Below are 576716 nucleotides of genomic sequence, written 5' to 3' on the forward strand. Positions count from 1 at the left end.
TAATCAGTGAGACTCCCACAGGGATCAGTGTTAATCAGTGAGACTCCCACAGGGCTCAGTGTTAATCAGTGAGACTCCCATAGGGTTCGGTGTTAATCAGTGAGACTCCCATAGGGTTCAGTGTTAATCAGTGAGACTCCCATAGGGTTCAGTGTTAATCAGTGAGACGCCCATCGGGTTCAGTGTTTATCAGTGAGACTCCCATAGGGTTCAGTGTTAATCAGTGAGACTCCCACAGGGTTCAGTGTTAATCAGTGGGGCTCCCACAGGGTTCGGTGTTAATCAGTGAGACTCCCACAGGGTTCAGTGTTAATCAGTGAGACTCCCATAGGGTTCATTGTTAATCAGTGAGACTCCCATAGGGTTCAGTGTTAATCAGTGAGACTCCCATAGGGTTCAGTGTTAATCAGTGAGACTCCCATAGGGTTCAGTGTTAATCAGTGAGACTCCCATAGGGTTCAGTGTTAATCAGTGAGACTCCCACAGGGTTCAGTGTTAATCAGTGAGACTCCCACAGAGTTCAGTGTTAATCAGCGAGATTCCCATAGGCTTCAGTGTTAATCAGTGAGACTCCCACAGGGTTCAGTGTTAATCGGTGAAACTCCCATAGGGTTCAGTGTTAATCAGTGATACTCCCACAGGGCTCAGTGTTAATCAGTGAGAGTCCCATAGGGTTCGGTGTTAATCAGTGAGACTCCCACAGGGTTCAGTGTTAATCAGTGAGACTCCCACAGTGTTCAGTGTTAATCAGTGAGACTCCCACAAGGCTCAGTGTTAATCAGTGAGACTCCCATAGGGTTCAGTGTTAATCAGTGAGACTCCCAAAGGGTTCAGTGTTAATCAGTGAGACTCCCATAGGGTTCAGTGTTAATCAGTGAGACTCCCATAGGGTTCAGTGTTAATCAATGAGACTCCCACAGGGCTCAGTGTTAATCAGTGAGACTCCCACAGGGTTCAGTGTTAATCAATGAGACTCCCACAGGGTTCAGTGTTAATCAGTGAGACTCCCATCGTGTTCAGTGTTAATCAGTGAGACTCCCATAGGGTTCAGTGTTAATCAGTGGGGCTCACACAGGGTTCGGTGTTAATCAGTGAGACTCCCACAGGGTTCAGTGTTAATCAGTGAGACTCCCATAGGGTTCATTGTTAATCAGTGAGACTCCCACAGGGTTCAGTGTTAATCAGCGAGAATCCCATAGGGTTCAGTGTTAATCAGTGAGACACCCACAGGGTTCAGTGTTAATCAGTGAGACTCCTATAGGGTTCAGTGTTAATCAGTGAGACTCCCACAGGGTTCAGTGTTAATCAGTGAGACTCCCACAGGGTTCAGTGTTAATCAGTGAGACTCCCACAGGGATCAGTGTTAATCAGTGAGACTCCCACAGGGCTCAGTGTTAATCAGTGAGACTCCCATAGGGTTCGGTGTTAATCAGTGAGACTCCCATAGGGTTCAGTGTTAATCAGTGAGACTCCCATAGGGTTCAGTGTTAATCAGTGAGACGCCCATAGGGTTCAGTGTTTATCAGTGAGACTCCCATACGGTTCAGTGTTAATCAGTGAGACTCCCACAGGGTTCAGTGTTAATCAGTGGGGCTCCCACAGGGTTCGGTGTTAATCAGTGAGACTCCCACAGGGTTCAGTGTTAATCAGTGAGACTCCCATAGTGTTCATTGTTAATCAGTGAGACTCCCATAGGGTTCAGTGTTAATCAGTGAGACTCCCATAGAGTTCAGTGTTAATCAGTGAGACTCCCATAGGGTTCAGTGTTAATCAGTGAGACTCCCACAGGGTTCAGTGTTAATCAGTGAGACTCCCACAGGGTTCAGTGTTAATCGGTGAAACTCCCATAGGGTTCAGTGTTAATCAGTGATACTCCCACAGGGCTCAGTGTTAATCAGTGAGACTCCCATAGGGTTCATTGTTAATCAGTGAGACTCCCACAGGGTTCAGTGTTAATCAGTGAGACTCCCACAGGGTTCAGTGTTAATCAGTGAGACTCCCACAGGGATCAGTGTTAATCAGTGAGACTCCCACAGGGCTCAGTGTTAATCAGTGAGACTCCCATAGGGTTCGGTGTTAATCAGTGAGACTCCCATAGGGTTCAGTGTTAATCAGTGAGACTCCCATAGGGTTCAGTGTTAATCAGTGAGACGCCCATCGGGTTCAGTGTTTATCAGTGAGACTCCCATAGGGTTCAGTGTTAATCAGTGAGACTCCCACAGGGTTCAGTGTTAATCAGTGGGGCTCCCACAGGGTTCGGTGTTAATCAGTGAGACTCCCACAGGGTTCAGTGTTAATCAGTGAGACTCCCATAGGGTTCATTGTTAATCAGTGAGACTCCCATAGGGTTCAGTGTTAATCAGTGAGACTCCCATAGGGTTCAGTGTTAATCAGTGAGACTCCCATAGGGTTCAGTGTTAATCAGTGAGACTCCCACAGGGTTCAGTGTTAATCAGTGAGACTCCCACAGAGTTCAGTGTTAATCAGCGAGATTCCCATAGGCTTCAGTGTTAATCAGTGAGACTCCCACAGGGTTCAGTGTTAATCGGTGAAACTCCCATAGGGTTCAGTGTTAATCAGTGATACTCCCACAGGGCTCAGTGTTAATCAGTGAGAGTCCCATAGGGTTCGGTGTTAATCAGTGAGACTCCCACAGGGTTCAGTGTTAATCAGTGAGACTCCCACAGTGTTCAGTGTTAATCAGTGAGACTCCCACAAGGCTCAGTGTTAATCAGTGAGACTCCCATAGGGTTCAGTGTTAATCAGTGAGACTCCCAAAGGGTTCAGTGTTAATCAGTGAGACTCCCATAGGGTTCAGTGTTAATCAGTGAGACTCCCATAGGGTTCAGTGTTAATCAATGAGACTCCCACAGGGCTCAGTGTTAATCAGTGAGACTCCCACAGGGTTCAGTGTTAATCAATGAGACTCCCACAGGGTTCAGTGTTAATCAGTGAGACTCCCATCGTGTTCAGTGTTAATCAGTGAGACTCCCATAGGGTTCAGTGTTAATCAGTGGGGCTCCCACAGGGTTCGGTGTTAATCAGTGAGACTCCCACAGGGTTCAGTGTTAATCAGTGAGACTCCCATAGGGTTCATTGTTAATCAGTGAGACTCCCACAGGGTTCAGTGTTAATCAGCGAGATTCCCATAGGGTTCAGTGTTAATCAGTGAGACTCCCACAGGGTTCAGTGTTAATCGGTGAGACTCCCATAGGGTTCAGTGTTAATCAGTGAGACTCCCACAGGGTTCAGTGTTAATCAGTGAGACTCCCACAGAGTTCAGTGTTAATCAGCGAGATTCCCATAGGCTTCAGTGTTAATCAGTGAGACTCCCACAGGGTTCAGTGTTAATCGGTGAAACTCCCATAGGGTTCAGTGTTAATCAGTGATACTCCCACAGGGCTCAGTGTTAATCAGTGAGACTCCCACAGTGTTCAGTGTTAATCAGTGAGACTCCCACAAGGCTCAGTGTTAATCAGTGAGACTCCCATAGGGTTCAGTGTTAATCAGTGAGACTCTCATAGGGTTCAGTGTTAATCAGTGAGACTCCCACAGGGTTCATTTGTTAATCAGTGAGACTCCCATAGGGTTCAGTGTTAATCAATGAGACTCTCATAGGGTTCAGTGTTAATCAGTGAGACTCCCACAGGGTTCAGTGCTAATCAGTGAGACTCCCACAGGGATCAGTGTTAATCAGTGAGACTCCCACAGGGCTCAGTGTTAATCAGTGAGACTCCCATAGGGTTCGGTGTTAATTAGTGAGACTCCCATAGGGTTCAGTGTTAATCAGTGAGTCTCCCATAGGGTTCAGTGTTAATCAGTGAGACGCCCATAGGGTTCAGTGTTTATCAGTGAGACTCCCATAGGGTTCAGTGTTAATCAGTGAGACTCCCACAGGGTTCAGTGTTAATCAGTGGGGCTCCCACAGGGTTCGGTGTTAATCAGTGAGACTCCCACAGGGTTCAGTGTTAATCAGTGAGACTCCCATAGGGTTCATTGTTAATCAGTGAGACTCCCATAGGGTTCAGTGTTAATCAGTGAGACTCCCATAGGGTTCAGTGTTAATCAGTGAGACTCCCATAGGGTTCAGTGTTAATCAGTGAGACTCCCACAGGGTTCAGTGTTAATCAGTGAGACTCCCACAGAGTTCAGTGTTAATCAGCGAGATTCCCATAGGCTTCAGTGTTAATCAGTGAGACTCCCACAGGGTTCAGTGTTAATCGGTGAAACTCCCATAGGGTTCAGTGTTAATCAGTGATACTCCCACAGGGCTCAGTGTTAATCAGTGAGAGTCCCATAGGGTTCGGTGTTAATCAGTGAGACTCCCACAGGGTTCAGTGTTAATCAGTGAGACTCCCACAGTGTTCAGTGTTAATCAGTGAGACTCCCACAAGGCTCAGTGTTAATCAGTGAGACTCCCATAGGGTTCAGTGTTAATCAGTGAGACTCCCAAAGGGTTCAGTGTTAATCAGTGAGACTCCCATAGGGTTCAGTGTTAATCAGTGAGACTCCCATAGGGTTCAGTGTTAATCAATGAGACTCCCACAGGGCTCAGTGTTAATCAGTGAGACTCCTACAGGGTTCAGTGTTAATCAATGAGACTCCCACAGGGTTCAGTGTTAATCAGTGAGACTCCCATCGTGTTCAGTGTTAATCAGTGAGACTCCCATAGGGTTCAGTGTTAATCAGTGGGGCTCCCACAGGGTTCGGTGTTAATCAGTGAGACTCCCACAGGGTTCAGTGTTAATCAGTGAGACTCCCATAGGGTTCATTGTTAATCAGTGAGACTCCCACAGGGTTCAGTGTTAATCAGCGAGAATCCCATATGGTTCAGTGTTAATCAGTGAGACACCCACAGGGTTCAGTGTTAATCGGTGAGACTCCCATAGGGTTCAGTGTTAATCAGTGAGACTCCCACAGGGTTCAGTGTTAATCAGTGAGACTCCCACAGAGTTCAGTGTTAATCAGCGAGATTCCCATAGGCTTCAGTGTTAATCAGTGAGACTCCCACAGGGTTCAGTGTTAATCGGTGAAACTCCCATAGGGTTCAGTGTTAATCAGTGATACTCCCACAGGGCTCAGTGTTAATCAGTGAGACTCCCACAGTGTTCAGTGTTAATCAGTGAGACTCCCACAAGGCTCAGTGTTAATCAGTGAGACTCCCATAGGGTTCAGTGTTAATCAGTGAGACTCTCATAGGGTTCAGTGTTAATCAGTGAGACTCCCACAGGGTTCATGTGTTAATCAGTGAGACTCCCATAGGGTTCAGTGTTAATCAATTAGACTCTCATAGGGTTCAGTGTTAATCAGTGAGACTCCCACAGGGTTCAGTGTTAATCAGCAAGATTCCCATAGGGTTCAGTGTTAATCAGTGAGACTCCCACAGGGTTCAGTGTTAATTGGTGAGACTCCCATAGGGATCAATGTTAAACAGTCAGACTCCCATAGGGTTCAGTGTTAATCAGTGAGACTCCCATAGGGTTCGGTGTTAATCAGTGAGACTCCCACAGGGTTCAGTGTTAATCAGTGAGACTCCCACAGGGTTCAGTGTTAATCAGCGAGATTCCCATAGGGTTCAGTGTTAATCAGTGAGACTCCCACAGGGTTCAGTGTTAATTGGTGAGACTCCCATAGGGTTCAGTGTTAATCAATGAGACTCCCACAGGGCTCAGTGTTAATCAGTGAGACTCCCACAGGGTTCAGTGTTAATCAATGAGACTCCCACAGGGTTCAGTGTTAATCAGTGAGACTCCCATCGTGTTCAGTGTTAATCAGTGAGACTCCCATAGGGTTCAGTGTTAATCAGTGGGGCTCCCACAGGGTTCGGTGTTAATCAGTGAGACTCCCACAGGGTTCAGTGTTAATCAGTGAGACTCCCATAGGGTTCATTGTTAATCAGTGAGACTCCCACAGGGTTCAGTGTTAATCAGCGAGAATCCCATAGGGTTCAGTGTTAATCAGTGAGACACCCACAGGGTTCAGTGTTAATCGGTGAGACTCCCATAGGGTTCAGTGTTAATCAGTGAGACTCCCACAGGGTTCAGTGTTAATCAGTGAGACTCCCACAGAGTTCAGTGTTAATCAGTGAGATTCCCATAGGCTTCAGTGTTAATCAGTGAGACTCCCACAGGGTTCAGTGTTAATCGGTGAAACTCCCATAGGGTTCAGTGTTAATCAGTGATACTCCCACAGGGCTCAGTGTTAATCAGTGAGACTCCCACAGTGTTCAGTGTTAATCAGTGAGACTCCCACAAGGCTCAGTGTTAATCAGTGAGACTCCCACAGGGTTCAGTGTTAATCAGTGAGACTCTCATAGGGTTCAGTGTTAATCAGTGAGACTCCCACAGGGTTCATGTGTTAATCAGTGAGACTCCCATAGGGTTCAGTGTTAATCAATTAGACTCTCATAGGGTTCAGTGTTAATCAGTGAGACTCCCACAGGGTTCAGTGTTAATCAGCAAGATTCCCATAGGGTTCAGTGTTAATCAGTGAGACTCCCACAGGGTTCAGTGTTAATTGGTGAGACTCCCATAGGGATCAATGTTAAACAGTCAGACTCCCATAGGGTTCAGTGTTAATCAGTGAGACTCCCATAGGGTTCGGTGTTAATCAGTGAGACTCCCACAGGGTTCAGTGTTAATCAGTGAGACTCCCACAGGGTTCAGTGTTAATCAGCGAGATTCCCATAGGGTTCAGTGTTAATCAGTGAGACTCCCACAGGGTTCAGTGTTAATTGGTGAGACTCCCATAGGGATCAGTGTTAATCACTGAGACTCCCATAGGGTTCAGTGTTAATCAGTGAGACTCCCATAGGGTTCAGTGTTAATCAGTGAGACTCCCACAGGGTTCAGTGTTAATCAGTGAGACTCCCACAGGGTTCAGTGTTAATCAGTGAGACTCCCACAGGGATCAGTGTTAATCAGTGAGACTCCCACAGGGCTCAGTGTTAATCAGTGAGACTCCCATAGGGTTCGGTGTTAATCAGTGAGACTCCCATAGGGTTCAGTGTTAATCAGTGAGACTCCCATAGGGTTCAGTGTTAATCAGTGAGACGCCCATAGGGTTCAGTGTTTATCAGTGAGACTCCCATAGGGTTCAGTGTTAATCAGTGAGACTCCCACAGGGTTCAGTGTTAATCAGTGGGGCTCCCACAGGGTTCGGTGTTAATCAGTGAGACTCCCATAGGGTTCGGTGTTAATCAGTGAGACTCCCACAGGGTTCAGTGTTAATCAGTGAGACTCCCACAGGGTTCAGTGTTAATCAGCGAGATTCCCATAGGGTTCAGTGTTAATCAGTGAGACTCCCACAGGGTTCAGTGTTAATTGGTGAGACTCCCATAGGGATCAGTGTTAATCACTGAGACTCCCATAGGGTTCAGTGTTAATCAGTGAGACTCCCATAGGGTTCAGTGTTAATCAGTGAGACTCCCACAGGGTTCAGTGTTAATCAGTGAGACTCCCACAGGGTTCAGTGTTAATCAGTGAGACTCCCACAGGGATCAGTGTTAATCAGTGAGACTCCCACAGGGCTCAGTGTTAATCAGTGAGACTCCCATAGGGTTCGGTGTTAATCAGTGAGACTCCCATAGGGTTCAGTGTTAATCAGTGAGACTCCCATAGGGTTCAGTGTTAATCAGTGAGACGCCCATAGGGTTCAGTGTTTATCAGTGGGGCTCCCACAGGGTTCGGTGTTAATCAGTGAGACTCCCACAGGGTTCAGTGTTAATCAGTGGGGCTCCCACAGGGTTCGGTGTTAATCAGTGAGACTCCCATAGGGTTCAGTGTTAATCAGTGAGACTCCCATAGGGTTCAGTGTTAATCAGTGAGACTCCCATAGGGTTCAGTGTTAATCAGTGAGACTCCCACAGGGTTCAGTGTTAATCAGTGAGACTCCCACAGAGTTCAGTGTTAATCAGCGAGATTCCCATAGGCTTCAGTGTTAATCAGTGAGACTCCCACAGGGTTCAGTGTTAATCGGTGAAACTCCCATAGGGTTCAGTGTTAATCAGTGATACTCCCACAGGGCTCAGTGTTAATCAGTGAGAGTCCCATAGGGTTCGGTGTTAATCAGTGAGACTCCCACAGGGTTCAGTGTTAATCAGTGAGACTCCCACAGTGTTCAGTGTTAATCAGTGAGACTCCCACAAGGCTCAGTGTTAATCAGTGAGACTCCCATAGGGTTCAGTGTTAATCAGTGAGACTCCCAAAGGGTTCAGTGTTAATCAGTGAGACTCCCATAGGGTTCAGTGTTAATCAGTGAGACTCTCATAGGGTTCAGTGTTAATCAGTGAGACTCCCACAGGGTTCATGTGTTAATCAGTGAGACTCCCATAGGGTTCAGTGTTAATCAATGATACTCTCATAGGGTTCAGTGTTAATCATTGAGACTCCCACAGCATTCTGTGTTAATCAGTGAGACTCCCATAGGGTTCAGTATTAATCAGTGAAACTCCCATAGGGTTCAATGTTAATCAGTGAGACTCCCATAGGGTTCAGTGTTAATCAGTGAGACTCCCACATGGTTCAGTGTTAAACAGTGAGACTCCCATAGGGTTCAGTGTTAATCAGTGAGACTCCCATAGGGTTCGGTGTTAATCAGTGAGACTCCCACAGGGTTCAGTGTTAATCAGTGAGACTCCCACAGGGTTCAGTGTTAATCAGCGAGATTCCCATAGGGTTCAGTGTTAATCAGTAAGACTCCCACAGGGTTCAGTGTTAATTGGTGAGACTCCCATAGGGTTCAGTGTTAATCAGTGAGACTCCCATAGGGTTCCGTGTTAATCAGTGAGACTCCCATAGTGTTCAGTGTAAATCACTGAGACTCCCATAGGGTTCAGTGTTAATCATTGAGACTCCCATAGGGTTCAGTGTTAATCAGTGAGACTACCACAGGGTTCAGTGTTAATCAGCGAGATTCCCATAGGGTTCAGTGTTAATCAGTGAGACTCCCACAGGGTTCAGTGTTAATCAGTGAGATTCCCATAGGGTTCAGTGTTAATCAGTGAGACTCCCACAGGGTGCAGTGTTAATCGGTGAGACTCCCATAGGGTTCAGTGTTAATCAGTGAGACTCCCATAGGGTTCAGTGTTAATCAGTGAGACTTACATAGGGTTCAGTGTTAATCAGTGAGACTCCCAAAGGGTTCTGTGTTAATCAGTGAGACTCCCACAGAGTTCAGTGTTAATCAGCGAGATTCCCATAGGCTTCAGTGTTAATCAGTGAGACTCCCACAGGGTTCAGTGTTAATCGGTGAAACTCCCATAGGGTTCAGTGTTAATCAGTGATACTCCCACAGGGCTCAGTGTTAATCAGTGAGACTCCCACAGTGTTCAGTGTTAATCAGTGAGACTCCCACAAGGCTCAGTGTTAATCAGTGAGACTCCCATAGGGTTCAGTGTTAATCAGTGAGACTCTCATAGGGTTCAGTGTTAATCAGTGAGACTCCCACAGGGTTCATGTGTTAATCAGTGAGACTCCCATAGGGTTCAGTGTTAATCAATGAGACTCTCATAGGGTTCAGTGTTAATCAGTGAGACTCCCATAGGGTTCGGTGTTAATCAGTGAGACTCCCATAGGGTTCAGTGTTAATCAGTGAGACTCCCATAGGGTGCAGTGTTAATCAGTGAGACGCCCATAGGGTTCATTGTTTATCAGTGAGACTCCCATAGGGTTCAGTGTTAATCAGTGAGACTCCCACAGGGTTCAGTGTTAATCAGTGGGGCTCCCACAGGGTTCGGTGTTAATCAGTGAGACTCCCACAGGGTTCAGTGTTAATCAGTGAGACTCCCATAGGGTTCATTGTTCATCAGTGAGACTCCCATAGGGTTCATTGTTAATCAGTGAGACTCCCATAGGGTTCAGTGTTAATCAGTGAGACTCCCATAGGGTTCAGTGTTAATCAGTGAGACTCCCACAGGGTTCAGTGTTAATCAGCGAGATTCCCATAGGGTTCAGTGTTAATCAGTGAGACTCCCACAGGGTGCAGTGTTAATCGGTGAGACTCCCATAGGGTTCAGTGTTAATCAGTGAGACTCCCACAGGGTGCAGTGTTAATCGGTGAGACTCCCATAGGGTTCAGTGTTAATCAGTGAGACTCCCATAGGGTTCAGTGTTAATCAGTGAGACTTCCATAGGGTTCAGTGTTAATCAGTGAGACTCCCAAAGGGTTCTGTGTTAATCAGTGAGACTCCCACAGAGTTCAGTGTTAATCAGCGAGATTCCCATAGGCTTCAGTGTTAATCAGTGAGACTCCCACAGGGTTCAGTGTTAATCGGTGAAACTCCCATAGGGTTCAGTGTTAATCAGTGATACTCCCACAGGGCTCAGTGTTAATCAGTGAGACTCCCACAGTGTTCAGTGTTAATCAGTGAGACTCCCACAAGGCTCAGTGTTAATCAGTGAGACTCCCATAGGGTTCAGTGTTAATCAGTGAGACTCTCATAGGGTTCAGTGTTAATCAGTGAGACTCCCACAGGGTTCATGTGTTAATCAGTGAGACTCCCATAGGGTTCAGTGTTAATCAATGAGACTCTCATAGGGTTCAGTGTTAATCAGTGAGACTCCCATAGGGTTCGGTGTTAATCAGTGAGACTCCCATAGGGTTCAGTGTTAATCAGTGAGACTCCCATAGGGTTCAGTGTTAATCAGTGAGACGCCCATAGGGTTCATTGTTTATCAGTGAGACTCCCATAGGGTTCAGTGTTAATCAGTGAGACTCCCACAGGGTTCAGTGTTAATCAGTGGGGCTCCCACAGGGTTTGGTGTTAATCAGTGAGACTCCCACAGGGTTCAGTGTTAATCAGTGAGACTCCCATAGGGTTCATTGTTAATCAGTGAGACTCCCATAGGGTTCAGTGTTAATCAGTGAGACTCCCATAGGGTTCAGTGTTAATCAGTGAGACTCCCATAGGGTTCAGTGTTAATCAGTGAGACTCCCACAGGGTTCAGTGTTAATCAGTGAGACTCCCACAGAGTTCAGTGTTAATCAGCGAGATTCCCATAGGCTTCAGTGTTAATCAGTGAGACTCCCACAGGGTTCAGTGTTAATTGGTGAAACTCCCATAGGGTTCAGTGTTAATCAGTGATACTCCCACAGGGCTCAGTGTTAATCAGTGAGAGTCCCATAGGGTTCGGTGTTAATCAGTGAGACTCCCACAGGGTTCAGTGTTAATCAGTGAGACTCCCACAGTGTTCAGTGTTAATCAGTGAGACTCCCACAAGGCTCAGTGTTAATCAGTGAGACTCCCATAGGGTTCAGTGTTAATCAGTGAGACTCCCAAAGGGTTCAGTGTTAATCAGTGAGACTCCCATAGGGTTCAGTGTTAATCAGTGAGACTCTCATAGGGTTCAGTGTTAATCAGTGAGACTCCCACAGGGTTCATGTGTTAATCAGTGAGACTCCCATAGGGTTCAGTGTTAATCAATGATACTCTCATAGGGTTCAGTGTTAATCATTGAGACTCCCACAGCATTCTGTGTTAATCAGTGAGACTCCCATAGGGTTCAGTATTAATCAGTGAAACTCCCATAGGGTTCAGTGTTAATCAGTGAGACTCCCATAGGGTTCAGTGTTAATCAGTGAGACTCCCAAATGGTTCAGTGTTAAACAGTGAGACTCCCATAGGGTTCAGTGTTAATCAGCGAGACTCCCATAGGGTTCGGTGTTAATCAGTGAGACTCCCACAGGGTTCAGTGTTAATCAGTGAGACTCCGACAGGGTTCAGTGTTAATCAGCGAGATTCCCATAGGGTTCAGTGTTAATCAGTAAGACTCCCACAGGGTTCAGTGTTAATTGGTGAGACTCCCATAGGGTTCAGTGTTAATCAGTGAGACTCCCATAGGGTTCAGTGTTAATCAGTGAGACTCCCATAGTGTTCAGTGTAAATCACTGAGACTCCCATAGGGTTCAGTGTTAATCATTGAGACTCCCATAGGGTTCAGTGTTAATCAGTGAGACTACCACAGGGTTCAGTGTTAATCAGCGAGATTCCCATAGGGTTCAGTGTTAATCAGTGAGACTCCCACAGGGTTCAGTGTTAATCAGCGAGATTCCCATAGGGTTCAGTGTTAATCAGTGAGACTCCCACAGGGTGCAGTGTTAATCGGTGAGACTCCCATAGGGTTCAGTGTTAATCAGTGAGACTCCCATAGGGTTCAGTGTTAATCAGTGAGACTTCCATAGGGTTCAGTGTTAATCAGTGAGACTCCCAAAGGGTTCTGTGTTAATCAGTGAGACTCCCACAGAGTTCAGTGTTAATCAGCGAGATTCCCATAGGCTTCAGTGTTAATCAGTGAGACTCCCACAGGGTTCAGTGTTAATCGGTGAAACTCCCATAGGGTTCAGTGTTAATCAGTGATACTCCCACAGGGCTCAGTGTTAATCAGTGAGACTCCCACAGTGTTCAGTGTTAATCGGTGAGACTCCCACAAGGCTCAGTGTTAATCAGTGAGACTCCCATAGGGTTCAGTGTTAATCAGTGAGACTCTCATAGGGTTCAGTGTTAATCAGTGAGACTCCCACAGGGTTCATGTGTTAATCAGTGAGACTCCCAAAGGGTTCAGTGTTAATCAATGAGACTCTCATAGGGTGCAGTGTTAATCAGTGAGACTCCCACAGGGTTCAGTGTTAATCAGCGAGATTCCCATAGTGTTCAGTGTTAATCAGTGAGACTCCCACAGGGTTCAGTGTTAATTGGTGAGACTCCCATAGGGATCAATGTTAAACAGTGAGACTCCCATAGGGTTCAGTGTTAATCAGCGAGATTCCCATAGGGTTCAGTGTTAATCAGTGAGACTCCCACAGGGTTCAGTGTTAATTGGTGAGACTCCCATAGGGATCAGTGTTAATCAGTGAGACTCCCATAGGGTTCAGTGTTAATCAGTGAGACTCCCACAGCATTCTGTGTTAATCAGTGAGACTCCCATAGGGTTCGGTGTTAATCAGTGAGACTCCCACAGGGTTCAGTGTTAATCAGTGAGACTCCCACAGGGTTCAGTGTTAATCAGCGAGATTCCCATAGGGTTCAGTGTTAATCAGTAAGACTCCCACAGGGTTCAGTGTTAATTGGTGAGACTCCCATAGGGTTCAGTGTTAATCAGTGAGACTCCCATAGGGTTCAGTGTTAATCAGTGAGACTCCCATAGTGTTCAGTGTAAATCACTGAGACTCCCATAGGGTTCAGTGTTAATCAGTGAGACTCCCATAGGGTTCAGTGTAAAATCAGTGAGACTACCACAGGGTTCAGTGTTAATCAGCGAGATTCCCATAGGGTTCAGTGTTAATCAGTGAGACTCCCACAGGGTGCAGTGTTAATCGGTGAGACTCCCATAGGGTTCAGTGTTAATCAGTGAGACTCCCATAGGGTTCTGTGTTAATCAGTGAGACTCCCACAGAGTTCAGTGTTAATCAGCGAGATTCCCATAGGCTTCAGTGTTAATCAGTGAGACTCCCGCAGGGTTCAGTGTTAATCGGTGAAACTCCCATAGGGTTCAGTGTTAATCAGTGATACTCCCACAGGGCTCAGTGTTAATCAGTGAGACTCCCACAGTGTTCAGTGTTAATCAGTGAGACTCCCACAAGGCTCAGTGTTAATCAGTGAGACTCCCATAGGGTTCAGTGTTAATCAGTGAGACTCTCATAGGGTTCAGTGTTAATCATTGAGACTCCCACAGGGTTCATGTGTTAATCAGTGAGACTCCCATAGGGTTCAGTGTTAATCAATGAGACTCTCATAGGGTTCAGTGTTAATCAGTGAGACTCCCACAGGGTTCAGTGTTAATCAGCGAGATTCCCATAGTGTTCAGTGTTAATCAGTGAGACTCCCACAGGGTTCAGTGTTAATTGGTGAGACTCCCATAGGGATCAATGTTAAACAGTGAGACTCCCATAGGGTTCAGTGTTAATCAGCGAGATCCCATAGGGTTCAGTGTTAATCAGTGAGACTCCCACAGGTTTCAGTGTTAATTGGTGAGACTCCCATAGGGATCAGTGTTAATCAGTGAGACTCCCATAGGGTTCAGTGTTAATCAGTGAGACTCCCATAGGGTTCAGTGTTAATCAGTGAGACTCCCACAGGGTTCAGTGTTAATCAGTGGGGCTCCCACAGGGTTCGGTGTTAATCAGTGAGACTCCCACAGGGTTCAGTGTTAATCAGTGAGACTCCCATAGGGTTCATTGTTAATCAGTGAGACTCCCATAGGGTTCAGTGTTAATCAGTGAGACTCCCATAGGGTTCAGTGTTAATCAGTGAGACTCCCATAGGGTTCAGTGTTAATCAGTGAGACTCCCACAGGGTTCAGTGTTAATCAGTGAGACTCCCACAGAGTTCAGTGTTAATCAGCGAGATTCCCATAGGCTTCAGTGTTAATCAGTGAGACTCCCACAGGGTTCAGTGTTAATCGGTGAAACTCCCATAGGGTTCAGTGTTAATCAGTGATACTCCCACAGGGCTCAGTGTTAATCAGTGAGAGTCCCATAGGGTTCGGTGTTAATCAGTGAGACTCCCACAGGGTTCAGTGTTAATCAGTGAGACTCCCACAGTGTTTAGTGTTAATCAGTGAGACTCCCACAAGGCTCAGTGTTAATCAGTGAGACTCCCATAGGGTTCAGTGTTAATCAGTGAGACTCCCACAGGGTTCAGTGTTAATCAGTGAGACTCCCATAGGGTTCAGTGTTAATCAGTGAGACTCTCATAGGGTTCAGTGTTAATCAGTGAGACTCCCACAGGGTTCATGTGTTAATCAGTGAGACTCCCATAGGGTTCAGTGTTAATCAATGAGCCTCTCATAGGGTTCAGTGTTAATCAGTGAGACTCCCACAGCATTCTGTGTTAATCAGTGAGACTCCCATAGGGTTCAGTATTAATCAGTGAAACTCCCATAGGGTTCAGTGTTAATCAGTGAGACTCCCATAGGGTTCAGTGTTAATCAGTGAGACTCCCACAGGGTTCAGTGTTAAACAGTGAGACTCCCATAGGGTTCAGTGTTAATCAGTGAGACTCCCATAGGGTTCGGTGTTAATCAGTGAGACTCCCACAGGGTTCAGTGTTAATCAGTGAGACTCCCACAGGGTTCAGTGTTAATCAGCGAGATTCCCATAGGGTTCAGTGTTAATCAGTAAGACTCCCACAGGGTTCAGTGTTAATTGGTGAGACTCCCATAGGGTTCAGTGTTAATCAGTGAGACTCTCATAGGGTTCAGTGTTAATCAGTGAGACTCCCACAGGGTTCATGTGTTAATCAGTGAGACTCCCATAGGGTTCAGTGTTAATCAATGAGACTCTCATAGGGTTCAGTGTTAATCAGTGAGACTCCCACAGGGTTCAGTGTTAATCAGCGAGATTCCCATAGTGTTCAGTGTTAATCAGTGAGACTCCCACAGGGTTCAGTGTTAATTGGTGAGACTCCCATAGGGTTCAGTGTTAATCAGTGAGACTTCCATAGGGTTCAGTGTTAATCAGTGAGACTCCCAAAGGGTTCTGTGTTAATCAGTGAGACTCCCACAGAGTTCAGTGTTAATCAGCGAGATTCCCATAGGCTTCAGTGTTAATCAGTGAGACTCCCACAGGGTTCAGTGTTAATCGGTGAAACTCCCATAGGGTTCAGTGTTAATCAGTGATACTCCCACAGGGCTCAGTGTTAATCAGTGAGACTCCCACAGTGTTCAGTGTTAATCGGTGAGACTCCCACAAGGCTCAGTGTTAATCAGTGAGACTCCCATAGGGTTCAGTGTTAATCAGTGAGACTCTCATAGGGTTCAGTGTTAATCAGTGAGACTCCCACAGGGTTCATGTGTTAATCAGTGAGACTCCCAAAGGGTTCAGTGTTAATCAATGAGACTCTCATAGGGTTCAGTGTTAATCAGTGAGACTCCCACAGGGTTCAGTGTTAATCAGCGAGATTCCCATAGTGTTCAGTGTTAATCAGTGAGACTCCCACAGGGTTCAGTGTTAATTGGTGAGACTCCCATAGGGATCAATGTTAAACAGTGAGACTCCCATAGGGTTCAGTGTTAATCAGCGAGATTCCCATAGGGTTCAGTGTTAATCAGTGAGACTCCCACAGGGTTCAGTGTTAATTGGTGAGACTCCCATAGGGATCAGTGTTAATCAGTGAGACTCCCATAGGGTTCAGTGTTAATCAGTGAGACTCCCACAGCATTCTGTGTTAATCAGTGAGACTCCCATAGGGTTCGGTGTTAATCAGTGAGACTCCCACAGGGTTCAGTGTTAATCAGTGAGACTCCCACAGGGTTCAGTGTTAATCAGCGAGATTCCCATAGGGTTCAGTGTTAATCAGTAAGACTCCCACAGGGTTCAGTGTTAATTGGTGAGACTCCCATAGGGTTCAGTGTTAATCAGTGAGACTCCCATAGGGTTCAGTGTTAATCAGTGAGACTCCCATAGTGTTCAGTGTAAATCACTGAGACTCCCATAGGGTTCAGTGTTAATCAGTGAGACTCCCATAGGGTTCAGTGTAAAATCAGTGAGACTACCACAGGGTTCAGTGTTAATCAGCGAGATTCCCATAGGGTTCAGTGTTAATCAGTGAGACTCCCACAGGGTGCAGTGTTAATCGGTGAGACTCCCATAGGGTTCAGTGTTAATCAGTGAGACTCCCATAGGGTTCTGTGTTAATCAGTGAGACTCCCACAGAGTTCAGTGTTAATCAGCGAGATTCCCATAGGCTTCAGTGTTAATCAGTGAGACTCCCGCAGGGTTCAGTGTTAATCGGTGAAACTCCCATAGGGTTCAGTGTTAATCAGTGATACTCCCACAGGGCTCAGTGTTAATCAGTGAGACTCCCACAGTGTTCAGTGTTAATCAGTGAGACTCCCACAAGGCTCAGTGTTAATCAGTGAGACTCCCATAGGGTTCAGTGTTAATCAGTGAGACTCTCATAGGGTTCAGTGTTAATCATTGAGACTCCCACAGGGTTCATGTGTTAATCAGTGAGACTCCCATAGGGTTCAGTGTTAATCAATGAGACTCTCATAGGGTTCAGTGTTAATCAGTGAGACTCCCACAGGGTTCAGTGTTAATCAGCGAGATTCCCATAGTGTTCAGTGTTAATCAGTGAGACTCCCACAGGGTTCAGTGTTAATTGGTGAGACTCCCATAGGGATCAATGTTAAACAGTGAGACTCCCATAGGGTTCAGTGTTAATCAGCGAGATCCCATAGGGTTCAGTGTTAATCAGTGAGACTCCCACAGGTTTCAGTGTTAATTGGTGAGACTCCCATAGGGATCAGTGTTAATCAGTGAGACTCCCATAGGGTTCAGTGTTAATCAGTGAGACTCCCATAGGGTTCAGTGTTAATCAGTGAGACTCCCACAGGGTTCAGTGTTAATCAGTGGGGCTCCCACAGGGTTCGGTGTTAATCAGTGAGACTCCCACAGGGTTCAGTGTTAATCAGTGAGACTCCCATAGGGTTCATTGTTAATCAGTGAGACTCCCATAGGGTTCAGTGTTAATCAGTGAGACTCCCATAGGGTTCAGTGTTAATCAGTGAGACTCCCATAGGGTTCAGTGTTAATCAGTGAGACTCCCACAGGGTTCAGTGTTAATCAGTGAGACTCCCACAGAGTTCAGTGTTAATCAGCGAGATTCCCATAGGCTTCAGTGTTAATCAGTGAGACTCCCACAGGGTTCAGTGTTAATCGGTGAAACTCCCATAGGGTTCAGTGTTAATCAGTGATACTCCCACAGGGCTCAGTGTTAATCAGTGAGAGTCCCATAGGGTTCGGTGTTAATCAGTGAGACTCCCACAGGGTTCAGTGTTAATCAGTGAGACTCCCACAGTGTTTAGTGTTAATCAGTGAGACTCCCACAAGGCTCAGTGTTAATCAGTGAGACTCCCATAGGGTTCAGTGTTAATCAGTGAGACTCCCACAGGGTTCAGTGTTAATCAGTGAGACTCCCATAGGGTTCAGTGTTAATCAGTGAGACTCTCATAGGGTTCAGTGTTAATCAGTGAGACTCCCACAGGGTTCATGTGTTAATCAGTGAGACTCCCATAGGGTTCAGTGTTAATCAATGAGACTCTCATAGGGTTCAGTGTTAATCAGTGAGACTCCCACAGCATTCTGTGTTAATCAGTGAGACTCCCATAGGGTTCAGTATTAATCAGTGAAACTCCCATAGGGTTCAGTGTTAATCAGTGAGACTCCCATAGGGTTCAGTGTTAATCAGTGAGACTCCCACAGGGTTCAGTGTTAAACAGTGAGACTCCCATAGGGTTCAGTGTTAATCAGTGAGACTCCCATAGGGTTCGGTGTTAATCAGTGAGACTCCCACAGGGTTCAGTGTTAATCAGTGAGACTCCCACAGGGTTCAGTGTTAATCAGCGAGATTCCCATAGGGTTCAGTGTTAATCAGTAAGACTCCCACAGGGTTCAGTGTTAATTGGTGAGACTCCCATAGGGTTCAGTGTTAATCAGTGAGACTCTCATAGGGTTCAGTGTTAATCAGTGAGACTCCCACAGGGTTCATGTGTTAATCAGTGAGACTCCCATAGGGTTCAGTGTTAATCAATGAGACTCTCATAGGGTTCAGTGTTAATCAGTGAGACTCCCACAGGGTTCAGTGTTAATCAGCGAGATTCCCATAGTGTTCAGTGTTAATCAGTGAGACTCCCACAGGGTTCAGTGTTAATTGGTGAGACTCCCATAGGGATCAATGTTAAACAGTGAGACTCCCATAGGGTTCAGTGTTAATCAGTGAGACTCCCACAGGGTTCAGTGTTAATTGGTGAGACTCCCATAGGGATCAGTGTTAATCAGTGAGACTCCCATAGGGTTCAGTGTTAATCAGTGAGACTCCCATAGGGTTCAGTGTTAATCAGTGAGACTCCCACAGGGTTCAGTGTTAATCAGTGGGGCTCCCACAGGGTTCGGTGTTAATCATGTGAGACTCCCACAGGGTTCAGTGTTAATCAGTGAGACTCCCATAGGGTTCATTGTTAATCAGTGAGACTCCCATAGGGTTCAGTGTTAATCAGTGAGACTCCCTTAGGGTTCAGTGTTAATCAGTGAGACTCCCATAGGGTTCAGTGTTAATCAGTGAGACTCCCACAGGGTTCAGTGTTAATCAGTGAGACTCCCACAGAGTTCAGTGTTAATCAGCGAGATTCCCATAGGCTTCAGTGTTAATCAGTGAGACTCCCACAGGGTTCAGTGTTAATCGGTGAAACTCCCTTAGGGTTCAGTGTTAATCAGTGATACTCCCACAGGGCTCAGTGTTAATCAGTGAGAGTCCCATAGGGTTCGGTGTTAATCAGTGAGACTCCCACAGGGTTCAGTGTTAATCAGTGAGACTCCCACAGTGTTTAGTGTTAATCAGTGAGACTCCCACAAGGCTCAGTGTTAATCAGTGAGACTCCCATAGGGTTCAGTGTTAATCAGTGAGACTCCCACAGGGTTCAGTGTTAATCAGTGAGACTCCCATAGGGTTCAGTGTTAATCAGTGAGACTCTCATAGGGTTCAGTGTTAATCAGTGAGACTCCCACAGGGTTCATGTGTTAATCAGTGAGACTCCCATAGGGTTCAGTATTAATCAGTGAAACTCCCATAGGGTTCAGTGTTAATCAGTGAGACTCCCATAGGGTTCAGTGTTAATCAGTGAGACTCCCACAGGGTTCAGTGTTAAACAGTGAGACTCCCATAGGGTTCAGTGTTAATCAGTGAGACTCCCATAGGGTTCGGTGTTAATCAGTGAGACTCCCACAGGGTTCAGTGTTAATCAGTGAGACTCCCACAGGGTTCAGTGTTAATCAGCGAGATTCCCATAGGGTTCAGTGTTAATCAGTAAGACTCCCACAGGGTTCAGTGTTAATTGGTGAGACTCCCATAGGGTTCAGTGTTAATCAGTGAGACTCCCATAGGGTTCAGTGTTAATCAGTGAGACTCCCATAGTGTTCAGTGTAAATCACTGAGACTCCCATAGGGTTCAGTGTTAATCATTGAGACTCCCATAGGGTTCAGTGTTAATCAGTGAGACTACCACTGGGTTCAGTGTTAATCAGCGGGATTCCCATAGGGTTCAGTGTTAATCAGTGAGACTCCCACAGGGTTCAGTGTTAATCAGCGAGATTCCCATAGGGTTCCGTGTTAATCAGTGAGACTCCCACAGGGTGCAGTGTTAATCGGTGAGACTCCCATAGGGTTCAGTGTTAATCAGTGAGACTCCCATAGGGTTCAGTGTTAATCAGTGAGACTTCCATAGGGTTCAGTGTTAATCAGTGAGACTCCCACAGGGTTCAGTGTTAATCAGTGAGACTCCCACAGAGTTCAGTGTTAATCAGCGAGATTCCCATAGGCTTCAGTGTTAATCAGTGAGACTCCCACAGGGTTCAGTGTTAATCGGTGAAACTCCCATAGGGTTCAGTGTTAATCAGTGATACTCCCACAGGGCTCAGTGTTAATCAGTGAGACTCCCACAGTGTTCAGTGTTAATCAGTGAGACTCCCACAAGGCTCAGTGTTAATCAGTGAGACTCACACAGGGTTCTGTGTTAATAAGTGAGACTCTCATAGGGTTCAGTGTTAATAAGTGAGACTCCCATAGGGTTCGGTGTTAATCAGTGAGACTCCCATATTGTTCGGTGTTAATCAATGAGACTCTCATAGGGTTCAGTGTTAATCAGTGAGACTCCCATAGGGTTCAGTGTTAATCAGTGAGACTCCCACAGGGTTCAGTGTTAATCAGTGAGACTCCCATAGGGTTCAGTGTTAATCAGTGAGACTCCCACAGGGTTCAGTGTTAATCAGTGAAACTCCCATAGGGTTCAGTGTTAATCAGTGAGACTCCCACAGAGTTCAGTGTTAATCAGCGAGATTCCCATAGGCTTCAGTGTTAATCAGTGAGACTCCCACAGGGTTCAGTGTTAATCGGTGAAACTCCCACAGGGCTCAGTGTTAATCAGTGAGAGTCCCATAGGGTTCGGTGTTAATCAGTGAGACTCCCACAGGGTTCAGTGTTAATCAGTGAGACTCCCACAGTGTTCAGTGTTAATCAGTGAGACTCCCACAAGGCTCAGTGTTAATCAGTGAGACGCCCATAGGGTTCAGTGTTAATCAGTGAGACTCCCACTGGGTTCAGTGTTAATCAGTGAGACTCCCATAGGGTTCAGTGTTAATCAGTGAGACTCTCATAGGGTTCAGTGTTAATCAGTGAGACTCCCACAGGGTTCATGTGTTAATGAGTGAGACTCCCATAGGGTTCTGTGTTAATCAGTGAGACTCTCATAGGGTTCAGTGTTAATCAGTGAGACTCCCACAGCATTCTGTGTTAATCAGTGAGACTCCCATAGGGTTCAGTATTAATCAGTGAAACTCCCATAGGGTTCAGTGTTAATCAGTGAGACTCCCATAGGGTTCAGTGTTAATCAGTGAGACTCCCGCAGGGTTCAGTGTTAAACAGTGAGACTCCCATAGGGTTCAGTGTTAATCAGTGAGACTCCCACAGGGTTCAGTGTTAATCAGTGAGACTCCCACAGGGTTCAGTGTTAATCAGTGAGACTCCCACAGGGTTCAGTGTTAATCAGCGAGACTCCCACAGGGTTCAGTGTTAATCAGTGAGACTCCCACAGGGATCAGTGTTAATCAGTGAGACTCCCACAGGGCTCAGTGTTAATCAGTGAGACTCCCATAGGGTTCGGTGTTAATCAGCGAGATTCCCATAGGGTTCAGTGTTAATCAGTGAGACTCCCACAGGGTTCAGTGTTAATTGGTGAGACTCCCATAGGGATCAGTGTTAATCAGTGAGACTCCCATAGGGTTCAGTGTTAATCAGTGAGACTCCCATAGGGTTCAGTGTTAATTAGTGAGACTCGCACAGGGTTCAGTGTTAATCAGTGAGACTCCCACAGGGTTCAGTGTTAATCAGTGAGACTCCCACAGGGATCAGTGTTAATCAGTGAGACTCCCACAGGGCTCAGTGTTAATCAGTGAGACTCCCATAGGGTTCGGTGTTAGTCAGTGAGACTCCCATAGGGTTCAGTGTTAATCAGTGAGACTCCCATAGGGTTCAGTGTTAATCAGTGAGACGCCCATAGGGTTCAGTGTTTATCAGTGAGACTCCCATAAGGTTCAGTGTTAATCAGTGAGACTCCCATAGGGTTCAGTGTTAATCAGTGAGACTCCCACAGGGTTCAGTGTTAATCAGTGAGACTCCCACAGGGTTCAGTGTTAATCAGTGGGGCTCCCACAGGGTTTGGTGTTAATCAGTGAGACTCCCACAGGGTTCAGTGTTAATCAGTGAGACGCCCATAGGGTTCAGTGTTAATCAGTGAGACTCCCATAGGGTTCAGTGTTAATCAGTGAGACTCCCATAGGGTTCAGTGTTAATCAATGAGACTCCCACAGGGTTCAGTGTTAATCAGTGAGACTCCCACAGAGTTCAGTGTTAATCAGCGAGATTCCCATAGGCTTCAGTGTTAATCAGTGAGACTCCCACAGGGTTCAGTGTTAATCGGTGAAACTCCCATAGGGTTCATTGTTAATAAGTGATACTCCCACAGGGCTCAGTGTTAATCAGTGAGAGTCCCATAGGGTTCGGTGTTAATCAGTGAGACTCCCACAGTGTTCAGTGTTAATCAGTGAGACTCCCACAAGGCTCAGTGTTAATCAGTGAGACTCCCATAGGGTTCAGTGTTAATCAGTGAGACTCCCACAGGGTTCAGTGTTAATCAGTGAGACTCCCATAGGGTTCAGTGTTAATCAGTGAGACTCTCATAGGGTTCAGTGTTAATCAGTGAGACTCCCACAGGGTTCATGTGTTAATCAGTGAGACTCCCATAGGGTTCAGTGTTAATCAATGAGACTCTCATAGGGTTCAGTGTTAATCAGTGAGACTCCCACAGCATTCTGTGTTAATCAGTGAGACTCCCATAGGGTTCAGTATTAATCAGTGAAACTCCCATAGGGTTCAGTGTTAATCAGTGAGACTCCCATAGGGTTCAGTGTTAATCAGTGAGACTCCCACAGGGTTCAGTGTTAAACAGTGAGACTCCCATAGGGTTCAGTGTTAATCAGTGAGACTCCCATAGGGTTCGGTGTTAATCAGTGAGACTCCCACAGGGTTCAGTGTTAATCAGTGAGACTCCCACAGGGTTCAGTGTTAATCAGCGAGATTCCCATAGGGTTCAGTGTTAATCAGTAAGACTCCCACAGGGTTCAGTGTTAATTGGTGAGACTCCCATAGGGTTCAGTGTTAATCAGTGAGACTCCCATAGGGTTCAGTGTTAATCAGTGAGACTCCCATAGGGTTCAGTGTTAATCAGTGAGACTCCCATAGGGTTCAGTGTTAATCATTGAGACTCCCATAGGGTTCAGTGTTAATCAGTGAGACTACCACAGGGTTCAGTGTTAATCAGCGAGATTCCCATAGGGTTCAGTGTTAATCAGTGAGACTCCCACAGGGTTCAGTGTTAATTGGTGAGACTCCCATAGGGATCAGTGTTAATCAGTGAGACTCCCATAGGGTTCAGTGATAATCAGTGAGACTCCCATAGGGTTCAGTGTTAATCAGTGAGACTCCCACAGGGTTCAGTGTTAATCAGTGAGACTCCCACAGGGTTCAGTGTTAATCAGTGAGACTCCCACAGGGATCAGAGTTAATCAGTGAGACTCCCACAGGGCTCCGTGTTAATCAGTGAGACTCCCATAGGGTTCGGTGTTAATCAGTGAGACTCCCATAGGGTTCAGTGTTAATCAGTGAGATTCCCATAGGGTTCAGTGTTAATCAGTGAGACGCCCATAGGGTTCAGTGTTAATCAGTGAGACTCCCACAGAGTTCAGTGTTAATCAGCGAGATTCCCATAGGCTTCAGTGTTAATCAGTGAGACTCCCACAGGGTTCAGTGTTAATCAGTGAGACTCCCACAGAGTTCAGTGTTAATCAGCGAGATTCCCATAGGCTTCAGTGTTAATCAGTGAGACTCCCACAGGGTTCAGTGTTAATCGGTGAAACTCCCATAGGGTTCAGTGTTAATAAGTGATACTCCCACAGGGCTCAGTGTTAATCAGTGAGAGTCCCATAGGGTTCGGTGTTAATCAGTGAGACTCCCACAGTGTTCAGTGTTAATCAGTGAGACTCCCACAAGGCTCAGTGTTAATCAGTGAGACTCCCATAGGGTTCAGTGTTAATCAGTGAGACTCCCACAGGGTTCAGTGTTAATCAGTGAGACTCCCATAGGGTTCAGTGTTAATCAGTGAGACTCTCATAGGGTTCAGTGTTAATCAGTGAGACTCCCACAGGGTTAAGTGTTAATCAGTGAGACTCCCACAGAGTTCAGTGTTAATCAGCGAGATTCCCATAGGCTTCAGTGTTAATCAGTGAGACTCCCACAGGGTTCAGTGTTAATCAGTGAGACTCCCACAGAGTTCAGTGTTAATCAGCGAGATTCCCATAGGCTTCAGTGTTAATCAGTGAGACTCCCACAGGGTTCAGTGTTAATCGGTGAAACTCCCATAGGGTTCAGTGTTAATAAGTGATACTCCCGCAGGGCTCAGTGTTAATCAGTGAGAGTCCCATAGGGTTCGGTGTTAATCAGTGAGACTCCCACAGTGTTCAGTGTTAATCAGTGAGACTCCCACAAGGCTCAGTGTTAATCAGTGAGACTCCCATAGGGTTCAGTGTTAATCAGTGAGACTCCCACAGGGTTCAGTGTTAATCAGTGAGACTCCCATAGGGTTCAGTGTTAATCAGTGAGACTCTCATAGGGTTCAGTGTTAATCAGTGAGACTCCCACAGGGTTCATGTGTTAATCAGTGAGACTCCCATAGGGTTCAGTGTTAATCAATGAGACTCTCATAGGGTTCAGTGTTAATCAGTGAGACTCCCACAGCATTCTGTGTTAATCAGTGAGACTCCCATAGGGTTCAGTATTAATCAGTGAAACTCCCATAGGGTTCAGTGTTAATCAGTGAGACTCCCATAGGGTTCAGTGTTAATCAGTGAGACTCCCACAGGGTTCAGTGTTAAACAGTGAGACTCCCATAGGGTTCAGTGTTAATCAGTGAGACTCCCATAGGGTTCGGTGTTAATCAGTGAGACTCCCACATGGTTCAGTGTTAATCAGCGAGATTCCCATAGGGTTCAGTGTTAATCAGTAAGACTCCCACAGGGTTCAGTGTTAATTGGTGAGACTCCCATAGGGTTCAGTGTTAATCAGTGAGACTCCCATAGGGTTCAGTGTTAATCAGTGAGACTCCCATAGGGTTCAGTGTTAATCAGTGAGACTCCCATAGGGTTCAGTGTTAATCATTGAGACTCCCATAGGGTTCAGTGTTAATCAGTGAGACTACCACAGGGTTCAGTGTTAATCAGCGAGATTCCCATAGGGTTCAGTGTTAATCAGTGAGACTCCCACAGGGTTCAGTGTTAATTGGTGAGACTCCCATAGGGATCAGTGTTAATCAGTGAGACTCCCATAGGGTTCAGTGTTAATCAGTGAAACTCCCATAGGGTTCAGTGTTAATCAGTGAGACTCCCACAGGGTTCAGTGTTAATCAGTGAGACTCCCACAGGGTTCAGTGTTAATCAGTGAGACTCCCACAGGGATCAGTGTTAATCAGTGAGACTCCCACAGGGCTCCGTGTTAATCAGTGAGACTCCCATAGGGTTCGGTGTTAATCATTGAGACTCCCATAGGGTTCAGTGTTAATCAGTGAGACTCCCATAGGGTTGAGTGTTAATGAGTGAGACGCCCATAGGGTTCAGTGTTAATCAGTGAGACTCCCACAGGGTTCAGTGTTAATCAGTGAGACTCCCATAGGGTTCAGTGTTAATCAGTGGGGCTCCCACAGGGTTCGGTGTTAATCAGTGAGACTCCCACAGGGTTCAGTGTTAATCAGTGAGACTCCCATAGGGTTCATTGTTAATCAGTGAGACTCCCACAGGGTTCAGTGTTAATCAGCGAGATCCCCATAGGGTTCAGTGTTAATCAGTGAAGCTCCCACAGGGTTCAGTGTTAATCGGTGAGACTCCCATAGGGTTCAGTGTTAATCAGTGAGACTCCCACAAGGCTCAGTGTTAATCAGTGAGACTCCCATAGGATTCAGTGTTAATCAGTGAGACTCCCACAGGGTTCAGTGTTAATCAGTGAGACTCCCATAGGGTTCAGTGTTAATCAGTGAGACTCTCATAGGGTTCAGTGTTAATCAGTGAGACTCCCACAGGGTTCATGTGTTAATCAGTGAGACTCCCATAGGGTTCAGTGTTAATCAATGAGACTCTCATAGGGTTCAGTGTTAATCAGTGAGACTCCCACAGCATTCTGTGTTAATCAGTTAGACTCCCATAGGGTTCAGTATTAATCAGTGAAACTCCCATAGGGTTCAGTGTTAATCAGTGAGACTCCCATAGGGTTCAGTGTTAATCAGTGAGACTCCCACAGGGTTCAGTGTTAAACAGTGAGACTCCCATAGGGTTCAGTGTTAATCAGTGAGACTCCCACAGGGTTCAGTGTTAAACAGTGAGACTCCCATAGGGTTCAGTGTTAATCAGCGAGATTCCCATAGGGTTCAGTGTTAATCAGTAAGACTCCCACAGGGTTCAGTGTTAATTGGTGAGACTCCCATAGGGTTCAGTATTAATCAGTGAGACTCCCATAGGGTTCAGTGTTAACAAGTGAGACTCCCATAGGGTTCAGTGTTAATCAGTGAGACTCCCATAGGGTTCAGTGTTAATCAGTGAGACTCCCATAGGGTTCAGTGTTAATCAGTGATACTCCCACAGGGTTCAGTGTTAATCAGTGAGACTCCCATAGGGTTCGGTGTTAATCAGTCAGACTCCCACAGGGTTCAGTGTTAATCAGTGAGACTCCCACAGGGTTCAGTGTTAATCAGTGAGACTCGCACAGGGTTCAGTGTTAATCAGTGAGACTCCCATAGGGTTCAGTGTTAATCAGTGAGACTCCCACAGGGTTCAGTGTTAATCAGTGAGACTCCCATAGGGTTCAGTGTTAATCAGTGAGACTCCCACAGGGTTCTGTGTTAATCAGTGAGACTCCGATAGGGTTCAGTGTTAATCAGTGAGACTCCCATCGGGTTCAGTGTTAATCAGTTAGACTCCCATAGGGTTCAGTGTTAATCAGTGAGACTCACACAGGGTTCAGTGTTAATCAGTTAGACTCCCACAGGGTTCAGTGTTAATCAGTGAGACTCCCATAGGGTTCAGTGTTAATCAGTGAGACTCCCATAGGGTTCAGTGTTAATCAGTGAGACTCCCATAGGGTTCAGTGTTAATCAGTGAGACTCTCATAGGGTTCAGTGTTAATCAGTGAGACTCCCACAGGGTTAAGTGTTAATCAGTGAGACTCCCACAGAGTTCAGTGTTAATCAGCGAGATTCCCATAGGCTTCAGTGTTAATCAGTGAGACTCCCACAGGGTTCAGTGTTAATCAGTGAGACTCCCACAGAGTTCAGTGTTAATCAGCGAGATTCCCATAGGCTTCAGTGTTAATCAGTGAGACTCCCACAGGGATCAGTGTTAATCGGTGAAACTCCCATAGGGTTCAGTGTTAATAAGTGATACTCCCACAGGGCTCAGTGTTAATCAGTGAGAGTCCCATAGGGTTCGGTGTTAATCAGTGAGACTCCCACAGTGTTCAGTGTTAATCAGTGAGACTCCCATAGGGTTCAGTGTTAATCAGTGAGACTCTCATAGGGTTCAGTGTTAATCAGTGAGACTCCCACAGGGTTCATGTGTTAATCAGTGAGACTCCCATAGGGTTCAGTGTTAATCAATGAGACTCTCATAGGGTTCAGTGTTAATCAGTGAGACTCCCACAGCATTCTGTGTTAATCAGTGAGACTCCCATAGGGTTCAGTATTAATCAGTGAAACTCCCATAGGGTTCAGTGTTAATCAGTGAGACTCCCATAGGGTTCAGTGTTAATCAGTGAGACTCCCACAGGGTTCAGTGTTAAACAGTGAGACTCCCATAGGGTTCAGTGTTAATCAGTGAGACTCCCATAGGGTTCGGTGTTAATCAGTGAGACTCCCACAGGGTTCAGTGTTAATCAGTGAGACTCCCACATGGTTCAGTGTTAATCAGCGAGATTCCCATAGGGTTCAGTGTTAATCAGTAAGACTCCCACAGGGTTCAGTGTTAATTGGTGAGACTCCCATAGGGTTCAGTGTTAATCAGTGAGACTCCCATAGGGTTCAGTGTTAATCAGTGAGACTCCCATAGGGTTCAGTGTTAATCAGTGAGACTCCCATAGGGTTCAGTGTTAATCATTGAGACTCCCATAGGGTTCAGTGTTAATCAGTGAGACTACCACAGGGTTCAGTGTTAATCAGCGAGATTCCCATAGGGTTCAGTGTTAATCAGTGAGACTCCCACAGGGTTCAGTGTTAATTGGTGAGACTCCCATAGGGATCAGTGTTAATCAGTGAGACTCCCATAGGGTTCAGTGTTAATCAGTGAAACTCCCATAGGGTTCAGTGTTAATCAGTGAGACTCCCACAGGGTTCAGTGTTAATCAGTGAGACTCCCACAGGGTTCAGTGTTAATCAGTGAGACTCCCACAGGGATCAGTGTTAATCAGTGAGACTCCCACAGGGCTCCGTGTTAATCAGTGAGACTCCCATAGGGTTCGGTGTTAATCATTGAGACTCCCATAGGGTTCAGTGTTAATCAGTGAGACTCCCATAGGGTTCAGTGTTAATGAGTGAGACGCCCATAGGGTTCAGTGTTAATCAGTGAGACTCCCACAGGGTTCAGTGTTAATCAGTGAGACTCCCATAGGGTTCAGTGTTAATCAGTGGGGCTCCCACAGGTTTCGGTGTTAATCAGTGAGACTCCCACAGGGTTCAGTGTTAATCAGTGAGACTCCCATAGGGTTCATTGTTAATCAGTGAGACTCCCACAGGGTTCAGTGTTCATCAGCGAGATCCTCATAGGGTTCAGTGTTAATCAGTGAGACTCCCACAGGGTTCAGTGTTAATCGGTGAGACTCCCATAGGGTTCAGTGTTAATCAGTGAGACTCCCACAAGGCTCAGTGTTAATCAGTGAGACTCCCATAGGATTCAGTGTTAATCAGTGAGACTCCCACAGGGTTCAGTGTTGATCAGTGAGACTCCCATAGGGTTCAGTGTTAATCAGTGAGACTCTCATAGGGTTCAGTGTTAATCAGTGAGACTCCCACAGGGTTCATGTGTTAATCAGTGAGACTCCCATAGGGTTCAGTGTTAATCAATGAGACTCTCATAGGGTTCAGTGTTAATCAGTGAGACTCCCACAGCATTCTGTGTTAATCAGTGAGACTCCCATAGGGTTCAGTATTAATCAGTGAAACTCCCATAGGGTTCAGTGTTAATCAGTGAGACTCCCATAGGGTTCAGTGTTAATCAGTGAGACTCCCACAGGGTTCAGTGTTAATCGGTGAGACTCCCATAGGGTTCAGTGTTAATCAGTGAGACTCCCACAAGGCTCAGTGTTAATCAGTGAGGCTCCCATAGGATTCAGTGTTAATCAGTGAGACTCCCACAGGGTTCAGTGTTGATCAGTGAGACTCCCATAGGGTTCAGTGTTAATCAGTGAGACTCTCATAGGGTTCAGTGTTAATCAGTGAGACTCCCACAGGGTTCATGTGTTAATCAGTGAGACTCCCATAGGGTTCAGTGTTAATCAATGAGACTCTCATAGGGTTCAGTGTTAATCAGTGAGACTCCCACAGCATTCTGTGTTAATCAGTGAGACTCCCATAGGGTTCGTATTAATCAGTGAAACTCCCATAGGGTTCAGTGTTAATCAGTGAGACTCCCATAGGGTTCAGTGTTAATCAGTGAGACTCCCACAGGGTTCAGTGTTAAACAGTGAGACTCCCATAGGGTTCAGTGTTAATCAGTGAGACTCCCATAGGGTTCGGTGTTAATCAGTGAGACTCCCACAGGGTTCAGTGTTAATCAGTGAGACTCCCACAGGGTTCAGTGTTAATCAGCGAGATTCCCATAGGGTTCAGTGTTAATCAGTAAGACTCCCACAGGGTTCAGTGTTAATTGGTGAGACTCCCATAGGGTTCAGTATTAATCAGTGAGACTCCCATAGGGTTCAGTGTTAATCAGTGAGACTCCCATAGGGTTCAGTGTTAATCAGTGAGACTCCCATAGGGTTCAGTGTTAATCAGTGAGACTCCCATAGGGTTCAGTGTTAATCAGTGAGACTCCCATAGGGTTCGGTGTTAATCAGTCAGACTCCCACAGGGTTCAGTGTTAATCAGTGAGACTCCCACAGGGTTCAGTGTTAATCAGTGAGACTCGCACAGGGTTCAGTGTTAATCAGTGAGACTCCCATAGGGTTCAGTGTTAATCAGTGAGACTCCCACAGGGTTCAGTGTTAATCAGTGAGACTCCCATAGGGTTCAGTGTTAATCAGTGAGACTCCCACAGGGTTCTGTGTTAATCAGTGAGACTCCGATAGGGTTCAGTGTTAATCAGTGAGACTCCCATCGGGTTCAGTGTTAATCAGTTAGACTCCCATAGGGTTCAGTGTTAATCAGTGAGACTCACACAGGGTTCAGTGTTAATCAGTTAGACTCCCACAGGGTTCAGTGTTAATCAGTGAGACTCCCATAGGGTTCAGTGTTAATCAGTGAGACTCCCATAGGGTTCAGTGTTAATCAGTTAGACTCCCATAGGGTTCAGTGTTAATCAGTGAGACTCACACAGGGTTCTGTGTTAATAAGTGAGACTCACACAGGGTTCTGTGTTAATAAGTGAGACTCCCATAGGGTTCGGTGTTAATCAGTGAGACTCCCATAGGGTTCGGTGTTAATCAGTCAGACTCCCACAGGGTTCAGTGTTAATCAGTGAGACTCCCACAGGGTTCAGTGTTAATCAGTGAGACTCGCACAGGGTTCAGTGTTAATCAGTGAGACTCCCATAGGGTTCAGTGTTAATCAGTGAGACTCCCACAGGGTTCAATGTTAATCAGTGAGACTCCCATAGGGTTCAGTGTTAATCAGTGAGACTCCCACAGGGTTCAGTGTTAATCAGTGAAACTCCCATAGGGTTCAGTGTTAATCAGTGAGACTCCCACAGAGTTCAGTGTTAATCAGCGAGATTCCCATAGGCTTCAGTGTTAATCAGTGAGACTCCCACAGGGTTCAGTTTTAATCGGTGAAACTCCCACAGGGCTCAGTGTTAATCAGTGAGAGTCCCATAGGGTTAGGTGTTAATCAGTGAGACTCCCACAGGGTTCAGTGTTAATCAGTGAGACTCCCACAGTGTTCAGTGTTAATCAGTGAGACTCCCACAAGGCTCAGTGTTAATCAGTGAGACTCCCATAGGGTTCAGTGTTAATCAGTGAGACTCCCACTGGGTTCAGTGTTAATCAGTGAGACTCCCATAGGGTTCAGTGTTAATCAGTGAGACTCTCATAGGGTTCAGTGTTAATCAGTGAGACTCCCACAGGGTTCAGTGTTAATCAGTGAGACTCCCACAGAGTTCAGTGTTAATCAGCGAGATTCCCATAGGCTTCAGTGTTAATCAGTGAGACTCCCACAGGGTTCAGTGTTAATCGGTGAAACTCCCATAGGGTTCAGTGTTAATAAGTGATACTCCCACAGGGCTCAGTGTTAATCAGTGAGAGTCCCATAGGGTTCGGTGTTAATCAGTGAGACTCCCACAGTGTTCAGTGTTAATCAGTGAGACTCCCACAGGGTTCAGTGTTAAACAGTGAGACTCCCATAGGGTTCAGTGTTAATCAGTGAGACTCCCATAGGGTTCGGTGTTAATCAGTGAGACTCCCACAGGGTTCAGTGTTAATCAGTGAGACTCCCACAGGGTTCAGTGTTAATCAGCGAGATTCCCATAGGGTTCAGTGTTAATCAGTAAGACTCCCACAGGGTTCAGTGTTAATTGGTGAGACTCCCATAGGGTTCAGTGTTAATCAGTGAGACTCCCATAGGGTTCAGTGTTAATCAGTGAGACTCCCATAGGGTTCAGTGTTAATCAGTGAGACTCCCATAGGGTTCAGTGTTAATCATTGAGACTCCCATAGGGTTCAGTGTTAATCAATGAGACTACCACAGGGTTCAGTGTTAATCAGCGAGATTCCCATAGGGTTCAGTGTTAATCAGTGAGACTCCCACAGGGTTCAGTGTTAATTGGTGAGACTCCCATAGGGATCAGTGTTAATCAGTGAGACTCCCATAGGGTTCAGTGTTAATCAGTGAAACTCCCATAGGGTTCAGTGTTAATCAGTGAGACTCCCACAGGGTTCAGTGTTAATCAGTGAGACTCCCACAGGGTTTAGTGTTAATCAGTGAGACTCCCACAGGGATCAGTGTTAATCAGTGAGACTCCCACAGGGCTCCGTGTTAATCAGTGAGACTCCCATAGGGTTCGGTGTTAATCATTGAAACTCCCATAGGGTTCAGTGTTAATCAGTGAGACTCCCATAGGGTTCAGTGTTAATCAGTGAGACGCCCATAGGGTTCAGTGTTAATCAGTGAGACTCCCACAGGGTTCAGTGTTAATCAGTGAGACTCCCATAGGGTTCAGTGTTAATCAGTGAGACTCCCACAGGGTTCAGTGTTAATCAGCGAGATCCCCATAGGGTTCAGTGTTAATCAGTGAGACTCCCACAGGGTTCAGTGTTAATCGGTGAGACTCCCATAGGGTTCAGTGTTAATCAGTGAGACTCCCACAAGGCTCAGTGTTAATCAGTGAGACTCCCATAGGATTCAGTGTTAATCAGTGAGACTCCCACAGGGTTCAGTGTTAATCAGTGAGACTCCCATAGGGTTCAGTGTTAATCAGTGAGACTCTCATAGGGTTCAGTGTTAATCAGTGAGACTCCCACAGGGTTCATGTGTTAATCAGTGAGACTCCCATAGGGTTCAGTGTTAATCAATGAGACTCTCATAGGGTTCAGTGTTAATCAGTGAGACTCCCACAGCATTCTGTGTTAATCAGTGAGACTCCCATAGGGTTCAGAATTAATCAGTGAAACTCCCATAGGGTTCGGTGTTAATCAGTGAGACTCCCACAGGGTTCAGTGTTAAACAGTGAGACTCCCATAGGGTTCAGTGTTAATCAGTGAGACTCCCATAGGGTTCGGTGTTAATCAGTGAGACTCCCACAGGGTTCAGTGTTAATCAGTGAGACTCCCACAGGGTTCAGTGTTAATCAGCGAGATTCCCATAGGGTTCAGTGTTAATCAGTAAGACTCCCACAGGGTTCAGTGTTAATTGGTGAGACTCCCATAGGGTTCAGTATTAATCAGTGAGACTCCCATAGGGTTCAGTGTTAATCAGTGAGACTCCCATAGGGTTCAGTGTTAATCAGTGAGACTCCCATAGGGTTCAGTGTTAATCAGTGAGACTCCCATAGGGTTCAGTGTTAATCAGTGATACTCCCACAGGGTTCAGTGTTAATCAGTGAGACTCGCACAGGGTTCAGTGTTAATCAGTGAGACTCCCATAGGGTTCAGTGTTAATCAGTGACACTCCCACAGGGTTCAGTGTTAATCAGTGAGACTCCCATAGGGTTCAGTGTTAATCAGTGAGACTCCCACAGGGTTCTGTGTTAATCAGTGAGACTCCGATAGGGTTCAGTGTTAATCAGTGAGACTCCCATCGGGTTCAGTGTTAATCAGTTAGACTCCCATAGGGTTCAGTGTTAATCAGTGAGACTCACACAGGGTTCAGTGTTAATCAGTTAGACTCCCACAGGGTTCAGTGTTAATCAGTGAGACTCCCATAGGGTTCAGTGTTAATCAGTGAGACTCCCATAGGGTTCAGTGTTAATCAGTTAGACTCCCATAGGGTTCAGTGTTAATCAGTGAGACTCACACAGGGTTCTGTGTTAATAAGTGAGACTCACACAGGGTTCTGTGTTAATAAGTGAGACTCCCATAGGGTTCGGTGTTAATCAGTGAGACTCCCATAGGGTTCGGTGTTAATCAGTCAGACTCCCACAGGGTTCAGTGTTAATCAGTGAGACTCCCACAGGGTTCAGTGTTAATCAGTGAGACTCGCACAGGGTTCAGTGTTAATCAGTGAGACTCCCATAGGGTTCAGTGTTAATCAGTGAGACTCCCACAGGGTTCAGTGTTAATCAGTGAGACTCCCATAGGGTTCAGTGTTAATCAGTGAGACTCCCACAGGGTTCAGTGTTAATCAGTGAAACTCCCATAGGGTTCAGTGTTAATCAGTGAGACTCCCACAGAGTTCAGTGTTAATCAGCGAGATTCCCATAGGCTTCAGTGTTAATCAGTGAGACTCCCACAGGGTTCAGTTTTAATCGGTGAAACTCCCACAGGGCTCAGTGTTAATCAGTGAGAGTCCCATAGGGTTAGGTGTTAATCAGTGAGACTCCCACAGGGTTCAGTGTTAATCAGTGAGACTCCCACAGTGTTCAGTGTTAATCAGTGAGACTCCCACAAGGCTCAGTGTTAATCAGTGAGACTCCCATAGGGTTCAGTGTTAATCAGTGAGACTCCCACTGGGTTCAGTGTTAATCAGTGAGACTCCCATAGGGTTCAGTGTTAATCAGTGAGACTCTCATAGGGTTCAGTGTTAATCATTGAGACTCCCACAGGGTTCATGTGTTAATCAGTGAGACTCCCATAGGGTTCAGTGTTAATCAGTGAGACTCTCATAGGGTTCAGTGTTAATCAGTGAGACTCCCACAGCATTCTGTGTTAATCAGTGAGACTCCCATAGGGTTCAGTATTAATCAGTGTAACTCCCATAGGGTTCAGTGTTAATCAGTGAGACTCCCATAGGGTTCAGTGTTAATCAGTGAGACTCCCACAGGGTTCAGTGTTAAACAGTGAGACTCCCATAGGGTTCAGTGTTAATCAGTGAGACTCCCATAGGGTTCGGTGTTAATCAGTGAGACTCCCACAGGGTTCAGTGTTAATCATTGAGACTCCCACAGGGTTCAGTGTTAATCAGCGAGATTCCCATAGGGTTCAGTGTTAATCAGTGAGACTCCCACAGGGTTCAGTGTTAATTGGTGAGACTCCCATAGGGTTCAGTGTTAATCAGTGAGACTCCCATAGGGTTCAGTGTTAATCAGTGAGACTCCCTTAGGGTTCAGTGTTAATCAGTGAGACTCCCACAGGGTTCAGTGTTAATCAGTGAGACTCCCACAGGGTTCAGTGTTAATCAGTGAGACTCCCACAGGGATCAGTGTTAATCAGTGAGACTCCCACAGGGCTCAGTGTTAATCAGTGAGACTCCCATAGGGTTCGGTGTTAATCAGTGAGACTCTCATAGGGTTCAGTGTTAATCAGTGAGACGCCCATAGGGTTCAGTGTTTATCAGTGAGACTCCCATAGGGTTCAGTGTTAATCAGTGAGACTCCCATGGGGTTCAGTGTTAATCAGTGAGACTCCCACAGGGTTCAGTGTTAATCAGTGGGGCTCCCACAGGGTTCGGTGTTAATCAGTGAGACTCCCACAGGGTTCAGTGTTAATCAGTGAAACTCCCATAGGGTTAATTGTTAATCAGTGAGACTCCCACAGGGTTCAGTGTTAATCAGCGAGATTCCCATAGGGTTCAGTGTTAATCAGTGAGACTCCCACCGGGTTCAGTGTTAATCGGTGAGACTCCCATAGGGTTCAGTGTTAATCAGTGAGACTCCCATAGGGTTCAGTGTTAATCAGTGAGACCCCCATAGGGTTCAGTGTTAATCAGTGAGACTCCCACAGGGTTCAGTGTTAATCAGTGAGACTCCCAAAGAATTCAGTGTTAATCAGCGAGATTCCCATAGGCTTCAGTGTTAATCAGTGAGACTACCACAGGGTTCAGTGTTAATCGGTGAAACTCCCATAGGGTTCAGTGTTAATCAGTGATACTCCCACAGGGCTCAGTGTTAATCAGTGAGAGTCCCATAGGGTTCGGTGTTAATCAGTGAGACTCCCACAGGGTTCAGTGTTAATCAGTGAGACTCCCACAGTGTTCAGTGTTAATCAGTGAGACTCCCACAAGGCTCAGTGTTAATCAGTGAGACTCCCATAGGGTTCAGTGTTAATCAGTGAGACTCCCACAGGGTTCAGTGTTAATCAGTGAGAGTCCCATAGGGTTCGGTGTTAATCAGTGAGACTCCCACAGGGTTCAGTGTTAATCAGTGAGACTCCCACAGGGATCAGTGTTAATCAGTGAGACTCCCACAGGGCTCAGTGTTAATCAGTGAGACTCCCATAGGGTTCGGTGTTAATCAGTGAGAATCCCATAAGGTTCAGTGTTAATCAGTGAGACTCCCATAGGGTTCAGTGTTAATCAGTGAGACGCCCATAGGGTTCAGTGTTTATCAGTTAGACTCCCACAGCATTGTGTTAATCATTGAGACTCCCATAGGGTTCAGTATTAATCAGTGAAACTCCCATAGGGTTCAGTGTTAATCAGTGAGACTCCCATAGGGTTCAGTGTTAATCAGTGACACTCCCACAGGGTTCAGTGTTAAACAGTGAGACTCCCATAAGGTTCAGTGTTAATCAGTGAGCCTCCCATAGGGTTCGGTGTTAATCAGTGAGACTCCCACAGGGTTCAGTGTTAATCAGTGAGACTCCCACAGGGTTTAGTGTTAATCAGCGAGATTCCCATAGGGTTAAGTGTTAATCAGTGAGACTCCCACAGGGTTCAGTGTTAATTGGTGGGACTCCCATATGGTTCAGTGTTAATCAGTGAGACTCCCATAGGGTTCAGTGTTAATCATTGAGACTCCCATAGGGTTCAGTGTTAATCAGCGAGATTCCCATAGGGTTCAGTGTTAATCAGTGAGACTCCCACAGGGTCCAGTGTTAATCAGTGAGACTCCCACAGGGTTCAGTGTTAATCAGTGAGACTCCCATAGGGTTCAGTGTTAATCAGTGAGACTCCCACAGGGTTCAGTGTTAAACAGTGAGACTCCCATAGGGTTCAGTGTTAATCAGTGAGACTCCCATAGGGTTCGGTGGCAATCAGTGAGACTCCCACAGGGTTCAGTGTTAATCAGTGAGACTACCACAGGGTTCAGTGTTAATCAGCGAGATTCCCATAGGGTTCAGTGTTAATCAGTGAGACTCCCACAGGGTTCAGTGTTAATTGGTGAGACTCCCATAGGGTTCAGTGTTAATCAGTGAGACTCCCATAGGGTTCAGTGTTAATCAGTGAGACTCCCATAGGGTTCAGTGTTAATCAGTGAGACTCCCACAGGGTTCAGTGTTAATCAGTGAGACTCCCACAGGGTTCAGTGTTAATCAGTGAGACTCCCACAGGGTTCAGTGTTAATCAGCGAGATTCCCATAGGGTTCAGTGTTAATCAGTGAGACTCCCACAGGGTTCAGTGTTAATTGGTGAGACTCCCATAGGGTTCAGTGTTAATCAGTGAGACTCCCATAGGGTTCAGTGTTAATCAGTGAGACTCCCATAGGGTTCGGTGTTAATCAGTGAGACTCCCACAGGGTTCAGTGTTAATCAGTGAGACTCCCACAGGGATCAGTGTTAATCAGTGAGACTCCCACAGGGCTCAGTGTTAATCAGTGAGACTCCCATAGGGTTCGGTGTTAATCAGTGAGAATCCCATAAGGTTCAGTGTTAATCAGTGAGACTCCCATAGGGTTCAGTGTTAATCAGTGAGACGCCCATAGGGTTCAGTGTTTATCAGTTAGACTCCCACAGCATTGTGTTAATCATTGAGACTCCCATAGGGTTCAGTATTAATCAGTGAAACTCCCATAGGGTTCAGTGTTAATCAGTGAGACTCCCATAGGGTTCAGTGTTAATCAGTGAGACTCCCACAGGGTTCAGTGTTAAACAGTGAGACTCCCATAAGGTTCAGTGTTAATCAGTGAGCCTCCCATAGGGTTCGGTGTTAATCAGTGAGACTCCCACAGGGTTCAGTGTTAATCAGTGAGACTCCCACAGGGTTTAGTGTTAATCAGCGAGATTCCCATAGGGTTAAGTGTTAATCAGTGAGACTCCCACAGGGTTCAGTGTTAATTGGTGGGACTCCCATATGGTTCAGTGTTAATCAGTGAGACTCCCATAGGGTTCAGTGTTAATCATTGAGACTCCCATAGGGTTCAGTGTTAATCAGCGAGATTCCCATAGGGTTCAGTGTTAATCAGTGAGACTCCCACAGGGTCCAGTGTTAATCAGTGAGACTCCCACAGGGTTCAGTGTTAATCAGTGAGACTCCCATAGGGTTCAGTGTTAATCAGTGAGACTCCCACAGGGTTCAGTGTTAAACAGTGAGACTCCCATAGGGTTCAGTGTTAATCAGTGAGACTCCCATAGGGTTCGGTGGCAATCAGTGAGACTCCCACAGGGTTCAGTGTTAATCAGTGAGACTACCACAGGGTTCAGTGTTAATCAGCGAGATTCCCATAGGGTTCAGTGTTAATCAGTGAGACTCCCACAGGGTTCAGTGTTAATTGGTGAGACTCCCATAGGGTTCAGTGTTAATCAGTGAGACTCCCATAGGGTTCAGTGTTAATCAGTGAGACTCCCATAGGGTTCAGTGTTAATCAGTGAGACTCCCACAGGGTTCAGTGTTAATCAGTGAGACTCCCACAGGGTTCAGTGTTAATCAGTGAGACTCCCACAGGGATCAGTGTTAATCAGTGAGACTCCCACAGGGCTCAGTGTTAATCAGTGAGACTCCCATAGGGTTCGGTGTTAATCAGTGAGACTCCCATAGGGTTCAGTGTTAATCAGTGAGACTCCCATAGGGTTCAGTGTTAATCAGTGAGACGCCCATAGGGTTCAGTGTTTATCAGTGAGACTCCCATAGGGTTCAGTGTTTATCAGTGAGACTCCCATAGTGTTCAGTGTAAATCACTGAGACTCCCATAGGGTTCAGTGTTAATCAGTCAGTCTCCCACAGGGTTCAGTGTTAATCAGTGAGGCTCCCTCAGGGTTCAGTATTAAACAGTGAGACTCCCACAGGGTTCAGTGTTAATCGGTGAGACTCCCACTGGGTTCAGTGTTAATCAGTGAGACTCCCACAGTGTTCAGGGTTAATCAGTGAGACTCCCACAAGGCTCAGTGTTAATCAGTGAGACTCCCATAGGGTTCAGTGTTAATCAGTGAGACTCCCACAGGGTTCAGTGTTAATCAGTGCGACACCCATAGGGTTCAGTGTTAATCAGTGAGACTCCAATAGGGTTCAGTGTTAATCAGTGAGACTCCCATAGGGTTCAGTGTTAATCAGTGAGACTCCCACAGGGTTCATGTGTTAATCAGTGGGGCTCCCATAGGGTTCAGTGTTAATCAATGAGACTCCCATAGGGTTCAGTGTTAATCAGTGAGACTCCCATAGGGTTCAGTGTTAATCAGTGGGGCTCCCACAGGGTTCGGTGTTAATCAGTGAGACTCCCACAGGGTTCAGTGTTAATCAGTGAGACTCCCATAGGGTTCATTGTTAATCAGTGAGACTCCCACAGGGTTCAGTGTTAATCAGCGAGATTCCCATAGGGTTCAGTGTTAATCAGTGAGACTCCCACAGGGTTCAGTGTTAATCGGTTAGACTCCCATAGGGTTCGGTGTTAATCAGTGAGACTCCCATAGGGTTCAGTGTTAATAAGTGAGACTCCCATAGGATTCAGTGTTAATCAGTGAGACTCCCACAGGGTTCAGTGTTAATCAGTGAGACTCCCACAGAGTTCAGTGTTAATCAGCGAGATTCCCATAGGCTTCAGTGTTAATCAGTGAGACTCCCACAGGGTTCAGTGTTAATCGGTGAAACTCCCATAGGGTTCAGTGTTAATCAGTGATACTCCCACAGGGCTCAGTGTTAATCAGTGAGACTCCCACAGTGTTCAGTGTTAATCAGTGAGACTCCCACAAGGCTCAGTGTTAATCAGTGTTAATCAGTGAGACTCCCACAAGGCTCAGTGTTAATCAGTGAGACTCCCATAGGGATCAGTGTTAATCAGTGAAACTCTCATAGGGTTCAGTGTTAATCAGTGAGCCTCCCACAGGGTTCATGTGTTAATCAGTGAGACTCCCATAGGGGTCAGTGTTAATCAATGAGACTCTCATAGGGTTCAGTGTTAATCAGTGAGACTCCCACAGGGTTCAGTGTTAATCAGCGAGATTCCCATAGGGTTCAGTGTTAATCAGTGAGACTCCCACAGGGTTCAGTGTTAATTGGAGAGACTCCCATAGGGATCAATGTTAAACAGTGAGACTCCCATAGGGTTCAGTGTTAATCAGTGAGACTCCCATAGGGTTCGGTGTTAATCAGTGAGACTCCCACAGAGTTCAGTGTTAATCAGCGAGATTCCCATAGGCTTCAGTGTTAATCAGTGAGACTCCCACAGGGTTCAGTGTTAATCGGTGAAACTCCCATAGGGTTCAGTGTTAATAAGTGATACTCCCACAGGGCTCAGTGTTAATCAGTGAGAGTCCCATAGGGTTCGGTGTTAATCAGTGAGACTCCCACAGTGTTCAGTGTTAATCAGTGAGACTCCCACAAGGCTCAGTGTTAATCAGTGAGACTCCCATAGGGTTCAGTGTTAATCAGTGAGACTCCCACAGGGTTCAGTGTTAATCAGTGAGACTCCTATAGGGTTCAGTGTTAATCAGTGAGACTCTCATAGGGTTCAGTGTTAATCAGTGAGACTCCCACAGGGTTCATGTGTTAATCAGTGAGACTCCCATAGGGTTCAGTGTTAATCAATGAGACTCTCATAGGGTTCAGTGTTAATCAGTGAGACTCCCACAGCATTCTGTGTTAATCAGTGAGACTCCCATAGGGTTCAGTATTAATCAGTGAAACTCCCATAGGGTTCAGTGTTAATCAGTGAGACTCCCATAGGGTTCAGTGTTAATCAGTGAGACTCCCACAGGGTTCAGTGTTAATCAGTGAGACTCCCACAGGGTTCAGTGTTAATCAGTGAGACTCCCACAGGGATCAGTGTTAATCAGTGAGACTCCCATAGGGTTCGGTGTTAATCAGTGAGACTCCCACAGGGTTCATGTGTTAATCAGTGGGGCTCCCATAGGGTTCAGTGTTAATCAATGAGACTCCCATAGGGTTCAGTGTTAATCAGTGAGACTCCCATAGGGTTCAGTGTTAATCAGTGGGGCTCCCACAGGGTTCGGTGTTAATCAGTGAGACTCCCACAGGGTTCAGTGTTAATCAGTGAGACTCCCATAGGGTTCATTGTTAATCAGTGAGACTCCCACAGGGTTCAGTGTTAATCAGCGAGATTCCCATAGGGTTCAGTGTTAATCAGTGAGACTCCCACAGGGTTCAGTGTTAATCGGTGAGACTCCCATAGGGTTCAGTGTTAATCAGTGAGACTCCCATAGGGTTCAGTGTTAATCAGTGAGACTCCCATAGGGTTCAGTGTTAATCAGTGAGACTCCCACAGGGTTCAGTGTTAATCAGTGAGACTCCCACAGAGTTCAGTGTTAATCAGCGAGATTCCCATAGGCTTCAGTGTTAATCAGTGAGACTCCCACAGGGTTCAGTGTTAATCGGTGAAACTCCCATAGGGTTCAGTGTTAATCAGTGATACTCCCACAGGGCTCAGTGTTAATCAGTGAGACTCCCACAGTGTTCAGTGTTAATCAGTGAGACTCCCACAAGGCTCAGTGTTAATCAGTGTTAATCAGTGAGACTCCCACAAGGCTCAGTGTTAATCAGTGAGACTCCCATAGGGTTCAGTGTTAATCAGTGAGACTCTCATAGGGTTCAGTGTTAATCAGTGAGACTCCCACAGGGTTCATGTGTTAATCAGTGAGACTCCCATAGGGGTCAGTGTTAATCAATGAGACTCTCATAGGGTTCAGTGTTAATCAGTGAGACTCCCACAGGGTTCAGTGTTAATCAGCGAGATTCCCATAGGGTTCAGTGTTAATCAGTGAGACTCCCACAGGGTTCAGTGTTAATTTGTGAGACTCCCATAGGGATCAATGTTAAACAGTGAGACTCCCATAGGGTTCAGTGTTAATCAGTGAGACTCCCATAGGGTTCGGTGTTAATCAGTGAGACTCCCACAGAGTTCAGTGTTAATCAGCGAGATTCCCATAGGCTTCAGTGTTAATCAGTGAGACTCCCACAGGGTTCAGTGTTAATCGGTGAAACTCCCATAGGGTTCAGTGTTAATAAGTGATACTCCCACAGGGCTCAGTGTTAATCAGTGAGAGTCCCATAGGGTTCGGTGTTAATCAGTGAGACTCCCACAGTGTTCAGTGTTAATCAGTGAGACTCCCACAAGGCTCAGTGTTAATCAGTGAGACTCCCATAGGGTTCAGTGTTAATCAGTGAGACTCCCACAGGGTTCAGTGTTAATCAGTGAGACTCCTATAGGGTTCAGTGTTAATCAGTGAGACTCTCATAGGGTTCAGTGTTAATCAGTGAGACTCCCACAGGGTTCATGTGTTAATCAGTGAGACTCCCATAGGGTTCAGTGTTAATCAATGAGACTCTCATAGGGTTCAGTGTTAATCAGTGAGACTCCCACAGCATTCTGTGTTAATCAGTGAGACTCCCATAGGGTTCAGTATTAATCAGTGAAACTCCCATAGGGTTCAGTGTTAATCAGTGAGACTCCCATAGGGTTCAGTGTTAATCAGTGAGACTCCCACAGGGTTCAGTGTTAAACAGTGAGACTCCCATAGGGTTCAGTGTTAATCAGTGAGACTCCCATAGGGTTCGGTGTTAATCAGTGAGACTCCCACAGGGTTCAGTGTTAATCAGTGAGACTCCCACAGGGTTCAGTGTTAATCAGCGAGATTCCCATAGGGTTCAGTGTTAATCAGTAAGACTCCCACAGGGTTCAGTGTTAATTGGTGAGACTCCCATAGGGTTCAGTGTTAATCAGTGAGACTCCCATAGGGTTCAGTGTTAATCAGTGAGACTCCCATAGGGTTCAGTGTTAATCAGTGAGACTCCCATAGGGTTCAGTGTTAATCATTGAGACTCCCATAGGGTTCAGTGTTAATCAGTGAGACTACCACAGGGTTCAGTGTTAATCAGCGAGATTCCCATAGGGTTCAGTGTTAATCAGTGAGACTCCCACAGGGTTCAGTGTTAATTGGTGAGACTCCCATAGGGATCAGTGTTAATCAGTGAGACTCCCATAGGGTTCAGTGTTAATCAGTGAGACTCCCATAGGGTTCAGTGTTAATCAGTGAGACTCCCACAGGGTTCAGTGTTAATCAGTGAGACTCCCACAGGGTTCAGTGTTAATCAGTGAGACTCCCACAGGGATCAGTGTTAATCAGTGAGACTCCCACAGGGCTCCGTGTTAATCAGTGAGACTCCCATAGGGTTCAGTGTTAATCAGTGAGACTCCCACAGGGTTCAGTGTTAATCAGTGAGACTCCCACAGGGATCAGTGTTAATCAGTGAGACTCCCACAGGGCTCAGTGTTAATCAGTGAGACTCCCATAGGGTTCGGTGTTAATCAGTGAGACTCCCACAGGGTTCATGTGTTAATCAGTGGGGCTCCCATAGGGTTCAGTGTTAATCAATGAGACTCCCATAGGGTTCAGTGTTAATCAGTGAGACTCCCATAGGGTTCAGTGTTAATCAGTGGGGCTCCCACAGGGTTCGGTGTTAATCAGTGAGACTCCCACAGGGTTCAGTGTTAATCAGTGAGACTCCCATAGGGTTCATTGTTAATCAGTGAGACTCCCACAGGGTTCAGTGTTAATCAGCGAGATTCCCATAGGGTTCAGTGTTAATCAGTGAGACTCCCACAGGGTTCAGTGTTAATCGGTGAGACTCCCATAGGGTTCAGTGTTAATCAGTGAGACTCCCATAGGGTTCAGTGTTAATCAGTGAGACTCCCATAGGGTTCAGTGTTAATCAGTGAGACTCCCACAGGGTTCAGTGTTAATCAGTGAGACTCCCACAGAGTTCAGTGTTAATCAGCGAGATTCCCATAGGCTTCAGTGTTAATCAGTGAGACTCCCACAGGGTTCAGTGTTAATCGGTGAAACTCCCATAGGGTTCAGTGTTAATCAGTGATACTCCCACAGGGCTCAGTGTTAATCAGTGAGACTCCCACAGTGTTCAGTGTTAATCAGTGAGACTCCCACAAGGCTCAGTGTTAATCAGTGTTAATCAGTGAGACTCCCACAAGGCTCAGTGTTAATCAGTGAGACTCCCATAGGGTTCAGTGTTAATCAGTGAGACTCTCATAGGGTTCAGTGTTAATCAGTGAGACTCCCACATGGTTCATGTGTTAATCAGTGAGACTCCCATAGGGGTCAGTGTTAATCAATGAGACTCTCATAGGGTTCAGTGTTAATCAGTGAGACTCCCACAGGGTTCAGTGTTAATCAGCGAGATTCCCATAGGGTTCAGTGTTAATCAGTGAGACTCCCACAGGGTTCAGTGTTAATTTGTGAGACTCCCATAGGGATCAATGTTAAACAGTGAGACTCCCACAGGGTTCAGTGTTAATCAGTGAGACTCCCACAGGGATCAGTGTTAATCAGTGAGACTCCCACAGGGCTCAGTGTTAATCAGTGAGACTCCCATAGGGTTCGGTGTTAATCAGTGAGACTCCCACAGGGTTCATGTGTTAATCAGTGGGGCTCCCATAGGGTTCAGTGTTAATCAATGAGACTCCCATAGGGTTCAGTGTTAATCAGTGAGACTCCCATAGGGTTCAGTGTTAATCAGTGGGGCTCCCACAGGGTTCGGTGTTAATCAGTGAGACTCCCACAGGGTTCAGTGTTAATCAGTGAGACTCCCATAGGGTTCATTGTTAATCAGTGAGACTCCCACAGGGTTCAGTGTTAATCAGCGAGATTCCCATAGGGTTCAGTGTTAATCAGTGAGACTCCCACAGGGTTCAGTGTTAATCGGTGAGACTCCCATAGGGTTCAGTGTTAATCAGTGAGACTCCCATAGGGTTCAGTGTTAATCAGTGAGACTCCCATAGGGTTCAGTGTTAATCAGTGAGACTCCCACAGGGTTCAGTGTTAATCAGTGAGACTCCCACAGAGTTCAGTGTTAATCAGCGAGATTCCCATAGGCTTCAGTGTTAATCAGTGAGACTCCCACAGGGTTCAGTGTTAATCGGTGAAACTCCCATAGGGTTCAGTGTTAATCAGTGATACTCCCACAGGGCTCAGTGTTAATCAGTGAGACTCCCACAGTGTTCAGTGTTAATCAGTGAGACTCCCACAAGGCTCAGTGTTAATCAGTGTTAATCAGTGAGACTCCCACAAGGCTCAGTGTTAATCAGTGAGACTCCCATAGGGTTCAGTGTTAATCAGTGAGACTCTCATAGGGTTCAGTGTTAATCAGTGAGACTCCCACATGGTTCATGTGTTAATCAGTGAGACTCCCATAGGGGTCAGTGTTAATCAATGAGACTCTCATAGGGTTCAGTGTTAATCAGTGAGACTCCCACAGGGTTCAGTGTTAATCAGCGAGATTCCCATAGGGTTCAGTGTTAATCAGTGAGACTCCCACAGGGTTCAGTGTTAATTTGTGAGACTCCCATAGGGATCAATGTTAAACAGTGAGACTCCCATAGGGTTCAGTGTTAATCAGTGAGACTCCCATAGGGTTCGGTGTTAATCAGTGAGACTCCCACAGAGTTCAGTGTTAATCAGCGAGATTCCCATAGGCTTCAGTGTTAATCAGTGAGACTCCCACAGGGTTCAGTGTTAATCGGTGAAACTCCCATAGGGTTCAGTGTTAATAAGTGATACTCCCACAGGGCTCAGTGTTAATCAGTGAGAGTCCCATAGGGTTCGGTGTTGATCAGTGAGACTCCCACAGTGTTCAGTGTTAATCAGTGAGACTCCCACAAGGCTCAGTGTTAATCAGTGAGACTCCCATAGGGTTCAGTGTTAATCAGTGAGACTCCCACAGGGTTCAGTGTTAATCAGTGAGACTCCTATAGGGTTCAGTGTTAATCAGTGAGACTCTCATAGGGTTCAGTGTTAATCAGTGAGACTCCCACAGGGTTCATGTGTTAATCAGTGAGACTCCCATAGGGTTCAGTGTTAATCAATGAGACTCTCATAGGGTTCAGTGTTAATCAGTGAGACTCCCACAGCATTCTGTGTTAATCAGTGAGACTCCCATAGGGTTCAGTATTAATCAGTGAAACTCCCATAGGGTTCAGTGTTAATCAGTGAGACTCCCATAGGGTTCAGTGTTAATCAGTGAGACTCCCACAGGGTTCAGTGTTAAACAGTGAAACTCCCATAGGGTTCAGTGTTAATCAGTGAGACTCCCATAGGGTTCGGTGTTAATCAGTGAGACTCCCACAGGGTTCAGTGTTAATCAGTGAGACTCCCACAGGGTTCAGTGTTAATCAGCGAGATTCCCATAGGGTTCAGTGTTAATCAGTAAGACTCCCACAGGGTTCAGTGTTAATTGGTGAGACTCCCATAGGGTTCAGTGTTAATCAGTGAGACTCCCATAGGGTTCAGTGTTAATCAGTGAGACGCCCATAGGGTTCAGTGTTTATCAGTGAGACTCCCATAGGGTTCAGTGTTTATCAGTGAGACTCCCATAGTGTTCAGTGTAAATCACTGAGACTCCCATAGGGTTCAGTGTTAATCAGTCAGTCTCCCACAGGGTTCAGTGTTAATCAGTGAGTCTCCCTCAGGGTTCAGTATTAAACAGTGAGACTCCCACAGGGTTCAGTGTTAATCGGTGAGACTCCCACTGGGTTCAGTGTTAATCAGTGAGACTCCCACAGTGTTCAGGGTTAATCAGTGAGACTCCCACAAGGCTCAGTGTTAATCAGTGAGACTCCCATAGGGTTCAGTGTTAATCAGTGAGACTCCCACAGGGTTCAGTGTTAATCAGTGCGACACCCATAGGGTTCAGTGTTAATCAGTGAGACTCCAATAGGGTTCAGTGTTAATCAGTGAGACTCCCATAGGGTTCAGTGTTAATCAGTGAGACTCCCACAGGGTTCATGTGTTAATCAGTGGGGCTCCCATAGGGTTCAGTGTTAATCAATGAGACTCCCATAGGGTTCAGTGTTAATCAGTGAGACTCCCATAGGGTTCAGTGTTAATCAGTGGGGCTCCCACAGGGTTCGGTGTTAATCAGTGAGACTCCCACAGGGTTCAGTGTTAATCAGTGAGACTCCCATAGGGTTCATTGTTAATCAGTGAGACTCCCACAGGGTTCAGTGTTAATCAGCGAGATTCCCATAGGGTTCAGTGTTAATCAGTGAGACTCCCACAGGGTTCAGTGTTAATCGGTGAGACTCCCATAGGGTTCAGTGTTAATCAGTGAGACTCCCATAGGGTTCAGTGTTAATAAGTGAGACTCCCATAGGGTTCAGTGTTAATCAGTGAGACTCCCACAGGGTTCAGTGTTAATCAGTGAGACTCCCACAGAGTTCAATGTTAATCAGCGAGATTCCCATAGGCTTCAGTGTTAATCAGTGAGACTCCCACAGGGTTCAGTGTTAATCGGTGAAACTCCCATAGGGTTCAGTGTTAATCAGTGATACTCCCACAGGGCTCAGTGTTAATCAGTGAGACTCCCACAGTGTTCAGTGTTAATCAGTGAGACTCCCACAAGGCTCAGTGTTAATCAGTGTTAATCAGTGAGACTCCCACAAGGCTCAGTGTTAATCAGTGAGACTCCCATAGGGTTCAGTGTTAATCAGTGAGACTCTCATAGGGTTCAGTGTTAATCAGTGAGACTCCCACAGGGTTCATGTGTTAATCAGTGAGACTCCCATAGGGTTCAGTGTTAATCAATGAGACTCTCATAGGGTTCAGTGTTAATCAGTGAGATTCCCATAGGGTTCAGTGTTAATCAGTGAGACTCCCACAGGGTTCAGTGTTAATCAGTGAAACTCCCATAGGGTTCAGTGTTAATCAGTGAGACTCCCATAGGGTTCAGTGTTAATCAGTGAGACTCCCATAGGGTTCAGTGTTAATCAGTGAGACTCCCACAGGGTTCAGTGTTAATCAGTGAGACTCCCATAGGGTTCGGTGTTAATCAGTGAGACTCCCACAGGGTTCAGTGTTAATCAGTGAGACTCCCACAGGGTTCAGTGTTAATCAGCGAGATTCCCATAGGGTTCAGTGTTAATCAGTAAGACTCCCACAGGGTTCAGTGTTAATTGGTGAGACTCCCATAGGGTTCAGTGTTAATCAGTGAGACTCCCATAGGGTTCAGTGTTAATCAGTGAGACGCCCATAGGGTTCAGTGTTTATCAGTGAGACTCCCATAGGGTTCAGTGTTTATCAGTGAGACTCCCATAGTGTTCAGTGTAAATCACTGAGACTCCCATAGGGTTCAGTGTTAATCAGTCAGTCTCCCACAGGGTTTAGTGTTAATCAGTGAGGCTCCCTCAGGGTTCAGTATTAAACAGTGAGACTCCCACAGGGTTCAGTGTTAATCGGTGAGACTCCCACTGGGTTCAGTGTTAATCAGTGAGACTCCCACAGTGTTCAGGGTTAATCAGTGAGACTCCCACAAGGCTCAGTGTTAATCAGTGAGACTCCCATAGGGTTCAGTGTTAATCAGTGAGACTCCCACAGGGTTCAGTGTTAATCAGTGCGACACCCATAGGGTTCAGTGTTAATCAGTGAGACTCCAATAGGGTTCAGTGTTAATCAGTGAGACTCCCATAGGGTTCAGTGTTAATCAGTGAGACTCCCACAGGGTTCATGTGTTAATCAGTGGGGCTCCCATAGGGTTCAGTGTTAATCAATGAGACTCCCATAGGGTTCAGTGTTAATCAGTGAGACTCCCATAGGGTTCAGTGTTAATCAGTGGGGCTCCCACAGGGTTCGGTGTTAATCAGTGAGACTCCCACAGGGTTCAGTGTTAATCAGTGAGACTCCCATAGGGTTCATTGTTAATCAGTGAGACTCCCACAGGGTTCAGTGTTAATCAGCGAGATTCCCATAGGGTTCAGTGTTAATCAGTGAGACTCCCACAGGGTTCAGTGTTAATCGGTGAGACTCCCATAGGGTTCAGTGTTAATCAGTGAGACTCCCATAGGGTCCAGTGTTAATAAGTGAGACTCCCATAGGGTTCAGTGTTAATCAGTGAGACTCCCACAGGGTTCAGTGTTAATCAGTGAGACTCCCACAGAGTTCAATGTTAATCAGCGAGATTCCCATAGGCTTCAGTGTTAATCAGTGAGACTCCCACAGGGTTCAGTGTTAATCGGTGAAACTCCCATAGGGTTCAGTGTTAATCAGTGATACTCCCACAGGGCTCAGTGTTAATCAGTGAGACTCCCACAGTGTTCAGTGTTAATCAGTGAGACTCCCACAAGGCTCAGTGTTAATCAGTGTTAATCAGCGAGACTCCCACAAGGCTCAGTGTTAATCAGTGAGACTCCCATAGGGTTCAGTGTTAATCAGTGAGACTCTCATAGGGTTCAGTGTTAATCAGTGAGACTCCCACAGGGTTCATGTGTTAATCAGTGAGACTCCCATAGGGTTCAGTGTTAATCAATGAGACTCTCATAGGGTTCAGTGTTAATCAGTGAGATTCCCATAGGGTTCAGTGTTAATCAGTGAGACTCCCACAGGGTTCAGTGTTAATCAGTGAAACTCCCATAGGGTTCAGTGTTAATCAGTGAGACTCCCATAGGGTTCAGTGTTAATCAGTGAGACTCCCATAGGGTTCAGTGTTAATCAGTGAGACTCCCACAGGGTTCAGTGTTAATCAGTGAGACTCCCACAGAGTTCAGTGTTAATCAGTGAGACTCCCACAGGGTTCAGTGTTAATCAGTGAGACTCCCACAGGGTTCAGTGTTAATCGGTGAAACTCCCATAGGGTTCAGTGTTAATCAGTGATACTCCCACAGGGCTCAGTGTTAATCAGTGAGACTCCCACAGTGTTCAGTGTTAATCAGTGAGACTCCCACAAGGCTCAGTGTTAATCAGTGTTAATCAGTGAGACTCCCACAATGCTCAGTGTTAATCAGTGAGACTCCCATAGGGTTCAGTGTTAATCAGTGAGACTCTCATAGGGTTCAGTGTTAATCAGTGAGACTCCCACAGGGTTCAGTGTTAATCAGCGAGATTCCCATAGGGTTCAGTGTTAATCAGTGAGACTCCCACAGGGTTCAGTGTTAATTTGTGAGACTCCCATAGGGATCAATGTTAAACAGTGAGACTCCCATAGGGTTCAGTGTTAATCAGTGAGACTCCCATAGGGTTCGGTGTTAATCAGTGAGACTCCCACAGAGTTCAGTGTTAATCAGCGAGATTCCCATAGGCTTCAGTGTTAATCAGTGAGACTCCCACAGGGTTCAGTGTTAATCGGTGAAACTCCCATAGGGTTCAGTGTTAATAAGTGATACTCCCACAGGGCTCAGTGTTAATCAGTGAGAGTCCCATAGGGTTCGGTGTTAATCAGTGAGACTCCCACAGTGTTCAGTGTTAATCAGTGAGACTCCCACAAGGCTCAGTCTTAATCAGTGAGACTCCCATAGGGTTCAGTGTTAATCAGTGAGACTCCCACAGGGTTCAGTTTTAATCAGTGAGACTCCTATAGGGTTCAGTGTTAATCAGTGAGACTCTCATAGGGTTCAGTGTTAATCAGTGAGACTCCCACAGGGTTCATGTGTTAATCAGTGAGACTCCCATAGGGTTCAGTGTTAATCAATGAGACTCTCATAGGGTTCAGTGTTAATCAGTGAGACTCCCACAGCATTCTGTGTTAATCAGTGAGACTCCCATAGGGTTCAGTATTAATCAGTGAAACTCCCATAGGGTTCAATGTTAATCAGTGAGACTCCCATAGGGTTCAGTGTTAATCAGTGAGACTCCCACAGGGTTCAGTGTTAAACAGTGAGACTCCCATAGGGTTCAGTGTTAATCAGTGAGACTCCCATAGGGTTCGGTGTTAATCAGTGAGACTCCCACAGGGTTCAGTGTTAATCAGTGAGACTCCCACAGGGTTCAGTGTTAATCAGCGAGATTCCCATAGGGTTCAGTGTTAATCAGTAAGACTCCCACAGGGTTCAGTGTTAATTGGTGAGACTCCCATAGGGTTCAGTGTTAATCAGTGAGACTCCCATAGGGTTCAGTGTTAATCAGTGAGACTCCCATAGGGTTCAGTGTTAATCAGTGAGACTCCCATAGGGTTCAGTGTTAATCATTGAGACTCCCATAGGGTTCAGTGTTAATCAGTGAGACTACCACAGGGTTCAGTGTTAATCAGCGAGATTCCCATAGGGTTCAGTGTTAATCAGTGAGACTCCCACAGGGTTCAGTGTTAATTGGTGAGACTCCCATAGGGATCAGTGTTAATCAGTGAGACTCCCATAGGGTTCAGTGTTAATCAGTGAGACTCCCATAGGGTTCAGTGTTAATCAGTGAGACTCCCACAGGGTTCAGTGTTAATCAGTGAGACTCCCACAGGGTTCAGTGTTAATCAGTGAGACTCCCACAGGGATCAGTGTTAATCAGTGAGACTCCCACAGGGCTCCGTGTTAATCAGTGAGACTCCCATAGGGTTCGGTGTTAATCAGTGAGACTCCCATAGGGTTCAGTGTTAATCAGTGAGACTCCCACAGGGTTCAGTGTTAATCAGTGAGACTCCCATAGGGTTCAGTGTTAATCAGTGGGGCTCCCACAGGGATCAGTGTTAATCAGTGAGACTCCCACAGGGTTCAGTGTTAATCAGTGAGACTCCCATAGGGTTCAGTGTTAATCAGTGAGACGCCCATAGGGTTCAGTGTTAATCAGTGAGACTCCCACAGGGTTCAGTGTTAATCAGTGAGACTCCCATAGGGTTCAGTGTTAATCAGTGGGGCTCCCACAGGGTTCGGTGTTAATCAGTGAGACTCCCACAGGGTTCAGTGTTAATCAGTGAGACTCCCATAGGGTTCATTGTTAATCAGTGAGACTCCCACAGGGTTCAGTGTTAATCAGCGAGATCCCCATAGGGTTCAGTGTTAATCAGTGAGACTCCCACAGGGTTCAGTGTTAATCGGTGAGACTCCCATAGGGTTCAGTGTTAATCAGTGAGACTCCCACAAGGCTCAGTGTTAATTAGTGAGACTCCCATAGGATTCAGTGTTAATCAGTGAGACTCCCACAGGGTTCAGTGTTAATCAGTGAGACTCCCATAGGGTTCAGTGTTAATCAGTGAGACTCTCATAGGGTTCAGTGTTAATCAGTGAGACTCCCACAGGGTTCATGTGTTAATCAGTGAGACTCCCATAGGGTTCAGTGTTAATCAATGAGACTCTCATAGGGTTCAGTGTTAATCAGTGAGACTCCCACAGCATTCTGTGTTAATCAGTGAGACTCCCATAGGGTTCAGTATTAATCAGTGAAACTCCCATAGGGTTCAGTGTTAATCAGTGAGACTCCCATAGGGTTCAGTGTTAATCAGTGAGACTCCCACAGGGTTCAGTGTTAAACAGTGAGACTCCCATAGGGTTCAGTGTTAATCAGTGAGACTCCCATAGGGTTCGGTGTTAATCAGTGAGACTCCCACAGGGTTCAGTGTTAATCAGTGAGACTCCCACAGGGTTCAGTGTTAATCAGCGAGATTCCCATAGGGTTCAGTGTTAATCAGTAAGACTCCCACAGGGTTCAGTGTTAATTGGTGAGACTCCCATAGGGTTCAGTATTAATCAGTGAGACTCCCATAGGGTTCAGTGTTAATCAGTGAGACTCCCATAGGGTTCATGTGTTAATCAGTGGGGCTCCCATAGGGTTCAGTGTTAATCAATGAGACTCCCATAGGGTTCAGTGTTAATCAGTGAGACTCCCATAGGGTTCAGTGTTAATCAGTGGGGCTCCCACAGGGTTCGGTGTTAATCAGTGAGACTCCCACAGGGTTCAGTGTTAATCAGTGAGACTCCCATAGGGTTCATTGTTAATCAGTGAGACTCCCACAGGGTTCAGTGTTAATCAGCGAGATTCCCATAGGGTTCAGTGTTAATCAGTGAGACTCCCACAGGGTTCAGTGTTAATCGGTGAGACTCCCATAGGGTTCAGTGTTAATCAGTGAGACTCCCATAGGGTTCAGTGTTAATCAGTGAGACTCCCATAGGGTTCAGTGTTAATCAGTGAGACTCCCACAGGGTTCAGTGTTAATCAGTGAGACTCCCACAGAGTTCAGTGTTAATCAGCGAGATTCCCATAGGCTTCAGTGTTAATCAGTGAGACTCCCACAGGGTTCAGTGTTAATCGGTGAAACTCCCATAGGGTTCAGTGTTAATCAGTGATACTCCCACAGGGCTCAGTGTTAATCAGTGAGACTCCCACAGTGTTCAGTGTTAATCAGTGAGACTCCCACAAGGCTCAGTGTTAATCAGTGTTAATCAGTGAGACTCCCACAAGGCTCAGTGTTAATCAGTGAGACTCCCATAGGGTTCAGTGTTAATCAGTGAGACTCTCATAGGGTTCAGTGTTAATCAGTGAGACTCCCACATGGTTCATGTGTTAATCAGTGAGACTCCCATAGGGGTCAGTGTTAATCAATGAGACTCTCATAGGGTTCAGTGTTAATCAGTGAGACTCCCACAGGGTTCAGTGTTAATCAGCGAGATTCCCATAGGGTTCAGTGTTAATCAGTGAGACTCCCACAGGGTTCAGTGTTAATTTGTGAGACTCCCATAGGGATCAATGTTAAACAGTGAGACTCCCATAGGGTTCAGTGTTAATCAGTGAGACTCCCATAGGGTTCGGTGTTAATCAGTGAGACTCCCACAGAGTTCAGTGTTAATCAGCGAGATTCCCATAGGCTTCAGTGTTAATCAGTGAGACTCCCACAGGGTTCAGTGTTAATCGGTGAAACTCCCATAGGGTTCAGTGTTAATAAGTGATACTCCCACAGGGCTCAGTGTTAATCAGTGAGAGTCCCATAGGGTTCGGTGTTAATCAGTGAGACTCCCACAGTGTTCAGTGTTAATCAGTGAGACTCCCACAAGGCTCAGTGTTAATCAGTGAGACTCCCATAGGGTTCAGTGTTAATCAGTGAGACTCCCACAGGGTTCAGTGTTAATCAGTGAGACTCCTATAGGGTTCAGTGTTAATCAGTGAGACTCTCATAGGGTTCAGTGTTAATCAGTGAGACTCCCACAGGGTTCATGTGTTAATCAGTGAGACTCCCATAGGGTTCAGTGTTAATCAATGAGACTCTCATAGGGTTCAGTGTTAATCAGTGAGACTCCCACAGCATTCTGTGTTAATCAGTGAGACTCCCATAGGGTTCAGTATTAATCAGTGAAACTCCCATAGGGTTCAGTGTTAATCAGTGAGACTCCCATAGGGTTCAGTGTTAATCAGTGAGACTCCCACAGGGTTCAGTGTTAAACAGTGAAACTCCCATAGGGTTCAGTGTTAATCAGTGAGACTCCCATAGGGTTCGGTGTTAATCAGTGAGACTCCCACAGGGTTCAGTGTTAATCAGTGAGACTCCCACAGGGTTCAGTGTTAATCAGCGAGATTCCCATAGGGTTCAGTGTTAATCAGTAAGACTCCCACAGGGTTCAGTGTTAATTGGTGAGACTCCCATAGGGTTCAGTGTTAATCAGTGAGACTCCCATAGGGTTCAGTGTTAATCAGTGAGACGCCCATAGGGTTCAGTGTTTATCAGTGAGACTCCCATAGGGTTCAGTGTTTATCAGTGAGACTCCCATAGTGTTCAGTGTAAATCACTGAGACTCCCATAGGGTTCAGTGTTAATCAGTCAGTCTCCCACAGGGTTCAGTGTTAATCAGTGAGTCTCCCTCAGGGTTCAGTATTAAACAGTGAGACTCCCACAGGGTTCAGTGTTAATCGGTGAGACTCCCACTGGGTTCAGTGTTAATCAGTGAGACTCCCACAGTGTTCAGGGTTAATCAGTGAGACTCCCACAAGGCTCAGTGTTAATCAGTGAGACTCCCATAGGGTTCAGTGTTAATCAGTGAGACTCCCACAGGGTTCAGTGTTAATCAGTGCGACACCCATAGGGTTCAGTGTTAATCAGTGAGACTCCAATAGGGTTCAGTGTTAATCAGTGAGACTCCCATAGGGTTCAGTGTTAATCAGTGAGACTCCCACAGGGTTCATGTGTTAATCAGTGGGGCTCCCATAGGGTTCAGTGTTAATCAATGAGACTCCCATAGGGTTCAGTGTTAATCAGTGAGACTCCCATAGGGTTCAGTGTTAATCAGTGGGGCTCCCACAGGGTTCGGTGTTAATCAGTGAGACTCCCACAGGGTTCAGTGTTAATCAGTGAGACTCCCATAGGGTTCATTGTTAATCAGTGAGACTCCCACAGGGTTCAGTGTTAATCAGCGAGATTCCCATAGGGTTCAGTGTTAATCAGTGAGACTCCCACAGGGTTCAGTGTTAATCGGTGAGACTCCCATAGGGTTCAGTGTTAATCAGTGAGACTCCCATAGGGTTCAGTGTTAATAAGTGAGACTCCCATAGGGTTCAGTGTTAATCAGTGAGACTCCCACAGGGTTCAGTGTTAATCAGTGAGACTCCCACAGAGTTCAATGTTAATCAGCGAGATTCCCATAGGCTTCAGTGTTAATCAGTGAGACTCCCACAGGGTTCAGTGTTAATCGGTGAAACTCCCATAGGGTTCAGTGTTAATCAGTGATACTCCCACAGGGCTCAGTGTTAATCAGTGAGACTCCCACAGTGTTCAGTGTTAATCAGTGAGACTCCCACAAGGCTCAGTGTTAATCAGTGTTAATCAGTGAGACTCCCACAAGGCTCAGTGTTAATCAGTGAGACTCCCATAGGGTTCAGTGTTAATCAGTGAGACTCCCACAGGGTTCAGTGTTAATCAGTGAGACTCCCACAGGGTTCAGTGTTAATCAGCGAGATTCCCATAGGGTTCAGTGTTAATCAGTAAGACTCCCACAGGGTTCAGTGTTAATTGGTGAGACTCCCATAGGGTTCAGTATTAATCAGTGAGACTCCCATAGGGTTCAGTGTTAATCAGTGAGACTCCCATAGGGTTCATGTGTTAATCAGTGGGGCTCCCATAGGGTTCAGTGTTAATCAATGAGACTCCCATAGGGTTCAGTGTTAATCAGTGAGACTCCCATAGGGTTCAGTGTTAATCAGTGGGGCTCCCACAGGGTTCGGTGTTAATCAGTGAGACTCCCACAGGGTTCAGTGTTAATCAGTGAGACTCCCATAGGGTTCATTGTTAATCAGTGAGACTCCCACAGGGTTCAGTGTTAATCAGCGAGATTCCCATAGGGTTCAGTGTTAATCAGTGAGACTCCCACAGGGTTCAGTGTTAATCGGTGAGACTCCCATAGGGTTCAGTGTTAATCAGTGAGACTCCCATAGGGTTCAGTGTTAATCAGTGAGACTCCCATAGGGTTCAGTGTTAATCAGTGAGACTCCCACAGGGTTCAGTGTTAATCAGTGAGACTCCCACAGAGTTCAGTGTTAATCAGCGAGATTCCCATAGGCTTCAGTGTTAATCAGTGAGACTCCCACAGGGTTCAGTGTTAATCGGTGAAACTCCCATAGGGTTCAGTGTTAATCAGTGATACTCCCACAGGGCTCAGTGTTAATCAGTGAGACTCCCACAGTGTTCAGTGTTAATCAGTGAGACTCCCACAAGGCTCAGTGTTAATCAGTGTTAATCAGTGAGACTCCCACAAGGCTCAGTGTTAATCAGTGAGACTCCCATAGGGTTCAGTGTTAATCAGTGAGACTCTCATAGGGTTCAGTGTTAATCAGTGAGACTCCCACATGGTTCATGTGTTAATCAGTGAGACTCCCATAGGGGTCAGTGTTAATCAATGAGACTCTCATAGGGTTCAGTGTTAATCAGTGAGACTCCCACAGGGTTCAGTGTTAATCAGCGAGATTCCCATAGGGTTCAGTGTTAATCAGTGAGACTCCCACAGGGTTCAGTGTTAATTTGTGAGACTCCCATAGGGATCAATGTTAAACAGTGAGACTCCCATAGGGTTCAGTGTTAATCAGTGAGACTCCCATAGGGTTCGGTGTTAATCAGTGAGACTCCCACAGAGTTCAGTGTTAATCAGCGAGATTCCCATAGGCTTCAGTGTTAATCAGTGAGACTCCCACAGGGTTCAGTGTTAATCGGTGAAACTCCCATAGGGTTCAGTGTTAATAAGTGATACTCCCACAGGGCTCAGTGTTAATCAGTGAGAGTCCCATAGGGTTCGGTGTTAATCAGTGAGACTCCCACAGTGTTCAGTGTTAATCAGTGAGACTCCCACAAGGCTCAGTGTTAATCAGTGAGACTCCCATAGGGTTCAGTGTTAATCAGTGAGACTCCCACAGGGTTCAGTGTTAATCAGTGAGACTCCTATAGGGTTCAGTGTTAATCAGTGAGACTCTCATAGGGTTCAGTGTTAATCAGTGAGACTCCCACAGGGTTCATGTGTTAATCAGTGAGACTCCCATAGGGTTCAGTGTTAATCAATGAGACTCTCATAGGGTTCAGTGTTAATCAGTGAGACTCCCACAGCATTCTGTGTTAATCAGTGAGACTCCCATAGGGTTCAGTATTAATCAGTGAAACTCCCATAGGGTTCAGTGTTAATCAGTGAGACTCCCATAGGGTTCAGTGTTAATCAGTGAGACTCCCACAGGGTTCAGTGTTAAACAGTGAAACTCCCATAGGGTTCAGTGTTAATCAGTGAGACTCCCATAGGGTTCGGTGTTAATCAGTGAGACTCCCACAGGGTTCAGTGTTAATCAGTGAGACTCCCACAGGGTTCAGTGTTAATCAGCGAGATTCCCATAGGGTTCAGTGTTAATCAGTAAGACTCCCACAGGGTTCAGTGTTAATTGGTGAGACTCCCATAGGGTTCAGTGTTAATCAGTGAGACTCCCATAGGGTTCAGTGTTAATCAGTGAGACGCCCATAGGGTTCAGTGTTTATCAGTGAGACTCCCATAGGGTTCAGTGTTTATCAGTGAGACTCCCATAGTGTTCAGTGTAAATCACTGAGACTCCCATAGGGTTCAGTGTTAATCAGTCAGTCTCCCACAGGGTTCAGTGTTAATCAGTGAGTCTCCCTCAGGGTTCAGTATTAAACAGTGAGACTCCCACAGGGTTCAGTGTTAATCGGTGAGACTCCCACTGGGTTCAGTGTTAATCAGTGAGACTCCCACAGTGTTCAGGGTTAATCAGTGAGACTCCCACAAGGCTCAGTGTTAATCAGTGAGACTCCCATAGGGTTCAGTGTTAATCAGTGAGACTCCCACAGGGTTCAGTGTTAATCAGTGCGACACCCATAGGGTTCAGTGTTAATCAGTGAGACTCCAATAGGGTTCAGTGTTAATCAGTGAGACTCCCATAGGGTTCAGTGTTAATCAGTGAGACTCCCACAGGGTTCATGTGTTAATCAGTGGGGCTCCCATAGGGTTCAGTGTTAATCAATGAGACTCCCATAGGGTTCAGTGTTAATCAGTGAGACTCCCATAGGGTTCAGTGTTAATCAGTGGGGCTCCCACAGGGTTCGGTGTTAATCAGTGAGACTCCCACAGGGTTCAGTGTTAATCAGTGAGACTCCCATAGGGTTCATTGTTAATCAGTGAGACTCCCACAGGGTTCAGTGTTAATCAGCGAGATTCCCATAGGGTTCAGTGTTAATCAGTGAGACTCCCACAGGGTTCAGTGTTAATCGGTGAGACTCCCATAGGGTTCAGTGTTAATCAGTGAGACTCCCATAGGGTTCAGTGTTAATAAGTGAGACTCCCATAGGGTTCAGTGTTAATCAGTGAGACTCCCACAGGGTTCAGTGTTAATCAGTGAGACTCCCACAGAGTTCAATGTTAATCAGCGAGATTCCCATAGGCTTCAGTGTTAATCAGTGAGACTCCCACAGGGTTCAGTGTTAATCGGTGAAACTCCCATAGGGTTCAGTGTTAATCAGTGATACTCCCACAGGGCTCAGTGTTAATCAGTGAGACTCCCACAGTGTTCAGTGTTAATCAGTGAGACTCCCACAAGGCTCAGTGTTAATCAGTGTTAATCAGTGAGACTCCCACAAGGCTCAGTGTTAATCAGTGAGACTCCCATAGGGTTCAGTGTTAATCAGTGAGACTCTCATAGGGTTCAGTGTTAATCAGTGAGACTCCCACAGGGTTCATGTGTTAATCAGTGAGACTCCCATAGGGTTCAGTGTTAATCAATGAGACTCTCATAGGGTTCAGTGTTAATCAGTGAGATTCCCATAGGGTTCAGTGTTAATCAGTGAGACTCCCACAGGGTTCAGTGTTAATCAGTGAAACTCCCATAGGGTTCAGTGTTAATCAGTGAGACTCCCATAGGGTTCAGTGTTAATCAGTGAGACTCCCATAGGGTTCAGTGTTAATCAGTGAGACTCCCACAGGGTTCAGTGTTAATCAGTGAGACTCCCATAGGGTTCGGTGTTAATCAGTGAGACTCCCACAGGGTTCAGTGTTAATCAGTGAGACTCCCACAGGGTTCAGTGTTAATCAGCGAGATTCCCATAGGGTTCAGTGTTAATCAGTAAGACTCCCACAGGGTTCAGTGTTAATTGGTGAGACTCCCATAGGGTTCAGTGTTAATCAGTGAGACTCCCATAGGGTTCAGTGTTAATCAGTGAGACGCCCATAGGGTTCAGTGTTTATCAGTGAGACTCCCATAGGGTTCAGTGTTTATCAGTGAGACTCCCATAGTGTTCAGTGTAAATCACTGAGACTCCCATAGGGTTCAGTGTTAATCAGTCAGTCTCCCACAGGGTTTAGTGTTAATCAGTGAGGCTCCCTCAGGGTTCAGTATTAAACAGTGAGACTCCCACAGGGTTCAGTGTTAATCGGTGAGACTCCCACTGGGTTCAGTGTTAATCAGTGAGACTCCCACAGTGTTCAGGGTTAATCAGTGAGACTCCCACAAGGCTCAGTGTTAATCAGTGAGACTCCCATAGGGTTCAGTGTTAATCAGTGAGACTCCCACAGGGTTCAGTGTTAATCAGTGCGACACCCATAGGGTTCAGTGTTAATCAGTGAGACTCCAATAGGGTTCAGTGTTAATCAGTGAGACTCCCATAGGGTTCAGTGTTAATCAGTGAGACTCCCACAGGGTTCATGTGTTAATCAGTGGGGCTCCCATAGGGTTCAGTGTTAATCAATGAGACTCCCATAGGGTTCAGTGTTAATCAGTGAGACTCCCATAGGGTTCAGTGTTAATCAGTGGGGCTCCCACAGGGTTCGGTGTTAATCAGTGAGACTCCCACAGGGTTCAGTGTTAATCAGTGAGACTCCCATAGGGTTCATTGTTAATCAGTGAGACTCCCACAGGGTTCAGTGTTAATCAGCGAGATTCCCATAGGGTTCAGTGTTAATCAGTGAGACTCCCACAGGGTTCAGTGTTAATCGGTGAGACTCCCATAGGGTTCAGTGTTAATCAGTGAGACTCCCATAGGGTCCAGTGTTAATAAGTGAGACTCCCATAGGGTTCAGTGTTAATCAGTGAGACTCCCACAGGGTTCAGTGTTAATCAGTGAGACTCCCACAGAGTTCAATGTTAATCAGCGAGATTCCCATAGGCTTCAGTGTTAATCAGTGAGACTCCCACAGGGTTCAGTGTTAATCGGTGAAACTCCCATAGGGTTCAGTGTTAATCAGTGATACTCCCACAGGGCTCAGTGTTAATCAGTGAGACTCCCACAGTGTTCAGTGTTAATCAGTGAGACTCCCACAAGGCTCAGTGTTAATCAGTGTTAATCAGTGAGACTCCCACAAGGCTCAGTGTTAATCAGTGAGACTCCCATAGGGTTCAGTGTTAATCAGTGAGACTCTCATAGGGTTCAGTGTTAATCAGTGAGACTCCCACAGGGTTCATGTGTTAATCAGTGAGACTCCCATAGGGTTCAGTGTTAATCAATGAGACTCTCATAGGGTTCAGTGTTAATCAGTGAGATTCCCATAGGGTTCAGTGTTAATCAGTGAGACTCCCACAGGGTTCAGTGTTAATCAGTGAAACTCCCATAGGGTTCAGTGTTAATCAGTGAGACTCCCATAGGGTTCAGTGTTAATCAGTGAGACTCCCATAGGGTTCAGTGTTAATCAGTGAGACTCCCACAGGGTTCAGTGTTAATCAGTGAGACTCCCATAGGGTTCGGTGTTAATCAGTGAGACTCCCACAGGGTTCAGTGTTAATCAGTGAGACTCCCACAGGGTTCAGTGTTAATCAGCGAGATTCCCATAGGGTTCAGTGTTAATCAGTAAGACTCCCACAGGGTTCAGTGTTAATTGGTGAGACTCCCATAGGGTTCAGTGTTAATCAGTGAGACTCCCATAGGGTTCAGTGTTAATCAGTGAGACGCCCATAGGGTTCAGTGTTTATCAGTGAGACTCCCATAGGGTTCAGTGTTTATCAGTGAGACTCCCATAGTGTTCAGTGTAAATCACTGAGACTCCCATAGGGTTCAGTGTTAATCAGTCAGTCTCCCACAGGGTTTAGTGTTAATCAGTGAGGCTCCCTCAGGGTTCAGTATTAAACAGTGAGACTCCCACAGGGTTCAGTGTTAATCGGTGAGACTCCCACTGGGTTCAGTGTTAATCAGTGAGACTCCCACAGTGTTCAGGGTTAATCAGTGAGACTCCCACAAGGCTCAGTGTTAATCAGTGAGACTCCCATAGGGTTCAGTGTTAATCAGTGAGACTCCCACAGGGTTCAGTGTTAATCAGTGCGACACCCATAGGGTTCAGTGTTAATCAGTGAGACTCCAATAGGGTTCAGTGTTAATCAGTGAGACTCCCATAGGGTTCAGTGTTAATCAGTGAGACTCCCACAGGGTTCATGTGTTAATCAGTGGGGCTCCCATAGGGTTCAGTGTTAATCAATGAGACTCCCATAGGGTTCAGTGTTAATCAGTGAGACTCCCATAGGGTTCAGTGTTAATCAGTGGGGCTCCCACAGGGTTCGGTGTTAATCAGTGAGACTCCCACAGGGTTCAGTGTTAATCAGTGAGACTCCCATAGGGTTCATTGTTAATCAGTGAGACTCCCACAGGGTTCAGTGTTAATCAGCGAGATTCCCATAGGGTTCAGTGTTAATCAGTGAGACTCCCACAGGGTTCAGTGTTAATCGGTGAGACTCCCATAGGGTTCAGTGTTAATCAGTGAGACTCCCATAGGGTCCAGTGTTAATAAGTGAGACTCCCACAGGGTTCAGTGTTAATCAGTGAGACTCCCACAGAGTTCAATGTTAATCAGCGAGATTCCCATAGGCTTCAGTGTTAATCAGTGAGACTCCCACAGGGTTCAGTGTTAATCGGTGAAACTCCCATAGGGTTCAGTGTTAATCAGTGATACTCCCACAGGGCTCAGTGTTAATCAGTGAGACTCCCACAGTGTTCAGTGTTAATCAGTGAGACTCCCACAAGGCTCAGTGTTAATCAGTGTTAATCAGTGAGACTCCCACAAGGCTCAGTGTTAATCAGTGAGACTCCCATAGGGTTCAGTGTTAATCAGTGAGACTCTCATAGGGTTCAGTGTTAATCAGTGAGACTCCCACAGGGTTCATGTGTTAATCAGTGAGACTCCCATAGGGTTCAGTGTTAATCAATGAGACTCTCATAGGGTTCAGTGTTAATCAGTGAGATTCCCATAGGGTTCAGTGTTAATCAGTGAGACTCCCACAGGGTTCAGTGTTAATCAGTGAAACTCCCATAGGGTTCAGTGTTAATCAGTGAGACTCCCATAGGGTTCAGTGTTAATCAGTGAGACTCCCATAGGGTTCAGTGTTAATCAGTGAGACTCCCACAGGGTTCAGTGTTAATCAGTGAGACTCCCACAGAGTTCAGTGTTAATCAGTGAGACTCCCACAGGGTTCAGTGTTAATCAGTGAGACTCCCACAGGGTTCAGTGTTAATCGGTGAAACTCCCATAGGGTTCAGTGTTAATCAGTGATACTCCCACAGGGCTCAGTGTTAATCAGTGAGACTCCCACAGTGTTCAGTGTTAATCAGTGAGACTCCCACAAGGCTCAGTGTTAATCAGTGTTAATCAGTGAGACTCCCACAATGCTCAGTGTTAATCAGTGAGACTCCCATAGGGTTCAGTGTTAATCAGTGAGACTCTCATAGGGTTCAGTGTTAATCAGTGAGACTCCCACAGGGTTCAGTGTTAATCAGCGAGATTCCCATAGGGTTCAGTGTTAATCAGTGAGACTCCCACAGGGTTCAGTGTTAATTTGTGAGACTCCCATAGGGATCAATGTTAAACAGTGAGACTCCCATAGGGTTCAGTGTTAATCAGTGAGACTCCCATAGGGTTCGGTGTTAATCAGTGAGACTCCCACAGAGTTCAGTGTTAATCAGCGAGATTCCCATAGGCTTCAGTGTTAATCAGTGAGACTCCCACAGGGTTCAGTGTTAATCGGTGAAACTCCCATAGGGTTCAGTGTTAATAAGTGATACTCCCACAGGGCTCAGTGTTAATCAGTGAGAGTCCCATAGGGTTCGGTGTTAATCAGTGAGACTCCCACAGTGTTCAGTGTTAATCAGTGAGACTCCCACAAGGCTCAGTCTTAATCAGTGAGACTCCCATAGGGTTCAGTGTTAATCAGTGAGACTCCCACAGGGTTCAGTTTTAATCAGTGAGACTCCTATAGGGTTCAGTGTTAATCAGTGAGACTCTCATAGGGTTCAGTGTTAATCAGTGAGACTCCCACAGGGTTCATGTGTTAATCAGTGAGACTCCCATAGGGTTCAGTGTTAATCAATGAGACTCTCATAGGGTTCAGTGTTAATCAGTGAGACTCCCACAGCATTCTGTGTTAATCAGTGAGACTCCCATAGGGTTCAGTATTAATCAGTGAAACTCCCATAGGGTTCAGTGTTAATCAGTGAGACTCCCATAGGGTTCAGTGTTAATCAGTGAGACTCCCACAGGGTTCAGTGTTAAACAGTGAGACTCCCATAGGGTTCAGTGTTAATCAGTGAGACTCCCATAGGGTTCGGTGTTAATCAGTGAGACTCCCACAGGGTTCAGTGTTAATCAGTGAGACTCCCACAGGGTTCAGTGTTAATCAGCGAGATTCCCATAGGGTTCAGTGTTAATCAGTAAGACTCCCACAGGGTTCAGTGTTAATTGGTGAGACTCCCATAGGGTTCAGTGTTAATCAGTGAGACTCCCATAGGGTTCAGTGTTAATCAGTGAGACTCCCATAGGGTTCAGTGTTAATCAGTGAGACTCCCATAGGGTTCAGTGTTAATCATTGAGACTCCCATAGGGTTCAGTGTTAATCAGTGAGACTACCACAGGGTTCAGTGTTAATCAGCGAGATTCCCATAGGGTTCAGTGTTAATCAGTGAGACTCCCACAGGGTTCAGTGTTAATTGGTGAGACTCCCATAGGGATCAGTGTTAATCAGTGAGACTCCCATAGGGTTCAGTGTTAATCAGTGAGACTCCCATAGGGTTCAGTGTTAATCAGTGAGACTCCCACAGGGTTCAGTGTTAATCAGTGAGACTCCCACAGGGTTCAGTGTTAATCAGTGAGACTCCCACAGGGATCAGTGTTAATCAGTGAGACTCCCACAGGGCTCCGTGTTAATCAGTGAGACTCCCATAGGGTTCGGTGTTAATCAGTGAGACTCCCATAGGGTTCAGTGTTAATCAGTGAGACTCCCACAGGGTTCAGTGTTAATCAGTGAGACTCCCATAGGGTTCAGTGTTAATCAGTGGGGCTCCCACAGGGATCAGTGTTAATCAGTGAGACTCCCACAGGGTTCAGTGTTAATCAGTGAGACTCCCATAGGGTTCAGTGTTAATCAGTGAGACGCCCATAGGGTTCAGTGTTAATCAGTGAGACTCCCACAGGGTTCAGTGTTAATCAGTGAGACTCCCATAGGGTTCAGTGTTAATCAGTGGGGCTCCCACAGGGTTCGGTGTTAATCAGTGAGACTCCCACAGGGTTCAGTGTTAATCAGTGAGACTCCCATAGGGTTCATTGTTAATCAGTGAGACTCCCACAGGGTTCAGTGTTAATCAGCGAGATCCCCATAGGGTTCAGTGTTAATCAGTGAGACTCCCACAGGGTTCAGTGTTAATCGGTGAGACTCCCATAGGGTTCAGTGTTAATCAGTGAGACTCCCACAAGGCTCAGTGTTAATTAGTGAGACTCCCATAGGATTCAGTGTTAATCAGTGAGACTCCCACAGGGTTCAGTGTTAATCAGTGAGACTCCCATAGGGTTCAGTGTTAATCAGTGAGACTCTCATAGGGTTCAGTGTTAATCAGTGAGACTCCCACAGGGTTCATGTGTTAATCAGTGAGACTCCCATAGGGTTCAGTGTTAATCAATGAGACTCTCATAGGGTTCAGTGTTAATCAGTGAGACTCCCACAGCATTCTGTGTTAATCAGTGAGACTCCCATAGGGTTCAGTATTAATCAGTGAAACTCCCATAGGGTTCAGTGTTAATCAGTGAGACTCCCATAGGGTTCAGTGTTAATCAGTGAGACTCCCACAGGGTTCAGTGTTAAACAGTGAGACTCCCATAGGGTTCAGTGTTAATCAGTGAGACTCCCATAGGGTTCGGTGTTAATCAGTGAGACTCCCACAGGGTTCAGTGTTAATCAGTGAGACTCCCACAGGGTTCAGTGTTAATCAGCGAGATTCCCATAGGGTTCAGTGTTAATCAGTAAGACTCCCACAGGGTTCAGTGTTAATTGGTGAGACTCCCATAGGGTTCAGTATTAATCAGTGAGACTCCCATAGGGTTCAGTGTTAATCAGTGAGACTCCCATAGGGTTCAGTGTTAATCAGTGAGACTCCCATAGGGTTCAGTGTTAATCAGTGAGACTCCCATAGGGTTCAGTGTTAATCAGTGAGACTCCCACAGGGTTCAGTGTTAATCAGTGAGACTCCCATAGGGTTCGGTGTTGATCAGTCAGACTCCCACAGGGTTCAGTGTTAATCAGTGAGACTCCCACAGGGTTCAGTGTTAATCAGTGAGACTCCCATAGGGTTCAGTGTTAATTTGTGAGACTCCCATAGGGATCAATGTTAAACAGTGAGACTCCCATAGGGTTCAGTGTTAATCAGTGAGACTCCCATAGGGTTCGGTGTTAATCAGTGAGACTCCCACAGAGTTCAGTGTTAATCAGCGAGATTCCCATAGGCTTCAGTGTTAATCAGTGAGACTCCCACAGGGTTCAGTGTTAATCGGTGAAACTCCCATAGGGTTCAGTGTTAATAAGTGATACTCCCACAGGGCTCAGTGTTAATCAGTGAGAGTCCCATAGGGTTCGGTGTTAATCAGTGAGACTCCCACAGTGTTCAGTGTTAATCAGTGAGACTCCCACAAGGCTCAGTCTTAATCAGTGAGACTCCCATAGGGTTCAGTGTTAATCAGTGAGACTCCCACAGGGTTCAGTTTTAATCAGTGAGACTCCTATAGGGTTCAGTGTTAATCAGTGAGACTCTCATAGGGTTCAGTGTTAATCAGTGAGACTCCCACAGGGTTCATGTGTTAATCAGTGAGACTCCCATAGGGTTCAGTGTTAATCAATGAGACTCTCATAGGGTTCAGTGTTAATCAGTGAGACTCCCACAGCATTCTGTGTTAATCAGTGAGACTCCCATAGGGTTCAGTATTAATCAGTGAAACTCCCATAGGGTTCAGTGTTAATCAGTGAGACTCCCATAGGGTTCAGTGTTAATCAGTGAGACTCCCACAGGGTTCAGTGTTAAACAGTGAGACTCCCATAGGGTTCAGTGTTAATCAGTGAGACTCCCATAGGGTTCGGTGTTAATCAGTGAGACTCCCACAGGGTTCAGTGTTAATCAGTGAGACTCCCACAGGGTTCAGTGTTAATCAGCGAGATTCCCATAGGGTTCAGTGTTAATCAGTAAGACTCCCACAGGGTTCAGTGTTAATTGGTGAGGCTCCCATAGGGTTCAGTGTTAATCAGTGAGACTCCCATAGGGTTCAGTGTTAATCAGTGAGACTCCCATAGGGTTCAGTGTTAATCAGTGAGACTCCCATAGGGTTCAGTGTTAATCATTGAGACTCCCATAGGGTTCAGTGTTAATCAGTGAGACTACCACAGGGTTCAGTGTTAATCAGCGAGATTCCCATAGGGTTCAGTGTTAATCAGTGAGACTCCCACAGGGTTCAGTGTTAATTGGTGAGACTCCCATAGGGATCAGTGTTAATCAGTGAGACTCCCATAGGGTTCAGTGTTAATCAGTGAGACTCCCATAGGGTTCAGTGTTAATCAGTGAGACTCCCACAGGGTTCAGTGTTAATCAGTGAGACTCCCACAGGGTTCAGTGTTAATCAGTGAGACTCCCACAGGGATCAGTGTTAATCAGTGAGACTCCCACAGGGCTCCGTGTTAATCAGTGAGACTCCCATAGGGTTCGGTGTTAATCAGTGAGACTCCCATAGGGTTCAGTGTTAATCAGTGAGACTCCCACAGGGTTCAGTGTTAATCAGTGAGACTCCCATAGGGTTCAGTGTTAATCAGTGGGGCTCCCACAGGGATCAGTGTTAATCAGTGAGACTCCCACAGGGTTCAGTGTTAATCAGTGAGACTCCCATAGGGTTCAGTGTTAATCAGTGAGACGCCCATAGGGTTCAGTGTTAATCAGTGAGACTCCCACAGGGTTCAGTGTTAATCAGTGAGACTCCCATAGGGTTCAGTGTTAATCAGTGGGGCTCCCACAGGGTTCGGTGTTAATCAGTGAGACTCCCACAGGGTTCAGTGTTAATCAGTGAGACTCCCATAGGGTTCATTGTTAATCAGTGAGACTCCCACAGGGTTCAGTGTTAATCAGCGAGATCCCCATAGGGTTCAGTGTTAATCAGTGAGACTCCCACAGGGTTCAGTGTTAATCGGTGAGACTCCCATAGGGTTCAGTGTTAATCAGTGAGACTCCCACAAGGCTCAGTGTTAATTAGTGAGACTCCCATAGGATTCAGTGTTAATCAGTGAGACTCCCACAGGGTTCAGTGTTAATCAGTGAGACTCCCATAGGGTTCAGTGTTAATCAGTGAGACTCTCATAGGGTTCAGTGTTAATCAGTGAGACTCCCACAGGGTTCATGTGTTAATCAGTGAGACTCCCATAGGGTTCAGTGTTAATCAATGAGACTCTCATAGGGTTCAGTGTTAATCAGTGAGACTCCCACAGCATTCTGTGTTAATCAGTGAGACTCCCATAGGGTTCAGTATTAATCAGTGAAACTCCCATAGGGTTCAGTGTTAATCAGTGAGACTCCCATAGGGTTCAGTGTTAATCAGTGAGACTCCCACAGGGTTCAGTGTTAAACAGTGAGACTCCCATAGGGTTCAGTGTTAATCAGTGAGACTCCCATAGGGTTCGGTGTTAATCAGTGAGACTCCCACAGGGTTCAGTGTTAATCAGTGAGACTCCCACAGGGTTCAGTGTTAATCAGCGAGATTCCCATAGGGTTCAGTGTTAATCAGTAAGACTCCCACAGGGTTCAGTGTTAATTGGTGAGACTCCCATAGGGTTCAGTATTAATCAGTGAGACTCCCATAGGGTTCAGTGTTAATCAGTGAGACTCCCATAGGGTTCAGTGTTAATCAGTGAGACTCCCATAGGGTTCAGTGTTAATCAGTGAGACTCCCATAGGGTTCAGTGTTAATCAGTGAGACTCCCACAGGGTTCAGTGTTAATCAGTGAGACTCCCATAGGGTTCGGTGTTGATCAGTCAGACTCCCACAGGGTTCAGTGTTAATCAGTGAGACTCCCACAGGGTTCAGTGTTAATCAGTGAGACTCGCACAGGGTTCAGTGTTAATCAGTGAGACTCCCATAGGGTTCAGTGTTAATCAGTGAGACTCCCACAGGGTTCAGTGTTAATCAGTGAGACTCCCATAGGGTTCAGTGTTAATCAGTGAGACTCCCACAGGGTTCTGTGTTAATCAGTGAGACTCCGATAGGGTTCAGTGTTAATCAGTGAGACTCCCATCGGGTTCAGTGTTAATCAGTTAGACTCCCATAGGGTTCAGTGTTAATCAGTGAGACTCACACAGGGTTCAGTGTTAATCAGTTAGACTCCCACAGGGTTCAGTGTTAATCAGTGAGACTCCCATAGGGTTCAGTGTTAATCAGTGAGACTCCCATAGGGTTCAGTGTTAATCAGTTAGACTCCCATAGGGTTCAGTGTTAATCAGTGAGACTCACACAGGGTTCAGTGTTAAACAGTGAGACTCCCATAGGGTTCAGTGTTAATCAGTGAGACTCCCATAGGGTTCGGTGTTAATCAGTGAGACTCCCACAGGGTTCAGTGTTAATCAGTGAGACTCCCACAGGGTTCAGTGTTAATCAGCGAGATTCCCATAGGGTTCAGTGTTAATCAGTAAGACTCCCACAGGGTTCAGTGTTAATTGGTGAGACTCCCATAGGGTTCAGTATTAATCAGTGAGACTCCCATAGGGTTCAGTGTTAATCAGTGAGACTCCCATAGGGTTCAGTGTTAATCAGTGAGACTCCCATAGGGTTCAGTGTTAATCAGTGAGACTCCCATAGGGTTCAGTGTTAATCAGTGAGACTCCCACAGGGTTCAGTGTTAATCAGTGAGACTCCCATAGGGTTCGGTGTTAATCAGTCAGACTCCCACAGGGTTCAGTGTTAATCAGTGAGACTCCCACAAGGCTCAGTGTTAATCAGTGAGACTCCCATAGGGTTCAGTGTTAATCAGTGAGACTCCCACAGGGTTCAGTGTTAATCAGTGAGACTCCTATAGGGTTCAGTGTTAATCAGTGAGACTCTCATAGGGTTCAGTGTTAATCAGTGAGACTCCCACAGGGTTCATGTGTTAATCAGTGAGACTCCCATAGGGTTCAGTGTTAATCAATGAGACTCTCATAGGGTTCAGTGTTAATCAGTGAGACTCCCACAGCATTCTGTGTTAATCAGTGAGACTCCCATAGGGTTCAGTATTAATCAGTGAAACTCCCATAGGGTTCAGTGTTAATCAGTGAGACTCCCATAGGGTTCAGTGTTAATCAGTGAGACTCCCACAGGGTTCAGTGTTAAACAGTGAGACTCCCATAGGGTTCAGTGTTAATCAGTGAGACTCCCATAGGGTTCGGTGTTAATCAGTGAGACTCCCACAGGGTTCAGCGTTAATCAGTGAGACTCCCACATGGTTCAGTGTTAATCAGCGAGATTCCCATAGGGTTCAGTGTTAATCAGTAAGACTCCCACAGGGTTCAGTGTTAATTGGTGAGACTCCCATAGGGTTCAGTGTTAATCAGTGAGACTCCCATAGGGTTCAGTGTTAATCAGTGAGACTCCCATAGGGTTCAGTGTTAATCAGTGAGACTCCCATAGGGTTCAGTGTTAATCATTGAGACTCCCATAGGGTTCAGTGTTAATCAGTGAGACTACCACAGGGTTCAGTGTTAATCAGCGAGATTCCCATAGGGTTCAGTGTTAATCAGTGAGACTCCCACAGGGTTCAGTGTTAATTGGTGAGACTCCCATAGGGATCAGTGTTAATCAGTGAGACTCCCATAGGGTTCAGTGTTAATCAGTGAGACTCCCATAGGGTTCAGTGTTAATCAGTGAGACTCCCACAGGGTTCAGTGTTAATCAGTGAGACTCCCACAGGGTTCAGTGTTAATCAGTGAGACTCCCACAGGGATCAGTGTTAATCAGTGAGACTCCCACAGGGCTCCGTGTTAATCAGTGAGACTCCCATAGGGTTCAGTGTTAATCAGTGAGACTCCCACAGGGTTCAGTGTTAATCAGTGAGACTCCCACAGGGATCAGTGTTAATCAGTGAGACTCCCACAGGGCTCAGTGTTAATCAGTGAGACTCCCATAGGGTTCGGTGTTAATCAGTGAGACTCCCACAGGGTTCATGTGTTAATCAGTGGGGCTCCCATAGGGTTCAGTGTTAATCAATGAGACTCCCATAGGGTTCAGTGTTAATCAGTGAGACTCCCATAGGGTTCAGTGTTAATCAGTGGGGCTCCCACAGGGTTCGGTGTTAATCAGTGAGACTCCCACAGGGTTCAGTGTTAATCAGTGAGACTCCCATAGGGTTCATTGTTAATCAGTGAGACTCCCACAGGGTTCAGTGTTAATCAGCGAGATTCCCATAGGGTTCAGTGTTAATCAGTGAGACTCCCACAGGGTTCAGTGTTAATCGGTGAGACTCCCATAGGGTTCAGTGTTAATCAGTGAGACTCCCATAGGGTTCAGTGTTAATCAGTGAGACTCCCATAGGGTTCAGTGTTAATCAGTGAGACTCCCACAGGGTTCAGTGTTAATCAGTGAGACTCCCACAGAGTTCAGTGTTAATCAGCGAGATTCCCATAGGCTTCAGTGTTAATCAGTGAGACTCCCACAGGGTTCAGTGTTAATCGGTGAAACTCCCATAGGGTTCAGTGTTAATCAGTGATACTCCCACAGGGCTCAGTGTTAATCAGTGAGACTCCCACAGTGTTCAGTGTTAATCAGTGAGACTCCCACAAGGCTCAGTGTTAATCAGTGTTAATCAGTGAGACTCCCACAAGGCTCAGTGTTAATCAGTGAGACTCCCATAGGGTTTTGTGTTAATCAGTGAGACTCTCATAGGGTTCAGTGTTAATCAGTGAGACTCCCACATGGTTCATGTGTTAATCAGTGAGACTCCCATAGGGGTCAGTGTTAATCAATGCGACTCTCATAGGGTTCAGTGTTAATCAGTGAGACTCCCACAGGGTTCAGTGTTAATCAGCGAGATTCCCATAGGGTTCAGTGTTAATCAGTGAGACTCCCACAGGGTTCAGTGTTAATTTGTGAGACTCCCATAGGGATCAATGTTAAACAGTGAGACTCCCATAGGGTTCAGTGTTAATCAGTGAGACTCCCATAGGGTTCGGTGTTAATCAGTGAGACTCCCACAGAGTTCAGTGTTAATCAGCGAGATTCCCATAGGCTTCAGTGTTAATCAGTGAGACTCCCACAGGGTTCAGTGTTAATCGGTGAAACTCCCATAGGGTTCAGTGTTAATAAGTGATACTCCCACAGGGCTCAGTGTTAATCAGTGAGAGTCCCATAGGGTTCGGTGTTAATCAGTGAGACTCCCACAGTGTTCAGTGTTAATCAGTGAGACTCCCACAAGGCTCAGTGTTAATCAGTGAGACTCCCATAGGGTTCAGTGTTAATCAGTGAGACTCCCACAGGGTTCAGTGTTAATCAGTGAGACTCCTATAGGGTTCAGTGTTAATCAGTGAGACTCTCATAGGGTTCAGTGTTAATCAGTGAGACTCCCACAGGGTTCATGTGTTAATCAGTGAGACTCCCATAGGGTTCAGTGTTAATCAATGAGACTCTCATAGGGTTCAGTGTTAATCAGTGAGACTCCCACAGCATTCTGTGTTAATCAGTGAGACTCCCATAGGGTTCAGTATTAATCAGTGAAACTCCCATAGGGTTCAGTGTTAATCAGTGAGACTCCCATAGGGTTCAGTGTTAATCAGTGAGACTCCCACAGGGTTCAGTGTTAAACAGTGAGACTCCCATAGGGTTCAGTGTTAATCAGTGAGACTCCCATAGGGTTCGGTGTTAATCAGTGAGACTCCCACAGGGTTCAGTGTTAATCAGTGAGACTCCCACAGGGTTCAGTGTTAATCAGCGAGATTCCCATAGGGTTCAGTGTTAATCAGTAAGACTCCCACAGGGTTCAGTGTTAATTGGTGAGACTCCCATAGGGTTCAGTGTTAATCAGTGAGACTCCCATAGGGTTCAGTGTTAATCAGTGAGACGCCCATAGGGTTCAGTGTTTATCAGTGAGACTCCCATAGGGTTCAGTGTTTATCAGTGAGACTCCCATAGTGTTCAGTGTAAATCACTGAGACTCCCATAGGGTTCAGTGTTAATCAGTCAGTCTCCCACAGGGTTCAGTGTTAATCAGTGAGGCTCCCTCAGGGTTCAGTATTAAACAGTGAGACTCCCACAGGGTTCAGTGTTAATCGGTGAGACTCCCACTGGGTTCAGTGTTAATCAGTGAGACTCCCACAGTGGTCAGGGTTAATCAGTGAGACTCCCACAAGGCTCAGTGTTAATCAGTGAGACTCCCATAGGGTTCAGTGTTAATCAGTGAGACTCCCACAGGGTTCAGTGTTAATCAGTGCGACACCCATAGGGTTCAGTGTTAATCAGTGAGACTCCAATAGGGTTCAGTGTTAATCAGTGAGACTCCCATAGGGTTCAGTGTTAATCAGTGAGACTCCCCAGGGTTCATGTGTTAATCAGTGGGGCTCCCATAGGGTTCAGTGTTAATCAATGAGACTCCCATAGGGTTCAGTGTTAATCAGTGAGACTCCCATAGGGTTCAGTGTTAATCAGTGGGGCTCCCACAGGGTTCGGTGTTAATCAGTGAGACTCCCACAGGGTTCAGTGTTAATCAGTGAGACTCCCATAGGGTTCATTGTTAATCAGTGAGACTCCCACAGGGTTCAGTGTTAATCAGCGAGATTCCCATAGGGTTCAGTGTTAATCAGTGAGACTCCCACAGGGTTCAGTGTTAATCGGTGAGACTCCCATAGGGTTCAGTGTTAATCAGTGAGACTCCCATAGGGTTCAGTGTTAATAAGTGAGACTCCCATAGGGTTCAGTGTTAATCAGTGAGACTCCCACAGGGTTCAGTGTTAATCAGTGAGACTCCCACAGAGTTCAGTGTTAATCAGCGAGATTCCCATAGGCTTCAGTGTTAATCAGTGAGACTCCCACAGGGTTCAGTGTTAATCGGTGAAACTCCCATAGGGTTCAGTGTTAATCAGTGATACTCCCACAGGGCTCAGTGTTAATCAGTGAGACTCCCACAGTGTTCATTGTTAATCAGTGAGACTCCCACAATGCTCAGTGTTAATCAGTGAGACTCCCATAGGGTTCAGTGTTAATCAGTGAGACTCTCATAGGGTTCAGTGTTAATCAGTGAGACTCCCACAGGGTTCATGTGTTAATCAGTGAGACTCCCATAGGGTTCAGTGTTAATCAATGAGACTCTCATAGGGTTCAGTGTTAATCAGTGAGATTCCCATAGGGTTCAGTGTTAATCAGTGAGACTCCCACAGGGTTCAGTGTTAATCAGTGAAACTCCCATAGGGTTCAGTGTTAATCAGTGAGACTCCCATAGGGTTCAGTGTTAATCAGTGAGACTCCCATAGGGTTCAGTGTTAATCAGTGAGACTCCCACAGGGTTCAGTGTTAATCAGTGAGACTCCCACAGAGTTCAGTGTTAATCAGTGAGACTCCCACAGGGTTCAGTGTTAATCAGTGAGACTCTCACAGGGTTCAGTGTTAATCGGTGAAACTCCCATAGGGTTCAGTGTTAATCAGTGATACTCCCACAGGGCTCAGTGTTAATCAGTGAGACTCCCACAGTGTTCAGTGTTAATCAGTGAGACTCCCACAAGGCTCAGTGTTAATCAGTGTTAATCAGTGAGACTCCCACAAGGCTCAGTGTTAATCAGTGAGACTCCCATAGGGTTCAGTGTTAATCAGTGAGACTCTCATAGGGTTCAGTGTTAATCAGTGAGACTCCCAAAGGGTTCATGTGTTAATCAGTGAGACTCCCATAGGGGTCAGTGTTAATCAATGAGACTCTCATAGGGTTCAGTGTTAATCAGTGAGACTCCCACAGGGTTCAGTGTTAATCAGCGAGATTCCCATAGGGTTCAGTGTTAATCAGTGAGACTCCCACAGGGTTCAGTGTTAATTTGTGAGACTCCCATAGGGATCAATGTTAAACAGTGAGACTCCCATAGGGTTCAGTGTTAATCAGTGAGACTCCCATAGGGTTCGGTGTTAATCAGTGAGACTCCCACAGAGTTCAGTGTTAATCAGCGAGATTCCCATAGGCTTCAGTGTTAATCAGTGAGACTCCCACAGGGTTCAGTGTTAATCGGTGAAACTCCCATAGGGTTCAGTGTTAATAAGTGATACTCCCACAGGGCTCATTGTTAATCAGTGAGAGTCCCATAGGGTTCGGTGTTAATCAGTGAGACTCCCACAGTGTTCAGTGTTAATCAGTGAGACTCCCACAAGGCTCAGTCTTAATCAGTGAGACTCCCATAGGGTTCAGTGTTAATCAGTGAGACTCCCACAGGGTTCAGTGTTAATCAGTGAGACTCCTATAGGGTTCAGTGTTAATCAGTGAGACTCTCATAGGGTTCAGTGTTAATCAGTGAGACTCCCACAGGGTTCATGTGTTAATCAGTGAGACTCCCATAGGGTTCAGTGTTAATCAATGAGACTCTCATAGGGTTCAGTGTTAATCAGTGAGACTCCCACAGCATTCTGTGTTAATCAGTGAGACTCCCATAGGGTTCAGTATTAATCAGTGAAACTCCCATAGGGTTCAGTGTTAATCAGTGAAACTCCCATAGGGTTCAGTGTTAATCAGTGAGACTCCCATAGGGTTCAGTGTTAATCAGTGAGACTCCCACAGGGTTCAGTGTTAATCAGTGAGACTCCCACAGGGTTCAGTGTTAATCAGCGAGATTCCCATAGGGTTCAGTGTTAATCAGTAAGACTCCCACAGGGTTCAGTGTTAATTGGTGAGACTCCCATAGGGTTCAGTGTTAATCAGTGAGACTCCCATAGGGTTCAGTGTTAATCAGTGAGACTCCCATAGGGTTCAGTGTTAATCAGTGAGACTCCCATAGGGTTCAGTGTTAATCATTGAGACTCCCATAGGGTTCAGTGTTAATCAGTGAGACTACCACAGGGTTCAGTGTTAATCAGCGAGATTCCCATAGGGTTCAGTGTTAATCAGTGAGACTCCCACAGGGTTCAGTGTTAATTGGTGAGACTCCCATAGGGATCAGTGTTAATCAGTGAGACTCCCATAGGGTTCAGTGTTAATCAGTGAGACTCCCATAGGGTTCAGTGTTAATCAGTGAAACTCCCATAGGGTTCAGTGTTAATCAGTGAGACTCCCATAGGGTTCAGTGTTAATCAGTGAGACTCCCACAGGGTTCAGTGTTAATCAGTGAGACTCCCACAGGGTTCAGTGTTAATCAGCGAGATTCCCATAGGGTTCAGTGTTAATCAGTAAGACTCCCACAGGGTTCAGTGTTAATTGGTGAGACTCCCATAGGGTTCAGTGTTAATCAGTGAGACTCCCATAGGGTTCAGTGTTAATCAGTGAGACTCCCATAGGGTTCAGTGTTAATCAGTGAGACTCCCATAGGGTTCAGTGTTAATCATTGAGACTCCCATAGGGTTCAGTGTTAATCAGTGAGACTACCACAGGGTTCAGTGTTAATCAGCGAGATTCCCATAGGGTTCAGTGTTAATCAGTGAGACTCCCACAGGGTTCAGTGTTAATTGGTGAGACTCCCATAGGGATCAGTGTTAATCAGTGAGACTCCCATAGGGTTCAGTGTTAATCAGTGAGACTCCCATAGGGTTCAGTGTTAATCAGTGAGACTCCCACAGGGTTCAGTGTTAATCAGTGAGACTCCCACAGGGTTCAGTGTTAATCAGTGAGACTCCCACAGGGATCAGTGTTAATCAGTGAGACTCCCACAGGGCTCCGTGTTAATCAGTGAGACTCCCATAGGGTTCGGTGTTAATCAGTGAGACTCCCATAGGGTTCAGTGTTAATCAGTGAGACTCCCATAGGGTTCAGTGTTAATTAGTGAGACGCCCATAGGGTTCAGTGTTAATCAGTGAGACTCCCACAGGGTTCAGTGTTAATCAGTGAGACTCCCATAGGGTTCAGTGTTAATCAGTGGGGCTCCCACAGGGTTCGGTGTTAATCAGTGAGACTCCCACAGGGTTCAGTGTTAATCAGTGAGACTCCCATAGGGTTCATTGTTAATCAGTGAGACTCCCACAGGGTTCAGTGTTAATCAGCGAGATCCCCATAGGGTTCAGTGTTAATCAGTGAGACTCCCACAGGGTTCAGTGTTAATCGGTGAGACTCCCATAGGGTTCAGTGTTAATCAGTGAGACTCCCACAAGGCTCAGTGTTAATCAGTGAGACTCCCATAGGATTCAGTGTTAATCAGTGAGACTCCCACAGGGTTCAGTGTTAATCAGTGAGACTCCCATAGGGTTCAGTGTTAATCAGTGAGACTCTCATAGGGTTCAGTGTTAATCAGTGAGACTCCCACAGGGTTCACGTGTTAATCAGTGAGACTCCCATAGGGTTCAGTGTTAATCAATGAGACTCTCATAGGGTTCAGTGTTAATCAGTGAGACTCCCACAGCATTCTGTGTTAATCAGTGAGACTCCCATAGGGTTCAGTATTAATCAGTGAAACTCCCATAGGGTTCAGTGTTATTCAGTGAGACTCCCATAGGGTTCAGTGTTAATCAGTGAGACTCCCACAGGGTTCAGTGTTAAACAGTGAGACTCCCATAGGGTTCAGTGTTAATCAGTGAGACTCCCATAGGGTTCGGTGTTAATCAGTGAGACTCCCACAGGGTTCAGTGTTAATCAGTGAGACTCCCACAGGGTTCAGTGTTAATCAGCGAGATTCCCATAGGGTTCAGTGTTAATCAGTAAGACTCCCACAGGGTTCAGTGTTAATTGGTGAGACTCCCATAGGGTTCAGTATTAATCAGTGAGACTCCCATAGGGTTCAGTGTTAATCAGTGAGACTCCCATAGGGTTCAGTGTTAATCAGTGAGACTCCCATAGGGTTCAGTGTTAATCAGTGAGACTCCCATAGGGTTCAGTGTTAATCAGTGAGACTCCCACAGGGTTCAGTGTTAATCAGTGAGACTCCCATAGGGTTCGGTGTTGATCAGTCAGACTCCCACAGGGTTCAGTGTTAATCAGTGAGACTCCCACAGGGTTCAGTGTTAATCAGTAAGACTCGCACAGGGTTCAGTGTTAATCAGTGAGACTCCCATAGGGTTCAGTGTTAATCAGTGAGACTCCCACAGGGTTCAGTGTTAATCAGTGAGACTCCCATAGGGTTCAGTGTTAATCAGTGAGACTCCCACAGGGTTCTGTGTTAATCAGTGAGACTCCGATAGGGTTCAGTGTTAATCAGTGAGACTCCCATCGGGTTCAGTGTTAATCAGTTAGACTCCCATAGGGTTCAGTGTTAATCAGTGAGACTCACACAGGGTTCAGTGTTAATCAGTTAGACTCCCACAGGGTTCAGTTTTAATCAGTGAGACTCCCATAGGGTTCAGTGTTAATCAGTGAGACTTCCATAGGGTTCAGTGTTAATCAGTTAGACTCCCATAGGGTTCAGTGTTAATCAGTGAGACTCACACAGGGTTCAGTGTTAAACAGTGAGACTCCCATAGGGTTCAGTGTTAATCAGTGAGACTCCCATAGGGTTCAGTGTTAATCAGTGAGACTCCCATAGGGTTCAGTGTTAATCAGTGAGACTCCCATAGGGTTCAGTATTAATCAGTGAGACTCCCATAGGGTTCAGTGTTAATCAGTGAGACTCCCATAGGGTTCGGTGTTAATCAGTGAGACTCCCACAGGGTTCAGTGTTAATCAGTGAGACTCCCACAGGGTTCAGTGTTAATCAGCGAGATTCCCATAGGGTTCAGTGTTAATCAGTAAGACTCCCACAGGGTTCAGTGTTAATTGGTGAGACTCCCATAGGGTTCAGTATTAATCAGTGAGACTCCCATAGGGTTCAGTGTTAATCAGTGAGACTCCCATAGGGTTCAGTGTTAATCAGTGAGACTCCCATAGGGTTCAGTATTAATCAGTGAGACTCCCATAGGGTTCAGTGTTAATCAGTGAGACTCCCACAGGGTTCAGTGTTAATCAGTGAGACTCCCATAGGGTTCGGTGTTAATCAGTCAGACTCCCACAGGGTTCAGTGTTAATCAGTGAGACTCCCACAGGGTTCAGTGTTAATCAGTGAGACTCGCACTTGGTTCAGTGTTAATCAGTGAGACTCCCATAGGGTTCAGTGTTAATCAGTGAGACTCCCACAGGGTTCTGTGTTAATCAGTGAGACTCCGATAGGGTTCAGTGTTAATCAGTTAGACTCCCATAGGGTTCAGTGTTAATCAGTGAGACTCACACAGGGTTCAGTGTTAATCAGTTAGACTCCCACAGGGTTCAGTGTTAATCAGTGAGACTCCCATAGGGTTCAGTGTTAATCAGTGAGACTCCCATAGGGTTCAGTGTTAATCAGTTAGACTCCCATAGGGTTCAGTGTTAATCAGTGAGACTCACACAGGGTTCTGTGTTAATAAGTGAGACTCACACAGGGTTCTGTGTTAATAAGTGAGACTCCCATAGGGTTCGGTGTTAATCAGTGAGACTCTCATAGGGTTCGGTGTTAATCAGTCAGACTCCCACAGGGTTCAGTGTTAATCAGTGAGACTCCCATAGGGTTCGGTGTTAATCAGTCAGACTCCCACAGGGTTCAGTGTTAATCAGTGAGACTCCCACAGGGTTCAGTGTTAATCAGTGAGACTCGCACAGGGTTCATGTGTTAATCAGTGAGACTCCCATAGGGTTCAGTGTTAATCAGTGAGACTCCCACAGGGTTCAGTGTTAATCAGTGAGACTCCCATAGGGTTCAGTGTTAATCAGTGAGACTCCCACAGGGTTCAGTGTTAATCAGTGAAACTCCCATAGGGTTCAGTGTTAATCAGTGAGACTCCCACAGAGTTCAGTGTTAATCAGCGAGATTCCCATAGGCTTCAGTGTTAATCAGTGAGACTCCCACAGGGTTCAGTGTTAATCGGTGAAACTCCCACAGGGCTCAGTGTTAATCAGTGAGAGTCCCATAGGGTTCGGTGTTAATCAGTGAGACTCCCACAGGGTTCAGTGTTAATCAGTGAGACTCCCACAGTGTTCAGTGTTAATCAGTGAGACTCCCACAAGGCTCAGTGTTAATCAGTGAGACTCCCATAGGGTTCAGTGTTAATCAGTGAGACTCCCACTGGGTTCAGTGTTAATCAGTGAGACTCCCATAGGGTTCAGTGTTAATCAGTGAGACTCTCATAGGGTTCAGTGTTGATCAGTGAGACTCCCACAGGGTTCATGTGTTAATCAGTGAGACTCCCATAGGGTTCAGTGTTAATCAGTGAGACTCTCATAGGGTTCAGTGTTAATCAGTGAGACTCCCACAGCATTCTGTGTTAATCAGTGAGACTCCCATAGGGTTCAGTATTAATCAGTGAAACTCCCATAGGGTTCAGTGTTAATCAGTGAGACTCCCATAGGGTTCAGTGTTAATCAGTGAGACTCCCATAGGGTTCAGTGTTAATCAGTGAGACTCCCACAGGGTTCAGTGTTAATCAGTGAGAGTCCCATAGGGTTCGGTGTTAATCAGTGAGACTCCCACAGGGTTCAGTGTTAATCAGTGAGACTCCCACAGGGATCAGTGTTAATCAGTGAGACTCCCACAGGGCTCAGTGTTAATCAGTGAGACTCCCATAGGGTTCGGTGTTAATCAGTGAGAATCCCATAGGGTTCAGTGTTAATCAGTGAGACTCCCATAGGGTTCAGTGTTAATCAGTGAGACGCCCATAGGGTTCAGTGTTTATCAGTTAGACTCCCACAGCATTGTGTTAATCATTGAGACTCCCATAGGGTTCAGTATTAATCAGTGAAACTCCCATAGGGTTCAGTGTTAATCAGTGAGACTCCCATAGGGTTCAGTGTTAATCAGTGAGACTCCCACAGGGTTCAGTGTTAAACAGTGAGACTCCCATAGGGTTCAGTGTTAATCAGTGAGACTCCCATAGGGTTCGGTGTTAATCAGTGAGACTCCCACAGGGTTCAGTGTTAATCAGTGAGACTCCCACAGGGTTTAGTGTTAATCAGCGAGATTCCCATAGGGTTCAGTGTTAATCAGTGAGACTCCCACAGGGTTCAGTGTTAATTGGTGAGACTCCCATATGGTTCAGTGTTAATCAGTGAGACTCCCATAGGGTTCAGTGTTAATCATTGAGACTCCCATAGGGTTCAGTGTTAATCAGCGAGATTCCCATAGGGTTCAGTGTTAATCAGTGAGACTCCCACAGGGTCCAGTGTTAATCAGTGAGACTCCCACAGGGTTCAGTGTTAATCAGTGAGACTCCCATAGGGTTCAGTGTTAATCAGTGAGACTCCCACAGGGTTCAGTGTTAAACAGTGAGACTCCCATAGGGTTCAGTGTTAATCAGTGAGAATCCCATAGGGTTCGGTGGCAATCAGTGAGACTCCCACAGGGTTCAGTGTTAATCAGTGAGACTACCACAGGGTTCAGTGTTAATCAGCGAGATTCCCATAGGGTTCAGTGTTAATCAGTGAGACTCCCACAGGGTTCAGTGTTAATTGGTGAGATTCCCATAGGGTTCAGTGTTAATCAGTGAGACTCCCATAGGGTTCAGTGTTAATCAGTGAGACTCCCATAGGGTTCAGTGTTAATCAGTGAGACTCCCACAGGGTTCAGTGTTAATCAGTGAGACTCCCACAGGGTTCAGTGTTAATCAGTGAGACTCCCATAGGGTTCAGTGTTAATCAGTGAGACTCCCACAGGGTTCAGTGTTAATCAGTGAGACTCCCATAGGGTTCAGTGTTAATCAGTGAGACTCCCACAGGGTTCTGTGTTAATCAGTGAGACTCCAATAGGGTTCAGTGTTAATCAGTGAGACTCCCATTGGGTTCAGTGTTAATCAGTTAGACTCCCATAGGGTTCAGTGTTAATCAGTGAGACTCACACAGGGTTCAGTGTTAATCAGTTAGACTCCCACAGGGTTCAGTGTTAATCAGTGAGACTCCCATAGGGTTCAGTGTTAATCAGTGAGACTCCCATAGGGTTCAGTGTTAATCAGTTAGACTCCCATAGGGTTCAGTGTTAATCAGTGAGACTCACACAGGGTTCAGTGTTAAACAGTGAGACTCCCATAGGGTTCAGTGTTAATCAGTGAGACTCCCATAGGGTTCGGTGTTAATCAGTGAGACTCCCACAGGGTTCAGTGTTAATCAGTGAGACTCCCACAGGGTTCAGTGTTAATCAGCGAGATTCCCATAGGGTTCAGTGTTAATCAGTAAGACTCCCACAGGGTTCAGTGTTAATTGGTGAGACTCCCATAGGGTTCAGTATTAATCAGTGAGACTCCCATAGGGTTCAGTGTTAATCAGTGAGACTCCCATAGGGTTCAGTGTTAATCAGTGAGACTCCCATAGGGTTCAGTGTTAATCAGTGAGACTCCCATAGGGTTCAGTGTTAATCAGTGAGACTCCCACAGGGTTCAGTGTTAATCAGTGAGACTCCCATAGGGTTCGGTGTTAATCAGTCAGACTCCCACAGGGTTCAGTGTTAATCAGTGAGACTCCCACAGGGTTCAGTGTTAATCAGTGAGACTCGCACAGGGTTCAGTGTTAATCAGTGAGACTCCCATAGGGTTCAGTGTTAATCAGTGAGACTCCCACAGGGTTCAGTGTTAATCAGTGAGTCTCCCATGGGTTCAGTGTTAATCAGTGAGACTCCCACAGGGTTCTGTGTTAATCAGTGAGACTCCGATAGGGTTCAGTGTTAATCAGTGAGACTCCCATCGGGTTCAGTGTTAATCAGTTAGACTCCCATAGGGTTCAGTGTTAATCAGTGAGACTCCCATAGGGTTCAGTGTTAATCAGTGAGACTCCCATAGGGTTCAGTGTTAATCAGTTAGACTCCCATAGGGTTCAGTGTTAATCAGTGAGACTCACACAGGGTTATGTGTTAATAAGTGAGACTCACACAGGGTTCTGTGTTAATAAGTGAGACTCCCATAGGGTTCGGTGTTAATCAGTGAGACTCCCATAGGGTTCGGTGTTAATCAGTCAGACTCCCACAGGGTTCAGTGTTAATCAGTGAGACTCCCACAGGGTTCAGTGTTAATCAGTGAGAATCGCACAGGGTTCAGTGTTAATCAGTGAGACTCCCATAGGGTTCAGTGTTAATCAGTGAGACTCCCACAGGGTTCAGTGTTAATCAGTGAGACTCCCATAGGGTTCAGTGTTAATCAGTGAGACTCCCACAGGGTTCAGTGTTAATCAGTGAAACTCCCATAGGGTTCAGTGTTAATCAGTGAGACTCCCACAGAGTTCAGTGTTAATCAGCGAGATTCCCATAGGCTTCAGTGTTAATCAGTGAGACTCCCACAGGGTTCAGTGTTAATCGGTGAAACTCCCACAGGGCTCAGTGTTAATCAGTGAGAGTCCCATAGGGTTCGGTGTTAATCAGTGAGACTCCCACAGGGTTCAGTGTTAATCAGTGAGACTCCCACAGGGTTCAGTGTTAATCAGTGAGACTCCCACAGGGTTCAGTGTTAATCAGTGAGACTCCCACATGGTTCAGTGTTAATCAGTGAGACTCCCAATGGGCTCAGTGTTAATCAGTGAGACTCCCATAGAGTTCGGTGTTAATCAGTGAGACTCCCATAGGGTTCAGTGTTAATCAGTGAGACTCCCATAGGGTTCAGTGTTAATCAGTGAGACTCACACAGGGTTCAGTGTTAATCAGTTAGACTCCCACAGGGTTCAGTGTTAATCAGTGAGACTCCCATAGGGTTCAGTGTTAATCAGTGAGACTCCCATAGGGTTCAGTGTTAATCAGTTAGACTCCCATAGGGTTCAGTGTTAATCAGTGAGACTCACACAGGGTTCAGTGTTAAACAGTGAGACTCCCATAGGGTTCAGTGTTAATCAGTGAGACTCCCATAGGGTTCGGTGTTAATCAGTGAGACTCCCACAGGGTTCAGTGTTAATCAGTGAGACTCCACAGGGTTCAGTGTTAATCAGCGAGATTCCCATAGGGTTCAGTGTAAATCAGTAAGACTCCCACAGGGTTCAGTGTTAATTGGTGAGACTCCCATAGGGTTCAGTATTAATCAGTGAGACTCCCATAGGGTTCAGTGTTAATCAGTGAGACTCCCATAGGGTTCAGTGTTAATCAGTGAGACTCCCATAGGGTTCAGTGTCAATCAGTGAGACTCCCATAGGGTTCAGTGTTAATCAGTGAGACTCCCACAGGGTTCAGTGTTAATCAGTGAGACTCCCATAGGGTTCGGTGTTAATCAGTCAGACTCCCACAGGGTTCAGTGTTAATCAGTGAGACTCCCACAGGGTTCAGTATTAATCAGTGAGACTCGCACAGGGTCCAGTGTTAATCAGTGAGACTCCCATAGGGTTCAGTGTTAATCAGTGAGACTCCCACAGGGTTCAGTGTTAATCAGTGAGTCTCCCATAGGGTTCAGTGTTAATCAGTGAGACTCCCACAGGGTTCTGTGTTAATCAGTGAGACTCCGATAGGGTTCAGTGTTAATCAGTGAGACTCCCATCGGGTTCAGTGTTAATCAGTTAGACTCCCATAGGGTTCAGTGTTAATCAGTGAGACTCACACAGGGTTCAGTGTTAATCAGTTAGACTCCCACAGGGTTCAGTGTTAATCAGTGAGACTCCCATAGGGTTCAGTGTTAATCAGTGAGACTCCCATAGGGTTCAGTGTTAATCAGTTAGACTCCCATAGGGTTCAGTGTTAATCAGTGAGACTCACACAGGGTTATGTGTTAATAAGTGAGACTCACACAGGGTTCTGTGTTAATAAGTGAGACTCCCATAGGGTTCGGTGTTAATCAGTGAGACTCCCATAGGGTTCGGTGTTAATCAGTCAGACTCCCACAGGGTTCAGTGTTAATCAGTGAGACTCCCACAGGGTTCAGTGTTAATCAGTGAGAATCGCACAGGGTTCAGTGTTAATCAGTGAGACTCCCATAGGGTTCAGTGTTAATCAGTGAGACTCCCACAGGGTTCAGTGTTAATCAGTGAGACTCCCATAGGGTTCAGTGTTAATCAGTGAGACTCCCACAGGGTTCAGTGTTAATCAGTGAAACTCCCATAGGGTTCAGTGTTAATCAGTGAGACTCCCACAGAGTTCAGTGTTAATCAGCGAGATTCCCATAGGCTTCAGTGTTAATCAGTGAGACTCCCACAGGGTTCAGTGTTAATCGGTGAAACTCCCACAGGGCTCAGTGTTAATCAGTGAGAGTCCCATAGGGTTCGGTGTTAATCAGTGAGACTCCCACAGGGTTCAGTGTTAATCAGTGAGACTCCCACAGTGTTCAGTGTTAATCAGTGAGACTCCTACAAGGCTCAGTGTTAATCAGTGAGACTCCCATAGGGTTCAGTGTTAATCAGTGAGACTCCCACTGGGTTCAGTGTTAATCAGTGAGACTCCCATAGGGTTCAGTGTTAATCAGTGAGACTCTCATAGGGTTCAGTGTTAATCAGTGAGACTCCCACAGGGTTCATGTGTTAATCAGTGAGACTCCCATAGGGTTCAGTGTTAATCAGTGAGACTCTGATAGGGTTCAGTGTTAATCAGTGAGACTCCCACAGCATTCTGTGTTAATCAGTGAGACTCCCATAGGGTTCAGTATTAATCAGTGAAACTCCCATAGGGTTCAGTGTTAATCAGTGAGACTCCCATAGGGTTCAGTGTTAATCAGTGAGACTCCCATAGGGTTCAGTGTTAATCAGTGAGACTCCCACAGGGTTCAGTGTTAATCAGTGAGAGTCCCATAGGGTTCGGTGTTAATCAGTGAGACTCCCACAGGGTTCAGTGTTAATCAGTGAGACTCCCACAGGGATCAGTGTTAATCAGTGAGACTCCCACAGGGCTCAGTGTTAATCAGTGAGACTCCCATAGGGTTCGGTGTTAATCAGTGAGAATCCCATAGGGTTCAGTGTTAATCAGTGAGACTCCCATAGGGTTCTGTGTTAATCAGTGAGACGCCCATAGGGTTCAATGTTTATCAGTTAGACTCCCACAGCATTGTGTTAATCATTGAGACTCCCATAGGGTTCAGTATTAATCAGTGAAACTCCCATAGGGTTCAGTGTTAATCAGTGAGACTCCCATAGGGTTCAGTGTTAATCAGTGAGACTCCCACAGGGTTCAGTGTTAAACAGTGAGACTCCCATAGGGTTCAGTGTTAATCAGTGAGACTCCCATAGGATTCGGTGTTAATCAGTGAGACTCCCACAGGGTTCAGTGTTAATCAGTGAGACTCCCACAGGGTTTAGTGTTAATCAGCGAGATTCCCATAGGGTTCAGTGTTAATCAGTGATACTCCCACAGGGTTCAGTGTTAATTGGTGAGACTCCCATATGGTTCAGTGTTAATCAGTGAGACTCCCATAGGGTTCAGTGTTAATCATTGAGACTCCCATAGGGTTCAGTGTTAATCAGCGAGATTCCCATAGGGTTCAGTGTTAATCAGTGAGACTCCCACAGGGTCCAGTGTTAATCAGTGAGACTCCCACAGGGTTCAGTGTTAATCAGTGAGACTCCCATAGAGTTCAGTGTTAATCAGTGAGACTCCCACAGGGTTCAGTGTTAAACAGTGAGACTCCCATAGGGTTCAGTGTTAATCAGTGAGACTCCCATAGGGTTCGGTGGCAATCAGTGAGACTCCCACAGGGTTCAGTGTTAATCAGTGAGACTACCACAGGGTTCAGTGTTAATCAGCGAGATTCCCATAGGGTTCAGTGTTAATCAGTGAGACTCCCACAGGGTTCAGTGTTAATTGGTGAGATTCCCATAGGGTTCAGTGTTAATCAGTGAGACTCCCATAGGGTTCAGTGTTAATCAGTGAGACTCCCATAGGGTTCAGTGTTAATCAGTGAGACTCCCACAGGGTTCAGTGTTAATCAGTGAGACTCCCACAGGGTTCAGTGTTAATCAGTGAGACTCCCACAGGGATCAGTGTTAATCAGTGAGACTCCCACAGGGCTCAGTGTTAATCAGTGAGACTCCCATAGGGTTCGGTGTTAATCAGTGAGACTCCCATAGGGTTCAGTGTTAATCAGTGAGACTCCCATAGGGTTCAGTGTTAATCAGTGAGACGCCCATAGGGTTCAGTGTTTATCAGTGAGACTCCCATAGGGTTCAGTGTTTATCAGTGAGACTCCCATAGTGTTCAGTGTAAATCACTGAGACTCCCATAGGGTTCAGTGTTAATCAGTCAGTCTCCCACAGGGTTCAGTGTTAATCAGTGAGGCTCCCTCAGGGTTCAGTATTAAACAGTGAGACTCCAACAGGGTTCAGTGTTAATCGGTGAGACTCCCACTGGGTTCAGTGTTAATCAGTGAGACTCCCACAGTGTTCAGGGTTAATCAGTGAGACTCCCACAAGGCTCAGTGTTAATCAGTGAGACTCCCATAGGGTTCAGTGTTAATCAGTGAGACTCCCACAGGGTTCAGTGTTAATCAGTGAGACTCCCACAGGGTTCAGTGTTAATCAGTGAGACTCCCATAGGGTTCAGTGTTAATCAGTGAGACTCCCACAGGGTTCAGTGTTAATCAGTGAGACTCCCATAGGGTTCAGTGTTAATCAGTGAGACTCCCACAGGGTTCTGTGTTAATCAGTGAGACTCCGATAGGGTTCAGTGTTAATCAGTGAGACTCCCATCGGGTTCAGTGTTAATCAGTTAGACTCCCATAGGGTTCAGTGTTAATCAGTGAGACTCACACAGGGTTCAGTGTTAATCAGTTAGACTCCCACAGGGTTCAGTGTTAATCAGTGAGACTCCCATAGGGTTCAGTGTTAATCAGTGAGACTCCCATAGGGTTCAGTGTTAATCAGTTAGACTCCCATAGGGTTCGGTGGCAATCAGTGAGACTCCCACAGGGTTCAGTGTTAATCAGTGAGACTACCACAGGGTTCAGTGTTAATCAGCGAGATTCCCATAGGGTTCAGTGTTAATCAGTGAGACTCCCACAGGGTTCAGTGTTAATTGGTGAGATTCCCATAGGGTTCAGTGTTAATCAGTGAGACTCCCATAGGGTTCAGTGTTAATCAGTGAGACTCCCATAGGGTTCAGTGTTAATCAGTGAGACTCCCACAGGGTTCAGTGTTAATCAGTGAGACTCCCCCAGGGTTCAGTGTTAATCAGTGAGACTCCCACAGGGATCAGTGTTAATCAGTGAGACTCCCACAGGGCTCAGTGTTAATCAGTGAGACTCCCATAGGGTTCGGTGTTAATCAGTGAGACTCCCATAGGGTTCAGTGTTAATCAGTGAGACTCCCATAGGGTTCAGTGTTAATCAGTGAGACGCCCATAGGGTTCAGTGTTTATCAGTGAGACTCCCATAGGGTTCAGTGTTTATCAGTGAGACTCCCATAGTGTTCAGTGTAAATCACTGAGACTCCCATAGGGTTCAGTGTTAATCAGTCAGTCTCCCACAGGGTTCAGTGTTAATCAGTGAGGCTCCCTCAATGTTCAGTATTAAACAGTGAGACTCCAACAGGGTTCAGTGTTAATCGGTGAGACTCCCACTGGGTTCAGTGTTAATCAGTGAGACTCCCACAGTGTTCAGGGTTAATCAGTGAGACTCCCACAAGGCTCAGTGTTAATCAGTGAGACTCCCATAGGGTTCAGTGTTAATCAGTGAGACTCCCACAGGGTTCAGTGTTAATCAGTGAGACTCCCACAGGGTTCAGTGTTAATCAGTGAGACTCCCATAGGGTTCAGTGTTAATCAGTGAGACTCCCACAGGGTTCAGTGTTAATCAGTGAGACTCCCATAGGGTTCAGTGTTAATCAGTGAGACTCCCACAGGGTTCTGTGTTAATCAGTGAGACTCCGATAGGGTTCAGTGTTAATCAGTGAGACTCCCATCGGGTTCAGTGTTAATCAGTTAGACTCCCATAGGGTTCAGTGTTAATCAGTGAGACTCACACAGGGTTCAGTGTTAATCAGTTAGACTCCCACAGGGTTCAGTGTTAATCAGTGAGACTCCCATAGGGTTCAGTGTTAATCAGTGAGACTCCCATAGGGTTCAGTGTTAATCAGTTAGACTCCCATAGGGTTCAGTGTTAATCAGTGAGACTCACACAGGGTTCAGTGTTAAACAGTGAGACTCCCATAGGGTTCAGTGTTAATCAGTGAGACTCCCATAGGGTTCGGTGTTAATCAGTGAGACTCCCACAGGGTTCAGTGTTAATCAGTGAGACTCCCACAGGGTTCAGTGTTAATCAGCGAGATTCCCATAGGGTTCAGTGTTAATCAGTAAGACTCCCACAGGGTTCAGTGTTAATTGGTGAGACTCCCATAGGGTTCAGTATTAATCAGTGAGACTCACATAGGGTTCAGTGTTAATCAGTGAGACTCCCATAGGGTTCAGTGTTAATCAGTGAGACTCCCATAGGGTTCAGTGTTAATCAGTGAGACTCCCATAGGGTTCAGTGTTAATCAGTGAGACTCCCACAGGGTTCAGTGTTAATCAGTGAGACTCCCATAGGGTTCGGTGTTAATCAGTCAGACTCCCACAGGGTTCAGTGTTAATCAGTGAGACTCCCACAGGGTTCAGTGTTAATCAGTGAGACTCGCACAGGGTTCAGTGTTAATCAGTGAGACTCCCATAGGGTTCAGTGTTAATCAGTGAGACTCCCACAGGGTTCAGTGTTAATCAGTGAGACTCCCATAGGGTTCAGTGTTAATCAGTGAGACTCCCACAGGGTTCTGTGTTAATCAGTGAGACTCCGATAGGGTTCAGTGTTAATCAGTGAGACTCCCATCGGGTTCAGTGTTAATCAGTTAGACTCCCATAGGGTTCAGTGTTAATCAGTGAGACTCACACAGGGTTCAGTGTTAATCAGTTAGACTCCCACAGGGTTCAGTGTTAATCAGTGAGACTCCCATAGGATTCAGTGTTAATCAGTGAGACTCCCATAGGGTTCAGTGTTAATCAGTTAGACTCCCATAGGGTTCAGTGTTAATCAGTGAGACTCACACAGGGTTCTGTGTTAATAAGTGAGACTCACACAGGGTTCTGTGTTAATAAGTGAGACTCCCATAGGGTTCGGTGTTAATCAGTGAGACTCCAATAGGGTTCGGTGTTAATCAGTCAGACTCCCACAGGGTTCAGTGTTAATCAGTGAGACTCCCACAGGGTTCAGTGTTAATCAGTGAGACTCGCACAGGGTTCAGTGTTAATCAGTGAGACTCCCATAGGGTTCAGTGTTAATCAGTGAGACTCCCACAGGGTTCAGTGTTAATCAGTGAGACTCCCATAGGGTTCAGTGTTAATCAGTGAGACTCCCACAGGGTTCAGTGTTAATCAGTGAAACTCCCATAGGGTTCAGTGTTAATCAGTGAGACTCCCACAGAGTTCAGTGTTAATCAGCGAGATTCCCATAGGCTTCAGTGTTAATCAATGAGACTCCCACAGGGTTCAGTGTTAATCGGTGAAACTCCCACAGGGCTCAGTGTTAATCAGTGAGAGTCCCATAGGGTTCGGTGTTAATCAGTGAGACTCCCACAGGGTTCAGTGTTAATCAGTGAGACTCCCACAGTGTTCAGTGTTAATCAGTGAGACTCCCACAAGGCTCAGTGTTAATCAGTGAGGCTCCCATAGGGTTCAGTGTTAATCAGTGAGACTCCCACTGGGTTCAGTGTTAATCAGTGAGACTCCCATAGGGTTCAGTGTTAATCAGTGAGACTCTCATAGGGTTCAGTGTTAATCAGTGAGACTCCCACAGGGTTCATGTGTTAATCAGTGAGACTCCCATAGGGTTCAGTGTTAATCAGTGAGACTCTCATAGGGTTCAGTGTTAATCAGTGAGACTCCCACAGCATTCTGTGTAAATCAGTGAGACTCCCATAGGGTTCAGTATTAATCAGTGAAACTCCCATAGGGTTCAGTGTTAATCAGTGAGACTCCCATAGGGTTCAGTGTTAATCAGTGAGACTCCCATAGGGTTCAGTGTTAATCAGTGAGACTCCCACAGGGTTCAGTGTTAATCAGTGAGAGTCCCATAGGGTTCGGTGTTAATCAGTGAGACTCCCACAGGGTTCAGTGTTAATCAGTGAGACTCCCACAGGGATCAGTGTTAATCAGTGAGACTCTCACAGGGCTCAGTGTTAATCAGTGAGACTCCCATAGGGTTCGGTGTTAATCAGTGAGAATCCCATAGGGTTCAGTGTTAATCAGTGAGACTCCCACAGGGTTCAGTGTTAAACAGTGAGACTCCCATAGGGTTCAGTGTTAATCAGTGAGACTCCCATAGGGTTCGGTGTTAATCAGTGAGACTCCCATAGGGTTCAGTGTTAATCAGTGAGACTCCCACAGGGTTCAGTGTTAAACAGTGAGACTCCCATAGGGTTCAGTGTTAATCAGTGAGACTCCCATAGGATTCGGTGTTAATCAGTGCGACTCCCACAGGGTTCAGTGTTAATCAGTGAGACTCCCACAGGGTTTAGTGTTAATCAGCGAGATTCCCATAGGGTTCAGTGTTAATCAGTGATACTCCCACAGGGTTCAGTGTTAATTGGTGAGACTCCCATATGGTTCAGTGTTAATCAGTGAGACTCCCATAGGGTTCAGTGTTAATCATTGAGACTCCCATAGGGTTCAGTGTTAATCAGCGAGATTCCCATAGGGTTCAGTGTTAATCAGTGAGACTCCCACAGGGTCCAGTGTTAATCAGTGAGACTCCCACAGGGTTCAGTGTTAATCAGTGAGACTCCCATAGAGTTCAGTGTTAATCAGTGAGACTCCCACAGGGTTCAGTGTTAAACAGTGAGACTCCCATAGGGTTCAGTGTTAATCAGTGAGACTCCCATAGGGTTCGGTGGCAATCAGTGAGACTCCCACAGGGTTCAGTGTTAATCAGTGAGACTACCACAGGGTTCAGTGTTAATCAGCGAGATTCCCATAGGGTTCAGTGTTAATCAGTGAGACTCCCACAGGGTTCAGTGTTAATTGGTGAGATTCCCATAGGGTTCAGTGTTAATCAGTGAGACTCCCATAGGGTTCAGTGTTAATCAGTGAGACTCCCATAGGGTTCAGTGTTAATCAGTGAGACTCCCACAGGGTTCAGTGTTAATCAGTGAGACTCCCACAGGGTTCAGTGTTAATCAGTGAGACTCCCACAGGGATCAGTGTTAATCAGTGAGACTCCCACAGGGCTCAGTGTTAATCAGTGAGACTCCCATAGGGTTCGGTGTTAATCAGTGAGACTCCCATAGGGTTCAGTGTTAATCAGTGAGACTCCCATAGGGTTCAGTGTTAATCAGTGAGACGCCCATAGGGTTCAGTGTTTATCAGTGAGACTCCCATAGGGTTCAGTGTTTATCAGTGAGACTCCCATAGTGTTCAGTGTAAATCACTGAGACTCCCATAGGGTTCAGTGTTAATCAGTCAGTCTCCCACAGGGTTCAGTGTTAATCAGTGAGGCTCCCTCAGGGTTCAGTATTAAACAGTGAGACTCCAACAGGGTTCAGTGTTAATCGGTGAGACTCCCACTGGGTTCAGTGTTAATCAGTGAGACTCCCACAGTGTTCAGGGTTAATCAGTGAGACTCCCACAAGGCTCAGTGTTAATCAGTGAGACTCCCATAGGGTTCAGTGTTAATCAGTGAGACTCCCACAGGGTTCAGTGTTAATCAGTGAGACTCCCACAGGGTTCAGTGTTAATCAGTGAGACTCCCATAGGGTTCAGTGTTAATCAGTGAGACTCCCACAGGGTTCAGTGTTAATCAGTGAGACTCCCATAGGGTTCAGTGTTAATCAGTGAGACTCCCACAGGGTTCTGTGTTAATCAGTGAGACTCCGATAGGGTTCAGTGTTAATCAGTGAGACTCCCATCGGGTTCAGTGTTAATCAGTTAGACTCCCATAGGGTTCAGTGTTAATCAGTGAGACTCACACAGGGTTCAGTGTTAATCAGTTAGACTCCCACAGGGTTCAGTGTTAATCAGTGAGACTCCCATAGGGTTCAGTGTTAATCAGTGAGACTCCCATAGGGTTCAGTGTTAATCAGTTAGACTCCCATAGGGTTCGGTGGCAATCAGTGAGACTCCCACAGGGTTCAGTGTTAATCAGTGAGACTACCACAGGGTTCAGTGTTAATCAGCGAGATTCCCATAGGGTTCAGTGTTAATCAGTGAGACTCCCACAGGGTTCAGTGTTAATTGGTGAGATTCCCATAGGGTTCAGTGTTAATCAGTGAGACTCCCATAGGGTTCAGTGTTAATCAGTGAGACTCCCATAGGGTTCAGTGTTAATCAGTGAGACTCCCACAGGGTTCAGTGTTAATCAGTGAGACTCCCACAGGGTTCAGTGTTAATCAGTGAGACTCCCACAGGGATCAGTGTTAATCAGTGAGACTCCCACAGGGCTCAGTGTTAATCAGTGAGACTCCCATAGGGTTCGGTGTTAATCAGTGAGACTCCCATAGGGTTCAGTGTTAATCAGTGAGACTCCCATAGGGTTCAGTGTTAATCAGTGAGACGCCCATAGGGTTCAGTGTTTATCAGTGAGACTCCCATAGGGTTCAGTGTTTATCAGTGAGACTCCCATAGTGTTCAGTGTAAATCACTGAGACTCCCATAGGGTTCAGTGTTAATCAGTCAGTCTCCCACAGGGTTCAGTGTTAATCAGTGAGGCTCCCTCAATGTTCAGTATTAAACAGTGAGACTCCAACAGGGTTCAGTGTTAATCGGTGAGACTCCCACTGGGTTCAGTGTTAATCAGTGAGACTCCCACAGTGTTCAGGGTTAATCAGTGAGACTCCCACAAGGCTCAGTGTTAATCAGTGAGACTCCCATAGGGTTCAGTGTTAATCAGTGAGACTCCCACAGGGTTCAGTGTTAATCAGTGAGACTCCCACAGGGTTCAGTGTTAATCAGTGAGACTCCCATAGGGTTCAGTGTTAATCAGTGAGACTCCCACAGGGTTCAGTGTTAATCAGTGAGACTCCCATAGGGTTCAGTGTTAATCAGTGAGACTCCCACAGGGTTCTGTGTTAATCAGTGAGACTCCGATAGGGTTCAGTGTTAATCAGTGAGACTCCCATCGGGTTCAGTGTTAATCAGTTAGACTCCCATAGGGTTCAGTGTTAATCAGTGAGACTCACACAGGGTTCAGTGTTAATCAGTTAGACTCCCACAGGGTTCAGTGTTAATCAGTGAGACTCCCATAGGGTTCAGTGTTAATCAGTGAGACTCCCATAGGGTTCAGTGTTAATCAGTTAGACTCCCATAGGGTTCAGTGTTAATCAGTGAGACTCCCATAGGGTTCGGTGTTAATCAGTGAGACTCCCACAGGGTTCAGTGTTAATCAGTGAGACTCCCACAGGGTTCAGTGTTAATCAGCGAGATTCCCATAGGGTTCAGTGTTAATCAGTAAGACTCCCACAGGGTTCAGTGTTAATTGGTGAGACTCCCATAGGGTTCAGTATTAATCAGTGAGACTCACATAGGGTTCAGTGTTAATCAGTGAGACTCCCATAGGGTTCAGTGTTAATCAGTGAGACTCCCATAGGGTTCAGTGTTAATCAGTGAGACTCCCATAGGGTTCAGTGTTAATCAGTGAGACTCCCACAGGGTTCAGTGTTAATCAGTGAGACTCCCATAGGGTTCGGTGTTAATCAGTCAGACTCCCACAGGGTTCAGTGTTAATCAGTGAGACTCCCACAGGGTTCAGTGTTAATCAGTGAGACTCGCACAGGGTTCAGTGTTAATCAGTGAGACTCCCATAGGGTTCAGTGTTAATCAGTGAGACTCCCACAGGGTTCAGTGTTAATCAGTGAGACTCCCATAGGGTTCGGTGTTAATCAGTGAGACTCCCACAGGGTTCTGTGTTAATCAGTGAGACTCCGATAGGGTTCAGTGTTAATCAGTGAGACTCCCATCGGGTTCAGTGTTAATCAGTTAGACTCCCATAGGGTTCAGTGTTAATCAGTGAGACTCACACAGGGTTCAGTGTTAATCAGTTAGACTCCCACAGGGTTCAGTGTTAATCAGTGAGACTCCCATAGGATTCAGTGTTAATCAGTGAGACTCCCATAGGGTTCAGTGTTAATCAGTTAGACTCCCATAGGGTTCAGTGTTAATCAGTGAGACTCACACAGGGTTCTGTGTTAATAAGTGAGACTCACACAGGGTTCTGTGTTAATAAGTGAGACTCCCATAGGGTTCGGTGTTAATCAGTGAGACTCCAATAGGGTTCGGTGTTAATCAGTCAGACTCCCACAGGGTTCAGTGTTAATCAGTGAGACTCCCACAGGGTTCAGTGTTAATCAGTGAGACTCGCACAGGGTTCAGTGTTAATCAGTGAGACTCCCATAGGGTTCAGTGTTAATCAGTGAGACTCCCACAGGGTTCAGTGTTAATCAGTGAGACTCCCATAGGGTTCAGTGTTAATCAGTGAGACTCCCACAGGGTTCAGTGTTAATCAGTGAAACTCCCATAGGGTTCAGTGTTAATCAGTGAGACTCCCACAGAGTTCAGTGTTAATCAGCGAGATTCCCATAGGCTTCAGTGTTAATCAATGAGACTCCCACAGGGTTCAGTGTTAATCGGTGAAACTCCCACAGGGCTCAGTGTTAATCAGTGAGAGTCCCATAGGGTTCGGTGTTAATCAGTGAGACTCCCACAGGGTTCAGTGTTAATCAGTGAGACTCCCACAGTGTTCAGTGTTAATCAGTGAGACTCCCACAAGGCTCAGTGTTAATCAGTGAGACTCCCATAGGGTTCAGTGTTAATCAGTGAGACTCCCACTGGGTTCAGTGTTAATCAGTGAGACTCCCATAGGGTTCAGTGTTAATCAGTGAGACTCTCATAGGGTTCAGTGTTAATCAGTGAGACTCCCACAGGGTTCATGTGTTAATCAGTGAGACTCCCATAGGGTTCAGTGTTAATCAGTGAGACTCTCATAGGGTTCAGTGTTAATCAGTGAGACTCCCACAGCATTCTGTGTAAATCAGTGAGACTCCCATAGGGTTCAGTATTAATCAGTGAAACTCCCATAGGGTTCAGTGTTAATCAGTGAGACTCCCATAGGGTTCAGTGTTAATCAGTGAGACTCCCATAGGGTTCAGTGTTAATCAGTGAGACTCCCACAGGGTTCAGTGTTAATCAGTGAGAGTCCCATAGGGTTCGGTGTTAATCAGTGAGACTCCCACAGGGTTCAGTGTTAATCAGTGAGACTCCCACAGGGATCAGTGTTAATCAGTGAGACTCCCACAGGGCTCAGTGTTAATCAGTGAGACTCCCATAGGGTTCGGTGTTAATCAGTGAGAATCCCATAGGGTTCAGTGTTAATCAGTGAGACTCCCATAGGGTTCAGTGTTAATCAGTGAGACGCCCATAGGGTTCAGTGTTTATCAGTTAGACTCCCACAGCATTGTGTTAATCATTGAGACTCCCATAGGGTTCAGTATTAATCAGTGAAACTCCCATAGGGTTCAGTGTTAATTAGTGAGACTCCCATAGGGTTCAGTGTTAATCAGTGAGACTCCCACAGGGTTCAGTGTTAAACAGTGAGACTCCCATAGGGTTCAGTGTTAATCAGTGAGACTCCCATAGGGTTCAGTGTTAATCAGTGAGACTCCCACAGGGTTCAGTGTTAATCAGTGAGACTCCCATCGGGTTCAGTGTTAATCAGTTAGACTCCCATAGGGTTCAGTGTTAATCAGTGAGACTCACACAGGGTTCAGTGTTAATCAGTTAGACTCCCACAGGGTTCAGTGTTAATCAGTGAGACTCCCATAGGATTCAGTGTTAATCAGTGAGACTCCCATAGGGTTCAGTGTTAATCAGTTAGACTCCCATAGGGTTCAGTGTTAATCAGTGAGACTCACACAGGGTTCTGTGTTAATAAGTGAGACTCACACAGGGTTCTGTGTTAATAAGTGAGACTCCCATAGGGTTCGGTGTTAATCAGTGAGACTCCCATAGGGTTCGGTGTTAATCAGTCAGACTCCCACAGGGTTCAGTGTTAATCAGTGAGACTCCCACAGGGTTCAGTGTTTATCAGTGAGACTCGCACAGGGTTCAGTGTTAATCAGTGAGACTCCCATAGGGTTCAGTGTTAATCAGTGAGACTCCCACAGGGTTCAGTGTTAATCAGTGAGACTCCCATAGGGTTCAGTGTTAATCAGTGAGACTCCCACAGGGTTCAGTGTTAATCAGTGAAACTCCCATAGGGTTCAGTGTTAATCAGTGAGACTCCCACAGAGTTCAGTGTTAATCAGCGAGATTCCCATAGGCTTCAGTGTTAATCAATGAGACTCCCACAGGGTTCAGTGTTAATCGGTGAAACTCCCACAGGGCTCAGTGTTAATCAGTGAGAGTCCCATAGGGTTCGGTGTTAATCAGTGAGACTCCCACAGGGTTCAGTGTTAATCAGTGAGACTCCCACAGTGTTCAGTGTTAATCAGTGAGACTCCCACAAGGCTCAGTGTTAATCAGTGAGACTCCCATAGGGTTCAGTGTTAATCAGTGAGACTCCCACTGGGTTCAGTGTTAATCAGTGAGACTCCCATAGGGTTCAGTGTTAATCAGTGAGACTCTCATAGGGTTCAGTGTTAATCAGTGAGACTCCCACAGGGTTCATGTGTTAATCAGTGAGACTCCCATAGGGTTCAGTGTTAATCAGTGAGACTCTCATAGGGTTCAGTGTTAATCAGTGAGACTCCCACAGCATTCTGTGTAAATCAGTGAGACTCCCATAGGGTTCAGTATTAATCAGTGAAACTCCCATAGGGTTCAGTGTTAATCAGTGAGACTCCCATAGGGTTCAGTGTTAATCAGTGAGACTCCCATAGGGTTCAGTGTTAATCAGTGAGACTCCCACAGGGTTCAGTGTTAATCAGTGAGAGTCCCATAGGGTTCGGTGTTAATCAGTGAGACTCCCACAGGGTTCAGTGTTAATCAGTGAGACTCCCACAGGGATCAGTGTTAATCAGTGAGACTCCCACAGGGCTCAGTGTTAATCAGTGAGACTCCCATAGGGTTCGGTGTTAATCAGTGAGACTCCCATAGGGTTCAGTGTTAATCAGTGAGTCTCCCATAGGGTTCGGTGTTAATCAGTGAGACTCCCTTAGGGTTCAGTGTTAATCAGTGAGACTCACACAGGGTTCTGTGTTAATAAGTGAGACTCACACAGGGTTCTGTGTTAATAAGTGAGACTCCCATAGGGTTCGGTGTTAATCAGTGAGACTCCCATAGGGTTCGGTGTTAATCAGTCAGACTCCCACAGGGTTCAGTGTTAATCAGTGAGACTCCCACAGGGTTCAGTGTTAATCAGTGAGACTCGCACAGGGTTCAGTGTTAATCAGTGAGACTCCCATAGGGTTCAGTGTTAATCAGTGAGACTCCCACAGGGTTCAGTGTTAATCAGTGAGACTCCCATAGGGTTCAGTGTTAATCAGTGAGACTCCCACAGGGTTCAGTGTTAATCAGTGAAACTCCCATAGGGTTCAGTGTTAATCAGTGAGACTCCCACAGAGTTCAGTGTTAATCAGCGAGATTCCCATAGGCTTCAGTGTTAATCAATGAGACTCCCACAGGGTTCAGTGTTAATCGGTGAAACTCCCACAGGGCTCAGTGTTAATCAGTGAGAGTCCCATAGGGTTCGGTGTTAATCAGTGAGACTCCCACAGGGTTCAGTGTTAATCAGTGAGACTCCCACAGTGTTCAGTGTTAATCAGTGAGACTCCCACAAGGCTCAGTGTTAATCAGTGAGACTCCCATAGGGTTCAGTGTTAATCAGTGAGACTCCCACTGGGTTCAGTGTTAATCAGTGAGACTCCCATAGGGTTCAGTGTTAATCAGTGAGACTCTCATAGGGTTCAGTGTTAATCAGTGAGACTCCCACAGGGTTCATGTGTTAATCAGTGAGACTCCCATAGGGTTCAGTGTTAATCAGTGAGACTCTCATAGGGTTCAGTGTTAATCAGTGAGACTCCCACAGCATTCTGTGTAAATCAGTGAGACTCCCATAGGGTTCAGTATTAATCAGTGAAACTCCCATAGGGTTCAGTGTTAATCAGTGAGACTCCCATAGGGTTCAGTGTTAATCAGTGAGACTCCCATAGGGTTCAGTGTTAATCAGTGAGACTCCCACAGGGTTCAGTGTTAATCAGTGAGAGTCCCATAGGGTTCGGTGTTAATCAGTGAGACTCCCACAGGGTTCAGTGTTAATCAGTGAGACTCCCACAGGGATCAGTGTTAATCAGTGAGACTCCCACAGGGCTCAGTGTTAATCAGTGAGACTCCCATAGGGTTCGGTGTTAATCAGTGAGAATCCCATAGGGTTCAGTGTTAATCAGTGAGACTCCCATAGGGTTCAGTGTTAATCAGTGAGACGCCCATAGGGTTCAGTGTTTATCAGTTAGACTCCCACAGCATTGTGTTAATCATTGAGACTCCCATAGGGTTCAGTATTAATCAGTGAAACTCCCATAGGGTTCAGTGTTAATTAGTGAGACTCCCATAGGGTTCAGTGTTAATCAGTGAGACTCCCACAGGGTTCAGTGTTAAACAGTGAGACTCCCATAGGGTTCAGTGTTAATCAGTGAGACTCCCATAGGGTTCAGTGTTAATCAGTGAGACTCCCACAGGGTTAAGTGTTAATCAGTGAGACTCCCACAGGGTTTAGTGTTAATCAGCGAGATTCCCATAGGGTTCAGTGTTAATCAGTGAGACTCCCACAGGGTTCAGTGTTAATTGGTGAGACTCCCATATGGTTCAGTGTTAATCAGTGAGACTCCCATAGGGTTCAGTGTTAATCATTGAGACTCCCATAGGGTTCAGTGTTAATCAGCGAGATTCCCATAGGGTTCAGTGTTAATCAGTGAGACTCCCACAGGGTCCAGTGTTAATCAGTGAGACTCCCACAGGGTTCAGTGTTAATCAGTGAGACTCCCATAGGGTTCAGTGTTAATCAGTGAGACTCCCACAGGGTTCAGTGTTAAACAGTGAGACTCCCATAGGGTTCAGTGTTAATCAGTGAGACTCCCATAGGGTTCGGTGGCAATCAGTGAGACTCCCACAGGGTTCAGTGTTAATCAGTGAGACTACCACAGGGTTCAGTGTTAATCAGCGAAATTCCCATAGGGTTCAGTGTTAATCAGTGAGACTCCCACAGGGTTCAGTGTTAATTGGTGAGATTCCCATAGGGTTCAGTGTTAATCAGTGAGACTCCCCTAGGGTTCAGTGTTAATCAGTGAGACTCCCATAGGGTTCAGTGTTAATCAGTGAGACTCCCACAGGGTTCAGTGTTAATCAGTGAGACTCCCACAGGGTTCAGTGTTAATCAGTGAGACTCCCACAGGGATCAGTGTTAATCAGTGAGACTCCCACAGGGCTCAGTGTTAATCAGTGAGACTCCCATAGGGTTCGGTGTTAATCAGTGAGACTCCCATAGGGTTCAGTGTTAATCAGTGAGACTCCCATAGGGTTCAGTGTTAATCAGTGAGACGCCCATAGGGTTCAGTGTTTATCAGTGAGACTCCCATAGGGTTCAGTGTTTATCAGTGAGACTCCCATAGTGTTCAGTGTAAATCACTGAGACTCCCATAGGGTTCAGTGTTAATCAGTCAGTCTCCCACAGGGTTCAGTGTTAATCAGTGAGGCTCCCTCAGGGTTCAGTATTAAACAGTGAGACTCCCACAGGGTTCAGTGTTAATCGGTGAGACTCCCACTGGGTTCAGTGTTAATCAGTGAGACTCCCACAGTGTTCAGGGTTAATCAGTGAGACTCCCACAAGGCTCAGTGTTAATCAGTGAGACTCCCATAGGGTTCAGTGTTAATCAATGAGAATCCCACAGGGTTCAGTGTTAATCAGTGCGACACCCATAGGGTTCAGTGTTAATCAGTGAGACTCCAATAGGGTTCAGTGTTAATCAGTGAGACTCCCATAGGGTTCAGTGTTAATCAGTGAGACTCCCACAGGGTTCATGTGTTAATCAGTGGGGCTCCCATAGGGTTCAGTGTTAATCAATGAGACTCCCATAGGGTTCAGTGTTAATCAGTGAGACTCCCATAGGGTTCAGTGTTAATCAGTGGGGCTCCCACAGGGTTCGGTGTTAATCAGTGAGACTCCCACAGGGTTCAGTGTTAATCAGTGAGACTCCCATAGGGTTCATTGTTAATCAGTGAGACTCCCACAGGCTTCAGTGTTAATCAGCGAGATTCCCATAGGGTTCAGTGTTAATCAGTGAGACTCCCACAGGGTTCAGTGTTAATCGGTGAGACTCCCATAGGGTTCAGTGTTAATCAGTGAGACTCCCATAGGGTTCAGTGTTAATCAGTGAGACTCCCATAGGGTTCAGTGTTAATCAGTGAGACTCCCACAGGGTTCAGTGTTAATCAGTGAGACTCCCACAGAGTTCAGTGTTAATCAGCGAGATTCCCATAGGCTTCAGTGTTAATCAGTGAGACTCCCACAGGGTTCAGTGTTAATCGGTGAAACTCCCATAGGGTTCAGTGTTAATCAGTGATACTCCCACAGGGCTCAGTGTTAATCAGTGAGACTCCCACAGTGTTCAGTGTTAATCAGTGAGACTCCCACAAGGCTCAGTGTTAATCAGTGTTAATCAGTGAGACTCCCACAAGGCTCAGTGTTAATCAGTGAGACTCCCTTAGGGTTCAGTGTTAATCAGTGAGACTCTCATAGGGTTCAGTGTTAATCAGTGAGACTCCCACAGGGTTCATGTGTTAATCAGTGAGACTCCCATAGGGGTCAGTGTTAATCAATGAGACTCTCATAGGGTTCAGTGTTAATCAGTGAGACTCCCACAGGGTTCAGTGTTAATCAGCGAGATTCCCATAGGGTTCAGTGTTAATCAGTGAGACTCCCACAGGGTTCAGTGTTAATTGGTGAGACTCCCATAGGGATCAATGTTAAACAGTGAGACTCCCATAGGGTTCGGTGTTAATCAGTGAGACTCCCACAGAGTTCAGTGTTAATCAGCGAGATTCCCATAGGCTTCAGTGTTAATCAGTGAGACTCCCACAGGGTTCAGTGTTAATCGGTGAAACTCCCATAGGGTTCAGTGTTAATAAGTGATACTCCCACAGGGCTCAGTGTTAATCAGTGAGAGTCCCATAGGGTTCGGTGTTAATCAGTGAGACTCCCACAGTGTTCAGTGTTAATCAGTGAGACTCCCACAAGGCTCAGTGTTAATCAGTGAGACTCCCATAGGGTTCAGTGTTAATCAGTGAGACTCCCACAGGGTTCAGTGTTAATCAGTGAGACTCCTATAGGGTTCAGTGTTAATCAGTGAGACTCTCATAGGGTTCAGTGTTAATCAGTGAGACTCCCACAGGGTTCATGTGTTAATCAGTGAGACTCCCATAGGGTTCAGTGTTAATCAATGAGACTCTCATAGGGTTCAGTGTTAATCAGTGAGACTCCCACAGCATTCTGTGTTAATCAGTGAGACTCCCATAGGGTTCAGTATTAATCAGTGAAACTCCCATAGGGTTCAGTGTTAATCAGTGAGACTCCCATAGGGTTCAGTGTTAATCAGTGAGACTCCCACAGGGTTCAGTGTTAATCAGTGAGACTCCCACAGGGTTCAGTGTTAATCAGTGAGACTCCCACAGGGATCAGTGTTAATCAGTGAGACTCCCACAGGGCTCAGTGTTAATCAGTGAGACTCCCATAAGGTTCGGTGTTAATCAGTGAGACTCCCACAGGGTTCATGTGTTAATCAGTGGGGCTCCCATAGGGTTCAGTGTTAATCAATGAGACTCCCATAGGGTTCAGTGTTAATCAGTGAGACTCCCATAGGGTTCAGTGTTAATCAGTGGGGCTCCCACAGGGTTCGGTGTTAATCAGTGAGACTCCCACAGGGTTCAGTGTTAATCAGTGAGACTCCCATAGGGTTCATTGTTAATCAGTGAGACTCCCACAGGGTTCAGTGTTAATCAGCGAGATTCCCATAGGGTTCAGTGTTAATCAGTGAGACTCCCACAGGGTTCAGTGTTAATCGGTGAGACTCCCATAGGGTTCAGTGTTAATCAGTGAGACTCCCATAGGGTTCAGTGTTAATCAGTGAGACTCCCATAGGGTTCAGTGTTAATCAGTGAGACTCCCACAGGGTTCAGTGTTAATCAGTTAGACTCCCATAGGGTTCAGTGTTAATCAGTGAGACTCACACAGGGTTCTGTGTTAATAAGTGAGACTCCCATAGGGTTCGGTGTTAATCAGTGAGACTCCCATAGGGTTCGGTGTTAATCAGTCAGACTCCCACAGGGTTCAGTGTTAATCAGTGAGACTCCCACAGGGTTCAGTGTTAATCAGTGAGACTCGCACAGGGTTCAGTGTTAATCAGTGAGACTCCCATAGGGTTCAGTGTTAATCAGTGAGACTCCCACAGGGTTCAGTGTTAATCAGTGAGACTCCCATAGGGTTCAGTGTTAATCAGTGAGACTCCCACAGGGTTCAGTGTTAATCAGTGAAACTCCCATAGGGTTCAGTGTTAATCAGTGAGACTCCCACAGAGTTCAGTGTTAATCAACGAGATTCCCATAGGCTTCAGTGTTAATCAGTGAGACTCCCACAGGGTTCAGTGTTAATCGGTGAAACTCCCACAGGGCTCAGTGTTAATCAGTGAGAGTCCCATAGGGTTCGGTGTTAATCAGTGAGACTCCCACAGGGTTCAGTGTTAATCAGTGAGACTCCCACAGTGTTCAGTGTTAATCAGTGAGACTCCCACAAGGCTCAGTGTTAATCAGTGAGACTCCCATAGGGTTCAGTGTTAATCAGTGAGACTCCCACTGGGTTCAGTGTTAATCAGTGAGACTCCCATAGGGTTCAGTGTTAATCAGTGAGACTCTCATAGGGTTCAGTGTTAATCAGTGAGACTCCCACAGGGTTCATGTGTTAATCAGTGAGACTCCCATAGGGTTCAGTGTTAATCAGTGAGACTCTCATAGGGTTCAGTGTTAATCAGTGAGACTCCCACAGCATTCTGTGTTAATCAGTGAGACTCCCATAGGGTTCAGTATTAATCAGTGAAACTCCCATAGGGTTCAGTGTTAATCAGTGAGACTCCCATAGGGTTCAGTGTTAATCAGTGAGACTCCCATAGGGTTCAGTGTTAATCAGTGAGACTCCCACTGGGTTCAGTGTTAATCAGTGAGAGTCCCATAGGGTTCGGTGTTAATCAGTGAGATTCCCACAGGGTTCAGTGTTAATCAGTGAGACTCCCACAGGGATCAGTGTTAATCAGTGAGACTCCCACAGGGCTCAGTGTTAATCAGTGAGACTCCCATAGGGTTCGGTGTTAATCAGTGAGAATCCCATAGGGTTCAGTGTTAATCAGTGAGACTCCCATAGGGTTCAGTGTTAATCAGTGAGACGCCCATAGGGTTCAGTGTTTATCAGTTAGACTCCCACAGCATTGTGTTAATCATTGAGACTCCCATAGGGTTCAGTATTAATCAGTGAAACTCCCATAGGGTTCAGTGTTAATCAGTGAGACTCCCATAGGGTTCAGTGTTAATCAGTGAGACTCCCACAGGGTTCAGTGTTAAACAGTGAGACTCCCATAGGGTTCAGTGTTAATCAGTGAGACTCCCATAGGGTTCGGTGTTAATCAGTGAGACTCCCACAGGGTTCAGTGTTAATCAGTGAGACTCCCACAGGGTTTAGTGTTAATCAGCGAGATTCCCATAGGGTTCAGTGTTAATCAGTGAGACTCCCACAGGGTTCAGTGTTAATTGGTGAGACTCCCATATGGTTCAGTGTTAATCAGCGAGATTCCCATAGGGTTCAGTGTTAATCAGTGAGACTCCCACAGGGTCCAGTGTTAATCAGTGAGACTCCCACAGGGTTCAGTGTTAATCAGTGAGACTCCCATAGGGTTCAGTGTTAATCAGTGAGACTCCCACAGGGTTCAGTGTTAAACAGTGAGACTCCCATAGGGTTCAGTGTTAATCAGTGAGACTCCCATAGGGTTCGGTGGCAATCAGTGAGACTCCCACAGGGTTCAGTGTTAATCAGTGAGACTACCACAGGGTTCAGTGTTAATCAGCGAGATTCCCATAGGGTTCAGTGTTAATCAGTGAGACTCCCACAGGGTTCAGTGTTAATTGGTGAGATTCCCATAGGGTTCAGTGTTAATCAGTGAGACTCCCATAGGGTTCAGTGTTAATCAGTGAGACTCCCATAGGGTTCAGTGTTAATCAGTGAGACTCCCACAGGGTTCAGTGTTAATCAGTGAGACTCCCACAGGGTTCAGTGTTAATCAGTGAGACTCCCACAGGGTTCAGTGTTAATCAGTGAGACTCCCACAGGGATCAGTGTTAATCAGTGAGACTCCCACAGGGCTCAGTGTTAATCAGTGAGACTCCCATAGGGTTCAGTGTTAATCAGTGAGACGCCCATAGGGTTCAGTGTTTATCAGTGAGACTCCCATAGGGTTCAGTGTTTATCAGTGAGACTCCCATAGTGTTCAGTGTAAATCACTGAGACTCCCATAGGGTTCAGTGTTAATCAGTCAGTCTCCCACAGGGTTCAGTGTTAATCAGTGAGGCTCCCTCAGGGTTCAGTATTAAACAGTGAGACTCCCACAGGGTTCAGTGTTAATCGGTGAGACTCCCACTGGGTTCAGTGTTAATCAGTGAGACTCCCACAGTGTTCAGGGTTAATCAGTGAGACTCCCACAAGGCTCAGTGTTAATCAGTGAGACTCCCATAGGGTTCAGTGTTAATCAGTGAGACTCCCACAGGGTTCAGTGTTAATCAGTGCGACACCCATAGGGTTCAGTGTTAATCAGTGAGACTCCAATACGGTTCAGTGTTAATCAGTGAGACTCCCATAGGGTTCAGTGTTAATCAGTGAGACTCCCACAGGGTTCATGTGTTAATCAGTGGGGCTCCCATAGGGTTCAGTGTTAATCAATGAGACTCCCATAGGGTTCAGTGTTAATCAGTGAGACTCCCATAGGGTTCAGTGTTAATCAGTGGGGCTCCCACACGGTTCGGTGTTAATCAGTGAGACTCCCACAGGGTTCAGTGTTAATCAGTGAGACTCCCATAGGGTCCATTGTTAATCAGTGAGACTCCCACAGGGTTCAGTGTTAATCAGTGAGATTCCCATAGGGTTCAGTGTTAATCAGTGAGACTCCCACAGGGTTCAGTGTTAATCGGTGAGACTCCCATAGGGTTCAGTGTTAATCAGTGAGACTCCCATAGGGTTCAGTGTTAATCAGTGAGACTCCCATAGGGTTCAGTGTTAATCAGTGAGACTCCCACAGGCTTCAGTGTTAATCAGTGAGACTCCCACAGAGTTCAGTGTTAATCAGCGAGATTCCCATAGGCTTCAGTGTTAATCAGTGAGACTCCCACAGGGTTCAGTGTTAATCAGTGAAACTCCCATAGGGTTCAGTGTTAATCAGTGATACTCCCACAGGGCTCAGTGTTAATCAGTGAGACTCCCACAGTGTTCAGTGTTAATCAGTGAGACTCCCACAAGGCTCAGTGTTAATCAGTGTTAATCAGTGAGACTCCCACAAGGCTCAGTGTTAATCAGTGAGACTCCCATAGGGTTCAGTGTTAATCAGTGAGACTCTCATAGGGTTCAGTGTTAATCAGTGAGACTCCCACAGGGTTCATGTGTTAATCAGTGAGACTCCCATAGGGGTCAGTGTTAATCAATGAGACTCTCATAGGGTTCAGTGTTAATCAGTGAGACTCCCACAGGGTTCAGTGTTAATCAGCGAGATTCCCATAGGGTTCAGTGTTAATCAGTGAGACTCCCACAGGGTTCAGTGTTAATTGGTGAGACTCCCATAGGGATCAATGTTAAACAGTGAGACTCCCATAGGGTTCAGTGTTAATCAGTGAGACTCCCATAGGGTTCGGTGTTAATCAGTGAGACTCCCACAGAGTTCAGTGTTAATCAGCGAGATTCCCATAGGCTTCAGTGTTAATCAGTGAGACTCCCACAGGGTTCAGTGTTAATCGGTGAAACTCCCATAGGGTTCAGTGTTAGTAAGTGATACTCCCACAGGGCTCAGTGTTAATCAGTGAGAGTCCCATAGGGTTCGGTGTTAATCAGTGAGACTCCCACAGTGTTCAGTGTTAATCAGTGAGACTCCCACAAGGCTCAGTGTTAATCAGTGAGACTCCCATAGGGTTCAGTGTTAATCAGTGAGACTCCCACAGGGTTCAGTGTTAATCAGTGAGACTCCTATAGGGTTCAGTGTTAATCAGTGAGACTCTCATAGGGTTCAGTGTTAATCAGTGAGACTCCCACAGGGTTCATGTGTTAATCAGTGAGACTCCCATAGGGTTCAGTGTTAATCAATGAGACTCTCATAGGGTTCAGTGTTAATCAGTGAGACTCCCACAGCATTCTGTGTTAATCAGTGAGACTCCCATAGGGTTCAGTATTAATCAGTGAAACTCCCATAGGGTTCAGTGTTAATCAGTGAGACTCCCATAGGGTTCAGTGTTAATCAGTGAGACTCCCACAGGGTTCATTGTTAATCAGCGAGACTCCCACAGGGTTCAGTGTTAATCAGTGAGACTCCCACAGGGATCAGTGTTAATCAGTGAGACTCCCACAGGGCTCAGTGTTAATCAGTGAGACTCCCATAGGGTTCGGTGATAATCAGTGAGACTCCCACAGGGTTCATGTGTTAATCAGTGGGGCTCCCATAGGGTTCAGTGTTAATCAATGAGACTCCCATAGGGTTCAGTGTTAATCAGTGAGACTCCCATAGGGTTCAGTGTTAATCAGTGGGGCTCCCACAGGGATCAGTGTTAATCAGTGAGACTCCCACAGGGTTCATTGTTAATCAGTGAGACTCCCACAGGGATCAGTGTTAATCAGTGAGACTCCCACAGGGCTCAGTGTTAATCAGTGAGACTCCCATAGGGTTCGGTGATAATCAGTGAGACTCCCACAGGGTTCATGTGTTAATCAGTGGGGCTCCCATAGGGTTCAGTGTTAATCAATGAGACTCCCATAGGGTTCAGTGTTAATCAGTGAGACTCCCATAGGGTTCAGTGTTAATCAGTGGGGCTCCCACAGGGTTCGGTGTTAATCAGTGAGACTCCCACAGGGTTCAGTGTTAATCAGTGAGACTCCCATAGGGTTCATTGTTAATCAGTGAGACTCCCACAGGGTTCAGTGTTAATCAGCGAGATTCCCATAGGGTTCAGTGTTAATCAGTGAGACTCCCACAGGGTTCAGTGTTAATCGGTGAGACTCCCATAGGGTTCAGTGTTAATCAGTGAGACTCCCATAGGGTTCAGTGTTAATCAGTGAGACTCCCATAGGGTTCAGTGTTAATCAGTGAGACTCCCACAGGGTTCAGTGTTAATCAGTGAGACTCCCACAGAGTTCAGTGTTAATCAGCGAGATTCCCATAGGCTTCAGTGTTAATCAGTGAGACTCCCACAGGGTTCAGTGTTAATCGGTGAAACTCCCATAGGGTTCAGTGTTAATCAGTGTTAATCAGTGAGACTCCCACAAGGCTCAGTGTTAATCAGTGAGACTCCCATAGGGTTCAGTGTTAATCAGTGAGCCTCTCATAGGGTTCAGTGTTAATCAGTGAGACTCCCACAGGGTTCATGTGTTAATCAGTGAGACTCCCATAGGGGTCAGTGTTAATCAATGAGACTCTCATAGGGTTCAGTGTTAATCAGTGAGACTCCCACAGGGTTCAGTGTTAATCAGCGAGATTCCCATAGGGTTCAATGTTAATCAGTGAGACTCCCACAGGGTTCAGTGTTAATTTGTGAGACTCCCATAGGGATCAATGTTAAACAGTGAGACTCCCATAGGGTTCAGTGTTAATCAGTGAGACTCCCATAGGGTTCGGTGTTAATCAGTGAGACTCCCACAGAGTTCAGTGTTAATCAGCGAGATTCCCATAGGCTTCAGTGTTAATCAGTGAGACTCCCACAGGGTTCAGTGTTAATCGGTGAAACTCCCATAGGGTTCAGTGTTAATAAGTGATACTCCCACAGGGCTCAGTGTTAATCAGTGAGACTCCCATAGGGTTCGGTGTTAATCAGTGAGACTCCCACAGTGTTCAGTGTTAATCAGTGAGACTCCCACAAGGCTCAGTGTTAATCAGTGAGACTCCCATAGGGTTCAGTGTTAATCAGTGAGACTCCCACAGGGTTCAGTGTTAATCAGTGAGACTCCTATAGGGTTCAGTGTTAATCAGTGAGACTATCATAGGGTTCAGTGTTAATCAGTGAGACTCCCACAGGGTTCATGTGTTAATCAGTGAGACTCCCATAGGGTTCAGTGTTAATCAATGAGACTCTCATAGGGTTCAGTGTTAATCAGTGAGACTCCCACAGCATTCTGTGTTAATCAGTGAGACTCCCATAGGGTTCAGTATTAATCAGTGAAACTCCCATAGGGTTCAGTGTTAATCAGTGAGACTCCCATAGGGTTCAGTGTTAATCAGTGAGACTCCCACAGGGTTCAGTGTTAAACAGTGAGACTCCCATAGGGTTCAGTGTTAATCAGTGAGACTCCCATAGGGTTCGGTGTTAATCAGTGAGACTCCCACAGGGTTCAGTGTTAATCAGTGAGACTCCCACAGGGTTCAGTGTTAATCAGCGAGATTCCCATAGGGTTCAGTGTTAATCAGTAAGACTCCCACAGGGTTCAGTGTTAATTGGTGAGACTCCCATAGGGTTCAGTGTTAATCAGTGAGACTCCCACAGGGTTCAGTGTTAATCGGTGAAACTCCCATAGGGTTCAGTGTTAATCAGTGATACTCCCACAGGGCTCAGTGTTAATCAGTGAGACTCCCACAGTGTTCAGTGTTAATCAGTGAGACTCCCACAAGGCTCAGTGTTAATCAGTGAGACTCCCACAGGGTTCATGTGTTAATCAGTGAGACTCCCATAGGGGTCAGTGTTAATCAATGAGACTCTCATAGGGTTCAGTGTTAATCAGTGAGACTCCCACAGGGTTCAGTGTTAATCAGCGAGATTCCCATAGGGTTCAGTGTTAATCAGTGAGACTCCCACAGGGTTCAGTGTTAATTGGTGAGACTCCCATAGGGATCAATGTTAAACAGTGAGACTCCCATAGGGTTCAGTGTTAATCAGTGAGACTCCCATAGGGTTCGGTGTTAATCAGTGAGACTCCCACAGAGTTCAGTGTTAATCAGCGAGATTCCCATAGGCTTCAGTGTTAATCAGTGAGACTCCCACAGGGTTCAGTGTTAATCGGTGAAACTCCCATAGGGTTCAGTGTTAATAAGTGATACTCCCACAGGGCTCAGTGTTAATCAGTGAGAGTCCCATAGGGTTCGGTGTTAATCAGTGAGACTCCCACAGTGTTCAGTGTTAATCAGTGAGACTCCCACAAGGCTCAGTGTTAATCAGTGAGACTCCCATAGGGTTCAGTGTTAATCAGTGAGACTCCCACAGGCTTCAGTGTTAATCAGTGAGACTCCTATAGGGTTCAGTGTTAATCAGTGAGACTCTCATAGGGTTCAGTGTTAATCAGTGAGACTCCCACAGGGTTCATGTGTTAATCAGTGAGACTCCCATAGGGTTCAGTGTTAATCAATGAGACTCTCATAGGGTTCAGTGTTAATCAGTGAGACTCCCACAGCATTCTGTGTTAATCAGTGAGACTCCCATAGGGTTCAGTATTAATCAGTGAAACTCCCATAGGGTTCAGTGTTAATCAGTGAGACTTCCATAGGGTTCAGTGTTAATCAGTGAGACTCCCACAGGGTTCATTGTTAATCAGTGAGACTCTCACAGGGTTCAGTGTTAATCATTGAGACTCCCACAGGGATCAGTGTTAATCAGTGAGACTCCCACAGGGCTCAGTGTTAATCAGTGAGACTCCCATACGGTTCGGTGTTAATCAGTGAGACTCCCACAGGGTTCATGTGTTAATCAGTGGGGCTCCCATAGGGTTCAGTGTTAATCAATGAGACTCCCATAGGGTTCAGTGTTAATCAGTGAGACTCCCATAGGGTTCAGTGTTAATCAGTGGGGCTTCCACAGGGTTCGGTGTTAATCAGTGAGACTCCCACAGGGTTCAGTGTTAATCAGTGAGACTCCCATAGGGTTCATTGTTAATCAGTGAGACTCCCACAGGGTTCAGTGTTAATCAGCGAGATTCCCATAGGGTTCAGTGTTAATCAGTGAGACTCCCACAGGGTTCAGTGTTAATCGGTGAGACTCCCATAGGGTTCAGTGTTAATCAGTGAGACTCCCATAGGGTTCAGTGTTAATCAGTGAGACTCCCATAGGGTTCAGTGTTAATCAGTGAGACTCCCACAGGGTTCAGTGTTAATCAGTGAGACTCCCACAGAGTTCAGTGTTAATCAGCGAGATTCCCATAGGCTTCAGTGTTAATCAGTGAGACTCCCACAGGGTTCAGTGTTAATCGGTGAAACTCCCATAGGGTTCAGTGTTAATCAGTGATACTCCCACAGGGCTCAGTGTTAATCAGTGAGACTCCCACAGTGTTCAGTGTTAATCAGTGAGACTCCCACAAGGCTCAGTGTTAATCAGTGTTAATCAGTGAGACTCCCACAAGGCTCAGTGTTAATCAGTGAGACTCCCATAGGGTTCAGTGTTAATCAGTGAGACTCTCATAGGGTTCAGTGTTAATCAGTGAGACTCCCACAGGGTTCATGTGTTAATCAGTGAGACTCCCATAGGGGTCAGTGTTAATCAATGAGACTCTCATAGGGTTCAGTGTTAATCAGTGAGACTCCCACAGGGTTCAGTGTTAATCAGCGAGATTCCCATAGGGTTCAATGTTAATCAGTGAGACTCCCACAGGGTTCAGTGTTAATTTGTGAGACTCCCATAGGGATCAATGTTAAACAGTGAGACTCCCATAGGGTTCAGTGTTAATCAGTGAGACTCCCCTAGGGTTCGGTGTTAATCAGTGAGACTCCCACAGAGTTCAGTGTTAATCAGCGAGATTCCCATAGGCTTCAGTGTTAATCAGTGAGACTCCCACAGGGTTCAGTGTTAATCGGTGAAACTCCCATAGGGTTCAGTGTTAATAAGTGATACTCCCACAGGGCTCAGTGTTAATCAGTGAGAGTCCCATAGGGTTCGGTGTTAATCAGTGAGACTCCCACAGTGTTCAGTGTTAATCAGTGAGACTCCCACAAGGCTCAGTGTTAATCAGTGAGACTCCCATAGGGTTCAGTGTTAATCAGTGAGACTCCCACAGGGTTCAGTGTTAATCAGTGAGACTCCTATAGGGTTCAGTGTTAATCAGTGAGACTATCATAGGGTTCAGTGTTAATCAGTGAGACTCCCACAGGGTTCATGTGTTAATCAGTGAGACTCCCATAGGGTTCAGTGTTAATCAATGAGACTCTCATAGGGTTCAGTGTTAATCAGTGAGACTCCCACAGCATTCTGTGTTAATCAGTGAGACTCCCATAGGGTTCAGTATTAATCAGTGAAACTCCCATAGGGTTCAGTGTTAATCAGTGAGACTCCCATAGGGTTCAGTGTTAATCAGTGAGACTCCCACAGGGTTCAGTGTTAAACAGTGAGACTCCCATAGAGTTCAGTGTTAATCAGTGAGACTCCCATAGGGTTCGGTGTTAATCAGTGAGACTCCCATAGGGTTCAGTGTTAATCAGTGAGACTCCCATAGGGTTCAGTGTTAATCAGTGAGACTCCCATAGGGTTCAGTGTTAATCATTGAGACTCCCATAGGGTTCAGTGTTAATCAGTGAGACTACCACAGGGTTCAGTGTTAATCAGCGAAATTCCCATAGGGTTCAGTGTTAATCAGTGAGACTCCCACAGGGTTCAGTGTTAATTGGTGAGACTCCCATAGGGATCAGTGTTAATCAGTGAGACTCCCATAGGGTTCAGTGTTAATCAGTGAGACTCCCATAGGGTTCAGTGTTAATCAGTGAGACTCCCACAGGGTTCAGTGTTAATCAGTGAGACTCCCACAGGGTTCAGTGTTAATCAGTGAGACAACCACAGGGATCAGTGTTAATCAGTGAGACTCCCACAGGGCTCCGTGTTAATCAGTGAGACTCCCATAGGGTTCGGTGTTAATCAGTGAGACTCCCATAGGGTTCAGTGTTAATCAGTGAGACTCCCATAGGGTTCAGTGTTAATCAGTGAGACGCCCATAGGGTTCAGTGTTAATCAGTGAGACTCCCAAAGGGTTCAGTGTTAATCAGTGAGACTCCCATAGGGTTCAGTGTTAATCAGTGGGGCTCCCACAGGGTTCGGTGTTAATCAGTGAGACTTCCACAGGGTTCAGTGTTAATCAGTGAGACTCCCATAGGGTTCATTGTTAATCAGTGAGATTCCCACAGGGTTCAGTGTTAATCAGCGAGATCCCCATAGGGTTCAGTGTTTATCAGTGAGACTCCCACAGGGTTCAGTGTTAATCGGTGAGACTCCCATAGGGTTCAGTGTTAATCAGTGAGACTCCCACAAGGCTCAGTGTTAATCAGTGAGACTCCCATAGGATTCAGTGTTAATCAGTGAGACTCCCACAGGGTTCAGTGTTAATCGGTGAAACTCCCATAGGGTTCAGTGTTAATAAGTGATACTCCCACAGGGCTCAGTGTTAATCAGTGAGACTCCCATAGGGTTCAGTGTTAATCAGTGAGACTCCCACAGGGTTCAGTGTTAATCAGTGAGACTCCTATAGGGTTCAGTGTTAATCAGTGAGACTCTCATAGGGTTCAGTGTTAATCAGTGAGACTCCCACAGGGTTCATGTGTTAATCAGTGAGACTCCCATAGGGTTCAGTGTTAATCAATGAGACTCTCATAGGGTTCAGTGTTAATCAGTGAGACTCCCACAGCATTCTGTGTTAATCAGTGAGACTCCCATAGGGTTCAGTATTAATCAGTGAAACTCCCATAGGGTTCAGTGTTAATCAGTGAGACTCCCATAGGGTTCAGTGTTAATCAGTGAGACTCCCACAGGGTTCAGTGTTAAACAGTGAGACTCCCATAGGGTTCAGTGTTAATCAGTGAGACTCCCATAGGGTTCGGTGTTAATCAGTGAGACTCCCACAGGGTTCAGTGTTAATCAGTGAGACTCCCACAGGGTTCAGTGTTAATCAGCGAGATTCCCATAGGGTTCAGTGTTAATCAGTAAGACTCCCACAGGGTTCAGTGTTAATTGGTGAGACTCCCATAGGGTTCAGTGTTAATCAGTGAGACTCCCATAGGGTTCAGTGTTAATCAGTGAGACTCCCATAGGGTTCAGTGTTAATCAGTGAGACTCCCATAGGGTTCAGTGTTAATCATTGAGACTCCCATAGGGTTCAGTGTTAATCAGTGAGACTACCACAGGGTTCAGTGTTAATCAGCGAGATTCCCATAGGGTTCAGTGTTAATCAGTGAGACTCCCACAGGGTTCAGTGTTAATTGGTGAGACTCCCATAGGGATCAGTGTTAATCAGTGAGACTCCCATAGGGTTCAGTGTTAATCAGTGAGACTCCCATAGGGTTCAGTGTTAATCAGTGAGACTCCCACAGGGTTCAGTGTTAATCAGTGAGACTCCCACAGGGTTCAGTGTTAATCAGTGAGACTCCCACAGGGATCAGTGTTAATCAGTGAGACTCCCACAGGGCTCCCTGTTAATCAGTGAGACTCCCATAGGGTTCAGTGTTAATCAGTGAGACTCCCATAGGGTTCAGTGTTAATCAGTGAGACGCCCATAGGGTTCAGTGTTAATCAGTGAGACTCCCACAGGGTTCAGTGTTAATCAGTGAGACTCCCATAGGGTTCAGTGATAATCAGTGGGGCTCCCACAGGGTTCGGTGTTAATCAGTGAGACTCCCACAGGGTTCAGTGTTAATCAGTGAGACTCCCATAGGGTTCAGTGTTAATCAGTAAGACTCCCACAGGGTTCAGTGTTAATTGGTGAGACTCCCATAGGGTTCAGTGTTAATCAGTGAGACTCCCATAGGGTTCAGTGTTAATCAGTGAGACTCCCATAGGGTTCAGTGTTAATCAGTGAGACTCCCATAGGGTTCAGTGTTAATCATTGAGACTCCCATAGGGTTCAGTGTTAATCAGTGAGACTACCACAGGGTTCAGTGTTAATCAGCGAGATTCCCATAGGGTTCAGTGTTAATCAGTGAGACTCCCACAGGGTTCAGTGTTAATTGGTGAGACTCCCATAGGGATCAGTGTTAATCAGTGAGACTCCCATAGGGTTCAGTGTTAATCAGTGAGACTCCCATAGGGTTCAGTGTTAATCAGTGAGACTCCCACAGGGTTCAGTGTTAATCAGTGAGACTCCCACAGGGTTCAGTGTTAATCAGTGAGACTCCCACAGGGATCAGTGTTAATCAGTGAGACTCCCACAGGGCTCCCTGTTAATCAGTGAGACTCCCATAGGGTTCAGTGTTAATCAGTGAGACTCCCATAGGGTTCAGTGTTAATCAGTGAGACGCCCATAGGGTTCAGTGTTAATCAGTGAGACTCCCACAGGGTTCAGTGTTAATCAGTGAGACTCCCATAGGGTTCAGTGATAATCAGTGGGGCTCCCACAGGGTTCGGTGTTAATCAGTGAGACTCCCACAGGGTTCAGTGTTAATCAGTGAGACTCCCATAGGGTTCATTGTTAATCAGTGAGACTCCCACAGGGTTCAGTGTTAATCAGCGAGATCCCCATAGGGTTCAGTGTTTATCAGTGAGACTCCCACAGGGTTCAGTGTTAATCGGTGAGACTCCCATAGGGTTCAGTGTTAATCAGTGAGACTCCCACAAGGCTCAGTGTTAATCAGTGAGACTCCCATAGGATTCAGTGTTAATCAGTGAGACTCCCACAGGGTTCAGTGTTAATCAGTGAGACTCCCATAGGGTTCAGTGTTAATCAGTGAGACTCTCATAGGGTTCAGTGTTAATCAGTGAGACTCCCACAGGGTTCATGTGTTAATCAGTGAGACTCCCATAGGGTTCAGTGTTAATCAATGAGACTCTCATAGGGTTCAGTGTTAATCAGTGAGACTCCCAAAGCATTCTGTGTTAATCAGTGAGACTCCCATAGGGTTCAGTATTAATCAGTGAAACTCCCATAGGGTTCAGTGTTAATCAGTGAGACTCCCATAGGGTTCAGTGTTAATCAGTGAGACTCCCACAGGGTTCAGTGTTAAACAGTGAGACTCCCATAGGGTTCAGTGTTAATCAGTGAGACTCCCATAGGGTTCGGTGTTAATCAGTGAGACTCCCACAGGGTTCAGTGTTAATCAGTGAGACTTCCACAGGGTTCAGTGTTAATCATCGAGATTCCCATAGGGTTCAGTGTTAATCAGTAAGACTCCCACAGGGTTCAGTGTTAATTGGTGAGACTCCCATAGGGTTCAGTATTAATCAGTGAGACTCCCATAGGGTTCAGTGTTAATCAGTGAGACTCCCATAGGGTTCAGTGTTAATCAGTGAGACTCCCATAGGGTTCAGTGTTAATCAGTGAGACTCCCATAGGGTTCAGTGTTAATCAGTGAGACTCCCACAGGGTTCAGTGTTAATCAGTGAGACTCCCATAGGGTTCGGTGTTAATCAGTGAGACTCCCATAGGGTTCGGTGTTAATCAGTCAGACTCCCACAGGGTTCAGTGTTAATCAGTGAGACTCCCACAGGGTTCAGTGTTAATCAGTGAGACTCGCACAGGGTTCAGTGTTAATCAGTGATACTCCCATAGGGTTCAGTGTTAATCAGTGAGACTCCCACAGGGTTCAGTGTTAATCAGTGAGACTCCCATAGGGTTCAGTGTTAATCAGTGAGACTCCCACAGGGTTCAGTGTTAATCAGTGAGACTCGCACAGGGTTCAGTGTTAATCAGTGAGACTCCCATAGGGTTCAGTGTTAATCAGTGAGACTCCCACAGGGTTCAGTGTTAATCAGTGAGACTCCCATAGGGTTCAGTGTTAATCAGTGAGACTCCCACAGGGTTCTGTGTTAATCAGTGAGACTCCGATAGGGTTCAGTGTTAATCAGTGAGACTCCCATCGGGTTTAGTGTTAATCAGTTAGACTCCCATAGGGTTCAGTGTTAATCAGTGAGACTCACACAGGGTTCAGTGTTAATCAGTTAGACTCCCACAGGGTTCAGTGTTAATCAGTGAGACTCCCATAGGGTTCAGTGTTAATCAGTGAGACTCCCATAGGGTTCAGTGTTAATCAGTTAGACTCCGATAGGGTTCAGTGTTAATCAGTGAGACTCACACAGGGTTCAGTGTTAAACAGTGAGACTCCCATAGGGTTCAGTGTTAATCAGTGAGACTCCCATAGGGTTCGGTGTTAATCAGTGAGTCTCCCACAGGGTTCAGTGTTAATCAGTGAGACTCCCACAGGGTTCAGTGTTAATCAGCGAGATTCCCATAGGGTTCAGTGTTAATCAGTAAGACTCCCACAGGGTTCAGTGTTAATTGGTGAGACTCCCATAGGGTTCAGTATTAATCAGTGAGACTCCCATAGGGTTCAGTGTTAATCAGTGAGACTCCCATAGGGTTCAGTGTTAATCAGTGAGACTCCCATAGGGTTCAGTGTTAATCAGTGAGACTCCCATAGGGTTCAGTGTTAATCAGTGAGACTCCCACAGGGTTCAGTGTTAATCAGTGAGACTCCCATAGGGTTCGGTGTTAATCAGTCAGACTCCCACAGGGTTCAGTGTTAATCAGTGAGACTCCCACAGGGTTCAGTGTTAATCAGTGAGACTCGCACAGGGTTCAGTGTTAATCAGTGAGACTCCCATAGGGTTCAGTGTTAATCAGTGAGACTCCCACAGGGTTCAGTGTTAATCAGTGAGACTCCCATAGGGTTCAGTGTTAATCAGTGAGACTCCCTCAGGGTTCTGTGTTAATCAGTGAGACTCCGATAGGGTTCAGTGTTAATCAGTGAGACTCCCATCGGGTTCAGTGTTAATCAGTTAGACTCCCATAGGGTTCAGTGTTAATCAGTGAGACTCACACAGGGTTCAGTGTTAATCAGTTATACTCCCACAGGGTTCAGTGTTAATCAGTGAGACTCCCATAGGGTTCAGTGTTAATCAGTGAGACTCCCATAGGGTTCAGTGTTAATCAGTTAGACTCCCATAGGGTTCAGTGTTAATCAGTGAGACTCACACAGGGTTCTGTGTTAATAAGTGAGACTCACACAGGGTTCTGTGTTAATAAGTGAGACTCCCATAGGGTTCGGTGTTAATCAGTGAGACTCCCATAGGGTTCGGTGTTAATCAGTCAGACTCCCACAGGGTTCAGTGTTAATCAGTGAGACTCCCACAGGGTTCAGTGTTAATCAGTGAGACTCGCACAGGGTTCAGTGTTAATCAGTGATACTCCCATAGGGTTCAGTGTTAATCAGTGAGACTCCCACAGGGTTCAGTGTTAATCAGTGAGACTCCCATAGGGTTCAGTGTTAATCAGTGAGACTCCCACAGGGTTCAGTGTTAATCAGTGAAACTCCCATAGGGTTCAGTGTTAATCAGTGAGACTCCCACAGAGTTCAGTGTTAATCAGCGAGATTCCCATAGGCTTCCGTGTTAATCAGTGAGACTCCCACAGGGTTCAGTGTTAATCGGTGAAACTCCCACAGGGCTCAGTGTTAATCAGTGAGAGTCCCATAGGGTTCGGTGTTAATCAGTGAGACTCCCACAGGGTTCAGTGTTAATCAGTGAGACTCCCACAGTGTTCAGTGTTAATCAGTGAGACTCCCACAAGGCTCAGTGTTAATCAGTGAGACTCCCATAGGGTTCAGTGTTAATCAGTGAGACTCCCACTGGGTTCAGTGTTAATCAGTGAGACTCCCATAGGGTTCAGTGTTAATCAGTGAGACTCTCATAGGGTTCAGTGTTAATCAGTGAGACTCCCACAGGGTTCATGTGTTAATCAGTGAGACTCCCATAGGGTTCAGTGTTAATCAATGAGACTCTCATAGGGTTCAGTGTTAATCAGTGAGACTCCCACAGCATTCTGTGTTAATCAGTGAGACTCCCATAGGGTTCAGTATTAATCAGTGAAACTCCCATAGGGTTCAGTGTTAATCAGTGAGACTCCCATAGGGTTCAGTGGTAATCAGTGAGACTCCCACAGGGTTCAGTGTTAAACAGTGAGACTCCCATAGGGTTCAGTGTTAATCAGTGAGACTCCCATAGGGTTCGGTGTTAATCAGTGAGACTCCCACAGGGTTCAGTGTTAATCAGTGAGACTCCCACAGGGTTCAGTGTTAATCAGCGAGATTCCCATAGGGTTCAGTGTTAATCAGTGAGACTCCCACAGGGTTCAGTGTTAATTGGTGAGACTCCCATAGGGTTCAGTGTTAATCAGTGAGGCTCCCATAGGGTTCAGTGTTAATCAGTGAGACTCCCTTAGGGTTCAGTGTTAATCAGTGAGACTCCCACAGGGTTCAGTGTTAATCAGTGAGACTCCCACAGGGTTCAGTGTTAATCAGTGAGACTCCCACAGGGATCAGTGTTAATCAGTGAGACTCCCACAGGGCTCAGTGTTAATCAGTGAGACTCCCATAGGGTTCGGTGTTAATCAGTGAGACTCTCATAGGGTTCAGTGTTAATCAGTGAGACGCCCATAGGGTTCAGTGTTTATCAGTGAGACTCCCATAGGGTTCAGTGTTAATCAGTGAGACTCCCATGGGGTTCAGTGTTAATCAGTGAGACTCCCACAGGGTTCAGTGTTAATCAGTGGGGCTCCCACAGGGTTCAGTGTTAATCAGCGAGATTCCCATAGGGTTCAGTGTTAATCAGTGAGACTCCCACCGGGTTCAGTGTTAATCGGTGAGACTCCGATAGGGTTCAGTGTTAATCAGTGAGACTCCCATAGGGTTCGGTGTTAATCAGTGAGACTCCCACAGGGTTCAGTGTTAATCAGTGAGACTCCCACAGGGTTCAGTGTTAATCAGCGAGATTCCCATAGGGTTCAGTGTTAATCAGTGAGACTCCCACAGGGTTCAGTGTTAATTGGTGAGACTCCCATAGGGTTCAGTGTTAATCAGTGAGACTCTCATAGGGTTCAGTGTTAATCAGTGAGACTCCCTTAGGGTTCAGTGTTAATCAGTGAGACTCCCACAGGGTTCAGTGTTAATCAGTGAGACTCCCACAGGGTTCAGTGTTAATCAGTGAGACTCCCACAGGGATCAGTGTTAATCAGTGAGACTCCCACAGGGCTCAGTGTTAATCAGTGAGACTCCCATAGGGTTCGGTGTTAATCAGTGAGACTCTCATAGGGTTCAGTGTTAATCAGTGAGATGCCCATAGGGTTCAGTGTTTATCAGTGAGACTCCCATAGGGTTCAGTGTTAATCAGTGAGACTCCCATGGGGTTCAGTGTTAATCAGTGAGACTCCCACAGGGTTCAGTGTTAATCAGTGGGGCTCCCACAGGGTTCAGTGTTAATCAGCGAGATTCCCATAGGGTTCAGTGTTAATCAGTGAGACTCCCACCGGGTTCAGTGTTAATCGGTGAGACTCCCATAGGGTTCAGTGTTAATCAGTGAGACTCCCATAGGGTTCAGTGTTAATCAGTGAGACCCCCATAGTGTTCAGTGTTAATCAGTGAGACTCCCACAGGGTTCAGTGTTAATCAGTGAGACTCCCACAGAATTCAGTGTTAATCAGCGAGATTCCCATAGGCTTCAGTGTTAATCAGTGAGACTACCACAGGGTTCAGTATTAATCGGTGAAACTCCCATAGGGTTCAGTGTTAATCAGTGATACTCCCACAGGGCTCAGTGTTAATCAGTGAGAGTCCCATAGGGTTCGGTGTTAATCAGTGACACTCCCACAGGGTTCAGTGTTAATCAGTGAGACTCCCACAGTGTGCAGTGTTAATCAGTGAGACTCCCACAAGGCTCAGTGTTAATCAGTGAGACTCCCATAGGGTTCAGTGTTAATCAGTGAGACTCCCACAGGGTTCAGTGTTAATCAGTGAGAGTCCCATAGGGTTCGGTGTTAATCAGTGAGACTCCCACAGGGTTCAGTGTTAATCAGTGAGACTCCCACAGGGATCAGTGTTAATCAGTGAGACTCCCACAGGGCTCAGTGTTAATCAGTGAGACTCCCATAGGGTTCGGTGTTAATCAGTGAGAATCCCATAGGGTTCAGTGTTAATCAGTGAGACTCTCATAGGGTTCAGTGTTAATCAGTGAGATGCCCATAGGGTTCAGTGTTTATCAGTGAGACTCCCATAGGGTTCAGTGTTAATCAGTGAGACTCCCATGGGGTTCAGTGTTAATCAGTGAGACTCCCACAGGGTTCAGTGTTAATCAGTGGGGCTCCCACAGGGTTCAGTGTTAATCAGCGAGATTCCCATAGGGTTCAGTGTTAATCAGTGAGACTCCCACCGGGTTCAGTGTTAATCGGTGAGACTCCCATAGGGTTCAGTGTTAATCAGTGAGACTCCCATAGGGTTCAGTGTTAATCAGTGAGACCCCCATAGTGTTCAGTGTTAATCAGTGAGACTCCCACAGGGTTCAGTGTTAATCAGTGAGACTCCCACAGAATTCAGTGTTAATCAGCGAGATTCCCATAGGCTTCAGTGTTAATCAGTGAGACTACCACAGGGTTCAGTATTAATCGGTGAAACTCCCATAGGGTTCAGTGTTAATCAGTGATACTCCCACAGGGCTCAGTGTTAATCAGTGAGAGTCCCATAGGGTTCGGTGTTAATCAGTGAGACTCCCACAGGGTTCAGTGTTAATCAGTGAGACTCCCACAGTGTGCAGTGTTAATCAGTGAGACTCCCACAAGGCTCAGTGTTAATCAGTGAGACTCCCATAGGGTTCAGTGTTAATCAGTGAGACTCCCACAGGGTTCAGTGTTAATCAGTGAGAGTCCCATAGGGTTCGGTGTTAATCAGTGAGACTCCCACAGGGTTCAGTGTTAATCAGTGAGACTCCCACAGGGATCAGTGTTAATCAGTGAGACTCCCACAGGGCTCAGTGTTAATCAGTGAGACTCCCATAGGGTTCGGTGTTAATCAGTGAGAATCCCATAGGGTTCAGTGTTAATCAGTGAGACTCCCATAGGGTTCAGTGTTAATCAGTGAGACGCCCATAGGGTTCAGTGTTTATCAGTTAGACTCCCACAGCATTGTGTTAATCATTGAGACTCCCATCGGGTTCAGTATTAATCAGTGAAACTCCCATAGGGTTCAGTGTTAATCAGTGAGACTCCCATAGGGTTCAGTGTTAATCAGTGAGACTCCCACAGGGTTCAGTGTTAAACAGTGAGACTCCCATAGGGTTCAGTGTTAATCAGTGAGACTCCCATAGGGTTCGGTGTTAATCAGTGAGACTCCCACAGGGTTCAGTGTTAATCAGTGAGACTCCCACAGGGTTTAGTGTTAATCAGCGAGATTCCCATAGGGTTCAGTGTTAATCAGTGAGACTCCCACAGGGTTCAGTGTTAATTGGTGAGACTCCCATATGGTTCAGTGTTAATCAGTGAGACTCCCATAGGGTTCAGTGTTAATCATTGAGACTCCCATAGGGTTCAGTGTTAATCAGCGAGATTCCCATAGGGTTCAGTGTTAATCAGTGAGACTCCCACAGGGTCCAGTGTTAATCAGTGAGACTCCCACAGGGTTCAGTGTTAATCAGTGAGACTCCCATAGGGTTCAGTGTTAATCAGTGAGACTCCCACAGGGTTCAGTGTTAAACAGTGAGACTCCCATAGGGTTCAGTGTTAATCAGTGAGACTCCCATAGGGTTCGGTCTTAATCAGTGAGACTCCCATAGGGTTCAGTGTTAATCAGTGAGACTCCCACAGGGTTCAGTGTTAAACAGTGAGACTCCCATAGTGTTCAGTGTTAATCAGTGAGACTCCCATAGGGTTCGGTGTTAATCAGTGAGACTCCCACAGGGTTCAGTGTTAATCAGTGAGACTCCCACAGGGTTTAGTGTTAATCAGCGAGATTCCCATAGGGTTCAGTGTTAATCAGTGAGACTCCCACAGGGTTCAGTGTTAATTGGTGAGACTCCCATATGGTTCAGTGTTAATCAGTGAGACTCCCATAGGGTTCAGTGTTAATCATTGAGACTCCCATAGGGTTCAGTGTTAATCAGCGAGATTCCCATAGGGTTCAGTGTTAATCAGTGAGACTCCCATAGGGTTCAGTGTTAATCAGCGAGATTCCCACAGGGTTCAGTGTTAATCAGTGAGACTCCCATAGGGTTCAGTGTTAATCAGTGAGACTCCCACAGGGTTCAGTGTTAAACAGTGAGACTCCCATAGGGTTCAGTGTTAATCAGTGAGACTCCCATAGGGTTCGTGTTAATCAGTGAGACTCCCACAGGGTTCAGTGTTAATCAGTGACACTACCACAGGGTTCAGTGTTAATCAGCGAGATTCCCATAGGGTTGAGTGTTAATCAGTGAGACTCCCACAGGGTTCAGTGTTAATTGGTGAGACTCCCATAGGGTTCAGTGTTAATCAGTGAGACTCCCATAGGGTTCAGTGTTAATCAGTGAGACTCCCATAGGGTTCAGTGTTAATCAGTGAGACTCCCATAGGGTTCAGTGTTAATCAGTGAGACTCCCATAGGGTTCAGTGTTAATCAGTGAGACTCCCACAGGGTTCAGTGTTAATCAGTGCGACACCCATAGGGTTCAGTGTTAATTAGTGAGACTCCCATAGGGTTCAGTGTTAATCAGTGAGACTCCCATAGGGTTCAGTGTTAATCAGTGAGACTCCCATAGGGTTCAGTGTTAATCAGTGGGGCTCCCACAGGGTTCGGTGTTAATCAGTGAGACTCCCACAGGGTTCAGTGTTAATCAGTGAGACTCCCATAGGGTTCAGTGTTAATCAGTGAGACTCCCTTAGGGTTCAGTGTTAATCAGTGAGACTCCCACAGGGTTCAGTGTTAATCAGTGAGACTCCCACAGGGTTCAGTGTTAATCAGTGAGACTCCCACAGGGATCAGTGTTAATCAGTGAGACTCCCACAGGGCTCGGTGTTAATCAGTGAGACTCCCATAGGGTTCGGTGTTAATCAGTGAGACTCTCATAGGGTTCAGTGTTAATCAGTGAGACGCCCATAGGGTTCAGTGTTTATCAGTGAGACTCCCATAGGGTTCAGTGTTAATCAGTGAGACTCCCATGGGGTTCAGTGTTAATCAGTGAGACTCCCACAGGGTTCAGTGTTAATCAGTGGGGCTCCCACAGGGTTCAGTGTTAATCAGCGAGATTCCCATAGGGTTCAGTGTTAATCAGTGAGACTCCCACCGGGTTCAGTGTTAATCGGTGAGACTCCCATAGGGTTCAGTGTTAATCAGTGAGACTCCCATAGGGTTCAGTGTTAATCAGTGAGACCCCCATAGTGTTCAGTGTTAATCAGTGAGACTCCCACAGGGTTCTGTGTTAATCAGTGAGACTCCCACAGAATTCAGTGTTAATCAGCGAGATTCCCATAGGCTTCAGTGTTAATCAGTGAGACTACCACAGGGTTCAGTATTAATCGGTGAAACTCCCATAGGGTTCAGTGTTAATCAGTGATACTCCCACAGGGCTCTGTGTTAATCAGTGAGAGTCCCATAGGGTTCGGTGTTAATCAGTGAGACTCCCACAGGGTTCAGTGTTAATCAGTGAGACTCCCACAGTGTTCAGTGTTAATCAGTGAGACTCCCACAAGGCTCAGTGTTAATCAGTGAGACTCCCATAGGGTTCAGTGTTAATCAGTGAGATTCCCACAGGGTTCAGTGTTAATCAGTGAGAGTCCCATAGGGTTCGGTGTTAATCAGTGAGACTCCCACAGGGTTCAGTGTTAATCAGTGAGACTCCCACAGGGATCAGTGTTAATCAGTGAGACTCCCACAGGGCTCAGTGTTAATCAGTGAGACTCCCATAGGGTTCGGTGTTAATCAGTGAGAATCCCATAGGGTTCAGTGTTAATCAGTGAGACTCCCATAGGGTTCAGTGTTAATCAGTGAGACGCCCATAGGGTTCAGTGTTTATCAGTTAGACTCCCACAGCATTGTGTTAATCATTGAGACTCCCATAGGGTTCAGTATTAATCAGTGAAACTCCCATAGGGTTCAGTGTTAATCAGTGAGACTCCCATAGGGTTCAGTGTTAATCAGTGAGACTCCCACAGGGTTCAGTGTTAAACAGTGAGACTCCCATAGGGTTCAGTGTTAATCAGTGAGACTCGTATAGGGTTCGGTGTTAATCAGTGAGTCTCCCACAGGGTTCAGTGTTAATCGGTGAGACTCCCACTGGGTTCAGTGTTAATCAGTGAGACTCCCACAGTGTTCAGGGTTAATCAGTGAGACTCCCACAAGGCTCAGTGTTAATCAGTGAGACTCCCATAGGGTTCAGTGTTAATCAGTGAGACTCCCACAGGGTTCAGTGTTAATCAGTGCGACACCCATAGGGTTCAGTGTTAATCAGTGAGACTCCCCTAGGGTTCAGTGTTAATCAGTGAGACTCCCATAGGGTTCAGTGTTAATCAGTGAGACTCCCATAGGGTTCAGTGTTAATCAGTGGGGCTCCCACAGGGTTCGGTGTTAATCAGTGAGACTCCCACAGGGTTCAGTGTTAATCAGTGAGACTCCCATAGGGTTCAGTGTTAATCAGTGAGACTCCCTTAGGGTTCAGTGTTAATCAGTGAGACTCCCACAGGGTTCAGTGTTAATCAGTGAGACTCCCACAGGGTTCAGTGTTAATCAGTGAGACTCCCACAGGGATCAGTGTTAATCAGTGAGACTCCCACAGGGCTCAGTGTTAATCAGTGAGACTCCCATAGGGTTCGGTGTTAATCAGTGAGACTCTCATAGGGTTCAGTGTTAATCAGTGAGACGCCCATAGGGTTCAGTGTTTATCAGTGAGACTCCCATAGGGTTCAGTGTTAATCAGTGAGACTCCCATGGGGTTCAGTGTTAATCAGTGAGACTCCCACAGGGTTCAGTGTTAATCAGTGGGGCTCCCACAGGGTTCAGTGTTAATCAGCGAGATTCCCATAGGGTTCAGTGTTAATCAGTGAGACTCCCACCGGGTTCAGTGTTAATCGGTGAGACTCCCATAGGGTTCAGTGTTAATCAGTGAGACTCCCATAGGGTTCAGTGTTAATCAGTGAGACCCCCATAGTGTTCAGTGTTAATCAGTGAGACTCCCACAGGGTTCAGTGTTAATCAGTGAGACTCCCACAGAATTCAGTGTTAATCAGCGAGATTCCCATAGGCTTCAGTGTTAATCAGTGAGACTACCACAGGGTTCAGTATTAATCGGTGAAACTCCCATAGGGTTCAGTGTTAATCAGTGATACTCCCACAGGGCTCAGTGTTAATCAGTGAGAGTCCCATAGGGTTCGGTGTTAATCAGTGAGACTCCCACAGGGTTCAGTGTTAATCAGTGAGACTCCCACAGTGTTCAGTGTTAATCAGTGAGACTCCCACAAGGCTCAGTGTTAATCAGTGAGACTCCCATAGGGTTCAGTGTTAATCAGTGAGACTCCCACAGGGTTCAGTGTTAATCAGTGAGAGTCCCATAGGGTTCGGTGTTAATCAGTGAGACTCCCACAGGGTTCAGTGTTAATCAGTGAGACTCCCACAGGGATCAGTGTTAATCAGTGAGACTCCCACAGGGCTCAGTGTTAATCAGTGAGACTCCCATAGGGTTCGGTGTTAATCAGTGAGAATCCCATAGGGTTCAGTGTTAATCAGTGAGACTCCCATAGGGTTCAGTGTTAATCAGTGAGACGCCCATAGGGTTCAGTGTTTATCAGTTAGACTCCCACAGCATTGTGTTAATCATTGAGACTCCCATAGGGTTCAGTGTTAATCAGTGAGGCTCCCTCAGGGTTCAGTATTAAACAGTGAGACTCCCACAGGGTTCAGTGTTAATCGGTGAGACTCCCACTGGGTTCAGTGTTAATCAGTGAGACTCCCACAGTGTTCAGGGTTAATCAGTGAGACTCCCACAAGGCTCAGTGTTAATCAGTGAGACTCCCATAGGGTTCAGTGTTAATCAGTGAGACTCCCACAGGGTTCAGTGTTAATCAGTGCGACACCCATAGGGTTCAGTGTTAATCAGTGAGACTCCCATAGGGTTCAGTGTTAATCAGTGAGACTCCCATAGGGTTCAGTGTTAATCAGTGAGACTCCCATAGGGTTCAGTGTTAATCAGTGGGGCTCCCACAGGGTTCGGTGTTAATCAGTGAGACTCCCACAGAGTTCAGTGTTAATCAGTGAGACTCCCATAGGGTTCATTGTTAATCAGTGAGACTCCCACAGGGTTCAGTGTTAATCAGCGAGATTCCCATAGGGTTCAGTGTTAATCAGTGAGAGTCCCATAGGGTTCGGTGTTAATCAGTGAGACTCCCACAGGGTTCAGTGTTAATCAGTGAGACTCCCACAGGGATCAGTGTTAATCAGTGAGACTCCCACAGGGCTCAGTGTTAATCAGTGAGACTCCCATAGGGTTCGGTGTTAATCAGTGAGAATCCCATAGGGTTCAGTGTTAATCAGTGAGACTCCCATAGGGTTCAGTGTTAATCAGTGAGACGCCCATAGGGTTCAGTGTTTATCAGTTAGACTCCCACAGCATTGTGTTAATCATTGAGACTCCCATAGGGTTCAGTGTTAATCAGTGAGACTCCCTCAGGGTTCAGTATTAAACAGTGAGACTCCCACAGGGTTCAGTGTTAATCGGTGAGACTCCCACTGGGTTCAGTGTTAATCAGTGAGACTCCCACAGTGTTCAGGGTTAATCAGTGAGACTCCCACAAGGCTCAGTGTTAATCAGTGAGACTCCCATAGGGTTCAGTGTTAATCAGTGAGACTCCCACAGGGTTCAGTGTTAATCAGTGCGACACCCATAGGGTTCAGTGTTAATCAGTGAGACTCCCATAGGGTTCAGTGTTAATCAGTGAGACTCCCATAGGGTTCAGTGTTAATCAGTGAGACTCCCATAGGGTTCAGTGTTAATCAGTGAGACTCCCACAGGGTTCAGTGTTAATCAGTGCGACACCCATAGGGTTCAGTGTTAATCAGTGAGACTCCCCTAGGGTTCAGTGTTAATCAGTGAGACTCCCATAGGGTTCAGTGTTAATCAGTGAGACTCCCATAGGGTTCAGTGTTAATCAGTGGGGCTCCCACAGGGTTCGGTGTTAATCAGTGAGACTCCCACAGGGTTCAGTGTTAATCAGTGAGACTCCCATAGGGTTCAGTGTTAATCAGTGAGACTCCCTTAGGGTTCAGTGTTAATCAGTGAGACTCCCACAGGGTTCAGTGTTAATCAGTGAGACTCCCACAGGGTTCAGTGTTAATCAGTGAGACTCCCACAGGGATCAGTGTTAATCAGTGAGACTCCCACAGGGCTCAGTGTTAATCAGTGAGACTCCCATAGGGTTCGGTGTTAATCAGTGAGACTCTCATAGGGTTCAGTGTTAATCAGTGAGACGCCCATAGGGTTCAGTGTTTATCAGTGAGACTCCCATAGGGTTCAGTGTTAATCAGTGAGACTCCCATGGGGTTCAGTGTTAATCAGTGAGACTCCCACAGGGTTCAGTGTTAATCAGTGGGGCTCCCACAGGGTTCAGTGTTAATCAGCGAGATTCCCATAGGGTTCAGTGTTAATCAGTGAGACTCCCACCGGGTTCAGTGTTAATCGGTGAGACTCCCATAGGGTTCAGTGTTAATCAGTGAGACTCCCATAGGGTTCAGTGTTAATCAGTGAGACCCCCATAGTGTTCAGTGTTAATCAGTGAGACTCCCACAGGGTTCAGTGTTAATCAGTGAGACTCCCACAGAATTCAGTGTTAATCAGCGAGATTCCCATAGGCTTCAGTGTTAATCAGTGAGACTACCACAGGGTTCAGTATTAATCGGTGAAACTCCCATAGGGTTCAGTGTTAATCAGTGATACTCCCACAGGGCTCAGTGTTAATCAGTGAGAGTCCCATAGGGTTCGGTGTTAATCAGTGAGACTCCCACAGGGTTCAGTGTTAATCAGTGAGACTCCCACAGTGTTCAGTGTTAATCAGTGAGACTCCCACAAGGCTCAGTGTTAATCAGTGAGACTCCCATAGGGTTCAGTGTTAATCAGTGAGACTCCCACAGGGTTCAGTGTTAATCAGTGAGAGTCCCATAGGGTTCGGTGTTAATCAGTGAGACTCCCACAGGGTTCAGTGTTAATCAGTGAGACTCCCACAGGGATCAGTGTTAATCAGTGAGACTCCCACAGGGCTCAGTGTTAATCAGTGAGACTCCCATAGGGTTCGGTGTTAATCAGTGAGAATCCCATAGGGTTCAGTGTTAATCAGTGAGACTCCCATAGGGTTCAGTGTTAATCAGTGAGACGCCCATAGGGTTCAGTGTTTATCAGTTAGACTCCCACAGCATTGTGTTAATCATTGAGACTCCCATAGGGTTCAGTGTTAATCAGTGAGGCTCCCTCAGGGTTCAGTATTAAACAGTGAGACTCCCACAGGGTTCAGTGTTAATCGGTGAGACTCCCACTGGGTTCAGTGTTAATCAGTGAGACTCCCACAGTGTTCAGGGTTAATCAGTGAGACTCCCACAAGGCTCAGTGTTAATCAGTGAGACTCCCATAGGGTTCAGTGTTAATCAGTGAGACTCCCACAGGGTTCAGTGTTAATCAGTGCGACACCCATAGGGTTCAGTGTTAATCAGTGAGACTCCCATAGGGTTCAGTGTTAATCAGTGAGACTCCCATAGGGTTCAGTGTTAATCAGTGAGACTCCCATAGGGTTCAGTGTTAATCAGTGGGGCTCCCACAGGGTTCGGTGTTAATCAGTGAGACTCCCACAGAGTTCAGTGTTAATCAGTGAGACTCCCATAGGGTTCATTGTTAATCAGTGAGACTCCCACAGGGTTCAGTGTTAATCAGCGAGATTCCCATAGGGTTCAGTGTTAATCAGTGAGAGTCCCATAGGGTTCGGTGTTAATCAGTGAGACTCCCACAGGGTTCAGTGTTAATCAGTGAGACTCCCACAGGGATCAGTGTTAATCAGTGAGACTCCCACAGGGCTCAGTGTTAATCAGTGAGACTCCCATAGGGTTCGGTGTTAATCAGTGAGAATCCCATAGGGTTCAGTGTTAATCAGTGAGACTCCCATAGGGTTCAGTGTTAATCAGTGAGACGCCCATAGGGTTCAGTGTTTATCAGTTAGACTCCCACAGCATTGTGTTAATCATTGAGACTCCCATAGGGTTCAGTGTTAATCAGTGAGACTCCCTCAGGGTTCAGTATTAAACAGTGAGACTCCCACAGGGTTCAGTGTTAATCGGTGAGACTCCCACTGGGTTCAGTGTTAATCAGTGAGACTCCCACAGTGTTCAGGGTTAATCAGTGAGACTCCCACAAGGCTCAGTGTTAATCAGTGAGACTCCCATAGGGTTCAGTGTTAATCAGTGAGACTCCCACAGGGTTCAGTGTTAATCAGTGCGACACCCATAGGGTTCAGTGTTAATCAGTGAGACTCCCATAGGGTTCAGTGTTAATCAGTGAGACTCCCATAGGGTTCAGTGTTAATCAGTGAGACTCCCATAGGGTTCAGTGTTAATCAGTGGGGCTCCCACAGGGTTCGGTGTTAATCAGTGAGACTCCCACAGAGTTCAGTGTTAATCAGTGAGACTCCCATAGGGTTCATTGTTAATCAGTGAGACTCCCACAGGGTTCAGTGTTAATCAGCGAGATTCCCATAGGGTTCAGTGTTAATCAGTGAGACTCCCGCAGGGTTCAGTGTTAATCGGTGAGACTCCCATAGGGTTCAGTGTTAATCAGTGAGACTCCCATAGGGTTCAGTGTTAATCAGTGAGACTCCCATAGGGTTCGGTGTTAATCAGTGAGACTCCCACAGGGTTCAGTGTTAATCAGTGAGGCTCCCTCAGGGTTCAGTGTTAATCAGCGAGATTCCCATAGGGTTCAGTGTTAATCGGTGAGACTCCCACTGGGTTCAGTGTTAATCAGTGAGACTCCCACAGTGTTCAGGGTTAATCAGTGAGACTCCCACAAGGCTCAGTGTTAATCAGTGAGACTCCCATAGGGTTCAGTGTTAATCAGTGAGACTCCCACAGGGTTCAGTGTTAATCAGTGCGACACCCATAGGGTTCAGTGTTAATCAGTGAGACTCCCATAGGGTTCAGTGTTAATCAGTGAGACTCCCATAGGGTTCAGTGTTAATCAGTGAGACTCCCATAGGGTTCAGTGTTAATCAGTGGGGCTCCCACAGGGTTCGGTGTTAATCAGTGAGACTCCCACAGAGTTCAGTGTTAATCAGTGAGACTCCCATAGGGTTCATTGTTAATCAGTGAGACTCCCACAGGGTTCAGTGTTAATCAGCGAGATTCCCATAGGGTTCAGTGTTAATCAGTGAGACTCCCGCAGGGTTCAGTGTTAATCGGTGAGACTCCCATAGGGTTCAGTGTTAATCAGTGAGACTCCCATAGGGTTCAGTGTTAATCAGTGAGACTCCCATAGGGTTCGGTGTTAATCAGTGAGACTCCCACAGGGTTCAGTGTTAATCAGTGAGGCTCCCTCAGGGTTCAGTGTTAATCAGCGAGATTCCCATAGGGTTCAGTGTTAATCGGTGAGACTCCCACTGGGTTCAGTGTTAATCAGTGAGACTCCCACAGTGTTCAGGGTTAATCAGTGAGACTCCCACAAGGCTCAGTGTTAATCAGTGAGACTCCCATAGGGTTCAGTGTTAATCAGTGAGACTCCCACAGGGTTCAGTGTTAATCAGTGCGACACCCATAGGGTTCAGTGTTAATCAGTGAGACTCCTATAGGGTTCAGTGTTAATCAGTGAGACTCCCATAGGGTTCAGTGTTAATCAGTGAGACTCCCATAGGGTTCAGTGTTAATCAGTGGGGCTCCCACAGGGTTCGGTGTTAATCAGTGAGACTCCCACAGAGTTCAGTGTTAATCAGTGAGACTCCTATAGGGTTCAGTGTTAATCAGTGAGACTCCCATAGGGTTCAGTGTTAATCAGTGAGACTCCCATAGGGTTCAGTGTTAATCAGTGAGACTCCCATAGGGTTCAGTGTTAATCAGTGGGGCTCCCACAGGGTTCGGTGTTAATCAGTGAGACTCCCACAGAGTTCAGTGTTAATCAGTGAGACTCCCATAGGGTTCATTGTTAATCAGTGAGACTCCCACAGGGTTCAGTGTTAATCAGCGAGATTCCCATAGGCTTCAATGTTAATCAGTGAGACTCCCACAGGGTTCAGTGTTAATCGGTGAAACTCCCATAGGGTTCAGTGTTAATCAGTGATACTCCCACAGGGCTCAGTGTTAATCAGTGAGAGTCCCATAGGGTTCAGTGTTAATCAGTGAGACTCCCACAGTGTTCAGTGTTAATCAGTGAGACTCCCACAAGGCTCAGTGTTAATCAGTGAGACTCCCATAGGGTTCAGTGTTAATCAGTGAGACTCCCACAGGGTCCATGTGTTAATCAGTGAGACTCCCATAGGGTTCAGTGTTTATCAGTGAGACTCCCATAGTGTTCAGTGTAAATCACTGAGACTCCCACAGGGTTCAGTGTTAATCAGTGAGGCTCCCTCAGGGTTCAGTATTAAACAGTGAGACTCCCACAGGGTTCAGTGTTAATCGTTGAGACTCCCACTGGGTTCAGTGTTAATCAGTGAGACTCCCACAATGTTCAGGGTTAATCAGTGAGGCTCCCTCAGGGTTCAGTATTAAACAGTGAGACTCCCACAGGGTTCAGTGTTAATCGGTGAGACTCCCACTGGGTTCAGTGTTAATCAGTGAGACTCCCACAGTGTTCAGGGTTAATCAGTGAGACTCCCACAAGGCTCAGTGTTAATCAGTGAGACTCCCATAGGGTTCAGTGTTAATCAGTGAGACTCCCACAGGGTTCATGTGTTAATCAGTGAGACTCCCATAGGGTTCAGTGTTTATCAGTGAGACTCCCATAGTGTTCAGTGTAAATCACTGAGACTCCCATAGGGTTCAGTGTTAATCAGTCAGTCTCCCACAGGGTTCAGTGTTAATCAGTGAGGCTCCCTCAGGGTTCAGTATTAAACAGTGAGACTCCCACAGGGTTCAGTGTTAATCGGTGAGACTCCCACTGGGTTCAGTGTTAATCAGTGAGACTCCCACAGTGTTCAGGGTTAATCAGTGAGACTCCCACAAGGCTCAGTGTTAATCAGTGAGACTACCATAGGGTTCAGTGTTAATCAGTGAGACTCCCACAGGGTTCAGTGTTAATCAGTGCGACACCCATAGGGTTCAGTGTTAATCAGTGAGACTCCCATAGGGTTCAGTGTTAATCAGTGAGACTCCCATAGGGTTCAGTGTTAATCAGTGAGACTTCCATAGGGTTCAGTGTTAATCAGTGGGGCTCCCACAGGGTTCGGTGTTAATCAGTGAGACTCCCACAGAGTTCAGTGTTAATCAGTGAGACTCCCATAGGGTTCATTGTTAATCAGTGAGACTCCCACAGGGTTCAGTGTTAATCAGCGAGATTCCCATAGGGTTCAGTGTTAATCAGTGAGACTCCCGCAGGGTTCAGTGTTAATCTGTGAGACTCCCATAGGGTTCAGTGTTAATCAGTGAGACTCCCATAGGGTTCAGTGTTAATCAGTGAGACTCCCATAGGGTTCAGTGTTAATCAGTCAGTCTCCCACAGGGTTCAGTGTTAATCAGTGAGGCTCCCTCAGGGTTCAGTATTAAACAGTGAGACTCCCACAGGGTTCAGTGTTAATCGGTGAGACTCCCACTGGGTTCAGTGTTAATCAGTGAGACTCCCACAGGGTTCAGTGTTAATCAGTGAGACTCCCACAGGGTTCAGTGTTAATCAGTGAGACTCCCACAGGGTTCAGTGTTAATCAGTGGGGCTCCCACAGGGTTCGGTGTTAATCACTGAGACTCCCACAGGGTTCAGTGTTAATCAGTGAGACTCCCATAGGGTTCATTGTTAATCAGTGAGACTCCCATAGGGTTCAGTGTTAATCAGTGAGACTCCCATAGGGTTCAGTCTTAATCAGTGAGACTCCCATAGGGTTCAGTGTTAATCAGTGAGACTCCCACAGGGTTCAGTGTTAATCAGTGAGACTCCCACAGGGTTCAGTGTTAGTCAGTGGGGCTCCCACAGGGTTCGGTGTTAATCACTGAGACTCCCACAGGGTTCAGTGTTAATCAGTGAGACTCCCATAGGGTTCATTGTTAATCAGTGAGACTCCCATAGGGTTCAGTGTTAATCAGTGAGACTCCCATAGGGTTCAGTGTTAATCAGTGAGACTCCCATAGGGTTCAGTGTTAATCAGTGAGACTCCCACAGGGTTCAGTGTTAATCAGTGAGACTCCCACAGAGTTCAGTGTTAATCAGCGAGATTCCCATAGGCTTCAGTGTTAATCAGTGAGACTCCCACAGGGTTCAGTGTTAATCGGTGAAACTCCCATAGGGTTCAGTGTTAATCAGTGATACTCCCACAGGGCTCAGTGTTAATCAGTGAGAGTCCCATAGGGTTCGGTGTTAATCAGTGAGACTCCCACAGTGTTCAGTGTTAATCAGTGAGACTCCCACAAGGCTCAGTGTTAATCAGTGAGACTCCCATTGGGTTCAGTGTTAATCAGTGAGACTCCCACAGGGTTCAGTGTTAATCAGTGAGACTCCCATAGGGTTCAGTGTTAATCAGTGAGACTCTCATAGGGTTCAGTGTTAATCAGTGAGACTCCCACAGGGTTCATGTGTTAATCAGTGAGACTCCCATAGGGTTCAGTGTTTATCAGTGAGACTCCCATAGTGTTCAGTGTAAATCACTGAGACTCCCATAGGGTTCAGTGTTAATCAGTCAGTCTCCCACAGGGTTCAGTGTTAATCAGTGAGGGTCCCTCAGGGTTCAGTATTAAACAGTGAGACTCCCACAGGGTTCAGTGTTAATCGGTGAGACTCCCACTGGGTTCAGTGTTAATCAGTGAGACTCCCACAGTGTTCAGGGTTAATCAGTGAGACTCCCACAAGGCTCAGTGTTAATCAGTGAGACTCCCATAGGGTTCAGTGTTAATCAGTGAGACTCCCACAGGGTTCAGTGTTAATCAGTGCGACACCCATAGGGTTCAGTGTTAATCAGTGAGACTCCCATAGGGTTCAGTGTTAATCAGTGAGACTCCCATAGGGTTCAGTGTTAATCAGTGAGACTCCCATAGGGTTCAGTGTTAATCAGTGGGGCTCCCACAGGGTTCGGTGTTAATCAGTGAGACTCCCACAGAGTTCAGTGTTAATCAGTGAGACTCCCATAGGGTTCATTGTTAATCAGTGAGACTCCCACAGGGTTCAGTGTTAATCAGCGAGATTCCCATAGGGTTCAGTGTTAATCAGTGAGACTCCCGCAGGGTTCAGTGTTAATCGGTGAGACTCCCATAGGGTTCAGTGTTAATCAGTGAGACTCCCATAGGGTTCAGTGTTAATCAGTGAGACTCCCATAGGGTTCGGTGTTAATCAGTGAGACTCCCACAGGGTTCAGTGTTAATCAGTGAGACTACCACAGGGTTCAGTGTTAATCAGCGAGATTCCCATAGGGTTCAGTGTTAATCAGTGAGACTCCCACAGGGTTCAGTGTTAATTGGTGAGACTCCCATAGGGTTCAGTGTTAATCAGTGAGACTCCCATAGGGTTCAGTGTTAATCAGTGAGACTCCCATAGGGTTCAGTGTTAATCAGTGAGACTCCCACAGGGTTCAGTGTTAATCAGTGAGACTCCCACAGGGTTCAGTGTTAATCAGTGAGACTCCCACAGGGATCAGTGTTAATCAGTGAGACTCCCACACGGCTCAGTGTTAATCAGTGAGACTCCCATAGGGTTCGGTGTTAATCAGTGAGATTCCCATAGGGTTCAGTGTTAATCAGTGAGACTCCCATAGGGTTCAGTGTTAATCAGTGAGACGCCCATAGGGTTCAGTGTTTATCAGTGAGACTCCCATAGGGTTCAGTGTTTATCAGTGAGACTCCCATAGTGTTCAGTGTAAATCACTGAGACTCCCATAGGGTTCAGTGTTAATCAGTCAGTCTCCCACAGGGTTCAGTGTTAATCAGTGAGGCTCCCTCAGGGTTCAGTATTAAACAGTGAGACTCCCACAGGGTTCAGTGTTAATCGGTGAGACTCCCACTGGGTTCAGTGTTAATCAGTGAGACTCCCACAGGGTTCAGTGTTAATCAGTGAGACTCCCACAGGGTTCAGTGTTAATCAGTGGGGCTCCCACAGGGTTCGGTGTTAATCACTGAGACTCCCACAGGGTTCAGTGTTAATCAGTGAGACTCCCATAGGGTTCATTGTTAATCAGTGAGACTCCCATAGGGTTCAGTGTTAATCAGTGAGACTCTCATAGGGTTCAGTGTTAATCAGTGAGACTCCCATAGGGTTCAGTGTTAATCAGTGAGACTCCCACAGGGTTCAGTGTTAATCAGTGAGACTCCCACAGAGTTCAGTGTTAATCAGCGAGATTCCCATAGGCTTCAGTGTTAATCAGTGAGACTCCCACAGGGTTCAGTGTTAATCGGTGAAACTCCCATAGGGTTCAGTGTTAATCAATGATACTCCCACAGGGCTCAGTGTTAATCAGTGAGAGTCCCATAGGGTTCGGTGTTAATCAGTGAGACTCCCAAAGTGTTCAGTGTTAATCAGTGAGACTCCCACAAGGCTCAGTGTTAATCAGTGAGACTCCCACAGGGTTCAGTGTTAATCAGTGAGACTCCCATAGGGTTCATTGTTAATCAGTGAGACTCCCATAGGGTTCAGTGTTAATCAGTGAGACTCCCATAGGGTTCAGTGTTAATCAGTGAGACTCCCATAGGGTTCAGTGTTAATCAGTGAGACTCCCACAGGGTTCAGTGTTAATCAGTGAGACTCCCACAGAGTTCAGTGTTAATCAGCGAGATTCCCATAGGCTTCAGTGTTAATCAGTGAGACTCCCACAGGGTTCAGTATTAATCGGTGAAACTCCCATAGGGTTCAGTGTTAATCAGTGATACTCCCACAGGGCTCAGTGTTAATCAGTGAGAGTCCCATAGGGTTCGGTGTTAATCAGTGAGACTCCCACAGTGTTCAGTGTTAATCAGTGAGACTCCCACAAGGCTCAGTGTTAATCAGTGAGACTCCCACAGGGTTCAGTGTTAATCAGTGAGACTCCCATAGGGTTCATTGTTAATCAGTGAGACTCCCATAGGGTTCAGTGTTAATCAGTGAGACTCCCATAGGGTTCAGTGTTAATCAGTGAGACTCCCATAGGGTTCAGTGTTAATCAGTGAGACTCCCACAGGGTTCAGTGTTAATCAGTGCGACACCCATAGGGTTCAGTGTTAATCAGTGAGACTCCCATAGGGTTCAGTGTTAATCAGTGAGACTCCCATAGGGTTCAGTGTTAATCAGTGAGACTCCCATAGGGTTCAGTGTTAATCACTGGGGCTCCCACAGGGTTCGGTGTTAATCAGTGAGACTCCCACAGAGTTCAGTGTTAATCAGTGAGACTCCCATAGGGTTCATTGTTAATCAGTGAGACTCCCACAGGGTTCAGTGTTAATCAGCGAGATTCCCATAGGGTTCAGTGTTAATCAGTGAGACTCCCGCAGGGTTCAGTGTTAATCGGTGAGACTCCCATAGGGTTCAGTGTTAATCAGTGAGACTCCCATAGGGTTCAGTGTTAATCAGTGAGACTCCCATAGGGTTCGGTGTTAATCAGTGAGACTCCCACAGGGTTCAGTGTTAATCAGTGAGACTACCACAGGGTTCAGTGTTAATCAGCGAGATTCCCATAGGGTTCAGTGTTAATCAGTGAGACTCCCACAGGGTTCAGTGTTAATTGGTGAGACTCCCATAGGGTTCAGTGTTAATCAGTGAGACTCCCATAGGGTTCAGTGTTAATCAGTGAGACTCCCATAGGGTTCAGTGTTAATCAGTGAGACTCCCACAGGGTTCAGTGTTAATCAGTGAGACTCCCACAGGGTTCAGTGTTAATCAGTGAGACTCCCACAGGGATCAGTGTTAATCAGTGAGACTCCCACACGGCTCAGTGTTAATCAGTGAGACTCCCATAGGGTTCGGTGTTAATCAGTGAGATTCCCATAGGGTTCAGTGTTAATCAGTGAGACTCCCATAGGGTTCAGTGTTAATCAGTGAGACGCCCATAGGGTTCAGTGTTTATCAGTGAGACTCCCATAGGGTTCAGTGTTTATCAGTGAGACTCCCATAGTGTTCAGTGTAAATCACTGAGACTCCCATAGGGTTCAGTGTTAATCAGTCAGTCTCCCACAGGGTTCAGTGTTAATCAGTGAGGCTCCCTCAGGGTTCAGTATTAAACAGTGAGACTCCCACAGGGTTCAGTGTTAATCGGTGAGACTCCCACTGGGTTCAGTGTTAATCAGTGAGACTCCCACAGGGTTCAGTGTTAATCAGTGAGACTCCCACAGGGTTCAGTGTTAATCAGTGGGGCTCCCACAGGGTTCGGTGTTAATCACTGAGACTCCCACAGGGTTCAGTGTTAATCAGTGAGACTCCCATAGGGTTCATTGTTAATCAGTGAGACTCCCATAGGGTTCAGTGTTAATCAGTGAGACTCCCATAGGGTTCAGTGTTAATCAGTGAGACTCCCATAGGGTTCAGTGTTAATCAGTGAGACTCCCACAGGGTTCAGTGTTAATCAGTGAGACTCCCATAGGGTTCAGTGTTAATCAGCGAGATTCCCATAGGCTTCAGTGTTAATCAGTGAGACTCCCACAGGGTTCAGTGTTAATCGGTGAAACTCCCATAGGGTTCAGTGTTAATCAGTGATACTCCCACAGGGCTCAGTGTTAATCAGTGAGAGTCCCATAGGGTTCGGTGTTAATCAGTGAGACTCCCACAGTGTTCAGTGTTAATCAGTGAGACTCCCACAAGGCTCAGTGTTAATCAGTGAGACTCCCACAGGGTTCAGTGTTAATCAGTGAGACTCCCATAGGGTTCATTGTTAATCAGTGAGACTCCCATAGGGTTCAGTGTTAATCAGTGAGACTCCCATAGGGTTCAGTGTTAATCAGTGAGACTCCCATAGGGTTCAGTGTTAATCAGTGAGACTCCCACAGGGTTCAGTGTTAATCAGTGAGACTCCCACAGAGTTCAGTGTTAATCAGCGAGATTCCCATAGGCTTCAGTGTTAATCAGTGAGACTCCCACAGGGTTCAGTGTTAATCGGTGAAACTCCCATAGGGTTCAGTGTTAATCAGTGATACTCCCACAGGGCTCAGTGTTAATCAGTGAGAGTCCCATAGGGTTCGGTGTTAATCAGTGAGACTCCCACAGTGTTCAGTGTTAATCAGTGAGACTCCCACAAGGCTCAGTGTTAATCAGTGAGACTCCCACAGGGTTCAGTGTTAATCAGTGAGACTCCCATAGGGTTCATTGTTAATCAGTGAGACTCCCATAGGGTTCAGTGTTAATCAGTGAGACTCCCATAGGGTTCAGTGTTAATCAGTGAGACTCCCATAGGGTTCAGTGTTAATCAGTGAGACTCCCACAGGGTTCAGTGTTAATCAGTGCGACACCCATAGGGTTCAGTGTTAATCAGTGAGACTCCCATAGGGTTCAGTGTTAATCAGTGAGACTCCCATAGGGTTCAGTGTTAATCAGTGAGACTCCCATAGGGTTCAGTGTTAATCACTGGGGCTCCCACAGGGTTCGGTGTTAATCAGTGAGACTCCCACAGAGTTCAGTGTTAATCAGTGAGACTCCCATAGGGTTCATTGTTAATCAGTGAGACTCCCACAGGGTTCAGTGTTAATCAGCGAGATTCCCATAGGGTTCAGTGTTAATCAGTGAGACTCCCGCAGGGTTCAGTGTTAATCGGTGAGACTCCCATAGGGTTCAGTGTTAATCAGTGAGACTCCCATAGGGTTCAGTGTTAATCAGTGAGACTCCCATAGGGTTCGGTGTTAATCAGTGAGACTCCCACAGGGTTCAGTGTTAATCAGGGAGACTACCACAGGGTTCAGTGTTAATCAGCGAGATTCCCATAGGGTTCAGTGTTAATCAGTGAGACTCCCACAGGGTTCAGTGTTAATTGGTGAGACTCCCATAGGGTTCAGTGTTAATCAGTGAGACTCCCATAGGGTTCAGTGTTAATCAGTGAGACTCCCATAGGGTTCAGTGTTAATCAGTGAGACTCCCACAGGGTTCAGTGTTAATCAGTGAGACTCCCACAGGGTTCAGTGTTAATCAGTGAGACTCCCACAGGGATCAGTGTTAATCAGTGAGACTCCCACACGGCTCAGTGTTAATCAGTGAGACTCCCACAGGGTTCAGTGTTAATCAGTGAGACTCCCATAGGGTTCATTGTTAATCAGTGAGACTCCCATAGGGTTCAGTGTTAATCAGTGAGACTCCCATAGGGTTCAGTGTTAATCAGTGAGACTCCCATAGGGTTCAGTGTTAATCAGTGAGACTCCCACAGGGTTCAGTGTTAATCAGTGAGACTCCCACAGAGTTCAGTGTTAATCAGCGAGATTCCCATAGGCTTCAGTGTTAATCAGTGAGACTCCCACAGGGTTCAGTGTTAATCGGTGAAACTCCCATAGGGTTCAGTGTTAATCAGTGATACTCCCACAGGGCTCAGTGTTAATCAGTGAGAGTCCCATAGGGTTCGGTGTTAATCAGTGAGACTCCCACAGTGTTCAGTGTTAATCAGTGAGACTCCCACAAGGCTCAGTGTTAATCAGTGAGACTCCCACAGGGTTCAGTGTTAATCAGTGAGACTCCCATAGGGTTCATTGTTAATCAGTGAGACTCCCATAGGGTTCAGTGTTAATCAGTGAGACTCCCATAGGGTTCAGTGTTAATCAGTGAGACTCCCATAGGGTTCAGTGTTAATCAGTGAGACTCCCACAGGGTTCAGTGTTAATCAGTGCGACACCCATAGGGTTCAGTGTTAATCAGTGAGACTCCCATAGGGTTCAGTGTTAATCAGTGAGACTCCCATAGGGTTCAGTGTTAATCAGTGAGACTCCCATAGGGTTCAGTGTTAATCACTGGGGCTCCCACAGGGTTCGGTGTTAATCAGTGAGACTCCCACAGAGTTCAGTGTTAATCAGTGAGACTCCCATAGGGTTCATTGTTAATCAGTGAGACTCCCACAGGGTTCGGTGTTAATCAGCGAGATTCCCATAGGGTTCAGTGTTAATCAGTGAGACTCCCGCAGGGTTCAGTGTTAATCGGTGAGACTCCCATAGGGTTCAGTGTTAATCAGTGAGACTCCCATAGGGTTCAGTGTTAATCAGTGAGACTCCCATAGGGTTCGGTGTTAATCAGTGAGACTCCCACAGGGTTCAGTGTTAATCAGTGAGACTACCACAGGGTTCAGTGTTAATCAGCGAGATTCCCATAGGGTTCAGTGTTAATCAGTGAGACTCCCACAGGGTTCAGTGTTAATTGGTGAGACTCCCATAGGGTTCAGTGTTAATCAGTGAGACTCCCATAGGGTTCAGTGTTAATCAGTGAGACTCCCATAGGGTTCAGTGTTAATCAGTGAGACTCCCACAGGGTTCAGTGTTAATCAGTGAGACTCCCACAGGGTTCAGTGTTAATCAGTAAGACTCCCACAGGGATCAGTGTTAATCAGTGAGACTCCCACACGGCTCAGTGTTAATCAGTGAGACTCCCATAGGGTTCGGTGTTAATCAGTGAGATTCCCATAGGGTTCAGTGTTAATCAGTGAGACTCCCATAGGGTTCAGTGTTAATCAGTGAGACGCCCATAGGGTTCAGTGTTTATCAGTGAGACTCCCATAGGGTTCAGTGTTTATCATTGAGACTCCCATAGTGTTCAGTGTAAATCACTGAGACTCCCATAGGGTTCAGTGTTAATCAGTCAGTCTCCCACAGGGTTCAGTGTTAATCAGTGAGGCTCCCTCAGGGTTCAGTATTAAACAGTGAGACTCCCACAGGGTTCAGTGTTAATCGGTGAGACTCCCACTGGGTTCAGTGTTAATCAGTGAGACTCCCACAGGGTTCAGTGTTAATCAGTGAGACTCCCACAGGGTTCAGTGTTAATCAGTGGGGCTCCCACAGGGTTCGGTGTTAATCACTGAGACTCCCACAGGGTTCAGTGTTAATCAGTGAGACTCCCATAGGGTTCATTGTTAATCAGTGAGACTCCCATAGGGTTCAGTGTTAATCAGTGAGACTCTCATAGGGTTCAGTGTTAATCAGTGAGACTCCCATAGGGTTCAGTGTTAATCAGTGAGACTCCCACAGGGTTCAGTGTTAATCAGTGAGACTCCCACAGAGTTCAGTGTTAATCAGCGAGATTCCCATAGGCTTCAGTGTTAATCAGTGAGACTCCCACAGGGTTCAGTGTTAATCGGTGAAACTCCCATAGGGTTCAGTGTTAATCAGTGATACTCCCACAGGGCTCAGTGTTAATCAGTGAGAGTCCCATAGGGTTCGGTGTTAATCAGTGAGACTCCCACAGTGTTCAGTGTTAATCAGTGAGACTCCCACAAGGCTCAGTGTTAATCAGTGAGACTCCCACAGGGTTCAGTGTTAATCAGTGAGACTCCCATAGGGTTCATTGTTAATCAGTGAGACTCCCATAGGGTTCAGTGTTAATCAGTGAGACTCCCATAGGGTTCAGTGTTAATCAGTGAGACTCCCACAGGGTTCAGTGTTAATCAGTGAGACTCCCACAAGGCTCAGTGTTAATCAGTGAGACTCCCACAGGGTTCAGTGTTAATCAGTGAGACTCCCATAGGGTTCATTGTTAATCAGTGAGACTCCCATAGGGTTCAGTGTTAATCAGTGAGACTCCCATAGGGTTCAGTGTTAATCAGTGAGACTCCCATAGGGTTCAGTGTTAATCAGTGAGACTCCCACAGGGTTCAGTGTTAATCAGTGAGACTCCCACAGAGTTCAGTGTTAATCAGCGAGATTCCCATAGGCTTCAGTGTTAATCAGTGAGACTCCCACAGGGTTCAGTGTTAATCGGTGAAACTCCCATAGGGTTCAGTGTTAATCAGTGATACTCCCACAGGGCTCAGTGTTAATCAGTGAGAGTCCCATAGGGTTCGGTGTTAATCAGTGAGACTCCCACAGTGTTCAGTGTTAATCAGTGAGACTCCCACAAGGCTCAGTGTTAATCAGTGAGACTCCCACAGGGTTCAGTGTTAATCAGTGAGACTCCCATAGGGTTCATTGTTAATCAGTGAGACTCCCATAGGGTTCAGTGTTAATCAGTGAGACTCCCATAGGGTTCAGTGTTAATCAGTGAGACTCCCATAGGGTTCAGTGTTAATCAGTGAGACTCCCACAGGGTTCAGTGTTAATCAGTGCGACACCCATAGGGTTCAGTGTTAATCAGTGAGACTCCCATAGGGTTCAGTGTTAATCAGTGAGACTCCCATAGGGTTCAGTGTTAATCAGTGAGACTCCCATAGGGTTCAGTGTTAATCACTGGGGCTCCCACAGGGTTCGGTGTTAATCAGTGAGACTCCCACAGAGTTCAGTGTTAATCAGTGAGACTCCCATAGGGTTCATTGTTAATCAGTGAGACTCCCACAGGGTTCAGTGTTAATCAGCGAGATTCCCATAGGGTTCAGTGTTAATCAGTGAGACTCCCGCAGGGTTCAGTGTTAATTGGTGAGACTCCCATAGGGTTCAGAGTTAATCAGTGAGACTCCCATAGGGTTCAGTGTTAATCAGTGAGACTCCCATAGGGTTCGGTGTTAATCAGTGAGACTCCCACAGGGTTCAGTGTTAATCAGTGAGACTACCACAGGGTTCAGTGTTAATCAGCGAGATTCCCATAGGGTTCAGTGTTAATCAGTGAGACTCCCACAGGGTTCAGTGTTAATTGGTGAGACTCCCATAGGGTTCAGTGTTAATCAGTGAGACTCCCATAGGGTTCAGTGTTAATCAGTGAGACTCCCATAGGGTTCAGTGTTAATCAGTGAGACTCCCACAGGGTTCAGTGTTAATCAGTGAGACTCCCACAGGGTTCAGTGTTAATCAGTGAGACTCCCACAGGGATCAGTGTTAATCAGTGAGACTCCCACACGGCTCAGTGTTAATCAGTGAGACTCCCATAGGGTTCGGTGTTAATCAGTGAGATTCCCATAGGGTTCAGTGTTAATCAGTGAGACTCCCATAGGGTTCAGTGTTAATCAGTGAGACGCCCATAGGGTTCAGTGTTTATCAGTGAGACTCCCATAGGGTTCAGTGTTTATCAGTGAGACTCCCATAGTGTTCAGTGTAAATCACTGAGACTCCCATAGGGTTCAGTGTTAATCAGTCAGTCTCCCACAGGGTTCAGTGTTAATCAGTGAGGCTCCCTCAGGGTTCAGTATTAAACAGTGAGACTCCCACAGGGTTCAGTGTTAATCGGTGAGACTCCCACTGGGTTCAGTGTTAATCAGTGAGACTCCCACAGGGTTCAGTGTTAATCAGTGAGACTCCCACAGGGTTCAGTGTTAATCAGTGGGGCTCCCACAGGGTTCGGTGTTAATCACTGAGACTCCCACAGGGTTCAGTGTTAATCAGTGAGACTCCCATAGGGTTCATTGTTAATCAGTGAGACTCCCATAGGGTTCAGTGTTAATCAGTGAGACTCCCATAGGGTTCAGTGTTAATCAGTGAGACTCCCATAGGGTTCAGTGTTAATCAGTGAGACTCCCACAGGGTTCAGTGTTAATCAGTGAGACTCCCATAGGGTTCAGTGTTAATCAGCGAGATTCCCATAGGCTTCAGTGTTAATCAGTGAGACTCCCACAGGGTTCAGTGTTAATCGGTGAAACTCCCATAGGGTTCAGTGTTAATCAGTGATACTCCCACAGGGCTCAGTGTTAATCAGTGAGAGTCCCATAGGGTTCGGTGTTAATCAGTGAGACTCCCACAGTGTTCAGTGTTAATCAGTGAGACTCCCACAAGGCTCAGTGTTAATCAGTGAGACTCCCACAGGGTTCAGTGTTAATCAGTGAGACTCCCATAGGGTTCATTGTTAATCAGTGAGACTCCCATAGGGTTCAGTGTTAATCAGTGAGACTCCCATAGGGTTCAGTGTTAATCAGTGAGACTCCCATAGGGTTCAGTGTTAATCAGTGAGACTCCCACAGGGTTCAGTGTTAATCAGTGAGACTCCCACAGAGTTCAGTGTTAATCAGCGAGATTCCCATAGGCTTCAGTGTTAATCAGTGAGCCTCCCACAGGGTTCAGTGTTAATCGGTGAAACTCCCATAGGGTTCAGTGTTAATCAGTGATACTCCCACAGGGCTCAGTGTTAATCAGTGAGAGTCCCATAGGGTTCGGTGTTAATCAGTGAGACTCCCACAGTGTTCAGTGTTAATCAGTGAGACTCCCACAAGGCTCAGTGTTAATCAGTGAGACTCCCACAGGGTTCAGTGTTAATCAGTGAGACTCCCATAGGGTTCATTGTTAATCAGTGAGACTCCCATAGGGTTCAGTGTTAATCAGTGAGACTCCCATAGGGTTCAGTGTTAATCAGTGAGACTCCCATAGGGTTCAGTGTTAATCAGTGAGACTCCCACAGGGTTCAGTGTTAATCAGTGCGACACCCATAGGGTTCAGTGTTAATCAGTGAGACTCCCATAGGGTTCAGTGTTAATCAGTGAGACTCCCATAGGGTTCAGTGTTAATCAGTGAGACTCCCATAGGGTTCAGTGTTAATCACTGGGGCTCCCACAGGGTTCGGTGTTAATCAGTGAGACTCCCACAGAGTTCAGTGTTAATCAGTGAGACTCCCATAGGGTTCATTGTTAATCAGTGAGACTCCCACAGGGTTCAGTGTTAATCAGCGAGATTCCCATAGGGTTCAGTGTTAATCAGTGAGACTCCCGCAGGGTTCAGTGTTAATCGGTGAGACTCCCATAGGGTTCAGTGTTAATCAGTGAGACTCCCATAGGGTTCAGTGTTAATCAGTGAGACTCCCATAGGGTTCGGTGTTAATCAGTGAGACTCCCACAGGGTTCAGTGTTAATCAGTGAGACTACCACAGGGTTCAGTGTTAATCAGCGAGATTCCCATAGGGTTCAGTGTTAATCAGTGAGACTCCCACAGGGTTCAGTGTTAATTGGTGAGACTCCCATAGGGTTCAGTGTTAATCAGTGAGACTCCCATAGGGTTCAGTGTTAATCAGTGAGACTCCCATAGGGTTCAGTGTTAATCAGTGAGACTCCCACAGGGTTCAGTGTTAATCAGTGAGACTCCCACAGGGTTCAGTGTTAATCAGTGAGACTCCCACAGGGATCAGTGTTAATCAGTGAGACTCCCACATGGCTCAGTGTTAATCAGTGAGACTCCCATAGGGTTCGGTGTTAATCAGTGAGATTCCCATAGGGTTCAGTGTTAATCAGTGAGACTCCCATAGGGTTCAGTGTTAATCAGTGAGACGCCCATAGGATTCAGTGTTTATCAGTGAGACTCCCATAGGGTTCAGTGTTTATCAGTGAGACTCCCATAGTGTTCAGTGTAAATCACTGAGACTCCCATAGGGTTCAGTGTTAATCAGTCAGTCTCCCACAGGGTTCAGTGTTAATCAGTGAGGCTCCCTCAGGGTTCAGTATTAAACAGTGAGACTCCCACAGGGTTCAGTGTTAATCGGTGAGACTCCCACTGGGTTCAGTGTTAATCAGTGAGACTCCCACAGGGTTCAGTGTTAATCAGTGAGACTCCCACAGGGTTCAGTGTTAATCAGTGGGGCTCCCACAGGGTTCGGTGTTAATCACTGAGACTCCCACAGGGTTCAGTGTTAATCAGTGAGACTCCCATAGGGTTCATTGTTAATCAGTGAGACTCCCATAGGGTTCAGTGTTAATCAGTGAGACTCCCATAGGGTTCAGTGTTAATCAGTGAGACTCCCATAGGGTTCAGTGTTAATCAGTGAGACTCCCACAGGGTTCAGTGTTAATCAGTGAGACTCCCACAGGGTTCAGTGTTAGTCAGAGGGGCTCCCACAGGGTTCGGTGTTAATCACTGAGACTCCCACAGGGTTCAGTGTTAATCAGTGAGACTCCCATAGGGTTCATTGTTAATCAGTGAGACTCCCATAGGGTTCAGTGTTAATCAGTGAGACTCCCATAGGGTTCAGTGTTAATCAGTGAGACTCCCACAGGGTTCATGTGTTAATCAGTGAGACTCCCATAGGGTTCAGTGTTTATCAGTGAGACTCCCATAGTGTTCAGTGTAAATCACTGAGACTCCCATAGGGTTCAGTGTTAATCAGTCAGTCTCCCACAGGGTTCAGTGTTAATCAGTGAGGCTCCCTCAGGGTTCAGTATTAAACAGTGAGACTCCCACAGGGTTCAGTGTTAATCGGTGAGACTCCCACTGGGTTCAGTGTTAATCAGTGAGACTCCCACAGTGTTCAGGGTTAATCAGTGAGACTCCCACAAGGCTCAGTGTTAATCAGTGAGACTCCCATAGGGTTCAGTGTTAATCAGTGAGACTCCCACAGGGTTCAGTGTTAATCAGTGCGACACCCATAGGGTTCAGTGTTAATCAGTGAGACTCCCATAGGGTTCAGTGTTAATCAGTGAGACTCCCATAGGGTTCATTGTTAATCAGTGAGACTCCCACAGGGTTCAGTGTTAATCAGCGAGATTCCCATAGGGTTCAGTGTTAATCAGTGAGACTCCCGCAGGGTTCAGTGTTAATCGGTGAGACTCCCATAGGGTTCAGTGTTAATCAGTGAGACTCCCATAGGGTTCAGTGTTAATCAGTGAGACTCCCATAGGGTTCGGTGTTAATCAGTGAGACTCCCACAGGGTTCAGTGTTAATCAGTGAGGCTCCCTCAGGGTTCAGTGTTAATCAGCGAGATTCCCATAGGGTTCAGTGTTAATCGGTGAGACTCCCACTGGGTTCAGTGTTAATCAGTGAGACTCCCACAGTGTTCAGGGTTAATCAGTGAGACTCCCACAAGGCTCAGTGTTAATCAGTGAGACTCCCATAGGGTTCAGTGTTAATCAGTGAGACTCCCACAGGGTTCAGTGTTAATCAGTGCGACACCCATAGGGTTCAGTGTTAATCAGTGAGACTCCCATAGGGTTCAGTGTTAATCAGTGAGACTCCCATAGGGTTCAGTGTTAATCAGTGAGACTCCCATAGGGTTCAGTGTTAATCAGTGGGGCTCCCACAGGGTTCGGTGTTAATCAGTGAGACTCCCACAGAGTTCAGTGTTAATCAGTGAGACTCCCATAGGGTTCATTGTTAATCAGTGAGACTCCCACAGGGTTCAGTGTTAATCAGCGAGATTCCCATATGGTTCAGTGTTAATCAGTGAGACTCCCACAGGGTTCAGTGTTAATCGGTGAGACTCCCATAGGGTTCAGTGTTAATCAGTGAGACTCCCATAGGGTTCAGTGTTAATAAGTGAGACTCCCATAGGGTTCGGTGTTAATCAGTGAGACTCCCACAGGGTTCAGTGTTAATCAGTGACACTACCACAGGGTTCAGTGTTAATCAGCGAGATTCCCCTAGGGTTCAGTGTTAATCAGTGAGACTCCCACAGGGTTCAGTGTTAATTGGTGAGACTCCCATAGGGTTCAGTGTTAATCAGTGAGACTCCCATAGGGTTCAGTGTTAATCAGTGAGACTCCCATAGGGTTCAGTGTTAATCAGTGAGACTCCCACAGGGTTCAGTGTTAATCAGTGAGACTCCCACAGGGTTCAGTGTTAATCAGTGAGACTCCCACAGGGATCAGTGTTAATCAGTGAGACTCCCACACGGCTCAGTGTTAATCAGTGAGACTCCCATAGGGTTCGGTGTTAATCAGTGAGATTCCCATAGGGTTCAGTGTTAATCAGTGAGACTCCCATAGGGTTCAGTGTTAATCAGTGAGACGCCCATAGGGTTCAGTGTTTATCAGTGAGACTCCCATAGGGTTCAGTGTTTATCAGTGAGACTCCCATAGTGTTCAGTGTAAATCACTGAGACTCCCATAGGGTTCAGTGTTAATCAGTCAGTCTCCCACAGGGTTCAGTGTTAATCAGTGAGGCTCCCTCAGGGTTCAGTATTAAACAGTGAGACTCCCACAGGGTTCAGTGTTAATCGGTGAGACTCCCACTGGGTTCATTGTTAATCAGTGAGACTCCCACAGGGTTCAGTGTTAATCAGTGAGACTCCCACAGGGTTCAGTGTTAATCAGTGAGACTCCCACAGGGTTCAGTGTTAATCAGTGGGGCTCCCACAGGGTTCGGTGTTAATCACTGAGACTCCCACAGGGTTCAGTGTTAATCAGTGAGACTCCCATAGGGTTCATTGTTAATCAGTGAGACTCCCATAGGGTTCAGTGTTAATCAGTGAGACTCCCATAGGGTTCAGTGTTAATCAGTGAGACTCCCATAGGGTTCAGTGTTAATCAGTGAGACTCCCACAGGGTTCAGTGTTAATCAGTGAGACTCCCACAGGGTTCAGTGTTAGTCAGTGGGGCTCCCACAGGGTTCGGTGTTAATCACTGAGACTCCCACAGGGTTCAGTGTTAATCAGTGAGACTCCCATAGGGTTCATTGTTAATCAGTGAGACTCCCATAGGGTTCAGTGTTAATCAGTGAGACTCCCATAGGGTTCAGTGTTAATCAGTGAGACTCCCACAGGGTTCAGTGTTAATCAGTGAGACTCCCACAGAGTGCAGTGTTAATCAGCGAGATTCCCATAGGCTTCAGTGTTAATCAGTGAGACTCCCACAGGGTTCAGTGTTAATCGGTGAAACTCCCATAGGGTTCAGTGTTAATCAGTGATACTCCCACAGGGCTCAGTGTTACTCAGTGAGAGTCCCATAGGGTTCGGTGTTAATCAGTGAGACTCCCACAGTGTTCAGTGTTAATCAGTGAGACTCCCACAAGGCTCAGTGTTAATCAGTGAGACTCCCATAGGGTTCAGTGTTAATCAGTGAGACTCCCACAGGGTTCATTGTTAATCAGTGAGACTCCCACAGGGTTCAGTGTTAATCAGCGAGATTCCCATATGGTTCAGTGTTAATCAGTGAGACTCCCACAGGGTTCAGTGTTAATCGGTGAGACTCCCATAGGGTTCAGTGTTAATCAGTGAGACTCCCATAGGGTTCAGTGTTAATAAGTGAGACTCCCATAGGGTTCGGTGTTAATCAGTGAGACTCCCACAGGGTTCAGTGTTAATCAGTGAGACTACCACAGGGTTCAGTGTTAATCAGCGAGATTCCCCTAGGGTTCAGTGTTAATCAGTGAGACTCCCACAGGGTTCAGTGTTAATTGGTGAGACTCCCATAGGGTTCAGTGTTAATCAGTGAGACTCCCATAGGGTTCAGTGTTAATCAGTGAGACTCCCATAGGGTTCAGTGTTAATCAGTGAGACTCCCACAGGGTTCAGTGTTAATCAGTGAGACTCCCACAGGGTTCAGTGTTAATCAGTGAGACTCCCACAGGGATCAGTGTTAATCAGTGAGACTCCCACACGGCTCAGTGTTAATCAGTGAGACTCCCATAGGGTTCGGTGTTAATCAGTGAGATTCCCATAGGGTTCAGTGTTAATCAGTGAGACTCCCATAGGGTTCAGTGTTAATCAGTGAGACGCCCATAGGGTTCAGTGTTTATCAGTGAGACTCCCATAGGGTTCAGTGTTTATCAGTGAGACTCCCATAGTGTTCAGTGTAAATCACTGAGACTCCCATAGGGTTCAGTGTTAATCAGTCAGTCTCCCACAGGGTTCAGTGTTAATCAGTGAGGCTCCCTCAGGGTTCAGTATTAAACAGTGAGACTCCCACAGGGTTCAGTGTTAATCGGTGAGACTCCCACTGGGTTCATTGTTAATCAGTGAGACTCCCACAGGGTTCAGTGTTAATCAGTGAGACTCCCACAGGGTTCAGTGTTAATCAGTGAGACTCCCACAGGGTTCAGTGTTAATCAGTGGGGCTCCCACAGGGTTCGGTGTTAATCACTGAGACTCCCACAGGGTTCAGTGTTAATCAGTGAGACTCCCATAGGGTTCATTGTTAATCAGTGAGACTCCCATAGGGTTCAGTGTTAATCAGTGAGACTCCCATAGGGTTCAGTGTTAATCAGTGAGACTCCAATAGGGTTCAGTGTTAATCAGTGAGACTCCCACAGGGTTCAGTGTTAATCAGTGAGACTCCCACAGGGTTCAGTGTTAGTCAGTGGGGCTCCCACAGGGTTCGGTGTTAATCACTGAGACTCCCACAGGGTTCAGTGTTAATCAGTGAGACTCCCATAGGGTTCATTGTTAATCAGTGAGACTCCCATAGGGTTCAGTGTTAATCAGTGAGACTCCCATAGGGTTCAGTGTTAATCAGTGAGACTCCCACAGGGTTCAGTGTTAATCAGTGAGACTCCCACAGAGTTCAGTGTTAATCAGCGAGATTCCCATAGGCTTCAGTGTTAATCAGTGAGACTCCCACAGGGTTCAGTGTTAATCGGTGAAACTCCCATAGGGTTCAGTGTTAATCAGTGATACTCCCACAGGGCTCAGTGTTAATCAGTGAGAGTCCCATAGGGTTCGGTGTTAATCAGTGAGACTCCCACAGTGTTCAGTGTTAATCAGTGAGACTCCCACAAGGCTCAGTGTTAATCAGTGAGACTCCCATAGGGTTCAGTGTTAATCAGTGAGACTCCCACAGGGTTCATTGTTAATCAGTGAGACTCCCACAGGGTTCAGTGTTAATCAGCGAGATTCCCATATGGTTCAGTGTTAATCAGTGAGACTCCCACAGGGTTCAGTGTTAATCGGTGAGACTCCCATAGGGTTCAGTGTTAATCAGTGAGACTCCCATAGGGTTCAGTGTTAATAAGTGAGACTCCCATAGGGTTCGGTGTTAATCAGTGAGACTCCCACAGGGTTCAGTGTTAATCAGTGAGACTACCACAGGGTTCAGTGTTAATCAGCGAGATTCCCCTAGGGTTCAGTGTTAATCAGTGAGACTCCCACAGGGTTCAGTGTTAATTGGTGAGACTCCCATAGGGTTCAGTGTTAATCAGTGAGACTCCCATAGGGTTCAGTGTTAATCAGTGAGACTCCCATAGGGTTCAGTGTTAATCAGTGAGACTCCCACAGGGTTCAGTGTTAATCAGTGAGACTCCCACAGGGTTCAGTGTTAATCAGTGAGACTCCCACAGGGATCAGTGTTAATCAGTGAGACTCCCACACGGCTCAGTGTTAATCAGTGAGACTCCCATAGGGTTCGGTGTTAATCAGTGAGATTCCCATAGGGTTCAGTGTTAATCAGTGAGACTCCCATAGGGTTCAGTGTTAATCAGTGAGACGCCCATAGGGTTCAGTGTTTATCAGTGAGACTCCCATAGGGTTCAGTGTTTATCAGTGAGACTCCCATAGTGTTCAGTGTAAATCACTGAGACTCCCATAGGGTTCAGTGTTAATCAGTCAGTCTCCCACAGGGTTCAGTGTTAATCAGTGAGGCTCCCTCAGGGTTCAGTATTAAACAGTGAGACTCCCACAGGGTTCAGTGTTAATCGGTGAGACTCCCACTGGGTTCATTGTTAATCAGTGAGACTCCCACAGGGTTCAGTGTTAATCAGTGAGACTCCCACAGGGTTCAGTGTTAATCAGTGAGACTCCCACAGGGTTCAGTGTTAATCAGTGGGGCTCCCACAGGGTTCGGTGTTAATCACTGAGACTCCCACAGGGTTCAGTGTTAATCAGTGAGACTCCCATAGGGTTCATTGTTAATCAGTGAGACTCCCATAGGGTTCAGTGTTAATCAGTGAGACTCCCATAGGGTTCAGTGTTAATCAGTGAGACTCCCATAGGGTTCAGTGTTAATCAGTGAGACTCCCACAGGGTTCAGTGTTAATCAGTGAGACTCCCACAGGGTTCAGTGTTAGTCAGTGGGGCTCCCACAGGGTTCGGTGTTAATCACTGAGACTCCCACAGGGTTCAGTGTTAATCAGTGAGACTCCCATAGGGTTCATTGTTAATCAGTGAGACTCCCATAGGGTTCAGTGTTAATCAGTGAGACTCCCATAGGGTTCAGTGTTAATCAGTGAGACTCCCACAGGGTTCAGTGTTAATCAGTGAGACTCCCACAGAGTTCAGTGTTAATCAGCGAGATTCCCATAGGCTTCAGTGTTAATCAGTGAGACTCCCACAGGGTTCAGTGTTAATCGGTGAAACTCCCATAGGGTTCAGTGTTAATCAGTGATACTCCCACAGGGCTCAGTGTTAATCAGTGAGACTCCCATAGGGTTCAGTGTTAATCAGTGAGACTCCCACAGGGTTCATGTGTTAATCAGTGAGACTCCCATAGGGTTCAGTGTTTATCAGTGAGACTCCCATAGTGTTCAGTGTAAATCACTGAGACTCCCACAGGGTTCAGTGTTAATCAGTGAGGCTCCCTCAGGGTTCAGTATTAAACAGTGAGACTCCCACAGGGTTCAGTGTTAATCGGTGAGACTCCCACTGGGTTCAGTGTTAATCAGTGAGACTCCCACAGTGTTCAGGGTTAATCAGTGAGACTCCCACAAGGCTCAGTGTTAATCAGTGAGACTCCCATAGGGTTCAGTGTTAATCAGTGAGACTCCCACAGGGTTCATGTGTTAATCAGTGAGACTCCCATAGGGTTCAGTGTTTATCAGTGAGACTCCCATAGTGTTCAGTGTAAATCACTGAGACTCCCATAGGGTTCAGTGTTAATCAGTCAGTCTCCCACAGGGTTCAGTGTTAATCAGTGAGGCTCCCTCAGGGTTCAGTATTAAACAGTGAGACTCCCACAGGGTTCAGTGTTAATCGGTGAGACTCCCACTGGGTTCAGTGTTAATCAGTGAGACTCCCACAGTGTTCAGGGTTAATCAGTGAGACTCCCACAAGGCTCAGTGTTAATCAGTGAGACTCCCATAGGGTTCAGTGTTAATCAGTGAGACTCCCACAGGGTTCAGTGTTAATCAGTGCGACACCCATAGGGTTCAGTGTTAATCAGTGAGACTCCCATAGGGTTCAGTGTTAATCAGTGAGACTCCCATAGGGTTCAGTGTTAATCAGTGAGACTCCCATAGGGTTCAGTGTTAATCAGTGGGGCTCCCACAGGGTTCGGTGTTAATCAGTGAGACTCCCACAGAGTTCAGTGTTAATCAGTGAGACTCCCATAGGGTTCATTGTTAATCAGTGAGACTCCCACAGGGTTCAGTGTTAATCAGCGAGATTCCCATAGGGTTCAGTGTTAATCAGTGAGACTCCCGCAGGGTTCAGTGTTAATCGGTGAGACTCCCATAGGGTTCAGTGTTAATCAGTGAGACTCCCATAGGGTTCAGTGTTTATCAGTGAGACTCCCATAGGGTTCGGTGTTAATCAGTGAGACTCCCACAGGGTTCAGTGTTAATCAGTGAGACTACCACAGGGTTCAGTGTTAATCAGCGAGATTCCCATAGGGTTCAGTGTTAATCAGTGAGACTCCCACAGGGTTCAGTGTTAATTGGTGAGACTCCCATAGGGTTCAGTGTTAATCAGTGAGACTCCCATAGGGTTCAGTGTTAATCAGTGAGACTCCCATAGGGTTCAGTGTTAATCAGTGAGACTCCCACAGGGTTCAGCGTTAATCAGTGAGACTCCCACAGGGTTCAGTGTTAATCAGTGAGACTCCCACAGGGATCAGTGTTAATCAGTGAGACTCCCACACGGCTCAGTGTTAATCAGTGAGACTCCCATAGGGTTCGGTGTTAATCAGTGAGATTCCCATAGGGTTCAGTGTTAATCAGTGAGACTCCCATAGTGTTCAGTGTTAATCAGTGAGACGCCCATAGCGTTCAGTGTTTATCAGTGAGACTCCCATAGTGTTCAGTGTAAATCACTGAGACTCCCATAGGGTTCAGTGTTAATCAGTCAGTCTCCCACAGGGTTCAGTGTTAATCAGTGAGGCTCCCTCAGGGTTCAGTATTAAACAGTGAGACTCCCACAGGGTTCAGTGTTAATCGGTGAGACTCCCACTGGGTTCAGTGTTAATCAGTGAGACTCCCACAGGGTTCAGTGTTAATCAGTGAGACTCCCACAGGGTTCAGTGTTAATCAGTGAGACTCCCACAGGGTTCAGTGTTAATCAGTGGGGCTCCCACAGGGTTCGGTGTTAATCACTGAGACTCCCACAGGGTTCAGTGTTAATCAGTGAGACTCCCATAGGGTTCATTGTTAATCAGTGAGACTCCCATAGGGTTCAGTGTTAATCAGTGAGACTCCCATAGGGTTCAGTGTTAATCAGTGAGACTCCTATAGGGTTCAGTGTTAATCAGTGAGACTCCCACAGGGTTCAGTGTTAATCAGTGAGACTCCCACAGGGTTCAGTGTTAGTCAGTGGGGCTCCCACAGGGTTCGGTGTTAATCACTGAGACTCCCACAGGGTTCAGTGTTAATCAGTGAGACTCCCATAGGGTTCATTGTTAATCAGTGAGACTCCCATAGGGTTCATTGTTAATCAGTGAGACTCCCATAGGGTTCAGTGTTAATCAGTGAGACTCCCATAGGGTTCAGTGTTAATCAGTGAGACTCCCACAGGGTTCAGTGTTAATCAGTGAGACTCCCACAGAGTTCAGTGTTAATCAGCGAGATTCCCATAGGCTTCAGTGTTAATCAGTGAGACTCCCACAGGGTTCAGTGTTAATCGGTGAAACTCCCATAGGGTTCAGTGTTAATCAGTGATACTCCCACAGGGATCAGTGTTAATCAGTGAGAGTCCCATAGGGTTCGGAGTTAATCAGTGAGACTCCCACAGTGTTCAGTGTTAATCAGTGAGACTCCCACAAGGCTCAGTGTTAATCAGTGAGACTCCCATAGGGTTCAGTGTTAATCAGTGAGACTCCCACAGGGTTCAGTGTTAATCAGTGAGACTCCCATAGGGTTCAGTGTTAATCAGTGAGACTCTCATAGGGTTCAGTGTTAATCAGTGAGACTCCCACAGGGTTCATGTGTTAATCAGTGAGACTCCCATAGGGTTCAGTGTTTATCAGTGAGACTCCCATAGTGTTCAGTGTAAATCACTGAGACTCCCATAGGGTTCAGTGTTAATCAGTCAGTCTCCCACAGGGTTCAGTGTTAATCAGTGAGGCTCCCTCAGGGTTCAGTATTAAACAGTGAGACTCCCACAGGGTTCAGTGTTAATCGGTGAGACTCCCACTGGGTTCAGTGTTAATCAGTGAGACTCCCACAGTGTTCAGGGTTAATCAGTGAGACTCCCACAAGGCTCAGTGTTAATCAGTGAGACTCCCATAGGGTTCAGTGTTAATCAGTGAGACTCCCACAGGGTTCAGTGTTAATCAGTGCGACACCCATAGGGTTCAGTGTTAATCAGTGAGACTCCCATAGGGTTCAGTGTTAATCAGTGAGACTCCCATAGGGTTCAGTGTTAATCAGTGAGACTCCCATAGGGTTCAGTGTTAATCAGTGGGGCTCCCACAGGGTTCGGTGTTAATCAGTGAGACTCCCACAGAGTTCAGTGTTAATCAGTGAGATTCCCATAGGGTTCATTGTTAATCAGTGAGACTCCCACAGGGGTCAGTGTTAATCAGCGAGATTCCCATAGGGTTCAGTGTTAATCAGTGAGACTCCCGCAGGGTTCAGTGTTAATCGGTGAGACTCCCATAGGGTTCAGTGTTAATCAGTGAGACTCCCACAGGGTTCATGTGTTAATCAGTGAGACTCCCATAGGGTTCAGTGTTTATCAGTGAGACTCCCATAGTGTTCAGTGTAAATCACTGAGACTCCCATAGGGTTCAGTGTTAATCAGTCAGTCTCCCACAGGGTTCAGTGTTAATCAGTGAGGCTCCCTCAGGGTTCAGTATTAAACAGTGAGACTCCCACAGGGTTCAGTGTTAATCGGTGAGACTCCCACTGGGTTCAGTGTTAATCAGTGAGACTCCCACAGTGTTCAGGGTTAATCAGTGAGACTCCCACAAGGCTCAGTGTTAATCAGTGAGACTCCCATAGGGTTCAGTGTTAATCAGTGAGACTCCCACAGGGTTCAGTGTTAATCAGTGCGACACCCATAGGGTTCAGTGTTAATCAGTGAGACTCCCATAGGGTTCAGTGTTAATCAGTGAGACTCCCATAGGGTTCAGTGTTAATCAGTGAGACTCCCATAGGGTTCAGTGTTAATCAGTGGGGCTCCCACAGGGTTCGGTGTTAATCAGTGAGACTCCCACAGAGTTCAGTGCTAATCAGTGAGACTCCCATAGGGTTCATTGTTAATCAGTGAGACTCCCACAGGGTTCAGTGTTAATCAGCGAGATTCCCATAGGGTTCAGTGTTAATCAGTGAGACTCCCGCAGGGTTCAGTGTTAATCGGTGAGACTCCCATAGGGTTCAGTGTTAATCAGTGAGACTCCCATAGGGTTCAGTGTTAATCAGTGAGACTCCCATAGGGTTCGGTGTTAATCAGTGAGACTCCCACAGGGTTCAGTGTTAATCAGTGAGACTACCACAGGGTTCAGTGTTAATCAGCGAGATTCCCATAGGGTTCAGTGTTAATCAGTGAGACTCCCACAGGGTTCAGTGTTAATTGGTGAGACTCCCATAGGGTTCAGTGTTAATCAGTGAGACTCCCATAGGGTTCAGTGTTAATCAGTGAGACTCCCATAGGGTTCAGTGTTAATCAGTGAGACTCCCACAGGGTTCAGTGTTAATCAGTGAGACTCCCACAGGGTTCAGTGTTAATCAGTGAGACTCCCACAGGGATCAGTGTTAATCAGTGAGACTCCCACACGGCTCAGTGTTAATCAGTGAGACTCCCATAGGGTTCGGTGTTAATCAGTGAGATTCCCATAGGGTTCAGTGTTAATCAGTGAGACTCCCATAGTGTTCAGTGTTAATCAGTGAGACGCCCATAGGGTTCAGTGTTTATCAGTGAGACTCCCATAGTGTTCAGTGTAAATCACTGAGACTCCCATAGGGTTCAGTGTTAATCAGTCAGTCTCCCACAGGGTTCAGTGTTAATCAGTGAGGCTCCCTCAGGGTTCAGTATTAAACAGTGAGACTCCCACAGGGTTCAGTGTTAATCGGTGAGACTCCCACTGGGTTCAGTGTTAATCAGTGAGACTCCCACAGGGTTCAGTGTTAATCAGTGAGACTCCCACAGGGTTCAGTGTTAATCAGTGAGACTCCCACAGGGTTCAGTGTTAATCAGTGGGGCTCCCACAGGGTTCGGTGTTAATCACTGAGACTCCCACAGGGTTCAGTGTTAATCAGTGAGACTCCCATAGGGTTCATTGTTAATCAGTGAGACTCCCATAGGGTTCAGTGTTAATCAGTGAGACTCCCATAGGGTTCAGTGTTAATCAGTGAGACTCCCATAGGGTTCAGTGTTAATCAGTGAGACTCCCACAGGGTTCAGTGTTAATCAGTGAGACTCCCACAGGGTTCAGTGTTAGTCAGTGGGGCTCCCACAGGGTTCGGTGTTAATCACTGAGACTCCCACAGGGTTCAGTGTTAATCAGTGAGACTCCCATAGGGTTCATTGTTAATCAGTGAGACTCCCATAGGGTTCAGTGTTAATCAGTGAGACTCCCATAGGGTTCAGTGTTAATCAGTGAGACTCCCATAGGGTTCAGTGTTAATCAGTGAGACTCCCACAGGGTTCAGTGTTAATCAGTGAGACTCCCACAGAGTTCAGTGTTAATCAGCGAGATTCCCATAGGCTTCAGTGTTAATCAGTGAGACTCCCACAGGGTTCAGTGTTAATCGGTGAAACTCCCATAGGGTTCAGTGTTAATCAGTGATACTCCCACAGGGATCAGTGTTAATCAGTGAGAGTCCCATAGGGTTCGGTGTTAATCAGTGAGACTCCCACAGTGTTCAGTGTTAATCAGTGAGACTCCCACAAGGCTCAGTGTTAATCAGTGAGACTCCCATAGGGTTCAGTGTTAATCAGTGAGACTCCCACAGGGTTCAGTGTTAATCAGTGAGACTCCCATAGGGTTCAGTGTTAATCAGTGAGACTCTCATAGGGTTCAGTGTTAATCAGTGAGACTCCCACAGGGTTCATGTGTTAATCAGTGAGACTCCCATAGGGTTCAGTGTTTATCAGTGAGACTCCCATAGTGTTCAGTGTAAATCACTGAGACTCCCATAGGGTTCAGTGTTAATCAGTCAGTCTCCCACAGGGTTCAGTGTTAATCAGTGAGGCTCCCTCAGGGTTCAGTATTAAACAGTGAGACTCCCACAGGGTTCAGTGTTAATCGGTGAGACTCCCACTGGGTTCAGTGTTAATCAGTGAGACTCCCACAGTGTTCAGGGTTAATCAGTGAGACTCCCACAAGGCTCAGTGTTAATCAGTGAGACTCCCATAGGGTTCAGTGTTAATCAGTGAGACTCCCACAGGGTTCAGTGTTAATCAGTGCGACACCCATAGGGTTCAGTGTTAATCAGTGAGACTCCCATAGGGTTCAGTGTTAATCAGTGAGACTCCCATAGGGTTCAGTGTTAATCAGTGAGACTCCCATAGGGTTCAGTGTTAATCAGTGGGGCTCCCACAGGGTTCGGTGTTAATCAGTGAGACTCCCACAGAGTTCAGTGTTAATCAGTGAGATTCCCATAGGGTTCATTGTTAATCAGTGAGACTCCCACAGGGGTCAGTGTTAATCAGCGAGATTCCCATAGGGTTCAGTGTTAATCAGTGAGACTCCCGCAGGGTTCAGTGTTAATCGGTGAGACTCCCATAGGGTTCAGTGTTAATCAGTGATACTCCCATAGGGTTCAGTGTTAATCAGTGAGACTCCCATAGGGTTCGGTGTTAATCAGTGAGACTCCCACAGGGTTCAGTGTTAATCAGTGAGACTACCACAGGGTTCAGTGTTAATCAGCGAGATTCCCATAGGGTTCAGTGTTAATCAGTGAGACTCCCACAGGGTTCAGTGTTAATTGGTGAGACTCCCATAGGGTTCAGTGTTAATCAGTGAGACTCCCATAGGGTTCAGTGTTAATCAGTGAGACTCCCATAGGGTTCAGTGTTAATCAGTGAGACTCCCACAGGGTTCAGTGTTAATCAGTGAGACTCCCACAGGGTTCAGTGTTAATCAGTGAGACTCCCACAGGGATCAGTGTTAATCAGTGAGACTCCCACACGGCTCAGTGTTAATCAGTGAGACTCCCATAGGGTTCGGTGTTAATCAGTGAGATTCCCATAGGGTTCAGTGTTAATCAGTGAGACTCCCATAGGGTTCAGTGTTAATCAGTGGGGCTCCCACAGGGTTCGGTGTTAATCAGTGAGACTCCCACAGAGTTCAGTGTTAATCAGTGAGATTCCCATAGGGTTCATTGTTAATCAGTGAGACTCCCACAGGGGTCAGTGTTAATCAGCGAGATTCCCATAGGGTTCAGTGTTAATCAGTGAGACTCCCGCAGGGTTCAGTGTTAATTGGTGAGACTCCCATAGGGTTCAGTGTTAATCAGTGAGACTCCCATAGGGTTCAGTGTTAATCAGTGAGACTCCCATAGGGTTCGGTGTTAATCAGTGAGACTCCCACAGGGTTCAGTGTTAATCAGTGAGACTACCACAGGGTTCAGTGTTAATCAGCGAGATTCCCATAGGGTTCAGTGTTAATCAGTGAGACTCCCACAGGGTTCAGTGTTAATTGGTGAGACTCCCATAGGGTTCAGTGTTAATCAGTGAGACTCCCATAGGGTTCAGTGTTAATCAGTGAGACTCCCATAGGGTTCAGTGTTAATCAGTGAGACTCCCACAGGGTTCAGTGTTAATCAGTGAGACTCCCACAGGGTTCAGTGTTAATCAGTGAGACTCCCACAGGGATCAGTGTTAATCAGTGAGACTCCCACACGGCTCAGTGTTAATCAGTGAGACTCCCATAGGGTTCGGTGTTAATCAGTGAGATTCCCATAGGGTTCAGTGTTAATCAGTGAGACTCCCATAGGGTTCAGTGTTAATCAGTGAGACGCCCATAGGGTTCAGTGTTTATCAGTGAGACTCCCATAGGGTTCAGTGTTTATCAGTGAGACTCCCATAGTGTTCAGTGTAAATCACTGAGACTCCCATAGGGTTCAGTGTTAATCAGTCAGTCTCCCACAGGGTTCAGTGTTAATCAGTGAGGCTCCCTCAGGGTTCAGTATTAAACAGTGAGACTCCCACAGGGTTCAGTGTTAATCGGTGAGACTCCCACTGGGTTCAGTGTTAATCAGTGAGACTCCCACAGGGTTCAGTGTTAATCAGTGAGACTCCCACAGGGTTCAGTGTTAATCAGTGGGGCTCCCACAGGGTTCGGTGTTAATCACTGAGACTCCCACAGGGTTCAGTATTAATCAGTGAGACTCCCACAGGGTTCAGTGTTAATCGGTGAAACTCCCATAGGGTTCAGTGTTAATCAGTGATACTCCCACAGGGCTCAGTGTTAATCAGTGAGAGTCCCATAGGGTTCGGTGTTAATCAGTGAGACTCCCACAGTGTTCAGTGTTAATCAGTGAGACTACCACAGGGTTCAGTGTTAATCAGCGAGATTCCCATAGGGTTCAGTGTTAATCAGTGAGACTCCCACAGGGTTCAGTGTTAATTGGTGATACTCCCATAGGGTTCAGTGTTAATCAGTGAGACTCCCATAGGGTTCAGTGTTAATCAGTGAGACTCCCATAGGGTTCAGTGTTAATCAGTGAGACTCCCACAGGGTTCAGTGTTAATCAGTGAGACTCCCACAGGGTTCAGTGTTAATCAGTGAGACTCCCACAGGGATCAGTGTTAATCAGTGAGACTCCCACACGGCTCAGTGTTAATCAGTGAGACTCCCATAGGGTTCGGTGTTAATCAGTGAGATTCCCATAGGGTTCAGTGTTAATCAGTGAGACTCCCATAGGGTTCAGTGTTAATCAGTGGGGCTCCCACAGGGTTCGGTGTTAATCAGTGAGACTCCCACAGAGTTCAGTGTTAATCAGTGAGATTCCCATAGGGTTCATTGTTAATCAGTGAGACTCCCACAGGGGTCAGTGTTAATCAGCGAGATTCCCATAGGGTTCAGTGTTAATCAGTGAGACTCCCGCAGGGTTCAGTGTTAATTGGTGAGACTCCCATAGGGTTCAGTGTTAATCAGTGAGACTCCCATAGGGTTCAGTGTTAATCAGTGAGACTCCCATAGGGTTCGGTGTTAATCAGTGAGACTCCCACAGGGTTCAGTGTTAATCAGTGAGACTACCACAGGGTTCAGTGTTAATCAGCGAGATTCCCATAGGGTTCAGTGTTAATCAGTGAGACTCCCACAGGGTTCAGTGTTAATTGGTGAGACTCCCATAGGGTTCAGTGTTAATCAGTGAGACTCCCATAGGGTTCAGTGTTAATCAGTGAGACTCCCATAGGGTTCAGTGTTAATCAGTGAGACTCCCACAGGGTTCAGTGTTAATCAGTGAGACTCCCACAGGGTTCAGTGTTAATCAGTGAGACTCCCACAGGGATCAGTGTTAATCAGTGAGACTCCCACACGGCTCAGTGTTAATCAGTGAGACTCCCATAGGGTTCGGTGTTAATCAGTGAGATTCCCATAGGGTTCAGTGTTAATCAGTGAGACTCCCATAGGGTTCAGTGTTAATCAGTGAGACGCCCATAGGGTTCAGTGTTTATCAGTGAGACTCCCATAGGGTTCAGTGTTTATCAGTGAGACTCCCATAGTGTTCAGTGTAAATCACTGAGACTCCCATAGGGTTCAGTGTTAATCAGTCAGTCTCCCACAGGGTTCAGTGTTAATCAGTGAGGCTCCCTCAGGGTTCAGTATTAAACAGTGAGACTCCCACAGGGTTCAGTGTTAATCAGTGAGACTCCCACAGGGTTCAGTGTTAATCAGTGGGGCTCCCACAGGGTTCGGTGTTAATCACTGAGACTCCCACAGGGTTCAGTATTAATCAGTGAGACTCCCACAGGGTTCAGTGTTAATCGGTGAAACTCCCATAGGGTTCAGTGTTAATCAGTGATACTCCCACAGGGCTCAGTGTTAATCAGTGAGAGTCCCATAGGGTTCGGTGTTAATCAGTGAGACTCCCACAGTGTTCAGTGTTAATCAGTGAGACTCCCACAAGGCTCAGTGTTAATCAGTGAGACTCCCACAGGGTTCAGTGTTAATCAGTGAGACTCCCATAGGGTTCATTGTTAATCAGTGAGACTCCCATAGGGTTCAGTGTTAATCAGTGAGACTCCCATAGGGTTCAGTGTTAATCATTGAGACTCCCATAGGGTTCAGTGTTAATCAGTGAGACTCCCACAGGGTTCAGTGTTAATCAGTGAGACTCCCACAGAGTTCAGTGTTAATCAGCGAGATTCCCATAGGCTTCAGTGTTAATCAGTGAGACTCCCACAGGGTTCAGTGTTAATCGGTGAAACTCCCATAGGGTTCAGTGTTAATCAGTGATACTCCCACAGGGCTCAGTGTTAATCAGTGAGAGTCCCATAGGGTTCGGTGTTAATCAGTGAGACTCCCACAGTGTTCAGTGTTAATCAGTGAGACTCCCACAAGGCTCAGTGTTAATCAGTGAGACTCCCACAGGGTTCAGTGTTAATCAGTGAGACTCCCATAGGGTTCATTGTTAATCAGTGAGACTCCCATAGGGTTCAGTGTTAATCAGTGAGACTCCCATAGGGTTCAGTGTTAATCAGTGAGACTCCCATAGGGTTCAGTGTTAATCAGTGAGACTCCCACAAGGTTCAGTGTTAATCAGTGAGACTCCCACAGAGTTCAGTGTTAATCAGCGAGATTCCCATAGGCTTCAGTGTTAATCAGTGAGACTCCCAAAGGGTTCAGTGTTAATCGGTGAAACTCCCATAGGGTTCAGTGTTAATCAGTGATACTCCCACAGGGCTCAGTGTTAATCAGTGAGAGTCCCATAGGGTTCGGTGTTAATCAGTGAGACTCCCACAGTGTTCAGTGTTAATCAGTGAGACTCCCATAGGGTTCAGTGTTAATCAGTGAGACTCCCACAGGGTTCAGTGTTAATCAGTGAGACTCCCATAGGGTTCAGTGTTAATCAGTGGGGCTCCCACAGGGTTCGGTGTTAATCAGTGAGACTCCCACAGAGTTCAGTGTTAATCAGTGAGACTCCCATAGGGTTCATTGTTAATCAGTGAGACTCCCACAGGGTTCAGTGTTAATCAGCGAGATTCCCATAGGGTTCAGTGTTAATCAGTGAGTCTCCCACAGGGTTCAGTGTTAATCGGTGAGACTCCCATAGGGTTCAGTGTTAATCAGTGAGACTCCCATAGGGTTCAGTGTAAATCAGTGAGACTCCCATAGGGTTCGGTGTTAATCAGTGAGACTCCCACAGGGTTCAGTGTTAATCAGTGAGACTACCACAGGGTTCAGTGTTAATCAGCGAGATTCCCATAGGGTTCAGTGTTAATCAGTGAGACTCCCACAGGGTTCAGTGTTAATTGGTGAGACTCCCATAGGGTTCAGTGTTAATCAGTGAGACTCCCATAGGGTTCAGTGTTAATCAGTGAGACTCCCATAGGGTTCAGTGTTAATCAGTGAGACTCCCACAGGGTTCAGTGTTAATCGGTGAGACTCCCACAGGGTTCAGTGTTAATCAGTGAGACTCCCACAGGGATCAGTGTTAATCAGTGAGACTCCCACACGGCTCAGTGTTAATCAGTGAGACTCCCATAGGGTTCGGTGTTAATCAGTGAGACTCCCATAGGGTTCAGTGTTAATCAGTGAGACTCCCATAGGGTTCAGTGTTAATCAGTAAGACGCCCATAGGGTTCAGTGTTTATCAGTGAGACTCCCATAGGGTTCAGTGTTTATCAGTGAGACTCCCATAGTGTTCAGTGTAAATCACTGAGACTCCCATAGGGTTCAGTGTTAATCAGTCAGTCTCCCACAGGGTTCAGTGTTAATCAGTGAGGCTCCCTCAGGGTTCAGTATTAAACAGTGAGACTCCCACAGGGTTCAGTGTTAATCGGTGAGACTCCCACTGGGTTCAGTGTTAATCAGTGAGACTCCCACAGTGTTCAGGGTTAATCAGTGAGACTCCCACAAGGCTCAGTGTTAATCAGTGAGACTCCCATAGGGTTCAGTGTTAATCAGTGAGACTCCCTTAGGGTTCAGTGTTAATCAGTGAGACTCCCACAGGGTTCAGTGTAAATCAGTGAGACTCCCATAGGGTTCGGTGTTAATCAGTGAGACTCCCACAGGGTTCAGTGTTAATCAGTGAGACTACCACAGGGTTCAGTGTTAATCAGCGAGATTCCCATAGGGTTCAGTGTTAATCAGTGAGACTCCCACAGGGTTCAGTGTTAATTGGTGAGACTCCCATAGGGTTCAGTGTTAATCAGTGAGACTCCCATAGGGTTCAGTGTTAATCAGTGAGACTCCCATAGGGTTCAGTGTTAATCAGTGAGACTCCCACAGGGTTCAGTGTTAATCGGTGAGACTCCCACAGGGTTCAGTGTTAATCAGTGAGACTCCCACAGGGATCAGTGTTAATCAGTGAGACTCCCACACGGCTCAGTGTTAATCAGTGAGACTCCCATAGGGTTCGGTGTTAATCAGTGAGACTCCCATAGGGTTCAGTGTTAATCAGTGAGACTCCCATAGGGTTCAGTGTTAATCAGTAAGACGCCCATAGGGTTCAGTGTTTATCAGTGAGACTCCCATAGGGTTCAGTGTTTATCAGTGAGACTCCCATAGTGTTCAGTGTAAATCACTGAGACTCCCATAGGGTTCAGTGTTAATCAGTCAGTCTCCCACAGGGTTCAGTGTTAATCAGTGAGGCTCCCTCAGGGTTCAGTATTAAACAGTGAGACTCCCACAGGGTTCAGTGTTAATCGGTGAGACTCCCACTGGGTTCAGTGTTAATCAGTGAGACTCCCACAGTGTTCAGGGTTAATCAGTGAGACTCCCACAAGGCTCAGTGTTAATCAGTGAGACTCCCATAGGGTTCAGTGTTAATCAGCGAGATTCCCATAGGGTGCAGTGTTAATCAGTGAGACTCCCACAGGGTTCAGTGTTAATCGGTGAGACTCCCATAGGGTTCAGTGTTAATCAGTGAGACTCCCATAGGGTTCAGTGTTAATCAGTGAGACTCCCATAGGGTTCAGTGTTAATCAGTGAGACTCCCACAGGGTTCAGTGTTAATCAGTGAGACTCCCACAGAGTTCAGTGTTAATCAGCGAGATTCCCATAGGCTTCAGTGTTAATCAGTGAGACTCCCACAGGGTTCAGTGTTAATCGGTGAAACTCCCATAGGGTTCAGTGTTAATCAGTGATACTCCCACAGGGCTCAGTGTTAATCAGTGAGACTCCCACAGTGTTCAGTGTTAATCAGTGAGACTCCCACAAGGCTCAGTGTTAATCAGTGTTAATCAGTGAGACTCCCACAAGGCTCAGTGTTAATCAGTGAGACTCCCATAGGGTTCAGTGTTAATCAGTGAGACTCTCATAGGGTTCAGTGTTAATCAGTGAGACTCCCACAGGGTTCATGTGTTAATCAGTGAGACTCCCATAGGGGTCAGTGTTAATCAATGAGACTCTCATAGGGTTCAGTGTTAATCAGTGAGACTCCCACAGGGTTCAGTGTTAATCAGCGAGATTCCCATAGGGTTCAGTGTTAATCAGTGAGACTCCCACAGGGTTCAGTGTTAATTGGTGAGACTCCCATAGGGATCAATGTTAAACAGTGAGACTCCCATAGGGTTCAGTGTTAATCAGTGAGACTCCCATAGGGTTCGGTGTTAATCATTGAGACTCCCACAGGGTTCAGTGTTAATCAGTGAGACTCCCACAGGGTTCAGTGTTAATCAGCGAGATTCCCATAGGGTTCAGTGTTAATCAGTGAGACTCCCACAGGGTTCAGTGTTAATTGGTGAGACTCCCATAGGTATCAGTGTTAATCAGTGAGACTCCCATAGGGTTCAGTGTTAATCAGTGAGACTCCCATAGGGTTCAGTGTTAATCAGTGAGACTCCCACAGGGTTCAGTGTTAATCAGTGAGACTCCCACAGGGTTCAGTGTTAATCAGTGAGACTCCCACAGGGATCAGTGTTAATCAGTGAGACTCCCACAGGGCTCAGTGTTAATCAGTGAGACTCCCATAGGGTTCGGTGTTAATCAGTGAGACTCCCATAGGGTTCAGTGTTAATCAGTGAGACTCCCATAGGGTTCAGTGTTTATCAGTGAGACTCCCATAGGGTTCAGTGTTAATCAGTGAGACTCCCATAGGGTTCAGTGTTAATCAGTGAGACTCCCACAGGGTTCAGTGTTAATCAGTGAGACTCCCACAGGGTTCAGTGTTAATCAGTGGGGCTCCCACAGGGTTCGGTGTTAATCACTGAGACTCCCACAGGGTTCAGTGTTAATCAGTGAGACTCCCATAGGGTTCATTGTTAATCAGTGAGACTCCCATAGGGTTCAGTGTTAATCAGTGAGACTCCCATAGGGTTCAGTGTTAATCAGTGAGACTCCCATAGGGTTCAGTGTTAATCAGTGAGACTCCCACAGGGTTCAGTGTTAATCAGTGAGACTCCCACAGAGTTCAGTGTTAATCAGCGAGATTCCCATAGGCTTCAGTGTTAATCAGTGAGACTCCCACAGGGTTCAGTGTTAATCGGTGAAACTCCCATAGGGTTCAGTGTTAATCAGTGATACTCCCACAGGGCTCAGTGTTAATCAGTGAGAGTCCCATAGGGTTCGGTGTTAATCAGTGAGACTCCCACAGTGTTCAGTGTTAATCAGTGAGACTCCCACAAGGCTCAGTGTTAATCAGTGAGACTCCCATAGGGTTCAGTGTTAATCAGTGAGACTCCCACAGGGTTCAGTGTTAATCAGTGAGACTCCCATAGGGTTCAGTGTTAATCAGTGAGACTCTCATAGGGTTCAGTGTTAATCAGTGAGACTCCCACAGGGTTCATGTGTTAATCAGTGAGACTCCCATAGGGTTCAGTGTTAATCAATGAGACTCTCATAGGGTTCAGTGTTAATCAGTGAGACTCCCACAGCATTCTGTGTTAATCAGTGAGACTCCCATAGGGTTCGGTGTTAATCAGTCAGACTCCCACAGGGTTCAGTGTTAATCAGTGAGACTCCCACAGGGTTCAGTGTTAATCAGTGAGACCCCCTCAGGGTTCAGTGTTAATCAGTGAGACTCCCTTAGGGTTCAGTGTTAATCAGTGAGACTCCCACAGGGTTCAGTGTTAATCAGTGAAACTCCCATAGGGTTCAGTGTTAATCAGTGAGACTCCCATAGGGTTCAGTGTTAATCAGTGAGACTCCCACAGGGTTCAGTGTTAATCAGTGAGACTCCCACAGGGTTCAGTGTTAATCAGTGGGGCTCCCACAGGGTTCGGTGTTAATCACTGAGACTCCCACAGGGTTCAGTGTTAATCAGTGAGACTCCCATAGGGTTCATTGTTAATCAGTGAGACTCCCATAGGGTTCAGTGTTAATCAGTGAGACTCCCATAGGGTTCAGTGTTAATCAGTGAGACTCCCATAGGGTTCAGTGTTAATCAGTGAGACTCCCACAGGGTTCAGTGTTAATCAGTGAGACTCCCACAGAGTTCAGTGTTAATCAGCGAGATTCCCATAGGCTTCAGTGTTAATCAGTGAGACTCCCACAGGGTTCAGTGTTAATCGGTGAAACTCCCATAGGGTTCAGTGTTAATCAGTGATACTCCCACAGGGCTCAGTGTTAATCAGTGAGAGTCCCATAGGGTTCGGTGTTAATCAGTGAGACTCCCACAGTGTTCAGTGTTAATCAGTGAGACTCCCACAAGGCTCAGTGTTAATCAGTGAGACTCCCATAGGGTTCAGTGTTAATCAGTGAGACTCCCACAGGGTTCAGTGTTAATCAGTGAGACTCCCATAGGGTTCAGTGTTAATCAGTGAGACTCTCATAGGGTTCAGTGTTAATCAGTGAGACTCCCACAGGGTTCATGTGTTAATCAGTGAGACTCCCATAGGGTTCAGTGTTAATCAATGAGACTCTCATAGGGTTCAGTGTTAATCAGTGAGACTCCCACAGCATTCTGTGTTAATCAGTGAGACTCCCATAGGGTTCGGTGTTAATCAGTCAGACTCCCACAGGGTTCAGTGTTAATCAGTGAGACTCCCACAGGGTTCAGTGTTAATCAGTGAGACCCCCTCAGGGTTCAGTGTTAATCAGTGAGACTCCCTTAGGGTTCAGTGTTAATCAGTGAGACTCCCACAGGGTTCAGTGTTAATCAGTGAAACTCCCATAGGGTTCAGTGTTAATCAGTGAGACTCCCACAGGGTTCAGTGTTAATCAGTGAGACTCCCACAGGGTTCAGTGTTAATCAGTGAGATTCCCATAGGGTTCAGTATTAATCAGTGAGACTCTCATAGGGTTCAGTATTAATCAGTGAGACTCCCATAGGGTTCATTGTTAATCAGTGAGACTCCCATAGGGTTCGGTGTTAATCATTGAGACTCCCACAGGGTTCAGTGTTAATCAGTGAGACTCCCACAGGGTTCAGTGTTAATCAGCGAGATTCCCATAGGGTTCAGTGTTAATCAGTGAGACTCCCACAGGGTTCAGTGTTAATTGGTGAGACTCCCATAGGTATCAGTGTTAATCAGTGAGACTCCCATAGGGTTCAGTGTTAATCAGTGAGACTCCCATAGGGTTCAGTGTTAATCAGTGAGACTCCCACAGGGTTCAGTGTTAATCAGTGAGACTCCCACAGGGTTCAGTGTTAATCAGTGAGACTCCCACAGGGATCAGTGTTAATCAGTGAGACTCCCACAGGGCTCAGTGTTAATCAGTGAGACTCCCATAGGGTTCGGTGTTAATCAGTGAGACTCCCATAGGGTTCAGTGTTAATCAGTGAGACTCCCATAGGGTTCAGTGTTTATCAGTGAGACTCCCATAGGGTTCAGTGTTAATCAGTGAGACTCCCATAGGGTTCAGTGTTAATCAGTGAGACTCCCACAGGGTTCAGTGTTAATCAGTGAGACTCCCACAGGGTTCAGTGTTAATCAGTGGGGCTCCCACAGGGTTCGGTGTTAATCACTGAGACTCCCACAGGGTTCAGTGTTAATCAGTGAGACTCCCATAGGGTTCATTGTTAATCAGTGAGACTCCCATAGGGTTCAGTGTTAATCAGTGAGACTCCCATAGGGTTCAGTGTTAATCAGTGAGACTCCCATAGGGTTCAGTGTTAATCAGTGAGACTCCCACAGGGTTCAGTGTTAATCAGTGAGACTCCCACAGAGTTCAGTGTTAATCAGCGAGATTCCCATAGGCTTCAGTGTTAATCAGTGAGACTCCCACAGGGTTCAGTGTTAATCGGTGAAACTCCCATAGGGTTCAGTGTTAATCAGTGATACTCCCACAGGGCTCAGTGTTAATCAGTGAGAGTCCCATAGGGTTCGGTGTTAATCAGTGAGACTCCCACAGTGTTCAGTGTTAATCAGTGAGACTCCCACAAGGCTCAGTGTTAATCAGTGAGACTCCCATAGGGTTCAGTGTTAATCAGTGAGACTCCCACAGGGTTCAGTGTTAATCAGTGAGACTCCCATAGGGTTCAGTGTTAATCAGTGAGACTCTCATAGGGTTCAGTGTTAATCAGTGAGACTCCCACAGGGTTCATGTGTTAATCAGTGAGACTCCCATAGGGTTCAGTGTTAATCAATGAGACTCTCATAGGGTTCAGTGTTAATCAGTGAGACTCCCACAGCATTCTGTGTTAATCAGTGAGACTCCCATAGGGTTCGGTGTTAATCAGTCAGACTCCCACAGGGTTCAGTGTTAATCAGTGAGACTCCCACAGGGTTCAGTGTTAATCAGTGAGACCCCCTCAGGGTTCAGTGTTAATCAGTGAGACTCCCTTAGGGTTCAGTGTTAATCAGTGAGACTCCCACAGGGTTCAGTGTTAATCAGTGAAACTCCCATAGGGTTCAGTGTTAATCAGTGAGACTCCCACAGGGTTCAGTGTTAATCAGTGAGACTCCCACAGGGTTCAGTGTTAATCAGTGAGATTCCCATAGGGTTCAGTATTAATCAGTGAGACTCTCATAGGGTTCAGTATTAATCAGTGAGACTCCCATAGGGTTCATTGTTAATCAGTGAGACTCCCATAGGGTTCACTGTTAATCAGTTAGACTCCCACAGGGTTCGGTGTTAATCATTGAGACTCCCACAGGGTTCAGTGTTAATCAATGAGACTCCCACAGGGTTCAGTGTTAGTCAGTGAGACTCCCATAGGGTTCAGTGTTAATCAATGAGACTCCCACAGGGTTCAGTGTTAATCAGTGAGACTCCCATCGTGTTCAGTGTTAATCAGTGAGACTCCCATAGGGTTCAGTGTTAATCAGTGGGGCTCCCACAGGGTTCGGTGTTAATCAGTGAGACTCCCACAGGGTTCAGTGTTAATCAGTGAGACTCCCATAGGTTTCGGTGTTAATCAGTGATACTCCCACAGGGTTCAGTGTTAATCAGCGATATTCCCATAGGGTTCAGTGTTAATCAGTGAGACTCCCACAGGGTTCAGTGTTAATCAGTGAGACTCCCACAGAGTTCAGTGTTAATCAGAGAGATTCCCATAGGCTTCAGTGTTAATCAGTGAGACTCCCACAGGGTTCAGTGTTAATCAGTGAGACTCCCACAGGGTTCAGTGTTAATCAGTGAGACTCCCACAGGGTTCAGTGTTAATCAGTGAGACTCCCAAAGGTCTCAATGTTAATCAGTGAGACTCCCATAGGGTTCGGTGTTAATCAGTGAGACTCCCATAGGGTTGGGTGTTAATCAGTGAGACTCCCATAGGGTTCAGTGTTAATCAGTGAGACTCCCATAGGGTTCAGTGTTAATAGGTGAGACTCCCATAGGGTGCAGTGTTTATCAGTGAGACTTCCATAGTGTTCAGTGTAAATCACTGAGACTCCCATAGGGTTCAGTGTTAATCAATGAGACTCCCATAGGGTTCAGTGTTAATCAGTGAGTCTCCCACAGGGTTCAGTGTTTATCAGTGAGGCTCCCACAGGGTTCAGTATTAATCAGTGAGACTCCCACAGGGTTCAGTGTTAATCGGTGAGACTCCCACGGGGTTCAGTGTTAATCAGTGAGACTCCCACAGTGTTCAGTGTTAATCAGTGAGACTCCCACAAGGCTCAGTGTTAATCAGTGAGACTCCCATATGGTTCAGTGTTAATCAGTGAGACTCCCACAGGGTTCAGTGTTAATCAGTGAGACACCCATAGGGTTCAGTGTTAATCAGTGAGACTCCCATAGGGTTCAGTGTTAATCAGTGAGACTCCCATAGGGTTCAGTGTTAATCAGTGAGACTCCCACAGGGTTCATGTGTTAATCAGTGAGACTCCCATAGGGTTCAGTGTTAATCAATGAGACTCCCATAGGGTTCAGTGTTAATCAGTGAGACTCCCACAGCGCTCTGTGTTAATCAGTGAGACTCCCATAGGGTTCAGTATTAATCAGTGCGACTCCCATAGGGTTCAGTGTTAATCAGTGAGACTCCCATAGGGTTCAGTGTTAATCAGTGAGACTCCCACAGGGTTCAGTGTTAAACAGTGAGACTCCCATAGGGTTCAGTGTTAATCAGTGAGACTCCCATAGGGTTCGGTGTTAATCAGTGAGACTCCCACAGCATTCTGTGTTAATCAGTGAGACTCCCATAGGGTTCAGTATTAATCAGTGAAACTCCCATAGGGTTCAGTGTTAATCAGTGAGACTCCCATAGGGTTCAGTGTTAATCGGTGAGACTCCCACAGGGTTCAGTGTTAAACAGTGAGACTCCCATAGGGTTCAGTGTTAATCAGTGAGACTCCCATAGGGTTCAGTGTTAATCAGTTAGACTCCCATAGGGTTCAGTGTTAATCAGTGAGTCTCACACAGGGTTCTGTGTTAATAAGTGAGACTCACACAGGGTTCTGTGTTAATAAGTGAGACTCCCTTAGGGTTCGGTGTTAATCAGTGAGACTCCCATAGGGTTCGGTGTTAATCAGTGAGACTCCCACAGGGTTCAGTGTTAATCAGTGAGACTCCCACAGGGTTCATGTGTTAATCAGTGATACTCCCATAGGGTTCAGTGTTAATCAATGGGACTCCCATAGGGTTCAGTGTTAATCAGTGAGACTCCCACAGGGTTCAGTGTTAATCAGTGAGACTCCCACAGGGTTCTGTGTTAATCAGTGAGACTCCCACATGGTTCAGTGTTAATCAGTGAGACTCCCATAGGGTTCAGTGTTAATCAGTGAGACTCTCATAGTGTTCAATGTTAATCACTGAGACTCCCATTGAGTTCAGTGTTCATCAGTGAGACTCCCATAGGGTTCAGTGTTAATCAGTGAGACTCCCGTAGGGTTCAGTGTTAATCAGTGAGACTCCCATAGTGTTCAGTGTTAACCACTGAGACTCCCGTAGGGTTCAGTGTTAATCAATGAGACTCCCATAGCGTTCAGTGTTAATCAGTGAGACTCCCATAGGGTTCAGTGTTAATCAGTGAGACTCCCATAGGGTTCAGTGTTAATCAGTGAGACTCCCATAGGGTTCAGTGTTAATCAGTGAGACTCCCATAGGGTTCAGTGTTAATCAGTGAGACTCCCACAGGGTTCATGTGTTAATCAGTGAGACTCCCATAGGGTTCAGTGTTAATCAATGGGACTCCCATAGGGTTCAGTGTTAATCAGTGAGACTCCCACAGGGTTCAGTGTTAATCAGTGAGACTCCCACAGGGTTCAGTGTTAATCAGTGAGACTCCCACAGGGTTCAGTGTTAATCAGTGAGACTCGCATAGGGTTCAGTGTTAATCAGTGAGAGTCCCATAGTGTTCAGTGTAAATCATTGAGACCCCCATTGGGTTCAGTGTTCATCAGTGAGACTCCCATAGGGTTCAGTGTTAATTAGTGAGACTCCCACAGGGTTCAGTGTTAATCAGTGAGAGTCCCATAGGGTTCAGTGTTAATCAGTGAGACTCCCATAGGGTTCAGTGTTAATCAGTGAGACTCCCATAGGGTTCAGTGTTAATCAGTGAGACTCCCACAGGGTTCAGTGTTAATCAGTGAGACTCCCATAGGGTTCAGTGTTAATCAGTGAGACTCCGATAGGGTTCAGTGTTAATTAGTGAGACTCCCACAGGGTTAAGTGTTAATCAGTGAGACTCCCACAGGGTTCAGTGTTAATCAGTGAGACTCCCATTGGTTTCAGTGACAATCACTGAAACTCCCATAGGGTTCAGTGTTAATCAGTGAGACTTCCATAGGGTTCAGTGTTAATCAGTGAGACTCCCACAGGGTTCAGTGTTAATCAGTGAGACTCCCACAGGGTTCTGTGTTAATCAGTGAGACTCCCACATGGTTCAGTGTTAATCAGTGAGACTCCCATAGGGTTCAGTGTTAATCAGTGAGACTCTCATAGTGTTCAATGTTAATCACTGAGACTCCCATTGAGTTCAGTGTTCATCAGTGAGACTCCCATAGGGTTCAGTGTTAATCAGTGAGACTCCTGTAGGGTTCAGTGTTAATCAGTGAAACTCCCATAGTGTTCAGTGTTAACCACTGAGACTCCCGTAGGGTTCAGTGTTAATCAATGAGACTCCCATAGCGTTCAGTGTTAATCAGTGAGACTCCCATAGGGTTCAGTGTTAATCAGTGAGACTCCCATAGGGTTCAGTGTTAATCAGTGAGACTCCCATAGGGTTCAGTGTTAATCAGTGAGACTCCCATAGGGTTCAGTGTTAATCAGTGAGACTCCCACAGGGTTCATGTGTTAATCAGTGAGACTCCCATAGGGTTCAGTGTTAATCAATGGGACTCCCATAGGGTTCAGTGTTAATCAGTGAGACTCCCACAGGGTTCAGTGTTAATCAGTGAGACTCCCACAGGGTTCAGTGTTAATCAGTGAGACTCCCACAGGGTTCAGTGTTAATCAGTGAGACTCGCATAGGGTTCAGTGTTAATCAGTGAGAGTCCCATAGTGTTCAGTGTAAATCATTGAGACCCCCATTGGGTTCAGTGTTAATCAGTGAGACTCCCATAGGGTTCAGTGTTAATCAGTGAGACTCCCATAGGGTTCAGTGTTAATCAGTGAGACTCCCATAGGGTTCAGTGTTAATCAGTGAGACTCCCATAGGGTTCAGTGTTAATCAGTGAGACTCCCACAGGGTTCAGTGTTAATCAGTGAGACTCCCACAGGGTTCCGTGTTAATCAATGGGACTCGCATAGGGTTCAGTGTTAATCAGTGAGAGTCCCATATTGTTCAGTGTAAATCATTGAGACCCCCATTGGGTTCAGTGTTCATCAGTGAGACTCCCATAGGGTTCAGTGTTAATTAGTGAGACTCCCACAGGGTTCACTGTTAATCAGTGAGAGTCCCATAGGGTTTAGTGTTAATCAGTGAGACTCCCATAGGGTTCAGTGTTAATCAGTGAGACTCCCATAGGGTTCAGTGTTAATCAGTGAGACTCCCACAGGGTTCAGTGTTAATCAGTGAGACTCCCATAGGGTTCAGTGTTAATCAGTGAGACTCCGATAGGGTTCAGTGTTAAACAGTGAGACTCCCATAGGGTTCAGTGTTAATCAGTGAGACTCCCACAGTGTTCAGTGTTAATCAGTGAGACTCCCATAGGGTTCAGTGACAATCAGTGAGACTCCCACAGGGTTCAGTGTTAATCAGTGAGACTTCCATAGGGTTCAGTGTTAATCAGTGAGACTCCCACAGGGTTCAGTGTTAATCAGTGAGACTCCCACAGGGTTCAGTGTTAATCAGTGAGACTCCTACAGGGTTCAGTGTTAATCAGTGAGACTCCCACAGTTTATAGTTCATTTATTTCATAGTCCATTTATTTGGTATAGCCCTGTGAGCCATTCGGCTCTTGAATCGGGTGCAACCGCAACAAACAAAAAACATGAACAAGAAAACATCTTAAAGTGATTATGTGACTGTGCAAACAGAAAATACAGGAAAAAATATCAAAATATTCCTGAAATAGCACCGTACACCAACGCTGTGTGTAAAAATCCCAGTGGGATGCAAGTCAAATAACAACAACAACCACAAGACAACTAAGATTAAGGCCATCAGTCTAATTAAGGCCATCAGTCTAAGCCATAAATGCGATGTAACAGTGATCAAAGGGACTGTGACCGAATTTTTAACAATAAACTACATAAATAAATTATAACACCAAAATCTAGAGCCATATTTAGGCCACTGAATAGCAGTGGCAGCTAGGGTTGTACAACTCCTCTAGAGCAGTTTTGAGTGAAGATCTCATAGGTAGTGATTCAAGTTGCAGTTTATTGGCAATAGCATTCCAGACCCTGGGGGCATCAATAGCAAAGGCCCTTCTTCCAGTTTTTGTATGGCAATAGGGAATGTGAAGCTGGTAAATGAGCGAAGACCTGAGGTCAAATTTGTTCTTTGAAACAGAGAGGAGATCCAGTAGGTAGTCTGCGGAATTTTTTTAAGTACATCGTGAATAAATAAGATCTGGTGCACAAGCCGTTGAACATTAAGAGATGTTAAGTTTGACCCAATGTAGAGATCACAGTGGTGAGTCCTATATGGGCAGTTCAATGCAAATCTTAAGGCCGAGTGATAGATTGGAATCAAGCTTCTTCGGTACAGTACTTGAGGCTGATTTATACACGATGTCACAGTAGTCAAGTAGATGCAGTATGGTAGCTTTTATCAATTCCAAACGGAACATTGGGGGGAAGCAGTGCTTGTGTCGATACAGAAAACCAATTTTTATTTTGTCTTTTTACCAATATAATCAATGTGATCTTCAAAACTAAGTTTTGAATCCAGGATGACCCCAAGATACTTATAGGTCTTGACTTGCTCTATTTGATAATTATTCAAGGAATGTAATTGGGGAAAAATAACTTCCTGCTTTAGTCCCGGAGAGAAGCATAGCACCTTGGTTTTGGAGGTATTCAGGACTAGTTTAACAGAAACTAGCTGATGTTGTAGTTTGTTGAAATCACCCTGGAGCTTAGCAATCACGTCATCCGGAGAGCGGCCAGCAGTAATCAGTATCGTGTCATCTGCAAAAAGATTTACCCTGGAATGATCCAGGTCAGTGCCCAAGTCATTGACATAAAGAGAGAACAAGAGGGGGCCGAGGATGGAACCCTGTGGAACCCCTTTTGTTATCTTAACACTGTTTGACCTCCAACCATCTGTGAATACAGTTTGGGTGCGAGAAAAGAGGTAATTTTTTAACCATTGTACTGTCTTCTCGGAAAAACCGAGGCAACTTAGTTTACTAAGCAGGGTGTTGTGGTCAACTGTATCAAAAGCTTTGGACAGGTCAAGAAAAAGACAGGCACAGTACTGCTTATTATCAAGGCTATTGTAAATTTGATTCAAAGAGTCTAATGCAGCAGATGTGGTGCTGTATTTTTTCTGGAACCCAGATTGTTTTAGATGTAGTAGATTGTTGGTGGACAGGAAACTGCTAATTTGGTAGTTCAATAATTTTTCTAAAATTTTCATCAATGGGGACAAAATTGAGATAGGTCGGTAGTTATTGGGATCATCTTTAGGGCCCCCTTTGTGAAGTGGACGGACATAGGAATGTTTCCATTCTAGAGGAACTGATGCTTCAGGTTTAGCAAAGCGGTGAGAGAGGCTAAACGACTGTACTCAGAGAGACTAAAACACCAGTTCTCTACAAACGACGCTGCTTCTGTCTGGAGAAGGCTCAGGCAGATCACCAACTACAAACCCAGAGCCCCCAACACCACTAACGACTCCCGCCTAGCCAACGACCTGAACGAGTTCTACTGTAGATTTGAAAGACAATTGGACTGTCCTGAACCACCCCTTCCAACCCAAGAGGCCCCATCCCCCACCAATACTACAGAGCCGACTATCTCCTTTCAGGAGGGAGAAGTTAATAGACTTTTCAAGAGGCAGAATCCACGCAAAGCAGCCGAGCCGGACTCTGTCTCTCCAGCCACCCTCAGGCACTGCGCTGACCAGCTGTCTCCGGTGTTCACCAACATCTTTAACACCTCCCTGGAGACATGCCATGTACCAGCCTGTCTCAAGTCCTCCACCATCATCCCTGTGCCCAAAAAGCTAAGGCCAACAGGACTAAATGATTACAGACCGGTCGCCCTTACATCTGTGGTAATGAAGTCTTTTGAGCGCCTGGTCCTGGCACACCTCAAAGCCATCACAGACCCTCTCCTGGACCCCCTTCAGTTTGCCTACAGAGCCAACAGGTCTGTGGACGACGCAGTTAACATGGCCCTCCACTTCACCCTACAGCATCTGGACGCCCCAGCATCCTACGCCAGGATCCTGTTTGTGGACTTCAGCTCTGCCTTCAACACCATCATCCCTGCCCTGCTTCAGGACAAGCTCTTCCAGCTGAACGTGCCCTACACCACCTGTAAATGGATCACAGACTTCCTGTCTGACAGGAAGCAGTGCGTTAAGCTGGGAACACAAGTCTCTGACTCCAGGTCCATCAGCACCGGAACTCCTCAGGGCTGCGTCCTTTCCCCTCTGCTCTTCTCCCTGTATACCAACAGCTGCACCTCCAATCATCTGTCCGTCAAACTATTGAAGTTTGCGGATGACACCACCCTCATTGGGCTGATCTTTCTACTTTCTACGGCAGCTGAAGAAATTCAACCTGCCAAAGACAATGATGGTGCAATTCTATACAGCGATCATTGAATCCATCCTCACCTCCTCCATAACCGTCTGGTAAGCTGCTGCCACTGCCAAGGACAAGAGCAGACTGCAGCGTATCATCCACACTGCTGAGAAGGTGATTGCCTGCAATCTACCAACCCTCGAGGACCTGCACACGACAAGGTCCATGAGGCGAGCGAGGAAGATTATGGCCGATTTCTCCCACCCTGGACACTCTCTGTTTCAGCTACTCCCCTCCGGCAGAAGGTTTCGGTCCATCAGGACCAAAACCTCACGCCATAAAAACAGTTTCTTCCCATCTGCTGCTGGCCTGTTAAACAAGGCCAAGGGCTTACACTGTTTTTAACATTTTATCTACATAATGACACCTTGCCGATATTAACTATGTTAACCTATTTGTATTTTTTATTTTTAAATTATATCTTAAAGCTATTTTATATTCGATATTTATTCAATTTTATATACTTCAGCCCCTTGGTGTTAGACTTTTAACCCTTATTATAGTAAGGCTTGTTTAAAACTTATTTAAGATTTTAGATTCCTATATGTTGAATGTATGCACCATCCTGCCAAAGTAAATTCCGTGTCGGTGTGAACTTACATGGCGAATAAAACCCTTTCTGATTCTGATTCTTTGATGGACAGGTTGAAAATATGGGCTCTAGGTTTGTATATTAGGTGACCAACAGTTAGTAGAGCAAAGACGGGAAAACTATCTGCTCCGGTAGAGGACCCTTTGAGGTAGGACAGTTGTTTCAGAACATTACTTTCGTGGATTGGTTGGAAACTAAATTCGTTTAATGTTTGGACAGGAGTGTAGGAATTTGCAGGAGCAGGGGTGAATCCCAATACATTATCAAAAAGATTACCAGCTTCAGAAAAATGAAGGTTAAAATTGTCAACTATTTTTTTGGGATCTGAAAAATATTCCCCATTTCGGTGAAGCTCAACGGGCAGATTTTCTGTTTTGGATGCCTTTTCGATAGATTTGATTGTTTTCCAAAAAATCCTGGCATTTCCATGTGATTCCAGGTGAGTGAAGGAAAAATAGGCATTTTTTGCATGCCGTACTTTTTTACGCATCTATTCCTTAAAATCCTGTATTCTAGCCAGTCATTTACCAAATTACTTTTCTGAGCACATGCCCAAGCTTTGTCCCTAGTTTTCATGAGCTTTGTAATCAAAGGATGGTGGGCGGTTGCCTTTAGTTTTACATCTAACCAACGGAGCATGTTTGTTAAGAATTTGGAGAAACGTGTACCTGAAAGTCTCCCAAGCCGTAGTCAGGTTGGGGATATCACAGACCTTATCAATATCCGAGTGAAGCACATCATTTGTAAATGCCTGAGTGCTGAAGTGCCTCAAAGAGTGCTTCTCAACAATTTTAGGGGGCGCTTTGGGTCTGGCTGATGATCTCACACAAAAAATGAAGGAGTGATGACTAAGGTTATTACCCAGAACACCAGTCAGTGCGAAATTGTGAGGGGCGTTTGTCAATAGGACATCAAGCAGAGTTGACTGTCCCGGATTTTTTAGGTTGGGTCTTGTGGGGACATTTATTAATTGAAACAAGTTAAATTCATCTGTAAAATTTGTGGCCACGGCCGGCGGGTTTAGCCAATTCCAATTTAGATCACCCACTAAAATTATTTCACCTTTAGGGAGGCCCCCAAAAAGCTCTCTCAGTGCCGATGCAGCTTCAACATCCTTCCCACAAGGCGGTCTATAGCAGCACACTACCAATATCTGTTGATTATTTGTGAGAGTTATTCTGAGAGCCAGACCTTCAAAGCAATTTTTTTTAAACAAGGAGTGAGCTGGTGAACATGCAATAGTGTTATGAACATAGATGGCAATTCCACCTCCTTTAGATCCTCGGTCAAGCCAAAAAAGGTTGTAGTTTTCAATTGTAATCTGCAAGTCATTGACGGCAGGAGTGAGAAATGTTTCTGTTAGGCAAAAAATGTCCGGGTCAAGATTTGCCACTTCTAGTTTTAGTTGACTTAATTTAATCACAAGCCCTCTGATGTTGACATGTAGAACACCAACACCTTTCCTGCCAGAAAAATCTACAGAATTATACGAGCTCTTTTCATTTGGGCCAGGATGAAGCTCAATGCCACCCAGGAATAAGAAAAGCAGAATTAACAGTTTGCATAAGTATTTTATGTGAAAGGATGAAGAGCGGCGGACCTTGGACGAATAGCAGCAGCTCGCAGATGGTGTTATTTTTAAGAGCAGAATGAAGTTTGGAAGGAGTGCTGGTGAAGTAATGGGACAAAGATAGGGTTTTAAAGGATACAATGATGGAGTGTAGAAGTGTCTATGAGCTGTTTCATTTGCAGGTGTAGTGGCAAATCGAGCAACAAGTATTGACGCAAAATAACGAGGGTAGCCGTTTGTAGAGTTGAGTGTGGCACTAGATATGGCCGGGAGGGACAGCAGTAGGATACACAGCAGGAGAATTGCCATCTCTAAAATATCCGGGGTATACACAGATTTACACACAAGTGGAAATAGAAAAATATATATACTTGTAGGCCGAGGGTGAGAAAAACGTCTTGCCGCACTCGTCACACATGCACGGCTTCTCGCCCATGTGCTAGGGTTTAACAGCGCCCACCCCCCTCTTCCAGACAGCAGATTCTTGGCTGTTGTGGGCTCGGCTGAACCGCTTGCACCACCTCCTTTCCCCGCCGCAGGATGGTGCTCGAGCTAGCCCTTCTTGAGCTCAGCCCACGACTGGAATGTCGTTTCTTGGCCTCTCGTCTCTCTGCTGCCCGTCCAGACGGCCCCACTGAAGCCCACACAGGGGACTCTTCATTCACAACCCTCGGCCGTCTCGAATGATCTCCGTGAAGTTGTCCAGGATGGAGCGCACGTCGTCCTTGAGCCGCTTGTTCAACGACTGCAGCAGCACCTCCTTGCTCTGGGGCAGCGCCCGCGACATCTCGGGGCAGCAGCAGTGGAGAGAGCGCGACTCTCTCTCAGGGCAGCAGTGGACAGAGCACGGCTCTCCCTCAGGGCAGCAGTGGATGGAGCACAACCCTGCCTCAGGGCAGCAGATGAGAGAGAGAGTCTGGCTCCCTCACGGCAGCGGTGGAGATAGCACGGCTCTCCCTCAAGCCAGTAGTGGAGAGCACGGGGCTCCCTCCGGGCAGCAGTGGACGGGGCACGGCCCTGCCTCAGGGCAGCAGTGGAGAGAGCACGGCTCTCCCTCAGGGCAGCAGCGGAGAGCACGACCCCACCCCAGGGCAACAGTGGACAGAGCACGGCTCTGCCCCAGGGCAGCAGTGGAGAGAGCGCGGCTTTCCCTCAGGGCAGCAGTGGACGGAGCACGCACTAGGCCACTACAATAACTGGAAGCCCACGGCCCCACCCAGTTACGCCCGCCGGGAAAATGCTCATTTATCTCTCTCTCTCAACTTTGCACTCCGAACGTCGTGTTGTTGTATCGTTCGTGTTTGGCGGAAGAGACACAAGGGGAGAGAGACACGGGGAGAGAAACACAAGGAGAGATACGGGAAAGAGACACTAGGAGACATACACGGGGAGAGAGACACGGGGAGAGAGACACGGGGAGAGAGACACGGGGAGAGAGACACGGGGAGAGAGACACGGGGAGAGAGACACGGGGAGAGAGACACGGGGAGAGAGACACGGGGAGAGAGACACGGGGAGAGAGACACGGGGAGAGAGACACGGGGAGAGAGACACGGGGAGAGAGACACGGGGAGAGAGACACGGGGAGAGAGACACGGGGAGAGAGACACGGGGAGAGAGACACGGGGAGAGAGACACGGGGAGAGAGACACGGGGAGAGAGACACGGGGAGAGAGACACGGGGAGAGAGACACGGGGAGAGAGACACGGGGAGAGAGACACGGGGAGAGAGACACGGGGAGAGAGACACGGGGAGAGAGACACGGGGAGAGAGACACGGGGAGAGAGACACGGGGAGAGAGACACGGGGAGAGAGACACGGGGAGAGAGACACGGGGAGAGAGACACGGGGAGAGAGACACGGGGAGAGAGACACGGGGAGAGAGACACGGGGAGAGAGACACGGGGAGAGAGACACGGGGAGAGAGACACGGGGAGAGAGACACGGGGAGAGAGACACGGGGAGAGAGACACGGGGAGAGAGACACGGGGAGAGAGACACGGGGAGAGAGACAGAGACACGGGGAGGGACACGGGGAGAGACACTATTGGAGAGAGACACAAGGACACAGACACGAGGAGAGAGACACGGGGAGACACAGACACAAGGAGAGGGACACGGGGAGAGAGACACGTGGTTGGGTAGTGACACACTAAGTTCATTCAACTCTTCTCAACAGTACACACCAACACTGCGCAATATACACACTTCATATACACACATACATTATACATAGACCTATACACACACTTATACACATGATACACATATACACACGAACACATTATACACACATTAAACACACATGTACACATTATACATATACATAATACACACACTTGTACACATTACCACATAAATTATACACACACTTGTACACATTACACACATACATTATACACACACTTGTACACATTACACACATACATTATACACACGTGTACACATTATACACACGGCACACTAAATCACAATTAAAAATAATAAAATATAAAAATCGCAGTGACTCAGGGAGCAGACGGCCGAAAGCCTGCGGCCTAGCCTGCGTGGTGCCAACCGCTCCCACGCAAAGACCTCACACACACACTGACAACCTCACACTCACACAGGCTGACAATCTCACACACACTGACAACCTCACACTCACACACTGACAACCTCACACTCACACACTGACAACCTCACACTCACACAGGCTGACAATCTCACACACACTCACAACCTCACACTCACACAGGCTGACAATCTCACACACACTCACAACCTCACACTCACACACACTGACGATAGACGAAGCCTGCGGCGTGAGAATTAATCCTCAAATTAGTTAAAAATGCACTAACAGATTTAGGGGTGACTGAAGATCTGCCACCTATCGATCTCTGCAATTAAGTTTTTAAACACCTTAGTTGGGTAGCCAAATTAAAGTTTAAACCGTTAGGCCTAATGCTTGAGGCCTACTAACCTTTTTCTAGGCAAAGCCTGAATCCTCAATTACGTTTAATTTAAATTTTGATTTAAAGCTTTCGTGACTTCAGTAATTCATATTCTTAGTTTTTTCAACGTGACTTTACCGAAAAAACTAAGAATATACGTTTAATTTACTTATAGATTAAGAATGTTCCATAAGAACATTTATTGATTACCGGAGTGTTGATGATGGGTGATGGTGTTGATGATGGATAAACCAGCAAATCTTAAAAAAAAAGTATTACAACGCTGTATGCTCAAATCCCAGTGTGATGCATGTCAAACAATACCAACCATAAGATAGATTAACCCTATGTTTTCGAAATCACCAAAAAAAAGCTCAAAAAACTATTTTACAACAGTAATCATAGGAACTGCGATTCTCATTTAACAATAACTCAACACTACCACCCATAGACTCAACACTACAGGTGGATCGTTGGAACGCAGGACCGTGAACCATGGCGACGGCTTGAGGGAGGCCTTCGTCCAGCAGTGGATAAATCGTGGCTGATGATGATCACACATCTCCAACTCTTGCCCCCCCCCCCACTCTCGCACATACAGACAAGGCCCCCCACTTCCTGCGGTTGGGGAACGTGGAGGTGAACGCGGGGCAGAACGCGACGTTCCAGTGCATCGCGACGGGACGGAACTCAGGGCCCACACGCCTCGCGCTGCAGGTGAGGGCTCCACTCCCCTCTCTCTCGTCTCTGTTCTCCCATAGGGTTCAGTGTTAATCAGTGAGACTCCCATAGGGTTCAGTGTTAATCAGTGAGACTCCCACAGGGTTCAGTGTTCATCAGTGAGACTCCCATAGGGTTCAGTGTTAATCAGTGAGACTCCCACAGGAGTCAGTGTTAATCAGTGAGACTCCCATAGGGTTCAATGTTAATCAGTGAGACTCCCACGGGGTTCATGTGCTAATCAGTAAGACTCCCATAGGGTTCAGTGTTAATCAGTGGGGATCCCACAGGGTTCAGTGTTAATCAGTGAGACTCCCATAGGGTTCAGTGTTAATCAGTGAGACTCCCACAGGGTTCAGTGTTCATCAGTGAGACTCCCATAGGGTTAAATGTTAATCAGTGAGACTCCCACAGGAGTCAGTGTTAATCAGTGAGATTCCCATAGGGTTCAGTGTTAATCAGTGAGACTCCCACAGGGTTCAGTGTTAATCAGTGAAACTCCCATTGGGTTCGGTGTTAATCAGTGAGACTCCCATAGGTTTCAGTGATAATCAGTGAGATTCCCATAGGGTTCAGTGTTAATCAGTGAGACTCCCATAGGGTTCAATGTTAATCAGTGAGACTCCCACAGGGTTCAGTGTTAATCAGTGAGACTCCCACAAGGTTCAGTGTTAATCAGTGAGACTCCCATAGTGTTCAGTGTAAATCACTGAGACTCCCATTGGGTTCAGTGTTCATCAGTGAGACTCCCATAGGGTTCAGTGTTAATTAGTGAGACTCCCATAGGGTTTGGTGTTAATCAGTGAGACTCCCATAGGGTTCAGTGTTAATCAGTGAGACTCCCATAGGGTTCAGTGTTAATCAGTGAGACTCCCACAGGGTTCAGTGTTAATCAGTGAGACTCCCACAGGGTTCAGTGTTAATCAGTGAGACTCCCATAGTGTTCAGTGTAAATCACTTAGACTCCCATTGGGTTCGGTGTTAATCAGTGAGACTCCCACAGGGTTCAGTGTTAATCAGTGAGACTCCCATAGGGTTCAGTATTAATCAGTGAGTCTCCCACCGGGTTCAGTGTAAATCAGCGAGATTCCCATAGGGTTCAGTGTTAATCAGTGAGACTCCCACAGGGTTCAGTGTTAATCAGTGAGACTCCCATAGGGTTCAGTCTTAATCAGTGAGACTCCCACAGGGTTCTGTGTTAATCAGTGAGACTCCCACAGGGTTCTGTGTTAATCAGTGAGACTCCCACAGGGTTCAGTGTTAATCGGTGAGACTCCCATAGGATTCAGTGTTAATCAGTGAGACTCCCATAGGGTTCAGTGTTAATCAGTGAGACTCCCATAGTGTTCATTGTAAATCACTGAGGCTCCCATTGGGTTCGGTGTTAATCAGTGAGACTCCCATAGGGTTCAGTGTTAATCAGTGAGACTCCCACAGGGTTCAGTGTTAATCAGTGAAACTCCCATTGGGTTCGGTGTTAATCAGTGAGACTCCCATAGGTTTCAGTGCTAATCAGTGAGATTCCCATAGGGTTCAGTGTTAATCAGTGAGACTCCCACAAGGTTCAGTGTTAATCAGTGAGACTCCCATAGTGTTCAGTGTAAATCACTGAGACTCCCATTGGGTTCAGTGTTCATCAGTGAGACTCCCATAGGGTTCAGTGTTAATTAGTGAGCCTCCCATAGGGTTTGGTGTTAATCAGTGAGACTCCCATAGGGTTCAGTGTTAATCAGTGAGACTCCCATAGGGTTCAGTGTTAATCAGTGAGACTCCCATAGGGTTCAGTGTTAATCAGTGAGACTCCCACAGGGTTCAGTGTTAATCAGTGAGACTCCCACAGGGTTCAGTGTTAATCAGTGAGACTCCCATAGTGTTCATTGTAAATCACTGAGACTCCCATTGGGTTCGGTGTTAATCAGTGAGACTCCCACAGGGTTCAGTGTTAATCAGTGAGACTCCCATAGGGTTCAGTATTAATCAGTGAGTCTCCCACCGGGTACAGTGTTAATCAGCGAGATTCCCATAGGGTTCAGTGTTAATCAGTGAGACTCCCACAGGGTTCAGTGTTAATCAGTGAGACTCCCATAGGGTTCAGTCTTAATCAGTGAGACTCCCATAGGGTTCAGTGTTAATCAGTGAGACTCCCACAGGGTTCAATGTTAATCAGTGAGACTCCCACAGGGTTCTGTGTTAATCAGTGAGACTCCCACAGGGTTCAGTGTTAATCGGTGAGACTCCCATAGGGTTCAGTGTTAATCAGTGAGTCCCCCATAGTGTTCATTGTAAATCACTGAGACTCCCATTGGGTTTGGTGTTAATCAGTGAGACTCCCATAGGGTTCAGTGTTAATCAGTGAGACTCCCACAGGGTTCAGTGTTAATCAGTGAAACTCCCATTGGGTTCGGTGTTAATCAGTGAGACTCCCATAGGTTTCAGTGCTAATCAGTGAGATTCCCATAGGGTTCAGTGTTAATCAGTGAGACTCCCATAGGGTTCAATGTTAATCAGTGAGACTCCCACAGGGTTCAGTGTTAATCAGTGAGATTCCCACAGGGTTCAGTGTTAATCAGTGAGACTCCCATAGTGTTCAGTGTAAATCACTGAGACTCCCATTGGGTTCGGTGTTAATCAGTGAGACTCCCATAGGGTTCAGTGTTAATCAGTGAGACTCCCATAGGCTTCAGTGTTAATCAGTGAAACTCCCACAGGGTTCAGTGTTAATCAGTGAGAATCCAATAAGGTTCAGTGTTAATCAGTGAGACTCCCATAGGGTTCAGTGTTAATCAGTGAGACTCCCACAGGGTTCAGTGTTAATCAGTGAGACTCCCACAGGGTTCTGTGTTAATCAGTGAGACTCCCACAGGGTTCAGTGTTAAACAGTGAGACTCCCATAGGGTTCAGTGTTAATCAGTGAGACTCCCATAGGGTTCGGTGTTAAACAGTGAGACTCCCACAGGGTGCAGTGTTAATCAGTGAGACTCCCACAGGGTTCAGTGTTAATCAGTGAGACTCCCATAGGGTTCAGTATTAATCAGTGAGTCTCCCACCGGGTTCAGTGTTAATCAGCGAGATTCCCATAGGGTTCGGTGTTAATCAGTGAGACTCCCACAGGGTTCAGTGTTAATCAATGAGACTCCCATAGGGTTCAGTGTTAATCAGTGAGACTCCCACAGGGTTCAATGTTAATCAGTGAGACTCCCACAGGGTTCTGTGTTAATCAGTGAGACTCCCACAGGGTTCAGTGTTAATCGGTGAGACTCCATTAGGGTTCAGTGTTAATCAGTGAGACTCCCATAGGATTCAGTGTTAATCAGTGAGACTCCAATGGTGTTCATTGTAAATCACTGAGACTCCCATTGGGTTCGGTGTTAATCAGTGAGACTCCCATAGGGTTCTGTGTTAATCAGTGAGACTCCCACAGGGTTCAGTGTTAAACAGTGAGACTCCCATAGGGTTCAGTGTTAATCAGTGAGACTCCCATAGGGTTCGGTGTTAAACAGTGAGACTCCCACAGCGTGCAGTGTTAATCAGTGAGTCTCCCACATGGTTCAGTGTTAATCAGTGAGACTCCCATAGGGTTCAGTATTAATCAGTGAGTCTCCCACCGGGTTCAGTGTTAATCAGCGAGATTCCCATAGGGTTCAGTGTTAATCAGTGAGACTCCCACAGGGTTCAGTGTTAATCAGTGAGACTCCCACAGGGTTCAATGTTAATCAGTGAGACTCCCACAGGGTTCTGTGTTAATCAGTGAGACTCCCACAGGGTTCAGTGTTAATCGGTGAGACTCCCTTAGGGTTCAGTGTTAATCAGTGAGACTCCCATAGGATTCAGTGTTAATCAGTGAGACTCCCATAGTGTTCATTGTAAATCACTGAGACTCCCATTGGGTTCGGTGTTAATCAGTGAGACTCCCATAGGGTTCAGTGTTAATCAGTGAGACTCCCACAGGGTTCAGTATTAATCAGTGAAACTCCCATTGGGTTCGGTGTTAATCAGTGAGACTCCCATAGGTTTCAGTGCTAATCATTGAGATTCCCATAGGGTTCAGTGTTAATCAGTGAGACTCCCATAGGGTTCAATGTTAATCAGTGAGACTCCCACAGGGTTCAGTGTTAATCAGTGAAACTCCCACAGGGTTCAGTGTTAATCAGTGAGACTCCCATAGTGTTCAGTGTAAATCACTGAGACTCCCATTGGGTTCAGTGTTCATCAGTGAGACTCCCATAGGGTTCAGTGTTAATTAGTGAGACTCCGATAGGGTTTGGTGTTAATCAGTGAGACTCCCATAGGGTTCAGTGTTAATCAGTGAGACTCCCATAGGGTTCAGTGTTAATCAGTGAGACTCCCATAGGGTTCACTGTTAATCAGTGAGACTCCCACAGGTTCAGTGTTAATCAGTGAGACTCCCACAGGGTTCAGTGTTAATCAGTGAGACTCCCATAGTGTTCAGTGTAAATCACTGAGACTCCCATTGGGTTCGGTGTTAATCAGTGAGACTCCCACAGGGTTCAGTGTTAATCAGTGAGACTCCCATAGGGTTCAGTGTTAATCAGTGAGACTCCCACAGGGTTCAGTGTTAATCAGTGAGACTCCAATAGGGTTCAGTGTTAATCAGTGAGACTCCCATAGGGTTCAGTGTTAATCAGTGAGACTCGCACAGGGTTCAGTGTTAATCAGTGAGACTCCCACAGGGTTCTGTGTTAATCAGTGAGACTCCCACAGGGTTCTGTGTTAATCAGTGAGACTCCCACAGGGTTCTGTGTTAATCAGTGAGACTCCCACAGGGTTCAGTGTTAATCGGTGAGGCTCCCATAGGGTTCAGTGTTAATCAGTGAGTCCCCCATAGTGTTCATTGTAAATCACTGAGACTCCCATTGGGTTCGGTGTTAATCAGTGAGACTCCCATAGGGTTCAGTGTTAATCAGTGAGACTCCCACAGGGTTCAGTGTTAATCAGTGAAACTCCCATTGGGTTCGGTGTTAATCAGTGAGACTCCCATAGGTTTCAGTGCTAATCAGTGAGATTCCCATAGGGTTCAGTGTTAATCAGTGAGACTCCCATAGGGTTCAATGTTAATCAGTGAGACTCCCACAGGGTTCAGTGTTAATCAGTGAGACTCCCACAAGGTTCAGTGTTAATCAGTGAGACTCCCATAGTGTTCAGTGTAAATCACTGAGACTCCCATTGGGTTCAGTGTTCATCAGTGAGACTCCCATAGGGTTCAGTGTTAATTAGTGAGACTCCCATAGGGTTTGGTGTTAATCAGTGAGACTCCCATAGGGTTCAGTGTTAATCAGTGAGACTCCCATAGGGTTCAGTGTTAATCAGTGAGACTCCCACAGGGTTCAGTGTTAATCAGTGAGACTCCCACAGGGTTCAGTGTTAATCAGTGAGACTCCCATAGTGTTCAGTGTAAATCACTTAGACTCCCATTGGGTTCGGTGTTAATCAGTGAGACTCCCACAGGGTTCAGTGTTAATCAGTGAGACTCCCATAGGGTTCAGTATTAATCAGTGAGTCTCCCACCGGGTTCAGTGTAAATCAGCGAGATTCCCATAGGGTTCAGTGTTAATCAGTGAGACTCCCACAGGGTTCAGTGTTAATCAGTGAGACTCCCATAGGGTTCAGTCTTAATCAGTGAGACTCCCACAGGGTTCTGTGTTAATCAGTGAGACTCCCACAGGGTTCTGTGTTAATCAGTGAGACTCCCACAGGGTTCAGTGTTAATCGGTGAGACTCCCATAGGGTTCAGTGTTAATCAGTGAGACTCCCATAGGGTTCAGTGTTAATCAGTGAGACTCCCATAGTGTTCATTGTAAATCACTGAGGCTCCCATTGGGTTCGGTGTTAATCAGTGAGACTCCCATAGGGTTCAGTGTTAATCAGTGAGACTCCCACAGGGTTCAGTGTTAATCAGTGAAACTCCCATTGGGTTCGGTGTTAATCAGTGAGACTCCCATAGGTTTCAGTGCTAATCAGTGAGATTCCCATAGGGTTCAGTGTTAATCAGTGAGACTCCCACAAGGTTCAGTGTTAATCAGTGAGACTCCCATAGTGTTCAGTGTAAATCACTGAGACTCCCATTGGGTTCAGTGTTCATCAGTGAGACTCCCATAGGGTTCAGTGTTAATTAGTGAGCCTCCCATAGGGTTTGGTGTTAATCAGTGAGACTCCCATAGGGTTCAGTGTTAATCAGTGAGACTCCCATAGGGTTCAGTGTTAATCAGTGAGACTCCCATAGGGTTCAGTGTTAATCAGTGAGACTCCCACAGGGTTCAGTGTTAATCAGTGAGACTCCCACAGGGTTCAGTGTTAATCAGTGAGACTCCCATAGTGTTCATTGTAAATCACTGAGACTCCCATTGGGTTCGGTGTTAATCAGTGAGACTCCCACAGGGTTCAGTGTTAATCAGTGAGACTCCCATAGGGTTCAGTATTAATCAGTGAGTCTCCCACCGGGTACAGTGTTAATCAGCGAGATTCCCATAGGGTTCAGTGTTAATCAGTGAGACTCCCACAGGGTTCAGTGTTAATCAGTGAGACTCCCATAGGGTTCAGTCTTAATCAGTGAGACTCCCATAGGGTTCAGTGTTAATCAGTGAGACTCCCACAGGGTTCAATGTTAATCAGTGAGACTCCCACAGGGTTCTGTGTTAATCAGTGAGACTCCCACAGGGTTCAGTGTTAATCGGTGAGACTCCCATAGGGTTCAGTGTTAATCAGTGAGTCCCCCATAGTGTTCATTGTAAATCACTGAGACTCCCATTGGGTTTGGTGTTAATCAGTGAGACTCCCATAGGGTTCAGTGTTAATCAGTGAGACTCCCACAGGGTTCAGTGTTAATCAGTGAAACTCCCATTGGGTTCGGTGTTAATCAGTGAGACTCCCATAGGTTTCAGTGCTAATCAGTGAGATTCCCATAGGGTTCAGTGTTAATCAGTGAGACTCCCATAGGGTTCAATGTTAATCAGTGAGACTCCCACAGGGTTCAGTGTTAATCAGTGAGATTCCCACAGGGTTCAGTGTTAATCAGTGAGACTCCCATAGTGTTCAGTGTAAATCACTGAGACTCCCATTGGGTTCGGTGTTAATCAGTGAGACTCCCATAGGGTTCAGTGTTAATCAGTGAGACTCCCATAGGGTTCAGTGTTAATCAGTGAAACTCCCACAGGGTTCAGTGTTAATCAGTGAGAATCCAATAAGGTTCAGTGTTAATCAGTGAGACTCCCATAGGGTTCAGTGTTAATCAGTGAGACTCCCACAGGGTTCAGTGTTAATCAGTGAGACTCCCACAGGGTTCTGTGTTAATCAGTGAGACTCCCACAGGGTTCAGTGTTAAACAGTGAGACTCCCATAGGGTTCAGTGTTAATCAGTGAGACTCCCATAGGGTTCGGTGTTAAACAGTGAGACTCCCACAGGGTGCAGTGTTAATCAGTGAGACTCCCACAGGGTTCAGTGTTAATCAGTGAGACTCCCATAGGGTTCAGTATTAATCAGTGAGTCTCCCACCGGGTTCAGTGTTAATCAGCGAGATTCCCATAGGGTTCGGTGTTAATCAGTGAGACTCCCACAGGGTTCAGTGTTAATCAATGAGACTCCCATAGGGTTCAGTGTTAATCAGTGAGACTCCCACAGGGTTCAATGTTAATCAGTGAGACTCCCACAGGGTTCTGTGTTAATCAGTGAGACTCCCACAGGGTTCAGTGTTAATCGGTGAGACTCCATTAGGGTTCAGTGTTAATCAGTGAGACTCCCATAGGATTCAGTGTTAATCAGTGAGACTCCAATGGTGTTCATTGTAAATCACTGAGACTCCCATTGGGTTCGGTGTTAATCAGTGAGACTCCCATAGGGTTCTGTGTTAATCAGTGAGACTCCCACAGGGTTCAGTGTTAAACAGTGAGACTCCCATAGGGTTCAGTGTTAATCAGTGAGACTCCCATAGGGTTCGGTGTTAAACAGTGAGACTCCCACAGCGTGCAGTGTTAATCAGTGAGTCTCCCACATGGTTCAGTGTTAATCAGTGAGACTCCCATAGGGTTCAGTATTAATCAGTGAGTCTCCCACCGGGTTCAGTGTTAATCAGCGAGATTCCCATAGGGTTCAGTGTTAATCAGTGAGACTCCCACAGGGTTCAGTGTTAATCAGTGAGACTCCCACAGGGTTCAATGTTAATCAGTGAGACTCCCACAGGGTTCTGTGTTAATCAGTGAGACTCCCACAGGGTTCAGTGTTAATCGGTGAGACTCCCTTAGGGTTCAGTGTTAATCAGTGAGACTCCCATAGGATTCAGTGTTAATCAGTGAGACTCCCATAGTGTTCATTGTAAATCACTGAGACTCCCATTGGGTTCGGTGTTAATCAGTGAGACTCCCATAGGGTTCAGTGTTAATCAGTGAGACTCCCACAGGGTTCAGTATTAATCAGTGAAACTCCCATTGGGTTCGGTGTTAATCAGTGAGACTCCCATAGGTTTCAGTGCTAATCATTGAGATTCCCATAGGGTTCAGTGTTAATCAGTGAGACTCCCATAGGGTTCAATGTTAATCAGTGAGACTCCCACAGGGTTCAGTGTTAATCAGTGAAACTCCCACAGGGTTCAGTGTTAATCAGTGAGACTCCCATAGTGTTCAGTGTAAATCACTGAGACTCCCATTGGGTTCAGTGTTCATCAGTGAGACTCCCATAGGGTTCAGTGTTAATTAGTGAGACTCCGATAGGGTTTGGTGTTAATCAGTGAGACTCCCATAGGGTTCAGTGTTAATCAGTGAGACTCCCATAGGGTTCAGTGTTAATCAGTGAGACTCCCATAGGGTTCACTGTTAATCAGTGAGACTCCCACAGGTTCAGTGTTAATCAGTGAGACTCCCACAGGGTTCAGTGTTAATCAGTGAGACTCCCATAGTGTTCAGTGTAAATCACTGAGACTCCCATTGGGTTCGGTGTTAATCAGTGAGACTCCCACAGGGTTCAGTGTTAATCAGTGAGACTCCCATAGGGTTCAGTGTTAATCAGTGAGACTCCCACAGGGTTCAGTGTTAATCAGTGAGACTCCAATAGGGTTCAGTGTTAATCAGTGAGACTCCCATAGGGTTCAGTGTTAATCAGTGAGACTCGCACAGGGTTCAGTGTTAATCAGTGAGACTCCCACAGGGTTCTGTGTTAATCAGTGAGACTCCCACAGGGTTCTGTGTTAATCAGTGAGACTCCCACAGGGTTCTGTGTTAATCAGTGAGACTCCCACAGGGTTCAGTGTTAATCGGTGAGGCTCCCATAGGGTTCAGTGTTAATCAGTGAGTCCCCCATAGTGTTCATTGTAAATCACTGAGACTCCCATTGGGTTCGGTGTTAATCAGTGAGACTCCCATAGGGTTCAGTGTTAATCAGTGAGACTCCCACAGGGTTCAGTGTTAATCAGTGAAACTCCCATTGGGTTCGGTGTTAATCAGTGAGACTCCCATAGGTTTCAGTGCTAATCAGTGAGATTCCCATAGGGTTCAGTGTTAATCAGTGAGACTCCCATAGGGTTCAATGTTAATCAGTGAGACTCCCACAGGGTTCAATGTTAATCAGTGAGACTCCCACAGGGTTCAGTGTTAATCAGTGAGACTCCCACAGGGTTCAGTGTTAATCAGTGAGACTCCCATAGTGTTCAGTGTAAATCACTGAGACTCCCATTGGGTTCGGTGTTAATCAGTGAGACTCCCTTAGGGTTCAGTGTTAATCAGTGAGACTCCCACAGGGTTCAGTGTTAATCAGTGAGACTCCCATAGGGTTCAGTGTTAATCAGTGAGACTCCCACAGGGTTCAATGTTAATCAGTGAGACTCCCGCAGGGTTCTGTGTTAATCAGTGAGACTCCCACAGGGTTCAGTGTTAAACAGTGAGACTCCCATAGTGTTCAGTGTTAATCAGTGAGACTCCCATAGGGTTCGGTGTTAAACAGTGAGACTCCCACAGGGTGCAGTGTTAATCAGTGAGACTCCCACAGGGTTCAGTGTTAATCAGTGAGACTCCCATAGGGTTCAGTATTAATCAGTGAGTCTCCCACCGGGTTCAGTGTTAATCAGCGAGATTCCCATAGGGTTCAGTGTTAATCAGTGAGACTCCCACAGGGTTCAGTGTTAATCAATGAGACTCCCATAGGGTTCAGTCTTAATCAGTGAGACTCCCATAGGGTTTAGTGTTAATCAGTGAGACTCCCACAGGGTTCAATGTTAATCAGTGAGACTCCCTCAGGGTTCTGTGTTGATCAGTGAGACTCCCACAGGGTTCAGTGTTAATCGGTGAGACTCCCTTAGGGTTCAGTGTTAATCAGTGAGACTCCCATAGGATTCAGTGTTAATCAGTGAGACTCCCATAGTGTTCATTGTAAATCACTGAGACTCCCATTGGGTTCGGTGTTAATCAGTGAGACTCCCATAGGGTTCAGTGTTAATCAGTGAGACTCCCACAGGGTTCAGTGTTAATCAGTGAAACTCCCATTGGGTTCGGTGTTAATCAGTGAGACTCCCATAGGTTTCAGTGCTAATCAGTGAGATTCCCATAGGGTTCAGTGTTAATCAGTGAGACTCCCATAGGGTTCAATGTTAATCAGTGAGACTCCCACAGGGTTCAGTGTTAATCAGTGAAACTCCCACAGGGTTCAGTGTTTATCAGTGAGACTCCCATAGTGTTCAGTGTAAATCACTGAGACTCCCATTGGGTTCAGTGTTCATCAGTGAGACTCCCATAGGGTTCAGTGTTAATTAGTGAGACTCCCATAGGGTTTGGTGTTAATCAGTGAGACTCCCATAGGGTTCAGTGTTAATCAGTGAGACTCCCATAGGGTTCAGTGTTAATCAGTGAGACTCCCATAGGGTTCAGTGTTAAAATGTGAGACTCCCACAGAGTTCAGTGTTAATCAGTGAGACTCCCACAGGGTTCAGTGTTAATCAGTGAGACTCCCATAGTGTTCAGTGTAAATCACTGAGACTCCCATTGGGTTCAGTGTTAATCAGTGAGACTCCCACAGGGTTCAGTGTTAATCAGTGAGACTCCCATAGGGTTCAGTGTTAATCAGTGAGACTCCCACATGGTTCAGTGTTAATCAGTGAGACTCCAATAGGGTTCAGTGTTAATCAGTGAGACTCCCATAGGGTTCAGTGTTAATCAGTGAGACTCGCACAGGGTTCAGTGTTAATCAGTGAGACTCCCACAGGGTTCTGTGTTAATCAGTGAGACTCCCACAGGGTTCTTTGTTAATCAGTGAGACTCCCACAGGGTTCAGTGTTAATCGGTGAGACTCCCATAGGGTTCAGTGTTAATCAGTGAGACTCCCATAGGGTTCAGTGTTAATCAGTGAGACTCCCATAGTGTTCATTGTAAATCACTGAGACTCCCATTGGGTTCGGTGTTAATCAGTGAGTCTCCCATAGGGTTCAGTGTTAATCAGTGAGACTCCCACAGGGTTCAGTGTTAATCAGTGAAACTCCCATTGGGTTCGGTGTTAATCAGTGAGACTCCCATAGGTTTCAGTGCTAATCAGTGAGATTCCCATAGGGTTCAGTGTTAATCAGTGAGACTCCCATAGGGTTCAATGTTAATCAGTGAGACTCCCACAGGGTTCAGTGTTAATCAGTGAGACTCCTACAACGTTCAGTGTTAATCAGTGAGACTCCCATAGTGTTCAGTGTTAATCAATGAGACTCCCATAGGGTTCAGTGTTAATCAGTGAGACTCCCATAGGGTTCAGTGTTAATCAGTGAGACTCCCACAGGGTTCAGTGTTAATCAGTGAGACTCCCACAGGGTTCAGTGTTAATCAGTGAGACTCCCATAGTGTTCAGTGTAAATCACTGAGACTCCCATTGGGTTCGGTGTTAATCAGTGAGACTCCCACAGGGTTCAGTGTTAATCAGTGAAACTCCCATAGGGTTCAGTATTAATCAGTGAGTCTCCCACCGGGTTCAGTGTTAATCAGCGAGATTTCCATAGGGTTCAGTGTTAATCAGTGAGACTCCCATAGGTTTCAGTGCTAATCAGTGAGATTCCCATAGGGTTCAGTGTTAATCAGTGAGACTCCCATAGGGTTCAATGTTAATCAGTGAGACTCCCACAGGGTTCAGTGTTAATCAGTGAGACTCCTACAACGTTCAGTGTTAATCAGTGAGACTCCCATAGTGTTCAGTGTTAATCAATGAGACTCCCATAGGGTTCAGTGTTAATCAGTGAGACTCCCATAGGGTTCAGTGTTAATCAGTGAGACTCCCACAGGGTTCAGTGTTAATCAGTGAGACTCCCACAGGGTTCAGTGTTAATCAGTGAGACTCCCATAGTGTTCAGTGTAAATCACTGAGACTCCCATTGGGTTCGGTGTTAATCAGTGAGACTCCCACAGGGTTCAGTGTTAATCAGTGAGACTCCCATAGGGTTCAGTATTAATCAGTGAGTCTCCCACCGGGTTCAGTGTTAATCAGCGAGATTTCCATAGGGTTCAGTGTTAATCAGTGAGACTCCCACAGGGTTCAGTGTTAATCAGTGAGACTCCCATAGGGTTCAGTATTAATCAGTGAGACTCCCACAGGGTTCTGTGTTAATCAGTGAGACTCCCACAGGGTTCTGTGTTAATCAGTGAGACTCCCACAGGGTTCAGTGTTAATCGGTGAGACTCCCATAGGGTTCAGTGTTAATCAGTGAGACTCCCACAGGGTTCAGTGTTAATCAGTGAGACTCCCACAGGGTTCAGTGTTAATCAGTGAGACTCCCATAGTGTTCAGTGTAAATCACTGAGACTCCCATTGGGTTCGGTGTTAATCAGTGAGACTCCCACAGGGTTCAGTGTTAATCAGTGAGACTCCCATAGGGTTCAGTATTAATCAGTGAGTCTCCCTCTGGGTTCAGTGTTAATCAGCGAGATTCCCATAGGGTTCAGTGTTAATCAGTGAGCCTCCCACAGGGTTCAGTGTTAATCAGTGAGACTCCCATAGGGTTCAGTCTTAATCAGTGAGACTCCCATAGGGTTCAGTGTTAATCAGTGAGACTCCCACAGGGTTCAATGTTAATCAGTGAGACTCCCACAGGGTTCTGTGTTAATCAGTGAGACACCCACAGGGTTCAGTGTTAATCGGTGAGACTCCCATAGGGTTCAGTGTTAATCAGTGAGTCCCCCATAGTGTTCATTGTAAATCACTGAGACTCCCATTGGGTTCGGTGTTAATCAGTGAGACTCCCATAGGGTTCAGTGTTAATCAGTGAGACTCCCACAGGGTTCAGTGTTAATCAGTGAGATTCCCATAGGGTTCAGTGTTAATCAGTGAGACTCCCATAGGGTTCAATGTTAATCAGTGAGACTCCCACAGGGTTCAGTGTTAATCAGTGAGACTCCCACAGGGTTCAGTGTTAATCAGTGAGACTCCCATAGTGTTCAGTGTAAATCACTGAGACTCCCATTGGGTTCGGTGTTAATCAGTGAGACTCCCACAGGGTTCAGTGTTAATCAGTGAGACTCCCATAGGGTTCAGTGTTAATCAGTGAGACTCCCACAGGGTTCAGTGTTAATCAGTGAGAATCCAATAGGGTTCAGTGTTAATCAGTGAGACTCCCATAGGGTTCAGTGTTAATCAGTGAGACTCCCATAGGATTCAGTGTTAATCAGTGAGACTCCCATAGTGTTCATTGTAAATCACTGAGACTCCCATTGGGTTCGGTGTTAATCAGTGAGACTCCCATAGTGTTCAGTGTTAATCAGTGAGACTCCCACAGGGTTCAGTGTTAATCAGTGAAACTCCCATTGGGTTCGGTGTTAATCAGTGAGACTCCCATAGGTTTCAGTGCTAATCAGTGAGATTCCCATAGGGTTCAGTGTTAATCAGTGAGACTCCCATAGGGTTCAATGTTAATCAGTGAGACTCCCACAGGGTTCAGTGTTAATCAGTGAGACTCCCACAGGGTTCAGTGTTAATCAGTGAGAGTCCCATAGTGTTCAGTGTAAATCACTGAGACTCCCATTGGGTTCAGTGTTCATCAGTGAGACTCCCATAGGGTTCAGTGTTAATTAGTGAGACTCCCATAGGGTTTGGTGTTAATCAGTGAGACTCCCATAGGGTTCAGTGTTAATCAGTGAGACTCCCATAGGGTTCAGTGTTAATCAGTGAGACTCCCATAGGGTTCAGTGTTAAAATGTGTAGACTCCCACAGGGTTCAGTGTTAATCAGTGAGACTCCCACAGGGTTCAGTGTTAATCAGTGAGACTCCCATAGTGTTCAGTGTAAATCACTGAGACTCCCATTGGGTTCAGTGTTAATCAGTGAGACTCCCACAGGGTTCAGTGTTAATCAGTGAGACTCCCATAGGGTTCAGTGTTAATCAGTGAGACTCCCACATGGTTCAGTGTTAATCAGTGAGACTCCAATAGGGTTCAGTGTTAATCAGTGAGACTCCCATAGGGTTCAGTGTTAATCAGTGAGACTCGCACAGGGTTCAGTGTTAATCAGTGAGACTCCCACAGGGTTCTGTGTTAATCAGTGAGACTCCCATAGGGTTCAGTGTTAATCAGTGAGACTCCCACAGGGTTCAGTGTTAATCAGTGAGACTCCCATAGGGTTCAGTGTTAATCAGTGAGACTCCCATAGTGTTCATTGTAAATCACTGAGACTCCCATTGGGTTCGGTGTTAATCAGTGAGACTCCCATAGGGTTCAGTGTTAATCAGTGAGACTCCCACAGGGTTCAGTGTTAATCAGTGAAACTCCCATTGGGTTCGGTGTTAATCAGTGAGACTCCCATAGGTTTCAGTGCTAATCAGTGAGATTCCCATAGGGTTCAGTGTTAATCAGTGAGACTCCCATAGGGTTCAATGTTAATCAGTGAGACTCCCACAGGGTTCAGTGTTAATCAGTGAGACTCCCACAACGTTCAGTGTTAATCAGTGAGACTCCCATAGTGTTCAGTGTTAATCAATGAGACTCCCATAGGGTTCAGTGTTAATCAGTGAGACTCCCATAGGGTTCAGTGTTAATCAGTGAGACTCCCACAGGGTTCAGTGTTAATCAGTGAGACTCCCACAGGGTTCAGTGTTAATCAGTGAGACTCCCATAGTGTTCAGTGTAAATCACTGAGACTCCCATTGGGTTCGGTGTTAATCAGTGAGACTCCCACAGGGTTCAGTGTTAATCAGTGAGACTCCCATAGGGTTCAGTATTAATCAGTGAGTCTCCCACCGGGTTCAGTGTTAATCAGCGAGATTTCCATAGGGTTCAGTGTTAATCAGTGAGACTCCCACAGGGTTCAGTGTTAATCAGTGAGACTCCCATAGGGTTCAGTATTAATCAGTGAGACTCCCACAGGGTTCTGTGTTAATCAGTGAGACTCCCACAGGGTTCTGTGTTAATCAGTGAGACTCCCACAGGGTTCAGTGTTAATCGGTGAGACTCCCATAGGGTTCAGTGTTAATCAGTGAGACTCCCACAGGGTTCAGTGTTAATCAGTGAGACTCCCACAGGGTTCAGTGTTAATCAGTGAGACTCCCATAGTGTTCAGTGTAAATCACTGAGACTCCCATTGGGTTCGGTGTTAATCAGTGAGACTCCCACAGGGTTCAGTGTTAATCAGTGAGACTCCCATAGGGTTCTGTATTAATCAGTGAGTCTCCCTCCGGGTTCAGTGTTAATCAGCGAGATTCCCATAGGGTTCAGTGTTAATCAGTGAGCCTCCCACAGGGTTCAGTGTTAATCAGTGAGACTCCCATAGGGTTCAGTCTTAATCAGTGAGACTCCCATAGGGTTCAGTGTTAATCAGTGAGACTCCCACAGGGTTCAATGTTAATCAGTGAGACTCCCACAGGGTTCTGTGTTAATCAGTGAGACTCCCACAGGGTTCAGTGTTAATCGGTGAGACTCCCATAGGGTTCAGTGTTAATCAGTGAGTCCCCCATAGTGTTCATTGTAAATCACTGAGACTCCCATTGGGTTCGGTGTTAATCAGTGAGACTCCCATAGGGTTCAGTGTTAATCAGTGAGACTCCCACAGGGTTCAGTGTTAATCAGTGAGATTCCCATAGGGTTCAGTGTTAATCAGTGAGACTCCCATAGGGTTCAATGTTAATCAGTGAGACTCCCACAGGGTTCAGTGTTAATCAGTGAGACTCCCACAGGGTTCAGTGTTAATCAGTGAGACTCCCATAGTGTTCAGTGTAAATCACTGAGACTCCCATTGGGTTCGGTGTTAATCAGTGAGACTCCCACAGGGTTCAGTGTTAATCAGTGAGACTCCCATAGGGTTCAGTGTTAATCAGTGAGACTCCCACAGGGTTCAGTGTTAATCAGTGAGAAACCAATAGGGTTCAGTGTTAATCAGTGAGACTCCCATAGGGTTCAGTGTTAACCAGTGAGACTCCCACAGGGTTCAGTGTTAATCAGTGAGACTCCCACAGGGTTCTGTGTTAATCAGTGAGACTCCCACAGGGTTCAGTGTTAATCAGTCAGACTCCCATAGGGTTCAGTGTTAATCAATGAGACTCCCATAGGGTTCAGTGTTAATCAGTGAGACTCCCACAGGGTTCAGTGTTAATCAGTGAGACTCCCACAGGGTTCAGTGTTAATCAGTGAGACTCCCATAGTGTTCAGTGTAAATCACTGAGACTCCCATTGGGTTCGGTGTTAATCAGTGAGACTCCCACAGGGTTCAGTGTTAATCAGTGAGACTCCCATAGGGTTCAGTATTAATCAGTGAGTCTCCCACCGGGTTCAGTGTTAATCAGCGAGATTCCCATAGGGTTCAGTGTTAATCAGTGAGACTCCCACAGGGTTCAGTGTTAATCAGTGAGACTCCCATAGGGTTCAGTATTAATCAGTGAGACTCCCACAGGGTTCTGTGTTAATCAGTGAGACTCCCACAGGGTTCAGTGTTAATCGGTGAGACTCCCATAGGGTTCAGTGTTAATCAGTGAGACTCCCATAGGGTTCAGTGTTAATCAGTGAGACTCCCATAGTGTTCATTGTAAATCACTGAGGCTCCCATTGGGTTCGGTGTTAATCAGTGAGACTCCCATAGGGTTCAGTGTTAATCAGTGAGACTCCCACAGGGTTCAGTGTTAATCAGTGAAACTCCCATTGGGTTCGGTGTTAATCAGTGAGACTCCCATAGGTTTCAGTGCTAATCAGTGAGATTCCCATAGGGTTCAGTGTTAATCAGTGAGACTCCCATAGGGTTCAATGTTAATCAGTGAGACTCCCACAGGGTTCAGTGTTAATCAGTGAGACTCCCACATAGTTCAGTGTTAATCAGTGAGACTCCCATAGTGTTCAGTGTAAATCACTGAGACTCCCATTGGGTTCAGTGTTCATCAGTGAGACTCCCATAGGGTTCAGTGTTAATTAGTGAGACTCCCATAGGGTTTGGTGTTAATCAGTGAGACTCCCATAGGGTTCAGTGTTAATCAGTGAGACTCCCATAGGGTTCAGTGTTAATCAATGAGACTCCCATAGGGTTCAGTGTTAATCAGTGAGACTCCCACAGGGTTCAGTGTTAATCAGTGAGACTCCCACAGGGTTCAGTGTAAATCACTGAGACTCCCATTGGGTTCGGTGTTAATCAGTGAGACTCCCACAGGGTTCCGTGTTAATCAGTGAGACTCCCATAGGGTTCAGTATTAATCAGTGAGTCTCCCTCCGGGTTCAGTGTTAATCAGCGAGATTCCCATACGGTTCAGTGTTAATCAGTGAGACTCCCATAGTGTTCATTGTAAATCACTGAGACTCCCATTGGGTTCGGTGTTAATCAGTGAGACTCCCATAGGGTTCAGTGTTAATCAGTGAGACTCCCACAGGGTTCAGTGTTAATCAGTGAAACTCCCATTGGGTTCGGTGTTAATCAGTGAGACTCCCATAGGTTTCAGTGCTAATCAGTGAGATTCCCATAGGGTTCAGTGTTAATCAGTGAGACTCCCATAGGGTTCAATGTTAATCAGTGAGACTCCCACAGGGTTCAGTGTTAATCAGTGAGACTCCCACAACGTTCAGTGTTAATCAGTGAGACTCCCATAGTGTTCAGTGTTAATCAATGAGACTCCCATAGGGTTCAGTGTTAATCAGTGAGACTCCCATAGGGTTCAGTGTTAATCAGTGAGACTCCCACAGGGTTCAGTGTTAATCAGTGAGACTCCCACAGGGTTCAGTGTTAATCAGTGAGACTCCCATAGTGTTCAGTGTAAATCACTGAGACTCCCATTGGGTTCGGTGTTAATCAGTGAGACTCCCACAGGGTTCAGTGTTAATCAGTGAGACTCCCATAGGGTTCAGTATTAATCAGTGAGTCTCCCACCGGGTTCAGTGTTAATCAGCGAGATTTCCATAGGGTTCAGTGTTAATCAGTGAGACTCCCACAGGGTTCAGTGTTAATCAGTGAGACTCCCATAGGGTTCAGTATTAATCAGTGAGACTCCCACAGGGTTCTGTGTTAATCAGTGAGACTCCCACAGGGTTCTGTGTTAATCAGTGAGACTCCCACAGGGTTCAGTGTTAATCGGTGAGACTCCCATAGGGTTCAGTGTTAATCAGTGAGACTCCCACAGGGTTCAGTGTTAATCAGTGAGACTCCCACAGGGTTCAGTGTTAATCAGTGAGACTCCCATAGTGTTCAGTGTAAATCACTGAGACTCCCATTGGGTTCGGTGTTAATCAGTGAGACTCCCACAGGGTTCAGTGTTAATCAGTGAGACTCCCATAGGGTTCTGTATTAATCAGTGAGTCTCCCTCCGGGTTCAGTGTTAATCAGCGAGATTCCCATAGGGTTCAGTGTTAATCAGTGAGCCTCCCACAGGGTTCAGTGTTAATCAGTGAGACTCCCATAGGGTTCAGTCTTAATCAGTGAGACTCCCATAGGGTTCAGTGTTAATCAGTGAGACTCCCACAGGGTTCAATGTTAATCAGTGAGACTCCCACAGGGTTCTGTGTTAATCAGTGAGACTCCCACAGGGTTCAGTGTTAATCGGTGAGACTCCCATAGGGTTCAGTGTTAATCAGTGAGTCCCCCATAGTGTTCATTGTAAATCACTGAGACTCCCATTGGGTTCGGTGTTAATCAGTGAGACTCCCATAGGGTTCAGTGTTAATCAGTGAGACTCCCACAGGGTTCAGTGTTAATCAGTGAGATTCCCATAGGGTTCAGTGTTAATCAGTGAGACTCCCATAGGGTTCAATGTTAATCAGTGAGACTCCCACAGGGTTCAGTGTTAATCAGTGAGACTCCCACAGGGTTCAGTGTTAATCAGTGAGACTCCCATAGTGTTCAGTGTAAATCACTGAGACTCCCATTGGGTTCGGTGTTAATCAGTGAGACTCCCACAGGGTTCAGTGTTAATCAGTGAGACTCCCATAGGGTTCAGTGTTAATCAGTGAGACTCCCACAGGGTTCAGTGTTAATCAGTGAGAAACCAATAGGGTTCAGTGTTAATCAGTGAGACTCCCATAGGGTTCAGTGTTAACCAGTGAGACTCCCACAGGGTTCAGTGTTAATCAGTGAGACTCCCACAGGGTTCTGTGTTAATCAGTGAGACTCCCACAGGGTTCAGTGTTAATCAGTCAGACTCCCATAGGGTTCAGTGTTAATCAATGAGACTCCCATAGGGTTCAGTGTTAATCAGTGAGACTCCCACAGGGTTCAGTGTTAATCAGTGAGACTCCCACAGGGTTCAGTGTTAATCAGTGAGACTCCCATAGTGTTCAGTGTAAATCACTGAGACTCCCATTGGGTTCGGTGTTAATCAGTGAGACTCCCACAGGGTTCAGTGTTAATCAGTGAGACTCCCATAGGGTTCAGTATTAATCAGTGAGTCTCCCACCGGGTTCAGTGTTAATCAGCGAGATTCCCATAGGGTTCAGTGTTAATCAGTGAGACTCCCACAGGGTTCAGTGTTAATCAGTGAGACTCCCATAGGGTTCAGTATTAATCAGTGAGACTCCCACAGGGTTCTGTGTTAATCAGTGAGACTCCCACAGGGTTCAGTGTTAATCGGTGAGACTCCCATAGGGTTCAGTGTTAATCAGTGAGACTCCCATAGGGTTCAGTGTTAATCAGTGAGACTCCCATAGTGTTCATTGTAAATCACTGAGGCTCCCATTGGGTTCGGTGTTAATCAGTGAGACTCCCATAGGGTTCAGTGTTAATCAGTGAGACTCCCACAGGGTTCAGTGTTAATCAGTGAAACTCCCATTGGGTTCGGTGTTAATCAGTGAGACTCCCATAGGTTTCAGTGCTAATCAGTGAGATTCCCATAGGGTTCAGTGTTAATCAGTGAGACTCCCATAGGGTTCAATGTTAATCAGTGAGACTCCCACAGGGTTCAGTGTTAATCAGTGAGACTCCCACATAGTTCAGTGTTAATCAGTGAGACTCCCATAGTGTTCAGTGTAAATCACTGAGACTCCCATTGGGTTCAGTGTTCATCAGTGAGACTCCCATAGGGTTCAGTGTTAATTAGTGAGACTCCCATAGGGTTTGGTGTTAATCAGTGAGACTCCCATAGGGTTCAGTGTTAATCAGTGAGACTCCCATAGGGTTCAGTGTTAATCAATGAGACTCCCATAGGGTTCAGTGTTAATCAGTGAGACTCCCACAGGGTTCAGTGTTAATCAGTGAGACTCCCACAGGGTTCAGTGTAAATCACTGAGACTCCCATTGGGTTCGGTGTTAATCAGTGAGACTCCCACAGGGTTCCGTGTTAATCAGTGAGACTCCCATAGGGTTCAGTATTAATCAGTGAGTCTCCCTCCGGGTTCAGTGTTAATCAGCGAGATTCCCATACGGTTCAGTGTTAATCAGTGAGGCTCCCATAGTGTTCAGTGTAAATCACTGAGACTCCCATTGGGTTCGGTGTTAATCAGTGAGACTCCCACAGGGTTCAGTGTTAATCAGTGAGACTCCCATAGTGTTCAGTGTAAATCACTGAGACTCCCATTGGGTTCGGTGTTAATCAGTGAGACTCCCACAGGGTTCAGTGTTAATCAGTGAGACTCCCATAGGGTTCAGTATTAATCAGTGAGTCTCCCTCCGGGTTCAGTGTTAATCAGCGAGATTCCCATACGGTTCAGTGTTAATCAGTGAGGCTCCCACAGGGTTCAGTGTTAATCAGTGAGACTCCCATAGGGTTCAGTCTTAATCAGTGAGACTCCCATAGGGTTCAGTGTTAATCAGTGAGACTCCCACAGGGTTCAATGTTAATCAGTGAGACTCCCACAGGGTTCTGTGTTAATCAGTGAGACTCCCACAGGGTTCAGTGTTAATCGGTGAGACTCCCATAGGGTTCAGTGTTAATCAGTGAGTCCCCCATAGTGTTCATTGTAAATCACTGAGACTCCCATTGGGTTCGGTGTTAATCAGTGAGACTCCCATAGGGTTCAGTGTTAATCAGTTAGACTCCCACAGGGTTCAGTGTTAATCAGTGAGATTCCCATAGGGTTCAGTGTTAATCAGTGAGACTCCCATAGGGTTCAATGTTAATCAGTGAGACTCCCACAGGGTTCAGTGTTAATCAGTGAGACTCCCACAGGGTTCAGTGTTAATCAGTGAGACTCCCATAGTGTTCAGTGTAAATCACTGAGACTCCCATTGGGTTCGGTGTTAATCAGTGAGACTCCCACAGGGTTCAGTGTTAATCAGTGAGACTCCCATAGGGTTCAGTGTTAATCAGTGAGACTCCCACAGGGTTCAGTGTTAATCAGTGAGAATCCAATAGGGTTCAGTGTTAATCAGTGAGACTCCCATAGGGTTCAGTGTTAATCAGTGAGACTCCCACAGGGTTCAGTGTTAATCAGTGAGACTCCCACAGGGTTCTGTGTTAATCAGTGAGACTCCCACAGGGTTCAGTGTTAATCAGTGAGACTCCCATAGGGTTCAGTGTTAATCAATGAGACTCCCATAGGGTTCGGTGTTAAACAGTGAGACTCCCACAGGGTTCAGTGTTAATCAATGAGACTCCCATAGGTTTAAGTCTTAATCAGTGAGACTCCCATAGGGTTCAGTGTTAATCAGTGAGACTCCCACAGGGTTCAATGTTAATCAGTGAGACTCCCACAGGGTTCTGTGTTAATCAGTGAGACTCCCACAGGGTTCAGTGTTAATCGGTGAGACTCCCTTAGGGTTCAGTGTTAATCAGTGAGACTCCCATAGGATTCAGTGTTAATCAGTGAGACTCCCATAGTGTTCATTGTAAATCACTGAGACTCCCATTGGGTTCGGTGTTAATCAGTGAGACTCCCATAGGGTTCAGTGTTAATCAGTGAGACTCCCACAGGGTTCAGTGTTAATCAGTGAGACTCCCACAGGGTTCAGTGTTAATCAGTGAGACTCCCATAGTGTTCAGTGTAAATCACTGAGACTCCCATTGGGTTCAGTGTTCATCAGTGAGACTCCCATAGGGTTCAGTGTTAATTAGTGAGACTCCCATAGGGTTTGGTGTTAATCAGTGAGACTCCCATAGGGTTCAGTGTTAATCAGTGAGACTCCCATAGGGTTCAGTGTTAATCAGTGAGACTCCCATAGGGTTCAGTGTTAATCAGTGAGACTCCCACAGGGTTCAGTGTTAATCAGTGAGACTCCCACAGGGTTCAGTGTTAATCAGTGAGACTCCCATAGTGTTCAGTGTAAATCACTGAGACTCCCATTGGGTTCGGTGTTAATCAGTGAGACTCCCACAGAGTTCAGTGTTAATCAGTGAGACTCCCATAGGGTTCAGTGTTAATCAGTGAGACTCCCACAGGGTTCAGTGTTAATCAGTGAGACTCCCATAGGTTTCAGTGCTAATCAGTGAGATTCCCATAGGGTTCAGTGTTAATCAGTGAGACTCCCATAGGGTTCAATGTTAATCAGTGAGACTCCCACAGGGTTCAGTCTTAATCAGTAAGACTCCCACAAGATTCAGTGTTAATCATTGAGACTCCCATAGTGTTCAGTGTAAATCACTGAGACTCCCATTGGGTTCAGTGTTCATCAGTGAGACTCCCATAGGGTTCAGTGTTAATTAGTGAGACTCCCATAGGGTTTGGTGTTAATCAGTGAGACTCCCATAGGGTTCAGTGTTAATCAGTGAGACTCCCATAGGGTTCAGTGTTAATCAGTGAGACTCCCATAGGGTTCAGTGTTAATCAGTGAGACTCCCACAGGGTTCAGTGTTAATCAGTGAGACTCCCACAGGGTTCAGTGTTAATCAGTGAGACTCCCATAGTGTTCAGTGTAAATCACTGAGACTCCCATTGGGTTCGGTGTTAATCAGTGAGACTCCCACAGGGTTCAGTGTTAATCAGTGAGACTCCCATAGGGTTCAATGTTAATCAGTGAGTCTCCCACAGGCTTCAGTGTTAATCAGTGAGACTCCAATAGGGTTCAGTGTTAATCAGTGAGACTCCCATAGGGTTCAGTGTTAATCAGTGAGACTCGCACAGGGTTCAGTGTTAATCAGTGAGACTCCCACAGGGTTCAGTGTTAATCAGTGAGACTCCCACAGGGCTCAGTGTTAATCAGTGAGACTCCCACAGGGCTCAGTGTTAATCAGTGAGACTCCCATAGGGTTCAGTGTTTATCAGTGAGACTCCCATAGGGTTCAGTGTTAATCAGTGGGGCTCCCACAGGGTTCGGTGTTAATCAGTGAGACTCCCATAGGGTTCAGTGTTAATCAGTCAGACTCCCTCAGGGTTCAGTGTTAATCAATGAGACACCCATTGGGTTCGGTGTTAATCAGTGAGACTCCCATAGGGTTCAGTGCTATTCAGTGATATTCCCATAGGGTTCAGTGTTAATCAGTGAGACTCCCATAGGGTTCAGTGTTAATCAGTGAGACTCCCACAGGGTTCAGTGTTAATCAGTGAGACTCCCATAGGGTTCAGTGTTAATCAGTGAGACTCCCATAGGGTTCAGTGTTAATCAGTGAGACTCCCACAGGGTTCAGTGTTAATCAGTGAGACTCCAATAGGGTTCAGTGTTAATCAGTGAGACTCCCATAGGGTTCAGTGTTAATCAGTGAGACCGCACAGGGTTCAGTGTTAATCAGTGAGACTCCCACAGGGTACAGTGTTAATCAGTGAGACTCCAATAGGGTTCAGTGTTAATCAGTGAGACTCCCATAGGGTTCAGTGTTAATCAGTGAGACTCGCACAGGGTTCAGTGTTAATCAGTGAGACTCCCACAGGGTTCAGTGTTAATCAGTGAGACTCCCACAGGGCTCAGTGTTAATCAGTGAGACTCCCACAGGGCTCAGTGTTAATCAGTGAGACTCCCATAGGGTTCAGTGTTTATCAGTGAGACTCCCATAGGGTTCAGTGTTAATCAGTGGGGCTCCCACAGGGTTCGGTGTTAATCAGTGAGACTCCCATAGGGTTCAGTGTTAATCAGTCAGACTCCCTCAGGGTTCAGTGTTAATCAATGAGACACCCATTGGGTTCGGTGTTAATCAGTGAAACTCCCATAGGGTTCAGTGCTAATCAGTGATATTCCCATAGGGTTCAGTGTTAATCAGTGAGACTCCCATAGGGTTCAGTGTTAATCAGTGAGACTCCCACAGGGTTCAGTGTTAATCAGTGATACTCCCATAGGGTTCAGTGTTAATTAGTGAGACTCCCATAGGGTTCAGTGTTTATCAGTGAGACTCCCATAGGGTTCAGTGTTAATCAGTGGGGCTCCCACAGGGTTCGGTGTTAATCAGTGAGACTCCCATAGGGTTCAGTGTTAATCAGTCAGACTCCCTCAGGGTTCAGTGTTAATCAATGAGACACCCATTGGGTTCGGTGTTAATCAGTGAAACTCCCATAGGGTTCAGTGCTAATCAGTGATATTCCCATAGGGTTCAGTGTTAATCAGTGAGACTCCCATAGGGTTCAGTGTTAATCAGTGAGACTCCCACAGGGTTCAGTGTTAATCAGTGATACTCCCATAGGGTTCAGTGTTAATTAGTGAGACTCCCATAGGGTTCAGTGTTAATCAGTGAGACTCCCACAGGGTTCAGTGTTAATCAGTGAGACTCCCATAGGGTTCAGTATTAATCAGTGAGACTCCCACCGGGTTCAGTGTTAATCAGTGAGACTCCAATAGGGTTCAGTGTTAATCAGTGAGACTCCCATAGGGTTCAGTGTTAATCAGTGAGACCGCACAGGGTTCAGTGTTAATCAGTGAGACTCCCACAGGGTACAGTGTTAATCAGTGAGACTCCAATAGGGTTCAGTGTTAATCAGTGAGACTCCCATAGGGTTCAGTGTTAATCAGTGAGACTCGCACAGGGTTCAGTGTTAATCAGTGAGACTCCCACAGGGTTCAGTGTTAATCAGTGAGACTCCCACAGGGCTCAGTGTTAATCAGTGAGACTCCCACAGGGCTCAGTGTTAATCAGTGAGACTCCCATAGGGTTCAGTGTTTATCAGTGAGACTCCCATAGGGTTCAGTGTTAATCAGTGGGGCTCCCACAGGGTTCGGTGTTAATCAGTGAGACTCCCATAGGGTTCAGTGTTAATCAGTCAGACTCCCTCAGGGTTCAGTGTTAATCAATGAGACACCCATTGGGTTCGGTGTTAATCAGTGAAACTCCCATAGGGTTCAGTGCTAATCAGTGATATTCCCATAGGGTTCAGTGTTAATCAGTGAGACTCCCATAGGGTTCAGTGTTAATCAGTGAGACTCCCACAGGGTTCAGTGTTAATCAGTGATACTCCCATAGGGTTCAGTGTTAATTAGTGAGACTCCCATAGGGTTCAGTGTTTATCAGTGAGACTCCCATAGGGTTCAGTGTTAATCAGTGGGGCTCCCACAGGGTTCGGTGTTAATCAGTGAGACTCCCATAGGGTTCAGTGTTAATCAGTCAGACTCCCTCAGGGTTCAGTGTTAATCAATGAGACACCCATTGGGTTCGGTGTTAATCAGTGAAACTCCCATAGGGTTCAGTGCTAATCAGTGATATTCCCATAGGGTTCAGTGTTAATCAGTGAGACTCCCATAGGGTTCAGTGTTAATCAGTGAGACTCCCACAGGGTTCAGTGTTAATCAGTGATACTCCCATAGGGTTCAGTGTTAATTAGTGAGACTCCCATAGGGTTCAGTGTTAATCAGTGAGACTCCCACAGGGTTCAGTGTTAATCAGTGAGACTCCCATAGGGTTCAGTATTAATCAGTGAGACTCCCACCGGGTTCAGTGTTAATCAGCAAGATTCCCATAGGGTGCAGTGTTAATCAGTGAGACTCCCACAGGGTCCGGTGTTAATCAGTGAGACTCCCATAGGGTTCAGTGTTAATCAGTGAGACTCCCATAGGGTTCAGTGTTAATCAATGAGACTCCCATAGGGTTCAGTGTTTATCAGTGAGACTCCCATAGGGTTCAGTGTTAATCAGTGAGACTCCCATAGGGTTCAGTGTTAATCAGTGAGACTCCCACAGGGTTCAGTGTTAATCAGTGAGACTCCCACAGGGTTCAGTGTTAATCAGTGAGACTCCCACAGGGTTCAGTGTTAATCAGTGAGACTCCCACAGGGCTCAGTGTTAATCAGTGAGACTCCCACAGGGCTCAGTGTTAATCAGTGAGACTCCCATAGGGTTCGGTGTTAATCAGTGAGACTCCCATAGGGTTCAGTGTTAATCAGTGAGACTCCCACAGGGTTCAGTGTTAATCAGTGAGACTCCCACAGGGTTCAGTGTTAATCAGTGAGACTCCCATAGTGTTCAGTGTAAATCACTGAGACTCCCATTGGGTTCAGTGTTCATCAGTGAGACTCCCATAGGGTTCAGTGTTAATTAGTGAGACTCCCATAGAGTTTGGTGTTAATCAGTGAGACTCCCATAGGGTTCAGTGTTAATCAGTGAGACTCCCATAGGGTTCAGTGTTAATCAGTGAGACTCCCATAGGGTTCAGTGTTAATCAGTGAGACTCCCACAGGGTTCAGTGTTAATCAGTGAGACTCCCACAGGGTTCAGTGTTAATCAGTGAGACTCCCATAGTGTTCAGTGTAAATCACTGAGACTCCCATTGGGTTCGGTGTTAATCAGTGAGACTCCCACAGAGTTCAGTGTTAATCAGTGAGACTCCCATAGGGTTCAGTGTTAATCAGTGAGACTCCCACAGGGTTCAGTGTTAATCAGTGAGACTCCCATAGGTTTCAGTGCTAATCAGTGAGATTCCCATAGGGTTCAGTGTTAATCAGTGAGACTCCCATAGGGTTCAATGTTAATCAGTGAGACTCCCACAGGGTTCAGTGTTAATCAGTAAGACTCCCACAAGATTCAGTGTTAATCAGTGAGACTCCCATAGTGTTCAGTGTAAATCACTGAGACTCCCATTGGGTTCAGTGTTCATCAGTGAGACTCCCATAGGGTTCAGTGTTAATTAGTGAGACTCCCATAGGGTTTGGTGTTAATCAGTGAGACTCCCATAGGGTTGAGTGTTAATCAGTGAGACTCCCATAGGGTTCAGTGTTAATCAGTGAGACTCCCATAGGGTTCAGTGTTAATAAGTGAGACTCCCACAGGGTTCAGTGTTAATCAGTGAGACTCCCACAGGGTTCAGTGTTAATCAGTGAGACTCCCATAGTGTTCAGTGTAAATCACTGAGACTCCCATTGGGTTCGGTGTTAATCAGTGAGACTCCCACAGGGTTCAGTGTTAATCAGTGAGACTCCCATAGGGTTCAATGTTAATCAGTGAGACTCCCACAGGCTTCAGTGTTAATCAGTGAGACTCCAATAGGGTTCAGTGTTAATCAGTGAGACTCCCATAGGGTTCAGTGTTAATCAGTGAGACTCGCACAGGGTTCAGTGTTAATCAGTGAGACTCCCACAGGGTTCAGTGTTAATCAGTGAGACTCCAATTGGGTTCAGTGTTAATCAGTGAGACTCCCATAGGGTTCAGTGTTAATCAGTGAGACTCGCACAGGGTTCAGTGTTAATCAGTGAGTCTCCCACAGGGTTCTGTGTTAATCAGTGAGACTCCCACAGGGTTCAGTGTTAATCAGTGAGACTCCCATAGGGTTCAGTGTTAATCCGTGAGACTCCCATAGGGTTCGGTGTTAATCAGTGAGACTCCCACAGGGTTCAGTGTTAATCAGTGAGACTCCCATAGGGTTCAGTGTTAATCAGTGAGACTCCCACAGGGTTCAGTGCTTATCAGTGAGACTCCCATAGGGTTCAGTGTTAATCAGTGAGACTCCCATAGGGTTCAGTGTTATTCAGCGAGACTCCCACAGGGTTCAGTGTTAATCAGTGAGACTCCCACAGGGTTCAGTGTTAATCAGTGAGACTCCCATAGGGTTCAGTGTTTATCAGTGAGACTCCCATAGGGTTCAGTGTTAATCAGTGGGGCTCCCACAGGGTTCGGTGTTAATCAGTGAGACTCCCATAGGGTTCAGTGTTAATCAGTCAGACTCCCTCAGGGTTCAGTGTTAATCAATGAGACACCCATTGGGTTCGGTGTTAATCAGTGAGACTCCCATAGGGTTCAGTGCTATTCAGTGATATTCCCATAGGGTTCAGTGTTAATCAGTGAGACTCCCATAGGGTTCAGTGTTAATCAGTGAGACTCCCACAGGGTTCAGTGTTAATCAGTGAGACTCCCATAGGGTTCAGTGTTAATCAGTGAGACTCCCATAGGGTTCAGTGTTAATCAGTGAGACTCCCACAGGGTTCAGTGTTAATCAGTGAGACTCCAATAGGGTTCAGTGTTAATCAGTGAGACTCCCATAGGGTTCAGTGTTAATCAGTGAGACCGCACAGGGTTCAGTGTTAATCAGTGAGACTCCCACAGGGTACAGTGTTAATCAGTGAGACTCCAATAGGGTTCAGTGTTAATCAGTGAGACTCCCATAGGGTTCAGTGTTAATCAGTGAGACTCGCACAGGGTTCAGTGTTAATCAGTGAGACTCCCACAGGGTTCTGTGTTAATCAGTGAGACTCCCACAGGGTTCAGTGTTAATCAGTGAGACTCCCATAGGGTTCAGTGTTAATCCGTGAGACTCCCATAGGGTTCGGTGTTAATCAGTGAGACTCCCACAGGGTTCAGTGTTAATCAGTGAGACTCCCATAGGGTTCAATGTTAATCAGTGAGACTCCCACAGGGTTCAGTGTTTATCAGTGAGACTCCCATAGGGTTCAGTGTTAATCAGTGAGACTCCCATAGGGTCTAGTGTTAATCAGTGAGACTCCCACAGGGTTCAGTGTTAATCAGTGAGTCTCCCACAGGGTTCAGTGTTAATCAGTGAGACTCCCACAGGGTTCTGTGTTAATCAGTGAGACTCCCACAGGGTTCAGTGTTAATCAGTGAGACTCCCATAGGGTTCAGTGTTAATCCGTGAGACTCCCATAGGGTTCGGTGTTAATCAGTGAGACTCCCACAGGGTTCAGTGTTAATCAGTGAGACTCCCATAGGGTTCAATGTTAATCAGTGAGACTCCCATAGGGTTCAGTGTTAATCAGTCAGACTCCCATAGGGTTCAGTGTTAATCAGTGAGACTCCCATAGGGTTCAGTGTTAATCAGTGAGACTCCCACAGGGTTCAGTGTTAATCAGTGAGTCTCCCACAGGGTTCAGTGTTAATCAGTGAGACTCCCACAGGGTTCAGTGTTAATCAGTGAGACTCCCACAGGGCTCAGTGTTAATCAGTGAGACTCCCACAGGGCTCAATGTTAATCAGTGAGACTCCCATAGGGTTCAGTGTTTATCAGTGAGACTCCCATAGGGTTCAGTGTTAATCAGTGGGGCTCCCACAGGGTTCGGTGTTAATCAGTGAGACTCCCACCGGGTTCAGTGTTAATCAGTCAGACTCCCTCAGGGTTCAGTGTTAATCAATGAGACACCCATTGGGTTCAGTGTTAATCAGTGAAACTCCCATAGGGTTCAGTGCTAATCAGTGATATTCCCATAGGGTTCAGTGTTAATCAGTGAGACTCCCAGAGGGTTCAGTGTTAATCAGTGAGACTCCCACAGGGTTCAGTGTTAATCAGTGATACTCCCATAGGGTTCAGTGTTAATTAGTGAGACTCCCATAGGGTTCAGTGTTAATCAGTGAGACTCCCACAGGGTTCAGTGTTAATCAGTGAGACTCCCATAGGGTTCAGTATTAATCAGTGAGACTCCCACCGGGTTCAGTGTTAATCAGCAAGATTCCCATAGGGTGCAGTGTTAATCAGTGAGACTCCCACAGGGTCCGGTGTTAATCAGTGAGACTCCCATAGGGTTCAGTGTTAATCAGTGAGACTCCCATAGGGTTCAGTGTTAATCAATGAGACTCCCATAGGGTTCAGTGTTTATCAGTGAGACTCCCATAGGGTTCAGTGTTAATCAGTGAGACTCCCATAGGGTTCAGTGTTAATCAGTGAGACTCCCACAGGGTTCAGTGTTAATCAGTGAGACTCCCACAGGGTTCAGTGTTAATCAGTGAGACTCCCACAGGGTTCAGTGTTAATCAGTGAGACTCCCACAGGGCTCAGTGTTAATCAGTGAGACTCCCACAGGGCTCAGTGTTAATCAGTGAGACTCCCATAGGGTTCGGTGTTAATCAGTGAGACTCCCATAGGGTTCAGTGTTAATCAGTGAGACTCCCACAGGGTTCAGTGTTAATCAGTGAGACTCCCACAGGGTTCAGTGTTAATCAGTGAGACTCCCATAGTGTTCAGTGTAAATCACTGAGACTCCCATTGGGTTCAGTGTTCATCAGTGAGACTCCCATAGGGTTCAGTGTTAATTAGTGAGACTCCCATAGAGTTTGGTGTTAATCAGTGAGACTCCCATAGGGTTCAGTGTTAATCAGTGAGACTCCCATAGGGTTCAGTGTTAATCAGTGAGACTCCCATAGGGTTCAGTGTTAATCAGTGAGACTCCCACAGGGTTCAGTGTTAATCAGTGAGACTCCCACAGGGTTCAGTGTTAATCAGTGAGACTCCCATAGTGTTCAGTGTAAATCACTGAGACTCCCATTGGGTTCGGTGTTAATCAGTGAGACTCCCACAGAGTTCAGTGTTAATCAGTGAGACTCCCATAGGGTTCAGTGTTAATCAGTGAGACTCCCACAGGGTTCAGTGTTAATCAGTGAGACTCCCATAGGTTTCAGTGCTAATCAGTGAGATTCCCATAGGGTTTAGTGTTAATCAGTGAGACTCCCATAGGGTTCAATGTTAATCAGTGAGACTCCCACAGGGTTCAGTGTTAATCAGTAAGACTCCCACAAGATTCAGTGTTAATCAGTGAGACTCCCATAGTGTTCAGTGTAAATCACTGAGACTCCCATTGGGTTCAGTGTTCATCAGTGAGACTCCCATAGGGTTCAGTGTTAATTAGTGAGACTCCCATAGGGTTTGGTGTTAATCAGTGAGACTCCCATAGGGTTGAGTGTTAATCAGTGAGACTCCCATAGGGTTCAGTGTTAATCAGTGAGACTCCCATAGGGTTCAGTGTTAATCAGTGAGACTCCCACAGGGTTCAGTGTTAATCAGTGAGACTCCCACAGGGTTCAGTGTTAATCAGTGAGACTCCCATAGTGTTCAGTGTAAATCACTGAGACTCCCATTGGGTTCGGTGTTAATCAGTGAGACTCCCACAGGGTTCAGTGTTAATCAGTGAGACTCCCATAGGGTTCAATGTTAATCAGTGAGACTCCCACAGGCTTCAGTGTTAATCAGTGAGACTCCAATAGGGTTCAGTGTTAATCAGTGAGACTCCCATAGGGTTCAGTGTTAATCAGTGAGACTCGCACAGGGTTCAGTGTTAATCAGTGAGACTCCCACAGGGTTCAGTGTTAATCAGTGAGACTCCAATAGGGTTCAGTGTTAATCAGTGAGACTCCCATAGGGTTCAGTGTTAATCAGTGAGACTCGCACAGGGTTCAGTGTTAATCAGTGAGTCTCCCACAGGGTTCTGTGTTAATCAGTGAGACTCCCACAGGGTTCAGTGTTAATCAGTGAGACTCCCATAGGGTTCAGTGTTAATCCGTGAGACTCCCATAGGGTTCGGTGTTAATCAGTGAGACTCCCACAGGGTTCAGTGTTAATCAGTGAGACTCCCATAGGGTTCAGTGTTAATCAGTGAGACTCCCACAGGGTTCAGTGCTTATCATTGAGACTCCCATAGGGTTCAGTGTTAATCAGTGAGACTCCCATAGGGTTCAGTGTTAATCAGTGAGACTCCCACAGGGTTCAGTGTTAATCAGTGAGACTCCCACAGGGTTCAGTGTTAATCAGTGAGACTCCCATAGGGTTCAGTGTTTATCAGTGAGACTCCCATAGGGTTCAGCGTTAATCAGTGGGGCTCCCACAGGGTTCGGTGTTAATCAGTGAGACTCCCATAGGGTTCAGTGTTAATCAGTCAGACTCCCTCAGGGTTCAGTGTTAATCAATGAGACACCCATTGGGTTCGGTGTTAATCAGTGAGACTCCCATAGGGTTCAGTGCTATTCAGTGATATTCCCATAGGGTTCAGTGTTAATCAGTGAGACTCCCATAGGGTTCAGTGTTAATCAGTGAGACTCCCACAGGGTTCAGTGTTAATCAGTGAGACTCCCATAGGGTTCAGTGTTAATCAGTGAGACTCCCATAGGGTTCAGTGTTAATCAGTGAGACTCCCACAGGGTTCAGTGTTAATCAGTGAGACTCCAATATGGTTCAGTGTTAATCAGTGAGACTCCCATAGGGTTTAGTGTTAATCAGTGAGACCGCACAGGGTTCAGTGTTAATCAGTGAGACTCCCACAGGGTACAGTGTTAATCAGTGAGACTCCAATAGGGTTCAGTGTTAATCAGTGAGACTCCCATAGGGTTCAGTGTTAATCAGTGAGACTCGCACAGGGTTCAGTGTTAATCAGTGAGACTCCCACAGGGTTCTGTGTTAATCAGTGAGACTCCCACAGGGTTCAGTGTTAATCAGTGAGACTCCCATAGGGTTCAGTGTTAATCCGTGAGACTCCCATAGGGTTCGGTGTTAATCAGTGAGACTCCCACAGGGTTCAGTGTTAATCAGTGAGACTCCCATAGGGTTCAATGTTAATCAGTGAGACTCCCACAGGGTTCAGTGTTTATCAGTGAGACTCCCATAGGGTTCAGTGTTAATCAGTGAGACTCCCATAGGGTCTAGTGTTAATCAGTGAGACTCCCACAGGGTTCAGTGTTAATCAGTGAGTCTCCCACAGGGTTCAGTGTTAATCAGTGAGACTCCCACAGGGTTCAGTGTTAATCAGTGAGACTCCCACAGGGCTCAGTGTTAATCAGTGAGACTCCCACAGGGCTCAGTGTTAATCAGTGAGACTCCCATAGGGTTCAGTGTTTATCAGTGAGACTCCCATAGGGTTCAGTGTTAATCAGTGGGGCTCCCACAGGGTTCGGTGTTAATCAGTGAGACTCCCATAGGGTTCAGTGTTAATCAGTCAGACTCCCTCAGGGTTCAGTGTTAATCAATGAGACACCCATTGGGTTCGGTGTTAATCAGTGAAACTCCCATAGGGTTCAGTGCTAATCAGTGATATTCCCATAGGGTTCAGTTTTAATCAGTGAGACTCCCATAGGGTTCAGTGTTAATCAGTGAGACTCCCACAGGGTTCAGTGTTAATCAGTGATACTCCCATAGGGTTCAGTGTTAATTAGTGAGACTCCCATAGGGTTCAGTGTTAATCAGTGAGACTCCCACAGGGTTCAGTGTTAATCAGTGAGACTCCCATAGGGTTCAGTATTAATCAGTGAGACTCCCACCGGGTTCAGTGTTAATCAGCAAGATTCCCATAGGGTTCAGTGTTAATCAGTGAGACTCCCACAGGGTTCAGTGTTAATCAGTGAGTCTCCCACAGGGTTCAGTGTTAATCAGTGAGACTCCCACAGGGTTCAGTGTTAATCAGTGAGACTCCCACAGGGCTCAGTGTTAATCAGTGAGACTCCCACAGGGCTCAATGTTAATCAGTGAGACTCCCATAGGGTTCAGTGTTTATCAGTGAGACTCCCATAGGGTTCAGTGTTAATCAGTCAGACTCCCTCAGGGTTCAGTGTTAATCAATGAGACACCCATTGGGTTCGGTGTTAATCAGTGAAACTCCCATAGGGTTCAGTGCTAATCAGTGATATTCCCATAGGGTTCAGTGTTAATCAGTGAGACTCCCATAGGGTTCAGTGTTAATCAGTGAGACTCCCACAGGGTTCAGTGTTAATCAGTGATACTCCCATAGGGTTCAGTGTTAATTAGTGAGACTCCCATAGGGTTCAGTGTTAATCAGTGAGACTCCCACAGGGTTCAGTGTTAATCAGTGAGACTCCCATAGGGTTCAGTATTAATCAGTGAGACTCCCACCGGGTTCAGTGTTAATCAGCAAGATTCCCATAGGGTGCAGTGTTAATCAGTGAGACTCCCACAGGGTCCGGTGTTAATCAGTGAGACTCCCATAGGGTTCAGTGTTAATCAGTGAGACTCCCATAGGGTTCAGTGTTAATCAATGAGACTCCCATAGGGTTCAGTGTTAATCAGTGAGACTCCCATAGGGTTCAGTGTTAATCAATGAGACTCCCATAGGGTTCAGTGTTTATCAGTGAGACTCCCATAGGGTTCAGTGTTAATCAGTGAGACTCCCATAGGGTTCAGTGTTAATCAGTGAGACTCCCACAGGGTTCAGTGTTAATCAGTGAGACTCCCACAGGGTTCAGTGTTAATCAGTGAGACTCCCACAGGGTTCAGTGTTAATCAGTGAGACTCCCACAGGGCTCAGTGTTAATCAGTGAGACTCCCACAGGGCTCAGTGTTAATCAGTGAGACTCCCATAGGGTTCGGTGTTAATCAGTGAGACTCCCATAGGGTTCAGTGTTAATCAGTGAGACTCCCACAGGGTTCAGTGTTAATCAGTGAGACTCCCACAGGGTTCAGTGTTAATCAGTGAGACTCCCATAGTGTTCAGTGTAAATCACTGAGACTCCCATTGGGTTCAGTGTTCATCAGTGAGACTCCCATAGGGTTCAGTGTTAATTAGTGAGACTCCCATAGAGTTTTGTGTTAATCAGTGAGACTCCCATAGGGTTCAGTGTTAATCAGTGAGACTCCCATAGGGTTCAGTGTTAATCAGTGAGACTCCCATAGGGTTCAGTGTTAATCAGTGAGACTCCCACAGGGTTCAGTGTTAATCAGTGAGACTCCCACAGGGTTCAGTGTTAATCAGTGAGACTCCCATAGTGTTCAGTATAAATCACTGAGACTCCCATTGGGTTCGGTGTTAATCAGTGAGACTCCCACAGAGTTCAGTGTTAATCAGTGAGACTCCCATAGGGTTCAGTGTTAATCAGTGAGACTCCCACAGGGTTCAGTGTTAATCAGTGAGACTCCCATAGGTTTCAGTGCTAATCAGTGAGATTCCCATAGGGTTCAGTGTTAATCAGTGAGACTCCCATAGGGTTCAATGTTAATCAGTGAGACTCCCACAGGGTTCAGTGTTAATCAGTAAGACTCCCACAAGATTCAGTGTTAATCAGTGAGACTCCCATAGTGTTCAGTGTAAATCACTGAGACTCCCATTGGGTTCAGTGTTCATCAGTGAGACTCCCATAGGGTTCAGTGTTAATTAGTGAGACTCCCATAGGGTTTGGTGTTAATCAGTGAGACTCCCATAGGGTTCAGTGTTAATCAGTGAGACTCCCATAGGGTTCAGTGTTAATCAGTGAGACTCCCATAGGGTTCAGTGTTAATCAGTGAGACTCCCACAGGGTTCAGTGTTAATCAGTGAGACTCCCACAGGGTTCAGTGTTAATCAGTGAGACTCCCGTAGGGTTCAATGTTAATCAGTGAGACTCCCACAGGCTTCAGTGTTAATCAGTGAGACTCCAATAGGGTTCAGTGTTAATCAGTGAGACTCCCATAGGGTTCAGTGTTAATCAGTGAGACTCGCACAGGGTTCAGTGTTAATCAGTGAGACTCCCACAGGGTTCAGTGTTAATCAGTGACACTCCAATAGGGTTCAGTGTTAATCAGTGAGACTCCCATAGGGTTCATTGTTAATCAGTGAGACTCGCACAGGGTTCAGTGTTAATCAGTGAGTCTCCCACAGGGTTCTGTGTTAATCAGTGAGACTCCCACAGGGTGCAGTGTTAATCAGTGAGACTCCCATAGGGTTCAGTGTTAATCCGTGAGACTCCCATAGGGTTCGGTGTTAATCAGTGAGACTCCCACAGGGTTCAGTGTTAATCAGTGAGACTCCCATAGGGTTCAGTGCTAATCAGTGATATTCCCATAGGGTTCAGTGTTAATCAGTGAGACTCCCATAGGGTTCAGTGTTAATCAGTGAGACTCCCACAGGGTTCAGTGTTAATCAGTGATACTCCCATAGGGTTCAGTGTTAATTATTGAGACTCCCATAGGGTTCAGTGTTAATCAGTGAGACTCCCACAGGGTTCAGTGTTAATCAGTGAGACTCCCATAGGGTTCAGTATTAATCAGTGAGACTCCCACCGGGTTCAGTGTTAATCAGCAAGATTCCCATAGGGTGCAGTGTTAATCAGTGAGACTCCCACAGGGTCCGGTGTTAATCAGTGAGACTCCCATAGGGTTCAGTGTTAATCAGTGAGACTCCCATAGGGTTCAGTGTTAATCAATGAGACTCCCATAGGGTTCAGTGTTTATCAGTGAGACTCCCATAGGGTTCAGTGTTAATCAGTGAGACTCCCATAGGGTTCAGTGTTAATCAGTGAGACTCCCACAGGGTTCAGTGTTAATCAGTGAGACTCCCACAGGGTTCAGTGTTAATCAGTGAGACTCCCACAGGGTTCAGTGTTAATCAGTGAGACTCCCACAGGGCTCAGTGTTAATCAGTGAGACTCCCACAGGGCTCAGTGTTAATCAGTGAGACTCCCATAGGGTTCGGTGTTAATCAGTGAGACTCCCATAGGGTTCAGTGTTAATCAGTGAGACTCCCACAGGGTTCAGTGTTAATCAGTGAGACTCCCACAGGGTTCAGTGTTAATCAGTGAGACTCCCATAGTGTTCAGTGTAAATCACTGAGACTCCCATTGGGTTCAGTGTTCATCAGTGAGACTCCCATAGGGTTCAGTGTTAATTAGTGAGACTCCCATAGAGTTTTGTGTTAATCAGTGAGACTCCCATAGGGTTCAGTGTTAATCAGTGAGACTCCCATAGGGTTCAGTGTTAATCAGTGAGACTCCCATAGGGTTCAGTGTTAATCAGTGAGACTCCCACAGGGTTCAGTGTTAATCAGTGAGACTCCCACAGGGTTCAGTGTTAATCAGTGAGACTCCCATAGTGTTCAGTCTAAATCACTGAGACTCCCATTGGGTTCGGTGTTAATCAGTGAGACTCCCACAGAGTTCAGTGTTAATCAGTGAGACTCCCATAGGGTTCAGTGTTAATCAGTGAGACTCCCACAGGGTTCAGTGTTAATCAGTGAGACTCCCATAGGTTTCAGTGCTAATCAGTGAGATTCCCATAGGGTTCAGTGTTAATCAGTGAGACTCCCATAGGGTTCAATGTTAATCAGTGAGACTCCCACAGGGTTCAGTGTTAATCAGTAAGACTCCCACAAGATTCAGTGTTAATCAGTGAGACTCCTATAGTGTTCAGTGTAAATCACTGAGACTCCCATTGGGTTCAGTGTTCATCAGTGAGACTCCCATAGGGTTCAGTGTTAATTAGTGAGACTCCCATAGGGTTTGGTGTTTATCAGTGAGACTCCCATAGGGTTCAGTGTTAATCAGTGAGACTCCCATAGGGTTCAGTGTTAATCAGTGAGACTCCCATAGGGTTCAGTGTTAATCAGTGAGACTCCCACAGGGTTCAGTGTTAATCAGTGAGACTCCCACAGGGTTCAGTGTTAATCAGTGAGACTCCCATAGTGTTCAGTGTAAATCACTGAGACTCCCATTGGGTTCGGTGTTAATCAGTGAGACTCCCACAGGGTTCAGTGTTAATCAGTGAGACTCCCATAGGGTTCAATGTTAATCAGTGAGACTCCCACAGGCTTCAGTGTTAATCAGTGAGACTCCAATAGGGTTCAGTGTTAATCAGTGAGACTCCCATAGGGTTCAGTGTTAATCAGTGAGACTCGCACAGGGTTCAGTGTTAATCAGTGAGACTCCCACAGGGTTCAGTGTTAATCAGTGACACTCCAATAGGGTTCAGTGTTAATCAGTGAGAATCCCATAGGGTTCAGTGTTAATCAGTGAGACTCGCACAGGGTTCAGTGTTAATCAGTGAGTCTCCCACAGGGTTCTGTGTTAATCAGTGAGACTCCCACAGGGTTCAGTGTTAATCAGTGAGACTCCCATAGGGTTCAGTGTTAATCCATGAGACTCCCATAGGGTTCGGTGTTAATCAGTGAGACTCCCACAGGGTTCAGTGTTAATCAGTGAGACTCCCATAGGGTTCAGTGTTAATCAGTGAGACTCCCACAGGGTTCAGTGCTTATCAGTGAGACTCCCATAGGGTTCAGTGTTAATCAGTGAGACTCCCATAGGGTTCAGTGTTAATCAGTGAGACTCCCACAGGGTTCAGTGTTAATCAGTGAGACTCCCATAGGGTTCAGTGTTAATCAGTGAGACTCCCATAGGGTTCAGTGTTAATCAGTGAGACTCCCACAGGGTTCAGTGTTAATCAGTGAGACTCCAATAGGGTTCAGTGTTAATCAGTGAGACTCCCATAGGGTTCAGTGTTAATCAGTGAGACCGCACAGGGTTCAGTGTTAATCAGTGAGACTCCCACAGGGCTCAGTGTTAATCAGTGAGACTCCCACAGGGCTCAGTGTTAATCAGTGAGACTCCCATAGGGTTCGGTGTTAATCAGTGAGACTCCCATAGGGTTCAGTGTTAATCAGTGAGACTCCCACAGGGTTCAGTGTTAATCAGTGAGACTCCCACAGGGCTCAGTGTTAATCAGTGAGACTCCCACAGGGCTCAGTGTTAATCAGTGAGACTCCCATAGGGTTCGGTGTTAATCAGTGAGACTCCCATAGGGTTCAGTGTTAATCAGTGAGACTCCCACAGGGTTCAGTGTTAATCAGTGAGACTCCCACAGGGTTCAGTGTTAATCAGTGAGACTCCCATAGTGTTCAGTGTAAATCACTGAGACTCCCATTGGGTTCAGTGTTCATCAGTGAGACTCCCATAGGGTTCAGTGTTAATTAGTGAGACTCCCATAGAGTTTTGTGTTAATCAGTGAGACTCCCATAGGGTTCAGTGTTAATCAGTGAGACTCCCATAGGGTTCAGTGTTAATCAGTGAGACTCCCATAGGGTTCAGTGTTAATCAGTGAGACTCCCACAGGGTTCAGTGTTAATCAGTGAGACTCCCACAGGGTTCAGTGTTAATCAGTGAGACTCCCATAGTGTTCAGTGTAAATCACTGAGACTCCCATTGGGTTCGGTGTTAATCAGTGAGACTCCCACAGAGTTCAGTGTTAATCAGTGAGACTCCCATAGGGTTCAGTGTTAATCAGTGAGACTCCCACAGGGTTCAGTGTTAATCAGTGAGACTCCCATAGGTTTCAGTGCTAATCAGTGAGATTCCCATAGGGTTCAGTGTTAATCAGTGAGACTCCCATAGGGTTCAATGTTAATCAGTGAGACTCCCACAGGGTTCAGTGTTAATCAGTAAGACTCCCACAAGATTCAGTGTTAATCAGTGAGACTCCTATAGTGTTCAGTGTAAATCACTGAGACTCCCATTGGGTTCAGTGTTCATCAGTGAGACTCCCATAGGGTTCAGTGTTAATTAGTGAGACTCCCATAGGGTTTGGTGTTAATCAGTGAGACTCCCATAGGGTTCAGTGTTAATCAGTGAGACTCCCATAGGGTTCAGTGTTAATCAGTGAGACTCCCATAGGGTTCAGTGTTAATCAGTGAGACTCCCACAGGGTTCAGTGTTAATCAGTGAGACTCCCACAGGGTTCAGTGTTAATCAGTGAGACTCCCATAGTGTTCAGTGTAAATCACTGAGACTCCCATTGGGTTCGGTGTTAATCAGTGAGACTCCCACAGGGTTCAGTGTTAATCAGTGAGACTCCCATAGGGTTCAATGTTAATCAGTGAGACTCCCACAGGCTTCAGTGTTAATCAGTGAGACTCCAATAGGGTTCAGTGTTAATCAGTGAGACTCCCATAGGGTTCAGTGTTAATCAGTGAGACTCGCACAGGGTTCAGTGTTAATCAGTGAGACTCCCACAGGGTTCAGTGTTAATCAGTGACACTCCAATAGGGTTCAGTGTTAATCAGTGAGACTCCCATAGGGTTCAGTGTTAATCAGTGAGACTCGCACAGGGTTCAGTGTTAATCAGTGAGTCTCCCACAGGGTTCTGTGTTAATCAGTGAGACTCCCACAGGGTTCAGTGTTAATCAGTGAGACTCCCATAGGGTTCAGTGTTAATCCATGAGACTCCCATAGGGTTCGGTGTTAATCAGTGAGACTCCCACAGGGTTCAGTGTTAATCAGTGAGACTCCCATAGGGTTCAGTGTTAATCAGTGAGACTCCCACAGGGTTCAGTGCTTATCAGTGAGACTCCCATAGGGTTCAGTGTTAATCAGTGAGACTCCCATAGGGTTCAGTGTTAATCAGTGAGACTCCCACAGGGTTCAGTGTTAATCAGTGAGACTCCCACAGGGTTCAGTGTTAATCAGTGAGACTCCCATAGCGTTCAGTGCTATTCAGTGATATTCCCATAGGGTTCAGTGTTAATCAGTGAGACTCCCATAGGGTTCAGTGTTAATCAGTGAGACTCCCACAGGGTTCAGTGTTAATCAGTGAGACTCCCATAGGGTTCAGTGTTAATCAGTGAGACTCCCATAGGGTTCAGTGTTAATCAGTGAGACTCCCACAGGGTTCAGTGTTAATCAGTGAGACTCCAATAGGGTTCAGTGTTAATCAGTGAGACTCCCATAGGGTTCAGTGTTAATCAGTGAGACCGCACAGGGTTCAGTGTTAATCAGTGAGACTCCCACAGGGCTCAGTGTTAATCAGTGAGACTCCCACAGGGCTCAGTGTTAATCAGTGAGACTCCCATAGGGTTCGGTGTTAATCAGTGAGACTCCCATAGGGTTCAGTGTTAATCAGTGAGACTCCCACAGGGTTCAGTGTTAATCAGTGAGACTCCCACAGGGCTCAGTGTTAATCAGTGAGACTCCCACAGGGCTCAGTGTTAATCAGTGAGACTCCCATAGGGTTCGGTGTTAATCAGTGAGACTCCCATAGGGTTCAGTGTTAATCAGTGAGACTCCCACAGGGTTCAGTGTTAATCAGTGAGACTCCCACAGGGTTCAGTGTTAATCAGTGAGACTCCCATAGTGTTCAGTGTAAATCACTGAGACTCCCATTGGGTTCAGTGTTCATCAGTGAGACTCCCATAGGGTTCAGTGTTAATTAGTGAGACTCCCATAGAGTTTTGTGTTAATCAGTGAGACTCCCATAGGGTTCAGTGTTAATCAGTGAGACTCCCATAGGGTTCAGTGTTAATCAGTGAGACTCCCATAGGGTTCAGTGTTAATCAGTGAGACTCCCACAGGGTTCAGTGTTAATCAGTGAGACTCCCACAGGGTTCAGTGTTAATCAGTGAGACTCCCACAGGGTTCAGTGTTAATCAGTGAGACTCCCATAGTGTTCAGTGTAAATCACTGAGACTCCCATTGGGTTCGGTGTTAATCAGTGAGACTCCCACAGAGTTCAGTGTTAATCAGTGAGACTCCCATAGGGTTCAGTGTTAATCAGTGAGACTCCCACAGGGTTCAGTGTTAATCAGTGAGACTCCCATAGGTTTCAGTGCTAATCAGTGAGATTCCCATAGGGTTCAGTGTTAATCAGTGAGACTCCCATAGGGTTCAATGTTAATCAGTGAGACTCCCACAGGGTTCAGTGTTAATCAGTAAGACTCCCACAAGATTCAGTGTTAATCAGTGAGACTCCTATAGTGTTCAGTGTAAATCACTGAGACTCCCATTGGGTTCAGTGTTCATCAGTGAGACTCCCATAGGGTTCAGTGTTAATTAGTGAGACTCCCATAGGGTTTGGTGTTAATCAGTGAGACTCCCATAGGGTTCAGTGTTAATCAGTGAGACTCCCATAGGGTTCAGTGTTAATCAGTGAGACTCCCATAGGGTTCAGTGTTAATCAGTGAGACTCCCACAGGGTTCAGTGTTAATCAGTGAGACTCCCACAGGGTTCAGTGTTAATCAGTGAGACTCCCATAGTGTTCAGTGTAAATCACTGAGACTCCCATTGGGTTCGGTGTTAATCAGTGAGACTCCCACAGGGTTCAGTGTTAATCAGTGAGACTCCCATAGGGTTCAATGTTAATCAGTGAGACTCCCACAGGCTTCAGTGTTAATCAGTGAGACTCCAATAGGGTTCAGTGTTAATCAGTGAGACTCCCATAGGGTTCAGTGTTAATCAGTGAGACTCGCACAGGGTTCAGTGTTAATCAGTGAGACTCCCACAGGGTTCAGTGTTAATCAGTGAGACTCCCATAGGGTTCAGTGTTAATCAGTGAGACTCGCACAGGGTTCAGTGCTTATCAGTGAGACTCCCATAGGGTTCAGTGTTAATCAGTGAGACTCCCATAGGGTTCAGTGTTAATCAGTGAGACTCCCACAGGGTTCAGTGTTAATCAGTGAGACTCCCACAGGGTTCAGTGTTAATCAGTGAGACTCCCATAGCGTTCAGTGCTATTCAGTGATATTCCCATAGGGTTCAGTGTTAATCAGTGAGACTCCCATAGGGTTCAGTGTTAATCAGTGAGACTCCCACAGGGTTCAGTGTTAATCAGTGAGACTCCCATAGGGTTCAGTGTTAATCAGTGAGACTCCCATAGGGTTCAGTGTTAATCAGTGAGACTCCCACAGGGTTCAGTGTTAATCAGTGAGACTCCAATAGGGTTCAGTGTTAATCAGTGAGACTCCCATAGGGTTCAGTGTTAATCAGTGAGACCGCACAGGGTTCAGTGTTAATCAGTGAGACTCCCACAGGGCTCAGTGTTAATCAGTGAGACTCCCACAGGGCTCAGTGTTAATCAGTGAGACTCCCATAGGGTTCGGTGTTAATCAGTGAGACTCCCATAGGGTTCAGTGTTAATCAGTGAGACTCCCACAGGGTTCAGTGTTAATCAGTGAGACTCCCACAGGGCTCAGTGTTAATCAGTGAGACTCTCACAGGGCTCAGTGTTAATCAGTGAGACTCCCATAGGGTTCGGTGTTAATCAGTGAGACTCCCATAGGGTTCAGTGTTAATCAGTGAGACTCCCACAGGGTTCAGTGTTAATCAGTGAGACTCCCACAGGGTTCAGTGTTAATCAGTGAGACTCCCATAGTGTTCAGTGTAAATCACTGAGACTCCCATTGGGTTCAGTGTTCATCAGTGAGACTCCCATAGGGTTCAGTGTTAATTAGTGAGACTCCCATAGAGTTTTGTGTTAATCAGTGAGACTCCCATAGGGTTCAGTGTTAATCAGTGAGACTCCCATAGGGTTCAGTGTTAATCAGTGAGACTCCCATAGGGTTCAGTGTTAATCAGTGAGACTCCCACAGGGTTCAGTGTTAATCAGTGAGACTCCCACAGGGTTCAGTGTTAATCAGTGAGACTCCCATAGTGTTCAGTGTAAATCACTGAGACTCCCATTGGGTTCGGTGTTAATCAGTGAGACTCCCACAGAGTTCAGTGTTAATCAGTGAGACTCCCATAGGGTTCAGTGTTAATCAGTGAGACTCCCACAGGGTTCAGTGTTAATCAGTGAGACTCCCATAGGTTTCAGTGCTAATCAGTGAGATTCCCATAGGGTTCAGTGTTAATCAGTGAGACTCCCATAGGGTTCAATGTTAATCAGTGAGACTCCCACAGGGTTCAGTGTTAATCAGTAAGACTCCCACAAGATTCAGTGTTAATCAGTGAGACTCCTATAGTGTTCAGTGTAAATCACTGAGACTCCCATTGGGTTCAGTGTTCATCAGTGAGACTCCCATAGGGTTCAGTGTTAATTAGTGAGACTCCCATAGGGTTTGGTGTTAATCAGTGAGACTCCCATAGGGTTCAGTGTTAATCAGTGAGACTCCCATAGGGTTCAGTGTTAATCAGTGAGACTCCCATAGGGTTCAGTGTTAATCAGTGAGACTCCCACAGGGTTCAGTGTTAATCAGTGAGACTCCCACAGGGTTCAGTGTTAATCAGTGAGACTCCCATAGTGTTCAGTGTAAATCACTGAGACTCCCATTGGGTTCGGTGTTAATCAGTGAGACTCCCACAGGGTTCAGTGTTAATCAGTGAGACTCCCATAGGGTTCAATGTTAATCAGTGAGACTCCCACAGGCTTCAGTGTTAATCAGTGAGACTCCAATAGGGTTCAGTGTTAATCAGTGAGACTCCCATAGGGTTCAGTGTTAATCAGTGAGACTCGCACAGGGTTCAGTGTTAATCAGTGAGACTCCCACAGGGTTCAGTGTTAATCAGTGACACTCCAATAGGGTTCAGTGTTAATCAGTGAGACTCCCATAGGGTTCAGTGTTAATCAGTGAGACTCGCACAGGGTTCAGTGTTAATCAGTGAGTCTCCCACAGGGTTCTGTGTTAATCAGTGAGACTCCCACAGGGTTCAGTGTTAATCAGTGAGACTCCCATAGGGTTCAGTGTTAATCCATGAGACTCCCATAGGGTTCGGTGTTAATCAGTGAGACTCCCACAGGGTTCAGTGTTAATCAGTGAGACTCCCATAGGGTTCAGTGTTAATCAGTGAGACTCCCACAGGGTTCAGTGCTTATCAGTGAGACTCCCATAGGGTTCAGTGTTAATCAGTGAGACTCCCATAGGGTTCAGTGTTAATCAGTGAGACTCCCACAGGGTTCAGTGTTAATCAGTGAGACTCCCACAGGGTTCAGTGTTAATCAGTGAGACTCCCATAGCGTTCAGTGCTATTCAGTGATATTCCCATAGGGTTCAGTGTTAATCAGTGAGACTCCCATAGGGTTCAGTGTTAATCAGTGAGACTCCCACAGGGTTCAGTGTTAATCAGTGAGACTCCCATAGGGTTCAGTGTTAATCAGTGAGACTCCCATAGGGTTCAGTGTTAATCAGTGAGACTCCCACAGGGTTCAGTGTTAATCAGTGAGACTCCAATAGGGTTCAGTGTTAATCAGTGAGACTCCCATAGGGTTCAGTGTTAATCAGTGAGACCGCACAGGGTTCAGTGTTAATCAGTGAGACTCCCACAGGGCTCAGTGTTAATCAGTGAGACTCCCACAGGGCTCAGTGTTAATCAGTGAGACTCCCATAGGGTTCGGTGTTAATCAGTGAGACTCCCATAGGGTTCAGTGTTAATCAGTGAGACTCCCACAGGGTTCAGTGTTAATCAGTGAGACTCCCACAGGGCTCAGTGTTAATCAGTGAGACTCCCACAGGACTCAGTGTTAATCAGTGAGACTCCCATAGGGTTCGGTGTTAATCAGTGAGACTCCCATAGGGTTCAGTGTTAATCAGTGAGACTCCCACAGGGTTCAGTGTTAATCAGTGAGACTCCCACAGGGTTCAGTGTTAATCAGTGAGACTCCCATAGTGTTCAGTGTAAATCACTGAGACTCCCATTGGGTTCAGTGTTCATCAGTGAGACTCCCATAGGGTTCAGTGTTAATTAGTGAGACTCCCATAGAGTTTTGTGTTAATCAGTGAGACTCCCATAGGGTTCAGTGTTAATCAGTGAGACTCCCATAGGGTTCAGTGTTAATCAGTGAGACTCCCATAGGGTTCAGTGTTAATCAGTGAGACTCCCACAGGGTTCAGTGTTAATCAGTGAGACTCCCACAGGGTTCAGTGTTAATCAGTGAGACTCCCACAGGGTTCAGTGTTAATCAGTGAGACTCCCATAGTGTTCAGTGTAAATCACTGAGACTCCCATTGGGTTCGGTGTTAATCAGTGAGACTCCCACAGAGTTCAGTGTTAATCAGTGAGACTCCCATAGGGTTCAGTGTTAATCAGTGAGACTCCCACAGGGTTCAGTGTTAATCAGTGAGACTCCCATAGGTTTCAGTGCTAATCAGTGAGATTCCCATAGGGTTCAGTGTTAATCAGTGAGACTCCCATAGGGTTCAATGTTAATCAGTGAGACTCCCACAGGGTTCAGTGTTAATCAGTAAGACTCCCACAAGATTCAGTGTTAATCAGTGAGACTCCTATAGTGTTCAGTGTAAATCACTGAGACTCCCATTGGGTTCAGTGTTCATCAGTGAGACTCCCATAGGGTTCAGTGTTAATTAGTGAGACTCCCATAGGGTTTGGTGTTAATCAGTGAGACTCCCATAGGGTTCAGTGTTAATCAGTGAGACTCCCATAGGGTTCAGTGTTAATCAGTGAGACTCCCATAGGGTTCAGTGTTAATCAGTGAGACTCCCACAGGGTTCAGTGTTAATCAGTGAGACTCCCACAGGGTTCAGTGTTAATCAGTGAGACTCCCATAGTGTTCAGTGTAAATCACTGAGACTCCCATTGGGTTCGGTGTTAATCAGTGAGACTCCCACAGGGTTCAGTGTTAATCAGTGAGACTCCCATAGGGTTCAATGTTAATCAGTGAGACTCCCACAGGCTTCAGTGTTAATCAGTGAGACTCCAATAGGGTTCAGTGTTAATCAGTGAGACTCCCATAGGGTTCAGTGTTAATCAGTGAGACTCGCACAGGGTTCAGTGTTAATCAGTGAGACTCCCACAGGGTTCAGTGTTAATCAGTGAGACTCCCATAGGGTTCAGTGTTAATCAGTGAGACTCGCACAGGGTTCAGTGCTTATCAGTGAGACTCCCATAGGGTTCAGTGTTAATCAGTGAGACTCCCATAGGGTTCAGTGTTAATCAGTGAGACTCCCACAGGGTTCAGTGTTAATCAGTGAGACTCCCACAGGGTTCAGTGTTAATCAGTGAGACTCCCATAGCGTTCAGTGCTATTCAGTGATATTCCCATAGGGTTCAGTGTTAATCAGTGAGACTCCCATAGGGTTCAGTGTTAATCAGTGAGACTCCCACAGGGTTCAGTGTTAATCAGTGAGACTCCCATAGGGTTCAGTGTTAATCAGTGAGACTCCCATAGGGTTCAGTGTTAATCAGTGAGACTCCCACAGGGTTCAGTGTTAATCAGTGAGACTCCAATAGGGTTCAGTGTTAATCAGTGAGACTCCCATAGGGTTCAGTGTTAATCAGTGAGACCGCACAGGGTTCAGTGTTAATCAGTGAGACTCCCACAGGGCTCAGTGTTAATCAGTGAGACTCCCACAGGGCTCAGTGTTAATCAGTGAGACTCCCATAGGGTTCGGTGTTAATCAGTGAGACTCCCATAGGGTTCAGTGTTAATCAGTGAGACTCCCACAGGGTTCAGTGTTAATCAGTGAGACTCCCACAGGGCTCAGTGTTAATCAGTGAGACTCTCACAGGGCTCAGTGTTAATCAGTGAGACTCCCATAGGGTTCGGTGTTAATCAGTGAGACTCCCATAGGGTTCAGTGTTAATCAGTGAGACTCCCACAGGGTTCAGTGTTAATCAGTGAGACTCCCACAGGGTTCAGTGTTAATCAGTGAGACTCCCATAGTGTTCAGTGTAAATCACTGAGACTCCCATTGGGTTCAGTGTTCATCAGTGAGACTCCCATAGGGTTCAGTGTTAATTAGTGAGACTCCCATAGAGTTTTGTGTTAATCAGTGAGACTCCCATAGGGTTCAGTGTTAATCAGTGAGACTCCCATAGGGTTCAGTGTTAATCAGTGAGACTCCCATAGGGTTCAGTGTTAATCAGTGAGACTCCCACAGGGTTCAGTGTTAATCAGTGAGACTCCCACAGGGTTCAGTGTTAATCAGTGAGACTCCCATAGTGTTCAGTGTAAATCACTGAGACTCCCATTGGGTTCGGTGTTAATCAGTGAGACTCCCACAGAGTTCAGTGTTAATCAGTGAGACTCCCATAGGGTTCAGTGTTAATCAGTGAGACTCCCACAGGGTTCAGTGTTAATCAGTGAGACTCCCATAGGTTTCAGTGCTAATCAGTGAGATTCCCATAGGGTTCAGTGTTAATCAGTGAGACTCCCATAGGGTTCAATGTTAATCAGTGAGACTCCCACAGGGTTCAGTGTTAATCAGTAAGACTCCCACAAGATTCAGTGTTAATCAGTGAGACTCCTATAGTGTTCAGTGTAAATCACTGAGACTCCCATTGGGTTCAGTGTTCATCAGTGAGACTCCCATAGGGTTCAGTGTTAATTAGTGAGACTCCCATAGGGTTTGGTGTTAATCAGTGAGACTCCCATAGGGTTCAGTGTTAATCAGTGAGACTCCCATAGGGTTCAGTGTTAATCAGTGAGACTCCCATAGGGTTCAGTGTTAATCAGTGAGACTCCCACAGGGTTCAGTGTTAATCAGTGAGACTCCCACAGGGTTCAGTGTTAATCAGTGAGACTCCCATAGTGTTCAGTGTAAATCACTGAGACTCCCATTGGGTTCGGTGTTAATCAGTGAGACTCCCACAGGGTTCAGTGTTAATCAGTGAGACTCCCATAGGGTTCAATGTTAATCAGTGAGACTCCCACAGGCTTCAGTGTTAATCAGTGAGACTCCAATAGGGTTCAGTGTTAATCAGTGAGACTCCCATAGGGTTCAGTGTTAATCAGTGAGACTCGCACAGGGTTCAGTGTTAATCAGTGAGACTCCCACAGGGTTCAGTGTTAATCAGTGACACTCCAATAGGGTTCAGTGTTAATCAGTGAGACTCCCATAGGGTTCAGTGTTAATCAGTGAGACTCGCACAGGGTTCAGTGTTAATCAGTGAGTCTCCCACAGGGTTCTGTGTTAATCAGTGAGACTCCCACAGGGTTCAGTGTTAATCAGTGAGACTCCCATAGGGTTCAGTGTTAATCCATGAGACTCCCATAGGGTTCGGTGTTAATCAGTGAGACTCCCACAGGGTTCAGTGTTAATCAGTGAGACTCCCATAGGGTTCAGTGTTAATCAGTGAGACTCCCACAGGGTTCAGTGCTTATCAGTGAGACTCCCATAGGGTTCAGTGTTAATCAGTGAGACTCCCATAGGGTTCAGTGTTAATCAGTGAGACTCCCACAGGGTTCAGTGTTAATCAGTGAGACTCCCACAGGGTTCAGTGTTAATCAGTGAGACTCCCATAGCGTTCAGTGCTATTCAGTGATATTCCCATAGGGTTCAGTGTTAATCAGTGAGACTCCCATAGGGTTCAGTGTTAATCAGTGAGACTCCCACAGGGTTCAGTGTTAATCAGTGAGACTCCCATAGGGTTCAGTGTTAATCAGTGAGACTCCCATAGGGTTCAGTGTTAATCAGTGAGACTCCCACAGGGTTCAGTGTTAATCAGTGAGACTCCAATAGGGTTCAGTGTTAATCAGTGAGACTTCCATAGGGTTCAGTGTTAATCAGTGAGACCGCACAGGGTTCAGTGTTAATCAGTGAGACTCCCACAGGGTACAGTGTTAATCAGTGAGACTCCAATAGGGTTCAGTGTTAATCAGTGAGACTCCCATAGGGTTCAGTGTTAATCAGTGAGACTCGCACAGGGTTCAGTGTTAATCAGTGAGACTCCCACAGGGTTCTGTGTTAATCAGTGAGACTCCCACAGGGTTCAGTGTTAATCAGTGAGACTCCCATAGGGTTCAGTGTTAATCAGTGAGACTCCCATAGGGTTCAATGTTAATCAGTGAGACTCCCACAGGGTTCAGTGTTTATCAGTGAGACTCCCATAGGGTTCAGTGTTAATCAGTGAGACTCCCATAGGGTCTAGTGTTAATCAGTGAGACTCCCACAGGGTTCAGTGTTAATCAGTGAGTCTCCCACAGGGTTCAGTGTTAATCATTGAGACTCCCACAGGGTTCAGTGTTAATCAGTGAGACTCCCACAGGGCTCAGTGTTAATCAGTGAGACTCCCACAGGGCTCAGTGTTAATCAGTGAGACTCCCATAGGGTTCAGTGTTTATCAGTGAGACTCCCATAGGGTTCAGTGTTAATCAGTGGGGCTCCCACAGGGTTCGGTGTTAATCAGTGAGACTCCCATAGGGTTCAGTGTTAATCAGTCAGACTCCCTCAGGGTTCAGTGTTAATCAGTGAGACTCCCACAGGGCTCAGTGTTAATCAGTGAGACTCCCACAGGGCTCAGTGTTAATCAGTGAGACTCCCATAGCGTTCAGTGTTTATCATTGAGACTCCCATAGGGTTCAGTGTTAATCAGTGGGGCTCCCACAGGGTTTGGTGTTAATCAGTGAGACTCCCATAGGGTTCAGTGTTAATCAGTCAGACTCCCTCAGGGTTCAGTGTTAATCAATGAGACACCCATTGGGTTGGGTGTTAATCAGTGAAACTCCCATAGGGTTCAGTGCTAATCAGTGATATTCCCATAGGGTTCAGTGTTAATCAGTGAGAATCCCATAGGGTTCAGTGTTAATCAGTGAGACTCCCACAGGGTTCAGTGTTAATCAGTGATACTCCCATAGGGTTCAGTGTTAATTAGTGAGACTCCCATAGGGTTCAGTGTTAATCAGTGAGACTCCCACAGGGTTCAGTGTTAATCAGTGAGACTCCCATAGGGTTCAGTATTAATCAGTGAGACTCCCACCGGGTTCAGTGTTAATCAGCAAGATTCCCATAGGGTGCAGTGTTAATCAGTGAAACTCCCACAGGGTTCAGTGTTAATCAATGAGACTCCCATAGGGTTCAGTGTTTATCAGTGAGACTCCCATAGGGTTCAGTGTTAATCAGTGAGACTCCCATAGGGTTCAGTGTTAATCAGTGAGACTCCCACAGGGTTCAGTGTTAATCAGTGAGACTCCCACAGGGTTCAGTGTTAATCAGTGAGACTCCCACAGGGTTCAGTGTTAATCAGTGAGACTCCCACAGGGCTCAGTGTTAATCAGTGAGACTCCCACAGGGCTCAGTGTTAATCAGTGAGACTCCCATAGGGTTCAGTGTTTATCAGTGAGACTCCCATAGGGTTCAGTGTTAATCAGTGGGGCTCCCACAGGGTTCGGTGTTAATCAGTGAGACTCCCATAGGGTTCAGTGTTAATCAGTCAGACTCCCTCAGGGTTCAGTGTTAATCAATGAGACACCCATTGGGTTTGGTGTTAATCAGTGAGACTCCCATAGGGTTCAGTGCTATTCAGTGATATTCCCATAGGGTTCAGTGTTAATCAGTGAGACTCCCATAGGGTTCAGTGTTAATCAGTGAGACTCCCACAGGGTTCAGTGTTAATCAGTGAGACTCCCATAGGGTTCAGTGTTAATCAGTGAGACTCCCATAGGGTTCAGTGTTAATCAGTGAGACTCCCACAGGGTTCAGTGTTAATCAGTGAGACTCCAATAGGGTTCAGTGTTAATCAGTGAGACTCCCATAGGGTTCAGTGTTAATCAGTGAGACCGCACAGGGTTCAGTGTTAATCAGTGAGACTCCCACAGGGTACAGTGTTAATCAGTGAGACTCCAATAGGGTTCAGTGTTAATCAGTGAGACTCCCATAGGGTTCAGTGTTAATCAGTGAGACTCGCACAGGGTTCAGTGTTAATCAGTGAGACTCCCACATGGTTCTGTGTTAATCAGTGAAACTCCCACAGGGTTCAGTGTTAATCAGTGAGACTCCCATAGGGTTCAGTGTTAATCCGTGAGACTCCCATAGGGTTCGGTGTTAATCAGTGAGACTCCCACAGGGTTCAGTGTTGATCAGTGAGACTCCCATAGGGTTCAATGTTAATCAGTGAGACTCCCACAGGGTTCAGTGTTTATCAGTGAGACTCCCATAGGGTTCAGTGTTAATCAGTGAGACTCCCATAGGGTTCAGTGTTAATCAGTGAGACTCCCACAGGGTTCAGTGTTAATCAGTGAGTCTCCCACAGGGTTCAGTGTTAATCAGTGAGACTCCCACAGGGTTCAGTGTTAATCAGTGAGACTCCCACAGGGCTCAGTGTTAATCAGTGAGACTCCCACAGGGCTCAGTGTTAATCAGTGAGACTCCCATAGGGTTCAGTGTTTATCAGTGAGACTCCCATAGGGTTCAGTGTTAATCAGTGGGGCTCCCACAGGGTTCGGTGTTAATCAGTGAGACTCCCATAGGGTTCAGTGTTAATCAGTCAGACTCCCTCAGGGTTCAGTGTTAATCAATGAGACACCCATTGCGTTCGGTGTTAATCAGTGAAACTCCCATAGGGTTCAGTGCTAATCAGTGATATTCCCATAGGGTTCAGTGTTAATCAGTGAGACTCCCATAGGGTTCAGTGTTAATCAGTGAGACTCCCACAGGGTTCAGTGTTAATCAGTGATACTCCCATAGGGTTCAGTGTTAATTAGTGAGACTCCCATAGGGTTCAGTGTTAATCAGTGAGACTCCCACAGGGTTCAGTGTTAATCAGTGAGACTCCCATAGGGTTCAGTATTAATCAGTGAGACTCCCACCGGGTTCAGTGTTAATCAGCAAGATTCCCATAGGGTGCAGTGTTAATCACTGAGACTCCCACAGGGTCCGGTGTTAATCAGTGAGACTCCCATAGGGTTCAGTGTTAATCAGTGAGACTCCCATAGGGTTCAGTGTTAATCAATGAGACTCCCATAGGGTTCAGTGTTAATCAGTGAGACTCCAACAGGGTTCAGTGTTAATCAGTGAGACTCCCACAGGGTTCAGTGTTAATCAGTGAGACTCCCACAGGGTTCAGTGTTAATCAGTGAGACTCCCACGGGGTTCAGTGTTAATCAGTGAGACTCCCATAGGGTTCAGTGTTAATCAGTGAGACTCCCACAGGGTTCAGTGTTAATCAGTGAGACTCCCATTGGGTTCGGTGTTAATCAATGAGACTCCCACAGGGTTCAGTGTTAATCAGTGAGACCCCAACAGGGTTCAGTGTTAATCAGTGAGACTCCCACAGGGTTCAGTGTTAATCAGTGAGACTCCCACAGGTTTCAGTGTTAATCAGTGAGACTCCCACGGGGTTCGGTGTTAATCAGTGAGACTCCCATAGGGTTCAGTGTTAGTCAGTGAGACTCCCACAGGGTTCAGTGTTAATCAGTGAGACTCCCATTGGGTTCGGTGTTAATCAGTGAGACTCCCACAGGGTTCAGTGTTAATCAGTGAGACTCCCACAGGGTTCTGTGTTAATCAGTGAGACTCCCACAGGGTTCAATGTTAATCAGTGAGACTCCCACAGGGTTCTGTGTTAATCAGTGAGACTCCCACAGGGTTCAGTGTTAATCAGCGAGATCCCCATAGGGTTCAGTGTTAATCAGTGAGACTCCCACAGGGTTCAGTGTTAATCGGTGAGACTCCCAAAGGGTTCAGTGTTAATCAGTGAGACTCCCATAGGGTTCAGTGTTAATCAGTTATACTCCTATAGTGTTCAGTGTAAATCACTGAGACTCCCATTGGGTTCGGTGTTAATCAGTGAGACTCCCATAGGGTTCGGTGTTAATCAGTGAGACTCCCATAGGGTTCAGTGTTAATCAGTGAGACTCCCATAGGGTTCAGTGTTAATCAGTGAGACTCCCATAGGGTTCGGTGTTAATCAGTGAGACTTCCATAGGGTTCAATGTTAATCAGTGAGACTCCCATAGGGTTCGGTGTTAATCAGTGAAACTCCCAGAGGGTTCAGTGTTAATCAGTGAGACTCCCACAGGGTTCTGTGTTAATCAGTGAGACTCCCACAGGGTTCGGTGTTAATCAGTGAGACTCCCATAGGGTTCAGTGTTAATCAGTCAGACTCCCTCAGGGTTCAGTGTTAATCAATGAGACACCCATTGGGTTTGGTGTTAATCAGTGAGACTCCCATAGGGTTCAGTGCTATTCAGTGATATTCCCATAGGGTTCAGTGTTAATCAGTGAGACTCCCATAGGGTTCAGTGTTAATCAGTGAGACTCCCACAGGGTTCAGTGTTAATCAGTGAGACTCCCATAGGGTTCAGTGTTAATCAGTGAGACTCCCATAGGGTTCAGTGTTAATCAGTGAGACTCCCACAGGGTTCAGTGTTAATCAGTGAGACTCCAATAGGGTTCAGTGTTAATCAGTGAGACTCCCATAGGGTTCAGTGTTAATCAGTGAGACCGCACAGGGTTCAGTGTTAATCAGTGAGACTCCCACAGGGTACAGTGTTAATCAGTGAGACTCCAATAGGGTTCAGTGTTAATCAGTGAGACTCCCATAGGGTTCAGTGTTAATCAGTGAGACTCGCACAGGGTTCAGTGTTAATCAGTGAGACTCCCACATGGTTCTGTGTTAATCAGTGAAACTCCCACAGGGTTCAGTGTTAATCAGTGAGACTCCCATAGGGTTCAGTGTTAATCCGTGAGACTCCCATAGGGTTCGGTGTTAATCAGTGAGACTCCCACAGGGTTCAGTGTTGATCAGTGAGACTCCCATAGGGTTCAATGTTAATCAGTGAGACTCCCACAGGGTTCAGTGTTTATCAGTGAGACTCCCATAGGGTTCAGTGTTAATCAGTGAGACTCCCATAGGGTTCAGTGTTAATCAGTGAGACTCCCACAGGGTTCAGTGTTAATCAGTGAGTCTCCCACAGGGTTCAGTGTTAATCAGTGAGACTCCCACAGGGTTCAGTGTTAATCAGTGAGACTCCCACAGGGCTCAGTGTTAATCAGTGAGACTCCCACAGGGCTCAGTGTTAATCAGTGAGACTCCCATAGGGTTCAGTGTTTATCAGTGAGACTCCCATAGGGTTCAGTGTTAATCAGTGGGGCTCCCACAGGGTTCGGTGTTAATCAGTGAGACTCCCATAGGGTTCAGTGTTAATCAGTCAGACTCCCTCAGGGTTCAGTGTTAATCAATGAGACACCCATTGCGTTCGGTGTTAATCAGTGAAACTCCCATAGGGTTCAGTGCTAATCAGTGATATTCCCATAGGGTTCAGTGTTAATCAGTGAGACTCCCATAGGGTTCAGTGTTAATCAGTGAGACTCCCACAGGGTTCAGTGTTAATCAGTGATACTCCCATAGGGTTCAGTGTTAATTAGTGAGACTCCCATAGGGTTCAGTGTTAATCAGTGAGACTCCCACAGGGTTCAGTGTTAATCAGTGAGACTCCCATAGGGTTCAGTATTAATCAGTGAGACTCCCACCGGGTTCAGTGTTAATCAGCAAGATTCCCATAGGGTGCAGTGTTAATCACTGAGACTCCCACAGGGTCCGGTGTTAATCAGTGAGACTCCCATAGGGTTCAGTGTTAATCAGTGAGACTCCCATAGGGTTCAGTGTTAATCAATGAGACTCCCATAGGGTTCAGTGTTAATCAGTGAGACTCCAACAGGGTTCAGTGTTAATCAGTGAGACTCCCACAGGGTTCAGTGTTAATCAGTGAGACTCCCACAGGGTTCAGTGTTAATCAGTGAGACTCCCACGGGGTTCAGTGTTAATCAGTGAGACTCCCATAGGGTTCAGTGTTAATCAGTGAGACTCCCACAGGGTTCAGTGTTAATCAGTGAGACTCCCATTGGGTTCGGTGTTAATCAATGAGACTCCCACAGGGTTCAGTGTTAATCAGTGAGACCCCAACAGGGTTCAGTGTTAATCAGTGAGACTCCCACAGGGTTCAGTGTTAATCAGTGAGACTCCCACAGGTTTCAGTGTTAATCAGTGAGACTCCCACGGGGTTCGGTGTTAATCAGTGAGACTCCCATAGGGTTCAGTGTTAGTCAGTGAGACTCCCACAGGGTTCAGTGTTAATCAGTGAGACTCCCATTGGGTTCGGTGTTAATCAGTGAGACTCCCACAGGGTTCAGTGTTAATCAGTGAGACTCCCACAGGGTTCTGTGTTAATCAGTGAGACTCCCACAGGGTTCAATGTTAATCAGTGAGACTCCCACAGGGTTCTGTGTTAATCAGTGAGACTCCCACAGGGTTCAGTGTTAATCAGCGAGATCCCCATAGGGTTCAGTGTTAATCAGTGAGACTCCCACAGGGTTCAGTGTTAATCGGTGAGACTCCCAAAGGGTTCAGTGTTAATCAGTGAGACTCCCATAGGGTTCAGTGTTAATCAGTTATACTCCTATAGTGTTCAGTGTAAATCACTGAGACTCCCATTGGGTTCGGTGTTAATCAGTGAGACTCCCATAGGGTTCGGTGTTAATCAGTGAGACTCCCATAGGGTTCAGTGTTAATCAGTGAGACTCCCATAGGGTTCAGTGTTAATCAGTGAGACTCCCATAGGGTTCGGTGTTAATCAGTGAGACTTCCATAGGGTTCAATGTTAATCAGTGAGACTCCCATAGGGTTCGGTGTTAATCAGTGAAACTCCCAGAGGGTTCAGTGTTAATCAGTGAGACTCCCACAGGGTTCTGTGTTAATCAGTGAGACTCCCACAGGGTTCGGTGTTAATCAGTGAGACTCCCATAGGGTTCAGTGTTAATCAGTCAGACTCCCTCAGGGTTCAGTGTTAATCAATGAGACACCCATTGGGTTCGGTGTTAATCAGTGAAACTCCCATAGGGTTCAGTGCTAATCAGTGATATTCCCATAGGGTTCAGTGTTAATCAGTGAGACTCCCATAGGGTTCAGTGTTAATCAGTGAGACTCCCACAGGGTTCAGTGTTAATCAGTGAGACTCCCATAGGGTTCAGTGTTATTCAGTGAGACTCCCATAGTGTTCAGTGTAAATCACTGAGACTCCCATTGGGTTCAATGTTAATCAGTGAGACTCCCACAGGGTTCAGTGTTAATCAGTGAGACTCCCACAGGGTTCAGTGTTAATCAGTGAGACTCCCACGGGGTTAAGTGTTAATCAGTGAGACTCCCATAGGGTTCAGTGTTAATCAGTGAGACTCCCACAGGGTTCAGTGTTAATCAGTGAGACTCCCATTGGGTTCGGTGTTAATCAGTGAGATTCCCACAGGGTTCAGTGTTAATCAGTGAGACCCCAACAGGGTTCAGTGTTAATCAGTGAGACTCCCACAGGGTTCAGTGTTAATCAGTGAGACTCCCACAGGTTTCAGTGTTAATCAGTGAGACTCCCACGGGGTTCGGTGTTAATCAGTGAGACTCCCATAGGGTTCAGTGTTAGTCAGTGAGACTCCCACAGGGTTCAGTGTTAATCAGTGAGACTCCCATTGGGTTCGGTGTTAATCAGTGAGACTCCCACAGGGTTCAGTGTTAATCAGTGAGACTCCCACAGGGTTCTGTGTTAATCAGTGAGACTCCCACAGGGTTCAATGTTAATCAGTGAGACTCCCACAGGGTTCTGTGTTAATCAGTGAGACTCCCACAGGGTTCAGTGTTAATCAGCGAGATTCCCATAGGGTTCAGTGTTAATCAGTGAGACTCCCACAGGGTTCAGTGTTAATCGGTGAGACTCCCAAAGGGTTCAGTGTTAATCAGTGAGACTCCCATAGGGTTCAGTGTTTATCAGTTATACTCCTATAGTGTTCAGTGTAAATCACTGAGACTCCCATTGGGTTCGGTGTTAATCAGTGAGACTCCCATAGGGTTCGGTGTTAATCAGTGAGACTCCCATAGGGTTCAGTGTTAATCAGTGAGACTCCCATAGGGTTCAGTGTTAATCAGTGAGACTCCCATAGGGTTCGGTGTTAATCAGTGAGACTTCCATAGGGTTCAGTGTTAATCAGTGAGACTCCCATAGGGTTCGGTGTTAATCAGTGAAACTCCCAGAGGGTTCAGTGTTAATCAGTGAGACTCCCACAGGGTTCTGTGTTAATCAGTGAGACTCCCACAGGGTTCGGTGTTAATCAGTGAGACTCCCATAGGGTTCAGTGTTAATCAGTCAGACTCCCTCAGGGTTCAGTGTTAATCAATGAGACACCCATTGGGTTCGGTGTTAATCAGTGAAACTCCCATAGGGTTCAGTGCTAATCAGTGATATTCCCATAGGGTTCAGTGTTAATCAGTGAGACTCCCATAGGGTTCAGTGTTAATCAGTTAGACTCCCACAGGGTTCAGTGTTAATCAGTGAGACTCCCATAGGGTTCAGTGTTATTCAGTGAGACTCCCATAGTGTTCAGTGTAAATCACTGAGACTCCCATTGGGTTCAGTGTTAATCAGTGAGACTCCCATAGGGTTCAGTGTTAGTCAGTGAGACTCCCACAGGGTTCAGTGTTAATCAGTGAGACTCCCATTGGGTTCGGTGTTAATCAGTGAGACTCCCACAGGGTTCAGTGTTAATCAGTGAGACTCCCACAGGGTTCTGTGTTAATCAGTGAGACTCCCACAGGGTTCAATGTTAATCAGTGAGACTCCCACAGGGTTCTGTGTTAATCAGTGAGACTCCCACAGGGTTCAGTGTTAATCAGCGATATTCCCATAGGGTTCAGTGTTAATCAGTGAGACTCCCACAGGGTTCAGTGTTAATCGGTGAGACTCCCATTGGGTTCGGTGTTAATCAGTGAGACTCCCATAGGGTTCGGTGTTAATCAGTGAGACTCCCATAGGGTTCAGTGTTAATCAGTGAGACTCCCATAGGGTTCAGTGTTAATCAGTGAGACTCCCATAGGGTTCGGTGTTAATCAGTGAGACTTCCATAGGGTTCAGTGTTAATCAGTGAGACTCCCATAGGGTTCGGTGTTAATCAGTGAAACTCCCAGAGGGTTCAGTGTTAATCAGTGAGACTCCCACAGGGTTCTGTGTTAATCAGTGAGACTCCCACAGGGTTCGGTGTTAATCAGTGAGACTCCCATAGGGTTCAGTGTTAATCAGTCAGACTCCCTCAGGGTTCAGTGTTAATCAATGAGACACCCATTGGGTTCGGTGTTAATCAGTGAAACTCCCATAGGGTTCAGTGCTAATCAGTGATATTCCCATAGGGTTCAGTGTTAATCAGTGAGACTCCCATAGGGTTCAGTGTTAATCAGTGAGACTCCCACAGGGTTCAGTGTTAATCAGTGATACTCCCATAGGGTTCAGTGTTAATTAGTGAGACTCCCATAGGGTTCAGTGTTAATCAGTGAGACTCCCACAGGGTTCAGTGTTAATCAGTGAGACTCCCATAGGGTTCAGTATTAATCAGTGAGACTCCCACCGGGTTCAGTGTTAATCAGCAAGATTCCCATAGGGTGCAGTGTTAATCAGTGAGACTCCCACAGGGTCCGGTGTTAATCAGTGAGACTCCCATAGGGTTCAGTGTTAATCAGTGAGACTCCCATAGGGTTCAGTGTTAATCAATGAGACTCCCATAGGGTTCAGTGTTAATCAGTGAGACTCCAACAGGGTTCAGTGTTAATCAGTGAGACTCCCACAGGGTTCAGTGTTAATCAGTGAGACTCCCACAGGGTTCAGTGTTAATCAGTGAGACTCCCACGGGGTTCAGTGTTAATCAGTGAGACTCCCATAGGGTTCAGTGTTAATCCGTGAGACTCCCACAGGGTTCAGTGTTAATCAGTGAGACTCCCATTGGGTTCGGTGTTAATCAGTGAGACTCCCACAGGGTTCAGTGTTAATCAGTGAGACTCCAACAGGGTTCAGTGTTAATCAGTGAGACTCCCACAGGGTTCAGTGTTAATCAGTGAGACTCCCACAGGTTTCAGTGTTAATCAGTGAGACTCCCACGGGGTTCGGTGTTAATCAGTGAGACTCCCATAGGGTTCAGTGTTAGTCAGTGAGACTCCCACAGGGTTCAGTGTTAATCAGTGAGACTCCCATTTGGTTCGGTGTTAATCAGTGAGACTCCCACAGGGTTCAGTGTTAATCAGTGAGACTCCCACAGGGTTCTGTGTTAATCAGTGAGACTCCCACAGGGTTCGGTGTTAATCAGTGAGACTCCCATAGGGTTCAGTGTTAATCAGTCAGACTCCCTCAGGGTTCAGTGTTAATCAATGAGACACCCATTGGGTTCGGTGTTAATCAGTGAAACTCCCATAGGGTTCAGTGCTAATCAGTGATATTCCCATAGGGTTCAGTGTTAATCAGTGAGACTCCCATAGGGTTCAGTGTTAATCAGTGAGACTCCCACAGGGTTCAGTGTTAATCAGTGATACTCCCATAGGGTTCAGTGTTAATTAGTGAGACTCCCATAGGGTTCAGTGTTAATCAGTGAGACTCCCACAGGGTTCAGTGTTAATCAGTGAGACTCCCATAGGGTTCAGTATTAATCAGTGAGACTCCCACCGGGTTCAGTGTTAATCAGCAAGATTCCCATAGGGTGCAGTGTTAATCAGTGAGACTCCCACAGGGTCCGGTGTTAATCAGTGAGACTCCCATAGGGTTCAGTGTTAATCAATGAGACTCCCATAGGGTTCAGTGTTAATCAGTGAGACTCCAACAGGGTTCAGTGTTAATCAGTGAGACTCCCACAGGGTTCAGTGTTAATCAGTGAGACTCCCACAGGGTTCAGTGTTAATCAGTGAGACTCCCACGGGGTTCAGTGTTAATCAGTGAGACTCCCATAGGGTTCAGTGTTAATCAGTGAGACTCCCACAGGGTTCAGTGTTAATCAGTGAGACTCCCATTGGGTTCGGTGTTAATCAGTGAGACTCCCACAGGGTTCAGTGTTAATCAGTGAGACTCCAACAGGGTTCAGTGTTAATCAGTGAGACTCCCACAGGGTTCAGTGTTAATCAGTGAGACTCCCACAGGTTTCAGTGTTAATCAGTGAGACTCCCACGGGGTTCGGTGTTAATCAGTGAGACTCCCATAGGGTTCAGTGTTAGTCAGTGAGACTCCCACAGGGTTCAGTGTTAATCAGTGAGACTCCCATTTGGTTCGGTGTTAATCAGTGAGACTCCCACAGGGTTCAGTGTTAATCAGTGAGACTCCCACAGGGTTCTGTGTTAATCAGTGAGACTCCCACAGGGCTCAATGTTAATCAGTGAGACTCCCACAGGGTTCTGTGTTAACAGTGAGACTCCCACAGGGTTCAGTGTTAATCAGCGAGATTCCCATAGGGTTCAGTGTTAATCAGTGAGACTCCCACAGGGTTCAGTGTTAATCGGTGAGACTCCCAAAGGGTTCAGTGTTAATCAGTGAGACTCCCATAGGGTTCAGTGTTAATCAGTTATACTCCCATAGTGTTCAGTGTAAATCACTGAGACTCCCATTGGGTTCGGTGTTAATCAGTGAGACTCCCATAGGGTTCGGTGTTAATCAGTGAGACTCCCATAGGGTTCAGTGTTAGTCAGTGAGACTCCCACAGGGTTCAGTGTTAATCAGTGAGACTCCCATTTGGTTCGGTGTTAATCAGTGAGACTCCCACAGGGTTCAGTGTTAATCAGTGAGACTCCCACAGGGTTCTGTGTTAATCAGTGAGACTCCCACAGGGCTCAATGTTAATCAGTGAGACTCCCACAGGGTTCTGTGTTAACAGTGAGACTCCCACAGGGTTCAGTGTTAATCAGCGAGATTCCCATAGGGTTCAGTGTTAATCAGTGAGACTCCCACAGGGTTCAGTGTTAATCGGTAAGACTCCCAAAGGGTTCAGTGTTAATCAGTGAGACTCCCATAGGGTTCAGTGTTAATCAGTTATACTCCCATAGTGTTCAGTGTAAATCACTGAGACTCCCATTGGGTTCGGTGTTAATCAGTGAGACTCCCATAGGGTTCGGTGTTAATCAGTGAGACTCCCATAGGGTTCAGTGTTAATCAGTGAGACTCCCATAGGGTTCAGTGTTAATCAGTGAGACTCCCATAGGGTTCGGTGTTAATCAGTGAGACTTCCATAGGGTTCAGTGTTAATCAGTGAGACTCCCATAGGGTTCGGTGTTAATCAGTGAAACTCCCAGAGGGTTCAGTGTTAATCAGTGAGACTCCCACAGGGTTCTGTGTTAATCAGTGAGACTCCCACAGGGTTCAGTGTTAATCAGTGAGACTCCCTCAGGGTTCAGTGTTAATCAATGAGACACCCATTGGGTTCGGTGTTAATCAGTGAGACTCCCATAGGGTTCAGTGCTAATCAGTGATATTCCCATAGGGTGCAGTGTTAATCAGTGAGACTCCCATAGGGTTCAGTGTTAATCAGTGAGACTCCCACAGGGTTCAGTGTTAATCAGTGAGACTCCCATAGGGTTCAGTGTTAATTAGTGAGACTCCCATAGGGTTCAGTGTTAATCAGTGAGACTCCCACAGGGTTCAGTGTTAATCAGTGAGACTCCCATAGGGTTCAGTATTAATCAGTGAGACTCCCACCGGGTTCAGTGTTAATCAGCAAGATTCCCATAGGGTGCAGTGTTAATCAGTGAGACTCCCACAGAGTTCAGTGTTAATCAGTGAGACTCCCATAGGGTTCAGTGTTAATCAGTGAGACTCCCATAGGGTTCAGTGTTAATCAATGAGACTCCCATAGGGTTCAGTGTTAATCAGTGAGACTCCAACAGGGTTCAGTGTTAATCAGTGAGACTCCCACAGGGTTCAGTGTTAATCAGTGAGACTCCCACAGGTTTCAGTGTTAATCAGTGAGACTCCCACGGGGTTCGGTGTTAATCAGTGAGACTCCCATAGGGTTCAGTGTTAGTCAGTGAGACTCCCACAGGGTTCAGTGTTAATCAGTGAGACTCCCATTTGGTTCGGTGTTAATCAGTGAGACTCCCACAGGGTTCAGTGTTAATCAGTGAGACTCCCACAGGGTTCTGTGTTAATCAGTGAGACTCCCACAGGGCTCAATGTTAATCAGTGAGACTCCCACAGGGTTCTGTGTTAACAGTGAGACTCCCACAGGGTTCAGTGTTAATCAGCGAGATTCCCATAGGGTTCAGTGTTAATCAGTGAGACTCCCACAGGGTTCAGTGTTAATCGGTGAGACTCCCAAAGGGTTCAGTGTTAATCAGTGAGACTCCCATAGGGTTCAGTGTTAATCAGTTATACTCCCATAGTGTTCAGTGTAAATCACTGAGACTCCCATTGGGTTCAGTGTTAATCAGTGAGACTCCCATAGGGTTCGGTGTTAATCAGTGAAACTCCCAGAGGGTTCAGTGTTAATCAGTGAGACTCCCACAGGGTTCTGTGTTAATCAGTGAGACTCCCACAGGGTTCAGTGTTAATCAGTGAGACTCCCTCAGGGTTCAGTGTTAATCAATGAGACACCCATTGGGTTCGGTGTTAATCAGTGAGACTCCCATAGGGTTCAGTGCTAATCAGTGATATTCCCATAGGGTGCAGTGTTAATCAGTGAGACTCCCATAGGGTTCAGTGTTAATCAGTGAGACTCCCACAGGGTTCAGTGTTAATCAGTGAGACTCCCATAGGGTTCAGTGTTAATTAGTGAGACTCCCATAGGGTTCAGTGTTAATCAGTGAGACTCCCACAGGGTTCAGTGTTAATCAGTGAGACTCCCATAGGGTTCAGTATTAATCAGTGAGACTCCCACCGGGTTCAGTGTTAATCAGCAAGATTCCCATAGGGTGCAGTGTTAATCAGTGAGACTCCCACAGAGTTCAGTGTTAATCAGTGAGACTCCCAAAGGGTTCAGTGTTAATCAGTGAGACTCCCATAGGGTTCAGTGTTAATCAGTTATACTCCCATAGTGTTCAGTGTAAATCACTGAGACTCCCATTGGGTTCAGTGTTAATCAGTGAGACTCCCATAGGGTTCGGTGTTAATCAGTGAAACTCCCAGAGGGTTCAGTGTTAATCAGTGAGACTCCCACAGGGTTCTGTGTTAATCAGTGAGACTCCCACAGGGTTCAGTGTTAATCAGTGAGACTCCCTCAGGGTTCAGTGTTAATCAATGAGACACCCATTGGGTTCGGTGTTAATCAGTGAGACTCCCATAGGGTTCAGTGCTAATCAGTGATATTCCCATAGGGTGCAGTGTTAATCAGTGAGACTCCCATAGGGTTCAGTGTTAATCAGTGAGACTCCCACAGGGTTCAGTGTTAATCAGTGAGACTCCCATAGGGTTCAGTGTTAATTAGTGAGACTCCCATAGGGTTCAGTGTTAATCAGTGAGACTCCCACAGGGTTCAGTGTTAATCAGTGAGACTCCCATAGGGTTCAGTATTAATCAGTGAGACTCCCACCGGGTTCAGTGTTAATCAGCAAGATTCCCATAGGGTGCAGTGTTAATCAGTGAGACTCCCACAGAGTTCAGTGTTAATCAGTGAGACTCCCATAGGGTTCAGTGTTAATCAGTGAGACTCCCATAGGGTTCAGTGTTAATCAATGAGACTCCCACAGGTTTCAGTGTTAATCAGTGAGACTCCCACGGGGTTCGGTGTTAATCAGTGAGACTCCCATAGGGTTCAGTGTTAGTCAGTGAGACTCCCACAGGGTTCAGTGTTAATCAGTGAGACTCCCATTTGGTTCGGTGTTAATCAGTGAGACTCCCACAGGGTTCAGTGTTAATCAGTGAGACTCCCACAGGGTTCTGTGTTAATCAGTGAGACTCCCACAGGGCTCAATGTTAATCAGTGAGACTCCCACAGGGTTCTGTGTTAACAGTGAGACTCCCACAGGGTTCAGTGTTAATCAGCGAGATTCCCATAGGGTTCAGTGTTAATCAGTGAGACTCCCACAGGGTTCAGTGTTAATCGGTGAGACTCCCAAAGGGTTCAGTGTTAATCAGTGAGACTCCCATAGGGTTCAGTGTTAATCAGTTATACTCCCATAGTGTTCAGTGTAAATCACTGAGACTCCCATTGGGTTCGGTGTTAATCAGTGAGACTCCCATAGGGTTCGGTGTTAATCAGTGAGACTCCCATAGGGTTCAGTGTTAGTCAGTGAGACTCCCACAGGGTTCAGTGTTAATCAGTGAGACTCCCATTTGGTTCGGTGTTAATCAGTGAGACTCCCACAGGGTTCAGTGTTAATCAGTGAGACTCCCACAGGGTTCTGTGTTAATCAGTGAGACTCCCACAGGGCTCAATGTTAATCAGTGAGACTCCCACAGGGTTCTGTGTTAACAGTGAGACTCCCACAGGGTTCAGTGTTAATCAGCGAGATTCCCATAGGGTTCAGTGTTAATCAGTGAGACTCCCACAGGGTTCAGTGTTAATCGGTGAGACTCCCAAAGGGTTCAGTGTTAATCAGTGAGACTCCCATAGGGTTCAGTGTTAATCAGTTATACTCCCATAGTGTTCAGTGTAAATCACTGAGACTCCCATTGGGTTCGGTGTTAATCAGTGAGACTCCCATAGGGTTCGGTGTTAATCAGTGAGACTCCCATAGGGTTCAGTGTTAATCAGTGAGACTCCCATAGGGTTCAGTGTTAATCAGTGAGACTCCCATAGGGTTCGGTGTTAATCAGTGAGACTTCCATAGGGTTCAGTGTTAATCAGTGAGACTCCCATAGGGTTCGGTGTTAATCAGTGAAACTCCCAGAGGGTTCAGTGTTAATCAGTGAGACTCCCACAGGGTTCTGTGTTAATCAGTGAGACTCCCACAGGGTTCAGTGTTAATCAGTGAGACTCCCTCAGGGTTCAGTGTTAATCAATGAGACACCCATTGGGTTCGGTGTTAATCAGTGAGACTCCCATAGGGTTCAGTGCTAATCAGTGATATTCCCATAGGGTGCAGTGTTAATCAGTGAGACTCCCATAGGGTTCAGTGTTAATCAGTGAGACTCCCACAGGGTTCAGTGTTAATCAGTGAGACTCCCATAGGGTTCAGTGTTAATTAGTGAGACTCCCATAGGGTTCAGTGTTAATCAGTGAGACTCCCACAGGGTTCAGTGTTAATCAGTGAGACTCCCATAGGGTTCAGTATTAATCAGTGAGACTCCCACCGGGTTCAGTGTTAATCAGCAAGATTCCCATAGGGTGCAGTGTTAATCAGTGAGACTCCCACAGAGTTCAGTGTTAATCAGTGAGACTCCCATAGGGTTCAGTGTTAATCAGTGAGACTCCCATAGGGTTCAGTGTTAATCAATGAGACTCCCATAGGGTTCAGTGTTAATCAGTGAGACTCCAACAGGGTTCAGTGTTAATCAGTGAGACTCCCACAGGGTTCAGTGTTAATCAGTGAGACTCCCACAGGGTTCAGTGTTAATCAGTGAGACTCCCACAGGGTTCAGTGTTAATCAGTGAGACTCCCATAGGGTTCAGTGTTAATCAGTGAGACTCCCATAGGGTTCGGTGTTAATCAGTGAAACTCCCAGAGGGTTCAGTGTTAATCAGTGAGACTCCCATAGGGTTCGGTGTTAATCAGTGAGACTTCCATAGGGTTCAGTGTTAATCAGTGAGACTCCCATAGGGTTCGGTGTTAATCAGTGAAACTCCCAGAGGGTTCAGTGTTAATCAGTGAGACTCCCACAGGGTTCTGTGTTAATCAGTGAGACTCCCACAGGGTTCAGTGTTAATCAGTGAGACTCCCTCAGGGTTCAGTGTTAATCAATGAGACACCCATTGGGTTCGGTGTTAATCAGTGAGACTCCCATAGGGTTCAGTGCTAATCAGTGATATTCCCATAGGGTTCAGTGTTAATCAGTGAGACTCCCATAGGGTTCAGTGTTAATCAGTGAGACTCCCACAGGGTTCAGTGTTAATCAGTGAGACTCCCATAGGGTTCAGTGTTAATTAGTGAGACTCCCATAGGGTTCAGTGTTAATCAGTGAGACTCCCACAGGGTTCAGTGTTAATCAGTGAGACTCCCATAGGGTTCAGTATTAATCAGTGAGACTCCCACCGGGTTCAGTGTTAATCAGCAAGATTCCCATAGGGTGCAGTGTTAATCAGTGAGACTCCCACAGAGTTCAGTGTTAATCAGTGAGACTCCCATAGGGTTCAGTGTTAATCAGTGAGACTCCCATAGGGTTCAGTGTTAATCAATGAGACTCCCATAGGGTTCAGTGTTAATCAGTGAGACTCCAACAGGGTTCAGTGTTAATCAGTGAGACTCCCACAGGGTTCAGTGTTAATCAGTGAGACTCCCACAGGGTTCAGTGTTAATCAGTGAGACTCCCACAGGGTTCAGTGTTAATCAGTGAGACTCCCATAGGGTTCAGTGTTAATCAGTGAGACTCCCACAGGGTTCAGTGTTAATCAGTGAGACTCCCATTGGGTTCAGTGTTAATCAGTGAGACTCCCACAGGGTTCAGTGTTAATCAGTGAGACTCCCACAGGGTTCAGTGTTAATCAGTGAGACTCCCATAGGGTTCAGTGTTAATCAGTGAGACTCCCATAGGGTTCGGTGTTAATCAGTGAAACTCCCAGAGGGTTCAGTGTTAATCAGTGAGACTCCCATAGGGTTCGGTGTTAATCAGTGAGACTTCCATAGGGTTCAGTGTTAATCAGTGAGACTCCCATAGGGTTCGGTGTTAATCAGTGAAACTCCCAGAGGGTTCAGTGTTAATCAGTGAGACTCCCACAGGGTTCTGTGTTAATCAGTGAGACTCCCACAGGGTTCAGTGTTAATCAGTGAGACTCCCTCAGGGTTCAGTGTTAATCAATGAGACACCCATTGGGTTCGGTGTTAATCAGTGAGACTCCCATAGGGTTCAGTGCTAATCAGTGATATTCCCATAGGGTTCAGTGTTAATCAGTGAGACTCCCATAGGGTTCAGTGTTAATCAGTGAGACTCCCACAGGGTTCAGTGTTAATCAGTGAGACTCCCATAGGGTTCAGTGTTAATTAGTGAGACTCCCATAGGGTTCAGTGTTAATCAGTGAGACTCCCACAGGGTTCAGTGTTAATCAGTGAGACTCCCATAGGGTTCAGTATTAATCAGTGAGACTCCCACCGGGTTCAGTGTTAATCAGCAAGATTCCCATAGGGTGCAGTGTTAATCAGTGAGACTCCCACAGAGTTCAGTGTTAATCAGTGAGACTCCCATAGGGTTCAGTGTTAATCAGTGAGACTCCCATAGGGTTCAGTGTTAATCAATGAGACTCCCATAGGGTTCAGTGTTAATCAGTGAGACTCCAACAGGGTTCAGTGTTAATCAGTGAGGCCCACAGGGTTCAGTGTTAATCAGTGAGACTCCCACAGGGTTCAGTGTTAATCAGTGAGACTCCCACAGGGTTCAGTGTTAATCAGTGAGACTCCCATAGGGTTCAGTGTTAATCAGTGAGACTCCCACAGGGTTCAGTGTTAATCAGTGAGACTCCCATTGGGTTCGGTGTTAATCAGTGAGACTCCCACAGGGTTCAGTGTTAATCAGTGAGACTCCCACAGGGTTCTGTGTTAATCAGTGAGACTCCCACAGGGTTCAATGTTAATCAGTGAGACTCCCACAGGGTTCTGTGTTAATCAGTGAGACTCCCACAGGGTTCAGTGTTAATCAGTGAGACTCCCATAGGGTTCAGTGTTAATCAGTGAAACTTCCATAGGGTTCGTTGTTAATCAGTGAGACTCCCACAGGGTTCAGTGTTCATCAGTGAGACTCCCACAGGGTTCAGTGTTAATCAGTGAGACTCCGACATGGTTCTGTGTTAATCAGTGAGACTCCCACAGGGTTCAGTGTTAATCCGTGAGACTCCCATAGGGTTCAGTGTTAATCAGTGAGACTCCCATAGGGTTCGGTGTTAATCAGTGAGACTCCCACAGGGTTCAGTGTTAATCAGTGAGACTCCCATAGGGTTCAGTGTTAATCCGTGAGACTCCCACAGGGTTCAGTGTAAATCACTGAGACTCCCATTGGGTTCGGTGTTAATCAGTTAGACTCCCATAGGGTTCAGTGTTAATCAGTGAGACTCCCATAGGGTTCAGTGTTAATCAGTGAGACTCCCATAGGGTTCAGTGTTAATCAGTGAGTCTCCCATAGGGTTCGGTGTTAATCAGTGAGACTCCCTTAGGGTTCAGTGTTAATCAGTGAGACTCCCATAGGGTTCGGTGTTAATCAGTGAAACTCCCAGAGGGTTCAGTGTTAATCAGTGAGACTCTCACAGGGTTCTGTATTAATCAGTGAGACTCCCACAGGGTTCAATGTTAATTAGTGAGACTCCCATAGGGTTCAGTGTTAATCAATGAGACTCCCATAGGGTTCAGTGTTAATCAGTGAGACTCCCACAGGGTTCAGTGTTAATCAGTGAGACTCCCACAGGGTTTAGTGTTAATCAGTGAGACTCCTAAAGGGTTCAGTGTTAATCAGTGAGACTCCCTCAGGGTTCAGTGTTAATCAATGAGACTCCCATTGGGTTCGGTGTTAATCAGTGAGACTCCCATAGGGGTCAGTGCTAATCAGTGATATTCCCATAGGATTCAGTGCTAATCAGTGAGATTCCCATAGGGTTCAGTGTTAATCAGTGAGACTCCCATAGGGTTCAGTGTTAATCAGTGAGACTCCCATAGGGTTCAATGTTAATCAGTGAGACTCCCATAGGGTTCAGTGTTAATCAGTGAGACTCCCACAGGGTTCAGTGTTAATCAGTGAGACTCCCATAGGGTTCAGTGTTAATTAGTGAGACTCCCATAGGGTTCAGTGTTAATCAGTGAGACTCCCACAGGGTTCAGTGTTAATCAGTGAGACTCCCATAGGGTTCAGTATTAATCATTGAGACTCCCACCGGGTTCAGTGTTAATCAGCGAGATTCCCATAGGGTTCAGTGTTAATCAGTGAGACTCCCACAGGGTTCAGTGTTAATCTGTGAGACTCCCATAGGGTTCAGTGTTAATCAGTGAGACTCCCATAGGGTTCAGTGTTAATCAGTGAGACTCCCACAGGGTTCAATGTTAATCAGTGAGACTCCCACAGGGTTCTGTGTTAATCAGTGAGACTCCCACAGGGTTCAGTGTTAATCGGTGAGACTCCCATAGGGTTCAGTGTTAATCAGTGAGACTCCCATAGGGTTCAGTGTTATTCAGTGAGACTCCCATAGTGTTCAGTGTAAATCACTGAGACTCCCATTGGGTTCAGTGTTAATCAGTGAGACTCCCATAGGGTTCGGTGTTAATCAGTGAGACTCCCATAGGGTTCAGTGTTAATCAGTGAGACTCCCATAGGGTTCAGTGTTAATCACTGAGACTCCCATAGGGTTCGGTGTTAATCAGTGAGACTCCCATCGGGTTCAGTGTTAATTAGTGAGAATCCCATAGGGTTCGGTGTTAATCAGTGAAACTCCCAGAGGGTTCAGTGTTAATCAGTGAGACTCCCACAGGGTTCAGTGTTAATCAGTGAGACTCCCATAGGGTTCAGTGTTAATCAATGAGACTCCCATAGGGTTCAGTGTTAATTAGTGAGACTCCCATAGGGTTCAGTGTTAATCAGTGAGACTCCCACAGGGTTCAGTGTTAATCAGTGAGACTCCCATAGGGTTCAGTATTAATCAGTGAGACTCCCACCGGGTTCAGTGTTAATCAGCAAGATTCCCATAGGGTGCAGTGTTAATCAGTGAGACTCCCACAGAGTTCAGTGTTAATCAGTGAGACTCCCATAGGGTTCAGTGTTAATCAGTGAGACTCCCATAGGGTTCAGTGTTAATCAATGAGACTCCCATAGGGTTCAGTGTTAATCAGTGAGACTCCAACAGGGTTCAGTGTTAATCAGTGAGACTCCCACAGGGTTCAGTGTTAATCAGTGAGACTCCCACAGGGTTCAGTGTTAATCAGTGAGACTCCCACAGGGTTCAGTGTTAATCAGTGAGACTCCCATAGGGTTCAGTGTTAATCAGTGAGACTCCCACAGGGTTCAGTGTTAATCAGTGAGACTCCCATTGGGTTCGGTGTTAATCAGTGAGACTCCCACAGGGTTCAGTGTTAATCAGTGAGACTCCTACAGGGTTCAGTGTTAATCAGTGAGACTCCCACAGGGTTCTGTGTTAATCAGTGAGACTCCCACAGGGTTCAATGTTAATCAGTGAGACTCCCACAGGGTTCTGTGTTAATCAGTGAGACTCCCACAGGGTTCAGTGTTAATCAGTGAGACTCCCATAGGGTTCAGTGTTAATCAGTGAAACTTCCATAGGGTTCGTTGTTAATCAGTGAGACTCCCACAGGGTTCAGTGTTCATCAGTGAGACTCCCACAGGGTTCAGTGTTAATCAGTGAGACTCCGACAGGGTTCTGTGTTAATCAGTGAGACTCCCACAGGGTTCAGTGTTAATCCGTGAGACTCCCATAGGGTTCAGTGTTAATCAGTGAGACTCCCATAGGGTTCGGTGTTAATCAGTGAGACTCCCACAGGGTTCAGTGTTAATCAGTGAGACTCCCATAGGGTTCAGTGTTAATCCGTGAGACTCCCACAGGGTTCAGTGTAAATCACTGAGACTCCCATTGGGTTCGGTGTTAATCAGTTAGACTCCCATAGGGTTCAGTGTTAATCAGTGAGACTCCCATAGGGTTCAGTGTTAATCAGTGAGACTCCCATAGGGTTCAGTGTTAATCAGTGAGTCTCCCATAGGGTTCGGTGTTAATCAGTGAGACTCCCTTAGGGTTCAGTGTTAATCAGTGAGACTCCCATAGGGTTCGGTGTTAATCAGTGAAACTCCCAGAGGGTTCAGTGTTAATCAGTGAGACTCTCACAGGGTTCTGTGTTAATCAGTGAGACTCCCACAGGGTTCAATGTTAATTAGTGAGACTCCCATAGGGTTCAGTGTTAATCAATGAGACTCCCATAGGGTTCAGTGTTAATCAGTGAGACTCCCACAGGGTTCAGTGTTAATCAGTGAGACTCCCACAGGGTTTAGTGTTAATCAGTGAGACTCCTAAAGGGTTCAGTGTTAATCAGTGAGACTCCCTCAGGGTTCAGTGTTAATCAATGAGACTCCCATTGGGTTCGGTGTTAATCAGTGAGACTCCCATAGGGGTCAGTGCTAATCAGTGATATTCCCATAGGATTCAGTGCTAATCAGTGAGATTCCCATAGGGTTCAGTGTTAATCAGTGAGACTCCCATAGGGTTCAGTGTTAATCAGTGAGACTCCCATAGGGTTCAATGTTAATCAGTGAGACTCCCATAGGGTTCAGTGTTAATCAGTGAGACTCCCACAGGGTTCAGTGTTAATCAGTGAGACTCCCATAGGGTTCAGTGTTAATTAGTGAGACTCCCATAGGGTTCAGTGTTAATCAGTGAGACTCCCACAGGGTTCAGTGTTAATCAGTGAGACTCCCATAGGGTTCAGTATTAATCATTGAGACTCCCACCGGGTTCAGTGTTAATCAGCGAGATTCCCATAGGGTTCAGTGTTAATCAGTGAGACTCCCACAGGGTTCAGTGTTAATCTGTGAGACTCCCATAGGGTTCAGTGTTAATCAGTGAGACTCCCATAGGGTTCAGTGTTAATCAGTGAGACTCCCACAGGGTTCAATGTTAATCAGTGAGACTCCCACAGGGTTCTGTGTTAATCAGTGAGACTCCCACAGGGTTCAGTGTTTATCGGTGAGGCTCCCATAGGGTTCAGTGTTAATCAGTGAGACTCCCATAGGGTTCAGTGTTATTCAGTGAGACTCCCATAGTGTTCAGTGTAAATCACTGAGACTCCCATTGGGTTCAGTGTTAATCAGTGAGACTCCCATAGGGTTCGGTGTTAATCAGTGAGACTCCCATAGGGTTCAGTGTTAATCAGTGAGACTCCCATAGGGTTCAGTGTTAATCACTGAGACTCCCATAGGGTTCGGTGTTAATCAGTGAGACTCCCATCGGGTTCAGTGTTAATTAGTGAGAATCCCATAGGGTTCGGTGTTAATCAGTGAAACTCCCAGAGGGTTCAGTGTTAATCAGTGAGACTCCCACAGGGTTCAGTGTTAATCAGTGAGACTCCCATAGGGTTCAGTGTTAATCAATGAGACTCCCATAGGGTTCAGTGTTCATCAGTGAGCCTCCCACAGGGTTCAATGTTAATCAGTGAGACTCCTACAGGGTTCTGTGTGAATCAGTGAGACTCCCACAGGGTTCAATGTTAATCAGTGAGACTCCCGCAGGGTTCTGTGTTAATCAGTGAGACTCCCACAGGGTTCAGTGTTAATCAGCGAGATTCCCATAGGGTTCAGTGTTAATCAGTGAGACTCCCACAGGGTTCAGTGTTAATCGGTGAGACTCCCAAAGGGTTCAGTGTTAATCAGTGAGACTCCCATAGGGTTCAGTGTTAATCAGTTATACTCCCATAGGGTTCAGTGTTAATCACTGAGACTCCCATAGGGTTCGGTGTTAATCAGTGAGACTCCCATAGGGTTCAGTGTTATTCAGTGAAACTCCCATAGTGTTCAGTGTAAATCACTGAGACTCCCATTGGGTTCAGTGTTAATCAGTGAGACTCCCATAGGGTTCGGTGTTAATCAGTGAGACTCCCATTGGGTTCGGTGTTAATCAGTGAGACTCCCATAGGGTTCAGTGTTAATCAGTGAGACTCCCATAGGGTTCAGTGTTAATCAGTGAGAATCCCATAGGGTTCGGTGTTAATCAGTGAGACTTCCATAGGGTTCAGTGTTAATCAGTGAGACTCCCATAGGGTTCGGTGTTAATCAGTGAAACTCCCAGAGGGTTCAGTGTTAATCAGTGAGACTCCCACAGGGTTCTGTGTTAATCAGTGAGACTCCCACAGGGTTCAGTGTTAATTAGTGAGACTCCCATAGGGTTCAGTGTTAATCAATGAGACTCCCAAAGGGTTAAGTGTTAATCAGTGAGACTCCCACAGAATTCAGTGTTAATCAGTGATACTCCCACATGATTCAGTGGTAATCAGTGAGACTCTCATAGGGTTCAGTGTTAATCAGTGAGACTCCCTCAGGGTTCAGTGTTAATCAATGAGACACCCATTGGGTTCGGTGTTAATCAGTGAGACTCCCATAGGGTTCAGTGTTAATCAGTGAGACTCCCAAAGGGTTCAGTGTTAATCACTGAGACTCCCATAGGGTTCGGTGTTAATCAGTGAGACTCCCATCGGGTTCAGTGTTAATTAGTGAGAATCCCATAGGGTTCGGTGTTAATCAGTGAAACTCCCAGAGGGTTCAGTGTTAATCAGTGAGACTCCCACAGGGTTCAGTGTTAATCAGTGAGACTCCCATAGGGTTCAGTGTTAATCAATGAGACTCCCATAGGGTTTCAGTGTTCATCAGTGAGCCTCCCACAGGGTTCAATGTTAATCAGTGAGACTCCCACAGGGTTCTGTGTGAATCAGTGAGACTCCCACAGGGTTCAATGTTAATCAGTGAGACTCCAACAGGGTTCTGTGTTAATCAGTGAGACTCCCATAGGGTTCAGTGTTAATCAGTGAGACTCCCATAGGGTTCGGTGTTAATCAGTGAGACTTCCATAGGGTTCAGTGTTAATCAGTGAGACTCCCATAGGGTTCGGTGTTAATCAGTGAAACTCCCACAGGGTTCAGTGTTAATCAGTAAGACTCCCACAGGGTTCTGTGTTAATCAGTGAGACTCCCACAGGGTTCAGTGTTAATTAGTGAGACTCCCATAGGGTTCAGTGTTAATCAATGAGACTCCCAAAGGGTTAAGTGTTAATCAGTGAGACTCCCACAGAGTTCAGTGTTAATCAGTGATACTCCCACAGGATTCAGTGTTAATCAGTGAGACTCCCATAGGGTTCAGTGTTAATCATTGAGACTCCCATAGGGTTCGGTGTTAATCAGTGAGACTCCCATCGGGTTCAGTGTTAATTAGTGAGAATCCCATAGGGTTCGGTGTTAATCAGTGAAACTCCCAGAGGGTTCAGTGTTAATCAGTGAGACTCCCACAGGGTTCAGTGTTAATCAGTGAGACTCCCATAGGGTTCAGTGTTAATCAATGAGACTCCCATAGGGTTCAGTGTTCATCAGTGAGCCTCCCACAGGGTTCAATGTTAATCAGTGAGACTCCCACAGGGTTCTGTGTGAATCAGTGAGACTCCCACAGGGTTCAATGTTAATCAGTGAGACTCCCACAGGGTTCTGTGTTAATCAGTGAGACTCCCACAGGGTTCAGTGTTAATCAGCGAGATTCCCATAGGGTTCAGTGTTAATCAGTGAGACTCCCACAGGGTTCAGTGTTAATCGGTGAGACTCCCAAAGGGTTCAGTGTTAATCAGTGAGACTCCCATAGGGTTCAGTGTTAATCAGTTATACTCCCATAGTGTTCAGTGTAAATCACTGAGACTCCCATTGGGTTCGGTGTTAATCAGTGAGACTCCCATAGGGTTCGGTGTTAATCAGTGAGACTCCCATAGGGTTCAGTGTTAATCAGTGAGACTCCCATAGGGTTCAGTGTTAATCAGTGAGACTCCCATAGGGTTCGGTGTTAATCAGTGAGACTTCCATAGGGTTCAGTGTTAATCATTGAGACTCCCATAGGGTTCGGTGTTAATCAGTGAAACTCCCAGAGGGTTCAGTGTTAATCAGTGAGACTCCCACAGGGTTCAGTGTTAATCAATGAGACACCAATTAGATTCGGTGTTAATCAGTGAGACTCCCATAGGGTTCAGTGCTAATCAGTGACATTCCCATAGGGTTCAGTGTTAATCAGTGAGACTCCCATAGGGTTCAGTGTTAATCAGTGAGACTCCCACAGGGTTCAGTGTTAATCAGTGAGACTCCCATAGGGTTCAGTGTTAATTAGTGAGACTCCCATAGGGTTCAGTGTTAATCAGTGAGACTCCCACAGGGTTCAGTGTTAATCAGTGAGACTCCCATAGGGTTCAGTATTAATCAGTGAGACTCCCACCGGGTTCAGTGTTAATCAGCAAGATTCCCATAGGGTGCAGTGTTAATCAGTGAGACTCCCACAGGGTTCAGTGTTAATCAGTGAGACTCCCATAGGGTTCAGTGTTAATCAGTGAGACTCCCATAGGGTTCAGTGTTAATCAGTGAGACTCCCATAGGGTTCGGTGTTAATCAGTGAGACTTCCATAGGGTTCAGTGTTAATCAGTGAGACTCCCATAGGGTTCGGTGTTAATCAGTGAAACACCCAGAGGGTTCAGTGTTAATCAGTGAGACTCCCACAGGGTTTTGTGTTAATCAGTGAGACTCCCACAGGGTTCAGTGTTAATTAGTGAGACTCCCATAGGGTTCAGTGTTAATCAATGAGACTCCCAAAGGGTTAAGTGTTAATCAGTGAGACTCCCACAGAGTTCAGTGTTAATCAGTGACAGTGATACTCCCACAGGATTCAGTGGTAATCAGTGAGACTCTCATAGGGTTCAGTGTTAATCAGTGAGACTCCTTCAGGGTTCAGTGTTAATCAATGAGACACCCATTGGGTTCGGTGTTAATCAGTGAGACTCCCATAGGGTTCAGTGCTAATCAGTGATATTCCCATAGGGTTCAGTGTTAATCAGTGAGACTCCCACCGGGTTCAGTGTTAATCAGCAAGATTCCCATAGGGTGCAGTGTTAATCAGTGAGACTCCCACAGGGTCCGGTGTTAATCAGTGAGACTCCCATAGGGTTCAGTGTTAATCAGTGAGACTCCCATAGGGTTCAGTGTTAATCAATGAGACTCCCATAGGGTTCAGTGTTAATCAGTGAGACTCCAACAGGGTTCAGTGTTAATCAGTGAGACTCCCACAGGGTTCAGTGTTAATCAGTGAGACTCCCACAGGGTTCAGTGTTAATCAGTGAGACTCCCACGGGGTTCAGTGTTAATCAGTGAGACTCCCATAGGGTTCAGTGTTAATCAGTGAGACTCCCACAGGGTTCAGTGTTAATCAGTGAGACTCCCATTGGGTTCGGTGTTAATCAGTGAGACTCCCACAGGGTTCAGTGTTAATCAGTGAGACTCCAACAGGGTTCAGTGTTAATCAGTGAGACTCCCACAGGGTTCAGTGTTAATCAGTGAGACTCCCACAGGTTTCAGTGTTAATCAGTGAGACTCCCACGGGGTTCAGTGTTAATCAGTGAGACTCCCATAGGGTTCAGTGTTAATCAGTGAGACTCCCACAGGGTTCAGTGTTAATCAGTGAGACTCCCATTTGGTTCGGTGTTAATCAGTGAGACTCCCACAGGGTTCAGTGTTAATCAGTGAGACTCCCACAGGGTTCTGTGTTAATCAGTGAGACTCCCACAGGGTTCAATGTTAATCAGTGAGACTCCCACAGGGTTCTGTGTTAATCAGTGAGACTCCCACAGGGTTCAGTGTTAATCAGCGAGATTCCCATAGGGTTCAGTGTTAATCAGTGAGACTCCCACAGGGTTCAGTGTTAATCGGTGAGCCTCCCAAAGGGTTCAGTGTTAATCAGTGAGACTCCCTTAGGGTTCAGTGTTAATCAGTTATACTCCCATAGTGTTCAGTGTAAATCACTGAGACTCCCATTGGGTTCGGTGTTAATCAGTGAGACTCCCATAGGGTTCGGTGTTAATCAGTGAGACTCCCATAGGGTTCAGTGTTAATCAGTGAGACTCCCATAGGGTTCAGTGTTAATCAGTGAGACTCCCATAGGGTTCGGTGTTAATCAGTGAGACTTCCATAGGGTTCAGTGTTAATCAGTGAGACTCCCATAGGGTTCGGTGTTAATCAGTGAAACTCCCAGAGGGTTCAGTGTTAATCAGTGAGACTCCCACAGGGTTCTGTGTTAATCAGTGAGACTCCCACAGGGTTCAGTGTTAATCAGTGAGACTCCCTCAGGGTTCAGTGTTAATCAATGAGACACCCATTGGGTTCGGTGTTAATCAGTGAGACTCCCATAGGGTTCAGTGCTAATCAGTGATATTCCCATAGGGTTCAGTGTTAATCAGTGAGACTCCCATAGGGTTCAGTGTTAATCAGTGAGACTCCCACAGGGTTCAGTGTTAATCAGTGAGACTCCCATAGGGTTCAGTGTTAATTAGTGAGACTCCCATAGGGTTCAGTGTTAATCAGTGAGACTCCCACAGGGTTCAGTGTTAATCAGTGAGACTCCCACAGGGTTCAGTGTTAATCAGTGAGACTCCCACGGGGTTCAGTGTTAATCAGTGAGACTCCCATAGGGTTCAGTGTTAATCAGTGAGACTCCCACAGGGTTCAGTGTTAATCAGTGAGACTCCCATTGGGTTCGGTGTTAATCAGTGAGACTCCCACAGGGTTCAGTGTTAATCAGTGAGACTCCAACAGGGTTCAGTGTTAATCAGTGAGATTCCCACAGGGTTCAGTGTTAATCAGTGAGACTCCCACAGGTTTCAGTGTTAATCAGTGAGACTCCCACGGGGTTCAGTGTTAATCAGTGAGACTCCCATAGGGTTCAGTGTTAATCAGTGAGACTCCCACAGGGTTCAGTGTTAATCAGTGAGACTCCCATTTGGTTCGGTGTTAATCAGTGAGACTCCCACAGGGTTCAGTGTTAATCAGTGAGACTCCCACAGGGTTCTGTGTTAATCAGTGAGACTCCCACAGGGTTCAATGTTAATCAGTGAGACTCCCACAGGGTTCTGTGTTAATCAGTGAGACTCCCACAGGGTTCAGTGTTAATCAGCGAGATTCCCATAGGGTTCAGTGTTAATCAGTGAGACTCCCACAGGGTTCAGTGTTAATCGGTGAGCCTCCCAAAGGGTTCAGTGTTAATCAGTGAGACTCCCTTAGGGTTCAGTGTTAATCAGTTATACTCCCATAGTGTTCAGTGTAAATCACTGAGACTCCCATTGGGTTCGGTGTTAATCAGTGAGACTCCCATAGGGTTCGGTGTTAATCAGTGAGACTCCCATAGGGTTCAGTGTTAATCAGTGAGACTCCCATAGGGTTCAGTGTTAATCAGTGAGACTCCCATAGGGTTCGGTGTTAATCAGTGAGACTTCCATAGGGTTCAGTGTTAATCAGTGAGACTCCCATAGGGTTCGGTGTTAATCAGTGAAACTCCCAGAGGGTTCAGTGTTAATCAGTGAGACTCCCACAGGGTTCTGTGTTAATCAGTGAGACTCCCACAGGGTTCAGTGTTAATCAGTGAGACTCCCTCAGGGTTCAGTGTTAATCAATGAGACACCCATTGGGTTCGGTGTTAATCAGTGAGACTCCCATAGGGTTCAGTGCTAATCAGTGATATTCCCATAGGGTTCAGTGTTAATCAGTGAGACTCCCATAGGGTTCAGTGTTAATCAGTGAGACTCCCACAGGGTTCAGTGTTAATCAGTGAGACTCCCATAGGGTTCAGTGTTAATTAGTGAGACTCCCATAGGGTTCAGTGTTAATCAGTGAGACTCCCACAGGGTTCAGTGTTAATCAGTGAGACTCCCATAGGGTTCGGTGTTAATCAGTGAGACTCCCACAGGGTTCAGTGTTAATCAGTGAGACTCCCATAGGGTTCGGTGTTAATCAGTGAGACTCCCACAGGGTTCAGTGTTAATCAGTGAGACTCCCATAGGGTTCGGTGTTAATCAGTGAGACTCCCACAGGGTTCAGTGTTAATCAGTGAGACTCCCATAGGGTTCAGTGTTAATCCGTGAGACTCCCACAGGGTTCAGTGTAAATCACTGAGACTCCCATTGGGTTCGGTGTTAATCAGTTAGACTCCCATAGGGTTCAGTGTTAATCAGTGAGACTCCCATAGGGTTCAGTGTTAATCAGTGAGACTCCCATAGGGTTCAGTGTTAATCAGTGAGTCTCCCATAGGGTTCGGTGTTAATCAGTGAGACTCCCTTAGGCTTCAGTGTTAATCAGTGAGACTCCCATAGGGTTCGGTGTTAATCAGTGAAACTCCCAGAGGGTTCAGTGTTAATCAGTGAGACTCTCACAGGGTTCTGTGTTAATCAGTGAGACTCCCACAGGGTTCAATGTTAATTAGTGAGACTCCCATAGGGTTCAGTGTTAATCAATGAGACTCCCATAGGGTTCAGTGTTAATCAATGAGTCTCCCATAGGGTTCGGTGTTAATCAGTGAGACTCCCACAGGGTTCAGTGTTAATCAGTGAGACTCCCATAGGGTTCGGTGTTAATCAGTGAGACTCCCACAGGGTTCAGTGTTAATCAGTGAGACTCCCATAGGGTTCAGTGTTAATCCGTGAGACTCCCACAGGGTTCAGTGTAAATCACTGAGACTCCCATTGGGTTCGGTGTTAATCAGTTAGACTCCCATAGGGTTCAGTGTTAATCAGTGAGACTCCCATAGGGTTCAGTGTTAATCAGTGAGACTCCCATAGGGTTCAGTGTTAATCAGTGAGTCTCCCATAGGGTTCGGTGTTAATCAGTGAGACTCCCTTAGGCTTCAGTGTTAATCAGTGAGACTCCCATAGGGTTCGGTGTTAATCAGTGAAACTCCCAGAGGGTTCAGTGTTAATCAGTGAGACTCTCACAGGGTTCTGTGTTAATCAGTGAGACTCCCACAGGGTTCAATGTTAATTAGTGAGACTCCCATAGGGTTCAGTGTTAATCAATGAGACTCCCATAGGGTTCAGTGTTAATCAATGAGACTCCCATTGGGTTCGGTGTTAATCAGTGAAACTCCCATAGGGGTCAGTGCTAATCAGTGATATTCCCATAGGATTCAGTGCTAATCAGTGAGATTCCCATAGGGTTCAGTGTTAATCAGTGAGACTCCCATAGGGTTCAGTGTTAATCAGTGAGACTCCCATAGGGTTCAATGTTAATCAGTGAGACTCCCACAGGGTTCAGTGTTAATCAGTGAGACTCCCACAGGGTTCAGTGTTAATCAGCGAGACTCCCATAGGGTTCAGTGTTAATTAGTGAGACTCCCATAGGGTTCAGTGTTAATCAGTGAGACTCCCACAGGGTTCAGTGTTAATCAGTGAGACTCCCATAGGGTTCAGTATTAATCAGTGAGACTCCCACCGGGTTCAGTGTTAATCAGCGAGATTCCCATAGGGTTCAGTGTTAATCAGTGAGACTCCCACAGGGTTCAGTGTTAATCTGTGAGACTCCCATAGGGTTCAGTGTTAATCAGTGAGACTCCCATAGGGTTCAGTGTTAATCAGTGAGACTCCCACAGGGTTCAATGTTAATCAGTGAGACTCCCACAGGGTTCTGTGTTAATCAGTGAGACTCCCACAGGGTTCAGTGTTAATCAGTGAGACTCCCATAGGGTTCAGTGTTATTCAGTGAGACTCCCATAGTGTTCAGTGTAAATCACTGAGACTCCCATTGGGTTCAGTGTTAATCAGTGAGACTCCCATAGGGTTCGGTGTTAATCAGTGAGACTCCCATAGGGTTCAGTGTTAATCAGTGAGACTCCCATAGGGTTCAGTGTTAATCACTGAGACTCCCATAGGGTTCGGTGTTAATCAGTGAGACTCCCATCGGGTTCAGTGTTAATCAGTGAGACTCCCACAGGGTTCAGTGTTAATCAGTGAGACTCCCATAGGGTTCAGTGTTAATTAGTGAGACTCCCATAGGGTTCAGTGTTAATCAGTGAGACTCCCACAGGGTTCAGTGTTAATCAGTGAGACTCCCATAGGGTTCGGTGTTAATCAGTGAGACTCCCACAGGGTTCAGTGTTAATCAGTGAGACTCCCATAGGGTTCGGTGTTAATCAGTGAGACTCCCACAGGGTTCAGTGTTAATCAGTGAGACTCCCATAGGGTTCGGTGTTAATCAGTGAGACTCCCACAGGGTTCAGTGTTAATCAGTGAGACTCCCATAGGGTTCAGTGTTAATCCGTGAGACTCCCACAGGGTTCAGTGTAAATCACTGAGACTCCCATTGGGTTCGGTGTTAATCAGTTAGACTCCCATAGGGTTCAGTGTTAATCAGTGAGACTCCCATAGGGTTCAGTGTTAATCAGTGAGACTCCCATAGGGTTCAGTGTTAATCAGTGAGTCTCCCATAGGGTTCGGTGTTAATCAGTGAGACTCCCTTAGGCTTCAGTGTTAATCAGTGAGACTCCCATAGGGTTCGGTGTTAATCAGTGAAACTCCCAGAGGGTTCAGTGTTAATCAGTGAGACTCTCACAGGGTTCTGTGTTAATCAGTGAGACTCCCACAGGGTTCAATGTTAATTAGTGAGACTCCCATAGGGTTCAGTGTTAATCAATGAGACTCCCATAGGGTTCAGTGTTAATCAATGAGTCTCCCATAGGGTTCGGTGTTAATCAGTGAGACTCCCACAGGGTTCAGTGTTAATCAGTGAGACTCCCATAGGGTTCGGTGTTAATCAGTGAGACTCCCACAGGGTTCAGTGTTAATCAGTGAGACTCCCATAGGGTTCAGTGTTAATCCGTGAGACTCCCACAGGGTTCAGTGTAAATCACTGAGACTCCCATTGGGTTCGGTGTTAATCAGTTAGACTCCCATAGGGTTCAGTGTTAATCAGTGAGACTCCCATAGGGTTCAGTGTTAATCAGTGAGACTCCCATAGGGTTCAGTGTTAATCAGTGAGTCTCCCATAGGGTTCGGTGTTAATCAGTGAGACTCCCTTAGGCTTCAGTGTTAATCAGTGAGACTCCCATAGGGTTCGGTGTTAATCAGTGAAACTCCCAGAGGGTTCAGTGTTAATCAGTGAGACTCTCACAGGGTTCTGTGTTAATCAGTGAGACTCCCACAGGGTTCAATGTTAATTAGTGAGACTCCCATAGGGTTCAGTGTTAATCAATGAGACTCCCATAGGGTTCAGTGTTAATCAATGAGACTCCCATTGGGTTCGGTGTTAATCAGTGAAACTCCCATAGGGGTCAGTGCTAATCAGTGATATTCCCATAGGATTCAGTGCTAATCAGTGAGATTCCCATAGGGTTCAGTGTTAATCAGTGAGACTCCCATAGGGTTCAGTGTTAATCAGTGAGACTCCCATAGGGTTCAATGTTAATCAGTGAGACTCCCACAGGGTTCAGTGTTAATCAGTGAGACTCCCACAGGGTTCAGTGTTAATCAGCGAGACTCCCATAGGGTTCAGTGTTAATTAGTGAGACTCCCATAGGGTTCAGTGTTAATCAGTGAGACTCCCACAGGGTTCAGTGTTAATCAGTGAGACTCCCATAGGGTTCAGTATTAATCAGTGAGACTCCCACCGGGTTCAGTGTTAATCAGCGAGATTCCCATAGGGTTCAGTGTTAATCAGTGAGACTCCCACAGGGTTCAGTGTTAATCTGTGAGACTCCCATAGGGTTCAGTGTTAATCAGTGAGACTCCCATAGGGTTCAGTGTTAATCAGTGAGACTCCCACAGGGTTCAATGTTAATCAGTGAGACTCCCACAGGGTTCTGTGTTAATCAGTGAGACTCCCACAGGGTTCAGTGTTAATCAGTGAGACTCCCATAGGGTTCAGTGTTATTCAGTGAGACTCCCATAGTGTTCAGTGTAAATCACTGAGACTCCCATTGGGTTCAGTGTTAATCAGTGAGACTCCCATAGGGTTCGGTGTTAATCAGTGAGACTCCCATAGGGTTCAGTGTTAATCAGTGAGACTCCCATAGGGTTCAGTGTTAATCACTGAGACTCCCATAGGGTTCGGTGTTAATCAGTGAGACTCCCATCGGGTTCAGTGTTAATTAGTGAGAATCCCATAGGGTTCGGTGTTAATCAGTGAAACTCCCAGAGGGTTCAGTGTTAATCAGTGAGACTCCCACAGGGTTCAGTGTTAATCAGTGAGACTCCCATAGGGTTCAGTGTTAATCAATGAGACTCCCATAGGGTTCAGTGTTCATCAGTGAGCCTCCCACAGGGTTCAATGTTAATCAGTGAGACTCCCACAGGGTTCTGTGTGAATCAGTGAGACTCCCACAGGGTTCAATGTTAATCAGTGAGACTCCCACAGGGTTCTGTGTTAATCAGTGAGACTCCCACAGGGTTCAGTGTTAATCAGCGAGATTCCCATAGGGTTCAGTGTTAATCAGTGAGACTCCCACAGGGTTCAGTGTTAATCGGTGAGACTCCCAAAGGGTTCAGTGTTAATCAGTGAGACTCCCATAGGGTTCAGTGTTAATCAGTTATACTCCCATAGTGTTCAGTGTAAATCACAGAGACTCCCATTGGGTTCGGTGTTAATCAGTGAGACTCCCATAGGGTTCGGTGTTAATCAGTGAGACTCCCATAGGGTTCAGTGTTAATCAGTGAGACTCCCATAGGGTTCAGTGTTAATCAGTGAGACTCCCATAGGGTTCGGTGTTAATCAGTGAGACTTCGATAGGGTTCAGTGTTAATCAGTGAGACTCCCATAGGGTTCGGTGTTAATCAGTGAAACTCCCAGAGGGTTCAGTGTTAATCAGTGAGACTCCCACAGGGTTCTGTGTTAATCAGTTAGACTCCCACAGGGTTCAGTGTTAATTAGTGAGACTCCCATAGGGTTCAGTGTTAATGAATGAGACTCCCAAAGGGTTAAGTGTTAATCAGTGAGACTTCCACAGAGTTCAGTGTTAATCAGTGATACTCCCACAGGATTCAGTGGTAATCAGTGAGACTCTCATAGGGTTCAGTGTTAATCAGTGAGACTCCCTCAGGGTTCAGTGTTAATCAATGAGACACCCATTGGGTTCGGTGTTAATCAGTGAGACTCCCATAGGGTTCAGTGCTAATCAGTGATATTCCCATAGGGTTCAGTGTTAATCAGTGAGACTCCCATAGGGTTCAGTGTTAATCAGTGAGACTCCCACAGGGTTCAGTGTTAATCAGTGAGACTCCCATAGGGTTCAGTGTTAATTAGTGAGACTCCCATAGGGTTCAGTGTTAATCAGTGAGACTCCCACAGGGTTCAGTGTTAATCAGTGAGACTCCCATAGGGTTCAGTGTTATTCAGTGAGACTCCCATAGTGTTCAGTGTAAATCACTGAGACTCCCATTGGGTTCAGTGTTAATCAGTGAGACTCCCATAGGGTTCGGTGTTAATCAGTGAGACTCCCATAGGGTTCAGTGTTAATCAGTGAGACTCCCATAGGGTTCAGTGTTAATCACTGAGACTCCCATAGGGTTCGGTGTTAATCAGTGAGACTCCCATAGGGTTCAGTGTTATTCAGTGAAACTCCCATAGTGTTCAGTGTAAATCACTGAGACTCCCATTGGGTTCAGTGTTAATCAGTGAGACTCCCATAGGGTTCGGTGTTAATCAGTGAGACTCCCATAGGGTTCAGTGTTAATCAGTGAGACTCCCATAGGGTTCAGTGTTAATCACTGAGACTCCCATAGGGTTCGGTGTTAATCAGTGAGACTCCCATCGGGTTCAGTGTTAATTAGTGAGAATCCCATAGGGTTCGGTGTTAATCAGTGAAATTCCCAGAGGGTTCAGTGTTAATCAGTGAGACTCCCACAGGGTTCAGTGTTAATCAGTGAGACTCCCATAGGGTTCAGTGTTAATCAATGAGACTCCCATAGGGTTCAGTGTTCATCAGTGAGCCTCCCACAGGGTTCAATGTTAATCAGTGAGACTCCCACAGGGTTCTGTGTGAATCAGTGAGACTCCCACAGGGTTCAATGTTAATCAGTGAGACTCCCACAGGGTTCTGTGTTAATCAGTGAGACTCCCACAGGGTTCAGTGTTAATCAGCGAGATTCCCATAGGGTTCAGTGTTAATCAGTGAGACTCCCACAGGGTTCAGTGTTAATCGGTGAGACTCCCAAAGGGTTCAGTGTTAATCAGTTATACTCCCATAGTGTTCAGTGTAAATCACTGAGACTCCCATTGGGTTCGGTGTTAATCAGTGAGACTCCCATAGGGTTCGGTGTTAATCAGTGAGACTCCCATAGGGTTCAGTGTTAATCAGTGAGACTCCCATAGGGTTCAGTGTTAATCAGTGAGACTCCCATAGGGTTCGGTGTTAATCAGTGAGACTTCCATAGGGTTCAGTGTTAATCAGTGAGACTCCCATAGGGTTCGGTGTTAATCAGTGAAACTCCCAGAGGGTTCAGTGGTAATCAGTGAGACTCCCAAAGGGTTAAGTGTTAATCAGTGAGACTCCCACAGGGTTCAGTGTTAATCAGTGAGACTCCCATAGGGTTCAGTGTTATTCAGTGAGACTCCCATAGTGTTCAGTGTAAATCACTGAGACTCCCATTGGGTTCAGTGTTAATCAGTGAGACTCCCATAGGGTTCGGTGTTAATCAGTGAGACTCCCATAGGGTTCAGTGTTAATCACTGAGACTCCCATAGGGTTCGGTGTTAATCAGTGAGACTCCCATAGGGTTCAGTGTTATTCAGTGAAACTCCCATAGTGTCCAGTGTAAATCACTGAGACTCCCATTGGGTTCAGTGTTAATCAGTGAGACTCCCATAGGGTTCGGTGTTAATCAGTGAGACTCCCATAGGGTTCAGTGTTAATCAGTGAGACTCCCATAGGGTTCAGTGTTAATCACTGAGACTCCCATAGGGTTCGGTGTTAATCAGTGAGACTCCCATCGGGTTCAGTGTTAATTAGTGAGAATCCCATAGGGTTCGGTGTTAATCAGTGAAACTCCCAGAGGGTTCAGTGTTAATCAGTGAGACTCCCAGAGGGTTCAGTGTTAATCAGTGAGACTCCCATAGGGTTCAGTGTTAATCAATGAGACTCCCATAGGGTTCAGTGTTCATCAGTGAGCCTCCCACAGGGTTCAATGTTAATCAGTGAGACTCCCACAGGGTTCTGTGTGAATCAGTGAGACTCCCACAGGGTTCAATGTTAATCAGTGAGACTCCCACAGGGTTCTGTGTTAATCAGTGAGACTCCCACAGGGTTCAGTGTTAATCAGCGAGATTCCCATAGGGTTCAGTGTTAATCAGTGAGACTCCCACAGGGTTCAGTGTTAATCGGTGAGACTCCCAAAGGGTTCAGTGTTAATCAGTGAGACTCCCATAGGGTTCAGTGTTAATCAGTTATACTCCCATAGTGTTCAGTGTAAATCACTGAGACTCCCATTGGGTTCGGTGTTAATCAGTGAGACTCCCATAGGGTTCGGTGTTAATCAGTGAGACTCCCATAGGGTTCAGTGTTAATCAGTGAGACTCCCATAGGGTTCAGTGTTAATCAGTGAGACTCCCATAGGGTTCGGTGTTAATCAGTGAGACTTCCATAGGGTTCAGTGTTAATCAGTGAGACTCCCATAGGGTTCGGTGTTAATCAGTGAAACTCCCAGAGGGTTCAGTGGTAATCAGTGAGACTCCCACAGGGTTCTGTGTTAATCAGTGAGACTCCCACAGGGTTCAGTGTTAATTAGTGAGACTCCCATAGGGTTCAGTGTTAATCAATGAGACTCCCAAAGGGTTAAGTGTTAATCAGTGAGTCTTCCACAGAGTTCAGTGTTAATCAGTGATACTCCCACAGGATTCAGTGGTAATCAGTGAGACTCTCATAGGGTTCAGTGTTAATCAGTGAGACTCCCTCAGGGTTCAGTGTTAATCAATGAGACACCCATTGGGTTCGGTGTTAATCAGTGAGACTCCCATAGGGTTCAGTGCTAATCAGTGATATTCCCATAGGGTTCAGTGTTAATCAGTGAGACTCCCATAGGGTTCAGTGTTAATCAGTGAGACTCCCACAGGGTTCAGTGTTAATCAGTGAGACTCCCATAGGGTTCAGTGTTAATTAGTGAGACTCCCATAGGGTTCAGTGTTAATCAGTGAGACTCCCACAGGGTTCAGTGTTAATCAGTGAGACTCCCATAGGGTTCAGTGTTATTCAGTGAGACTCCCATAGTGTTCAGTGTAAATCACTGAGACTCCCATTGGGTTCAGTGTTAATCAGTGAGACTCCCATAGGGTTCGGTGTTAATCAGTGAGACTCCCATAGGGTTCAGTGTTAATCAGTGAGACTCCCATAGGGTTCAGTGTTAATCACTGAGACTCCCATAGGGTTCGGTGTTAATCAGTGAGACTCCCATAGGGTTCAGTGTTCATCAGTGAGCCTCCCACAGGGTTCAATGTTAATCAGTGAGACTCCCACAGGGTTCTGTGTGAATCAGTGAGACTCCCACAGGGTTCAATGTTAATCAGTGAGATTCCCATAGGGTTCAGTGTTAATCAGTGAGACTCCCACAGGGTTCAGTGTTAATCGGTGAGACTCCCAAAGGGTTCAGTGTTAATCAGTGAGACTCCCATAGGGTTCAGTGTTAATCAGTTATACTCCCATAGTGTTCAGTGTAAATCACTGAGACTCCCATTGGGTTCGGTGTTAATCAGTGAGACTCCCATAGGGTTCGGTGTTAATCAGTGAGACTCCCATAGGGTTCGGTGTTAATCAGTGAGACTCCCACAGGGTTCAGTGTTAATCAGTGAGACTCCCATAGGGTTCGGTGTTAATCAGTGAGACTCCCACAGGGTTCAGTGTTAATCAGTGAGACTCCCATAGGGTTCGGTGTTAATCAGTGAGACTCCCACAGGGTTCAGTGTTAATCAGTGAGACTCCCATAGGGTTCAGTGTTAATCCGTGAGACTCCCACAGGGTTCAGTGTAAATCACTGAGACTCCCATTGGGTTCGGTGTTAATCAGTTAGACTCCCATAGGGTTCAGTGTTAATCAGTGAGACTCCCATAGGGTTCAGTGTTAATCAGTGAGACTCCCATAGGGTTCAGTGTTAATCAGTGAGTCTCCCATAGGGTTCGGTGTTAATCAGTGAGACTCCCTTAGGCTTCAGTGTTAATCAGTGAGACTCCCATAGGGTTCGGTGTTAATCAGTGAAACTCCCAGAGGGTTCAGTGTTAATCAGTGAGACTCTCACAGGGTTCTGTGTTAATCAGTGAGACTCCCACAGGGTTCAATGTTAATTAGTGAGACTCCCATAGGGTTCAGTGTTAATCAATGAGACTCCCATAGGGTTCAGTGTTAATCAATGAGTCTCCCATAGGGTTCGGTGTTAATCAGTGAGACTCCCACAGGGTTCAGTGTTAATCAGTGAGACTCCCATAGGGTTCGGTGTTAATCAGTGAGACTCCCACAGGGTTCAGTGTTAATCAGTGAGACTCCCATAGGGTTCAGTGTTAATCCGTGAGACTCCCACAGGGTTCAGTGTAAATCACTGAGACTCCCATTGGGTTCGGTGTTAATCAGTTAGACTCCCATAGGGTTCAGTGTTAATCAGTGAGACTCCCATAGGGTTCAGTGTTAATCAGTGAGACTCCCATAGGGTTCAGTGTTAATCAGTGAGTCTCCCATAGGGTTCGGTGTTAATCAGTGAGACTCCCTTAGGCTTCAGTGTTAATCAGTGAGACTCCCATAGGGTTCGGTGTTAATCAGTGAAACTCCCAGAGGGTTCAGTGTTAATCAGTGAGACTCTCACAGGGTTCTGTGTTAATCAGTGAGACTCCCACAGGGTTCAATGTTAATTAGTGAGACTCCCATAGGGTTCAGTGTTAATCAATGAGACTCCCATAGGGTTCAGTGTTAATCAATGAGACTCCCATTGGGTTCGGTGTTAATCAGTGAGACTCCCATAGGGGTCAGTGCTAATCAGTGATATTCCCATAGGATTCAGTGCTAATCAGTGAGATTCCCATAGGGTTCAGTGTTAATCAGTGAGACTCCCATAGGGTTCAGTGTTAATCAGTGAGACTCCCATAGGGTTCAATGTTAATCAGTGAGACTCCCACAGGGTTCAGTGTTAATCAGTGAGACTCCCACAGGGTTCAGTGTTAATCAGCGAGACTCCCATAGGGTTCAGTGTTAATTAGTGAGACTCCCATAGGGTTCAGTGTTAATCAGTGAGACTCCCACAGGGTTCAATGTTAATCAGTGAGACTCCCACAGGGTTCTGTGTTAATCAGTGAGACTCCCACAGGGTTCAGTGTTAATCTGTGAGACTCCCATAGGGTTCAGTGTTAATCAGTGAGACTCCCATAGGGTTCAGTGTTAATCAGTGAGACTCCCACAGGGTTCAATGTTAATCAGTGAGACTCCCACAGGGTTCTGTGTTAATCAGTGAGACTCCCACAGGGTTCAGTGTTAATCAGTGAGACTCCCATAGGGTTCAGTGTTATTCAGTGAGACTCCCATAGTGTTCAGTGTAAATCACTGAGACTCCCATTGGGTTCAGTGTTAATCAGTGAGACTCCCATAGGGTTCGGTGTTAATCAGTGAGACTCCCATAGGGTTCAGTGTTAATCAGTGAGACTCCCATAGGGTTCAGTGTTAATCACTGAGACTCCCATAGGGTTCGGTGTTAATCAGTGAGACTCCCATCGGGTTCAGTGTTAATTAGTGAGAATCCCATAGGGTTCGGTGTTAATCAGTGAAACTCCCAGAGGGTTCAGTGTTAATCAGTGAGACTCCCACAGGGTTCAGTGTTAATCAGTGAGACTCCCATAGGGTTCAGTGTTAATCAATGAGACTCCCATAGGGTTCAGTGTTCATCAGTGAGCCTCCCACAGGGTTCAATGTTAATCAGTGAGACTCCCACAGGGTTCTGTGTGAATCAGTGAGACTCCCACAGGGTTCAATGTTAATCAGTGAGACTCCCACAGGGTTCTGTGTTAATCAGTGAGACTCCCACAGGGTTCAGTGTTAATCAGCGAGATTCCCATAGGGTTCAGTGTTAATCAGTGAGACTCCCACAGGGTTCAGTGTTAATCGGTGAGACTCCCAAAGGGTTCAGTGTTAATCAGTGAGACTCCCATAGGGTTCAGTGTTAATCAGTTATACTCCCATAGTGTTCAGTGTAAATCACTGAGACTCCCATTGGGTTCGGTGTTAATCAGTGAGACTCCCATAGGGTTCGGTGTTAATCAGTGAGACTCCCATAGGGTTCAGTGTTAATCAGTGAGACTCCCATAGGGTTCAGTGTTAATCAGTGAGACTCCCATAGGGTTCGGTGTTAATCAGTGAGACTTCGATAGGGTTCAGTGTTAATCAGTGAGACTCCCATAGGGTTCGGTGTTAATCAGTGAAACTCCCAGAGGGTTCAGTGTTAATCAGTGAGACTCCCACAGGGTTCTGTGTTAATCAGTTAGACTCCCACAGGGTTCAGTGTTAATTAGTGAGACTCCCATAGGGTTCAGTGTTAATGAATGAGACTCCCAAAGGGTTAAGTGTTAATCAGTGAGACTTCCACAGAGTTCAGTGTTAATCAGTGATACTCCCACAGGATTCAGTGGTAATCAGTGAGACTCTCATAGGGTTCAGTGTTAATCAGTGAGACTCCCTCAGGGTTCAGTGTTAATCAATGAGACACCCATTGGGTTCGGTGTTAATCAGTGAGACTCCCATAGGGTTCAGTGCTAATCAGTGATATTCCCATAGGGTTCAGTGTTAATCAGTGAGACTCCCATAGGGTTCAGTGTTAATCAGTGAGACTCCCACAGGGTTCAGTGTTAATCAGTGAGACTCCCATAGGGTTCAGTGTTAATTAGTGAGACTCCCATAGGGTTCAGTGTTAATCAGTGAGACTCCCACAGGGTTCAGTGTTAATCAGTGAGACTCCCATAGGGTTCAGTGTTATTCAGTGAGACTCCCATAGTGTTCAGTGTAAATCACTGAGACTCCCATTGGGTTCAGTGTTAATCAGTGAGACTCCCATAGGGTTCGGTGTTAATCAGTGAGACTCCCATAGGGTTCAGTGTTAATCAGTGAGACTCCCATAGGGTTCAGTGTTAATCACTGAGACTCCCATAGGGTTCGGTGTTAATCAGTGAGACTCCCATAGGGTTCAGTGTTATTCAGTGAAACTCCCATAGTGTTCAGTGTAAATCACTGAGACTCCCATTGGGTTCAGTGTTAATCAGTGAGACTCCCATAGGGTTCGGTGTTAATCAGTGAGACTCCCATAGGGTTCAGTGTTAATCAGTGAGACTCCCATAGGGTTCAGTGTTAATCACTGAGACTCCCATAGGGTTCGGTGTTAATCAGTGAGACTCCCATCGGGTTCAGTGTTAATTAGTGAGAATCCCATAGGGTTCGGTGTTAATCAGTGAAATTCCCAGAGGGTTCAGTGTTAATCAGTGAGACTCCCACAGGGTTCAGTGTTAATCAGTGAGACTCCCATAGGGTTCAGTGTTAATCAATGAGACTCCCATAGGGTTCAGTGTTCATCAGTGAGCCTCCCACAGGGTTCAATGTTAATCAGTGAGACTCCCACAGGGTTCTGTGTGAATCAGTGAGACTCCCACAGGGTTCAATGTTAATCAGTGAGACTCCCACAGGGTTCTGTGTTAATCAGTGAGACTCCCACAGGGTTCAGTGTTAATCAGCGAGATTCCCATAGGGTTCAGTGTTAATCAGTGAGACTCCCACAGGGTTCAGTGTTAATCGGTGAGACTCCCAAAGGGTTCAGTGTTAATCAGTGAGACTCCCATAGGGTTCAGTGTTAATCAGTTATACTCCCATAGTGTTCAGTGTAAATCACTGAGACTCCCATTGGGTTCGGTGTTAATCAGTGAGACTCCCATAGGGTTCGGTGTTAATCAGTGAGACTCCCATAGGGTTCAGTGTTAATCAGTGAGACTCCCATAGGGTTCAGTGTTAATCAGTGAGACTCCCATAGGGTTCGGTGTTAATCAGTGAGACTTCCATAGGGTTCAGTGTTAATCAGTGAGACTCCCATAGGGTTCGGTGTTAATCAGTGAAACTCCCAGAGGGTTCAGTGGTAATCAGTGAGACTCCCAAAGGGTTAAGTGTTAATCAGTGAGACTCCCACAGGGTTCAGTGTTAATCAGTGAGACTCCCATAGGGTTCAGTGTTATTCAGTGAGACTCCCATAGTGTTCAGTGTAAATCACTGAGACTCCCATTGGGTTCAGTGTTAATCAGTGAGACTCCCATAGGGTTCGGTGTTAATCAGTGAGACTCCCATAGGGTTCAGTGTTAATCACTGAGACTCCCATAGGGTTCGGTGTTAATCAGTGAGACTCCCATAGGGTTCAGTGTTATTCAGTGAAACTCCCATAGTGTCCAGTGTAAATCACTGAGACTCCCATTGGGTTCAGTGTTAATCAGTGAGACTCCCATAGGGTTCGGTGTTAATCAGTGAGACTCCCATAGGGTTCAGTGTTAATCAGTGAGACTCCCATAGGGTTCAGTGTTAATCACTGAGACTCCCATAGGGTTCGGTGTTAATCAGTGAGACTCCCATCGGGTTCAGTGTTAATTAGTGAGAATCCCATAGGGTTCGGTGTTAATCAGTGAAACTCCCAGAGGGTTCAGTGTTAATCAGTGAGACTCCCAGAGGGTTCAGTGTTAATCAGTGAGACTCCCATAGGGTTCAGTGTTAATCAATGAGACTCCCATAGGGTTCAGTGTTCATCAGTGAGCCTCCCACAGGGTTCAATGTTAATCAGTGAGACTCCCACAGGGTTCTGTGTGAATCAGTGAGACTCCCACAGGGTTCAATGTTAATCAGTGAGACTTCCACAGGGTTCTGTGTTAATCAGTGAGACTCCCACAGGGTTCAGTGTTAATCAGCGAGATTCCCATAGGGTTCAGTGTTAATCAGTGAGACTCCCACAGGGTTCAGTGTTAATCGGTGAGACTCCCAAAGGGTTCAGTGTTAATCAGTGAGACTCCCATAGGGTTCAGTGTTAATCAGTTATACTCCCATAGTGTTCAGTGTAAATCACTGAGACTCCCATTGGGTTCGGTGTTAATCATTGAGACTCCCATAGGGTTCGGTGTTAATCAGTGAGACTCCCATAGGGTTCAGTGTTAATCAGTGAGACTCCCATAGGGTTCAGTGTTAATCAGTGAGACTCCCATAGGGTTCGGTGTTAATCAGTGAGACTTCCATAGGGTTCAGTGTTAATCAGTGAGACTCCCATAGGGTTCGGTGTTAATCAGTGAAACTCCCAGAGGGTTCAGTGGTAATCAGTGAGACTCCCACAGGGTTCTGTGTTAATCAGTGAGACTCCCACAGGGTTCAGTGTTAATTAGTGAGACTCCCATAGGGTTCAGTGTTAATCAATGAGACTCCCAAAGGGTTAAGTGTTAATCAGTGAGTCTTCCACAGAGTTCAGTGTTAATCAGTGATACTCCCACAGGATTCAGTGGTAATCAGTGAGACTCTCATAGGGTTCAGTGTTAATCAGTGAGACTCCCTCAGGGTTCAGTGTTAATCAATGAGACACCCATTGGGTTCGGTGTTAATCAGTGAGACTCCCATAGGGTTCAGTGCTAATCAGTGATATTCCCATAGGGTTCAGTGTTAATCAGTGAGACTCCCATAGGGTTCAGTGTTAATCAGTGAGACTCCCACAGGGTTCAGTGTTAATCAGTGAGACTCCCATAGGGTTCAGTGTTAATTAGTGAGACTCCCATAGGGTTCAGTGTTAATCAGTGAGACTCCCACAGGGTTCAGTGTTAATCAGTGAGACTCCCATAGGGTTCAGTGTTATTCAGTGAGACTCCCATAGTGTTCAGTGTAAATCACTGAGACTCCCATTGGGTTCAGTGTTAATCAGTGAGACTCCCATAGGGTTCGGTGTTAATCAGTGAGACTCCCATAGGGTTCAGTGTTAATCAGTGAGACTCCCATAGGGTTCAGTGTTAATCACTGAGACTCCCATAGGGTTCGGTGTTAATCAGTGAGACTCCCATCGGGTTCAGTGTTAATTAGTGAGAATCCCATAGGGTTCGGTGTTAATCAGTGAAACTCCCAGAGGGTTCAGTGTTAATCAGTGAGACTCCCACAGGGTTCAGTGTTAATCAGTGAGACTCCCATAGGGTTCAGTGTTAATCAATGAGACTCCCATAGGGTTCAGTGTTCATCAGTGAGCCTCCCACAGGGTTCAATGTTAATCAGTGAGACTCCCACAGGGTTCTGTGTGAATCAGTGAGACTCCCACAGGGTTCAATGTTAATCAGTGAGATTCCCATAGGGTTCAGTGTTAATCAGTGAGACTCCCACAGGGTTCAGTGTTAATCGGTGAGACTCCCAAAGGGTTCAGTGTTAATCAGTGAGACTCCCATAGGGTTCAGTGTTAATCAGTTATACTCCCATAGTGTTCAGTGTAAATCACTGAGACTCCCATTGGGTTCGGTGTTAATCAGTGAGACTCCCATAGGGTTCGGTGTTAATCAGTGAGACTCCCATAGGGTTCAGTGTTAATCAGTGAGACTCCCATAGGGTTCAGTGTTAATCAGTGAGACTCCCATAGGGTTCGGTGTTAATCAGTGAGACTTCCATAGGGTTCAGTGTTAATCAGTGAGACTCCCATAGGGTTCGGTGTTAATCAGTGAAACTCCCAGAGGGTTCAGTGTTAATCAGTGAGACTCCCACAGGGTTCTGTGTTAATAAGTGAGACTCCCACAGGGTTCAGTGTTAATTCGTGAGACTCCCATAGGGTTCAGTGTTAATCAATGAGACTCCCAAAGGGTTAAGTGTTAATCAGTGAGACTTCCACAGAGTTCAGTGTTAATCAGTGATACTCCCACAGGATTCAGTGGTAATCAGTGAGACTCTCATAGGGTTCAGTGTTAATCAGTGAGACTCCCTCAGGGTTCAGTGTTAATCAATGAGACACCCATTGGGTTCGGTGTTAATCAGTGAGACTCCCATAGGGTTCAGTGCTAATCAGTGATATTCCCATAGGGTTCAGTGTTAATCAGTGAGACTCCCATAGGGTTCAGTGTTAATCAGTGAGACTCCCACAGGGTTCAGTGTTAATCAGTGAGACTCCCATAGGGTTCAGTGTTAATTAGTGAGACTCCCATAGGGTTCAGTGTTAATCAGTGAGACTCCCACAGGGTTCAGTGTTAATCAGTGAGACTCCCATAGGGTTCAGTATTAATCAGTGAGACGCCCACCGGGTTCAGTGTTAATCAGCAAGATTCCCATAGGGTGCAGTGTTAATCAGTGAGACTCCCACAGGGTTCAGTGTTAATCAGTGAGACTCCCATAGGGTTCAGTGTTAATCAGTGAGACTCCCATAGGGTTCAGTGTTAATCAGTGAGACTCCCATAGGGTTCGGTGTTAATCAGTGAGACTTCCATAGGGTTCAGTGTTAATCAGTGAGACTCCCATAGGGTTTGGTGTTAATCAGTGAAACTCCCAGAGGGTTCAGTGTTAATCAGTGAGACTCCAACAGGGTTCTGTGTTAATCAGTGAGACTCCCACAGGGTTCAGTGTTAATTAGTGAGACTCCCATAGGGTTCAGTGTTAATCAATGAGACTCCCAAAGGGTTAAGTGTTAATCAGTGAGACTCCCACAGAGTTCAGTGTTAATCAGTGATACTCCCACAGGATTCAGTGGTAATCAGTGAGACTCTCATAGGGTTCAGTGTTAATCAGTGAGACTCCCTCAGGGTTCAGTGTTAATCAATGAGACACCCATTGGGTTCGGTGTTAATCAGTGAGACTCCCATAGGGTTCAGTGCTAATCAGTGATATTCCCATAGGGTTCAGTGTTAATCAGTGAGACTCCCATAGGGTTCAGTGTTAATCAGTGAGACTCCCACAGGGTTCAGTGTTAATCAGTGAGACTCCCATAGGGTTCAGTGTTAATCAGTGAGACTCCCATAGGGTTCGGTGTTAATCAGTGAGACTTCCATAGGGTTCAGTGTTAATCAGTGAGACTCCCATAGGGTTCGGTGTTAATCAGTGAAACTCCCAGAGGGTTCAGTGTTAATCAGTGAGACTCCCACAGGGTTCTGTGTTAATCAGTGAGACTCCCACAGGGTTCAGTGTTAATTCGTGAGACTCCCATAGGGTTCAGTGTTAATCAATGAGACTCCCAAAGGGTTAAGTGTTAATCAGTGAGACTTCCACAGAGTTCAGTGTTAATCAGTGATACTCCCACAGGATTCAGTGGTAATCAGTGAGACTCTCATAGGGTTCAGTGTTAATCAGTGAGACTCCCTCAGGGTTCAGTTTTAATCAAGGAGACACCCATTGGGTTCGGTGTTAATCAGTGAGACTCCCATAGGGTTCAGTGCTAATCAGTGATATTCCCATAGGGTTCAGTGTTAATCAGTGAGACTCCCATAGGGTTCAGTGTTAATCAGTGAGACTCCCACAGGGTTCAGTGTTAATCAGTGAGACTCCCATAGGGTTCAGTGTTAATTAGTGAGACTCCCATAGGGTTCAGTGTTAATCAGTGAGACTCCCACAGGGTTCAGTGTTAATCAGTGAGACTCCCATAGGGTTCAGTGTTAATCAGTGAGACTCCCACAGGGTTCAGTGTTAATCAGTGAGACTCCCATAGGGTTCAGTGTTAATCAGTGAGACTCCCATAGGGTTCGGTGTTAATCAGTGAGACTTCCATAGGGTTCAGTGTTAATCAGTGAGACTCCCATAGGGTTCGGTGTTAATCAGTGAAACTCCCAGAGGGTTCAGTGTTAATCAGTGAGACTCCCACAGGGTTCTGTGTTAATCAGTGAGACTCCCACAGGGTTCAGTGTTAATTCGTGAGACTCCCATAGGGTTCAGTGTTAATCAATGAGACTCCCAAAGGGTTAAGTGTTAATCAGTGAGACTTCCACAGAGTTCAGTGTTAATCAGTGATACTCCCACAGGATTCAGTGGTAATCAGTTAGACTCTCATAGGGTTCAGTGTTAATCAGTGAGACTCCCTCAGGGTTCAGTGTTAATCAATGAGACACCCATTGGGTTCGGTGTTAATCAGTGAGACTCCCATAGGGTTCAGTGCTAATCAGTGATATTCCCATAGGGTTCAGTGTTAATCAGTGAGACTCCCATAGGGTTCAGTGTTAATCAGTGAGACTCCCACAGGGTTCAGTGTTAATCAGTGAGACTCCCATAGGGTTCAGTGTTAATTAGTGAGACTCCCATAGGGTTCAGTGTTAATCAGTGAGACTCCCACAGGGTTCAGTGTTAATCAGTGAGACTCCCATAGGGTTCAGTATTAATCAGTGAGACGCCCACCGGGTTCAGTGTTAATCAGCAAGATTCCCATAGGGTGCAGTGTTAATCAGTGAGACTCCCACAGGGTTCAGTGTTAATCAGTGAGACTCCCATAGGGTTCAGTGTTAATCAGTGAGACTCCCATAGGGTTCAGTGTTAATCAGTGAGACTCCCATAGGGTTCGGTGTTAATCAGTGAGACTTCCATAGGGTTCAGTGTTAATCAGTGAGACTCCCATAGGGTTTGGTGTTAATCAGTGAAACTCCCAGAGGGTTCAGTGTTAATCAGTGAGACTCCAACAGGGTTCTGTGTTAATCAGTGAGACTCCCACAGGGTTCAGTGTTAATTAGTGAGACTCCCATAGGGTTCAGTGTTAATCAATGAGACTCCCAAAGGGTTAAGTGTTAATCAGTGAGACTCCCACAGAGTTCAGTGTTAATCAGTGATACTCCCACAGGATTCAGTGGTAATCAGTGAGACTCTCATAGGGTTCAGTGTTAATCAGTGAGACTCCCTCAGGGTTCAGTGTTAATCAATGAGACACCCATTGGGTTCGGTGTTAATCAGTGAGACTCCCATAGGGTTCAGTGCTAATCAGTGATATTCCCATAGGGTTCAGTGTTAATCAGTGAGACTCCCATAGGGTTCAGTGTTAATCAGTGAGACTCCCACAGGGTTCAGTGTTAATCAGTGAGACTCCCATAGGGTTCAGTATTAATCAGTGAGAATCCCACCGGGTTCAGTGTTAATCAGCAAGATTCCCATAGGGTGCAGTGTTAATCAGTGAGACTCCCACAGGGTTCAGTGTTAATCAGTGAGACTCCCATAGGGTTCAGTGTTAATCAGTGAGACTCCCATAGGGTTCAGTGTTAATCAATGAGACTCCCATAGGGTTCAGTGTTAATCAGTGAGACTCCAACAGGGTTCAGTGTTAATCAGTGAGACTCCCACAGGGTTCAGTGTTAATCAGTGAGACTCCCACAGGGTTCAGTGTTAATCAGTGAGACTCCCACAGGGTTCAGTGTTAATCAGTGAGACTCCCATAGGGTTCAGTGTTAATCAGTGAGACTCCCACAGGGTTCAGTGTTAATCAGTGAGACTCCCATTGGGTTCGGTGTTAATCAGTGAGACTCCCACAGGGTTCAGTGTTAATCAGTGAGACTCCCACAGGGTTCTGTGTTAATCAGCGAGACTCCCACAGGGTTCAATGTTAATCAGTGAGACTCCCACAGGGTTCTGTGTTAATCAGTGAGACTCCCACAGGGTTCAGTGTTAATCAGTGAGACTCCCATAGGGTTCAGTGTTAATCAGTGAAACTCCCATAGGGTTCGTTGTTAATCAGTGAGACTCCCACAGGGTTCAGTGTTCATCAGTGAGACTCCCACAGGGTTCAGTGTTAATCAGTGAGACTCCGACAGGGTTCTATGTTAATCAGTGAGACTCCCACAGGGTTCAGTGTTAATCTGTGAGACTCCCATAGGGTTCAGTGTTAATCAGTGAGACTCCCATAGGGTTCGGTGTTAATCAGTGAGACTCCCACAGGGTTCAGTGTTAATCAGTGAGACTCCCATAGGGTTCAGTGTTAATCCGTGAGACTCCCACAGGGTTCAGTGTAAATCAATGAGACTCCCATTGGGTTCGGTGTTAATCAGTTAGACTCCCATAGGGTTCAGTGTTAATCAGTGAGACTCCCATAGGGTTCTGTGTTAATCAGTGAGACTCCCATAGGGTTCAGTGTTAATCAGTGAGTCTCCCATAGGGTTCGGTGTTAATCAGTGAGACTCCCTTAGTGTTCAGTGTTAATCAGTGAGACTCCCATAGGGTTCGGTGTTAATCAGTGAAACTCCCAGAGGGTTCAGTGTTAATCAGTGAGACTCTCACAGGGTTCTGTGTTAATCAGTGAGACTCCCACAGGGTTCAGTGTTAATCAGTGAGACTCCCATAGGGTTCAGTGTTATTCAGTGAGACTCCCATAGTGTTCAGTGTAAATCACTGAGACTCCCATTGGGTTCAGTGTTAATCAGTGAGACTCCCATAGGGTTCGGTGTTAATCAGTGAGACTCCCATAGGGTTCAGTGTTAATCAGTGAGACTCCCATAGGGTTCAGTGTTAATCACTGAGACTCCCATAGGGTTCGGTGTTAATCAGTGAGACTCCCATCGGGTTCAGTGTTAATTAGTGAGAATCCCATAGGGTTCGGTGTTAATCAGTGAAACTCCCAGAGGGTTCAGTGTTAATCAGTGAGACTCCCACAGGGTTCAGTGTTAATCAGTGAGACTCCCATAGGGTTCAGTGTTAATCAATGAGACTCCCATAGGGTTCAGTGTTCATCAGTGAGCCTCCCACAGGGTTCAATGTTAATCAGTGAGACTCCCACAGGGTTCTGTGTGAATCAGTGAGACTCCCACAGGGTTCAATGTTAATCAGTGAGACTCCCACAGGGTTCTGTGTTAATCAGTGAGACTCCCACAGGGTTCAGTGTTAATCAGCGAGATTCCCATAGGGTTCAGTGTTAATCAGTGAGACTCCCACAGGGTTCAGTGTTAATCGGTGAGACTCCCAAAGGGTTCAGTGTTAATCAGTGAGACTCCCATAGGGTTCAGTGTTAATCAGTTATACTCCCATAGTGTTCAGTGTAAATCACTGAGACTCCAATTGGGTTCGGTGTTAATCAGTGAGACTCCCATAGGGTTCGGTGTTAATCAGTGAGACTCCCATAGGGTTCAGTGTTAATCAGTGAGACTCCCATAGGGTTCAGTGTTAATCAGTGAGACTCCCATAGGGTTCGGTGTTAATCAGTGAGACTTCCATAGGGTTCAGTGTTAATCAGTGAGACTCCCATAGGGTTCGGTGTTAATCAGTGAAACTCCCAGAGGGTTCAGTGTTAATCAGTGAGACTCCCACAGGGTTCTGTGTTAATCAGTGAGACTCCCACAGGGTTCAGTGTTAATTAGTGAGACTCCCATAGGGTTCAGTGTTAATCAATGAGACTCCCAAAGGGTTAAGTGTTAATCAGTGAGACTTCCACAGAGTTCAGTGTTAATCAGTGATACTCCCACAGGATTCAGTGGTAATCAGTGAGACTCTCATAGGGTTCAGTGTTAATCAGTGAGACTACTTCAGGGTTCAGTGTTAATCAATGAGACACCCATTGGGTTCGGTGTTAATCAGTGAGACTCCCATAGGGTTCAGTGCTAATCAGTGATATTCACATAGGGTTCAGTGTTAATCAGTGAGACTCCCATAGGGTTCAGTGTTAATCAGTGAGACTCCCACAGGGTTCAGTGTTAATCAGTGAGACTCCCATAGGGTTCAGTGTTAATTAGTGAGACTCCCATAGGGTTCAGTGTTAATCAGTGAGACTCCCATAGGGTTCAGTATTAATCAGTGAGACGCCCACCGGGTTCAGTGTTAATCAGCAAGATTCCCATAGGGTGCAGTGTTAATCAGTGAGACTCCCACAGGGTTCAGTGTTAATCAGTGAGACTCCCATAGGGTTCAGTGTTAATCAGTGAGACTCCCATAGGGTTCATTGTTAATCAGTGAGACTCCCATAGGGTTCGGTGTTAATCAGTGAGACTTCCATAGGGTTCAGTGTTAATCAGTGAGACTCCCATAGGGTTCGGTGTTAATCAGTGAAACTCCCAGAGGGTTCAGTGTTAATCAGTGAGACTCCCACAGGGTTCTGTGTTAATCAGTGAGACTCCCACAGGGTTCAGTGTTAATTAGTGAGACTCCCATAGGGTTCAGTGTTAATCAATGAGACTTCCAAAGGGTTAAGTGTTAATCAGTGAGACTCCCACAGAGTTCAGTGTTAATCAGTGATACTCCCACAGGATTCAGTGGTAATCAGTGAGACTCTCATAGGGTTCAGTGTTAATCAGTGAGACTCCCTCAGGGTTCAGTGTTAATCAATGAGACACCCATTGGGTTCGGTGTTAATCAGTGAGACTCCCATAGGGTTCAGTGCTAATCAGTGATATTCCCATAGGGTTCAGTGTTAATCAGTGAGACTCCCATAGGGTTCAGTGTTAATCAGTGAGACTCCCACAGGGTTCAGTGTTAATCAGTGAGACTCCCATAGGGTTCAGTATTAATCAGTGAGAATCCCACCGGGTTCAGTGTTAATCAGCAAGATTCCCATAGGGTGCAGTGTTAATCAGTGAGACTCCCACAGGGTTCAGTGTTAATCAGTGAGACTCCCATAGGGTTCAGTGTTAATCAATGAGACTCCCATAGGGTTCAGTGTTAATCACTGAGACTCCCATAGGGTTCAGTGTTAATCAGTGAGACTCCAACAGGGTTCAGTGTTAATCAGTGAGACTCCCACAGGGTTCAGTGTTAATCAGTGAGACTCCCACAGGGTTCAGTGTTAATCAGTGAGACTCCCACAGGGTTCAGTGTTAATCAGTGAGACTCCCATAGGGTTCAGTGTTAATCAGTGAGACTCCCACAGGGTTCAGTGTTAATCAGTGAGACTCCCATTGGGTTCGGTGTTAATCAGTGAGACTCCCACAGGGTTCAGTGTTAATCAGTGAGACTCCCACAGGGTTCTGTGTTAATCAGCGAGACTCCCACAGGGTTCAATGTTAATCAGTGAGACTCCCACAGGGTTCTGTGTTAATCAGTGAGACTCCCACAGGGTTCAGTGTTAATCAGTGAGACTCCCATAGGGTTCAGTGTTAATCAGTGAAACTCCCATAGGGTTCGTTTTTAATCAGTGAGACTCCCACAGGGTTCAGTGTTCATCAGTGAGACTCCCACAGGGTTCAGTGTTAATCAGTGAGACTCCGACAGGGTTCTGTGTTAATCAGTGAGACTCCCACAGGGTTCAGTGTTAATCTGTGAGACTCCCATAGGGTTCAGTGTTAATCAGTGAGACTCCCATAGGGTTCGGTGTTAATCAGTGAGACTCCCACAGGGTTCAGTGTTAATCAGTGAGACTCCCATAGGGTTCAGTGTTAATCCGTGAGACTCCCACAGGGTTCAGTGTAAATCAATGAGACTCCCATTGGGTTCGGTGTTAATCAGTTAGACTCCCATAGGGTTCAGTTTTAATCAGTGAGACTCCCATAGGGTTCAGTGTTAATCAGTGAGACTCCCATAGGGTTCAGTGTTAATCAGTGAGTCTCCCATAGGGTTCGGTGTTAATCAGTGAGACTCCCTTAGGGTTCAGTGTTAATCAGTGAGACTCCCATAGGGTTCGGTGTTAATCAGTGAAACTCCCAGAGGGTTCAGTGTTAATCAGTGAGACTCTCACAGGATTCTGTGTTAATCAGTGAGACTCCCACAGGGTTCAATGTTAATTAGTGAGACTCCCATAGGGTTCAGTGTTAATCAATGAGACTCCCATAGGGTTCAGTGTTAATCAGTGAGACTCCCACAGGGTTCAGTGTTAATCAGTGAGACTCCCACAGGGTTTAGTGTTAATCAGTGAGACTCCTAAAGGGTTCAGTGTTAATCAGTGAGACTCCCTCAGGGTTCAGTGTTAATCAATGAGACTCCCATTGGGTTCGGTGTTAATCAGTGAGACTCCCATAGGGGTCAGTGCTAATCAGTGATATTCCCATAGGATTCAGTGCTAATCAGTGAGATTCCCATAGGGTTCAGTGTTAATCAGTGAGACTCCCATAGGGTTCAGTGTTAATCAGTGAGACTCCCATAGGGTTCAGTGTTAATCAGTGAGACTCCCACAGGGTTCAGTGTTAATCAGTGATACTCCCACAGGATTCAGTGGTAATCAGTGAGACTCTCATAGGGTTCAGTGTTAATCAGTGAGACTCCCTCAGGGTTCAGTGTTAATCAATGAGACACCCATTGGGTTCAGTGTTAATCAGTGAGACTCCCATAAGGTTCAGTGTTAATCAGTGAGACTCCCACAGGGTTCAGTGTTAATCAGTGAGACTCCCATAGGGTTCAGTGTTAATTAGTGAGACTCCCATAGGGTTCAGTGTTAATCAGTGAGACTCCCACAGGGTTCAGTGTTAATCAGTGAGACTCCCATAGGGTTCAGTATTAATCAGTGAGACTCCCACCGGGTTCAGTGTTAATCAGCAAGATTCCCATAGGGTGCAGTGTTAATCAGTGAGACTCCCACAGGGTTCAGTGTTAATCAGTGAGACTCCCATAGGGTTCAGTGTTAATCAGTGAGACTCCCATAGGGTTCAGTGTTAATCAATGAGACTCCCATAGGGTTCAGTGTTAATCAGTGAGACTCCAACAGGGTTCAGTGTTAATCAGTGAGACTCCCACAGGCTTCAGTGTTAATCAGTGAAACTCCCACAGGGTTCAGTGTTAATCAGTGAGACTCCCACAGGGTTCAGTGTTAATCAGTGAGACTCCCATAGGGTTCAGTGTTAATCAGTGAGACTCCCACAGGGTTCAGTGTTAATCAGTGAGACTCCCATTGGGTTCGGTGTTAATCAGTGAGACTCCCACAGGGTTCAGTGTTAATCAGTGAGACTCCCACAGGGTTCTGTGTTAATCAGCGAGACTCCCACAGGGTTCAATGTTAATCAGTGAGACTCCCACAGGGTTCTGTGTTAATCAGTGAGACTCCCACAGGGTTCAGTGTTAATCAGCGAGACTCCCATAGGATTCAGTGTTAATCAATGAAACTCCCATAGGGTTCGTTGTTAATCAGTGAGACTCCCACAGGGTTCAGTGTTCATCAGTGAGACTCCCACAGGGTTCAGTGTTAATCAGTGAGACTCCGACAGGGTTCTGTGTTAATCAGTGAGACTCCCACAGGGTTCAGTGTAAATCACTGAGACTCCCATTGGGTTCAGTGTTAATCAGTGAGACTCCCATAGGGTTCGGTGTTAATCAGTGAGACTCCCATAGGGTTCAGTGTTAATCAGTGAGACTCCCATAGGGTTCAGTGTTAATCACTGAGACTCCCATAGGGTTCGGTGTTAATCAGTGAGACTCCCATCGGGTTCAGTGTTAATTAGTGAGAATCCCATAGGGTTCGGTGTTAATCAGTGAAACTCCCAGAGGGTTCAGTGTTAATCAGTGAGACTCCCACAGGGTTCAGTGTTAATCAGTGAGACTCCCATAGGGTTCAGTGTTAATCAATGAGACTCCCATAGGGTTCAGTGTTCATCAGTGAGCCTCCCACAGGGTTCAATGTTAATCAGTGAGACTCCCACAGGGTTCTGTGTGAATCAGTGAGACTCCCACAGGGTTCAATGTTAATCAGTGAGACTCCCACAGGGTTCTGTGTTAATCAGTGAGACTCCCACAGGGTTCAGTGTTAATCAGCGAGATTCCCATAGGGTTCAGTGTTAATCAGTGAGACTCCCACAGGGTTCAGTGTTAATCGGTGAGACTCCCAAAGGGTTCAGTGTTAATCAGTGAGACTCCCATAGGGTTCAGTGTTAATCAGTTATACTCCCATAGTGTTCAGTGTAAATCACTGAGACTCCAATTGGGTTCGGTGTTAATCAGTGAGACTCCCATAGGGTTCGGTGTTAATCAGTGAGACTCCCATAGGGTTCAGTGTTAATCAGTGAGACTCCCATAGGGTTCAGTGTTAATCAGTGAGACTCCCATAGGGTTCGGTGTTAATCAGTGAGACTTCCATAGGGTTCAGTGTTAATCAGTGAGACTCCCATAGGGTTCGGTGTTAATCAGTGAAACTCCCAGAGGGTTCAGTGTTAATCAGTGAGACTCCCACAGGGTTCTGTGTTAATCAGTGAGACTCCCACAGGGTTCAGTGTTAATTAGTGAGACTCCCATAGGGTTCAGTGTTAATCAATGAGACTCCCAAAGGGTTAAGTGTTAATCAGTGAGACTTCCACAGAGTTCAGTGTTAATCAGTGATACTCCCACAGGATTCAGTGGTAATCAGTGAGACTCTCATAGGGTTCAGTGTTAATCAGTGAGACTACTTCAGGGTTCAGTGTTAATCAATGAGACACCCATTGGGTTCGGTGTTAATCAGTGAGACTCCCATAGGGTTCAGTGCTAATCAGTGATATTCACATAGGGTTCAGTGTTAATCAGTGAGACTCCCATAGGGTTCAGTGTTAATCAGTGAGACTCCCACAGGGTTCAGTGTTAATCAGTGAGACTCCCATAGGGTTCAGTGTTAATTAGTGAGACTCCCATAGGGTTCAGTGTTAATCAGTGAGACTCCCATAGGGTTCAGTATTAATCAGTGAGACGCCCACCGGGTTCAGTGTTAATCAGCAAGATTCCCATAGGGTGCAGTGTTAATCAGTGAGACTCCCACAGGGTTCAGTGTTAATCAGTGAGACTCCCATAGGGTTCAGTGTTAATCAGTGAGACTCCCATAGGGTTCATTGTTAATCAGTGAGACTCCCATAGGGTTCGGTGTTAATCAGTGAGACTTCCATAGGGTTCAGTGTTAATCAGTGAGACTCCCATAGGGTTCGGTGTTAATCAGTGAAACTCCCAGAGGGTTCAGTGTTAATCAGTGAGACTCCCACAGGGTTCTGTGTTAATCAGTGAGACTCCCACAGGGTTCAGTGTTAATTAGTGAGACTCCCATAGGGTTCAGTGTTAATCAATGAGACTTCCAAAGGGTTAAGTGTTAATCAGTGAGACTCCCACAGAGTTCAGTGTTAATCAGTGATACTCCCACAGGATTCAGTGGTAATCAGTGAGACTCTCATAGGGTTCAGTGTTAATCAGTGAGACTCCCTCAGGGTTCAGTGTTAATCAATGAGACACCCATTGGGTTCGGTGTTAATCAGTGAGACTCCCATAGGGTTCAGTGCTAATCAGTGATATTCCCATAGGGTTCAGTGTTAATCAGTGAGACTCCCATAGGGTTCAGTGTTAATCAGTGAGACTCCCACAGGGTTCAGTGTTAATCAGTGAGACTCCCATAGGGTTCAGTATTAATCAGTGAGAATCCCACCGGGTTCAGTGTTAATCAGCAAGATTCCCATAGGGTGCAGTGTTAATCAGTGAGACTCCCACAGGGTTCAGTGTTAATCAGTGAGACTCCCATAGGGTTCAGTGTTAATCAATGAGACTCCCATAGGGTTCAGTGTTAATCACTGAGACTCCCATAGGGTTCAGTGTTAATCAGTGAGACTCCAACAGGGTTCAGTGTTAATCAGTGAGACTCCCACAGGGTTCAGTGTTAATCAGTGAGACTCCCACAGGGTTCAGTGTTAATCAGTGAGACTCCCACAGGGTTCAGTGTTAATCAGTGAGACTCCCATAGGGTTCAGTGTTAATCAGTGAGACTCCCACAGGGTTCAGTGTTAATCAGTGAGCCTCCCATTGGGTTCGGTGTTAATCAGTGAGACTCCCACAGGGTTCAGTGTTAATCAGTGAGACTCCCACAGGGTTCTGTGTTAATCAGCGAGACTCCCACAGGGTTCAATGTTAATCAGTGAGACTCCCACAGGGTTCTGTGTTAATCAGTGAGACTCCCACAGGGTTCAGTGTTAATCAGTGAGACTCCCATAGGGTTCAGTGTTAATCAGTGAAACTCCCATAGGGTTCGTTTTTAATCAGTGAGACTCCCACAGGGTTCAGTGTTCATCAGTGAGACTCCCACAGGGTTCAGTGTTAATCAGTGAGACTCCGACAGGGTTCTGTGTTAATCAGTGAGACTCCCACAGGGTTCAGTGTTAATCTGTGAGACTCCCATAGGGTTCAGTGTTAATCAGTGAGACTCCCATAGGGTTCGGTGTTAATCAGTGAGACTCCCACAGGGTTCAGTGTTAATCAGTGAGACTCCCATAGGGTTCAGTGTTAATCCGTGAGACTCCCACAGGGTTCAGTGTAAATCAATGAGACTCCCATTGGGTTCGGTGTTAATCAGTTAGACTCCCATAGGGTTCAGTTTTAATCAGTGAGACTCCCATAGGGTTCAGTGTTAATCAGTGAGACTCCCATAGGGTTCAGTGTTAATCAGTGAGTCTCCCATAGGGTTCGGTGTTAATCAGTGAGACTCCCTTAGGGTTCAGTGTTAATCAGTGAGACTCCCATAGGGTTCGGTGTTAATCAGTGAAACTCCCAGAGGGTTCAGTGTTAATCAGTGAGACTCTCACAGGATTCTGTGTTAATCAGTGAGACTCCCACAGGGTTCAATGTTAATTAGTGAGACTCCCATAGGGTTCAGTGTTAATCAATGAGACTCCCATAGGGTTCAGTGTTAATCAGTGAGACTCCCACAGGGTTCAGTGTTAATCAGTGAGACTCCCACAGGGTTTAGTGTTAATCAGTGAGACTCCTAAAGGGTTCAGTGTTAATCAGTGAGACTCCCTCAGGGTTCAGTGTTAATCAATGAGACTCCCATTGGGTTCGGTGTTAATCAGTGAGACTCCCATAGGGGTCAGTGCTAATCAGTGATATTCCCATAGGATTCAGTGCTAATCAGTGAGATTCCCATAGGGTTCAGTGTTAATCAGTGAGACTCCCATAGGGTTCAGTGTTAATCAGTGAGACTCCCATAGGGTTCAGTGTTAATCAGTGAGACTCCCACAGGGTTCAGTGTTAATCAGTGATACTCCCACAGGATTCAGTGGTAATCAGTGAGACTCTCATAGGGTTCAGTGTTAATCAGTGAGACTCCCTCAGGGTTCAGTGTTAATCAATGAGACACCCATTGGGTTCAGTGTTAATCAGTGAGACTCCCATAAGGTTCAGTGTTAATCAGTGAGACTCCCACAGGGTTCAGTGTTAATCAGTGAGACTCCCATAGGGTTCAGTGTTAATTAGTGAGACTCCCATAGGGTTCAGTGTTAATCAGTGAGACTCCCACAGGGTTCAGTGTTAATCAGTGAGACTCCCATAGGGTTCAGTATTAATCAGTGAGACTCCCACCGGGTTCAGTGTTAATCAGCAAGATTCCCATAGGGTGCAGTGTTAATCAGTGAGACTCCCACAGGGTTCAGTGTTAATCAGTGAGACTCCCATAGGGTTCAGTGTTAATCAGTGAGACTCCCATAGGGTTCAGTGTTAATCAATGAGACTCCCATAGGGTTCAGTGTTAATCAGTGAGACTCCAACAGGGTTCAGTGTTAATCAGTGAGACTCCCACAGGCTTCAGTGTTAATCAGTGAAACTCCCACAGGGTTCAGTGTTAATCAGTGAGACTCCCACAGGGTTCAGTGTTAATCAGTGAGACTCCCATAGGGTTCAGTGTTAATCAGTGAGACTCCCACAGGGTTCAGTGTTAATCAGTGAGACTCCCATTGGGTTCGGTGTTAATCAGTGAGACTCCCACAGGGTTCAGTGTTAATCAGTGAGACTCCCACAGGGTTCTGTGTTAATCAGCGAGACTCCCACAGGGTTCAATGTTAATCAGTGAGACTCCCACAGGGTTCTGTGTTAATCAGTGAGACTCCCACAGGGTTCAGTGTTAATCAGCGAGACTCCCATAGGGTTCAGTGTTAATCAATGAAACTCCCATAGGGTTCGTTGTTAATCAGTGAGACTCCCACAGGGTTCAGTGTTCATCAGTGAGACTTCCACAGAGTTCAGTGTTAATCAGTGATACTCCCACAGGATTCAGTGGTAATCAGTGAGACTCTCATAGGGTTCAGTGTTAATCCGTGAGACTCCCATAGGGTTCAGTGTTAATCAATGAGACACCCATTGGGTTCGGTGTTAATCAGTGAGACTCCCATAGGGTTCAGTGCTAATCAGTGATATTCACATAGGGTTCAGTGTTAATCAGTGAGACTCCCATAGGGTTCAGTGTTAATCAGTGAGACTCCCACAGGGTTCAGTGTTAATCAGTGAGACTCCCATAGGGTTCAGTGTTAATTAGTGAGACTCCCATAGGGTTCAGTGTTAATCAGTGAGACTCCCATAGGGTTCAGTATTAATCAGTGAGACGCCCACCGGGTTCAGTGTTAATCAGCAAGATTCCCATAGGGTGCAGTGTTAATCAGTGAGACTCCCACAGGGTTCAGTGTTAATCAGTGAGACTCCCATAGGGTTCAGTGTTAATCAGTGAGACTCCCATAGGGTTCATTGTTAATCAGTGAGACTCCCATAGGGTTCGGTGTTAATCAGTGAGACTTCCATAGGGTTCAGTGTTAATCAGTGAGACTCCCATAGGGTTCGGTGTTAATCAGTGAAACTCCCAGAGGGTTCAGTGTTAATCAGTGAGACTCCCACAGGGTTCTGTGTTAATCAGTGAGACTCCCACAGGGTTCAGTGTTAATTAGTGAGACTCCCATAGGGTTCAGTGTTAATCAATGAGACTTCCAAAGGGTTAAGTGTTAATCAGTGAGACTCCCACAGAGTTCAGTGTTAATCAGTGATACTCCCACAGGATTCAGTGGTAATCAGTGAGACTCTCATAGGGTTCAGTGTTAATCAGTGAGACTCCCTCAGGGTTCAGTGTTAATCAATGAGACACCCATTGGGTTCGGTGTTAATCAGTGAGATTCCCATAGGGTTCAGTGCTAATCAGTGATATTCCCATAGGGTTCAGTGTTAATCAGTGAGACTCCCATAGGGTTCAGTGTTAATCAGTGAGACTCCCACAGGGTTCAGTGTTAATCAGTGAGACTCCCATAGGGTTCAGTATTAATCAGTGAGAATCCCACCGGGTTCAGTGTTAATCAGCAAGATTCCCATAGGGTGCAGTGTTAATCAGTGAGACTCCCACAGGGTTCAGTGTTAATCAGTGAGACTCCCATAGGGTTCAGTGTTAATCAATGAGACTCCCATAGGGTTCAGTGTTAATCACTGAGACTCCCATAGGGTTCAGTGTTAATCAGTGAGACTCCAACAGGGTTCAGTGTTAATCAGTGAGACTCCCACAGGGTTCAGTGTTAATCAGTGAGACTCCCACAGGGTTCAGTGTTAATCAGTGAGACTCCCACAGGGTTCAGTGTTAATCAGTGAGACTCCCATAGGGTTCAGTGTTAATCAGTGAGACTCCCACAGGGTTCAGTGTTAATCAGTGAGACTCCCATTGGGTTCGGTGTTAATCAGTGAGACTCCCACAGGGTTCAGTGTTAATCAGTGAGACTCCCACAGGGTTCTGTGTTAATCAGCGAGACTCCCACAGGGTTCAATGTTAATCAGTGAGACTCCCACAGGGTTCTGTGTTAATCAGTGAGACTCCCACAGGGTTCAGTGTTAATCAGTGAGACTCCCATAGGGTTCAGTGTTAATCAGTGAAACTCCCATAGGGTTCGTTTTTAATCAGTGAGACTCCCACAGGGTTCAGTGTTCATCAGTGAGACTCCCACAGGGTTCAGTGTTAATCAGTGAGACTCCGACAGGGTTCTGTGTTAATCAGTGAGACTCCCACAGGGTTCAGTGTTAATCTGTGAGACTCCCATAGGGTTCAGTGTTAATCAGTGAGACTCCCATAGGGTTCGGTGTTAATCAGTGAGACTCCCACAGGGTTCAGTGTTAATCAGTGAGACTCCCATAGGGTTCAGTGTTAATCCGTGAGACGCCCACAGGGTTCAGTGTAAATCAATGAGACTCCCATTGGGTTCGGTGTTAATCAGTTAGACTCCCATAGGGTTCAGTTTTAATCAGTGAGACTCCCATAGGGTTCAGTGTTAATCAGTGAGACTCCCATAGGGTTCAGTGTTAATCAGTGAGTCTCCCATAGGGTTCGGTGTTAATCAGTGAGACTCCCTTAGGGTTCAGTGTTAATCAGTGAGACTCCCATAGGGTTCGGTGTTAATCAGTGAAACTCCCAGAGGGTTCAGTGTTAATCAGTGAGACTCTCACAGGATTCTGTGTTAATCAGTGAGACTCCCACAGGGTTCAATGTTAATTAGTGAGACTCCCATAGGGTTCAGTGTTAATCAATGAGACTCCCATAGGGTTCAGTGTTAATCAGTGAGACTCCCACAGGGTTCAGTGTTAATCAGTGAGACTCCCACAGGGTTTAGTGTTAATCAGTGAGACTCCTAAAGGGTTCAGTGTTAATCAGTGAGACTCCCTCAGGGTTCAGTGTTAATCAATGAGACTCCCATTGGGTTCGGTGTTAATCAGTGAGACTCCCATAGGGGTCAGTGCTAATCAGTGATATTCCCATAGGATTCAGTGCTAATCAGTGAGATTCCCATAGGGTTCAGTGTTAATCAGTGAGACTCCCATAGGGTTCAGTGTTAATCAGTGAGACTCCCATAGGGTTCAGTGTTAATCAGTGAGACTCCCACAGGGTTCAGTGTTAATCAGTGATACTCCCACAGGATTCAGTGGTAATCAGTGAGACTCTCATAGGGTTCAGTGTTAATCAGTGAGACTCCCTCAGGGTTCAGTGTTAATCAATGAGACACCCATTGGGTTCAGTGTTAATCAGTGAGACTCCCATAAGGTTCAGTGTTAATCAGTGAGACTCCCACAGGGTTCAGTGTTAATCAGTGAGACTCCCATAGGGTTCAGTGTTAATTAGTGAGACTCCCATAGGGTTCAGTGTTAATCAGTGAGACTCCCACAGGGTTCAGTGTTAATCAGTGAGACTCCCATAGGGTTCAGTATTAATCAGTGAGACTCCCACCGGGTTCAGTGTTAATCAGCAAGATTCCCATAGGGTGCAGTGTTAATCAGTGAGACTCCCACAGGGTTCAGTGTTAATCAGTGAGACTCCCATAGGGTTCAGTGTTAATCAGTGAGACTCCCATAGGGTTCAGTGTTAATCAATGAGACTCCCATAGGGTTCAGTGTTAATCAGTGAGACTCCAACAGGGTTCAGTGTTAATCAGTGAGACTCCCACAGGCTTCAGTGTTAATCAGTGAAACTCCCACAGGGTTCAGTGTTAATCAGTGAGACTCCCACAGGGTTCAGTGTTAATCAGTGAGACTCCCATAGGGTTCAGTGTTAATCAGTGAGACTCCCACAGGGTTCAGTGTTAATCAGTGAGACTCCCATTGGGTTCGGTGTTAATCAGTGAGACTCCCACAGGGTTCAGTGTTAATCAGTGAGACTCCCACAGGGTTCTGTGTTAATCAGCGAGACTCCCACAGGGTTCAATGTTAATCAGTGAGACTCCCACAGGGTTCTGTGTTAATCAGTGAGACTCCCACAGGGTTCAGTGTTAATCAGCGAGACTCCCATAGGGTTCAGTGTTAATCAATGAAACTCCCATAGGGTTCGTTGTTAATCAGTGAGACTCCCACAGGGTTCAGTGTTCATCAGTGAGACTCCCACAGGGTTCAGTGTTAATCAGTGAGACTCCGACAGGGTTCTGTGTTAATCAGTGAGACTCCCACAGGGTTCAGTGTTAATCCGTGAGACTCCCATAGGGTTCAGTGTTAATCAGTGAGACTCCCATAGGGTTCGGTGTTAATCAGTGAGACTCCCACAGGGTTCAGTGTTAATCAGTGAGACTCCCATAGGGTTCAGTGTTAATCCGTGAGACTCCCACAGGGTTCAGTGTAAATCACTGAGACTCCCATTGGGTTCGGTGTTAATCAGTTAGACTCCCATAGGGTTCAGTGTTAATCAGTGAGACTCCCATAGGGTTCAGTGTTAATCAGTGAGACTCCCATAGGGTTCAGTGTTAATCAGTGAGTCTCCCATAGGGTTCGGTGTTAATCAGTGAGACTCCCTTAGGGTTCAGTGTTAATCAGTGAGACTCCCATAGGGTTCGGTGTTAATCAGTGAAACTCCCAGAGGGTTCAGTGTTAATCAGTGAGACTCTCACAGGGTTCTGTGTTAATCAGTGAGACTCCCACAGGGTTCAATGTTAATTAGTGAGACTCCCATAGGGTTCAGTGTTAATCAATGAGACTCCCATAGGGTTCAGTGTTAATCAGTGAGACTCCCACAGGGTTTAGTGTTAATCAGTGAGACTCCTAAAGGGTTCAGTGTTAATCAGTGAGACTCCCTCAGGGTTCAGTGTTAATCAATGAGACTCCCATTGGGTCCGGTGTTAATCAGTGAGACTCCCATAGGGGTCAGTGCTAATCAGTGATATTCCCATAGGATTCAGTGCTAATCAGTGAGATTCCCATAGGGTTCAGTGTTAATCAGTGAGACTCCCATAGGGTTCAGTGTTAATCAGTGAGACTCCCATAGGGTTCAATGTTAATCAGTGAGACTCCCACAGGGTTCAGTGTTAATCAGTGAGACTCCCACAGGGTTCAGTGTTAATCAGTGAGACTCCCATAGGGTTCAGTGTTAATTAGTGAGACTCCCATAGGGTTCAGTGTTAATCAGTGAGACTCCCACAGGGTTCAGTGTTAATCAGTGAGACTCCCATAGGGTTCAGTATTAATCAGTGAGACTCCCACCGGGTTCAGTATTAATCAGCGAGATTCCCATAGGGTTCAGTGTTAATCAGTGAGGCTCCCACAGGGTTCAGTGTTAATCTGTGAGACTCCCATAGGGTTCAGTGTTAATCAGTGAGACTCCCATAGGGTTCAGTGTTAATCAGTGAGACTCCCACAGGATTCAATTTTAATCAGTGAGACTCCTACAGGGTTCTGTGTTAATCAGTGAGACTCCCACAGGGTTCAGTGTTAATCGGTGAGACTCCCATAGGGTTCAGTGTTAATCAGTGAGACTCCCATAGGGTTCAGTGTTATTCAGTGAGACTCCCATAGTGTTCAGTGTAAATCACTGAGACTCCCATTGGGTTCGGTGTTAATCAGTGAGACTCCCATAGGGTTCGGTGTTAATCAGTGAGACTCCCATAGGGTTCAGTGTTAATCAGTGAGACTCCCATAGGGTTCAGTGTTAATCACTGAGACTCCCATAGGGTTCAGTGTTAATCAGTGAGACTCCCATCGGGTTCAGTGTTAATTAGTGAGAATCCCATAGGGTTCGGTGTTAATCAGTGAAACTCCCAGAGGGTTCAGTGTTAATCAGTGAGACTCCCACAGGGTTCAGTGTTAATCAGTGAGACTCCCATAGGGTTCAGTGTTAATCAATGAGACTCCCATAGGGTTCAGTGTTAATCAGTGAGACTCCAACAGGGTTCAGTGTTAATCAGTGAGACTCCCACAGGGTTCAGTGTTAATCAGTGAGACTCCCACAGGGTTCAGTGTTAATCAGTGAGACTCCCATAGGGTTCAGTGTTAATCAGTGAGACTCCCACAGGGTTCAGTGTTAATCAGTGAGACTCCCATTGGGTTCGGTGTTAATCAGTGAGACTCCCACAGGGTTCAGTGTTAATCAGTGAGACTCCCACAGGGTTCTGTGTTAATCAGTGAGACTCCCACAGGGTTCAATGTTAATCAGTGAGACTCCCACAGGGTTCTGTGTTAATCAGTGAGACTCCCACAGGGTTCAGTGTTAATCAGTGAGACTCCCATAGGGTTCAGTGTTAATCAGTGAAACTCCCATAGGGTTCGTTGTTAATCAGTGAGACTCCCACAGGGTTCAGTGTTCATCAGTGAGACTGCCACAGGGTTCAGTGTTAATCAGTGAGACTCCGACAGGGTTCTGTGTTAATCAGTGAGACTCCCATAGGGTTCAGTGTTAATCAGTGAGACTCCCACAGGGTTCAGTGTTAATCAGTGAGACTCCCATTGGGTTCGGTGTTAATCAGTGAGACTCCCACAGGGTTCAGTGTTAATCAGTGAGACTCCCACAGGGTTCTGTGTTAATCAGTGAGACTCCCACAGGGTTCAATGTTAATCAGTGAGACTCCCACAGGGTTCTGTGTTAATCAGTGAGACTCCCACAGGGTTCAGTGTTAATCAGTGAGACTCCCATAGGGTTCAGTGTTAATCAGTGAAACTCCCATAGGGTTCGTTGTTAATCAGTGAGACTCCCACAGGGTTCAGTGTTCATCAGTGAGACTCCCAAAGGGTTCAGTGTTAATCAGTGAGACTCCGACAGGGTTCTGTGTTAATCAGTGAGACTCCCACAGGGTTCAGTGTTAATCCGTGAGACTCCCATAGGGTTCAGTGTTAATCAGTGAGACTCCCATAGGGTTCGGTGTTAATCATTGAGACTCCCACAGGGTTCAGTGTTAATCAGTGAGACTCCCATAGGGTTCAGTGTTAATCCGTGAGACTCCCACAGGGTTTAGTGTAAATCACTGAGACTCCCATTGGGTTCGGTGTTAATCAGTTAGACTCCCATAGGGTTCAGTGTTAATCAGTGAGACTCCCATAGGGTTCAGTGTTAATCAGTGAGACTCCCATAGGGTTCAGTGTTAATCAGTGAGTCTCCCATAGGGTTCGGTGTTAATCAGTGAGACTCCCTTAGGGTTCAGTGTTAATCAGTGAGACTCCCATAGGGTTTGGTGTTAATCAGTGAAACTCCCAGAGGGTTCAGTGTTAATCATTGAGACTCTCACAGGGTTCTGTGTTAATCAGTGAGACTCCCACAGGGTTCAATGTTAATTAGTGAGACTCCCATAGGGTTCAGTGTTAATCAATGAGACTCCCATAGGGTTCAGTGTTAATCAGTGAGACTCCCATAGGGTTCAGTGTTAATCAGTGAGACTCCCACAGGGTTTTAGTGTTAATCAGTGAGACTCCTAAAGGGTTCAGTGTTAATCAGTGAGACTCCCTCAGGGTTCAGTGTTAATCAATGAGACTCCCATTGGGTTCGGTGTTAATCAGTGAGACTCCCATAGGGGTCAGTGCTAATCAGTGATATTCCCATAGGATTCAGTGCTAATCAGTGAGATTCCCATAGGGTTCAGTGTTAATCAGTGAGACTCCCATAGGGTTCAGTGTTAATCAGTGAGAATCCCATAGGGTTCAATGTTAATCAGTGAGACTCCCACAGGGTTCAGTGTTAATCAGTGAGACTCCCACAGGGTTCAGTGTTAATCAGTGAGACTCCCATAGGGTTCAGTGTTAATTAGTGAGACTCCCATAGGGTTCAGTGTTAATCAGTGAGACTCCCACAGGGTTCAGTGTTAATCAGTGAGACTCCCATAGGGTTCAGTATTTATCAGTGAGACTCCCACCGGGTTCAGTGTTAATCAGCGAGATTCCCATAGGGTTCAGTGTTAATCAGTGAGACTCCCACAGGGTTCAGTGTTAATCTGTGAGACTCCCATAGGGTTCAGTGTTAATCAGTGAGAATCCCATAGGGTTCAGTCTTAATCAGTGAGACTCCCACAGGGTTCAATGTTAATCAGTGAGACTCCCACAGGGTTCTGTGTTAATCAGTGAGACTCCCACAGGGTTCAGTGTTAATCGGTGAGACTCCCATAGGGTTCAGTATTAATCAGTGAGACTCCCATAGGGTTCAGTGTTATTCAGTGAGACTCCCATAGTGTTCAGTGTAAATCACTGAGACTCCCATTGGGTTCGGTGTTAATCAGTGAGACTCCCATAGGGTTCGGTGTTAATCAGTGAGACTCCCATAGGGTTCAGTGTTAATCAGTGAGACTCCCATAGGGTTCAGTGTTAATCACTGAGACTCCCATAGGGTTCGGTGTTAATCAGTGAGATTCCCATCGGGTTCAGTGTTAATTAGTGAGAATCCCATAGGGTTCGGTGTTAATCAGTGAAACTCCCAGAGGGTTCAGTGTTAATCAGTGAGACTCCCATAGGGTTCAGTGTTAATCAATGAGACTCCCATAGGGTTCAGTGTTCATCAGTGAGCCTCCCACAGGGTTCAATGTTAATAAGTGAGACTCCCACAGGGTTCAGTGTTAATCAGCGAGATTCCCATAGGGTTCAGTGTTAATCAGTGAGACTCCCACAGGGTTCAGTGTTAATCAGTGAGACTCCCACAGGGTTCAGTGTTAATCAATGAGACTCCCATAGGGTTCGTTGTTAATCAGTGAGACTCCCACAGGGTTCAGTGTTAATCAGTGAGACTCCCACAGGGTTCAGTGTTAATCGGTGAGACTCCCACAGGGTTCAGTGTTAATCAATGAGACTCCCATAGGGTTCAGTGTTAATCAGTGAGACTCCCATAGGGTTCAGTGTTGATCAGTGAGACTCCCACAGGGTTCAGTGTTAATCAGTGAGACTCCCATAGGGTTCAGTGTTAATCAGTGAGATTCCCATAGGGTTCAGTGTTAATCAGTGAGACTCCCATATGGTTCAGTGTTAATCAGTGAGACTCCCATCGTGTTCAGTTTTAATCAGTGAGACTCCCATAGGGTTCAGTGTTAATCAGTAGGGCTCCCACAGGGTTCAGTGTTAATCAATGAGACTCCCATAGGGTTCAGTGTTAATCAATGAGACTCCCATAGGGTTCGGTGTTAATCAGTGAGACTCCCTCAGGGTTCAGTGTTAATCAGTGAGACTCCCACAGGGTTCAGTGTTAATCGGTGAGACTCCCACAGGGTTCAGTGTTAATCAATGAGACTCCCATAGGGTTCAGTGTTAATCAGTGAGACTCCCATAGGGTTCAGTGTTAATCAGTGAGACTCCCACAGGGTTCAGTGTTAATCAGTGAGACTCCCACAGGGTTCAGTGTTAATCAGTGAGACTCCCACAGGGTTCAGTGTTAATCAGTGGGGCTCCCACAGGGTTCGGTGTTAATCAGTGAGACTCCCACAGGGTTCAGTGTTAATCAGTGAGACTCCCATAGGGTTCAGTATTAATCAGTGAGACTCCCACCGGGTTCAGTGTTAATCAGCGAGATTCCCATAGGGTTCAGTGTTAATCAGTGAGACTCCCACAGGGTTCAGTGTTAATCAGGGAGACTTCCACAGGGTTCAGTGTTAATCAGTGGGGCTCCCACAGGGTTCGGTGTTAATCAATGAGACTCCCACAGGGTTCAGTGTTAATCAGTGAGACTACCATAGGGTTCAGTGTTAATCAATGAGACTCCCATAGGGTTCGTTGTTAATCAGTGAGACGCCCACAGGGTTCAGTGTTAATCAGTGAGACTCCCACAGGGTTCAGTGTTAATCGGTGAGACACCCACAGGGTTCAGTGTTAACCAATGAGACTCCCATAGGGTTCAGTGTTAATCAGTGAGACTCCCATAGGGTTCAGTGTTAATCAGTGAGACTCCCACAGGGTTCAGTGTTAATCAGTGAGACTCCCATAGGGTTCAGTGTTAATCAGTGAGATTCCCATAGGGTTCAGTGTTAATCAGTGAGACTCCCATATGGTTCAGTGTTAATCAGTGAGACTCCCATCGTGTTCAGTTTTAATCAGTGAGACTCCCATAGGGTTCAGTGTTAATCAGTAGGGCTCCCACAGGGTTCAATGTTAATCAATGAGACTCCCATAGGGTTCAGTGTTAATCAGTGAGACTCCCACAGGGTTCAGTGTTAATCAATGAGACTCCCACAGGGTTCAGTGTTAATCAGTGAGACTCCCATAGGGTTCAGTGTTAATCAGTGAGACTCCCACAGGGTTCAGTGTTAATCAGTGAGACTCCCACAGGGTTCAGTGTTAATCAATGAGACTCCCATAGGGTTCAGTGTTAATCAGTGAGACTCCCACAGGGTTCAGTGTTAATCAGTGAGACTCCCATTGGGTTCGGTGTTAATCAGTGAGACTCCCACAGGGTTCAGTGTTAATCAGTGAGACTCCCACAGGGTTCTGTGTTAATCAGTGAGACTCCCACAGGGTTCAATGTTAATCAGTGAGACTCCCACAGGGTTCTGTGTTAATCAGTGAGACTCCCACAGGGTTCAGTGTTAATCAGTGAGACTCCCATAGGGTTTGGTGTTAATCAGTGAAACTCCCTTAGGGTTCGTTGTTAATCAGTGAGACTCCCACAGGGTTCAGTGTTCATCAGTGAGACTCCCACAGGGTTCAGTGTTAATCAATGAGACTCCCATAGGGTTCAGTGTTAATCAGTGAGACTCCCATAGGGTTCAGTGTTAATCAGTGAGACTCCCACAGGGTTCAGTGTTAATCAGTGAGACTCCCACAGGGTTCAGTGTTAATCAGTGAAACTCCCACAGGGTTCAGTGTTAATCAGTGGGGCTCCCACAGGGTTCGGTGTTAATCAGTGAGACTCCCACAGGGTTCAGTGTTAATCAGTGAGACTTCCATAGGCTTCAGTATTAATCAGTGAGACTCCCATAGGGTTCAGTGTTAATCAATGAGACTCCCATAGGGTTCGTTGTTAATCAGTGAGACTCCCACAGGGTTCAGTGTTAATCAGTGAGACTCCCACAGGGTTCAGTGTTAATCGGTGAGACTCCCACAGGGTTCAGTTTTATTCAATGAGACTCCCATAGGGTTCAGTGTTAATCAGTGAGACTCCCATAGGGTTCAGTGTTAATCAGTGAGATTCCCATAGGGTTCAGTGTTAATCAGTGAGACTCCCATATGTTTCATTGTTAATCAGTGAGACTCCCATCGTGTTCAGTTTTAATCAGTGAGACTCTCATAGGGTTCAGTGTTAATCAGTAGGGCTCCCACAGGGTTCAGTGTTAATCAATGAGACTCCCACAGGGTTCAGTGTTAATCGGTGAGACACCCACAGGGTTCAGTGTTAATCAATGAGACTCCCATAGGGTTCAGTGTTAATCAATGAGACTCCCATAGGGTTCGTTGTTAATCAGTGAGACGCCCACAGGGTTCAGTGTTAATCAGTGAGACTCCCACAGGGTTCAGTGTTAATCGGTGAGACACCCACAGGGTTCAGTGTTAATCAATGAGACTCCCATAGGGTTCAGTGTTAATCAGTGAGACTCCCATAGGGTTCAGTGTTATTCAGTGAGACTCCCACAGGGTTCAGTGTTAATCAGTGAGACTCCCATAGGGTTCAGTGTTAATCAGTGAGATTCCCATAGGGTTCAGTGTTAATCAGTGAGACTCCCATATGGTTCAGTGTTAATCAGTGAGACTCCCATCGTGTTCAGTTTTAATCAGTGAGACTCCCATAGGGTTCAGTGTTAATCAGTAGGGCTCCCACAGGGTTCAGTGTTAATCAATGAGACTCCCATAGGGTTCAGTGTTAATCAGTGAGACACCCACAGGGTTCAGTGTTAATCAATGAGACTCCCACAGGGTTCAGTGTTAATCAGTGAGACTCCCATAGGGTTCAGTGTTAATCAGTGAGACTCCCACAGGGTTCAGTGTTAATCAGTGAGACTCCCACAGGGTTCAGTGTTAATCAATGAGACTCCCATAGGGTTCAGTGTTAATCAGTGAGACTCCCACAGGGTTCAGTGTTAATCAGTGAGACTCCCATTGGGTTCGGTGTTAATCAGTGAGACTCCCACAGGGTTCAGTGTTAATCAGTGAGACTCCCACAGGGTTCTGTGTTAATCAGTGAGACTCCCACAGGGTTCAATGTTAATCAGTGAGACTCCCACAGGGTTCTGTGTTAATCAGTGAGACTCCCACAGGGTTCAGTGTTAATCAGTGAGACTCCCATAGGGTTTGGTGTTAATCAGTGAAACTCCCTTAGGGTTCGTTGTTAATCAGTGAGACTCCCACAGGGTTCAGTGTTCATCAGTGAGACTCCCACAGGGTTCAGTGTTAATCAATGAGACTCCCATAGGGTTCAGTGTTAATCAGTGAGACTCCCATAGGGTTCAGTGTTAATCAGTGAGACTCCCACAGGGTTCAGTGTTAATCAGTGAGACTCCCACAGGGTTCAGTGTTAATCAGTGAAACTCCCACAGGGTTCAGTGTTAATCAGTGGGGCTCCCACAGGGTTCGGTGTTAATCAGTGAGACTCCCACAGGGTTCAGTGTTAATCAGTGAGACTCCCATATGGTTCAGTGTTAATCAGTGAGACTCCCATCGTGTTCAGTTTTAATCAGTGAGACTCCCATAGGGTTCAGTGTTAATCAGTAGGGCTCCCACAGGGTTCAGTGTTAATCAATGAGACTCCCATAGGGTTCAGTGTTAATCAGTGAGACTCCCACAGGGTTCAGTGTTAATCAATGAGACTCCCACAGGGTTCAGTGTTAATCAGTGAGACTCCCATAGGGTTCAGTGTTAATCAGTGAGACTCCCACAGGGTTCAGTGTTAATCAGTGAGACTCCCACAGGGTTCAGTGTTAATCAATGAGACTCCCATAGGGTTCAGTGTTAATCAGTGAGACTCCCACAGGGTTCAGTGTTAATCAGTGAGACTCCCATTGGGTTCGGTGTTAATCAGTGAGACTCCCACAGGGTTCAGTGTTAATCAGTGAGACTCCCACAGGGTTCTGTGTTAATCAGTGAGACTCCCACAGGGTTCAATGTTAATCAGTGAGACTCCCACAGGGTTCTGTGTTAATCAGTGAGACTCCCACAGGGTTCAGTGTTAATCAGTGAGACTCCCATAGGGTTTGGTGTTAATCAGTGAAACTCCCTTAGGGTTCGTTGTTAATCAGTGAGACTCCCACAGGGTTCAGTGTTCATCAGTGAGACTCCCACAGGGTTCAGTGTTAATCAATGAGACTCCCATAGGGTTCAGTGTTAATCAGTGAGACTCCCATAGGGTTCAGTGTTAATCAGTGAGACTCCCACAGGGTTCAGTGTTAATCAGTGAGACTCCCACAGGGTTCAGTGTTAATCAGTGAAACTCCCACAGGGTTCAGTGTTAATCAGTGGGGCTCCCACAGGGTTCGGTGTTAATCAGTGAGACTCCCACAGGGTTCAGTGTTAATCAGTGAGACTTCCATAGGCTTCAGTATTAATCAGTGAGACTCCCATAGGGTTCAGTGTTAATCAATGAGACTCCCATAGGGTTCGTTGTTAATCAGTGAGACTCCCACAGGGTTCAGTGTTAATCAGTGAGACTCCCACAGGGTTCAGTGTTAATCGGTGAGACTCCCACAGGGTTCAGTTTTATTCAATGAGACTCCCATAGGGTTCAGTGTTAATCAGTGAGACTCCCATAGGGTTCAGTGTTAATCAGTGAGATTCCCATAGGGTTCAGTGTTAATCAGTGAGACTCCCATATGTTTCATTGTTAATCAGTGAGACTCCCATCGTGTTCAGTTTTAATCAGTGAGACTCTCATAGGGTTCAGTGTTAATCAGTAGGGCTCCCACAGGGTTCAGTGTTAATCAATGAGACTCCCATAGGGTTCAGTGTTAATCAATGAGACTCCCATAGGGTTCAGTGTTAATCAGTGAGACTCCCACAGGGTTCAGTGTTAATCGGTGAGACTCCCACAGGGTTCAGTGTTAATCAATGAGACTCCCATAGGGTTCAGTGTTAATCAGTGAGACTCCCATAGGGTTCAGTGTTAATCAGTGAGACTCCCACAGGGTTCAGTGTTAATCAGTGAGACTCCCACAGGGTTCAGTGTTAATCAGTGAGACTCCCACAGGGTTCAGTGTTAATCAGTGGGGCTCCCACAGGGTTCGGTGTTAATCAGTGAGACTCCCACAGGGTTCAGTGTTAATCAGTGAGACTCCCATAGGGTTCAGTATTAATCAGTGAGACTCCCACCGGGTTCAGTGTTAATCAGCGAGATTCCCATAGGGTTCAGTTTTAATCAGTGAGACTCCCACAGGGTTCAGTGTTAATCAGGGAGACTTCCACAGGGTTCAGTGTTAATCAGTGGGGCTCCCACAGGGTTCGGTGTTAATCAGTGAGACTCCCACAGGGTTCAGTGTTAATCAGTGAGACTACCATAGGGTTCAGTGTTAATCAATGAGACTCCCATAGGGTTCGTTGTTAATCAGTGAGACGCCCACAGGGTTCAGTGTTAATCAATGAGACTCCCATAGGGTTCAGTGTTAATCAGTGAGACTCCCATAGGGTTCAGTGTTAATCAGTGAGACTCCCACAGGGTTCAGTGTTAATCAGGGAGACTTCCACAGGGTTCAGTGTTAATCAGTGGGGCTCCCACAGGGTTCGGTGTTAATCAGTGAGACTCCCACAGGGTTCAGTGTTAATCAGTGAGACTACCATAGGGTTCAGTGTTAATCAATGAGACTCCCATAGGGTTCGTTGTTAATCAGTGAGACGCCCACAGGGTTCAGTGTTAATCAATGAGACTCCAATAGGGTTCAGTGTTAATCAGTGAGACTCCCATAGGGTTCAGTGTTAATCAGTGAGACTCCCACAGGGTTCAGTGTTAATCAGTGAGACTCCCATAGGGTTCAGTGTTAATCAGTGAGATTCCCATAGGGTTCAGTGTTAATCAGTGAGACTCCCATATGGTTCAGTGTTAATCAGTGAGACTCCCATCGTGTTCAGTTTTAATCAGTGAGACTCCCATAGGGTTCAGTGTTAATCAGTAGGGCTCCCACAGGGTTCAGTGTTAATCAATGAGACTCCCATAGGGTTCAGTGTTAATCAGTGAGACTCCCATAGGGTTCAGTGTTAATCAGTGAGACTCCCATAGGGGTCAGTGTTAATCAATGAGACTCCCATAGGGTTCGGTGTTAATCAGTGAGACTCCCACAGGGTTCAGTGTTAATCAATGAGACTCCCACAGGGTTCAGTGTTAATCAGTGAGACTCCCATAGGGTTCAGTGTTAATCAGTGAGACTCCCACAGGGTTCAGTGTTAATCAGTGAGACTCCCATCGTGTTCAGTGTTAATCAGTGAGACTCCCATAGAGTTCAGTGTTAATCAGTGAGACTCCCATAGGCTTCAGTATTAATCAGTGAGACTCCCACAGGGTTCAGTGTTAATCAATGAGACTCCCATAGGGTTCAGTGTTAATCAGTGAGACTCCCACAGGGTTCAGTGTTAATCAGTGAGACTCCCATTGGGTTCGGTGTTAATCAGTGAGACTCCCACAGGGTTCAGTGTTAATCAGTGAGACTCCCACAGGGTTCTGTGTTAATCAGTGAGACTCCCACAGGGTTCAATGTTAATCAGTGAGACTCCCACAGGGTTCTGTGTTAATCAGTGAGACTCCCACAGGGTTCAGTGTTAATCAGTGAGACTCCCATAGGGTTTGGTGTTAATCAGTGAAACTCCCTTAGGGTTCGTTGTTAATCAGTGAGACTCCCACAGGGTTCAGTGTTCATCAGTGAGACTCCCACAGGGTTCAGTGTTAATCAATGAGACTCCCATAGGGTTCAGTGTTAATCAGTGAGACTTCCATAGGGTTCAGTGTTAATCAGTGAGACTCCCACAGGGTTCAGTGTTAATCAGTGAGACTCCCACAGGGTTCAGTGTTAATCAGTGAAACTCCCACAGGGTTCAGTGTTAATCAGTGGGGCTCCCACAGGGTTCGGTGTTAATCAGTGAGACTCCCACAGGGTTCAGTGTTAATCAGTGAGACTACCATAGGCTTCAGTATTAATCAGTGAGACTCCCATAGGGTTCAGTGTTAATCAATGAGACTCCCATAGGGTTTGTTGTTAATCAGTGAGACTCCCACAGGGTTCAGTGTTAATCAGTGAGACTCCCACAGGGTTCAGTGTTAATCGGTGAGACTCCCACAGGGTTCAGTTTTATTCAATGAGACTCCCATAGGGTTCAGTGTTAATCAGTGAGACTCCCATAGGGTTCAGTGTTAATCAGTGAGATTCCCATAGGGTTCAGTGTTAATCAGTGAGACTCCCATATGTTTCATTGTTAATCAGTGAGACTCCCATCGTGTTCAGTTTTAATCAGTGAGACTCTCATAGGGTTCAGTGTTAATCAGTAGGGCTCCCACAGGGTTCAGTGTTAATCAATGAGACTCCCATAGGGTTCAGTGTTAATCAATGAGACTCCCATAGGGTTCAGTGTTAATCAGTGAGACTCCCACAGGGTTCAGTGTTAATCGGTGAGACTCCCACAGGGTTCAGTGTTAATCAATGAGACTCCCATAGGGTTCAGTGTTAATCAGTGAGACTCCCACAGGGTTCAGTGTTAATCAGTGAGACTCCCATTGGGTTCGGTGTTAATCAGTGAGACTCCCACATGGTTCAGTGTTAATCAGTGAGACTCCCACAGGGTTCTGTGTTAATCAGTGAGACTCCCACAGGGTTCAATGTTAATCAGTGAGACTCCCACAGGGTTCTGTGTTAATCAGTGAGACTCCCACAGGGTTCAGTGTTAATCAGTGAGACTCCCATAGGGTTTGGTGTTAATCAGTGAAACTCCCTTAGGGTTCGTTGTTAATCAGTGAGACTCCCACAGGGTTCAGTGTTCATCAGTGAGACTCCCACAGGGTTCAGTGTTAATCAATGAGACTCCCATAGGGTTCAGTGTTAATCAGTGAGACTCCCATAGGGTTCAGTGTTAATCAGTGAGACTCCCACAGGGTTCAGTGTTAATCAGTGAGACTCCCACAGGGTTCAGTGTTAATCAGTGAAACTCCCACAGGGTTCAGTGTTAATCAGTGGGGCTCCCACAGGGTTCGGTGTTAATCAGTGAGACTCCCACAGGGTTCAGTGTTAATCAGTGAGACTACCATAGGCTTCAGTATTAATCAGTGAGACTCCCATAGGGTTCAGTGTTAATCAATGAGACTCCCATAGGGTTTGTTGTTAATCAGTGAGACTCCCACAGGGTTCAGTGTTAATCAGTGAGACTCCCACAGGGTTCAGTGTTAATCGGTGAGACTCCCACAGGGTTCAGTTTTATTCAATGAGACTCCCATAGGGTTCAGTGTTAATCAGTGAGACTCCCATAGGGTTCAGTGTTAATCAGTGAGATTCCCATAGGGTTCAGTGTTAATCAGTGAGACTCCCATATGTTTCATTGTTAATCAGTGAGACTCCCATCGTGTTCAGTTTTAATCAGTGAGACTCTCATAGGGTTCAGTGTTAATCAGTAGGGCTCCCACAGGGTTCAGTGTTAATCAATGAGACTCCCATAGGGTTCAGTGTTAATCAATGAGACTCCCATAGGGTTCAGTGTTAATCAGTGAGACTCCCACAGGGTTCAGTGTTAATCGGTGAGACTCCCACAGGGTTCAGTGTTAATCAATGAGACTCCCATAGGGTTCAGTGTTAATCAGTGAGACTCCCATAGGGTTCAGTGTTAATCAGTGAGACTCCCACAGGGTTCAGTGTTAATCAGTGAGACTCCCACAGGGTTCAGTGTTAATCAGTGAGACTCCCACAGGGTTCAGTGTTAATCAGTGGGGCTCCCACAGGGTTCAGTGTTAATCAAGTGACACTCCCACAGTCTTCAGTGTTAATCAATGAGACTCCCACAGGGTTCAGTGTTAATGAGTGAGACTCCCATAGGGTTCAGTGTAAATCAGTGAGACTCCCACAGGGTTCAGTGTTAATCAGTAAGACTCCCTTAGGGTTCAGCGTTAATCAGTGAGACTCCCATAGGGTTCAGTGTTAATCAGTGAGACTCCCACAGGGTTCAGTGTTAATCAAGTGACACTCCCACAGTCTTCAGTGTTAATCAATGAGACTCCCACAGGGTTCAGTGTTAATCAGTGAGACTCCCATAGGGTTCAGTGTAAATCAGTGAGACTCCCACAGGGTTCATGTGTTAATCAGTGAGACTCCCATATGGTTCAGTGTTAATCAGTGAGACTCCCATCGTGTTCAGTTTTAATCAGTGAGACTCCCATAGGGTTCAGTGTTAATCAGTAGGGCTCCCACAGGGTTCAGTGTTAATCAATGAGACTCCCATAGGGTTCAGTGTTAATCAGTGAGACTCCCATAGGGTTCAGTGTTAATCAGTGAGACTCCCATAGGGGTCAGTGTTAATCAATGAGACTCCCATAGGGTTCGGTGTTAATCAGTGAGACTCCCACAGGGTTCAGTGTTAATCAATGAGACTCCCACAGGGTTCAGTGTTAATCAGTGAGACTCCCATAGGGTTCAGTGTTAATCAGTGAGACTCCCACAGGGTTCAGTGTTAATCAGTGAGACTCCCATCGTGTTCAGTGTTAATCAGTGAGACTCCCATAGAGTTCAGTGTTAATCAGTGAGACTCCCATAGGCTTCAGTATTAATCAGTGAGACTCCCACAGGGTTCAGTGTTAATCAATGAGACTCCCATAGGGTTCAGTGTTAATCAGTGAGACTCCCACAGGGTTCAGTGTTAATCAGTGAGACTCCCATTGGGTTCGGTGTTAATCAGTGAGACTCCCACAGGGTTCAGTGTTAATCAGTGAGACTCCCACAGGGTTCTGTGTTAATCAGTGAGACTCCCACAGGGTTCAATGTTAATCAGTGAGACTCCCACAGGGTTCTGTGTTAATCAGTGAGACTCCCACAGGGTTCAGTGTTAATCAGTGAGACTCCCATAGGGTTTGGTGTTAATCAGTGAAACTCCCTTAGGGTTCGTTGTTAATCAGTGAGACTCCCACAGGGTTCAGTGTTCATCAGTGAGACTCCCACAGGGTTCAGTGTTAATCAATGAGACTCCCATAGGGTTCAGTGTTAATCAGTGAGACTTCCATAGGGTTCAGTGTTAATCAGTGAGACTCCCACAGGGTTCAGTGTTAATCAGTGAGACTCCCACAGGGTTCAGTGTTAATCAGTGAAACTCCCACAGGGTTCAGTGTTAATCAGTGGGGCTCCCACAGGGTTCGGTGTTAATCAGTGAGACTCCCACAGGGTTCAGTGTTAATCAGTGAGACTACCATAGGCTTCAGTATTAATCAGTGAGACTCCCATAGGGTTCAGTGTTAATCAATGAGACTCCCATAGGGTTTGTTGTTAATCAGTGAGACTCCCACAGGGTTCAGTGTTAATCAGTGAGACTCCCACAGGGTTCAGTGTTAATCGGTGAGACTCCCACAGGGTTCAGTTTTATTCAATGAGACTCCCATAGGGTTCAGTGTTAATCAGTGAGACTCCCATAGGGTTCAGTGTTAATCAGTGAGATTCCCATAGGGTTCAGTGTTAATCAGTGAGACTCCCATATGTTTCATTGTTAATCAGTGAGACTCCCATCGTGTTCAGTTTTAATCAGTGAGACTCTCATAGGGTTCAGTGTTAATCAGTAGGGCTCCCACAGGGTTCAGTGTTAATCAATGAGACTCCCATAGGGTTCAGTGTTAATCAATGAGACTCCCATAGGGTTCAGTGTTAATCAGTGAGACTCCCACAGGGTTCAGTGTTAATCGGTGAGACTCCCACAGGGTTCAGTGTTAATCAATGAGACTCCCATAGGGTTCAGTGTTAATCAGTGAGACTCCCACAGGGTTCAGTGTTAATCAGTGAGACTCCCATTGGGTTCGGTGTTAATCAGTGAGACTCCCACAGGGTTCAGTGTTAATCAGTGAGACTCCCACAGGGTTCTGTGTTAATCAGTGAGACTCCCACAGGGTTCAATGTTAATCAGTGAGACTCCCACAGGGTTCTGTGTTAATCAGTGAGACTCCCACAGGGTTCAGTGTTAATCAGTGAGACTCCCATAGGGTTTGGTGTTAATCAGTGAAACTCCCTTAGGGTTCGTTGTTAATCAGTGAGACTCCCACAGGGTTCAGTGTTCATCAGTGAGACTCCCACAGGGTTCAGTGTTAATCAATGAGACTCCCATAGGGTTCAGTGTTAATCAGTGAGACTCCCATAGGGTTCAGTGTTAATCAGTGAGACTCCCACAGGGTTCAGTGTTAATCAGTGAGACTCCCACAGGGTTCAGTGTTAATCAGTGAAACTCCCACAGGGTTCAGTGTTAATCAGTGGGGCTCCCACAGGGTTCGGTGTTAATCAGTGAGACTCCCACAGGGTTCAGTGTTAATCAGTGAGACTACCATAGGCTTCAGTATTAATCAGTGAGACTCCCATAGGGTTCAGTGTTAATCAATGAGACTCCCATAGGGTTTGTTGTTAATCAGTGAGACTCCCACAGGGTTCAGTGTTAATCAGTGAGACTCCCACAGGGTTCAGTGTTAATCGGTGAGACTCCCACAGGGTTCAGTTTTATTCAATGAGACTCCCATAGGGTTCAGTGTTAATCAGTGAGACTCCCATAGGGTTCAGTGTTAATCAGTGAGATTCCCATAGGGTTCAGTGTTAATCAGTGAGACTCCCATATGTTTCATTGTTAATCAGTGAGACTCCCATCGTGTTCAGTTTTAATCAGTGAGACTCTCATAGGGTTCAGTGTTAATCAGTAGGGCTCCCACAGGGTTCAGTGTTAATCAATGAGACTCCCATAGGGTTCAGTGTTAATCAATGAGACTCCCATAGGGTTCAGTGTTAATCAGTGAGACTCCCACAGGGTTCAGTGTTAATCGGTGAGACTCCCACAGGGTTCAGTGTTAATCAATGAGACTCCCATAGGGTTCAGTGTTAATCAGTGAGACTCCCATAGGGTTCAGTGTTAATCAGTGAGACTCCCACAGGGTTCAGTGTTAATCAGTGAGACTCCCACAGGGTTCAGTGTTAATCAGTGAGACTCCCACAGGGTTCAGTGTTAATCAGTGGGGCTCCCACAGGGTTCGGTGTTAATCAGTGAGACTCCCACAGGGTTCAGTGTTAATCAGTGAGACTCCCATAGGGTTCAGTATTAATCAGTGAGACTCCCACCGGGTTCAGTGTTAATCAGCGAGATTCCCATAGGGTTCAGTGTTAATCAGTGAGACTCCCACAGGGTTCAGTGTTAATCAGGGAGACTTCCACAGGGTTCAGTGTTAATCAGTGGGGCTCCCACAGGGTTCGGTGTTAATCAGTGAGACTCCCACAGGGTTCAGTGTTAATCAGTGAGACTACCATAGGCTTCAGTATTAATCAGTGAGACTCCCATAGGGTTCAGTGTTAATCAATGAGACTCCCATAGGGTTCGTTGTTAATCAGTGAGACGCCCACAGGGTTCAGTGTTAATCAGTGAGACTCCCACAGGGTTCAGTGTTAATCGGTGAGACTCCCACAGGGTTCAGTGTTAATCAATGAGACTCCCATAGGGTTCAGTGTTAATCAGTGAGACTCCCATAGGGTTCAGTGTTAATCAGTGAGACTCCCACAGGGTTCAGTGTTAATCAGTGAGACTCCCATAGGGTTCAGTGTTAATCAGTGAGATTCCCATAGGGTTCAGTGTTAATCAGTGAGACTCCCATATGGTTCAGTATTAATCAGTGAGACTCCCATCGTGTTCAGTTTTAATCAGTGAGACTCCCATAGGGTTCAGTGTTAATCAGTAGGGCTCCCACAGGGTTCAGTGTTAATCAATGAGACTCCCATAGGGTTCAGTGTTAATCAGTGAGACTCCCATAGGGTTCAGTGTTAATCAGTGAGACTCCCATAGGGGTCAGTGTTAATCAATGAGACTCCCATAGGGTTCGGTGTTAATCAGTGAGACTCCCACAGGGTTCAGTGTTAATCAATGAGACTCCCACAGGGTTCAGTGTTAATCAGTGAGACTCCCATACGGTTCAGTGTTAATCAGTGAGACTCCCACAGGGTTCAGTGTTAATCAGTGAGACTCCCATCGTGTTCAGTGTTAATCAGTGAGACTCCCATATAGTTCAGTGTTAATCAGTGAGACTCCCATAGGCTTCAGTATTAATCAGTGAGACTCCCACAGGGTTCAGTGTTAATCAATGAGACTCCCATAGGGTTCAGTGTTAATCAGTGAGACTCCCACAGGGTTCAGTGTTAATCAGTGAGACTCCCATTGCGTTCGGTGTTAATCAGTGAGACTCCCACAGGGTTCAGTGTTAATCAGTGAGACTCCCACAGGGTTCTGTGTTAATCAGTGAGACTCCCACAGGGTTCAATGTTAATCAGTGAGACTCCCACAGGGTTCTGTGTTAATCAGTGAGACTCCCACAGGGTTCAGTGTTAATCAGTGAGACTCCCATAGGGTTTGGTGTTAATCAGTGAAACTCCCATAGGGTTCGTTGTTAATCAGTGAGACTCCCACAGGGTTCAGTGTTCATCAGTGAGACTCCCACAGGGTTCAGTGTTAATCAATGAGACTCCCATAGGGTTCAGTGTTAATCAGTGAGACTCCCATAGGGTTCAGTGTTAATCAGTGAGACTCCCACAGGGTTCAGTGTTAATCAGTGAAACTCCCACAGGGTTCAGTGTTAATCAGTGGGGCTCCCACAGGGTTCCGTGTTAATCAGTGAGACTCCCACAGGGTTCAGTGTTAATCAGTGAGACTACCATAGGCTTCAGTATTAATCAGTGAGACTCCCATAGGGTTCAGTGTTAATCAATGAGACTCCCATAGGGTTCGTTGTTAATCAGTGAGACTCCCACAGGGTTCAGTGTTAATCAGTGAGACTCCCACAGGGTTCAGTGTTAATCGGTGAGACTCCCACAGGGTTCAGTTTTATTCAATGAGACTCCCATAGGGTTCAGTGTTAATCAGTGAGACTCCCATAGGGTTCAGTGTTAATCAGTGAGACTCCCACAGGGTTCAGTGTTAATCAGTGAGACTCCCATAGGGTTCAGTGTTAATCAGTGAGATTCCCATAGGGTTCAGTGTTAATCAGTGAGACTCCCATATGGTTCAGTGTTAATCAGTAAGACTCCCATCGTGTTCAGTTTTAATCAGTGAGACTCCCATAGGGTTCAGTGTTAATCAGTAGGGCTCCCACAGGGTTCAGTGTTAATCAATGAGACTCCCATAGGGTTCAGTGTTAATCCATGAGACTCCCATTGGGTTCGGTGTTAATCAGTGAGACTCCCTAAGGGTTCAGTGTTAATCAGTGAGACTCCCACAGGGTTCAGTGTTAATCGGTGAGACTCCCACAGGGTTCAGTGTTAATCAATGAGACTCCCATAGGGTTCAGTGTTAATCAGTGAGACTCCCATAGGGTTCAGTGTTAGTCAGTGAGACTCCCACAGGGTTCAGTGTTAATCAGTGAGACTCCCACAGGGTTCAGTGTTAATCAGTGAGACTCCCATAGGGTTCAGTGTTAATTAGTGAGACTCCCATAGGGTTCAGTGTTAATCAGTGAGACTCCCACAGGGTTCAGTGTTAATCAGTGAGACTCCCATAGGGTTCAGTATTAATCAGTGAGACTCCCACCGGGTTCAGTGTTAATCAGCGAGATTCCCATAGGGTTCAGTGTTAATCAGTGAGACTCCCACAGGGTTCAGTTTTATTCAATGAGACTCCCATAGGGTTCAGTGTTAATCAGTGAGACTCCCATAGGGTTCAGTGTTAATCAGTGAGATTCCCATAGGGTTCAGTGCTAATCAGTGAGACTCCCATATGTTTCATTGTTAATCAGTGAGACTCCCATCGTGTTCAGTTTTAATCAGTGAGACTCTCATAGGGTTCAGTGTTAATCAGTAGGGCTCCCACAGGGTTCAGTGTTAATCAATGAGACTCCCATAGGGTTCAGTGTTAATCAATGAGACTCCCATAGGGTTCAGTGTTAATCAGTGAGACTCCCACAGGGTTCAGTGTTAATCGGTGAGACTCCCACAGGGTTCAGTGTTAATCAATGAGACTCCCATAGGGTTCAGTGTTAATCAGTGAGACTCCCATAGGGTTCAGTGTTAATCAGTGAGACTCCCACAGGGTTCAGTGTTAATCAGTGAGACTCCCACAGGGTTCAGTGTTAATCAGTGAGACTCCCACAGGGTTCAGTGTTAATCAGTGGGGCTCCCACAGGGTTCGGTGTTAATCAGTGAGACTCCCACAGGGTTCAGTGTTAATCAGTGAGACTCCCATAGGGTTCAGTATTAATCAGTGAGACTCCCACCGGGTTCAGTGTTAATCAGCGAGATTCCCATAGGGTTCAGTGTTAATCAGTGAGACTCCCACAGGGTTCAGTGTTAATCAGGGAGACTTCCACAGGGTTCAGTGTTAATCAGTGGGGCTCCCACAGGGTTCGGTGTTAATCAGTGAGACTCCCACAGGGTTCAGTGTTAATCAGTGAGACTACCATAGGCTTCAGTATTAATCAGTGAGACTCCCATAGGGTTCAGTGTTAATCAATGAGACTCCCATAGGGTTCGTTGTTAATCAGTGAGACGCCCACAGGGTTCAGTGTTAATCAGTGAGACTCCCACAGGGTTCAGTGTTAATCGGTGAGACTCCCACAGGGTTCAGTGTTAATCAATGAGACTCCCATAGGGTTCAGTGTTAATCAGTGAGACTCCCATAGGGTTCAGTGTTAATCAGTGAGACTCCCACAGGGTTCAGTGTTAATCAGTGAGACTCCCATAGGGTTCAGTGTTAATCAGTGAGATTCCCATAGGGTTCAGTGTTAATCAGTGAGACTCCCATATGGTTCAGTATTAATCAGTGAGACTCCCATCGTGTTCAGTTTTAATCAGTGAGACTCCCATAGGGTTCAGTGTTAATCAGTAGGGCTCCCACAGGGTTCAGTGTTAATCAATGAGACTCCCATAGGGTTCAGTGTTAATCAGTGAGACTCCCATAGGGTTCAGTGTTAATCAGTGAGACTCCCATAGGGGTCAGTGTTAATCAATGAGACTCCCATAGGGTTCGGTGTTAATCAGTGAGACTCCCACAAGGTTCAGTGTTAATCAATGAGACTCCCACAGGGTTCAGTGTTAATCAGTGAGACTCCCATAGGGTTCAGTGTTAATCAGTGAGACTCCCACAGGGTTCAGTGTTAATCAGTCAGACTCCCATCGTGTTCAGTGTTAATCAGTGAGACTCCCATATAGTTCAGTGTTAATCAGTGAGACTCCCATAGGCTTCAGTATTAATCAGTGAGACTCCCACAGGGTTCAGTGTTAATCAATGAGACTCCCATAGGGTTCAGTGTTAATCAGTGAGACTCCCACAGGGTTCAGTGTTAATCAGTGAGACTCCCATTGGGTTCGGTGTTAATCAGTGAGACTCCCACAGGGTTCAGTGTTAATCATTGAGACTCCCACAGGGTTCTGTGTTAATCAGTGAGACTCCCACAGGGTTCAATGTTAATCAGTGAGACTCCCACAGGGTTCTGTGTTAATCAGTGAGACTCCCACAGGGTTCAGTGTTAATCAGTGAGACTCCCATAGGGTTTGGTGTTAATCAGTGAAACTCCCATAGGGTTCGTTGTTAATCAGTGAGACTCCCACAGGGTTCAGTGTTCATCAGTGAGACTCCCACAGGGTTCAGTGTTAATCAATGAGACTCCCATAGGGTTCAGTGTTAATCAGTGAGACTCCCATAGGGTTCAGTGTTAATCAGTGAGACTCCCACAGGGTTCAGTGTTAATCAGTGAAACTCCCACAGGGTTCAGTGTTAATCAGTGGGGCTCCCACAGGGTTCCGTGTTAATCAGTGAGACTCCCACAGGGTTCAGTGTTAATCAGTGAGACTACCATAGGCTTCAGTATTAATCAGTGAGACTCCCATAGGGTTCAGTGTTAATCAATGAGACTCCCATAGGGTTCGTTGTTAATCAGTGAGACTCCCACAGGGTTCAGTGTTAATCAGTGAGACTCCCACAGGGTTCAGTGTTAATCGGTGAGACTCCCACAGGGTTCAGTTTTATTCAATGAGACTCCCATAGGGTTCAGTGTTAATCAGTGAGACTCCCATAGGGTTCAGTGTTAATCAGTGAGACTCCCACAGGGTTCAGTGTTAATCAGTGAGACTCCCATAGGGTTCAGTGTTAATCAGTGAGATTCCCATAGGGTTCAGTGTTAATCAGTGAGACTCCCATATGGTTCAGTGTTAATCAGTAAGACTCCCATCGTGTTCAGTTTTAATCAGTGAGACTCCCATAGGGTTCAGTGTTAATCAGTAGGGCTCCCACAGGGTTCAGTGTTATTCAATGAGACTCCCATACGGTTCAGTGTTAATCCATGAGACTCCCATTGGGTTCGGTGTTAATCAGTGAGACTCCCTAAGGGTTCAGTGTTAATCAGTGAGACTCCCACAGGGTTCAGTGTTAATCGGTGAGACTCCCACAGGGTTCAGTGTTAATCAATGAGACTCCCATAGGGTTCAGTGTTAATCAGTGAGACTCCCATAGGGTTCAGTGTTAGTCAGTGAGACTCCCACAGGGTTCAGTGTTAATCAGTGAGACTCCCACAGGGTTCAGTGTTAATCAGTGAGACTCCCATAGGGTTCAGTGTTAATTAGTGAGACTCCCATAGGGTTCAGTGTTAATCAGTGAGACTCCCACAGGGTTCAGTGTTAATCAGTGAGACTCCCATAGGGTTCAGTATTAATCAGTGAGACTCCCACCGGGTTCAGTGTTAATCAGCGAGATTCCCATAGGGTTCAGTGTTAATCAGTGAGACTCCCACAGGGTTCAGTGTTAATCAGGGAGACTTCCACAGGGTTCAGTGTTAATCAGTGGGGCTCCCACAGGGTTCAGTGTTAATCAATGAGACTCCCATAGGGTTCGTTGTTAATCAGTGAGACTCCCACAGGGTCCAGTGTTAATCAGTGAGACTCCCACAGGGTTCAGTGTTAATCCGTGAGACTCCCACAGGGTTCAGTGTTAATCAATGAGACTCCCATAGGGTTCAGTGTTAATCAGTGAGACTCCGATAGGGTTCAGTGTTAATCAGTGAGACTCCCACAGGGTTCAGTGTTAATCAGAGAGACTCCCACAGGGTTCAGTGTTAATCAGTGAGACTCCCACAGGGTTCAGTGTTAATCAGTGGGGCTCCCACAGGGTTCGGTGTTAATCAGTGAGACTCCCACAGGGTTCAGTGTTAATCAGTCAGACTCTCATAGGGTTCAGTGTTAATCAGTGAGACTCCCATCGTGTTCAGTATTAATCAGTGAGACTCCCATATTGTTCAGTGTTAATCAGTGGGGCTCCCACAGGGTTCGGTGTTAATCAGTGAGACTCCCACAGGGTTCAGTGTTAATCAGTGAGACTCCCATAGGGTTCAGTTTTAATCAGTGAGATTCCCATAGGGTTCAGTGTTAATCAGTGAGACTCCCATATGGTGCAGTGTTAATCAGTGAGACTCCCATCGTGTTCAGTGTTAATCAGTGAGACTCCCACAGGGTTCAGTGTTAATCAGTGAGACTCCCATCGTGTCCAGTGTTAATCAGTGAGACTCCCATAGGGTTCAGAGTTAATCAGTGGGGCTCCCACAGGGTTCGGTGTTAATCAGTGAGACTCCCACAGAGTTTAGTGTTAATCAGTGAGACTCCCATAGGGTTTAGTGTTAATCAGTGAGACTCCCACAGGGTTTAGTGTTAATCACTGAGACTCCCATAGGGTTCAGTGTTAATCAGTGAGACTCCCACAGGGTTCAGTGTTAATCAGCGAGATTCCCATAGGGTTCAGTGTTAATCAATGAGACTCCCACAGGGTTCAGTGTTAATCGGTGAGGCTCCCCTAGGGTTCAGTGTTAATCAGTGAGACTCCCATAGGGTTCAGTATTAATCAGTGAGACTCCCACAGGGTTCAGTGTTAATCAGTGAAACTCCCACAGGGTTCAGTGTTAATCAGTGAGACTCCCATAGGGTTCAGTGTTAATCACTGAGACTCCCATAGGGTTCGGTGTTAATCAGTGAGACTCCCATAGGGTTCAGTGTTAATCAGTGAGACTCCCATAGGGTTCAGTGTTAATCAGTGAGACTCCCATAGTGTTCAGTGTAAATCACTGAGACCCCCATTGGGTTACAGTGTTAATCAATGAGACTCCCATCGTGTTCAGTGTTAATCAGTGAGACTCCCATAGAGTTCAGTGTTAATCAGTGAGACTCCCATAGGCTTCAGTATTAATCAGTGAGACTCCCATAGGGTTCAGTGTTAATCAATGAGAATCCCATAGGGTTCGGTGTTAATCAGTGAGACTCCCTCAGGGTTCAGTGTTAATCAGTGAGACTCCCACAGGGTTCAGTGTTAATCGGTGAGACTCCCACAGGGTTCAGTGTTAATCAATGAGACTCCCATAGGGTTCAGTGTTAATCAGTGAGACTCCCATAGGGTTCAGTGTTAATTAGTGAGACTCCCACAGGGTTCAGTGTTAATCAGTGAGACTCCCACAGGGTTTAGTGTTAATCAGTGAGACTCCCACAGGGTTCTTTGTTAATCAGTGGGGCTCCCACAGGGTTCGGTGTTAATCAGTGAGACTCCCACAGGGTTCAGTGTTAATCAGTGAGACTCCCATAGGGTTCAGTATTAATCAGTGAGACTCCCACCGGGTTCAGTGTTAATCAGCGAGATTCCCATAGGGTTCAGTGTTAATCAGTGAGACTCCCACAGGGTTCAGTGTTAATCAGTGAGACTCCCATTGGGTTCGGTGTTAATCAGTGAGACTCCCACAGGGTTCAGTGTTAATCAGTGAGACTCCCACAGGGTTCTGTGTTAATCAGTGAGACTCCCACAGGGTTCAATGTTAATCAGTGAGACTCCCACAGGGTTCTGTCTTAATCAGTGAGACTCCCACAGGGTTCAGTGTTAATCAGTGAGACTCCCATAGGGTTTGGTGTTAATCAGTGAAACTCCCTTGGGGTTCGTTGTTAATCAGAGAGACTCCCACAGGGTTCAGTGTTCATCAGTGAGACTCCCACAGGGTTCAGTGTTAATCAATGAGACTCCCATAGGGTTCAGTGTTAATCAGTGAGACTCCCATAGGGTTCAGTGTTAATCAGTGAGATTCCCACAGGGTTCAGTGTTAATCAGTGAGACTCCCACAGGGTTCAGTGTTAATCAGTGAAACTCCCACAGGGTTCAGTGTTAATCAGTGGGGCTCCCACAGGGTTCGGTGTTAATCAGTGAGACTCCCACAGGGTTCAGTGTTAATCAGTGAGACTCCCATATGGTTCAGTGTTAATCAGTAAGACTCCCATCGTGTTCAGTTTTAATCAGTGAGACTCCCATAGGGTTCAGTGTTAATCAGTAGGGCTCCCACAGGGTTCAGTGTTAATCAATGAGACTCCCATAGGGTTCAGTGTTAATCCATGAGACTCCCATTGGGTTCGGTGTTAATCAGTGAGACTCCCTAAGGGTTCAGTGTTAATCAGTGAGACTCCCACAGGGTTCAGTGTTAATCGGTGAGACTCCCACAGGGTTCAGTGTTAATTAATGAGACTCCCATAGGGTTCAGTGTTAATCAGTGAGACTCCCATAGGGTTCAGTGTTAGTCAGTGAGACTCCCACAGGGTTCAGTGTTAATCAGTGAGACTCCCACAGGGTTCAGTGTTAATCAGTGAGACTCCCATAGGGTTCAGTGTTAATCAGTGAGACTCCCATCGTGTTCAGTATTAATCAGTGAGACTCCCATATTGTTCAGTGTTAATCAGTGGGGCTCCCACAGGGTTCGGTGTTAATCAGTGAGACTCCCACAGGGTTCAGTGTTAATCAGTGAGACTCCCATAGGGTTCAGTTTTAATCAGTGAGATTCCCATAGGGTTCAGTGTTAATCAGTGAGACTCCCATATGGTTCAGTGTTAATCAGTGAGACTCCCATCGTGTTCAGTGTTAATCAGTGAGACTCCCACAGGGTTCAGTGTTAATCAGGGAGACTCCCATCGTGTCCAGTGTTAATCAGTGAGACTCCCATATGGTTCAGAGTTAATCAGTGGGGCTCCCACAGGGTTCGGTGTTAATCAGTGAGACTCCCACAGAGTTTAGTGTTAATCAGTGAGACTCCCATAGGGTTCAGTGTTAATCAGTGAGACTCCCATAGGGTTCAGTGTTAATCAGTGAGACTCCCATAGTGTTCAGTGTAAATCACTGAGACCCCCATTGGGTTACAGTGTTAATCAGTGAGACTCCCATCGTGTTCAGTGTTAATCAGTGAGACTCCCACAGGGTTTAGTGTTAATCACTGAGACTCCCATAGGGTTCAGTGTTAATCAGTGAGACTCCCACAGGGTTCAGTGTTAATCAGCGAGATTCCCATAGGGTTCAGTGTTAATCAATGAGACTCCCACAGGGTTCAGTGTTAATCGGTGAGGCTCCCCTAGGGTTCAGTGTTAATCAGTGAGACTCCCATAGGGTTCAGTATTAATCAGTGAGACTCCCACAGGGTTCAGTGTTAATCAGTGAGACTCCCACAGGGTTCAGTATTAATCAGTGAGACTCCCATAGGGTTCAGTGTTAATCACTGAGACTCCCATAGGGTTCGGTGTTAATCAGTGAGACTCCCATAGGGTTCAGTGTTAATCAGTGAGACTCCCATAGGGTTCAGTGTTAATCAGTGAGACTCCCATAGTGTTCAGTGTAAATCACTGAGACCCCCATTGGGTTACAGTGTTAATCAATGAGACTCCCATCGTGTTCAGTGTTAATCAGTGAGACTCCCATAGAGTTCAGTGTTAATCAGTGAGACTCCCATAGGCTTCAGTATTAATCAGTGAGACTCCCATAGGGTTCAGTGTTAATCAATGAGAATCCCATAGGGTTCGGTGTTAATCAGTGAGACTCCCTCAGGGTTCAGTGTTAATCAGTGAGACTCCCACAGGGTTCAGTGTTAATCGGTGAGACTCCCACAAGGTTCAGTGTTAATCAATGAGACTCCCATAGGGTTCAGTGTTAATCAGTGAGACTCCCATAGGGTTCAGTGTTAATTAGTGAGACTCCCACAGGGTTCAGTGTTAATCAGTGAGACTCCCACAGGGTTCAGTGTTAATCAGTGAGACTCCCACAGGGTTCTTTGTTAATCAGTGGGGCTCCCACAGGGTTCGGTGTTAATCAGTGAGACTCCCACAGGGTTCAGTGTTAATCAGTGAGACTCCCATAGGGTTCAGTATTAATCAGTGAGACTCCCACCGGGTTCAGTGTTAATCAGCGAGATTCCCATAGGGTTCAGTGTTAATCAGTGAGACTCCCACAGGGTTCAGTGTTAATCAGTGAGACTCCCATTGGGTTCGGTGTTAATCAGTGAGACTCCCACAGGGTTCAGTGTTAATCAGTGAGACTCCCACAGGGTTCTGTGTTAATCAGTGAGACTCCCACAGGGTTCAATGTTAATCAGTGAGACTCCCACAGGGTTCTGTCTTAATCAGTGAGACTCCCACAGGGTTCAGTGTTAATCAGTGAGACTCCCATAGGGTTTGGTGTTAATCAGTGAAACTCCCTTAGGGTTCGTTGTTAATCAGTGAGACTCCCACAGGGTTCTTTGTTAATCAGTGGGGCTCCCACAGGGTTCGGTGTTAATCAGTGAGACTCCCACAGGGTTCAGTGTTAATCAGTGAGATTCCCATAGGGTTCAGTGTTAATCAGTGAGACTCCCACAGGGTTCAGTGTTAATCAGTGAGACTCCCATTGGGTTCGGTGTTAATCAGTGAGACTCCCACAGGGTTCAGTGTTAATCAGTGAGACTCCCACAGGGTTCTGTGTTAATCAGTGAGACTCCCACAGGGTTCAATGTTAATCAGTGAGACTCCCACAGGGTTCTGTCTTAATCAGTGAGACTCCCACAGGGTTCAGTGTTAATCAGTGAGACTCCCATAGGGTTTGGTGTTAATCAGTGAAACTCCCTTAGGGTTCGTTGTTAATCAGTGAGACTCCCACAGGGTTCAGTGTTCATCAGTGAGACTCCCACAGGGTTCAGTGTTAATCAATGAGACTCCCATAGGGTTCAGTGTTAATCAGTGAGACTCCCATAGGGTTCAGTGTTAATCAGTGAGATTCCCACAGGGTTCAGTGTTAATCAGTGAGACTCCCACAGGGTTCAGTGTTAATCAGTGAAACTCCCACAGGGTTCAGTGTTAATCAGTGGGGCTCCCACAGGGTTCGGTGTTAATCAGTGAGACTCCCACAGGGTTCAGTGTTAATCAGTGAGACTCCCATATGGTTCAGTGTTAATCAGTAAGACTCCCATCGTGTTCAGTTTTAATCAGTGAGACTCCCATAGGGTTCAGTGTTAATCAGTAGGGCTCCCACAGGGTTCAGTGTTAATCAATGAGACTCCCATAGGGTTCAGTGTTAATCCATGAGACTCCCATTGGGTTCGGTGTTAATCAGTGAGACTCCCTAAGGGTTCAGTGTTAATCAGTGAGACTCCCACAGGGTTCAGTGTTAATCGGTGAGACTCCCACAGGGTTCAGTGTTAATCAATGAGACTCCCATAGGGTTCAGTGTTAATCAGTGAGACTCCCATAGGGTTCAGTGTTAGTCAGTGAGACTCCCACAGGGTTCAGTGTTAATCAGTGAGACTCCCACAGGGTTCAGTGTTAATCAGTGAGACTCCCATAGGGTTCAGTGTTAATTAGTGAGACTCCCATAGGGTTCAGTGTTAATCAGTGAGACTCCCACAGGGTTCAGTGTTAATCAGTGAGACTCCCATAGGGTTCAGTATTAATCAGTGAGACTCCCACCGGGTTCAGTGTTAATCAGCGAGATTCCCATAGGGTTCAGTGTTAATCAGTGAGACTCCCACAGGGTTCAGTGTTAATCAGGGAGACTTCCACAGGGTTCAGTGTTAATCAGTGGGGCTCCCACAGGGTTCGGTGTTAATCAGTGAGACTCCCACAGGGTTCAGTGTTAATCAGTGAGACTACCATAGGCTTCAGTATTAATCAGTGAGACTCCCATAGGGTTCAGTGTTAATCAGTGGGGCTCCCACAGGGTTCGTTGTTAATCAGTGAGACGCCCACAGGGTTCAGTGTTAATCAGTGAGACTCCCACAGGGTTCAGTGTTAATCGGTGAGACTCCCACAGGGTTCAGTGTTAATCAATGAGACTCCCATAGGGTTCAGTGTTAATCAGTGAGACTCCCATAGGGTTCAGTGTTAATCAATGAGACTCCCATAGGGTTCGTTGTTAATCAGTGAGACTCCCACAGGGTCCAGTGTTAATCAGTGAGACTCCCACAGGGTTCAGTGTTAATCCGTGAGACTCCCACAGGGTTCAGTGTTAATCAATGAGACTCCCATAGGGTTCAGTGTTAATCAGTGAGACTCCGATAGGGTTCAGTGTTAATCAGTGAGACTCCCACAGGGTTCAGTGTTAATCAGAGAGACTCCCACAGGGTTCAGTGTTAATCAGTGAGACTCCCACAGGGTTCAGTGTTAATCAGTGGGGCTCCCACAGGGTTCGGTGTTAATCAGTGAGACTCCCACAGGGTTCAGTGTTAATCAGTGAGACTCTCATAGGGTTCAGTGTTAATCAGTGAGACTCCCATCGTGTTCAGTATTAATCAGTGAGACTCCCATATTGTTCAGTGTTAATCAGTGGGGCTCCCACAGGGTTCGGTGTTAATCAGTGAGACTCCCACAGGGTTCAGTGTTAATCAGTGAGACTCCCATAGGGTTCAGTTTTAATCAGTGAGATTCCCATAGGGTTCAGTGTTAATCAGTGAGACTCCCATATGGTTCAGTGTTAATCAGTGAGACTCCCATCGTGTTCAGTGTTAATCAGTGAGACTCCCACAGGGTTCAGTGTTAATCAGTGAGACTCCCATCGTGTCCAGTGTTAATCATTGAGACTCCCATAGGGTTCAGTGTTAATCAGTGGGGCTCCCACAGGGTTCGGTGTTAATCAGTGAGACTCCCACAGAGTTTAGTGTTAATCAGTGAGACTCCCATAGGGTTCAGTGTTAATCAGTGAGACTCCCACAGGGTTTAGTGTTAATCACTGAGACTCCCATAGGGTTCAGTGTTAATCAGTGAGACTCCCACAGGGTTCAGTGTTAATCAGCGAGATTCCCATAGGGTTCAGTGTTAATCAATGAGACTCCCACAGGGTTCAGTGTTAATCGGTGAGGCTCCCCTAGGGTTCAGTGTTAATCAGTGAGACTCCCATAGGGTTCAGTATTAATCAGTGAGACTCCCACAGGGTTCAGTGTTAATCAGTGAGACTCCCACAGGGTTCAGTGTTAATCAGTGAGACTCCCACAGGGTTCAGTGTTAATCAGTGAGATTCCCACAGGGCTCAGTGTTAATCAGTGAGACTCCCATAGGGTTCAGTATTAATCAGTGAGACTCCCATAGGGTTCAGTGTTAATCACTGAGACTCCCATAGGGTTCGGTGTTAATCAGTGAGACTCCCATAGGGTTCAGTGTTAATCAGTGAGACTCCCATAGGGTTCAGTGTTAATCAGTGAGACTCCCATAGTGTTCAGTGTAAATCACTGAGACCCCCATTGGGTTCAGTGTTAATCAATGAGACTCCCATCGTGTTCAGTGTTAATCAGTGAGACTCCCATAGAGTTCAGTGTTAATCAGTGAGACTCCCATAGGCTTCAGTATTAATCAGTGAGACTCCCATAGGGTTCACTGTTAATCAATGAGAATCCCATAGGGTTCGGTGTTAATCAGTGAGACTCCCTCAGGGTTCAGTGTTAATCAGTGAGACTCCCACAGGGTTCAGTGTTAATCGGTGAGACTCCCACAGGGTTCAGTGTTAATCAATGAGACTCCCATAGGGTTCAGTGTTAATCAGTGAGACTCCCATAGGGTTCAGTGTTAATTAGTGAGACTCCCACAGGGTTCAGTGTTAATCAGTGAGACTCCCACAGGGTTCAGTGTTAATCAGTGAGACTCCCACAGGGTTCTTTGTTAATCAGTGGGGCTCCCACAGGGTTCGGTGTTAATCAGTGAGACTCCCACAGGGTTCAGTGTTAATCAGTGAGACTCCCATAGGGTTCAGTATTAATCAGTGAGACTCCCACCGGGTTCAGTGTTAATCAGCGAGATTCCCATAGGGTTCAGTGTTAATCAGTGAGACTCCCACAGGGTTCAGTGTTAATCAGTGAGACTCCCATTGGGTTCGGTGTTAATCAGTGAGATTCCCACAGGGTTCAGTGTTAATCAGTGAGACTCCCACAGGGTTCTGTGTTAATCAGTGAGACTCCCACAGGGTTCAATGTTAATCAGTGAGACTCCCACAGGGTTCTGTCTTAATCAGTGAGACTCCCACAGGGTTCAGTGTTAATCAGTGAGACTCCCATAGGGTTTGGTGTTAATCAGTGAAACTCCCTTAGGGTTCGTTGTTAATCAATGAGACTCCCACAGGGTTCAGTGTTAATCGGTGAGACTCCCACAGGGTTCAGTTTTATTCAATGAGACTCCCATAGGGTTCAGTGTTAATCAGTGAGACTCCCATAGGGTTCAGTGTTAATCAGTGAGATTCCCATAGGGTTCAGTGTTAATCAGTGAGACTCCCATATGGTTCAGTGTTAATCAGTGAGACTCCCATCGTGTTCAGTTTTAATCAGTGATACTCTCATAGGGTTCAGTGTTAATCAGTAGGGCTCCCACAGGGTTCAGTGTTAATCAATGAGACTCCCATAGGGTTCAGTGTTAATCAATGAGACTCCCATAGGGTTCGGTGTTAATCAGTGAGACTCCCTCAGGGTTCAGTGTTAATCAGTGAGACTCCCACAGGGTTCAGTGTTAATCGGTGAGACTCCCACAGGGTTCAGTGTTAATCAATGAGACTCCCATAGGGTTCAGTGTTAATCAGTGAGACTCCCATAGGGTTCAGTGTTAATCAGTGAGACTCCCACAGGGTTCAGTGTTAATCAGTGAGACTCCCACAGGGTTCAGTGTTAATCAGTGAGACTCCCACAGGGTTCAGTGTTAATCAGTGGGGCTCCCACAGGGTTCGGTGTTAATCAGTGAGACTCCCACAGGGTTCAGTGTTAATCAGTGAGACTCCCATAGGGTTCAGTATTAATCAGTGAGACTCCCACCGGGTTCAGTGTTAATCAGCGAGATTCCCATAGGGTTCAGTGTTAATCAGTGAGACTCCCACAGGGTTCAGTGTTAATCAGGGAGACTTCCACAGGGTTCAGTGTTAATCAGTGGGGCTCCCACAGGGTTCGGTGTTAATCAGTGAGACTCCCACAGGGTTCAGTGTTAATCAGTGAGACTACCATAGGCTTCAGTATTAATCAGTGAGACTCCCATAGGGTTCAGTGTTAATCAATGAGACTCCCATAGGGTTCGTTGTTAATCAGTGAGACGCCCACAGGGTTCAGTGTTAATCAGTGAGACTCCCACAGGGTTCAGTGTTAATCGGTGAGACTCCCACAGGGTTCAGTTTTATTCAATGAGACTCCCATAGGGTTCAGTGTTAATCAGTGAGACTCCCATAGGGTTCAGTGTTAATCAGTGAGATTCCCATAGGGTTCAGTGTTAATCAGTGAGACTCCCATATGGTTCAGTGTTAATCAGTGAGACTCCCATCGTGTTCAGTTTTAATCAGTGATACTCTCATAGGGTTCAGTGTTAATCAGTAGGGCTCCCACAGGGTTCAGTGTTAATCAATGAGACTCCCATAGGGTTCAGTGTTAATCAATGAGACTCCCATAGGGTTCGGTGTTAATCAGTGAGACTCCCTCAGGGTTCAGTGTTAATCAGTGAGACTCCCACAGGGTTCAGTGTTAATCGGTGAGACTCCCACAGGGTTCAGTGTTAATCAATGAGACTCCCATAGGGTTCAGTGTTAATCAGTGAGACTCCCATAGGGTTCAGTGTTAATCAGTGAGACTCCCACAGGGTTCAGTGTTAATCAGTGAGACTCCCACAGGGTTCAGTGTTAATCAGTGAGACTCCCACAGGGTTCAGTGTTAATCAGTGGGGCTCCCACAGGGTTCGGTGTTAATCAGTGAGACTCCCACAGGGTTCAGTGTTAATCAGTGAGACTCCCATAGGGTTCAGTATTAATCAGTGAGACTCCCACCGGGTTCAGTGTTAATCAGCGAGATTCCCATAGGGTTCAGTGTTAATCAGTGAGACTCCCACAGGGTTCAGTGTTAATCAGGGAGACTTCCACAGGGTTCAGTGTTAATCAGTGGGGCTCCCACAGGGTTCGGTGTTAATCAGTGAGACTCCCACAGGGTTCAGTGTTAATCAGTGAGACTACCATAGGCTTCAGTATTAATCAGTGAGACTCCCATAGGGTTCAGTGTTAATCAATGAGACTCCCATAGGGTTCGTTGTTAATCAGTGAGACGCCCACAGGGTTCAGTGTTAATCAGTGAGACTCCCACAGGGTTCAGTGTTAATCGGTGAGACTCCCACAGGGTTCAGTGTTAATCAATGAGACTCCCATAGGGTTCGTTGTTAATCAGTGAGACGCCCACAGGGTTCAGTGTTAATCAGTGAGACTCCCACAGGGTTCAGTGTTAATCGGTGAGACTCCCACAGGGTTCAGTGTTAATCAATGAGACTCCCATAGGGTTCAGTGTTAATCAGTGAGACTCCCATAGGGTTCAGTGTTAATCAGTGAGACTCCCACAGGGTTCAGTGTTAATCAGTGAGACTCCCATAGGGTTCAGTGTTAATCAGTGAGATTCCCATAGGGTTCAGTGTTAATCAGTGAGACTCCCATATGGTTCAGTATTAATCAGTGAGACTCCCATCGTGTTCAGTTTTAATCAGTGAGACTCCCATAGGGTTCAGTGTTAATCAGTAGGGCTCCCACAGGGTTCAGTGTTAATCAATGAGACTCCCATAGGGTTCAGTGTTAATCAGTGAGACTCCCATAGGGTTCAGTGTTAATCAGTGAGACTCCCATAGGGGTCAGTGTTAATCAATGAGACTCCCATAGGGTTCGGTGTTAATCAGTGAGACTCCCACAGGGTTCAGTGTTAATCAATGAGACTCCCACAGGGTTCAGTGTTAATCAGTGAGACTCCCATAGGGTTCAGTGTTAATCAGTGAGACTCCCACAGGGTTCAGTGTTAATCAGTGAGACTCCCATCGTGTTCAGTGTTAATCAGTGAGACTCCCATAGAGTTCAGTGTTAATCAGTGAGACTCCCATAGGCTTCAGTATTAATCAGTGAGACTCCCACAGGGTTCAGTGTTAATCAATGAGACTCCCATAGGGTTCAGTGTTAATCAGTGAGACTCCCACAGGGTTCAGTGTTAATCAGTGAGACTCCCATTGGGTTCGGTGTTAATCAGTGAGACTCCCACAGGGTTCAGTGTTCATCAGTGAGACTCCCACAGGGTTCAGTGTTAATCAATGAGACTCCCATAGGGTTCAGTGTTAATCAGTGAGACTCCCATAGGGTTCAGTGTTAATCAGTGAGATTCCCACAGGGTTCAGTGTTAATCAGTGAGACTCCCACAGGGTTCAGTGTTAATCAGTGAAACTCCCACAGGGTTCAGTGTTAATCAGTGGGGCTCCCACAGGGTTCGGTGTTAATCAGTGAGACTCCCACAGGGTTCAGTGTTAATCAGTGAGACTACCATAGGCTTCAGTATTAATCAGTGAGACTCCCACAGGGTTCAGTGTTAATCAGTGAGACTCCCATAGGGTTCAGTATTAATCAGTGAGACTCCCACAGGGTTCAGTGTTAATCAGTGAGACTCCCACAGGGTTCAGTGTTAATCAGTGAGACTCCCACAGGGTTCAGTGTTAATCAGTGAGACTCCCACAGGGCTCAGTGTTAATCAGTGAGACTCCCTTACGGTTCAGTATTAATCAGTGAGACTCCCATAGGGTTCAGTGTTAATCACTGAGACTCCCATAGGGTTCGGTGTTAATCAGTGAGACTCCCATAGGGTTCAGTGTTAATCAGTGAGACTCCCATAGGGTTCAGTGTTAATCAGTGAGACTCCCATAGTGTTCAGTGTAAATCACTGAGACCCCCATTGGGTTCAGTGTTAATCAATGAGACTCCCATCGTGTTCAGTGTTAATCAGTGAGACTCCCATAGAGTTCAGTGTTAATCAGTGAGACTCCCATAGGCTTCAGTATTAATCAGTGAGACTCCCATAGGGTTCAGTGTTAATCAATGAGAATCCCATAGGGTTCGGTGTTAATCAGTGAGACTCCCTCAGGGTTCAGTGTTAATCAGTGAGACTCCCACAGGGTTCAGTGTTAATCGGTGAGACTCCCACAGGGTTCAGTGTTAATCAATGAGACTCCCATAGGGTTCAGTGTTAATCAGTGAAACTCCCATAGGGTTCAGTGTTAATTAGTGAGACTCCCACAGGGTTCAGTGTTAATCAGTGAGACTCCCACAGGGTTCAGTGTTAATCAGTGAGACTCCCACAGGGTTCTTTGTTAATCAGTGGGGCTCCCACAGGGTTCGGTGTTAATCAGTGAGACTCCCACAGGGTTCAGTGTTAATCAGTGAGACTCCCATAGGGTTCAGTATTAATCAGTGAGACTCCCACCGGGTTCAGTGTTAATCAGCGAGATTCCCATAGGGTTCAGTGTTAATCAGTGAGACTCCCACAGGGTTCAGTGTTAATCAGTGAGACTCCCATTGGGTTCGGTGTTAATCAGTGAGACTCCCACAGGGTTCAGTGTTAATCAGTGAGACTCCCACAGGGTTCTGTGTTAATCAGTGAGACTCCCACAGGGTTCAATGTTAATCAGTGAGACTCCCACAGGGTTCTGTCTTAATCAGTGAGACTCCCACAGGGTTCAGTGTTAATCAGTGAGACTCCCATAGGGTTTGGTGTTAATCAGTGAAACTCCCTTAGGGTTCGTTGTTAATCAGTGAGACTCCCACAGGGTTCAGTGTTCATCAGTGAGACTCCCACAGGGTTCAGTGTTAATCAATGAGACTCCCATAGGGTTCAGTGTTAATCAGTGAGACTCCCATAGGGTTCAGTGTTAATCAGTGAGATTCCCACAGGGTTCAGTGTTAATCAGTGAGACTCCCACAGGGTTCAGTGTTAATCAGTGAAACTCCCACAGGGTTCAGTGTTAATCAGTGGGGCTCCCACAGGGTTCGGTGTTAATCAGTGAGACTCCCACAGGGTTCAGTGTTAATCAGTGAGACTACCATAGGCTTCAGTATTAATCAGTGAGACTCCCATAGGGTTCAGTGTTAATCAATGAGACTCCCATAGGGTTCGTTGTTAATCAGTGAGACTCCCACAGGGTTCAGTGTTAATCAGTGAGACTCCCACAGGGTTCAGTGTTAATCGGTGAGACTCCCACAGGGTTCAGTTTTATTCAATGAGACTCCCATAGGGTTCAGTGTTAATCAGTGAGACTCCCATAGGGTTCAGTGTTAATCAGTGAGATTCCCATAGGGTTCAGTGTTAATCAGTGAGACTCCCATATGGTTCAGTGTTAATCAGTGAGACTCCCATCGTGTTCAGTTTTAATCAGTGATACTCTCATAGGGTTCAGTGTTAATCAGTAGGGCTCCCACAGGGTTCAGTGTTAATCAATGAGACTCCCATAGGGTTCAGTGTTAATCAATGAGACTCCCATAGGGTTCGGTGTTAATCAGTGAGACTCCCTCAGGGTTCAGTGTTAATCAGTGAGACTCCCACAGGGTTCAGTGTTAATCGGTGAGACTCCCACAGGGTTCAGTGTTAATCAATGAGACTCCCATAGGGTTCAGTGTTAATCAGTGAGACTCCCATAGGGTTCAGTGTTAATCAGTGAGACTCCCACAGGGTTCAGTGTTAATCAGTGAGACTCCCACAGGGTTCAGTGTTAATCAGTGAGACTCCCACAGGGTTCAGTGTTAATCAGTGGGGCTCCCACAGGGTTCGGTGTTAATCAGTGAGACTCCCACAGGGTTCAGTGTTAATCAGTGAGACTCCCATAGGGTTCAGTATTAATCAGTGAGACTCCCACCGGGTTCAGTGTTAATCAGCGAGATTCCCATAGGGTTCAGTGTTAATCAGTGAGACTCCCACAGGGTTCAGTGTTAATCAGGGAGACTTCCACAGGGTTCAGTGTTAATCAGTGGGGCTCCCACAGGGTTCGGTGTTAATCAGTGAGACTCCCACAGGGTTCAGTGTTAATCAGTGAGACTACCATAGGCTTCAGTATTAATCAGTGAGACTCCCATAGGGTTCAGTGTTAATCAATGAGACTCCCATAGGGTTCGTTGTTAATCAGTGAGACGCCCACAGGGTTCAGTGTTATTCAGTGAGACTCCCACAGGGTTCAGTGTTAATCGGTGAGACTCCCACAGGGTTCAGTGTTAATCAATGAGACTCCCATAGGGTTCAGTGTTAATCAGTGAGACTCCCATAGGGTTCAGTGTTAATCAGTGAGACTCCCACAGGGTTCAGTGTTAATCAGTGAGACTCCCATAGGGTTCAGTGTTAATCAGTGAGATTCCCATAGGGTTCAGTGTTAATCAGTGAGACTCCCATATGGTTCAGTATTAATCAGTGAGACTCCCATCGTGTTCAGTTTTAATCAATGAGACTCCCATAGGGTTCAGTGTTAATCAGTGAGACTCCCATAGGGTTCAGTGTTAATCAGTGAGACTCCCATAGGGGTCAGTGTTAATCAATGAGACTCCCATAGGGTTTGGTGTTAATCAGTGAGACTCCCACAGGGTTCAGTGTTAATCAATGAGACTCCCACAGGGTTCAGTGTTAATCAGTGAGACACCCACAGGGTTCGGTGTTAATCAGTGAGACTCCCACAGGGTTCAGTGTTAATCAGTGAGACTACCATAGGCTTCAGTATTAATCAGTGAGACTCCCATAGGGTTCAGTGTTAATCAATGAGACTCCCATAGGGTTCGTTGTTAATCAGTGAGACGCCCACAGGGTTCAGTGTTAATCAGTGAGACTCCCACAGGGTTCAGTGTTAATCGGTGAGACTCCCACAGGGTTCAGTGTTAATCAATGAGACTCCCATAAGGTTCAGTGTTAATCAGTGAGACTCCCATAGGGTTCAGTGTTAATCAATGAGACTCCCATAGGGTTCAGTGTTAATCAGTGAGACTCCCATAGGGTTCAGTGTTAATCAGTGAGACTCCCACAGGGTTCAGTGTTAATCAGTGAGACTCCCACAGGGTTCAGTGTTAATCAGTGAAACTCCCACAGGGTTCAGTGTTAATCAGTGGGGCTCCCACAGGGTTCGGTGTTAATCAGTGAGACTACCATAGGCTTCAGTATTAATCAGTGAGACTCCCATAGGGTTCAGTGTTAATCAATGAGACTCCCATAGGGTTCGTTGTTAATCAGTGAGACTCCCACAGGGTTCAGTGTTAATCAGTGAGACTCCCATCGTGTTCAGTGTTAATCAGTGAGACTCCCATAGAGTTCAGTGTTAATCAATGAGACTCCCATAGGCTTCAGTATTAATCAGTGAGACTCCCACAGGGTTCAGTGTTAATCAATGAGACTCCCATAGGGTTCAGTGTTAATCAGTGAGACTCCCACAGGGTTCAGTGTTAATCAGTGAGACTCCCATTGGGTTCGGTGTTAATCAGTGAGACTCCCACAGGGTTCAGTGTTAATCAGTGAGACTCCCACAGGGTTCTGTGTTAATCAGTGAGACTCCCACAGGGTTCAATGTTAATCAGTGAGACTCCCACAGGGTTCTGTGTTAATCAGTGAGACTCCCACAGGGTTCAGTGTTAATCAGTGAGACTCCCATAGGGTTTGGTGTTAATCAGTGAAACTCCCATAGGGTTCGTTGTTAATCAGTGAGACTCCCACAGGGTTCAGTGTTCATCAGTGAGACTCCCACAGGGTTCAGTGTTAATCAATGAGACTCCCATAGGGTTCAGTGTTAATCAGTGAGACTCCCATAGGGTTCAGTGTTAATCAGTGAGACTCCCACAGGGTTCAGTGTTAATCAGTGAGACTCCCACAGGGTTCAGTGTTAATCAGTGAAACTCCCACAGGGTTCAGTGTTAATCAGTGGGGCTCCCACAGGGTTCGGTGTTAATCAGTGAGACTACCATAGGCTTCAGTATTAATCAGTGAGACTCCCATAGGGTTCAGTGTTAATCAATGAGACTCCCATAGGGTTCGTTGTTAATCAGTGAGACTCCCACAGGGTTCAGTGTTAATCAGTGAGACTCCCACAGGGTTCAGTGTTAATCGGTGAGACTCCCACAGGGTTCAGTTTTATTCAATGAGACTCCCATAGGGTTCAGTGTTAATCAGTGAGACTCCCATAGGGTTCAGTGTTAATCAGTGAGACTCCCACAGGGTTCAGTGTTAATCAGTGAGACTCCCATAGGGTTCAGTGTTAATCAGTGAGATTCCCATAGGGTTCAGTGTTAATCAGTGAGACTCCCATATGGTTCAGTGTTAATCAGTAAGACTCCCATCGTGTTCAGTTTTAATCAGTGAGACTCCCATAGGCTTCAGTGTTAATCAGTAGGGCTCCCACAGGGTTCAGTGTTAATCAATGAGACTCCCATAGGGTTCAGTGTTAAGCAATGAGACTCCCATTGGGTTCGGTGTTAATCAGTGAGACTCCCTAAGGGTTCAGTGTAATCAGTGAGACTCCCACAGGGTTCAGTGTTAATCGGTGAGACTCCCACAGGGTTCAGTGTTAATCAATGAGACTCCCATAGGGTTCAGTGTTAATCAGTGAGACTCCCATAGGGTTCAGTGTTAGTCAGTGAGACTCCCACAGGGTTCAGTGTTAATCAGTGAGACTCCCACAGGGTTCAGTGTTAATCAGTGAGACTCCCATAGGGTTCAGTGTTAATTAGTGAGACTCCCATAGGGTTCAGTGTTAATCAGTGAGACTCCCACAGGGTTCAGTGTTAATCAGTGAGACTCCCATAGGGTTCAGTATTAATCAGTGAGACTCCCACCGGGTTCAGTGTTAAGCAGCGAGATTCCCATAGGGTTCAGTGTTAATCAGTGAGACTCCCACAGGGTTCGGTGTTAATCAGTGAGACTCCCACAGGGTTCAGTGTTAATCAGTGAGACTCTCATAGGGTTCAGTGTTAATTAGTGAGACTCCCATAGGGTTCGGTGTTAATCAGTGAGACTCCCATAGGGTTCAGTGTTAATCAGTGAGACTCCCATAGGGTTCAGTGTTAATCAGTGAGACTCCCATAGTGTTCAGTGTAAATCACTGAGACTCCCATAGGGTTCAGTGTTAATCAGTGAGACTCCCATAGAGTTCAGTGTTAATCAGTGGGGCTCCCACAGGGTTCGGTGTTAATCAGTGAGACTCCCACAGGGTTCAGTGTTAATCGGTGAGACTCCCATAGGGTTCAGTGTTAATCAGTGAGACTCCCATAGGGTTCAGTGTTAATCAGTGAGACTCCCATAGGGGTCAGTGTTAATCAATGAGACTCCCACAGGGTTCAGTGTTAATCAGTGAGACTCCCATAGGGTTCAGTGTTAATCAGTGAGACTCCCACAGGGTTCAGTGTTAATCAGTGAGACTCCCATCGTGTTCAGTGTTAATCAGTGAGACTCCCATAGAGTTCAGTGTTAATCAGTGAGACTCCCATAGGCTTCAGTATTAATCAGTGAGACTCCCACAGGGTTCAGTGTTAATCAATGAGACTCCCATAGGGTTCAGTGTTAATCAGTGAGACTCCCACAGGGTTCAGTGTTAATCAGTGAGACTCCCATTGGGTTCGGTGTTAATCAGTGAGACTCCCACAGGGTTCAGTGTTAATCAGTGAGACTCCCACAGGGTTCTGTGTTAATCAGTGAGACTCCCACAGGGTTCAATGTTAATCAGTGAGACTCCCACAGGGTTCTGTGTTAATCAGTGAGACTCCCACAGGTTTCAGTGTTAATCAGTGAGACTCCCACAGGGTTCAGTGTTAATCAATGAGACTCCCATAGGGTTCAGTGTTAATCAGTGAGACTCCCACAGGGTTCAGTGTTAATCAGTGAGACTCCCATTGGGTTCGGTGTTAATCAGTGAGACTCCCACAGGGTTCAGTGTTCATCAGTGAGACTCCCACAGGGTTCAGTGTTAATCAATGAGACTCCCATAGGGTTCAGTGTTAATCAGTGAGACTCCCATAGGGTTCAGTGTTAATCAGTGGGGCTCCCACAGGGTTCGGTGTTAATCAGTGAGACTCCCACAGGGTTCAGGGTTAATCAGTGAGACTCCCACAGGGTTCAGTGTTAATCAGTGAGACTCCCATAGGGTTCAGTGTTAATCAGTGAGACTCCCATATGGTTCAGTGTTAATCACTGAGACTCCCATCGTGTTCAGTTTTAATCAGTGAGACTCCCATAGGGTTCAGTGTTAATCAGTGGGGCACCCACAGGGTTCGGTGTTAATCAGTGAGACTCCCACAGGGTTCAGTGTTAATCAGTGAGACTCCCATAGGGTTCAGTGTTAATCAGTGAGATTCCCATAGGGTTCAGTGTTAATCAGTGAGACTCCCATATGGTTCAGTGTTACTCAGTGAGACTCGTGTTCAGTTTTAATCAGTGAGACTCCCATAGGGTTCAGTGTTAATCAGTGGGGCTCCCACAGGGTTCAGTGTTAGTCAATGAGACTCCCATAGGGTTCAGTGTTAATCAGTGAGACTCCCATAGGGTTCAGTGTTAATCAGTGAGACTCCCATAGGGGTCAGTGTTAATCAGTGAGACTCCCATAGGGTTCAGTGTTAATCAGTGAGACTCCCACAGGGTTCAGTGTTAATCAGTGAGACTCCCACAGGGTTCAGTGTTAATCAGTGAGACTCCCACAGGGTTCTTTGTTAATCAGTGGGGCTCCCACAGGGTTCGGTGTTAATCAGTGAGACTCCCACAGGGTTCAGTGTTAATCAGTGAGACTCCCATAGGGTTCAGTATTAATCAGTGAGACTCCCACCGGCTTCAGTGTTAATCAGCGAGATTCCCATAGGGTTCAGTGTTAATCATTGAGACTCCCACAGGGTTCAGTGTTAATCAGTGAGACTTCCACAGGGTTCAGTGTTAATCAGTGGGGCTCCCACAGGGTTCGGTGTTAATCAGTGAGACTCCCACAGGGTTCAGTGTTAATCAGTGAGACTACCATAGGCTTCAGTATGAATCAGTGAGACTCCCATAGGGTTCAGTGTTAATCAATGAGACTCCCATAGGGTTCGTTGTTAATCAGTGAGACTCCCACAGGGTTCAGTGTTAATCAGTGAGACTCCCATAGGGTTCAGTGTTAATCCGTGAGACTCCCACAGGGTTCAGTGTTAATCAATGAGCCTCCCATAGGGTTCAGTGTCAATCAGTGAGACTCCCATAGGGTTCAGTGTTAATCAGTGAGACTCCCACAGGGTTCAGTGTTTATCAGTGAGACTCCCACAGGGTTCAGTGTTAATCAGTGGGGCTCCCACAGGGTTCGGTGTTAATCAGTGAGACTCCCACAGGGTTCAGTGTTAATCAGAGAGACTCCCACAGGGTTCAGTGTTAATCAGTGAGACTCCCACAGGGTTCAGTGTTAATCAGTGGGGCTCCCACAGGGTTCGGTGTTAATCAGTGAGACTCCCACAGGGTTCAGTGTTAATCAGTGAGACTCTCATAGGGTTCAGTGTTAATCAGTGAGACTCCCATCGTGTTCAGTTTTAATCAGTGAGACTCCCATATTGTTCAGTGTTAATCAGTGGGGCTCCCACAGGGTTCGGTGTTAATCAGTGAGACTCCCACAGGGTTCAGTGTTAATCAGTGAGACTCCCATAGGGTTCAGTTTTAATCAGTGAGATTCCCATAGGGTTCAGTGTTAATCAGTGAGACTCCCATATGGTTCAGTGTTAATCAGTGAGACTCCCATCGTGTTCAGTTTTAATCAGTGAGACTCCCATAGGGTTCAGTGTTAATCAGTGAGACTCCCACAGGGTTCAGTGTTAATCAGTGAGATTCCCATCGTGTTCAGTGTTAATCAGTGAGACTCCCATAGGGTTCAGTGTTAATCAGTGGGGCTCCCACAGGGTTCGGTGTTAATCAGTGAGACTCCCACAGAGTTTAGTGTTAATCAGTGAGACTCCCATAGGGTTCAGTGTTAATCAGTGAGACTCCCACAGGGTTTAGTGTTAATCACTGAGACTCCCATAGGGTTCAGTGTTAATCAGTGAGACTCCCACAGGGTTCAGTGTTAATCAGCGAGATTCCCATAGGGTTCAGTGTTAATCAATGAGACTCCCACAGGGTTCAGTGTTAATCGGTGAGGCTCCCCTAGGGTTCAGTGTTAATCAGTGAGACTCCCATAGGGTTCAGTATTAATCAGTGAGATTCCCACAGGGTTCAGTGTTAATCAGTGAGACTCCCACAGGGTTCAGTGTTAATCAGTGAGACTCCCACAGGGTTCAGTGTTAATCAGTGAGACTCCCACAGGGCTCAGTGTTAATCAGTGAGACTCCCATAGGGTTCAGTATTAATCAGTGAGACTCCCATAGGGTTCAGTGTTAATCACTGAGACTCCCATAGGGTTCGGTGTTAATCAGTGAGACTCCCATAGGGTTCAGTGTTAATCAGTGAGACTCCCACAGGGCTCAGTGTTAATCAGTGAGACTCCCATAGGGTTCAGTATTAATCAGTGAGACTCCCATAGGGTTCAGTGTTAATCACTGAGACTCCCATAGGGTTCGGTGTTAATCAGTGAGACTCCCATAGGGTTCAGTGTTAATCAGTGAGACTCCCATAGGGTTCAGTGTTAATCAGTGAGACTCCCATAGTGTTCAGTGTAAATCACTGAGACCCCCATTGGGTTCAGTGTTAATCAATGAGACTCCCATCGTGTTCAGTGTTAATCAGTGAGACTCCCATAGAGTTCAGTGTTAATCAGTGAGACTCCCATAGGCTTCAGTATTAATCAGTGAGACTCCCATAGGGTTCAGTGTTAATCAATGAGACTCCCATAGGGTTCGGTGTTAATCAGTGAGACTCCCTCAGGGTTCAGTGTTAATCAGTGAGACTCCCACAGGGTTCAGTGTTAATCGGTGAGACTCCCACAGGGTTCAGTGTTAATCAATGAGACTCCCATAGGGTTCAGTGTTAATCAGTGAGACCCCCATAGGGTTCAGTGTTAATCAGTGAGACTCCCACAGGGTTCAGTGTTAATCAGTGAGACTCCCACAGGGTTCAGTGTTAATCAGTGAGACTCCCACAGGGTTCTTTGTTAATCAGTGGGGCTCCCACAGGGTTCGGTGTTAATCAGTGAGACTCCCACAGGGTTCAGTGTTAATCAGTGAGACTCCCATAGGGTTCAGTATTAATCAGTGAGACTCCCACCGGGTTCAGTGTTAATCAGCAAGATTCCCATAGGGTTCAGTGTTAATCAGTGAGACTCCCACAGGGTTCAGTGTTAATCAGTGAGACTTCCACAGGGTTCAGTGTTAATCAGTGGGGCTCCCACAGGGTTCGGTGTTAATCAGTGAGACTCCCACAGGGTTCAGTGTTAATCAGTGAGACTACCATAGGCTTCAGTATGAATCAGTGAGACTTCCATAGGGTTCAGTGTTAATCAATGAGACTCCCATAGGGTTCGTTGTTAATCAGTGAGACTCCCACAGGGTTCAGTGTTAATCAGTGAGACTCCCATAGGGTTCAGTGTTAATCCGTGAGACTCCCACAGGGTTCAGTGTTAATCAATGAGCCTCCCATAGGGTTCAGTGTCAATCAGTGAGACTCCCATAGGGTTCAGTGTTAATCAGTGAGACTCCCACAGGGTTCAGTGTTAATCAGTGAGACTCCCACAGGGTTCAGTGTTTATCAGTGAGACTCCCACAGGGTTCAGTGTTAATCAGTGGGGCTCCCACAGGGTTCGGTGTTAATCAGTGAGACTCCCACAGGGTTCAGTGTTAATCAGTGAGACTCTCATAGGGTTCAGTGTTAATTAGTGAGACTCCCATAGGGTTCGGTGTTAATCATTGAGACTCCCATAGGGTTCAGTGTTAATCAGAGAGACTCCCATAGGGTTCAGTGTTAATCAGTGAGACTCCCATAGTGTTCAGTGTAAATCACTGAGACTCCCATAGGGTTCAGTGTTAATCAGTGAGACTCCCATAGAGTTCAGTGTTAATCAGTGGGGCTCCCACAGGGTTCGGTGTTAATCAGTGAGACTCCCACAGGGTTCAGTGTTAATCGGTGAGACTCCCATAGGGTTCAGTGTTAATCAGTGAGACTCCCATAGGGTTCAGTGTTAATCAGTGAGACTCCCATCGTGTTCAGTTTTAATCAGTGAGACTTCCATAGGGTTCAGTGTTAATCAGTGGGGCTCCCACAGGGTTCGGTGTTAATCAGTGAGACTCCCACAGGGTTCAGGGTTAATCAGTGAGACTCCCACAGGGTTCGGTGTTAATCAGTGAGACTCCCACAGGGTTCAGTGTTAATCAGAGAGACTCCCACAGGGTTCAGTGTTAATCAGTGAGACTCCCACAGGGTTCAGTGTTAATCAGTGGGGCTCCCACAGGGTTCGGTGTTAATCAGTGAGACTCCCACAGGGTTCAGTGTTAATCAGTGAGACTCTCATAGGGTTCAGTGTTAATCAGTGAGACTCCCATCGTGTTCAGTTTTAATCAGTGAGACTCCCATATTGTTCAGTGTTAATCAGTGGGGCTCCCACAGGGTTCGGTGTTAATCAGTGAGACTCCCACAGGGTTCAGTGTTAATCAGTGAGACTCCCATAGGGTGCAGTTTTAATCAGTGAGATTCCCATAGGGTTCAGTGTTAATCAGTGAGACTCCCATATGGTTCAGTGTTAATCAGTGAGACTCCCATCGTGTTCAGTTTTAATCAGTGAGACTCCCATAGGGTTCAGTGTTAATCAGTGAGACTCCCACAGGGTTCAGTGTTAATCAGTGAGACTCCCATCGTGTTCAGTGTTAATCAGTGAGACTCCCATAGGGTTCAGTGTTAATCAGTGGGGCTCCCACAGGGTTCGGTGTTAATCAGTGAGACTCCCACAGAGTTTAGTGTTAATCAGTGAGACTCCCATAGGGTTCAGTGTTAATCAGTGAGACTCCAACAGGGTTTAGTGTTAATCACTGAGACTCCCATAGGGTTCAGTGTTAATCAGTGAGACTCTCACAGGGTTCAGTGTTAATCAGCGAGATTCCCATAGGGTTCAGTGTTAATCAATGAGACTCCCACAGGGTTCAGTGTTAATCGGTGAGGCTCCCCTAGGGTTCAGTGTTAATCAGTGAGACTCCCATAGGGTTCAGTATTAATCAGTGAGACTCCCACAGGGTTCAGTGTTAATCAGTGAGACTCCCACAGGGTTCAGTGTTAATCAGTGAGACTCCCACAGGGTTCAGTGTTAATCAGTGAGACTCCCACAGGGCTCAGTGTTAATCAGTGAGACTCCCATAGGGTTCAGTATTAATCAGTGAGACTCCCATAGGGTTCAGTGTTAATCACTGAGACTCCCATAGGGTTCGGTGTTAATCAGTGAGACTCCCATAGGGTTCAGTGTTAATCAGTGAGACTCCCACAGGGCTCAGTGTTAATCAGTGAGACTCCCATAGGGTTCAGTATTAATCAGTGAGACTCCCATAGGGTTCAGTGTTAATCACTGAGACTCCCATAGGGTTCGGTGTTAATCAGTGAGACTCCCATAGGGTTCAGTGTTAATCAGTGAGACTCCCATAGGGTTCAGTGTTAATCAGTGAGACTCCCATAGTGTTCAGTGTAAATCACTGAGACCCCCATTGGGTTCAGTGTTAATCAATGAGACTCCCATCGTGTTCAGTGTTAATCAGTGAGACTCCCATAGAGTTCAGTGTTAATCAGTGAGACTCCCATAGGCTTCAGTATTAATCAGTGAGACTCCCATAGGGTTCAGTGTTAATCAATGAGACTCCCATAGGGTTCGGTGTTAATCAGTGAGACTCCCTCAGGGTTCAGTGTTAATCAGTGAGACTCCCACAGGGTTCAGTGTTAATCGGTGAGACTCCCACAGGGTTCAGTGTTAATCAATGAGACTCCCATAGGGTTCAGTGTTAATCAGTGAGACTCCCATAGGGTTCAGTGTTAATCAGTGAGACTCCCACAGGGTCCAGTGTTAATCAGTGAGACTCCCACAGGGTTCAGTGTTAATCAGTGAGACTCCCACAGGGTTCTTTGTTAATCAGTGGGGCTCCCACAGGGTTCGGTGTTAATCAGTGAGACTCCCACAGGGTTCAGTGTTAATCAGTGAGACTCCCATAGGGTTCAGTATTAATCAGTGAGACTCCCACCGGGTTCAGTGTTAATCAGCGAGATTCCCATAGGGTTCAGTGTTAATCAGTGAGACTCCCACAGGGTTCAGTGTTAATCAGTGAGACTTCCACAGGGTTCAGTGTTAATCAGTGGGGCTCCCACAGGGTTCGGTGTTAATCAGTGAGACTCCCACAGGGTTCAGTGTTAGTCAGTGAGACTACCATAGGCTTCAGTATGAATCAGTGAGACTTCCATAGGGTTCAGTGTTAATCAATGAGACTCCCATAGGGTTCGTTGTTAATCAGTGAGACTCCCACAGGGTTCAGTGTTAATCAGTGAGACTCCCATAGGGTTCAGTGTTAATCCGTGAGACTCCCACAGGGTTCAGCGTTAATCAATGAGCCTCCCATAGGGTTCAGTGTCAATCAGTGAGACTCCCATAGGGTTCAGTGTTAATCAGTGAGACTCCCACAGGGTTCAGTGTTTATCAGTGAGACTCCCACAGGGTTCAGTGTTAATCAGTGGGGCTCCCACAGGGTTCGGTGTTAATCAGTGAGACTCCCACAGGGTTCAGTGTTAATCAGTGAGACTCTCATAGGGTTCAGTGTTAATTAGTGAGACTCCCATAGGGTTCGGTGTTAATCAGTGAGACTCCCATAGGGTTCAGTGTTAATCAGTGAGACTCCCATAGGGTTCAGTGTTAATCAGTGAGACTCCCATAGTGTTCAGTGTAAATCACTGAGACTCCCATAGGGTTCAGTGTTAATCAGTGAGACTCCCATAGAGTTCAGTGTTAATCAGTGGGGCTCCCACAGGGTTCGGTGTTAATCAGTGAGACTCCCACAGGGTTCAGTGTTAATCGGTGAGACTCCCATAGGGTTCAGTGTTAATCAGTGAGACTCCCATAGGGTTCAGTGTTAATTAGTGAGACTCCCATATGGTTCAGTGTTAATCAGTGAGACTCCCACAGGGTTCATTGTTAATCAGTGATACTCCCATAGTGTTCAGTGTTAATCAGCGAGACTCCCACAGGGTTCAGTGTTAATCAGTGAGACTCCCATAGGGTTCAGTGTTAATCAGTGAGACTCCCACAGGGTTCAGTGTTAATCAGTGAGACTCCCACAGGGTTCAGTGTTAATCAGTGAGACTCCCATAGGGTTCAGTGTTAATCAGTGAGACTCCCATAGTGTTCAGTGTAAATCACTGAGACCCCCATTGGGTTCAGTGTTAATCAATGAGACTCCCATCGTGTTCAGTGTTAATCAGTGAGACTCCCATAGAGTTCAGTGTTAATCAGTGAGACTTCCATAGGCTTCAGTATTAATCAGTGAGACTCCCATAGGGTTCAGTGTTAATCAATGAGACTCCCATAGGGTTCGGTGTTAATCAGTGAGACTCCCTCAGGGTTCAGTGTTAATCAGTGAGACTCCCACAGGGTTCAGTGTTTATCAGTGAGACTCCCACAGGGTTCAGTGTTAATCAGTGGGGCTCCCACAGGGTTCGGTGTTAATCAGTGAGACTCCCACAGGGTTCAGTGTTAATCAGTGAGACTCTCATAGGGTTCAGTGTTAATTAGTGAGACTCCCATAGGGTTCGGTGTTAATCAGTGAGACTCCCATAGGGTTCAGTGTTAATCAGTGAGACTCCCATAGGGTTCAGTGTTAATCAGTGAGACTCCCATAGTGTTCAGTGTAAATCACTGAGACTCCCATAGGGTTCAGTGTTAATCAGTGAGACTCCCATAGAGTTCAGTGTTAATCAGTGGGGCTCCCACAGGGTTCGGTGTTAATCAGTGAGACTCCCACAGGGTTCAGTGTTAATCGGTGAGACTCCCATAGGGTTCAGTGTTAATCAGTGAGACTCCCATAGGGTTCAGTGTTAATTAGTGAGACTCCCATATGGTTCAGTGTTAATCAGTGAGACTCCCACAGGGTTCATTGTTAATCAGTGATACTCCCATAGTGTTCAGTGTTAATCAGCGAGACTCCCACAGGGTTCAGTGTTAATCAGTGAGACTCCCATAGGGTTCAGTGTTAATCAGTGAGACTCCCACAGGGTTCAGTGTTAATCAGTGAGACTCCCACAGGGTTCAGTGTTAATCAGTGAGACTCCCATAGGGTTCAGTGTTAATCAGTGAGACTCCCATAGTGTTCAGTGTAAATCACTGAGACCCCCATTGGGTTCAGTGTTAATCAATGAGACTCCCATCGTGTTCAGTGTTAATCAGTGAGACTCCCATAGAGTTCAGTGTTAATCAGTGAGACTTCCATAGGCTTCAGTATTAATCAGTGAGACTCCCATAGGGTTCAGTGTTAATCAATGAGACTCCCATAGGGTTCGGTGTTAATCAGTGAGACTCCCTCAGGGTTCAGTGTTAATCAGTGAGACTCCCACAGGGTTCAGTGTTAATCGGTGAGACTCCCACAGGGTTCAGTGTTAATCAATGAGACTCCCATAGGGTTCAGTGTTAATCAGTGAGACTCCCATAGGGTTCAGTGTTAATCAGTGAGACTCCCACAGGGTTCAGTGTTAATCAGTGAGACTCCCACAGGGTTCAGTGTTAATCAGTGAAACTCCCACAGGGTTCTTTGTTAATCAGTGGGGCTCCCACAGGGTTCGGTGTTAATCAGTGAGACTCCCACAGGGTTCAGTGTTAATCAGTGAGACTCCCATAGGGTTCAGTATTCATCAGTGAGACTCCCACCGGGTTCAGTGTTAATCAGCGAGATTCCCATAGGGTTCAGTGTTAATCAGTGAGACTCCCACAGGGTTCAGTGTTAATCAGTGAGACTTCCACAGGGTTCAGTGTTAATCAGTGGGGCTCCCACAGGGTTCGGTGTTAATCAGTGAGACTCCCACAGGGTTCAGTGTTAATCAGTGAGACTACCATAGGCTTCAGTATGAATCAGTGAGACTTCCATAGGGTTCAGTGTTAATCAATGAGACTCCCATAGGGTTCGTTGTTAATCAGTGAGACTCCCACAGGGTTCAGTGTTAATCAGTGAGACTCCCATAGGGTTCAGTGTTAATCTGTGAGACTCCCACAGGGTTCAGTGTTAATCAATGAGCCTCCCATAGGGTTCAGTGTCAATCAGTGAGACTCCCATAGGGTTCAGTGTTAATCAGTGAGACTCCCACAGGGTTCAGTGTTAATCAGTGAGACTCCCACAGGGTTCAGTGTTTATCAGTGAGACTCCCACAGGGTTCAGTGTTAATCAGTGGGGCTCCCACAGGGTTCGGTGTTAATCAGTGAGACTCCCACAGGGTTCAGTGTTAATCAGTGAGACTCTCATAGGGTTCAGTGTTAATTAGTGAGACTCCCATAGGGTTCGGTGTTAATCAGTGAGACTCCCATAGGGTTCAGTGTTAATCAGTGAGACTCCCATAGGGTTCAGTGTTAATCAGTGAGACTCCCATAGTGTTCAGTGTAAATCACTGAGACTCCCATAGGGTTCAGTGTTAATCAGTGAGACTCCCATAGAGTTCAGTGTTAATCAGTGGGGCTCCCACAGGGTTCGGTGTTAATCAGTGAGACTCCCACAGGGGTCAGTGTTAATCGGTGAGACTCCCATAGGGTTCAGTGTTAATCAGTGAGACTCCCATAGGGTTCAGTGTTAATTAGTGAGACTCCCATATGGTTCAGTGTTAATCAGTGAGACTCCCACAGGGTTCATTGTTAATCAGTGATACTCCCATAGTGTTCAGTGTTAATCAGCGAGACTCCCACAGGGTTCAGTGTTAATCAGTGAGACTCCCATAGGGTTCAGTGTTAATCAGTGAGACTCCCACAGGGTTCAGTGTTAATCAGTGAGACTCCCACAGGGTTCAGTGTTAATCAGTGAGACTCCCATAGGGTTCAGTGTTAATCATTGAGACTCCCATATGGTTCAGTGTTAATCAGTGAGACTCCCATCGTGTTCAGTTTTAATCAGTGAGACTTCCATAGGGTTCAGTGTTAATCAGTGGGGCTCCCACAGGGTTCGGTGTTAATCAGTGAGACTACCACAGGGTTCAGGGTTAATCAGTGAGACTCCCACAGGGTTCAGTGTTAATCAGTGAGACTCCCATAGGGTTCAGTGTTAATCAGTGAGACTCCCATATGGTTCAGTGTTAATCAGTGAGACTCCCATCGTGTTCAGTTTTAATCAGTGAGACTCCCATAGGGTTCAGTGTTAATCAGTGGGGCACCCACAGGGTTCGGTGTTAATCAGTGAGACTCCCACAGGGTTCAGTATTAATCAGTGAGACTCCCATAGGGTTCAGTGTTAATCAGTGAGATTCCCATAGGGTTCAGTGTTAATCAGTGAGACTCCCATATGGTTCAGTGTTACTCAGTGAGACTCCCATCGTGTTCAGTTTTAATCAGTGAGACTCCCACAGGGTTCTGTGTTAATCAGTGAGACTCCCATAGGGTTCAGTGTTAATCAGTGAGACTCCCACAGGGTTCAGTGTTAATCAGAGAGACTCCCACAGGGTTCAGTGTTAATCAGTGAGACTCCCACAGGGTTCAGTGTTAATCAGTGGGGCTCCCACAGGGTTCGGTGTTAATCAGTGAGACTCCCACAGGGTTCAGTGTTAATCAGTGAGACTCTCATAGGGTTCAGTGTTAATCAGTGAGACTCCCATCGTGTTCAGTTTTAATCAGTGAGACTCCCATATTGTTCAGTGTTAATCAGTGGGGCTCCCACAGGGTTCGGTGTTAATCAGTGAGACTCCCACAGGGTTCAGTGTTAATCAGTGAGACTCCCATAGGGTGCAGTTTTAATCAGTGAGATTCCCATAGGGTTCAGTGTTAATCAGTGAGACTCCCATATGGTTCAGTGTTAATCAGTGAGACTCCCATCGTGTTCAGTTTTAATCAGTGAGACTCCCATAGGGTTCAGTGTTAATCAGTGAGACTCCCACAGGGTTCAGTGTTAATCAGTGAGACTCCCATCGTGTTCAGTGTTAATCAGTGAGACTCCCATAGGGTTCAGTGTTAATCAGTGGGGCTCCCACAGGGTTCGGTGTTAATCAGTGAGACTCCCACAGAGTTTAGTGTTAATCAGTGAGACTCCCATAGGGTTCAGTGTTAATCAGTGAGACTCCAACAGGGTTTAGTGTTAATCACTGAGACTCCCATAGGGTTCAGTGTTAATCAGTGAGACTCTCACAGGGTTCAGTGTTAATCAGCGAGATTCCCATAGGGTTCAGTGTTAATCAATGAGACTCCCACAGGGTTCAGTGTTAATCGGTGAGGCTCCCCTAGGGTTCAGTGTTAATCAGTGAGACTCCCATAGGGTTCAGTATTAATCAGTGAGACTCCCACAGGGTTCAGTGTTAATCAGTGAGACTCCCACAGGGTTCAGTGTTAATCAGTGAGACTCCCACAGGGTTCAGTGTTAATCAGTGAGACTCCCACAGGGCTCAGTGTTAATCAGTGAGACTCCCATAGGGTTCAGTATTAATCAGTGAGACTCCCATAGGGTTCAGTGTTAATCACTGAGACTCCCATAGGGTTCGGTGTTAATCAGTGAGACTCCCATAGGGTTCAGTGTTAATCAGTGAGACTCCCACAGGGCTCAGTGTTAATCAGTGAGACTCCCATAGGGTTCAGTATTAATCAGTGAGACTCCCATAGGGTTCAGTGTTAATCACTGAGACTCCCATAGGGTTCGGTGTTAATCAGTGAGACTCCCATAGGGTTCAGTGTTAATCAGTGAGACTCCCATAGGGTTCAGTGTTAATCAGTGAGACTCCCATAGTGTTCAGTGTAAATCACTGAGACCCCCATTGGGTTCAGTGTTAATCAATGAGACTCCCATCGTGTTCAGTGTTAATCAGTGAGACTCCCATAGAGTTCAGTGTTAATCAGTGAGACTCCCATCGTGTTCAGTTTTAATCAGTGAGACTCCCATATTGTTCAGTGTTAATCAGTGGGGCTCCCACAGGGTTCGGTGTTAATCAGTGAGACTCCCACAGGGTTCAGTGTTAATCAGTGAGACTCCCATAGGGTGCAGTTTTAATCAGTGAGATTCCCATAGGGTTCAGTGTTAATCAGTGAGACTCCCATATGGTTCAGTGTTAATCAGTGAGACTCCCATCGTGTTCAGTTTTAATCAGTGAGACTCCCATAGGGTTCAGTGTTAATCAGTGAGACTCCCACAGGGTTCAGTGTTAATCAGTGAGACTCCCATCGTGTTCAGTGTTAATCAGTGAGACTCCCATAGGGTTCAGTGTTAATCAGTGGGGCTCCCACAGGGTTCGGTGTTAATCAGTGAGACTCCCACAGAGTTTAGTGTTAATCAGTGAGACTCCCATAGGGTTCAGTGTTAATCAGTGAGACTCCAACAGGGTTTAGTGTTAATCACTGAGACTCCCATAGGGTTCAGTGTTAATCAGTGAGACTCTCACAGGGTTCAGTGTTAATCAGCGAGATTCCCATAGGGTTCAGTGTTAATCAATGAGACTCCCACAGGGTTCAGTGTTAATCGGTGAGGCTCCCCTAGGGTTCAGTGTTAATCAGTGAGACTCCCATAGGGTTCAGTATTAATCAGTGAGACTCCCACAGGGTTCAGTGTTAATCAGTGAGACTCCCACAGGGTTCAGTGTTAATCAGTGAGACTCCCACAGGGTTCAGTGTTAATCAGTGAGACTCCCACAGGGCTCAGTGTTAATCAGTGAGACTCCCATAGGGTTCAGTATTAATCAGTGAGACTCCCATAGGGTTCAGTGTTAATCACTGAGACTCCCATAGGGTTCGGTGTTAATCAGTGAGACTCCCATAGGGTTCAGTGTTAATCAGTGAGACTCCCACAGGGCTCAGTGTTAATCAGTGAGACTCCCATAGGGTTCAGTATTAATCAGTGAGACTCCCATAGGGTTCAGTGTTAATCACTGAGACTCCCATAGGGTTCGGTGTTAATCAGTGAGACTCCCATAGGGTTCAGTGTTAATCAGTGAGACTCCCATAGGGTTCAGTGTTAATCAGTGAGACTCCCATAGTGTTCAGTGTAAATCACTGAGACCCCCATTGGGTTCAGTGTTAATCAATGAGACTCCCATCGTGTTCAGTGTTAATCAGTGAGACTCCCATAGAGTTCAGTGTTAATCAGTGAGACTCCCATAGGCTTCAGTATTAATCAGTGAGACTCCCATAGGGTTCAGTGTTAATCAATGAGACTCCCATAGGGTTCGGTGTTAATCAGTGAGACTCCCTCAGGGTTCAGTGTTAATCAGTGAGACTCCCACAGGGTTCAGTGTTAATCGGTGAGACTCCCACAGGGTTCAGTGTTAATCAATGAGACTCCCATAGGGTTCAGTGTTAATCAGTGAGACTCCCATAGGGTTCAGTGTTAATCAGTGAGACTCCCACAGGGTCCAGTGTTAATCAGTGAGACTCCCACAGGGTTCAGTGTTAATCAGTGAGACTCCCACAGGGTTCTTTGTTAATCAGTGGGGCTCCCACAGGGTTCGGTGTTAATCAGTGAGACTCCCACAGGGTTCAGTGTTAATCAGTGAGACTCCCATAGGGTTCAGTATTAATCAGTGAGACTCCCACCGGGTTCAGTGTTAATCAGCGAGATTCCCATAGGGTTCAGTGTTAATCAGTGAGACTCCCACAGGGTTCAGTGTTAATCAGTGAGACTTCCACAGGGTTCAGTGTTAATCAGTGGGGCTCCCACAGGGTTCGGTGTTAATCAGTGAGACTCCCACAGGGTTCAGTGTTAGTCAGTGAGACTACCATAGGCTTCAGTATGAATCAGTGAGACTTCCATAGGGTTCAGTGTTAATCAATGAGACTCCCATAGGGTTCGTTGTTAATCAGTGAGACTCCCACAGGGTTCAGTGTTAATCAGTGAGACTCCCATAGGGTTCAGTGTTAATCCGTGAGACTCCCACAGGGTTCAGCGTTAATCAATGAGCCTCCCATAGGGTTCAGTGTCAATCAGTGAGACTCCCATAGGGTTCAGTGTTAATCAGTGAGACTCCCACAGGGTTCAGTGTTAATCAGTGAGACTCCCACAGGGTTCAGTGTTTATCAGTGAGACTCCCACAGGGTTCAGTGTTAATCAGTGGGGCTCCCACAGGGTTCGGTGTTAATCAGTGAGACTCCCACAGGGTTCAGTGTTAATCAGTGAGACTCTCATAGGGTTCAGTGTTAATTAGTGAGACTCCCATAGGGTTCGGTGTTAATCAGTGAGACTCCCATAGGGTTCAGTGTTAATCAGTGAGACTCCCATAGGGTTCAGTGTTAATCAGTGAGACTCCCATAGTGTTCAGTGTAAATCACTGAGACTCCCATAGGGTTCAGTGTTAATCAGTGAGACTCCCATAGAGTTCAGTGTTAATCAGTGGGGCTCCCACAGGGTTCGGTGTTAATCAGTGAGACTCCCACAGGGTTCAGTGTTAATCGGTGAGACTCCCATAGGGTTCAGTGTTAATCAGTGAGACTCCCATAGGGTTCAGTGTTAATTAGTGAGACTCCCATATGGTTCAGTGTTAATCAGTGAGACTCCCACAGGGTTCATTGTTAATCAGTGATACTCCCATAGTGTTCAGTGTTAATCAGCGAGACTCCCACAGGGTTCAGTGTTAATCAGTGAGACTCCCATAGGGTTCAGTGTTAATCAGTGAGACTCCCACAGGGTTCAGTGTTAATCAGTGAGACTCCCACAGGGTTCAGTGTTAATCAGTGAGACTCCCATAGGGTTCAGTGTTAATCAGTGAGACTCCCATAGTGTTCAGTGTAAATCACTGAGACCCCCATTGGGTTCAGTGTTAATCAATGAGACTCCCATCGTGTTCAGTGTTAATCAGTGAGACTCCCATAGAGTTCAGTGTTAATCAGTGAGACTTCCATAGGCTTCAGTATTAATCAGTGAGACTCCCATAGGGTTCAGTGTTAATCAATGAGACTCCCATAGGGTTCGGTGTTAATCAGTGAGACTCCCTCAGGGTTCAGTGTTAATCAGTGAGACTCCCACAGGGTTCAGTGTTTATCAGTGAGACTCCCACAGGGTTCAGTGTTAATCAGTGGGGCTCCCACAGGGTTCGGTGTTAATCAGTGAGACTCCCACAGGGTTCAGTGTTAATCAGTGAGACTCTCATAGGGTTCAGTGTTAATTAGTGAGACTCCCATAGGGTTCGGTGTTAATCAGTGAGACTCCCATAGGGTTCAGTGTTAATCAGTGAGACTCCCATAGGGTTCAGTGTTAATCAGTGAGACTCCCATAGTGTTCAGTGTAAATCACTGAGACTCCCATAGGGTTCAGTGTTAATCAGTGAGACTCCCATAGAGTTCAGTGTTAATCAGTGGGGCTCCCACAGGGTTCGGTGTTAATCAGTGAGACTCCCACAGGGTTCAGTGTTAATCGGTGAGACTCCCATAGGGTTCAGTGTTAATCAGTGAGACTCCCATAGGGTTCAGTGTTAATTAGTGAGACTCCCATATGGTTCAGTGTTAATCAGTGAGACTCCCACAGGGTTCATTGTTAATCAGTGATACTCCCATAGTGTTCAGTGTTAATCAGCGAGACTCCCACAGGGTTCAGTGTTAATCAGTGAGACTCCCATAGGGTTCAGTGTTAATCAGTGAGACTCCCACAGGGTTCAGTGTTAATCAGTGAGACTCCCACAGGGTTCAGTGTTAATCAGTGAGACTCCCATAGGGTTCAGTGTTAATCAGTGAGACTCCCATAGTGTTCAGTGTAAATCACTGAGACCCCCATTGGGTTCAGTGTTAATCAATGAGACTCCCATCGTGTTCAGTGTTAATCAGTGAGACTCCCATAGAGTTCAGTGTTAATCAGTGAGACTTCCATAGGCTTCAGTATTAATCAGTGAGACTCCCATAGGGTTCAGTGTTAATCAATGAGACTCCCATAGGGTTCGGTGTTAATCAGTGAGACTCCCTCAGGGTTCAGTGTTAATCAGTGAGACTCCCACAGGGTTCAGTGTTAATCGGTGAGACTCCCACAGGGTTCAGTGTTAATCAATGAGACTCCCATAGGGTTCAGTGTTAATCAGTGAGACTCCCATAGGGTTCAGTGTTAATCAGTGAGACTCCCACAGGGTTCAGTGTTAATCAGTGAGACTCCCACAGGGTTCAGTGTTAATCAGTGAAACTCCCACAGGGTTCTTTGTTAATCAGTGGGGCTCCCACAGGGTTCGGTGTTAATCAGTGAGACTCCCACAGGGTTCAGTGTTAATCAGTGAGACTCCCATAGGGTTCAGTATTCATCAGTGAGACTCCCACCGGGTTCAGTGTTAATCAGCGAGATTCCCATAGGGTTCAGTGTTAATCAGTGAGACTCCCACAGGGTTCAGTGTTAATCAGTGAGACTTCCACAGGGTTCAGTGTTAATCAGTGGGGCTCCCACAGGGTTCGGTGTTAATCAGTGAGACTCCCACAGGGTTCAGTGTTAATCAGTGAGACTACCATAGGCTTCAGTATGAATCAGTGAGACTTCCATAGGGTTCAGTGTTAATCAATGAGACTCCCATAGGGTTCGTTGTTAATCAGTGAGACTCCCACAGGGTTCAGTGTTAATCAGTGAGACTCCCATAGGGTTCAGTGTTAATCTGTGAGACTCCCACAGGGTTCAGTGTTAATCAATGAGCCTCCCATAGGGTTCAGTGTCAATCAGTGAGACTCCCATAGGGTTCAGTGTTAATCAGTGAGACTCCCACAGGGTTCAGTGTTAATCAGTGAGACTCCCACAGGGTTCAGTGTTTATCAGTGAGACTCCCACAGGGTTCAGTGTTAATCAGTGGGGCTCCCACAGGGTTCGGTGTTAATCAGTGAGACTCCCACAGGGTTCAGTGTTAATCAGTGAGACTCTCATAGGGTTCAGTGTTAATTAGTGAGACTCCCATAGGGTTCGGTGTTAATCAGTGAGACTCCCATAGGGTTCAGTGTTAATCAGTGAGACTCCCATAGGGTTCAGTGTTAATCAGTGAGACTCCCATAGTGTTCAGTGTAAATCACTGAGACTCCCATAGGGTTCAGTGTTAATCAGTGAGACTCCCATAGAGTTCAGTGTTAATCAGTGGGGCTCCCACAGGGTTCGGTGTTAATCAGTGAGACTCCCACAGGGGTCAGTGTTAATCGGTGAGACTCCCATAGGGTTCAGTGTTAATCAGTGAGACTCCCATAGGGTTCAGTGTTAATTAGTGAGACTCCCATATGGTTCAGTGTTAATCAGTGAGACTCCCACAGGGTTCATTGTTAATCAGTGATACTCCCATAGTGTTCAGTGTTAATCAGCGAGACTCCCACAGGGTTCAGTGTTAATCAGTGAGACTCCCATAGGGTTCAGTGTTAATCAGTGAGACTCCCACAGGGTTCAGTGTTAATCAGTGAGACTCCCACAGGGTTCAGTGTTAATCAGTGAGACTCCCATAGGGTTCAGTGTTAATCATTGAGACTCCCATATGGTTCAGTGTTAATCAGTGAGACTCCCATCGTGTTCAGTTTTAATCAGTGAGACTTCCATAGGGTTCAGTGTTAATCAGTGGGGCTCCCACAGGGTTCGGTGTTAATCAGTGAGACTACCACAGGGTTCAGGGTTAATCAGTGAGACTCCCACAGGGTTCAGTGTTAATCAGTGAGACTCCCATAGGGTTCAGTGTTAATCAGTGAGACTCCCATATGGTTCAGTGTTAATCAGTGAGACTCCCATCGTGTTCAGTTTTAATCAGTGAGACTCCCATAGGGTTCAGTGTTAATCAGTGGGGCACCCACAGGGTTCGGTGTTAATCAGTGAGACTCCCACAGGGTTCAGTATTAATCAGTGAGACTCCCATAGGGTTCAGTGTTAATCAGTGAGATTCCCATAGGGTTCAGTGTTAATCAGTGAGACTCCCATATGGTTCAGTGTTACTCAGTGAGACTCCCATCGTGTTCAGTTTTAATCAGTGAGACTCCCATAGGGTTCAGTGTTAATCAGTGGGGCTCCCACAGGGTTCAGTGTTAGTCAATGAGACTCCCATAGGGTTCAGTGTTAATCAGTGAGACTCCCATAGGGTTCAGTGTTAATCAGTGAGACTCCCATAGGGGTCAGTGTTAATCAGTGAGACTCCCATAGGGTCCAGTGTTAATCAGTGAGACTCCCACAGGGTTCAGTGTTAATCAGTGAGACTCCCACAGGGTTCAGTGTTAATCAGTGAGACTCCCACAGGGTTCTTTGTTCATCAGTGGGGCTCCCACAGGGTTCGGTGTTAATCAGTGAGACTCCCACAGGGTTCAGTGTTAATCAGTGAGACTCCCATAGGGTTTAGTATTAATCAGTGAGACTCCCACCGGGTTCAGTGTTAATCAGCGAGATTCCCATAGGGTTCAGTGTTAATCAGTGAGACTCCCACAGGGTTCAGTGTTAATCAGTGAGACTTCCACAGGGTTCAGTGTTAATCAGTGGGGCTCCGACAGGGTTCGGTGTTAATCAGTGAGACTCCCACAGGGTTCAGTGTTAATCAGTGAGACTACCATAGGCTTCAGTATGAATCAGTGAGACTCCCATAGGGTTCAGTGTTAATCAATGAGACTCCCATAGGGTTCGTTGTTAATCAGTGAGACTCCCACAGGGTTCAGTGTTAATCAGTGAGACTCCCATAGGGTTCAGTGTTAATCCGTGAGACTCCCACAGGGTTCAGTGTTAATCAATGAGCCTCTCATAGGGTTCAGTGTCAATCAGTGAGACTCCCATAGGGTTCAGTGTTAATCAGTGAGACTCCCACAGGGTTCAGTGTTAATCAGTGAGACTCCCACAGGGTTCAGTGTTTATCAGTGAGACTCCCACAGGGTTCAGTGTTAATCAGTGGGGCTCCCACAGGGTTCGGTGTTAATCAGTGAGACTCCCACAGGGTTCAGTGTTAATCAGTGAGACTCTCATAGGGTTCAGTGTTAATTAGTGAGACTCCCATAGGGTTCAGTGTTAATCAGTGAGACTCCCACAGGGTTCAGTGTTAATCAGTGAGACTCCCACAGGGTTCAGTGTTAATCAGTGAGACTCCCATAGGGTTCAGTGTTAATCAGTGAGACTCCCATAGTGTTCAGTGTAAATCACTGAGACCCCCATTGGGTTCAGTGTTAATCAATGAGACTCCCATCGTGTTCAGTGTTAATCAGTGAGACTCCCATAGAGTTCAGTGTTAATCAGTGAGACTTCCATAGGCTTCAGTATTAATCAGTGAGACTCCCATAGGGTTCAGTGTTAATCAATGAGACTCCCATAGGGTTCGGTGTTAATCAGTGAGACTCCCTCAGGGTTCAGTGTTAATCAGTGAGACTCCCACAGGGTTCAGTGTTTATCAGTGAGACTCCCACAGGGTTCAGTGTTAATCAGTGGGGCTCCCACAGGGTTCGGTGTTAATCAGTGAGACTCCCACAGGGTTCAGTGTTAATCAGTGAGACTCTCATAGGGTTCAGTGTTAATTAGTGAGACTCCCATAGGGTTCGGTGTTAATCAGTGAGACTCCCATAGGGTTCAGTGTTAATCAGTGAGACTCCCATAGGGTTCAGTGTTAATCAGTGAGACTCCCATAGTGTTCAGTGTAAATCACTGAGACTCCCATAGGGTTCAGTGTTAATCAGTGAGACTCCCATAGAGTTCAGTGTTAATCAGTGGGGCTCCCACAGGGTTCGGTGTTAATCAGTGAGACTCCCACAGGGTTCAGTGTTAATCGGTGAGACTCCCATAGGGTTCAGTGTTAATCAGTGAGACTCCCATAGGGTTCAGTGTTAATTAGTGAGACTCCCATATGGTTCAGTGTTAATCAGTGAGACTCCCACAGGGTTCATTGTTAATCAGTGATACTCCCATAGTGTTCAGTGTTAATCAGCGAGACTCCCACAGGGTTCAGTGTTAATCAGTGAGACTCCCATAGGGTTCAGTGTTAATCAGTGAGACTCCCACAGGGTTCAGTGTTAATCAGTGAGACTCCCACAGGGTTCAGTGTTAATCAGTGAGACTCCCATAGGGTTCAGTGTTAATCAGTGAGACTCCCATAGTGTTCAGTGTAAATCACTGAGACCCCCATTGGGTTCAGTGTTAATCAATGAGACTCCCATCGTGTTCAGTGTTAATCAGTGAGACTCCCATAGAGTTCAGTGTTAATCAGTGAGACTTCCATAGGCTTCAGTATTAATCAGTGAGACTCCCATAGGGTTCAGTGTTAATCAATGAGACTCCCATAGGGTTCGGTGTTAATCAGTGAGACTCCCTCAGGGTTCAGTGTTAATCAGTGAGACTCCCACAGGGTTCAGTGTTAATCGGTGAGACTCCCACAGGGTTCAGTGTTAATCAATGAGACTCCCATAGGGTTCAGTGTTAATCAGTGAGACTCCCATAGGGTTCAGTGTTAATCAGTGAGACTCCCACAGGGTTCAGTGTTAATCAGTGAGACTCCCACAGGGTTCAGTGTTAATCAGTGAAACTCCCACAGGGTTCTTTGTTAATCAGTGGGGCTCCCACAGGGTTCGGTGTTAATCAGTGAGACTCCCACAGGGTTCAGTGTTAATCAGTGAGACTCCCATAGGGTTCAGTATTCATCAGTGAGACTCCCACCGGGTTCAGTGTTAATCAGCGAGATTCCCATAGGGTTCAGTGTTAATCAGTGAGACTCCCACAGGGTTCAGTGTTAATCAGTGAGACTTCCACAGGGTTCAGTGTTAATCAGTGGGGCTCCCACAGGGTTCGGTGTTAATCAGTGAGACTCCCACAGGGTTCAGTGTTAATCAGTGAGACTACCATAGGCTTCAGTATGAATCAGTGAGACTTCCATAGGGTTCAGTGTTAATCAATGAGACTCCCATAGGGTTCGTTGTTAATCAGTGAGACTCCCACAGGGTTCAGTGTTAATCAGTGAGACTCCCATAGGGTTCAGTGTTAATCTGTGAGACTCCCACAGGGTTCAGTGTTAATCAATGAGCCTCCCATAGGGTTCAGTGTCAATCAGTGAGACTCCCATAGGGTTCAGTGTTAATCAGTGAGACTCCCACAGGGTTCAGTGTTAATCAGTGAGACTCCCACAGGGTTCAGTGTTTATCAGTGAGACTCCCACAGGGTTCAGTGTTAATCAGTGGGGCTCCCACAGGGTTCGGTGTTAATCAGTGAGACTCCCACAGGGTTCAGTGTTAATCAGTGAGACTCTCATAGGGTTCAGTGTTAATTAGTGAGACTCCCATAGGGTTCGGTGTTAATCAGTGAGACTCCCATAGGGTTCAGTGTTAATCAGTGAGACTCCCATAGGGTTCAGTGTTAATCAGTGAGACTCCCATAGTGTTCAGTGTAAATCACTGAGACTCCCATAGGGTTCAGTGTTAATCAGTGAGACTCCCATAGAGTTCAGTGTTAATCAGTGGGGCTCCCACAGGGTTCGGTGTTAATCAGTGAGACTCCCACAGGGGTCAGTGTTAATCGGTGAGACTCCCATAGGGTTCAGTGTTAATCAGTGAGACTCCCATAGGGTTCAGTGTTAATTAGTGAGACTCCCATATGGTTCAGTGTTAATCAGTGAGACTCCCACAGGGTTCATTGTTAATCAGTGATACTCCCATAGTGTTCAGTGTTAATCAGCGAGACTCCCACAGGGTTCAGTGTTAATCAGTGAGACTCCCATAGGGTTCAGTGTTAATCAGTGAGACTCCCACAGGGTTCAGTGTTAATCAGTGAGACTCCCACAGGGTTCAGTGTTAATCAGTGAGACTCCCATAGGGTTCAGTGTTAATCATTGAGACTCCCATATGGTTCAGTGTTAATCAGTGAGACTCCCATCGTGTTCAGTTTTAATCAGTGAGACTTCCATAGGGTTCAGTGTTAATCAGTGGGGCTCCCACAGGGTTCGGTGTTAATCAGTGAGACTACCACAGGGTTCAGGGTTAATCAGTGAGACTCCCACAGGGTTCAGTGTTAATCAGTGAGACTCCCATAGGGTTCAGTGTTAATCAGTGAGACTCCCATATGGTTCAGTGTTAATCAGTGAGACTCCCATCGTGTTCAGTTTTAATCAGTGAGACTCCCATAGGGTTCAGTGTTAATCAGTGGGGCACCCACAGGGTTCGGTGTTAATCAGTGAGACTCCCACAGGGTTCAGTATTAATCAGTGAGACTCCCATAGGGTTCAGTGTTAATCAGTGAGATTCCCATAGGGTTCAGTGTTAATCAGTGAGACTCCCATATGGTTCAGTGTTACTCAGTGAGACTCCCATCGTGTTCAGTTTTAATCAGTGAGACTCCCATAGGGTTCAGTGTTAATCAGTGGGGCTCCCACAGGGTTCAGTGTTAGTCAATGAGACTCCCATAGGGTTCAGTGTTAATCAGTGAGACTCCCATAGGGTTCAGTGTTAATCAGTGAGACTCCCATAGGGGTCAGTGTTAATCAGTGAGACTCCCATAGGGTCCAGTGTTAATCAGTGAGACTCCCACAGGGTTCAGTGTTAATCAGTGAGACTCCCACAGGGTTCAGTGTTAATCAGTGAGACTCCCACAGGGTTCTTTGTTCATCAGTGGGGCTCCCACAGGGTTCGGTGTTAATCAGTGAGACTCCCACAGGGTTCAGTGTTAATCAGTGAGACTCCCATAGGGTTTAGTATTAATCAGTGAGACTCCCACCGGGTTCAGTGTTAATCAGCGAGATTCCCATAGGGTTCAGTGTTAATCAGTGAGACTCCCACAGGGTTCAGTGTTAATCAGTGAGACTTCCACAGGGTTCAGTGTTAATCAGTGGGGCTCCGACAGGGTTCGGTGTTAATCAGTGAGACTCCCACAGGGTTCAGTGTTAATCAGTGAGACTACCATAGGCTTCAGTATGAATCAGTGAGACTCCCATAGGGTTCAGTGTTAATCAATGAGACTCCCATAGGGTTCGTTGTTAATCAGTGAGACTCCCACAGGGTTCAGTGTTAATCAGTGAGACTCCCATAGGGTTCAGTGTTAATCCGTGAGACTCCCACAGGGTTCAGTGTTAATCAATGAGCCTCTCATAGGGTTCAGTGTCAATCAGTGAGACTCCCATAGGGTTCAGTGTTAATCAGTGAGACTCCCACAGGGTTCAGTGTTAATCAGTGAGACTCCCACAGGGTTCAGTGTTTATCAGTGAGACTCCCACAGGGTTCAGTGTTAATCAGTGGGGCTCCCACAGGGTTCGGTGTTAATCAGTGAGACTCCCACAGGGTTCAGTGTTAATCAGTGAGACTCTCATAGGGTTCAGTGTTAATTAGTGAGACTCCCATAGGGTTCGGTGTTAATCAGTGAGACTCCCATAGGGTTCAGTGTTAATCAGTGAGACTCCCATAGGGTTCAGTGTTAATCAGTGAGACTCCCATAGTGTTCAGTGTAAATCACTGAGACTCCCATAGGGTTCAGTGTTAATCAGTGAGACTCCCATAGAGTTCAGTGTTAATCAGTGGGGCTCCCACAGGGTTCAGTGTTAATCGGTGAGACTCCCATAGGGTTCAGTGTTAATCGGTGAGACTCCCATAGGGTTCAGTGTTAATTAGTGAGACTCCCATATGGTTCAGTGTTAATCAGTGAGACTCCCACAGGGTTCATTGTTAATCAGTGATACTCCCATAGTGTTCAGTGTTAATCAGTGAGACTCCCATAGGGTTCAGTGTTAATCAGTGGGGCACCCACAGGGTTCGGTGTTAATCAGTGAGGCTCCCACAGGGTTCAGTGTTAATCAGTGAGACTCCCATAGGGTTCAGTGTTAATCAGTGAGATTCCCATAGGGTTCAGTGTTAATCAGTGAGACTCCCTTATGGTTCAGTGTTACTCAGTGAGACTCCCATCATGTTCAGTTTTAATCAGTGAGACTCCCATAGGGTTCAGTGTTAATCAGTGGGGCTCCCACAGGGTTCAGTGTTAGTCAATGAGACTCCCATAGGGTTCAGTGTTAATCAGTGAGACTCCCATAGGGTTCAGTGTTAATCAGTGAGACTCCCATAGGGGTCAGTGTTAATCAGTGAGACTCCCATAGGGTTCAGTGTTAATCAGTGAGACTCCCACAGGGTTCAGTGTTAATCAGTGAGACTCCCACAGGGTTCAGTGTTAATCAGTGAGACTCCCACAGGGTTCTTTGTTAATCAGTGGGGCTCCCACAGGGTTCGGTGTTAATCAGTGAGACTCCCACAGGGTTCAGTGTTAATCAGTGAGACTCCCATAGGGTTCAGTATTAATCAGTGAGACTCCCACCGGGTTCAGTGTTAATCAGCGAGATTCCCATAGGGTTCAGTGTTAATCAGTGAGACTCCCACAGGGTTCAGTGTTAATCAGTGAGACTTCCACAGGGTTCAGTGTTAATCAGTGGGGCTCCCACAGGGTTCGGTGTTAATCAGTGAGACTCCCACAGGGTTCAGTGTTAATCAGTGAGACTACCATAGGCTTCAGTATGAATCAGTGAGACTCCCATAGGGTTCAGTGTTAATCAATGAGACTCCCATAGGGTTCGTTGTTAATCAGTGAGACTCCCACAGGGTTCAGTGTTAATCAGTGAGACTCCCATAGGGTTCAGTGTTAATCCGTGAGACTCCCACAGGGTTCAGTGTTAATCAATGAGCCTCCCATAGGGTTCAGTGTCAATCAGTGAGACTCCCATAGGGTTCAGTGTTAATCAGTGAGACTCCCACAGGGTTCAGTGTTAATCAGTGAGACTCCCACAGGGTTCAGTGTTTATCAGTGAGACTCCCACAGGGTTCAGTGTTAATCAGTGGGGCTCCCACAGGGTTCGGTGTTAATCAGTGAGACTCCCACAGGGTTCAGTGTTAATAAGTGAGACTCTCATAGGGTTCAGTGTTAATTAGTGAGACTCCCATAGGGTTCGGTGTTAATCAGTGAGACTCCCATAGGGTTCAGTGTTAATCAGTGAGACTCCCATAGGGTTCAGTGTTAATCAGTGAGACTCCCATAGTGTTCAGTGTAAATCACTGAGACTCCCATAGGGTTCAGTGTTAATCAGTGAGACTCCCATAGAGTTCAGTGTTAATCAGTGGGGCTCCCACAGGGTTCGGTGTTAATCAGTGAGACTCCCACAGGGTTCAGTGTTAATCGGTGAGACTCCCATAGGGTTCAGTGTTAATCAGTGAGACTCCCATAGGGTTCAGTGTTAATTAGTGAGACTCCCATATGGTTCAGTGTTAATCAGTGAGACTCCCACAGGGTTCATTGTTAATCAGTGATACTCCCATAGTGTTCAGTGTTAATCAGCGAGACTCCCACAGGGTTCAGTGTTAATCAGTGAGACTCCCATAGGGTTCAGTGTTAATCAGTGAGACTCCCACAGGGTTCAGTGTTAATCAGTGAGACTCCCACAGGGTTCAGTGTTAATCAGTGAGACTCCCATAGGGTTCAGTGTTAATCATTGAGACTCCCATATGGTTCAGTGTTAATCAGTGAGACTCCCATCGTGTTCAGTTTTAATCAGTGAGACTTCCATAGGGTTCAGTGTTAATCAGTGGGGCTCCCACAGGGTTCGGTGTTAATCAGTGAGACTCCCACAGGGTTCAGGGTTAATCAGTGAGACTCCCACAGGGTTCAGTGTTAATCAGTGAGACTCCCATAGGGTTCAGTGTTAATCAGTGAGACTCCCATATGGTTCAGTGTTAATCAGTGAGACTCCCATCGTGTTCAGTTTTAATCAGTGAGACTCCCATAGGGTTCAGTGTTAATCAGTGGGGCACCCACAGGGTTCGGTGTTAATCAGTGAGACTCCCACAGGGTTCAGTGTTAATCAGTGAGACTCCCATAGGGTTCAGTGTTAATCAGTGAGATTCCCATAGGGTTCAGTGTTAATCAGTGAGACTCCCATATGGTTCAGTGTTACTCAGTGAGACTCCCATCGTGTTCAGTTTTAATCAGTGAGACTCCCATAGGGTTCAGTGTTAATCAGTGGGGCTCCCACAGGGTTCAGTGTTAGTCAATGAGACTCCCATAGGGTTCAGTGTTAATCAGTGAGACTCCCATAGGGTTCAGTGTTAATCAGTGAGACTCCCATAGGGGTCAGTGTTAATCAATGAGACTCCCATAGGGTTCGGTGTTAATCAGTGAGACTCCCACAGGGTTCAGTGTTAATCAGTGAGACTCCCACAGGGTTCAGTGTTATTCAGTGAGACTCCCATAGGGTTCAGTGTTAATCAGTGAGACTCCCACAGGGTTCAGTGTTAATCAGTGAGACTCCCATCGTGTTCAGTGTTAATCAGTGAGACTCCCATAGGGTTCAGTGTTAATCAGTGGGGCTCCCACAGGGTTCGGTGTTAATCAGTGAGACTCCCACAGGGTTTAGTGTTAATCAGTGAGACTCCCATAGGGTTCAGTGTTAATCAGTGAGACTCCCACAGGGTTTAGTGTTAATCACTGAGACTCCCATAGGGTTCAGTGTTAATCAGTGAGACTCCCACAGGGTTCAGTGTTAATCAGCGAGATTCCCATAGGATTCAGTGTTAATCAGTGAGACTCCCACAGGGTTCAGTGTTAATCGGTGAGGCTCCCATAGGGTTCAGAGTTAATCAGTGAGACTCCCATAGGGTTCAGTGTTAATCAGTGAGACTCCCACAGGGTTCAGTGTTAATCAGTGAGACTCCCACAGGGTTCAGTGTTAATCAGTGAGACTCCCACAGGGTTCAGTGTTAATCAGTGAGACTCCCACAGGGCTCAGTGTTAATCAGTGAGACTCCCATAGGGTTCAGTATTAATCAGTGAGACTCCCATAGGGTTCAGTGTTAATCAATGAGACTCCCATAGGGTTCGGTGTTAATCAGTGAGACTCCCATAGGGTTCAGTGTTAATCAGTGAGACTCCCATAGGGTTCAGTGTTAATCAGTGAGACTCTCATAGTGTTCAGTGTAAATCACTGAGACTCCCATTGGGTTCAGTGTTAATCAATGAGACTCCCATCGTGTTCAGTGTTAATCAGTGAGACTCCCATAGAGTTCAGTGTTAATCAGTGAGACTCCCATAGGCTTCAGTATTAATCAGTGAGACTCCCATAGGGTTCAGTGTTAATCAATGAGACTCCCATAGGGTTCGGTGTTAATCAGTGAGACTCCCTCAGGGTTCAGTGTTAATCAGTGAGACTCCCATAGGGTTCAGTGTTAATCCGTGAGACTCCCACAGGGTTCAGTGTTAATCAGTGAGACTCCCACAGGGTTCAGTGTTAATCAGTGAGACTCCCATAGGGTTCAGTGTTAATCAGTGAGACTCCCATAGGGTTCAGTATTAATCAGTGAGACTCCCACAGGGTTCAGTGTTAATCAGTGAGACTCCCACAGGGTTCAGTGTTAATCAGTGAGACTCCCACAGGGCTCAGTGTTAATCAGTGAGACTCCCATAGGGTTCAGTATTAATCAGTGAGACTCCCATAGGGTTCAGTGTTAATCACTGAGACTCCCTTAGGGTTCGGTGTTAATCAGTGAGACTCCCATAGGGTTCAGTGTTAATCAGTGAGACTCCCATAGGGTTCAGTGTTAATCAGTGAGACTCCCATAGTGTTCAGTGTTAATCAGTTAGACTCCCTCAGGGTTCAGTGTTAATCAGTGAGACTCCCACAGGGTTCAGTGTTAATCACTGAGACTCCCTTAGGGTTCGGTGTTAATCAGTGAGACTCCCATATGGTTCAGTGTTAATCAGTGAGACTCCCATAGGGTTCAGTGTTAATCAATGAGACTCCCATAGGGTTCGGTGTTAATCAGTGAGACTCCCTCAGGGTTCAGTGTTAATCAGTGAGACTCCCACAGGGTTCAGTGTTAATCGGTGAGACTCCCACAGGGTTCAGTGTTAATCAATGAGACTCCCATAGGGTTCAGTGTTAATCAGTGAGACTCCCATAAGGTTCAGTGTTAATCAGTGAGACTCCCACAGGGTTCAGTGTTAATCAGTGAGACTCCCACAGGGTTCAGTGTTAATCAGTGAGACTCCCACAGGGTTCTTTGTTAATCAGTTTGGCTCCCACAGGGTTCGGTGTTAATCAGTGAGACTCCCACAGGGTTCAGTGTTAATCAGTGAGACTCCCATAGGGTTCAGTATTAAATCAGTGAGACTCCCACCGGGTTCAGTGTTAATCAGCGAGATTCCCATAGGGTTCAGTGTTAATCAGTGAGACTCCCACAGGGTTCAGTGTTAATCAGTGAGACTTCCACAGGGTTCAGTATTAATCAGTGGGGCTCCCACAGGGTTCGGTGTTAATCAGTGAGACTCCCACAGGGTTCAGTGTTAATCAGTGAGACTACCATAGGCTTCAGTATGAATCAGTGAGACTCCCATAGGGTTCAGTGTTAATCAATGAGACTCCCATAGGGTTCGTTGTTAATCAGTGAGACTCCCACAGGGTTCAGTGTTAATCAGTGAGACACCCATAGGGTTCAGTGTTAATCCGTGAGACTCCCACAGGGTTCAGTGTTAATCAATGAGCCTCCCATAGGGTTCAGTGTTAATCAGTGAGACTCCCATAGGGTTCAGTGTTAATCAGTGAGACTCCCACAGGGTTCAGTGTTAATCAGTGAGACTCCCACAGGGTTCAGTGTTAATCAGTGAGACTCCCACAGGGTTCAGTGTTAATCAGTGGGGCTCCCACAGGGTTTGGTGTTAATCAGTGAGACTCCCACAGGGTTCAGTGTTAATCAGTGAGACTCCCATAGGGTTCAGTGTTAATCAGTGAGACTCCCATAGTGTTCAGTGTAAATCACTGAGACTCCCATAGGGTTCAGTGTTAATCAGTGAGACTCCCACAGGGTTCAGTGTTTATCAGTGAGACTCCCACAGGGTTCAGTGTTAATCAGTGGGGCTCCCACAGGGTTCGGTGTTAATCAGTGAGACTCCCACAGGGTTCAGTGTTAATCAGTGAGACTCTCATAGGGTTCAGTGTTAATTAGTGAGACTCCCATAGGGTTCGGTGTTAATCAGTGAGACTCCCATAGGGTTCAGTGTTAATCAGTGAGACTCCCATAGGGTTCAGTGTTAATCAGTGGGGCTCCCACAGGGTTCGGTGTTAATCAGTGAGACTCCCACAGGGTTCAGTGTTAATCAGTGAGACTCTCATAGGGTTCAGTGTTAATTAGTGAGAGTCCCATAGGGTTCGGTGTTAATCAGTGAGACTCCCATAAGGTTCAGTGTTAATCAGTGAGACTCCCATAGGGTTCAGTGTTAATCAGTGAGACTCCCATAGTGTTCAGTGTAAATCACTGAGACTCCCATAGGGTTCAGTGTTAATCAGTGAGACTCCCATAGAGTTCAGTGTTAATCAGTGGGGCTCCCACAGGGTTCGGTGTTAATCAGTGAGACTCCCACAGGGTTCAATGTTAATCGGTGAGACTCCCATAGGGTTCAGTGTTAATCAGTGAGACTCCCATAGGGTTCAGTGTTAATTAGTGAGACTCCCATATGGTTCAGTGTTAATCAGTGAGACTCCCACAGGGTTCATTGTTAATCAGTGATACTCCCATAGTGTTCAGTGTTAATCAGTGAGACTCCCATAGGGTTCAGTGTTAATCAGTGGGGCACCCACAGGGTTCGGTGTTAATCAGTGAGGCTCCCACAGGGTTCAGTGTTAATCAGTGAGACTCCCATAGGGTTCAGTGTTAATCAGTGAGATTCCCATAGGGTTCAGTGTTAATCAGTGAGACTCCCATATGGTTCAGTGTTACTCAGTGAGACTCCCATTTGGTTCAGTGTTAATCAGTGAGACTCCCATCGTGTTCAGTTTTAATCAGTGAGACTCCCATAGGGTTCAGTGTTAATCAGTGGGGCTCCCACAGGGTTCGGTGTTAATCAGTGAGACTCCCACAGGGTTCAGTGTTAATCAGTGAGACTCCCATAGGGTTCAGTGTTAATCAGTGAGATTCCCATAGGGTTCAGTGTTAATCAGTAAGACTCCCATATGGTTCAGTGTTACTCAGTGAGACTCCCATCGTGTTCAGTTTTAATCAGTGAGACTCCCATAGGGTTCAGTGTTAATCAGTGGTGCTCCCACAGGGTTCAGTGTTAATCAATGAGACTCCCATAGGGTTCATTGTTAATCAGTGAGACTCCCATAGGGTTCAGTGTTAATCAGTGAGACTCCCATAGGGGTCAGTGTTAATCAATGAGACTCCCATAGGGTTCGGTGTTAATCAGTGAGACTCCCACAGGGTTCAGTGTTAATCAGTGAGACTCCCACAGGGTTCAGTGTTATTCAGTGAGACTCCCATAGGGTTCAGTGTTAATCAGTGAGACTCCCACAGGGTTCAGTGTTAATCAGTGAGACTCCCATCGTTTTCAGTGTTAATCAGTGAGACTCCCATAGGGTTCAGTGTTAATCAGTGGGGCTCCCACAGGGTTCGGTGTTAATCAGTGAGACTCCCACAGGGTTTAGTGTTAATCAGTGAGACTCCCATAGGGTTCAGTGTTAATCAGTGAGACTCCCACAGGGTTTAGTGTTAATCACTGAGACTCCCATAGGGGTCAGTGTTAATCAGTGAGACTCCCACAGTGTTCAGTGTTAATCAGCGAGATTCCCATAGGGTTCAGTGTTAATCAGTGAGACTCCCACAGGGTTCAGTGTTAATCGGTGAGGCTCCCACAGGGTTCAGTGTTAATCAGTGAGACTCCCACAGGGTTCAGTGTTAATCAGTGAGACTCCCACAGGGTTCAGTGTTAATCAGTGAGACTCCCACAGGGTTCAGTGTTAATCAGTGGGGCTCCCACAGGGTTCAGTGTTAATCAGTGAGACTCCCACAGGGTTCAGTGTTAATCAGTGAGACTCCCATCGTTTTCAGTGTTAATCAGTGAGACTCCCATAGGGTTCAGTGTTAATCAGTGGGGCTCCCACAGGGTTCGGTGTTAATCAGTGAGACTCCCACAGGGTTTAGTGTTAATCAGTGAGACTCCCATAGGGTTCAGTGTTAATCAGTGAGACTCCCACAGGGTTTAGTGTTAATCACTGAGACTCCCATAGGGTTCAGTGTTAATCAGTGAGACTCCCACAGTGTTCAGTGTTAATCAGCGAGATTCCCATAGGGTTCAGTGTTAATCAGTGAGACTCCCACAGGGTTCAGTGTTAATCGGTGAGGCTCCCACAGGGTTCAGTGTTAATCAGTGAGACTCCCACAGGGTTCAGTGTTAATCAGTGAGACTCCCACAGGGTTCAGTGTTAATCAGTGAGACTCCCACAGGGTTCAGTGTTAATCAGTGGGGCTCCCACAGGGTTTGGTGTTAATCAGTGAGACTCCCACAAGGTTCAGTGTTAATCAGTGAGACTCTCATAGGGTTCAGTGTTAATTAGTGAGACTCCCATAGGGTTCGGTGTTAATCAGTGAGACTCCCATAGGGTTCAGTGTTAATCAGTGAGACTCCCATAGGGTTCAGTGTTAATCAGTGAGACTCCCATAGTGTTCAGTGTAAATCACTGAGACTCCCATAGGGTTCAGTGTTAATCAGTGAGACTCCCACAGGGTTCAGTGTTTATCAGTGAGACTCCCACAGGGTTCAGTGTTAATCAGTGGGGCTCCCACAGGGTTCGGTGTTAATCAGTGAGACTCCCACAGGGTTCAGTGTTAATCAGTGAGACTCTCATAGGGTTCAGTGTTAATTAGTGAGACTCCCATAGGGTTCGGTGTTAATCAGTGAGACTCCCATAGGGTTCAGTGTTAATCAGTGAGACTCCCATAGGGTTCAGTGTTAATCAGTGGGGCTCCCACAGGGTTCGGTGTTAATCAGTGAGACTCCCACAGGGTTCAGTGTTAATCAGTGAGACTCTCATAGGGTTCAGTGTTAATTAGTGAGAGTCCCATAGGGTTCGGTGTTAATCAGTGAGACTCCCATAGGGTTCAGTGTTAATCAGTGAGACTCCCATAGGGTTCAGTGTTAATCAGTGAGACTCCCATAGTGTTCAGTGTAAATCACTGAGACTCCCATAGGGTTCAGTGTTAATCAGTGAGACTCCCATAGAGTTCAGTGTTAATCAGTGGGGCTCCCACAGGGTTCGGTGTTAATCAGTGAGACTCCCACAGGGTTCAGTGTTAATCGGTGAGACTCCCATAGGGTTCAGTGTTAATCAGTGAGACTCCCATAGGGTTCAGTGTTAATTAGTGAGACTCCCATATGGTTCAGTGTTAATCAGTGAGACTCCCACAGGGTTCATTGTTAATCAGTGATACTCCCATAGTGTTCAGTGTTAATCAGTGAGACTCCCATAGGGTTCAGTGTTAATCAGTGGGGCACCCACAGGGTTCGGTGTTAATCAGTGAGGCTCCCACAGGGTTCAGTGTTAATCAGTGAGACTCCCATAGGGTTCAGTGTTAATCAGTGAGATTCCCATAGGGTTCAGTGTTAATCAGTGAGACTCCCATATGGTTCAGTGTTACTCAGTGAGACTCCCATATGGTTCAGTGTTAATCAGTGAGACTCCCATCGTGTTCAGTTTTAATCAGTGAGACTCCCATAGGGTTCAGTGTTAATCAGTGGGGCTCCCACAGGGTTCGGTGTTAATCAGTGAGACTCCCACAGGGTTCAGTGTTAATCAGTGAGACTCCCATAGGGTTCGGTGTTAATCAGTGAGATTCCCATAGGGTTCAGTGTTAATCAGTAAGACTCCCATATGGTTCAGTGTTAATCAATGAGACTCCCATAGGGTTCAGTGTTAATCAGTGAGACTCCCATAGGGTTCAGTGTTAATCAGTGAGACTCCCATAGGGGTCAGTGTTAATCAATGAGACTCCCATAGGGTTCGGTGTTAATCAGTGAGACTCCCACAGGGTTCAGTGTTAATCAGTGAGACTCCCACAGGGTTCAGTGTTATTCAGTGAGACTCCCATAGGGTTCAGTGTTAATCAGTGAGACTCCCACAGGGTTCAGTGTTAATCAGTGAGACTCCCATCGTTTTCAGTGTTAATCAGTGAGACTCCCATAGGGTTCAGTGTTAATCAGTGGGGCTCCCACAGGGTTCGGTGTTAATCAGTGAGACTCCCACAGGGTTTAGTGTTAATCAGTGAGACTCCCATAGGGTTCAGTGTTAATCAGTGAGACTCCCACAGGGTTTAGTGTTAATCACTGAGACTCCCATAGGGTTCAGTGTTAATCAGTGAGACTCCCACAGTGTTCAGTGTTAATCAGCGAGATTCCCATAGGGTTCAGTGTTAATCAGTGAGACTCCCACAGGGTTCAGTGTTAATCGGTGAGGCTCACATAGGGTTCAGTGTTAATCAGTGAGACTCCCATAGGGTTCAGTGTTAATCAGTGAGACTCCCACAGGGTTCAGTGTTAATCAGTGAGACTCCCACAGGGTTCAGTGTTAATCAGTGAGACTCCCACAGGGTTCAGTGTTAATCAGTGAGACTCCCACAGGGCTCAGTGTTAATCAGTGAGACTCCCATAGGGTTCAGTATTAATCAGTGAGACTCCCATAGGGTTCAGTGTTAATCAATGAAACTCCCATAGGGTTCGGTGTTAATCAGTGAGACTCCCATAGGGTTCAGTGTTAATCAGTGAGACTCCCGTAGGGTTCAGTGTTAATCAGTGAGACTCCCATAGTGTTCAGTGTAAATCACTGAGACTCCCATTGGGTTCAGTGTTAATCAATGAGACTCCCATCGTGTTCAGTGTTAATCAGTGAGACTCCCATAGAGTTCAGTGTTAATCAGTGAGACTCCCATAGGCTTCAGTATTAATCAGTGAGACTCCCATAGGGTTCAGTGTTAATCAATGAGACTCCCATAGGGTTCGGTGTTAATCAGTGAGACTCCCTCAGGGTTCAGTGTTCATCAGTGAGACTCCCACAGGGTTCAGTGTTAATTGGTGAGACTCCCATAGGGGTCAGTGTTAATCAGTGAGACTCCCACAGGGTTCAATGTTAATCAGTGAGACTCCCACAGGGTTTTGTGTTAATCAGTGAGACTCCCACAGGGTTCAGTGTTAATCAGTGAGACTCCAATAGGGTTCAGTGTTAATCAGTGAGACTCCCACAGGGTTCACTGTTAATCAGTGAGACTCCCATAGGGTTCAGTGTTAATCCGTGATACTCCCACAGGGTTCAGTGTTAATCAGTGAGACTCCCACACGGGTTCAGTGTTAATCACTGAGACTCCCATAGGGTTCAGTGTTAATCAGTGAGACTCCCACAGGGTTCAGTGTTAATCAGTGAGACTCCCATAGGGTTCATTGTTAATCAGTGAGACTCCCACAGGGTTCAGTGTTAATCAGTGAGACTCCCACAGGTTTCAGTGTTAATCAGTGAGACTCCCATAGGGTTCAGTGTTAATCAGTGAGACTCCCACAGGGTTCAGTCTTAATCAGTGAGACTCCCATAGGGTTCAGTGTTAATCAGTGAGACTCCCACAGGGTTCAGTGTTAATCAGTGAGACTCCCACAGCGTTCAGTGTTAATCAGTGAGACTCCCACAGGGTTCAGTGTTAATCAGTGAGACTCCCACAGGGTTCAGTGTTAATCAGTGAGACTCCCATAGGGTTCATTGTTAATCAGTGAGACTCCCACAGGGTTCAGTGTTCATCAGTGAGACTCCCACAGGGTTCAGTGTTAATCAGTGAGACTCCCATAGGGTTCAGTGTTAATCAGTGAGACTCCCACAGGGTTCATTGTTAATCAGTGAGACTCCCACAGGGTTCAGTGTTAATCAGTGAGAATCCCATTGGGTTCAGTGTTAATCAGTGAGACTCCCACAGGGTTCAGTTTTAATCAGTGAGACTCCCATTGGGTTCAGTGTTAATCAGTGAGACTCCCACAGGGTTCAGTTTTAATCAGTGAGACTCCCATAGGGTTCGGGGTTAATCATTGAGACTCCCACAGGGTTCAGTGTTAATCAGTGAGACTCCCATAGGGTTCAGTGTTAATCCGTGAGACTCCCACAGGGTTCAGTGTTAATCAGTGAGACTCCCATAGGGTTCAGTGTTAATCAGTGAGACTCCCACAGGGTTCAGTGTTAATCAGTGAGACTCCCATAGGGTTCAGTGTTAATCAGTGAGACTCCCACAGGGTTCAGTGTTAATCAGTGAGACTCCCACAGGGTTCAGTGTTCATCAGTGAGACTCCCACAGGGTTCAGTGTTAATCAGTGAGACTCCCATAGGGTTCAGTGTTAATCAGTGAGACTCCCACAGGGTTCATTGTTAATCAGTGAGACTCCCATAGGGTTCAGTGTTAATCAGTGAGACTCCCACAGGGTTCAGTGTTAATCAGTGAGACTCCCATAGTGTTCAGTGTTAATCCGTGAGACTCCCACAGGGTTCAGTGTTAATCAGTGAGACTCCCACAGGGTTCAGTGTTATTCAGTGAGACTCCCATAGGGTTCAGTGTTAATCAGTGAGACTCCCACAGGGTTCAGTGTTAATCAGTGAGACTCCCATCGTGTTCAGTGTTAATCAGTGAGACTCCCATAGGGTTCAGTGTTAATCAGTGGGGCTCCCACAGGGTTCAGTGTTAATCAGTGAGTCTCCAATATGGTTCATTGTTAATCAGTGAGACTCCCACATGGTTCAGTGTTAATCACTGAGACTCCCACAGGGTTTAGTGTTATTCAGTGAGACTCCCATAGGGTTCAGTGTTAATCAGTGAGACTCCCACAGGGTTCAGTGTTAATCGGTGAGGCTCCCATAGGGTTCAGTGTTAATCAGTGAGACTCCCATAGGGTTCAGTGTTAATCAGTGAGACTCCCACAGGGTTCAGTGTTAATCAGTGAGACTCCCACAGGGTTCAGTGTTAATCAGTGAGACTCCCACAGGGTTCAGTGTTAATCAGTGAGACTCCCACAGGGCTCAGTGTTAATCAGTGAGACTCCCATAGGGTTCAGTATTAATCAGTGAGACTCCCATAGGGTTCAGTGTTAATCAATGAGACTCCCATAGGGTTCGGTGTTAATCAGTGAGACTCCCATAGGGTTCAGTGTTAATCAGTGAGACTCCCATAGGGTTCAGTGTTAATCAGTGAGACTCCCATAGGGTTCAGTGTTAATCAGTGAGACTCCCATAGTGTTCAGTGTAAATCACTGAGACTCCCATTGGGTTCAGTGTTAATCAATGAGACTCCCATCGTGTTCAGTGTTAATCAGTGAGACTCCCATAGAGTTCAGTGTTAATCAGTGAGACTCCCATAGGCTTCAGTATTAATCAGTGAGACTCCCATAGGGTTCAGTGTTAATCAATGAGACTCCCATAGGGTTCGGTGTTAATCAGTGAGACTCCCTCAGGGTTCAGTGTTCATCAGTGAGACTCCCACAGGGTTCAGTGTTAATTGGTGAGACTCCCATAGGGGTCAGTGTTAATCAGTGAGACTCCCACAGGGTTCAATGTTAATCAGTGAGACTCCCACAGGGTTTTGTGTTAATCAGTGAGACTCCCACAGGGTTCAGTGTTAATCAGTGAGACTCCAATAGGGTTCAGTGTTAATCAGTGAGACTCCCACAGGGTTCACTGTTAATCAGTGAGACTCCCATAGGGTTCAGTGTTAATCCGTGATACTCCCACAGGGTTCAGTGTTAATCAGTGAGACTCCCACACGGGTTCAGTGTTAATCACTGAGACTCCCATAGGGTTCAGTGTTAATCAGTGAGACTCCCACAGGGTTCAGTGTTAATCAGTGAGACTCCCATAGGGTTCATTGTTAATCAGTGAGACTCCCACAGGGTTCAGTGTTAATCAGTGAGACTCCCACAGGTTTCAGTGTTAATCAGTGAGACTCCCATAGGGTTCAGTGTTAATCAGTGAGACTCCCACAGGGTTCAGTCTTAATCAGTGAGACTCCCATAGGGTTCAGTGTTAATCAGTGAGACTCCCACAGGGTTCAGTGTTAATCAGTGAGACTCCCACAGCGTTCAGTGTTAATCAGTGAGACTCCCACAGGGTTCAGTGTTAATCAGTGAGACTCCCACAGGGTTCAGTGTTAATCAGTGAGACTCCCATAGGGTTCATTGTTAATCAGTGAGACTCCCACAGGGTTCAGTGTTCATCAGTGAGACTCCCACAGGGTTCAGTGTTAATCAGTGAGACTCCCATAGGGTTCAGTGTTAATCAGTGAGACTCCCACAGGGTTCATTGTTAATCAGTGAGACTCCCACAGGGTTCAGTGTTAATCAGTGAGAATCCCATTGGGTTCAGTGTTAATCAGTGAGACTCCCACAGGGTTCAGTTTTAATCAGTGAGACTCCCATTGGGTTCAGTGTTAATCAGTGAGACTCCCACAGGGTTCAGTTTTAATCAGTGAGACTCCCATAGGGTTCGGGGTTAATCATTGAGACTCCCACAGGGTTCAGTGTTAATCAGTGAGACTCCCATAGGGTTCAGTGTTAATCCGTGAGACTCCCACAGGGTTCAGTGTTAATCAGTGAGACTCCCATAGGGTTCAGTGTTAATCAGTGAGACTCCCACAGGGTTCAGTGTTAATCAGTGAGACTCCCATAGGGTTCAGTGTTAATCAGTGAGACTCCCACAGGGTTCAGTGTTAATCAGTGAGACTCCCACAGGGTTCAGTGTTCATCAGTGAGACTCCCACAGGGTTCAGTGTTAATCAGTGAGACTCCCATAGGGTTCAGTGTTAATCAGTGAGACTCCCACAGGGTTCATTGTTAATCAGTGAGACTCCCATAGGGTTCAGTGTTAATCAGTGAGACTCCCACAGGGTTCAGTGTTAATCAGTGAGACTCCCATAGTGTTCAGTGTTAATCCGTGAGACTCCCACAGGGTTCAGTGTTAATCAGTGAGACTCCCACAGGGTTCAGTGTTATTCAGTGAGACTCCCATAGGGTTCAGTGTTAATCAGTGAGACTCCCACAGGGTTCAGTGTTAATCAGTGAGACTCCCATCGTGTTCAGTGTTAATCAGTGAGACTCCCATAGGGTTCAGTGTTAATCAGTGGGGCTCCCACAGGGTTCAGTGTTAATCAGTGAGTCTCCAATAGGGTTCATTGTTAATCAGTGAGACTCCCACATGGTTCAGTGTTAATCACTGAGACTCCCACAGGGTTTAGTGTTATTCAGTGAGACTCCCATAGGGTTCAGTGTTAATCAGTGAGACTCCCACAGGGTTCAGTGTTAATCGGTGAGGCTCCCATAGGGTTCAGTGTTAATCAGTGAGACTCCCATAGGGTTCAGTGTTAATCAGTGAGACTCCCACAGGGTTCAGTGTTAATCAGTGAGACTCCCACAGGGTTCAGTGTTAATCAGTGAGACTCCCACAGGGTTCAGTGTTAATCAGTGAGACTCCCACAGGGCTCAGTGTTAATCAGTGAGACTCCCATAGGGTTCAGTATTAATCAGTGAGACTCCCATAGGGTTCAGTGTTAATCAATGAGACTCCCATAGGGTTCGGTGTTAATCAGTGAGACTCCCATAGGGTTCAGTGTTAATCAGTGAGACTCCCATAGGGTTCAGTGTTAATCAGTGAGACTCCCACATGGTTCAGTGTTAATCACTGAGACTCCCACAGGGTTCAGTGTTATTCAGTGAGACTCCCATAGGGTTCATTGTTAATCAGTGAGACTCCCACAGGGTTCAGTGTTAATCAGTGAGACTCCCATCGTGTTCAGTGTTAATCAGTGAGACTCCCATAGGGTTCATTGTTAATCAGTGGGGCTCCCACAGGGTTCGGTGTTAATCAGTGAGACTCCCACAGGGTTTAGTGTTAATCAGTGAGACTCCCATAGGGTTCAGTGTTAATCAGTGAGACTCCCACAGGGTTTAGTGTTAATCACTGAGACTCCCATAGGGTTCAGTGTTAATCAGTGAGACTCCCACAGGGTTCAGTGTTAATCAGCGAGATTCCCATAGGGGTCAGTGCTAATCAGTGAGACTCCCACAGGGTTCAGTGTTAATCGGTGAGGCTCCCATAGGGTTCAGTGTTAATCAGTGAGACTCCCATAGGGTTCAGTGTTAATCAGTGAGACTCCCACAGGGTTCAGTGTTAATCAGTGAGACTCCCACAGGGTTCAGTGTTAATCAGTGAGACTCCCACAAGGTTCAGTGTTAATCAGTGAGACTCCCACAGGGCTCAGTGTTAATCAGTGAGACTCCCATAGGGTTCAGTATTAATCAGTGAGACTCCCATAGGGTTCAGTGTTAATCAATGAGACTCCCATAGGGTTCGGTGTTAATCAGTGAGACTCCCATAGGGTTCAGTGTTAATCAGTGAGACTCCCATAGGGTTCAGTGTTAATCAGTGAGACTCCCATAGTGTTCAGTGTAAATCACTGAGACTCCCATTGGGTTCAGTGTTAATCAATGAGACTCCCATCGTGTTCAGTGTTAATCAGTGAGACTCCCATAGAGTTCAGTGTTAATCAGTGAGACTCCCATAGGCTTCAGTATTAATCAGTGAGACTCCCATAGGGTTCAGTGTTAATCAATGAGACTCCCATAGGGTTCGGTGTTAATCAGTGCGACTCCCTCAGGGTTCAGTGTTAATCAGTGAGACTCCCACAGGGTTCAGTGTTAATCGGTGAGACTCCCATAGGGTTCAGTGTTAATCAGTGGGGCTCCCACAGGGTTCAGTGTTAATCAGTGAGTCTCCAATAGGGTTCATTGTTAATCAGTGAGACTCCCACATGGTTCAGTGTTAATCACTGAGACTCCCACAGGGTTTAGTGTTATTCAGTGAGACTCCCATAGGGTTCAGTGTTAATCAGTGAGACTCCCACAGGGTTCAGTGTTAATCGGTGAGGCTCCCATAGGGTTCAGTGTTAATCAGTGAGACTCCCATAGGGTTCAGTGTTAATCAGTGAGACTCCCACAGGGTTCAGTGTTAATCAGTGAGATTCCCACAGGGTTCAGTGTTAATCAGTGAGACTCCCACAGGGTTCAGTGTTAATCAGTGAGACTCCCACAGGGCTCAGTGTTAATCAGTGAGACTCCCATAGGGTTCAGTATTAATCAGTGAGACTCCCATAGGGTTCAGTGTTAATCAATGAGACTCCCATAGGGTTCGGTGTTAATCAGTGAGACTCCCATAGGGTTCAGTGTTAATCAGTGAGACTCCCATAGGGTTCAGTGTTAATCAGTGAGACTCCCACATGGTTCAGTGTTAATCACTGAGACTCCCACAGGGTTCAGTGTTATTCAGTGAGACTCCCATAGGGTTCATTGTTAATCAGTGAGACTCCCACAGGGTTCAGTATTAATCAGTGAGACTCCCATCGTGTTCAGTGTTAATCAGTGAGACTCCCATAGGGTTCATTGTTAATCAGTGGGGCTCCCACAGGGTTCGGTGTTAATCAGTGAGACTCCCACAGGGTTTAGTGTTAATCAGTGAGACTCCCATAGGGTTCAGTGTTAATCAGTGAGACTCCCACAGGGTTTAGTGTTAATCACTGAGACTCCCATAGGGTTCAGTGTTAATCAGTGAGACTCCCACAGGGTTCAGTGTTAATCAGCGAGATTCCCATAGGGGTCAGTGCTAATCAGTGAGACTCCCACAGGGTTCAGTGTTAATCGGTGAGGCTCCCATAGGGTTCAGTGTTAATCAGTGAGACTCCCATAGGGTTCAGTGTTAATCAGTGAGACTCCCACAGGGTTCAGTGTTAATCAGTGAGACTCCCACAGGGTTCAGTGTTAATCAGTGAGACTCCCACAAGGTTCAGTGTTAATCAGTGAGACTCCCACAGGGCTCAGTGTTAATCAGTGAGACTCCCATAGGGTTCAGTATTAATCAGTGAGACTCCCATAGGGTTCAGTGTTAATCAATGAGACTCCCATAGGGTTCGGTGTTAATCAGTGAGACTCCCATAGGCTTCAGTATTAATCAGTGAGACTCCCACAGGGTTCAGTGTTAATCAGCGAGATTCCCATAGGGGTCAGTGCTAATCAGTGAGACTCCCACAGGGTTCAGTGTTAATCGGTGAGGCTCCCATAGGGTTCAGTGTTAATCAGTGAGACTCCCATAGGGTTCAGTGTTAATCAGTGAGACTCCCACAGGGTTCAGTGTTAATCAGTGAGACTCCCACAGGGTTCAGTGTTTATCAGTGAGACTCCCACAGGGTTCAGTGTTAATCAGTGGGGCTCCCACAGGGTTCGGTGTTAATCAGTGAGACTCCCACAGGGTTCAGTGTTAATCAGTGAGACTCCCACAGGGTTCAGTGTTAATCAGTGAGACTCCCACAGGGTTCAGTGTTAATCAGTGAGACTCCCACAGGGTTCAGTGTTAATCAGTGAGACTCCCACAGGGTTCAGTGTTAATCAGTGAGACTCCCACAGGGCTCAGTGTTAATCAGTGAGACTCCCATAGGGTTCAGTATTAATCAGTGAGACTCCCATAGGGTTCAGTGTTAATCAATGAGACTCCCATAGGGTTCGGTGTTAATCAGTGAGACTCCCATAGGGTTCAGTGTTAATCAGTGAGACTCCCATAGGGTTCAGTGTTAATCAGTGAGACTCCCACATGGTTCAGTGTTAATCACTGAGACTCCCACAGGGTTCAGTGTTATTCAGTGAGACTCCCATAGGGTTCATTGTTAATCAGTGAGACTCCCACAGGGTTCAGTGTTAATCAGTGAGACTCCCATCGTGTTCAGTGTTAATCAGTGAGACTCCCATAGGGTTCATTGTTAATCAGTGGGGCTCCCACAGGGTTCGGTGTTAATCAGTGAGACTCCCACAGGGTTTAGTGTTAATCAGTGAGACTCCCATAGGGTTCAGTGTTAATCAGTGAGACTCCCACAGGGTTTAGTGTTAATCACTGAGACTCCCATAGGGTTCAGTGTTAATCAGTGAGACTCCCACAGGGTTCAGTGTTAATCAGCGAGATTCCCATAGGGGTCAGTGCTAATCAGTGAGACTCCCACAGGGTTCAGTGTTAATCGGTGAGGCTCCCATAGGGTTCAGTGTTAATCAGTGAGACTCCCATAGGGTTCAGTGTTAATCAGTGAGACTCCCACAGGGTTCAGTGTTAATCAGTGAGACTCCCACAGGGTTCAGTGTTAATCAGTGAGACTCCCACAAGGTTCAGTGTTAATCAGTGAGACTCCCACAGGGCTCAGTGTTAATCAGTGAGACTCCCATAGGGTTCAGTATTAATCAGTGAGACTCCCATAGGGTTCAGTGTTAATCAATGAGACTCCCATAGGGTTCGGTGTTAATCAGTGAGACTCCCATAGGGTTCAGTGTTAATCAGTGAGACTCCCATAGGGTTCAGTGTTAATCAGTGAGACTCCCATAGTGTTCAGTGTAAATCACTGAGACTCCCATTGGGTTCAGTGTTAATCAATGAGACTCCCATCGTGTTCAGTGTTAATCAGTGAGACTCCCATAGAGTTCAGTGTTAATCAGTGAGACTCCCATAGGCTTCAGTATTAATCAGTGAGACTCCCATAGGGTTCAGTGTTAATCAATGAGACTCCCATAGGGTTCGGTGTTAATCAGTGCGACTCCCTCAGGGTTCAGTGTTAATCAGTGAGACTCCCACAGGGTTCAGTGTTAATCGGTGAGACTCCCATAGGGTTCAGTGTTAATCAGTGGGGCTCCCACAGGGTTCAGTGTTAATCAGTGAGTCTCCAATAGGGTTCATTGTTAATCAGTGAGACTCCCACATGGTTCAGTGTTAATCACTGAGACTCCCACAGGGTTTAGTGTTATTCAGTGAGACTCCCATAGGGTTCAGTGTTAATCAGTGAGACTCCCACAGGGTTCAGTGTTAATCGGTGAGGCTCCCATAGGGTTCAGTGTTAATCAGTGAGACTCCCATAGGGTTCAGTGTTAATCAGTGAGACTCCCACAGGGTTCAGTGTTAATCAGTGAGATTCCCACAGGGTTCAGTGTTAATCAGTGAGACTCCCACAGGGTTCAGTGTTAATCAGTGAGACTCCCACAGGGCTCAGTGTTAATCAGTGAGACTCCCATAGGGTTCAGTATTAATCAGTGAGACTCCCATAGGGTTCAGTGTTAATCAATGAGACTCCCATAGGGTTCGGTGTTAATCAGTGAGACTCCCATAGGGTTCAGTGTTAATCAGTGAGACTCCCATAGGGTTCAGTGTTAATCAGTGAGACTCCCACATGGTTCAGTGTTAATCACTGAGACTCCCACAGGGTTCAGTGTTATTCAGTGAGACTCCCATAGGGTTCATTGTTAATCAGTGAGACTCCCACAGGGTTCAGTGTTAATCAGTGAGACTCCCATCGTGTTCAGTGTTAATCAGTGAGACTCCCATAGGGTTCATTGTTAATCAGTGGGGCTCCCACAGGGTTCGGTGTTAATCAGTGAGACTCCCACAGGGTTTAGTGTTAATCAGTGAGACTCCCATAGGGTTCAGTGTTAATCAGTGAGACTCCCACAGGGTTTAGTGTTAATCACTGAGACTCCCATAGGGTTCAGTGTTAATCAGTGAGACTCCCACAGGGTTCAGTGTTAATCAGCGAGATTCCCATAGGGGTCAGTGCTAATCAGTGAGACTCCCACAGGGTTCAGTGTTAATCGGTGAGGCTCCCATAGGGTTCAGTGTTAATCAGTGAGACTCCCATAGGGTTCAGTGTTAATCAGTGAGACTCCCACAGGGTTCAGTGTTAATCAGTGAGACTCCCACAGGGTTCAGTGTTAATCAGTGAGACTCCCACAAGGTTCAGTGTTAATCAGTGAGACTCCCACAGGGCTCAGTGTTAATCAGTGAGACTCCCATAGGGTTCAGTATTAATCAGTGAGACTCCCATAGGGTTCAGTGTTAATCAATGAGACTCCCATAGGGTTCGGTGTTAATCAGTGAGACTCCCATAGGCTTCAGTATTAATCAGTGAGACTCCCACAGGGTTCAGTGTTAATCAGCGAGATTCCCATAGGGGTCAGTGCTAATCAGTGAGACTCCCACAGGGTTCAGTGTTAATCGGTGAGGCTCCCATAGGGTTCAGTGTTAATCAGTGAGACTCCCATAGGGTTCAGTGTTAATCAGTGAGACTCCCACAGGGTTCAGTGTTAATCAGTGAGACTCCCACAGGGTTCAGTGTTAATCAGTGAGACTCCCACAAGGTTCAGTGTTAATCAGTGAGACTCCCACAGGGCTCAGTGTTAATCAGTGAGACTCCCATAGGGTTCAGTATTAATCAGTGAGACTCCCATAGGGTTCAGTGTTAATCAATGAGACTCCCATAGGGTTCGGTGTTAATCAGTGAGACTCCCATAGGCTTCAGTATTAATCAGTGAGACTCCCATAGGGTTCAGTGTTAATCAATGAGACTCCCATAGGGTTCGGTGTTAATCAGTGCGACTCCCTCAGGGTTCAGTGTTAATCAGTGAGACTCCCACAGGGTTCAGTGTTAATCGGTGAGACTCCCATAGAGGTCAGTGTTAATCAGTGAGACTCCCACAGGGTTCAATGTTAATCAGTGAGACTCCCACAGGGTTTTGTGTTAATCAGTGAGACTCCCACAGGGTTCAGTGTTAATCAGTGAGACTCCAATAGGGTTCAGTGTTAATCAGTGACACTCCCACAGGGTTCACTGTTAATCAGTGAGACTCCCATAGGGTTCATTGTTAATCCGTGATACTCCCACAGGGTTCAGTGTTAATCAGTGAGACTCCCACAGGGTTCAGTGTTAATCACTGAGACTCCCATAGGGTTCAGTGTTAATCAGTGAGACTCCCACAGGGTTCAGTGTTAATCAGTGAGACTCCCATAGGGTTCATTGTTAATCAGTGAGACTCCCACAGGGTTCAGTGTTAATCAGTGAGACTCCCACAGGGTTCAGTGTTAATCAGTGAGACTCCCATAGGGTTCAGTGTTAATCAGTCAGACTCCCACAGGGTTCAGTCTTAATCAGTGAGACTCCCATAGGGTTCAGTGTTAATCAGTGAGACTCCCACAGCGTTCAGTGTTAATCAGTGAGACTCCCACAGGGTTCAGTGTTAATCAGTGAGACTCCCACAGGGTTCAGTGTTAATCAGTGAGACTCCCATAGGGTTCATTGTTAATCAGTGAGACTCCCACAGGGTTCAGTGTTCATCAGTGAGACTCCCACAGGGTTCAGTGTTAATCAGTGAGACTCCCATAAGGTTCATTGTTAATCAGTGAGACTCCCACATGGTTCAGTGTTAATCACTGAGACTCCCACAGGGTTCAGTGTTATTCAGTGAGACTCCCATAGGGTTCAGTGTTAATCAGTGAGACTCCCACAGGGTTCAGTGTTAATCGGTGAGGCTCCCATAGGGTTCAGTGTTAATCAGTGAGACTCCCATAGGGTTCAGTGTTAATCAGTGAGACTCCCACAGGGTTCAGTGTTAATCAGTGAGACTCCCACAGGGTTCAGTGTTAATCAGTGAGACTCCCACAGGGTTCAGTGTTAATCAGTGAGACTCCCCCAGGGCTCAGTGTTAATCAGTGAGACTCCCATAGGGTTCAGTATTAATCAGTGAGACTCCCATAGGGTTCAGTGTTAATCAATGAGACTCCCATAGGGTTCGGTGTTAATCAGTGAGACTCCCATAGGGTTCAGTGTTAATCAGTGAGACTCCCATAGGGTTCAGTGTTAATCAGTGAGACTCCCGTAGGGTTCAGTGTTAATCAGTGAGACTCCCACAGGGTTCAGTGTTAATCAGTGAGACTCCCATCGTGTTCAGTGTTAATCAGTGAGACTCCCATAGGGTTCAGTGTTAATCAGTGGGGCTCCCACAGGGTTCGGTGTTAATCAGTGAGACTCCCACAGGGTTTAGTGTTAATCAGTGAGACTCCCATAGGGTTCAGTGTTAATCAGTGAGACTCCCACAGGGTTTAGTGTTAATCACTGAGACTCCCACAGGGTTCAGTGTTAATCAGTGAGACTTCCACAGCGTTCAGTGTTAATCAGTGAGACTCCCACAGGGTTCAGTGTTAATCAGTGAGACTCCCACAGGGTTCAGTGTTAATCAGTGAGACTCCCATAGGGTTCATTGTTAATCAGTGAGACTCCCACAGGGTTCAGTGTTCATCAGTGAGACTCCCACAGGGTTCAGTGTTAATCGGTGAGGCTCCCATAGGGTTCATTGTTAATCAGTGAGACTCCCACATGGTTCAGTGTTAATCACTGAGACTCCCACAGGGTTCAGTGTTATTCAGTGAGACTCCCATAGGGTTCAGTGTTAATCAGTGAGACTCCCACAGGGTTCAGTGTTAATCGGTGAGGCTCCCATAGGGTTCAGTGTTAATCAGTGAGAACCCCATAGGGTTCAGTGTTAATCAGTGAGACTCCCACAGGGTTCAGTGTTAATCAGTGAGACTCCCACAGGGTTCAGTGTTAATCAGTGAGACTCCCACAGGGTTCAGTGTTAATCAGTGAGACTCCCACAGGGCTCAGTGTTAATCAGTGAGACTCCCATAGGGTTCAGTATTAATCAGTGAGACTCCCATAGGGTTCAGTGTTAATCAATGAGACTCCCATAGGGTTCGGTGTTAATCAGTGAGACTCCCATAGGGTTCAGTGTTAATCAGTGAGACTCCCATAGGGTTCAGTGTTAATCAGTGAGACTCCCACATGGTTCAGTGTTAATCACTGAGACTCCCACAGGGTTCAGTGTTATTCAGTGAGACTCCCATAGGGTTCAGTGTTAATCAGTGAGACTCCCACAGGGTTCAGTGTTAATCAGTGAGACTCCCATCGTGTTCAGTGTTAATCAGTGAGACTCCCATAGGGTTCAGTGTTAATCGGTGAGGCTCCCATAGGGTTCAGTGTTAATCAGTGAGAACCCCATAGGGTTCAGTGTTAATCAGTGAGACTCCCACAGGGTTCAGTGGTAATCAGTGAGACTCCCACAGGGTTCAGTGTTAATCAGTGAGACTCCCTCAGGGTTCAGTGTTAATCAGTGAGACTCCCACAGGGCTCAGTGTTAATCAGTGAGACTCCCATAGGGTTCAGTATTAATCAGTGAGACTCCCATAGGGTTCAGTGTTAATCAATGAGACTCCCATAGGGTTCGGTGTTAATCAGTGAGACTCCCATAGGGTTCAGTGTTAATCAGTGAGACTCCCATAGGGTTCAGTGTTAATCAGTGAGACTCCCACATGGTTCAGTGTTAATCACTGAGACTCCCACAGGGTTCAGTGTTATTCAGTGAGACTCCCATAGGGTTCAGTGTTAATCAGTGAGACTCCCACAGGGTTCAGTGTTAATCAGTGAGACTCCCATCGTGTTCAGTGTTAATCAGTGAGACTCCCATAGGGTTCAGTGTTAATCAGTGGGGCTCCCACAGGGTTCGGTGTTAATCAGTGAGACTCCCAAAGGGTTTAGTGTTAATCAGTGAGACTCCCATAGGGTTCAGTGTTAATCAGTGAGACTCCCACAGGGTTTAGTGTTAATCACTGAGACTCCCATAGGGTTCAGTGTTAATCAGTGAGACTCCCACAGGGTTCAGTGTTAATCAGCGAGATTCCCATAGGGTTCAGTGCTAATCAGTGAGACTCCCACAGGGTTCAGTGTTAATCGGTGAGGCTCCCATAGGGTTCAGTGTTAATCAGTGAGACTCCCATAGGGTTCAGTGTTAATCGGTGAGACTCCCACAGGGTTCAGTGTTAATCAGTGAGACTCCCACAGGGTTCAGTGTTAATCAGTGAAACTCCGACAGGGTTCAGTGTTAATCAGTGAGACTCCCACAGGGCTCAGTGTTAATCAGTGAGACTCCCATAGGGTTCAGTATTAATCAGTGAGACTCCCATAGGGTTCAGTGTTAATCAATGAGACTCCCATAGGGTTCGGTGTTAATCAGTGAGACTCCCATAGGGTTCAGTGTTAATCAGTGAGACTCCCATAGTGTTCAGTGTAAATCACTGAGACTCCCATTGGGTTCAGTGTTAATCAATGAGACTCCCATCGTGTTCAGTGTTAATCAGTGAGACTCCCATAGAGTGCAGTGTTAATCAGTGAGACTCCCATAGGCTTCAGTATTAATCAGTGAGACTCCCATAGGGTTCAGTGTTAATCAATGAGACTCCCATAGGGTTCAGTGTTAATCAATGAGACTCCCATAGGGTTCAGTGTTAATCAGTGCGACTCCCTCAGGGTTCAGTGTTAATCAGTGAGACTCCCACAGGGTTCAGTGTTAATCGGTGAGACTCCCATAGGGGTCAGTGTTAATCAGTGATACTCCCACAGGGTTCAATGTTAATCAGTGAGACTCCCACAGGGTTTTGTGTTAATCAGTGAGACTCCCACAGGGTTCAGTGTTAATCAGTGAGACTCCAATATGGTTCAGTGTTAATCAGTGACACTCCCACAGGGTTCACTGTTAATCAGTGAGACTCCCATAGGGTTCATTGTTAATCCGTGATACTCCCACAGGGTTCAGTGTTAATCAGTGAGACTCCCACAGGGTTCAGTGTTAATCACTGAGACTCCCATAGGGTTCAGTGTTAATCAGTGAGACTCCCACAGGGTTCAGTGTTAATCAGTGAGACTCCCATAGGGTTCATTGTTAATCAGTGAGACTCCCACAGGGTTCAGTGTTAATCAGTGAGACTCCCACAGGGTTCAGTGTTAATCAGTGAGACTCCCATAGGGTTCAGTGTTAATCAGTGAGACTCCCACAGGGTTCAGTCTTAATCAGTGAGACTCCCATAGGGTTCAGTGTTAATCAGTGAGACTCCCACAGGGTTCAGTGTTAATCAGTGAGACTCCCACAGCGTTCAGTGTTAATCAGTGAGACTCCCACAGGGTTCAGTGTTAATCAGTGAGACTCCCACAGGGTTCAGTGTTAATCAGTGAGACTCCCATAGGGTTCATTGTTAATCAGTGAGACTCCCACAGGGTTCAGTGTTCATCAGTGAGACTCCCACAGGGTTCAGTGTTAATCAGTGAGACTCCCATAGGGTTCAGTGTTAATCAGTGAGACTCCCACAGGGTTCATTGTTAATCAGTGAGACTCCCACAGGGTTCAGTGTTAATCAGTGAGAATCCCATTGGGTTCAGTGTTAATCAGTGAGACTCCCACAGGGTTCGGGATAAATCATTGAGACTCCCACAGGGTTCAGTGTTAATCAGTGAGACTCCCACAGGGTTCAGTGTTAATCAGTGAGACTCCCATAGGGTTCAGTGTTAATCAGTGAGACTCCCACAGGGTTCAGTGTTAATCAGTGAGACTCCCACAGGGTTCATTGTTAATCAGTGAGACTCCCACAGGGTTCAGTGTTAATCAGTGAGAATCCCATTGGGTTCAGTGTTAATCAGTGAGACTCCCACAGGGTTCAGTTTTAATCAGTGAGACTCCCATAGGGTTCGGGGTTAATCATTGAGACTCCCACAGGGTTCAGTGTTAATCAGTGAGACTCCCATAGGGTTCAGTGTTAATCCGTGAGACTCCCACAGGGTTCAGTGTTAATCAGTGAGACTCCCACAGGGTTCAGTGTTAATCAGTGAGACTCCCATAGGGTTCAGTGTTAATCAGTGAGACTCCCACAGGGTTCAGTGTTAATCAGTGAGACTCCCATAGGGTTCAGTGTTAATCAGTGAGACTCCCACAGTGTTCAGTGTTAATCAGTGAGACTCCCACAGGGTTCAGTGTTAATCAGTGAGTTTCCAGTAGGGTTCATTGTTAATCAGTGAGACTCCCATAGGGTTCAGTGTTAATCAGTGAGACTCCCACACGGTTCAGTGTTAATCAGTGAGACTCCCACAGGGTTCAGTGTTCATCAGTGAGACTCCCACAGGGTTCAGTGTTAATCAGTGAGACTCCCATAGGGTTCAATGTTAATCAGTGAGTCTCCCACAGGGTTCATTGTTAATCAGTGAGACTCCCATAGGGTTCACTGTTAATCATTGAGACTCCCACAGGGTTCAGTGTTAATCAGTGAGACTCCCATAGTGTTCAGTGTTAATCTGTGAGACTCCCACAGGGTTCAGTGTTAATCAGTGAGACTCCCACAGGGTTCAGTGTTAATCACTGAGACTCCCATAGGGTTCAGTGTTAATCAGTGAGACTCCCACAGGGTTCAGTGTTAATCAGTGAGACTCCCATAGGGTTCAGTGTTAATCATTGAGACTCCCACAGGGTTCATTGTTAATCAGTGAGACTCCCACAGGGTTCAGTGTTAATCAGTGAGTCTCCAATAGGGTTCATTGTTAATCAGTGAGACTCCCACATGGTTCAGTGTTAATCACTGAGACTCCCATAGGGTTCAGTGTTAATCAGTGAGACTCCCACAGGGTTCAGTGTTAATCAGTGAGACTCCCATAGGGTTCAGTGTTAATCAGTGAGACTCCCACAGGGTTCATTGTTAATCAGTGAGACTCCCACAGGGTTCAGTGTTAATCAGTGAGTCTCCAATAGGGTTCATTGTTAATCAGTGAGACTCCCATAGGGTTCAGTGTTAATCAGTGAGACTCCCACAGGGTTCAGGGTTCATCAGTGAGACTCCCACAGGGTTCAGGGTTCATCAGTGAGACTCCCACAGGGTTGAGTGTTAATCAGTGAGACTCCCATCGTGTTCAGTGTTAATCAGTGAGACTCCCATAGGGTTCAGTGTTGATCAGTGGGGCTCCCACAGGGTTCGGTGTTAATCAGTGAGACTCCCAAAGGGTTTAGTGTTAATCAGTGAGACTCCCATAGGGTTCAGTGTTAATCAGTGAGACTCCCACAGGGTTTAGTGTTAATCACTGAGACTCCCATAGGGTTCAGTGTTAATCAGTGAGACTCCCACAGGGTTCAGGGTTAATCAGCGAGATTCCCATAGGGTTCAGTGCTAATCAGTGAGACTCCCACAGGGTTCAGTGTTAATTGGTGAGGCTCCCATAGGGTTCAGTGTTAATCAGTGAGACTCCCATAGGGTTCAGTGTTAATCGGTGAGACTCCCACAGGGTTCAGTGTTAATCAGTGAGACTCCCACAGGGTTCAGTGTTAATCAGTGAAACTCCGACAGGGTTCAGTGTTAATCAGTGAGACTCCCACAGGGCTCAGTGTTAATCAGTGAGACTCCCATAGGGTTCAGTATTAATCAGTGAGACTCCCATAGGGTTCAGTGTTAATCAATGAGACTCCCATAGGGTTCGGTGTTAATCAGTGAGACTCCCATAGGGTTCAGTGTTAATCAGTGAGACTCCCATAGTGTTCAGTGTAAATCACTGAGACTCCCATTGGGTTCAGTGTTAATCAATGAGACTCCCATCGTGTTCAGTGTTAATCAGTGAGACTCCCATAGAGTGCAGTGTTAATCAGTGAGACTCCCATAGGCTTCAGTATTAATCAGTGAGACTCCCATAGGGTTCAGTGTTAATCAATGAGACTCCCATAGGGTTCAGTGTTAATCAATGAGACTCCCATAGGGTTCAGTGTTAATCAGTGCGACTCCCTCAGGGTTCAGTGTTAATCAGTGAGACTCCCACAGGGTTCAGTGTTAATCGGTGAGACTCCCATAGGGGTCAGTGTTAATCAGTGAGACTCCCACAGGGTTCAATGTTAATCAGTGAGACTCCCACAGGGTTTTGTGTTAATCAGTGAGACTCCCACAGGGTTCATTGTTAATCAGTGAGACTCCAATATGGTTCAGTGTTAATCAGTGACACTCCCACAGGGTTCACTGTTAATCAGTGAGACTCCCATAGGGTTCATTGTTAATCCGTGATACTCCCACAGGGTTCAGTGTTAATCAGTGAGACTCCCACAGGGTTCAGTGTTAATCACTGAGACTCCCATAGGGTTCAGTGTTAATCAGTGAGACTCCCACAGGGTTCAGTGTTAATCAGTGAGACTCCCATAGGGTTCATTGTTAATCAGTGAGACTCCCACAGGGTTCAGTGTTAATCAGTGAGACTCCCACAGGGTTCAGTGTTAATCAGTGAGACTCCCATAGGGTTCAGTGTTAATCAGTGAGACTCCCACAGGGTTCAGTCTTATTCAGTGAGACTCCCATAGGGTTCAGTGTTAATCAGTGAGACTCCCACAGGGTTCAGTGTTAATCAGTGAGACTCCCACAGCGTTCAGTGTTAATCAGTGAGACTCCCACAGGGTTCAGTGTTAATCAGTGAGACTCCCACAGGGTTCAGTGTTAATCAGTGAGACTCCCATAGGGTTCATTGTTAATCAGTGAGACTCCCACAGGGTTCAGTGTTCATCAGTGAGACTCCCACAGGGTTCAGTGTTAATCAGTGAGACTCCCATAGGGTTCAGTGTTAATCAGTGAGACTCCCACAGGGTTCATTGTTAATCAGTGAGACTCCCACAGGGTTCAGTGTTAATCAGTGAGAATCCCATTGGGTTCAGTGTTAATCAGTGAGACTCCCACAGGGTTCGGGATAAATCATTGAGACTCCCACAGGGTTCAGTGTTAATCAGTGAGACTCCCACAGGGTTCAGTGTTAATCAGTGAGACTCCCATAGGGTTCAGTGTTAATCAGTGAGACTCCCACAGGGTTCAGTGTTAATCAGTGAGACTCCCACAGGGTTCATTGTTAATCAGTGAGACTCCCACAGGGTTCAGTGTTAATCAGTGAGAATCCCATTGGGTTCAGTGTTAATCAGTGAGACTCCCACAGGGTTCAGTTTTAATCAGTGAGACTCCCATAGGGTTCGGGGTTAATCATTGAGACTCCCACAGGGTTCAGTGTTAATCAGTGAGACTCCCATAGGGTTCAGTGTTAATCCGTGAGACTCCCACAGGGTTCAGTGTTAATCAGTGAGACTCCCCACAGGGTTCAGTGTTAATCAGTGAGACTCCCATAGGGTTCAGTGTTAATCAGTGAGACTCCCACAGGGTTCAGTGTTAATCAGTGAGACTCCCATAGGGTTCAGTGTTAATCAGTGAGACTCCCACAGTGTTCAGTGTTAATCAGTGAGACTCCCACAGGGTTCAGTGTTAATCAGTGAGTCTCCAGTAGGGTTCATTGTTAATCAGTGAGACTCCCATAGGGTTCAGTGTTAATCAGTGAGACTCCCACACGGTTCAGTGTTAATCAGTGAGACTCCCACAGGGTTCAGTGTTCATCAGTGAGACTCCCACAGGGTTCAGTGTTAATCAGTGAGACTCCCATAGGGTTCAATGTTAATCAGTGAGTCTCCCACAGGGTTCATTGTTAATCAGTGAGACTCCCATAGGGTTCACTGTTAATCATTGAGACTCCCACAGGGTTCAGTGTTAATCAGTGAGACTCCCATAGTGTTCAGTGTTAATCTGTGAGACTCCCACAGGGTTCAGTGTTAATCAGTGAGACTCCCACAGGGTTCAGTGTTAATCACTGAGACTCCCATAGGGTTCAGTGTTAATCAGTGAGACTCCCATAGGGTTCAGTGTTAATCAGTGAGACTCCCACAGTGTTCAGTGTTAATCAGTGAGACTCCCACAGGGTTCAGTGTTAATCAGTGAGTCTCCAGTAGGGTTCATTGTTAATCAGTGAGACTCCCATAGGGTTCAGTGTTAATCAGCGAGACTCCCACACGGTTCAGTGTTAATCAGTGAGACTCCCACAGGGTTCAGTGTTCATCAGTGAGACTCCCACAGGGTTCAGTGTTAATCAGTGAGAATCCCATTGGGTTCAGTGTTAATCAGTGAGACTCCCACAGGGTTCAGTGTTAATCAGTGAGACTCCCATAGGGTTCAGTGTTAATCAGTGAGACTCCCACAGGGTTCAGTGTTAATCAGTGAGACTCCCACAGCGTTCAGTGTTAATCAGTGAGACTCCCACAGGGTTCAGTGTTAATCAGTGAGACTCCCACAGGGTTCAGTGTTAATCAGTGAGACTCCCATAGGGTTCATTGTTAATCAGTGAGACTCCCACAGGGTTCAGTGTTCATCAGTGAGACTCCCACAGGGTTCAGTGTTAATCAGTGAGACTCCCATAGGGTTCAGTGTTAATCAGTGAGACTCCCACAGGGTTCATTGTTAATCAGTGAGACTCCCACAGGGTTCAGTGTTAATCAGTGAGAATCCCATTGGGTTCAGTGTTAATCAGTGAGACTCCCACAGGGTTCGGGATAAATCATTGAGACTCCCACAGGGTTCAGTGTTAATCAGTGAGACTCCCACAGGGTTCAGTGTTAATCAGTGAGACTCCCATAGGGTTCAGTGTTAATCAGTGAGACTCCCACAGGGTTCAGTGTTAATCAGTGAGACTCCCACAGGGTTCATTGTTAATCAGTGAGACTCCCACAGGGTTCAGTGTTAATCAGTGAGAATCCCATTGGGTTCAGTGTTAATCAGTGAGACTCCCACAGGGTTCAGTGTTAATCAGTGAGACTCCCACAGGGTTCAGTGTTAATCACTGAGACTCCCATAGGGTTCAGTGTTAATCAGTGAGACTCCCACAGGGTTCAGTGTTAATCAGTGAGACTCCCATAGGGTTCAGTGTTAATCAGTGAGACTCCCACAGGGTTCATTGTTAATCAGTGAGACTCCCACAGGGTTCAGTGTTAATCAGTGAGTCTCCAATAGGGTTCATTGTTAATCAGTGAGACTCCCACATGGTTCAGTGTTAATCACTGAGACTCCCATAGGGTTCAGTGTTAATCAGTGAGACTCACACAGGGTTCAGTGTTAATCAGTGAGACTCCCATAGGGTTCAGTGTTAATCAGTGAGACTCCCACAGGGTTCATTGTTAATCAGTGAGACTCCCACAGGGTTCAGTGTTAATCAGTGAGTCTCCAATAGGGTTCATTGTTAATCAGTGAGACTCCCATAGGGTTCAGTGTTAATCAGTGAGACTCCCACAGGGTTCAGGGTTCATCAGTGAGACTCCCACAGGGTTCAGGGTTCATCAGTGAGACTCCCACAGGGTTGAGTGTTAATCAGTGAGACTTCCACAGGGTTCAGTGTTAATCAGTGAGACTCCCATAGGGTTCAGTGTTAATCAGTGAGACTCCCACAGGGTTCAGTGTTAATCAGTGCGACTCCCACAGTGTTCAGTGTTAATCAGTGAGACTCCCACAGGGTTCAGTGTTAATCAGTGAGACTCCCATAGGGTACAGTGCTAATCAGTGAGACTCCCATAGGGTTCAGTGTTAATCACTGAGAGTCCCATAGGGTTCATTGTTAATCAGTGCGACTCCCACAGGGTTCAGTGTTAATCAGTGAGACTCCCATAGGGTTCATTGTTAATGAGTGAGACTCCCACAGCGTTCAGTGTTAATCAGTGAGACTCCCACAGGGTTCAGTGTTAATCAGTGAGACTCCCATAGGGTTCAGTGTTAATCAGTGAGACTCCCACAGGGTTCAGTGTTAATCAGTGAGACTCCCACAGGGTTCAGTGTTAATCAGTGAGACTCCCATAGGGTTCAGTGTTAATCAGTGAGACTCCCACAGGGTTCAGTGTTAATCAGTGAGACTCCCACAGGGTTCAGTGTTAATCACTGAGACTCCCATAGGGTACAGTGTTAATCAGTGAGACTCCCATAGGGTTCAGTGTTAATCAGTGAGACTCCCATAGGGTTCAGTGTTAATCAGTGAGACTCCCACAGGGTTCAGTGTTAATCAGTGAGACTCCCACAGGGTTCAGTGTTAATCACTGAGACTCCCATAGGGTACAGTGTTAATCAGTGAGACTCTCATAGGGTTCAGTGTTAATCAGTGAGACTACCACAGGGTTCAGTGTTAATCAGTGAGACTCCCACAGGGTTCAGTGTTAATCAGTGAGACTCCCATAGGGTTCAGTGTTAATCAGTGAGACTCCCACAGGGTTCAGTGTTAATCAGTGAGACTCCCACAGGGTTCAGTGTTAATCACTGAGACTCCCATAGGGTTCAGTGTTAATCAGTGAGACTCCCACAGGGTTCAGTGTTAATCAGTGAGACTCCCATAGGGTTCATTGTTAATCAGTGAGACTCCCACAGGGTTCAGTGTTAATCAGTGAGACTCCCACAGGGTTCAGTGTTAATCAGTGAGACTCCCATAGGGTTCAGTGTTAATCAGTGAGACTCCCACAGGGTTCAGTGTTAATCAGTGAGACTCCCACAGGGTTCAGTGTTAATCAGTGAGACTCCCACAGGGTTCAGTGTTAATCAGTGAGACTCCCATAGGGTTCATTGTTAATCAGTGAGACTCCCACAGGGTTCAGTGTTCATCAGTGAGACTCCCACAGGGTTCAGTGTTAATCAGTGAGACTCCCATAGGGTTCAGTGTTAATCAGTGAGACTCCCACAGGGTTCATTGTTAATCAGTGAGACTCCCACAGGGTTCAGTGTTAATCAGTGAGAATCCCATTGGGTTCAGTGTTAATCAGTGAGACTCCCACAGGGTTCGGGATAAATCATTGAGACTCCCACAGGGTTCAGTGTTAATCAGTGAGACTCCCACAGGGTTCAGTGTTAATCAGTGAGACTCCCATAGGGTTCAGTGTTAATCAGTGAGACTCCCACAGGGTTCAGTGTTAATCAGTGAGACTCCCACAGGGTTCATTGTTAATCAGTGAGACTCCCACAGGGTTCAGTGTTAATCAGTGAGAATCCCATTGGGTTCAGTGTTAATCAGTGAGACTCCCATAGGGTTCGGGGTTAATCATTGAGACTCCCACAGGGTTCAGTGTTAATCAGTGAGACTCCCATAGGGTTCAGTGTTAATCCGTGAGTCTCCCACAGGGTTCAGTGTTAATCAGTGAGACTCCCACAGGGTTCAGTGTTAATCAGTGAGACTCCCATAGGGTTCAGTGTTAATCAGTGAGACTCCCACAGGGTTCAGTGTTAATCAGTGAGATTCCCATAGGGTTCAGTGTTAATCAGTGAGACTCCCACAGTGTTCAGTGTTAATCAGTGAGACTCCCATAGGGTTCAGTGTTAATCAGTGAGACTCCCACAGGGTTCAGTGTTAATCAGTGAGACTCCCACAGGGTTCATTGTTAATCAGTGAGACTCCCACAGGGTTCAGTGTTAATCAGTGAGAATCCCATTGGGTTCAGTGTTAATCAGTGAGACTCCCACAGGGTTCAGTTTTAATCAGTGAGACTCCCATAGGGTTCGGGGTTAATCATTGAGACTCCCACAGGGTTCAGTGTTAATCAGTGAGACTCCCATAGGGTTCAGTGTTAATCCGTGAGACTCCCACAGGGTTCAGTGTTAATCAGTGAGACTCCCACAGGGTTCAGTGTTAATCAGTGAGACTCCCATAGGGTTCAGTGTTAATCAGTGAGACTCCCACAGGGTTCAGTGTTAATCAGTGAGACTCCCATAGGGTTCAGTGTTAATCAGTGAGACTCCCACAGTGTTCAGTGTTAATCAGTGAGACTCCCACAGGGTTCAGTGTTAATCAGTGAGTCTCCAGTAGGGTTTATTGTTAATCAGTGAGACTCCCATAGGGTTCAGTGTTAATCAGCGAGACTCCCACACGGTTCAGTGTTAATCAGTGAGACTCCCACAGGGTTCAGTGTTCATCAGTGAGACTCCCACAGGGTTCAGTGTTAATCAGTGAGACTCCCATAGGGTTCAATGTTAATCAGTGAGTCTCCCACAGGGTTCATTGTTAATCAGTGAGACTCCCATAGGGTTCACTGTTAATCATTGAGACTCCCACAGGGTTCAGTGTTAATCAGTGAGACTCCCATAGTGTTCAGTGTTAATCTGTGAGACTCCCACAGGGTTCAGTGTTAATCAGTGAGACTCCCACAGGGTTCAGTGTTAATCACTGAGACTCCCATAGGGTTCAGTGTTAATCAGTGAGACTCCCACAGGGTTCAGTGTTAATCAGTGAGACTCCCATAGGGTTCAGTGTTAATCAGTGAGACTCCCACAGGGTTCATTGTTAATCAGTGAGACTCCCACAGGGTTCAGTGTTAATCAGTGAGTCTCCAATAGGGTTCATTGTTAATCAGTGAGACTCCCACATGGTTCAGTGTTAATCACTGAGACTCCCATAGGGTTCAGTGTTAATCAGTGAGACTCCCACAGGGTTCAGTGTTAATCAGTGAGACTCCCATAGGGTTCAGTGTTAATCAGTGAGACTCCCACAGGGTTCATTGTTAATCAGTGAGACTCCCACAGGGTTCAGTGTTAATCAGTGAGTCTCCAATAGGGTTCATTGTTAATCAGTGAGACTCCCATAGGGTTCAGTGTTAATCAGTGAGACTCCCACAGGGTTCAGGGTTCATCAGTGAGACTCCCACAGGGTTCAGGGTTCATCAGTGAGACTCCCACAGGGTTGAGTGTTAATCAGTGAGACTTCCACAGGGTTCAGTGTTAATCAGTGAGACTCCCATAGGGTTCAGTGTTAATCAGTGAGACTCCCACAGGGTTCAGTGTTAATCAGTGCGACTCCCACAGTGTTCAGTGTTAATCAGTGAGACTCCCACAGGGTTCAGTGTTAATCAGTGAGACTCCCATAGGGTACAGTGCTAATCAGTGAGACTCCCATAGGGTTCAGTGTTAATCACTGAGAGTCCCATAGGGTTCATTGTTAATCAGTGCGACTCCCACAGGGTTCAGTGTTAATCAGTGAGCCTCCCATACGGTTCATTGTTAATGAGTGAGACTCCCACAGCGTTCAGTGTTAATCAGTGAGACTCCCACAGGGTTCAGTGTTAATCAGTGAGACTCCCATAGGGTTCAGTGTTAATCAGTGAGACTCCCACAGGGTTCAGTGTTAATCAGTGAGACTCCCACAGGGTTCAGTGTTAATCAGTGAGACTCCCATAGGGTTCAGTGTTAATCAGTGAGACTCCCACAGGGTTCAGTGTTAATCAGTGAGACTCCCATAGGGTTCAGTGTTAATCCGTGAGACTCCCACAGGGTTCAGTGTTAATCAGTGAGACTTCCACAGGGTTCAGTGTTAATCAGTGAGACTCCCATAGGGTTCAGTGTTAATCAGTGAGACTCCCACAGGGTTCAGTGTTAATCAGTGAGACTCCCATAGGGTTCAGTGTTAATCAGTGAGACTCCCACAGTGTTCAGTGTTAATCAGTGAGACTCCCACAGGGTTCAGTGTTAATCAGTGAGTCTCCAGTAGGGTTCATTGTTAATCAGTGAGACTCCCATAGGGTTCAGTGTTAATCAGTGAGACTCCCACACGGTTCAGTGTTAATCAGTGAGACTCCCACAGGGTTCAGTGTTCATCAGTGAGACTCCCACAGGGTTCAGTGTTAATCAGTGAGACTCCCATAGGGTTCACTGTTAATCATTGAGACTCCCACAGGGTTCAGTGTTAATCAGTGAGACTCCCATAGTGTTCAGTGTTAATCCGTGAGACTCCCACAGGGTTCAGTGTTAATCAGTGAGACTCCCACAGGGTTCAGTGTTAATCACTGAGACTCCCATAGGGTTCAGTGTTAATCAGTGAGACTCCCACAGGGTTCAGTGTTAATCAGTGAGACTCCCATAGGGTTCAGTGTTAATCAGTGAGACTCCCACAGGGTTCATTGTTAATCAGTGAGACTCCCACAGGGTTCAGTGTTAATCAGTGAGTCTCCAATAGGGTTCATTGTTAATCAGTGAGACTCCCACATGGTTCAGTGTTAATCACTGAGACTCCCATAGGGTTCAGTGTTAATCAGTGAGACTCACACAGGGTTCAGTGTTAATCAGTGAGACTCCCATAGGGTTCAGTGTTAATCAGTGAGACTCCCACAGGGTTCATTGTTAATCAGTGAGACTCCCACAGGGTTCAGTGTTAATCAGTGAGTCTCCAATAGGGTTCATTGTTAATCAGTGAGGCTCCCATAGGGTTCAGTGTTAATCAGTGAGACTCCCACAGGGTTCAGGGTTCATCAGTGAGACTCCCACAGGGTTCAGGGTTCATCAGTGAGACTCCCACAGGGTTGAGTGTTAATCAGTGAGACTTCCACAGGGTTCAGTGTTAATCAGTGAGACTCCCATAGGGTTCAGTGTTAATCAGTGAGACTCCCACAGGGTTCAGTGTTAATCAGTGCGACTCCCACAGTGTTCAGTGTTAATCAGTGAGACTCCCACAGGGTTCAGTGTTAATCAGTGAGACTCCCATAGGGTACAGTGCTAATCAGTGAGACTCCCATAGGGTTCAGTGTTAATCACTGAGAGTCCCATAGGGTTCATTGTTAATCAGTGCGACTCCCACAGGGTTCAGTGTTAATCAGTGAGACTCCCATAGGGTTCATTGTTAATGAGTGAGACTCCCACAGCGTTCAGTGTTAATCAGTGAGACTCCCACAGGGTTCAGTGTTAATCAGTGAGACTCCCATAGGGTTCAGTGTTAATCAGTGAGACTCCCACAGGGTTCAGTGTTAATCAGTGAGACTCCCACAGGGTTCAGTGTTAATCAGTGAGACTCCCATAGGGTTCAGTGTTAATCAGTGAGACTCCCACAGGGTTCAGTGTTAATCAGTGAGACTCCCACAGGGTTCAGTGTTAATCACTGAGACTCCCATAGGGTACAGTGTTAATCAGTGAGACTCCCATAGGGTTCAGTGTTAATCAGTGAGACTCCCACAGGGTTCAGTGTTAATCAGTGAGACTCCCACAGGGTTCAGTGTTAATCAGTGAGACTCCCATAGGGTTCAGTGTTAATCAGTGAGACTCCCACAGGGTTCAGTGTTAATCAGTGAGACTCCCACAGGGTTCAGTGTTAATCAGTGAGACTCCCACAGGGTTCAGTGTTAATCAGTGAGACTCCCATATGGTTCAGTGTTAATCAGTGAGACTCCCACAGGGTTCAGTGTTAATCAGTGAGACTCCCACAGGGTTCAGTGTTAATCACTGAGACTCCCATAGGGTACAGTGTTAATCAGTGAGACTCCCATAGGGTTCAGTGTTAATCACTGAGAGTCCCATAGGGTTCATTGTTAATCAGTGCGACTCCCACAGGGTTCAGTGTTAATCAGCGAGACTCCCATAGGGTTCATTGTTAATCAGTGAGACTCCCACAGGGTTCAGTGTTAATCAGTGAGACACCCACAGGGTTCAGTGTTAATCAGTGAGACTCCCATAGGGTTCAGTGTTAATCAGTGAGACTTCCACAGGGTTCAGTGTTAATCAGTGAGACTCCCACAGGGTTCAGTGTTAAATAGTGAGACTCCCACAGGGTTCAGTGTTAATCAGTGAGACTCCCATAGGGTTCAGTGTTAATCAGTGAGACTCCCACAGGGTTCAGTGTTAATCAGTGAGACTCCCACAGGGTTCAGTGTTAATCAGTGAGACTCCCATAGGGTTCAGTGTTAATCAGTGAGACTCCCACAGGGTTCAGTCTTAATCGTTGAGACTCCCATAGGGTTCAGTGTTAATCAGTGAGACTCCCACAGGGTTCAGTGTTAATCAGTTAGACTCCCACAGCGTTCAGTGTTAATCAGTGAGACTCCCACAGGGTTCAGTGTTAATCAGTGAGACTCCCATAGGGTTCATTGTTAATCAGTGAGACTCCCACAGGGTTCAGTGTTCATCAGTGAGACTCCCACAGGGTTCAGTGTTAATCAGTGAGACTCCCATAGGGTTCAGTGTTAATCAGTGAGACTCCCACAGGGTTCAGTGTTAATCAGTGAGACACCCACAGGGTTCAGTGTTAACCAGTGAGACTCCCATAGGGTTCACTGTTAATCAGTGAGACTCCCACAGGGTTCAGTGTTAATCAGTGAGACTCCCACAGGGTTCAGTGTTAATCAGTGAGACTCCCACAGGGTTCAGTGTTAATCAGTGAGACTCCCACAGGGTTCAGTGTTAATCACTGAGACTCCCATAGGGTTCAGTGTTAATCAGTGAGACTCCCACAGGGTTCAGTGTTAATCAGTGAGACACCCACAGGGTTCAGTGTTATTCAGTGAGACTCCCATAGGGTTCAGTGTTAATCAGTGAGACTCCCACAGGGTTCATTGTTAATCAATGAGACTCCCACAGGGTTCAGTGTTAATCAGTGAGTCTCCAATAGGGTTCATTGTTAATCAGTGAGACTCCCACAGGGTTCAGTGTTAATCAGTGAGACTCCCATAGGGTTCAGTGTTAATCAGTGAGACTCCCACAGGGTTCAGTGTTAATCAGTGAGACTCCCATAGGGTTCAGTGTTAATCAGTGAGACTCCCACAGGTTTCAGTGTTAATCAGTGAGACTCCAATAGGGTTAAGTGTTAATCAGTGAGACTCCCATAGGGTTCAGTGTTAATCAGTGAGACTCCCTTAGGGTTTCAGTGTTAATCAGTGAGACTCCAATAGGGTTAAGTGTTAATCAGTGAGACTCCCACAGGGTTCAGTGTTAATCAGTGAGACTCCCATAGGGTTCAGTGTTAATCAGTGAGACTCCCACAGGTTTCAGTGTTAATCAGTGAGACTCCAATAGGGTTAAGTGTTAATCAGTGAGACTCCCATAGGGCTCAGTGTTAATCAGTGAGACTCCCACAGGGTTCAGTGTTAATCAGTGAGACTCCCATAGGGTTCAGTGTTAATCAGTGAGACTCCCACAGGTTTCAGTGTTAATCAGTGAGACTCCAATAAAGTTAAGTGTTAATCAGTGAGACTCCCATAGGGTTCAGTGTTAATCAGTGAGACTCCCTTAGGGTTTCAGTGTTAATCAGTGAGACTCCAATAGGTTTAAGTGTTAATCCGTGAGACTCCCACAGGGTTCAGTGTTAATCAGTGAGACTCCCATAGGGTTCAGTGTTAATCAGTGAGACTCCCACAGGTTTCAGTGTTAACCAGTGAGACTCCAATAGGGTTAAGTGTTAATCAGTGAGACTCCCACAGGGTTCAGTGTTAATCAGTGAGACTCCCTTAGGGTTCATTGTTAATTAGTGAGACTCCCTCAGGGTTCAGTGTTAATCAGTGAGACTCCCATAGGCTTCAGTGTTAATCAGTGAGACTCCCACAGGGTTCAGTGTTAATCAGTGAGACTCCCACAGGGTTCAGTGTTAATCAGTGAGACTCCCACAGGGTTCAGTGTTAATCAGTAAGACTCCCATAGGGTTCAGTGTTAATCAGTGAGACTCCCATAGGGTTCAGTATTAATCAGTGAGACTCACACAGGGTTCAGTGTTAATCAAGTGACACTCCCACAGTGTTCAGTGTTAATCAGTGAGACTCCCACAGGGTTCAGTGTTAATGAGTGAGACTCCCATAGGGTTAAGTGTTAATCAGTGAGACTCCCATAGGGTTCTGTGTTAATCAGTGAGACTCCCATAGGTTTCAGTGTTAATCAGTGAGACTCCCACAGGGTTCAGTGTTAATCAGTGAGACTCCCATAGGGTTCATTCTTAATCAGTGAGACTCCCACAGGGTTCAGTGTTAATCAGTGAGACTCCCATGGGGTTCAGTGTTAATCAGTGAGACTCCCATAGGGTTCAGTGTTAATCAGTGAGACTCCCACAGGGTTCAGGGTTCATCAGTGAGACTCCCACAGGGTTCAGGGTTCATCAGTGAGACTCCCACAGCGTTGAGTGTTAATCAGTGAGACTTCCACAGGGTTCAGTGTTAAACAGTGAGACTCCCATAGGGTTCAGTGTTAATCAGTGAGACTCCCATAGGGTTCAGTGTTAATCAGTGAGACTCCCACAGGGTTCTGTGTTAATCAGTGAGACTCCCACAGGGTTCAGTGTTAATTAGTGAGACTCCCATAGGGTTCAGTGTTAATCAGTGAGACTCCCACAGGGTTCAGTGTTAATCAGTGAGACTCCCACAGGGTTCAGTGTTAATCAGTGAGACTCCCACAGGGTTCAGTGTTAATCAGTGTTAATCAGTGAGACTCCCATAGGGTACAGTGTTAATCAGTGATACTCCCATAGGGTTCAGTGTTAATCACTGAGAGTCCCATAGGGTTCATTGTTAATCAGTGCGACTCCCACAGGGTTCAGTGTTAATCAGTGAGACTCCCATAGGGTTTATTGTTAATCAGTGAGACTCCCACAGGGTTCAGTGTTAATCAGTGAGACTCCCTTAGGGTTCAGTGTTAATTAGTGAGACTCCCTCAGGGTTCAGTGTTAATCAGTGAGACTCCCATAGGGTTAAGTGTTAATCAGTGAGACTCCCATGGGGTTCAGTGTTAATCAGTGAGACTCCCATAGGCTTCAGTGTTAATCAGTGAGACTCCCACAGGGTTCAGTGTTAATCAGTGAGACTCCCACAGGGTTCAGTGTTAATCAGTGAGACTCCCACAGGGTTCAGTGTTAATCAGTAAGACTCCCATAGGGTTCAGTGTTAATCAGTGAGACTCCCATAGGGTTCAGTGTTAATCAGTGAGACTCCCACAGGGTTCAGTGTTAATCAAGTGACACTCCCACAGTGTTCAGTGTTAATCAGTGAGACTCCCACAGGGTTCAGTGTTAATGAGTGAGACTCCCATAGGGTTAAGTGTTAATCAGTGAGACTCCCATAGGGTTCAGTGTTAATCAGTGAGACTCCCATAGGTTTCAGTGTTAATCAGTGAGACTCCCACAGGGTTCAGTGTTAATCAGTGAGACTCCCATAGGGTTCATTCTTAATCAGTGAGACTCCCACAGGGTTCAGTGTTAATCAGTGAGACTCCCATGGGGTTCAGTGTTAATCAGTGAGACTCCCATAGGGTTCAGTGTTAATCAGTGAGACTCCCACAGGGTTCAGGGTTCATCAGTGAGACTCCCACAGGGTTCAGGGTTCATCAGTGAGACTCCCACAAGGTTGAGTGTTAATCAGTGAGACTTCCACAGGGTTCAGTGTTAATCAGTGAGACTCCCATAGGGGTCAGTGTTAATCAGTGAGACTCCCATAGGGTTCAGTGTTAATCAGTGAGACTCCCACATGGTTCAGTGTTAATCAGTGAGACTTCCACAGGGTTCAGTGTTAATCAGTGAGACTCCCACAGGGTTCAGTGTTAATCAGTGTTAATCAGTGAGACTCCCATAGGGTACAGTGTTAATCAGTGAGACTCCCATAGGGTTCAGTGTTAATCACTGAGAGTCCCATAGGGTTCATTGTTAATCAGTGCGACTCCCACATGGTTCAGTGTTAATCAGTGAGACTCCCATAGGGTTCATTGTTAATCAGTGAGACTCCCACAGGGTTCAGTGTTAATCAGTGAGACTCCCGCAGGGTTCAGTGTTAATCAGTGAGACTCCCATAGGGTTCAGTGTTAATCAGTGAGACTCCCACAGGGTTCAGTGTTAAATAGTGAGACTCCCACAGGGTTCAGTGTTAATCAGTGAGACTCCCATAGGGTTCAGTGTTAATCAGTGAGACTCCCACAGGGTTCAGTGTTAATCAGTGAGACTCCCACAGGGTTCAGTGTTAATCACTGAGACTCCCATAGGGTACAGTGTTAATCAGTGAGACTCCCATAGGGTTCAGTGTTAATCAGTGAGACTCCCACAGGGTTCAGTGTTAATCAGTGAGACTCCCATACAGTTCAGTGTTAATCAGTGAGACTCCCATAGGGTTCAGTGTTGATCAGTGAGACTCCCACAGGGTTCAGTGTTAATCAGTGAGACTCCCACAGGGTTCATTGTTAATCAGTGAGACTCCCACGGGGTTCAGTGTTAATCAGTGAGACTCCCACAGGGTTCAGGGTTCATCAGTGAGACTCCCACAGGGTTCAGTGTTAATCAGTGAGACTCCCATGGGGCTCAGTGTAATCAGTGAGACTCCCACAGGGTTCAGTGTTAATCAGTGAGACTCACACAGGGTTCAGGGTTCATCAGTGAGACTCCCATAGGGTTCAGTGTTAATCAGTGAGACTCCCATAGGGTTCAGTGTTAATCAGTGAGACTCCCACAGGGTTCAGTGTTAATCAGTGAGACACCCACAGGGTTCAGTGTTAATCAGTGAGACTCCCATAGGGTTCAGTGTTAATCAGTGAGACTCCCACAGGGTTCATTGTTAATCAGTGAGACTCCCACAGGGTTCAGTGTTAATCAGTGAGTCTCCAATAGGGTTCATTGTTAATCAGTGAGACTCCCACAGGGTTCAGTGTTAATCAGTGAGACTCCCATAGGGTTCAGTGTTAATCAGTGAGACTCCCACAGGGTTCAGTGTTAATCAGTGAGACTCCCATAGGGTTCATTTTTAATCAGTGAGACTCCCATAGGGTTCAGTGTTAATCAAGTGACACTCCCACAGTGTTCAGTGTTAATCAGTGAGACTCCCACAGGGTTCAGTGTTAATGAGTGAGACTCCCATAGGGTTAAGTGTTAATCAGTGAGACTCCCATAGGGTTCAGTGTTAATCAGTGAGACTCCCATAGGTTTCAGTGTTAATCAGTGAGACTCCCACAGGGTTCAGTGTTAATCAGTGAGACTCCCATAGGGTTCATTCTTAATCAGTGAGACTCCCACAGGGTTCAGTGTTAATCAGTGAGACTCCCATGGGGTTCAGTGTTAATCAGTGAGACTCCCATAGGGTTCAGTGTTAATCAGTGAGACTCCCACAGGGTTCAGGGTTCATCAGTGAGACTCCCACAGGGTTCAGGGTTCATCAGTGAGACTCCCACAGGGTTGAGTGTTAATCAGTGAGACTTCCACAGGGTTCAGTGTTAATCAGTGAGACTCCCATAGGGTTCAGTGTTAATCAGTGAGACTCCCATAGGGTTCAGTGTTAATCAGTGAGACTCCCACAGGGTTCTGTGTTAATCAGTGAGACTCCCACAGGGTTCAGTGTTAATTAGTGAGACTCCCATAGGGTTCAGTGTTAATCAGTGAGACTCCCACAGGGTTCAGTGTTAATCAGTGAGACTCCCACAGGGTTCAGTGTTAATCAGTGAGACTCCCACAGGGTTCAGTGTTAATCAGTGTTAATCAGTGAGACTCCCATAGGGTACAGTGTTAATCAGTGATGCTCCCATAGGGTTCAGTGTTAATCACTGAGAGTCCCATAGGGTTCATTGTTAATCAGTGCGACTCCCACAGGGTTCAGTGTTAATCAGTGAGACTCCCATAGGGTTTATTGTTAATCAGTGAGACTCCCACAGGGTTCAGTGTTAATCAGTGAGACTCCCTTAGGGTTCAGTGTTAATTAGTGAGACTCCCTCAGGGTTCAGTGTTAATCAGTGAGACTCCCATAGGGTTAAGTGTTAATCAGTGAGACTCCCATGGGGTTCAGTGTTAATCAGTGAGACTCCCATAGGCTTCAGTGTTAATCAGTGAGACTCCCACAGGGTTCAGTGTTAATCAGTGAGACTCCCACAGGGTTCAGTGTTAATCAGTGAGACTCCCACAGGGTTCAGTGTTAATCAGTAAGACTCCCATAGGGTTCAGTGTTAATCAGTGAGACTCCCATAGGGTTCAGTGTTAATCAGTGAGACTCCCACAGGGTTCAGTGTTAATCAAGTGACACTCCCACAGTGTTCAGTGTTAATCAGTGAGACTCCCACAGGGTTCAGTGTTAATGAGTGAGACTCCCATAGGGTTAAGTGTTAATCAGTGAGACTGCCATAGGGTTCAGTGTTAATCAGTGAGACTCCCATAGGTTTCAGTGTTAATCAGTGAGACTCCCACAGGGTTCAGTGTTAATCAGTGAGACTCCCATAGGGTTCATTCTTAATCAGTGAGACTCCCACAGGGTTCAGTGTTAATCAGTGAGACTCCCATGGGGTTCAGTGTTAATCAGTGAGACTCCCATAGGGTTCAGTGTTAATCAGTGAGACTCCCACAGGGTTCAGGGTTCATCAGTGAGACTCCCACAGGGTTCAGGGTTCATCAGTGAGACTCCCACAAGGTTGAGTGTTAATCAGTGAGACTTCCACAGGGTTCAGTGTTAATCAGTGAGACTCCCATAGGGGTCAGTGTTAATCCCGTGAGACTCCCATAGGGTTCAGTGTTAATCAGTGAGACTCCCACATGGTTCAGTGTTAATCAGTGAGACTTCCACAGGGTTCAGTGTTAATCAGTGAGACTCCCACAGGGTTCAGTGTTAATCAGTGTTAATCAGTGAGACTCCCATAGGGTACAGTGTTAATCAGTGAGACTCCCATAGGGTTCAGTGTTAATCACTGAGAGTCCCATAGGGTTCATTGTTAATCAGTGCGACTCCCACATGGTTCAGTGTTAATCAGTGAGACTCCCATAGGGTTCATTGTTAATCAGTGAGACTCCCACAGGGTTCAGTGTTAATCAGTGAGACTCCCGCAGGGTTCAGTGTTAATCAGTGAGACTCCCATAGGGTTCAGTGTTAATCAGTGAGACTCCCACAGGGTTCAGTGTTAAATAGTGAGACTCCCACAGGGTTCAGTGTTAATCAGTGAGACTCCCATAGGGTTCAGTGTTAATCAGTGAGACTCCCACAGGGTTCAGTGTTAATCAGTGAGACTCCCACAGGGTTCAGTGTTAATCACTGAGACTCCCATAGGGTACAGTGTTAATCAGTGAGACTCCCATAGGGTTCAGTGTTAATCAGTGAGACTCCCACAGGGTTCAGTGTTAATCAGTGAGACTCCCATACAGTTCAGTGTTAATCAGTGAGACTCCCATAGGGTTCAGTGTTGATCAGTGAGACTCCCACAGGGTTCAGTGTTAATCAGTGAGACTCCCACAGGGTTCATTGTTAATCAGTGAGACTCCCACGGGGTTCAGTGTTAATCAGTGAGACTCCCATAGGGTTCATTCTTAATCAGTGAGACTCCCACAGGGTTCAGTGTTAATCAGTGAGACTCCCATGGGGTTCAGTGTTAATCAGTGAGACTCCCATAGGGTTCAGTGTTAATCAGTGAGACTCACACAGGGTTCAGGGTTCATCAGTGAGACTCCCACAGGGTTCAGGGTTCATCAGTGAGACTCCCACAGGGTTGAGTGTTAATCAGTGAGACTTCCACAGGGTTCAGTGTTAATCAGTGAGACTCCCATAGGGTTCAGTGTTAATCAGTGAGACTCCCATAGGGTTCAGTGTTAATCAGTGAGACTCCCACAGGGTTCTGTGTTAATCAGTGAGACTCCCACAGGGTTCAGTGTTAATTAGTGAGACTCCCATAGGGTTCAGTGTAATCAGTGAGACTCCCACAGGGTTCAGTGTTAATCAGTGAGACTCCCACCAGGTTCAGTGTTAATCAGTGAGACTCCCACAGGGTTCAGTGTTAATCAGTGAGACTCCCACAGGGTTCAGTGTTAATCACTGAGACTCCCATAGGGTACAGTGTTAATCAGTGAGACTCCCATAGGGTTCAGTGTTAATCAGTGAGACTCCCATATGGTTCATTGTTAATCAGTGAGACTCCCATAGGGTTCATTGTTAATCAGTGAGACTCCCACAGGGTTCAGTGTTAATCAGTGAGACTCCCACAGGGTTCAGTGTTAATCAGTGAGACTCCCATAGGGTTCAGTGTTAATCAGTGAGACTACCACAGGGTTTAGTGTTAATCAGTGAGACTGCCAAAGGGTTCAGTGTTAAATAGTGAGACTCCCACAGGGTTCAGTGTTAATCAGTGAGACTCCCATAGGGTTCAGTGTTAATCAGTGAGACTCCCACAGGGTTCAGTGTTAATCAGTGAGACTTCCACAGGGTTCAGTGTTAATCAGTGAGACTCCCACAGGGTTCATTTTTAAATAGTGAGACTCCCACAGGGTTCAGTGTTAATCAGTGAGACTCCCATAGGGTTTAGTGTTGATCAGTGAGACTCCCACAGGGTTCAGTGTTAATCAGTGAGACTCCCACAGGGTTCATTGTTAATCAGTGAGACTCCCACAGGGTTCAGTGTTAATCAGTGAGACTCCCACAGGGTTCAGGGTTCATCAGTGAGACTCCCACAGGGTTCAGTGTTAATCAGTGAGACTCCCATAGGGTTCAGTGTTAATCAGTGAGACTCCCATAGGGTTCAGTTTTAATCAGTGAGACTCCCATAGGGTTCAGTGTTAATCAGTGAGACTCCCACAGGGTTCAGTGTTAATCAGTGAGACTCCCACAGGGTTCAGTGTTAATCAGTGAGACACCCACAGGGTTCAGTGTTAACCAGTGAGACTCCCATAGGGTTCACTGTTAATCAGTGAGACTCCCACAGGGTTCAGTGTTAATCAGTGAGACTCCCACAGGGTTCAGTGTTAATCAGTGAGACTCCCACAGGGTTCAGTGTTAATCAGTGAGACTCCCACAGGGTTCAGTGTTAATCACTGAGACTCCCATAGGGTTCAGTGTTAATCAGTGAGACTCCCACCGGGTTCAGTGTTAATCAGTGAGACACCCACAGGGTTCAGTGTTAATCAGTGAGACTCCCATAGGGTTCAGTGTTAATCAGTGAGACTCCCACAGGGTTCATTGTTAATCAGTGAGACTCCCACAGGGTTCAGTGTTAATCAGTGAGTCTCCAATAGGGTTCATTGTTAATCAGTGAGACTCCCACAGGGTTCAGTGTTAATCAGTGAGACCCCATAGGGTTCAGTGTTAATCAGTGAGACTCCCACAGGGTTCAGTGTTAATCAGTGAGACTCCCATAGGATTCAGTGTTAATCAGTGAGACTCCCACAGGGTTCATTGTTAATCAGTGAGACTCCCACAGGGTTCAGTGTTAATCAGTGAGACTCCCATAGGGTTCAGTGTTAATCAGTGAGACTACCACAGGGTTTAGTGTTAATCAGTGAGACTGCCAAAGGGTTCAGTGTTAAATAGTGAGACTCCCACAGGGTTCAGTGTTAATCAGTGAGACTCCCATAGGGTTCAGTGTTAATCAGTGAGATTCCCACAGGGTTCAGTGTTAATCAGTGAGACTTCCACAGGGTTCAGTGTTAATCAGTGAGACTCCCACAGGGTTCATTGTTAAATAGTGAGACTCCCACAGGGTTCAGTGTTAATCAGTGAGACTCCCATAGGGTTCAGTGTTGATCAGTGAGACTCCCACAGGGTTCAGTGTTAATCAGTGAGACTCCCACAGGGTTCATTGTTAATCAGTGAGACTCCCACAGGGTTCAGTGTTAATCAGTGAGACTCCCACAGGGTTCAGGGTTCATCAGTGAGACTCCCACAGGGTTCAGTGTTAATCAGTGAGACTCCCATAGGGTTCAGTGTTAATCAGTGAGACTCCCATAGGGTTCAGTGTTAATCAGTGAGACTCCCATAGGGTTCAGTGTTAATCAGTGAGACTCCCACAGGGTTCAGTGTTAATCAGTGAGACTCCCACAGGGTTCAGTGTTAATCAGTGAGACACCCACAGGGTTCAGTGTTAACCAGTGAGACTCCCATAGGGTTCACTGTTAATCAGTGAGACTCCCACAGGGTTCAGTGTTAATCAGTGAGACTCCCATAGGGTTTAGTGTTGATCAGTGAGACTCCCACAGGGTTCAGTGTTAATCAGTGAGACTCCCACAGGGTTCATTGTTAATCAGTGAGACTCCCACAGGGTTCAGTGTTAATCAGTGAGACTCCCACAGGGTTCAGGGTTCATCAGTGAGACTCCCACAGGGTTCAGTGTTAATCAGTGAGACTCCCATAGGGTTCAGTGTTAATCAGTGAGACTCCCATAGGGTTCAGTTTTAATCAGTGAGACTCCCATAGGGTTCAGTGTTAATCAGTGAGACTCCCACAGGGTTCAGTGTTAATCAGTGAGACTCCCACAGGGTTCAGTGTTAATCAGTGAGACACCCACAGGGTTCAGTGTTAACCAGTGAGACTCCCATAGGGTTCACTGTTAATCAGTGAGACTCCCACAGGGTTCAGTGTTAATCAGTGAGACTCCCACAGGGTTCAGTGTTAATCAGTGAGACTCCCACAGGGTTCAGTGTTAATCAGTGAGACTCCCACAGGGTTCAGTGTTAATCACTGAGACTCCCATAGGGTTCAGTGTTAATCAGTGAGACTCCCACCGGGTTCAGTGTTAATCAGTGAGACACCCACAGGGTTCAGTGTTAATCAGTGAGACTCCCATAGGGTTCAGTGTTAATCAGTGAGACTCCCACAGGGTTCATTGTTAATCAGTGAGACTCCCACAGGGTTCAGTGTTAATCAGTGAGTCTCCAATAGGGTTCATTGTTAATCAGTGAGACTCCCACAGGGTTCAGTGTTAATCAGTGAGACTCCCATAGGGTTCAGTGTTAATCAGTGAGACTCCCACAGGGTTCAGTGTTAATCAGTGAGACTCCCATAGGATTCAGTGTTAATCAGTGAGACTCCCACAGGGTTCATTGTTAATCAGTGAGACTCCCACAGGGTTCAGTGTTAATCAGTGAGACTCCCATAGGGTTCAGTGTTAATCAGTGAGACTACCACAGGGTTTAGTGTTAATCAGTGAGACTGCCAAAGGGTTCAGTGTTAAATAGTGAGACTCCCACAGGGTTCAGTGTTAATCAGTGAGACTCCCATAGGGTTCAGTGTTAATCAGTGAGATTCCCACAGGGTTCAGTGTTAATCAGTGAGACTTCCACAGGGTTCAGTGTTAATCAGTGAGACTCCCACAGGGTTCATTGTTAAATAGTGAGACTCCCACAGGGTTCAGTGTTAATCAGTGAGACTCCCATAGGGTTCAGTGTTGATCAGTGAGACTCCCACAGGGTTCAGTGTTAATCAGTGAGACTCCCACAGGGTTCATTGTTAATCAGTGAGACTCCCACAGGGTTCAGTGTTAATCAGTGAGACTCCCACAGGGTTCAGGGTTCATCAGTGAGACTCCCACAGGGTTCAGTGTTAATCAGTGAGACTCCCATAGGGTTCAGTGTTAATCAGTGAGACTCCCATAGGGTTCAGTGTTAATCAGTGAGACTCCCATAGGGTTCAGTGTTAATCAGTGAGACTCCCACAGGGTTCAGTGTTAATCAGTGAGACTCCCACAGGGTTCAGTGTTAATCAGTGAGACACCCACAGGGTTCAGTGTTAACCAGTGAGACTCCCATAGGGTTCACTGTTAATCAGTGAGACTCCCACAGGGTTCAGTGTTAATCAGTGAGACTCCCACAGGGTTCAGTGTTAATCAGTGAGACTCCCACAGGGTTCAGTGTTAATCAGTGAGACTCCCACAGGGTTCAGTGTTAATCACTGAGACTCCCATAGGGTTCAGTGTTAATCAGTGAGACTCCCACAGGGTTCAGTGTTAATCAGTGAGACACCCACAGGGTTCAGTGTTAATCAGTGAGACTCCCACAGGGTTCAGTGTTAATCAGTGAGACTCCCACAGGGTTCATTGTTAATCAGTGAGACTCCCACAGGGTTCAGTGTTTATCAGTGAGTCTCCAATAGGGTTCATTGTTAATCAGTGAGACTCCCACAGGGTTCAGTGTTAATCAGTGAGACTCCCATAGGGTTCAGTGTTAATCAGTGAGACTCCCACAGGGTTCAGTGTTAATCAGTGAGACTCCCATAGGATTCAGTGTTAATCAGTGAGACTCCCACAGGTTTCAGTGTTAATCAGTGAGACTCCAATAGGGTTAAGTGTTAATCAGTGAGACTCCCATAGGGTTCAGTGTTAATCAGTGAGACTCCCATAGGGTTCAGTGTTAATCAGTGAGACTCCCACAGGGTTCTGTGTTAATCTGTGAGACTCCCACAGGGTTCAGTGTTAATTAGTGAGACTCCCATAGGGTTCAGTGTAATCAGTGAGACTCCCACAGGGTTCAGTGTTAATCAGTGAGACTCTCACAGGGTTCAGTGTTAATCAGTGAGACTCCCACAGGGTTCAGTGTTAATCCGTGAGACTCCCACAGGGTTCAGTGTTAATCACTGAGACTCCCATAGGGTACAGTGTTAATCAGTGAGACTCCCATAGGGTTCAGTGTTAATCAGTGAGACTCCCATAGGGTTCAGTGTTAATCAGTGAGACTCCCATAGGGTTCATTGTTAATCAGTGAGACTCCCACAGGGTTCAGTGTTAATCAGTGAGACTCCCACAGGGTTCAGTGTTAATCAGTGAGACTCCCATAGGGTTCAGTGTTAATCAGTGAGACTACCACAGGGTTTAGTGTTAATCAGTGAGACTGCCACAGGGTTCAGTGTTAAATAGTGAGACTCCCACAGGGTTCAGTGTTAATCAGTGAGACTCCCATAGGGTTCAGTGTTAATCAGTGAGACTCCCACAGGGTTCAGTGTTAATCAGTGAGACTTCCACAGGGTTCAGTGTTAAACAGTGAGACTCCCACAGGGTTCATTGTTAAATAGTGAGACTCCCACAGGGTTCAGTGTTAATCAGTGAGACTCCCATAGGGTTCAGTGTTGATCAGTGAGACTCCCACAGGGTTCAGTGTTAATCAGTGAGACTCCCACAGGGTTCATTGTTAATCAGTGAGACTCCCACAGGGTTCAGTGTTAATCAGTGAGACTCCCACAGGGTTCAGGGTTCATCAGTGAGACTCCCACAGGGTTCAGTGTTAATCAGTGAGACTCCCATAGGGTTCAGTGTTAATCAGTGAGACTCCCATAGGGTTCAGTGTTAATCAGTGAGACTCCCATAGGGTTCAGTGTTAATCAGTGAGACTCCCACAGGGTTCAGTGTTAATCAGTGAGACTCCCACAGGGTTCAGTGTTAATCACTGAGACTCCCATAGGGTACAGTGTTAATCAGTGAGACTCCCATAGGGTTCAGTGTTAATCAGTGAGACTCCCATAGGGTTCAGTGTTAATCAGTGAGACTCCCATAGGGTTCATTGTTAATCAGTGAGACTCCCACAGGGTTCAGTGTTAATCAGTGAGACTCCCACAGGGTTCAGTGTTAATCAGTGAGACTCCCATAGGGTTCAGTGTTAATCAGTGAGACTACCACAGGGTTTAGTGTTAATCAGTGAGACTGCCACAGGGTTCAGTGTTAAATAGTGAGACTCCCACAGGGTTCAGTGTTAATCAGTGAGACTCCCATAGGGTTCAGTGTTAATCAGTGAGACTCCCACAGGGTTCAGTGTTAATCAGTGAGACTTCCACAGGGTTCAGTGTTAATCAGTGAGACTCCCACAGGGTTCATTGTTAAATAGTGAGACTCCCACAGGGTTCAGTGTTAATCAGTGAGACTCCCATAGGGTTCAGTGTTGATCAGTGAGACTCCCACAGGGTTCAGTGTTAATCAGTGAGACTCCCACAGGGTTCATTGTTAATCAGTGAGACACCCACAGGGTTCAGTGTTAATCAGTGAGACTCCCACAGGGTTCAGGGTTCATCAGTGAGACTCCCACAGGGTTCAGTTTTAATCAGTGAGACTCCCATAGGGTTCAGTGTTAATCAGTGAGACTCCCATAGGGTTCAGTGTTAATCAGTGAGACTCCCATAGGGTTCAGTGTTAATCAGTGAGACTCCCACAGGGTTCAGTGTTAATCAGTGAGACTCCCAAAGGGTTCAGTGTTAATCAGTGAGACACCCACAGGGTTCAGTGTTAACCAGTGAGACTCCCATAGGGTTCACTGTTAATCAGTGAGACTCCCACAGGGTTCAGTGTTAATCAGTGAGACTCCCACAGGGTTCAGTGTTAATCAGTGAGACTCCCACAGGGTTCAGTGTTAATCAGTGAGACTCCCACAGGGTTCAGTGTTAATCACTGAGACTCCCATAGGGTTCAGTGTTAATCAGTGAGACTCCCACAGGGTTCATTGTTAATCAGTGAGACTCCCACAGGGTTCAGTGTTAATCAGTGAGTCTCCAATAGGGTTCATTGTTAATCAGTGAGACTCCCACAGGGTTCAGTGTTAATCAGTGAGACTCCCATAGGGTTCAGTGTTAATCAGTGAGACTCCCACAGGGTTCAGTGTTAATCAGTGAGACTCCCATAGGATTCAGTGTTAATCAGTGAGACTCCCACAGGTTTCAGTGTTAATCAGTGAGACTCCAATAGGGTTAAGTGTTAATCAGTGAGACTCCCATAGGGTTCAGTGTTAATCAGTGAGACTCCCTTAGGGTTTCAGTGTTAATCAGTGAGACTCCAATAGGGTTAAGTGTTAATCAGTGAGACTCCCACAGGGTTCAGTGTTGATCAGTGAGACTCCCATAGGGTTCAGTGTTAATCAGTGAGACTCCCACAGGTTTCAGTGTTAATCAGTGAGACTCCAATAGGGTTAAGTGTTAATCAGTGAGACTCCCACAGGGTTCAGTGTTAATCAGTGAGACTCCCTTAGGGTTCAGTGTTAATTAGTGAGACTCCCTCAGGGATCAGTGTTAATCAGTGAGACTCCCATAGGGTTAAGTGTTAATCAGTGAGACTCCCATGGGGTTCAGTGTTAATCAGTGAGGCTCCCATACGCTTCAGTGTTAATCAGTGAGACTCCCACAGGGTTCAGTGTTAATCAGTGAGACTCCCACAGGGTTCAGTGTTAATCAGTGAGACTCCCACAGGGTTCAGTGTTAATCAGTAAGACTCCCATAGGGTTCAGTGTTAATCAGTGAGACTCCCATAGGGTTCAGTGTTAATCAGTGAGACTCCCACAGGGTTCAGTGTTAATCAAGTGACACTCCCACAGTGTTCAGTGTTAATCAGTGAGACTCCCACAGGGTTCAGTGTTAATGAGTGAGACTCCCATAGGGTTAAGTGTTAATCAGTGAGACTCCCATAGGGTTCAGTGTTAAGCAGTGAGACTCCCATAGGTTTCAGTGTTAATCAGTGAGACTCCCATAGGGTTCAGTGTAAATCAGTGAGACTCCCACAGTGTTCATGTGTTAATCAGTGAGACTCCCATAGGGTTCAGTGTTAATCAATGAGACTCCCATAGGGTTCAGTGTTAATCAGTGAGACTCCCACAGGGTTCAGTGTTAATCACTGAGAATCCCATAGGGTACAGTGTTAATCAGTGAGACTCCCATAGGGTTCAGTGTTAATCAGTGAGACTCCCAGAGGGTTCAGTGTTAATCAGTGAGACTCCCATAGGGTTCATTGTTAATCAGTGAGACTCCCACAGGGTTCTGTGTTAATCAGTGAGACTCCCACAGGGTTCAGTGTTAATCAGTGAGACTCCCATAGGGTTCAGTGTTAATCAGTGAGACTACCACAGGGTTTAGTGTTAATCAGTGAGACTGCCACAGGGTTCAGTGTTAAATAGTGAGACTCCCACAGGGTTCAGTGTTAATCAGTGAGACTCCCATAGGGTTCAGTGTTAATCAGTGAGAATCCCACAGGGTTCAGTGTTAATCAGTGAGACTTCCACAGGGTTCAGTGTTAATAAGTGAGACTCCCACAGGGTTCATTGTTAAATAGTGAGACTCCCACAGGGTTCAGTGTTAATCAGTGAGACTCCCATAGGGTTCAGTGTTGATCAGTGAGACTCCCACAGGGTTCAGTGTTAATCAGTGAGACTCCCACAGGGTTCATTGTTAATCAGTGAGACTCCCACAGGGTTCAGTGTTAATCAGTGAGACTCCCACAGGGTTCAGTGTTAATCAGTGAGACTCCCACAGGGTTCAGTGTTAATCAGTGAGACTCCCACAGGGTTCAGTGTTAATCACTGAGACTCCCATAGGGTACAGTGTTAATCAGTGAGACTCCCATAGGGTTCATTGTTAATCAGTGAGACTCCCACAGGGTTCAGTGTTAATCAGTGAGACTCCCACAGGGTTCAGTGTTAATCAGTGAGACTCCCATAGGGTTCAGTGTTAATCAGTGAGACTACCACAGGGTTTAGTGTTAATCAGTGAGACTGCCACAGGGTTCAGTGTTAAATAGTGAGACTCCCACAGGGTTCAGTGTTAATCAGTGAGACTCCCATAGGGTTCAGTGTTAATCAGTGAGACTCCCACAGGGTTCAGTGTTAATCAGTGAGACTTCCACAGGGTTCAGTGTTAATCAGTGAGACTCCCACAGGGTTCATTGTTAAATAGTGAGACTCCCACAGGGTTCAGTGTTAATCAGTGAGACTCCCATAGGGTTCAGTGTTGATCAGTGAGACTCCCACAGGGTTCAGTGTTAATCAGTGAGACTCCCACAGGGTTCATTGTTAATCAGTGAGACACCCACAGGGTTCAGTGTTAATCAGTGAGACTCCCACAGGGTTCAGGGTTCATCAGTGAGACTCCCACAGGGTTCAGTTTTAATCAGTGAGACTCCCATAGGGTTCAGTGTTAATCAGTGAGACTCCCATAGGGTTCAGTGTTAATCAGTGAGACTCCCATAGGGTTCAGTGTTAATCAGTGAGACTCCCACAGGGTTCAGTGTTAATCAGTGAGACTCCCAAAGGGTTCAGTGTTAATCAGTGAGACACCCACAGGGTTCAGTGTTAACCAGTGAGACTCCCATAGGGTTCACTGTTAATCAGTGAGACTCCCACAGGGTTCAGTGTTAATCAGTGAGACTCCCACAGGGTTCAGTGTTAATCAGTGAGACTCCCACAGGGTTCAGTGTTAATCAGTGAGACTCCCACAGGGTTCAGTGTTAATCACTGAGACTCCCATAGGGTTCAGTGTTAATCAGTGAGACTCCCACAGGGTTCATTGTTAATCAGTGAGACTCCCACAGGGTTCAGTGTTAATCAGTGAGTCTCCAATAGGGTTCATTGTTAATCAGTGAGACTCCCACAGGGTTCAGTGTTAATCAGTGAGACTCCCATAGGGTTCAGTGTTAATCAGTGAGACTCCCACAGGGTTCAGTGTTAATCAGTGAGACTCCCATAGGATTCAGTGTTAATCAGTGAGACTCCCACAGGTTTCAGTGTTAATCAGTGAGACTCCAATAGGGTTAAGTGTTAATCAGTGAGACTCCCATAGGGTTCAGTGTTAATCAGTGAGACTCCCTTAGGGTTTCAGTGTTAATCAGTGAGACTCCAATAGGGTTAAGTGTTAATCAGTGAGACTCCCACAGGGTTCAGTGTTGATCAGTGAGACTCCCATAGGGTTCAGTGTTAATCAGTGAGACTCCCACAGGTTTCAGTGTTAATCAGTGAGACTCCAATAGGGTTAAGTGTTAATCAGTGAGACTCCCACAGGGTTCAGTGTTAATCAGTGAGACTCCCTTAGGGTTCAGTGTTAATTAGTGAGACTCCCTCAGGGTTCAGTGTTAATCAGTGAGACTCCCATAGGGTTAAGTGTTAATCAGTGAGACTCCCATGGGGTTCAGTGTTAATCAGTGAGGCTCCCATACGCTTCAGTGTTAATCAGTGAGACTCCCACAGGGTTCAGTGTTAATCAGTGAGACTCCCACAGGGTTCAGTGTTAATCAGTGAGACTCCCACAGGGTTCAGTGTTAATCAGTAAGACTCCCATAGGGTTCAGTGTTAATCAGTGAGACTCCCATAGGGTTCAGTGTTAATCAGTGAGACTCCCACAGGGTTCAGTGTTAATCAAGTGACACTCCCACAGTGTTCAGTGTTAATCAGTGAGACTCCCACAGGGTTCAGTGTTAATGAGTGAGACTCCCATAGGGTTAAGTGTTAATCAGTGAGACTCCCATAGGGTTCAGTGTTAAGCAGTGAGACTCCCATAGGTTTCAGTGTTAATCAGTGAGACTCCCATAGGGTTCAGTGTAAATCAGTGAGACTCCCACAGTGTTCATGTGTTAATCAGTGAGACTCCCATAGGGTTCAGTGTTAATCAATGAGACTCCCATAGGGTTCAGTGTTAATCAGTGAGACTCCCACAGGGTTCAGTGTTAATCACTGAGAATCCCATAGGGTACAGTGTTAATCAGTGAGACTCCCATAGGGTTCAGTGTTAATCAGTGAGACTCCCAGAGGGTTCAGTGTTAATCAGTGAGACTCCCATAGGGTTCATTGTTAATCAGTGAGACTCCCACAGGGTTCTGTGTTAATCAGTGAGACTCCCACAGGGTTCAGTGTTAATCAGTGAGACTCCCATAGGGTTCAGTGTTAATCAGTGAGACTACCACAGGGTTTAGTGTTAATCAGTGAGACTGCCACAGGGTTCAGTGTTAAATAGTGAGACTCCCACAGGGTTCAGTGTTAATCAGTGAGACTCCCATAGGGTTCAGTGTTAATCAGTGAGAATCCCACAGGGTTCAGTGTTAATCAGTGAGACTTCCACAGGGTTCAGTGTTAATAAGTGAGACTCCCACAGGGTTCATTGTTAAATAGTGAGACTCCCACAGGGTTCAGTGTTAATCAGTGAGACTCCCATAGGGTTCAGTGTTGATCAGTGAGACTCCCACAGGGTTCAGTGTTAATCAGTGAGACTCCCACAGGGTTCATTGTTAATCAGTGAGACTCCCACAGGGTTCAGTGTTAATCAGTGAGACTCCCACAGGGTTCAGGGTTCATCAGTGAGACTCCCACAGGGTTCAGTGTTAATCAGTGAGACTCCCATAGGGTTCAGTGTTAATCAGTGAGACTCCCATAGGGTTCAGTGTTAATCAGTGAGACTCCCATAGGGTTCAGTGTTAATCAGTGAGACTCCCACAGGGTTCAGTGTTAATCAGTGAGACTCCCACAGGGTTCAGTGTTAATCAGTGAGACACCCACAGGGTTCAGTGTTAACCAGTGAGACTCCCATAGGGTTCACTGTTAATCAGTGAGACTCCCACAGGGTTCAGTGTTAATCAGTGAGACTCCCACAGGGTTCAGTGTGAATCAGTGAGACTCCCACAGGGTTCAGTGTTAATCAGTGAGACTCCCACAGGGTTCAGTGTTAATCACTGAGACTCCCATAGGGTTCAGTGTTAATCAGTGAGACTCCCACAGGGTCCAGTGTTAATCAGTGAGACACCCACAGGGTTCAGTGTTAATCAGTGAGACTCCCATAGGGTTCAGTGTTAATCAGTGAGACTCCCACAGGGTTCATTGTTAATCAGTGAGACTCCCACAGGGTTCAGTGTTAATCAGTGAGTCTCCAATAGGGTTCATTGTTAATCAGTGAGACTCCCACAGGGTTCAGTGTTAATCAGTGAGACTCCCACAGGGTTCAGTGTTAATCAGTGAGACTCCCATAGGGTTCAGTGTTAATCAGTGAGCCTCCCACAGGGTTCAGTGTTAATCAGTGAGACTCCCATAGGATTCAGTGTTAATCAGTGAGACTCCCACAGGTTTCAGTGTTAATCAGAGAGACTCCCATAGGGTTCAGTGTTAATCAGTGAGACTCCCTTAGGGTTTCAGTGTTAATCAGTGAGACTCCAATAGGGTTAAGTGTTAATCAGTGAGACTCCCACAGGGTTCAGTGTTAATCAGTGAGACTCCCACAGGTTTCAGTGTTAATCAGTGAGACTCCAATAGGGTTAAGTGTTAATCAGTGAGACTCCCACAGGGTTCAGTGTTAATCAGTGAGACTCCCTTAGGGTTCAGTGTTAATTAGTGAGACTCCCTCAGGGTTCAGTGTTAATCAGTGAGACTCCCATAGGGTTAAGTGTTAATCAGTGAGACTCCCATGGGGTTCAGTGTTCATCAGTGAGACTCCCATAGGCTTCAGTGTTAATCAGTGAGACTCCCACAGGGTTCAGTGTTAATCAGTGAGACTCCCATAGGGTTCAGTGTTAATCAGTGAGACTCCCACAGGGTTCAGTGTTTATCAGTGAGACTCCCATAGGGTTCAGTGTTAATCAGTGAGTCCCCCACAAGGTTCAGTGTTAATCAGTGAGACTCCCACAGGGTTCAGTGTTAATCAGTGAGACTCCCACAGGGTTCAGTGTTAATCAGTGAGACTGCCATAGGTTTCAGTGTTAATCAGTGAGAATCCCATAGGGTTCAGTGTTAATCAGTGAGACTCCCACAGGGTTCAGTGTTAATCAGTGAGACTCCCATAGGGTTCAGTGTTAATCACTGAGACTCCAACAGGTTTCAGTGTTAATCAGTGAGACTCCAATAGGGTTAAGTGTTAATCAGTGAGACTCCCACAGGGTTCAGTGTTAATCAGTGAGACTCCCTTAGGGTTCAGTGTTAATCAGTGAGACTCCCTCAGGGTTCAGTGTTAATCAGTGAGACTCCCATAGGGTTAAGTGTTAATCAGTGAGACTCCCATGGGGTTCAGTGTTTATCAGTGAGACTCCCATAGGGTTCAGTGTTAATCAGTGAGTCCCCCACAAGGTTCAGTGTTAATCAGTGAGACTCCCACAGGGTTCAGTGTTAATCAGTGAGACTCCCACAGGGTTCAGTGTTAATCAGTGAGACTGCCATAGGTTTCAGTGTTAATCAGTGAGAATCCCATAGGGTTCAGTGTTAATCAGTGAGACTCCCACAGGGTTCAGTGTTAATCAGTGAGACTCCCATAGGGTTCAGTGTTAATCACTGAGACTCCAACAGGTTTCAGTGTTAATCAGTGAGACTCCAATAGGGTTAAGTGTTAATCAGTGAGACTCCCACAGGGTTCAGTGTTAATCAGTGAGACTCCCTTAGGGTTCCGTGTTAATCAGTGAGACTCCCTCAGGGTTCAGTGTTAATCAGTGAGACTCCCATAGGGTTAAGTGTTAATAGTGAGACTCCCATAGGGTTAAGTGTTAATCAGTGAGACTCCCATGGGGTTCAGTGTTAATCAGTGAGACTCCCATAGGCTTCAGTGGTAATCAGTGAGACTCCCACAGGGTTCAGTGTTAATCAATGAGACTCCCACAGGGTTCAGTGTTAATCAGTGAGACTCCCACAGGGTTCAGTGTTAATCAGTGAGACTGCCATAGGTTTCAGTGTTAATCAGTGAGAATCCCATAGGGTTCATTGTTAATCAGTGAGACTCCCACAGGGTTCAGTGTTAATCAGTGAGACTCCCATAGGGTTCAGTGTTAATCACTGAGACTCCAACAGGTTTCAGTGTTAATCAGTGAGACTCCAATAGGGTTAAGTGTTAATCAGTGAGACTCCCACAGGGTTCAGTGTTAATCAGTGAGACTCCCTTAGGGTTCCGTGTTAATCAGTGAGACTCCCTCAGGGTTCAGTGTTAATCAGTGAGACTCCCATAGGGTTAAGTGTTAATCAGTGAGACTCCCATGGGGTTCAGTGTTAATCAGTGAGACTCCCATAGGGTTAAGTGTTAATCAGTGAGACTCCCATGGGGTTCAGTGTTAATCAGTGAGACTCCCATAGGCTTCAGTGGTAATCAGTGAGACTCCCACAGGGTTCAGTGTTAATCAGTGAGACTACCACAGGGTTCAGGGTTAATCAGTGAGACTCCCACAGGGTTCAGTGTTAATCAGTGAGACTACCACAGGGTTCAGGGTTAATCAGTAAGACTCCCATAGGGTTCAGTGTTAATCAGTGAGACTCCCTCAGGGTTCAGTGTTAATCAGTGAGACTCCCATAGGGTTAAGTGTTAATCAGTGAGACTCCCATGGGGTTCAGTGTTAATCAGTGAGACTCCAGCGCTGTCCTACCAGACAGTCTCGCCCCCTTCACCTGATGAAGGCCGCTTGTGTTGTGGCCGAAACGTCGTGAGAATATTATTGTGTTATTTTATTTTATCAATTTATTATTTTATTATCATTCTACGTGACTTTACCGAAAGAACCAAAGAAGATGAATCATTGCAGTCACGAAAGCTTTAAATCGAAATTCAGTGAGACTCCCATAGGCTTCAGTGTTAATCAATGAGACTCCCACAAGGTTCATTGTTAATCAGGGAGACTCCCACAGGGTTCAGTGTTAATCAGTGAGACTCCCACAGGGTTCAGTGTTAATCAGTAAGACTCCCATAGGGTTCAGTGTTAATCAGTGAGACTCCCATAGGGTTCAGTGTTGATCAGTGAGACTCCCACAGGGTTCAGTGTTAATCAAGTGACACTCCCACAGTGTTCAGTGTTAATCAATGAGACTCCCACAGGGTTCAGTGTTAATGAGTGAGACTCCCATAGGGTTCAGTGTTAATCAGTGAGACTCCCATAGGGTTCAGTGTTAATCAGTGAGACTCCCATAGGGTTCAGTGTAAATCAGTGAGACTCCCTCAGGGTTCAGTGTTAATCAGTGAGACTCCCTCAGGGTTCATGTGTTAATCAGTGAGACTCCCATAGGGTTCATTGTTAATCAGTGAGACTCCCACAGGATTCAGTGTTAATCATTGAGACTCCCACAGTGTTCGGTGTTAATCAGTGAGACTCCCACACTGTTCAGTGTTAATCAGTGAGACTCCCTCAGGGTTCAGTGTTAATCACTGAGACTCCCACAGGGTTCAGTGTTAATCAGTGAGACTCCCATAGGGTTCAGTGTTAATGAGTGAGAATCCCATAGAGTTCAGTGATAATCAGTGAGACTCCCACAGGGTTCAGTGTTAATCAGTGAGAATCCCATAGGGTTCAGTGTTAATCAGTGAGACTCCCACAGGTTTCAGTGTTAATCAGTGAGACTCCAATAGGGTTAAGTGTTAATCAGTGAGACTCCCATAGGGTTCAGTGTTTATCAGTGAGACTCCCTTAGGGTTTCAGTGTTAATCAGTGAGGCTCCAATAGGGTTAAGTGTTAATCAGTGAGACTCCCACAGGGTTCAGTGTTAATCAGTGAGACTCCCATAGGGTTCAGTGTTAATCAGTGAGACTCCCACAGGTTTCAGTGTTAATCAGTGAGACTCCCATAGGCTTCAGTGTTAATCAGTGAGACTCCCACAGGGTTCAGTGTTAATCAGTCAGACTCCCACAGGGTTCAGTGTTAAACAGTGAGCCTCCCACAGGGTTCACTGTTAATCAGTGAGACTCCCATAGGGTTCAGTGTTAATCAGTGAGACTCCCACAGGGTTCAGTGTTTATCAGTGAGACTCCCATAGGGTTCAGTGTTAATCAGTGAGTCCCCCACAAGGTTCAGTGTTAATCAGTGAGACTCCCACAGGGTTCAGTGTTAATCAGTGAGACTCCCACAGGGTTCAGTGTTAATCAGTGAGACTGCCATAGGTTTCAGTGTTAATCAGTGAGAATCCCATAGGGTTCAGTGTTAATCAGTGAGACTCCCACAGGGTTCAGTGTTAATCAGTGAGACTCCCATAGGGTTCAGTGTTAATCACTGAGACTCCAACAGGTTTCAGTGTTAATCAGTGAGACTCCAATAGGGTTAAGTGTTAATCAGTGAGACTCCCACAGGGATCAGTGTTAATCAGTGAGACTCCCTTAGGGTTCAGTGTTAATCAGTGAGACTCCCTCAGGGTTCAGTGTTAATCAGTGAGACTCCCATAGGGTTAAGTGTTAATCAGTGAGACTCCCATGGGGTTCAGTGTTAATCAGTGAGACTCCCATAGGGTTAAGTGTTAATCAGTGAGACTCCCATGGGGTTCAGTGTTAATCAGTGAGACTCCCATAGGCTTCAGTGGTAATCAGTGAGACTTCCACAGGGTTCAGTGTTAATCAGTGAGACTACCACAGGGTTCAGGGTTAATCAGTGAGACTCCCACAGGGTTCAGTGTTAATCAGTAAGACTCCCATAGGGTTCAGTGTTAATCAGTGAGATTCCCTCAGGGTTCAGTGTTAATCAGTGAGACTCCCATAGGGTTCAGTGTTAATCAATGAGACTCCCATAGGGTTCAGTGTTAATCAGTGAGACTCCCACAGGTTTCAGTGTTAATCAGCGAGACTCCCTCAGGGTTCAGTGTTAATCAGTGAGACTCCCTCAGGGTTCATGTGTTAATCAGTGAGACTCCCATAGGGTTCATTGTTAATCAGTGAGACTCCCACAGGATTCAGTGTTAATCATTGAGACTCCCACAGTGTTCGGTGTTAATCAGTGAGACTCCCACACTGTTCAGTGTTAATCAGTGAGACCCCTCAGGGTTCAGTGTTAATCACTGAGACTCCCACAGGGTTCAGTGTTAATCAGTGAGACTCCCATAGGGTTCAGTGTTAATGAGTGAGAATCCCATAGAGTTCAGTGTTAATCAGTGAGACTCCCACAGGGTTCAGTGTTAATCAGTGAGACTCCCATAGGGTTAAGTGTTAATCAGTGAGACTCCCACAGGGTTCAGTGTTAATCAGTGAGACTCCCATAGGGTTCAGTGTTTATCAGTGAGACTCCCATAGGGTTCAGTGTTAATCAGTGAGTCCCCCACAAGGTTCAGTGTTAATCAGTGAGACTCCCACAGGGTTCAGTGTTAATCAGTGAGACTCCCACAGGGTTCAGTGTTAATCAGTGAGACTGCCATAGGTTTCAGTGTTAATCAGTGAGAATCCCATAGGGTTCAGTGTTAATCAGTGAGACTCCCACAGGGTTCAGTGTTAATCAGTGAGACTCCCATAGGGTTCAGTGTTAATCACTGAGACTCCAACAGGTTTCAGTGTTAATCAGTGAGACTCCAATAGGGTTAAGTGTTAATCAGTGAGACTCCCACAGGGATCAGTGTTAATCAGTGAGACTCCCTTAGGGTTCAGTGTTAATCAGTGAGACTCCCTCAGGGTTCAGTGTTAATCAGTGAGACTCCCATAGGGTTAAGTGTTAATCAGTGAGACTCCCATGGGGTTCAGTGTTAATCAGTGAGACTCCCATAGGGTTAAGTGTTAATCAGTGAGACTCCCATGGGGTTCAGTGTTAATCAGTGAGACTCCCATAGGCTTCAGTGGTAATCAGTGAGACTTCCACAGGGTTCAGTGTTAATCAGTGAGACTACCACAGGGTTCAGGGTTAATCAGTGAGACTCCCACAGGGTTCAGTGTTAATCAGTAAGACTCCCATAGGGTTCAGTGTTAATCAGTGAGATTCCCTCAGGGTTCAGTGTTAATCAGTGAGACTCCCATAGGGTTCAGTGTTAATCAATGAGACTCCCATAGGGTTCAGTGTTAATCAGTGAGACTCCCACAGGTTTCAGTGTTAATCAGCGAGACTCCCTCAGGGTTCAGTGTTAATCAGTGAGACTCCCTCAGGGTTCATGTGTTAATCAGTGAGACTCCCATAGGGTTCATTGTTAATCATTGAGACTCCCACAGGATTCAGTGTTAATCATTGAGACTCCCACAGTGTTCGGTGTTAATCAGTGAGACTCCCACACTGTTCAGTGTTAATCAGTGAGACCCCTCAGGGTTCAGTGTTAATCACTGAGACTCCCACAGGGTTCAGTGTTAATCAGTGAGACTCCCATAGGGTTCAGTGTTAATGAGTGAGAATCCCATAGAGTTCAGTGTTAATCAGTGAGACTCCCACAGGGTTCAGTGTTAATCAGTGAGACTCCCATAGGGTTAAGTGTTAATCAGTGAGACTCCCACAGGGTTCAGTGTTAATCAGTGAGACTCCCATAGGGTTCAGTGTTAATCAGTGAAACTCCCACAGGTTTCAGTGTTAATCAATGAGACTCCCACAGGTTTCAGTGTTAATCAATGAGACTCCCACAGGGTTCAGTTTTAATCAGTAAGACTCCCATAGGGTTCAGTGTTAATCAGTGAGACTCCCACAGGGTTCAGTGTTAATCAAGTGACACTCCCACAGTGTTCAGTGTTAATCAATGAGACTCCCACAGGGTTCAGTGTTAATGAGTGAGACTCCCATAGGGTTCAGTGTTAATCAGTGAGACTCCCATAGGGTTCAGTGTTAATCAGTGAGACTCCCATAGGGTTCAGTGTTAATCAAGTGACACTCCCACAGTGTTCAGTGTTAATCAATGAGACTCCCACAGGGTTCAGTGTTAATGAGTGAGACTCCCATAGGGTTCAGTGTTAATCAGTGAGACTCCCATAGGGTTCAGTGTTAATCAGTGAGACTCCCATAGGGTTCAGTGTTAATCAATGAGACTCCCATAGGGTTCAGTGTTAATCAGTGAGACTCCCACAGGTTTCAGTGTTAATCAGTGAGACTCCCTCAGGGTTCAGTGTTAATCAGTGAGACTCCCTCAGGGTTCATGTGTTAATCAGGGTGACTCCCATAGGGTTCATTGTTAATCAGTGAGACTCCCACAGGATTCAGTGTTAATCAGTAAGACTCCCATAGGGTTCAGTGTTAATCAGTGAGACTCCCATAGGGTTCAGTGTTAATCAGTGAGACTCCCACAGGGTTCAGTGTTAATCAAGTGACACTCCCACAGTGTTCAGTGTTAATCAATGAGACTCCCACAGGGTTCAGTGTTAATGAGTGAGACTCCCATAGGGTTCAGTGTTAATCAGTGAGACTCCCATAGGGTTCAGTGTAAATCAGTGAGACTCCCACAAGGTTCATGTGTTAATCAGTGAGACTCCCATAGGGTTCAGTGTTAATCAATGAGACTCCCATAGGGTTCAGTGTTAATCAGTGAGACTCCCACAGGATTCAGTGTTAATCATTGAGACTCCCACAGTGTTCGGTGTTAATCAGTGAGACTCCCACACTGTTCAGTGTTAATCAGTGAGACCCCTCAGGGTTCAGTGTTAATCACTGAGACTCCCACAGGGTTCAGTGTTAATCAGTGAGACTCCCATAGGGTTCAGTGTTAATGAGTGAGAATCCCATAGAGTTCAGTGTTAATCAGTGAGACTCCCACAGGGTTCAGTGTTAATCAGTGAGACTCCCATAGGGTTAAGTGTTAATCAGTGAGACTCCCATGGGGTTCAGTGTTAATCAGTGAGACTCCCATAGGCTTCAGTGGTAATCAGTGAGACTTCCACAGGGTTCAGTGTTAATCAGTGAGACTACCACAGGGTTCAGGGTTAATCAGTGAGACTCCCACAGGGTTCAGTGTTAATCAGTAAGACTCCCATAGGGTTCAGTGTTAATCAGTGAGATTCCCTCAGGGTTCAGTGTTAATCAGTGAGACTCCCATAGGGTTCAGTGTTAATCAATGAGACTCCCATAGGGTTCAGTGTTAATCAGTGAGACTCCCACAGGTTTCAGTGTTAATCAGCGAGACTCCCTCAGGGTTCAGTGTTAATCAGTGAGACTCCCTCAGGGTTCATGTGTTAATCAGTGAGACTCCCATAGGGTTCATTGTTAATCAGTGAGACTCCCACAGGATTCAGTGTTAATCATTGAGACTCCCACAGTGTTCGGTGTTAATCAGTGAGACTCCCACACTGTTCAGTGTTAATCAGTGAGACCCCTCAGGGTTCAGTGTTAATCACTGAGACTCCCACAGGGTTCAGTGTTAATCAGTGAGACTCCCATAGGGTTCAGTGTTAATGAGTGAGAATCCCATAGAGTTCAGTGTTAATCAGTGAGACTCCCACAGGGTTCAGTGTTAATCAGTGAGACTCCCATAGGGTTAAGTGTTAATCAGTGAGACTCCCACAGGGTTCAGTGTTAATCAGTGAGACTCCCATAGGGTTCAGTGTTAATCAGTGAAACTCCCACAGGTTTCAGTGTTAATCAATGAGACTCCCACAGGTTTCAGTGTTAATCAATGAGACTCCCACAGGGTTCAGTTTTAATCAGTAAGACTCCCATAGGGTTCAGTGTTAATCAGTGAGACTCCCACAGGGTTCAGTGTTAATCAAGTGACACTCCCACAGTGTTCAGTGTTAATCAATGAGACTCCCACAGGGTTCAGTGTTAATGAGTGAGACTCCCATAGGGTTCAGTGTTAATCAGTGAGACTCCCATAGGGTTCAGTGTTAATCAGTGAGACTCCCATAGGGTTCAGTGTTAATCAAGTGACACTCCCACAGTGTTCAGTGTTAATCAATGAGACTCCCACAGGGTTCAGTGTTAATGAGTGAGACTCCCATAGGGTTCAGTGTTAATCAGTGAGACTCCCATAGGGTTCAGTGTTAATCAGTGAGACTCCCATAGGGTTCAGTGTTAATCAATGAGACTCCCATAGGGTTCAGTGTTAATCAGTGAGACTCCCACAGGTTTCAGTGTTAATCAGTGAGACTCCCTCAGGGTTCAGTGTTAATCAGTGAGACTCCCTCAGGGTTCATGTGTTAATCAGGGTGACTCCCATAGGGTTCATTGTTAATCAGTGAGACTCCCACAGGATTCAGTGTTAATCAGTAAGACTCCCATAGGGTTCAGTGTTAATCAGTGAGACTCCCATAGGGTTCAGTGTTAATCAGTGAGACTCCCACAGGGTTCAGTGTTAATCAAGTGACACTCCCACAGTGTTCAGTGTTAATCAATGAGACTCCCACAGGGTTCAGTGTTAATGAGTGAGACTCCCATAGGGTTCAGTGTTAATCAGTGAGACTCCCATAGGGTTCAGTGTAAATCAGTGAGACTCCCACAAGGTTCATGTGTTAATCAGTGAGACTCCCATAGGGTTCAGTGTTAATCAATGAGACTCCCATAGGGTTCAGTGTTAATCAGTGAGACTCCCACAGGATTCAGTGTTAATCATTGAGACTCCCACAGTGTTCGGTGTTAATCAGTGAGACTCCCACACTGTTCAGTGTTAATCAGTGAGACCCCTCAGGGTTCAGTGTTAATCACTGAGACTCCCACAGGGTTCAGTGTTAATCAGTGAGACTCCCATAGGGTTCAGTGTTAATGAGTGAGAATCCCATAGAGTTCAGTGTTAATCAGTGAGACTCCCACAGGGTTCAGTGTTAATCAGTGAGACTCCCATAGGGTTAAGTGTTAATCAGTGAGACTCCCACAGGGTTCAGTGTTAATCAGTGAGACTCCCATAGGGTTCAGTGTTAATCAGTGAAACTCCCACAGGTTTCAGTGTTAATCAATGAGACTCCCACAGGTTTCAGTGTTAATCAATGAGACTCCCACAGGGTTCAGTTTTAATCAGTAAGACTCCCATAGGGTTCAGTGTTAATCAGTGAGACTCCCACAGGGTTCAGTGTTAATCAAGTGACACTCCCACAGTGTTCAGTGTTAATCAATGAGACTCCCACAGGGTTCAGTGTTAATGAGTGAGACTCCCATAGGGTTCAGTGTTAATCAGTGAGACTCCCATAGGGTTCAGTGTTAATCAGTGAGACTCCCATAGGGTTCAGTGTTAATCAAGTGACACTCCCACAGTGTTCAGTGTTAATCAATGAGACTCCCACAGGGTTCAGTGTTAATGAGTGAGACTCCCATAGGGTTCAGTGTTAATCAGTGAGACTCCCATAGGGTTCAGTGTTAATCAGTGAGACTCCCATAGGGTTCAGTGTTAATCAATGAGACTCCCATAGGGTTCAGTCTTAATCAGTGAGACTCCCACAGGTTTCAGTGTTAATCAGTGAGACTCCCTCTGGGTTCAGTGTTAATCAGTGAGACTCCCTCAGGGTTCATGTGTTAATCAGTGAGACTCCCATAGGGTGCATTGTTAATCAGTGAGACTCCCACAGGATTCAGTGTTAATCAGTAAGACTCCCATAGGGTTCAGTGTTAATCAGTGAGACACCCATAGGGTTCAGTGTTAATCAGTGAGACTCCCACAGGGTTCAGTGTTAATCAAGTGACACTCCCACAGTGTTCAGTGTTAATCAATGAGACTCCCACAGGGTTCAGTGTTAATGAGTGAGACTCCCATAGGGTTCAGTGTTAATCAGTGAGACTCCCATAGGGTTCAGTGTTAATCAGTGAGACTCCCATAGGGTTCAGTGTAAATCAGTGAGACTCCCACAAGGTTCATGTGTTAATCAGTGAGACTCCCATAGGGTTCAGTGTTAATCAATGAGACTCCCATAGGGTTCAGTGTTAATCAGTGAGACTCCCACAGGATTCAGTGTTAATCATTGAGACTCCCACAGTGTTCGGTGTTAATCAGTGAGACTCCCACACTGTTCAGTGTTAATCAGTGAGACTCCCTCAGGGTTCAGTGTTAATCACTGAGACTCCCACAGGGTTCAGTGTTAATCAGTGAGACTCCCATAGGGTTCAGTGTTAATCAGTGAGAATCCCATAGAGTTCAGTGTTAATCAGTGAGACTCCCACAGGGTTCAGTGTTAATCAGTGAGACTCCCATAGGGTTCAGTGTTAATCAGGGAGACTCCCACAGGTTTCAGTGTTAATCAGTGAGACTCCAATAGGGTTAAGTGTTAATCAGTGAGACCCCCATAGGGTTCGGTGTTAATCAGTGAGACTCCCTTAGGTTTTCAGTGTTAATCAGTACGACTCCAATAGGGTTAAGTGTTAATCAGTGAGACTCCCACAGGGTTCAGTGTTAATCAGTGAGACTCCCTTAGGGTTCAGTGTTAATCAGTGAGACTCCCTCAGGGTTCAGTGTTAATCAGTGAGACTCCCATGGGGTTCAGTGTTAATCAGTGAGACTCCCATAGGCTTCAGTGTTAATCAGTGAGACTCCCACAGGGTTCAGTGTTAATCAGTCAGACTCCCACAGGGTTCAGTGTTAAACAGTGAGACTCCCACAGGGTTGACTGTTAATCAGTGAGACTCCCATAGGGTTCAGTGTTAATCAGTGAGACTCCCACAGGGTTCAGTGTTTATCAGTGAGACTCCCATAGGGTTCAGTGTTAATCAGTGAGTCCCCCACAAGGTTCAGTGTTAATCAGTGAGACTCCCATAGGCTTCAGTGTTAATCAGTGAGACTCCCACAGGGTTCAGTGTTAATCAGTCAGACTCCCACAGGGTTCAGTGTTAAACAGTGAGACTCCCACAGGGTTGACTGTTAATCAGTGAGACTCCCATAGGGTTCAGTGTTAATCAGTGAGACTCCCACAGGGTTCAGTGTTTATCAGTGAGACTCCCATAGGGTTCAGTGTTAATCAGTGAGTCCCCCACAAGGTTCAGTGTTAATCAGTGAGACTCCCACAGGGTTCAGTGTTAATCAGTGAGACTCCCACAGGGTTCAGTGTTAATCAGTGAGACTGCCATAGGTTTCAGTGTTAATCAGTGAGAATCCCATAGGGTTCAGTGTTAATCAGTGAGACTCCCACAGGGTTCAGTGTTAATCAGTGAGACTCCCATAGGGTTCAGTGTTAATCACTGAGACTCCAACAGGTTTCAGTGTTAATCAGTGAGACTCCAATAGGGTTAAGTGTTAATCAGTGAAACTCCCATAGGGTTCAGTGTTAATCAGTGAGACTCCCATAGGGTTCAGTCTTAATCAGTGAGACTCCCACAGGGTTCAGTGTTAACCAGTGAGACTCCCTTAGGGTTCAGTGTTAATCACTGAGACTCCAACAGGTTTCAGTGTTAATCAGTGAGACTCCAATAGGGTTAAGTGTTAATCAGTGAGACTCCCACAGGGTTCAGTGTTAATGAGTGAGACTCCCACAGGGTTCATGTGTTAATCAGTGAGACTCCCATAGGGTTCAGTGTTAATCAATGAGACTCCCATAGGGTTCAGTGTTAATCAGTGAGACTTCCACAGGGTTCAGTGTTAAACAGTGAGACTCCCACAGGGTTCAGTGTTAATCAGTGAGACTCCCATAGGGTTCAGTGTTAATCAGTGAGACTCCCACAGGGTTCAGTGTTTATCAGTGAGACTCCCATAGGGTTCAGTGTTAATCAGTGAGTCCCCCACAAGGTTCAGTGTTAATCAGTGAGACTCCCACAGGGTTCAGTGTTAATCAGTGAGACTCCCATAGGGTTCAGTGTTAATCAGTGAGTCCCCCACAAGGTTCAGTGTTAATCAGTGAGACTCCCACAGGGTTCAGTGTTAATCAGTGAGACTCCCACAGGGTTCAGTGTTAATCAGTGAGACTGCCATAGGTTTCAGTGTTAATCAGTGAGAATCCCATAGGGTTCAGTGTTAATCAGTGAGACTCCCACAGGGTTCAGTGTTAATCAGTGAGACTCCCTTAGGGTTCAGTGTTAATCACTGAGACTCCAACAGGTTTCAGTGTTAATCAGTGAGACTCCAATAGGGTTAAGTGTTAATCAGTGAGACTCCCACAGGGTTCAGTGTTAATGAGTGAGACTCCCACAGGGTTCATGTGTTAATCAGTGAGACTCCCATAGGGTTCAGTGTTAATCAATGAGACTCCCATAGGGTTCAGTGTTAATCAGTGAGACTCCCACAGGATTCAGTGTTAATCATTGAGACTCCCACAGTGTTCGGTGTTAATCAGTGAGACTCCCACACTGTTCAGTGTTAATCAGTGAGACACCCTCTGGGTTCAGTGTTAATCACTGAGACTCCCACAGGGTTCAGTGTTAATCAGTGAGACTCCCTAAGGGTTCAGTGTTAATCAGTGAGAATCCCATAGAGTTCAGTGTTAATCAGTGAGACTCCCACAGGGTTCAGTGTTAATCAGTGAGACTCCCATAGCGTTCAGTGTTAATCAGTGAGACTCCCACAGGTTTCAGTGTTAATCAGTGAGACTCCAATAGGGTTAAGTGTTAATCATTGAGACCCCCATAGGGTTCAGTGTTAATCAGTGAGACTCCCTTAGGGTTTCAGTGTTAATCAGTACGACTCCAATAGGGTTAAGTGTTAATCAGTGAGACTCCCACAGGGTTCAGTGTTAATCAGTGAGACTCCCTTAGGGTTCAGTGTTAATCAGTGAGACTCCCTCAGGGTTCAGTGTTAATCATTGAGACTCCCATGGGGTTCAGTGTTAATCAGTGAGACTCCCATAGGCTTCAGTGTTAATCAGTGAGACTCCCACAGGGTTCAGTGTTAATCAGTGAGACTCCCTTAGGGTTCAGTGTTAATCACTGAGACTCCAACAGGTTTCAGTGTTAATCAGTGAGACTCCAATAGGGTTAAGTGTTAATCAGTGAGACTCCCACAGGGTTCAGTGTTAATGAGTGAGACTCCCACAGGGTTCATGTGTTAATCAGTGAGACTCCCATAGGGTTCAGTGTTAATCAATGAGACTCCCATAGGGTTCAGTGTTAATCAGTGAGACTCCCACAGGATTCAGTGTTAATCATTGAGACTCCCACAGTGTTCGGTGTTAATCAGTGAGACTCCCACACTGTTCAGTGTTAATCAGTGAGACTCCCTCAGGGTTCAGTGTTAATCACTGAGACTCCCACAGGGTTCAGTGTTAATCAATGAGACTCCCATAGGGTTCAGTGTTAATCAGTGAGAATCCCATAGAGTTCAGTGTTAATCAGTGAGACTCCCACAGGGTTCAGTGTTAATCAGTGAGACTCCCATAGGGTTCAGTGTTAATCAGTGAGACTCCCACAGGTTTCAGTGTTAATCAGTGAGACTCCAATAGGGTTAAGTGTTAATCAGTGAGACCCCCATAGGGTTCAGTGTTAATCAGTGAGACTCCCTTAGGGTTTCAGTGTTAATCAGTACGACTCCAATAGGGTTAAGTGTTAATCAGTGAGACTGCCATAGGTTTCAGTGTTAATCAGTGAGAATCCCATAGGGTTCAGTGTTAATCAGTGAGACTCCCACAGGGTTCAGTGTTAATCAGTGAGACTCCCATAGGGTTCAGTGTTAATCACTGAGACTCCAACAGGTTTCAGTGTTAATCAGTGAGACTCCAATAGGGTTAAGTGTTAATCAGTGAAACTCCCATAGGGTTCAGTGTTAATCAGTGAGACTCCCATAGGGTTCAGTCTTAATCAGTGAGACTCCCACAGGGTTCAGTGTTAACCAGTGAGACTCCCTTAGGGTTCAGTGTTAATCACTGAGACTCCAACAGGTTTCAGTGTTAATCAGTGAGACTCCAATAGGGTTAAGTGTTAATCAGTGAGACTCCCACAGGGTTCAGTGTTAATGAGTGAGACTCCCACAGGGTTCATGTGTTAATCAGTGAGACTCCCATAGGGTTCAGTGTTAATCAATGAGACTCCCATAGGGTTCAGTGTTAATCAGTGAGACTCCCACAGGGTTCAGTGTTAAACAGTGAGACTCCCACAGGGTTCAGTGTTAATCAGTGAGACTCCCATAGGGTTCAGTGTTAATCAGTGAGACTCCCACAGGGTTCAGTGTTTATCAGTGAGACTCCCATAGGGTTCAGTGTTAATCAGTGAGTCCCCCACAAGGTTCAGTGTTAATCAGTGAGACTCCCACAGGGTTCAGTGTTAATCAGTGAGACTCCCACAGGGTTCAGTGTTAATCAGTGAGACTGCCATAGGTTTCAGTGTTAATCAGTGAGAATCCCATAGGGTTCAGTGTTAATCAGTGAGACTCCCACAGGGTTCAGTGTTAATCAGTGAGACTCCCTTAGGGTTCAGTGTTAATCACTGAGACTCCAACAGGTTTCAGTGTTAATCAGTGAGACTCCAATAGGGTTAAGTGTTAATCAGTGAGACTCCCACAGGGTTCAGTGTTAATGAGTGAGACTCCCACAGGGTTCATGTGTTAATCAGTGAGACTCCCATAGGGTTCAGTGTTAATCAATGAGACTCCCATAGGGTTCAGTGTTAATCAGTGAGACTCCCACAGGATTCAGTGTTAATCATTGAGACTCCCACAGTGTTCGGTGTTAATCAGTGAGACTCCCACACTGTTCAGTGTTAATCAGTGAGACACCCTCTGGGTTCAGTGTTAATCACTGAGACTCCCACAGGGTTCAGTGTTAATCAGTGAGACTCCCTAAGGGTTCAGTGTTAATCAGTGAGAATCCCATAGAGTTCAGTGTTAATCAGTGAGACTCCCACAGGGTTCAGTGTTAATCAGTGAGACTCCCATAGCGTTCAGTGTTAATCAGTGAGACTCCCACAGGTTTCAGTGTTAATCAGTGAGACTCCAATAGGGTTAAGTGTTAATCATTGAGACCCCCATAGGGTTCAGTGTTAATCAGTGAGACTCCCTTAGGGTTTCAGTGTTAATCAGTACGACTCCAATAGGGTTAAGTGTTAATCAGTGAGACTCCCTCAGGGTTCAGTGTTAATCATTGAGACTCCCATGGGGTTCAGTGTTAATCAGTGAGACTCCCATAGGCTTCAGTGTTAATCAGTGAGACTCCCACAGGGTTCAGTGTTAATCAGTGAGACTCCCTTAGGGTTCAGTGTTAATCACTGAGACTCCAACAGGTTTCAGTGTTAATCAGTGAGACTCCAATAGGGTTAAGTGTTAATCAGTGAGACTCCCACAGGGTTCAGTGTTAATGAGTGAGACTCCCACAGGGTTCATGTGTTAATCAGTGAGACTCCCATAGGGTTCAGTGTTAATCAATGAGACTCCCATAGGGTTCAGTGTTAATCAGTGAGACTCCCACAGGATTCAGTGTTAATCATTGAGACTCCCACAGTGTTCGGTGTTAATCAGTGAGACTCCCACACTGTTCAGTGTTAATCAGTGAGACTCCCTCAGGGTTCAGTGTTAATCACTGAGACTCCCACAGGGTTCAGTGTTAATCAATGAGACTCCCATAGGGTTCAGTGTTAATCAGTGAGAATCCCATAGAGTTCAGTGTTAATCAGTGAGACTCCCACAGGGTTCAGTGTTAATCAGTGAGACTCCCATAGGGTTCAGTGTTAATCAGTGAGACTCCCACAGGTTTCAGTGTTAATCAGTGAGACTCCAATAGGGTTAAGTGTTAATCAGTGAGACCCCCATAGGGTTCAGTGTTAATCAGTGAGACTCCCTTAGGGTTTCAGTGTTAATCAGTACGACTCCAATAGGGTTAAGTGTTCATCAGTGAGACTCCCACAGGGTTCAGTGTTAATCAGTGAGACTCCCTTAGGGTTCAGTGTTAATCAGTGAGACTCCCTCAGGGTTCAGTGTTAATCAGTGAGACTCCCATAGGGTTCAGTGTTAATCAGTGAGACTCCCATAGGCTTCAGTGTTAATCAGTGAGACTCCCACAGGGTTCAGTGTTAATCAGTGAGACTCCCTCAGGGTTCAGTGTTAATCAGTGAGACTCCCACAGGGTTCAGTGTTAATCCGTGAGACTCCCACAGGGTTCAGTGTTAATCAGTGAGACTCCCATAGGGTTCAGTGTTAATCAGTGAGAATCCCATAGAGTTCAGTGTTAATCAGTGAGACTCCCACAGGGTTCAGTGTTAATCAGTGAGACTCCCATAGGGTTCAGTGTTAATCAGTGAGACTCCCACAGGTTTCAGTGTTAATCAGTGAGACTCCAATAGGGTTAAGTGTTAATCAGTGAGACCCCATAGGGTTCAGTGTTAATCAGTGAGACTCCCTTAGGGTTTCAGTGTTAAGCAGTACGACTCCAATAGGGTTAAGTGTTAATCAGTGAGACTCCCACAGGGTTCAGTGTTAATCAGTGAGACTCCCTTAGGGTTCAGTGTTAATCAGTGAGACTCCCTCAGGGTTCAGTGTTAATCAGTGAGACTCCCATGGGGTTCAGTGTTAATCAGTGAGACTCCCATAGGCTTCAGTGTTAATCACTGAGACTCCAACAGGTTTCAGTGTTAATCAGTGAGACTCCAATAGGGTTAAGTGTTAATCAGTGAGACTCCCACAGGGTTCAGTGTTAATCAGTGAGACTCCCTTAGGGTTCAGTGTTAATCAGTGAGACTCCCTCAGGGTTCAGTGTTAATCAGTGAGACTCCCATAGGGTTAAGTTTTAATCAGTGAGACTCCCATGGGGTTCAGTGTTAATCAGTGAGACTCCCATAGGGTTAAGTGTTAATCAGTGAGACTCCCATGGGGTTCAGTGTTAATCAGTGAGACTCCCATAGGCTTCAGTGGTAATCAGTGAGACTCCCACAGGGTTCAGTGTTAATCAGTGAGACTACCACAGGGTTCAGGGTTAATCAGTGAGACTCCCACAGGGTTCAGTGTTAATCAGTAAGACTCCCATAGGGTTCAGTGTTAATCAGTGAGACTCCCTCAGGGTTCAGTGTTAATCAGTGAGACTCCCACAGGGTTCAGTGTTAATCAATGAGACTCCCATAGGGTTCAGTGTTAATCAGTGAGACTCCCACAGGATTCAGTGTTAATCATTGAGACTCCCACAGTGTTCGGTGTTAATCAGTGAGACTCCCACACTGTTCAGTGTTAATCAGTGAGACTCCCTCAGGGTTCAGTGTTAATCACTGAGACTCCCACAGGGTTCAGTGTTAATCAGTGAGACTCCCATAGGGTTCAGTGTTAATCAGTGAGAATCCCATAGAGTTCAGTGTTAATCAGTGAGACTCCCACAGGGTTCAGTGTTAATCAGTGAGACTCCCATAGGGTTCAGTGTTAATCAGTGAGACTCCAACAGGTTTCAGTGTTAATCAGTGAGACTCCAATAGGGTTAAGTGTTAATCAGTGAGACCCCCATAGGGTTCAGTGTTAATCAGTGAGACTCCCTTAGGGTTTCAGTGTTAATCAGTACGACTCCAATAGGGTTAAGTGTTAATCATTGAGACTCCCACAGGGTTCAGTGTTAATCAGTGAGACTCCCTTAGGGTTCAGTGTTAATCAGTGAGACTCCCTCAGGGTTCAGTGTTAATCAGTGAGACTCCCATGGGGTTCAGTGTTAATCAGTGAGACTCCCATAGGCTTCAGTGTTAATCAGTGAGACTCCCACAGGGTTCAGTGTTAATCAGTGAGACTCCCATAGGGTTCAGTGTTAATCAGTGAGAATCCCATAGAGTTCAGTGTTAATCAGTGAGACTCCCACAGGGTTCAGTGTTAATCAGTGAGACTCCCATAGGGTTCAGTGTTAATCAGTGAGACTCCCACAGGTTTCAGTGTTAATCAGTGAGACTCCAATAGGGTTAAGGGTTAATCAGTGAGACCCCCATAGGGTTCAGTGTTAATCAGTGAGACTCCCTTAGGGTTTCAGTGTTAAGCAGTACGACTCCAATAGGGTTAAGTGTTAATCAGTGAGACTCCCACAGGGTTCAGTGTTAATCAGTGAGACTCCCTTAGGGTTCAGTGTTAATCAGTGAGACTCCCTCAGGGTTCAGTGTTAATCAGTGAGACTCCCATGGGGTTCAGTGTTAATCAGTGAGACTCCCATAGGCTTCAGTGTTAATCAGTGAGACTCCCACAGGGTTCATTGTTAATCAGTGAGACTCCCTCAGGGTTCAGTGTTAATCAGTGAGACTCCCACAGGGTTCAGTGTTAATCAGTGAGACTCCCATAGGGTTCAGTGTTAATCACTGAGACTCCAACAGGTTTCAGTGTTAATCAGTGAGACTCCAATAGGGTTAAGTGTTAATCAGTGAGACTCCCACAGGGTTCAGTGTTAATCAGTGAGACTCCCTTAGGGTTCAGTGTTAATCAGTGAGACTCCCTCAGGGTTCAGTGTTAATCAGTGAGACTCCCATAGGGTTAGGTGTTAATCAGTGAGACTCCCATGGGGTTCAGTGTTAATCAGTGAGACTCCCATAGGGTTAAGTGTTAATCAGTGAGACTCCCATGGGGTTCAGTGTTAATCAGTGAGACTCCCATAGGCTTCAGTGGTAATCAGTGAGACTCCCACAGGGTTCAGTGTTAATCAGTGAGACTACCACAGGGTTCAGGGTTAATCAGTGAGACTCCCACAGGGTTCAGTGTTAATCAGTAAGACTCCCATAGGGTTCAGTGTTAATCAGTGAGACTCCCTCAGGGTTCAGTGTTAATCAGTGAGACTCCCACAGGGTTCAGTGTTAATGAGTGAGACTCCCACAGGGTTCATGTGTTAATCAGTGAGACTCCCATAGGGTTCAGTGTTAATCAATGAGACTCCCATAGGGTTCAGTGTTAATCAGTGAGACTCCCACAGGATTCAGTGTTAATCATTGAGACTCCCACAGTGTTCGGTGTTAATCAGTGAGACTCCCACACTGTTCAGTGTTAATCAGTGAGACTCCCTCAGGGTTCAGTGTTAATCACTGAGACTCCCACAGGGTTCAGTGTTAATCAGTGAGACTCCCATAGGGTTCAGTGTTAATCAGTGAGACTCCCACAGGTTTCAGTGTTAATCAGTGAGACTCCAATAGGGTTAAGTGTTAATCAGTGAGACCCCCATAGGGTTCAGTGTTAATCAGTGAGACTCCCTTAGGGTTTCAGTGTTAATCAGTACGACTCCAATAGGGTTATGTGTTAATCATTGAGACTCCCACAGGGTTCAGTGTTAATCAGTGAGACTCCCTTAGGGTTCAGTGTTAATCAGTGAGACTCCCTCAGGGTTCAGTGTTAATCAGTGAGACTCCCATGGGGTTCAGTGTTAATCAGTGAGACTCCCATAGGCTTCAGTGTTAATCAGTGAGACTCCCACAGGGTTCAGTGTTAATCAGTGAGACTCCCTTAGGGTTCAGTGTTAATCACTGAGACTCCAACAGGTTTCAGTGTTAATCAGTGAGACTCCAATAGGGTTAAGTGTTAATCAGTGAGACTCCCACAGGGTTCAGTGTTAATGAGTGAGACTCCCACAGGGTTCATGTGTTAATCAGTGAGACTCCTATAGGGTTCAGTGTTAATCAATGAGACTCCCATAGGGTTCAGTGTTAATCCAGTGAGACTCCCAGAGGATTCAGTGTTAATCATTGAGACACCCACAGTGTTCGGTGTTAATCAGTGAGACTCCCACACTGTTCAGTGTTAATCAGTGAGACTCCCTCAGGGTTCAGTGTTAATCACTGAGACTCCCACAGGGTTCAGTGTTAATCAGTGAGACTCCCATAGGGTTCAGTGTTAATCAGTGAGAATCCCATAGAGTTCAGTGTTAATCAGTGAGACTCCCACAGGGTTCAGTGTTAATCAGTGAGACTCCCATAGGGTTCAGTGTTAATCAGTGAGACTCCCACAGGTTTCAGTGTTAATCAGTGAGACTCCAATAGGGTTAAGTGTTAATCAGTGAGACTCCCATGGGGTTCAGTGTTAATCAGTGAGACTCCCATAGGCTTCAGTGTTAATCAGTGAGACTCCCACAGGGTTCAGTGTTAATCAGTGAGACTCCCTCAGGGTTCAGTGTTAATCAGTGAGACTCCCACAGGGTTCAGTGTTAATCAGTGAGACTCCCATAGGGTTCAGTGTTAATCAGTGAGACTCCAACAGGTTTCAGTGTTAATCAGTGAGACTCCAATAGGGTTAAGTGTTAATCAGTGAGACCCCCATAGGGTTCAGTGTTAATCAGTGAGACTCCCTTAGGGTTTCAGTGTTAATCAGTACGACTCCAATAGGGTTAAGTGTTAATCATTGAGACTCCCACAGGGTTCAGTGTTAATCAGTGAGACTCCCTTAGGGTTCAGTGTTAATCAGTGAGACTCCCTCAGGGTTCAGTGTTAATCAGTGAGACTCCCATGGGGTTCAGTGTTAATCAGTGAGACTCCCATAGGCTTCAGTGTTAATCAGTGAGACTCCCACAGGGTTCAGTGTTAATCAGTGAGACTCCCATAGGCTTCAGTGGTAATCAGTGAGACTCCCACAGGGTTCAGTGTTAATCAGTGAGACTACCACAGGGTTCAGGGTTAATCAGTGAGACTCCCACAGGGTTCAGTGTTAATCAGTAAGACTCCCATAGGGTTCAGTGTTAATCAGTGAGACTCCCACAGGGTTCAGTGTTAATCAGTGAGACTACCACAGGGTTCAGGGTTAATCAGTGAGACTCCCACAGGGTTCAGTGTTAATCAGTAAGACTCCCATAGGGTTCAGTGTTAATCAGTGAGACTCCCTCAGGGTTCAGTGTTAATCAGTGAGACTCCCACAGGGTTCAGTGTTAATGAGTGAGACTCCCACAGGGTTCATGTGTTAATCAGTGAGACTCCCATAGGGTTCAGTGTTAATCAATGAGACTCCCATAGGGTTCAGTGTTAATCAGTGAGACTCCCACAGGATTCAGTGTTAATCATTTAGACTCCCACAGTGTTCGGTGTTAATCAGTGAGACTCCCACACTGTTCAGTGTTAATCAGTGAGACTCCCTCAGGGTTCAGTGTTAATCACTGAGACTCCCACAGGGTTCAGTGTTAATCAGTGAGACTCCCATAGGGTTCAGTGTTAATCAGTGAGAATCCCATAGAGTTCAGTGTTAATCAGTGAGACTCCCACAGGGTTCAGTGTTAATCAGTGAGACTCCCATAGGGTTCAGTGTTAATCAGTGAGACTCCCACAGGTTTCAGTGTTAATCAGTGAGACTCCAATAGGGTTAAGTGTTAATCAGTGAGACCCCCATAGGGTTCAGTGTTAATCAGTGAGACTCCCTTAGGGTTTCAGTGTTAATCAGTACGACTCCAATAGGGTTATGTGTTAATCATTGAGACTCCCACAGGGTTCAGTGTTAATCAGTGAGACTCCCTTAGGGTTCAGTGTTAATCAGTGAGACTCCCTCAGGGTTCAGTGTTAATCAGTGAGACTCCCATGGGGTTCAGTGTTAATCAGTGAGACTCCCATAGGCTTCAGTGTTAATCAGTGAGACTCCCACAGGGTTCAGTGTTAATCAGTGAGACTCCCTTAGGGTTCAGTGTTAATCACTGAGACTCCAACAGGTTTCAGTGTTAATCAGTGAGACTCCAATAGGGTTAAGTGTTAATCAGTGAGACTCCCACAGGGTTCAGTGTTAATGAGTGAGACTCCCACAGGGTTCATGTGTTAATCAGTGAGACTCCTATAGGGTTCAGTGTTAATCAATGAGCCTCCCATAGGGTTCAGTGTTAATCCAGTGAGACTCCCAGAGGATTCAGTGTTAATCATTGAGACACCCACAGTGTTTGGTGTTAATCAGTGAGACTCCCACACTGTTCAGTGTTAATCAGTGAGACTCCCTCAGGGTTCAGTGTTAATCACTGAGACTCCCACAGGGTTCAGTGTTAATCAGTGAGACTCCCATAGGGTTCAGTGTTAATCAGTGAGAATCCCATAGAGTTCAGTGTTAATCAGTGAGACTCCCACAGGGTTCAGTGTTAATCAGTGAGACTCCCATAGGGTTCAGTGTTAATCAGTGAGACTCCCACAGGTTTCAGTGTTAATCAGTGAGACTCCAATAGGGTTAAGTGTTAATCAGTGAGACCCCCATAGGGTTCAGTGTTAATCAGTCAGACTCCCTTAGGGTTTCAGTGTTAATCAGTACGACTCCAATAGGGTTAAGTGTTAATCAGTGAGACTCCCACAGGGTTCAGTGTTAATCAGTGAGACTCCCTTAGGGTTCAGTGTTAATCAGTGAGACTCCCTCAGGGTTCAGTGTTAATCAGTGAGACTCCCATGGGGTTCAGTGTTAATCAGTGAGACTCCCATAGGCTTCAGTGTTAATCAGTGAGACTCCCACAGGGTTCAGTGTTAATCAGTGTGACTCCCTCAGGGTTCAGTGTTAATCAGTGAGACTCCCACAGGGTTCAGTGTTAATCAGTGAGACTCCCATAGGGTTCAGTGTTAATCAGTGAGACTCCAACAGGTTTCAGTGTTAATCAGTGAGACTCCAATAGGGTTAAGTGTTAATCAGTGAGACCCCCATAGGGTTCAGTGTTAATCAGTGAGACTCCCTTAGGGTTTCAGTGTTAATCAGTACGACTCCAATAGGGTTAAGTGTTAATCATTGAGACTCCCACAGGGTTCAGTGTTAATCAGTGAGACTCCCTTAGGGTTCAGTGTTAATCAGTGAGACTCCCTCAGGGTTCAGTGTTAATCAGTGAGACTCCCATGGGGTTCAGTGTTAATCAGTGAGACTCCCATAGGCTTCAGTGTTAATCAGTGAGACTCCCACAGGGTTCAGTGTTAATCAGTGAGACTCCCATAGGGTTCAGTGTTAATCAGTGAGAATCCCATAGAGTTCAGTGTTAATCAGTGAGACTCCCACAGGGTTCAGTGTTAATCAGTGAGACTCCCATAGGGTTCAGTGTTAATCAGTGAGACTCCCACAGGTTTCAGTGTTAATCAGTGAGACTCCAATAGGGTTAAGGGTTAATCAGTGAGACTCCCATAGGGTTCAGTGTTAATCAGTGAGACTCCCTTAGGGTTTCAGTGTTAAGCAGTACGACTCTAATAGGGTTAAGTGTTAATCAGTGAGACTCCCACAGGGTTCAGTGTTAATCAGTGAGACTCCCTTAGGGTTCAGTGTTAATCAGTGAGACTCCCTCAGGGTTCAGTGTTAATCAGCGAGACTCCCATGGGGTTCAGTGTTAATCAGTGAGACTCCCATAGGCTTCAGTGTTAATCAGTGAGACTCCCACAGGGTTCATTGTTAATCAGTGAGACTCCCTCAGGGTTCAGTGTTAATCAGTGAGACTCCCACAGGGTTCAGTGTTAATCAGTGAGACTCCCATAGGGTTCAGTGTTAATCACTGAGACTCCAACAGGTTTCAGTGTTAATCAGTGAGACTCCAATAGGGTTAAGTGTTAATCAGTGAGACTCCCACAGGGTTCAGTGTTAATCAGTGAGACTCCCTTAGGGTTCAGTGTTAATCAGTGAGACTCCCTCAGGGTTCAGTGTTAATCAGTGAGACTCCCATAGGGTTAGGTGTTAATCAGTGAGACTCCCATGGGGTTCAGTGTTAATCAGTGAGACTCCCATAGGGTTAAGTGTTAATCAGTGAGACTCCCATGGGGTTCAGTGTTAATCAGTGAGACTCCCATAGGCTTCAGTGGTAATCAGTGAGACTCCCACAGGGTTCAGTGTTAATCAGTGAGACTACCACAGGGTTCAGGGTTAATCAGTGAGACTCCCACAGGGTTCAGTGTTAATCAGTAAGACTCCCATAGGGTTCAGTGTTAATCAGTGAGACTCCCTCAGGGTTCAGTGTTAATCAGTGAGACTCCCACAGGGTTCAGTGTTAATGAGTGAGACTCCCACAGGGTTCATGTGTTAATCAGTGAGACTCCCATAGGGTTCAGTGTTAATCAATGAGACTCCCATAGGGTTCAGTGTTAATCAGTGAGACTCCCACAGGATTCAGTGTTAATCATTGAGACTCCCACAGTGTTCGGTGTTAATCAGTGAGACTCCCACACTGTTCAGTGTTAATCAGTGAGACTCCCTCAGGGTTCAGTGTTAATCACTGAGACTCCCACAGGGTTCAGTGTTAATCAGTGAGACTCCCATAGGGTTCAGTGTTAATCAGTGAGAATCCCATAGAGTTCAGTGTTAATCAGTGAGACTCCCACAGGGTTCAGTGTTAATCAGTGAGACTCCCATAGGGTTCAGTGTTAATCAGTGAGACTCCAACAGGTTTCAGTGTTAATCAGTGAGACTCCAATAGGGTTAAGTGTTAATCAGTGAGACCCCCATAGGGTTCAGTGTTAATCAGTGAGACTCCCTTAGGGTTTCAGTGTTAATCAGTACGACTCCAATAGGGTTAAGTGTTAATCATTGAGACTCCCACAGGGTTCAGTGTTAATCAGTGAGACTCCCTTAGGGTTCAGTGTTAATCAGTGAGACTCCCTCAGGGTTCAGTGTTAATCAGTGAGACTCCCATGGGGTTCAGTGTTAATCAGTGAGACTCCCATAGGCTTCAGTGTTAATCAGTGAGACTCCCACAGGGTTCAGTGTTAATCAGTGAGACTCCCATAGGGTTCAGTGTTAATCAGTGAGAATCCCATAGAGTTCAGTGTTAATCAGTGAGACTCCCACAGGGTTCAGTGTTAATCAGTGAGACTCCCATAGGGTTCAGTGTTAATCAGTGAGACTCCAACAGGTTTCAGTGTTAATCAGTGAGACTCCAATAGGGTTAAGTGTTAATCAGTGAGACCCCCATAGGGTTCAGTGTTAATCAGTGAGACTCCCTTAGGGTTTCAGTGTTAATCAGTACGACTCCAATAGGGTTAAGTGTTAATCATTGAGACTCCCACAGGGTTCAGTGTTAATCAGTGAGACTCCCTTAGGGTTCAGTGTTAATCAGTGAGACTCCCTCAGGGTTCAGTGTTAATCAGTGAGACTCCCATGGGGTTCAGTGTTAATCAGTGAGACTCCCATAGGCTTCAGTGTTAATCAGTGAGACTCCCACAGGGTTCAGTGTTAATCAGTGAGACTCCCATAGGGTTCAGTGTTAATCAGTGAGAATCCCATAGAGTTCAGTGTTAATCAGTGAGACTCCCACAGGGTTCAGTGTTAATCAGTGAGACTCCCATAGGGTTCAGTGTTAATCAGTGAGACTCCCACAGGTTTCAGTGTTAATCAGTGAGACTCCAATAGGGTTAAGGGTTAATCAGTGAGACCCCCATAGGGTTCAGTGTTAATCAGTGAGACTCCCTTAGGGTTTCAGTGTTAAGCAGTACGACTCCAATAGGGTTAAGTGTTAATCAGTGAGACTCCCACAGGGTTCAGTGTTAATCAGTGAGACTCCCTTAGGGTTCAGTGTTAATCAGTGAGACTCCCTCAGGGTTCAGTGTTAATCAGTGAGACTCCCATGGGGTTCAGTGTTAATCAGTGAGACTCCCATAGGCTTCAGTGTTAATCAGTGAGACTCCCACAGGGTTCATTGTTAATCAGTGAGACTCCCTCAGGGTTCAGTGTTAATCAGTGAGACTCCCACAGGGTTCAGTGTTAATCAGTGAGACTCCCATAGGGTTCAGTGTTAATCACTGAGACTCCAACAGGTTTCAGTGTTAATCAGTGAGACTCCAATAGGGTTAAGTGTTAATCAGTGAGACTCCCACAGGGTTCAGTGTTAATCAGTGAGACTCCCTTAGGGTTCAGTGTTAATCAGTGAGACTCCCTCAGGGTTCAGTGTTAATCAGTGAGACTCCCATAGGGTTAGGTGTTAATCAGTGAGACTCCCATGGGGTTCAGTGTTAATCAGTGAGACTCCCATAGGGTTAAGTGTTAATCAGTGAGACTCCCATGGGGTTCAGTGTTAATCAGTGAGACTCCCATAGGCTTCAGTGGTAATCAGTGAGACTCCCACAGGGTTCAGTGTTAATCAGTGAGACTACCACAGGGTTCAGGGTTAATCAGTGAGACTCCCACAGGGTTCAGTGTTAATCAGTAAGACTCCCATAGGGTTCAGTGTTAATCAGTGAGACTCCCTCAGGGTTCAGTGTTAATCAGTGAGACTCCCACAGGGTTCAGTGTTAATGAGTGAGACTCCCACAGGGTTCATGTGTTAATCAGTGAGACTCCCATAGGGTTCAGTGTTAATCAATGAGACTCCCATAGGGTTCAGTGTTAATCAGTGAGACTCCCACAGGATTCAGTGTTAATCATTGAGACTCCCACAGTTTTCTGTGTTAATCAGTGAGACTCCCACACTGTTCAGTGTTAATCAGTGAGACTCCCTCAGGGTTCAGTGTTAATCACTGAGACTCCCACAGGGTTCAGTGTTAATCAGTGAGACTCCCATAGGGTTCAGTGTTAATCAGTGAGAATCCCATAGAGTTCAGTGTTAATCAGTGAGACTCCCACAGGGTTCAGTGTTAATCAGTGAGACTCCCATAGGGTTCAGTGTTAATCAGTGAGACTCCCACAGGTTTCAGTGTTAATCAGTGAGACTCCAATAGGGTTAAGTGTTAATCAGTGAGACCCCCATAGGGTTCAGTGTTAATCAGTGAGACTCCCTTAGGGTTTCAGTGTTAATCAGTACGACTCCAATAGGGTTATGTGTTAATCATTGAGACTCCCACAGGGTTCAGTGTTAATCAGTGAGACTCCCTTAGGGTTCAGTGTTAATCAGTGAGACTCCCTCAGGGTTCAGTGTTAATCAGTGAGACTCCCATGGGGTTCAGTGTTAATCAGTGAGACTCCCATAGGCTTCAGTGTTAATCAGTGAGACTCCCACAGGGTTCAGTGTTAATCAGTGAGACTCCCTTAGGGTTCAGTGTTAATCACTGAGACTCCAACAGGTTTCAGTGTTAATCAGTGAGACTCCAATAGGGTTAAGTGTTAATCAGTGAGACTCCCACAGGGTTCAGTGTTAATGAGTGAGACTCCCACAGGGTTCATGTGTTAATCAGTGAGACTCCTATAGGGTTCAGTGTTAATCAATGAGACTCCCATAGGGTTCAGTGTTAATCCAGTGAGACTCCCAGAGGATTCAGTGTTAATCATTGAGACACCCACAGTGTTCGGTGTTAATCAGTGAGACTCCCACACTGTTCAGTGTTAATCAGTGAGACTCCCTCAGGGTTCAGTGTTAATCACTGAGACTCCCACAGGGTTCAGTGTTAATCAGTGAGACTCCCATAGGGTTCAGTGTTAATCAGTGAGAATCCCATAGAGTTCAGTGTTAATCAGTGAGACTCCCACAGGGTTCAGTGTTAATCAGTGAGACTCCCATAGGGTTCAGTGTTAATCAGTGAGACTCCCACAGGTTTCAGTGTTAATCAGTGAGACTCCAATAGGGTTAAGTGTTAATCAGTGAGACTCCCATGGGGTTCAGTGTTAATCAGTGAGACTCCCATAGGCTTCAGTGTTAATCAGTGAGACTCCCACAGGGTTCAGTGTTAATCAGTGAGACTCCCTCAGGGTTCAGTGTTAATCAGTGAGACTCCCACAGGGTTCAGTGTTAATCAGTGAGACTCCCATAGGGTTCAGTGTTAATCAGTGAGACTCCAACAGGTTTCAGTGTTAATCAGTGAGACTCCAATAGGGTTAAGTGTTAATCAGTGAGACCCCCATAGGGTTCAGTGTTAATCAGTGAGACTCCCTTAGGGTTTCAGTGTTAATCAGTACGACTCCAATAGGGTTAAGTGTTAATCATTGAGACTCCCACAGGGTTCAGTGTTAATCAGTGAGACTCCCTTAGGGTTCAGTGTTAATCAGTGAGACTCCCTCAGGGTTCAGTGTTAATCAGTGAGACTCCCATGGGGTTCAGTGTTAATCAGTGAGACTCCCATAGGCTTCAGTGTTAATCAGTGAGACTCCCACAGGGTTCAGTGTTAATCAGTGAGACTCCCATAGGCTTCAGTGGTAATCAGTGAGACTCCCACAGGGTTCAGTGTTAATCAGTGAGACTACCACAGGGTTCAGGGTTAATCAGTGAGACTCCCACAGGGTTCAGTGTTAATCAGTAAGACTCCCATAGGGTTCAGTGTTAATCAGTGAGACTCCCACAGGGTTCAGTGTTAATCAGTGAGACTACCACAGGGTTCAGGGTTAATCAGTGAGACTCCCACAGGGTTCAGTGTTAATCAGTAAGACTCCCATAGGGTTCAGTGTTAATCAGTGAGACTCCCTCAGGGTTCAGTGTTAATCAGTGAGACTCCCACAGGGTTCAGTGTTAATGAGTGAGACTCCCACAGGGTTCATGTGTTAATCAGTGAGACTCCCATAGGGTTCAGTGTTAATCAATGAGACTCCCATAGGGTTCAGTGTTAATCAGTGAGACTCCCACAGGATTCAGTGTTAATCATTGAGACTCCCACAGTGTTCGGTGTTAATCAGTGAGACTCCCACACTGTTCAGTGTTAATCAGTGAGACTCCCTCAGGGTTCAGTGTTAATCACTGAGACTCCCACAGGGTTCAGTGTTAATCAGTGAGACTCCCATAGGGTTCAGTGTTAATCAGTGAGAATCCCATAGAGTTCAGTGTTAATCAGTGAGACTCCCACAGGGTTCAGTGTTAATCAGTGAGACTCCCATAGGGTTCAGTGTTAATCAGTGAGACTCCCACAGGTTTCAGTGTTAATCAGTGAGACTCCAATAGGGTTAAGTGTTAATCAGTGAGACCCCCATAGGGTTCAGTGTTAATCAGTGAGACTCCCTTAGGGTTTCAGTGTTAATCAGTACGACTCCAATAGGGTTATGTGTTAATCATTGAGACTCCCACAGGGTTCAGTGTTAATCAGTGAGACTCCCTTAGGGTTCAGTGTTAATCAGTGAGACTCCCTCAGGGTTCAGTGTTAATCAGTGAGACTCCCATGGGGTTCAGTGTTAATCAGTGAGACTCCCATAGGCTTCAGTGTTAATCAGTGAGACTCCCACAGGGTTCAGTGTTAATCAGTGAGACTCCCTTAGGGTTCAGTGTTAATCACTGAGACTCCAACAGGTTTCAGTGTTAATCAGTGAGACTCCAATAGGGTTAAGTGTTAATCAGTGAGACTCCCACAGGGTTCAGTGTTAATGAGTGAGACTCCCACAGGGTTCATGTGTTAATCAGTGAGACTCCTATAGGGTTCAGTGTTAATCAATGAGACTCCCATAGGGTTCAGTGTTAATCCAGTGAGACTCCCAGAGGATTCAGTGTTAATCATTGAGACACCCACAGTGTTCGGTGTTAATCAGTGAGACTCCCACACTGTTCAGTGTTAATCAGTGAGACTCCCTCAGGGTTCAGTGTTAATCACTGAGACTCCCACAGGGTTCAGTGTTAATCAGTGAGACTCCCATAGGGTTCAGTGTTAATCAGTGAGAATCCCATAGAGTTCAGTGTTAATCAGTGAGACTCCCACAGGGTTCAGTGTTAATCAGTGAGACTCCCATAGGGTTCAGTGTTAATCAGTGAGACTCCCACAGGTTTCAGTGTTAATCAGTGAGACTCCAATAGGGTTAAGTGTTAATCAGTGAGACCCCCATAGGGTTCAGTGTTAATCAGTCAGACTCCCTTAGGGTTTCAGTGTTAATCAGTACGACTCCAATAGGGTTAAGTGTTAATCAGTGAGACTCCCACAGGGTTCAGTGTTAATCAGTGAGACTCCCTTAGGGTTCAGTGTTAATCAGTGAGACTCCCTCAGGGTTCAGTGTTAATCAGTGAGACTCCCATGGGGTTCAGTGTTAATCAGTGAGACTCCCATAGGCTTCAGTGTTAATCAGTGAGACTCCCACAGGGTTCAGTGTTAATCAGTGAGACTCCCTCAGGGTTCAGTGTTAATCAGTGAGACTCCCACAGGGTTCAGTGTTAATCAGTGAGACTCCCATAGGGTTCAGTGTTAATCACTGAGACTCCAACAGGTTTCAGTGTTAATCAGTGAGACTCCAATAGGGTTAAGTGTTAATCAGTGAGACTCCCACAGGGTTCAGTGTTAATCAGTGAGACTCCCTTAGGGTTCAGTGTTAATCAGTGAGACTCCCTCAGGGTTCAGTGTTAATCAGTGAGATTCCCATAGGGTTAAGTGTTAATCAGTGAGACTCCCATGGGGTTCAGTGTTAATCAGTGAGACTCCCATAGGGTTAAGTGTTAATCAGTGAGACTCCCATGGGGTTCAGTGTTAATCAGTGAGACTCCCATAGGCTTCAGTGGTAATCAGTGAGACTCCCACAGGCTTCAGTGTTAATCAGTGAGACTCCCACAGGATTCAGTGTTAATCATTGAGACTCCCACAGTGTTCGGTGTTAATCAGTGAGACTCCCACACTGTTCAGTGTTAATCAGTGAGACTCCCTCAGGGTTCAGTGTTAATCACTGAGACTCCCACAGGGTTCAGTGTTAATCAGTGAGACTCCCATAGGGTTCAGTGTTAATCAGTGAGAATCCCATAGAGTTCAGTGTTAATCAGTGAGACTCCCACAGGGTTCAGTGTTAATCAGTGAGACTCCCACAGGATTCAGTGTTAATCATTGAGACTCCCACAGTGTTCGGTGTTAATCAGTGAGACTCCCACACTGTTCAGTGTTAATCAGTGAGACTCCCTCAGGGTTCAGTGTTAATCACTGAGACTCCCACAGGGTTCAGTGTTAATCAGTGAGACTCCCATAGGGTTCAGTGTTAATCAGTGAGAATCCCATAGAGTTCAGTGTTAATCAGTGAGACTCCCACAGGGTTCAGTGTTAATCAGTGAGACTCCCATAGGGTTCAGTGTTAATCAGTGAGACTCCCACAGGTTTCAGTGTTAATCAGTGAGACTCCAATAGGGTTAAGTGTTAATCAGTGAGACCCCCATAGGGTTCAGTGTTAATCAGTGAGACTCCCTTAGGGTTTCAGTGTTAATCAGTACGACTCCAATAGGGTTATGTGTTAATCATTGAGACTCCCACAGGGTTCAGTGTTAATCAGTGAGACTCCCTTAGGGTTCAGTGTTAATCAGTGAGACTCCCTCAGGGTTCAGTGTTAATCAGTGAGACTCCCATGGGGTTCAGTGTTAATCAGTGAGACTCCCATAGGCTTCAGTGTTAATCAGTGAGACTCCCACAGGGTTCAGTGTTAATCAGTGAGACTCCCTTAGGGTTCAGTGTTAATCACTGAGACTCCAACAGGTTTCAGTGTTAATCAGTGAGACTCCAATAGGGTTAAGTGTTAATCAGTGAGACTCCCACAGGGTTCAGTGTTAATGAGTGAGACTCCCACAGGGTTCATGTGTTAATCAGTGAGACTCCTATAGGGTTCAGTGTTAATCAATGAGACTCCCATAGGGTTCAGTGTTAATCCAGTGAGACTCCCAGAGGATTCAGTGTTAATCATTGAGACACCCACAGTGTTCGGTGTTAATCAGTGAGACTCCCACACTGTTCAGTGTTAATCAGTGAGACTCCCTCAGGGTTCAGTGTTAATCACTGAGACTCCCACAGGGTTCAGTGTTAATCAGTGAGACTCCCATAGGGTTCAGTGTTAATCAGTGAGAATCCCATAGAGTTCAGTGTTAATCAGTGAGACTCCCACAGGGTTCAGTGTTAATCAGTGAGACTCCCATAGGGTTCAGTGTTAATCAGTGAGACTCCCACAGGTTTCAGTGTTAATCAGTGAGACTCCAATAGGGTTAAGTGTTAATCAGTGAGACCCCCATAGGGTTCAGTGTTAATCAGTCAGACTCCCTTAGGGTTTCAGTGTTAATCAGTACGACTCCAATAGGGTTAAGTGTTAATCAGTGAGACTCCCACAGGGTTCAGTGTTAATCAGTGAGACTCCCTTAGGGTTCAGTGTTAATCAGTGAGACTCCCTCAGGGTTCAGTGTTAATCAGTGAGACTCCCATGGGGTTCAGTGTTAATCAGTGAGACTCCCATAGGCTTCAGTGTTAATCAGTGAGACTCCCACAGGGTTCAGTGTTAATCAGTGAGACTCCCTCAGGGTTCAGTGTTAATCAGTGAGACTCCCACAGGGTTCAGTGTTAATCAGTGAGACTCCCATAGGGTTCAGTGTTAATCACTGAGACTCCAACAGGTTTCAGTGTTAATCAGTGAGACTCCAATAGGGTTAAGTGTTAATCAGTGAGACTCCCACAGGGTTCAGTGTTAATCAGTGAGACTCCCTTAGGGTTCAGTGTTAATCAGTGAGACTCCCTCAGGGTTCAGTGTTAATCAGTGAGATTCCCATAGGGTTAAGTGTTAATCAGTGAGACTCCCATGGGGTTCAGTGTTAATCAGTGAGACTCCCATAGGGTTAAGTGTTAATCAGTGAGACTCCCATGGGGTTCAGTGTTAATCAGTGAGACTCCCATAGGCTTCAGTGGTAATCAGTGAGACTCCCACAGGCTTCAGTGTTAATCAGTGAGACTCCCATAGGGTTCAGTGTTAATCAATGAGACTCCCATAGGGTTCAGTCTTAATCAGTGAGACTCCCACAGGTTTCAGTGTTAATCAGCGAGACTCCCTCAGGGTTCAGTGTTAATCAGTGAGACTCCCTCAGGGTTCATGTGTTAATCAGTGAGACTCCCATAGGGTTCATTGTTAATCAGTGAGACTCCCACAGGATTCAGTGTTAATCATTGAGACTCCCACAGTGTTCGGTGTTAATCAGTGAGACTCCCACACTGTTCAGTGTTAATCAGTGAGACCCCTCAGGGTTCAGTGTTAATCACTGAGACTCCCACAGGGTTCAGTGTTAATCAGTGAGACTCCCATAGGGTTCAGTGTTAATGAGTGAGAATCCCATAGAGTTCAGTGTTAATCAGTGAGACTCCCACAGGGTTCAGTGTTAATCAGTGAGACTCCCATAGGGTTAAGTGTTAATCAGTGAGACTCCCACAGGGTTCAGTGTTAATCAGTGAGACTCCCACAGGGTTCAGTGTTAATCAGTGAGACTCCCACAGGGTTCAGTATTAATCAGTGAGACTCCCATAGGGTTCAGTGTTAATCAGTGAGAATCCCATAGAGTTCAGTGTTAATCAGTGAGACTCCCACAGGGTTCAGTGTTAATCAGTGAGACTCCCATAGGGTTCAGTGTTAATCAGTGAGACTCCCACAGGTTTCAGTGTTAATCAGTGAGACTCCAATAGGGTTAAGTGTTAATCAGTGAGACCCCCATAGGGTTCAGTGTTAATCAGTCAGACTCCCTTAGGGTTTCAGTGTTAATCAGTACGACTCCAATAGGGTTAAGTGTTAATCAGTGAGACTCCCACAGGGTTCAGTGTTAATCAGTGAGACTCCCTTAGGGTTCAGTGTTAATCAGTGAGACTCCCTCAGGGTTCAGTGTTAATCAGTGAGACTCCCATGGGGTTCAGTGTTAATCAGTGAGACTCCCATAGGCTTCAGTGTTAATCAGTGAGACTCCCACAGGGTTCAGTGTTAATCAGTGAGACTCCCTCAGGGTTCAGTGTTAATCAGTGAGACTCCCACAGGGTTCAGTGTTAATCAGTGAGACTCCCATAGGGTTCAGTGTTAATCACTGAGACTCCAACAGGTTTCAGTGTTAATCAGTGAGACTCCAATAGGGTTAAGTGTTAATCAGTGAGACTCCCACAGGGTTCAGTGTTAATCAGTGAGACTCCCTTAGGGTTCAGTGTTAATCAGTGAGACTCCCTCAGGGTTCAGTGTTAATCAGTGAGATTCCCATAGGGTTAAGTGTTAATCAGTGAGACTCCCATGGGGTTCAGTGTTAATCAGTGAGACTCCCATAGGGTTAAGTGTTAATCAGTGAGACTCCCATGGGGTTCAGTGTTAATCAGTGAGACTCCCATAGGCTTCAGTGGTAATCAGTGAGACTCCCACAGGCTTCAGTGTTAATCAGTGAGACTCCCATAGGGTTCAGTGTTAATCAATGAGACTCCCATAGGGTTCAGTCTTAATCAGTGAGACTCCCACAGGTTTCAGTGTTAATCAGCGAGACTCCCTCAGGGTTCAGTGTTAATCAGTGAGACTCCCTCAGGGTTCATGTGTTAATCAGTGAGACTCCCATAGGGTTCATTGTTAATCAGTGAGACTCCCACAGGATTCAGTGTTAATCATTGAGACTCCCACAGTGTTCGGTGTTAATCAGTGAGACTCCCACACTGTTCAGTGTTAATCAGTGAGACTCCCTCAGGGTTCAGTGTTAATCAGTGAGACTCCCACAGGGTTCAGTGTTAATGAGTGAGACTCCCACAGGGTTCATGTGTTAATCAGTGAGACTCCCATAGGGTTCAGTGTTAATCAATGAGACTCCCATAGGGTTCAGTGTTAATCAGTGAGACTCCCACAGGATTCAGTGTTAATCATTGAGACTCCCACAGTGTTCGGTGTTAATCAGTGAGACTCCCACACTGTTCAGTGTTAATCAGTGAGACTCCCTCAGGGTTCAGTGTTAATCACTGAGACTCCCACAGGGTTCAGTGTTAATCAGTGAGACTCCCATAGGGTTCAGTGTTAATCAGTGAGAATCCCATAGAGTTCAGTGTTAATCAGTGAGACTCCCACAGGGTTCAGTGTTAATCAGTGAGACTCCCATAGGGTTCAGTGTTAATCAGTGAGACTCCCACAGGTTTCAGTGTTAATCAGTGAGACTCCAATAGGGTTAAGTGTTAATCAGTGAGACCCCCATAGGGTTCAGTGTTAATCAGTGAGACTCCCTTAGGGTTTCAGTGTTAATCAGTACGACTCCAATAGGGTTATGTGTTAATCATTGAGACTCCCACAGGGTTCAGTGTTAATCAGTGAGACTCCCTTAGGGTTCAGTGTTAATCAGTGAGACTCCCTCAGGGTTCAGTGTTAATCAGTGAGACTCCCATGGGGTTCAGTGTTAATCAGTGAGACTCCCATAGGCTTCAGTGTTAATCAGTGAGACTCCCACAGGGTTCAGTGTTAATCAGTGAGACTCCCTTAGGGTTCAGTGTTAATCACTGAGACTCCAACAGGTTTCAGTGTTAATCAGTGAGACTCCAATAGGGTTAAGTGTTAATCAGTGAGACTCCCACAGGGTTCAGTGTTAATGAGTGAGACTCCCACAGGGTTCATGTGTTAATCAGTGAGACTCCTATAGGGTTCAGTGTTAATCAATGAGACTCCCATAGGGTTCAGTGTTAATCCAGTGAGACTCCCAGAGGATTCAGTGTTAATCATTGAGACACCCACAGTGTTCGGTGTTAATCAGTGAGACTCCCACACTGTTCAGTGTTAATCAGTGAGACTCCCTCAGGGTTCAGTGTTAATCACTGAGACTCCCACAGGGTTCAGTGTTAATCAGTGAGACTCCCATAGGGTTCAGTGTTAATCAGTGAGAATCCCATAGAGTTCAGTGTTAATCAGTGAGACTCCCACAGGGTTCAGTGTTAATCAGTGAGACTCCCATAGGGTTCAGTGTTAATCAGTGAGACTCCCACAGGTTTCAGTGTTAATCAGTGAGACTCCAATAGGGTTAAGTGTTAATCAGTGAGACCCCCATAGGGTTCAGTGTTAATCAGTCAGACTCCCTTAGGGTTTCAGTGTTAATCAGTACGACTCCAATAGGGTTAAGTGTTAATCAGTGAGACTCCCACAGGGTTCAGTGTTAATCAGTGAGACTCCCTTAGGGTTCAGTGTTAATCAGTGAGACTCCCTCAGGGTTCAGTGTTAATCAGTGAGACTCCCATGGGGTTCAGTGTTAATCAGTGAGACTCCCATAGGCTTCAGTGTTAATCAGTGAGACTCCCACAGGGTTCAGTGTTAATCAGTGAGACTCCCTCAGGGTTCAGTGTTAATCAGTGAGACTCCCACAGGGTTCAGTGTTAATCAGTGAGACTCCCATAGGGTTCAGTGTTAATCAGTGAGACTCCAACAGGTTTCAGTGTTAATCAGTGAGACTCCAATAGGGTTAAGTGTTAATCAGTGAGACCCCCATAGGGTTCAGTGTTAATCAGTGAGACTCCCTTAGGGTTTCAGTGTTAATCAGTACGACTCCAATAGGGTTAAGTGTTAATCATTGAGACTCCCACAGGGTTCAGTGTTAATCAGTGAGACTCCCTTAGGGTTCAGTGTTAATCAGTGAGACTCCCTCAGGGTTCAGTGTTAATCAGTGAGACTCCCATGGGGTTCAGTGTTAATCAGTGAGACTCCCATAGGCTTCAGTGTTAATCAGTGAGACTCCCACAGGGTTCAGTGTTAATCAGTGAGACTCCCATAGGGTTCAGTGTTAATCAGTGAGAATCCCATAGAGTTCAGTGTTAATCAGTGAGACTCCCACAGGGTTCAGTGTTAATCAGTGAGACTCCCATAGGGTTCAGTGTTAATCAGTGAGACTCCCACAGGTTTCAGTGTTAATCAGTGAGACTCCAATAGGGTTAAGGGTTAATCAGTGAGACCCCCATAGGGTTCAGTGTTAATCAGTGAGACTCCCTTAGGGTTTCAGTGTTAAGCAGTACGACTCTAATAGGGTTAAGTGTTAATCAGTGAGACTCCCACAGGGTTCAGTGTTAATCAGTGAGACTCCCTTAGGGTTCAGTGTTAATCAGTGAGACTCCCTCAGGGTTCAGTGTTAATCAGCGAGACTCCCATGGGGTTCAGTGTTAATCAGTGAGACTCCCATAGGCTTCAGTGTTAATCAGTGAGACTCCCACAGGGTTCATTGTTAATCAGTGAGACTCCCTCAGGGTTCAGTGTTAATCAGTGAGACTCCCACAGGGTTCAGTGTTAATCAGTGAGACTCCCATAGGGTTCAGTGTTAATCACTGAGACTCCAACAGGTTTCAGTGTTAATCAGTGAGACTCCAATAGGGTTAAGTGTTAATCAGTGAGACTCCCACAGGGTTCAGTGTTAATCAGTGAGACTCCCTTAGGGTTCAGTGTTAATCAGTGAGACTCCCTCAGGGTTCAGTGTTAATCAGTGAGACTCCCATAGGGTTAGGTGTTAATCAGTGAGACTCCCATGGGGTTCAGTGTTAATCAGTGAGACTCCCATAGGGTTAAGTGTTAATCAGTGAGACTCCCATGGGGTTCAGTGTTAATCAGTGAGACTCCCATAGGCTTCAGTGGTAATCAGTGAGACTCCCACAGGGTTCAGTGTTAATCAGTGAGACTACCACAGGGTTCAGGGTTAATCAGTGAGACTCCCACAGGGTTCAGTGTTAATCAGTAAGACTCCCATAGGGTTCAGTGTTAATCAGTGAGACTCCCTCAGGGTTCAGTGTTAATCAGTGAAACTCCCACAGGGTTCAGTGTTAATGAGTGAGACTCCCACAGGGTTCATGTGTTAATCAGTGAGACTCCCATAGGGTTCAGTGTTAATCAATGAGACTCCCATAGGGTTCAGTGTTAATCAGTGAGACTCCCACAGGATTCAGTGTTAATCATTGAGACTCCCACAGTGTTCGGTGTTAATCAGTGAGACTCCCACACTGTTCAGTGTTAATCAGTGAGACTCCCTCAGGGTTCAGTGTTAATCACTGAGACTCCCACAGGGTTCAGTGTTAATCAGTGAGACTCCCATAGGGTTCAGTGTTAATCAGTGAGAATCCCATAGAGTTCAGTGTTAATCAGTGAGACTCCCACAGGGTTCAGTGTTAATCAGTGAGACTCCCATAGGGTTCAGTGTTAATCAGTGAGACTCCCACAGGTTTCAGTGTTAATCAGTGAGACTCCAATAGGGTTAAGTGTTAATCAGTGAGACCCCCATAGGGTTCAGTGTTAATCAGTGAGACTCCCTTAGGGTTTCAGTGTTAATCAGTACGACTCCAATAGGGTTATGTGTTAATCATTGAGACTCCCACAGGGTTCAGTGTTAATCAGTGAGACTCCCTTAGGGTTCAGTGTTAATCAGTGAGACTCCCTCAGGGTTCAGTGTTAATCAGTGAGACTCCCATGGGGTTCAGTGTTAATCAGTGAGACTCCCATAGGCTTCAGTGTTAATCAGTGAGACTCCCACAGGGTTCAGTGTTAATCAGTGAGACTCCCTTAGGGTTCAGTGTTAATCACTGAGACTCCAACAGGTTTCAGTGTTAATCAGTGAGACTCCAATAGGGTTAAGTGTTAATCAGTGAGACTCCCACAGGGTTCAGTGTTAATGAGTGAGACTCCCACAGGGTTCATGTGTTAATCAGTGAGACTCCTATAGGGTTCAGTGTTAATCAATGAGACTCCCATAGGGTTCAGTGTTAATCCAGTGAGACTCCCAGAGGATTCAGTGTTAATCATTGAGACACCCACAGTGTTCGGTGTTAATCAGTGAGACTCCCACACTGTTCAGTGTTAATCAGTGAGACTCCCTCAGGGTTCAGTGTTAATCACTGAGACTCCCACAGGGTTCAGTGTTAATCAGTGAGACTCCCACAGGGTTCAGTGTTAATCAGTGAGCCTCCCATAGGGTTCAGTGTTAATCAGTGAGACTCCCACAGGTTTCAGTGTTAATCAGTGAGACTCCAATAGGGTTAAGTGTTAATCAGTGAGACCCCCATAGGGTTCAGTGTTAATCAGTCAGACTCCCTTAGGGTTTCAGTGTTAATCAGTACGACTCCAATAGGGTTAAGTGTTAATCAGTGAGACTCCCACAGGGTTCAGTGTTAATCAGTGAGACTCCCTTAGGGTTCAGTGTTAATCAGTGAGACTCCCTCAGGGTTCAGTGTTAATCAGTGAGACTCCCATGGGGTTCAGTGTTAATCAGTGAGACTCCCATAGGCTTCAGTGTTAATCAGTGAGACTCCCACAGGGTTCAGTGTTAATCAGTGAGACTCCCTCAGGGTTCAGTGTTAATCAGTGAGACTCCCACAGGGTTCAGTGTTAATCAGTGAGACTCCCATAGGGTTCAGTGTTAATCACTGAGACTCCAACAGGTTTCAGTGTTAATCAGTGAGACTCCAATAGGGTTAAGTGTTAATCAGTGAGACTCCCACAGGGTTCAGTGTTAATCAGTGAGACTCCCTTAGGGTTCAGTGTTAATCAGTGAGACTCCCTCAGGGTTCAGTGTTAATCAGTGAGATTCCCATAGGGTTAAGTGTTAATCAGTGAGACTCCCATGGGGTTCAGTGTTAATCAGTGAGACTCCCATAGGGTTAAGTGTTAATCAGTGAGACTCCCATGGGGTTCAGTGTTAATCAGTGAGACTCCCATAGGCTTCAGTGGTAATCAGTGAGACTCCCACAGGCTTCAGTGTTAATCAGTGAGACTCCCATAGGGTTCAGTGTTAATCAATGAGACTCCCATAGGGTTCAGTCTTAATAAGTGAGACTCCCACAGGTTTCAGTGTTAATCAGCGAGACTCCCTCAGGGTTCAGTGTTAATCAGTGAGACTCCCTCAGGGTTCATGTGTTAATCAGTGAGACTCCCATAGGGTTCATTGTTAATCAGTGAGACTCCCACAGGATTCAGTGTTAATCATTGAGACTCCCACAGTGTTCGGTGTTAATCAGTGAGACTCCCACACTGTTCAGTGTTAATCAGTGAGACCCCTCAGGGTTCAGTGTTAATCACTGAGACTCCCACAGGGTTCAGTGTTAATCAGTGAGACTCCCATAGGGTTCAGTGTTAATGAGTGAGAATCCCATAGAGTTCAGTGTTAATCAGTGAGACTCCCACAGGGTTCAGTGTTAATCAGTGAAACTCCCATAGGGTTAAGTGTTAATCAGTGAGACTCCCACAGGGTTCAGTGTTAATCAGTGAGACTCCCACAGGGTTCAGTGTTAATCAGTGAGACTCCCACAGGGTTCAGTATTAATCAGTGAGACTCCCATAGGGTTCAGTGTTAATCAGTGAGAATCCCATAGAGTTCAGTGTTAATCAGTGAGACTCCCACAGGGTTCAGTGTTAATCAGTGAGACTCCCATAGGGTTCAGTGTTAATCAGTGAGACTCCCACAGGTTTCAGTGTTAATCAGTGAGACTCCAATAGGGTTAAGTGTTAATCAGTGAGACCCCCATAGGGTTCAGTGTTAATCAGTCAGACTCCCTTAGGGTTTCAGTGTTAATCAGTACGACTCCAATAGGGTTAAGTGTTAATCAGTGAGACTCCCACAGGGTTCAGTGTTAATCAGTGAGACTCCCTTAGGGTTCAGTGTTAATCAGTGAGACTCCCTCAGGGTTCAGTGTTAATCAGTGAGACTCCCATGGGGTTCAGTGTTAATCAGTGAGACTCCCATAGGCTTCAGTGTTAATCAGTGAGACTCCCACAGGGTTCAGTGTTAATCAGTGAGACTCCCTCAGGGTTCAGTGTTAATCAGTGAGACTCCCACAGGGTTCAGTGTTAATCAGTGAGACTCCCATAGGGTTCAGTGTTAATCACTGAGACTCCAACAGGTTTCAGTGTTAATCAGTGAGACTCCAATAGGGTTAAGTGTTAATCAGTGAGACTCCCACAGGGTTCAGTGTTAATCAGTGAGACTCCCTTAGGGTTCAGTGTTAATCAGTGAGACTCCCTCAGGGTTCAGTGTTAATCAGTGAGATTCCCATAGGGTTAAGTGTTAATCAGTGAGACTCCCATGGGGTTCAGTGTTAATCAGTGAGACTCCCATAGGGTTAAGTGTTAATCAGTGAGACTCCCATGGGGTTCAGTGTTAATCAGTGAGACTCCCATAGGCTTCAGTGGTAATCAGTGAGACTCCCACAGGCTTCAGTGTTAATCAGTGAGACTCCCATAGGGTTCAGTGTTAATCAATGAGACTCCCATAGGGTTCAGTGTTAATCAGTGAGACTCCCTCAGGGTTCAGTGTTAATCAGTGAGATTCCCATAGGGTTAAGTGTTAATCAGTGAGACTCCCATGGGGTTCAGTGTTAATCAGTGAGACTCCCATAGGGTTAAGTGTTAATCAGTGAGACTCCCATGGGGTTCAGTGTTAATCAGTGAGACTCCCATAGGCTTCAGTGGTAATCAGTGAGACTCCCACAGGCTTCAGTGTTAATCAGTGAGACTCCCATAGGGTTCAGTGTTAATCAATGAGACTCCCATAGGGTTCAGTCTTAATAAGTGAGACTCCCACAGGTTTCAGTGTTAATCAGCGAGACTCCCTCAGGGTTCAGTGTTAATCAGTGAGACTCCCTCAGGGTTCATGTGTTAATCAGTGAGACTCCCATAGGGTTCATTGTTAATCAGTGAGACTCCCACAGGATTCAGTGTTAATCATTGAGACTCCCACAGTGTTCGGTGTTAATCAGTGAGACTCCCACACTGTTCAGTGTTAATCAGTGAGACCCCTCAGGGTTCAGTGTTAATCACTGAGACTCCCACAGGGTTCAGTGTTAATCAGTGAGACTCCCATAGGGTTCAGTGTTAATGAGTGAGAATCCCATAGAGTTCAGTGTTAATCAGTGAGACTCCCACAGGGTTCAGTGTTAATCAGTGAGACTCCCATAGGGTTAAGTGTTAATCAGTGAGACTCCCACAGGGTTCAGTGTTAATCAGTGAGACTCCCACAGGGTTCAGTGTTAATCAGTGAGACTCCCACAGGGTTCAGTATTAATCAGTGAGACTCCCATAGGGTTCAGTGTTAATCAGTGAGAATCCCATAGAGTTCAGTGTTAATCAGTGAGACTCCCACAGGGTTCAGTGTTAATCAGTGAGACTCCCATAGGGTTCAGTGTTAATCAGTGAGACTCCCACAGGTTTCAGTGTTAATCAGTGAGACTCCAATAGGGTTAAGTGTTAATCAGTGAGACCCCCATAGGGTTCAGTGTTAATCAGTCAGACTCCCTTAGGGTTTCAGTGTTAATCAGTACGACTCCAATAGGGTTAAGTGTTAATCAGTGAGACTCCCACAGGGTTCAGTGTTAATCAGTGAGACTCCCTTAGGGTTCAGTGTTAATCAGTGAGACTCCCTCAGGGTTCAGTGTTAATCAGTGAGACTCCCATGGGGTTCAGTGTTAATCAGTGAGACTCCCATAGGCTTCAGTGTTAATCAGTGAGACTCCCACAGGGTTCAGTGTTAATCAGTGAGACTCCCTCAGGGTTCAGTGTTAATCAGTGAGACTCCCACAGGGTTCAGTGTTAATCAGTGAGACTCCCATAGGGTTCAGTGTTAATCACTGAGACTCCAACAGGTTTCAGTGTTAATCAGTGAGACTCCAATAGGGTTAAGTGTTAATCAGTGAGACTCCCACAGGGTTCAGTGTTAATCAGTGAGACTCCCTTAGGGTTCAGTGTTAATCAGTGAGACTCCCTCAGGGTTCAGTGTTAATCAGTGAGATTCCCATAGGGTTAAGTGTTAATCAGTGAGACTCCCATGGGGTTCAGTGTTAATCAGTGAGACTCCCATAGGGTTAAGTGTTAATCAGTGAGACTCCCATGGGGTTCAGTGTTAATCAGTGAGACTCCCATAGGCTTCAGTGGTAATCAGTGAGACTCCCACAGGCTTCAGTGTTAATCAGTGAGACTCCCATAGGGTTCAGTGTTAATCAATGAGACTCCCATAGGGTTCAGTCTTAATCAGTGAGACTCCCACAGGTTTCAGTGTTAATCAGCGAGACTCCCTCAGGGTTCAGTGTTAATCAGTGAGACTCCCTCAGGGTTCATGTGTTAATCAGTGAGACTCCCATAGGGTTCATTGTTAATCAGTGAGACTCCCACAGGATTCAGTGTTAATCATTGAGACTCCCACAGTGTTCGGTGTTAATCAGTGAGACTCCCACACTGTTCAGTGTTAATCAGTGAGACCCCTCAGGGTTCAGTGTTAATCACTGAGACTCCCACAGGGTTCAGTGTTAATCAGTGAGACTCCCATAGGGTTCAGTGTTAATGAGTGAGAATCCCATAGAGTTCAGTGTTAATCAGTGAGACTCCCACAGGGTTCAGTGTTAATCAGTGAGACTCCCATAGGGTTCAGTGTTAATCAGTGAGACTCCCACAGGTTTCAGTGTTAATCAATGAGACTCCCACAGGTTTCAGTGTTAATCAATGAGACTCCCACAGGGTTCAGTTTTAATCAGTAAGACTCCCATAGGGTTCAGTGTTAATCAGTGAGACTCCCACAGGGTTCAGTGTTAATCAAGTGACACTCCCACAGTGTTCAGTGTTAATCAATGAGACTCCCACAGGGTTCAGTGTTAATGAGTGAGACTCCCATAGGGTTCAGTGTTAATCAGTGAGACTCCCATAGGGTTCAGTGTTAATCAGTGAGACTCCCATAGGGTTCAGTGTTAATCAAGTGACACTCCCACAGTGTTCAGTGTTAATCAATGAGACTCCCACAGGGTTCAGTGTTAATGAGTGAGACTCCCATAGGGTTCAGTGTTAATCAGTGAGACTCCCATAGGGTTCAGTGTTAATCAGTGAGACTCCGATAGGGTTCAGTGTTAATCAATGAGACTCCCATAGGGTTCAGTGTTAATCAGTGAGACTCCCACAGGTTTCAGTGTTAATCAGTGAGACTCCCTCAGGGTTCAGTGTTAATCAGTGAGACTCCCTCAGGGTTCATGTGTTAATCAGTGAGACTCCCATAGGGTTCATTGTTAATCAGTGAGACTCCCACAGGATTCAGTGTTAATCAGTAAGACACCCATAGGGTTCAGTGTTAATCAGTGAGACTCCCATAGGGTTCAGTGTTAATCAGTGAGACTCCCACAGGTTTCAGTGTTAATCAAGTGACACTCCCACAGTGTTCAGTGTTAATCAATGAGACTCCCACAGGGTTCAGTGTTAATGAGTGAGACTCCCATAGGGTTCAGTGTTAATCAGTGTTAATGAGTGTGACTCCCATAGGGTTCAGTGTTAATCAGTGAGCCTCCCATAGGGTTCAGTGTTAATCAGTGAGACTCCCATAGGGTTCAGTGTAAATCAGTGAGACTCCCACAAGGTTCATGTGTTAATCAGTGAGACTCCCACAGGGTTCACTGTTAATCAGTGAGACTCCCATAGGGTTCAGTGTTAATCAGTGAGACTCCCACAGGGTTCAGTGTTTATCAGTGAGACTCCCATAGGGTTCAGTGTTAATCAGTGAGTCCCCCACAAGGTTCAGTGTTAATCAGTGAGACTCCCACAGGGTTCAGTGTTAATCAGTGAGACTCCCACAGGGTTCACTGTTAATCAGTGAGACTGCCATAGGTTTCAGTGTTAATCAGTGAGAATCCCATAGGGTTCAGTGTTAATCAGTGAGACTCCCACAGGGTTCAGTGTTAATCAGGGAGACTCCCATAGGGTTCAGTGTTAATCACTTAGACTCCAACAGGTTTCAGTGTTAATCAGTGAGACTCCAATAGGGTTAAGTGTTAATCAGTGAGACTCCCACAGGGTTCAGTGTTAATCAGTGAGACTCCCTTAGGGTTCAGTGTTAATCAGTGAGACTCCCTCATGGTTCAGTGTTAATCAGTGAGACTCCCATAGGGTTAAGTGTTAATCAGTGAGACTCCCATGGGGTTCAGTGTTAATCAGTGAGACTCCCATAGGGTTAAGTGTTAATCAGTGAGACTCCCATGGGGTTCAGTGTTAATCAGTGAGACTCCCATAGGCTTCAGTGGTAATCAGTGAGACTCCCACAGGGTTCAGTGTTAATCAGTGAGACTACCACAGGGTTCAGGGTTAATCAGTGAGACTCCCACAGGGTTCAGTGTTAATCAGTAAGACTCCCATAGGGTTCAGTGTTAATCAGTGAGACTCCCTCAGGGTTCAGTGTTAATCAGTGAGACTCCCATAGGGTTCAGTGTTAATCAATGAGACTCCCATAGGGTTCAGTGTTAATCAGTGAGACTCCCACAGGTTTCAGTGTTAATCAGCGAGACTCCCTCAGGGTTCAGTGTTAATCAGTGAGACTCCCTCAAGGTTCATGTGTTAATCAGTGAGACTCCCATAGGGTTCATTGTTAATCAGTGAGACTCCCACAGGATTCAGTGTTAATCATTGAGACTCCCACAGTATTCGGTGTTAATCAGTGAGACTCCCACACTGTTCAGTGTTAATCAGTGAGACCCCTCAGGGTTCCGTGTTAATCACTGAGACTCCCACAGGGTTCAGTGTTAATCAGTGAGACTCCCATAGGGTTCAGTGTTAATGAGTGAGAATCCCATAGAGTTCAGTGTTAATCAGTGAGACTCCCACAGGGTTCAGTGTTAATCAGTGAGACTCCCATAGGGTTAAGTGTTAATCAGTGAGACTCCCACAGGGTTCAGTGTTAATCAGTGAGACTCCCATAGGGTTCAGTGTTAATCAGTGAGACTCCCACAGGTTTCAGTGTTAATCAATGAGACTCCCACAGGTTTCAGTGTTAATCAATGAGACTCCCACAGGGTTCAGTTTTAATCAGTAAGACTCCCATAAGGTTCAGTGTTAATCAGTGAGACTCCCACAGGGTTCAGTGTTAATCAAGTGACACTCCTACAGTGGTCAGTGTTAATCAATGAGACTCCCACAGGGTTCAGTGTTAATGAGTGAGACTCCCATAGGGTTCAGTGTTAATCAGTGAGACTCCCATAGCGTTCAGTGTTAATCAGTGAGACTCCCATAGGGTTCAGTGTTAATCAAGTGACACTCCCACAGTGTTCAGTGTTAATCAATGAGACTCCCACAGGGTTCAGTGTTAATGAGTGAGACTCCCATAGGGTTCAGTGTTAATCAGTGAGACTCCCATAGGGTTCAGTGTTAATCAGTGAGACTCCCATAGGGTTCAGTGTTAATCAATGAGACTCCCATAGGGTTCAGTGTTAATCAGTGAGACTCCCACAGGTTTCAGTGTTAATCAGTGAGACTCCCTCAGGGTTCAGTGTTAATCAGTGAGACTCCCACAGGATTCAGTGTTAATCAGTAAGACTCCCATAGGGTTCAGTGTTAATCAGTGAGACTCCCATAGGGTTCAGTGTTAATCAGTGAGACTCCCACAGGTTTCAGTGTTAATCAAGTGACACTCCCACAGTGTTCAGTGTTAATCAATGAGACTCCCAGAGGGTTCAGTGTTAATGAGTGAGACTCCCATAGGGTTCAGTGTTAATCAGTGAGACTCCCATAGGGTTCAGTGTTAATCAGTGAGACTCCCATAGGGTTCAGTGTAAATCAGTGAGACTCCCACAAGGTTCATGTGTTAATCAGTGAGACTCCCATAGGGTTCAGTGTTAATCAATGAGACTCCCATAGGGTTCAGTGTTAATCAGTGAGACTCCCACAGGATTCAGTGTTAATCATTGAGACTCCCACAGTGTTCGGTGTTAATCAGTGAGACTCCCACACTGTTCAGTGTTAATCAGTGAGACTCCCTCAGGGTTCAGTGTTAATCACTGAGACTCCCACAGGGTTCAGTGTTAATCAGTGAGACTCCCATAGGGTTCAGTGTTAATCAGTGAGAATCCCATAGAGTTCAGTGTTAATCAGTGAGACTCCCACAGGGTTCAGTGTTAATCAGTGAGACTCCCATAGGGTTCAGTGTTAATCAGTGAGACTCCCACAGGTTTCAGTGTTAATCAGTGAGACTCCAGTAGGGTTAAGTGTTAATCAGTGAGACCCCCATAGGGTTCGGTGTTAATCAGTGAGACTCCCTTAGGGTTTCAGTGTTAATCAGTACGACTCCAATAGGGTTAAGTGTTAATCAGTGAGACTCCCACAGGGTTCAGTGTTAATCAGTGAGACTCCCTCAGGGTTCAGTGTTAATCAGTGAGACTCCCATGGGGTTCAGTGTTAATCAGTGAGACTCCCATAGGCTTCAGTGTTAATCAGTGAGACTCCCACAGGGTTCAGTGTTAATCAGTCAGACTCCCACAGGGTTCAGTGTTAAACAGTGAGACTCCCACAGGGTTCACTGTTAATCAGTGAGACTCCCATAGGGTTCAGTGTTAATCAGTGAGACTCCCACAGGGTTCAGTGTTTATCAGTGAGACTCCCATAGGGTTCAGTGTTAATCAGTGAGTCCCCCACAAGGTTCAGTGTTAATCAGTGAGACTCCCACAGGGTTCAGTGTTAATCAGTGAGACTCCCACAGGGTTCAGTGTTAATCAGTGAGACTGCCATAGGTTTCAGTGTTAATCAGTGAGAATCCCATAGGGTTCAGTGTTAATCAGTGAGACTCCCACAGGGTTCAGTGTTAATCAGTGAGACTCCCATAGGGTTCAGTGTTAATCAGTGAGACTCCCATAGGGTTCAGTGTTAATCAGTGAGACTGCCATAGGTTTCAGTGTTAATCAGTGAGAATCCCACAGGTTTCAGTGTTAATCAGTGAGACTCCAGTAGGGTTAAGTGTTAATCAGTGAGACCCCCATAGGGTTCGGTGTTAATCAGTGAGACTCCCTTAGGGTTTCAGTGTTAATCAGTACGACTCCAATAGGGTTAAGTGTTAATCAGTGAGACTCCCACAGGGTTCAGTGTTAATCAGTGAGACTCCCTCAGGGTTCAGTGTTAATCAGTGAGACTCCCATGGGGTTCAGTGTTAATCAGTGAGACTCCCATAGGCTTCAGTGTTAATCAGTGAGACTCCCACAGGGTTCAGTGTTAATCAGTCAGACTCCCACAGGGTTCAGTGTTAAACAGTGAGACTCCCACAGGGTTCACTGTTAATCAGTGAGACTCCCATAGGGTTTAGTGTTAATCAGTGAGACTCCCACAGGGTTCAGTGTTTATCAGTGAGACTCCCATAGGGTTCAGTGTTAATCAGTGAGTCCCCCACAAGGTTCAGTGTTAATCAGTGAGACTCCCACAGGGTTCAGTGTTAATCAGTGAGACTCCCACAGGGTTCAGTGTTAATCAGTGAGACTGCCATAGGTTTCAGTGTTAATCAGTGAGAATCCCATAGGGTTCAGTGTTAATCAGTGAGACTCCCACAGGGTTCAGTGTTAATCAGTGAGACTCCCATAGGGTTCAGTGTTAATCACTGAGACTCCAACAGGTTTCAGTGTTAATCAGTGAGACTCCAATAGGGTTAAGTGTTAATCAGTGAGACTCCCACAGGGTTCAGTGTTAATCAGTGAGACTCCCTTAGGGTTCAGTGTTAATCAGTGAGACTCCGTCAGGGTTCAGTGTTAATCAGTGAGACTCCCATAGGGTTAAGTGTTAATCAGTGAGACTCCCATGGGGTTCAGTGTTAATCAGTGAGACTCCCATAGGGTTAAGTGTTAATCAGTGAGACTCCCATGGGGTTCAGTGTTAATCAGTGAGACTCCCATAGGCTTCAGTGGTAATCAGTGAGACTCTCACAGGGTTCAGTGTTAATCAGTGAGACTACCACAGGGTTCAGGGTTAATCAGTGAGACTCCCACAGGGTTCAGTGTTAATCAGTAAGACTCCCATAAGGTTCAGTGTTAATCAGTGAGACTCCCTCAGGGTTCAGTGTTAATCAGTGAGACTCCCATAGGGTTCAGTGTTAATCAATGAGACTCCCATAGGGTTCAGTGTTAATCAGTGAGATTCCCACAGGTTTCAGTGTTAATCAGCGAGACTCCCTCAGGGTTCAGTGTTAATCAGTGAGACTCCCTCAGGGTTCATGTGTTAATCAGTGAGACTCACATAGGGTTCATTGTTAATCAGTGAGACTCCCACAGGATTCAGTGTTAATCATTGAGACTCCCACAGTGTTCGGTGTTAATCAGTGAGACTCCCACACTGTTCAGTGTTAATCAGTGAGACCCCTCAGGGTTCAGTGTTAATCACTGAGACTCCCACAGGGTTCAGTGTTAATCAGTGAGACTCCCATAGGGTTCAGTGTTAATGAGTGAGAATCCCATAGAGTTCAGTGTTAATCAGTGAGACTCCCACAGGGTTCAGTGTTAATCAGTGAGACTCCCATAGGGTTCAGTGTTAATCAGTGAGACTCCCACAGGTTTCAGTGTTAATCAGTGAGACTCCAATAGGGTTAAGTGTTAATCAGTGAGACTCCCATAGGGTTCAGTGTTAATCAGTGAGACTCCCTTAGGGTTTCAGTGTTAATCAGTGAGGCTCCAATAGGGTTAAGTGTTAATCAGTGAGACTCCCACAGGGTTCAGTGTTAATCAGTGAGACTCCCATAGGGTTCAGTGTTAATCAGTGAGACTCCCACAGGTTTCAGTGTTAATCAATGACACTCCCATAGGGTTCAGTGTAAATCAGTGAGACTCCCACAAGGTTCATGTGTTAATCAGTGAGACTCCCATAGGGTTCAGTGTTAATCAATGAGACTCCCATAGGGTTCAGTGTTAATCAGTGAGACTCCCGCAGGATTCAGTGTTAATCATTGAGACTCCCACAGTGTTCGGTGTTAATCAGTGAGACTCCCACACTGTTCAGTGTTAATCAGTGAGACTCCCTCAGGGTTCAGTGTTAATCACTGAGACTCCCACAGGGTTCAGTGTTAATCAGTGAGACTCCCATAGGGTTCAGTGTTAATCAGTGAGAATCCCATAGAGTTCAGTGTTAATCAGTGAGACTCCCACAGGGTTCAGTGTTAATCAGTGAGACTCCCATAGGGTTCAGTGTTAATCAGTGAGACTCCCACAGGTTTCAGTGTTAATCAGTGAGACTCCAGTAGGGTTAAGTGTTAATCAGTGAGACCCCCATAGGGTTCGGTGTTAATCAGTGAGACTCCCTTAGGGTTTCAGTTTTAATCAGTACGACTCCAATAGGGTTAAGTGTTAATCAGTGAGACTCCCACAGGGTTCAGTGTTAATCAGTGAGACTCCCTCAGGGTTCAGTGTTAATCAGTGAGACTCCCATGGGGTTCAGTGTTAATCAGTGAGACTCCGTCAGGGTTCAGTGTTAATCAGTGAGACTCCCATAGGGTTAAGTGTTAATCAGTGAGACTCCGTCAGGGTTCAGTGTTAATCAGTGAGACTCCCATAGGGTTAAGTGTTAATCAGTGAGACTCCCATGGGGTTCAGTGTTAATCAGTGAGACTCCCATAGGGTTAAGTGTTAATCAGTGAGACTCCCATGGGGTTCAGTGTTAATCAGTGAGACTCCCATAGGGTTAAGTGTTAATCAGTGAGACTCCCATGGGGTTCAGTGTTAATCAGTGAGACTCCCATAGGCTTCAGTGGTAATCAGTGAGACTCTCACAGGGTTCAGTGTTAATCAGTGAGACTACCACAGGGTTCAGGGTTAATCAGTGAGACTCCCACAGGGTTCAGTGTTAATCAGTAAGACTCCCATAAGGTTCAGTGTTAATCAGTGAGACTCCCTCAGGGTTCAGTGTTAATCAGTGAGACTCCCATAGGGTTCAGTGTTAATCAATGAGACTCCCATAGGGTTCAGTGTTAATCAGTGAGATTCCCACAGGTTTCAGTGTTAATCAGCGAGACTCCCTCAGGGTTCAGTGTTAATCAGTGAGACTCCCTCAGGGTTCATGTGTTAATCAGTGAGACTCACATAGGGTTCATTGTTAATCAGTGAGACTCCCACAGGATTCAGTGTTAATCATTGAGACTCCCACAGTGTTCGGTGTTAATCAGTGAGACTCCCACACTGTTCAGTGTTAATCAGTGAGACCCCTCAGGGTTCAGTGTTAATCACTGAGACTCCCACAGGGTTCAGTGTTAATCAGTGAGACTCCCATAGGGTTCAGTGTTAATGAGTGAGAATCCCATAGAGTTCAGTGTTAATCAGTGAGACTCCCACAGGGTTCAGTGTTAATCAGTGAGACTCCCATAGGGTTCAGTGTTAATCAGTGAGACTCCCACAGGTTTCAGTGTTAATCAGTGAGACTCCAATAGGGTTAAGTGTTAATCAGTGAGACTCCCATAGGGTTCAGTGTTAATCAGTGAGACTCCCTTAGGGTTTCAGTGTTAATCAGTGAGGCCCCAATAGGGTTAAGTGTTAATCAGTGAGACTCCCACAGGGTTCAGTGTTAATCAGTGAGACTCCCATAGGGTTCAGTGTTAATCAGTGAGACTCCCACAGGTTTCAGTGTTAATCAATGAGACTCCCATAGGGTTCAGTGTAAATCAGTGAGACTCCCACAAGGTTCATGTGTTAATCAGTGAGACTCCCATAGGGTTCAGTGTTAATCAATGAGACTCCCATAGGGTTCAGTGTTAATCAGTGAGACTCCCGCAGGATTCAGTGTTAATCATTGAGACTCCCACAGTGTTCGGTGTTAATCAGTGAGACTCCCACACTGTTCAGTGTTAATCAGTGAGACTCCCTCAGGGTTCAGTGTTAATCACTGAGGCTCCCACAGGGTTCAGTGTTAATCAGTGAGACTCCCATAGGGTTCAGTGTTAATCAGTGAGAATCCCATAGAGTTCAGTGTTAATCAGTGAGACTCCCACAGGGTTCAGTGTTAATCAGTGAGACTCCCATAGGGTTCAGTGTTAATCAGTGAGACTCCCACAGGTTTCAGTGTTAATCAGTGAGACTCCAGTAGGGTTAAGTGTTAATCAGTGAGACCCCATAGGGTTCGGTGTTAATCAGTGAGACTCCCTTAGGGTTTCAGTTTTAATCAGTACGACTCCAATAGGGTTAAGTGTTAATCAGTGAGACTCCCACAGGGTTCAGTGTTAATCAGTGAGACTCCCTCAGGGTTCAGTGTTAATCAGTGAGACTCCCATGGGGTTCAGTGTTAATCAGTGAGACTCCCATAGGCTTCAGTGTTAATCAGTGAGACTCCCACAGGGTTCAGTGTTAATCAGTCAGACTCCCACAGGGTTCAGTGTTAAACAGTGAGACTCCCACAGGGTTCACTGTTAATCAGTGAGACTCCCATAGGGTTCAGTGTTAATCAGTGAGACTCCCACAGGGTTCAGTGTTTATCAGTGAGACTCCCATAGGGTTCAGTGTTAATCAGTGAGTCCCCCACAAGGTTCAGTGTTAATCAGTCAGACTCCCACAGGGTTCAGTGTTAATCAGTGAGACTGCCATAGGTTTCAGTGTTAATCAGTGAGAATCCCATAGGGTTCAGTGTTAATCAGTGAGACTCCCACAGGGTTCAGTGTTAATCAGTGAGACTCCCATAGGGTTCAGTGTTAATCACTGAGACTCCAACAGGTTTCAGTGTTAATCAGTGAGACTCCAATAGGGTTAAGTGTTAATCAGTGAGACTCCCACAGGGTTCAGTGTTAATCAGTGAGCCTCCCTTAGGGTTCAGTGTTAATCAGTGAGACTCCCTCAGGGTTCAGTGTTAATCAGTGAGACTCCCATAGGGTTCAGTGTTAATCAATGAGACTCCCATAGGGTTCAGTGTTAATCAGTGAGATTCCCATGGGGTTCAGTGTTAATCAGTGAGACTCCCATAGGGTTAAGTGTTAATCAGTGAGACTCCCATGGGGTTCAGTGTTAATCAGTGAGACTCCCATAGGCTTCAGTGGTAATCAGTGAGACTCTCACAGGGTTCAGTGTTAATCAGTGAGACTACCACAGGGTTCAGGGTTAATCAGTGAGACTCCCACAGGGTTCAGTGTTTATCAGTAAGACTCCCATAGGGTTCAGTGTTAATCAGTGAGACTCCCTCAGGGTTCAGTGTTAATCAGTGAGACTCCCATAGGGTTCAGTGTTAATCAATGAGACTCCCATAGGGTTCAGTGTTAATCAGTGAGATTCCCACAGGTTTCAGTGTTAATCAGCGAGACTCCCTCAGGGTTCAGTGTTAATCAGTGAGACCCCTCAGGGTTCAGTGTTAATCACTGAGACTCCCACAGGGTTCAGTGTTAATCAGTGAGACTCCCATAGGGTTCAGTGTTAATGAGTGAGAATCCCATAGAGTTCAGTGTTAATCAGTGAGACTCCCACAGGGTTCAGTGTTAATCAGTGAGACTCCCATAGGGTTCAGTGTTAATCAGTGAGACTCCCACAGGTTTCAGTGTTAATCAGTGAGACTCCAATAGGGTTAAGTGTTAATCAGTGAGACTCCCATAGGGTTCAGTGTTAATCAGTGAGACTCCCTTAGGGTTTCAGTGTTAATCAGTGAGGCTCCAATAGGGTTAAGTGTTAATCAGTGAGACTCCCACAGGGTTCAGTGTTAATCAGTGAGACTCCCATAGGGTTCAGTGTTAATCAGTGAGACTCCCACAGGTTTCAGTGTTAATCAATGAGACTCCCACAGGTTTCAGTGTTAATCAATGAGACTCCCACAGGGTTCAGTTTTAATCAGTAAGACTCCCATAGGGTTCAGTGTTAATCAGTGAGACTCCCACAGGGTTCAGTGTTAATCAAGTAACACTCCCACAGTGTTCAGTGTTAATCAATGAGACTCCCACAGGGTTCAGTGTTAATGAGTGAGACTCCCATAGGGTTCAGTGTTAATCAGTGAGACTCCCATAGGGTTCAGTGTTAATCAGTGAGACTCCCATAGGGTTCAGTGTTAATCAAGTGACACTCCCACAGTGTTCAGTGTTAATCAATGAGACTCCCATGGGGTTCAGTGTTAATCAGTGAGACTCCCATAGGCTTCAGTGTTAATCAGTGAGACTCCCACAGGGTTCAGTGTTAATCAGTCAGACTCCCACAGGGTTCAGTGTTAATCAGTGAGACTCCCTTAGGGTTCAGTGTTAATCAGTGAGACTCCCTCAGGGTTCAGTGTTAATCAGTGAGACTCCCATAGGGTTAAGTGTTAATCAGTGAGACTCCCATGGGGTTCAGTGTTAATCAGTGAGACTCCCATAGGGTTAAGTGTTAATCAGTGAGACTCCCATGGGGTTCAGTGTTAATCAGTGAGACTCCCATAGGCTTCAGTGGTAATCAGTGAGACTCCCACAGGGTTCAGTGTTAATCAGTGAGACTACCACAGGGTTCAGGGTTAATCAGTGAGACTCCCACAGGATTCAGTGTTAATCAGTAAGACTCCCATAGGGTTCAGTGTTAATCAGTGAGACTCCCTCAGGGTTCAATGTTAATCAGTGAGACTCCCATAGGGTTCAGTGTTAATCAATGAGACTCCCATAGGGTTCAGTGTTAATCAGTGAGACTCCCACAGGTTTCAGTGTTAATCAGCGAGACTCCCTCAGGGTTCAGTGTTAATCAGTGAGACTCCCTCAGGGTTCATGTGTTAATCAGTGAGACTCCCATAGGGTTCATTGTTAATCAGTGAGACTCCCACAGGATTCAGTGTTAATCATTGAGACTCCCACAGTGTTCGGTGTTAATCAGTGAGACTCCCACACTGTTCAGTGTTAATCAGTGAGACCCCTCAGGGTTCAGTGTTAATCAGTGAGACTCCCATAGGGTTCAGTGTTAATGAGTGAGAATCCCATAGAGTTCAGTGTTAATCAGTGAGACTCCCACAAGGTTCAGTGTTAATCAGTGAGACTCCCATAGGGTTAAGTGTTAATCAGTGAGACTCCCACAGGGTTCAGTGTTAATCAGTGAGACTCCCATAGGGTTCAGTGTTAATCAGTGAGACTCCCACAGGTTTCAGTGTTAATCAATGAGACTCCCACAGGTTTCAGTGTTAATCAATGAGACTCCCACAGGGTTCAGTTTTAATCAGTAAGACTCCCATAGGGTTCAGTGTTAATCAGTGAGACTCCCACAGGGTTCAGTGTTAATCAAGTGACACTCCCACAGTGTTCAGTGTTAATCAATGAGACTCCCACAGGGTTCAGTGTTAATGAGTGAGACTCCCATAGGGTTCAGTGTTAATCAGTGAGACTCCCACAGGATTCAGTGTTAATCAGTAAGACTCCCATAGGGTTCAGTGTTAATCAGTGAGACTCCCATAGGGTTCAGTGTTAATCAGTGAGACTCCCACAGGTTTCAGTGTTAATCAAGTGACACTCCCACAGTGTTCAGTGTTAATCAGTGAGATTCCCACAGGTTTCAGTGTTAATCAGCAAGACTCCCTCAGGGTTCAGTGTTAATCAGTGAGACTCCCTCAGGGTTCATGTGTTAATCAGTGAGACTCACATAGGGTTCATTGTTAATCAGTGAGACTCCCACAGAATTCAGTGTTAATCATTGAGACTCCCACAGTGTTCGGTGTTAATCAGTGAGACTCCCACACTGTTCAGTGTTAATCAGTGAGACCCCTCAGGGTTCAGTGTTAATCACTGAGACTCCCACAGGGTTCAGTGTTAATCAGTGAGACTCCCATAGGGTTCAGTGTTAATGAGTGAGAATCCCATAGAGTTCAGTGTTAATCAGTGAGACTCCCACAGGGTTCAGTGTTAATCAGTGAGACTCCCATAGGGTTCAGTGTTAATCAGTGAGACTCCCACAGGTTTCAGTGTTAATCAGTGAGACTCCAATAGGGTTAAGTGTTAATCAGTGAGACTCCCATAGGGTTCAGTGTTAATCAGTGAGACTCCCTTAGGGTTTCAGTGTTAATCAGTGAGGCTCCAATAGGGTTAAGTGTTAATCAGTGAGACTCCCACAGGGTTCAGTGTTAATCAGTGAGACTCCCATAGGGTTCAGTGTTAATCAGTGAGACTCCCACAGGTTTCAGTGTTAATCAATGAGACTCCCATAGGGTTCAGTGTAAATCAGTGAGACTCCCACAAGGTTCATGTGTTAATCAGTGAGACTCCCATAGGGTTCAGTGTTAATCAATGAGACTCCCATAGGGTTCAGTGTTAATCAGTGAGACTCCCACAGGATTCAGTGTTAATCATTGAGACTCCCACAGTGTTCGGTGTTAATCAGTGAGACTCCCACACTGTTCAGTGTTAATCAGTGAGACTCCCTCAGGGTTCAGTGTTAATCACTGAGACTCCCACAGGGTTCAGTGTTAATCAGTGAGACTCCCATAGGGTTCAGTGTTAATCAGTGAGAATCCCATAGAGTTCAGTGTTAATCAGTGAGACTCCCACAGGGTTCAGTGTTAATCAGTGAGACTCCCATAGGGTTCAGTGTTAATCAGTGAGACTCCCACAGGTTTCAGTGTTAATCAATGAGACTCCCACAGGTTTCAGTGTTAATCAATGAGACTCCCACAGGGTTCAGTTTTAATCAGTAAGACTCCCATAGGGTTCAGTGTTAATCAGTGAGACTCCCACAGGGTTCAGTGTTAATCAAGTAACACTCCCACAGTGTTCAGTGTTAATCAATGAGACTCCCACAGGGTTCAGTGTTAATGAGTGAGACTCCCATAGGGTTCAGTGTTAATCAGTGAGACTCCCATAGGGTTCAGTGTTAATCAGTGAGACTCCCATAGGGTTCAGTGTTAATCAAGTGACACTCCCACAGTGTTCAGTGTTAATCAATGAGACTCCCATGGGGTTCAGTGTTAATCAGTGAGACTCCCATAGGCTTCAATGTTAATCAGTGAGACTCCCACAGGGTTCAGTGTTAATCAGTCAGACTCCCACAGGGTTCAGTGTTAATCAGTGAGACTCCCTTAGGGTTCAGTGTTAATCAGTGAGACTCCCTCAGGGTTCAGTGTTAATCAGTGAGACTCCCATAGGGTTAAGTGTTAATCAGTGAGACTCCCATGGGGTTCAGTGTTAATCAGTGAGACTCCCATAGGGTTAAGTGTTAATCAGTGAGACTCCCATGGGGTTCAGTGTTAATCAGTGAGACTCCCATAGGCTTCAGTGGTAATCAGTGAGACTCCCACAGGGTTCAGTGTTAATCAGTGAGACTACCACAGGGTTCAGGGTTAATCAGTGAGACTCCCACAGGATTCAGTGTTAATCAGTAAGACTCCCATAGGGTTCAGTGTTAATCAGTGAGACTCCCTCAGGGTTCAGTGTTAATCAGTGAGACTCCCATAGGGTTCAGTGTTAATCAATGAGACTCCCATAGGGTTCAGTGTTAATCAGTGAGACTCCCACAGGTTTCAGTGTTAATCAGCGAGACTCCCTCAGGGTTCAGTGTTAATCAGTGAGACTCCCTCAGGGTTCATGTGTTAATCAGTGAGACTCCCATAGGGTTCATTGTTAATCAGTGAGACTCCCACAGGATTCAGTGTTAATCATTGAGACTCCCACAGTGTTCGGTGTTAATCAGTGAGACTCCCACACTGTTCAGTGTTAATCAGTGAGACCCCTCAGGGTTCAGTGTTAATCAGTGAGACTCCCATAGGGTTCAGTGTTAATGAGTGAGAATCCCATAGAGTTCAGTGTTAATCAGTGAGACTCCCACAGGGTTCAGTGTTAATCAGTGAGACTCCCATAGGGTTAAGTGTTAATCAGTGAGACTCCCACAGGGTTCAGTGTTAATCAGTGAGACTCCCATAGGGTTCAGTGTTAATCAGTGAGACTCCCACAGGTTTCAGTGTTAATCAATGAGACTCCCACAGGTTTCAGTGTTAATCAATGAGACTCCCACAGGGTTCAGTTTTAATCAGTAAGACTCCCATAGGGTTCAGTGTTAATCAGTGAGACTCCCACAGGGTTCAGTGTTAATCAAGTGACACTCCCACAGTGTTCAGTGTTAATCAATGAGACTCCCACAGGGTTCAGTGTTAATGAGTGAGACTCCCATAGGGTTCAGTGTTAATCAGTGAGACTCCCATAGGGTTCAGTGTTAATCAGTGAGACTCCCATAGGGTTCAGTGTTAATCAAGTGACACTCCCACAGTGTTCAGTGTTAATCATTGAGACTCCCACAGGGTTCAGTGTTAATGAGTGAGACTCCCATAGGGTTCAGTGTTAATCAGTGAGACTCCCATAGGGTTCAGTGTTAATCAGTGAGACTCCCATAGGGTTCATTGTTAATCAATGAGACTCCCATAGGGTTCAGTGTTAATCAGTGAGACTCCCACAGGTTTCAGTGTTAATCAGTGAGACTCCCTCAGGGTTCAGTGTTAATCAGTGAGACTCCCTCAGGGTTCATGTGTTAATCAGTGAGACTCCCATAGGGTTCATTGTTAATCAGTGAGACTCCCACAGGATTCAGTGTTAATCATTGAGACTCCCACAGTGTTCAGTGTTAATCAGTGAGACTCCCACACTGTTCAGTGTTAATCAGTGAGACCCCTCAGGGTTCAGTGTTAATCAGTGAGACTCCCATAGGGTTCAGTGTTAATGAGTGAGAATCCCATAGAGTTCAGTGTTAATCAGTGAGACTCCCACAGGGTTCAGTGTTAATCAGTGAGACTCCCATAGGGTTAAGTGTTAATCAGTGAGACTCCCACAGGGTTCAGCGTTAATCAGTGAGACTCCCATAGGGTTCAGTGTTAATCAGTGAGACTCCCACAGGTTTCAGTGTTAATCAATGAGACTCCCACAGGTTTCAGTGTTAATCAATGAGACTCCCACAGGGTTCAGTTTTAATCAGTAAGACTCCCATAGGGTTCAGTGTTAATCAGTGAGACTCCCACAGGGTTCAGTGTTAATCAAGTGACACTCCCACAGTGTTCAGTGTTAATCAATGAGACTCCCACAGGGTTCAGTGTTAATGAGTGAGACTCCCATAGGGTTCAGTGTTAATCAGTGAGACTCCCATAGGGTTCAGTGTTAATCAGTGAGACTCCCATAGGGTTCAGTGTTAATCAAGTGACACTCCCACAGTGTTCAGTGTTAATGAGTGAGACTCCCATAGGGTTCAGTGTTAATCAGTGAGACTCCCATAGGGTTCAGTGTTAATCAGTGAGACTCCCATAGGGTTCATTGTTAATCAATGAGACTCCCATAGGGTTCAGTGTTAATCAGTGAGACTCCCACAGGTTTCAGTGTTAATCAGTGAGACTCCCATAGGGTTAAGTGTTAATCAGTGAGACTCCCATGGGGTTCAGTGTTAATCAGTGAGACTCCCATAGGCTTCAGTGGTAATCAGTGAGACTCTCACAGGGTTCAGTGTTAATCAGTGAGACTACCACAGGGTTCAGGGTTAATCAGTGAGACTCCCACAGGGTTCAGTGTTAATCAGTAAGACTCCCATAAGGTTCCGTGTTAATCAGTGAGACTCCCTCAGGGTTCAGTGTTAATCAGTGAGACTCCCATAGGGTTCAGTGTTAATCAATGAGACTCCCATAGGGTTCAGTGTTAATCAGTGAGATTCCCACAGGTTTCAGTGTTAATCAGCGAGACTCCCTCAGGGTTCAGTGTTAATCAGTGAGACTCCCTCAGGGTTCATGTGTTAATCAGTGAGACTCCCATAGGGTTCAGTGTTAATGAGTGAGAATCCCATAGAGTTCAGTGTTAATCAGTGAGACTCCCACAGGGTTCAGTGTTAATCAGTGAGACTCCCATAGGGTTCAGTGTTAATCAGTGAGACTCCCACAGGTTTCAGTGTTAATCAGTGAGACTCCAATAGGGTTAGGTGTTAATCAGTGAGACTCCCATAGGGTTCAGTGTTAATCAGTGAGACTCCCTTAGGGTTTCAGTGTTAATCAGTGAGGCTCCAATAGGGTTAAGTGTTAATCAGTGAGACTCCCACAGGGTTCAGTGTTAATCAGTGAGACTCCCATAGGGTTCAGTGTTAATCAGTGAGACTCCCACAGGTTTCAGTGTTAATCAATGAGACTCCCATAGGGTTCAGTGTAAATCAGTGAGACTCCCACAAGGTTCATGTGTTAATCAGTGAGACTCCCATAGGGTTCAGTGTTAATCAATGAGACTCCCATAGGGTTCAGTGTTAATCAGTGAGACTCCCACAGGATTCAGTGTTAATCATTGAGACTCCCACAGTGTTCGGTGTTAATCAGTGAGACTCCCACACTGTTCAGTGTTAATCAGTGAGACTCCCTCAGGGTTCAGTGTTAATCACTGAGACTCCCACAGGGTTCAGTGTTAATCAGTGAGACTCCCATAGGGTTCAGTGTTAATCAGTGAGAATCCCATAGAGTTCAGTGTTAATCAGTGAGACTCCCACAGGGTTCAGTGTTAATCAGTGAGACTCCCATAGGGTTCAGTGTTAATCAGTGAGACTCCCACAGGTTTCAGTTTTAATCAGTACGACTCCAATAGGGTTAAGTGTTAATCAGTGAGACTCCCACAGGGTCCAGTGTTAATCAGTGAGACTCCCTCAGGGTTCAGTGTTAATCAGTGAGACTCCCATGGGGTTCAGTGTTAATCAGTGAGACTCCCATAGGCTTCAGTGTTAATCAGTGAGATTCCCACAGGGTTCAGTGTTAATCAGTCAGACTCCCACAGGGTTCAGTGTTAAACAGTGAGACTCCCACAGGGTTCACTGTTAATCAGTGAGACTCCCATAGGGTTCAGTGTTAATCAGTGAGACTCCCACAGGGTTCAGTGTTTATCAGTGAGACTCCCATAGGGTTCAGTGTTAATCAGTGAGTCCCCCACAAGGTTCAGTGTTAATCAGTGAGACTCCCACAGGGTTCAGTGTTAATCAGTGAGACTCCCACAGGGTTCAGTGTTAATCAGTGAGACTGCCATAGGTTTCAGTGTTAATCAGTGAGAATCCCATAGGGTTCAGTGTTAATCAGTGAGACTCCCACAGGGTTCAGTGTTAATCAGTGAGACTCCCATAGGGTTCAGTGTTAATCACTGAGACTCCAACAGGTTTCAGTGTTAATCAGTGAGACTCCAATAGGGTTAAGTGTTAATCAGTGAGACTCCCACAGGGTTCAGTGTTAATCAGTGAGCCTCCCTTAGGGTTCAGTGTTAATCAGTGAGACTCCCTCAGGGTTCAGTGTTAATCAGTGAGACTCCCATAGGGTTAAGTGTTAATCAGTGAGACTCCCATGGGGTTCAGTGTTAATCAGTGAGACTCCCATAGGGTTAAGTGTTAATCAGTGAGACTCCCATGGGGTTCAGTGTTAATCAGTGAGACTCCCATAGGCTTCAGTGGTAATCAGTGAGACTCTCACAGGGTTCAGTGTTAATCAGTGAGACTACCACAGGGTTCAGGGTTAATCAGTGAGACTCCCACAGGGTTCAGTGTTTATCAGTAAGACTCCCATAGGGTTCAGTGTTAATCAGTGAGACTCCCTCAGGGTTCAGTGTTAATCAGTGAGACTCCCATAGGGTTCAGTGTTAATCAATGAGACTCCCATAGGGTTCAGTGTTAATCAGTGAGATTCCCACAGGTTTCAGTGTTAATCAGCGAGACTCCCTCAGGGTTCAGTGTTAATCAGTGAGACCCCTCAGGGTTCAGTGTTAATCACTGAGACTCCCACAGGGTTCAGTGTTAATCAGTGAGACTCCCATAGGGTTCAGTGTTAATGAGTGAGAATCCCATAGAGTTCAGTGTTAATCAGTGAGACTCCCACAGGGTTCAGTGTTAATCAGTGAGACTCCCATAGGGTTCAGTGTTAATCAGTGAGACTCCCACAGGTTTCAGTGTTAATCAGTGAGACTCCAATAGGGTTAAGTGTTAATCAGTGAGACTCCCATAGGGTTCAGTGTTAATCAGTGAGACTCCCTTAGGGTTTCAGTGTTAATCAGTGAGGCTCCAATAGGGTTAAGTGTTAATCAGTGAGACTCCCACAGGGTTCAGTGTTAATCAGTGAGACTCCCATAGGGTTCAGTGTTAATCAGTGAGACTCCCACAGGTTTCAGTGTTAATCAATGAGACTCCCACAGGTTTCAGTGTTAATCAATGAGACTCCCACAGGGTTCAGTTTTAATCAGTAAGACTCCCATAGGGTTCAGTGTTAATCAGTGAGACTCCCACAGGGTTCAGTGTTAATCAAGTAACACTCCCACAGTGTTCACTGTTAATCAATGAGACTCCCACAGGGTTCAGTGTTAATGAGTGAGACTCCCATAGGGTTCAGTGTTAATCAGTGAGACTCCCATAGGGTTCAGTGTTAATCAGTGAGACTCCCATAGGGTTCAGTGTTAATCAAGTGACACTCCCACAGTGTTCAGTGTTAATCAATGAGACTCCCATGGGGTTCAGTGTTAATCAGTGAGACTCCCATAGGCTTCAGTGTTAATCAGTGAGGCTCCCACAGGGTTCAGTGTTAATCAGTCAGACTCCCACAGGGTTCAGTGTTAATCAGTGAGACTCCCTTAGGGTTCAGTGTTAATCAGTGAGACTCCCTCAGGGTTCAGTGTTAATCAGTGAGACTCCCATAGGGTTAAGTGTTAATCAGTGAGACTCCCATGGGGTTCAGTGTTAATCAGTAAGACTCCCATAGGGTTAAGTGTTAATCAGTGAGACTCCCATGGGGTTCAGTGTTAATCAGTGAGACTCCCATAGGCTTCAGTGGTAATCAGTGAGACTCCCACAGGGTTCAGTGTTAATCAGTGAGACTACCACAGGGTTCAGGGTTAATCAGTGAGACTCCCACAGGATTCAGTGTTAATCAGTAAGACTCCCATAGGGTTCAGTGTTAATCAGTGAGACTCCCTCAGGGTTCAATGTTAATCAGTGAGACTCCCATAGGGTTCAGTGTTAATCAATGAGACTCCCATAGGGTTCAGTGTTAATCAGTGAGACTCCCACAGGTTTCAGTGTGAATCAGCGAGACTCCCTCAGGGTTCAGTGTTAATCAGTGAGACTCCCTCAGGGTTCATGTGTTAATCAGTGAGACTCCCATAGGGTTCATTGTTAATCAGTGAGACTCCCACAGCATTCAGTGTTAATCATTGAGACTCCCACAGTGTTCGGTGTTAATCAGTGAGACTCCCACACTGTTCAGTGTTAATCAGTGAGACCCCTCAGGGTTCAGTGTTAATCAGTGAGATTCCCATAGGGTTCAGTGTTAATGAGTGAGAATCCCATAGAGTTCAGTGTTAATCAGTGAGACTCCCACAGGGTTCAGTGTTAATCAGTGAGACTCCCATAGGGTTAAGTGTTAATCAGTGAGACTCCCACAGGGTTCAGTGTTAATCAGTGAGACTCCCATAGGGTTCAGTGTTAATCAGTGAGACTCCCACAGGTTTCAGTGTTAATCAATGAGACTCCCACAGGTTTCAGTGTTAATCAGTGAGACTCCCACAGGGTTCAGTTTTAATCAGTAAGACTCCCATAGGGTTCAGTGTTAATCAGTGAGACTCCCACAGGGTTCAGTGTTAATCAAGTGACACTCCCACAGTGTTCAGTGTTAATCAATGAGACTCCCACAGGGTTCAGTGTTAATGAGTGAGACTCCCATAGGGTTCAGTGTTAATCAGAGAGACTCCCATAGGGTTCAGTGTTAATCAGTGAGACTCCCATAGGGTTCAGTGTTAATCAAGTGACACTCCCACAGTGTTCAGTGTTAATCAATGAGACTCCCACAGGGTTCAGTGTTAATGAGTGAGACTCCCATAGGGTTCAGTGTTAATCAGTGAGACTCCCATAGGGTTCAGTGTTAATCAGTGAGACTCCCATAGGGTTCATTGTTAATCAATGAGACTCTCATAGGGTTCAGTGTTAATCAGTGAGACTCCCACAGGTTTCAGTGTTAATCAGTGAGACTTTCTCAGGGTTCAGTGTTAATCAGTGAGACTCCCTCAGGGTTCATGTGTTAATCAGTTAGACTCCCATAGGGTTCATTGTTAATCAGTGAGACTCCCACAGGATTCAGTGTTAATCAGTAAGACTCCCATAGGGTTCAGTGTTAATCAGTGAGACTCCCATAGGGTTCAGTGTTAATCAGTGAGACTCCCACAGGTTTCAGTGTTAATCAAGTGACACTCCCACAGTGTTAAGTGTTAATCAGTGAGATTCCCACAGGTTTCAGTGTTAATCAGCGAGACTCCCTCAGGGTTCAGTGTTAATCAGTGAGACTCCCTCAGGGTTCATGTGTTAATCAGTGAGACTCACATAGGGTTCATTGTTAATCAGTGAGACTCCCACAGAATTCAGTGTTAATCATTGAGACTCCCACAGTGTTCGGTGTTAATCAGTGAGACTCCCACACTGTTCAGTGTTAATCAGTGAGACCCCTCAGGGTTCAGTGTTAATCACTGAGACTCCCACAGGGTTCAGTGTTAATCAGTGAGACTCCCATAGGGTTCAGTGTTAATGAGTGAGAATCCCATAGAGTTCAGTGTTAATCAGTGAGACTCCCACAGGGTTCAGTGTTAATCAGTGAGACTCCCATAAGGTTCAGTGTTAATCAGTGAGACTCCCACAGGTTTCAGTGTTAATCAGTGAGACTCCAATAGGGTTAAGTGTTAATCAGTGAGACTCCCATAGGGTTCAGTGTTAATCAGTGAGACTCCCTTAGGGTTTCAGTGTTAATCAGTGAGGCTCCAATAGGGTTAAGTGTTAATCAGTGAGACTCCCACAGGGTTCAGTGTTAATCAGTGAGACTCCCATAGGGTTCAGTGTTAATCAGTGAGACTCCCACAGGTTTCAGTGTTAATCAATGAGACTCCCATAGGGTTCAGTGTAAATCAGTGAGACTCCCACAAGGTTCATGTGTTAATCAGTGAGACTCCCATAGGGTTCAGTGTTAATCAATGAGACTCCCATAGGGTTCAGTGTTAATCAGTGAGACTCCCACAGGATTCAGTGTTAATCATTGAGACTCCCACAGTGTTCGGTGTTAATCAGTGAGACTCCCACACTGTTCAGTGTTAATCAGTGAGACTCCCTCAGGGTTCAGTGTTAATCACTGAGACTCCCACAGGGTTCAGTGTTAATCAGTGAGACTCCCATAGGGTTCAGTGTTAATCAGTGAGAATCCCATAGAGTTCAGTGTTAATCAGTGAGACTCCCACAGGGTTCAGTGTTAATCAGTGAGACTCCCATAGGGTTCAGTGTTAATCAGTGAGACTCCCACAGGTTTCAGTGTTAATCAATGAGACTCCCACAGGTTTCAGTGTTAATCAATGAGACTCCCACAGGGTTCAGTTTTAATCAGTAAGACTCCCATAGGGTTCAGTGTTAATCAGTGAGACTCCCACAGGGTTCAGTGTTAATCAAGTAACACTCCCACAGTGTTCAGTGTTAATCAATGAGACTCCCACAGGGTTCAGTGTTAATGAGTGAGACTCCCATAGGGTTCAGTGTTAATCAGTGAGACTCCCATAGGGTTCAGTGTTAATCAGTGAGACTCCCATAGGGTTCAGTGTTAATCAAGTGACACTCCCACAGTGTTCAGTGTTAATCAATGAGACTCCCATGGGGTTCAGTGTTAATCAGTGAGACTCCCATAGGCTTCAATGTTAATCAGTGAGACTCCCACAGGGTTCAGTGTTAATCAGTCAGACTCCCACAGGGTTCAGTGTTAATCAGTGAGACTCCCTTAGGGTTCAGTGTTAATCAGTGAGACTCCCTCAGGGTTCAGTGTTAATCAGTGAGACTCCCTCAGGGTTCAGTGTTAATCAGTGAGACTCCCTCAGGGTTCAGTGTTAATCAGTGAGACTCCCACAGAAATCAGTGTTAATCATTGAGACTCCCACAGTGTTCGGTGTTAATCAGTGAGACTCCCACACTGTTCAGTGTTAATCAGTGAGACCCCTCAGGGTTCAGTGTTAATCACTGAGACTCCCACAGGGTTCAGTGTTAATCAGTGAGACTCCCATAGGGTTCAGTGTTAATGAGTGAGAATCCCATAGAGTTCAGTGTTAATCAGTGAGACTCCCACAGGGTTCAGTGTTAATCAGTGAGACTCCCATAAGGTTCAGTGTTAATCAGTGAGACTCCCACAGGTTTCAGTGTTAATCAGTGAGACTCCAATAGGGTTAAGTGTTAATCAGTGAGACTCCCATAGGGTTCAGTGTTAATCAGTGAGACTCCCTTAGGGTTTCAGTGTTAATCAGTGAGGCTCCAATAGGGTTAAGTGTTAATCAGTGAGACTCCCACAGGGTTCAGTGTTAATCAGTGAGACTCCCATAGGGTTCAGTGTTAATCAGTGAGACTCCCACAGGTTTCAGTGTTAATCAATGAGACTCCCATAGGGTTCAGTGTAAATCAGTGAGACTCCCACAAGGTTCATGTGTTAATCAGTGAGACTCCCATAGGGTTCAGTGTTAATCAATGAGACTCCCATAGGGTTCAGTGTTAATCAGTGAGACTCCCACAGGATTCAGTGTTAATCATTGAGACTCCCACAGTGTTCGGTGTTAATCAGTGAGACTCCCACACTGTTCAGTGTTAATCAGTGAGACTCCCTCAGGGTTCAGTCTTAATCACTGAGACTCCCACAGGGTTCAGTGTTAATCAGTGAGACTCCCATAGGGTTCAGTGTTAATCAGTGAGAATCCCATAGAGTTCAGTGTTAATCAGTGAGACTCCCACAGGGTTCAGTGTTAATCAGTGAGACTCCCATAGGGTTCAGTGTTAATCAGTGAGACTCCCACAGGTTTCAGTGTTAATCAATGAGACTCCCACAGGTTTCAGTGTTAATCAATGAGACTCCCACAGGGTTCAGTTTTAATCAGTAAGACTCCCATAGGGTTCAGTGTTAATCAGTGAGACTCCCACAGGGTTCAGTGTTAATCAAGTGACACTCCCACAGTGTTCAGTGTTAATCAATGAGACTCCCACAGGGTTCAGTGTTAATGAGTGAGACTCCCATAGGGTTCAGTGTTAATCAGTGAGACTCCCACAGGATTCAGTGTTAATCAGTAAGACTCCCATAGGGTTCAGTGTTAATCAGTGAGACTCCCATAGGGTTCAGTGTTAATCAGTGAGACTCCCACAGGTTTCAGTGTTAATCAAGTGACACTCCCACAGTGTTCAGTGTTAATCAGTGAGATTCCCACAGGTTTCAGTGTTAATCAGCAAGACTCCCTCAGGGTTCAGTGTTAATCAGTGAGACTCCCTCAGGGTTCATGTGTTAATCAGTGAGACTCACATAGGGTTCATTGTTAATCAGTGAGACTCCCACAGAATTCAGTGTTAATCATTGAGACTCCCACAGTGTTCGGTGTTAATCAGTGAGACTCCCACACTGTTCAGTGTTAATCAGTGAGACCCCTCAGGGTTCAGTGTTAATCACTGAGACTCCCACAGGGTTCAGTGTTAATCAGTGAGACTCCCATAGGGTTCAGTGTTAATGAGTGAGAATCCCATAGAGTTCAGTGTTAATCAGTGAGACTCCCACAGGGTTCAGTGTTAATCAGTGAGACTCCCATAGGGTTCAGTGTTAATCAGTGAGACTCCCACAGGTTTCAGTGTTAATCAGTGAGACTCCAATAGGGTTAAGTGTTAATCAGTGAGACTCCCATAGGGTTCAGTGTTAATCAGTGAGACTCCCTTAGGGTTTCAGTGTTAATCAGTGAGGCTCCAATAGGGTTAAGTGTTAATCAGTGAGACTCCCACAGGGTTCAGTGTTAATCAGTGAGACTCCCATAGGGTTCAGTGTTAATCAGTGAGACTCCCACAGGTTTCAGTGTTAATCAATGAGACTCCCATAGGGTTCAGTGTAAATCAGTGAGACTCCCACAAGGTTCATGTGTTAATCAGTGAGACTCCCATAGGGTTCAGTGTTAATCAATGAGACTCCCATAGGGTTCAGTGTTAATCAGTGAGACTCCCACAGGATTCAGTGTTAATCATTGAGACTCCCACAGTGTTCGGTGTTAATCAGTGAGACTCCCACACTGTTCAGTGTTAATCAGTGAGACTCCCTCAGGGTTCAGTGTTAATCACTGAGACTCCCACAGGGTTCAGTGTTAATCAGTGAGACTCCCATAGGGTTCAGTGTTAATCAGTGAGAATCCCATAGAGTTCAGTGTTAATCAGTGAGACTCCCACAGGGTTCAGTGTTAATCAGTGAGACTCCCATAGGGTTCAGTGTTAATCAGTGAGACTCCCACAGGTTTCAGTGTTAATCAATGAGACTCCCACAGGTTTCAGTGTTAATCAATGAGACTCCCACAGGGTTCAGTTTTAATCAGTAAGACTCCCATAGGGTTCAGTGTTAATCAGTGAGACTCCCACAGGGTTCAGTGTTAATCAAGTAACACTCCCACAGTGTTCAGTGTTAATCAATGAGACTCCCACAGGGTTCAGTGTTAATGAGTGAGACTCCCATAGGGTTCAGTGTTAATCAGTGAGACTCCCATAGGGTTCAGTGTTAATCAGTGAGACTCCCATAGGGTTCAGTGTTAATCAAGTGACACTCCCACAGTGTTCAGTGTTAATCAATGAGACTCCCATGGGGTTCAGTGTTAATCAGTGAGACTCCCATAGGCTTCAATGTTAATCAGTGAGACTCCCACAGGGTTCAGTGTTAATCAGTCAGACTCCCACAGGGTTCAGTGTTAATCAGTGAGACTCCCTTAGGGTTCAGTGTTAATCAGTGAGACTCCCTCAGGGTTCAGTGTTAATCAGTGAGACTCCCATAGGGTTAAGTGTTAATCAGTGAGACTCCCATGGGGTTCAGTGTTAATCAGTGAGACTCCCATAGGGTTAAGTGTTAATCAGTGAGACTCCCATGGGGTTCAGTGTTAATCAGTGAGACTCCCATAGGCTTCAGTGGTAATCAGTGAGACTCCCACAGGGTTCAGTGTTAATCAGTGAGACTACCACAGGGTTCAGGGTTAATCAGTGAGACTCCCACAGGATTCAGTGTTAATCAGTAAGACTCCCATAGGGTTCAGTGTTAATCAGTGAGACTCCCTCAGGGTTCAGTGTTAATCAGTGAGACTCCCATAGGGTTCAGTGTTAATCAATGAGACTCCCATAGGGTTCAGTGTTAATCAGTGAGACTCCCACAGGTTTCAGTGTTAATCAGCGAGACTCCCTCAGGGTTCAGTGTTAATCAGTGAGACTCCCTCAGGGTTCATGTGTTAATCAGTGAGACTCCCATAGGGTTCATTGTTAATCAGTGAGACTCCCACAGGATTCAGTGTTAATCATTGAGACTCCCACAGTGTTCGGTGTTAATCAGTGAGACTCCCACACTGTTCAGTGTTAATCAGTGAGACCCCTCAGGGTTCAGTGTTAATCAGTGAGACTCCCATAGGGTTCAGTGTTAATGAGTGAGAATCCCATAGAGTTCAGTGTTAATCAGTGAGACTCCCACAGGGTTCAGTGTTAATCAGTGAGACTCCCATAGGGTTAAGTGTTAATCAGTGAGACTCCCACAGGGTTCAGTGTTAATCAGTGAGACTCCCATAGGGTTCAGTGTTAATCAGTGAGACTCCCACAGGTTTCAGTGTTAATCAATGAGACTCCCACAGGTTTCAGTGTTAATCAATGAGACTCCCACAGGGTTCAGTTTTAATCAGTAAGACTCCCATAGGGTTCAGTGTTAATCAGTGAGACTCCCACAGGGTTCAGTGTTAATCAAGTGACACTCCCACAGTGTTCAGTGTTAATCAATGAGACTCCCACAGGGTTCAGTGTTAATGAGTGAGACTCCCATAGGGTTCAGTGTTAATCAGTGAGACTCCCATAGGGTTCAGTGTTAATCAGTGAGACTCCCATAGGGTTCAGTGTTAATCAAGTGACACTCCCACAGTGTTCAGTGTTAATCAATGAGACTCCCACAGGGTTCAGTGTTAATGAGTGAGACTCCCATAGGGTTCAGTGTTAATCAGTGAGACTCCCATAGGGTTCAGTGTTAATCAGTGAGACTCCCATAGGGTTCATTGTTAATCAATGAGACTCCCATAGGGTTCAGTGTTAATCAGTGAGACTCCCACAGGTTTCAGTGTTAATCAGTGAGACTCCCTCAGGGTTCAGTGTTAATCAGTGAGACTCCCTCAGGGTTCATGTGTTAATCAGTGAGACTCCCATAGGGTTCATTGTTAATCAGTGAGACTCCCACAGGATTCAGTGTTAATCATTGAGACTCCCACAGTGTTCAGTGTTAATCAGTGAGACTCCCACACTGTTCAGTGTTAATCAGTGAGACCCCTCAGGGTTCAGTGTTAATCAGTGAGACTCCCATAGGGTTCAGTGTTAATGAGTGAGAATCCCATAGAGTTCAGTGTTAATCAGTGAGACTCCCACAGGGTTCAGTGTTAATCAGTGAGACTCCCATAGGGTTAAGTGTTAATCAGTGAGACTCCCACAGGGTTCAGCGTTAATCAGTGAGACTCCCATAGGGTTCAGTGTTAATCAGTGAGACTCCCACAGGTTTCAGTGTTAATCAATGAGACTCCCACAGGTTTCAGTGTTAATCAATGAGACTCCCACAGGGTTCAGTTTTAATCAGTAAGACTCCCATAGGGTTCAGTGTTAATCAGTGAGACTCCCACAGGGTTCAGTGTTAATCAAGTGACACTCCCACAGTGTTCAGTGTTAATCAATGAGACTCCCACAGGGTTCAGTGTTAATGAGTGAGACTCCCATAGGGTTCAGTGTTAATCAGTGAGACTCCCATAGGGTTCAGTGTTAATCAGTGAGACTCCCATAGGGTTCAGTGTTAATCAAGTGACACTCCCACAGTGTTCAGTGTTAATGAGTGAGACTCCCATAGGGTTCAGTGTTAATCAGTGAGACTCCCATAGGGTTCAGTGTTAATCAGTGAGACTCCCATAGGGTTCATTGTTAATCAATGAGACTCCCATAGGGTTCAGTGTTAATCAGTGAGACTCCCACAGGTTTCAGTGTTAATCAGTGAGACTCCCATAGGGTTAAGTGTTAATCAGTGAGACTCCCATGGGGTTCAGTGTTAATCAGTGAGACTCCCATAGGCTTCAGTGGTAATCAGTGAGACTCTCACAGGGTTCAGTGTTAATCAGTGAGACTACCACAGGGTTCAGGGTTAATCAGTGAGACTCCCACAGGGTTCAGTGTTAATCAGTAAGACTCCCATAAGGTTCAGTGTTAATCAGTGAGACTCCCTCAGGGTTCAGTGTTAATCAGTGAGACTCCCATAGGGTTCAGTGTTAATCAATGAGACTCCCATAGGGTTCAGTGTTAATCAGTGAGATTCCCACAGGTTTCAGTGTTAATCAGCGAGACTCCCTCAGGGTTCAGTGTTAATCAGTGAGACTCCCTCAGGGTTCATGTGTTAATCAGTGAGACTTCCATAGGGTTCAGTGTTAATGAGTGAGAATCCCATAGAGTTCAGTGTTAATCAGTGAGACTCCCACAGGGTTCAGTGTTAATCAGTGAGACTCCCATAGGGTTCAGTGTTAATCAGTGAGACTCCCACAGGTTTCAGTGTTAATCAGTGAGACTCCAATAGGGTTAGGTGTTAATCAGTGAGACTCCCATAGGGTTCAGTGTTAATCAGTGAGACTCCCTTAGGGTTTCAGTGTTAATCAGTGAGGCTCCAATAGGGTTAAGTGTTAATCAGTGAGACTCCCACAGGGTTCAGTGTTAATCAGTGAGACTCCCATAGGGTTCAGTGTTAATCAGTGAGACTCCCACAGGTTTCAGTGTTAATCAATGAGACTCCCATAGGGTTCAGTGTAAATCAGTGAGACTCCCACAAGGTTCATGTGTTAATCAGTGAGACTCCCATAGGGTTCAGTGTTAATCAATGAGACTCCCATAGGGTTCAGTGTTAATCAGTGAGACTCCCACAGGATTCAGTGTTAATCATTGAGACTCCCACAGTGTTCGGTGTTAATCAGTGAGACTCCCACACTGTTCAGTGTTAATCAGTGAGACTCCCTCAGGGTTCAGTGTTAATCACTGAGACTCCCACAGGGTTCAGTGTTAATCAGTGAGACTCCCATAGGGTTCAGTGTTAATCAGTGAGAATCCCATAGAGTTCAGTGTTAATCAGTGAGACTCCCACAGGGTTCAGTGTTAATCAGTGAGACTCCCATAGGGTTCAGTGTTAATCAGTGAGACTCCCACAGGTTTCAGTTTTAATCAGTACGACTCCAATAGGGTTAAGTGTTAATCAGTGAGACTCCCACAGGGTCCAGTGTTAATCAGTGAGACTCCCTCAGGGTTCAGTGTTAATCAGTGAGACTCCCATGGGGTTCAGTGTTAATCAGTGAGACTCCCATAGGCTTCAGTGTTAATCAGTGAGATTCCCACAGGGTTCAGTGTTAATCAGTCAGACTCCCACAGGGTTCAGTGTTAAACAGTGAGACTCCCACAGGGTTCACTGTTAATCAGTGAGACTCCCATAGGGTTCAGTGTTAATCAGTGAGACTCCCACAGGGTTCAGTGTTTATCAGTGAGACTCCCATAGGGTTCAGTGTTAATCAGTGAGTCCCCCACAAGGTTCAGTGTTAATCAGTGAGACTCCCACAGGGTTCAGTGTTAATCAGTGAGACTCCCACAGGGTTCAGTGTTAATCAGTGAGACTGCCATAGGTTTCAGTGTTAATCAGTGAGAATCCCATAGGGTTCAGTGTTAATCAGTGAGACTCCCACAGGGTTCAGTGTTAATCAGTGAGACTCCCATAGGGTTCAGTGTTAATCACTGAGACTCCAACAGGTTTCAGTGTTAATCAGTGAGACTCCAATAGGGTTAAGTGTTAATCAGTGAGACTCCCACAGGGTTCAGTGTTAATCAGTGAGCCTCCCTTAGGGTTCAGTGTTAATCAGTGAGACTCCCTCAGGGTTCAGTGTTAATCAGTGAGACTCCCATAGGGTTAAGTGTTAATCAGTGAGACTCCCATGGGGTTCAGTGTTAATCAGTGAGACTCCCATAGGGTTAAGTGTTAATCAGTGAGACTCCCATGGGGTTCAGTGTTAATCAGTGAGACTCCCATAGGCTTCAGTGGTAATCAGTGAGACTCTCACAGGGTTCAGTGTTAATCAGTGAGACTACCACAGGGTTCAGGGTTAATCAGTGAGACTCCCACAGGGTTCAGTGTTTATCAGTAAGACTCCCATAGGGTTCAGTGTTAATCAGTGAGACTCCCTCAGGGTTCAGTGTTAATCAGTGAGACTCCCATAGGGTTCAGTGTTAATCAATGAGACTCCCATAGGGTTCAGTGTTAATCAGTGAGATTCCCACAGGTTTCAGTGTTAATCAGCGAGACTCCCTCAGGGTTCAGTGTTAATCAGTGAGACCCCTCAGGGTTCAGTGTTAATCACTGAGACTCCCACAGGGTTCAGTGTTAATCAGTGAGACTCCCATAGGGTTCAGTGTTAATGAGTGAGAATCCCATAGAGTTCAGTGTTAATCAGTGAGACTCCCACAGGGTTCAGTGTTAATCAGTGAGACTCCCATAGGGTTCAGTGTTAATCAGTGAGACTCCCACAGGTTTCAGTGTTAATCAGTGAGACTCCAATAGGGTTAAGTGTTAATCAGTGAGACTCCCATAGGGTTCAGTGTTAATCAGTGAGACTCCCTTAGGGTTTCAGTGTTAATCAGTGAGGCTCCAATAGGGTTAAGTGTTAATCAGTGAGACTCCCACAGGGTTCAGTGTTAATCAGTGAGACTCCCATAGGGTTCAGTGTTAATCAGTGAGACTCCCACAGGTTTCAGTGTTAATCAATGAGACTCCCACAGGTTTCAGTGTTAATCAATGAGACTCCCACAGGGTTCAGTTTTAATCAGTAAGACTCCCATAGGGTTCAGTGTTAATCAGTGAGACTCCCACAGGGTTCAGTGTTAATCAAGTAACACTCCCACAGTGTTCACTGTTAATCAATGAGACTCCCACAGGGTTCAGTGTTAATGAGTGAGACTCCCATAGGGTTCAGTGTTAATCAGTGAGACTCCCATAGGGTTCAGTGTTAATCAGTGAGACTCCCATAGGGTTCAGTGTTAATCAAGTGACACTCCCACAGTGTTCAGTGTTAATCAATGAGACTCCCATGGGGTTCAGTGTTAATCAGTGAGACTCCCATAGGCTTCAGTGTTAATCAGTGAGGCTCCCACAGGGTTCAGTGTTAATCAGTCAGACTCCCACAGGGTTCAGTGTTAATCAGTGAGACTCCCTTAGGGTTCAGTGTTAATCAGTGAGACTCCCTCAGGGTTCAGTGTTAATCAGTGAGACTCCCATAGGGTTAAGTGTTAATCAGTGAGACTCCCATGGGGTTCAGTGTTAATCAGTAAGACTCCCATAGGGTTAAGTGTTAATCAGTGAGACTCCCATGGGGTTCAGTGTTAATCAGTGAGACTCCCATAGGCTTCAGTGGTAATCAGTGAGACTCCCACAGGGTTCAGTGTTAATCAGTGAGACTACCACAGGGTTCAGGGTTAATCAGTGAGACTCCCACAGGATTCAGTGTTAATCAGTAAGACTCCCATAGGGTTCAGTGTTAATCAGTGAGACTCCCTCAGGGTTCAATGTTAATCAGTGAGACTCCCATAGGGTTCAGTGTTAATCAATGAGACTCCCATAGGGTTCAGTGTTAATCAGTGAGACTCCCACAGGTTTCAGTGTGAATCAGCGAGACTCCCTCAGGGTTCAGTGTTAATCAGTGAGACTCCCTCAGGGTTCATGTGTTAATCAGTGAGACTCCCATAGGGTTCATTGTTAATCAGTGAGACTCCCACAGCATTCAGTGTTAATCATTGAGACTCCCACAGTGTTCGGTGTTAATCAGTGAGACTCCCACACTGTTCAGTGTTAATCAGTGAGACCCCTCAGGGTTCAGTGTTAATCAGTGAGATTCCCATAGGGTTCAGTGTTAATGAGTGAGAATCCCATAGAGTTCAGTGTTAATCAGTGAGACTCCCACAGGGTTCAGTGTTAATCAGTGAGACTCCCATAGGGTTAAGTGTTAATCAGTGAGACTCCCACAGGGTTCAGTGTTAATCAGTGAGACTCCCATAGGGTTCAGTGTTAATCAGTGAGACTCCCACAGGTTTCAGTGTTAATCAATGAGACTCCCACAGGTTTCAGTGTTAATCAGTGAGACTCCCACAGGGTTCAGTGTTAATCAGAGAGACTCCCATAGGGTTCAGTGTTAATCAGTGAGACTCCCATAGGGTTCAGTGTTAATCAAGTGACACTCCCACAGTGTTCAGTGTTAATCAATGAGACTCCCACAGGGTTCAGTGTTAATGAGTGAGACTCCCATAGGGTTCAGTGTTAATCAGTGAGACTCCCATAGGGTTCAGTGTTAATCAGTGAGACTCCCATAGGGTTCATTGTTAATCAATGAGACTCTCATAGGGTTCAGTGTTAATCAGTGAGACTCCCACAGGTTTCAGTGTTAATCAGTGAGACTTTCTCAGGGTTCAGTGTTAATCAGTGAGACTCCCTCAGGGTTCATGTGTTAATCAGTTAGACTCCCATAGGGTTCATTGTTAATCAGTGAGACTCCCACAGGATTCAGTGTTAATCAGTAAGACTCCCATAGGGTTCAGTGTTAATCAGTGAGACTCCCATAGGGTTCAGTGTTAATCAGTGAGACTCCCACAGGTTTCAGTGTTAATCAAGTGACACTCCCACAGTGTTAAGTGTTAATCAGTGAGATTCCCACAGGTTTCAGTGTTAATCAGCGAGACTCCCTCAGGGTTCAGTGTTAATCAGTGAGACTCCCTCAGGGTTCATGTGTTAATCAGTGAGACTCACATAGGGTTCATTGTTAATCAGTGAGACTCCCACAGAATTCAGTGTTAATCATTGAGACTCCCACAGTGTTCGGTGTTAATCAGTGAGACTCCCACACTGTTCAGTGTTAATCAGTGAGACCCCTCAGGGTTCAGTGTTAATCACTGAGACTCCCACAGGGTTCAGTGTTAATCAGTGAGACTCCCATAGGGTTCAGTGTTAATGAGTGAGAATCCCATAGAGTTCAGTGTTAATCAGTGAGACTCCCACAGGGTTCAGTGTTAATCAGTGAGACTCCCATAAGGTTCAGTGTTAATCAGTGAGACTCCCACAGGTTTCAGTGTTAATCAGTGAGACTCCAATAGGGTTAAGTGTTAATCAGTGAGACTCCCATAGGGTTCAGTGTTAATCAGTGAGACTCCCTTAGGGTTTCAGTGTTAATCAGTGAGGCTCCAATAGGGTTAAGTGTTAATCAGTGAGACTCCCACAGGGTTCAGTGTTAATCAGTGAGACTCCCATAGGGTTCAGTGTTAATCAGTGAGACTCCCACAGGTTTCAGTGTTAATCAATGAGACTCCCATAGGGTTCAGTGTAAATCAGTGAGACTCCCACAAGGTTCATGTGTTAATCAGTGAGACTCCCATAGGGTTCAGTGTTAATCAATGAGACTCCCATAGGGTTCAGTGTTAATCAGTGAGACTCCCACAGGATTCAGTGTTAATCATTGAGACTCCCACAGTGTTCGGTGTTAATCAGTGAGACTCCCACACTGTTCAGTGTTAATCAGTGAGACTCCCTCAGGGTTCAGTGTTAATCACTGAGACTCCCACAGGGTTCAGTGTTAATCAGTGAGACTCCCATAGGGTTCAGTGTTAATCAGTGAGAATCCCATAGAGTTCAGTGTTAATCAGTGAGACTCCCACAGGGTTCAGTGTTAATCAGTGAGACTCCCATAGGGTTCAGTGTTAATCAGTGAGACTCCCACAGGTTTCAGTGTTAATCAATGAGACTCCCACAGGTTTCAGTGTTAATCAATGAGACTCCCACAGGGTTCAGTTTTAATCAGTAAGACTCCCATAGGGTTCAGTGTTAATCAGTGAGACTCCCACAGGGTTCAGTGTTAATCAAGTAACACTCCCACAGTGTTCAGTGTTAATCAATGAGACTCCCACAGGGTTCAGTGTTAATGAGTGAGACTCCCATAGGGTTCAGTGTTAATCAGTGAGACTCCCATAGGGTTCAGTGTTAATCAGTGAGACTCCCATAGGGTTCAGTGTTAATCAAGTGACACTCCCACAGTGTTCAGTGTTAATCAATGAGACTCCCATGGGGTTCAGTGTTAATCAGTGAGACTCCCATAGGCTTCAATGTTAATCAGTGAGACTCCCACAGGGTTCAGTGTTAATCAGTCAGACTCCCACAGGGTTCAGTGTTAATCAGTGAGACTCCCTTAGGGTTCAGTGTTAATCAGTGAGACTCCCTCAGGGTTCAGTGTTAATCAGTGAGACTCCCTCAGGGTTCAGTGTTAATCAGTGAGACTCCCTCAGGGTTCAGTGTTAATCAGTGAGACTCCCACAGAAATCAGTGTTAATCATTGAGACTCCCACAGTGTTCGGTGTTAATCAGTGAGACTCCCACACTGTTCAGTGTTAATCAGTGAGACCCCTCAGGGTTCAGTGTTAATCACTGAGACTCCCACAGGGTTCAGTGTTAATCAGTGAGACTCCCATAGGGTTCAGTGTTAATGAGTGAGAATCCCATAGAGTTCAGTGTTAATCAGTGAGACTCCCACAGGGTTCAGTGTTAATCAGTGAGACTCCCATAAGGTTCAGTGTTAATCAGTGAGACTCCCACAGGTTTCAGTGTTAATCAGTGAGACTCCAATAGGGTTAAGTGTTAATCAGTGAGACTCCCATAGGGTTCAGTGTTAATCAGTGAGACTCCCTTAGGGTTTCAGTGTTAATCAGTGAGGCTCCAATAGGGTTAAGTGTTAATCAGTGAGACTCCCACAGGGTTCAGTGTTAATCAGTGAGACTCCCATAGGGTTCAGTGTTAATCAGTGAGACTCCCACAGGTTTCAGTGTTAATCAATGAGACTCCCATAGGGTTCAGTGTAAATCAGTGAGACTCCCACAAGGTTCATGTGTTAATCAGTGAGACTCCCATAGGGTTCAGTGTTAATCAATGAGACTCCCATAGGGTTCAGTGTTAATCAGTGAGACTCCCACAGGATTCAGTGTTAATCATTGAGACTCCCACAGTGTTCGGTGTTAATCAGTGAGACTCCCACACTGTTCAGTGTTAATCAGTGAGACTCCCTCAGGGTTCAGTCTTAATCACTGAGACTCCCACAGGGTTCAGTGTTAATCAGTGAGACTCCCATAGGGTTCAGTGTTAATCAGTGAGAATCCCATAGAGTTCAGTGTTAATCAGTGAGACTCCCACAGGGTTCAGTGTTAATCAAGTAACACTCCCACAGTGTTCAGTGTTAATCAATGAGACTCCCACAGGGTTCAGTGTTAATGAGTGAGACTCCCATAGGGTTCAGTGTTAATCAGTGAGACTCCCATAGGGTTCAGTGTTAATCAGTGAGACTCCCATAGGGTTCAGTGTTAATCAAGTGACACTCCCACAGTGTTCAGTGTTAATCAATGAGACTCCCATGGGGTTCAGTGTTAATCAGTGAGACTCCCATAGGCTTCAATGTTAATCAGTGAGACTCCCACAGGGTTCAGTGTTAATCAGTCAGACTCCCACAGGGTTCAGTGTTAATCAGTGAGACTCCCTTAGGGTTCAGTGTTAATCAGTGAGACTCCCTCAGGGTTCAGTGTTAATCAGTGAGACTCCCATAGGGTTAAGTGTTAATCAGTGAGACTCCCATGGGGTTCAGTGTTAATCAGTGAGACTCCCATAGGGTTAAGTGTTAATCAGTGAGACTCCCATGGGGTTCAGTGTTAATCAGTGAGACTCCCATAGGCTTCAGTGGTAATCAGTGAGACTCCCACAGGGTTCAGTGTTAATCAGTGAGACTACCACAGGGTTCAGGGTTAATCAGTGAGACTCCCACAGGATTCAGTGTTAATCAGTAAGACTCCCATAGGGTTCAGTGTTAATCAGTGAGACTCCCTCAGGGTTCAGTGTTAATCAGTGAGACTCCCATAGGGTTCAGTGTTAATCAATGAGACTCCCATAGGGTTCAGTGTTAATCAGTGAGACTCCCACAGGTTTCAGTGTTAATCAGCGAGACTCCCTCAGGGTTCAGTGTTAATCAGTGAGACTCCCTCAGGGTTCATGTGTTAATCAGTGAGACTCCCATAGGGTTCATTGTTAATCAGTGAGACTCCCACAGGATTCAGTGTTAATCATTGAGACTCCCACAGTGTTCGGTGTTAATCAGTGAGACTCCCACACTGTTCAGTGTTAATCAGTGAGACCCCTCAGGGTTCAGTGTTAATCAGTGAGACTCCCATAGGGTTCAGTGTTAATGAGTGAGAATCCCATAGAGTTCAGTGTTAATCAGTGAGACTCCCACAGGGTTCAGTGTTAATCAGTGAGACTCCCATAGGGTTAAGTGTTAATCAGTGAGACTCCCACAGGGTTCAGTGTTAATCAGTGAGACTCCCATAGGGTTCAGTGTTAATCAGTGAGACTCCCACAGGTTTCAGTGTTAATCAATGAGACTCCCACAGGTTTCAGTGTTAATCAATGAGACTCCCACAGGGTTCAGTTTTAATCAGTAGGACTCCCATAGGGTTCAGTGTTAATCAGTGAGACTCCCACAGGGTTCAGTGTTAATCAAGTGACACTCCCACAGTGTTCAGTGTTAATCAATGAGACTCCCACAGGGTTCAGTGTTAATGAGTGAGACTCCCATAGGGTTCAGTGTTAATCAGTGAGACTCCCATAGGGTTCAGTGTTAATCAGTGAGACTCCCATAGGGTTCAGTGTTAATCAAGTGACACTCCCACAGTGTTCAGTGTTAATCAATGAGACTCCCACAGGGTTCAGTGTTAATGAGTGAGACTCCCATAGGGTTCAGTGTTAATCAGTGAGACTCCCATAGGGTTCAGTGTTAATCAGTGAGACTCCCATAGGGTTCATTGTTAATCAATGAGACTCCCATAGGGTTCAGTGTTAATCAGTGAGACTCCCACAGGTTTCAGTGTTAATCAGTGAGACTCCCTCAGGGTTCAGTGTTAATCAGTGAGACTCCCTCAGGGTTCATGTGTTAATCAGTGAGACTCCCATAGGGTTCATTGTTAATCAGTGAGACTCCCACAGGATTCAGTGTTAATCATTGAGACTCCCACAGTGTTCGGTGTTAATCAGTGAGACTCCCACACTGTTCAGTGTTAATCAGTGAGACCCCTCAGGGTTCAGTGTTAATCAGTGAGACTCCCATAGGGTTCAGTGTTAATGAGTGAGAATCCCATAGAGTTCAGTGTTAATCAGTGAGACTCCCACAGGGTTCAGTGTTAATCAGTGAGACTCCCATAGGGTTAAGTGTTAATCAGTGAGACTCCCACAGGGTTCAGTGTTAATCAGTGAGACTCCCATAGGGTTCAGTGTTAATCAGTGAGACTCCCACAGGTTTCAGTGTTAATCAATGAGACTCCCACAGGTTTCAGTGTTAATCAATGAGACTCCCACAGGGTTCAGTTTTAATCAGTAAGACTCCCATAGGGTTCAGTGTTAATCAGTGAGACTCCCACAGGGTTCAGTGTTAATCAAGTGACACTCCCACAGTGTTCAGTGTTAATCAATGAGACTCCCACAGGGTTCAGTGTTAATGAGTGAGACTCCCATAGGGTTCAGTGTTAATCAGTGAGACTCCCATAGGGTTCAGTGTTAATCAGTGAGACTCCCATAGGGTTCAGTGTTAATCAAGTGACACTCCCACAGTGTTCAGTGTTAATCAATGAGACTCCCACAGGGTTCAGTGTTAATGAGTGAGACTCCCATAGGGTTCAGTGTTAATCAGTGAGACTCCCATAGGGTTCAGTGTTAATCAGTGAGACTCCCATAGGGTTCATTGTTAATCAATGAGACTCCCATAGTGTTCAGTGTTAATCAGTGAGACTCCCACAGGTTTCAGTGTTAATCAGTGAGACTCCCTCAGGGTTCAGTGTTAATCAGTGAGACTCCCTCAGGGTTCATGTGTTAATCAGTTAGACTCCCATAGGGTTCATTGTTAATCAGTGAGACTCCCACAGGATTCAGTGTTAATCAGTAAGACTCCCATAGGGTTCAGTGTTAATCAGTGAGACTCCCATAGGGTTCAGTGTTAATCAGTGAGACTCCCACAGGTTTCAGTGTTAATCAAGTGACACTCCCACAGTGTTCAGTGTTAATCAGTGAGATTCCCACAGGTTTCAGTGTTAATCAGCGAGACTCCCTCAGGGTTCAGTGTTAATCAGTGAGACTCCCTCAGGGTTCATGTGTTAATCAGTGAGACTCACATAGGGTTCATTGTTAATCAGTGAGACTCCCACAGAATTCAGTGTTATTCATTGAGACTCCCACAGTGTTCGGTGTTAATCAGTGAGACTCCCACACTGTTCAGTGTTAATCAGTGAGACCCCTCAGGGTTCAGTGTTAATCACTGAGACTCCCACAGGGTTCAGTGTTAATCAGTGAGACTCCCATAGGGTTCAGTGTTAATGAGTGAGAATCCCATAGAGTTCAGTGTTAATCAGTGAGACTCCCACAGGGTTCAGTGTTAATCAGTGAGACTCCCATAGGGTTCAGTGTTAATCAGTGAGACTCCCACAGGTTTCAGTGTTAATCAGTGAGACTCCAATAGGGTTAAGTGTTAATCAGTGAGACTCCCATAGGGTTCAGTGTTAATCAGTGAGACTCCCTTAGGGTTTCAGTGTTAATCAGTGAGGCTCCAATAGGGTTAAGTGTTAATCAGTGAGACTACCACAGGGTTCAGTGTTAATCAGTGAGACTCCCATAGGGTTCAGTGTTAATCAGTGAGACTCCCACAGGTTTCAGTGTTAATCAATGAGACTCCCATAGGGTTCAGTGTAAATCAGTGAGACTCCCACAAGGTTCATGTGTTAATCAGTGAGACTCCCATAGGGTTCAGTGTTAATCAATGAGACTCCCACAGTGTTCGGTGTTAATCAGTGAGACTCCCACACTGTTCAGTGTTAATCAGTGAGACTCCCTCAGGGTTCAGTGTTAATCACTGAGACTCCCACAGGGTTCAGTGTTAATCAGTGAGACTCCCATAGGGTTCAGTGTTAATCAGTGAGAATCCCATAGAGTTCAGTGTTAATCAGTGAGACTCCCACAGGGTTCAGTGTTAATCAGTGAGACTCCCATAGGGTTCAGTGTTAATCAGTGAGACTCCCACAGGTTTCAGTGTTAATCAGTACGACTCCAATAGGGTTAAGTGTTAATCAGTGAGACTCCCACAGGGTTCAGTGTTAATCAGTGAGACTCCCTCAGGGTTCAGTGTTAATCAGTGAGACTCCCATGGGGTTCAGTGTTAATCAGTGAGACTCCCATAGGCTTCAGTGTTAATCAGTGAGACTCCCACAGGGTTCAGTTTTAATCAGTCAGACTCCCACAGGGTTCAGTGTTAATCAGTGAGACTCCCACAGGGCTCAGTGTTTATCAGTGAGACTCCCATAGGGTTCAGTGTTAATCAGTGAGTCCCCCACAAGGTTAAGTGTTAATCAGTGAGACTCCCACAGGGTTCAGTGTTAATCAGTGAGACTCCCACAGGGTTCAGTGTTAATCAGTGAGACTGCCATAGGTTTCAGTGTTAATCAGTGAGAATCCCATAGGGTTCAGTGTTAATCAGTGAGACTCCCACAGGGTTCAGTGTTAATCAGTGAGACTCCCATAGGGGTCAGTGTTAATCACTGAGACTCCAACAGGTTTCAGTGTTAATCAGTGAGACTCCAATAGGGTTAAGTGTTAATCAGTGAGACTCCCACAGGGTTCAGTGTTAATCAGTGAGACTCCCTTAGGGTTCAGTGTTAATCAGTGAGACTCCCTCAGGGTTCAGTGTTAATCAGTGAGACTCCCTTAGGGTTCAGTGTTAATCAGTGAGACTCCCTCAGGGTTCAGTGTTAATCAGTGAGACTCCCATAGGGTTAAGTGTTAATCAGTGAGACTCCCATGGGGTTCAGTGTTAATCAGTGAGACTCCCATAGGGTTAAGTGTTAATCAGTGAGACTCCCATGGGGTTCAGTGTTAATCAGTGAGACTCCCATAGGCTTCAGTGGTAATCAGTGAGACTCTCACAGGGTTCAGTGTTAATCAGTGAGACTACCACAGGGTTCAGGGTTAATCAGTGAGACTCCCACAGGGTTCAGTGTTAATCAGTAAGACTCCCATAGGGTTCAGTGTTAATCAGTGAGACTCCCTCAGGGTTCAGTGTTAATCAGTGAGACTCCCATAGGGTTCAGTGTTAATCAGTGAGACTCCCACAGGGTTCAGTGTTTATCAGTGAGACTCCCATAGGGTTCAGTGTTAATCAGTGAGTCCCCCACAAGGTTCAGTGTTAATCAGTGAGACTCCCACAGGGTTCAGTGTTAATCAGTGAGACTCCCACACTGTTCAGTGTTAATCAGTGAGACCCCTCAGGGTTCAGTGTTAATCACTGAGACTCCCACAGGGTTCAGTGTTAATCAGTGAGACTCCCATAGGGTTCAGTGTTAATGAGTGAGAATCCCATAGAGTTCAGTGTTAATCACTGAGACTCCAACAGGTTTCAGTGTTAATCAGTGAGACTCCCATAGGGTTCAGTGTTAATCAGTGAGACTCCCACAGGTTTCAGTGTTAATCAGTGAGACTCCAATAGGGTTAAGTGTTAATCAGTGAGACTCCCATAGGGTTCAGTGTTAATCAGTGAGACTCCCACAGGTTTCAGTGTTAATCAATGAGACTCCCATAGGGTTCAGTGTAAATCAGTGAGACTCCCACAAGGTTCATGTGTTAATCAGTGAGACTCCCATAGGGTTCAGTGTTAATCAATGAGACTCCCATAGGGTTCAGTGTTAATCAGTGAGACTCCCACAGGATTCAGTGTTAATCATTGAGACTCCCACAGTGTTCGGTGTTAATCAGTGAGACTCCCACACTGTTCAGTGTTAATCAGTGAGACTCCCTCAGGGTTCAGTGTTAATCACTGAGACTCCCACAGGGTTCAGTGTTAATCAGTGAGACTCCCATAGGGTTCAGTGTTAATCAGTGAGAATCCCATAGAGTTCAGTGTTAATCAGTGAGACTCCCACAGGGTTCAGTGTTAATCAGTGAGACTCCCATAGGGTTCAGTGTTAATCAGTGAGACTCCCACAGGTTTCAGTGTTAATCAGTGAGACTCCAGTAGGGTTAAGTGTTAATCAGTGAGACCCCCATAGGGTTCGGTGTTAATCAGTGAGACTCCCTTAGGGTTTCAGTGTTAATCAGTACGACTCCAATAGGGTTAAGTGTTAATCAGTGAGACTCCCACAGGGTTCAGTGTTAATCAGTGAGACTCCCTCAGGGTTCAGTGTTAATCAGTGAGACTCCCATGGGGTTCAGTGTTAATCAGTGAGACTCCCATAGGCTTCAGTGTTAATCAGTGAGACTCCCACAGGGTTCAGTGTTAATCAGTCAGACTCCCACAGGGTTCAGTGTTAAACAGTGAGACTCCCACAGGGTTCACTGTTAATCAGTGAGACTCCCATAGGGTTCAGTGTTAATCAGTGAGACTCCCACAGGGTTCAGTGTTTATCAGTGAGACTCCCATAGGGTTCAGTGTTAATCAGTGAGTCCCCCACAAGGTTCAGTGTTAATCAGTGAGACACCCACAGGGTTCAGTGTTAATCAGTGAGACTCCCACAGGGTTCAGTGTTAATCAGTGAGACTGCCATAGGTTTCAGTGTTAATCAGTGAGAATCCCATAGGGTTCAGTGTTAATCAGTGAGACTCCCACAGGGTTCAGTGTTAATCAGTGAGACTCCCATAGGGTTCAGTGTTAATCACTGAGACTCCAACAGGTTTCAGTGTTAATCAGTGAGACTCCAATAGGGTTAAGTGTTAATCAGTGAGACTTCCACAGGGTTCAGTGTTAATCAGTGAGACTCCCTTAGGGTTCAGTGTTAATCAGTGAGACTCCCTCAGGGTTCAGTGTTAATCAGTGAGACTCCCATGGGGTTCAGTGTTAATCAGTGAGACTCCCATAGGCTTCAGTGGTAATCAGTGAGACTCTCACAGGGTTCAGTGTTAATCAGTGAGACTACCACAGGGTTCAGGGTTAATCAGTGAGACTCCCACAGGGTTCAGTGTTAATCAGTAAGACTCCCATAGGATTCAGTGTTAATCAGTGAGACTCCCTCAGGGTTCAGTGTTAATCAGTGAGACTCCCATAGGGTTCAGTGTTAATCAATGAGACTCCCATAGGGTTCAGTGTTAATCAGTGATATTCCCACAGGTTTCAGTGTTAATCAGCGAGACTCCCTCAGGGTTCAGTGTTAATCAGTGAGACTCCCTCAGGGTTCATGTGTTAATCAGTGAGACTCACATAGGGTTCATTGTTTATCAGTGAGACTCCCACAGGATTCAGTGTTAATCATTGAGACTCCCACAGTGTTCGGTGTTAATCAGTGAGACTCCCACACTGTTCAGTGTTAATCAGTGAGACCCCTCAGGGTTCAGTGTTAATCACTGAGACTCCCACAGGGTTCAGTGTTAATCAGTGAGACTCCCATAGGGTTCAGTGTTAATGAGTGAGAATCCCATAGAGTTCAGTGTTAATCAGTGAGACTCCCACAGGGTTCAGTGTTAATCAGTGAGACTCCCATAGGGTTCAGTGTTAATCAGTGAGACTCCCACAGGTTTAAGTGTTAATCAGTGAGACTCCAATAGGGTTAAGTGTTAATCAGTGAGACTCCCATAGGGTTCAGTGTTAATCAGTGAGACTCCCTTAGGGTTTCAGTGTTAATCAGTGAGGCTCCAATAGGGTTAAGTGTTAATCAGTGAGACTCCCACAGGGTTCAGTGTTAATCAGTGAGACTCCCATAGGGTTCAGTGTTAATCAGTGAGACTCCCACAGGTTTCAGTGTTAATCAATGAGACTCCCACAGGTTTCAGTGTTAATCAATGAGACTCCCACAGGGTTCAGTTTTAATCAGTAAGACTCCCATAGGGTTCGTTGTTAATCAGTGAGACTCCCACAGGGTTCAGTGTTAATCAAGTAACACTCCCACAGTGTTCAGTGTTAATCAATGAGACTCCCACAGGGTTCAGTGTTAATGAGTGAGACTCCCATAGGGTTCAGTGTTAATCAGTGAGACTCCCATAGGGTTCAGTGTTAATCAGTGAGACTCCCATAGGGTTCAGTGTTAATCAAGTGACACTCCCACAGTGTTCAGTGTTAATCAATGAGACTCCCATGGGGTTCAGTGTTAATCAGTGAGACTCCCATAGGCTTCAGTGTTAATCAGTGAGACTCCCACAGGGTTGAGTGTTAATCAGTCAGACTCCCACAGGGTTCAATGTTAATCAGTGAGACTCCCTTAGGGTTCAGTGTTAATCAGTGAGACTCCCTCAGGGTTCAGTGTTAATCAGTGAGACTCCCATAGGGTTAAGTGTTAATCAGTGAGACTCCCATGGGGTTCAGTGTTAATCAGTGAGACTCCCATAGGGTTAAGTGTTAATCAGTGAGACTCCCATGGGGTTCAGTGTTAATCAGTGAGACTCCCATAGGCTTCAGTGGTAATCAGTGAGACTCCCACAGGGTTCAGTGTTAATCAGTGAGACTACCACAGGGTTCAGGGTTAATCAGTGAGACTCCCACAGGATTCAGTGTTAATCAGTAAGACTCCCATAGGGTTCAGTGTTAATCAGTGAGACTCCCTCAGGGTTCAGTGTTAATCAGTGAGACTCCCATAGGGTTCAGTGTTAATCAATGAGACTCCCATAGGGTTCAGTGTTAATCAGTGAGACTCCCACAGGTTTCAGTGTTAATCAGCGAGACTCCCTCAGGGTTCAGTGTTAATCAGTGAGACTCCCTCAGGGTTCATGTGTTAATCAGTGAGACTCCCATAGGGTTCATTGTTAATCAGTGAGACTCCCACAGGATTCAGTGTTAATCATTGAGACTCCCACAGTGTTCGGTGTTAATCAGTGAGACTCCCACACTGTTCAGTGTTAATCAGTGAGACCCCTCAGGGTTCAGTGTTAATCAGTGAGACTCCCATAGGGTTCAGTGTTAATGAGTGGGAATCCCATAGAGTTCAGTGTTAATCAGTGAGACTCCCACAGGGTTCAGTGTTAATCAGTGAGACTCCCATAGGGTTAAGTGTTAATCAGTGAGACTCCCACAGGGTTCAGTGTTAATCAGTGAGACTCCCATAGGGTTCAGTGTTAATCAGTGAGACTCCCACAGGTTTCAGTGTTAATCAATGAGACTCCCACAGGTTTCAGTGTTAATCAATGAGACTCCCACAGGGTTCAGTTTTAATCAGTAAAACTCCCATAGGGTTCAGTGTTAATCAGTGAGACTCCCACAGGGTTCAGTGTTAATCAAGTGACACTCCCACAGTGTTCAGTGTTAATCAATGAGACTCCCACAGGGTTCAGTGTTAATGAGTGAGACTCCCATAGGGTTCAGTGTTAATCAGTGAGACTCCCATAGGGTTCAGTGTTAATCAGTGAGACTCCCATAGGGTTCAGTGTTAATCAATGAGACTCCCATAGGGTTCAGTGTTAATCAGTGAGACTCCCACAGGTTTCAGTGTTAATCAGTGAGACTCCCTCAGGGTTCAGTGTTAATCAGTGAGACTCCCTCAGGGTTCATGTGTTAATCAGTGAGACTCCCATAGGGTTCATTGTTAATCAGTGAGACTCCCACAGGATTCAGTGTTAATCAGTAAGACTCCCATAGGGTTCAGTGTTAATCAGTGAGACTCCCATAGGGTTCAGTGTTAATCAGTGAGACTCCCACAGGTTTCAGTGTTAATCAAGTGACACTCCCACAGTGTTCAGTGTTAATCAATGAGACTCCCACAGGGTTCAGTGTTAATGAGTGAGACTCCCATAGGGTTCAGTGTTAATCAGTGAGACTCCCATAGGGTTCAGTGTAAATCAGTGAGACTCCCACAAGGTTCATGTGTTAATCAGTGAGACTCCCATAGGGTTCAGTGTTAATCAATGAGACTCCCATAGGGTTCAGTGTTAATCAGTGAGACTCCCACAGGATTCAGTGTTAATCATTGAGACTCCCACAGTGTTCGGTGTTAATCAGTGAGACTCCCACACTGTTCAGTGTTAATCAGTGAGACTCCCTCAGGGTTCAGTGTTAATCACTGAGACTCCCACAGGGTTCAGTGTTAATCAGTGAGACTCCCATAGGGTTCAGTGTTAATCAGTGAGAATCCCATAGAGTTCAGTGTTAATCAGTGAGACTCCCACAGGGTTCAGTGTTAATCAGTGAGACTCCCATAGGGTTCAGTGTTAATCAGTGAGACTCCCACAGGTTTCAGTGTTAATCAGTGAGACTCCAATAGGGTTAAGTGTTAATCAGTGAGACCCCCATAGGGTTCGGTGTTAATCAGTGAGACTCCCTTAGGGTTTCAGTGTTAATCTGTACGACTCCAATAGGGTTAAGTGTTAATCAGTGAGACTCCCACAGGGTTCAGTGTTAATCAGTTAGACTCCCTTAGGGTTCAGTGTTAATCAGTGAGACTCCCTCAGGGTTCAGTGTTAATCAGTGAGACTCCCATGGGGTTCAGTGTTAATCAGTGAGACTCCCATAGGCTTCAGTGTTAATCAGTGAGACTCCCACAGGGTTCAGTGTTAATCAGTCAGTCTCCCACAGGGTTCAGTGTTAAACAGTGAGACTCCCACAGGGTTCACTGTTAATCAGTGAGACTCCCATAGGGTTCAGTGTTAATCAGTGAGACTCCCACAGGGTCCAGTGTTTATCAGTGAGACTCCCATAGGGTTCAGTGTTAATCAGTGAGTCCCCCACAAGGTTCAGTGTTAATCAGTGAGACTCCCACAGGGTTCAGTGTTAATCAGTGAGACTCCCACAGGGTTCAGTGTTAATCAGTGAGACTGCCATAGGTTTCAGTGTTAATCAGTGAGAATCCCATAGGGTTCAGTGTTAATCAGTGAGACTCCCACAGGGTTCAGTGTTAATCTGTGAGACTCCCATAGGGTTCAGTGTTAATCACTGAGACTCCAACAGGTTTCAGTGTTAATCAGTGAGACTCCAATAGGGTTAAGTGTTAATCAGTGAGACTCCCACAGGGTTCAGTGTTAATCAGTGAGACTCCCTTAGGGTTCAGTGTTAATCAGTGAGACTCCCTCAGGGTTCAGTGTTAATCAGTGAGACTCCCATAGGGTTAAGTGTTAATCAGTGAGACTCCCATGGGGTTCAGTGTTAATCAGTGAGACTCCCATAGGGTTAAGTGTTAATCAGTGAGACTCCCATGGGGTTCAGTGTTAATCAGTGAGACTCCCATAGGCTTCAGTGGTAATCAGTGAGACTCTCACAGGGTTCAGTGTTAATCAGTGAGACTACCACAGGGTTCAGGGTTAATCAGTGAGACTCCCACAGGGTTCAGTGTTAATCAGTAAGACTCCCATAGGGTTCAGTGTTAATCAGTGAGACTCCCTCAGGGTTCAGTGTTAATCAGTGAGACTCCCATAGGGTTCAGTGTTAATCAATGAGACTCCCATAGGGTTCAGTGTTAATCAGTGAGACTCCCATAGGGTTCAGTGTTAATCAGTGAGACTCCCACAGGTTTCAGTGTTAATCAAGTGACACTCCCACAGTGTTCAGTGTTAATCAATGAGATTCCCACAGGGTTCAGTGTTAATGAGTGAGACTCCCATAGGGTTCAGTGTTAATCAGTGAGACTCCCATAGGGTTCAGTGTTAATCAATGAGACTCCCACAGGGTTCAGTGTTAATGAGTGAGACTCCCATAGGGTTCAGTGTTAATCAGTGAGACTCCCATAGGGTTCAGTGTCAATCAATGAGACTCCCACAGGGTTCAGTGTTAATCAGTAAGACTCCCATAGGGTTCAGTGTTAATCAGTGAGACTCCCTCAGGGTTCAGTGTTAATCAGTGAGACTCCCATAGGGTTCAGTGTTAATCAATGAGACTCCCATAGGGTTCAGTGTTAATCAGTGAGACTCCCATAGGGTTCAGTGTTAATCAGTGAGACTCCCACAGGTTTCAGTGTTAATCAAGTGACACTCCCACAGTGTTCAGTGTTAATCAATGAGATTCCCACAGGGTTCAGTGTTAATGAGTGAGACTCCCATAGGGTTCAGTGTTAATCAGTGAGACTCCCATAGGGTTCAGTGTTAATCAATGCGACTCCCACAGGGTTCAGTGTTAATGAGTGAGACTCCCATAGGGTTCAGTGTTAATCAGTGAGACTCCCATAGGGTTCAGTGTCAATCAATGAGACTCCCATAGGGTTCAGTGTTAATCAGTGAGACTCCCACAGGATTCAGTGTTAATCATTGAGACTCCCACAGTGTTCGGTGTTAATCAGTGAGACTCCCACACTGTTCAGTGTTAATCAGTGAGACTCCCTCAGGGTTCAGTGTTAATCAGTGAGACTCCCATAGGGTTCAGTGTAAATCAGTGAGACTCCCACAGGGTTCATGTGTTAATCAGTGAGACTCCCATAGGGTTCAGTGTTAATCAATGAGACTCCCACAGGGTTCAGTGTTAATCAGTGAGACTCCCACAGGTTTCAGTGTTAATCAGTGAGACTCCCTCAGGGTTCAGTGTTAATCAGTGAGACTCCCTCAGGGTTCATGTGTTAATCAGTGAGACTCCCATAGGGTTCATTGTTAATCAGTGAGACTCCCACAGGATTCAGTGTTAATCAGTAAGACTCCCATAGGGTTCAGTGTTAATCAGTGAGACTCACATAGGGTTCAGTGTTAATCAGTGAGACTACCACAGGGTTCAGTGTTAATCAGTGAGACTCCCTCAGGGTTCAGTGTTAATCAGTGAGACTCCCTCAGGGTTCATGTGTTAATCAGTGAGACTCCCATAGGGTTCATTGTTAATCAGTGAGACTCCCACAGGATTCAGTGTTAATCATTGAGACTCCCACAGTGTTCGGTGTTAATCAGTGAGACTCCCACACTGTTCAGTGTTAATCAGTGAGACCCCTCAGGGTTCAGTGTTAATCAGTGAGACTCCCATAGGGTTCAGTGTTAATGAGTGAGAATCCCATAGAGTTCAGTGTTAATCAGTGAGACTCCCACAGGGTTCAGTGTTAATCAGTGAGACTCCCATAGGGTTAAGTGTTAATCAGTGAGACTCCCACAGGGTTCAGTGTTAATCAGTGAGACTCCCATAGGGTTCAGTGTTAATCAGTGAGACTCCCACAGGTTTCAGTGTTAATCAATGAGACTCCCACAGGTTTCAGTGTTAATCAATGAGACTCCCACAGGGTTCAGTTTTAATCAGTAAGACTCCCATAGGGTTCAGTGTTAATCAGTGAGACTCCCACAGGGTTCAGTGTTAATCAAGTGACACTCCCACAGTGTTCAGTGTTAATCAATGAGACTCCCACAGGGTTCAGTGTTAATGAGTGAGACTCCCATAGGGTTCAGTGTTAATCAGTGAGACTCCCATAGGGTTCAGTGTTAATCAGTGAGACTCCCATAGGGTTCAGTGTTAATCAAGTGACACTCCCACAGTGTTCAGTGTTAATCAATGAGACTCCCACAGGGTTCAGTGTTAATGAGTGAGACTCCCATAGGGTTCAGTGTTAATCAGTGAGACTCCCATAGGGTTCAGTGTTAATCAGTGAGACTCCCATAGGGTTCATTGTTAATCAATGAGACTCCCATAGTGTTCAGTGTTAATCAGTGAGACTCCCACAGGTTTCAGTGTTAATCAGTGAGACTCCCTCAGGGTTCAGTGTTAATCAGTGAGACTCCCTCAGGGTTCATGTGTTAATCAGTTAGACTCCCATAGGGTTCATTGTTAATCAGTGAGACTCCCACAGGATTCAGTGTTAATCAGTAAGACTCCCATAGGGTTCAGTGTTAATCAGTGAGACTCCCATAGGGTTCAGTGTTAATCAGTGAGACTCCCACAGGTTTCAGTGTTAATCAAGTGACACTCCCACAGTGTTCAGTGTTAATCAGTGAGATTCCCACAGGTTTCAGTGTTAATCAGCGAGACTCCCTCAGGGTTCAGTGTTAATCAGTGAGACTCCCTCAGGGTTCATGTGTTAATCAGTGAGACTCACATAGGGTTCATTGTTAATCAGTGAGACTCCCACAGAATTCAGTGTTATTCATTGAGACTCCCACAGTGTTCGGTGTTAATCAGTGAGACTCCCACACTGTTCAGTGTTAATCAGTGAGACCCCTCAGGGTTCAGTGTTAATCACTGAGACTCCCACAGGGTTCAGTGTTAATCAGTGAGACTCCCATAGGGTTCAGTGTTAATGAGTGAGAATCCCATAGAGTTCAGTGTTAATCAGTGAGACTCCCACAGGGTTCAGTGTTAATCAGTGAGACTCCCATAGGGTTCAGTGTTAATCAGTGAGACTCCCACAGGTTTCAGTGTTAATCAGTGAGACTCCAATAGGGTTAAGTGTTAATCAGTGAGACTCCCATAGGGTTCAGTGTTAATCAGTGAGACTCCCTTAGGGTTTCAGTGTTAATCAGTGAGGCTCCAATAGGGTTAAGTGTTAATCAGTGAGACTACCACAGGGTTCAGTGTTAATCAGTGAGACTCCCATAGGGTTCAGTGTTAATCAGTGAGACTCCCACAGGTTTCAGTGTTAATCAATGAGACTCCCATAGGGTTCAGTGTAAATCAGTGAGACTCCCACAAGGTTCATGTGTTAATCAGTGAGACTCCCATAGGGTTCAGTGTTAATCAATGAGACTCCCACAGTGTTCGGTGTTAATCAGTGAGACTCCCACACTGTTCAGTGTTAATCAGTGAGACTCCCTCAGGGTTCAGTGTTAATCACTGAGACTCCCACAGGGTTCAGTGTTAATCAGTGAGACTCCCATAGGGTTCAGTGTTAATCAGTGAGAATCCCATAGAGTTCAGTGTTAATCAGTGAGACTCCCACAGGGTTCAGTGTTAATCAGTGAGACTCCCATAGGGTTCAGTGTTAATCAGTGAGACTCCCACAGGTTTCAGTGTTAATCAGTACGACTCCAATAGGGTTAAGTGTTAATCAGTGAGACTCCCACAGGGTTCAGTGTTAATCAGTGAGACTCCCTCAGGGTTCAGTGTTAATCAGTGAGACTCCCATGGGGTTCAGTGTTAATCAGTGAGACTCCCATAGGCTTCAGTGTTAATCAGTGAGACTCCCACAGGGTTCAGTTTTAATCAGTCAGACTCCCACAGGGTTCAGTGTTAATCAGTGAGACTCCCACAGGGCTCAGTGTTTATCAGTGAGACTCCCATAGGGTTCAGTGTTAATCAGTGAGTCCCCCACAAGGTTAAGTGTTAATCAGTGAGACTCCCACAGGGTTCAGTGTTAATCAGTGAGACTCCCACAGGGTTCAGTGTTAATCAGTGAGACTGCCATAGGTTTCAGTGTTAATCAGTGAGAATCCCATAGGGTTCAGTGTTAATCAGTGAGACTCCCACAGGGTTCAGTGTTAATCAGTGAGACTCCCATAGGGGTCAGTGTTAATCACTGAGACTCCAACAGGTTTCAGTGTTAATCAGTGAGACTCCAATAGGGTTAAGTGTTAATCAGTGAGACTCCCACAGGGTTCAGTGTTAATCAGTGAGACTCCCTTAGGGTTCAGTGTTAATCAGTGAGACTCCCTCAGGGTTCAGTGTTAATCAGTGAGACTCCCTTAGGGTTCAGTGTTAATCAGTGAGACTCCCTCAGGGTTCAGTGTTAATCAGTGAGACTCCCATAGGGTTAAGTGTTAATCAGTGAGACTCCCATGGGGTTCAGTGTTAATCAGTGAGACTCCCATAGGGTTAAGTGTTAATCAGTGAGACTCCCATGGGGTTCAGTGTTAATCAGTGAGACTCCCATAGGCTTCAGTGGTAATCAGTGAGACTCTCACAGGGTTCAGTGTTAATCAGTGAGACTACCACAGGGTTCAGGGTTAATCAGTGAGACTCCCACAGGGTTCAGTGTTAATCAGTAAGACTCCCATAGGGTTCAGTGTTAATCAGTGAGACTCCCTCAGGGTTCAGTGTTAATCAGTGAGACTCCCATAGGGTTCAGTGTTAATCAGTGAGACTCCCACAGGGTTCAGTGTTTATCAGTGAGACTCCCATAGGGTTCAGTGTTAATCAGTGAGTCCCCCACAAGGTTCAGTGTTAATCAGTGAGACTCCCACAGGGTTCAGTGTTAATCAGTGAGACTCCCACACTGTTCAGTGTTAATCAGTGAGACCCCTCAGGGTTCAGTGTTAATCACTGAGACTCCCACAGGGTTCAGTGTTAATCAGTGAGACTCCCATAGGGTTCAGTGTTAATGAGTGAGAATCCCATAGAGTTCAGTGTTAATCACTGAGACTCCAACAGGTTTCAGTGTTAATCAGTGAGACTCCCATAGGGTTCAGTGTTAATCAGTGAGACTCCCACAGGTTTCAGTGTTAATCAGTGAGACTCCAATAGGGTTAAGTGTTAATCAGTGAGACTCCCATAGGGTTCAGTGTTAATCAGTGAGACTCCCACAGGTTTCAGTGTTAATCAATGAGACTCCCATAGGGTTCAGTGTAAATCAGTGAGACTCCCACAAGGTTCATGTGTTAATCAGTGAGACTCCCATAGGGTTCAGTGTTAATCAATGAGACTCCCATAGGGTTCAGTGTTAATCAGTGAGACTCCCACAGGATTCAGTGTTAATCATTGAGACTCCCACAGTGTTCGGTGTTAATCAGTGAGACTCCCACACTGTTCAGTGTTAATCAGTGAGACTCCCTCAGGGTTCAGTGTTAATCACTGAGACTCCCACAGGGTTCAGTGTTAATCAGTGAGACTCCCATAGGGTTCAGTGTTAATCAGTGAGAATCCCATAGAGTTCAGTGTTAATCAGTGAGACTCCCACAGGGTTCAGTGTTAATCAGTGAGACTCCCATAGGGTTCAGTGTTAATCAGTGAGACTCCCACAGGTTTCAGTGTTAATCAGTGAGACTCCAGTAGGGTTAAGTGTTAATCAGTGAGACCCCCATAGGGTTCGGTGTTAATCAGTGAGACTCCCTTAGGGTTTCAGTGTTAATCAGTACGACTCCAATAGGGTTAAGTGTTAATCAGTGAGACTCCCACAGGGTTCAGTGTTAATCAGTGAGACTCCCTCAGGGTTCAGTGTTAATCAGTGAGACTCCCATGGGGTTCAGTGTTAATCAGTGAGACTCCCATAGGCTTCAGTGTTAATCAGTGAGACTCCCACAGGGTTCAGTGTTAATCAGTCAGACTCCCACAGGGTTCAGTGTTAAACAGTGAGACTCCCACAGGGTTCACTGTTAATCAGTGAGACTCCCATAGGGTTCAGTGTTAATCAGTGAGACTCCCACAGGGTTCAGTGTTTATCAGTGAGACTCCCATAGGGTTCAGTGTTAATCAGTGAGTCCCCCACAAGGTTCAGTGTTAATCAGTGAGACACCCACAGGGTTCAGTGTTAATCAGTGAGACTCCCACAGGGTTCAGTGTTAATCAGTGAGACTGCCATAGGTTTCAGTGTTAATCAGTGAGAATCCCATAGGGTTCAGTGTTAATCAGTGAGACTCCCACAGGGTTCAGTGTTAATCAGTGAGACTCCCATAGGGTTCAGTGTTAATCACTGAGACTCCAACAGGTTTCAGTGTTAATCAGTGAGACTCCAATAGGGTTAAGTGTTAATCAGTGAGACTTCCACAGGGTTCAGTGTTAATCAGTGAGACTCCCTTAGGGTTCAGTGTTAATCAGTGAGACTCCCTCAGGGTTCAGTGTTAATCAGTGAGACTCCCATGGGGTTCAGTGTTAATCAGTGAGACTCCCATAGGCTTCAGTGGTAATCAGTGAGACTCTCACAGGGTTCAGTGTTAATCAGTGAGACTACCACAGGGTTCAGGGTTAATCAGTGAGACTCCCACAGGGTTCAGTGTTAATCAGTAAGACTCCCATAGGATTCAGTGTTAATCAGTGAGACTCCCTCAGGGTTCAGTGTTAATCAGTGAGACTCCCATAGGGTTCAGTGTTAATCAATGAGACTCCCATAGGGTTCAGTGTTAATCAGTGATATTCCCACAGGTTTCAGTGTTAATCAGCGAGACTCCCTCAGGGTTCAGTGTTAATCAGTGAGACTCCCTCAGGGTTCATGTGTTAATCAGTGAGACTCACATAGGGTTCATTGTTTATCAGTGAGACTCCCACAGGATTCAGTGTTAATCATTGAGACTCCCACAGTGTTCGGTGTTAATCAGTGAGACTCCCACACTGTTCAGTGTTAATCAGTGAGACCCCTCAGGGTTCAGTGTTAATCACTGAGACTCCCACAGGGTTCAGTGTTAATCAGTGAGACTCCCATAGGGTTCAGTGTTAATGAGTGAGAATCCCATAGAGTTCAGTGTTAATCAGTGAGACTCCCACAGGGTTCAGTGTTAATCAGTGAGACTCCCATAGGGTTCAGTGTTAATCAGTGAGACTCCCACAGGTTTCAGTGTTAATCAGTGAGACTCCAATAGGGTTAAGTGTTAATCAGTGAGACTCCCATAGGGTTCAGTGTTAATCAGTGAGACTCCCTTAGGGTTTCAGTGTTAATCAGTGAGGCTCCAATAGGGTTAAGTGTTAATCAGTGAGACTCCCACAGGGTTCAGTGTTAATCAGTGAGACTCCCATAGGGTTCAGTGTTAATCAGTGAGACTCCCACAGGTTTCAGTGTTAATCAATGAGACTCCCACAGGTTTCAGTGTTAATCAATGAGACTCCCACAGGGTTCAGTTTTAATCAGTAAGACTCCCATAGGGTTCGTTGTTAATCAGTGAGACTCCCACAGGGTTCAGTGTTAATCAAGTAACACTCCCACAGTGTTCAGTGTTAATCAATGAGACTCCCACAGGGTTCAGTGTTAATGAGTGAGACTCCCATAGGGTTCAGTGTTAATCAGTGAGACTCCCATAGGGTTCAGTGTTAATCAGTGAGACTCCCATAGGGTTCAGTGTTAATCAAGTGACACTCCCACAGTGTTCAGTGTTAATCAATGAGACTCCCATGGGGTTCAGTGTTAATCAGTGAGACTCCCATAGGCTTCAGTGTTAATCAGTGAGACTCCCACAGGGTTGAGTGTTAATCAGTCAGACTCCCACAGGGTTCAATGTTAATCAGTGAGACTCCCTTAGGGTTCAGTGTTAATCAGTGAGACTCCCTCAGGGTTCAGTGTTAATCAGTGAGACTCCCATAGGGTTAAGTGTTAATCAGTGAGACTCCCATGGGGTTCAGTGTTAATCAGTGAGACTCCCATAGGGTTAAGTGTTAATCAGTGAGACTCCCATGGGGTTCAGTGTTAATCAGTGAGACTCCCATAGGCTTCAGTGGTAATCAGTGAGACTCCCACAGGGTTCAGTGTTAATCAGTGAGACTACCACAGGGTTCAGGGTTAATCAGTGAGACTCCCACAGGATTCAGTGTTAATCAGTAAGACTCCCATAGGGTTCAGTGTTAATCAGTGAGACTCCCTCAGGGTTCAGTGTTAATCAGTGAGACTCCCATAGGGTTCAGTGTTAATCAATGAGACTCCCATAGGGTTCAGTGTTAATCAGTGAGACTCCCACAGGTTTCAGTGTTAATCAGCGAGACTCCCTCAGGGTTCAGTGTTAATCAGTGAGACTCCCTCAGGGTTCATGTGTTAATCAGTGAGACTCCCATAGGGTTCATTGTTAATCAGTGAGACTCCCACAGGATTCAGTGTTAATCATTGAGACTCCCACAGTGTTCGGTGTTAATCAGTGAGACTCCCACACTGTTCAGTGTTAATCAGTGAGACCCCTCAGGGTTCAGTGTTAATCAGTGAGACTCCCATAGGGTTCAGTGTTAATGAGTGGGAATCCCATAGAGTTCAGTGTTAATCAGTGAGACTCCCACAGGGTTCAGTGTTAATCAGTGAGACTCCCATAGGGTTAAGTGTTAATCAGTGAGACTCCCACAGGGTTCAGTGTTAATCAGTGAGACTCCCATAGGGTTCAGTGTTAATCAGTGAGACTCCCACAGGTTTCAGTGTTAATCAATGAGACTCCCACAGGTTTCAGTGTTAATCAATGAGACTCCCACAGGGTTCAGTTTTAATCAGTAAAACTCCCATAGGGTTCAGTGTTAATCAGTGAGACTCCCACAGGGTTCAGTGTTAATCAAGTGACACTCCCACAGTGTTCAGTGTTAATCAATGAGACTCCCACAGGGTTCAGTGTTAATGAGTGAGACTCCCATAGGGTTCAGTGTTAATCAGTGAGACTCCCATAGGGTTCAGTGTTAATCAGTGAGACTCCCATAGGGTTCAGTGTTAATCAATGAGACTCCCATAGGGTTCAGTGTTAATCAGTGAGACTCCCACAGGTTTCAGTGTTAATCAGTGAGACTCCCTCAGGGTTCAGTGTTAATCAGTGAGACTCCCTCAGGGTTCATGTGTTAATCAGTGAGACTCCCATAGGGTTCATTGTTAATCAGTGAGACTCCCACAGGATTCAGTGTTAATCAGTAAGACTCCCATAGGGTTCAGTGTTAATCAGTGAGACTCCCATAGGGTTCAGTGTTAATCAGTGAGACTCCCACAGGTTTCAGTGTTAATCAAGTGACACTCCCACAGTGTTCAGTGTTAATCAATGAGACTCCCACAGGGTTCAGTGTTAATGAGTGAGACTCCCATAGGGTTCAGTGTTAATCAGTGAGACTCCCATAGGGTTCAGTGTAAATCAGTGAGACTCCCACAAGGTTCATGTGTTAATCAGTGAGACTCCCATAGGGTTCAGTGTTAATCAATGAGACTCCCATAGGGTTCAGTGTTAATCAGTGAGACTCCCACAGGATTCAGTGTTAATCATTGAGACTCCCACAGTGTTCGGTGTTAATCAGTGAGACTCCCACACTGTTCAGTGTTAATCAGTGAGACTCCCTCAGGGTTCAGTGTTAATCACTGAGACTCCCACAGGGTTCAGTGTTAATCAGTGAGACTCCCATAGGGTTCAGTGTTAATCAGTGAGAATCCCATAGAGTTCAGTGTTAATCAGTGAGACTCCCACAGGGTTCAGTGTTAATCAGTGAGACTCCCATAGGGTTCAGTGTTAATCAGTGAGACTCCCACAGGTTTCAGTGTTAATCAGTGAGACTCCAATAGGGTTAAGTGTTAATCAGTGAGACCCCCATAGGGTTCGGTGTTAATCAGTGAGACTCCCTTAGGGTTTCAGTGTTAATCTGTACGACTCCAATAGGGTTAAGTGTTAATCAGTGAGACTCCCACAGGGTTCAGTGTTAATCAGTTAGACTCCCTTAGGGTTCAGTGTTAATCAGTGAGACTCCCTCAGGGTTCAGTGTTAATCAGTGAGACTCCCATGGGGTTCAGTGTTAATCAGTGAGACTCCCATAGGCTTCAGTGTTAATCAGTGAGACTCCCACAGGGTTCAGTGTTAATCAGTCAGTCTCCCACAGGGTTCAGTGTTAAACAGTGAGACTCCCACAGGGTTCACTGTTAATCAGTGAGACTCCCACAGGGTTCAGTGTTAATCAGTGAGACTGCCATAGGTTTCAGTGTTAATCAGTGAGAATCCCATAGGGTTCAGTGTTAATCAGTGAGACTCCCACAGGGTTCAGTGTTAATCTGTGAGACTCCCATAGGGTTCAGTGTTAATCACTGAGACTCCAACAGGTTTCAGTGTTAATCAGTGAGACTCCAATAGGGTTAAGTGTTAATCAGTGAGACTCCCACAGGGTTCAGTGTTAATCAGTGAGACTCCCTTAGGGTTCAGTGTTAATCAGTGAGACTCCCTCAGGGTTCAGTGTTAATCAGTGAGACTCCCATAGGGTTAAGTGTTAATCAGTGAGACTCCCATGGGGTTCAGTGTTAATCAGTGAGACTCCCATAGGGTTAAGTGTTAATCAGTGAGACTCCCATGGGGTTCAGTGTTAATCAGTGAGACTCCCATAGGCTTCAGTGGTAATCAGTGAGACTCTCACAGGGTTCAGTGTTAATCAGTGAGACTACCACAGGGTTCAGGGTTAATCAGTGAGACTCCCACAGGGTTCAGTGTTAATCAGTAAGACTCCCATAGGGTTCAGTGTTAATCAGTGAGACTCCCTCAGGGTTCAGTGTTAATCAGTGAGACTCCCATAGGGTTCAGTGTTAATCAATGAGACTCCCATAGGGTTCAGTGTTAATCAGTGAGACTCCCATAGGGTTCAGTGTTAATCAGTGAGACTCCCACAGGTTTCAGTGTTAATCAAGTGACACTCCCACAGTGTTCAGTGTTAATCAATGAGATTCCCACAGGGTTCAGTGTTAATGAGTGAGACTCCCATAGGGTTCAGTGTTAATCAGTGAGACTCCCATAGGGTTCAGTGTTAATCAATGAGACTCCCACAGGGTTCAGTGTTAATGAGTGAGACTCCCATAGGGTTCAGTGTTAATCAGTGAGACTCCCATAGGGTTCAGTGTCAATCAATGAGACTCCCACAGGGTTCAGTGTTAATCAGTAAGACTCCCATAGGGTTCAGTGTTAATCAGTGAGACTCCCTCAGGGTTCAGTGTTAATCAGTGAGACTCCCATAGGGTTCAGTGTTAATCAATGAGACTCCCATAGGGTTCAGTGTTAATCAGTGAGACTCCCATAGGGTTCAGTGTTAATCAGTGAGACTCCCACAGGTTTCAGTGTTAATCAAGTGACACTCCCACAGTGTTCAGTGTTAATCAATGAGATTCCCACAGGGTTCAGTGTTAATGAGTGAGACTCCCATAGGGTTCAGTGTTAATCAGTGAGACTCCCATAGGGTTCAGTGTTAATCAATGCGACTCCCACAGGGTTCAGTGTTAATGAGTGAGACTCCCATAGGGTTCAGTGTTAATCAGTGAGACTCCCATAGGGTTCAGTGTCAATCAATGAGACTCCCATAGGGTTCAGTGTTAATCAGTGAGACTCCCACAGGATTCAGTGTTAATCATTGAGACTCCCACAGTGTTCGGTGTTAATCAGTGAGACTCCCACACTGTTCAGTGTTAATCAGTGAGACTCCCTCAGGGTTCAGTGTTAATCAGTGAGACTCCCATAGGGTTCAGTGTAAATCAGTGAGACTCCCACAGGGTTCATGTGTTAATCAGTGAGACTCCCATAGGGTTCAGTGTTAATCAATGAGACTCCCACAGGGTTCAGTGTTAATCAGTGAGACTCCCACAGGTTTCAGTGTTAATCAGTGAGACTCCCTCAGGGTTCAGTGTTAATCAGTGAGACTCCCTCAGGGTTCATGTGTTAATCAGTGAGACTCCCATAGGGTTCATTGTTAATCAGTGAGACTCCCACAGGATTCAGTGTTAATCAGTAAGACTCCCATAGGGTTCAGTGTTAATCAGTGAGACTCACATAGGGTTCAGTGTTAATCAGTGAGACTACCACAGGGTTCAGTGTTAATCAGTCAGACTCCCTCAGGGTTCAGTGTTAATCAGTGAGACTCCCATGGGGTTCAGTGTTAATCAGTGAGACTCCCATAGGCTTCAGTGTTAATCAGTGAGACTCCCTTAGGGTTTCAGTGTTAATCAGTGAGGCTCCAATAGGGTTAAGTGTTAATCAGTGAGACTCCCACAGGGTTCAGTGTTAATCAGTGAGACTCCCATAGGGTTCAGTGTTAATCAGTGAGGCTCCCACAGGTTTCAGTGTTAATCAATGAGACTCCCACAGGTTTCAGTGTTAATCAGTGAGACTCCCACAGGGTTCAGTGTTAATGAGTGAGACTCCCATAGGGTTCAGTGTTAATCAGTGAGACTCCATTGGGTTCAGTGTTAATCAGTGAGACTCCCATAGGGTTCAGTGTTAATCAAGTGACACTCCCACAGTGTTCAGTGTTAATCAATGAGACTCCCACAGGGTTCAGTGTTAATGAGTGAGACTCCCATAGGGTTCAGTGTTAATCAGTGAGACTCCCATAGGGTTCAGTGTTAATCAGTGAGACTCCCACAGGGTTCATGTGTTAATCAGTGAGACTCCCATAGGGTTCAGTGTTAATCAATGAGACTCCCATAGGGTTCAGTGTTAATCAGTGAGACTCCCACAGGTTTCAGTGTTAATCAGTGAGACTCCCTCAGGGTTCAGTGTTAATCAGTGAGACTCCCTCAGGGTTCATGTGTTAATCAGTGAGACTCCCATAGGGTTCATTGTTAATCAGTGAGACTCCCGCAGGGTTCAGTGTTAATCAGTGAGACTCCCATAGGGTTCAGTGTTAATCAGTGAGACTCCCACAGGTTTCAGTGTTAATCAATGAGACTCCCACAGGTTTCAGTGTTAATCAATGAGACTCCCACAGGGTTCAGTGTTAATGAGTGAGACTCCCATAGGGTTCAGTGTTAATCAGTGAGACTCCCATAGGGTTCAGTGTTAATCAGTGAGACTCCCATGGGGTTCAGTGTTAATCAGTGAGACTCCCATAGGCTTCAGTGTTAATCAGTGAGACTCCCACAGGGTTCAGTGTTAATCAGTCAGTCTCCCACAGGGTTCAGTGTTAAACAGTGAGACTCCCACAGGGTTCACTGTTAATCAGTGAGACTCCCATAGGGTTCAGTGTTAATCAGTGAGACTCCCACAGGGTTCAGTGTTTATCAGTGAGACTCCCATAGGGTTCAGTGTTAATCAGTGAGTCCCCCACAAGGTTCAGTGTTAATCAGTGAGACTCCCACAGGGTTCAGTGTTAATCAGTGAGACTCCCACAGGGTTCAGTGTTAATCAGTGAGACTGCCATAGGTTTCAGTGTTAATCAGTGAGAATCCCATAGGGTTCAGTGTTAATCAGTGAGACTCCCACAGGGTTCAGTGTTAATCAGTGAGACTCCCATAGGGTTCAGTGTTAATCACTGAGACTCCAACAGGTTTCAGTGTTAATCAGTGAGACTCCAATAGGGTTAAGTGTTAATCAGTGAGACTCCCACAGGGTTCAGTGTTAATCAGTGAGACTCCCTTAGGGTTCAGTGTTAATCAGTGAGACTCCCTCAGGGTTCAGTGTTAATCAGTGAGACTCCCATAGGGTTAAGTGTTAATCAGTGAGACTCCCATGGGGTTCAGTGTTAATCAGTGAGACTCCCATAGGGTTAAGTGTTAATCAGTGAGACTCCCATGGGGTTCAGTGTTAATCAGTGAGACTCCCATAGGCTTCAGTGGTAATCAGTGAGACTCTCACAGGGTTCAGTGTTAATCAGTGAGACTACCACAGGGTTCAGGGTTAATCAGTGAGACTCCCACAGGGTTCAGTGTTAATCAGTAAGACTCCCATAGGGTTCAGTGTTAATCAGTGAGACTCCCTCAGGGTTCAGTGTTAATCAGTGAGACTCCCATAGGGTTCAGTGTTAATCAATGAGACTCCCATAGGGTTCAGTGTTAATCAGTGAGACTCCCATAGGGTTCAGTGTTAATCAGTGAGACTCCCACAGGTTTCAGTGTTAATCAAGTGACACTCCCACAGTGTTCAGTGTTAATCAATGAGATTCCCACAGGGTTCAGTGTTAATGAGTGAGACTCCCATAGGGTTCAGTGTTAATCAGTGAGACTCCCATAGGGTTCAGTGTTAATCAATGAGACTCCCACAGGGTTCAGTGTTAATGAGTGAGACTCCCATAGGGTTCAGTGTTAATCAGTGAGACTCCCATAGGGTTCAGTGTCAATCAATGAGACTCCCATAGGGTTCAGTGTTAATCAGTGAGACTCCCACAGGATTCAGTGTTAATCATTGAGACTCCCACAGTGTTCGGTGTTAATCAGTGAGACTCCCACAGGGTTCAGTGTTAATGAGTGAGACTCCCATAGGGTTCAGTGTTAATCAGTGAGACTCCCATAGGGTTCAGTGTTAATCAGTGAGACTCCCACAGGGTTCATGTGTTAATCAGTGAGACTCCCATAGGGTTCAGTGTTAATCAATGAGACTCCCATAGGGTTCAGTGTTAATCAGTGAGACTCCCACAGGTTTCAGTGTTAATCAGTGAGACTCCCTCAGGGTTCAGTGTTAATCAGTGAGACTCCCTCAGGGTTCATGTGTTAATCAGTGAGACTCCCATAGGGTTCATTGTTAATCAGTGAGACTCCCGCAGGGTTCAGTGTTAATCAGTGAGACTCCCATAGGGTTCAGTGTTAATCAGTGAGACTCCCACAGGTTTCAGTGTTAATCAATGAGACTCCCACAGGTTTCAGTGTTAATCAATGAGACTCCCACAGGGTTCAGTGTTAATGAGTGAGACTCCCATAGGGTTCAGTGTTAATCAGTGAGACTCCCATAGGGTTCAGTGTTAATCAGTGAGACTCCCATGGGGTTCAGTGTTAATCAGTGAGACTCCCATAGGCTTCAGTGTTAATCAGTGAGACTCCCACAGGGTTCAGTGTTAATCAGTCAGTCTCCCACAGGGTTCAGTGTTAAACAGTGAGACTCCCACAGGGTTCACTGTTAATCAGTGAGACTCCCATAGGGTTCAGTGTTAATCAGTGAGACTCCCACAGGGTTCAGTGTTTATCAGTGAGACTCCCATAGGGTTCAGTGTTAATCAGTGAGTCCCCCACAAGGTTCAGTGTTAATCAGTGAGACTCCCACAGGGTTCAGTGTTAATCAGTGAGACTCCCACAGGGTTCAGTGTTAATCAGTGAGACTGCCATAGGTTTCAGTGTTAATCAGTGAGAATCCCATAGGGTTCAGTGTTAATCAGTGAGACTCCCACAGGGTTCAGTGTTAATCAGTGAGACTCCCATAGGGTTCAGTGTTAATCACTGAGACTCCAACAGGTTTCAGTGTTAATCAGTGAGACTCCAATAGGGTTAAGTGTTAATCAGTGAGACTCCCACAGGGTTCAGTGTTAATCAGTGAGACTCCCTTAGGGTTCAGTGTTAATCAGTGAGACTCCCTCAGGGTTCAGTGTTAATCAGTGAGACTCCCATAGGGTTTAGTGTTAATCAGTGAGACTCCCATGGGGTTCAGTGTTAATCAGTGAGACTCCCATAGGGTTAAGTGTTAATCAGTGAGACTCCCATGGGGTTCAGTGTTAATCAGTGAGACTCCCATAGGCTTCAGTGGTAATCAGTGAGACTCTCACAGGGTTCAGTGTTAATCAGTGAGACTACCACAGGGTTCAGGGTTAATCAGTGAGACTCCCACAGGGTTCAGTGTTAATCAGTAAGACTCCCGTAGGGTTCAGTGTTAATCAGTGAGACTCCCTCAGGGTTCAGTGTTAATCAGTGAGACTCACATAGGGTTCAGTGTTAATCAGTGAGACTACCACAGGGTTCAGGGTTAATCAGTGAGACTCTAATAGGGTTAAGTGTTAATCAGTGAGACTCCCATAGGGTTCAGTGTTAATCAGTGAGACTCCCATAGGGTTCAGTGTTAATCAGTGAGACTCCCTTAGGGTTTCAGTGTTAATCAGTGAGGCTCCAATAGGGTTAAGTGTTAATCAGTGAGACTCCCACAGGGTTCAGTGTTAATCAGTGAGACTCCCATAGGGTTCAGTGTTAATCAGTGAGACTCCCACAGGATTCAGTGTTAATCATTGAGACTCCCACAGTGTTCGGTGTTAATCAGTGAGACTCCCACACTGTTCAGTGTTAATCAGTGAGACTCCCTCAGGGTTCAGTGTTAATCAGTGAGACTCCCATAGGGTTCAGTGTAAATCAGTGAGACTCCCACAGGGTTCATGTGTTAATCAGTGAGACTCCCATAGGGTTCAGTGTTAATCAATGAGACTCCCACAGGGTTCAGTGTTAATCAGTGAGACTCCCACAGGTTTCAGTGTTAATCAGTGAGACTCCCTCAGGGTTCAGTGTTAATCAGTGAGACTCCCTCAGGGTTCATGTGTTAATCAGTGAGACTCCCATAGGGTTCATTGTTAATCAGTGAGACTCCCACAGGATTCAGTGTTAATCAGTAAGACTCCCATAGGGTTCAGTGTTAATCAGTGAGACTCACATAGGGTTCAGTGTTAATCAGTGAGACTACCACAGGGTTCAGTGTTAATCAGTGAGACTCCCTCAGGGTTCAGTGTTAATCAGTGAGACTCCCATGGGGTTCAGTGTTAATCAGTGAGACTCCCATAGGCTTCAGTGTTAATCAGTGAGACTCCCTTAGGGTTTCAGTGTTAATCAGTGAGGCTCCAATAGGGTTAAGTGTTAATCAGTGAGACTCCCACAGGGTTCAGTGTTAATCAGTGAGACTCCCATAGGGTTCAGTGTTAATCAGTGAGACTCCCACAGGTTTCAGTGTTAATCAATGAGACTCCCACAGGTTTCAGTGTTAATCAGTGAGACTCCCACAGGGTTCAGTGTTAATGAGTGAGACTCCCATAGGGTTCAGTGTTAATCAGTGAGACTCCATTGGGTTCAGTGTTAATCAGTGAGACTCCCATAGGGTTCATTGTTAATCAGTGAGACTCCCGCAGGGTTCAGTGTTAATCAGTGAGACTCCCATAGGGTTCAGTGTTAATCAGTGAGACTCCCACAGGTTTCAGTGTTAATCAATGAGACTCCCACAGGTTTCAGTGTTAATCAATGAGACTCCCACAGGGTTCAGTGTTAATGAGTGAGACTCCCATAGGGTTCAGTGTTAATCAGTGAGACTCCCATAGGGTTCAGTGTTAATCAGTGAGACTCCCATGGGGTTCAGTGTTAATCAGTGAGACTCCCATAGGCTTCAGTGTTAATCAGTGAGACTCCCACAGGGTTCAGTGTTAATCAGTCAGTCTCCCACAGGGTTCAGTGTTAAACAGTGAGACTCCCACAGGGTTCACTGTTAATCAGTGAGACTCCCATAGGGTTCAGTGTTAATCAGTGAGACTCCCACAGGGTTCAGTGTTTATCAGTGAGACTCCCATAGGGTTCAGTGTTAATCAGTGAGTCCCCCACAAGGTTCAGTGTTAATCAGTGAGACTCCCACAGGGTTCAGTGTTAATCAGTGAGACTCCCACAGGGTTCAGTGTTAATCAGTGAGACTGCCATAGGTTTCAGTGTTAATCAGTGAGAATCCCATAGGGTTCAGTGTTAATCAGTGAGACTCCCACAGGGTTCAGTGTTAATCAGTGAGACTCCCTCAGGGTTCAGTGTTAATCAGTGAGACTCCCATAGGGTTTAGTGTTAATCAGTGAGACTCCCATGGGGTTCAGTGTTAATCAGTGAGACTCCCATAGGGTTAAGTGTTAATCAGTGAGACTCCCATGGGGTTCAGTGTTAATCAGTGAGACTCCCATAGGCTTCAGTGGTAATCAGTGAGACTCTCACAGGGTTCAGTGTTAATCAGTGAGACTACCACAGGGTTCAGGGTTAATCAGTGAGACTCCCACAGGGTTCAGTGTTAATCAGTAAGACTCCCGTAGGGTTCAGTGTTAATCAGTGAGACTCCCTCAGGGTTCAGTGTTAATCAGTGAGACTCACATAGGGTTCAGTGTTAATCAGTGAGACTCCCTTAGGGTTCAGTGTTAATCAGTGAGACTCCCTCAGGGTTCAGTGTTAATCAGTGAGACTCCCATAGGGTTTAGTGTTAATCAGTGAGACTCCCATGGGGTTCAGTGTTAATCAGTGAGACTCCCATAGGGTTAAGTGTTAATCAGTGAGACTCCCATGGGGTTCAGTGTTAATCAGTGAGACTCCCATAGGCTTCAGTGGTAATCAGTGAGACTCTCACAGGGTTCAGTGTTAATCAGTGAGACTACCACAGGGTTCAGGGTTAATCAGTGAGACTCCCACAGGGTTCAGTGTTAATCAGTAAGACTCCCGTAGGGTTCAGTGTTAATCAGTGAGACTCCCTCAGGGTTCAGTGTTAATCAGTGAGACTCACATAGGGTTCAGTGTTAATCAGTGAGACTACCACAGGGTTCAGGGTTAATCAGTGAGACTCTAATAGGGTTAAGTGTTAATCAGTGAGACTCCCATAGGGTTCAGTGTTAATCAGTGAGACTCCCATAGGGTTCAGTGTTAATCAGTGAGACTCCCTTAGGGTTTCAGTGTTAATCAGTGAGGCTCCAATAGGGTTAAGTGTTAATCAGTGAGACTCCCACAGGGTTCAGTGTTAATCAGTGAGACTCCCATAGGGTTCAGTGTTAATCAGTGAGACTCCCACAGGATTCAGTGTTAATCATTGAGACTCCCACAGTGTTCGGTGTTAATCAGTGAGACTCCCACACTGTTCAGTGTTAATCAGTGAGACTCCCTCAGGGTTCAGTGTTAATCAGTGAGACTCCCATAGGGTTCAGTGTAAATCAGTGAGACTCCCACAGGGTTCATGTGTTAATCAGTGAGACTCCCATAGGGTTCAGTGTTAATCAATGAGACTCCCACAGGGTTCAGTGTTAATCAGTGAGACTCCCACAGGTTTCAGTGTTAATCAGTGAGACTCCCTCAGGGTTCAGTGTTAATCAGTGAGACTCCCTCAGGGTTCATGTGTTAATCAGTGAGACTCCCATAGGGTTCATTGTTAATCAGTGAGACTCCCACAGGATTCAGTGTTAATCAGTAAGACTCCCATAGGGTTCAGTGTTAATCAGTGAGACTCACATAGGGTTCAGTGTTAATCAGTGAGACTACCACAGGGTTCAGTGTTAATCAGTGAGACTCCCTCAGGGTTCAGTGTTAATCAGTGAGACTCCCATGGGGTTCAGTGTTAATCAGTGAGACTCCCATAGGCTTCAGTGTTAATCAGTGAGACTCCCTTAGGGTTTCAGTGTTAATCAGTGAGGCTCCAATAGGGTTAAGTGTTAATCAGTGAGACTCCCACAGGGTTCAGTGTTAATCAGTGAGACTCCATTGGGTTCAGTGTTAATCAGTGAGACTCCCATAGGGTTCATTGTTAATCAGTGAGACTCCCGCAGGGTTCAGTGTTAATCAGTGAGACTCCCATAGGGTTCAGTGTTAATCAGTGAGACTCCCACAGGTTTCAGTGTTAATCAATGAGACTCCCACAGGTTTCAGTGTTAATCAATGAGACTCCCACAGGGTTCAGTGTTAATGAGTGAGACTCCCATAGGGTTCAGTGTTAATCAGTGAGACTCCCATAGGGTTCAGTGTTAATCAGTGAGACTCCCATGGGGTTCAGTGTTAATCAGTGAGACTCCCATAGGCTTCAGTGTTAATCAGTGAGACTCCCACAGGGTTCAGTGTTAATCAGTCAGTCTCCCACAGGGTTCAGTGTTAAACAGTGAGACTCCCACAGGGTTCACTGTTAATCAGTGAGACTCCCATAGGGTTCAGTGTTAATCAGTGAGACTCCCACAGGGTTCAGTGTTTATCAGTGAGACTCCCATAGGGTTCAGTGTTAATCAGTGAGTCCCCCACAAGGTTCAGTGTTAATCAGTGAGACTCCCACAGGGTTCAGTGTTAATCAGTGAGACTCCCACAGGGTTCAGTGTTAATCAGTGAGACTGCCATAGGTTTCAGTGTTAATCAGTGAGAATCCCATAGGGTTCAGTGTTAATCAGTGAGACTCCCACAGGGTTCAGTGTTAATCAGTGAGACTCCCTCAGGGTTCAGTGTTAATCAGTGAGACTCCCATAGGGTTTAGTGTTAATCAGTGAGACTCCCATGGGGTTCAGTGTTAATCAGTGAGACTCCCATAGGGTTAAGTGTTAATCAGTGAGACTCCCATGGGGTTCAGTGTTAATCAGTGAGACTCCCATAGGCTTCAGTGGTAATCAGTGAGACTCTCACAGGGTTCAGTGTTAATCAGTGAGACTACCACAGGGTTCAGGGTTAATCAGTGAGACTCCCACAGGGTTCAGTGTTAATCAGTAAGACTCCCGTAGGGTTCAGTGTTAATCAGTGAGACTCCCTCAGGGTTCAGTGTTAATCAGTGAGACTCACATAGGGTTCAGTGTTAATCAGTGAGACTACCACAGGGTTCAGGGTTAATCAGTGAGACTCTAATAGGGTTAAGTGTTAATCAGTGAGACTCCCATAGGGTTCAGTGTTAATAAGTGAGACTCCCATAGGGTTCAGTGTTAATCAGTGAGACTCCCTTAGGGTTTCAGTGTTAATCAGTGAGGCTCCAATAGGGTTAAGTGTTAATCAGTGAGACTCCCACAGGGTTCAGTGTTAATCAGTGAGACTCCCATAGGGTTCAGTGTTAATCAGTGAGACTCCCACAGGATTCAGTGTTAATCATTGAGACTCCCACAGTGTTCGGTGTTAATCAGTGAGACTCCCACACTGTTCAGTGTTAATCAGTGAGACTCCCTCAGGGTTCAGTGTTAATCAGTGAGACTCCCATAGGGTTCAGTGTAAATCAGTGAGACTCCCACAGGGTTCATGTGTTAATCAGTGAGACTCCCATAGGGTTCAGTGTTAATCAATGAGACTCCCACAGGGTTCAGTGTTAATCAGTGAGACTCCCACAGGTTTCAGTGTTAATCAGTGAGACTCCCTCAGGGTTCAGTGTTAATCAGTGAGACTCCCTCAGGGTTCATGTGTTAATCAGTGAGACTCCCATAGGGTTCATTGTTAATCAGTGAGACTCCCACAGGATTCAGTGTTAATCAGTAAGACTCCCATAGGGTTCAGTGTTAATCAGTGAGACTCACATGGGGTTCAGTGTTAATCAGTGAGACTACCACAGGGTTCAGTGTTAATCAGTGAGACTCCCTCAGGGTTCAGTGTTAATCAGTGAGACTCCCATGGGGTTCAGTGTTAATCAGTGAGACTCCCACAGGGTTCAGTGTTAATCAGTGAGACTCCCACAGGTTTCAGTGTTAATCAGTGAGACTCCCTCAGGGTTCAGTGTTAATCAGTGAGACTCCCTCAGGGTTCATGTGTTAATCAGTGAGACTCCCATAGGGTTCATTGTTAATCAGTGAGACTCCCACAGGATTCAGTGTTAATCAGTAAGACTCCCATAGGGTTCAGTGTTAATCAGTGAGACTCACATAGGGTTCAGTGTTAATCAGTGAGACTACCACAGGGTTCAGTGTTAATCAGTGAGACTCCCTCAGGGTTCAGTGTTAATCAGTGAGACTCCCATGGGGTTCAGTGTTAATCAGTGAGACTCCCATAGGCTTCAGTGTTAATCAGTGAGACTCCCTTAGGGTTTCAGTGTTAATCAGTGAGGCTCCAATAGGGTTAAGTGTTAATCAGTGAGACTCCCACAGGGTTCAGTGTTAATCAGTGAGACTCCATTGGGTTCAGTGTTAATCAGTGAGACTCCCATAGGGTTCATTGTTAATCAGTGAGACTCCCGCAGGGTTCAGTGTTAATCAGTGAGACTCCCATAGGGTTCAGTGTTAATCAGTGAGACTCCCACAGGTTTCAGTGTTAATCAATGAGACTCCCACAGGTTTCAGTGTTAATCAATGAGACTCCCACAGGGTTCAGTGTTAATGAGTGAGACTCCCATAGGGTTCAGTGTTAATCAGTGAGACTCCCATAGGGTTCAGTGTTAATCAGTGAGACTCCCATGGGGTTCAGTGTTAATCAGTGAGACTCCCATAGGCTTCAGTGTTAATCAGTGAGACTCCCACAGGGTTCAGTGTTAATCAGTCAGTCTCCCACAGGGTTCAGTGTTAAACAGTGAGACTCCCACAGGGTTCACTGTTAATCAGTGAGACTCCCATAGGGTTCAGTGTTAATCAGTGAGACTCCCACAGGGTTCAGTGTTTATCAGTGAGACTCCCATAGGGTTCAGTGTTAATCAGTGAGTCCCCCACAAGGTTCAGTGTTAATCAGTGAGACTCCCACAGGGTTCAGTGTTAATCAGTGAGACTCCCACAGGGTTCAGTGTTAATCAGTGAGACTGCCATAGGTTTCAGTGTTAATCAGTGAGAATCCCATAGGGTTCAGTGTTAATCAGTGAGACTCCCACAGGGTTCAGTGTTAATCAGTGAGACTCCCTCAGGGTTCAGTGTTAATCAGTGAGACTCCCATAGGGTTTAGTGTTAATCAGTGAGACTCCCATGGGGTTCAGTGTTAATCAGTGAGACTCCCATAGGGTTAAGTGTTAATCAGTGAGACTCCCATGGGGTTCAGTGTTAATCAGTGAGACTCCCATAGGCTTCAGTGGTAATCAGTGAGACTCTCACAGGGTTCAGTGTTAATCAGTGAGACTACCACAGGGTTCAGGGTTAATCAGTGAGACTCCCACAGGGTTCAGTGTTAATCAGTAAGACTCCCGTAGGGTTCAGTGTTAATCAGTGAGACTCCCTCAGGGTTCAGTGTTAATCAGTGAGACTCACATAGGGTTCAGTGTTAATCAGTGAGACTACCACAGGGTTCAGGGTTAATCAGTGAGACTCTAATAGGGTTAAGTGTTAATCAGTGAGACTCCCATAGGGTTCAGTGTTAATAAGTGAGACTCCCATAGGGTTCAGTGTTAATCAGTGAGACTCCCTTAGGGTTTCAGTGTTAATCAGTGAGGCTCCAATAGGGTTAAGTGTTAATCAGTGAGACTCCCACAGGGTTCAGTGTTAATCAGTGAGACTCCCATAGGGTTCAGTGTTAATCAGTGAGACTCCCACAGGATTCAGTGTTAATCATTGAGACTCCCACAGTGTTCGGTGTTAATCAGTGAGACTCCCACACTGTTCAGTGTTAATCAGTGAGACTCCCTCAGGGTTCAGTGTTAATCAGTGAGACTCCCATAGGGTTCAGTGTAAATCAGTGAGACTCCCACAGGGTTCATGTGTTAATCAGTGAGACTCCCATAGGGTTCAGTGTTAATCAATGAGACTCCCACAGGGTTCAGTGTTAATCAGTGAGACTCCCACAGGTTTCAGTGTTAATCAGTGAGACTCCCTCAGGGTTCAGTGTTAATCAGTGAGACTCCCTCAGGGTTCATGTGTTAATCAGTGAGACTCCCATAGGGTTCATTGTTAATCAGTGAGACTCCCACAGGATTCAGTGTTAATCAGTAAGACTCCCATAGGGTTCAGTGTTAATCAGTGAGACTCACATGGGGTTCAGTGTTAATCAGTGAGACTACCACAGGGTTCAGTGTTAATCAGTGAGACTCCCTCAGGGTTCAGTGTTAATCAGTGAGACTCCCATGGGGTTCAGTGTTAATCAGTGAGACTCCCATAGGCTTCAGTGTTAATCAGTGAGACTCCCTTAGGGTTTCAGTGTTAATCAGTGAGGCTCCAATAGGGTTAAGTGTTAATCAGTGAGACTCCCACAGGGTTCAGTGTTAATCAGTGAGACTCCCATAGGGTTCAGTGTTAATCAGTGAGACTCCCACAGGTTTCAGTGTTAATCAATGAGACTCCCACAGGTTTCAGTGTTAATCAGTGAGACTCCCACAGGGTTCAGTGTTAATGAGTGAGACTCCCATAGGGTTCAGTGTTAATCAGTGAGACTCCATTGGGTTCAGTGTTAATCAGTGAGACTCCCATAGGGTTCAGTGTTAATCAAGTGACACTCCCACAGTGTTCAGTGTTAATCAATGAGACTCCCACAGGGTTCAGTGTTAATGAGTGAGACTCCCATAGGGTTCAGTGTTAATCAGTGAGACTCCCATAGGGTTCAGTGTTAATCAGTGAGACTCCCACAGGGTTCATGTGTTAATCAGTGAGACTCCCATAGGGTTCAGTGTTAATCAATGAGACTCCCATAGGGTTCAGTGTTAATCAGTGAGACTCCCACAGGTTTCAGTGTTAATCAGTGAGACTCCCTCAGGGTTCAGTGTTAATCAGTGAGACTCCCTCAGGGTTCATGTGTTAATCAGTGAGACTCCCATAGGGTTCATTGTTAATCAGTGAGACTCCCACAGGGTTCAGTGTTAATCAGTGAGACTCCCATAGGGTTCAGTGTTAATCAGTGAGACTCCCATAGGGTTCAGTGTTAATCAAGTGACACTCCCACAGTGTTCAGTGTTAATCAATGAGACTCCCACAGGGTTCAGTGTTAATGAGTGAGACTCCCATAGGGTTCAGTGTTAATCAGTGAGACTCCCATAGGGTTCAGTGTTAATCAAGTGACACTCCCACAGTGTTCAGTGTTAATCAATGAGACTCCCACAGGGTTCAGTGTTAATGAGTGAGACTCCCATAGGGTTCAGTGTTAATCAGTGAGACTCCCATAGGGTTCAGTGTTAATCAGTGAGACTCCCATAGGGTTCAGTGTAAATCAGTGAGACTCCCACAGGGTTCATGTGTTAATCAGTGAGACTCCCATAGGGTTCAGTGTTAATCAATGAGACTCCCATAGGGTTCAGTGTTAATCAGTGAGACTCCCACAGGTTTCAGTGTTAATCAGTGAGACTCCCTCAGGGTTCAGTGTTAATCAGTGAGACTCCCTCAGGGTTCATGTGTTAATCAGTGAGACTCCCATAGGGTTCATTGTTAATCAGTGAGACTCCCACAGGATTCAGTGTTAATCAGTAAGACTCCCATAGGGTTCAGTGTTAATCAGTGAGACTCACATAGGGTTCAGTGTTAATCAGTGAGACTACCACAGGGTTCAGGGTTAATCAGTGAAACTCTAATAGGGTTAAGTGTTAATCAGTGAGACTCCCATAGGGTTCAGTGTTAATCAGTGAGACTCCCATAGGGTTCAGTGTTAATCAGTGAGACTCCCTTAGGGTTTCAGTGTTAATCAGTGAGGCTCCAATAGGGTTAAGTGTTAATCAGTGAGACTCCCACAGGGTTCAGTGTTAATCAGTGAGACTCCCATAGGGTTCAGTGTTAATCAGTGAGACTCCCACAGGTTTCAGTGTTAATCAATGAGACTCCCACAGGTTTCAGTGTTAATCAGTGAGACTCCCACAGGGTTCAGTGTTAATGAGTGAGACTCCCATAGGGTTCAGTGTTAATCAGTGAGACTCCATTGGGTTCAGTGTTAATCAGTGAGACTCCCATAGGGTTCAGTGTTAATCAAGTGACACTCCCACAGTGTTCAGTGTTAATCAATGAGACTCCCACAGGGTTCAGTGTTAATGAGTGAGACTCCCATAGGGTTCAGTGTTAATCAGTGAGACTCCCATAGGGTTCAGTGTTAATCAGTGAGACTCCCACAGGGTTCATGTGTTAATCAGTGAGACTCCCTTAGGGTTCAGTGTTAATCAATGAGACTCCCATAGGGTTCAGTGTTAATCAGTGAGACTCCCACAGGTTTCAGTGTTAATCAGTGAGACTCCCTCAGGGTTCAGTGTTAATCAGTGAGACTCCCTCAGGGTTCATGTGTTAATCAGTGAGACTCCCATAGGGTTCATTGTTAATCAGTGAGACTCCCACAGGATTCAGTGTTAATCAGTAAGACTCCCATAGGGTTCAGTGTTAATCAGTGAGACTCCCATAGGGTTCAGTGTTAATCAGTGAGACTCCCACAGGGTTCAGTGTTAATCAAGTGACACTCCCAGTGTTCAGTGTTAATCAATGAGACTCCCACAGGGTTCAGTGTTAATCAGTGAGACTCCCATAGGGTTCAGTGTTAATCAGTGAGACTCCCATAGGGTTCAGTATAAATCAGTGAGACTCCCACAGGGTTAATGTGTTAATCAGTGAGACTCCCATAGGGTTCGTGTTAATCAATGAGACTCCCATAGGGTTCAGTGTTAATCAGTGAGACTCCCACAGGATTCAGTGTTAATCATTGAGACTCCCACAGTGTTCGGTGTTAATCAGTGAGACTCCCACACTGTTCAGTGTTAATCAGTGAGACTCCCTCAGGGTTCAGTGTTAATCACTGAGACTCCCACAGGGTTCAGTGTTAATCAGTGAGACTCCCATAGGGTTCAGTGTTAATCAGTGAGAATCCCATAGAGTTCAGTGTTAATCAGTGAGACTCCCACAGGGTTCAGTGTTAATCAGTGAGACTCCCATAGGGTTCAGTGTTAATCAGTGAGACTCCCACAGGTTTCAGTGTTAATCAGTGAGACTCCAATAGGGTTAAGTGTTAATCAGTGAGACCCCCATAGGGTTCAGTGTTAATCAGTGAGACTCCCTTAGGGTTTCAGTGTTAATCAGTACGACTCCAATAGGGTTAAGTGTTAATCAGTGAGACTCCCACAGGGTTCAGTGTTAATCAGTGAGACTCCCTTAGGGTTCAGTGTTAATCAGTGAGACTCCCTCAGGGTTCAGTGTTAATCAGTGAGACTCCCATGGGGTTCAGTGTTAATCAGTGAGACTCCCATAGGCTTCAGTGTTAATCAGTGAGACTCCCACAGGGTTCAGTGTTAATCAGTCAGACTCCCACAGGGTTCAGTGTTAAACAGTGAGACTCCCTCAGGGTTCAATGTTAATCAGTGAGACTCCCATAGGGTTCAGTGTTAATCAGTGAGACTCCCACAGGGTTCAGTGTTTATCAGTGAGACTCCCATACGGTTCAGTGTTAATCAGTGAGTCCCCCACAAGGTTCAGTGTTAATCAGTGAGACTCCCACAGGGTTCAGTGTTAATCAGTGAGACTCCCACAGGGTTCAGTGTTAATCAGTGAGACTGCCATAGGTTTCAGTGTTAATCAGTGAGAATCCCATAAGGTTCAGTGTTAATCAGTGAGACTCCCACATGGTTCAGTGTTAATCAGTCAGACTCCCACAGGGTTCAGTGTTAAACAGTGAGACTCCCACAGGGTTCAATGTTAATCAATGAGACTTCCATAGGGTTCAGTGTTAATCAGTGAGACTCCCACAGGGTTCAGTGTTTATCAGTGAGACTCCCATACGGTTCAGTGTTAATCAGTGAGTCCCCCACAAGGTTCAGTGTTAATCAGTGAGACTCCCACAGGGTTCAGTGTTAATCAGTGAGACTCCCACAGGGTTCAGTGTTAATCAGTGAGACTGCCATAGGTTTCAGTGTTAATCAGTGAGAATCCCATAGGGTTCAGTGTTAATCAGTGAGACTCCCACAGGGTTCAGTGTTAATCAGTGAAACTCCCATAGGGTTCAGTGTTAATCACTGAGACTCCAACAGGTTTCAGTGTTAATCAGTGAGACTCCAATAGGGTTAAGTGTTAATCAGTGAGACTCCCACAGGGTTCAGTGTTAATCAGTGAGACTCCCTTAGGGTTCAGTGTTAATCAGTGAGACTCCCTCAGGGTTCAGTGTTAATCAGTGAGACTCCCATAGGGTTAAGTGTTAATCAGTGAGACTCCCATGGGGTTCAGTGTTAATCAGTGAGACTTCCATAGGGTTAAGTGTTAATCAGTGAGACTCCCATGGGGTTCAGTGTTAATCAGTGAGACTCCCATAGGCTTCAGTGGTAATCAGTGAGACTCCCACAGGGTTCAGTGTTAATCAGTGAGACTACCACAGGGTTCAGGGTTAATCAGTGAGACTCCCACAGGGTTCAGTGTTAATTAGTAAGACTCCCATAGGGTTCAGTGTTAATCAGTGAGACTCCCTCAGGGTTCAGTGTTAATCAGTGAGACTCCCATAGGGTTCAGTGTTAATCAATGAGACTCCCATAGGGTTCAGTGTTAATCAGTGAGACTCCCACAGGTTTCAGTGTTAATCAGTGAGACTCCCTCAGGGTTCAGTGTTAATCAGTGAGACTCCCTCAGGGTTCATGTGTTAATCAGTGAGACTCCCATAGGGTTCATTGTTAATCAGTGAGACTCCCACAGGATTCAGTGTTAATCATTGAGACTCCCACAGTGTTCGGTGTTAATCAGTGAGACTCCCACACTGTTCAGTGTTATTCAGTGAGACCCCTCAGGGTTCAGTGTTAATCACTGCGACTCCCACAGGGTTCAGTGTTAATCAGTGAGACTCCCATAGGGTTCAGTGTTAATGAGTGAGAATCCCATAGAGTTCAGTGTTAATCAGTGAGACTCCCACAGGGTTCAGTGTTAATCAGTGAGACTCCCATAGGGTTCAGTGTTAATCAGTGAGACTCCCACAGGTTTCAGTGTTAATCAGTGAGACTCCAATAGGGTTAAGTGTTAATCAGTGAGACTCCCATAGGGTTCAGTGTTAATCAGTGAGACTCCCTTAGGGTTTCAGTGTTAATCAGTGAGGCTCCAATAGGGTAAGTGTTAATCAGTGAGACTCCCACAGGGTTCAGTGTTAATCAGTGAGACTCCCATAGGGTTCAGTGTTAATCAGTGAGACTCCCACAGATTTCAGTGTTAATCAATGAGACTCCCACAGGTTTCAGTGTTAGTCAATGAGACTCCCACAGGGTTCAGTTTTAATCAGTAAGACTCCCATAGGGTTCAGTGTTAATTAGTGAGACTCCCACAGGGTTCAGTGTTAATCAAGTGACACTCCCACAGTGTTCAGTGTTAATCAATGAGACTCCCTTAGGGTTTCAGTGTTAATCAGTGAGGCTCCAATAGGGTTAAGTGTTAATCAGTGAGACTCCCACAGGGTTCAGTGTTAATCAGTGAGACTCCCATAGGGTTCAGTGTTAATCAGTGAGACTCCCACAGGTTTCAGTGTTAATCAATGAGACTCCCACAGGTTTCAGTGTTAATCAGTGAGACTCCCACAGGGTTCAGTGTTAATGAGTGAGACTCCCATAGGGTTCAGTGTTAATCAGTGAGACTCCATTGGGTTCAGTGTTAATCAGTGAGACTCCCATAGGGTTCAGTGTTAATCAAGTGACACTCCCACAGTGTTCAGTGTTAATCAATGAGACTCCCACAGGGTTCAGTGTTAATGAGTGAGACTCCCATAGGGTTCAGTGTTAATCAGTGAGACTCCCATAGGGTTCAGTGTTAATCAGTGAGACTCCCACAGGGTTCATGTGTTAATCAGTGAGACTCCCATAGGGTTCAGTGTTAATCAATGAGACTCCCATAGGGTTCAGTGTTAATCAGTGAGACTCCCACAGGTTTCAGTGTTAATCAGTGAGACTCCCTCAGGGTTCAGTGTTAATCAGTGAGACTCCCTCAGGGTTCATGTGTTAATCAGTGAGACTCCCATAGGGTTCATTGTTAATCAGTGAGACTCCCACAGGGTTCAGTGTTAATCAGTGAGACTCCCATAGGGTTCAGTGTTAATCAGTGAGACTCCCATAGGGTTCAGTGTTAATCAAGTGACACTCCCACAGTGTTCAGTGTTAATCAATGAGACTCCCACAGGGTTCAGTGTTAATGAGTGAGACTCCCATAGGGTTCAGTGTTAATCAGTGAGACTCCCATAGGGTTCAGTGTTAATCAAGTGACACTCCCACAGTGTTCAGTGTTAATCAATGAGACTCCCACAGGGTTCAGTGTTAATGAGTGAGACTCCCATAGGGTTCAGTGTTAATCAGTGAGACTCCCATAGGGTTCAGTGTTAATCAGTGAGACTCCCATAGGGTTCAGTGTAAATCAGTGAGACTCCCACAGGGTTCATGTGTTAATCAGTGAGACTCCCATAGGGTTCAGTGTTAATCAATGAGACTCCCATAGGGTTCAGTGTTAATCAGTGAGACTCCCACAGGTTTCAGTGTTAATCAGTGAGACTCCCTCAGGGTTCAGTGTTAATCAGTGAGACTCCCTCAGGGTTCATGTGTTAATCAGTGAGACTCCCATAGGGTTCATTGTTAATCAGTGAGACTCCCACAGGATTCAGTGTTAATCAGTAAGACTCCCATAGGGTTCAGTGTTAATCAGTGAGACTCACATAGGGTTCAGTGTTAATCAGTGAGACTACCACAGGGTTCAGGGTTAATCAGTGAAACTCTAATAGGGTTAAGTGTTAATCAGTGAGACTCCCATAGGGTTCAGTGTTAATCAGTGAGACTCCCATAGGGTTCAGTGTTAATCAGTGAGACTCCCTTAGGGTTTCAGTGTTAATCAGTGAGGCTCCAATAGGGTTAAGTGTTAATCAGTGAGACTCCCACAGGGTTCAGTGTTAATCAGTGAGACTCCCATAGGGTTCAGTGTTAATCAGTGAGACTCCCACAGGTTTCAGTGTTAATCAATGAGACTCCCACAGGTTTCAGTGTTAATCAGTGAGACTCCCACAGGGTTCAGTGTTAATGAGTGAGACTCCCATAGGGTTCAGTGTTAATCAGTGAGACTCCATTGGGTTCAGTGTTAATCAGTGAGACTCCCATAGGGTTCAGTGTTAATCAAGTGACACTCCCACAGTGTTCAGTGTTAATCAATGAGACTCCCACAGGGTTCAGTGTTAATGAGTGAGACTCCCATAGGGTTCAGTGTTAATCAGTGAGACTCCCATAGGGTTCAGTGTTAATCAGTGAGACTCCCACAGGGTTCATGTGTTAATCAGTGAGACTCCCTTAGGGTTCAGTGTTAATCAATGAGACTCCCATAGGGTTCAGTGTTAATCAGTGAGACTCCCACAGGTTTCAGTGTTAATCAGTGAGACTCCCTCAGGGTTCAGTGTTAATCAGTGAGACTCCCTCAGGGTTCATGTGTTAATCAGTGAGACTCCCATAGGGTTCATTGTTAATCAGTGAGACTCCCACAGGATTCAGTGTTAATCAGTAAGACTCCCATAGGGTTCAGTGTTAATCAGTGAGACTCCCATAGGGTTCAGTGTTAATCAGTGAGACTCCCACAGGGTTCAGTGTTAATCAAGTGACACTCCCAGTGTTCAGTGTTAATCAGTGAGACTCCCATAGGGTTCAGTGTTAATCAATGAGACTCCCACAGGGTTCAGTGTTAATCAGTGAGACTCCCATAGGGTTCAGTGTTAATCAGTGAGACTCCCATAGGGTTCAGTATAAATCAGTGAGACTCCCACAGGGTTAATGTGTTAATCAGTGAGACTCCCATAGGGTTCGTGTTAATCAATGAGACTCCCATAGGGTTCAGTGTTAATCAGTGAGACTCCCACAGGATTCAGTGTTAATCATTGAGACTCCCACAGTGTTCGGTGTTAATCAGTGAGACTCCCACACTGTTCAGTGTTAATCAGTGAGACTCCCTCAGTGTTCAGTGTTAATCACTGAGACTCCCACAGGGTTCAGTGTTAATCAGTGAGACTCCCATAGGGTTCAGTGTTAATCAGTGAGAATCCCATAGAGTTCAGTGTTAATCAGTGAGACTCCCACAGGGTTCAGTGTTAATCAGTGAGACTCCCATAGGGTTCAGTGTTAATCAGTGAGACTCCCACAGGTTTCAGTGTTAATCAGTGAGACTCCAATAGGGTTAAGTGTTAATCAGTGAGACCCCCATAGGGTTCAGTGTTAATCAGTGAGACTCCCTTAGGGTTTCAGTGTTAATCAGTACGACTCCAATAGGGTTAAGTGTTAATCAGTGAGACTCCCACAGGGTTCAGTGTTAATCAGTGAGACTCCCTTAGGGTTCAGTGTTAATCAGTGAGACTCCCTCAGGGTTCAGTGTTAATCAGTGAGACTCCCATGGGGTTCAGTGTTAATCAGTGAGACTCCCATAGGCTTCAGTGTTAATCAGTGAGACTCCCACAGGGTTCAGTGTTAATCAGTCAGACTCCCACAGGGTTCAGTGTTAAACAGTGAGACTCCCTCAGGGTTCAATGTTAATCAGTGAGACTCCCATAGGGTTCAGTGTTAATCAGTGAGACTCCCACAGGGTTCAGTGTTTATCAGTGAGACTCCCATACGGTTCAGTGTTAATCAGTGAGTCCCCCACAAGGTTCAGTGTTAATCAGTGAGACTCCCACAGGGTTCAGTGTTAATCAGTGAGACTCCCACAGGGTTCAGTGTTAATCAGTGAGACTGCCATAGGTTTCAGTGTTAATCAGTGAGAATCCCATAAGGTTCAGTGTTAATCAGTGAGACTCCCACATGGTTCAGTGTTAATCAGTCAGACTCCCACAGGGTTCAGTGTTAAACAGTGAGACTCCCACAGGGTTCAATGTTAATCAATGAGACTTCCATAGGGTTCAGTGTTAATCAGTGAGACTCCCACAGGGTTCAGTGTTTATCAGTGAGACTCCCATACGGTTCAGTGTTAATCAGTGAGTCCCCCACAAGGTTCAGTGTTAATCAGTGAGACTCCCACAGGGTTCAGTGTTAATCAGTGAGACTCCCACAGGGTTCAGTGTTAATCAGTGAGACTGCCATAGGTTTCAGTGTTAATCAGTGAGAATCCCATAGGGTTCAGTGTTAATCAGTGAGACTCCCACAGGGTTCAGTGTTAATCAGTGAAACTCCCATAGGGTTCAGTGTTAATCACTGAGACTCCAACAGGTTTCAGTGTTAATCAGTGAGACTCCAATAGGGTTAAGTGTTAATCAGTGAGACTCCCACAGGGTTCAGTGTTAATCAGTGAGACTCCCTTAGGGTTCAGTGTTAATCAGTGAGACTCCCTCAGGGTTCAGTGTTAATCAGTGAGACTCCCATAGGGTTAAGTGTTAATCAGTGAGACTCCCATGGGGTTCAGTGTTAATCAGTGAGACTTCCATAGGGTTAAGTGTTAATCAGTGAGACTCCCATGGGGTTCAGTGTTAATCAGTGAGACTCCCATAGGCTTCAGTGGTAATCAGTGAGACTCCCACAGGGTTCAGTGTTAATCAGTGAGACTACCACAGGGTTCAGGGTTAATCAGTGAGACTCCCACAGGGTTCAGTGTTAATTAGTAAGACTCCCATAGGGTTCAGTGTTAATCAGTGAGACTCCCTCAGGGTTCAGTGTTAATCAGTGAGACTCCCATAGGGTTCAGTGTTAATCAATGAGACTCCCATAGGGTTCAGTGTTAATCAGTGAGACTCCCACAGGTTTCAGTGTTAATCAGTGAGACTCCCTCAGGGTTCAGTGTTAATCAGTGAGACTCCCTCAGGGTTCATGTGTTAATCAGTGAGACTCCCATAGGGTTCATTGTTAATCAGTGAGACTCCCACAGGATTCAGTGTTAATCATTGAGACTCCCACAGTGTTCGGTGTTAATCAGTGAGACTCCCACACTGTTCAGTGTTATTCAGTGAGACCCCTCAGGGTTCAGTGTTAATCACTGCGACTCCCACAGGGTTCAGTGTTAATCAGTGAGACTCCCATAGGGTTCAGTGTTAATGAGTGAGAATCCCATAGAGTTCAGTGTTAATCAGTGAGACTCCCACAGGGTTCAGTGTTAATCAGTGAGACTCCCATAGGGTTCAGTGTTAATCAGTGAGACTCCCACAGGTTTCAGTGTTAATCAGTGAGACTCCAATAGGGTTAAGTGTTAATCAGTGAGACTCCCATAGGGTTCAGTGTTAATCAGTGAGACTCCCTTAGGGTTTCAGTGTTAATCAGTGAGGCTCCAATAGGGTAAGTGTTAATCAGTGAGACTCCCACAGGGTTCAGTGTTAATCAGTGAGACTCCCATAGGGTTCAGTGTTAATCAGTGAGACTCCCACAGATTTCAGTGTTAATCAATGAGACTCCCACAGGTTTCAGTGTTAGTCAATGAGACTCCCACAGGGTTCAGTTTTAATCAGTAAGACTCCCATAGGGTTCAGTGTTAATTAGTGAGACTCCCACAGGGTTCAGTGTTAATCAAGTGACACTCCCACAGTGTTCAGTGTTAATCAATGAGACTCCCACAGGGTTCAGTGTTAATGAGTGAGACTCCCATAGGGTTCAGTGTTAATCAGTGAGATCTCCCATAGGGTTCAGTTTTAATCAGTGAGACTCCCATAGGGTTCAGTGTTAATCAAGTGACACTCCCACAGTGTTCAGTGTTAATCAATGAGACTCCCACAGGGTTCAGTGTTAATGAGTGAGACTCCCATAGGGTTCAGTGTTAATCAGTGAGACTCCCATAGGGTTCAGTGTTAATCAGTGAGACTCCCATAGGGTTCAGTGTAAATCAGTGAGACTCCCACAAGGTCCATGTGTTAATCAGTGAGACTCCCATAGGGTTCAGTGTTAATCAATGAGACTCCCATAGGGTTCAGTGTTAATCAGTGAGACTCCCACAGGTTTCAGTGTTAATCAGTGAGACTCCCTCAGGGTTCAGTGTTAATCAGTGAGACTCCCTCAGGGTTCATGTGTTAATCAGTGAGACTCCCATAGGGTTCATTGTTAATCAGTGAGACTCCCACAGGATTCAGTGTTAATCAGTAAGACTCCCATAGGGTTCAGTGTTAATCAGTGAGACTCCCATAGGGTTCAGTGTTAATCAGTGAGACTCCCACAGGGTTCAGTGTTAATCAAGTGACACTCCCACAGTGTTCAGTGTTAATCAATGAGACTCCCACAGGGTTCAGTGTTAATGAGTGAGACTCCCATAGGGTTCAGTGTTAATCAGTGAGACTCCCATAGGGTTCAGTGTTAATCAGTGAGACTCCCATAGGGTTCAGTGTTAATCAGTGAGACTCCCATAGGGTTCAGTGTTAATCAGTGAGACTCCCACAGGGTTCAGTGTTAATCAAGTGACACTCCCAGTGTTCAGTGTTAATCAATGAGACTCCCACAGGGTTCAGTGTTAATCAGTGAGACTCCCATAGGGTTCAGTGTTAATCAGTGAGACTCCCATAGGGTTCAGTATAAATCAGTGAGACTCCCACAGGGTTAATGTGTTAATCAGTGAGACTCCCATAGGGTTCGTGTAAATCAATGAGACTCCCATAGGGTTCAGTGTTAATCAGTGAGACTCCCACAGGATTCAGTGTTAATCATTGAGACTCCCACAGTGTTCGGTGTTAATCAGTGAGACTCCCACACTGTTCAGTGTTAATCAGTGAGACTCCCTCAGGGTTCAGTGTTAATCACTGAGACTCCCACAGGGTTCAGTGTTAATCAGTGAGACTCCCATAGGGTTCAGTGTTAATCAGTGAGAATCCCATAGAGTTCAGTGTTAATCAGTGAGACTCCCACAGGGTTCAGTGTTAATCAGTGAGACTCCCATAGGGTTCAGTGTTAATCAGTGAGACTCCCACAGGTTTCAGTGTTAATCAGTGAGACTCCAATAGGGTTAAGTGTTAATCAGTGAGACCCCCATAGGGTTCAGTGTTAATCAGTGAGACTCCCTTAGGGTTTCAGTGTTAATCAGTACGACTCCAATAGGGTTAAGTGTTAATCAGTGAGACTCCCACAGGGTTCAGTGTTAATCAGTGAGACTCCCTTAGGGTTCAGTGTTAATCAGTGAGACTCCCTCAGGGTTCAGTGTTAATCAGTGAGACTCCCATGGGGTTCAGTGTTAATCAGTGAGACTCCCATAGGCTTCAGTGTTAATCAGTGAGACTCCCACAGGGTTCAGTGTTAATCAGTCAGACTCCCACAGGGTTCAGTGTTAAACAGTGAGACTCCCACAGGGTTCAATGTTAATCAGTGAGACTCCCATAGGGTTCAGTGTTAATCAGTGAGACTCCCACAGGGTTCAGTGTTTATCAGTGAGACTCCCATACGGTTCAGTGTTAATCAGTGAGTCCCCCACAAGGTTCAGTGTTAATCAGTGAGACTCCCACAGGGTTCAGTGTTAATCAGTGAGACTCCCACAGGGTTCAGTGTTAATCAGTGAGACTGCCATAGGTTTCAGTGTTAATCAGTGAGAATCCCATAGGGTTCAGTGTTAATCAGTGAGACTCCCACATGGTTCAGTGTTAATCAGTCAGACTCCCACAGGGTTCAGTGTTAAACAGTGAGACTCCCACAGGGTTCAATGTTAATCAGTGAGACTCCCATAGGGTTCAGTGTTAATCAGTGAGACTCCCACAGGGTTCAGTGTTTATCAGTGAGACTCCCATACGGTTCAGTGTTAATCAGTGAGTCCCCCACAAGGTTCAGTGTTAATCAGTGAGACTCCCACAGGGTTCAGTGTTAATCAGTGAGACTCCCACAGGGTTCAGTGTTAATCAGTGAGACTGCCATAGGTTTCAGTGTTAATCAGTGAGAATCCCATAGGGTTCAGTGTTAATCAGTGAGACTCCCACAGGGTTCAGTGTTAATCAGTGAAACTCCCATAGGGTTCAGTGTTAATCACTGAGACTCCAACAGGTTTCAGTGTTAATCAGTGAGACTCCAATAGGGTTAAGTGTTAATCAGTGAGACTCCCACAGGGTTCAGTGTTAATCAGTGAGACTCCCTTAGGGTTCAGTGTTAATCAGTGAGACTCCCTCAGGGTTCAGTGTTAATCAGTGAGACTCCCATAGGGTTAAGTGTTAATCAGTGAGACTCCCATGGGGTTCAGTGTTAATCAGTGAGACTCCCATAGGGTTAAGTGTTAATCAGTGAGACTCCCATGGGGTTCAGTGTTAATCAGTGAGACTCCCATAGGCTTCAGTGGTAATCAGTGAGACTCCCACAGGGTTCAGTGTTAATCAGTGAGACTACCACAGGGTTCAGGGTTAATCAGTGAGACTCCCACAGGGTTCATTGTTAATTAGTAAGACTCCCATAGGGTTCAGTGTTAATCAGTGAGACTCCCTCAGGGTTCAGTGTTAATCAGTGAGACTCCCATAGGGTTCAGTGTTAATCAATGAGACTCCCATAGGGTTCAGTGTTAATCAGTGAGACTCCCACAGGTTTCAGTGTTAATCAGTGAGACTCCCTCAGGGTTCAGTGTTAATCAGTGAGACTCCCTCAGGGTTCATGTGTTAATCAGTGAGACTCCCATAGGGTTCATTGTTAATCAGTGAGACTCCCACAGGATTCAGTGTTAATCATTGAGACTCCCACAGTGTTCGGTGTTAATCAGTGAGACTCCCACACTGTTCAGTGTTAATCAGTGAGACCCCTCAGGGTTCAGTGTTAATCACTGCGACTCCCACAGGGTTCAGTGTTAATCAGTGAGACTCCCATAGGGTTCAGTGTTAATGAGTGAGAATCCCATAGAGTTCAGTGTTAATCAGTGAGACTCCCACAGGGTTCAGTGTTAATCAGTGAGACTCCCATAGGGTTCAGTGTTAATCAGTGAGACTCCCACAGGTTTCAGTGTTAATCAGTGAGACTCCAATAGGGTTAAGTGTTAATCAGTGAGACTCCCATAGGGTTCAGTGTTAATCAGTGAGACTCCCTTAGGGTTTCAGTGTTAATCAGTGAGGCTCCAATAGGGTAAGTGTTAATCAGTGAGACTCCCATAGGGTTCAGTGTTAATCAAGTGACACTCCCACAGATTTCAGTGTTAATCAATGAGACTCCCACAGGTTTCAGTGTTAGTCAATGAGACTCCCACAGGGTTCAGTTTTAATCAGTAAGACTCCCATAGGGTTCAGTGTTAATTAGTGAGACTCCCACAGGGTTCAGTGTTAATCAAGTGACACTCCCACTGTGTTCAGTGTTAATCAATGAGACTCCCACAGGGTTCAGTGTTAATGAGTGAGACTCCCATAGGGTTCAGTGTTAATCAGTGAGACTCCCATAGGGTTCAGTTTTAATCAGTGAGACTCCCATAGGGTTCAGTGTTAATCAAGTGACACTCCCACAGTGTTCAGTGTTAATCAATGAGACTCCCACAGGGTTCAGTGTTAATGAGTGAGACTCCCATAGGGTTCAGTGTTAATCAGTGAGACTCCCATAGGGTTCAGTGTTAATCAGTGAGACTCCCATAGGGTTCAGTGTAAATCAGTGAGACTCCCACAGGGTCCATGTGTTAATCAGTGAGACTCCCATAGGGTTCAGTGTTAATCAATGAGACTCCCATAGGGTTCAGTGTTAATCAGTGAGACTCCCACAGGTTTCAGTGTTAATCAGTGAGACTCCCTCAGGGTTCAGTGTTAATCAGTGAGTCTCCCTCAGGGTTCATGTGTTAATCAGTGAGACTCCCATAGGGTTCATTGTTAATCAGTGAGACTCCCATAGGGTTCAGTGTTAATCAGTGAGACTCCCATAGGGTTCAGTGTAAATCAGTGAGATTCCCACAGGGTTCATGTGTTAATCAGTGAGACTCCCATAGGGTTCAGTGTTAATCAATGAGACTCCCACAGGGTTCAGTGTTAATGAGTGAGACTCCCATAGGGTTCAGTGTTAATCAGTGAGACTCCCATAGGGTTCAGTGTTAATCAGTGAGACTCCCATAGGGTTCAGTGTAAATCAGTGAGACTCCCACAGGGTCCATGTGTTAATCAGTGAGACTCCCATAGGGTTCAGTGTTAATCAATGAGACTCCCATAGGGTTCAGTGTTAATCAGTGAGACTCCCACAGGTTTCAGTGTTAATCAGTGAGACTCCCTCAGGGTTCAGTGTTAATCAGTGAGTCTCCCTCAGGGTTCATGTGTTAATCAGTGAGACTCCCATAGGGTTCATTGTTAATCAGTGAGACTCCCACAGGATTCAGTGTTAATCAGTAAGACTCCCATAGGGTTCAGTGTTAATCAGTGAGACTCCCATAGGGTTCAGTGTTAATCAATGAGACTCCCACAGGGTTCAGTGTTAATCAAGTGACACTCCCACAGTGTTCAGTGTTAATCAATGAGACTCCCACAGGGTTCAGTGTTAATGAGTGAGACTCCCATAGGGTTCAGTGTTAATCAGTGAGACTCCCATAGGGTTCAGTGTTAATCAGTGAGACTCCCATAGGGTTCAGTGTAAATCAGTGAGATTCCCACAGGGTTCATGTGTTAATCAGTGAGACTCCCATAGGGTTCAGTGTTAATCAATGAGACTCCCATAGGGTTCAGTGTTAATCAGTGAGACTCCCACAGGTTTCAGTGTTAATCAGTGAGACTCCCTCAGGGTTCAGTGTTAATCAGTGAGACTCCCTCAGGGTTCATGTGTTAATCAGTGAGACTCCCATAGGGTTCATTGTTAATCAAGTGAGACTCCCATAGGGTTCAGTGTTAATCAAGTGACACTCCCACAGATTTCAGTGTTAATCAATGAGACTCCCACAGGTTTCAGTGTTAGTCAATGAGACTCCCACAGGGTTCAGTTTTAATCAGTAAGACTCCCATAGGGTTCAGTGTTAATTAGTGAGACTCCCACAGGGTTCAGTGTTAATCAAGTGACACTCCCACAGTGTTCAGTGTTAATCAATGAGACTCCCACAGGGTTCAGTGTTAATGAGTGAGACTCCCATAGGGTTCAGTGTTAATCAGTGAGACTCCCATAGGGTTCAGTTTTAATCAGTGAGACTCCCATAGGGTTCAGTGTTAATCAAGTGACACTCCCACAGTGTTCAGTGTTAATCAATGAGACTCCCACAGGGTTCAGTGTTAATGAGTGAGACTCCCATAGGGTTCAGTGTTAATCAGTGAGACTCCCATAGGGTTCAGTGTTAATCAGTGAGACTCCCATAGGGTTCAGTGTAAATCAGTGAGACTCCCACAGGGTCCATGTGTTAATCAGTGAGACTCCCATAGGGTTCAGTGTTAATCAATGAGACTCCCAAAGGGTTCAGTGTTAATCAGTGAGACTCCCACAGGTTTCAGTGTTAATCAGTGAGACTCCCTCAGGGTTCAGTGTTAATCAGTGAGTCTCCCTCAGGGTTCATGTGTTAATCAGTGAGACTCCCATAGGGTTCATTGTTAATCAGTGAGACTCCCACAGGATTCAGTGTTAATCAGTAAGACTCCCATAGGGTTCAGTGTTAATCAGTGAGACTCCCATAGGGTTCAGTGTTAATCAGTGAGACTCCCACAGGGTTCAGTGTTAATCAAGTGACACTCCCACAGTGTTCAGTGTTAATCAATGAGACTCCCACAGGGTTCAGTGTTAATGAGTGAGACTCCCATAGGGTTCAGTGTTAATCAGTGAGACTCCCATAGGGTTCAGTGTTAATCAGTGAGACTCCCATAGGGTTCAGTGTAAATCAGTGAGACTCCCACAGGGTTCATGTGTTAATCAGTGAGACTCCCATAGGGTTCAGTGTTAATCAATGAGACTCCCATAGGGTTCAGTGTTAATCAGTGAGACTCCCACAGGTTTCAGTGTTAATCAGTGAGACTCCCTCAGGGTTCAGTGTTAATCAGTGAGACTCCCTCAGGGTTCATGTGTTAATCAGTGAGACTCCCATAGGGTTCATTGTTAATCAAGTGAGACTCCCACAGGATTCAGTGTTAATCATTGAGACTCCCACAGTGTTCAGTGTTAATGAGTGAGACTCCCACACTGTTCAGTGTTAATCAGTGAGACCCCTCAGGGTTCAGTGTTAATCACTGAGACTCCCACAGGGTTCAGTGTTAATCAGTGAGACTCCTATAGGGTTCAGTGTTAATGAGTGAGAATCCCATAGAGTTCAGTGTTAATCAGTGAGACTCCCACAGGGTTCAGTGTTAATCAGTGAGACTCCCATAGGGTTCAGTGTTAATCAGTGAGACTCCCATAGGGTTCAGTGTTAATCAGTGAGACTCCCACAGGGTTCAGTGTTAATCAAGTGACACTCCCACAGTGTTCAGTGTTAATCATTGAGACTCCCACAGGGTTCAGTGTTAATGAGTGAGACTCCCATAGGGTTAAGTGTTAATCAGTGAGACTCCCATAGGGTTCAGTGTTAATCAGTGAGACTCCCATAGGTTTCAGTGTTAATCAGTTAGACTCCCATAGGGTTCAGTGTAAATCAGTGAGACTCCCACAGTGTTCATGTGTTAATCAGTGAGACTCCCACAGGTTTCAGTGTTAATCAGTGAGACTCCCACAGGGTTCAGTGTTAATCAGTGAGACTCCCTCAGGGTTCATGTGTTAATCAGTGAGACTCCCATAGGGTTCATTGTTAATCAGTGAGACTCCCACAGGATTCAGTGTTAATCATTGAGACTCCCACAGTGTTCGGTGTTAATCAGTGAGACTCCCACACTGTTCAGTGTTAATCAGTGAGACTCCCTCAGGGTTCAGTGTTAATCACTGAGACTCCCACAGGGTTCAGTGTTAATCAGTGAGACTCCCATAGGGTTCAGTGTTAATCAGTGAGAATCCCATAGAGTTCAGTGTTAATCAGTGAGACTCCCACAGGGTTCAGTGTTAATCAGTGAGACTCCCATAGGGTTCAGTGTTAATCAGTGAGACTCCCACCGGTTTCAGTGTTAATCAGTGAGACTCCAATAGGGTTAAGTGTTAATCAGTGAGACCCCCATAGGGTTCAGTGTTAATCAGTGAGACTCCCTTAGGGTTTCAGTGTCAATCAGTACGACTCCAATAGGGTTAAGTGTTAATCAGTGAGACTCCCACAGGGTTCAGTGTTAATCAGTGAGACTCCCTTAGGGTTCAGTTTTAATCAGTGAGACTCCCTCAGGGTTCAGTGTTAATCAGTGAGACTCCCATGGGGTTCAGTGTTAATCAGTGAGACTCCCATAGGCTTTAGTGTTAATCAGTGAGACTCCCACAGGGTTCAGTGTTAATCAGTCAGACTCCCACAGGGTTCAGTGTTAAACAGTGAGACTCCCACAGGGTTCACTGTTAATCAGTGAGACTCCCATAGGGTTCAGTGTTAATCAGTGAGAATCCCACAGGGTTCAGTGTTTATCAGTGAGACTCCCATAGGGTTCAGTGTTAATCAGTGAGTCCCCCACAAGGTTCAGTGTTAATCAGTGAGACTCCCACAGGGTTCAGTGTTAATCAGTGAGACTCCCACAGGGTTCAGTGTTAATCAGTGAGACTGCCATAGGTTTCAGTGTTAATCAGTGAGAATCCCATAGGGTTCAGTGTTAATCAGTGAGACTCCCACAGGGTTCAGTTTTAATCAGTAAGACTCCCATAGGGTTCAGTGTTAATTAGTGAGACTCCCACAGGGTTCAGTGTTAATCAGTGAGACTCCCTCAGGGTTCAGTGTTAATCAGTGAGACTCCCATAGGGTTAAGTGTTAATCAGTGAGACTCCCATGGGGTTCAGTGTTAATCAGTGAGACTCCCATAGGGTTAAGTGTTAATCAGTGAGACTCCCATGTGGTTCAGTGTTAATCAGTGAGACTCCCATAGGCTTCAGTGGTAATCAGTGAGACTCCCACAGGGTTCAGTGTTAATCAGTGAGACTACCAGAGGGTTCAGGGTTAATCAGTGAGACTCACACAGGGTTCAGTGTTAATCAGTAAGACTCCCATAGGGTTCAGTGTTAATCAGTGAGACTCCCTGAGGGTTCAGTGTTAATCAGTGAGACTCCCATAGGGTTAAGTGTTAATCAGTGAGACTCCCATGGGGTTCAGTGTTAATTAGTGAGACTCCCATAGGCTTCAGTGTTAATCAGTGAGACTCCCACAAGGTTCAGTGTTAATCAGGGAGACTCCCACAGGGTTCAGTGTTAATCAATGAGACTCCCATAGGGTTCAGTGTTAATCAGTGAGACTCCCACAGGTTTCAGTGTTAATCAGTGAGACTCCCTCAGGGTTCAGTGTTAATCAGTGAGACTCCCTCAATGTTCATGTGTTAATCAGTGAGACTCCCATAGGGTTCATTGTTAATCAAGTGAGACTCCCTCAGGGTTCAGTGTTAATCACTGAGACTCCCACAGGGTTCAGTGTTAATCAGTGAGACTCCCATAGGGTTCAGTGTTAATCAGTGAGACTCCCACAGAGTTCAGTGTTAATCAGTGAGACTCCCATAGGGTTCAGTGTTAATCAGTGAGACTCCCACAGGTTTCAGTGTTAATCAGTGAGACTCCAATAGGGTTAAGTGTTAATCAGTGAGACTCCCATAGGGTTCAGTGTTAATGAGTGAGAATCCCATAGAGTTCAGTGTTAATCAGTGAGACTCCCACAGGGTTCAGTGTTAATCAGTGAGACTCCCATAGGGTTCAGTGTTAATCAGTGAGACTCCCATAGGGTTCAGTGTTAATCAGTGAGACTCCCACAGGGTTCAGTGTTAATCAAGTGACACTCCCACAGTGTTCAGTGTTAATCAGTGAGACTCCCACAGGGTTCAGTGTTAATGAGTGAGACTCCCATAGGGTTAAGTGTTAATCAGTGAGACTCCCATAGGGTTCAGTGTTAATCAGTGAGACTCCCATAGGTTTCAGTGTTAATCAGTGAGACTCCCATAGGGTTCAGTGTAAATCAGTGAGACTCCCACAGTGTTCATGTGTTAATCAGTGAGACTCCCACAGGTTTCAGTGTTAATCATTGAGACTCCCACAGGGTTCAGTGTTAATCAGTGAGACTCCCTCAGGGTTCATGTGTTAAGCAGTGAGACTCCCATAGGGTTCATTGTTAATCAGTGAGACTCCCACAGGATTCAGTGTTAATCATTGAGACTCCCACAGTGTTCGGTGTTAATCAGTGAGACTCCCACACTGTTCAGTGTTAATCAGTGAGACTCCCTCAGGGTTCAGTGTTAATCACTGAGACTCCCACAGGGTTCAGTGTTAATCAGTGAGACTCCCATAGGGTTCAGTGTTAATCAGTGAGAATCCCATAGAGTTCAGTGTTAATCAGTGAGACTCCCACAGGGTTCAGTGTTAATCAGTGAGACTCCCATAGGGTTCAGTGTTAATCAGTGAGACTCCCACCGGTTTCAGTGTTAATCAGTGAGACTCCAATAGGGTTAAGTGTTAATCAGTGAGACCCCCATAGGGTTCAGTGTTAATCAGTGAGACTCCCTTAGGGTTTCAGTGTCAATCAGTACGACTCCAATAGGGTTAAGTGTTAATCAGTGAGACTCCCACAGGGTTCAGTGTTAATCAGTGAGACTCCCTTAGGGTTCAGTTTTAATCAGTGAGACTCCCTCAGGGTTCAGTGTTAATCAGTGAGACTCCCATGGGGTTCAGTGTTAATCAGTGAGACTCCCATAGGCTTTAGTGTTAATCAGTGAGACTCCCACAGGGTTCAGTGTTAATCAGTCAGACTCCCACAGGGTTCAGTGTTAAACAGTGAGACTCCCACAGGGTTCACTGTTAATCAGTGAGACTCCCATAGGGTTCAGTGTTAATCAGTGAGAATCCCACAGGGTTCAGTGTTTATCAGTGAGACTCCCATAGGGTTCAGTGTTAATCAGTGAGTCCCCTACAAGGTTCAGTGTTAATCAGTGAGACTCCCACAGGGTTCAGTGTTAATCAGTGAGACTCCCACAGGGTTCAGTGTTAATCAGTGAGACTGCCATAGGTTTCAGTGTTAATCAGTGAGAATCCCATAGGGTTCAGTGTTAATCAGTGAGACTCCCACAGGGTTCAGTTTTAATCAGTAAGACTCCCATAGGGTTCAGTGTTAATTAGTGAGACTCCCACAGGGTTCAGTGTTAATCAGTGAGACTCCCTCAGGGTTCAGTGTTAATCAGTGAGACTCCCATAGGGTTAAGTGTTAATCAGTGAGACTCCCATGGGGTTCAGTGTTAATCAGTGAGACTCCCATAGGGTTAAGTGTTAATCAGTGAGACTCCCATGTGGTTCAGTGTTAATCAGTGAGACTCCCATAGGCTTCAGTGGTAATCAGTGAGACTCCCACAGGGTTCAGTGTTAATCAGTGAGACTACCAGAGGGTTCAGGGTTAATCAGTGAGACTCACACAGGGTTCAGTGTTAATCAGTAAGACTCCCATAGGGTTCAGTGTTAATCAGTGAGACTCCCTGAGGGTTCAGTGTTAATCAGTGAGACTCCCATAGGGTTAAGTGTTAATCAGTGAGACTCCCATGGGGTTCAGTGTTAATTAGTGAGACTCCCATAGGCTTCAGTGTTAATCAGTGAGACTCCCACAAGGTTCAGTGTTAATCAGGGAGACTCCCACAGGGTTCAGTGTTAATCAATGAGACTCCCATAGGGTTCAGTGTTAATCAGTGAGACTCCCACAGGTTTCAGTGTTAATCAGTGAGACTCCCTCAGGGTTCAGTGTTAATCAGTGAGACTCCCTCAATGTTCATGTGTTAATCAGTGAGACTCCCATAGGGTTCATTGTTAATCAAGTGAGACTCCCTCAGGGTTCAGTGTTAATCACTGAGACTCCCACAGGGTTCAGTGTTAATCAGTGAGACTCCCATAGGGTTCAGTGTTAATCAGTGAGACTCCCACAGACTTCAGTGTTAATCAGTGAGACTCCCATAGGGTTCAGTGTTAATCAGTGAGACTCCCACAGGTTTCAGTGTTAATCAGTGAGACTCCAATAGGGTTAAGTGTTAATCAGTGAGACTCCCATAGGGTTCAGTGTTAATCAGTGAGACTCCCTTAGGGTTTCAGTGTTAATCAGTGAGGCTCCAATAGGGTTAAGTGTTAATCAGTGAGACTCCCATAGGGTTCAGTGTTAATCAGTGAGACTCCCACAGGTTTCAGTGTTAATCAGTGAGACTCCAATAGGGTTAAGTGTTAATCATTGAGACTCCCATAGGGTTCAGTGTTAATCAGTGAGACTCCCTTAGGGTTTCAGTGTTAATCAGTGAGGCTCCAATAGGGTTAAGTGTTAATCAGTGAGACTCCCACAGGGTTCAGTGTTAATCAGTGAGACTCCCATAGGGTTCAGTGTTAATCAGTGAGACTCCCACAGGTTTCAGTGTTAATCAATGAGACTCCCACAGGTTTCAGTGTTAATCAATGAGACTCCCACAGGGTTCAGTTTTAATCAGTAAGACTCCCATAGGGTTCAGTGTTAATTAGTGAGACTCCCACAGGGTTCAGTGTTAATCAAGTGACACTCCCACAGTGTTCAGTGTTAATCAATGAGACTCCCACAGGGTTCAGTGTTAATGAGTGAGACTCCCATAGGGTTCAGTGTTAATCAGTGAGACTCCCATAGGGTTCAGTGTTAATCAGTGAGACTCCCATAGGGTTCAGTGTTAATCAAGTGACACTCCCACAGTGTTCAGTGTTAATCAATGAGACTCCCACAGGGTTCAGTGTTAATGAGTGAGACTCCCACAGGTTTCAGTGTTAATCAGTGAGACTCCCTCAGGGTTCAGTGTTAATCAGTGAGACTCCCTCAGGGTTCATGTGTTAATCAGTGAGACTCCCATAGGGTTCATTGTTAATCAAGTGAGACTCCCACAGGATTCAGTGTTAATCAGTGAGACTCCCTCAGGGTTCAGTGTTAATCACTGAGACTCCCACAGGGTTCAGTGTTAATCAGTGAGACTCCCATAGGGTTCAGTGTTAATCAGTGAGACTCCCATAGGGTTCAGTGTTAATCAGTGAGACTCCCACAGGTTTCAGTGTTAATCAGTGAGACTCCAATAGGGTTAAGTGTTAATCAGTGAGACTCCCATAGGGTTCAGTGTTAATCAGTGAGACTCCCTTAAGGTTTCAGTGTTAATCAGTGAGGCTCCAATAGGGTTAAGTGTTAATCAGTGAGACTCCCATAGGGTTCAGTGTTAATTAGTGAGACTCCCACAGGGTTCAGTGTTAATCAAGTGACACTCCCACAGTGTTCAGTGTTAATCAATGAGACTCCCACAGGGTTCAGTGTTAATGAGTGAGACTCCCATAGGGTTCAGTGTTAATCAGTGAGACTCCCATAGGGTTCAGTGTTAATCAGTGAGACCCCCATAGGGTTCAGTGTTAATCAAGTGACACTCCCACAGTGTTCAGTGTTAATCAATGAGACTCCCACAGGGTTCAGTGTTAATGAGTGAGACTCCCATAGGGTTCAGTGTTAATCAGTGAGACTCCCATAGGGTTCAGTGTTAATCAGTGAGACTCCCATAGGGTTCAGTGTAAATCAGTGAGACTCCCACAGGGTGCATGTGTTAATCAGTGAGACTCCCATAGGGTTCAGTGTTAATCAATGAGACTCCCATAGGGTTCAGTGTTAATCAGTGAGACTCCCACAGGTTTCAGTGTTAATCAGTGAGACTCCCTCAGGGTTCAGTGTTAATCAGTGAGACTCCCTCAGGGTTCATGTGTTAATCAGTGAGACTCCCATAGGGTTCATTGTTAATCAGTGAGACTCCCACAGGATTCAGTGTTAATCAGTAAGACTCCCATAGGGTTCAGTGTTAATCAGTGAGACTCCCACAGGGTTCAGTGTTAATCAGTGAGACTCCCACAGGGTTCAGTGTTAATCAGTGAGACTCCCTTAGGGTTCAGTGTTAATCAGTGAGACTCCCTCAGGGTTCAGTGTTAATCAGTGAGACTCCCATAGGGTTAAGTGTTAATCAGTGAGACTCCCATGGGGTTCAGTGTTAATCAGTGAGACTCCCATAGGGTTAAGTGTTAATCAGTGAGACTCCCATGGGGTTCAGTGTTAATCAGTGAGACTCCCATAGGCTTCAGTGGTAATCAGTGAGACTCTCACAGGGTTCAGTGTTAATCAGTGAGACTACCACAGGGTTCAGGGTTAATCAGTGAGACTCCCACAGGGTTCAGTGTTAATCAGTAAGACTCCCATAGGGTTCAGTGTTAATCAGTGAGACTCCCTCAGGGTTCAGTGTTAATCAGTGAGCCTCCCATAGGGTTCAGTGTTAATCAATGAGACTCCCATAGGGTTCAGTGTTAATCAGTGAGATTCCCACAGGTTTCAGTGTTAATCAGCGAGACTCCCTCAGGGTTCAGTGTTAATCAGTGAGACTCCCTCAGGGTTCATGTGTTAATCAGTGAGACTCCCATAGGGTTCATTGTTAATCAGTGAGACTCCCACAGGATTCAGTGTTAATCATTGAGACTCCCACAGTGTTCGGTGTTAATCAGTGAGACTCCCACACTGTTCAGTGTTAATCAGTGAGACCCCTCAGGGTTCAGTGTTAATCACTGAGACTCCCACAGGGTTCAGTGTTAATCAGTGAGACTCCCATAGGGTTCAGTGTTAATGAGTGAGAATCCCATAGAGTTCAGTGTTAATCAGTGAGACTCCCACAGGGTTCAGTGTTAATCAGTGAGACTCCCATAGGGTTCAGTGTTAATCAGTGAGACTCCCACAGGTTTCAGTGTTAATCAGTGAGACTCCAATAGGGTTAAGTGTTAATCAGTGAGACTCCCATAGGGTTCAGTGTTAATCAGTGAGACTCCCTTAGGGTTTCAGTGTTAATCAGTGAGGCTCCAATAGGGTTAAGTGTTAATCAGTGAGACTCCCACAGGGTTCAGTTTTAATCAGTAAGACTCCCATAGGGTTCAGTGTTAATCAGTGAGACTCCCACAGGGTTCAGTGTTAATCAAGTAACACTCCCACAGTGTTCAGTGTTAATCAATGAGACTCCCACAGGGTTCAGTGTTAATGAGTGAGACTCCCATAGGGTTCAGTGTTAATCAGTGAGACTCCCTCAGGGTTCAGTGTTAATCAGTGAGACTCCCTCAGGGTTCATGTGTTAATCAGTGAGACTCCCATAGGGTTCATTGTTAATCAGTGAGACTCCCACAGGATTCAGTGTTAATCAGTAAGACTCCCATAGGGTTCAGTGTTAATCAGTGAGACTCCCATAGGGTTCAGTGTTAATCAGTGAGACTCCCACAGGGTTCAGTGTTAATCAGTGAGACTCCCTTAGGGTTCAGTGTTAATCAGTGAGACTCCCTCAGGGTTCAGTGTTAATCAGTGAGACTCCCATAGGGTTAAGTGTTAATCAGTGAGACTCCCATGGGGTTCAGTGTTAATCAGTGAGACTCCCATAGGGTTAAGTGTTAATCAGTGAGACTCCCATGGGGTTCAGTGTTAATCAGTGAGACTCCCATAGGCTTCAGTGGTAATCAGTGAGACTCTCACAGGGTTCAGTGTTAATCAGTGAGACTACCACAGGGTTCAGGGTTAATCAGTGAGACTCCCACAGGGTTCAGTGTTAATCAGTAAGACTCCCATAGGGTTCAGTGTTAATCAGTGAGACTCCCTCAGGGTTCAGTGTTAATCAGTGAGCCTCCCATAGGGTTCAGTGTTAATCAATGAGACTCCCATAGGGTTCAGTGTTAATCAGTGAGATTCCCACAGGTTTCAGTGTTAATCAGCGAGACTCCCTCAGGGTTCAGTGTTAATCAGTGAGACTCCCTCAGGGTTCATGTGTTAATCAGTGAGACTCCCATAGGGTTCATTGTTAATCAGTGAGACTCCCACAGGATTCAGTGTTAATCATTGAGACTCCCACAGTGTTCGGTGTTAATCAGTGAGACTCCCACACTGTTCAGTGTTAATCAGTGAGACCCCTCAGGGTTCAGTGTTAATCACTGAGACTCCCACAGGGTTCAGTGTTAATCAGTGAGACTCCCATAGGGTTCAGTGTTAATGAGTGAGAATCCCATAGAGTTCAGTGTTAATCAGTGAGACTCCCACAGGGTTCAGTGTTAATCAGTGAGACTCCCATAGGGTTCAGTGTTAATCAGTGAGACTCCCACAGGTTTCAGTGTTAATCAGTGAGACTCCAATAGGGTTAAGTGTTAATCAGTGAGACTCCCATAGGGTTCAGTGTTAATCAGTGAGACTCCCTTAGGGTTTCAGTGTTAATCAGTGAGGCTCCAATAGGGTTAAGTGTTAATCAGTGAGACTCCCACAGGGTTCAGTTTTAATCAGTAAGACTCCCATAGGGTTCAGTGTTAATCAGTGAGACTCCCACAGGGTTCAGTGTTAATCAAGTAACACTCCCACAGTGTTCAGTGTTAATCAATGAGACTCCCACAGGGTTCAGTGTTAATGAGTGAGACTCCCATAGGGTTCAGTGTTAATCAGTGAGACTCCCATAGGGTTCAGTGTTAATCAGTGAGACTCCCATAGGGTTCAGTGTTAATCAAGTGACACTCCCACAGTGTTCAGTGTTAATCAATGAGACTCCCATAGGGTTCAGTGTTAATCAGTGAGATTCCCACAGGTTTCAGTGTTAATCAGCGAGACTCCCTCAGGGTTCAGTGTTAATCAGTGAGACTCCCTCAGGGTTCATGTGTTAATCAGTGAGACTCCCATAGGGTTCATTGTTAATCAGTGAGACTCCCACAGGATTCAGTGTTAATCATTGAGACTCCCACAGTGTTCGGTGTTAATCAGTGAGACTCCCACACTGTTCAGTGTTAATCAGTGAGACCCCTCAGGGTTCAGTGTTAATCACTGAGACTCCCACAGGGTTCAGTGTTAATCAGTGAGACTCCCATAGGGTTCAGTGTTAATGAGTGAGAATCCCATAGAGTTCAGTGTTAATCAGTGAGACTCCCACAGGGTTCAGTGTTAATCAGTGAGACTCCCATAGGGTTCAGTGTTAATCAGTGAGACTCCCACAGGTTTCAGTGTTAATCAGTGAGACTCCAATAGGGTTAAGTGTTAATCAGTGAGACTCCCATAGGGTTCAGTGTTAATCAGTGAGACTCCCTTAGGGTTTCAGTGTTAATCAGTGAGGCTCCAATAGGGTTAAGTGTTAATCAGTGAGACTCCCACAGGGTTCAGTTTTAATCAGTAAGACTCCCATAGGGTTCAGTGTTAATCAGTGAGACTCCCACAGTGTTCAGTGTTAATCAATGAGACTCCCACAGGGTTCAGTGTTAATGAGTGAGACTCCCATAGGGTTCAGTGTTAATCAGTGAGACTCCCATAGGGTTCAGTGTTAATCAGTGAGACTCCCATAGGGTTCAGTGTTAATCAAGTGACACTCCCACAGTGTTCAGTGTTAATCAATGAGACTCCCATGGGGTTCAGTGTTAATCAGTGAGACTCCCATAGGCTTCAGTGTTAATCAGTGAGACTCCCACAGGGTTCAGTGTTAATCAGTCAGACTCCCACAGGGTTCAGTGTTAATCAGTGAGACTCCCTTAGGGTTCAGTGTTAATCAGTGAGACTCCCTCAGGGTTCACTGTTAATCAGTGAGACTCCCATAGGGTTAAGTGTTAATCAGTGAGACTCCCATGGGGTTCAGTGTTAATCAGTGAGACTCCCATAGGGTTAAGTGTTAATCAGTGAGACTCCCATGGGGTTCAGTGTTAATCAGTGAGACTCCCATAGGCTTCAGTGGTAATCAAGTGAGACTCCCACAGGATTCAGTGTTAATCAGTGAGACTCCCTCAGGGTTCAGTGTTAATCACTGAGACTCCCACAGGGTTCAGTGTTAATCAGTGAGACTCCCATAGGGTTCAGTGTTAATCAGTGAGACTCCCATAGGGTTCAGTGTTAATCAGTGAGACTCCCACAGGTTTCAGTGTTAATCAGTGAGACTCCAATAGGGTTAAGTGTTAATCAGTGAGACTCCCATAGGGTTCAGTGTTAATCAGTGAGACTCCCTTAAGGTTTCAGTGTTAATCAGTGAGGCTCCAATAGGGTTAAGTGTTAATCAGTGAGACTCCCACAGGGTTCAGTGTTCATCAGTAAGACTCCCATAGGGTTCAGTGTTAATTAGTGAGACTCCCACAGGGTTCAGTGTTAATCAAGTGACACTCCCACAGTGTTCAGTGTTAATCAATGAGACTCCCACAGGGTTCAGTGTTAATGAGTGAGACTCCCATAGGGTTCAGTGTTAATCAGTGAGACTCCCATAGGGTTCAGTGTTAATCAGTGAGACTCCCATAGGGTTCAGTGTTAATCAAGTGACACTCCCACAGTGTTCAGTGTTAATCAATGAGACTCCCACAGGGTTCAGTGTTAATGAGTGAGACTCCCATAGGGTTCAGTGTTAATCAGTGAGACTCCCATAGGGTTCAGTGTTAATCAGTGAGACTCCCATAGGGTTCAGTGTAAATCAGTGAGACTCCCACAGGGTGCATGTGTTAATCAGTGAGACTCCCATAGGGTTCAGTGTTAATCAATGAGACTCCCATAGGGTTCAGTGTTAATCAGTGAGACTCCCACAGGTTTCAGTGTTAATCAGTGAGACTCCCTCAGGGTTCAGTGTTAATCAGTGAGACTCCCTCAGGGTTCATGTGTTAATCAGTGAGACTCCCATAGGGTTCATTGTTAATCAGTGAGACTCCCACAGGATTCAGTGTTAATCAGTAAGACTCCCATAGGGTTCAGTGTTAATCAGTGAGACTCCCATAGGGTTCAGTGTTAATCAGTGAGACTCCCACAGGGTTCAGTGTTAATCAGTGAGACTCCCTTAGGGTTCAGTGTTAATCAGTGAGACTCCCTCAGGGTTCAGTGTTAATCAGTGAGACTCCCATAGGGTTAAGTGTTAATCAGTGAGACTCCCATGGGGTTCAGTGTTAATCAGTGAGACTCCCATAGGGTTAAGTGTTAATCAGTGAGACTCCCATGGGGTTCAGTGTTAATCAGTGAGACTCCCATAGGCTTCAGTGGTAATCAGTGAGACTCTCACAGGGTTCAGTGTTAATCAGTGAGACTACCACAGGGTTCAGGGTTAATCAGTGAGACTCCCACAGGGTTCAGTGTTAATCAGTAAGACTCCCATAGGGTTCAGTGTTAATCAGTGAGACTCCCTCAGGGTTCAGTGTTAATCAGTGAGCCTCCCATAGGGTTCAGTGTTAATCAATGAGACTCCCATAGGGTTCAGTGTTAATCAGTGAGATTCCCACAGGTTTCAGTGTTAATCAGCGAGACTCCCTCAGGGTTCAGTGTTAATCAGTGAGACTCCCTCAGGGTTCATGTGTTAATCAGTGAGACTCCCATAGGGTTCATTGTTAATCAGTGAGACTCCCACAGGATTCAGTGTTAATCATTGAGACTCCCACAGTGTTCGGTGTTAATCAGTGAGACTCCCACACTGTTCAGTGTTAATCAGTGAGACCCCTCAGGGTTCAGTGTTAATCACTGAGACTCCCACAGGGTTCAGTGTTAATCAGTGAGACTCCCATAGGGTTCAGTGTTAATGAGTGAGAATCCCATAGAGTTCAGTGTTAATCAGTGAGACTCCCACAGGGTTCAGTGTTAATCAGTGAGACTCCCATAGGGTTCAGTGTTAATCAGTGAGACTCCCACAGGTTTCAGTGTTAATCAGTGAGACTCCAATAGGGTTAAGTGTTAATCAGTGAGACTCCCATAGGGTTCAGTGTTAATCAGTGAGACTCCCTTAGGGTTTCAGTGTTAATCAGTGAGGCTCCAATAGGGTTAAGTGTTAATCAGTGAGACTCCCACAGGGTTCAGTTTTAATCAGTAAGACTCCCATAGGGTTCAGTGTTAATCAGTGAGACTCCCACAGGGTTCAGTGTTAATCAAGTAACACTCCCACAGTGTTCAGTGTTAATCAATGAGACTCCCACAGGGTTCAGTGTTAATGAGTGAGACTCCCATAGGGTTCAGTGTTAATCAGTGAGACTCCCATAGGGTTCAGTGTTAATCAGTGAGACTCCCATAGGGTTCAGTGTTAATCAAGTGACACTCCCACAGTGTTCAGTGTTAATCAATGAGACTCCCATGGGGTTCAGTGTTAATCAGTGAGACTCCCATAGGCTTCAGTGTTAATCAGTGAGACTCCCACAGGGTTCAGTGTTAATCAGTCAGACTCCCACAGGGTTCAGTGTTAATCAGTGAGACTCCCTTAGGGTTCAGTGTTAATCAGTGAGACTCCCTCAGGGTTCACTGTTAATCAGTGAGACTCCCATAGGGTTAAGTGTTAATCAGTGAGACTCCCATGGGGTTCAGTGTTAATCAGTGAGACTCCCATAGGGTTAAGTGTTAATCAGTGAGACTCCCATGGGGTTCAGTGTTAATCAGTGAGACTCCCATAGGCTTCAGTGGTAATCAGTGAGACTCCCACAGGGTTCAGTGTTAATCAGTGAGACTACCACAGGGTTCAGGGTTAATCAGTGAGACTCCCACAGGGTTCAGTGTTAATCAGTAAGACTCCCATAGGGTTCAGTGTTAATCAGTGAGACTCCCTCAGGGTTCAGTGTTAATCAGTGAGACTCCCATAGGGTTCAGTGTTAATCAATGAGACTCCCATAGGGTTCAGTGTTAATCAGTGAGACTCCCACAGGTTTCAGTGTTAATCAGCGAGACTCCCTCAGGGTTCAGTGTTAATCAGTGAGACTCCCTCAGGGTTCATGTGTTAATCAGTGAGACTCCCATAGGGTTCATTGTTAATCAGTGAGACTCCCACAGGATTCAGTGTTAATCATTGAGACTCCCACAGTGTTCGGTGTTAATCAGTGAGACTCCCACACTGTTCAGTGTTAATCAGTGAGACCCCTCAGGGTTCAGTGTTAATCACTGAGACTCCCACAGGGTTCAGTGTTAATCAGTGAGACTCCCATAGGGTTCAGTGTTAATGAGTGAGAATCCCATAGAGTTCAGTGTTAATCAGTGAGACTCCCACAGGGTTCAGTGTTAATCAGTGAGACTCCCATAGGGTTAAGTGTTAATCAGTGAGACTCCCACAGGGTTCAGTGTTAATCAGTGAGACTCCCATAGGGTTCAGTGTTAATCAGTGAGACTCCCACAGGTTTCAGTGTTAATCAATGAGACTCCCACAGGTTTCAGTGTTAATCAATGAGACTCCCACAGGGTTCAGTTTTAATCAGTAAGACTCCCATAGGGTTCAGTGTTAATCAGTGAGACTCCCACAGGGTTCAGTGTTAATCAAGTGACACTCCCACAGTGTTCAGTGTTAATCAATGAGACTCCCACAGGGTTCAGTGTTAATGAGTGAGACTCCCATAGGGTTCAGTGTTAATCAGTGAGACTCCCATAGGGTTCAGTGTTAATCAGTGAGACTCCCATAGGGTTCAGTGTTAATCAAGTGACACTCCCACAGTGTTCAGTGTTAATCAATGAGACTCCCACAGGGTTCAGTGTTAATGAGTGAGACTCCCATAGGGTTCAGTGTTAATCAGTGAGTCTCCCATAGGGTTCAGTGTTAATCAGTGAGACTCCCATAGGGTTCAGTGTTAATCAATGAGACTCCCATAGGGTTCAGTGTTAATCAGTGAGACTCCCACAGGTTTCAGTGTTAATCAGTGAGACTCCCTCAGGGTTCAGTGTTAATCAGTGAGACTCCCTCAGGGTTCATGTGTTAATCAGTGAGACTCCCATACGGTTCATTGTTAATCAGTGAGACTCCCACAGGATTCAGTGTTAATCAGTAAGACTCCCATAGGGTTCAGTGTTAATCAGTGAGACTCCCATAGGGTTCAGTGTTAATCAGTGAGACTCCCACAGGTTTCAGTGTTAATCAAGTGACACTCCCACAGTGTTCAGTGTTAATCAATGAGACTCCCACAGGGTTCAGTGTTAATCAGTGAGACTCCCACAGGATTCAGTGTTAATCATTGAGACTCCCACAGTGTTCGGTGTTAATCAGTGAGACTCCCACACTGTTCAGTGTTAATCAGTGAGACTCCCTCAGGGTTCAGTGTTAATCACTGAGACTCCCACAGGGTTCAGTGTTAATCAGTGAGACTCCCATAGGGTTCAGTGTTAATCAGTGAGAATCCCATAGAGTTCAGTGTTAATCAGTGAGACTCCCACAGGGTTCAGTGTTAATCAGTGAGACTCCCATAGGGTTCAGTGTTAATCAGTGAGACTCCCACAGGTTTCAGTGTTAATCAGTGAGACTCCAATAGGGTTAAGTGTTAATCAGTGAGACCCCCATAGGGTTCGGTGTTAATCAGTGAGACTCCCTTAGGGTTTTAGTGTTAATCAGTACGACTCCAATAGGGTTAAGTGTTAATCAGTGAGACTCCCACAGGGTTCAGTGTTAATCAGTGAGACTCCCTTAGGGTTCAGTGTTAATCAGTGAGACTCCCTCAGGGTTCAGTGTTAATCAGTGAGACTCCCATGGGGTTCAGTGTTAATCAGTGAGACTCCCATAGGCTTCAGTGTTAATCAGTGAGACTCCCACAGGGTTCAGTGTTAATCAGTCAGACTCCCACAGGGTTCAGTGTTAAACAGTGAGACTCCCACAGGGTTCACTGTTAATCAGTGAGACTCCCATAGGGTTCAGTGTTAATCAGTGAGACTCCCACAGGGTTCAGTGTTTATCAGTGAGACTCCCATAGGGTTCAGTGTTAATCAGTGATTCCCCCACAAGGTTCAGTGTTAATCAGTGAGACTCCCACAGGGTTCAGTGTTAATCAGTGAGACTCCCACAGGGTTCAGTGTTAATCAGTGAGACTGCCATAGGTTTCAGTGTTAATCAGTGAGAATCCCATAGGGTTCAGTGTTAATCAGTGAGACTCCCACAGGGTTCAGTGTTAATCAGTGAGACTCCCATAGGGTTCAGTGTTAATCACTGAGACTCCAACAGGTTTCAGTGTTAATCAGTGAGACTCCCATAGGGTTAAGTGTTAATCAGTGAGACTCCCATGGGGTTCAGTGTTAATCAGTGAGACTCCCATAGGCTTCAGTGGTAATCAGTGAGACTCTCACAGGGTTCAGTGTTAATCAGTGAGACTACCACAGGGTTCAGGGTTAATCAGTGAGACTCCCACAGGGTTCAGTGTTAATCAGTAAGACTCCCATAGGGTTAAGTGTTAATCAGTGAGACTCCCATGGGGTTCAGTGTTAATCAGTGAGACTCCCATAGGCTTCAGTGGTAATCAGTGAGACTCTCACAGGGTTCAGTGTTAATCAGTGAGACTCCCACAGGGTTCAGTGTTAATCAGTGAGACTCCCATAGGGTTCAGTGTTAATGAGTGAGAATCCCATAGAGTTCAGTGTTAATCAGTGAGACTCCCACAGGGTTCAGTGTTAATCAGTGAGACTCCCATAGGGTTCAGTGTTAATCAGTGAGACTCCCACAGGTTTCAGTGTTAATCAGTGAGACTCCAATAGGGTTAAGTGTTAATCAGTGAGACTCCCATAGGGTTCAGTGTTAATCAGTGAGACTCCCTTAGGGTTTCAGTGTTAATCAGTGAGGCTCCAATAGGGTTAAGTGTTAATCAGTGAGACTCCCACAGGGTTCAGTTTTAATCAGTAAGACTCCCATAGGGTTCAGTGTTAATCAGTGAGACTCCCACAGGGTTCAGTGTTAATCAAGTAACACTCCCACAGTGTTCAGTGTTAATCAATGAGACTCCCACAGGGTTCAGTGTTAATGAGTGAGACTCCCATAGGGTTCAGTGTTAATCAGTGAGACTCCCATAGGGTTCAGTGTTAATCAGTGAGACTCCCATAGGGTTCAGTGTTAATCAAGTGACACACCCACAGTGTTCAGTGTTAATCAATGAGACTCCCATGGGGTTCAGTGTTAATCAGTGAGACTCCCATAGGCTTCAGTGTTAATCAGTGAGACTCCCACAGGGTTCAGTGTTAATCAGTCAGACTCCCACAGGGTTCAGTGTTAATCAGTGAGACTCCCTTAGGGTTCAGTGTTAATCAGTGAGACTCCCTCAGGGTTCACTGTTAATCAGTGAGACTCCCATAGGGTTAAGTGTTAATCAGTGAGACTCCCATGGGGTTCAGTGTTAATCAGTGAGACTCCCATAGGGTTAAGTGTTAATCAGTGAGACTCCCATGGGGTTCAGTGTTAATCAGTGAGACTCCCATAGGCTTCAGTGGTAATCAGTGAGACTCCCACAGGGTTCAGTGTTAATCAGTGAGACTACCACAGGGTTCAGGGTTAATCAGTGAGACTCCCACAGGGTTCAGTGTTAATCAGTAAGACTCCCATAGAGTTCAGTGTTAATCAGTGAGACTCCCTCAGGGTTCAGTGTTAATCAGTGAGACTCCCATAGGGTTCAGTGTTAATCAATGAGACTCCCATAGGGTTCAGTGTTAATCAGTGAGACTCCCACAGGTTTCAGTGTTAATCAGCGAGACTCCCTCAGGGTTCAGTGTTAATCAGTGAGACTCCCTCAGGGTTCATGTGTTAATCAGTGAGACTCCCATAGGGTTCATTGTTAATCAGTGAGACTCCCACAGGATTCAGTGTTAATCATTGAGACTCCCACAGTGTTCGGTGTTAATCAGTGAGACTCCCACACTGTTCAGTGTTAATCAGTGAGACCCCTCAGGGTTCAGTGTTAATCACTGAGACTCCCACAGGGTTCAGTGTTAATCAGTGAGACTCCCATAGGGTTCAGTGTTAATGAGTGAGAATCCCATAGAGTTCAGTGTTAATCAGTGAGACTCCCACAGGGTTCAGTGTTAATCAGTGAGACTCCCATAGGGTTAAGTGTTAATCAGTGAGACTCCCACAGGGTTCAGTGTTAATCAGTGAGACTCCCATAGGGTTCAGTGTTAATCAGTGAGACTCCCACAGGTTTCAGTGTTAATCAATGAGACTCCCACAGGTTTCAGTGTTAATCAATGAGACTCCCACAGGGTTCAGTTTTAATCAGTAAGACTCCCATAGGGTTCAGTGTTAATCAGTGAGACTCCCACAGGGTTCAGTGTTAATCAAGTGACACTCCCACAGTGTTCAGTGTTAATCAATGAGACTCCCACAGGGTTCAGTGTTAATGAGTGAGACTCCCATAGGGTTCAGTGTTAATCAGTGAGACTCCCATAGGGTTCAGTGTTAATCAGTGAGACTCCCATAGGGTTCAGTGTTAATCAAGTGACACGCCCACAGTGTTCAGTGTTAATCAATGAGACTCCCACAGGGTTCAGTGTTAATGAGTGAGACTCCCATAGGGTTCAGTGTTAATCAGTGAGTCTCCCATAGGGTTCAGTGTTAATCAGTGAGACTCCCATAGGGTTCAGTGTTAATCAATGAGACTCCCATAGGGTTCAGTGTTAATCAGTGAGACTCCCACAGGTTTCAGTGTTAATCAGTGAGACTCCCTCAGGGTTCAGTGTTAATCAGTGAGACTCCCTCAGGGTTCATGTGTTAATCAGTGAGACTCCCATACGGTTCATTGTTAATCAGTGAGACTCCCACAGGATTCAGTGTTAATCAGTAAGACTCCCATAGGGTTCAGTGTTAATCAGTGAGACTCCCATAGGGTTCAGTGTTAATCAGTGAGACTCCCACAGGTTTCAGTGTTAATCAAGTGACACTCCCACAGTGTTCAGTGTTAATCAATGAGACTCCCACAGGGTTCAGTGTTAATCAGTGAGACTCCCACAGGATTCAGTGTTAATCATTGAGACTCCCACAGTGTTCGGTGTTAATCAGTGAGACTCCCACACTGTTCAGTGTTAATCAGTGAGACTCCCTCAGGGTTCAGTGTTAATCACTGAGACTCCCACAGGGTTCAGTGTTAATCAGTGAGACTCCCATAGGGTTCAGTGTTAATCAGTGAGAATCCCATAGAGTTCAGTGTTAATCAGTGAGACTCCCACAGGGTTCAGTGTTAATCAGTGAGACTCCCATAGGGTTCAGTGTTAATCAGTGAGACTCCCACAGGTTTCAGTGTTAATCAGTGAGACTCCAATAGGGTTAAGTGTTAATCAGTGAGACCCCCATAGGGTTCGGTGTTAATCAGTGAGACTCCCTTAGGGTTTTAGTGTTAATCAGTACGACTCCAATAGGGTTAAGTGTTAATCAGTGAGACTCCCACAGGGTTCAGTGTTAATCAGTGAGACTCCCTTAGGGTTCAGTGTTAATCAGTGAGACTCCCTCAGGGTTCAGTGTTAATCAGTGAGACTCCCATGGGGTTAAGTGTTAATCAGTGAGACTCCCATAGGCTTCAGTGTTAATCAGTGAGACTCCCACAGGGTTCAGTGTTAATCAGTCAGACTCCCACAGGGTTCAGTGTTAAACAGTGAGACTCCCACAGGGTTCACTGTTAATCAGTGAGACTCCCATAGGGTTCAGTGTTAATCAGTGAGACTCCCACAGGGTTCAGTGTTTATCAGTGAGACTCCCATAGGGTTCAGTGTTAATCAGTGATTCCCCCACAAGGTTCAGTGTTAATCAGTGAGACTCCCACAGGGTTCAGTGTTAATCAGTGAGACTCCCACAGGGTTCAGTGTTAATCAGTGAGACTGCCATAGGTTTCAGTGTTAATCAGTGAGAATCCCATAGGGTTCAGTGTTAATCAGTGAGACTCCCACAGGGTTCAGTGTTAATCAGTGAGACTCCCATAGGGTTCAGTGTTAATCACTGAGACTCCAACAGGTTTCAGTGTTAATCAGTGAGACTCCAATAGGGTTAAGTGTTAATCAGTGAGACTCCCACAGGGTTCAGTGTTAATCAGTGAGACTCCCTTAGGGTTCAGTGTTAATCAGTGAGACTCCCTCAGGGTTCAGTGTTAATCAGTGAGACTCCCATAGGGTTAAGTGTTAATCAGTGAGACTCCCATGGGGTTCAGTGTTAATCAGTGAGACTCCCATAGGGTTAAGTGTTAATCAGTGAGACTCCCATGGGGTTCAGTGTTAATCAGTGAGACTCCCATAGGCTTCAGTGGTAATCAGTGAGACTCTCACAGGGTTCAGTGTTAATCAGTGAGACTACCACAGGGTTCAGGGTTAATCAGTGAGACTCCCACAGGGTTCAGTGTTAATCAGTAAGACTCCCATAGGGTTCAGTGTTAATCAGTGAGACTCCCTCAGGGTTCAGTGTTAATCAGTGAGACTCCCATAGGGTTCAGTGTTAATCAATGAGACTCCCATAGGGTTCAGTGTTAATCAGTGAGATTCCCACAGGTTTCAGTGTTAATCAGCGAGACTCCCTCAGGGTTCAGTGTTAATCAGTGAGACTCCCTCAGGGTTCATGTGTTAATCAGTGAGACTCCCATAGGGTTCATTGTTAATCAGTGAGACTCCCACAGCATTCAGTGTTAATCATTGAGACTCCCACAGTGTTCGGTGTTAATCAGTGAGACTCCCACACTGTTCAGTGTTAATCAGTGAGACCCCTCAGGGTTCAGTGTTAATCACTGAGACTCCCACAGGGTTCAGTGTTAATCAGTGAGACTCCCATAGGGTTCAGTGTTAATGAGTGAGAATCCCATAGAGTTCAGTGTTAATTAGTGAGACTCCCACAGGGTTCAGTGTTAATCAGTGAGACTCCCATAGGGTTCAGTGTTAATCAGTGAGACTCCCACAGGTTTCAGTGTTAATCAGTGAGACTCCAATAGGGTTAAGTGTTAATCAGTGAGACTCCCATAGGGTTCAGTGTTAATCAGTGAGACTCCCTTAGGGTTTCAGTGTTAATCAGTGAGGCTCCAATAGGGTTAAGTGTTAATCAGTGAGACTCCCACAGGGTTCAGTGTTAATCAGTGAGACTCCCATAGGGTTCAGTGTTAATCAGTGAGACTCCCACAGGTTTCAGTGTTAATCAATGAGACTCCCACAGGTTTCAGTGTTAATCAATGAGACTCCCACAGGGTTCAGTTTTAATCAGTAAGACTCCCATAGGGTTCATGTTAATCAGTGAGACTCCCACAGGGTTCAGTGTTAATCAAGTAACACTCCCACAGTGTTCAGTGTTAATCAATGAGACTCCCACAGGGTTCAGTGTTAATGAGTGAGACTCCCATAGGGTTCAGTGTTAATCAGTGAGACTCCCATAGGGTTCAGTGTTAATCAGTGAGACTCCCATAGGGTTCAGTGTTAATCAAGTGACACTCCCACAGTGTTCAGTGTTAATCAATGAGACTCCCACAGGGTTCAGTGTTAATGAGTGAGACTCCCATAGGGTTCAGTGTTAATCAGTGAGACTCCCATAGGGTTCAGTGTTAATCAGTGAGACTCCCATAGGGTTCAGTGTAAATCAGTGAGACTCCCACAGGGTTCATGTGTTAATCAGTGAGACTCCCATAGGGTTCAGTGTTAATCAATCAGACTCCCATAGGGTTCAGTGTTAATCAGTGAGACTCCCACAGGTTTCAGTGTTAATCAGTGAGACTCCCTCAGGGTTCAGTGTTAATCAGTGAGACTCCCTCAGGGTTCATGTGTTAATCAGTGAGACTCCCATAGGGTTCATTGTTTATCAGTGAGACTCCCACAGGATTCAGTGTTAATCAGTAAGACTCCCATAGGGTTCAGTGTTAATCAGTGAGACTCACATAGGGTTCAGTGTTAATCAGTGAGACTACCACAGGGTTCAGGGTTAATCAGTGAGACTCTAATAGGGTTAAGAGTTAATCAGTGAGACTCCCATAGGGTTCAGTGTTAATCAGTGAGACTCCCATAGGGTTCAGTGTTAATCAGTGAGACTCCCTTAGGGTTTCAGTGTTAATCAGTGAGGCTCCAATAGGGTTAAGTGTTAATCAGTGAGACTCCCACAGGGTTCAGTGTTAATCAGTGAGACTCCCATAGGGTTCAGTGTTAATCAGTGAGATTCCCACAGGTTTCAGTGTTAATCAATGAGACTCCCACAGGTTTCAGTGTTAATCAGTGAGACTCCCACAGGGTTCAGTGTTAATGAGTGAGACTCCCATAGGGTTCAGTGTTAATCAGTGAGACTCCATTGGGTTCAGTGTTAATCAGTGAGACTCCCATAGGGTTCAGTGTTAATCAAGTGACACTCCCACAGTGTTCAGTGTTAATCAATGAGACTCCCACAGGGTTCAGTGTTAATGAGTGAGACTCCCATAGGGTTCAGTGTTAATCAGTGAGACTCCCATAGGGTTCAGTGTTAATCAGTGAGACTTCCATAGGGTCCAGTGTAAATCAGTGAGACTCCCACAGGGTTCATGTGTTAATCAGTGAGACTCCCATAGGGTTCAGTGTTAATCAATGAGACTCCCATAGGGTTCAGTGTTAATCAGTGAGACTCCCACAGGTTTCAGTGTTAATCAGTGAGACTCCCTCAGGGTTCAGTGTTAATCAGTGAGACTCCCTCAGGGTTCATGTGTTAATCAGTGAGACTCCCACAGGGTTCAGTGTTAATCAAGTAACACTCCCACAGTGTTCAGTGTTAATCAATGATACTCCCACAGGGTTCAGTGTTAATGAGTGAGACTCCCATAGGGTTCAGTGTTAATCAGTGAGACTCCCATAGGGTCCAGTGTAAATCAGTGAGACTCCCACAGGGTTCATGTGTTAATCAGTGAGACTCCCATAGGGTTCAGTGTTAATCAATGAGACTCCCATAGGGTTCAGTGTTAATCAGTGAGACTCCCACAGGTTTCAGTGTTAATCAGTGAGACTCCCTCAGGGTTCAGTGTTAATCAGTGAGACTCCCTCAGGGTTCATGTGTTAATCAGTGAGACTCCCATAGGGTTCATTGTTAATCAGTGAGACTCCCACAGGATTCAGTGTTAATCAGTAAGACTCCCATAGGGTTCAGTGTTAATCAGTGAGACTCCCATAGGGTTCAGTGTTAATCAGTGAGACTCCCACAGGGTTCAGTGTTAATCAAGTGACACTCCCAGTGTTCAGTGTTAATCAATGAGACTCCCACAGGGTTCAGTGTTAATCAGTGAGACTTCCATAGGGATCAGTGTTAATCAGTGAGACTCCCATAGGGTTCAGTGTAAATCAGTGAGACTCACACAGGGTTCATGTGTTAATCAGTGAGACTCCCATAGGGTTCGTGTTAATCAATGAGACTCCCATAGGGTTCAGTGTTAATCAGTGAGAGTCCCACAGGATTCAGTGTTAATCATTGAGACTCCCACAGTGTTCGGTGTTAATCAGGGAGACTCCCACACTGTTCAGTGTTAATCAGTGAGACTCCCTCAGGGTTCAGTGTTAATCACTGAGACTCCCACAGGGTTCAGTGTTAATCAGTGAGACTCCCATAGGGTTCAGTGTTAATCAGTGAGAATCCCATAGAGTTCAGTGTTAATCAGTGAGACTCCCACAGGGTTCAGTGTTAATCAGTGAGACTCCAATAGGGTTCAGTGTTAATCAGTGAGACTCCCACAGGTTTCAGTGTTAATCAGTGAGACTCCAATAGGGTTAAGTGTTAATCAGTGAGACCCCCATAGGGTTCAGTGTTAATCAGTGAGACTCCCTTAGGGTTTCAGTGTTAATCAGTACGACTCCAATAGGGTTAAGTGTTAATCAGTGAGACTCCCACAGGGTTCAGTGTTAATCAGTGAGACTCCCTTAGGGTTCAGTGTTAATCAGTGAGACTCCCTCAGGGTTCAGTGTTAATCAGAGAGACTCCCATGGGGTTCAGTGTTAATCAGTGAGACTCCCATAGGCTTCAGTGTTAATCAGTGAGACTCCCACAGGGTTCAGTGTTAATCAGTCAGACTCCCACAGGGTTCAGTGTTAAACAGTGAGACTCCCACAGGGTTCACTGTTAATCAGTGAGACTCCCATAGGGTTCAGTGTTAATCAGTGAGACTCCCACAGGTTTCAGTGTTAATCAGTGAGACTCCAATAGGGTTAAGTGTTAATCAGTGAGACTCCCATAGGGTTCAGTGTTAATCAGTGAGACTCCCTTAGGGTTTCAGTGTTAATCAGTGAGGCTCCAATAGGGTTAAGTGTTAATCAGTGAGACTCCCACAGGGTTCAGTGTTAATCAGTGAGACTCCCATAGGGTTCAGTGTTAATCAGTGAGACTCCCACAGGGTTCAGTGTTAATCAAGTGACACTCCCAGTGTTCAGTGTTAATCAATGAGACTCCCACAGGGTTCAGTGTTAATCAGTGAGACTTCCATAGGGTTCAGTGTTAATCAGTGAGACTCCCATAGGGTTCAGTGTAAATCAGTGAGACTCACACAGGGTTCATGTGTTAATCAGTGAGACTCCCATAGGGTTCGTGTTAATCAATGAGACTCCCATAGGGTTCAGTGTTAATCAGTGAGAGTCCCACAGGATTCAGTGTTAATCATTGAGACTCCCACAGTGTTCGGTGTTAATCAGGGAGACTCCCACACTGTTCAGTGTTAATCAGTGAGACTCCCTCAGGGTTCAGTGTTAATCACTGAGACTCCCACAGGGTTCAGTGTTAATCAGTGAGACTCCCATAGGGTTCAGTGTTAATCAGTGAGAATCCCATAGAGTTCAGTGTTAATCAGTGAGACTCCCACAGGGTTCAGTGTTAATCAGTGAGACCCCAATAGGGTTCAGTGTTAATCAGTGAGACTCCCACAGGTTTCAGTGTTAATCAGTGAGACTCCAATAGGGTTAAGTGTTAATCAGTGAGACCCCCATAGGGTTCAGTGTTAATCAGTGAGACTCCCTTAGGGTTTCAGTGTTAATCAGTACGACTCCAATAGGGTTAAGTGTTAATCAGTGAGACTCCCACAGGGTTCAGTGTTAATCAGTGAGACTCCCTTAGGGTTCAGTGTTAATCAGTGAGACTCCCTCAGGGTTCAGTGTTAATCAGAGAGACTCCCATGGGGTTCAGTGTTAATCAGTGAGACTCCCATAGGCTTCAGTGTTAATCAGTGAGACTCCCACAGGGTTCAGTGTTAATCAGTCAGACTCCCACAGGGTTCAGTGTTAAACAGTGAGACTCCCACAGGGTTCACTGTTAATCAGTGAGACTCCCATAGGGTTCAGTGTTAATCAGTGAGACTCCCACAGGTTTCAGTGTTAATCAGTGAGACTCCAATAGGGTTAAGTGTTAATCAGTGAGACTCCCATAGGGTTCAGTGTTAATCAGTGAGACTCCCTTAGGGTTTCAGTGTTAATCAGTGAGGCTCCAATAGGGTTAAGTGTTAATCAGTGAGACTCCCACAGGGTTCAGTGTTAATCAGTGAGACTCCCATAGGGTTCAGTGTTAATCAGTGAGACTCCCACAGGTTTCAGTGTTAATCAATGAGACTCCCACAGGTTTCAGTGTTAATCAATGAGACTCCCACAGGGTTCAGTTTTAATCAGTAAGACTCCCATAGGGTTCATGTTAATCAGTGAGACTCCCACAGGGTTCAGTGTTAATCAAGTAACACTCCCACAGTGTTCAGTGTTAATCAATGATACTCCCACAGGGTTCAGTGTTAATGAGTGAGACTCCCATAGGGTTCAGTGTTAATCAGTGAGACTCCCATAGGGTCCAGTGTAAATCAGTGAGACTCCCACAGGGTTCATGTGTTAATCAGTGAGACTCCCATAGGGTTCAGTGTTAATCAATGAGACTCCCATAGGGTTCAGTGTTAATCAGTGAGACTCCCACAGGTTTCAGTGTTAATCAGTGAGACTCCCTCAGGGTTCAGTGTTAATCAGTGAGACTCCCTCAGGGTTCATGTGTTAATCAGTGAGACTCCCATAGGGTTCATTGTTAATCAGTGAGACTCCCACAGGATTCAGTGTTAATCAGTAAGACTCCCATAGGGTTCAGTGTTAATCAGTGAGACTCCCATAGGGTTCAGTGTTAATCAGTGAGACTCCCACAGGGTTCAGTGTTAATCAAGTGACACTCCCAGTGTTCAGTGTTAATCAATGAGACTCCCACAGGGTTCAGTGTTAATCAGTGAGACTTCCATAGGGATCAGTGTTAATCAGTGAGACTCCCATAGGGTTCAGTGTAAATCAGTGAGACTCACACAGGGTTCATGTGTTAATCAGTGAGACTCCCATAGGGTTCGTGTTAATCAATGAGACTCCCATAGGGTTCAGTGTTAATCAGTGAGAGTCCCACAGGATTCAGTGTTAATCATTGAGACTCCCACAGTGTTCGGTGTTAATCAGGGAGACTCCCACACTGTTCAGTGTTAATCAGTGAGACTCCCTCAGGGTTCAGTGTTAATCACTGAGACTCCCACAGGGTTCAGTGTTAATCAGTGAGACTCCCATAGGGTTCAGTGTTAATCAGTGAGAATCCCATAGAGTTCAGTGTTAATCAGTGAGACTCCCACAGGGTTCAGTGTTAATCAGTGAGACTCCAATAGGGTTCAGTGTTAATCAGTGAGACTCCCACAGGTTTCAGTGTTAATCAGTGAGACTCCAATAGGGTTAAGTGTTAATCAGTGAGACCCCCATAGGGTTCAGTGTTAATCAGTGAGACTCCCTTAGGGTTTCAGTGTTAATCAGTACGACTCCAATAGGGTTAAGTGTTAATCAGTGAGACTCCCACAGGGTTCAGTGTTAATCAGTGAGACTCCCTTAGGGTTCAGTGTTAATCAGTGAGACTCCCTCAGGGTTCAGTGTTAATCAGAGAGACTCCCATGGGGTTCAGTGTTAATCAGTGAGACTCCCATAGGCTTCAGTGTTAATCAGTGAGACTCCCACAGGGTTCAGTGTTAATCAGTCAGACTCCCACAGGGTTCAGTGTTAAACAGTGAGACTCCCACAGGGTTCACTGTTAATCAGTGAGACTCCCATAGGGTTCAGTGTTAATCAGTGAGACTCCCACAGGTTTCAGTGTTAATCAGTGAGACTCCAATAGGGTTAAGTGTTAATCAGTGAGACTCCCATAGGGTTCAGTGTTAATCAGTGAGACTCCCTTAGGGTTTCAGTGTTAATCAGTGAGGCTCCAATAGGGTTAAGTGTTAATCAGTGAGACTCCCACAGGGTTCAGTGTTAATCAGTGAGACTCCCATAGGGTTCAGTGTTAATCAGTGAGACTCCCACAGGGTTCAGTGTTAATCAAGTGACACTCCCAGTGTTCAGTGTTAATCAATGAGACTCCCACAGGGTTCAGTGTTAATCAGTGAGACTTCCATAGGGTTCAGTGTTAATCAGTGAGACTCCCATAGGGTTCAGTGTAAATCAGTGAGACTCACACAGGGTTCATGTGTTAATCAGTGAGACTCCCATAGGGTTCGTGTTAATCAATGAGACTCCCATAGGGTTCAGTGTTAATCAGTGAGAGTCCCACAGGATTCAGTGTTAATCATTGAGACTCCCACAGTGTTCGGTGTTAATCAGGGAGACTCCCACACTGTTCAGTGTTAATCAGTGAGACTCCCTCAGGGTTCAGTGTTAATCTCTGAGACTCCCACAGGGTTCAGTGTTAATCAGTGAGACTCCCATAGGGTTCAGTGTTAATCAGTGAGAATCCCATAGAGTTCAGTGTTAATCAGTGAGACTCCCACAGGGTTCAGTGTTAATCAGTGAGACCCCAATAGGGTTCAGTGTTAATCAGTGAGACTCCTACAGGTTTCAGTGTTAATCAGTGAGACTCCCACAGGGTTCAGTGTTAATCAGTGAGACTCCCTTAGGGTTCAGTGTTAATCAGTGAGACTCCCTCAGGGTTCAGTGTTAATCAGAGAGACTCCCATGGGGTTCAGTGTTAAGCAGTGAGACTCCCATAGGCTTCAGTGTTAATCAGTGAGACTCCCACAGGGTTCAGTGTTAATCAGTCAGACTCCCACAGGGTTCAGTGTTAAACAGTGAGACTCCCACAGGGTTCACTGTTAATCAGTGAGACTCCCATAGGGTTCAGTGTTAATCAGTGAGACTCCCACAGGTTTCAGTGTTAATCAGTGAGACTCCAATAGGGTTAAGTGTTAATCAGTGAGACTCCCATAGGGTTCAGTGTTAATCAGTGAGACCCCCTTAGGGTTTCAGTGTTAATCAGTGAGGCTCCAATAGGGTTAAGTGTTAATCAGTGAGACTCCCACAGGGTTCAGTGTTAATCAGTGAGACTCCCATAGGGTTCAGTGTTAATCAGTGAGACTCCCACAGGTTTCAGTGTTAATCAATGAGACTCCCACAGGGTTCAGTTTTAATCAGTAAGACTCCCATAGGGTTCATGTTAATCAGTGAGACTCCCACAGGGTTCAGTGTTAATCAAGTAACACTCCCACAGTGTTCAGTGTTAATCAATGATACTCCCACAGGGTTCAGTGTTAATGAGTGAGACTCCCATAGGGTTCAGTGTTAATCAGTGAGACTCCCATAGGGTTCAGTGTTAATCAGTGAGACTCCCATAGGGTTCAGTGTTAATCAAGTGACACTCCCACAGTGTTCAGTGTTAATCAATGAGACTCCCACAGGGTTCAGTGTTAATGAGTGAGACTCCCATAGGGTTCAGTGTTAATCAGTGAGACTCCCATAGGGTTCAGTGTTAATCAGTGAGACTCCCATAGGGTTCAGTGTAAATCAGTGAAACTCCCACAGGGTTCATGTGTTAATCAGTGAGACTCCCATAGGGTTCAGTGTTAATCAATCAGACTCCCATAGGGTTCAGTGTTAATCAGTGAGACTCCCACAGGTTTCAGTGTTAATCAGTGAGACTCCCTCAGGGTTCAGTGTTAATCAGTGAGACTCCCTCAGGGTTCATGTGTTAATCAGTGAGACTCCCATAGGGTTCATTGTTAATCAGTGAGACTCCCACAGGATTCAGTGTTAATCAGTAAGACTCCCATAGGGTTCAGTGTTAATCAGTGAGACTCACATAGGGTTCAGTGTTAATCAGTGAGACTACCACAGGGTTCAGGGTTAATCAGTGAGACTCTAATAGGGTTAAGAGTTAATCAGTGAGACTCCCATAGGGTTCAGTGTTAATCAGTGAGACTCCCATAGGGTTCAGTGTTAATCAGTGAGACTCCCTTAGGGTTTCAGTGTTAATCAGTGAGGCTCCAATAGGGTTAAGTGTTAATCAGTGAGACTCCCACAGGGTTCAGTGTTAATCAGTGAGACTCCCATAGGGTTCAGTGTTAATCAGTGAGACTCCCACAGGTTTCAGTGTTAATCAATGAGACTCCCACAGGTTTCAGTGTTAATCAGTGAGACTCCCACAGGGTTCAGTGTTAATGAGTGAGACTCCCATAGGGTTCAGTGTTAATCAGTGAGACTCCATTGGGTTCAGTGTTAATCAGTGAGACTCCCATAGGGTTCAGTGTTAATCAAGTGACACTCCCACAGTGTTCAGTGTTAATCAATGAGACTCCCACAGGGTTCAGTGTTAATGAGTGAGACTCCCATAGGGTTCAGTGTTAATCAGTGAGACTCCCATAGGGTTCAGTGTTAATCAGTGAGACTCCCATAGGGTCCAGTGTAAATCAGTGAGACTCCCACAGGGTTCATGTGTTAATCAGTGAGACTCCCATAGGGTTCAGTGTTAATCAATGAGACTCCCATAGGGTTCAGTGTTAATCAGTGAGACTCCCACAGGTTTCAGTGTTAATCAGTGAGACTCCCTCAGGGTTCAGTGTTAATCAGTGAGACTCCCTCAGGGTTCATGTGTTAATCAGTGAGACTCCCATAGGGTTCATTGTTAATCAGTGAGACTCCCACAGGATTCAGTGTTAATCAGTAAGACTCCCATAGGGTTCAGTGTTAATCAGTGAGACTCCCATAGGGTTCAGTGTTAATCAGTGAGACTCCCACAGGGTTCAGTGTTAATCAAGTGACACTCCCAGTGTTCAGTGTTAATCAATGAGACTCCCACAGGGTTCAGTGTTAATCAGTGAGACTTCCATAGGGTTCAGTGTTAATCAGTGAGACTCCCATAGGGTTCAGTGTAAATCAGTGAGACTCCCACAGGGTTCGTGTTAATCAATGAGACTCCCATAGGGTTCAGTGTTAATCAGTGAGAGTCCCACAGGATTCAGTGTTAATCATTGAGACTCCCACAGTGTTCGGTGTTAATCAGGGA

This window comes from Petromyzon marinus, unplaced genomic scaffold, assembly GCF_048934315.1.
Source record: "Petromyzon marinus isolate PM22_M1 ecotype Great Lakes invasive population unplaced genomic scaffold, UKy_Petmar_22M1.pri1.0 PM_Scaffold_3, whole genome shotgun sequence".
Lineage (NCBI taxonomy): Eukaryota > Metazoa > Chordata > Hyperoartia > Petromyzontiformes > Petromyzontidae > Petromyzon > Petromyzon marinus.